Source organism: Eumetopias jubatus, unplaced genomic scaffold (genome assembly GCF_037043125.1).
Source record: "Eumetopias jubatus isolate StellerSeaLion01/CBP00866 unplaced genomic scaffold, mEumJub1_p1.0 scaffold_12, whole genome shotgun sequence".
Classification (NCBI taxonomy): Eukaryota; Metazoa; Chordata; class Mammalia; order Carnivora; family Otariidae; genus Eumetopias; species Eumetopias jubatus.
The window spans coordinates 76,886,193-77,462,908 of record NW_028274818.1 but is presented as its reverse complement, the minus strand read 5'-3'; the positions used below and the strand labels follow the sequence as shown (position 1 = coordinate 77,462,908).

At 45.5% G+C, this 576,716-nt stretch overlaps 1 protein-coding gene across 1 annotated transcript; it reads left to right on the top strand.

Moving 5' to 3' along the window:
• Positions 1 to 108,312: 108,312 nt before the first annotated feature.
• GRIN2A (glutamate ionotropic receptor NMDA type subunit 2A) lies at positions 108,313 to 471,570 on the top strand. Its single transcript, XM_028117634.2, has 13 exons — positions 108,313 to 108,369; positions 109,824 to 110,255; positions 317,935 to 318,527; positions 357,980 to 358,094; positions 393,760 to 393,965; positions 399,385 to 399,553; positions 399,665 to 399,818; positions 404,675 to 404,800; positions 408,382 to 408,611; positions 415,698 to 415,858; positions 433,329 to 433,516; positions 462,981 to 463,219; positions 469,771 to 471,570. The coding sequence occupies exons 2-13, from the start codon at positions 109,842 to 109,844 to the stop codon at positions 471,568 to 471,570; spliced, it is 4,395 nt and encodes a 1,464-aa protein (XP_027973435.1). The 5' UTR covers positions 108,313 to 108,369; positions 109,824 to 109,841.
• The last annotated feature ends 105,146 nt before the right edge of the window (positions 471,571 to 576,716 follow it).

Genomic DNA, 576,716 nt, shown 5'->3' with positions numbered 1-576,716 from the left:
CCGACTGTCATGTGAACCAGCCCAAGTTAGTTTGCTAGAGAAGGAGGCCATGTTGGGAAATGAGTCAAGGCATCTCAGCTTGTTGCCAGCCCACCTCCCATCATGTGAGAGCCCAGCCTAGATCAGCAGAGCCACCTTCTTCTTCTTCTTCTTTTTTTTTTTAGCAGAGCCACCTTCTTAACGCACACCTAACATGGATGTATGTGTGAGCCCAGCTGAGGTGAACAGAACCACCCAGCTGACCTATATAGACTCTAATGCCTATTATTTTAAGTCATTGAGTTTTGGGGCAGTTTGTTGTGCAGCAATTGCTAACCAATACAAAGAACATGGCGGGGACTATTTATTGCCTAAAAACATCTATTTCCCTCTCTTCTTCCCAACTAACAGAATATAATTTTGTTCAGATTCCCTGGCCTCAAAGAAGGTAGGCAGTAGCCAGTCACATCATCCCACATTGCTGGCTACACATAGGATTGGGCACATGAGCCATCCTGGCTCCTCCTGGGACCATACCCCTGGCCACTGTGATGAGTTGAAATGAGCAAGTGAATCAAGATGTGTGTCTTACTTCATTCAGGTTGCTATAATGGAACACCAAAGACTGAGTGGCTTGAAAACAAAGTATTTCTCATCCTTCTGGAGGCTGGAAAGTCCAAGATTAAGACGCTGGCATATTAGGTCTGGTGAGAGCCTGCTTCCTCATTCATAAATGACTGTGTCTTCACTTGGCAGAAGAGAGAAGGGAGCCCCCTGGGGTTCTGTGATAATGGCACTAATCTCATTTACGAGGTCTCCACCCTTATGACTCAATCATTTCCCAAATGTCCCGCCTCCTAATACCATCCTGTTAGGGTTGGATCTCAACGTGGGAATTTTGTGGGGACATAAACATTCAGTCCATAATATATGCCAATCAGAATTTTTCCCTAGGGTGTTGTATGTAGAGGCTAGAAATGAGAAAAAATATGACTGAGATGCAGGCCAGGTCAGATTGATCTGTTCTAGAATAAAGCATGAGAAATGAATTTTACATCTGAATATTTTGGAGAAAATTCGTAACTGTGTCATAAATTTACCAGGACAGTGAACTTAAATGTCCCCTCCTTCAACATACAAAGTGCACAACAAGTTAATATTGAGCCTTTAGACTTCAGGGAAGAGAAATGCTGTAGGAAAAGATGATACATAATTATTTTTATGACTCCCACTGCAATTTTCATTTTCGCCTGGATAAAACAGTTGAAGCAATGGATATTCATAATGGGTAGGAGAATCAGGTCAAATGAACTCATCTCCAAGGAGATTTAAAATCTTTTTGAAACTCTCCTTGATATAGACTGCATTTTTATGCATTTTCTTTGAACTTTATCATTCTGGGCTCTGCTTGCCAACTTGTCTTGCATCCATATTTTAGACTAAAGCTCCATCTTCTGGAGAAGAACTGACATGTAACAACTGTTCTCCGCAGGGACTAACAGACTCCATTTAGAAGTTCCCAAGACGATGTCTTTCTTAGTCACTGGAACGATTTCTCATTGGCAGCTCATTTTTCCCGGTTTAGAAGCAATGTCATCTCAGCAGGGCAGTGAAACTACATGTAAGCTATTGATCACTTCCCTTTTGCAAAGAGAGATTCATAGCACAATTTCATCTTTATATTTATGGTTTCTGCAGGAGGAGACCAGTTGGAATAATTTCCCTGGAATTTGGCATGTTCTTTGATCCCTCGTATCGTTGAATAGGGACTGGCTATTATTTTCTTACTTTCTAGAGAAATCAGTTTCTCTGCAGCTTTTACTATATTTTATTCATGTGGTCTATTCTGAAGTTCCTTCTCGGATGTAAATATTTTAAGAAATATTTTACACTGATATACTTTGGAGAGATTTAAAAAAATGGTCATTTAAAAAGATAAACTTAATATTTTAAGAATAGTTCTAGCTTTAAAGAAAGATTGTGAAGATAGTAAGTCAGTTCCCATATACCCTGTGTGGCTTCTGTCTCTCAGTCAGATGGGGATCCCCAAATGTGGGGTAACAATGGGGTGGAAGCCATGGTGTGGGCAGTGAAAGGACTCACCTGAGGCAGACCGAAGGAGATAGAAGTTTACTGAATACACTGCAGGGGAGTGGGGCAGGAGTGCAGAGGGGAGGCTGTCTGCAAGGAGGCACTGTTTTTAAAGGGGGAAAATGAGGAGGTATGGCGATGTATGGAATCCTCCCTGTTTTGGTAACGTGCTTAGTTGTAAGTAGCCCACTGGTCAGCTAGGGCTTCTGGATATTTTGAGGTGTGTCGCCTGATGAGCCTGTCTGTGTTTAGCCAGGTGGTTGCTGTGGACCGTTGCTCAAGCCTGTTGTCTAAAAGCAGCCTCTATACCCTGCACTCAGTTTTCCCCATCATTATCTTGTATTAGTGCAACACATTTTTTTCAGTTAATGAACCAGTACTGATGCATCATTATTAATTAGAGTCCATACTTTATGCAGATTTCCTTAGTTTTTGCCTAGTGTCCCTTTTCTGGTCCAGGAGCCATCCAAGATACCACATTATGTTTAGTTTCCACATCTCTTTAGACTCCTCTGGGCTGTGACAGTTTCTCAGACTCTGTTTTTGGTGACAGTTTTGAGAAGTACCAGACAGGTATTTTGTGGAATGAGACAAATCCATTGGGATTTGTCTCATGCTTTTCTCATGATTAGACACAGGTTATGGGTTCTTAGGGGAAAGACCATAGAGGTAAAGTCTCATTTTTTTTTTTAAAGATTTTATTTTTAAGTAATCTCCACCTCCAACATGGGGCTCGAACTTACAACCCTGAGATCCAAGAGTCCTATGCTCTACTGACTGAGCCAGCCAGGTGCCCCAGTGCTATTTTTTTATTCCATTGTGACTCATCACTGTTGATGCTGACACTGTTTGTCAGGTTTTTCACTGTAAAGTTACTCTTGCAACTTTAAAGTAACTGTAAAGTCTCTATGCGACCTTGGGTGGCTTTCTTTCCTTTTTTTTTTTTTTTTTTTTTTTTTGAGGAAGGAGAAGCATAGCATTCTGACCACTGCCTGTCTTCAGTGGGGGCCGTACAGCTGGGCTGCTCCTGGCCTTGGTGGATCAAAGCAGTGGGTATGGTGGGGTCCATTTGATTCTATTTTATACAGCCATGGGGAAAGGATGACCTGGGAAGATAATATGAAAGAGAGAGGGTGCCTGGGTGGCTCAGTTGGTGAAGCGTGTGCCTTCGGCTCAGGTCATGATCCCCGGGTCCTGGGATCAAGTCCTGTATCAGGCTCCCTGCTCGGCGGGGAGTCTGATTCTCCCTTTGACCCTCCCCCCGCCTATGCTCTCTCTCTCTCTTGCGTGCGTGTGTGTGCGCACATGAACGCAAAAAGTAAATAAATAAAATCTTAAAAAAGAAAAAGGGAATCAGGAAGCCAGGGACTGGGATCTGTCTCTGGGGTTGGAAATTCTTTTGTCTCAGTGGCCAATATGCTAAAAGGTTTTTTGGGTAGCTTTGAGGATGAGATGAAATCAGTACTCCAGAGTCAAGAAATCTGAGTTCTGTTCTAAAGAGTTAGGGTACCTTGGCCAAGACAGTAGGCAGCCTTCTCTGGACTTCTGTGAAAAGGACACTGAAAAATATTCATTAAATCCTCCACTAAATAACTTCACAGAGCTCATGTCACTGAAAGAACTAAGCAACTATGAGGTAGATGTTATACTACTAATAAAAGAACAACCATAATGGCAGGATTAATAAAACCAGCAATTGTGTATTGATTCTAACTTTGTGCCAAGTGGTGGGCATTCAAAGTAACTAGACTCATCCTGTAGGCGTTCAGAGTCTAGGGGGACGAGAAACAAATAGCCCATGGTGTGGAAGAATACGAAATATATTTGGTTTTTGTCCCTGGTTGCTGACACAGAACTTCTAAAGCCCTTGGAATTTCCTGAATGACTGGGATATCTTCTTATTGATAAGGAGCTCTTTACCATTATACCTGAGTTTATGCTAATGAGGGGACTTAGGATGGGGTCCCTAGATAGCCTCAGGATGGGGCTGGTTGCCAGAAAGAGCAAGCAGTTAGAAGATGGGAACTTTCAACCCCACCCACCAAACTCTGGGGAGGGGACGCAGAGCTGAGAGTGAGCTCTATAAAATCTCTTGAAGAATGGGTTGAGGAAGCTTCCAGGTTGGTGAACACTTCCAGGAGCCAGGAAGGTGACACACCCAGAGAAGGCATGGAAGCTCTGTGCACCCCTCTCCCATACCTGGCCCTATGCATCTCTTCCATTTGGTTGTTCCTGAGTTGTATCCTTTATAATAAACTAGTAAACATAAGTAAGGTATTTTCCTGAGTTCTGGGAGCCCATCTATCAAATTATCAAACCTGAGGAGGGAGTCATGGGAACCTCTGACTGATAGCTAGTGGGTCTGAAGTACAGGTAGCCCAGGGCTCGTGACTAACATCTGAAATGTGGGTAGTCTTGTGGAGCCCTTTGAACTCGTTGGATCTGGAGTTAGTGTCAGAATTGGGTTGAGTTGCTGGACACTCAGTTGGTGTCAGAGTTGGTTGGTGTCAGGAAGAATCTGGAACAAGTGTAGTGGGGTTAAAGAGTTGTGAAGTAGTCAGTCCAGGAGGCCAGGAAAGCTCAGGGGAATTGAAACTTGAAAGGCAAGTAATGAGTTATTCCATTGAGGAATGTGGAGGAAGGGTATTTCGGGGAAAGGAAGCAGTGTAGACAACACTTGTAGACAACGCTATTACTATTAATAATAATTTCAGCTTAACAACAGCAGCTCCATTTATCACTTACTGTGTGCCAGGTGATGACATTAATGATTTGTAGGCATTTTCTAACTAGTCCTCAGAGGAACTCTTTGAAGTTTATTCTCTTTGTTACCTGGGTTTTTCAGATGCAAAAAACCTCAGAAAGGTTAATATGTTAGATAGCAAGTGAGTGGCACTACTGTTACTTGAAACCGTAATGGAAAAGACAGTAGCTTTGGAGCCAGATACACCTGGGTTTGTTTCCTGGTGCTTCAAGCCTCTTGGAAATTTCTGAGCCTGTTTTCTTTTTCTTTTTTTTTTTTTTTTAATTTTATTATGTTATGTTAGTCACCATACATACATCATTAGTTTTTGATGTGGTGATCCATGATCCATTGTTTTCGTATAACACCCAGTGCTCCATGCAGTACGTGCCCTCCTTAATACCCATCACCGGGCTAACCCACCCTCCTTCCCCCCTCCCCTCTAAAACCCTGTTTGTCTCTCAGAGTCCATCGTCTCTCATGGTTCATCTCTCCCTCCAATTTCCCCCCTCATTTTTCCGTTCCTTCTCCTAATGTCCTCCATGCTGTTCCTTATGTTCCACAAATAAGTGAAACCATATGATAATTGACTTTCTCTGCTTGACTTAGTTCACTTAGCATAATCTCCTCCAGTCCCATCCATGTTGATGTAAAAGTTGGGTATTCTTCCTTTCTGATGGCTGGGTAATAGTCCATTGTATATATGGACCACATCTTCTTTATCCATTCGTCTGTGGAAGGGCATCTCGGCTCTTTCCACGGTTTGGCTATTGTGGACATTGCTGCTATGAACATTGGGGTGCATATGGCCCTTCTTTTCACTACATCTGTGTCTTTGGGGTAAATACCCAGTAGTGCAATTGCTGGGTCATAGGGTAGCTCTATTTTTAAATTTTTGAGGCACCTCCACACTGTTTTCCAAAGTGGCTGTACCAACTTGCATTCCCACCAACAGTGTAAGAGGGTTCCCCTTTCTCCACAACCTCTCCAACATTTGTTGTTTCTTTCCCTGTCCATTTTTGCCATTCTAACTGGTGTAAGGTGGTATCTCAATGTGGTTTGGATTTGAATTTCCCTGATGGCTAATGATGATGAACATTTTTTCATGTGTCTGTTAGCCATTTGTATGTCTTCTTCAGAGAAGTGTCTTTTCATATCTTCTGCCCACTTTTGACTTGATTATTTGTTTTTTGGGTGTTGAGTTTGAGAAGTTCTTTAGAGATCTTGGATACCAGCCCTTTATCTGTAGTGTCATTTGCAAATATCTTCTCCCATTCTGTGGGTTGCCTCTTTGGCAAGGAAACTGACTGTTTCCTTTGCTGTGCAGAAGCTTTTTATCTTGATGAAGTCCCAAAAGTTCATTTTTGCTTTTGTTTCACTAGCTTTTGGAGATGTATCTTGAAATAAGTTCCTGTGGGTGATGTCAAAAAGGTTGCTGCCTATGTTCGCCTCTAGGATTTTGATGGATTCCTGTCTCACATTGAGGTCTTTCATCCACTTTGAGTTTATCTTTGTGAATGGTGTTAGAGAATGGTCGAGTTCCATTCTTCTGCATGTGGCTGTCCAGTTTTCCCAACACCATTTATTGAAGAGACTGTCTTTTTTCCATTGCATGTTTTTTCCTGCTTTGTCGAAGATTATTTGACCGTAGAGTTGAGGGTCCATATCTGGGTTCTCTATTCTGTTCCATTGGTCTATATGTCTGTTTTTGTGCCAGTACCATGCTGTCTTGGTGATCACTGCTTTGTAAGATAGCTTGAAATCGGGCAACGTGAGGCACCCAGCTTTGTTTTTCTTTTTTCAACATTTCCTTGGTGATTTGGGGTCTTTTCTGATTCCATATAAATTTTCGGATTATTTGTTCCAGCACTTTGAAAAATGTCATTGGAATTTTGATCGGGTTGGCGTTGAAGGTATATATTGCTCTGGGGAGCATAGACATTTTAACAATGTTTATTTTTCCAATCTATGAGCATGGAATATTTTTCCATCTTTTTGTGTCTTCTTCAATTTCTTTCATGAGTGTTCTGTAGTTCCTAGAGTATAGATACTTTACCTCTTTGGTTAGGTTTATTCCGAGGTATATTATGGTTTTTGGTGCTATTGTTAATGGAATCATTTCTATAATTTCTATTTCTATAGTTGCGTTGTTAGTGTATCAGAAAGCAACTGATTCCTGTGCATTGATTTTGTACCCTGCCACATTACTGAATTGCTGTATGAGTTCTAGTAATTTGGGGGTGGAGTCTTTTGGGTTTTCCACATAAAGTATCATGTTGTCTGCGAAAAGAGAGAGTTTGACTTCTTCTTTGCCATTTGAATACCTTTTATTTCTGTTTGTTGTCTGATTGCTGTTGCTAGGACTTCTAGTATATGTTGAACAATAGTGGCGAGAGTGGGCATCCTTGACGTGTTCCTGATCTTAAGGGAAAGGCTCTCAGTTTTTCCCCATTGAGGATGATATTTGCTGTGGGTTTTTCATAGATGGATTTTATGAACTTGAGGAATGCTCCCTCTATCGCTATACTCTGAAGAGTTTTAATCAGGAAAGGATGTTGTATTTTGTCAAATGCTTTTTCTGCATCAATTGAGAGGATCATATGGTTCTTCTCCCTCCTCTTATTAATGTGTTCTATCACAATAATAATTTGAGAATGTTGAACCACCCTTGGATCCCGGGGATAAATCCCACCTGGTCGTGGTGGATGATCCTTTTAATGTATTGTTGGATTCTATTAGCTAGGATTTTGTTGAGGATTTTGGAATCCATATTCATCAGGGATATCGGTCTGAAATTCTCCTTTTTGGTGGGGTCTTTGCCTGGTTTGGAGATTAAGGTAATGCTGACCTCATAGAATGAGTTTGGAAGTTTTCCTTCTGTTTCTATTTTTTGAAACAGCTTCAGTAGAACAGGTATTATTTCTTCTTTGAATGTTTGGTAGAATTCACCAGGGAATCCATCAGGCCCTGGACTCTTGTTTTTTGGGAGACTCTTCAATCTCGTTACTGGTTATTGGCCTATTCAGGTTGTCAATTTCTTCCTGTTTCAGTCTTGGCAGCTTATAGGTTTCTAGGAAGGCCTCCATTTATTTCATCCAGATTGCTCAGTTTTTTGGCATATAGTTGTTGATAATAATTTCTAATAATTGTTTCTTTTCCTTGGTGTTAGTCGTGATCTCTCCACTTTCATTCATAATTTTATTAATTTGGGTCCTTTCTCTTTTCTTTTGGATAAGTCTGGCCAGTGGTTTATCGATCTTATTAATTCTTTCGAAGAACCAACTTCTAGTTTCGTTGATCTGATCTACTGTGTTTCTGGTTTCTAATTCATTGATCTCTGCTCTAATTTTAATTATTTCTTTTCTAATGCGTGGCTTAGGCATTGTTTGTTGCTTTTTCTCTAGTTCTTTAAGGTGTAGAGTTAGTTGGTGAATTCGGGATTTTTCTATTTTTTTTGAGTGAGGCTTGGATGGCTATGTATTTCCCCCTTAGGACCGCCTTTGCAGTATCCCATAGGTTTTGGACCGATGTGTTTTTGTTTTCATTGATTTCCATGAATTGTTTAAGTTCTTCTTTGATTTCCTGTTTGACCCAAACATTCTTGAGCAGAGTGGTCTTTAGCTTCCAAGTGTTTGAATTTCTGCCAAATTTTTTCTTGTGATTGAGTTCCAGTTTTAAAGCATTGTGGTCTGAGAATATGCAGGAAATAATCTCAATCTTTTGGTATCGGTTGAGACCTGATTTGTGACCCAGTATGTGGTCTATTCTGGAGAAAGTTCCATGTGCGCTCGAGAAGAATGAGTATTCTGTTTTAGGGTGGAATGTTCTGTAAATATCTATAAGGTCCATCTGATGCAGTGTATCCTTCAAAGCTCTTGTTTCCTTGTTGATTTTCTGCTTAGATGATATGTCCATTGCTGAGAGTGGAGTATTGAGGTCTCCAACAATTAACGTATTGTTACCAATATGACTCTTTATTTTGGTTAACAGTTGGCTTATGTAGATGGCTGCTCCCATGTTGGGGGCATAGATATTTACAATTGTTAGATCTTCTTGTTGGATAGACCCTTTAAGAATGATAGTGTCCTTCTGTGTGTCTAATTACAGACTTTAGTTTAAAATCTATTTTGTCTGATATAAGAATTGCTACCCCAGCTTTCTTTTGAGGTCTGCTGGCATGGAAGATGGATCTCCATCCCTTCACTTTCAGTCTGGATGTATCTTTAGGTTCAAAATGAGTCTCTTGTAGGCAGCATATGGACGGGTCCTGTCTTTTTATCCAATCTGCAACCCTGTGCCGTTTTATGGGAGCATTTAGGCCATTCACGTTGAAAGTGATTATTGAAAGATATGAATTAATTGTCATCATGTTGCCTGTGAAGGTGTTGTTTTTATAGATTGTCCCTGTAAATTTCTGTTGCATATACTCTTGGGGTCTTTCTCCTTTTATAGAACCCCCCTTAATATATCTTGTAGGGCCGGCTTAGTGGTCACATATTCTTTCAGTTTCTGCTGGTCGTGGAAGCTCTGCATCTCTCCATCCATTCTAAATGCAAGCCGTGCCGGATAAAGTATTCTTGGCTGCATGTTCTTCTCATTTAGTACTCTGAATATGTCTTGCCAGGCCTTTCTGGCTTGCCAGGTCTCTGTGGATAGGTCTGACGTTATTCTGATGTTCCTCCCTCTGTACATAAGGAATCTCTTCCCCCAACTGCCCTTAAGATGGTTTCCTTGGTTCTAAGATTTGCAAGTTTTACTATTACATGCTGGGGTGTTGGCCTGTTTTCCTTGATCTTGGGTGGGGTCCTCTCTGCCTCTAGGACTCGAATGTTTGTTTCATTCCCCAGATTAGGGAAGTTCTCAGCTACGATGTGCTCAAATACATATTCTAGTCCTCTCTCTCTCTCCACTTCCTCCAGGATTCCAATTATTCTGATATTGGAACGCTTTGTGGTGTCACTTATTTCTCTGATTCTATTTTCATGGATTCTGAGTTGTTTTTCCCTGGCCTCCTCTTTTCCCTTTTTATCTATTATATTGTCTTCCAGGTCGCTTATTCGTTCTTCTGCCTCAATTACCCTAGCTGTTAGATTATCTAGATGGGATTGGATCTCATTGATAGCATTTTTAAGTTCTGCCAATTCAGCTTTCATTTTTGCCCTTAGAGACTCTATGTTGCCATTAATTGATTTCTCCATTCTAGCCATTGTCTTCACAATTGCTAGCCTGAATTCCATCTCCGACATCTTGGTTATATCTGCATCCATTTGTAAATCTGCAGCATAAGTCATAATCTCTGAGTGTTTTGTATTTTGGGGGCTCCCCCTCCTAGTCATTCTGTTGATGGGTGTTTGAGGGGATGTATAGAGTACAAATTATTGAACAGAACCCAAGCAAGATGCACCTGTTTTCTTGGGACCTTAGGGTTGCCGGCCTCTTGTTTTCCCAGCCTGTCTTCTGGGGGAGGGGCCTGCCGCGCTGTTACTCAGGCAACCCTGTTTGGGCGGAGTTGCCCTGCCCGCTGTGGCGGGGGATGGGCTCAGCGGGAATCAGTTTTTGGGGCTTTTGTTCTCTGGTGGCTTTCCTGGCGGCTTTCCATGTCTCTTCCGGGAGTCAGAGCAGAAGAGACCGTTTCCAACCCTCTGCCTCCAGAGCAGAGAGACCGCAGTGTGTTCTTCAGTGAGGTCTCCAGGCCACACCATCTCTGTTTCTGTCCGTGCTGCTATAACCTGTGGGTCCTGGGTTGTGCGCCCCTCCGCAGCGCTCCCAGTCCTGCCTCCTGGTTGGAGCACGTCTCTGCCTTTTGTGCTTCTAAAACCTCCAGCTTCTCCCAGTTCGCGACCCCGCTGCTCTGGGTTTCCGCCCCGAGGGCTGCCCTAAAGTCCTCTCCCTGCCGCTACCGGTCTGCGTGTCTGTGCCCCGTCCCCAGCGAGCGAGGCTGTTGCTCACCGGTGGTGTAGGATCCCCACAGCCAGGCACCCTCCCACTGCTGTTTATTCCCCAATATCTGCCCACGGAATCAGGGCTCCCCGCTTCATACCTTGAAACCAACTGCCTGCGATATTCTGTTTGTAAAGATCCAGATCTTACATCTCAGGCTGGTTTTGTGGGTGCTCAGAGTGGTCTGGTAGATATCCAGCTCAATTCCGGGGACCAGTTGAAATAGGGTCCCCTACTCCTCCGCCATCTTTCCTAGTCCTGAGCCTCAGTTTTCTGATTTATAAGATGGGGAAATAATAACGCTCATCTACTGAAGTGAAGATTAAATAGGATAAAGCAATCTATGTGATGCCTAATAATAAAATGAATGCATGGCAGAGATAATATTTGTAAAATGATGGTGTCGCTTGTATCAGTCAGCAATTGCCGAGTAACAGTTTCAGAGTCTCAGTCGCATACAACAGTAAGCATTTATTTCTCCGGCATCTGCAGGTTTGGCTGGGGGTTGGTAAGCTTGATTGGGTGGCTCTGCTTCAGGCTGTGGAGCTGGTCTAGGTGGACCTGGCTTCTTCCTGACACTTTTAGGTCTGCTTCACATGTGTTCATTCTGGGGCCCAGGCCAAGTGGCAAAAGCTACCCATGAGAAGCACTGTTAGGTGATGGTGTAACTGTGCCAGTGCTTTTCAAACCTTTCCTGAGGTGTTTTATCAGTACCACCAAGCCGTTCTCCAATTCTCAGCACATCTTGATGGGATGTCCAACAATTTAACTAAATTCTGACACTATCTGCCTGGAGATAACATTAGATCCTGCAGGTTCAGGATTTGTGGGGAACAAGAATTTCCTGTCCCCTTCTAGGTCCTTCTAGCTGGACTAAGAATCAAAGTGACATGAGCTAGAATAACAGGAGAAAATAAAATATAATAGCCTACATGTGGAGAATCCACAGACATGGAGATTCCAAAGACAGGCGAAATGAGGTATATATGTCATCCTGAACTAAAGAGAGGGGGGGTTGAGGTCTGGGATTTCAGTGGGAAGGAATGCAGTTCCCAAGGCAGTAAGAAGAGATATTTGCTTTGCCATAAAGATGGATCACTCAGATAAAATTATCTCTGTTAGTAACTTTTATTCTGGGAAAGACCTCCAATTTAGATTCTTCTATGTAGTTAAGTGAGGGGCAAAAAGTTTCTCTTGAGTCCTTAGGGTCTTGATTGCCTTCAGCTCAAAACAGTCTACATGCCAAAGTGGCCCATCTTGGAGTGACCTGCTGTTGGCCTGTAGGGACTACAGTTGAAACTGTAGGGACAGTTTCAGTTCTACAAGGAACCCACCCCTCCATCCCATGCCCCCACAAACACCAGTCACACGTCTGAGTTGTTACTTATGCTGACTGGCTAGTCTGACTTACCAGCTGTAAATCAGAGTTTCCCATTAACTCCACTTTGGGTTCAGTTAGTTTGCCAAAGCAGCTCATAGAACTAAGGAAAAGAATTTACTTACTAGAGTACTGGGTTATCATAAAAGGACATAACTGAGGAATAACCAGATGGAAGAGGTGCGTAGGGTAAGGTATGTGGGAGGGGTGCAGCTTCCATGCCTTCTTTGGGCGTGTCACATCTCCACATGTTCACCAGTTCAGAAGCTCTGCAAACCCCATATTTCAATGATTTTTATGGAGGCTTACTTTTGTAGGCATGATTGATTAAATCATTGACGATTGGTGATTGGTTCAACCTCCCCGTCCTTGGAGGTTAAGGGAGTTGGGGGTGAAAGTTCTAACTTTATGATCTGGTTGATCCCCCTGGCAACCAGCCCCCATCTTTTTGGCTTTCTGAAAGTCACCTTGTTAACATAAACTCAGGTGTGGTTGAAAGGGGCTTGTTACGAATAACAAAAGAAATCTTTATTTCTTTTATCACTTAGGAAATTCTAAGGGTTTTAGGGGCTCTGTGCCAGAAATGGGGTTAAAGACCCAAATACATATTTCTTGTTATTAATCACAGTTTCATAACTTTATTTACATCCATCATATTTGCTGACATCTCGTTGTCCAAAGCAAGTCATATGGCCAAGTCTAGCATCAATGGAGCTGGGAAATATACTCCATCAATGGAAATGGTGGAGGAGGAGAGAATATATATATTTTTAATTACAAAGCTTCTTTTTTTATTTGAAACCAGCTGTACACTTTGCTCTCATAATCCATCCACCCATTTCTTTCTTTTTCTAAAGTTTTAATTTTAATTCCAGGTAGTTAACATACAGTGTTATGTTAGTTTCAGGTGTACAATATAGTGATTCAACACTTTCATACATCACCCTGTGCTCATCACAACTAGTGTGATCCTTAATCCCCATCACCTGTTTCACCCATCCCCCAACCCCTTCCCCTCTGGTAACCATCAGTTCTCTATAGTTAAGAGTCTGTTTATTGATTTGTCTCTCTCTCTCTCTCTTTCTCCTCCCTTTGCTCATTGATTTTGTTTCTTAAAATTCCACATATGAGGGAAATCATGTGGTATTTGTCTTTATCTGACTGACTTATTTCACTTAGCATTAGATCCATCCATGTTGTTGCAAATGGCAAGATTTCATTCTTTCTCGTGGCTGAATAATATGCCACTGTGTGTGCGTGTGTATGTACTTTATATGTGTGTGTGTGTGTGTGTGTGTATGTGTGTGTGTGTGTATGTATAAGCTATCTATCACACCTTCTTTATCCATTCATTTATCGCTGGACAATTGGGCTGCTTCCATATCTTGGCTATTGTAAATAATGCTACTATAAACATGGGGTGCATGTATCCCTTTGAATGAGTGTTTTTGTATTCTTTGGGTGAATACTCAGTAGTGCAATTGTTGGATTGTATGGTAGTTCTATTTTTAACTTTTTGAGGAACCTCTGTATCATTTTCCACAGTGGCTGCCCCAGCTTGCATTCCCACCAACAGTACAAGAAAGAGGGTTCCTTTTTCTCCACATCCTCACCAACACCTGTTGTTTCTTGTGTTGTTGATTTTAACAATGCTGTTTTTGCTGACTTTTTTTTATTATGTTAATCATCATACATTACATCATTAGTTTTTGATGTAGTATTCCATGATTCATTGTTTGTGTATAACACTCAGTGCTCCATGGAGTACGTGTCCTCTTTAATACCCTTCACCAGGCTAACCCATCCCCCCATCCCCTCCCCTCTAGAACCCTCAGTTTATTTCTCAGAGTCCATCTTCTCTCATGGTTCGTCTCCACCCCCGATTTCCCCCCCTTCATTCTTCCCTTTCTGCTATCTTCTTCTTCTTCTTCTTTTTTTAACATATAATGTGTTATTTGTTTCAGAGGTACAGATCTGTGATTCAACAGTCTTGCACAATTCACAGCGCTCACCATAGCACATACCCTCCCCAATGTCTATCACCCAGCCACCCCATCCCTCCCACCCCCCACCACTCCAGCAACCCTCAGTTTGTTTCCTGAGATTAAGAATTCCTCATATCAGTGAGGTCATATGATACATGTCTTTCTCTGATTGACTTATTTCACTCAGCATAATACCCTCCGGTTCCATCCATGTAGTTGCAAATGGCAAGATTTCATTCCTTTTGATGGCTGCATAATATTCTGTTATATATATATGCCAAATCTTCTTTATCCATTCATCTGTCGATGGACATCTTGGCTCTTTCCATAGTCTGGCTATTGTGGACATTGCTGCTATAAACAGCGGGGTGCACGTTCCCATTTGGATCCCTACATTTGTATCGTTGGGGTAAATATCCAGTAGTGCAATTGCTGGATCGTATGGTAGCTCTATTTTCAACTTTTTGAGGAACCTCCATACTGTTTTCCAGAGTGGTTGCACCAGCTTGCATTCCCACCATCAGTGTAGGAGGGTTCCCCTTTCTCCGCATCCCCGCCAACATCTGTCGTTTCCTGACTTGTTAATTTTAGCCATTCTGACTGGCGTGAGGTGGTATCTCATTGAGGTTTTGATTTGGATTTCCCTGATGCTGAGCGATGTTGAGCACTTTTTCATGTGTCTGTTGGCCATTTGGATGTCTTCTTTGGAAAAATGTCTGCCATGTCTTCTGCCCATTTCCCGATTGGATCATTTGTTCTTTGGGTGTTGAGTTTAATAAGTGCTTTATAGATTTTGGATACTAGCCCTTTATCTGATATATCATTTGCAAATATTTTCTCCCATTCTGTCAGTTGTCTTGTAGTTTTGTTGACTGTTTCCTTTGCTGTGCAAAAGCTTTTTATCTTGATGAAGTCCCAATAGTTCATTTTTGCCCTTGCTTCCCTTGCCTTTGGCGATGTTTCTAGGAAGAAGTTGCTGTGGCCGAGGTCGAAGAGGTTGCTGCCTGTGTTCTCCTTTAGGATTTTGATGGACTCCTGTCTCACGTTTAGGTCTTTCAACCATTTGGAGTCTATTTTTGTGTGTGGTGTAAGGAAATGGTCCAGTTTCATTCTTCTGCATGTGCCTGTCCAATTTTCCCAACACCATTTGTTGAAGAGACTGTCTTTTTTCCATTGGACATTCTTTCCTGCTTTGTCGAAGATGAGTTGACCATAGAGTTGAGGATCCATTTCTGGGCTCTCTATTCTGTTCCTTTGATCTATGTGTCTGTTTTTGTGCCAGTCCCATACTGTCTTGATGATGACAGCTTTGTAATAGAGCTTGAAGTCCGGAATTGTGATGCCACCAGCTTTACTTTTCTTTTTCAACATTCCTCTGGCTATTCAGAGTCTTTTCTGGTTCCATACAAATTTTTGGATTATTTGTTCCACTTCTTTGAAAAAAATTGATGGTATTTTGATGGGGATTGCATTGAATGTGTAGATTGCTCTAGGTAGCATTGACATCTTCACAATATTTGTTCTTCCAATCCATGAGCATGGAACATTTTTTCCATTTCTTTGTGTCTTCCTCAATTTCTTTCATGAGTATTTTATAGTTTTCTGAGTACAGATCCTTTGCCTCTTTGGTTAGATTTAGTCCTAGGTATCTTATGGTTTTGGGTGCAGTTGTAAATGGGATCGACTCCTTAATTTCTTTCTTCTGTCTTGTTGTTGGTGTATAGGAATGCCACTGATTTCTGTGCATTGATTTTCTATCCTGCCACTTTACTGAATTTCTGTATGAGTTCTAGCAGTTTTGGGGTGGAGTCTTTTGGGTTTTCCACATAAAGTATCATATCACCTGCAAAGAGTGAGTTTGACTTCTCTACAGATTCAGATGCCTTTTATTTCTTTTTGTTGTCTGATTGCTGTGGCTAGGACTTCTAATACTATGTTGAATAGCAGTGGTGATAGTGGACATCCCTGCTGCGTTCCTGACCTTAGGGGGAGAGGTCTCAGTTTTTCCCCATTGAGAATGATATTCGCTGTGGGTTTTTCATAGATGGCTTTTATGATATTGAGGTATGTACCCTCTATCCCTATACTCTGAAGAGTTTTGATCAAGAAAGGATGCTGTACTTTGTCAAATGCTTTTTCTGCATCTATTGAGAGGATCATATGGTTCTTGTTCTTTCTTTGATTAATATATTATCACATTGATTGATTTGTGGATGTTGAACCAACCTTGCAGCCCAGGGATAAATCCCACTTCGTTGTGGTGACTAATCCTTTTAATGTACTGTTGGATCCTATTGGCTAGTATTTTGGTGAGAATTTTTGCATCCATGTTCATCAAAGATATTGGTCTGTAATTCTCCTTTTTGATGGGGTCTTTGTCTGGTTTGGGGATCAAGGTAATGGTGGCCTCATAAAACGAGTTTGGAACTTTTCCTTCCATTTCTATTTTTTGGAACAGTTTCAGAAGAATAGATATTAATTCTTCTTGAAATGTTTGGTAGAATTCCCCTGGGAAGCCATCTGGCCCTGGGCTTTTGTTTATTGGGAGATTTTTGGTGACTGCTTCAATTTCCTTAGTGGTTATAGGTCTGTTCAGGTTTTCTATTTCTTCCTGGTTCAGTTTTGGTAGTTGATACATCTCTAGGAATGCATCCATTTCTTCCAGGTTATCTAATTTGCTGGCATGTAGTTGCTCATAATATGTTCTTATAATTGTTTGTATTTCTTTGGTGTTGGTTGGGATCTCTTCTCTTTCATTCATGATTTTGTTGATTTGGGTCCTTTCTCTTTTCTTTTTGATAAGTCTGGCCAGGGGTTTATCAATCTTGTTAATTCTTTCAAAAAGCCAGCTCCTAGTTTCATTATTCTGTTCTACTGTTCTTTTGGTTTCTAGTTCATTGATTTCTGCTCTGATCTTTATTATTTCTCTTCTCCTGCTGGGTTTAGGCTTGATTTGCTGTTCTTTCGCCAGGTCCTTTAGGTGTAGGGTTAGGTTGTGTATTTGAGACCTTTCTTGTTTCTTGAGAAGGGCTTGTATTGCTATATACTTTCCTCTTAGGACTGCCTTTGCTGCATCCCAGAGATTCTGAACAGTTGTGTTTTCATTTTCATTTGTTTCCATGAATTTTTTTAATTCTTCTTTAATTTCCTGGTTAACCCATTCATTCTTTAGTAGGATGCTCTTTAGCCTTCATGTATTTGAGTTCTTTCTGACTTTCCTCTTGTGATTGAGTTCTAGTTTCAAAGCATTGTGGTCTGAAAATATGCAGGGAATGATCCCAATCTTTTGGTACCGGTGGAGACCTGATTTGTGACCTAGGATGTGATCTATTCTGGAGAATGTTCCATGGGCACTAGAGAAGAATGCATATTCTGTTGCCTTTGGATGGAATGTTCTGAATATATCTGTGAAGTCCATTTGGTCCAGTGTGTCATTTAAAGTCTTTATTTCCTTGTTGATCTTTTGCTTAGATGATCTGTCCATTTCAGTGAGAGGGGTTTTAAAGTCCCCCACTATTATTGTATTGTTGTAGATGTGTTTCTTTGCTTTTGTTATTAATTGGCTCATATAGTTGGCTGCTCCCATGTTAGGGGCATAGATATTTACGATTGTTAGATCTTCTTGTTGGATAGACCCTTTCAGTATGATATAGTGTCCTTCCTCATCTCTTACTATAGTCTTTGGTTTAAAATCTAATTTGTCTGATGTAAGGATTGCCACCCCAGCTTTCTTTTGGTGTCCATTAGCATAGTAAATGGTTTTCCACCCCCTCACTTTCATTCTGGGGGTGTTTTTGGGTTTAAAATGAGTCTCTTGCAGACAGTATATCGATGGGTCTTGGTTTTTTTTTTATCTAATCTGATAGCCTTTGTCTTTTGTTTGGGCATTTCGCCCATTTACATTCAGGGTAACTATTGAAAGATATGAATTTAGTGCCATTGTATTGCCTGTAAGGTGACTGTTACTGTACATTGTCTGTGTTCCTTTCTGGTCTATGTTACTTTTAGGCTCTCTCTTTGCCTAGAGGACCCCTTTCAATATTTCTAGTAGGGCTGGTTTGGTGTTTGCAAATTCCTTTAGTTTTTGTTTGTACTGAAAGCTTTTTATCTCTCCTTCTATTTTCAATGACAGCCTAGCTGGATATAGTATTCTTGGCTGCATATTTTTCTCGTTTAGTGCTCTGAATATATCATGCCAGTCCTTTCTGGCCTGCCAGGTCTCTGTGGATAGGTCTGTTGCCAGTCTAATGTTTCTACCATTGTAGGTGACAGATCTCTTCTCCCGAGCTGCTTTCAGGATTTACTCTTTGTCTCTGAGATTCGTAAGTTTTACTATTAGATGTTGGGGTGTTGACCTATTTTTATTGATTTTGAGGGGGGTTCTCTGTGCCTCCTGGATTTTGATGCTTGTTTCCTTCCCCACATTAGGGACGTTCTCTGCATAATTTGCTCCAATATACCTTCTGCCCCTCTCTCTCTTTCTTCTTCTTCTGGGATCCCAATTATTCTAATATTGTTTTGTCTTATGGTATCACTTATCTCTCGAATTCTGAGATAGTTGTTTATCTCTCTTTGTCTCAGCTTCTTTATTTTCCATCATTTGGTCTTCTATATCACTAATTCTCTCTTCTGCCTCATTTATCCTAGCAGAGCCTCCATATTTGATTGCATCTCATTAAGAGCCTTTTTGATTTCGACTTGGTTAGATTTTAGTTCTTTTATTTCTCCAGAAAGGGTTTCTTGAATATCTTCCATGCTTTTTTCAAGCCCAGCTAGTATCTTTAAAATCATCATTCTGAACTGTAGTTCCGACATCTTAGTAATGTCTGTATTGATTAGGTCCCTGGCAGTTGGTACTGCCTCTTGTTCTTTTTTTTGAGGTGATTTTTTCCGTCTTGTCATTTTGTCCAGAGGAGAATAGATGAATGAGAGAACAAAATGCTAACAGGGTAACAACGTCCCCAGAAAAATATACACTAAACAAATCTGAAGAGACCTGAAACTGCGGAAAAAGAAAGGGAAGGAAAGAAAAAAAGAAAAAAAGAAAAAGAAAAAGATAAACAAACAAACAAAAAAACAGAATATGATCAAATATGATCAGGCTGGTGCATAAGATCAGTGCCACACACTAGATTTTGGGTGTATTTTGTCTATTAGAAGAAAGTGCCTCCCAAAATTTAAAAAAAAAAAATTTATATATGTACAAAAATAAGGGTTAATATGATGAAGGGATGGAATATGATTGTAACGATGAAAATTATAAAGATTTTATAAAAGGCATTGATAAGAAGTTGGTTGAAAAAAGAAAGAAGAGGATTTAAAAAAAAAAAGGGAGAGAATGTGATCAGGCAGGAGACTAGAACAAAGCCATACACTAGAGATTTAGGGTATATTTTGGTCTGTTAGAAGAAACTGTATCCCAAGATTTTAAAGAGAGAACAAGTTTATATCTATATCTATATCTATATCTATATATATTCCAAAAATAAGGTTAACTGCTGTGAAGGGATAGAATATGAATCTAAAAATGAAAAATAAAAAAGATTTTTTAAAAAAAATTGTTTGATAAGATGTTGGTTGAAAAAGGGAAAAAGAAAAATTCAAAAAAAAAAGAAAAAGAAAAAGTTAAAAAAATTAACTTTGAAAAACTAAAGAATCATGGTAAAAAAGTGATGGATTCTATGTGCAGTATTCCCGTAGCTCTGGAGTTCTCCCGTTCTCATTGATCGGTAAACTTGATCTTGGCGGGCAGTTCGTGCTGATCTTCCGGGGAAGGGGCCTGTTGCCGTGGTTCCCAGATGTCTTTGCTGGAGGCAGAATTACCCTGCCCTTGCTGGTCCGGGCTAAGCAATCTGCTTGGGTTTGCTCTCAGGAGCTTTTGTTCTCTGCAAGCTTTCCGTACAGCTTCAGAGGACAAGAGTGAAATGGCGGCCTCCCAGTCTCCGCCCAGAGAAGTCGAGAACTTGGGGCCCCCTCCTCAGTGAGCCCCCAGAGAAAAGTAGTCAGTCACTCCTGTCTCTCTGGTTCTGGCTGTACTCTGTGCTCACCCGGCCTGTGACCGAGCGTTTCTGTCTCTGGCACCCGACCCTGTGCGGAGTCTCCAAACCCAGCAGATCCCTGTGGTGCACTCCCGCGCCACTCCTCCCTGGGGAGGAAGGGGAGTCTTCCCGCCTCTGCCGCTTGTTGGGTCCCTGCTGGAGGAGCAGTGGCCCAACTGTGCCGTGGATCACAGTTTATGGCAACCCTGAACTGAGAGCCCACTCCTCTGCTCCATCTCTGCAGCTGGCTTAGCCCCTCTGATCACTGGAAGCTCTGCCGCACTCAGGCACCCCTGGTCTTCCTGTGACCCCGAGGGTCCTGAGACCACACTGTCCTGCGAGGGTGGAACCCTCGAGGGAGGGAACCCTCCCCCCCCTTAGCCACTGGAGTGACGTCCCTCAGCGGAGCTGACTTCTAAAAGTTCTGATTTTGTGCTCCACTGCTCTATCACTTGCCAGAAGCGGCCGATGGAGGCCCCCTCCCCTGCCATCTATCCTCCCAAATATCGCCTCAGATTCACTTCTCTGCACGTCCTATCTTCCAGAAAGTGGTCACTTTTCTGTTCAGAGAGTTGTTGCTATTCTTTTCTTCGATCTCCTGTTGAGTTCGTAGGTGTTCAGAATGGTTTGATCCCTATCTAGCTGAATTCCTGGGACCAGGCAAAATTTAGGTCCTCCTCCGCCATCTTACTCCTCCCCCTGCTATCTGTTTTTGTATGGCCTATGAGCTATGAATAGTTTTTACATTTTTTTAGGGTTGAAAAAATAAAAAGAAGAATAATATTTCATGACGTGAACATTATATGACATTCAAATTTCGGTGTCTATGAATCAAGTTTTGTTGGGAAGGAATCATTTTTTTCTCTGCCCTTCTTGGTTCTTTGGCTGGTCTAATAATTAAATTAACATAGTACAAATTAACAGGAGAAAAATTTAGTTCTAGAGTCCCTTAATACTAGACAGAAGGTTAGGCAATTGGGAGTTATATGCCATCCGGAGTTGAGGAGAAGGGGTTGGGGCCTGGGAGTTCAAAGGAGAGAGAGATAATTCACAGAAAGATAAAAAAAGTAAATGTTTGATAAACAAATGTTTGCTAGGCTATATAGAAGCAGTGGAGTATGGAGATGACTTTGATTTCCAGGCCTTGCTGGGCTCCCCGCAACTTACCTACACCGAGCCCATATTTTTTGTAGTTATCTCTGGTGACAGTTCTCTTTCTGGACCAGCCCTCTATCTAAATTCTTTTAGGCAGGGAGAGGTAAAAGTTTTTCTTGAAACTGCTGGGTCTTGGTCATCTTCAGCTCAAAGTAGTCCATGTTGCCACAATGGCACATTTTGGAGAGACTTGTTCTGAACCCCTTCAGTTTTACAGGAATGTAACAAAACTCAAGAGGCTCGCTGCTTCACATATATCAAATTGAACAAAACCGAAGGGGTGATGAAAGCCAAGAACTTACATTAGGTTGTTACAAGGCAGGAGACAGGGAGAGAGCTCTCAAGGTACTGTCTCCCCCTGGGATTAGCTTTTATTCAGTGCATCATGGGGCAGGGCAAGGGGGCTTGCAGAGACATTTTTGGTTCAATGGCACATGCTCAGCATGTCAGCATGCTAGGGCCTATATCATATGTTCAAAAAATGGCGGAAAACTCTACCCAGAGGAGGAGAACTTAGTATTGTAATGAGCTAACTGTAACTTTCAGCTCAAGGAGGCTTCTGTGCAGACCGTCAGGTCCAGGCTGGCTCAAACTGGCTCACATGACGTGCTATCAGGTGACACCTACTTGGGCATCTCCTTGGCTGGAACTATTGGTTTTACAAACCAAAACACATTCCTTCCCTGCTTTTGTCCCTTCCTCTCCTCCCTTCTGCCATAGCATTTAGCCCTCTATTTGAGAACTTCCTGTTGCCTCCAAGCTACAGGAACACAGCCATGCCCATTTACTGGGTATTATCCATGGTGGCTTTTGGACTACAAGGGCAGAGCTGACTAGTTGTAACAGGGACTGAATGGCTCACAAAGCCTAACAAAATTTCCATCTGACCCTTTGCAGAAAAATCTGGTGACCCTTAATCTGTTGCTTTATTGGTAATGATGAAGTCACACACAAATATGAAATAAAAAAAATTTTCATAAAAAGATCAAAGCTACCTACATTCTCTCATTTTATCTTCATGATAGCTGGTATGATAGGTTAGGGCATATGTTATTATTGTAATGAAGAAAGGACTTAAAAGGACTTAAGCTGTCTCCACTTTGACATCAGTCTGCACTTTCTAATTGATTAAGTTCTTCTTTATAGGTTCTCTCTTAACTCAGGCAAAAGGCAAGACACTGGTGGGCAAAGCATCCGTGATGGGCACTAAAACTACCCCTCTAGCAATAACAACTGCCCTGATGCCGGCAAGACCCTGCTTGATTGACCCCAATGGTACCTGATCTTTACTGCCCACCTGCACATACCCACTGACCTTTGTCCCCCATTTTCCTTATATAAACCTACAAGTATTTTCAGCACTTTGGAGACAGTTGTCTTCCTGGTGTTGGCCTCCCTGAAATAAATCCCTGTTTCACCACCACTTGTTTCTCTGCCTTTGGATTTCATCTGCAGTGGGGGCTTGAACCTGTTCTGTTTGGGACTCCAGGTGCTCTTGCACCCTTGGGCCTTGGTTACAATATAGAGTCCAGTTCTTGATGTTGTTCTTCTTTTTTTAAAAAGCATATGCATTTTCAAAAAAGATTTTACTTATTTATTTATTTTAGAAAGAGAGAGAGAATGAGTGGGGGGAGGGGCAGAGGGAGAAGGAAAGAGAATCTCAAGGAGACTCTGAGCTGAGCATGGAGCCTGACACGGGGCTTGATTTCACAACCCTGAGATCGTGACCTTAGCCAAAACTAAGAGTTGGACACTCAACTGACTGAGCCACCCAGGCACCCCTTGATGTTCTTCTTTTGACCTCCCCCTCCCTTTCTCCTTTGGCCCACATCTGGACAGGACAGTAAAGCCCATGTGTCCTTCCTGTTTTGATGCTGGTAGGAAATTCAGACTTCACAAATCTCTAGTCTGTGCATAGGAACTTTTCCCCCAGCCTCACCCCTTAGCCACTACAGATGTCCCACTTGCTCTCTCTGCCTCCCTCTAGCCAGTCTGGAGCTGCCTATACCTACCCTGGTCTTCCCAGAAGTCCCTTGTGTGAGTAATAAACTTTTCCTTAAATTCTCTTGGTGTGTGAAGCGTCAGGAGCCTAGACATTTTAGCTAACCTAATCATTAATATCTCTAAGAGCTCTACTTTATTGGCTAGTTTGGATGGTCTTGGTACCTCCATACTTAACTTTTATAACTATATGGTAAGCCAAGGGGCACCTGGGTGCTTTGATCTTTAAGCCTCTGCCCTTGACTCATGTCATGATCCCAGGCTCCTGGGATCGAGCCCCACATCGGGCTTCCTGCTCAGTGGGAAGCCTGCTTCTCCCTCTCTTGTTCCCCCTGCTTGTGTTCCCTCTCTCGCTGTGTCCCTCTCTGTCAAATAAATAAATAAAATCTTAAAAAAAAAAAAAACTATATGGTAAGCCAAGGAGAGAAGAAAAAAAATGGATTTTTAAGGACCTGTTGTTCCCCCAGTAAATCTATACATGTGCCCATCCAACCATCCATCCTTCTGACATTTTTGAACAGCTACTATATGCCAGGTACTGTAAATAAGGGCAGAATCTTTATTCATCTTCAACTTTAAGAAGTGTTATGGGCCAGAGTTGATTCTCAAGACTCTAGGATGGTTTGCCACTCCTACTTAGTATTGACTGTGGAAACATACCCCGGGCGCCTGGGTGGCTCAGTTGATTAAGTGACTGCCTTCGGCTCAGGTCATGATCCTGGAGTCCCTGGATCGAGTCCCGCATCGGGCTCCCTGCCTGGCAGGGAGTCTGCTTCTCCCTCTGACCCTCTTCCCTCTCATGTTCTTTATCTCTCATTCTCTCTCTCTCAAATAAATAAATAAAAAATCTAAAAAAAAAAAAAAAAAAAGGAAAGAAACATACCCCTACAGGAAGCCCAAAGATCTCCATTGTCTTCTGGGTTAGTCAGGACACTTAGGGATGAAAGAGACTAAGAAACAAGCAAGGATGGTCAACATAGAACTGGCCTCAGGGGCTGGAAAGTGTTTTTACCCTCTCTCACACACCAGTGTGATGCAAAGGTATTTTGAATACAAATGTTTGTATTAGAAGGGTATCAACACGGATGAATTGTCAATGAGAAAGCATCATCTAAAGTGAATTCTATTAAGCCAGTTTAATTCTGTTATCAGTGACCTACATGGGTCAAATAAGCTATTCTTAATTTTCCCTGAATCTTTTTATTTTTTTATTTTGCTGAAATTAGTGGCTTGGGAATTGACTGTTTTCCACTTAAGTTTTGCAACAAATTTTATTTAATCTACTATTTCCCCCACATTGCATATACTGATTACAACTTACTATTGATTTCATTTTGAGACCATTATTTCTGCCAAGTTCTATTTTCCTGGGATAAATTTAGCAGAGATGCACATTTTGTGGAGAAAAATGTGTTTCATTTGTCAATTTTTAAGCAGAAGTAAGTTTGACCCTCTGTGATGTGTAGTTGTTTTCAGTGTTATTTGCATTGATAATTTATAGCTGTAATACTTGTTATTAATTGACTAAAAGAATGATAGTCTGCATTTATTTCTTAGTTACTCCATGAGGAAATTGCAAGCTGTCTTGTAAGGCATGGAGGCGTGAAGACAGAAATGGGGGGTGTTGGAGAAGGAGTGGAGAGAGGAAGGGGAGAGAAAGACATAGAACAAAGAGAGATGGGGAGGGGAGTAGAAGACTCTAGAACACATCTTGTCTTTGAAATAAGGAGCCCTAGATCTGTTTTCAAGATGTCTCAGGATCGAGTTTGGTCCTAATCCCCTTCAGAGGAAGAACAGGACTCCAGGGGGACAGACTTGGGCTCTGGTCCTGGCTCTGCTGCCTATTCGCCATGTTGCCTCTGGCAAGTCACCTAACCTTTCTGAACCTGGGTTTCTTCATCTGTGGACAACACTGAAAGCACCGGATTAGTTATGACCACAGTAACTACAGTAGCAGTGTGGTGGGAACATTGCATCATGGGGGACATTGAGGACTCAAACAGAGACTCCATGTTTAGCAATGAACACAACATTGACACATGGCAAGAGCTTGGTAAATGTTTGGTGGTAGAATAATCATAATTCACAGTAATAACTTGTTTCTGGTACAGAGACTTTATCATGATCTTTTGTCTTGAGGATTTGCAGAAATCCTCACTGCTGTTTTATTCCCTCACCGGTGGTTTGCTAGTAAATGTTTAACAACTTGCTCTTTAGGGAAAATAAAGCCTTGGTTTGTGTCCTTTGCCAACTTTTGTGGCATAAATATCTCCACTGTAGCTAGTTTCAGGCTACTGACATGATGTCACGGAAGTTGGAATTGGGAAGAAACATGCAGTAGCTACCCATGATGCAATGCGACCACCACATTGCTACTGTAGTTACTTTGGGCATAACTAATCTCAAGAGTGTAGATAATAGTAAAATGTAGTGAAATAACTAGAAAGTGATAAATTTTGAGTATTACTTTTGTTTTCTCATGTGAAATGTAATTTTTGTAATTTAATAACTTCTAATAGTGGCTGTTTCGCAATCAGCTTGCAGTATTTCTGGAAATGTAACCATCAGCTCTCGTGAGACCACCTGAATTGGCTCCTGCACACCATTGCTGGATGCCACCTGCCCCCCACCCAACCTCCATGTCCAGTCTGTCACTCAGGCCTATTGATTGCATCTCCTGTATATCTCCTTTAGTCAGTACTCTTCTCTCCATCTTCATTTCCACCTTCCTGGTCTAAGACATGACCATTTATTGCCTGGATTGTTGTAGATGCCCTTCTAACTTTCATTTTGCATATATTTCTCACCTGTCCCATTCTTGATTGTGAAGCTAGGGGTGTCTTTCTCTTTTTTAATAGACCTTATTTTTTTTAGAGCTGTTTTAGGTTCACAGCAAAATGGAGCAGAAGACACAGAGGTTTCCTATATGCTCCCTGTCCCCCACATGTGCACAGCCTCCCACATTATCAACACTCCGATCAGAATGGCACATTTGTTATAATTGATGAACCTATGGAGTTCAGGACAGCCCCCTCACCCCCAGTGTTCTACTTTGACATACGGATTATTTTGAGCTGAAGGCAATTGGGTTCTTATGGACTTAAGAGAAACTTTTTTCTTTTTAAGATTTATCTATTTATTTTTAGAGAGAGATTGTGTGTGAGCGCAGTGGGGAGGAGCAGAAGGAGAGGGAATCTCAAGCCAACTCCCCACTTAGCACAGAGCCCGACCTGGGACTCAATCTCACAACCCTGAGATCCTGACCCAAGCCGAAACCAAGAGTCAGATGTCCAACTGACTGTGCCACCCAGGTGCCCCTCAAGAGAAACTTTTGCCTCTCCCTTAACTACCTAGAAGAATCTAAATTGGGGGTCTTCTCAGAATAAGGGTTATTACCAGAAATAAATTTTATCTGGCTCATCTGTATGACAGGGCAAACATCTCACTACTAAACATCTACTCTCATCGCCCTGTGAAATGCATTCCCTTCTTCTGAAATCCCAGACCCCTGACCCTTTGCCCTTAGTTCAGGATGACATATATACCTCATGTTGCCTGACTGTCTTTGGAATTTCCATGTCTGTGTGAATTCCCTGTACCTATGCTATTAAATTTTATTTTCTCCTGTTAATCTATCTCATGTCAATTTGATTCTTAGTCTAGCTAGAAGGACCCTTGAGAGAGCAGGAATTCATGTCCTTTGACACCAACATGGACACATCATTATCACCCAGAGTCCATAGTTTGCATTTGGGTTCACTCTTGGTGCCATATGTTCTCTCGGTTTGGACAAATGCATAATCACATGTGTCCACCATCACAGTATCTTTCACTGCCCTGAAAATCCTCTGTGCTCCATCTACTCATCCCTTCCTTCCCCTCAGCCTTTTCAGTCTGACTTCTTTCACTTAGTAATATGCATTTAAAGTTCCTCTCTGTCTTTTCAGGGCTGGGTAGCTCATTTGAGAGTTCTTTTAAAATGCAAATCAGTTGTCCTTGTCCCCCTTCCTGCTCTTTCTATTCTGCTCCTGCTTGAGCTCCTTCTGTCCTGTGTACTTGCCCCTCTCCCTCTGGCCAGGACTTTGACACTGCCAGTCCCCTCTACTTAATCATTCTTGCCTCCTCTCTGCTTTTGGCTAACTCTCATCCTTGGTAAGCATCATTTCATTAGGAAAGCCTCCTCTGCTTGCTCTGTTTGGGTTAAAACCACCTATCTGAGACCCTTTCATTCAGTACATATGAGATGAAACATTTGTCTGGGTGTCTGATAAATGTCTGTCTGTCTCCCTTATGTGACAGTAAGCTCCTTGAGGACAGGAGTCGTGTCTGGTTTTGCTCCAGCACCAAGCATCATGTCTGGCACATAATACATGCTCATTAAATATTTGTTGACTGCATAAATGTTGACCAAAGCTAATTAACTCTGAATCTTATAGGCCTGCTGTTTCTTTATATTATTGCAAATATCACCGTGTAGTGACATCCGAGGCCTGATCTGGTCCCCGTTCCAGAGCACCTGTTTGGTTAAGATACATCTTACCTCATTCTTTGTATTAGATTTATTCATTTCACCAAATTGTGCTCTTTATTTACAAAGACCATTGAACTGAGATAAGAGATAAATGAAAAAACTGTGGGGTTTGGTTTTTTTTTTTTTGGTATTTGTATTTCTCCTAGATTGAATTTCCCAGAAACATGATGAATATTTATTACAGCATTAACCAGTCCACTCAACACCAGCTTTGTAGGCATCACTTGGATGATGCGACCCATTCAGTCTTTCTTTTTGAGTCGTTTGACCAATAATTACCATCTAGGGTTTTGGACAAGAAAGGAAAACCATCATCTTACTTGTCATAAATCCCTTCTTTGCCTGGAGTACTCAAAAAGACATTCATTACCCAGAGGGGGAACATTCGTTCAAGTTGACTGGGCATTCCAACATGTACTTTTTGTCCCGGTTGTCTGTAGCACTTTGGGGCAGACATTAATCAGATTCTTGACAAAGGTTTGTAGGATATTAATGTTGGGTTGAGGATTCAATCCGCAGTCTCCTTTAAGTGGGAGGAAAAGATACCAGATGCACTGTCCAGCTAGGCTGAATGAATCTCATGGTAATTTAAGTGGAAAGGATTTAGCACTTCCCCGCATGGGGGATAAAATTGAAGAAGAGGGATGAGAGGTGATCCCTCTTCTCATCAGTGGTGGAGCTGAGACTACAATTTAAGACTCCTCGTTCCCGGTTCAGATGTAGGAAATCTTGCCTGGTTTGTCAGAAAGATCCAACCCCTAGATGCTCAGTAGAGAATCCCATCCATATCCAGTGGCACTGAGTACGTGCAAGTTTGACAGTGTGTTGAGGGATTGAAGAGCTTTTCTTTTATTCAGATAGATGAAGACACTGGGCTTCCTTGCCTGAGTGGGCTGAAAATTCGCAGTAAAACCTGTCTTCCTTCCTGTGCTAGCTCAGAACAAGGTACCCACAGTGACAGGGAGACTGGGCTATTACCTTCTCAGAAGTTCACATTTCAAAAGGGATGAATTCCAGAACTTTGCAAGAACATTTCTGGGTTGTAAAAGGGGCAAGAGGCTTATTTACCTTAAAGAGATTTATAGACATATGAAAGGTTAGAGAAAGGATTTACAACTGCTAGGTTTTTCATGGAAACGTTCTGGCAAGAGGATGGGGGAAGTGCTCATTTTCATTTTAGCAGCCTGGAAAATTCTTTTTTTCCCCTTTGCAGGTGATACCCAATGGTGGCTTTATTTTTTTATTTTTTTTATTTTTTTAAGAGATACATTTTTTTTTTAAAGATTTTATTTATTTATTTGACAGAGAGAGACAGCGAGAGCAGGAACACAAGCAGGGGGAGTGGGAGAGGGAGAAGCAGGCTTCCTGCTGAGCAGGGAGCCCGATGTGGGACTCGATCCCAGGACTCCGGGATCATGACCCGAGCCAAAGGCAGACGCTCAACGACCAAGCCACCCAGGCACCCTGGTGGCTTTATTTTTATCAGTCAATTTTTTTCCACAAAATATTATTATAAAGGTAACACAATTTCACTGTAAAGAGATTGCTGAAGTAAAAAAAAATTATAAGGAAACTCAAAATCATCCTTTGAGGTTCACTCTAAAAGGATGAACTAAATCTGGGACTGCTTGGAAATTATGTAAATATCCTGTTAAAATTAACAGTGAACTCTTTTGTATTTTTCCATCATCAAAGCTAGCTCAGTATAATTGAATAAAATGTATATACTAAACGAAATATGTAGTCTAATTGCAAGAGAACCAAAGGAAGCACTTGTAATTATCATTAACTTTCTACTCACCATACCAGCATAACACCTTTATTTATGTCGCAAAATACCAATGAGTGGAAGGCACAAGAAGGAAGATGCCACAAAAGAAAGGACAGCCTGAGAATTAGAGGTTACCCCTTCTATTTTTTTTCACTCATTTTCAATGCAGATCCAGATCTGCATTCCCTGGCCCCTACCACCAAGTGACCGTCACTGCTGCCTTCCTTTATCCTATCCCTGGTTCTTCCTTACACTGAGGACAGAATGACCCTTCCATCTGATGAATCAGATTATTTGCTATCTCTTCCTCCTCTGTTCAAAAAATTCAAAAAATATTTACTTGTTCAAAAAATATTTACTGACCTATCATGGGCCAGCCCCTAGTCTAGGAAGTGGGATGCAACCATGAAAAGATAGGCGTGACCCACCCTAATGGTGTTCTTCTCTTGACTTGCCTCCTCCTTGCCCACCGCCTCTTTCATCCTTACCCTTGTTTGGCTCCTTGGGGCTCCAAAACAAAGACTGCTCTGGATTTATTTCATCTTTGTATTCCGAGGGCCCAGCACGGTGGCCCATATTTCATACATTTCTCTGTAATAAATGAATGAATTCTCCTTTATTGAAATTATCTAATGAGAGCCTGAATGCTAGAGCTGTTGTAGAAGGAATTAAAAAAAAAACCTCGTTGGAATCTTTCCATTTTTATCTATGGTGTTTTATTTCTGCTTATTAAGATATGAGCCAATATAATAATAAAGTTATTACAAACATAAATAAAAGAGGAAGTAAACTCCTCCACATCATTAACCTTCAGAGATAAGTACAGTTCATGATTTGATGTGTACTCCTCCAATTCATTACTCTTTTTTTTATGTAGCTATGTCTATCTATATTCACACCTACATATGTATATTTATATCCTACATATAATTTAAAAACCCAAACAGGATCATAGTAGTCAAACGAATCTTCAACTGCTTTCCCCCCCATTTGATAGTATATCTTGACTTGAGTTTCCTCTAAATCCCTTTTTCCAACTTTAAATTGTATGCTTCTGAATCAAAGCCAGAGGCTCACTTATTTTTATTAACTAGTTCTCATTATTATAAAGGAAATCCATATACATGGCAAGTGTCTTTAACAGCATGGAAGGGAAAAAAATGAAATGTAAAGCCTCCCTCCTCTTCACAGCCTGTTCCACTCTCCAAAGTTAACCATTTTTAACAGTCTCCAGAGTATCCTTTCAGAAATTTCCAGGGCAGATAAATATATATGTACGCACACACACACACACACACACACACACACACACATGCACGCACACACACACATCCATAAAAAGAACTCACTTTTTTCACTTGTTATATAATTCACTGGAAAGAATTCCAAGTATTTTAACAACTTTGTCTTGGGTAAATTTCTCTTAAAGAAGCCCCTGGCAAAGCAATAGAATCATCAGTCACGTCTGGAAATGGTCAAATACTCAGCTACCTAGCCATGGCACCAGCTGCCTGCTTTTCTCTAAAAGGCATTCGCCTCTTCTCTATTAAGAGGTCGGCTAGGTTATTGCTGGACAGGCTTCCCAGAATAAAAACTACATTTCCCAGGCTCCCTTGTGATAAGGTGTGTCCATGTGACTACATTTTGTCCAGTGGGGTGTGAGAGGAAGTGCTGGTGGATAGCTTCTAGGTTTTGCCTTATAAAGTAAGCTGTGTTTCTTCCTTTTGTCATTTTTTTCTCCTTTCTACTGATTGGAATATGGACTTTGGGCCAGGAGAACAAGGGTAACACCTTAGAGATGAAACACCATAAAAAGGCTCCAGGGGTCCTGACAGCTTTTCAAAGAAGAACCACCAAAGTTGCTTGCATTTTTGGGGGAAAGAAAAAATATACTTTCATGTTTGCTCTTATAAGCCATTGTAATTTAGAGTTTCTTTTACTCTTTTACTTTACTAGAGTGTCTGTCCTTACTGTGAGCATTATGATGAGATATTATTTCCCTGTCCATAGGCCTGTTTTCTGAATGAAAGGGAACACCGGTGATGAGGGATAGAAGCAGACAATGTTCACCTTTAGCCCAGAAGGCTGACCAGTAGCCTGCATAGTTTTGATGAGGATCAAATACATGCTGGGTGTTATGCTCTTAAAGGGTCTCACAACTGCTTGTAGATCTCACGGATAGTTAATATCAAACTGAATGATAAGCACTAGAGAAATCTTGTGAAGGTAGTTTTATGAGTAGAAATTCGAAGAAGACATTTATAATCTAATATTCCCTGCATGTCCCTTCCCTCTTGAGCACTAAGCATATAACCACCAGCAAAGGTGCAGCCCCTTCTGCCCACAGGTCCTGCCCCCATGCTACTTAAATAAACTTACTAGGTTATACCATACAACGTCTCAAGAATTCATTCTTGGCCGTTGTGCTTGACAACCCCACGGCATCAAGATTAAGTTATGAATGTTTTTAATTCATATCACATGAATGGTGGTTAAAATTATTCTGGGGAGGTTAATTCCAAGGGAAAAAATGTGAACTTTAACAAGGGGAGAAAAAAAAGCAATTTCTCCCCCAACTTCATCCTCAGTTTCCTCCTCAGAAAACAAGGGCAGGACCAGAGGGGCCTCTTTGAACAGAAGACTTTTTGCTCATGGTACATTTCCCAATTAGCCAGTAGCAGATTTTCTGCTCATTTGCCTCTGAACGCGATGACTTTCCTTGGAGGCATTTGACTTTCCAGTAGAAGCTGAGGTTAATAGAGACAGGCAGGGAGAAGAAGACATTTTAAATACAAGAGTGGCCAAAGCAGAAAGGGTGAAGATGAAGATTCTGGTACGTATGTACGTTTCCCTGTTGTCTGCTTGCATTATGAGTCACATCCTTGAAAGCTGGAAGGAAGTTCATGTCCCCAGCTCCTGACCAAGTGTCAGACTTGATAATTGCCTGGTGAGAAGTTCCACATCTTGGTCCTGACCCGACTTGGGATCAGTAGAGAAATGGGACCACAGGAAAGCCCTGGCACAGGGATAGTTGGGGATTCATTGAGAGGATCAAGGAGCGGGGCCCCGTTATCATCTACAACAACAACAACAGTAATAATATGGAGGTTAAGATTTGCCAAGGAGAACCAACTAAAACTTGGAAATAAGGCAAAAAGATGATCACAACCTGCAAGAACATCTAAAGAGCCTACCTAAAGCTTAGCTGACACCCTGGGGGAATGCAACTCTATTTGCACAACTGATTAGTGCCCAGATATCTTATCATTTTATAGAATTAATAAGGTATGATTTTTTTCTTTTCTGTGTAATAGAGATGATTAATCCAAAGGTTATTGTTTTATTGCCCTGTAGGATATTAACCAATTTTCTGTCTAATTTGATAATAAAAATGCTATCTCAGCTTTTTTTTAAGTGTTTACAACATTTCAGTTTCTCACAGTGAATTAGTCTTGTCATTATTTTGCTTCCCTCATAAATAAGTTAAATAAGACTTGGACACATGCATAATATCTATTTGAATGAGAATTATTAAAAAAATGTTTTTTGGAGACTTATGCTTTGATGGAGTATAAGGTTTGGCCTCAGCCATCCTGGGTCTGACACTTTAGCTCCGTGATCAGAAGCATGTCATTAACCACTTTGGCCTCATTCATAAGAAAAAGAATAAGAATAGAGCCAATTTCAAAGTAGAGCTGGGATCACTACTATATGAAGGTTCTCAGCGCCATGACTGGCTCAAAGTACAAATCTGTTAAGGCAGCCACTACTGTATGTGCCAGGATTTGTGTGACACAGAATGAGGCAAAAAGCCCCACCCCTCATTTCCATCTCCAGCCCTCTCTCTGTTCCTTGAGTCAGCCCCTACCCAGCCATGATAGCAGGAGGTTTTTTATAATGCAACTTAAGGAGGAGAAAAGAAAGATGCACTTATAGTATGATAAAGCCCAGGTGTTGGGAGGAGACCACTCCTGGCCTCCTGGGAGGTCTGACTGTTGTGTAGATGCTCTGCCTTAAACTGGGTAAGAGGCCTCTTTTCTTCATCCCCCAGCCTCTTCCCCCAGGGTTCTCAAGTCCCCTCCAAGTCTGTTCTAGGGAGCCAGTTGCAATATAAACACTGAAAACTGGCCCAAGGCAGAGAAGGCCATCACAGGGGTTTGGGGAGTTGTGAGTGCTCATTGGGAAGACTCTGCCAGGGGGGCTGGGGGTTTAGGGGACTAATTTGAGGTAACTCCCAAGACAAGGAAGGCCATGCCAGAGACTGAGCATCCTGGTCCATATTTCCAAACAAGTGAGTGACTGAGGCAGGATTTGAACCCAATCACAGAGAAAGCTGAAAAAGGCAGAGGAGGGGTTCCACTCGCTTTCCCCACTTTCTGGCAGAAAGTGTAGGGGAGAAAAATATTTTCCCTCTATCCTTCTAGGTTCTTAGCTGAGACCCCCCCCCCCCCCCCCGCCCACTGTCCCCTGTAAAACAGATTAACAGGAGAAAGCCAAATCACTCGGGTGATTTAGCTCCTGCTTTCAGGGGGACATAGGAGGGTCAGAGTGTTTTTCTTGTACTGGCTGTTTCTGAAACACTTTTAATTCAAAATAATCAGTATGCCAAAGTGGTGTATTTTGGGGTGACATTCGGAACCCCTACAAAAGCAACTAGATCCTCTAGAAAGATCTTTACATTCTTTTGGACCTGAAAACATTTAAAAATTATTATCATTAAAATAAAATCCCATAGACACTTAATTTTTGGATCTAGTTGACTTTTATTTAAAGATTTTATTTATTGGAGAGAGAGAGAGCATGCACAAGTGGGGCAGGGGAGGAAGGGGAGAGGGAGAAACAGATTCCCCGCTGATCAGGGAGCCTGATGTGGGGCTCCACCCCAGAGATCATGACCTGAGCTGAAGGCAGATGCCCATCTGACTGAGCCACCCAGTTGCCCCAAATCTAGTTGATTTTTATTTAGGAATTCATGAATCAGGAAGCATCCAGTCTAGAAAACAGAAAGGAACTCTGAAGAGCAGACAAAGCAACAGGTTTTGATAGCCTGAGGTAAGCAGGAAGAAGGAAGTTAGCCTGGCAAAATCAGGCAAATCCTGATTGGTTAATGTAGGGTGACCTTCCTTATTTGGAATAACAAGGAACCTTTAGTTTGGGTTAGGTACCCAGCTGAGCAGACAGGTTCTGGTCGCCTGGCTTAGATTTTGGTTTGCTTATATAGGCTGCTAAGGTATTAGATCCACCTCCTTGTTTAATTTATTTAATGTTATTATTGTTGCAATGAACTATGCCTGGGGTCAACAAACATTTTCTTTAGAGAGCTGGTTAGTAAATCTTTTAGTCTTTGTGGGCCATGCAGTTTCTGTTGCAAACACTCAGTTCTGCCGTTGTGGCAGTAAAATAGCCATAGACAATATATAAATAAATAGATGTGCTGTGTCCCACTGAAATGTTATTCACAAAAACAGGCTGCAAGCTAGATTTGGCCTGGGGGAAAGAGTATGCTATGCCATAATATCCTTTTGTTGCTAAGGACACATTAAAGCATACGTTATTTTTAACCTTCAGAGCAACCCGTGGACCCAGAGTATTATTCCCACTTAACAGATGAGGAAATTAAGTCTTAGGGCAGAGCAAAGTGACCTTTCTGAGGCTTCCCAGCTAGGAGGTGGAAGAGTTGGGATTTGACCCCAGAGGTGACTGCTCCAAAGACCATGCTCTGTTGAGTAATATGAAGTCACATCCTAGATGCAAAGAACATATATAAATTCAGCAATATTCACTCAAGGAGGAGAGGGAGGGAGAAAAGGCAGGAGAGAGTTTAAAATAGTGTGGGGCAACCCACCTTCCAATCCGTGACCCATGCTCTGGGGTGATCGTGCAATGGGGAGATGTGGCCATGGGTCCCTTGGGCAGTGAGGGCCAGCACGGCTCTTGTAGAGGCAGAACTTGAGTGGATAAGCAGATTGCCATATGTTAAGGGACGGTTTATTGTTAAGCTACACCCTGGCCCCTAAATGTAGCTCAACCAGACCATCTAACCCATAACGAAGGAACTAGTGATGTCTCCCTTTACTGGAAGCAAGCAATGCTGGCTGTACTGGTCCTAATAGAGACAGTGCAGGATCGTGGTCTCCAAGTGGAGCCTTCAAGGGTAATTCCATTTATGTGTGATGGTCTTAAGTGCTGACTATGCTTCCTCCCCTGGGTTCAGGCTGTCTGGTGGTAGCAGCAAGGTGGTTCCAAGCTTGGTGGAGCCATGGTATTCAGCATCCTGATGATAGTTTATGATTCTAAGATCTCCCGGAAGATAGAGATTCTTTCCTGGGTGCTAGTGAATCCTGAGGTTCATAAGCACTGGCTTTTGAAGCCACCGTGGGGCTGAGCAGAACCCAGGAGTGCTGATGCATCGATCACTAGGGAGCTGAAATGGTGGTGGTGCATCCCGTATAAGCCGTTACTCTTGATTTGTAGACACGCTTTCTCCTGCCAGTGATTTGTATTCAGGGCTGTCTCTGACAGGTACTGTAGCTCTGACAGATCGCATAGTGTATTAGAGCTTGAAGCGGGAGGTGGGGACCTGGGTTCTCCTGCTCCTTCTGTCACCAGCTTGCCCTGTCACCTCAGGTCTGTCTGTTTCGGGGCAGCAGTGTCTTCATCTGTGAGGTGGAGCTGATGATGCCAGTGAAGGACACAAATATTAGGGTAACAGATGATCATGAAGGGCGGGCCATGGCCATTTTATGGACTTTATGGGCTCCAGGCACTTATGCTGTCATGGGCCCTTTCCTCCATAAAAAAATATAAGATCATATCTTGCAGCTCTGCTCGTATAAAGATGGATGAAATCCAAGCTGGAATAATTATCGCCACGTTCATTTCTTTATTCTGGTTTTAAAATAAAATGAAAACATGATACTTAAAAGTATCACAGGCCCTAGGTATGGTGACCACTGTGCCTAATGGGGAATTCTGCCCTGTTTAGGGCACAGTGAGTGAACACACACACACACACACACACACACACACACAGTTACACACCTGAAGCTTCTGTCCAATTCTATGAGCGTTCCCTCCTTTTCATCTCTTTGAGTCTTGGCCGATCTGCCTACAACACTATTCCCTCTGCTGGGCAATACTCAAGGATGCCGTTTTTAACGTGTGGGATTTGTTCTCAGACATTATGAATACCGCCAGTTGGATCCACATGGGGTCCTCCTGGCGCATGGAGGTACCTTCTCACCATAATTCATTAACTTTGATCAACATCATTAGGGGGTTGCTGGCCCATATTTCTACCTTCTCACCTTCCTTTGTAGTTGTTCTAGGGTTAGCTGCAGCCACCTCAACCCAATTCACCTACCCTTCTCTCTTCGAGCCTTTAAAATCATACACTGTCATTTCCAGGCCAGAGTTTGGCCCTAAAGCAATCCCCTGTTTGTTTATCCTGGGCAGAACTCTCTAATTGCTTGTAGTCCAAAGCCTACAACCCTGACAATAAGACAGTAATGACTGGGGGAGAGACCACAGTGGAGTAAACAAAGCGAGCAGATTGGCAGCCCCTCCGAGGCTGAAGAAAACACTGGCTGGCCTGATGGAGTGCCCTTTGGGGAGAGCTGGAGGGGCAGCCCCAAAGGAGGCAGATCTACCACCCCCAACACTCAGGCTCACATCAGCTCGTTCCATTGCCTAGTTAATATTTACCAAGCAAACACTGTGCTAGATGCTGTGCTAGGACTAGAAATAATGTGTGGGGTTAGAGGAAGCTTCTCCTGGTGGCGCCTCCCTCCCACAGAAGAAATTAGCTGTCCAGGGAATGTTTTCACAGCATCATCTGAACGCTGAGCTGCTCCCTGAAGTTGTCTGCAAATTCTCTGCAAGAAGAGACCACTGGTATATTCTTGTATCATGGCATCTTGTCTGGCACATGGTAGATGCTCAATAAAGCCTTATTAGCTATCTTTGTCTGTTGGCGCTACTATAACAAAGATGCCACAGACTGGGTGATGTAAACAACAAACATCTTTCTCCCAGCTCTGGAGGCTTGAGGTCAAGGTGCTGGCAGATGCAGTGTCTGGTGAGAACCCCTTGCTGGTTCACAGATAGTGTCTTCTCGCTATGTCCTCCGATGGTGGAAGGGGCAAGGGAGCCCTCTGGGGTCTCTTTTATGAGGGTGCTAATCCCATTCATGGGGGCTCCACCCACATGATCTAATCACCTCCCAAAGGCCCCACCTCCTAACACCATCAAATTGAGGGTTAGGATCTCAACATATGAATTTGACGGGGGGACATAAACATTCAGTCCATTGCATTAGATAAATACCTGAAATGCCACCATTATTTAATTATTTATTTGAGAGAGAGCGTGAGGACATGCAAGTGAGGGGAGGGGCAGAGGGAGAGAGAATCTCAAACAGGCTCTGTGCTGAGTGCAGAACCTGATGCGGGGTTTAATCCCATGACCCTGAGATCATGACCTGAGCTGAAATCAGGAGTTGGACACTTAACTGACTGAGCCACCCAGGTGCCCCTGAAATTCCACCACTATTAATCGATTCTATTGGATGATCCATTGTTCTTTTTTAAAGCTGCCTCTTAAAATGCAGACCACCACAGTGACAAAAATACATTCAAATCTTGGGTCCTTAGTTACTCAATTTTGTTAGTTTATTTAAAATCAGTGGTCTATTCCCATGGTTCAACATTGTGAATGGTTGATAACCCAGCATCTTGATAATACTGGGTGCCTATGAAAAAGGAGCCTGGAAATAGGGATGGAAAAGGAAGAATAACCTGGCCTTCTGTTTGCTGATTTGTGTTTCTCCTTCTATTCTGTGTCTATACTATATTATGTGACTAATTTAAAAAACAAAACTAAATACCTGTACTAAGATGCTAAAATCATTGGTAACACTACATGATTAGACATGGTAAAACACCTTTATTTTCACCTATATACACATATATACGTATATATACATGTATGTGTGTGTATATTTATATGCATATGCTCATATAAAATAAATAAATAGATAAATATATAGGCTTCCAGGTGATAAACCTAATAGTAAAATGCACATACACACAACATTAAATGACCTAATTAAAAAGTTCATAAAGCTTCAGGCATGGCTGGATCTAGGTGCTTAAATGATGAAATAAAGACCCATTAGCTTGAGTCAGCCTTCCAGGCTAGCAAACCCAGGAAAAAAATATTCACTTCCCAATAATTTGCCAAATATTCTCAGTCCTGGGACTAATGCTGATTATTTCTGCCTAGTTCCTATATTCCCTCTTGAGTACAGAGCAGGGAAAATCAGGATGCTGTTATCAGAAGAAAGAGGGATAGATGCTGGGAAGGCAGAACTACATCCTACCATGACATCTGCACATTCATGACTCATCCAAGGCCTGGGACACAGCCTAACTATCCATTTGGCTTTAGATTTACTTTCTGAGAGCTCATAGGTCAGGGATGGCTCAAAATTTCTGGACTATCATTAGGATAATTGAATTACGAATTCAGGGTGGAGAGAAGAATCAATTAGATACAATGAGTAATTACCAATGAGCCTGACTTCTGTTCAAATTAGAGAATCTTAAAAGGAAGGTAGAGATACCCTCATTGGATTTACTCCCAAATCCTGGTTCTACACATGCTTTTTTTGCTGTAAGTTTGCTGGTAATTTTGGCCTCCCTACTTTGTTTTTAGTCAATGCATTCCACTTTCCTTTCAGAGATCTGCCTCCCCATAATACACAGCCTTGTGAGGACCCACCCCAGGGGAATCTGCTCCGTGGTGCAAAAAACAATGATTCTGACACTTGTTGAAGAACAGTACCAAGGACTTTATTCAAGGGACCACTGCAGTGGGACTTGGCAGTAGGGGAGGCCCTACTCAAAAAGCAGCATGAAATGTGGGGATTTAAAGCAAGGCATGGGTGGAAGAAAGGGTAATTCTTGCTAAACTGACCTAAGGGGATTCCTGCAGAAGGCAGCCCAAGGTGAGCACATAGCCGCCCCCCCGCCCGGGGAAGGTGGTGGGTGAGGAATTTGATCAAATGTGGAAGATGTGGATTCAGGCTAAACTGATTTGACAGGATTTTGCTCACATCAGGCAACGCAGCGATGAGCAAGGACACCCAGAGGTTGGGGCCCAGTTGAGAGGAGGTTTCAGAAGAACCTGGCTACAGTTTGGTTAAGGACAGAGCCTTGGTTGGTGGCATAGGGCTCTCAATTTTGAGGACAGTGTTAAAAGATAAACTGAAGCGGGGTGCCTAGGTGGTCAGTCAATTAAGTGTCTGCTTTTGGCTCAGGTCATGATCCTGGGGTCCTGGGATCGAGCCCCATGTTGGGTTCCTTGCTCAGGGAGCAGCTTGCTTCTCCCTCTCCCTCTGCCCCAGCTCATGCTCTCTCTCTCTCTGTCTCTCACTTTCTATCTCAAATAAATAAATGAAATCTTAAAAAAAAAAAAGATAAACCGAAGCATAATGGGGTGCCTGGGTGAGCGTCCGACTCTTGGTTTCAGCTCAGGTCATGATCTCAGGGTTCTGGGATCAAGCCCCACGTCCCTGACCGCAGAGCCTGCTTATTCCTCTCCCTCTGCTCCTCTCTGCATGTGCTCTCTGTCTCTCTCTCCCATAAATAAATAAATAACTAATCTTAAAAAAAAAAGATAAACTGAAGCAAATTAAACATTTTAAGAGTTTATTTGAGCAAAAATTGATTTGAATCAAGCAGCATCCAATCTAGCAGATGGAAATGTGCTCCAAGGAGCTGTACAAAATGAAAGACTTTCATAGGCAGAAGGGAGCAGGAACAAGGAAATTATGCTAGGCAAAAAGCAGGTTGGTTATTGCAAGGTCACTTCCCTTTGGCGGATGGCTGGGGTCTGTCAGGCAGAGGACCTTATTAGTGCTGAACAGGTGATTCCTGATTGACTGGCTTAAAATTCCATTTCTGGGAGAAGCCAAAACTGTGATTAAGTTCAGTCTCAGTTTGGTTACATGAGGCTTAGCATAAGCAAGTCCACTTTGGGCCTGTTGTCCTGTTTTTCAACAACAGTAATACAAAGATTGGGGGAAAAATGTAGAGTTGCCCTGATTCCTGTTGTTTTGAGTCCAATTCCACAGCCTTCATTTTGATTCTTCAAGTTACCTGATATCTTCTCCATTCTTTCCTTTTCTTCATGAGCTTGCCAGAGCAGATTTCTATTACTTGCACCCAAAGAACCTAACTAAGGTAACAGCAGCTTGCAACGTGACCTGAGCATGTTCTTTGACTCTGTTGTGTATTGGTTTCTTCCTCTGTAAAGTGAGACTATGAATCCCTACTTGATGGGTTGGTGTAAAGATTCCAAAATAAAATAGCCTTGTGCAATGACAGTGTGTTTCGTGTTAATGAGCGATTTTTAAATTGGGGATCCATGAATAGGCTCCCAGGAGTCAGTGCATCTACCAGAATTCATAGGCTGAATTGTGCTTATGTGAGGGTATGTGCATGTACAACTACTTAATTTAATTTTTTGTTGAGAAGAGGGTTCATTAGATTTTCCAAGTGGTCACTGACTCCAAATTATGTAAAGACCCACCCCTTTTGCAATGCTGGACTGTGAGCTTTGTAAGGTCAGTTTCTCTCCTTGTCCCAACCTCCTAACACAATGCCTGCCACTGGGTATGTTAGTCACTCAGCAAATACCTGTTGAGTGAAGAAAAGATGAACTTTAAGTGCTCTGAGCTTTGATTTCCTCCTTTATAAAACTGGAGACTTGCAGAGTTGTCTCTGAAATTCATTTCATTTGTTTTTTTTTTTTAAAGATTTTTATTTACTTATTTGTCAGAGAGAGAGAGAGAGAGAGAGAGCACAAGCAGAGGGAGCAGCAGAGGGAGAGGGAAAAGGAGGCTCCTCACTGAGCAAGGAGCCCGATGTGGGACTCGATCCCAGGACCCAGGGATCATGACCTGAGCTGAAGGCAGACGCTTAACGACTGAGCCACGCAGGCATCCCTGAAATTCATTTCGTTTGAACCATTTCATCGGACCATATGACCTATGGTCCCTGGAATTATATATCCCAGAGAAGTGAAATGGCATGCCCAAGAGAGCAAAAACCAAGGCTCCTGTACGTAGTTCAGTGCTCAGGTTCCTATACACACAGGACTCTCATTTGGCCAAAAGCCTTCCACTCCTATTGAAAAGTCTGGTGTTTTCAAGGGTTGTTGCCAGGTATAACTGAGATGGGTGGTTGGTAGGTGTCAGTGGTTAGGTCCTTTGGGAAGGCAGATACAGGAACATGGCTGATCAACAGTTGATATGTTCTTTTGGTCCCTCCAAGAAGTGGCATCCTAATTTGGGAAGACTTGGTTGATTTCTCTTCTCCAGACTATCCCATCATTCAGAAGTGAGATACCTTTGTTTTCTACTGATCACAGTGGCAAAGGTGGTACTGAGTCCAGAGCTGGTGTGTGGATCTGTGTGAAGGGGACATGCTCATGCTCTGTGGGTGTCACTGAAAGTGGCTAAGACTCTCTGAAGGAAGGACAACTTGACAATATGGATCAGAATTTTAAGGGTGCAAACCTTTTTTCTCACTTCCAAAATTTCAGTTTCTAAAAAATCAATTTTAATCTTAAGTTTCTTTCAGTTTCAGAATTTTATGTAATTTTCACTTTGGGGAAATTTCCTTAAGAAAATTGAATTAGCACAGAGAGTTGATGTGTCAAGTCAGACTCATGTGAATCATACAGCTAATCTAACATAATCCTAACTAGTGATTAAAAATTATAAGCAAGGTATACGTGCAAATGTTACATTACTTTATGGAAGAGCCCAAATATGTCAGCTGCAGCTTGCTAATTGCTCTGAGTTGGTTTTGGACTAATCAGGAGTACCCAATGATGGGTATGGATCATTGTCTTAAGAGGAAGCAATTTTGGCTTTGTGGTTTTCCAGTATGAAAACTCAGTTTGCTTAATTGTTTATCCTATCTAATTTGGTCAACCACTCTTGGTGAGTCTGATTAATTAATGTGGATATCAAGAGATGTTTTACACTCTTGGTGGCCTCAGATGACTTTTTGAATCTCCTGAAGTTGTTGATTAGGTAAAAACAAGCTCAGAATTCCAGGATGCATGCTCATATGAAGGAGGGAATTAGTACTTACTGATTTTGATTGTTCTCATGTTCTGAAGAGAAAATATGTCATATTTAGCACCACTGTCTTATAAATGTATCATTTTTGTCCTGCTTGACAGTCCAAATCCCATCAAGACATGATTCAAGGACACAGAGTTTAGGAAAGAATAGAGCTCCTCCTTGGTTAAATGCCAAGAGTATGTCGAAAGATCCAAAGCAAACCATTCAAGTCTCAGCCTCCTTCTACCATCTGAAACTGTGCTCTAATCCCGGACTGCCTCTTGTGACTTTGGAAAGTTACAATTCCTCTGAGCCCTCAAATGAAACCGGGTGGAAGATAGAAACATTTCTGTAACCATAATTAGTGATAAGTATGGCTAACACTATGGGTACTTAGACACTGTGATAAGACCAGCACCCACATCACCTTGGTTCACCCAGTGATCCTGTGAATTAGGTTCTACGAGTTATTCTCATTCTATAGTCCAGGAAAGTGAGGCTCAGAGAAATTGTATCATCCCCCCATGCTGCCTCCATTAGCCTACCATTCCTCATTCCACACAAGAACATAAACTTTTTCCTTGCTTTCAAATAACCATTCAGTCCCCTCCCTCTTACCAACCTGCTCTTCACCCCCAGTAGAATCCGGGGTAACTGAGAAAAGCTATTAAGATTTGTTTCCAGTCTGGGATGCTTGGGTGTCTCAGTCAATTAAGCATCTGCCTTCGGATTGAGTCATGATCCCAGGGTCCTGGGATCGAGTCCCACATCGGGCTCCTTGCTCAGTGGGAAGACTGCTTCTCCCTCTCTCTTTGCTGCTCTCCCTGCTTGTGCTCTCTCTCTCTCTCTGACAAATAAATAAAATCTTAAAAAAAAAAAAAAGATTTGTTCCCAGTCTAACATGAAGTACAGGGTACATGGGTTTTATTTTGATATTTTGCACTTTTCTGAGGTTTTCATTTTTCAAAATACAAAGCTTAATTAAAAAAATACACAATAAAAGAATCACAGTGGGGTCTATGCATATAATGAATATTTAGCCTTAAAAAGAAAGGAAATTCTGGTATGTGTTACAGCATGGATGAACTTTGAAGACACTATGCCTGATCAAATAAGCCAGACACAAGAGGACAAGTATTGTATGCTTCCACTTATATGGAGTACTCAGAGTAACCAAATTCATAAAGACGAATGTAGGACAGTAATTACCAGGGGCAAGAGGGGAAGGAATAATGGGAGTTATTTTTAATGAAGACAGAGTTTTCAGTTTAGGCTGTTGAAAATTCTAGAGACAACAATGTAAATGTACTTTCATGCCACTAGACAGTGGTTAAAAAAGTAAATTTTATGTTATGTATATTTTACCACAATTAATAATAATCATAATAAAAGACAACAGCAAACACATTTGGCTTCAAAAGGACTGATTCAGGGCGCCTGGGTGGCTCAGTTGGTTAAGTGACTGCCTTCGGCTCAGGTCATGATCCTGGAGTCCCGGGATCGAGTCCCACATCGGGCTCTGCTTCTCCCTCTGACCCTCCTCCCTCTCATGCTCTCTCTCTATCATTCTCTCTCCTGCTCAATAAATAAATAAAAAAATCTTTAAAAAATAAAAATTAGAAAAAAAAACCCGAACTGATTCATTCAACAAGTATTTATTGAGCATTAGTGTGCATGAGACACAGTGCTGGGCACTAGAAACAGTTACGTGCAAGACACATCTTTCTTCATGGAGCTAACGGTTGGCTAGGGGAGGCAGACATGACACACATAGCCCCGAGAGTAAAAGCATGATCCGAAAGTCAGGTCATTAACACAGACCCTTTCTGTTCCCGGCCGTTACGTTGGAATAGCAGTTCTGGCCCTTGCTCTGCGGATTAAAACTTTCAGGATCACAAGGAGTGTCTTTTTTGTTCATTCTTCACAACAACAGTGGGAGTGGGATTCAGAAATATCAGATCATGTGACTCCCCCACGGGGAGCCCACCAGCGACATCTCATCACCATACCACAGAAAGAGAGCTGTTGCCCTCCCCCTGGTTTGACAGGCCCCAGGGTCCTGTCTCCGCCCTTCTCCTCCTCAGAAGGCTGTGGTCCAATGCCGGCTCACCCAGTGAGCCTCCTGGGAAAGAATGGTTCCAGCTGCTCTGTCCTCTGCCCTCATTCACCTGGGGAAGCCAGGGGGGAGGAGGCAATAAAAGAAAGAAATGATAAGGTCAGATCTAGTGAACGAGCTCCTTGATCCTCCTGCTGGTATTCACCACGGAAAGATAAGGGCCGGTCCTCATCAGTCACACAAGGCTCTGTGGTTAGAACCCCCACACTTGGTTTAATGTTCTGTAGTCACCATTGTGAAATTCTTCCATAATGTTTGGACAGAACGTCCCTCATTCGCCTGTTGTACTGGGTCTGGCACTGTGTCGCCTGTCCTGGTCCTTGTTCTTGGTATAGAATGCTTTCAGCAGGCTACACCTTGCTGGTTGAATTCACGAATGATAAACAAACTTGGAAATAATGGACTTGTGGAAAATGTCCATGGCAACCATATAGTGATTGGAGTATAAAATGGAGATGTTGTAGTCCTGCCCGTATCACTTAGAGGCCACGGATGTAAATCCCGGGCCGGGGTGTGTCTTAATGCCCAAGGAAGGGCCTGAGGAATTGTACTGGCAACCCCAGACTCCTGTTGGCTTTACCTGGATCTCAGGGGCACCTGTATCTTTTGCTTTATTAGTAGAGCCAGCTTTTGGGTAAGATCTCTGTTACGGGCTGAATGTATGTGTGGCCGATGCCCCCGCCCTAACCCCCAGTGTGGCGGCATTTAGAGTAAGGAAGTAGTTAAGGTTACCCACCCGTACAAAGGGGAGGTCATGTGAGCGCCCAGTAGATGGTGGCCTCCTCCAAGTCAGGAGCAGAGGCCTTGGGATGAAACTTACCTCGCTGGCACATTTGATCTAGTACTTCCAGCTTCCAGGAGAGTGAGAAATGTCTGCCTGTCTTTAAGCCATTGGGTCTATGGTATTTTGTCATGGCAGCCAGAGCTCAGATAACGTCTACATCCCGTGGCCCTGATTTGACAATCCCATCTCTGTGCACTCTCGCCTCCCTTGGCTCCAGCTTTGGAGCTGGTCCCCTCCCCGGTTACTCTCCATCCCCTTCTCCTGCTTATTTTTCTTCCTATTGTTTGTCACTCTCTGATACCGCGTTAGGTTTTGTATTCCTTTCCTGGGCTGACGTCACAAAGTACAGCAAACAGAGTGGCTTGAAACAATGAAAGTTTGTTCTCTCATGGTTCCAGAGGCCAGAGGGTGAAATCAGGTGTCAGCTGGGCCATGCTCCCTCTGGAGGCTCCAGGGGACCGTCCTTCCTGGCTTCTCTCCTCCCTGGCCCTTGGTGGCGGCCAGCAATGCTGGCATTCCTTGGTTTCCAGATGCATCCCTCCATCCTCTGCCTCTGTCTTCACATGGCCTTCTCCCCTGTGCATCTGTGCCCCAATTTCCCACCTCTTATAAGGACACCAGCCATGGGGTTTATTGCCCACCCTAAACCGGCAGGACCTCATCTGAACTTGACATAAACAAAGACCTTATTTCCAAATAAGGTCATATTCACAGGTACTGGGTATTGGGACTTGAACTTATCTTTTAGGGGGACATAATTCTACCCATTACAGATGCGAGTTTGTTTTGTTTATTTTTTACCCTGTGGCCCCCCTCCCCCCCCACCCCAGGATACAAGCTTCCATGGAGGCAGACCTGGTCTTCTTCCCCTGCCTCAAGTCTCGGGGTCAGGAGCAGTGCTCTCTATGTAAAACAGTTGCTCAGAAACAGTTTGTTGAATTAATAAATAAGTTTTAGATTCAGATTCAGATATTCAGATGAAAGTCCTGGCGCTGACACCTCCCCAACCTCACTCTCCCTCCCACAGTTTAGGATGTGTGCCCTGGAAACAGCAACAACCTTGGAAAAGCCCTGGAAAAAATGGTCCATCTAGAGATTTTTGAAAATTTTCAACCAGAGCAAGAAAGAGCTTGTAGCAGTTGATGCATTATTATTAGTTTTTCAAAAGCAAGCAATAGCCTCAGAGATTTTGTGTTTGAATATGACAAAATGCGTTTGTACCCAAAAGAAATGAAACCCACAGAGAGGTTTAATGTCTCCACTTGATCTGTATTAATGTGGGAAAGATAATACATTTTTTTGGTACACATCACATTTTTTTACACATCACATAACTGCATTCTCATTGATGGGAAGGATATCAGAAGTGTTACTGTTAATGTATTTTCACAGGTGTTGGCCTCAGCACTGGGCCCCACCCATATTAAGTTCGATGATCTGGCCTCTGTCTTCCCTGATAAGATTCCTGGAGTTACACTGCAGAGTTACTATCACCTCCTCTCTGCTGACCACCCCCCAGTCTCATCAACAAGCCTGATGTGTAGCTCAGAACAGAGACAAAACTATGTAATTGGTCACAGTTCTCAGCTAGCAGAACCTCAAGTTCAATAACATTTATAACTTCTCCAGCCCTTGTGAGGACATTTGGCCAGAAAAACTGTTTTTTTTTCCCCGGGGCTTTTGGGGTGAATTTACCTTAGACTACGTAAGGCCGCAGGACCTGGAGTTTTTGAAAACAGAGACCTGGTTTAGAACCCTCCCTGTGTCCTTTACTAGGTGTCGTGACTTTGGGCAAGGCATTCAACCATTCTGTACCTTAGTCTCTTCATCTGTAAAATGGGGACTATGCTCTGCTTTTTCAATTAAGCCAGGGATTAAATGAGATACTATGGGTAGTGTTACTACGCCAATGTTTATAAAGGGATCGAGTAATTTTTTGGGTGGGTAGGGGGAAGGCCAGGGGGTGAAGTGGGGATGTTACTGTTCTGAATGTCTTTGGGAATTGATTCATTAAAATTGTACAAGTTGAGCTGGCATCCCAGACGTTTTCTGTTTGTTTTAAACCTTTTTGGACCATACAGGGAGCAAGAAAGAAGGCAGTAAGGGATAGATTAGGTAACTACCTCTTATTGCTGGATGGTAACCACACCTTGCCTTGCAAGGTCATCCAGCTCGGAGGGGAGTGGAGCTACTTGAAGGAATCTAGTACGTCTTGGGGATAGACAGGGACTCTTTCTCCCCACACATTTCATACTAGCAGGCAATTAACCCAGGTATTAGTGGTATAAGTGCATGTTAAAACTAAAACAAAAATAGCATCGGTGGTTCCTGCAAGTTCCTGAGGCTGCAGAGTGTCGTGTTGACTATGGTCCACGTGCCAGGTCCTGCCACATTGGCTGTGTGTCCTCGGCCCACTTTATTCTCAGAGCTGCAATGCGTTCTTTTGTAAAATGGGAATGATCCCAGGCCCCAACCCTTGTAGGGCTCCTTCGGCGGAATGGCTGAGCTTGTGCCCGTAAAGCACCTTGAACACGATCTGACATACAGTGAGCACAGGGCAGGTGTCAGCTCTCAATTCAACTAAGATTCTCCCCCTTTTCCACTGCACAGTCTTTGTGCCTCTGGAGCACATTTACCACAGTGGTTTATTTTGCTTACTGTTCAACCAGGTGGAAATTTTGGCCGCAGACAAGGTGAGCATTTGTCTAAACGCTTATACTTGGGAAATTGGAACCTGGAACTGAGTTTGCAATCGGCAGTTGTCTTGACCTTTGTCTTAAGTGCCGTTGGACAGAATTGCCATTGAATAGAACCGGGACTTGGGAAAAACATTTTCCTGGGGTGTGGGAGCTATGGCCTTTGCGTGACAGATGCTTCCATGGATGTGAGGAGTGAGGGTGATATCACTTGCTTCACCACTTGACTGCACACAAAATGGCGCATGGAGTGCCACGTGTCTCTTAAAATAGGGAGTCCTTTTGTCAAGAGTCCCTAAGAGTACATTTTCTTTTCAATCTCTCTGGGCTCATTTTGGAACTAAAATAAAATGTTTTCAGTTTCTTTTAGGTGGACATGAAGTTCTTGGGAACCGTAGAAGCCGGGAGTGGGTACTGCGGGCACCCTGCCTTTATAAGTCTCTCACCTTTGCCTTGCCATCCCGGGGAGGGGCCGCATTTTCCAAAGTGTGTCTGAGGGGCCCTGGTTGTAGGGGATATCCATGGTGGAGTGACCCAAAAAGTTTGGGAACACTGCTTAAGGCACAGCCAAGCTGGCTTCTTTATTGAACAAGCTCATTCATGTAGATAATTCATTTCACGTATTCACTGACCGCACGCTCCTCGAGTGCCCCTTTTGTTCAGCACTGTTCAAGGAGCGGGGATACCGTAGTGAGTTAGGCTTGGCCCCTGGCTTCCCAGAGCTTAAAATTGGCCTCTCAGAGCCTTTATTCACTGAACACACTTAGTTGGCTCAAAAAAGAATGGGGTCTCTCACATTTTCTGGCCTGAAAATCTTTTTTTTTTAGGAGTAATACCTTTTCAAGGTTAGTATTCCTTGGAATGTACCTTTAGGAAATTCTTGGGTTGGAAGTGTAGTGGCTCACATTTGTCAAGGGTTTCCTGTATGTCCAGCCTGAGGCGAAGTGCTCGTTTTCTTAAGATAGAATGCCGGAGACAGCTACCGGTCCCCACGTGCGCACTTCCCATGAATCACTGGATTTCATTCTTACAGTGACTTTGATGCCAATCCTTTATTGTCCCTACCTGATAGAGGAGGAAACAGAGGCGCAGAGAGGTGACTTTCAGTTTCCTCATCTGTCAAATGGGGACATCAGTCCGCTCAAGACGCCTAGCTGGGAAATGGTGGAGCCAAGATTGGGTAGAACCGCTCAGCCCTTCCCTTGAATCCAGAGCTTCTCAACCGAGGGCAACTTTGTCCCCAGGGGGACAGGCAGCCGTGTCTGGAGACATTTTTGCTGGTCACGAGTTGAGATGGGGTTACTGCTGGCATCTAGTGTGTATGTCAGGGGTGCTGCCGAACATCCTGTAATGCACAGGACAGCCCTCACAACGAAGAATTAGCAGCCCCACGTGTCATCAGTGCCAACGTCAAGACCCCCGCTTTAGCCCATACACGATACAGGGTTTAGTTCTTGAGTCACTCAGTTTAGTGCAGAGATGTGACAAATGCACACACTAATCCTAATGCAGGCCAAAAGACATGCTGTGGGAGCTGTAAATCGCCTTTACAGCCCTCATTCAGGCCTTTTTATTTCTTTATAAACTCTTTCCTGCTACAGCCACCTCACTACCAGCCCCACTCAGGGCCAGTTCCCAGCCAAGGGCAGCTCCAGCCGGTCCCCAGCTTGGCCTGTGGTGCCTCCTGGTGACCTGAGGACAAACTCCAACCTCTTCAGAGACCCCACCCCCCTTTCCCATCTGGCCCTCACTGCCCCAACTCCAGCCTCAGTTACTTTCCCTGCACCGCCTGCCCCCTGCGCCCCTCGCTGGCTCCTAAGGTGGTCATGGTTCCCTGTTGGCGATCCTCTCTTGGCACAGCCGAGGGCCTCTGGTGCAGGCTGCATTGTCTGTCTGGAGCCCTCTTCCTTCTTCTCTTCGCTTTGCCAACTGCTCACCCTTTAAGATGTTGCTCAAAGGTCCCCTCCTCCTTAATGCCTTCCTGGGTTTCCCAGAAAGAGAGAATTGCAGGGCTTTTGTGCTTTCAGCACCTTGGACATAGCTCTGGAATTCATCGTTACAACTTATTTATTTTTTAAAATAAATTTATTTATTTTAGAGATAGCTCATGGTCGGGGGGCGGGTTAGGGGCAGAGGGAGAGGGAGAGAGAATCTCAAGCAGACTCCCCCCTGAGTGGAGCTCAGTACGGGGCTCTGTCTCATGACTCTGAGATCATGACCTGAGCCGAAATCAAGAGTCGGACATTTAACCAACTGAGCCACCCAGGTGCCCCACAACTTACTGATTTATAAGACTTCCTGTCCATCCATCTGTCTATCTGTTCCTTGACCTGTGGCTTCTAAGGGTCACTATGGAATGTCCTTGAGGGTTCGTTAAAAAAAAAAATAGAGCCTTCACCACTGGATTTTGACACAGTAGATCCAGGGTGAAGCTCAGAAATATATGTATTTTTATATTCCCAGGGGGTTCTGAGGCACCCCAAAGTTTGAAAAACCACTTCATAGGTCTGCTCTGTCTTGTGAGTCAGAGCTTGGCTCAGATGTCACCTCCTCAGAGAGGCTTTCCCTGACTGCCCCTCATGGCCTCACCAGTCTCTTTCATGTTACTTTATGTTCTTTCTGTGCAGAGCACTTCCCACCATTTGACATATTACTTGTTTATTTGGATAATTACTAGGAAGACAGGCTAGCTTGGTTGAGAGCATAGATTGGATGGTCTGGATTAGGATCTTGGTCTGCTTGGCACTGACAAGCGACGTGATTTGGTCACAGTACTGAATTGCGCCAAGCCTCACTCCTTGTCTATGAAGTGGAGATAATCGCACCTATGACATAAGATAGTCATAGGGGTTAAGTCAGCGTGGGGCGTGCTGTGTTTAGAAGAGTGCCTGGAAGCTCGTCAGCCCTCTGCACACATTAGGGGTATTTATTGTCTGTGTCTCACACTAAAATGTAAGCTTTGTGAGAGCCAACACTGTGACTGCTTTTGTCACTGCTGTCCACCCAACCTGAACAATGCCTGGCATGCAGTAGGAGCTCAGTCAGTATTTACTGAAAGGATGGATAGGTGGCTGGTTGGATGGATGGTCGGACGGACTTCTGAACTTGACTGTGAGGCCTGGAAATGCAGGGGACTGTGACTGATCCACCTCTTTATGCCCAGCACCTGGCATGGTGCCCAGGTAGTGTTTGTTGAATGACTGTGTGAATCTGTGAACAAGGATTGGGTAGAAGTCCATTGGGGATTTGACGGAAGACACAATGGCTGGGGATGGATCTGAAAGAATTGTTTTTTAAGTGTTTTTTATTTATTTATTCATGAGAGTCAGAGAGAGAGAGGCAGAGGCAGAGAGAGAAGCAGGCTCCCCGCCTAGCAGGGAGCCTGATGCAGGACTCGATCCCAGGACCCTGGGATCATGACCTGAGCTGAAGGCAGATGCCTAACCATCTGAGCCACCCAGGCGCCCCTGGATCTGAAATGGACGTGATGTTTTCAAGAGAGGCCATGAAGAGTCTGAGTATGCAGGAACATAGAGGACATTCCAAGCAAAAGTCCAGTTTGAGCAAAGGTTAGAAGGCATGGGAATGAATGTGGGGTGAAGTGTGAGCTAGGGAATGGGCAGTCTAGTTCTGCGGCGGTCAAGGGGCAGGGAAGCTGCGGCCGGGAGCATAGTGGTTCAGTGGCCAGCCCCCCCGCGTGGTCGGCCCTGGCTCTCAGCTCTGGCTGGGCGGCTGGAAGGAAGTGATCATGCATCTGAGCCTCCATGTCCTCAGCCCATAGGCTTGTCCTCCAGATTACATACCATCTAAAGAACATGCCCAGCACGTTACAATCATTTCCTCGTCGCGTATCTGTGGAATAGCCGTTGTGGGGGATGCAGGAGCTGTCAGGGCTCCAGGGGGGCGAGCGGCCCCACCTGCTGCAGGGTAGAGCTCCGTCAGCCTTTTCTATCACTATCACTGTTACTCTCACCTCTAGTAGTATTACAGACAAGGCTGGAAGAGCGGGTTTGGGGATTTATTATCGGGGGCTTCGAATGCCAGGCTAAGGCAAAGCACTGGACCGTGGCTCTGTGAACTGTCAGGGCTTTTGTGAGTGGGCTTGAGCTGGGCTGAAGGCTGTAAGCACGGAGTGTGGGGGAGAGGACCGTGAGGACGTGCTGGCTTGGACATGTCTGGGCCACCAACCAGCTGCGGGGAGGGTGGGCTGAGCGAGTCAGAGATGACCCCTGGGCTTCCAGAGTCGGTTCTGGAGAGCTGGTGCTCCTGCCCGAGCTGGGGAAGTCAGCGGTAGAGCTCCTCTCCTAAGGGTGGCTGGCGAACCCTGCCCTGGACCCCCCGAGCTCAGATCCTGGCAGGTCACCTAAGGGGAAACGCAGTGGACCAAGAAGACATCTGAGAGAGGAGAAAGCAGAGAACCCTTCCTCCGAAACACATTTATCAGGGGCCCGTGACATGCCACTTCCTGAATCCAGGAAATAGTTGTCAGCATCCACTATGTGCAAGCTCCATGATGGGCCTTGGGCCTGAGGTGATGGACTGAACAGATGCGATTCTTGCCCTGCAGTGGGGCAGACAGACAGAAGACATGTACCAAACCTTTCATACAGTTAATAATGAAGGCAAGTGCTCTGAAGGAAACCAAAGTAAAGAACAAGACCCAGCTTGTCTTAAGTTGGACTCCTCAAAAGCAGACACCGAGATGGGGATCCCCATGTCAGGGATTTATTGAGGGATGCTCTCAGGAGAAAGGACAGTGAGGGAAGCCAGGGACAGCAGGGAAGGAGCTGGGTGAAGATGCGACTTTAGGAGAAATCTGGCTTTGACCTGCTCCCATGGGAGCTCTGAGGTTCTGCCCAGAGGCAAGGAGGCTGTGGTCCCACATGTCCCATCAGTCACTGGCATGGGGAGGGCCTTATCTGGCAGCATTTCAGCATTTCCAAGTGAGGCAGCTCCCCGAGGCCAAGGCTAGGCCTCTGGAGGAGGGCGTGGGTGTGAGCCAGGAGTGGCCAGTACCAGCAGGGCCTGGTGACAGGGTTCTGGATGGGACACAACAGCACCTGCCCCCTAGTGCTCAGGGAAGGCCCCCGAGGAGGTGGTATGGAAGCTGAGACCCAGGGGGTGGAGGGGCAGGAAGGCAGGGCTCAGCATTCCAAGCAGAGGGAACGGCACTGCATTAGTCCTGATGAAGGAGTGAGTTTGTGTGGCTGGAATTTTCTGAACCAAGGCAAGAGTGGCCCAACATGAGTTGAGAGGATCGCCAGGGCCGCGCAAGCCGTAGCGAGGAGTCTGGGTGTTATGCTTAGAGCCACAGGAAGCCTTTGGGGAGGGGGTTAGGTGAGCAACTGCCAAAACCTAATTTATGTTTGAAAATCACACTGGCGGAGAATGGATTGCAGAGAATGGATTAAGGTGAGACAACAATGGAAAGCCACGAGGTTAAATACTTTGTAGGCATTTGTGCAAATCCCACAATTGATCCCCATTTTACAGAGGAGGTAATTGAGGCCCTGTTCTAAAGTAAAGATTCATGACAGCCGTACTTTCTGTTTTGAAAGGGAAAAACACTTTATTGATATTATAAAAATCTAATAGAGACAAGAGAGGAAAGGAATCTACACATAGATGAAGGTAATAGTAGGCAATAAGTGAGAATAAGGCAAAGTTACATCAAATCAGGTACTTACAGCATCCAGCCTCATCAGCTGGGCCAAGTCCCATGGAGACAGCCGGGCTGGAGTCCCAGGTGAGAGGCCTGGACAGAGCGTCCTCCCCTCGCTGAGCCTTCCAGCCGACCATCCCCATAAGGGCCGTATTTATAGGGCAGATGACGGGGTCTGAGCTTAAACGTTTGTTCTCCTAAGTGCAGTTTGGAGTGAGCTGTATTTCTACATTATGTTTTTACATTTTCAAGGACTTTGGGCTATGAGTGTCTGCCTCTCCTCCCGGATTCCATTTGGGGGGCCAGCCCAGCCTGGAGCAGGAGGGGATGTAAGGCAAGATTTATAGCTCTTGGCATCCAGAACGGAAGGGCCAGTTCTGACCTGGAGGCCAGCTAATATATTTCCAACAACCAGGCTCCTGAGGTCATTCATGCAGCATGAGTCTCATGAACAACATTGTTAGCCTGCCTGTGTACGTGCAGGTCTGGGTGGTCGGTTATGCGGGACAAATCACAGAAACCTCCACCTGTGTAGTACAGGCCCAGAGAGGGTAAGCAGGCTGCCCAAAGGCACACAGTTTGCAGGTTGGCAGAGCTGAGATTTGATCCCAGGTGATGTTGATGCAGTTTCCTACCATAGGAGCATATTATTCTAAGGGTCCGCCCTGTTCTTCATCACGTCCCAGCAGCGTTCAGCTTAGGGTAGGACCTCATTAAATATTGAGTTGAAGAGGGTGGGAGTGAGTGAATCTGACAGGAAGGGACAGAAGAGTTGGGGTGTGCAAGGTGAGAGCAACTGGGAGAAGAGGAAGTTAGAATGAGGTGGTGGTGAGGTGGTGATCATCAAAATTAAATGTTCCCAGGAGACACACAGGACCCTAGAAAAGATGCCAATATGGTAAGCAGGAGGCGTTACGGCTCTGGCTTGAGCATGTCTGGGCGGCCCAGGGAGGAAGCCAGATTGCGATGGACTAAGGGGCGAGGGGCAGTGAGGCTTGCTCTCCTGATTCAGCTTTGGCAGTCGGGCTGTGGGCCTGATGGGAACACAGGTGCCTATGCATGCCACACGCATGCGGGTGGGTGCAGGAGGTGGCTGGGGAGGCCGGAAGCCGCGGCCCGGCCTCGGGAGTGCACGGCCGGATGTGGACAGCAGAGTGGTGTGGGCTGCCACAGGATCACATGTGCTTGTGTAGGCGGGGTGTGGAACAGCCTGGGGGCCTTTTCCACAAGGTCAGAGTATAAATAGTAATGCAAAAGAGCTAACATTTATTGAGGGCCTACTATGTGCACTGTGCACAATGGGCTTAATCTTCCTGATAATCTCAGCCTTAAGAGAAACATATTAACAGTATTACCCTCATGTTGCACATGGGGAGACTGAGGCCCAGGTTAAGTCCCTTGACCGAGTGAGTCTACCATAGTGCTAAGTTGGAACCTGGGATTGGCAGCCTCAAAGTTCCTGCCCTTAACCTCTTTGGTGCTGTTGCCTTCACCAAAACTTTCTTGTTAGAGTGTAAACACCCTCCTGGGAGGGGCTGACACGTGGGATTTGGAGTCAGGCAGAGCTGGGTGTCAGTCACTGCCAGGTGACCTTGGGTCCTTCCCACCCCACAAGGCGCCATTCCTTCATCTGCAAAGCGGGGATACTGAGAAACTTAATTTCGGAAGGTTGATGTGAGAAGGAACTGAGGAATGGCAATTCATTCGTTCTTTCATTCTTCATTCCTTCATTCAAGCACTGACAGGTGCTTGTTGAGCACGTGCTATGTGCCAGGTGTTATGTTAGTTGCTGGGAGTACAGTCATGAACTATAGTAAGTCCATGATCTCATAGAGCTGAAATCCAGTGGAGGAAGGTGGATAGCAAATGAGTAAATAAACTAAGTGGATAATTCTGGCTGATAATAGGCATACAAAAAAAAAAAAAAATAACACAGAGTAATGAGAGAGTGAAAGCATGTTGGCTGAGGGCCTTTGCAAGCTGTTATCTGTAGAGCAAATGGCCTGGTTATCATGGTGCTCTGGCTTCTGCCCCAAACCCTAGGGCCCAGAAGCCTCAGCCCAAAGATGTTAGATCATGAGGAATCCAATCAAAAGATGGGGATTTGGGAGAAGACTCCCTGCCCTTCCATTGGTTGTATTATCCTTTGCACGAAGAAATGAAGGCTCAGAGAGGTTGAGTGATTCGCCTGAAGTCACAGAGCTAATTGCTGATGAGGCCTGGCTTTGAACCTGGACAAATGGATTCTGGGATCTGTAGCTTTCCCCGGTAGGCTACTGGAGAGAGCGGACACTGGTTAAAATGCAAACATCAACCCTGGGAAGAATAATACCCAGAGCTATTCATAGCTGTTGCATGAGTCTCAGAGTATGAAGGGCACTTTAGTGATCATTTAGGGCTGTGGAACATGAATATCAGAGAGGAGATATCCCTGCCCAAGGTCATACAGCTAGGCAGCCAGGGAGCTGGATTAGGAGCCTGAGGACAGATGTCTCTAAAGGGTATGACCCTGCCTGTCTCCAGCCTGAGGCTCATTTCAGGTGGGGCCGTCAGCTAATCACCCTGCTGGCAACAGCCACACTGGCTATACACAGCAGCCGGTCTTTATGGGCACGGACATTTTTATGCCCTTTATTCAGGCAAAACTCATTCCAGCATTTGAGGAACTTTGCATCTGGGGACACGCTTCACGGAGCCCCGGGCGGCTGAGTTGGCTCTGGCTGGGTGACGATGACTCACTTTTATTGCCCCATCGCTTTCAAGCCTGTGCTACAGATAACCTTGCTGGAGGCTGCCCTGCAGGGTAGTCACTCCCCCCACTTTCCCTCTCCCCACAAAGGTGGCGTCCAGTCTTCCCATCCTGTGCCCTCCTCACCCCCGCCAATGCACCTCTCTCCTTTGGTGTCTGTCCCCCTGGGAAGGAAACTTGCCACCATTTGGGTCCAGGATGAGTAATTGGTACTTAGAAGAAGAATAAAGATGCCAAATGTGTCCACACATGTCTTAGTAACGCCCGTGTTTTTTCAGACCCTAGATTCACGCGGCCCAGAGTGTTCCGACTTGCTTTCTCAAGCACCATTCTCCGTAATCCTCCCTAGGTTAGATGTGGCTGGGAACGGGAGAGACCCCAAGTGGACCCCTTGGCTTTGAGGCACCAGATGATGAAGCTAAGCAGACAGAAGAAAAGGTGACCCCCATGGGTGGTGATGTGACCACCCAGATTCCGGTAGGCAACCTTGATTATAGCCCTCCTCTTATTTGTCAGAGCTATATTCATGGGGATCTGGTTCCCATAATGCAGTCATCACCTGTGGTCACTTATTCACTCAACAAACAATTAATGAGAAACCTGTTCCTTGGTGGAGATGCTGCAGTGGGCAAGACACACAAGGTGTCAGTGTTGTGGTACTTACAGTATGGCATGGCATGGCAGGAGGAAGATAATCCTTAAATCATAATACCAGTTGTAACTGAATCACACTGTGGCAAGTGCTATGCAGAAGAGTGGGGGCACATAAAAGGGGGACCTGACTCAAGTTGGGCAGCTGTCAGGGAGTATGTCTCCTTCTCAACTCACTGCCCAGCTGTGGACTGTTCTGGGCGGCTCCCTGACCCTGCGTCCTTTTCACACTGAACCAAGGCAAATGGATATGAGCCCACAAAGTGGAGGCGGCACTGGTGATCTAACCAGGCCGACCTGATCCCCAGCAGCTCCTTGCTGTGGGTTAACCTGGGAAGAGAGTGCCGCTTCCCTGTGCAAGGTCTCGTAACCTTACTTGGGATGTGCTTGTCCTCAAAGTAGAACATGAGATAGTTTCTCTGTCCCAGTTACAAACAGATGACTGATGGCACAGATGTTATCTGTGTTTTTCTTTCCGTCTATCTATCTATCTATCTATCTATCTATCTATCTATCTATCATCCATCTATCCATCCATCCATCCATCCACCCACCCACCCATCCATCCATCCACCCACCCATCCATCTATCCATCCATCCATCTACCCACCCATCCATCTATCCATCCATCCATCCATCCATCCATCCATCCATCCATCCATCCATCCATCCACCTGTTTTATCTTTCTACCTACCCTCTCCACCTACTTTTTTTTTTTTAATAAAACAAATCTGAATGCTAGTAGACTGTAAACCAGCATTATTCATATTTGGCACGAATGACATCTTGGTCCAGATAATTCCTTGTCATCTAAAGGGGCTGTTCTGTGCATTGTAGGATATTGAGCAACAGCATTCCTGGCCTCTACCCACTAGATGCTGGTAACACCTCTTCCCCAACCTGTGGCAACCAAAAAATGTTTCCATACATTTCTAAGTGTCCCCTGGGAGGCATAACTGTCCCACAACTGAGAACTGCTAACTCTTCCACTGCCACCCCTGACTACCAGCCTCACATTTGACCTGCTTTCCCAGCATGGCCCCAGTTGTCACTCTTGAACTTGGTCTTGTACCCTTCTTGTACACATGAAGACCCTGAGGCTCCCAACGGGTGTCATCATCTGCTAGGCTAGGGACAGAGCCAAGCCTCTTGTCTGGTACTCAGCTGACTACTCATCTGCACATATGGCCTCCTGTCCTGGACCACGTCCCAAGGGATATTCCCCAGGATTTGTGCACCTCTGAGACTGTTCCAGCTGCTATGCTCCCAGTCCCAAGCCCCTCTCCCAACTCCGGGGATTTGTCATTTCCCCCAACTTCCAGGTAGTGTTCTTCAGAAACTGATGTGGCTCTAGAGGATTTCTCCAACTTTAATAAAGGGAGTTTATGTAAACACATGGAATTCTTAGTAGGAAATTGTCTTTTAGAATTATAGAGTCATAAAGTTTAATGAGACCCAGGGAAGAAACCAGTATTTCATACAGGTGGGGGATATTTCTGCTTGAGGCCTTATCCAGCCTTTATGTCAATTCCTTTTAATCCTTTGGAAACTGTCCAGACTCCCTCTCTCCCCATTCCCCCTGACCTCCCTCCATGCCTCTCTTTCAATGCAGTTATTTATCCAACAAGATTGCCACCTGCCAGTGTTTGCTCTAAGTACTGGGATCCACAGGCATCCTTACATTCATGTTGCTTAAGGTCTACTGGATATCCACTTATTCTGTATTCTTGATTCTAAAATGCTCTTGATTATAAGATGCATCACTAATTGAAGGGTGGCCTTTTGGTAGTAAAAGGAAAGGGGAGAGAGAGAGAGAGAGGAAAAAGGAAAGGAGAAAGTGAAGGAAAGAAAAAGCAAGAAAGAAAGGAAGGAAGGAAGGAAGAAAGAAAAAGAAAGAAAGATGGTCTATATTAAATGTAGGTAGAGTAAGAAGTTTCAGAAACATGAAAATATGGTAAACTTTGATTTTGGGGGGCCTGAAAAATATATGCCTATAGCTACAGAAATGCAACATATTTAGTAACAATATTCCAAAAATCCAGTAGATGGGGCCTCATGAAAGTGGGTGTTTCAGTTTGCTAGGGCTGCCCTAACAAAGACCATGAACTGGGTAGCTTAAAACAACAGAAATGTGTTATCTCACATGTGTTTCTGGAGACTGGAGGTCCGAGATCAAGGTGTCTGCAGAGCCACACTCCCTCTGAAACCTGTAGCAATCTTTTCTTGACTCTCCCTAGCTTCTGGTGGTGGCTGGTGGTCTTTGACCTTCCTTGGTTTGCAATGGTGTACCTCCAGTCTCTGCCTTTGTCATCACATGGCCTTCTCCCAGTATGTGTGCCTGTGTCCGAATTTCCCTCTTCCAACAGGGACACCAGTCCTATTGGATTGGGGCCCATCCTACTTCAGTGAGACTTAGGGTCATTGACCCTATTTCCTAATAAGGTCACATTCTGAGGTACTGGGGTTAGGACTTCAATATACTTCTTTTGGGGGAACACAGTTCAATGCCCGCAATAGTAGGTATCTATCGTATACTGTTCTCATTTCTATTTGTGGTGGCATCTCTCTGTTTCTTTCTGAATCTGCTCCCACACTGCTGCTTCTTTACATCTCCCCTTGCATGAATGTAATGCAGACCTGAAATAGCTTTTTATTTGCTATTTTGTGAAATGAAGTTTTATTTTAAGCCAGGAAACCCATTGTATTATTTTTCTAGGGCTGCTGTAACAAATTAGCACAAACTTAGTGGCTTAAAACAACGCAAATTTATTACCTCACGGTTCTGGTCAGAAGTCTAAAGTGAGTCTTAGGGAGGTTAAAGTCAGGGGGTCAGCAGGGCTGTATTCTTTCTGGAGGCTCTAGGGAAGAATCTGTCTCCTGGTCTTTCCCAGCTTCTGGAGGCTTCCTGCTTGCATCACCCTGGCTCCTGGCCCCTTTTCCACCTTCACAGTCCATCACCCCGACCTCTGCTTCCCCCGTCATTTCCTTTTTTTCTAACCTTCCCACCTTCCTCTTATAAGGACCCTTGCATTACACTGGGTCCACCTGGATAATCCAGGATAATCTCTACATCTCAAGATCCTTACTTAACTACTTTTGCTAAATCTCTTAGCCAGATGAGCTAGTCCCCAGCCACATCCTGGGCAAGGGGCAGTCTTCTGTCATCATGGTGGGGCCATACCCATGATGAACTGCTTTCACACATGCTCAAAAAATCTCTCTCTAGGGAGGGTGACCCCTCATACAAAAGTAGGCAATAGGACAGGAATAAATACCAAACTAGGGGTTGGGATACGTGCCTATAACTGTTTGAGGGGATCATAGATTTTGAACCAAAAATCAGGGCAATAAGGTCGAATAACAGAACACTGCATTCATAGTAGGAAGGTCCTCAGATGTCTAGGACATCAGGTCACCGTTGACCCCATATCCAACCAAATCTTGCAGTTCTTCTCCTCTAGACATTTTTCAGGTTGCCCACTTCCTTCCATCTCTGGGGCTGCCAGCCTGTCCAAGCCTCTTTTGTGCCTCACCTGGACGACTCCACGGGCCTCCTAACTGGTCTCTGCCGCCACCCAGCAGCCCAGGGGAATCTTTCTTAAACACAAACTGGCCATGTTAGCCCCCTGCTGGCAGTCTCCAGTAAGGATTCAGTGCTGTCAGGATCATGTTCAAAGGCATAAGCCTGGCCCCTATAGTGCTGCGTGGTCTGGCTGCTGAGTCTTCCCTGCTGCCACTGGTCCTACCAGTAGATGCTCCAGCTGACCCCTTTCTCTAGCCCCTCTCTCTTTCCCCAACGCTTGTTCTTCCAGAGACTGTCAGGCTAAGCTCTTCCTCATCAAGAATGCTTTCCTGGACTACCAGAGACGTTCTCCCTGTGGCAGCAGAGACCCACTTTTGCTGTTACTGCTTGTTTAACTCTGTCCACTCTGCCAGACTTTAGGCTCCTTGGGAGCAGGCCTTGTCACTAGTACCTAGTGTTGTACCTGACACATAGTAAACCCTCAACGCATAGTCCTTGAATACAAAACCAATGAATTCTGATTTCAGCTGACTATGTGACTTAGAGCAAGTTTTATTCAACCCCTAGGCACTTTAGCTGCCTCATTTAGGAGAGTGGTGGAGATATGTCTTACATTTATTTTCAGTTTTCTCCTTTCCCCCATCCATCTGTGTATGTGTGAATCGATCGATCGATCGATAGATCGATCGATCGATCTATCATCTATCATTTATCTGTGTATCCATCCTTCTCTAGCCTGCCTTTCTACCTACCTACTTATGTATCTCTATCTTATCGATCTCTATCCTTCCTTCTTCCCTCTTCCATCCATCCATCCATCCATCCATCCATCCATCCATCCATCCATCCACTATTGAGAAACACAGGTGAATGGATGGTTTGAGAGGCAGCTTTAGAAGGGACAAGTTCAGAACTCAGTCCTAGCTTTGAATCATGATTCTGCTATTTTATTCTGTGTGACCTTGGACCAGATACTTAACCTGTCTGAACCTCACTTTATTCATCTGTAGAAATGGGGACACTACCAGTATCAGCAGAGTTAAATGGAACCGTGTCTGTAAAGTATAGAGCCAGGACAGAGTAGCTGCTTTAAAAACAGTAGCAATTAGTATCACTGCTGTTAAAAACATTTGACATAATAGAGTCCATCGCAAATCCTTCTCCTGTGTCAGGGACCTGCAGTTGGGCGGAGCAGTGTGGTTGACTTCCTATTGCCCCAAACTCCATCTCTCCATCAGGTCCCCATTCCTCAGCACTTGTTCTGTTCCGGAAACTTGGCAGGTAGTGAGTGCAGTTATTTTCAGAGGAATGAGTGGGTAAAATCGGCAGCATTTCCCCCGGAGTGTCTGTGCCCAAGGAGTATGAGTTTCTGGCGCATCTGCTTTGTGTACAAAAGCCTCGTCCTCCCCCAACACCACCCCCTGCCTCTGAGGCTGAGCAAGCAGGGCCCGAGGCTACTTCCTGCACTCCCGTTCCCTGCCAGGGGAGGGCTTGCTGGCCAGCCGGAAGAGCTGGGGGGAGAGAAACTACACCGACAGCTTTGCTGTCGCTGTGGCTGGACAAGCGGAGGAAAGAGGTCAACACCGAGGGCTGGAGGCTTGGGAGGGACGTGAGAGCAGAGCTCAGGGATTCTTCCTCCACCTACAGCCCAGCCTGGGAGGATGATGAGTGATAGTGACAATGACTGCAGCTAATAGGATGGTGGCATCCACTCCCCCACTCCCCACCGTCTCAGCTTGGAATATCCAAGTGGGATCACTTTAACCCACCGTATATGCATGCGTCTCTCTGTGTGTGTGTGTGTGTCTGTCTTTCTTACTGCCCCTGTAGGTGTCCAGAGGTTGCCTTAGGTCCTATGACTGTCGAGGGGTGGGGAGGTGTGTGCTCTACACACAGCAGGAATGAAGACCTTGACCCTGGGGCAGTGCCTTTCTTGCCCTTAGAGGATCACCTGAGGAGCGTGGGCAGCAGGATAGCCCGTGGTCTAGCAGAGACGGTCCTGCTCACCTGGCATTTCCTGGGGATTGGTCCCACTCCAAACCACTCAGGTGCACGGCCTCTGGCGTCAGCTACCCCCTCGCCACTCCTTTCCCTCTGCAAGCCCCAGTCCTGCCTGCCTTCCTATCTCTCACGGTAGCCTTTGTGGTAGGTAAGGCAAGACGATCCCCTCTGACCATTAACAGTGGAGCTCACATAATATTAGCTGTAAAAAGTTCATTCTTTTTTTTTTTCTGTGAGAAAACACAGAGGGAGGGAGGGAGGGAGGGAGGACTCCATCTTCAGAAAACAAAAGTCTAATTTCCACTTTCTGTACTGGGGAGCTGAGTCTCCATAATGAAACAAACAGGTTGAATCACCACGGTGGCCTTAATTCTGTTCCTTCATGTTGCAAGAAGGACGTCCAGGGCTCGGAGAAGGAAACAACTTGCCCAAGTTAGCATGTGGTTACTAAACAGCCAGGACAGGGTTTGCATGTCGGCCTCATGGCCTTGGGCAGATCAGCCCCTCGGAGCCTCCGTTTGCCCTGCTGATCCATGGACGCAACCCCTGTCTTGCAGGGCAGTAATAATACACCAGTTGTAGTGATGATGCTGATGGCAAACACTCTCACATTGCCCCCTTGAAGACATCTTTTATGTGTTGACACGACAGTCCTCTGAAGGAGTACACCCGTCACAGGGCTAAAGACAGTGCAGGTAAGGAAAGCGATCATAACAGGGCCCGACACACAGTAGGCTATACGTGGCAGGTCGTCTTCTCCTCACTCTCATCGACAGAGACATGAAGTGAAGCTGGCCTTAGGTCTGCGAGGCCTCACGGAAGCCCTGCCTTAATCAACCCCAACTCCCGTGTTTTGGAAACTTTTCTAGCATCTTCTCTCCAGTTTGGCTGCTGCAGCCTCTTGGCACCTTGCAAAATACAGGCATTCCCAGACAGCAGAGAAATTATTTTTCTCTTTGAAGAGTTCCACTTTCCCCCTTGGCCACCATTTCCCTCCCCTTGTTGGGGAGCAGAGTCTTTGAGAGCAGCATGAATCTGGGGCAGGGCCCAAGGATCACCACCTCCCATATTGAAGGGCCCTAGTGCTTCCCATGAGGGGATTCAGGAAGAACTAATCCCCACCTGGGAGAGACGGAGCAGTCCAGGTGGTCCGCCTCCTGCTGGGGGTCCCACTGCCCTGAGCACGTGAGCAACACGCCTCTTTCCCTCCAAGCCGCTGTACACCAGAGCACAAGCCCCCTTCTCCAGGGGAGAAATCTGGCGCCCACTGGTCTTGAAGTGCCAGCTGGTGTACTGGGACCAGCTACAAAACCAAGTTCTTGTTTCCTTAGGATCGGGTGGGAGGGAGCCCAGGCCTCCAAGGCGATGGGCATGTTAATAGTGATGTTGACAAGGACAACCAGGACAGAAGCAGCTACCATCTAGTAAGTGGCAGACTCTTCCCCAGGCACTTTTCACTCATCATCAGATGGAAGACTTAAGCCACCCCATGAGGTGGGCATCCTTTCCCCATTGTAGAGACCGGAAAAGAGAAGCTTAGATGGCTTACCAGGTGGTGTGCCCCAGATCACATGGCCCGAGTGAGGCCTCCCGCCCAGGGCTGAGTGATGACGGACTGGGGTTCTCACTGCTAAACAACAGGGGGTCAAAGCGTGTTGTGCCCCCCCCCCCCCCACCGTGTGGCAGACGCCAAGAGCACGGGCTCTGTGTTGGGCCGCCTGGGTCTGAATCAAGTCTTTCCTGCTTCCTGGCTGGGTCACCATGGACAGTTTGCATCACTGAGCCTCAACTTCCTTGCTGGAAGGTGGGGACACTGAAGGTGTCAACAGTGCCTCATTGATAAATTGTCATCGTGAAGATTCAGTGAGACGGTGCTTCTGACGCTCAGGGTCTTGAACATAACTGGATTTCTCAACCCTGATACCATTGACCTTGGGGGCTGGATCATTCTTCACTGTGGGGTGCTGTCCCGTGCACTCTACCCTCTAGGTGCCACGAGCACCAGCACTCCCAGTTGTGACAACCGAACATGTCTCCAGATGTGGAAAAACGTCCGCTGTGGGCTGGGGTTGGGGGGGGGGTAGAAATTGCACGCCCTTGAGAATCACTGAATCACCGGCACATACCAAGTGCCCGTTACATGACAGGTATTTTATGATTATTATTCTGATGGACCCTAAGCTACCTCAAAGCCAGTCTGCTGGGAAAGTCCTTTTGGGAATTCCTTAACCTCTTTTGCAGCCAGGAGGGCAACCTCTTGAGGAAATCTGGAGCTGCTCCCTGGCTAGGGTAGCTTGAAGGGAAAACCATCCCAAAGAGCTGTGCAATAATCACCAGTTTTTGTTCCCAATTCCTTTCGGGGGGATTATTTTAATTACATTTAAATTTTTTAAAGTTTTTATTTTAATTCCAGTTAGTTAACACACAGTATTATATTAGTTTCAGGTGTACAATATAGCGATTCATCACTTCCATACATCACCCAGTGCTCATTTTGACAAGTGCACTCCTTCATCCCCATCACCTGTTTCCCCCACCCCCCACCCCCACCCCTCTGGCGACCATCAGTTTGTTCTTTAGAGTTAAGATCTGTTTGTTGCTTTGTCGCTCTCTCTCTTATTTTTTCTCCTTTGCTTGTTTCTTTTGTTTCTTAAATTCCACATATGAGTGAAATCATATGGCATTTGTCTTTCTCTGACTTATTTCACTTAGCATTATACTCTGTAGATCCATCCATGTCATTGCAAATGTCAAGATTTCATTCTTTTTTTATGGTTGAGTAATATCCCGTTGTGTGTGTCTGTGTGTGTAGGTACCCCACATCTTCTTCATCCATTCATCTATCAGTGGACACTTATTTAGGGTAGATAATGCTGCTATAAACACAAGGGTGCATGTATCCCTGTGAATGGGTGCTCTTGTATTCTTTGGCTAAATACCCAGCAGTGCGATTGCTGGACATAGGGTAGTTCTATTTTTAACTTTTTGAGGAACCTCCATACTGGCTGCACCAGTTTGCGCTCCCACCAACAGTGCACGAGGGTTCCCCTTTCTCCACATCCTCACCAACACCTGTTGTTTCTTGTGTTGTTGATTTTAGCCATTCTGACAGGTGTGAGGTGGTATCTCACTGTAGTTTTGATTTGAATTTCCCTGGTGATAAATGATGTTGAGCATCTTTTTTTTCTTTTCTTTCTTTCTTTCTTTTTTTTTTTTTTAGAGAAAAAGAAAGAGAGCACATGACGGGGGAAGGGCAGAGGGAGAGGGGGAGAGAGAATCTTAAGCAGGCTCCATGCTCAGTGCAGAGCCCGATGAGGGGCTCAGTCTCACGTCCCTGAGATCATGACCTGAGCAGAAATCAAGAGTCGGATGCTTAACCAACTGAGCCACTCAGGCACACCAAGCATCTTTTCATGTGTCTGTTGGCCATCTGAGGTCTTCTTTGGGAAAATGTCTATTCATGTCTTCTGTCCATTTTTTACTTGGATTATTTGTTTTTTTGGGTGTTGGATTTTATAAGTTATTTTCATATTTTGGATACTAGCTGTTTATTGGATATATCATTTGCAAATATCTTCTCCCATTCCGAAGGTTGCCTTTTAGTTTTGTTGATTGTTTCCTTTGCTGTGCAGAATATTTTGATGTGGTCCCAGTAGTTTATTTTTGCTTTTGTTTCCCTTGCCTCAGGAGACATATCTAGAAAGAAGTTGCTATGGCTGATGTCAAAGAAGTTACTGTCTGTGTTCTTTTCTAGGATTTTTATGGTTTCGGGTCTCACATTTAGGTCTTTCATCCATTTTTAATTTATTTCTGTGCATGATATAAGAAAGTGGTCCAGTTTTATTCCTTTGCCTGTGGCTGTCCAGTTTTCCCAACACCATTTGTTGAAGAGATTGTCTTTCCTATTGGATATTCTTTCTTGCTTTGTCAGAGATTAATTGACCATACAGTTGTGGGTTCATTTCTGGATTTCTATTCTGTTCTACTCTGTTTTTGTGCCAGTACCATACTGTTTTGTGTACTACAGCTTTGTAACGTAACTTGCAGTCTGGAATTGTGATGTCTGTACCTTTGTTTTTCTTTTTCAATATTGCTTTGGCTATTTGGGGTCTTTTGTGGTTCTATACAAATTTTAGGATGGTTTGTTCTAGTTCTGTTGAAAATGCTGTTGATACTTTGATAGGGATTGCATTAAATGTGTAGATTGCTTTGGGTATGTTAAACATTTTGGTGATATTTATTCTTCCAGTCCATGAGCATGGAATGTCTTTCCATTTCTTTGTGTCCTCTTCATTTTCTTTCATCAGTGTTTTAGAGTTTTCAGAGTACAGGTCTTTCACCTCTTTGATTAGGTTTATTCCCAGGTATCTTATTATTTTTGGTGCAATTATAAATGGAATCGTTTTCTTAATTTCTCTTTCTGCCACTTCATTATTGGTCTATAGAAGTGCAACAGATTTCGGCACGTTGATTTTTGTATCCTGTGATTTTACTGAATTCATTTACCAGTTCTAGCAGTTTTTGGGTGAAGTCTTCAGGGTTTTCTATATATAGTATCATGTCATCTGCAAATAGTGAAAGTTTTATTTCTTCCTTACCAATTTGGATTCATTTTATTTCCTTTTATTGTCTGATTGGCTAGGGCTTCCAGTCCTATGCTGAATAAAAGTGGTGGGAGTGGACATCCTTGTCTTGTTCCTGACCTTAGGGGGAAAAGCTCTGAGCTTTTCTTGGGGGAATTATTTAAAAGCTCCTAGTTCTTCTGTAGCACCATGATGACCCATGGGACTTCCTTTAAAGTAATTTGGGTCTCCTATCATTTTGCTATTTCAAGCAGCAATAACTGAGCACCTCTTGTATGCCAGACTCTTGCCATATACGAAGAAATGGCTAACACTTAGTAGGCCCTTCAAGTGTGTGCACAGCACTGGTCTAAGTTTCTGACTGGTGTTATCACACATCATCCCTGAAATACCCTCTTATTATCCCCATTTTACAGATGAGGAAAATGAGACAGAGAGAAGCTAAAGCAACTTGTTTGTGATTCCACAGTCAGCAAGCTGTGGAACAGCAATTCGTACCCGGCTGGGTCTGGCTCTGGGCCATTTTAATAATCTGAATTGGACAGATAGTAATAATCTGAATGTCCTGTCTTGAAGGAGCTCACATCCTAGAAAGGAAGCTGGACAGTGGGGCAAAGGGCCAATGATAAAGGCAAACCCAGGATACTGTGGGCACCTGAGGGTGGAGGAGCATCTGAATCAGTGTGGTTAGGAAAAGCATCCCCAGAATGCAGCCTGGAACTCAGTCTTAAAAGACCAGGTGATGAGTGAGACAAAGGCATTCTAGCTACAAGGGACAGAATGTCCCAAAGTCCCCAAGTCCAGAGACACAGAACAGTATACCATATGTGCTGAATTACAAGGTGCTAGAGCAAGAGCACGAGGCAAGGAGTGTTGGGGGATGAGAACCAGAGATGGTCTGGGGCTGGGGTTGCCAAGTGGAGGAACTAGAATGTCAGAGAAACCCATTACTCCGTGAAAAACATCCAGGACGAACTGGGTTGGCAGAAACTGGTTAAATTAAAAGGAGAGCAGCTACGTGTTGGTTAAATTGAAGAACGGAAGAAGCCAATGCCTTTAGAAATGCTGCTCAAAAGCTTAGCACAGACAGAATTATACTGAGTGCAAGGAGACCTGGGCACAAGTTAGCTGGGTCACTGGACCAGGATTGCTGGATTGCACAACTCCAGGGGACGCCATCCACTTCATGGTCTATGTCTGTGGTGCCATCAGGAACAGTGCTGTCCATTGGCACTTTCTGCAAACACAGAACTGTTCTATGTCCACGCTATCTACAGCAGCCACCAGCCGTATGTAGCCATTGAGCATTTGAAATGTGTCTTGTGTGACTGAGAAACTGCATTTTAAATTGTATTTAATTTTAATGAAATTTCATCCGATTTTAGTTAACTAAAATTTAAATTCCAGGGGCAGCCACTGTTTGGACAGCACAGCCCTGGAGTCTTGCAGTGCCCGGCCTGTGTGACTAAATGTTGTGGTTTTGACGTCTCGTCTGTGTTTCTTGGGCACACCACATGACTTTCAGAACACTGCTATTTTTCTTTGTGTCATCAGGAATGCTACAGTGAAACATGCAATGGGACAAATTAACAGGCATCTCAAAGATAATTAATGGTTTGAGTGATGTAAAAAAGCCAAAACCAACCAACCAGCAAACCAAACAACAAATAAACTCAAACAGCCGGTCATGGAGAAACTTGGCATGCTTGATATCCATGGGACAAAAAGTGTCAGCTGGGTGGCTTTGGTGGAGGTGGGGCACGATGGCCCTCCTTAAGTCATGGTCTCTAACTCATACCACATGTAAACATCTATCAAGTAGGGTGGTGACCACTTGTAAGTGGAATTAATGGCCCTAGTTTCTCATACTCCTTGACATATGCCTTTGCAGCTCCTTGGATTGCTCCAAGGTTTGCCCCTTGAATTTGGGTCTGGTCACCTGATTCACTTTAGCCAATGGAATGGCAATATGTGTGATGTCACCAGAGAGTCAAAAAGTACTTGCATAAAGGGACTTGCCATCTTGTACACTCCCACCACCATAGGAAGAACTTGCAGGGCCCTTGCCCGATGGCCCCAGGGAGAGGACGAGAAGCAAGTGGAACTGAGCCATGGCAGCTCGGCCTCGGCCATCCAAACTCAGCCAGCCCAGAGGTACACGAGTGAGCCCAGCCTCTGTCAGCCAGCCCCAGTCAACTCAGACACGTGAGTGTAATGAATGCCTTCTGTCATATGTCACGGAGATTTTATGGTTAGAGGCAATAAGAGGCAGAGGTTAACTGATACATGGCTGTTAATTATTTGATTTGAAATGCCTTTAATCTCCCTGAATATTTGAAATTCCAGTATTTAAGGGTCTATATTACTCTCTTCTCTACCCTTTGACCCTTTGGTTTCTCTTGATAGCATTTACAATTTAAATATTTCTTTTTAAGAACTATACCTACTCACTAAAGGATGTGGTACTAGAAAGAAAGTTTTTAAGTTATGTGTAATATTAACCCCCAGAGATAATCACCATTGACATTTTGTTATATGTCCTTTCAGATGCATACAGAGATAGATGGATGCATATCTCTATATGCATATACAAACACACGCATATGTGCATACACACATACACACACCCCTATACATGGGATCATATTACACAGAAACGTGTGTTCTGCATTATTTTATTTAGCTCAGCACCATATACCATCAGCATTTCCCTCTGTCCTTAAATATTCTCCAGGAACATGATTCTGCATATTAATATTCTACGGTATAGCTGTATCATATTTTATTTAGCCATTCCCTACTTTTGGACGTTTCAATTTTTTGCAATTTTTCACCATTATAAATGATACTGCAATGTTCATCTTTGTACATAAATCTCAGTGTGCTTCTGTGATTGTACCCTCAGGCTATGTTCCTAGAAGTGAAATTCCTTGGTGAGAAGGTCTGGAAAGTTTTAATAAGGTATTGCCAAATTGTCCCCCAGAAAGGGCAATTTATAGCCCCATCAGCAGAATAAGAAAGGGGTTGGTATTTGTCATTTATAAGGGCATACTGAAGACATTTCAAAGCAGGCAGACTGGGACTGGGATCTCTTTGAGTTTGTGGCTTACACGGGGCCATCGACCCGGAATCATGTGGAATTCTATTAAATGTAACATTGAGGGGATCCCAACACTCTTGACCTGCCTGGTCACCCCTCGCTGTGTGATTTTTGGCTGAGCTTGGGTAGTGTTGTTTAGGAAAGATAGACACATCTGATTCTTTTAAGGGCAGGGTTGGGGGTGCCTGGCAGGTGTCTTCTTTGACGACAGTACCTACGTTTATGGAACACCCCCATCACCCGAGGGCAAACTCCAGGTCCATCACTCTGTAACTTCGAGACTTAGCCAATCCACTTATTCTCTCGAAGCCCAGGTTTTGTCATTGGTATAATGAGGGCAGGACTGTGTCTTAAACTGGCAAATCATCTAGCAAAGGCCTTGACGCTTAGAAGGTACTCTAGAAATAATTAATTTTGTCCCTTGGTTTCTAAAGAGGAGCCGCACCTGCAGGGGAGGTGGGAAATGGTTACGAATTCAGTCATTCCCAAACTTCTTCTCTGACTCTTGTGTATCCCAGATGAAGTTTTCACAGGTTTGTGACAAAATGAAAAATAATGTGTAGGTGGTTATTAATAGAGACACATATATCTCTCAAGGCTTGCCTTTATTATGAGATAATGTGCTTTTGATTTTTTTTGAGCTTAAACAACCCTTTCTTAAGTGAAATATGGAATTTTGCTCTATTAATAATGGCTAAGTAAGTGCTGATTGAGCTGATCTTCTCACAGATAATAAATACCAGCCCTGGAAAAAAAAGATAAAAAAAAAAAAAAAACAACCCAACTCCCTGCAGGAAACTCCAGTAGGAAGCTTGCACTCTTTCTGTCCTTGAGAGACAGAGGACAGAGTTCTGGACAACTGCCCTCAAAGGAAAGGAGATAGAGTAGGGAGCCTTAACTCCATGGATAAATTCTGCCCAAAACTCTGGCTGACTTCTGAAGCATCCCTGCTTGTGGCAAACCCTAAGCAGCCCAGATAAGGCTAAAAGAGAAGAACCCAGACCTGCGTTGATGCCCATCTGGTAGAATTTGCAGTTTGAGTCCAATTAAGTTCATTGCCTCCTAAAACAAATGAAAAAATCAACACCCTTTGGGGGAAATAGAACAGAATCCAGTCTCTACAGTGTAACATTTGAAATATTTAGCATACAATCCAAAATTACTCGAAATGCAAAGAAATAGGAAAATATGACTCATTCTCAAAAGAAAAGACAATCCATGGAAGCTGAGCCCAAGATGACCCAGATGTGGGAATTAGCAGACGAGGATTTTTAAAGTAGCTGTTGTAACTGTGTGCAGTGATGTAAAGGAAAATCTACTCATGATAAATGAAAAGATAAGAAATCTCAGCCAAGAATAGAAATGATAGGAAAAAAGCAAATGGAGATTCCAACTCTAAAATGTATAATATCTGAAATAAATATCTACAGCAAGGAGTTAACAGCAGAATAAAGATGACAGAGGAAAGAGTGAATTTGAAAATAGATCAATGGTATTTTTTAAGTATTAGTTGATGTACTTTCTCTCCTTTTTCCTTTTTCTCTCCATGCTTCTTCCACCCCAAGCTAAACAGATGGCTGGGCTATTTCCTAGGGGGAGGAATAGCATGGTATAAAAAATATATGGGACAGTATAAAGAAGAAAGACTGCAAGTGCCTGACTTTAGTTTAGTGTTTAGTGTTCAAACATCTCAGCCATTAGGAGAATGAAAAGAATTCCCAAGAATTCCCAAGTGATTGGAATGGAGTTTAAGGAGAGAGTGGGCCTCCTCCCTAGATCGAGTGGCGGGGGGTGAGGAGAGAGGAGTTGAGCAGAAATAACGGTGCATTCTGGAGGAAGACCAAGGTAAAGAGAGCTCTGAAAGGTCTTGTGCTGTCAGTTGAAATGTCCCAGTGGAGAAGTGACACATATCATTGTGTGCACGATTCACTGTGTAGAACCAGTCATGTTCACTCTGCAGCAAAGGCCCAGGAAGTATTATTCCACCATGACCCTAGGAGACAGAAACCGAAGAGCATCTGGTGAAACAGTGCTGATGACCACAACAGACACCTTTGGGACCCAAATCTTCTCTGACTGCGATTATTACAGATACCTCTCACCGGCCCTCTTCTCCCCCAATTCCCATCCAGTCCTCTCTCCCAACGCAGACTGACTACTTTTCAGAAAGCATCATCACAGGGGAAAAGGAGATGATCCAAAGTGACACAGGTGGACCCACATTTTTTTGAATCACATTTTATTTGGATCTCTTCTTTTTAGGTGAGTGTGTTGCCTGGTCTCATTGGTCCAGACCCATGGTGACCTACAATTTATTAGAGTAGCCATCTGCTTACTCTTTCTGTATCTTTGCCTTCTTGACACATGGGAGGTTCCTTCCCTTTGGTAGCAACAAAGACTCTTCTTTTATCTCAGGAGAACTTGGACAAGCAAACCCACTCTTTCCATCATCACTCAAAGATGCAGTTGCAGCCAGTAATTGTAGGGACCTTTCTAGCTGGCAGGGAAAACAGGGGTGATGGGAAATTTCCATCCCAACCTCACATCTTCCTTCTTCTCTTACCCCATCTCGTGTCTTTTCTCTGTGTGCACGTTATTCTCTTGGCACACTCAACAACGTGTGACTTCCCAAAGGCTTCCTAGCTTTGCATATGCTCTTAACTCTCCTGGGAATCTCCTTTTCCTCTATCTTGCATGCCTCCTTCCAGTGATTTATTTGCTAACAAAGATCTATTGAACACCTTTTGTATGGTAGGTGGCACCCTAGGAGCAGAGGATACAACTGTGAAGAAGACAACAATTCTTGCCCTCATGCAGCTTACAGTCTAGTGGGGAGAGGCAAGCATTAAACAGAGGATCCCCGAAGAGTAAGAGAATGAAGACAACAGGATGCTTGGAGAGAGAACAGGAGGGAGATCTAATTTGGATGGGAGTGGGTCAAGGCATGGATGTGTGGCTGAGCAAGTGGCATTCCAGCTGAAACCTAGAGTGTGATCAGAAATTAACCGGGTGAAGTACAGAGAAGAGCTTCCCAGGGAGAGAGGGAACAGCATCTGCGAAAGGCCTGCGTCAGAAGGAGCTCTGTGCTTTTGAGGAACCATCTGAACAAGGCAAAGGCTGGTGTGCCAAGGCTCAGCTCAGATACCCTCTCTCTCTCCTGCGAAACCTTCTCTGGGTCCCCTGTACCTCCTGGTACATCCTTCCTTTAGGTACCCTATGCCAATATCACGTGTTTGTACCATCCAAATGCCATTTGGGGCTCCCCTGTCCCTCAGAAACTCATTCTGTCACTCAACAAGTGATTTGTGAGCATCTACTATGTGTCAGACCCTGTAGACACGTTGGTAAATAAGATAAGGTCCCTGCCCTTCATGAGGCTTATGTTCTGGGAACAGAGAGATAATCAACAATACATGAACCAATAGTGCAAGTTCAGATGATGGTGTGTGTCTTGAAGACATGGATATAGAATTACATGGTGTAGATTGGGGGGAGGTGCCCAAGAACACAGAGTGGTGAGGAAAGACTTAAGCGAGGAGGTGATTGTTGAGCTGAGAACTGAATGACGAGAAGCGCTCAGCCCTGGGAAGGTTCTAGGAGTTGAGAGAGTGGTCCAGGCAGAACAGACAGCCCTGGGGTGGTAGCAAGATGGGTCTTTTCAAGGAACAGAAAGAAGGACTTTACAGGGTCATGAAGGCCAGGATAAGAACTCAGGATTTTGTTGTAAATGCAACGGGAAGCCATCAGAGGGTTTGAAACAGCCCTGGACTCAGGGACTTTATAAATGTAGATATCAAGACCTGGTTGCATTTCAAAAGCTCCCTCTGGCTACTGGTGGAGGACAGACAGTGTGGGAGGGGGCAGGCATAGAAACAGGAGCCCACATAGGAGCCTACCACAGTTTTCCTGGTGGGCCTCAGTCGCAGCTTGCAAACTCGCCTCAGAGATCCCTGATACCATGGCCTGAGATGATCCAAAGGCCTCCCCAGGATTTCTCAAGGGCCTGGTTGCTCGTGGTCTCTTCCGTCTCCAACCCCTGCGTCTGCACTCTGGTTCCATAACTTGTGGAAGATGAGAGGATCATGCCACACGGTACTGCTCCTGGCCTTCCCACCATTCCTGGCACCCTCCTTCCTTTCTTTCCTGCCCTGGGGAACAATCAAATCCTTTCTGTGGTCTCTCGGAGAGCAGCTTCATTCTCTTCTCTTGAAGTCTTGGCACCAGCAGCACTCATGCCCCTAGGGAACCACTTTTGCCCCTGGTGAATTTATTAAGACATCCTTCCAAACAAATATAGCACTTGCCCCAAAAGGAATCCTGGTGAGTAAAACCTTGTCCAGTTTGTGGCATGCCAGCCTCTCTGGTTAGCGGGAGGGCTGCTTGAGGGCAGGAGCTGTGTGTGAATATTGGTGTCCTTGTTATGTTCTCCCAGAGTCAGATCCTGGGACAAGGATTCCTGAGCACACGATTTATTAGGAAAGTGCTCCCAGGAGAAACGGACAGCAATGGAGCAGGGAAACAGGACAGCGAAGGGGACGCAGCCAGAAAGGGTGCGATTTCAGACCAAGTTCAGGCTGCTCCGTGGGGAGCTCTGTAAATGTAAATGACATCTTAAAGTCTGTCCCATTTTGAGCCAAGGAGCTGCTGGGCTTGTACATGCCTGCCCACGTGAGTCATTGGGGGATGTCAGTTCCCAGGCCCTTCTATGGCTGAGAAGTGGGTGATGGTGATCCTGTAGCTCAAAGGCAGTCCTCTGAAGAAGGTAGCAGGAGTGCGCTGGGCACACAGAAGCTGGAAGAGGGGCAGAGAACTGATAAAGGGGGTGGGCAGAACACCGACAGTATCCACACACCATCTACCCTCCGGTCCCAGAACAACTGATGCCAAATGGGTCCTCAGTGGCTGTTTGTTGAATGAACAAGTGAATCAGTGTCCAAGATTTCAGACGGGTGTGTATTACAGTGGGCACAAGGGGACTAGAAAGGCAGAAAACTCTTAGTGAAGAAGGCTCTTCTGTACTTCAGGGATGGAATCCCAGTGACAATGGCAGGTGAGGTCTCAGATGCACCACGACAGTTAGCCATGCCCTATTTTCTGGGAATGTCTCAGTAACAATTGTTATGTTTGTTCAGTGTTTTGACATTTTACGAATTGCTTTTCCATTTAATGTTCTCATTTGGTCCATAAAACATGCCCATAAAAGAGATTATTCCCATTTCAGAGAAAAAGGAAGTCCAGGGAAGTTAACCCACCAAATTTCCTGTAGTGGAGGAGTGACAGGGCCAGACTTGCACTTGTCAGTAAAGGTGGTTGATAATGATTAATTAGGTTCCTAAGGATGCTTAAGATGATTGTTTAAAGAAGTTGCTCTTTGCTTCTGAGGCAGCCCGGTGTCAGATGAAGGTTGCAACGTGGTGGTCCACATGATGATTCTCGCTTGCACAAGGCTGTGGTCTGAATGTTTGTGTCCCCCGCCGCTCCCAGTTCATCTGTTGAAATCCTAACCTCCAAAGGTGATGGTATGAGGAGGGGAGGCTTTAAGAGGCTTTTAAGTCAGGAAGGTGGAGGGCCTCACCAATGGGATTAGTGCCTTATAAACGAGTCTCCAGAGAGCAATCTTGCCCTCGAATTCCCCTTGGATTTCTGTGGACAGTGCCGGCCTGCGGTCTCCCCATCAGGCTAGCTTCTTGTGTTTCTGCTGTCTGCCAGACTTAGTAGGCACATGAATTTGCAGTCCCTGCTGAATACGAAGGAAGTATAGCTTGGACAGGGGAGACTAGAGTTCAAGTCCTGGCTCTGACATTTGCTGTGCGACCTTGGAAAATTACCTCTCCTCTCCGTGTCTGGTTTCATTTCATGAGGATGACTTTGGGCTTCATTTCCAACTTTCTACAACTGAAACTTTCTCTCCCACACACCTCTGAATTTACCCTTGGTGGAATGCTGCCTGCCAGGGCTGATCTGAGCGTTCCCTGCTGGCGGCCCCTCCTCCTGCCCTGATTCCCAGCTTCTCCATCTTTGGGGAGCCCTGTCTCTGTCGGGGCTCCCCTCCTCATTCCACAGGGGGGTTGCATTCTGGATCATTCCGCTTGGCTTGTTGTTTACAAAGTGAGAGGTTGACCATGTTTCTCTTTCTTTTTTGGTTAATACCTGCAATTTGCCCTCATTTAATTCGTATATATCAGCTATTAGTTTGCTCACCTTCCACAATTATTTTCATGCACCCTTGGGCTCAGAAACCATTGTCCCAAGTGGTGTGTTGCCTATTTTAAGAACTTAATTTGTTTGTAATGTGCACATCAGCTGCATGATTTGTTTCTTGCTTGTAATTAACTTTTAAGCTGGTGCCATTCCCCCGCCAAAAACGAAACTCAAGGTAAAGTCGGTAAGATTAATCATGCTGGCTGCATCCAAATCTTCCGACATCTTCCTCGGACTCAGCAAGTTTGGGGGAAATGATATTTTTTTTTTCCTTCCACTTCCATCTGTTACCCTGCCGATCTTGGAGCTAGTCCATCCATTAGTGGGCTTGAGTGTCGGAGCTGGAATCTGACACTTTTCAGTTTCTGTACCAAGAGAAGCAAGCTCTTCTTCCAAACCCTCTCACCCTGCAACTTGAACCCATCTCTTCCTTCCTGAGAGGATTCCTGGACCCATGAATCACGAAATGGTTGTATAATACGTCCCGGCTTCCCGTATCCCTGTCGCCAATTTCCACCATCTTCTGCAATGATATAAATTGGCAGTGTCTGGGATTCATAACCTGCATTGTGGGGGCACTGTTTGGGTTGGATATAGCTAACTTTATTAATCTTCCCATCTAATGACACCGTATCTGTGGGCCATGGGTGAGAAGTCAACTTCCCTCTGTGGCTGAGCAGGTTTAGAAATTGGGTTGTACTAGATCAGTTCTTCTCAAGCCTTAATGTGCATCCAAGTCCCTGGGAGATCTTGCTAAAATAAAATACAGATTCTGATTTAGTAGGTCTGGGACGGGCCCTGAGAATCTGCATTTTAACAAGCTCCGAGAAGAGGCCAACGCTGCTGGGCCTAGGACCACACTTGGAGAGGTGGGCCCTAGGTTGCAGGGTTCACGAAGACGGGAATCATATCAGTCTCGTTCCTCCCCGGCACACGGAAGCTCTCAACTGTTTGCAGACTGGATGAGTCCATGAATGAGCTACACTCAGGAACATAGATTATCCTCTATCAGATCGATATTACAGGAGTGAGAGGTCTTCCTTCTTATTCCCACACTTAGAGAAAAAAAAAAGTAGTAATTTATATATTTCCCAATTTAGGAAGGGCTAAATGTCATACGCTGATTTATCTCCTCCATATATATGGTATTTATGTGTGTGCACACACATATGTTTGGCTTTTGGAGATGAATTTATAGTAACAGAACTGCTCTTCACCATGCGTCTCCTTCTAAGTATAGCCTGCCTGCCTTCATTCGAAAGGGCCTGCTTCCAGAGAGCCCTGCAAACTGAGAAATCCTTGTTCCTGTTTTAAAAATTTCTTCGGAGAGCTGCCTGGTTCTCCCTCTGAAGCACTGGCTTTTCCAACATTCTTCCAGGTCTCCGGTGACATCAGTGGAAAAGCTTCAATTAAGTGCTTTCCATAATCTTTCTTCTCCAGAACATCCTGAAGCTTCTGGTATTTTCCAGCTACTACGGATGGGGGTTGTTAATTTTTCAAGAGGCCGAGATTGTAAATCCATGCACACACAAGGACTATTTTTTGGAAACCGGAAGTCAGGACTTAGGATCTGATGAGGGTGCTCATTTAGACTTAGAAGGGCAGAATACTTAAAATTGAACCCATTTCCTAATGCATCTGATTTTGTATTTGCAGTTTCATATTTGTTTTCTCCAGGGGGCCTCCACATTGTTTCGGCGTCAGGATCCACCTGAACCTCTTCCTCTGAGACAGGCTGTGGGTTCTCTTGGATTTTCCCTGCTGGGCTTCCTGGAGGACTGGGAACTCCTGGGGTTTCCTGGTTCAGCCCCACTGTGGGATATGGGGAAAAGCCAAAAGTAGCAACAGAGTTGCCGAGAGGTGGTTGTGTGCCCAAGGCCTTGTGGCTAAGAGGTGGTGGAGACTCTCCAAGGACTCAGGCAGGCTGACCCAGTTGGGAGCTGGCAGTCTGGAACTAGTATGTTCCGTGGTCATGCCTCTCAAACCTCATGTCCCAAGGACTTTCACGGGGATCTTGTTAAATGCAGAATCTGATCCTGATGGATCTGGGGTGGGGTCCGAGACTCTACATTTCCAACAAGCTTCCCAATGATGTTTGTGCTATTGATCTGTGGCCCACACTCTGAGAACCATTGATCTTGCAGGTCTCACCCCTGACTGCACATTGAAAGCTTAAAAAAAAAAAACCAAAACAACAACCAAACCTGCCCCCTTGGCCCTACCTCCTGAAATTCCGATTTAACTGGTTTGGGGTGCCACAGCCTGGGCATCATCAGTGTGAAAGTTCCCTGGGTGAATCTAGCATGTATGTAGCAGGGCTGAGAACCGCTAGTCTAGTGCTTTTCGTTGAGACTTCATCTTTCCAGGACCTCCCTGAAATCCCTGTCCACCTACTCTGCAGGACAGTTCAGCACCCACCTCTGGGACAGGGACCAGACGAGGACAGACTCGGGCTCTCCTGCTCACCCTGTCCTGCCCTGGGCTGGTGGGTTGGACCAGAGATGCTCTGGGTAGCATGGCAGTGGGAGGCAGGCAGGTGTTAGGCCAAATCTGGCATGGACACCAGAAGGAGAGGTACAGAGGTGTCCCCCGGGAGGCCAAGAGATACTTCCAAGCTGCTTTTTACTGAAATGTTCAATGGCTGAGCTGAAAATATCTTCCACTTTGCTGAGGAGGCTTTTGGGGATTTCCCCTCCTGCCAGAAAGAGGGGCAGTGGGGGCCCTGGAGTCCCGGGGAAGCGGATGCCACTGGACCAGGACGTGTCAGCAAGGCCTGGAACACTGCCCGCCCAGGAGGAGACTGTGTAGGGCGAGCTTAGTGTGTCTCAGCCCTGGCACGGATCCGTGCCGATGAAGGTCATCTGGTCCTGCTGTTCTTTGTGCTTTAGAACTTCACAGGAGTTGCTGCTAGGGGTGTGTTCATTTCCTATTGCTGCTGTATCAAGTAACACAAACTCTGACTGCCTTATAAAAAAATACAAATTGACCTTACAGTATTCGGGGGGGGGGGGGCGGGTCAGAAGTCTGGTGTGGTTCTCCCTTGGCTAAAATCAACATGTTCTTTTTGGGGGGCTCTGGGGTGAGAATCTGTTTCCTTGTCCTTTCCCAAGGCTGCCTAGGCTCCTTGGCTCGGGGCCCCTTCCATCTTCAAAGCCAGCAACAGTGGGGTGAGCTCTCACATCCCTTCTCTCTGACTTCTTCCACTTTTAAGGACCTCCTTTGATTCATTGGGATCACCCAGATAATCCAGAATAATCTCCCTATTTTAGGGTTAGCTGATTAACAACCTTTAATTTTATCTGAAATCTCAGTTCCCCCTTTGCCAGGTAACAGGACATATTCACAGCTTCTAGGGATTAGGACATCTTTGGGGGGTCATGATTCTGCCTCACACAGGGGCTGGGGATGAGTCTCAGTGGGGGGCCCCCATTTCTGATTCCTTACTTCTTCCAGACCAGTTCTATCAAATAGGTTTCCATGTACAATGTCCTTCCCTTAAAATGTCCAAGACTAATAACAAAGTTTTTCAACCAGGAGTCTAGTCCCTCATTGCTCCAAATAGGATCCCTGGCCCAGCAGCATGAGCATCACCTGGCAGCTTGCTAGAAATTCAGAATCTCAGGCTCTACCCCAGAACGTGCTGAACCAGAATCTACATTTTAGCACAGACCTAGGACAATCCATACAGTTTGAGAAGGCCCTGGGACGGTTCCCTGCAACCATGGCTGCTCATTAGAACCACCTAGAGTGTTTTAAAAACCCACTGACGCCTGGGTCTCACCTGATTCACTGGCCTGGGGTGTGGCCTGGGCTTTGGGATTGTTCAGGTCTCCCAGGTGATTTTAACGTGCAGCACAGTTTGGGAATGGCGGGTCTAGTCTAGCTCCCTCCATGCACAGAAGAAGACGTTTCCCAGGGAGTGAAAATGACTTGTGCAGGGTAGCTCACAGGGTTGCTGGTTATCCCAGGAGAAGAGTCAGACTCTTGGCTTTCTGGATTGAGGATTTCTGCCTCTACCCAGGGAAGCAAAAATAATGGCAACAACATCCGTGACAATTTGGGGGTAGAGAGCGAGGAGGAGCCTTCCCCCCCACCGCCTCTGTCCCACTTTACGGTTTGACTTGTTCTTCATATCAAGCATGTTGTAGTTTTCATATATGGAAAGTACTAAAGACTGGTTAAGAAAAAAATCATAAAGAAAATAATGGTGACCATTTTTGGAAAAGCTGCACTGTGCACTAGTAACTTTGTATGCATGTTATCGGTCAGTCCTCACTGGGTTTTGGCAAGGTGAGAGATGGCAGTTGCCCTGTTCTGCACATTTGAGGGAGGGTCTCCAGAGTTCTGTGGTTCAGGCACTAGAGTCTAGCTGGCAGCTGAGAACTTGAGTGACCCATGCTCAGCTCTTGGCTTGGCCCCTGCTGCAAGGTAGGAGGCGTGGGTGTGTGGCAGCCCCCAAAGATCTTGTCCCAATTTCCTGTTTCTGCCAGCTCGCCTGTCACATGCTGTGTGGGTCACTGTACTTTGACCGTCGGCGTAGAACCTGAAACGAATCTCTATGTATCCCCTGACCATCTCCTCTTTTGCTTTTCTTTTTCCTCTGCTCTGGGTGAAGGCATTAAGAAACCACCTGCCTTTGCCTTTATTAATTTTGTTCCCAAATAGCCTCCTGGCACAACCATACGTTATAGAGAAAACAATTGGAAACCTTAACTATGATTATTAATTTTTTGAAGCTCAAAGCTCCTGCATAATGCTTACCTGCATTATCGGGTTAGTTGTAAGGATGATCATAACGATCATAAGAAATAGCGAACATTTATTGAGGTTTACTCCTTGCCAGGTTTTGTTCTTTACCTGCTTGAACTCATTTAAATCTCTCAAGTCGATGAGGCAGCAAATGATGGCCCCATTTCACAGGTGAGAAAATCAAGGCTGAGGGATTAAATGGGCTGATGCTTGGGAAGGGCCCCGCCTGTGGCCGTGGGCAAGTGTGCAGTCGTGGGTTTCCTCTCGCTCTCTCTCCCCTGTGGCTGTCCAGTCAAATCCCAGAGTTTCTTCAGAGGACACCTGCCAAGTCACCTCAGCTTAGGGTCCTTACTTGGGGAGACCTTACCCCCTCAGCTTCACCTCAGTTTCCCCTCCGAAACTCTGCCTTTCTCTCCGAGGTGCTGGGAGGATTCTGTAAATAGTTCCCTCGAGGTGCTGGAAGCACTGGGTGGAGAAACTCACTATAAATATCCGGCATTTATAATTAGTCTTCCTGGCGGCACAGTTCTGCGTGTGGGGGAGGCAAACACCTGCAGGGGCAGAAAGTCAAAATGCAGGGCCCTGGGGGCTCTGGAGAGCTGGCTTCTTGGTGCTACCTGGGCTGGAGAGAATCTATGGGGAGTGAAACCCCTCAGAGAAGAACACAGTGGCAGAGGCCCCCTGGTCTTGCTGTGGGCTCAAACAAGAACAGTGAGGGCTGGGAGGGGCTCCTAGCTCCATTTCTCCTTGTCTGTGAGACCTCCTGCAAAGCAGTTCACTCCTCTGAGCCTCAGTTTCCACATCTGTAAGATGGGGATAATATTCCTATTGTGACGAATTAAAGATAATGTATATAAAGGTCCCAATACTGGTGCATAGAGTAGATGCTGAATACATGTAAGATTCTTTCTGTTTCCTTTGCATGCATAGCTGGGCAAATGTCCTCTACCTTGCAGATCAGATGGGCCTCTTCTGCCTAAAGACTTTTCGAGAATCCCCATTGGTGGCAGAGATTTTCTTGTGCCTGCATCTTATCCCTGTGGTCCTCCTCTGAGCTGAGACTCACGCTTGCTCACAGCTGTCCACCTCAAGAGTGTGTCCAGCATCCTCTGCTTTCTGCCCTGGGGCCTTCTCAGATGCTGCCAGAGCCTGGTCAATCTGCGCAAAAGTGCAGGGTAAACAGCCCAGGAGGCCTCCATCAACCAGCGGGGAAAGGGAGCTGGTGGATAAATGCAGTACCCTCCCTCCTTCAGGAGGAAATTTCTGGGAGACATCTTGCTCACTTCTTGGAGGTCCCAACAGCATTTTGAGCTTCTGTCATCCTCTGTGGTGAATGTGTATGGCTTTCCCTCCCATATCTTTCCACAGCCTCATTCCTACTTCTTGAAATCATCTCTCTAGTAAACCACCTGCACCAAACCCTCGTCTCAGGCTCTGTTTTTGGGGAACCCAATTCATGGTATCTTCAGGCCTGGAATAAGATCTAAACTCCTCGATGTGGCTGCAGGGCCAGGCATGATGGACTTTCATCATTCCAATCTCATGCCTACTACTCTCCCCAGCACCTGCTGCCTTTCAGCCACAGTGCCACCACCCCCCATCTTCTTTTAATTTAACAAGCATTCCCTCTGCAGGGCCTTTGCACATGATGTTCCCTCCTACTGGAATGCCCTTCTGTCACTCTTATCTATGTCAGTCCTTCAGGACTCAGCTTCAGTGTCAGTCCCTTTCACTTCCCTTGGCCTCTCATCTCCTGCAGGCTCCAGCCCCCTTTATTCTCTCTTATGACAACCTGTTTCTTTTCCCTTGTATGGATCTGAAGTTGTATATTTAGTTGAATGTTTGTTCAATATCTGTCTTCCCTACTAGGCTCTAAACTCCATGTAGATAGGGATGGCCTCTGCCTAGGCCCATGGGTTCTGTAGCATCTGGCACAGCTCTTGACACACTGGGAACAGTTAATAGTTATTGAGTGAAGATGGAAATCGGGTCGGTTGGCTCCCACTCCCTCCCCAGCTTTCTCTACTCTGGCAGGCTATGGGACGTTGGCAGAAGGGTTTTATGGGGGGTGGTGGGAGAGGATGCAGGAGTCAGGAGGCAGGAAAGTAGTTTGCCCTTATCTCCATTGCTCCCACTTTGCCGGAATCAGAGGCTCAGGGGTCACTGAAAGAGACACTCCAGTCTCAACCCAGGCTCTGCGGGGGGGGGGGGGGGGGCATATTCGAATGCTTTCCCCGTGACCAGGAGATTTCTTGCACATTTGGCGCTCTTCTTATCTGGAGTGCGGCCGGGTGTGACCTCTAGGGGCCCAGGAAGGCTGGTCTTCAGTGTTGGCCTCTGTAAGGATCCTTGCAGCTGGTCTGTGTAACTCTGTGCTTATCTCCAGAGACACTAGAACCATAGACTCGGCCAAGAAGGGATGGGATGTATTAATCAGTGATTTATAGTGTGCTGTCTGAAGTCCAAAACTGCCTGGAGGTGCCATGTACCAACTTGCTACATAGTTTATTGTAAAAACATAGATGGATGGGGTCTGCACCTGGCTTCAGTTATTATGCCGGGTAACTCAGCCCAGTTTGGGGAGATAAAATGAACAAATGTCTCATTGAAACTTCAGCCTTGGCATCCCCGAGGCTGAGATCCTCCACACGCCGTGATAATGGTCTGGAGATCAAACTAGTCCTGTGTGTACGAGAGGGGTCCTTAGCAACTGCTCATGGATGTTGAGGATCTCCTCCGAGTTTACTTACTCTGTTGTTCAGTGTCCTTTGCCTGTAACAAAACCTTTCATGACTCTTACTTTGTTGGGAGGCTTGTGAGTTGTTTCAGTGGTCTGACCCAGCATAATTTCTACAGCCTCTCTGGTATGCTGGGTGTTGGCTCCTTGGCAATTTCCTCTCTTGACACCAAAATTGTAGAATCCTGGCACATCTAACCAAGGAGGGCTCTCAGGGCTCGTATGCTCTGGCACCTGTTTCTTATGGAGGAGAAGATGGAGCTATGGGGACCCAACATGCCTCTCAGAGAGAAGACGGAGCCCTGGGCACCCAGCCTGCATCTCAGGGAGGAGAAGATAGAGCTGCTGGGACCCAACCCAAAGGCATTAATTGCATATAATCACCAAGCTAGATATACTCAGAGGAAAGACGTGTTACCTCTAATCCCATTATCCAGAGACAACAATGGCTAACATTTTAATACATTACCTTTTAGTATTTTTTCCCTCCACATATATATTTAAACAGAATTAACATATCAAATAAATTTATATCCTACTCTTTACCTCAATATTATATTATGGGCATTAATCGACAGTCTTATAAAAGACTCAATTCCTTCATTTATAACACGGGAGTAACAGCAATGACAATAAAGATAATAATAATACCAGAACCTATATGATAGGGTTATTGTGGGGATTAAATGAAATAATGCATGTAAAAGCTTTTAGCCCGGTGCGTGGTATATACTAAGTGCTCCGCAAAAATTATCATAATAAAATACTTTAAAATCATAAATGGCCGCAGAGTAGTCTATTGCTGTCATTTTTCATGTTAACTATGACTTCATTGAATCCACAGATAACAGTTAAGAATCAGGTAATCAAGTTAACTCTCAACTCTGTTTTATCCATATAACACCACATTACCTTCTAGAAAAGCAAAATATCAATGTGGAGGCCACCAGAGCCCATGTGTTTGTTGATAATGATGATCACAACTGCAGTAGAATAAGGAGTGCCTTTAGCCACTAGACCTTGATGGTGATGAGGAGACGGTCTCAGTGTGCAAGCATCTAGGAGCAAGTGCACAAATGCCCTGTGACTACAGGATGGGATGGGGTGGACCATGCAGATGTCTGCACAGATGTTGGACAGAGCAGGAGATGCAGGATCAAGTCAGCCTGGGGTTGAGGTCAGCAGGGGTGTCCTGGAGCAGGGACAGAGGTGATGTCACTATAGGTTTAATCCTAGTTCAAGATTTTCTGAAAGTAGAACCTGGGACAAGGATGTGGGTGCAGGTATTTCATTTGGGAGAAGACCCCAGGAAGCAGGACAGAAGGACAAGGGAGGGTGTGTCTTGGAAGAGAGGCAGCCAGTAAAAAGTGTATTATCGACCTGTGGGCAACTGGGCCTTGGTGCTTCTGGGACCCAAAATGTACTTCAGAATTGTCTCTCCAGAGCATGGGAGCCTGGCTATTAATTGACAATGGCTGATGGTCGCACCAGGGTGTAACTCCTCTGCAAGTCCAGACTGCCCTGTGTGTGGAGACCCAGCTGAGTGAGCTTCTATAGTTCTGGAAAAAGACCTGAAACAGAAATATGGAAGGACATGGAAGCCTGGGGAAGGATGGTGTCAGGTGCAGCTGCAGCCAAAGCTGATGGTGGAGGGAGGCTGGAGTGGAGGAAGGATCTGCTGTAGAAGGGAGGAAGACCCAGTGCTCTGTGCCCTTGTACTGGAGTCCCATGCCTTCTCCTGCAGCCAGGCAGTTCTCCCTCGTGTCTCCCAAGACTCTCTCTGCATTTTGTTCTTGTTCCCCTTCGTGCTAGCCGAAAAGGAGATGGAGTGCAGCTGACCACGGTCAGATGGAAATGCTAGAAAAGCTGTGGATTCTTGGCAGCCTGACCCCTCCATGCTCATTTCAGGCTTACACCAGTGCTCAGAGGACCCTCTCTTTTTTTCTGCTTCTCCTTCTTAATCCACTTACCCATGCTGTGAGCACAGAATGTGGCCCGACTATTTGCTCCATCCGGTGGCCCAGAAGCTCATGTCTCCCCTTTAATGATGGCTCCAGCTGACATTAATTGTTTACTGCAAACCAGACTCTCTGCTACGTGCCCACGTCGTCTCAATTCTAACAATTAGCCCTGTGCTAGATTCTGTGAACATCCCGTTCTCTGGGTGAGGCGCACGACACTCAGAGAGGTAGTTGGTTTCAAGCGTGAGGTGCACCTGGGCTTCAAGCCATCACCATGTCGCCTGCTCCCCTCCCTTGAGTGGGCGTGCCTCCACCTCTTCGAGACACACTGTGTGTCCAGATGCTCAAGGGGGCAGCTCGGGGTTTCACTAGATGTTGTTCCTTGGGGGCCCTTTGCTAACCTGCCTGGTCTTGAAGAGAAAAAACCTCTGAGCAAAAGAGTTAGCAAAACGATTGAGGAGGCAGGATAGTTACTGTACGTCTGGTAACAAATGCTTGTCTCCTTGCACTGTCCAGTCTCCCTTGGGTAGACCAGGAAGCTGAGACTCTGGGAGGTGGAGATTTGCCCAAAGCCACGCAGGTGGTCAGTGTGGGAATTGGTTTGGAATTCAGCCTGTTGGGTTGCAAAGCCCATGGGATTCCCACCACCACGTATGTACAGGGTGCCTTCCGTAGGGTGGCTATCAGGTCCGGAAACAAAGGTGAAAATGTTATTAGAATATTAAAATACGTGCCCCCTAAAACTTGTGGTGTCAGATCTTGTGGTCTGACACCCCTGTGTGTGCCTGGTGGTGGTGGTCGGGGGAGGTGCCACAGCGACCAGGGTCGTAAACTACTTTAGGTGGTGAAAATACTGATGGTGGTAAGGGGGGGTAGGGGGGTTCTGCGCACCAAGGTGCTAGGCTAGATCCAAGTGGAGAGCCAGGGTGGGGGTGTGAGAGCAAAGCACATGTGTTTTCTGTGCAATGAAAAATGTGCCAGTTAGAGAACATTTGGCTCAGAGGACCTCTGAGATGATCCTGCTCTTCTTTCCTGCCACTTTCAGCATGGGGCAGGGGAGGCCTGGGTAGTGGAAATGAACAGTCAAAGACCAGGTGTTTTTCTGGGGCGCAGCAGGGCCCTACCCACAGAGTCCTGGCTCTCTGTGCATGCTTGCCATGATGCCTGTGTCCCACCCTCTATCAGCAGAGGATGCGAGAGGACTCGTGATGACCTGTGGCTCCTTCTCCGTGGCTTCCCCCCCCCCCACCCCAGGGCTGCAGTCCCCTCTCGCTCGTTCCTCCCCCTCTCTGACTAAGAGAACCCCGAGGCCCCCCCTTCTGCCAACCCTCAGCCGCCCCCTCTCCTCTGGAGCCCCCAGGCCGTGAGCGGTGGCTCCATGGAGAAGCAGGGCCGTGGGCGGGGCGAGCCAGATAATTATAATCTTGGAAGGTTTGAATCTCAGGCTGAGAAGCAGGGAGGCAGTTCTTCCTGCCGGGTTTGGGAGCTGGGTCTGAGTCAGAAACCATCTCCCACAGCCCAGCCTCCTAGAGAGGCTGATCCCACCTTGCCCTTCCCCCTTTGAGCCCGACTTTCATCCAATCCATTTATCTCTGCATGCATGCATTCATTTATGAAATGCTGATGCTGTGTTTACTGTATGCCATACACTGTGTGGAGCCTGGGGGCATTGGAAATGGGGCACTGGCGATGGTGCATGGTGGTTCAGGGTGTGTTCTGTCACTCAGGACTCCAGAGGTTGTGGTCTCGCCTCCACCATTTATTAGCAGTACAGTTTTCATGCTTTGTTTAAGCTCTCCGTGCCTTTCTTTCCTCCTCTGAGAAATGGGCATTATAAATATCTCCCTTGGAAGGATTAAAGGAAAGGATATATATAAACCACTAAACACAGTGTCTGAAGTATATTAAAAGCATATAAAATGTTGGTTGTTGCTGATATTGTTTTTAAAAAATTGTATTAAAGGGTTGAGTAATGTACCATTCCTGCTCTGAAAACACTCATAGCCTAGAACAGAGATGGCAAAGAGGCTCTATCTCATATGTCAGCTCTGACCAATCAGTAGAGGATACTTGGGGTACTGTATTAAGAAAGATTCTGAGGATCAGTTTAGACTCATCAGGAAAAAGAACATGATTGATTAGCAAGGTCTGCGGTGGGTTTTAGGTACCTAAAAGACTAGGGGAGAGGGTGGGTTTTAGGTAAGGGAGAGGTGGCACATATGCTTGGTATCAGCTCTCTCTCTTACTGAGTTAGTCCTGGAGAGGAAAAGAGGAGGGAATTGCAGGGGTAGTAAGAAATTTAGAGGAGTGTATGGTCAGACCTTATCAGGTATTTGAAGCAAATGTTGGAGGGGTCAGGGCCGCCCAAGAGCTGTTCCTATATGGATATTTCTAAACATCCACAAGAGATGGGGATCCTCCCTGCTGCAGTGTGCCTACAGGTTTTTGTCAGAATATATAGGTTTGAATATATATGTATTCAGGCTGTGTGGCCTTGGGCCAGCATCAGACCTATCCTAGGTCTCAAGCTCCCCATCCGGAAAATAGGGAGAATGACCCACCTCTCCCAACCCATGCTGGATTTTGGTGAGGATTAGATGAGATAATGCATGTTAAGAATTTAGAACAGTGCCCGATACATAATGAACACTCGAAACCTGGTAGTTGGCCATTAATATTTTGTCTGCCTTGAAGAACTAGGGGTGGGGAGGAGCTTTTCTTCTTTTATAAACCATTATCAGTCAAACAGTGCTTCTCTGTGTGAGCTCTGGAAACAGTCAAGGATTAGGTAGAACAATCAAATTGTTCAAAAATAAAGGATTCGTAGGAAAAAGCTTAAACTTCAAAACAATCAGTGAATTGCTCAAATAAATTGTGGTAGGTTATACAACATTATATAAAATGCAGTTCCACTCTTACGAAAAAGTATTCATTCATATATGACCAGAAAAAGATTTGGAAATCTGAACCCCATGGAGTTTACGGTGATCATCCCTGAGTAGGTGGATGGTGGGTGTTCCCATAAGAGTTCTTCATAGAAGGCAGCTTTTGCTGATGAAGCAGAAAAGGAGCCTGTTTAAAGTGTGTTGGGGAGCCCCAGTCCTCTAGCGAATGTCTCCACTCTCAGGAGCACCATCTCAACTTGTCTGTTGGCTTGCCCGGAGCCCTGTGCCTGCCGGGTACTCAACCCTGCAACCACCAGGATTCCCGAATATAATTAACTCAGGTCTGCACCTGAGAGAGGGCCCCGCCTAACAGTCTCTATGACTCAGTGTTCAGGAGAATGCACGAGGAAGTCCTTCCATTCAGGTCTGAGTCTTCTCTTCCAACTCACATAGTCCGCAGGTGGGCGGCTCCCCCACGTACTTCACTGGTTCTCTGCTCCCTGGTGGGCAGGCTCCTCTGGCCCTGTTCCTGGGGCTTCCCAGTTTGGCGAAGCGTCTCCATTGTCATTAGGGAGCAGTGTCCCTCAGCCCTCGGCTGATCCCTTGGGCCCTTTCTTCTTGTTGGTTTAGGCTGTCTGTCTTTCAGACCCAACCAGTGTCAAGACCATCAGACCCTCTCATGCAGCACCTTTTCATATGAAAGGGTTGTGGGGAAGAGGTCTTATGGGGAAGTGTCCAATTCGGGGCCAGGGTGGATCTAGAAATGCTCATGGAGGAGGAGGCTTCTGGGATGGATCTCAAATGAGAGCTGGGGTTTTCATAGGCAGGGTGTGGAGACAAGGGAGGGCAGTGGAGGCTAGAAGAGGAAAGCATGCAATTTGGGGGAAAGGGATTTTGTTGAAAACCACTTGGTTGACAAAATCATTGGCATCTTGCTTTCTGTTCTATCAATAATGCTCAAGCAAAGTGCCTGACACTCGTAGGCATTTAATAAATATTAAAGTAATGAATGCATGAATTAAGGAATCAAGGACTATTCAGTCTGCAGAGGTGGGGGAGGGGAGGTCTAAAGCCCAGCTGGGTGGTCAGTATTTCTCAGGCAACAGCATGGTTGTCATTTCCCACCTGAGTCCTAAGTGATGGTAGCTCCTAGCCTCGGGGAGAAGGGAAGTAAGTATCCTGCTCCCTGAGCTTGGGGTGAGAGCCCTTGTCTCTTTAACAGCCTCCCAGGGGCCAGGTGTTGATGCAGAAGCCCCTGTGCCACTAGCTCCTGCCTCCCTCTCCAGGCTTACCTTGCTGTGTTCCTCACTTTCAACCTTTCTGAGAAAGAAGAAAGCAGCCCCTGATGGCTGGGAGCTGGCCTGGTGCTCACAGCTGGGCCTTGGTGTTCTGTTGAGTGGAAATGGCTGCACCGATCACCAACATCAGACAGGGCCCCTCTGGGACCGTGATGGGTCAAGACGGAGAAGATCACTGGGCAGTCATGTCTGAACACAGACAAAAGAGGAACATTGTCCAAACCACAAAAACGACGAGACAGCCCTCATCCTGGCCAGTATGAGTGACCACACTGCAGCTTCATCTTATTACAGCTTTAGCGTGACTTCCCTACTTTCCAGATAACATGAAGGTACCCAGTTACAGATACCATATTCTATTGATTAGCAGCAAGTCACAGACCCTGGTCACACTCAGGAGAGGGGACCGTACGGGGCATAACACCAGGGGCTAGAGATCGTGGGGGACATCTGAAAATGCTGCTTACAGGGGCAGACTTGGGGTGGACTTGTCAATCTCATTGTAATGATCCCACTCCCCCCGTGTTCCCAGTCGTTCAGATGCAAGTGGAAAGTGAGGACCTGTAAAGGAGACAGTATGACATGGTGGAAAGTATGCGCACGCTGCCCGAGTCCAGATCCTCTCCTGTGGGACTTGGGGCAAGTTACTTAAACTTTTAAAGTTTCATTACTCCTACTTAAAAAAAAAGAAGTCATCATAAAAACAATAACTACTTCATAGGGCTGTTTTGAAGATTAAATGAGAGAACTCAAAAAACTATCTGGAGTAGAGTAAGCAATTAATACACATGAGCATATCGTCCTGTGATGTAATTCTTACTCCCAGCTCCAATTGTTAGGATGGTTTGTTTCCAGGACCCTTCCTTCCCAGTCGGCCCTTCCTCGCTGGGTCTGGTGTTCTTCCTTGGGACTTCCAGCATCCCCTTTGCTCTCCACTGCCACAGCCCTCTCTGCTTATGATGTCTACCCCTTTGGACCAAGAGCATATTAAGGCAAGATACTGTGTCCATTACCAGAGGCTAGGTTTTGCTGCAGTAACCAACAACCCCCCAAAGTTTCATGACCCACAACCACGAAGGTTCATTTCGTCCCCACATTGAATGTCTACCCTTGGCCTCTCTCCGTGTCATCCTCGCTCTGGGTTCTGGCAGTTGGAAGAACCTCTGCGTGGGACATTGCCAGTTTCCTAGCAAAGCGGGGAAAAAAAGACAGTGAGTAATGTTAAATCTGCCTGGAAGTGACACATGTCACTTCCACCTGCAGATCGGCGGCCAGAACAAGTCACGAGGCCACTGCTGAGTTCACTGGGCAGGGGACATAAAACTCTTATAGGAGGTAATCCAGAATCCTTGGCAAACGTCGTTAAAATCAACCACGGAAACTTCATAAAGTTTATTTTATAAACAATAACAATACTAACAGTAGCAAAGTACCGGGTGTGGTTCTAAGTTCATTCCATAGATTAACCCGTTGAAGCCTCATAACAACCTTGCGAAGGTACCGTTGTCATTCCCATTTTACAGATGGGGAAATTGAGGCACCGTGCAGTTAAAGGCCTATGCCCAACATTGCAGAGCTGGCGGAACCTCCAGGGCTGGGTGGGGAGGGGCAGTGTAGCTGTGATGGGAATGAAGTGAAGGACCAAGAAGGAGCCACGGGACAGAGTTCCTGGATCCAGTTGGGGAGCCCTGAGTCTCCTTCCCCCTTGGGCTGCTCCTTAGTGACCTTCCTTTTCACCAGGCTCCGTGGGTCCCTGTCCCTTCCCATAGCTCACATTCAGCTCCCCACTGAAAATCCTGTGTCTAGGGCCTTCTGAACCCCATAAGAATGTCAATTAAGTTGATTTAAAAAGGCTTCAGTCTCATTAACAACAGACTGTTAGTGCTGGTGCAGACCGGCAGGACTAAGGGTAAGTAATATGAATATTAAAAGGTTTCTGGTGTCATGAATTGTCAACAATAAATTATTCCCCATTCTGACCCTTTTCCGGCTGTTAGGGATCCCTTTCTTCCCTGGGCAGGAAGAGTCATTACTACAAGTCTGGGATTTGGCTTATTCATCTTTGGAGAGAGGGGGCAGGTACTGTAGACTCAGGAATCACTGCTCTTGAGACTTCGGGTCTGACAAATTTAAATTGTTAGCATTCCCACCACAGACCATGTTCATAGTGTGGGCCACCACCCAGCCGAGTACCTGACCGTCTTAATGTTTGGTGAATAAATACACAAACAGAAGTAAAGGTGCGAGTTTATATTTGTACCTCTGAATAGGAGTCTGGGCTCTGCCGCTTCCTAGCTGTGTGACCCCGAATTAGTCACCGAACTTCTCTGAGTGTCGGTTGGTCATAATAGTAGCTACTTCACAAGTTGCAGAGATTAAAAGGGATGTTGTGTGTTAAAGCGCCAGGCACACAGTAAGCGCTCAGTGAATATTAGCTACCATCATCTTCATCATCATCATTTTCATTATCATTATTATTTAAATAAAAATTCTAATTTGACTATCCTTACCATTGCAACCCTCTGGGTGGAGGAACGTAAAGGTTTCCTGGTTCATACCCTCAAAAGAATATTCTGCAGCCATTAAAAATGGTGCTTGTAAAGACGTTTTAATAGCAGGGGAAAATGCTCATGTTATGATAAGTTTACAAAAAGCAGACTGCAGGATGTCACGTGTTGTGTGATTGCAGTGATGTTAAAACACACCAAAACAGGATGGAGATACAGCGAAACATTTTTAGTGATTTTTTTTTTTCCTACGTGGTGGAATTACTCTTTTCTTCGGTGTTGTTTCTGTAGGTTTTAATTTTTTTACATAAGTATGTTTTGTTTATTATGAAAATTTCCCAACATACCCAAAAATAGGGAGGCTAGTATTACGAATGTATATTATGAACATAAACCCATCCCTTAGATTTAATGGTTGTTAACATTTTGCCATGTTTGCTTCATCTTTTTCTTTCTTTTGGGTGAAAAGTTTTTTAAAAAAGATTTTATTTATTTATTTGAGAGAGAGTATGCGTGGGGGAGAGAACATGAGCAGAGGGAGGGAGAGGGAGAAGCAGATACCCCAGGATCCTGGGATCATGACCTGAGCCGAAGGCAGACGCTTAACAAACTGAGCCACCCAGGCGCCCCTTGGGTGAAATATTTTAAAGTTACTGATACCGTAATACTTTCTTCCTAAGTATTTTAGTATGTGTTTCTAAAAAAACAAAAATAGTTTCCTACCTAACCATCATACCATGATCACATGTGACAAAATGAGGAATCATTCCTTAATGTTATCTGATACATTAAGGTCTATATTCAAGTCTAAGTCATGGCAGGGCCCACCCCTGGGAGATGGCACTGAGCATCCCCAAGGGAAGGCAGAGTTGGCTTCCCTACCTTCCTCCTTAGCTAGCTTCAAATAGCCAGATCCCAAATCATTAACAACAGACTGTTAGTGCTGGTGCAGACCGGCAGGACTAAGGGTAAGTAATATGAATATTAAAAGGTTTCTGGTGTCATGAATTATCAACAATAAATTATTCCCCATTCTGACCCTTTTCCGGCTGTTAGGGATCCCTTCAAATTTCCCCATTTGTACTTCAGTTTTTAAATTTTTTACTACAGTAGGTTTGTTTGAACCAGGATTCATTAAGGACCGTAGTTCCATTTGGTTGTCACGTCCCTTAATCCTCTTTCAATCAAGGGGCACCTGGGTGGCTCATTCGGTTAAGCGGCAGGCTCTGGGTTTTGGCTCAGGTCATGATCTCAAGGTCCTGGGATCAAGCCCCTCATTGGGCTCCACACTCAGGGGGGAGTCTGCTTGAAACTCTCTCTCTCCTGCCCTTCCTCTCCTCTCTCTCTCTCTCTCAAATAAATAAATAAATAAATAAATAAATAAATAAATGTTTTTTTTTTTTTTTAGATCAAGCACAACACAGCCCTGCCTTTTTATCCATCTCCCTGATGGTTGAGCAGACCGAACCAGCTATTCCCCTGAATGTCTCACCTTCTGCATTAGCTTTTCCTTTCTGGTTGCATCGCTTTTATAATATGACAACAATGGGATCCAAAAAGTACCCCCTCTCTAGTTCCCAGCCACTCTCCCAATTGAGGAAGAAATAATAGCAACTAGGCGTGCTACATGCAGGCAAGTTCTAAGCACTTTATTTGTACTAACTTAATTCACATAATAAACCCAAGGCATACTCTTTTTTTTTTTTTTTAAATCAATCATTATAGAAATGATGGAGGCACAGAAGCAAAATAACTTGGCAGGGCCGGGTAGCTGGGCAGACCTGCTCTCAAGCCAGCATGCTTCACTGCCCTGTGGCATTAAAAGAACTGGAAGGTAGGGAAGAAGCTAGCTAAGGTGGAAGGTAGGGAAGCCAACTCTGCCTTCCCTTGGGGATGCTCAGTGCCATCTCCCAGGGGTGGGCCCTGCCATGATGCTCAGGGATGGGTCTGGAGGGCAGGGGATGGAGTGGCGTCTGCAAAGATGAAGTCTCTGCTTCAGCCAGAGCTTGAAGCTGTTCTGGACGTCTCCAGGGTTTCCTTCTGTTTCCCTTCCTTTCCTTCCATTCTTAGCAGGTAGTAAAGGCCCTAAGAAGCCAATGCTTTTCCTTGTCTGGGCTTGAGAGTTCCTGAGTCTGGTATTCATAGGCAAGGAGACATCAGACCCAGAAAGCAGCCCTCAAGAGAGCCTCTGTAGTTGCCAGAGTAAGGGACACAAGGGATTCACCAACTCTTCCATTCTTGGGACTGCATTCATGCTCATTCTGGAAAAATCAGGCAGAGGACACAGTGCCATTGGGAAAGGACACAGGGAGAGTTCAGGCACCTGGGTTTTTTTTTAATATTTTATTTATTCATTTGAGAGAGAGAGAGAGAGAGAGCACAGAGAGGCAGAGGGAAGGGGAGAAGCAGGCTCCCCACTGAGCAGGGAGCCCTATGCAGGGCTCGATCCCAGGACCCTGGGATCATGACCTGAGCTGAAGGCAGACGCCCAACTGACTGAGCCAACCAGGTGCCTGGGCACCTGGGTTCTTAACTAGATTTGCCTTTGCCATGGATAAGCTGTGTGTCTTTGGCCAGGGCGCCCAGCTTCTCTGAGCCCCAGTGTCCTTCTGCATTATGTCTGATTTAAAGCTGTCTGTTCTGTTTCCGCTGTGAGGTTGTCATAAAGATTATATAGGAATACAAGTGGGAGCGCTTTGAAAAGTAATGATGGAGGTATAAGAGCACCCCTCCATGGTGTCCTGCGGAGTTGCAAATTCAGATGCACTGCCCTGGCTGGAGCAGTGGGGGCATATGGTTTCCTGGACAGCAGCCATGTTCTCGCACGACCCTACCCCAGTACCCTGGTTGATGGGTCAGGATGTTGGCGGTTGAGCCAGGCTGGGCCAAGGAATTGCCCTGGGCTGTTTGGGCTTGGGAAGGGAGGGTGGTCAGTCATTCTTTCCTCTGGGGTTAGGTGTCACTGGAAACAGGGGACACTGATACGCTGTCTGACTGTAGAGGGACGGTGAGTGCAGTGAGCGAGCGAGAGGGAGAGAGACATGTGAAAGCCGGGTTCCAGCTGTCCTTGGGATCATACTGCATCCCCAGGGTTGGACTGTTCAACCCATTTTTGGCTTCTCTGAGCCAACCATTTCTCCTTCTCCCCTACCCCCTTCTCTTTTTTTGGCTTTGGTGGTTTTGAGGTTGTGTTTGCCATTTAAAAGGGTATCTGAGATATTAGGCAATAGGACCCTCTCAGCAGTCCGACAAAGGAGAAAGCTAGAGTGTACCCAGAGCTCAGAGCTTGCCTCCTGGTTCCATCCACCTCATTTTGCAACTACTGTCCAGCACTGTTAACCACCTTGCCTGGGTATGTGAACAAGGAAGCAGCAAAACCAACACAAGAGTCCAGGTCCCCTGACTTCCATCCCAGGGCCTCCTCTGCCTACTTTTAGTGTGTGTCTGTGTGTGCTCATGGTCTCAGGGCAGGCATGGGCGATGTGCTTAAAGCAATAGCACTGATGGAAGCAAAGGGGAGGGTGCCTCCATGGCATATAATAATAAAACATGTTAAAAAATAGTAACTCTTACTATCTACTGAGTATGTACTAGGTTCCCCCCTGCGCTAGGTGACTGTCATGCATTCTCATAAGAGCGACCCAGTGAGGAAACTATTATTCTTCTCATTTTGCCTGGCGGAAAACTGAGGTTCATAAAAGTTAAGCAACTTGCCTGAAGTCCCAAAGCCGGGATGCAAACACAAGTCCTCATTTTTAATCATGGTGCTTTGTCTGGTCTTTGGCTTCCTGCTATGGAGAGCGACAGTGGCCACACAGTCCTTGGAGCCAGTTCCTTGCTGAGTCTGGGAGTGAGATCGAGCAGTCCCGAGAGATCTGTCATTTCCAGCAGCTTGTGGCTACTGGCATGGGAGTATTGTTCTTGGACTTGTGTTATTTACCCAAGAATTTGCAAGGCTGCTTCTTGCTTAGGTAACAAATACCTCTGCAAATAGGGATGGAAAATTGGCTTTGCTTATTCAGAAGTGGGGAGAGCTGCAGGCATTCTTGGGAAAGCCATTGGTACCAACATGTGGGTGCAAAAGAGGCCTGGGTTTTGCTCATCAACCCCATGGTAGAGAAAAGCATTCTTGGAGTTTCTCTGCGAAGGTAGCTTTGGTGTTTAGAAGCCCTGTGGTGGATTCACTCAGCTGCCTCCCAGGTTCACAGAGCTTGGCCAAGGGCAGTCTATCCCCAAGTATTAACTTCTGGTCACCTGCGACAGAACCATCTGGGAGGCTTGTTAAAAATGCAGTGTAACACACTGCCCCAAATCTTCGTTGCTTGACACAACAGGTAATTTGCTGATGAATCTGCAGCTCAGGCAAAGTTCAGCAGGAACAGCTTATCTTTGCTAGGGCAGCTCTGCTGGGGCCTGCAGGATCCACTTTCGAAGTGACTCACTCATGTGGCTGCTAGGTCGTTGTGCCAGGGCTGTGGGCTGTGGGCCTTGGTTCCTCCCTATGGAAGGCTCTCCATTGGATGCTAGGGCTTCCTCACAGCATGGCGGCTACACATTCCAAGGGTGAATAAGAACAAGGTGGAATTACATTGCTTTTTGGCAATCTAGCCTCAGAAGTCACTTAGCAATACCTGTCCTGTGCTGTATTGACCTGAGGAAGTAAAAAGGGCTGCATAAACTGAAGATCTTGATGGGGAAGTGGCAATAGCGGGGTGGGGGAGGGCCTCTGGGGAGGGAAGCTAGGTGCCTGGGGCAGGGAAGAGAGGAAGCGGAGAAAGGGACAGTAAAGAGAGAGACAAGTGAGAGAGGAGAACTACATCTCACCATAAGGCTTGATTTGTCTTGCACATATATTACCTTTTGTTTAAGAAATGAATACAAGGCCAAGATGGCAGGGAGTGGTGGGTAGACTTGTTGGTGTGTGAGCATGTGTGTCTGTGTGTGCTCGCGGTCTCAGGGCAGGCATGGGCGATGTGCTTAAAGCAATAGCCCTGATGGAAGCAAAGTGGTGGGTGCCTCCATGGCCAAGACAGGGCCTGGAGCTCCAGCATGCCCCTGTCCCTGAGCTTCCCAGAAGAAGCTCATTCTGCCTGACCGGGCCCATCTCTTCCAACAGAAAGGGATCCAGCTGTCTGCCAGGGGCTGAGGAGTCCCAGAGAGAGCGAAACATGCCCAGAGGCAGAAAGCATAAAAACCCTTCACCTTTTCACTAAGAGCAAAACAAAACGAAACTTCAGACAAACCAAAACCCTAAACCCCACAAATACCGCACTCAACAAAGAAATCTATGAAGTATAATAATAATCCCTGCCATTTTTTAAGGACCCAATACATGCCAGATGCCTCACCTCGTTTCATTCCCGCTGCAACTGTAATTTTGCAGACAAGGAAACCGAGGCGCGAGAAGGCAGGACGGCTTGCCTGCCCTTGTACAACCAGAGGGGCGGCACACAAGTGTGGTTGCAGCCAGGTCTGTTGGCACCTGTTTCTGGTTGTTGGGACTTCAGTCTTTCCTCCTCTCTCTATAGCCTGGATCCTTGGGCAGCTTTGCCTAATGAAAAGAAGTGTTCTTTATGCAATTGGGACCCAACTGCTGGACTTGGCGATAATGTATTTTGTGACTTCCCAGTAAAAATGGAGTTCTTTTTTAGGAACAGTGACTCTCAGAGGGCAGAGCTGGGAACTTCAGCTTGGGGAGAGGAGCAGCAAGTACCAGCCTGAGCACCAAATTGGGGGGGGGGGCAGGAGCACCCATTCTAGTCCTAACTGGCCATGTGACGTTGGTTGGGCAATAATATTAATGCTTATTAATAATAGGGACAGCCTCTACTTGTCCATCTCTTCTGCACCGGGTGCTGAGCTAAAGAATTCATGTGTATCACCTGATCTAATCTCAGCAGTCCTTTTAGGGAGGGAGGTAAAGATATCTTCCCCATTTTGTGGATCAGGAAACTGAGGTCTTGGGCATGGAGCAACTTGCCCAGAGCCACACAAATAGGAAGAGATACATCCAAGATTTGGGCCTGGGCAGAGGGGTTCCAGAGTCTGTGCTTTTATCACTGTGCAACAATATTGTTGTACAAATACAAGTGTAACACAGACACCATGTATTGAATGTCTTCTTTGTGGCATTCACTCTCCAAGCACTGTATGCAATATAGCACTTAATCCCCAGCTCTGTGAGTTAACTATCATGATCATTTCCATTTCCAGTTGAAGAAATTGACTTCTCTTTTGTCTAACAAGAGGGTCATCTCCTTCCACTGCACGGCTGTGTTCTAAGAGCTGCCACTTTCAGCAAAAGGGTAATGACAGGCATGGACTCAGGTCACATGGAGCGGGGGCTGGCTTCTGACCACGTCCTTCCCTTTCCCTCTCAGAGAGAAGCTGGGGTGCCGGAGGAGTTTGGAGAGGTGGCTGGACGAGTGCCTTACCCATACCTTCTCCAGAGGCTGGAGGCACAGGCAGCTCCCTGGGGCTCACCACGCCTGTCTTCCATCAGTCCGGGCCGGGCAGCCTGCCTCCTTGGCACAGTGGGCTACAGCCCGAGGCTCCTGGGCCCTGTGTGGCTCGATGAACTGTGTAAGGAAGGGAGACTCTGCCAATGTGTCACGGCCAGCTCCCCAGTGGGCACCATCTGGGATGCACTGAGCTGGGGAGCCAGGGCTGGCCAATGGCGTCCTCCCCTGCCCTGTGGGCCTCACCTCCCCGAGCACACACGGGGAGTGTTCAGCTGAGGGAAATATCTGTCAGGGGAGCCTCTTCTTTAGGCGCCAAAGGGTCCTATCAGGCAATAATGATCATACTAATAACGGACATTTGTTAAACCCTGACTATGGCTGGCTACTATGCTAAGTGCTGTATGTGTATTGTCCCATTGAATTTACTCCTGATACACCCCCATATTTAAGTACTGTTATTATCCCCATTTTATAGATGAAGAAACTGAGGCACAGAGAGGCTAAGGGACCCACCCACGGTCATGCAGCTTGTAAGTTTAAGAGCCAGGGTTCACATTCTGTTTCTTAATGCCTGGCTGACTCGTGAGGCCTGGATTCTGATCTTTGCTCAGTCAGTTCCTGATGAGCACTTCTGTGTGGTCCCCCTGCTCCTTAGAGTCCTTCGGTCTCTTTTGTACAGTGCCGGGATCGGACCACATTTTCAAAATGCGTTCATCGGAATCCTAGCGTTCTTTCAGGAGCTATGTGTGCGTGGGGGTGGAGTTGGGGAAGGGGCGAGGAACCTCCCAGCCTCCTACCCCCTTTCAACCTGGGATCTGGATCAAAGCACCACTTTTCACTGCTTCTTGTGTGAGGGTTGTGCGTGAGGGATGGCATTCAGAAGGGGTTCTGCTACTTAGGATATATGTTTGAGCATTAGCAATTGCCGACCTGACATTCTTGTACCCTAGAAGAGGAGGAAAATAAGCCTCAGAGAGGGTAAGGGACCCATCTAAAGATGTCCAGCAAATTCGTGACTTAGATAATGTGGTTCAAAGTGCAGTTTCTGGAGCCTGACACAAAGAGGTTCAAGTCCTGCTCTGCTTGGTACTACTTGGTGTTCTTGGTCAGAGGCAGCTCTTGACTACTGCACTGTTTTACTGCCATGAAGTGTTCCAAGTGGGATAGTGATGCCCCATGTTACTTCTCTGGTGAGAGAACTCAGTAACTGGGTCATCTTTCCTTCCCCTCCTCGCCCCTAGCCCCAACTCCCAGCTCAAATGCCTTTGGACCTGCCCAGTTAGATGCAGATACCAGGGGTGCCCAAGGACTGTGCCCACCTCAGGGAATAATTGTTGTGACTTTCCATCTGGCAGCCTGTACTGGAAGTCATGCCCCACAGAGTCTGTGTTCATGGATAGGGAAAGGGCCATCCTGGTGACAAGAAGATACAAATAAGAGACTGTGTGTGACCCGTAGTAACCGTGTTACCTTCAGCACCTTGCTTCACGTCTCTAGAGGCTTCAGTGTCCTCGCCTTTAAAGAGTGGTATTGAAGGTTTGATGGTCCCCGTGGGCCTCTGAAGCTTCAAGTTGGCATGCTTCAGTGATCCTAGGCACCAGGAAATATGACCTCTCTCCTTGGCATCCAGACATTTCTCCGAGAAGTCTTCTCCCTTCACACAGACTCATGAATCAGGTAGAATCATAATTGACTGAGTCTCCCTCTTTTTTTTTTTTTAAGATTTTATTTATTTGTTTGACAGAGAGGGAACACAAGCAAGGGGAGTGGAAGAAGGAGAAGCAGGCTTCGCGCAGATCAGGGAGCCTGATGCGGGGCTCGATCCCAGGACCCTGGGATCATGACCTGAGCCGAAGGCAGACGCTTAATGACTGAGCCACCCAGGCACCCCTGAGTCTCCCTCTTTATCTGTGGGGTGAGTGATGAGACTTTTTGAGTATTCCTGGCCTTGGGAAATTGGTCTCAAATGGTCTGGCTGCAGGGCTTTTGAAACACTGTCCTGAGGGTCAGACTCCAGAACACTGATGGAGCCACGTTTTCTAGACAGTAGGGTGACTGGTTGTTTAGAGGTGACACACACATTTGGCTTCCTCCTCTTGGAAGTCCAAGTCGTTAAAAGGCTCAGGCTCATTTCACATCAGAGACCTGACCCTCTCCGTCTGTCCCTTCTCTTCTGTCGCACTCACTTTGGTGCCTTCACTTGATCCAGGCCCTTGTGGTTGGTCAGGCAGTGTGATCCTAGCTCCGCTCATATCTCCCTGGCCTAGTAGGAAGTCTGTGTGCACCCCAACGGCTTCCTGGAGGTCTGTGCACAGGGGACGCTGGAAGGGTGGGGATTTATGATGAATGAGGGGTTGGATTAATCCTGCCCTCCATCCTCTGTCCCTTGCCACCAAGTGGGATAATCCTGAGGTGTATTCTATATAGTCTCAGTTGGTCTTCAGCTGGATAGGGGCTAAGTTAACCCTACTGGCCCCTCTCCTATGAACATGACTTGGCTTCTTCCTTTCCCACTTCCTCTTGTGCTTTCTAGATCACCTCCCAAATAAACTAAGGTTCTCAAATCCTGATCTTGGGGTCTGCTTGTGATACTGTGATTTATAATAAGAAATATATATTTGGTCTTTGTTCCTGTTTCTGGCATGGAACTCCTAAAAGCCTTGGGATTTCCTAAGAGATAAGAGCACAAAGATGTCTTTTGTTATGCTAATGAGGCAGGTTTTGGCCTGCACCTAAGGATGGGGGCTGGTTGTCTGCCCACTGGAGCCAACCATGTGATTAGAAGGTTGGAATTTTCAGTCCCATCCCTGGATCTCCAGGGAAGGGAGACGGAGTGGAGGTGTGAATTCAATCACCAATGGCCAGTGATTTAATCAGTCATGCCTATGTAATGAAGCCTCCATAAAACCCCAAAGAACAGGGTTTGGAGAGCTTCCTGGTTGGTGAACATATGGGATGTTGGGAGAGTGGTGCATCTGGGGAGGGTGTGGAAGTTTTGCACCCTTTCCCCATACCTTGCTATATGTGATAATCTGTCTTCTATATTCTATGTATCTACAAATCTCTAATATATATAATATGTATAATCTCTTCATCTGGCTGTTGATTTGTATCCTTTAATATCCATTGCAATAAACCAGTACTCTAGTCAGTAAGCTGGTTTCCTAACTTCTGTGAGTCTCTCTAGCAAATTAATCAAACCCAAGGAGGGGTTGTGGGAACCTCTGATTTGTAGCCAGTCAGAAGCACCGGAAACAGCCTGAACTTGGCAGTTGGCATCTGAAGTGGAGGGTAGTTTTGTGGGACTGAACGAGCCCTTAACCTGTGGAGCCTGATGGTATCTTCTTGTAGGGTCAGATTTGAGTTGAATTGTAGGACACCCAGCTGGTGTCAAAGAATTGCTTGGTGGTGTGGGGACCCCTTCTCTGCTTTGGAATTGGGTGCAGAACCCTTACTGCTCTTGGAGGGATTCACACTAAAACATACCCTTACACAACATTCACTACAGTGCTGGGGGAGGCAGAGTGATTTTACTCCCATTTTGCTGATGAAGGAACTGAGGCCTGGAAAGGTTAATGACATTTCTCAAAGTGGTAGAATGTACAATTACTCTTTTCTCAATGGTATGTTTTGGTGTCTCCCAAGCTCCTGTCTGATATAAGGGAGGACGCTGGGTTGCATTGGGTGAAGACCAAAAAGGTACAAAATCTTTTGCTGCTGTCTTAATTTTAGTTCTCAAGACTAGCAGTGGATTTGTTTAGAAAAAGCCTTAACTCTAATTGGTAGTACTGATATCTGCATTCAGATATCATGGGAGCAGGAAGAGATTTTTAGCCCTTTTGGATAAGATAGTATGGGAGGGTTCACTAGCACCTTGGTCAATCCCAAGGTCAAGACCTTCAAAAAAAGTTACAGAATCATTGATCATCAAACATGGAAGGCAGCTCTGAGTTCAGACGGCTAGTATAAACCTTTGTTTTTACAAATGGATAAACTGAAGTCTAAAGAGGAGAAAGTCTTTAAGGTCACCTGGTAACAGGGAAGTTAGGATCTGAGAGAAAGTATCGGAGATAAAGGTAATCAGAGTCAGGTTATGCTAAACTCAGATATCTATGAGAGCTTGCTGTCAGGAATGCCGAAGTGGACCAACTCTGATCACTGGATGGGGCTACCCAGAACACCTGAGCAAGCTTATGATGTTCTATCTAAACTTTGAAAGGAAGAGTTCACAAATTGATTAATGATGTCTGCCTTGGCACAGGACATACTTACCTGTCCTGTGTACATGTCCACATTGTACTCATGTAACTACTATCATGTAAAAGAGAATATCAAGAGGGGACCACGGTTAGCACACAAGGTGGAACCCATAGACTGGAATTTGGAGGGATGGTGAAGGTAGATCACCAGTGACAAAACAAGGACTAAAGTGGTGGCTAGGTGGTGTTTCAGGTTTCTTGGACACCCTAAATTTTTTTACTCTTTCTCTCTCAGTATTGTATTATACTGCTTTGGAATCCCAATAACCTTGTAGAATGCAAACACACACATCCTTTATTTTACACAGCAGACGCGTAAAACAAAAATCTTGGATCCTGGTCCAAATTTTGCCTTTGGCCTCTTGTCTCACCATTAATTAGTCTTGCTTTCCCCATATTCAAAATAAAGGTTTTGGGCTAGGTCTGAAATTCTCAAAAAGCATTCAGAGAAACATTAGCTCCATAGGATGGCAGCAGCTATTCTGTGGAATAAAATAGGTTTCCATGATCAGCTTCTTCTGGAATATTGCTGGAATAATAAACACATTAACCTACAGGACTTCTAATGTAAGAATTCACTTTAAAGTGACTCAGGTAGGCAGAATTCCCCAAACTTACTTGAAAACACAATGCACAATACAGGATCATCTCTAAAGGTGTTTCAGCCAAAATGCTGCCATTCTTTATTCATTTCCTTTGAGAACAGAGATATTAAGAGAAGCACAATCAATGACTGGCTCATTTTACTTCTCTGCTATAGACATGATATGGTGGTTGGTTTTTAACCACAGTGTTCAAGTGGCTCAAAGCAAGTAGCAACCATGGGGGGTCATTTCTTTAGTGAAGCATTTGAAGATAAATCAATCAGATTGAAAACAACGGAAACGATTTGTTCCTTAAGACTAGACTAGGTAATTTCAGTCACTTTAGTGATGTGACTGGCAATAAAACCAATTGGCAAAACTGACTGCAGAACAGTGTGACTAGGGGCTCTTCCCCCCCCCCCACATAGTCTTGCTATGAAGGTTTTTCATCTGAAAGTCTTGAGTAGTAAAATCCTGCTCAGCGTCCTAAGTCCTGTGGTAGGTTTAGCTTTTGCAGCACAGCACAGGGTAAATTGTCATGATCACATACACACTGTTACAGTCTCCACCTGTGTGGTGGAGTTTGAACCCTAAATGGCTCTCCACACTGGGGAGGTGTCCAGCCTGGGGCAACTCCAGCTGGCCTGTGTCTGCAGAGAAAGACAGTTCCTTCAGATGGAGGAAGGTCTTCTTTCTCTATTCAAAAGAGACCACACCTGTTTGATCTCCCTTTCAACGAGTCTGGTCACGAATGACTTCAAACTCTCCATGCCAATAGTTTTTATCAAAGACTATTTCGGGGTCTGTGTTGATATACAAGTATGGAAAGTATGGTGGGTTATTAAGCAGGGCATCATCAGAATCATCTATGGATTAAAACAAAAACATGCTTGGCTTCGCCTCTGAAGATTTTGATGGGGAAGATCTAAAGTGGGTGCAACCACCTGTATTTCAAAAACCTCCATGGATACAATCCACATGCCCATCAGTAGGAGACTAGATACAAAGTATGGTTTATTCATACAGTGGGAAGTTACTCAGCAACAACAAAGGAAAAGCTGCTGTTACATGCAGCAACATCGATGAATCTCCCAGACATTAGTTTAAATGAAAAAAGCCAGTCACCAAAAAATGTACAACGTTAGGATCCATTCATATGAAGTTTGAAAATAAGCCAAGCTGATATATCGTGTTAGAAAAAACTTGTGGTTTCTACTAGGGGGATGTGGGATTAACAAGAGGGACACAAGGATACTTTCTGAGGGTGATGACAATATTTTATACCTTGTTTTGGGTGATGGTCTACACAGATGCATATAATTTCAAAACTTGAACTGAATTCTTAAGAGATGTGTGTTTTATTATATATAATTTATACATCATTTAAACAAAAGAGCCGAATTTCCCTGTAAGTCTCCAAACTAGGGTCCTGTACCTGTGCCCAAATCCAGGAAATGATCGTCTTCACTCATTCCAGCTCAGCCCAGTTACAGCCTCAAGAAATGAAATGCTCCTCAATTCTTTGCTGTATTTCACACAACCCACCATTTTCATTTACCTTCCAGGATTTCTTCCATTCTTACTGTCTTTTGAATAATAAAACTCCAGAGAACTTAACATACAACAGCCAGCTTGATAATAAACCCATAGTTCTCTAAACTGTGTCCCTTTCCTGTCTCCATTTCAGTAGTCAGTATTCAGTATTCCTAGAAAGAGGCCCTTCCCTCCTAGGCCACCTTGTAGGGCCCTCACGTTGATCAAGCACCTACTATGTGCTGGACTTTGTTGGCTCCATGACCATGGCTATCTCATTTTCTTTCTGAAATAACGCTGAGAAATAGATATTCTTACTGACTTCACTTTTCAGGTTAGCAATTGATAAGGGAAGATAAATATAGAGCAAGCCCCAAAGGTGACATCAGGCTGATGAGTGGAGGATGCAGGGTTAGATAGAACAGTGATTGCAAAAACCTTGTACAATTTAAGGCCACTTTCTTTCCAGGGCCTGAGGTGAGGAAAGCAGGGACCAGGGAGTTGGAAGAAGAGATACAGCTGAGTGTAAAAAGGGCAAAGGTCCTCATTTGACAATGTTTTTCAAGCTCAGTTGCCAGGATTCAAGCCAGCCAGGCCTCACACACCCAGGCAGTCCCATGCTCTCTGGCTCACCCCTGCTGGTAGCTTAGAAGTGGCAGCCTCAGCGCGACTTTTGTTTGATATAACTTAGAAAACAAGAAGGAAGCAAGTGGGGGATGTAGAGATGTCTTTACTTTTAGGATTCTGGCTCCCTGAGACGAGAGGAGTGGGTTCCCTTCCGGGGGTGGCGATGCACAGGGAGAAGCACTGGAGCAGATTCTGTGGGGTGTGCGTGAGTGTGTGTGTTGTGTGTGTGTGTGTGTGTGTGTGTGTGTGTGTGTGTGTGTGTGTGTCGGCGCGCCTGTGCGTGGAGGGGGATTGCTGTACCCAGCGCGAGGCACTGGGGGAGGAAGAAGCGGTAGCAGAGATCTGAATAATTGATTCTTCAGCCGCCCCAGACGCTCAGAAGCGGGCGTAGAGCGTGGTTTCAGCACCACGGACAGCGGCACACCGCCGCAGGCTGCCCCCCTTCGCCAGGCAACCGCCTATCCTGGCCCTGTAGCCGCCGTGCGCTCCCGAAACGGGTGGCCGTGCTCCGCGCGCCGCCGCCGAGGGACTGCGGGGTCTGCCTCGGCCCGCCTCCGGGGAGGGCGGCTACGGGCGGGAGATGCTTTCACCCGCTGGAGCTCCAAGCCTCTCTGGCTGTCGCGGGGGCTGCTGCGTCTAGTCGACTGAGAACAAGTCCCTAAGTTGGCGTGGGGGCGCCCCTGCCTTCCTCCTCCTCTTCCTCCGAGGCCACCGCAGCAGAAGCACGCCCCAGAAGCCCGGCTTTGCCAGTGCTGTGAACCAGGGTGGCTAAGCGCTCTCCGGACTCCCGTCGGGAAATGGGGAGCTGAACGCCTGGCGGCGAGCTGGCCCCGCAGCGAAGGGCCCAGAGGGAGCTGCCATCCCCCGCCCGCGCCTCTCTCCGGCGGGGACCGCGGGGATCCCCGGCCACACGCGCGCGCGCGCTCCCACACTCACTCACACACACACTCGCCCTCACACACACCACCAGCTCGGAGCCTGGGCTGCGGAGAGGGCTGTCGGGCGAGCTCAGAGGACCGGGCAGCTGCTGTCCGGAGTGGGGCAGGAAGCCGAGCTCCGGCTTTTGGAGGGAGGTGCTGCGGGGTTGGCCGGAGCATGGGGCTGGGTGAGCGCTGAGAGTCGCGGCCGCAGCCATCAGCCCTGGAGATGACCAGGAGCGGCCACTGCTGAGAACTATGTGGAGAGAGGCTGCGGTGAGTGCTGGCGCGGGACGCGGGGCCTGGGCGGCCCCTTTGGGGAAAAGACCGAGAGGCCTGAATAGCAGGGGGCGGCAGGACCGCAAGGGGGTCGTTGCGTGGAAATGATCGCACCTCCCTTGGGGATCCGGGACCGCGGGAGCCTGAGTCCTTCCCTCCCCCTCTCCTGCCGGCTCATAGCAAACTCAGCCAGCCGCCCCCCCCATTCCCTCTTATTTCTCTCCCTACCCCCCTCCCTCAGCAGCTCCTAAGCCGAACAACTCCCAGCAACCGGCGCCAGGGCGGTGGTAGGGGGTGAGGGTGGAGAAGCCAGTTAGCTTCTCGTGCGTGGCCAACCTGGGGCTCCGGTTCTCCTTTACGCCCCGAAGCGGAGCTCTCCAAATCGACCACCGGGTCTGAGGATCCGCACAGGGGGTCTTGGGCACCGAGCTTCAGCTTCCCCTCTCCGGTCTAGCCCCTTGTGCGCACGGGGGTTTGTCAGTATTGCGGACTGCAGCCTGCCCCCCAGTCCCCTTTCCCCTGCCGGTGGGCTGACCCTGCCTCTCTGTCTCTTCTCCACCCCGGTAGAGCCCTGCTGCAGAGCCTCCGGCTGGGATAGCCGCCCCCCGTGGGGGCGATGCGGACAGCGCGGGACAGCCAGGGGAGCGCGCGGGGGCCGCAGCATGCGGGAACCCCCTAAACCCGGTGGCTGCTGAGGCGGCCGAGATGCTCGTGCGCGCAGCGCGCCCCACTGCATCCTCGACCTTCTCCGGCTACAGGTACGTCCCAGCTGGAGACCTGGGCTCGGCCGGCCGGGGAAGAGGAAGAGGACCGGAGAGAGAGCGGGAGAAGGATCAGGAGAGAGAGGGAGATGAAGTGGGAGAGGGAGCATCTGTAGCGAGGCGCGGGAGGAGCACCAGGGGGCGCTGCGGCTCCGTGTTCCGTGGTGTTCACCCGAAGAGTGCCTCTACCAGAACGAGTTCTCCCCAACTTCCCCTGGCTCCGGCAGCGCCGGGCCCGAGGGGCGCGCGCCTGTGCACGCGTGCACGACTGTGCTGGTATTTGCAGGCACGCGCAGTTGTGCAGCTGGCGTGATACATGTGTGTGCACCAACTGAGGACGTGTGCGGACTCCGAATGGCCGTGGGCACCGCTACGGCGGCCTGCGGCTGTGCGCAGAAACGCGCGCGTGCCTGTGAGGTTGTGCAGCCCACTGCCCACATGCCCCTAAGACTTGGTAATAGGATCTGGGGTGGAAAGCCTGGGGAGGGGCTGTACAGTTCACGTCCGTCGGAGAGCTGCTTAGGAGCCCGCCTTTCCCCCCACGCACGTTCTCTGCCAGCTCCCATGCGCCGGCCCACGGGGTGGGGAGACGCGCCTCCTCTCCTCTCTGCGGTTCTGCATTGCACGCGGCGCGCGTGAGAGAGGGCGTGTGTGTGTGTGTGTGTGTGTGTTTGAGCGTGTGTGTGCACGCGCGCGTGTAGGGGGCGGGCCCTGGGGCCCGCCTTCTGTTGAGTGGAAATCGCTTTAGGGCCCCTACGCGAGGTGGAGCGGGCCCTAATTTCCCCCCAGGCACCCCGGACCCTGGGGCGCACAAGTGAGTGTCCTCACTCCGGTGCACTGGGGGGGCACCCTCCAGGAGAGGAGTCCGGTCTGCAGCGGGTGCCCGGTGGAGCCAGGTCTGTGCTGCACCTGGCAGGTTCACAGGGGGCGGGGTCAGTCAACTAGCCCAGCGCGGAAGTGGGGCTGCGGAGTCTCTACACCGCCTCCGCACGCGGGGGCTGGTCTGTAATTCGCTCCTCGTGAGCAGGGGGCGGGGTCGGTAACTTGGTCAGCACTAGGCAGGTGGGAGAGGGGTGGGAGAGGAGTGGGTAGAGGGTTTGCTGTGTGTGCCTACGCTGAGGGGCTGGGGTCCACAGCTAACTTGGGGGTGTGGTGGGAGATGTGGGCAGAATTAAGTATGGAAAAGAGGCCGGAGACGGGGTGAGAAGGAGGTTGGATGCAAAGATGAAGTTGGGGACAGGGATGGAGAATTAGCTCGGATTGAAGTTGTGGCTAGAGTTGGATTGAGGGATGTGGATGGCATCAGGAATGGGGAATGGAGTCAGTGACTGTCAGCTTGCTCTGGGGATGGGCTCTATACCTGGCTCCTAGAGCCAGGGGCTGGGTTAGTAATCCTTTTCGTCCAGATCCCTTGCTCACCGCTGCCCTGACTCTCCCTCTCCGCCTTACAGGGACCGTAAGTGGCGACTATGGGCAGACTGGGTTATTGGACCCTGCTGGTGCTGCCGGCCCTTCTGGTCTGGCGCGGTCCGGCGCAGGGCACGGCGGCGGAGAAGGGTCCCCCGGCACTAAACATTGCGGTGCTGCTGGGTCACAGCCACGACGTGACGGAGCGCGAACTGCGAAACCTGTGGGGCCCCGAGCAGGCAGCAGAGCTGCCCCTGGACGTGAACGTGGTAGCCCTGCTGATGAACCGCACAGACCCCAAGAGCCTCATCACACATGTGTGCGACCTTATGTCTGGGGCGCGCATCCATGGCCTTGTCTTTGGGGACGACACCGACCAGGAGGCCGTGGCTCAGATGCTGGATTTTATCTCTTCACAGACTTTCATCCCCATCCTGGGCATCCACGGGGGCGCATCTATGATCATGGCTGACAAGGTAAGTCGGAGAGGTGATAGGCTGCAAGGACCCGGGAGTGTGCCAATCATCCCACAGCCACCACAGGTCTTTGGGAGCCTCTGGTATCTATTTTGATCTGAAAGAGGGTCGTGGTCCTGGTGAGAGCCAGGTCCTGCCTCTCCAACCCAGAAATGGATGGAAATGCTTTTTACCTTGGTTCTGAGAGCGGGGTACTCAGAGGCACCTTGAGTGTGCCAGGAAGAACTCAAGAAAACGCAGATGTGTAATGGGGTGGTGGAACACTTGGAGGTTTCCAAATAGTGCACAGAGGTGAGCCTGGGGACACTTGCAACACTATGGCTCATGTTTCTATAATATCACTTTTACCCGATTTGTGGGAAAATGTCAATTCTTCCCTCCGTGGTAAGTGACTAAAACTATTTTTACAAACGATTAAATGTGGGCATGTTATGGAATAGAATGCATAGTTTTTAGGTAAAGCACAAAAGGCCAGAGAAATGTCATGTTTCCACAGACGGTCTACAGTTGGGGGAAGAGGGGTAGAGCGTTTGAGAAGCCCTGGGCTGGAGGTGTCCAGGAGGGTGTTCCTCTAAGGAGTGAGTAGAGAGAACCAGCCGCAAACCCTGAGCATGGAGGGCCTGGCATTTTCCTACATGTTGCCTAGTGTGGCTGATAGGGGCCCATGGAGGGGTTGCCTCCCCAGGATGGGTTTTGGTAAGAAGTTGGAGAGTGTCCTCACGAAATAAGGTGTGTCCACAGATCTTGGCTTAGAATGAGAGCTCAGGTCTTTCTGTGGACCCTCTGAGAGAGTTGGTTTGGGGAAGAGGAGAGAGAGAGACTTCCAGACTGGAGTGAGATGTTATGAGGGCCTGATTTGAGGGTCATGCAGAAGCGGAGGGATGGAAGAGGGTCAGAAGGGAGAAGCAAAGTGAGGAAGGAGAAAAAAATGGAGTCATGGGTGCACTGTACCTCTAAGCCCCAGGAAAGGACTGGGGTGGGGTAGGAAGGGGAGGAGGGGTGCGTGTCCTTGTGTGCCATGGTCCTCAGCCCTGAGACCTTCTTGGAGTGTGTTCCTTCGATAGCAGGAGACATCCTAATGGAGCGAGCAGACATTTGTCAGAGCACTTTCTTTCTGATGCTCTCAAAGCACTTTTATATTCATCAAATCAGATTCTGCCTCTGCTTCAGCAATTCCCACCAGCTCCTTTGGGAACAGTATTAATTCTTTCAGTTCTCTTGGGCTGCAGCACATTCAGCCGAAGTATACAACCGATGCAGTATCTTATTAAACATTCATTATAAATGGTTTGCAGGCTAGCAGAATTTCTGCGTGTGGCTGAACATTTTCCTAGCCACCTCTCGGTTTTGGGGGGGCTCCTTTCTTGGATAAAAAAAGTAGGGAATAGCTGTGCCCTGCCACCAATTGTTCGAACTGGGAAAGGTCTTGGAGTCTCCTAGAGCATCCTACAACTTTCAGATGAAGTGCCTGAGGCATAGGGGGCAGGTAATGACTTGGCCGAGGCCAAAAGGTGGGCAATGGAACTAGAACTCAGTTTTTTATTCTCAAGCTGTGATCTCACATTCCAGGAAATTAAGCCTATCCTTTAACTTTGTCATCCCATCTTCAAGAAGGTCAAGGAATTAATCTCATTTTATAGGAGGTTCTAAGCCATGGCGAGGTACAGTGAATCAGAGCCTAGGGCTCGTGCATAAGGAATGACCAGCCCTCTGACGAAGGCATGAAGAAGAACTACAGTTTCTAGCAGGGGTTTGCAGTGTGATTTTGGGATCTAGATATTACCACTGACCCCTCCTCCCTTCTGAAGTTTTGACCAAAGAAGCAATACGCAAAAGACAGTAGCCGTGTTGAAAGTCAAATGTATGGATTGACTAGGGTCCAGCATGATCAGTGGGGAAATCTGGTGAAATCTTGAGTTGGAGAAGGTGTCTTGAGGCTGGGAGGGCTGAGCTGGCAGGTATGTGGCTCAGGCCCTTACCTGACTTACCCATAGGACTGGAGGCAAGGGAGCGGGAACAGAGAGTGGGCTCATAGTTGAGCACTCATCTGATATACAGTGACCCCTGCCCACTGTGAATGTCAGGCTCTGACCTATTGGACCAGCAAGCTGCTCCTTCCTCAAAGGGGTATTAGAAAGGGAATTTTGAGGGTATGGGTGGAAGCATTCTCCTCTTCTGTAGAATGAAACAGCCTTATAGAGATTGGACAAGAGCTGACCCCACTTAATAGTACAGAAGGAAAAGGGAATCAGGAAATGGCAAAAGGAAGATGAGAAAAGACATTTTCAGAGAAATCAAGATTGGAGAGAGATTTAAGAGGGGATGAAGAGGAGAGGAACGAAAATTGGTTCGAAGATGGTGAAGGGAATTGGTTACTCCTCTTTGTTGTCGGGGCTTGCCAAATTGGTCTTGATGGCAGGGAATCAAAGAAGTGAGCGTGGATAATGTTGGAATATATGTTGGGCCCCATGTGTGGGATGAGCAGGTGATATTGAGAGGAGGCGGGTTAAAGAGTGGTTATTTTGAGAAACTTGGATGTGTTAAAAAAGAAGAGATTGTCTGAGATGTGGACAGCCCTTCCTCCCATTAGTAGCACATATAGTTGGCTAGTGCCTTTGCCACTTGTTTCTTTTGGAGCTGAACGCTGAATGCAGTTTGTTTGGTTCTGAAGAAGCAGCCATGAGACGTTGCCCAAAACTCTACCTTGCTTGGTTGAGTGTGCCAGTGGTGTTATGGCCACAAAGTCTGAATCTCCCCAAACTGAAAAGGCCTTTCTGCCTCCCCCTAAGATGATGTTCATTTGGTAAAGCCCAGAACATACTTGTGTTGTTTTCACTTCCAAATTGGTAAAATGATAGCTGATAGCGTCCCTGTGGATAAGAACGGTAGTTAATTTGATTATCAGGTAAATTGAACACCCACCGCCCCACCCCACCCCCCACCACCATTTTTACCTTTCCCTCAGTCTACTTGACCCATGGGAAAAAAAGCCTTATAATTGAAATGTGCTAAGTGGCAGATTTTTTGTGGTGTTAATTTACAATACAGATGTTAATTTTTCGTTCTATCAATGGGTGGTCTTGAAATATAATTAATTTAGAGGTGAAAATAATGGTTGATGTAGATGAAGTTCTAATCTTATCTTGGTTTGGCCATTTTGATCCTCTCCAAATGGAATACACTCTTGTTGCAGCAATAGCCCCTAATAAATCAGGCATATGCACTAGACCTTTACATTTCTGCTCAGTGTCCTCACATCCTCCACCCTCTCCTCCATTTCTAATGGCTCCATGGGGGAAAAGGCAAGGCTTGCTTAGATTTTAGCTACATCTATCCATGTCAGTTACTGCACGGGCTTCGCTTTATATGACGTTTCTATCCATACCTCATCTCCTCTACTGGAGTGTAAGTTCCTTGAGGACAAACTTTTTTTAAAAAAGTGTGTTTATGTGTATTTGAAATAACGAATACTCCTTCTCCACAGTTTATAAAAATAATGTTTCATTGTAGACTGCTTAGAAAGTATATTAATGTTTAAAGAAAAAATAAAGTTCTCCCCTCTAAGTTCTGTCACCAGGAGTAACCACAGTTGGACACGTGGGTCTATTTCCTTCTAAGCTCTATTTAGTTAGTTATCAGTTCAGGATTATTGTATATATGGGATTTTTTTTTTTTTTTTTGTACTTTGCACTCTGTGGGCTTTTTTTTAGTCAGAAGATCCAGGGTTTTCTTTAATTCCAGAAAAATCTCAGCCATTATGTGTTGGATGTTTCCTCTCCAACATTTTCTCTGTTCTCTCCATATGTAGTTTCTTGATCAGTCCTCCAGGTATCTTAAATTAAACATTTTTTTTTCAGTTCTCTATCTCTCTGTGCAGTGTTGGGAAGGTTTCGTCAGTTCTACACTCCAGTTAACCAGCTCTTTTTATTTGTATCTGGTCTCTTATTTTGCCTGTCTGTTGAGCTTTTAATTTCAACAGTGGTTCACCATGTTTCCAAGATAAATAATTGGCCCCTTTTTATACCTTCCTGCTTTTTGTGTTTTATAAAAAATTCTTTTCACTTTGTGAATGTAAATCCTTCCTCTGTCCCTTTGAGGATTAAAAAAAAAAAATACTGCAAAGTTCTTCTCTGATTGCTTTAGTGTCTTTTTTTTCTTCAGGTATGAATTCGTTCATTTTGTAGATTCTGATCATTGGATGTCCTCATATGTCCTCTTAATTTTTGTTTGTGAATTTTTAAGGTGATTTTATTATTTCCTCTGCCCTATGTCTGCAAGGGTATGTGCTTTTAAAGTAAAGCTCATGTCAACAGCTAAGCTCAGAGCTCTCTCCCTGCTCTATTATATCCTGTGGTGCAGGCTTGGGTTCCAGTTTCATGTAAGTTACTTCATTTTGGCTCCTTGCCACAGACAGGGGCATCCTTTTTGGCTGTGACTCCTAGCAGCATGATTCTGGGTTCAGTTTTGCCTCTTATCCCCTAGGCAGGTGTTGGGACCTCTGCTTCCATGGCTTATATTGAACCTATCCCCCATGAACCATGTGGCTTTGGTTCCTACTTGAAATTGTAGAGTCTCATCTTTTGATTCTCTTGTTTTCAGGGAGTCCTCTTTACCTTTGATCTGTGATTCCCTTTTCCTATTTCCAAGCAGTACTATGTAAATTTTAAAATATCTAAAGATTTATCTATAAATTCTGTGTCTTAGGAGCAGAAGAGGGAGGTTACTGAGTGTGTTCACTCTGATTTTGACCCAGTTATATTTCACATTCTGCTTTTATTTTTTTCAAACTTGATTATGTATTCATGGAATTTTCCCTTATTATTAAATAGACTTCTCAAATATTATTTTATTTTTTAAATTTTTATTTGTTTATTTTTAAAATAATTTTTAAAAAATATTTTATTTATTTATTTATTTGATGGGGTGGGGAGCACACAAGCACACACAAGGGAGTGGCAGGTAGAAGGAGAGGGAGAAGCAGGCTCTCTGCTCAGTAGAGAGCCGATGCAGGGCTCGATCCCAGAATCCTGGAATCATGACCTGAGCTGAAGGCAGATGCTTAACTGACTGAGCTACCCGGGCACCCCTCAAGTATGATTTTAAATAGCTGTGGAGTATTCTGTTTATACACAGTTATTGAAACTAATATTTTTATTTTTGTGCCTTTAGTAAGGTTGGTTTCTGGTTCACATGCGTGTTCTTTTGGCAACTTGTGCTGATTTTGCCCTTTGTGTTTGTTTCTTGGTAAATGTTTGTTGATTGAATGAATCAAGTTTTTGGTTCTGATGCCAGCTTGCTGCAGTTTCCAGATGAACTTACCACACTGTGGTTCAGGGCTTTCCATGTGATGTTTGTTCCCTAAATGCCAACTGATTACACAGGTGTGTGCCAAGTCTCCTCTTCTTTCTAGTGGGCAGATAATTAGTAGCCATCCTTGGGATTAACAGAGATTGGGGGGTTCCATACAAAAGGCCCGGATGGTGCTACTGAGTAATAGGTCATCAGCAGGAGGGGGAGCTTTCTCTTATAACGTGGCAGCTCCGGAGTTTGGCTGTGAGTGAAACATTGAAAGCTCATGGAAAGGGCAGACACGCACATCGGAATGTTGGTGGAGCCTACTCAGCTCCTGCTATGGAGGCATCGGGTAGTTCCTGAGAGAGTGGGGAGGCCTATCTTTAGCCTTTGTGATGAGGCATGTCAGATGCAATCATCTACTCCTTACATAAGTCATTGGAGAGCAAAAGGCATCACCCTGAGAGGCATGACTAACTTTCCAAGTGGCCCTCGGGGGTCATTGGTAATCACTTGGACTCTCAATAGCTGTGTTCTGGTGGGTTCGGAGGGGGCAGTGTTCATGTTCTTTTTGGTAGCCCCAGGTGGGAAGTGCTTCTCTAGATGGAGTGATGGGGGGTGGGTAAGGGGGATAAGGAGGGAGGTGGAAAGAGAGAGAGTGACAGAAGAGGAGAGGAGAGGGCGCCTGGGTGGCTCAGTTGGTTAAGTGACTGCCTTCGGCTCAGGTCATGATCCTGGAGTCCCGGGATCGAGTCCCGCATTGGGCTCCCTGCTCGGCAGGGAGTCTGCTTCTCCCTCGGACCCTCCCCCCTCTCATGTGCCCTCTCTCTCACTCTCTCTGTCAAATAAATAAATAAATAAAATCTTAAAAAAAAAAAGAAGAGAGGAGAAATACAAATAGAATGTTGGGTTTGTAATACAGAGTGATGGCTTCTGGTAAGGCCATCATGAAAACAAGAGGTTATAATGTCATTACCTAGTGTGTTTTGTTTGTCCTGCACTGCCTATTTATCATGCAAATTTGAATTAGTTGCCAGCATTAAAGTTAGGAGACAGCACATTTAAAAAAAAAATCTGAATTTCTTGCTTCATTGGAAAAAAACAGAAGGCCGGAGAACACTGGTCTCATCTTTCCCCTTGGCAGGCAGCAGTTGGTTGGAGATGACTAGCACCCCTACCCCCTTGGGCAGGTGCTCTTGCTTTGTTCATTTCTCCACTTGCCCACTTCACTCATTCATGGTAGAGACTTGGTGCTGAAGGCGCTGGGGTTTGAGATCCCCGAAGTAGGTGAAGAACATAGCTGGTCTTTATTAAGAAAGCCTTCCCCAGGGGTGCCTGGGTGGCTCAGTGGGTTAAGCATCTGCCTTTGGCTCAGGTCATGATCCCAGAGTCCTGGGATCAAGTCCCGTATCAGGCTCCCTACTCGGCGGGGAGCCTGCTTCTCTCTCTGCCTGCTGCTCCCCCTGCTTGTGCTCTCTCTCTCTCTCTCTCTCTGTGTCAAATAAATAAATAAAATCTTAAAAAAAAAAAAAAAGCCTTCCCCAGGCATTCTCCTTCTCTTCCAAGGGCTACTTCTTGGTAGGTGGCAAGTTCCTGATGTGCACGGGACCAAGCTTCTGGGTTCACTGCTGCCATCACTAGTCTACTGTAGCTCTTCTGAACCCACAGGCGTTAAATCCTTCTCAACACGATCCTCCAACAAACCCCTACCAACCAACTTGAGTCCGAGGGCCCCAGAAAACCTTGGACAAAAGACCTGAGGACCTAAATTCCATTTCCAAATAGCAGTGTGACCTGGAGAAAGGCCCTTCACGTTTCTGGGCCTTAGGTTCTCTTGGGAAACGAGGGTTGGGGTGGTATCATTTCTGAGGCCTCTTCCAGCTCTGAAAATTTTATTGCCTTTGAGAAAAGACCAACAAGAAACATACCAAAATGTGAGCAGTGGTTGTCTTTGAGGGGTAGACTCATGGCTATGTCAATCTTTGAAAAAATGTCATTCTAGCATGGTTAATAAGTTGAACCTTTGAGTTAGGTTGTCTGAGTTGAAATTCAAGCTTCCACTTACCAGCTGGGTGATCATGGGGAAGCTCCTCAATACCTCTGAGCCTCAGTGTCTTTTGTTTGTTTGTTTCTGACCCCAGCCTGCCCTCAGTGTCTTCATTTTTAAAAAGGAGACAGAAATAGTACTTCATAGAGTAGCTCAGTGCTTGGCTCATAGTAAATACTTACTCCAGGAATGCTCCTGGTATTGTGTCTGTATTTTGTAGCTTTTATTTTTGTCAAATGTGCATGCACTTTTTAGTAATGCTTTTTAATTCTTCATCAGAGAAATGATGAAAGGCTATGTGGGGATATGATGGTAAGCCCTGCAAGAAAGCGGGGATGAATCCTGTAGAACTCTGAGAAGTGGACAGTCCAACATGAACCGGTTCACATTTCCTTAATATGAACATGAAGAGGAATATGAATTTCCTGGGACAACCAGGCACTTTTAGTTCTGTAGACTTGTTGGGGGCTTTATCCTGGCAAACTGAAGGTAAATGTTGCCAGTGCAGAGATGACCTCGAGAGGAGCCGGTCTCAGTGAGCTTTGCAGTAAATAACTCCCCTGATCAGACCATATGTTTGCACCGGGCTTAGGGCTTCAGGGTGTGGACAGACACAGTTTCTCATTTTGTCTCTGCCAAGGATAAAATAACTCGGTGATAGCCCAGAGAACCTGGCAGCCCCAAAGGTATTTGATTAAAGAATCCTTAATGTCCTTATTCTTATGGTCTTATTTCATTGCCTCCTCAAGTTAATGACTGTGAATCCAACGGGTTTAGGCAAGGGGCTTAGATTCAAGAGGGACAATAGATTTTGATGTTAATATTTTGGTTGTCTTAACCAAACTGATTAAGATGTTGGGTGATGGAATTAAAATTCAGGACTGTCTCTCTGGATTGAAATGAGGGACCCATACTACAGACTGCATTGCAGGGTTTAAGAAGAAATGAAACTCTTGCAGGAAGGGGGAGATGTAGCTTTTAAACTTGAGAATGATTTTTGCAAGGGTCATGAACTGGTAGACTGCCTGCTGAATCTGCCTCAGAGATACATTAGTATTTTATTTCACTAATATAGTATTTAAAATGCTTGAATTTCAATGTCCTTGCTCCCTGTTATCTCACATCTAGCCAGATTCACCCATTTATGTTAATTGCATGGTCTCTGCAAGCATTTGAGATTGTGATCTCCAATCACAGGGATTTTGTTTGTTCGCTTGTTTGTTTTGGACCAGATACACAGCATTCTAAGTAATGAGATGGCTCTTAAAAAAGTGAAGGCCACATTTCTAGAAATATAATGTCCAAATCAAGAGAGGCGATAGCTCCATTATACCTTTTCTGTTGTCAGGAGTGCTTTCAGCTGCAAATAACAGAACGTTTGATCAATGGTGGCTTAAACAATTAAGACACATGGTTTTTTTGTTTAACAAGGACCCCCAGGTCTGATTTAGTGACTCAGTAACCCATCAAGGACTTGGGTCCTTTCCATTTTTCTATTTTGCCTCTCTCAGCTGTTGTTTCCTCTTGGTCACAAGATGGCTGCTTCTGTTCCAGCCATCACATCTTCGTACGCCAGCATTCAAAATGGGAAGAAAAAGGAGGGGGAAAGAAGCTATCTTCTAGGCCCTCTCTTCTAACATTAGAGTTGATGTCCCCTTACATTTCATTGGCCAGAACTGGGTCACATGCCACCCCTTGAACATCGCTGGTAGAGAGTAACAGTCAAGATTCTTTTTCAAGAATGGATAATTGCCACCGATGCAAAAATTGCTGCTGTTAGCAGGGGTGTAGGAGCAATGGCTAAGTGGTACAACTGATGATATGTCCAGCAAAACAAACACCATGATCTGTAGATGTGACTTTGTTTTGGGGGATAATATTTAAAGATGGATGTTGAAAATCTACAGTGTGTCCAGAGTCAGGGCCTTCAGGATTGCATAGGCTCTAAATGACATATGTTAAGAGTCTCGGAAGAAAATATTTAGAGAAGTTCAGCCTGGAGAAGTCTCAGAGAGGATATGAAAGATGGGCTGTTATGGGGTAGAAGGTTTAGGCTTATTTTTTGTTTTCATTGTTTTGGGGACAGAACTGAGGTCAGAGGATGAAATTATCAGGAGTAAAGTTTCAGCTTGATGTGAGGACTAAGCTTTGGCAATTAGTTTCCTGACGGCAGGCTGTGATGTTTCATAGAATAATGAGTTTCTGTCAGATGTGGCTGAGCCCAAGAGTGACTGCCTGTGTGGCAAGTTGGACTCCTAGTGGCAAGATTGGATAGGGTCATCTCTGAGGTACTTTTTAACTCAGAGACTCTGTACCTCTCAAGTCCTTGAATTTTTTTTTTTTTTAAATCCCCGAGTCCTGGTACTTTAGGCCCTTGGATTTGGCTGAAAACCAACATCCTCACTTTCTGCAAGCGTGTGAGTAATTCAGTATAAATTTGCCCAGCTTGGGGGAGGAATTTATGATCCCGGCATCATCACCTCAAATCCCCAAAGGACTTTACATCATTCTGAAGCGTGTACAGTATTTGAAAAGCAGAAAACCTATGTATATATCAACTCACACACATATATAAATATAAACATAAGTAGGTCAGCCGGTGTCATTTTTACTAGTGGGAATGTTTTTGGCTAAGAAGCACGACTACCAAAGATAATGTTTAGAATAATTGCCAAGGATCTCCAAATGGAGAGTTTTTGCTACTGCATCCAGTTAATCATGATTGCTTACTGAAGTATATTCACGTTTTTGCACACGTTATTGTAAGAATACTTTCATATCCTAAAGAGAGAGCCAGAACCCTCTCTGAATTTCCAGTTGTCAATTTTTTCTTTCTTGTCTGTTGTACTCCTGCATTGTGAGCATTTCCTTATGGCAGTAATGGCTCTGGGTGGTACTCATTGTTTACCTACTTCCTCTGTCTCTCCCTCACATCTTCCCAAGAAAAAAAACAAAATCCAGAATGGCTTTCCAAATGCTTTGTCTTTGCATTCCAGTTTTACAACATTCCATGTGATGGAAATGGATCTATTCTAATTATTTATTTATTAGAAGTAGGGTAAAAAAAATCCAAGTAATTATAATACAGGATTCAAGAGAAAGAATATTTGCTCAATTCATGCATGGCAGCTCCTCAGATGTGTTCCTCTACGTGGAGGTGACCATGTTACCCATTCAAGGAGGAAAAATATGAAATGGGAGTGGCAGCTTGTTGCCATTTGTAACTTTTGTGGGAGTTGGTATGTTACAAGGATCTTTTCTTCTTAAGTCTCACTGAGGTGGAAGAGGTTATTCATGTCCCCCTGGTCCTCAACTGTGCTTGTTTTCCCAAAACAAAATAAAAACTCACTCTAGAACATAAGATGACTCTTAAAATCACTGGCACCTCAAAGCAAGGCCTGCATACTCACCCAAGGAATATAAGATAATTTGGAGTGAGCTGGGGAGGGAGTCATTATCATTTTATACACTAATAAAAGCTATGGACCCGCCCCCGAGGAGTGCACGTTCATAAGCACGCATTCAACATTAGGTGCAATTGTTAGGGGTTCACAGATCCTCTGAAGCCCATTCCATCGACCTCCTTGGAATTTATTTATTGGCTTATTAATATGTTCATTCTTCCAACATTTACTGAGCCTCTACCCTGTGCCAAAATGTTCTGCACCTGTATCTGTGATCACATTATCTGCTTTGATGTGCTTTTTACTGGAAGGTAAAGCCCAGAGTGATGCATCTGGGATTGGGGTAGCTCCAGGGGTCTGTGGGAATATAGCAGAGGGGGCACCTCATCCAGAGAAGGGAGGGCGGGGGCTTGTCAGAGAAGGTGCCATGGAGGGCTGTGGTCTAGAGTCCAATTTGAGAGCTGCGGGCCAGAAGAGGCTAGCCTCCCACATCTCTGCCCCTGTAGGTCACATCCATCTGTGGCAGCAGAGGATGAGCTGCGGAGGGCAAGAGCCTGGCTCACGGAGGCCCAGGCGCCAACTCACAATCTAGGCCTGTCCCTCTCGTGACCGTGTTCCTCAGGCTGCCAGGCTTGACTGTTGTTTTGATAGCTCCTGAATTTTCCTCTGGATAGCAGTTCCCACAATCAAAACATTGAGCTTTTCACCGATTTCTGTTTTGTTGTCACAAATGGCTGGATGTCTCCTGCTCTATCTTGTGTCTTCCAAATTGGGAAACTCTAGCCAGAAAGAGGGAGTGGCATTTGAAATCCATATTGTCTTGCATGTCTGTAGTCCTAGGGCTGAAAAACAACATATTTTCTAGACGAATTGTTTTAAAGCTATTTGTCGGGCCGAGGAAATGTAATATTGGTTGAGTCGGGTGAATGGAGCCAGAACACGGGGAGAGGGTGCTCAGCTCTAGAAACTGACAGGTTTGCGGGACTCTGGTGTCAGGTGCCTGCAAGGCTTCCACCCACGGGATTTTGAAAGAGGCAGCGCCCCCGCCCCGCTACAGGTGAAGGCCCGAGCTTCACGGTCCAATTGCACTTGAGGCAATTGCTGTTGGTCTTGCCCTGGTTAATTGATACTGTTTTTTGGTACTATTGTTGTTTCCTTATTTTTTCGTTCCTTTGTAAAGCTCTTTGCCAGCATTCGAAGAAACACTTTTACCATGAAGAATTTCACACACACCCAAAAGGAGGGACAGTTGTGTGAGAGCCCTCCCGGCCCGTCCTCTGGCTTCAGCGGCTACCAAAGCATGACCAGCATGACGGCTCTTGTTTTAATTCCAGCCCCACCGCTGGGTCAGACCTCATGCATTTCACCTACAAATATGTCAGTGTACATCTCTAGAGGCTAAGGATTTCACACACTGTTGAAAAAGAACAGCCTCGGCTAACATAAAAGTAATCTTAACAGATGGACAATTTAGAGGACTTGAGAGATTGAAAGACGTAGAAAGAAAATAAAAATCACCTCTGATGTCACCAACCTCAGACAGCTACTGTCGCCATTTTGGTATATTTCCTTCTAGTCTTTTCTGTACCTGCTGTACAAACACATATATGTATCGATTATATAATTTCATGTATAGCTTCTAATTTACTTCCCATTCTCTCATGAGCATTACAGATTATTTGTAAGCATTTTTACCTGCTACCTTTTCCATTCTGTGGACCCATCATGATTTCCTCCATAATTTAGATTTCTTCATATTTGTTTTTGTTAAAAACAGCACCTCAGTGAACATCTTCATAATGAAATGTCTGAGTTGTAGATTATTGGGTTTTTTAAAAAAAGATTTTATTTATTTATATGAGAGAGATAGTGAGCGAGTGGGGGGAGGAGCAGAGGGAGAGGGATGAGCAAACTCCCCACCAAGTGCAGAGCCCTATGGGGGGCTTGATCCCAGGACCCCAAGATCTTGACCTGAGTCAAAGTCAGACATTTAACCAACTGAGCCACCCAGGCGCCCAAAGTGATTGTGCTAAAATTACTGGGTCACTGTGCACGAAGAATTTTAAGTTTCATGATGCATTCTGCTAATTGGTTTCCAGAAGGATTGGACTCCCGGACACTTTCAGTAGCTATGTTGAAGTACCTCCCTCACCTAACTCTGGCCCACCCTTGAAACAAAAGTTGTCCTGATTGGTTCCGTGGAAATGTTACCTCATTGTCTTAATTTGCATCTCTTTTATGGCACCTGCTGTGGAATATATTTTAATTTAGTCAGACTTTTATATCCCTAGGTGTTGCGCATCTTCACCTCTTTGATATTTCTCATTGTGTAATGGAAAACCTCAGAAAATGATGGATTCCAATATAAAGTACAGTGAAATAATTTGAATTTTAAAAAAATAATAAATATTTTGAAGCCTGGCAGGGAGTTCTGTGATTATTCATTCTTAGTCACCAGGCATTGCTCAGCCATTGTGTCTGTATCAATGTTGCTTCAAGAATTGCTTTACAATGTAAGATTTCCCAGCAGAAAATCATTTTGTGGGATTTGACTATTATGAGATGCCAGGAGGTGCGATTGAGAACCTCGACCTAGTGGGCCTGGGACGTGCTCGTGTCCTGGGCTTCGTGGTGAGCCGTAGGGCTGTGGAGGTTGTTCCTTTCTCTAGAAGAGCAAAGGCAGGGTGACGGTGTGACAGGAACTTCCCTGGGATCTGAAAGGGGTAGTGTGTGGGCAGCATGGAATAGCTGTTCTTTCCCATGGGGGGGGGGAGTGGAATGAATTTTAAATGAAAGTGGAAGCGATTTAGGACTGAAAGGAACAGGTGGGGGGGGGAATCTTCAAAATATTTAACTGCTAGTACAGAATAATCATTTGGATGGACTGAATGTTTGTGTCCCCCACCCCACAATCATATGTCGAGATCCTAACCCCAATGACATGGTGGCAGGAGGTGGGCCTTGGGAGGTGATGAGGTCATGAGGGTGGAGCCCTCATGAGTGGGATTAGTGCCCTGATAAAAGAGACCCCCACAGAGCTCCCTCACCCCTTCCACCTCATGAGGACACAGTGTGAGGGTGGCCATCTATGAACCAGGAAGTGAACTGTCAACTGTCATCAGTCACTGAATCTGCCCGTGCCTTGATCTTGGACTTTTAGCCTCCAGAACCGTGAGACATAAATGTCTGTTGTTAATAATCACCCCCCCCAACACACATACCCCCCCGGTGGCATTCTGTTATAACTGAGACAATCACGACCCAAGAGAGCAAACACCCCTGGAGCCCCCATTGGGTCTGGTGTCGGTCCTGTAGCACTGCTTATCGGAAGGGGGTGGGTTCCTGAGGGAGGGGCTGAGTGGCAGAGGGACTTGAAGACTCTGGAGGCTGTGGCCATTCACTATCAAAACCAGAGCATTTCAGCATATCCAGCAGAATGGTTGTCCCCGCATATATCAGCTGGACACCAGACTAGAATATGACTGATAACTCTAATATCTTCTATGCCAAAGTGTGTGCAGTGGGTTTCTCCTGGAACTGTCCAGAACAGGACAGACGGACAGAGGATGGCTGTTTCCTCCACCATAAGTCGCCTGTGCCATAGGTCACCTGAAATGGGGAGGTGGGGCTGAAAACATGTTGAAGCTCCCTTCCCTAAAATACGGAACAGAAGTGTGCCTTGTCCGCCTCCGCCTCTGAGCCCAGTGCCCCTCCCTTCTCTCCTGTGAGGTCATTGTCCACCCATTCCCTACAAGCACGCCGCCCTCCCCTGAAAAGAGACGGGCATGGAGCTGAAGCCAGCTTCTGTCCCCAGCCCCTTACCCTCTTGTCCTGCAGGGCAAGACCTTCCCAAGAAACTCCCATTTTCACTGGGATTGCATGAAAGGATATGTTTCAGTCTTTGGTTTTGCAGTGTGATGTGGCCATTTGTAGAAGTAAAAAAAAAAAAACCAAATAATAATAATCTTATAACTCAGTGGAAATACTTGGCAACCTAATGAGCTTTTTAAAGATCAATTTTCCTAACAGGACCATGGATGCGCCTTATTTGGGATCATGTAGTTGATTTGCTGTTAGTGTCTGTGGCTTCCCTTTCTCCTTCAGAATGGGAAATTCTCCATTCCCCATGCATAGAGGTTTTCAAATTCTAATGGTTCCTAGGGGAAAGGGCCACATCTCCGGTTTCCTCTGAGGGTGGGAGGAGACTGGGTTTGGAATTTATTGTTTGTGAGATTATGTGCTGAATTGTGTCGCCCTAAAAGTCATATACTGAATTCCTAACACCCAGTATCTCAGAATGTGACAGTACTTGGAATTGGGGTCTTTAAAGAGTTAATTAAAGTGAAATGAGGTTATAATTTAGGTTAAAAGGGCCCTAATACAATGACTGGCTTGGGGCACCTGGATGGCTCAGTTGGCTCAGTCCTGACTCTTGGTTTTGGCTCAGGTCATGATCTCAGGGTTGTGAGACAGAGCCCCACATTGGGCTCTGCACTGGGCATGGAGCCTGCTTAAGATTCTCTTTCTACCCCCCCGACTCATGCACACATGATCTCTTTCTCTTAAAAAAAAAAAAAGTATGACCGGTGTCCTTATATAAAGAGGTTAGGACACTGACATGCGCAGAGATAAGATCGTGTGGGGACACAGGGAGAATACAGCCATCTATACACTGAGGAGAGGGGCCTCAGGAGAAACCAGCCTGCCGACAGCTTGATCTTGGACTTCTAGCCTCCTGAACTATTGTATGAGCTGTCTGGTGGGTGGCACTCTGTTTTGGCAGCCCCAGCGGACCAGTCCAGAGAGGTTGGGGGGTACGTGAAGCTTGGTTCTAAGGCTCCTTGGTGCTCTTCTTCTACTGAACTGGGAGGGGGTTAAGGTGGGCCTAGCTCAGAATCCAGACCCGCATCTACTCTAAAACCGACTTCACTCTTCTCACGACGGTGTCTCCATTCTAGCAGAGGGGCTTCTGCATGAGGAACTGAGTCCTTGCTTTGGAATTGTTCTTGGAACGTGTCTACGACATCCAGGTTCAGTGCTTTCTAGCAACTTTTACTCTAGGGGCTGTGACAGAATAATGGCCCGCCAAAGATGTCCCAATCCCTGGACCCGTGAATACATTACCTTATAAGGCAGAAGGGAATTTGCAAATAGGAGGAAGGTAAGGATCTTCAAATGAGATTCTCTTGGATTATCAGGTGGGTCCAGTATAATCACAAGGATCCCTAGAAGAGCCAGGGGAGAGGTGATGACAGAGCAGAGGGTGGAGTGATTGAATATGGAGGTGGTGGCCTCAAGCCAAGGAGAACAGGTGGCCCCAGCATCTGGGAAAGGCCAGGAAATAGGTCCTGCCCCGGAGCCTCCAGAGATAACACAACCCTGTTGACACGTAGATTTTAGTCCAGTGGGGCCATTCCAGACTTTGGACCTTTGGAGCTCTAAGAGGACAAATGTGGGTAGCTTTAAGCCACTAAGTTTGTGACGATTTGTTGGAAACCAGTACAGGGGAGAGTCTGGTAAACATGTGCTGGAGGCCAGGCTGTGCCCCACGTGGCCTTCTCTCTGCACTTGACCTTGGAAATTCATGCAGATTCTGCATACCATCTCATAACCTAACTATGTCGGTATTAAGGCCAAAATAATTTGAAAATGACTTACCAGATAGATGTCTCAATTTATCCCTTCACCAAGTAGTCAAGCAAAAGTAATACCCTAGGGTGCTGTACTATATTCATTCCCTGCACGTGTGCTCTGCTGGGCTGTACATGCCTCTATTTGAGAATCCTGGAAGAGTGTGTGCCTTGAATTCAGACAACTCAAAACCTGGCTCCTGAACTTACTAGCTCTGTATCCTTGGCCAAGTCACTTAACCATCCTGGGCCTCAACTTCTTTATCCATAAAAATGGGTTCATAGTAACATCTGTCTTGCAAGGGTGTTGTGAAGACCAATGATTATCCATAAAAAGTAAACAGCACATTGCTTGGCACGGAAGTAGAAGATGCCACGCAGTGAGCACCTGCTCTAATACAAATCTATTTTACATATTAACACTTTTCATCCCTGCAACCACATCATGAGGTGGGTTTCAGTATTAGATCATATGTGTGAATTCACAGAGGCAGTGGGTGGGGGGGCCCGGATTGGAGCCCAGCTTGTTTGGCATTCTGGCAGGGTTTCTCAGACTTGAACTACTGACGTGTTGGCTGGCTAATCTTTTGTTGTGGAAGGTGTTCAGTACGTTGCACGATGTTTAGCAGCATCCCTGGCCTCCACCTCCTGCATTCCAGTAGCATCCCCCCGCCAACCTCCGCCCCCAGTTGTGACAACCCAAAATGTCTCCAGATACTGCTAAATGTTGCCTGGGGGTTACACTCATCCCTGGTGGAGAAGCATGGTTTCCAGGTCTGAGGTCTGATCCCTGTGTGATAGGTACATACAGCAGGTGCTCAATAAGTAGAGTCATCATTACACTCGGGGTCCCACGTTTCATAAAACCTGCAATGCTCTGAATGGACAAGAGTCAGTTCATGTTCCCGTCTCTTTATCTAGCCCGTGTCCTGGGGAATCTACTCCCCTCTTTGGGGGCTGGTGTCAAGACCAAGAGAGACGTTTTGTGCAAGAGTGTTACCACTTCTCGCTGGCTTCTCTGGCAGCTGAGAAACACTGAGGCAGAGTGAGTAAGGGCACCGAGCAGATTGCAAAAGGTGCAGATGCTTGTGCACATAGGCGTTTAATATTCTTTTGAGGGGGATGATTCATATAGCTCACACAGGGCCTTACGGAGAGCTGTTTGAACAGTTCATGTGCCCCCGCCAAATTCTTCATGAACAATTTCCCTCTCACTCTTGGACCTGGATGGGGGGAAAAAAAGAGTCAAGAAATTCAGGATACCTGGGGAAGAGAAAAGAGAAAAAACAAATTAATAATGAGCTTTCTGTAAATTTGGGCATCTCTCCAAAACACATTGAGATCAAATTTTATTTCTTAAACGAATCTGTTAACTTTTATGGGTGATTAGGGTTAGTGCTATTGGTTGGAAGAATTCATTAAAGCAGCCAAGATCTCTGGCTCGACTGCACATAGCAGAGCTTTTGTTCCCTGACCATACATCTACCTCCAAGCAGTTGTAGCGAAGAATACAAATCCTCAGCCACACAGTGACAACATGAAATATCTAGACAGATCTCTGATCCCACTTGTTATCAGGAATCCTGTTTAGAACATACATTCTAACGAGGGCCCTTCAGGCAGCCTTCTCTTGTTCCCAAAGCCGCATCTGGTATCCTGGCTGGGGCCGAACTTGGAAGCTGGACCTAGGTTTGCCCAAGTCCACGTCCCATCCACCATTCACCTGCTGTAGGTTCACTCCCCCCGTGGTGTGTGCTCCCACTTACTTGGTTTGGGGGGACTGTGCTCACTTATATGCATGACCCCATCTATGATTCCCGTTCCCAGGACCCAGTACGGTGGTTTGGGGCAGGGTAAGTGCTCAGTAGATGTTTAAGTAAAATAGTGGGTAAGTAGGAAGGCGTAGGGCCAGGACCGTTTTCATTTCCCATGACTGCTGTAACAAGTTGCCACAAACTCGGTGTCTGAAAACAACACATTGTCATCCTCTTACAGCTCTGGAGGGCAGAGATCTGCATTCAGGTTCTCTGCACTGAAATCAGGGTGTGGGCGAGGCCTGTGCTGCCTCTGGAGGCTCTATGGGATAATCTGCTTCCCGGCCTTCCCTAGCTTCTAGAGCTTCGCTCCTTGGCTTGTGGGCCCCTCCTCCATCTTCAAAGCCAACAGTGTGACATCTTGTCTCCCTGGTCATGTCTCCCGTAAGGACCCTTGTGATTGTATTTAAGGCTCACCCAAATACCCACGATCCCACATCCTACAATCCTTAATTTATTTTATTTTTATAAACTTATTTATTTATTTATTTATTTATTTAGTTAGTTAGTTAGTTAGTTAGTTAGTTAGTTATGTAAGCTTCATGCCTAATGTGGGACTTGAACTCAAGATTCTGAGATCGCATGTTCTGCCAGCTGAGCCAGCCAGGTGCCCCCCAAGATTCCTAATTTAATCACACCTGCAAAATCTCTGTTGGCATTTAAAATAACACTTGCAAATTCCAGGGATTAGGGCCTGGGTATCTTGGGGACCATGGGTTAGGTGCCACAGGGGCCATTTTAAGTGACTCAGCATAGGGGCACGGCAATTTGGTGCTGGCAAGTGTCCTTCACATCACCATGTTGGTAGAGTGAGCTTGGGTGGGCGGGCTGGGCAAACTCTGGGGCTCAGTTTCCTCATTTGTAGGTGAGGAGGTTGGGCTGGGTGCTCTTCTAGGTGGGCGAGCTGTGTGGTGAGAACAGCAGGTCATACTAGGAAATTTGGGGGCTTTGAGTTAAGCAGACCCGGGACGGCATCTGAGCTTCAACATTTTACCTTGTCAAAAAGGAATTTTATATATATGAAATCATACATTGATAATATATCTTTTTCCTTTATGTCTCCTCTCTGGGCCTCACCTTTCCTCATCTTTAAAATGGGATTGGGATTGGCTTACATGTTCCTCCTTGATAATGGGGGTCTGCTGCTTCTTGGAGGTCAGGAATCACTCCAACTTGGCTGATGATAATTGGCCTTCGGCCTGCTTGGTAGGACTGTGCCCCTGGACAGGTGAGACAGGGCCTCTCTCAAAGCATCTCTGACAACTACTCTTGTCCAGATGTGGTCTTCCTTAGTGGGAGCTGTATAGATGCACAATCTGCACTAGTCCTAACCTCTTTCCCTGGGTTATGTCCCATTCCTCCAGCTGTTTGCTGGGCCCCTCCCCTTGACATAAAGTAGAACATGCTCTGCAGTTATCCCTGAGCCACAAGTCACGCATGAGTTGCTGAACTATGAGCATCTGAAACTGAACCTGCCCAGACCCTGTCCCCTCCTGACTCATCCTCATATTAGTTTCCCTGTCTGTGTCATTGATGTTCCTGCTATTCAAGTCATCTGCTCTTAGAAGGAGAAGGAAGGGTGGATATATATTGAGCTCCTAGATGTATAGGCACCATGTTGCTGGCCAGTATGGGAGGAACACCACCTTCCTTGTCTGGAAGGAAGCCCAGTGAATAGTAATAACTTGCTCTTGGTCATGCTGCTAGTAGGTAACAGAGCCGGGATTTGAACTCAGGTCTCCTGCCTCCACAGCCTGTGTTTTTTCCCACAAGAGCTTCTTCTTCTTCTTCTTCTTCTTTTTTTTTTTAAGATTTATTTATTTTTTAGAGAGAAAGAGAGAGAGTGTGTGACAGGGAGGGGCAGAGGGAGAGGGAGAGAGAGAATCCCAAGCAGACTCCATGCTGAGCATGTAGCCCAATGCGGGGCTCAATCCCACCACCCTGAGATCATGACCTGAGCCGAAATCAAGAGTCAGACACTTAACCGACTGAGCCACCCAGGTGACCTCTCATAAGAGCTTCTTAAGCTTCAGCCCTTGTCATGCCACCTTCACAATTTTTTGGCCATTTTCACTGTTTTTTTGAAATTGTGGTAAAGTACACGTAACACTAAAATATGTTGTTGTAACCACCTTAGAGTGAACGATTCAGTGGTGTTTAGTGTCTTCATACTGTTGTCCAACCTTCGCTTCTCTCTGGTTCCAGAACATCTCCATCACTCCACATGGAGACTCCATAACCATTCATGCCCCCCACTTCCTTCCCTGCTGCCCTGGCTTCTACTAGACTTTCTGTCTCTAATGGATTTACTTACCCCAGATGGAATGGAATCATATGATACGTGGCCTCTTGTATCTGGCACTGAATGTGATGTTTTCCAGGTTCATCCATGTTGTGGCAGGAGTCAGTGCTTTATTCCCTTTTATGACTGAAAAGTATTCCATTGTGGGGATAGACCACATTTAGCTTTCCCGTTCATCACTTGGTGGACATTTGCGTTGTTTCTACCTTTTGGCGATTATGAATAGTGAACAGCTGTGAACATTCTCATACAATTTTTTCTTTGTGTGAATACCTATTTTCAATTATTTGGATATATATCCAGGAGTGGAATTCTGGGTCAAATGGTAATGCCATATTGAATTCATTGGGGATTGACATTTTTTTTCCCTTTTCTTTTTTTCCCTGCAGTGCTTTTATTTACATCTTAAAAGAAAGTAAATATATGTAAAAAGGAAGTGCCATATCATCACCAAAAATAGAAATCAGTTTCCCTTGCCATTAATAGATGGCAGCAGTAAACTAACAAACAATAAAATCACGCAAATTAAAAAAAAGAGGTCAAAAGAAAAATAAAAAAGAGGAAACACAACAGTGCTATTAAAATATAACTAGGTGCCATTTTCTACTAAAGGCTCAGCATGTTACATGCTCCTTAAAAAGGAGATTAGCAAGTGTTAGAAAGGTGTTGAAGACCCATTAGCTCCAAAATGAGACTTTCTCTTCAACTAATTAGAAGGATTGAAAGAGGATCAGGGCTTTGATCCTGTGTGCTTTAATATTACTGCGTGCCTTGTAGGACAGAAGCGTCTTTGGTAGCACATCTGGCCCTCGGGTTCTGTCCATTCTTCCACTCCCCAGCTCATGGTGACCTCCTTCCTGCCTTTGTCACCAGGTCCTTATCACCTCTCGCTTGGACCCTGACCCTGACTTTGACTTTAGTCTTCTTATTTCCCTGCTCATGTGCTCACCATCAACTCATGCCACACAAGAGGGGCTTGGAGCATATTGCTCTCGACTCTTTACAGCTTTGCTGATGTCTCCCTTATTTCCAGGGTCAAATCTAAACCCTTTGCCTGGTGCCCAAGGATCACTGCAGTCCCCATCACCTCATCACCTTTCAGCTCTTTCTGTCCCCCGTATTGTCCCCATCAGGTGAACTAGAGCTTGTCCCACTGTTCTGACTCTGTCCCTGAGTGCCTCCCCCACCCCTCCTCACCTGTGTTGATCTTCATTTCGGTTGACTTAACTCTCAGGGCTCTTACCAAGATCAACTGAGGTAGGGCCTGTGGAGACCCCGAACCCTCTAAAAAGAAATACGAGTGCGAAACATGTCATTGCCTGTCCTGCTTTCTCTTCGGCCCTTGGGTTTTCAATGTTAGGGGCTCCAGGGTACCTTTTTCCATTTCGTAGGTTCGAGGTGATTGCCTTCCCCGCGTCCTGTGCCCTCGGTATCCTTCATGCCAAGTGACGGACAGAGTGGCCTCCCCACACGGCCAAACACCCTTCTCTTCTTTGTCCTCGCTGCAGCCGTGTTCATCTGCTCTCGCCCCTAGTACATGTGGTTTGAAAGAGCAAATCTGTGCCCGCTGGCGAGAGAGCATCTTATCTCCTAGACCAGGAGTGGAGGAAGATGCAGCTGCACTGGCTCCATCCTCTTTCCTGATTCTTCTTCCTCTATTAGTTGCACCTTTGAATGTGCTTCCTCTAATAGGAAGTGACAATGTAATCATTTGGGCTTTGAAAAATTTATATCGTACTACACAGCTGACCACACGTAATGAGCAGGCAGCGCAGCCTTGTGGCATGATTCCTTCCCTCTTGCTCCTGGCGTCAGAAGTTTTGGGTGGAGCCACGGAAAGGCTGATCCCATGAGTGGCAAGAGTGTTGAAAATCACCTAACCTCGGGGACCCAAGCTTCCCTGGGGAGGAAGGAGGCAGGTGTGTGTGCGGGTGCAGAGGTGGGGCAGGAAAGCCCATAGCTCTGGTCCCAGGCCAGGCCATCTCTTTCGTTTTCTGGGGTCCCTTCCACTTAAAATGGATTTTCTGCATAATTATTCACTCTTTTGGCTTCTTTTTGAGTCTTTTGAGCCTTTGAGCTCTTTCAGTGGGAAAGATGGTTCCCTAGACCTTTATACCCCACACCATAATCATTGATGGTATCAAAGTCACATTATTGAACATAATCATCGACAGAGTCCATAGAAAGGATGTATTTAGCTGGCCCATCATGCAGATGTGGAAGATGAGGCTCAGAGAGGTTCAGGGACATGCTGAAATGCACCCTCCTTCCTGAGTCACAGTCCATGAGCCTCCTGGCTCATCAGATATTGATTACTGGTGCTGTCGGAAGGGACAGCAGTGACATCCTTTTTCTGTGATGGGGGTTGGTGAGAAAACGTCTTCTTGCTGCAAACTTGTCACTGACACATTGCTTTCAGATAAAATGTAAACTGCTGGCCGCTGGAGTCCTCTTTCCCTGATTTTTGACCTTTGCCCACCTCTCTCGCCTCTACTCAGTTATCTCCCCCTTTTGTGGTTTGCTCTAGTCCTGCATTTCCCAAAAGGAATTCTGGAAGGTGTTCCTTCCAGAGAAGAGGCTAACCCAGAATAAGTCTAGAGGATTTAGAGGAACGTCGTGAAACCCTCAGACATTTACAAAACATGTTAGCCCATTCAAGGCTCTGGGAAGTCCTGCACTACAGATATCTTTTAAACTGTGTTTAAATTGTTTCCTAAATCGATTTGATCACAAAACTGCCCTTTTGCTTTTTATACAATGTTTGTTCATGTCGGCTTGATAAAATATAACAAAACCCAATGCCCCGGTGGCTTTGGTGCTCTGGATGTCTTTCACATTCTCTGGTGCTTGTCTGTGCTGCTGTTCCTGCCTCTCTTATATCCTTCAAAACTCATCTGAGAAGTCATGCCCTTAAGGAAAACTCGTACCGCTAACCCCCATGGGATGAGATGTCTTTGCTGTGCTTTTGTGCTTTTGTAGCTTCTGCTGAGGATATTCTTGCTGAGGATAGGAGCCATGTCTTATCATTTTCTGTCCATTCACTCGCTGAGTCATTCCACAAATACATATTGTGACTCCTGTGTCCAGGCACATCGTTGAAGGCACTCCGGATCCTGGGGTGGGGGGTGGGGAGGCAAAGTCCCTTCCCTCAGAGAGCTTACATTCAAGGGATTGGGACAAAAATAGGAACTTAGGACAAATAGATAATGTCAGATGGTGGTAAGGGTTAAGGTAAAAGCCGGGAAAGAGACGGGGGGTGACAGGAGATGTCCTTTGGCTTAGGGATGTCAGAAAAGCTGCTTCAGCTAGGATGCGTTAGGTTATGCTGCAGAAACAATAGTCTCTGTATCTCGATGGCTCATAACAACAAAGGCTTAGTTCTCATTTATTCGGCATGCTCGCCAAGGGTCAGTGAGGAGCTCTGCTCCACATCCCTTCACTTGGGGACCCAGGTGGGCAGGGCCTGTGCCTCATGGAGTGTGGCTGACTGTCATGATGGAAGAGAAAGGGTATGACAAGTCACATACTGGCTCCTAAAGGCTTCAGCACCCATTCGATTGGCCACAACTCACTCAAGGGCAGAGGAAAGCGGTCTCCTCCTTGTGTCTCTGGAAAGAGAGGAAACTGGAGTGGTTGATGGACAGCATTAATGAACACACAGAAACCCTCTCTGATAGGAGGACATGTGGGCAGACCCCTTAGTGGGGGAGGAAGGGAACCATTGGGGTACAGGGGAAGGGGCATTCCTGGTGGGGGGGAACCATTAGTGCAGAGACTAATCTGTCAGCCCTCAGCACAAGGTTTAGCACTTAGGTGATTCGGCAATGTTTGTTGAATGAATGTTTTTGAATTCCAAGACTTCCTGCATTCGTGAGATCTTGTTATTCCAATTGCCGAGTGACAGATAGAGGTGCATGCATGTTTGTGGAGCAAAACATCTAACCAGCCCAAACAATGATTGTTTGATATTGGAGTCTCTCACCTAAAGGACTTAGTTCATTAGTCAGTTTATTGAACTTGTCTCTGGCTATGTGATTTTTTTTGACCTGTCCTTTGACTGAGGGCTTTTCATTCAGGGATTGTAGGTTTTAGCCAAGAAACAAGACAGAAACATGTAAAGTCACTCTAACCATGTAATATTTACTAAATGCATATAAAAAGGAAACGAGTGTTTACCCATGTGTATACCTGATAGCTTTATCATCTTTGTAGTGAGTCTGTCACTGTCCAGATTCCCTGGTACACTCTAAGAAGGCAGGGGTATGTCTGTCTCTTTCACTGAGTATCCCCAGCACCTAGATTAGTGCCTGGCAAGTGATGGACAGCCAATACATCCAATACTTGTGGACTGGTTGGCTGAGGGAAGGGAAGGCTGTTCATCATTCAGGATTTGACTATGGAGAGAGCTGACTTAAGTGCCATTGCCTGTTGATTGGTGAAATGGGTGTAACTCGAGGAAGAGTGAATTTATCTGGGAAGGGCAATGGTGAGCTGAACACCAAGTCAAGGAGGATGATGAAGCTAAAGGACAATTAGCTGAGGCCACAGGGAAATAAACCAGGTTAGAGCGAGAGCTTCTGGGGAGGAAGAACAGGCTTGATGGATGAGTAGAATTTCAATTGTGGAGCTTGGGGGTGTGTGTTGGAGATCACCGCATGGGATCCATGGTTTTTTACCATAATTATGTCCATATTAAATGCTGACTTTGGCAAAAATAAGCCAATTTCCCTGAGCTTATCCAGCCAGGGAGAACAGCATGAATAAAGACATAGGCGGCCAAGTACATGGTGCGAATGGGGAACCATACATAGATGGTTGTGGTTGGAGCATGGGGGGTTTGCATCTTACCCCTAACTCTTCTTGACTTTGATTCTAACTTGGGGCAAATGGAAACATGGCACTAGCCATGTTCCTGGATCTGCCAGATGTTTTGATTTTCTGGGAACAGCTTCCTCGGTCCTGTGGGCCCCTCTACTCAGACCACCATTGTACCAGCTTTCCTGGTGGCCACTGCTAGGGAGAAGCTGCCTGAGGCAGGCTCACTTGGGCATGTGGCGACTCCTTCTCAGAATGAGTGACAAGTTCAGCATCTCTGTTGGCATGATGCTAAGTCAGCAGAAGGTTCTAAGTGTGCAGGTTCAGCATTTATCTTCTGGCTGGTGTGAATGAATATCTCACCTGCAGCTTCCTTGAGAAAAGCTTCAGTGTCTGATGAGAAGGGTCCGGGGTCACAAAGAGGCTGGGTTGTCTTGGTCACTTTAAGGGATTTTTTTTTTTTTTTAGTGTGTTGGTATTTTTATCTGGAAAGCCTCTAATGCCTTGAACTCAGAGGCTTTGGGGGCACCTCTATGTTAGTGGATTTGGAAGCTCTGAAAAACTGAAATTACTAGGCAAATGCAGGATGGGAATGACTGTTAGAGTAGTTATGACAAAGATAAGAGGAAAGTTTCAGCTATCCAGTGGGTATCATTTTAAGGATGCAAAAATGGAGGCTGACGATATTGACCCAACATTGATCGTGCAGAAAATGTCCTGTTTTCCTGCAGGTAAGAGATGTTATAGGAAAACTTTTGAATAGAGTCCCTGGGGAGTCTCAGTTTGGGGACAATACGTCTGTACCTAGAAGCAACATTTGATTTTCATGCCTCATCATTTCTTTTTGTGTTATGCTTACTGAAGTTGGTTCAAGTTGTTTCCCATGTCTAGAATGTCTCACTGCACCCAATTGGCAAAGTCACTTGTAAGCACATTCTCTGGCCAGGTGAAGAGAGAGGTTTGTTAGCTCCTAAAATTGAGAGGCTGAAGGGGCAGGGCCAGGGCAGCTCCTTAAGTTAGGGGAACAAAAACGATTCAAAACCCACACACTCCTCCCTCCCAATCCTGTGTCTCTGATCTTGACCAGGGGAGGGCATGCAATAGATTTACCAAGATGGCAGAGGGCAAGAGTGAAGATTCCCCAAAGGCATTCATTCATGGTAGTGGTGGTTGCTATGCTGGCAAAGAAATTAACATATGAACATTTCACCATCTTTCAGGCCCCAGCTCAGTGGTCATCTCATGGAAGTTTTCTTTTGACTTCTCTAGGCAGAGTTCATTCAACATGTAACATTGAGCAGATATCTGAGCATCTACTATGCACCAGGTGTGTTCAAAGCAACCAGGTGCAGTGATAAACAAGAAAGATAAGGCCCCTCTCAACAGGGAATTTACGCTCTAGTGGGGAAGATATATAATGAAGGAACCACATAAGATAAACTCAGATAGCCATTAAGTGCTGGACAGGGAAATAAAGCAGGGTAAGGTGAGAGACAGAGTACTGGGGATGGGCGAGACGGAGGATTTTCGATAGACTGACCAGGGAAGGTCTCTCTGAAGGAGGTGGCATCTCAGTAGAGACTTGAGTTGTGGGGGTGAGTTGTGTGGAGGATGAGCAGAAGATGGCAGCAAGTGTCTAGCCCCTGGGGTGGCAGTGGGAAGGCTTGGCACATTCAGGGAACAGGCCCAGGTGACTAGAGCAGAGTGATCAGATGGAAAGTGGGAGGAGACAGGTTCTGGGAGGTGGGCAGAGGCAGCTCCCATGGGACTTGTGGGCCATGAAAAGAAGTTTGGATTTTATTCCAAGTGGGATGGGAAGCCACTGGAGGAATTTGAACAAAAGGGTGACATAAGCTTATCTATTCATTTTAAAATTAGTCTGATTGCTGCATTGACAGTAGAAGGGTTTGTGAGAAGGGGTTAAGAGGGGCACCGGGGAGGCCAGTTGGGAGGGTATTGCAGTAATCCAGGTGGGAGACTAGACTGGGGCTGGGGAGTTACTTGGGCTGACAGTTACTGGTAGGCATGGTGAGAATGACCAGACTTAGGATATGCTTAGAAGGTAGACTGCTCTTACTTGATGACTGATTGGATACAAGGAGTGAGAGAAAGAGGGATTAAGAATTTTACTCAGTGAAACTTTTGAGTTGGGGAAATTTCAGATTTATGGAAAAGTTGCAAAGGTAATACAATTTCAACACACCCTTCAGCCAGTTTTCCCTAATGGGTAAAACCCCAGAGTTGTTTTGCTTTTTTAAGACTTTATTTATTTTAGAGAGAGAGAATGAAAGAGCGGGGAAGGAGCAGAGGAGGAGGAAGAAGAAGGGGGAAAGAATCTCCAGCAGACTCTGTGCCAAGCCTGAAGCCCGTCACAGGGCTGGACCCCACAACCCCAAGATCATGACCTGAGCCGAAACCAAGAGTCGGACACTTAACCAACTGAGCCACCCAGGTGCCCCCAGACCCCAGAGTTTTAATGCAGTTAACATGGTGGATGGAGTTGCTATTTGTTGAGATGGGGGAAGATGCAGAGAAGATGGGGTGTCTCTAGTTCTCCTTGGACCATCGTATCATGTCATTTTTACATCCAAGTGGAGATAGCTGTCAAGTAAGTTGGCTGGATATGTGAACTGGGAAGTCAGCAGAGAGCCTGGGTTATAGACACTGCTGCCTGCATTTACATGTTCTTTAACATCATGGAATTCTCTACTCTCGTATACTCAATAATTTCTCTAATGAAAAATTCATTTAAAAATGGAGTCAATTTAAGAAAACATAATTAAATTCAATAATAATGTAGGCCAGGGGTCAGCACACTTTTCTACGAGGGCCAAATAGAAAATATTTTAGGCTTTGTGGGCCATACAGTCTCTGTTGAAATGACTCAGCTCTGCGGTGTTGAGAAAGCAGTCTGGATAATATCTAGATGAATGGGCATGGGTTCCAATGAGACTTTATGTACAAAAATAGGGTGGTGGACTGGGCTTGCCCCCCAGGCTGTAAACTCTTAGGTGCCTCCAGTGTTGAGAGGTCAGGAGGATATGGAGGAATCAGCAAGGAGTGTGAACGAGTAGGGGGTCGGTAAGTCACGAAAAGGAGGGACCCACGGAGTCAGATGTCTGGTTGGATCTCACAGCATGGAGCAAGTAGAATGCTTCATGACACACTTTGAACGGCTCGGTGGTGACCAGACCTGCCTGGAATTGGTAAGGGAGAGAATGGTAGATGAAGAGGTACAGACAGTCACTAGAGATAACTCAGATCATTTTTGCTATAAAAGAGAACAGAGAAATGGAGAATTAACCAGAGGAGAGCATGGGATCAAATACGGGTTTTTGTTTCTGTTTTTAAGGTAGAAGCTATGTTTGTATTTTAAAGCTGATCTTTCCCCTTTACTGTACTTGTACCCTGCACACACTTCTGTAATTGGATCTTTCACATGGCCGTTTGTTTAAAGTCTGTGTCTTCTATAAGAGCAGGGTTTCTCAGTCTTGGTGCATTTGTATTTTTGGCTGGATAATTCTTTGCCATGGGGGCTGTGCACTACACCATGTTTCGAAGCATCTAGATGACAGTTGCGTCCCCCCACCTGGTTATGATAACTGAAAATGTGTTGAGACATTGCCACATATATCCTAGGGATGCCACTGCTCCTAGTTGAGAACCACTGAGTTACAAGGTGAGCTCTGGGAGGGCAGGGACTCAATGCATTCTTTTTGGGCTCCCTGGTTCCTAATACTGCGCCTGGTGCATATTAAGGGCTCAATAAGTATTTTGTTGAATGTTGTTTCGATTATCTGATGACAAAAAACCACATCATACCTGGGTGGCGCAAGGGAGAAGGAGGGGAGGTCTGCAGTGAAGAGTTTTCAGCATTTCTGATCTTTGCTGGGGATCCAGATTTACACTTAACACTTGAGAGGGCTGTGTCATCATCATCATGGGGATGACCACAGCCAGCTGTCATTTCTTGTGCAAATTCTGGCCTCTTGAGGTCTCTCACCTCATGCCTCCTTCAGCAACTTGGGAGTGCCACTGTCATGTAGTTTCTCCAGAAGCAAGTGGATTTCAGAGATGGGGAAACTCTTTATCTTTTTTGTTTTTTAAGATTTATTTTTTTTATTTTAGAGAGAGAGAGAGAAAACGAGTGTGTGTGCAAGCGGGGGGGGGGGGAGGGGGTCAGAGGGAGAGGGAGAGAGAATCCCAAGAAGACTCCCCGCTCACCGCAGAGCCCAATGTGGAGCTTGATCCCACGACCCTGAGATCATGACCTGAGCTGAAATCAAGAGTTGGACACCCGACCAACTGAGCCACCCAGGCGCTCTGGGAAACTGTTGATCTTAAGTGTGACTATGAACTGTGGGTTCTAGTAATCAGGCTAGTGCCTTGAGACCCCCTGGAGTCACCTCCCCAATGCCTGTCCTCCACCTCTAGAGAGAAACCCAAACATTAGTGGACTTTCGGAGTCAGAACAATAAGAATATTAATAGCCCTTACTCTGAAATAGCTGTACCAGTTCATACTAAGGGGTGGAGCCTTTATTCCCACACTGGTTAGACACAGTGGAGAGAGATCTGTGAGCTGGTCTCAGCGGGAGCTGGAGATGACAAGGAATAGGTGAAGTACTTCCCCTTGCACCATCCCCTGGTGGTGTCATGACATGATGTCGTCCTTTATAAAATGTTGTTGAATGAGCGGATGGATGGATATGCTTCTCTGCTCCCACCTTGTCCCTGTTTCCTTTTTATCTGTGTCTCTGCCTAGCACAGGGCCCAGCTTGTAGTTGCTTCTCAGACTGAATCGATAAGAACCAATTACCCTAAAGGGAAGAGTCTCAGGGTGCCAAGAACTGAGCACTTTTCTCCCTCTTATGGCCTTTTCCATACTACCTTCATGATTTTTGCCGTATCAGTGTATTACCTAATCAAGGATCTGTCCCCGTTTTGGTAATAAAGTTTTATCGGAACGAACGGCACCTATTCATGTCCATAGTGTCTATGGATGCTTTTGCAATACCCCCTCAGAGATGAGTAGTTGTCACAGAGTCTGTAAGACTCCCAAAGCCTAAAATATTTACTATTTGGCCTTTTACAGAAAAGTATATTGACCCCAGCCTACATTATGTTTTCTTTAAATTGACTTGATTTTTAAATGATTATTATGGAAATTATCAAACACAAAAGTGTAGAGAGAAAATATAATGAACCCTCATGTACCCTCAATCCAGCTTTAACTTACGGCTCATTTTTTTTTTTTTGGAAGATTTTGTTTATTTATTTGAGAGAGAGCACAAGTGGGAGGAGGGGCAGAGGGAGAGGGAGAAGCAGACTCCCCACTGAGCAGGGAGCCCGATGTGGGGCTCGATCCCAGGACCCTGGGACCATGACCTGAGCCGAAGGCAGACGCTTAACGACTGAGCCACCCAGATGCCCCGAATTTTGTTTTCTTAATATCCTATCCTCCTCAGTCCCACCACCTCAATTATATTAAAGCACATCGCAGGGATTATTATCATTTTATTATAAAACTTTAGGATGTATTTTATAAGATAAGGGCTCCATTTGTTGAATATAAACATACTTTTGTTATTACATTTAAAAAGATAATAAATCCCTAACACCATCAACTACCCATAAATTGCCTCAATGTTTTTAAGCATAAATGCCTACCGAAGCTTCGTTCCAAGCAACAATTTGCTTGGAATTATGGTTTGGAAATGCTATTTATATTTTTTCTCATACACGTTAGAATAACTACTGAACTATTAAAAAACTTTGAAGGAAAATGTATCCATGTACCCTCACTTTGGAACATGCCATGTTAAGGAGGCACTTGGCTGAAAGTTCTGCCGACTTTCATCTTTGCTCATGGGAAGGGTCTTAGCATGCCCTTGTTTTCACCATGCCAACAGAGCCGGTCAATGCCTCGAGCGAACACCAGGGACATGTAGACCAACCATGACATCTGAAGGAACAACAGCTTTATAGTCACCTTCATGAGCTCCACACAATTCACAATACAATTAAGACCGACAGATATAATTGGATAAACAGAAAATAGAATTAAGGTAATCTATCCTAAGTGTACCAAATTCCTATAATGAGTTGCTTTCAGCAGTTGTGGAAACATATAATTACCAAACAAATTACATGTTATTTTTATCTAAGAAGCTAATTAAGTGTTCTGTGTAAATTATTATGTGGTGGCACAAGGATCCAAGTTGTATTAAGTACCTAATTGGTAAAGGGACGAGACCCGAGAATTTTACATGGGAACACGATTGAGGACCGTCCGACCCAGGGGGCCTGATTCTGAGGCAGGGGTTGTGTGCGCCAGGGAGGGACCTGGAGAGCATTTGGATGCCTACAGTTGGTTGAACTTGAGCCTTGGTGGCTCTTGACTTTGTGGTGCCCTGGATCCTTATTATTTATTTGTTTTTAAAATTTACTCGCCTTTCTAAATGTAAGCATCTAAGCTCCCTCTTTGTTCCAGCTGACTTTGACCCTGGGCTTTGACTTCTCTGTAGCACTTACTTTGTTTTTGTCTCCTTGTGATTTGCTAATTCTCCCAGTTTCTTCTTGCGGGCTTGTGCCCTTCCACTCCTTGGAATGTGTGGAAATGGGCATTTGGGGATGTACTGTTCTTTCCATATCTCAGAACAAGCAGGCTGGAAGAATTTAGCAGTGGAGCTTGGGGCCGGAACCAGGCCCCCAGACACACCATGTTGAGTGTTATGGGGGAGATGGACACGTCTCCTAGTTGAGGCAGGGGTGGAAGGTGGGAAGCACTCCCAACTGGAGTCATAAGACTAGATGTATTGCTCCTGTCCTGCCATTGGTAAGCTGTGTGACCTTCTGCAAGGCATCGCTCCCCTCTGTGCCCTGGCATCTCATCTGTAAAATGTGGAAAACAGCCCGTGGCATGTTTACCTCATAGAGCTGCTTTGAGGATGACATGCCATAATGCAAATGAACATTATCTGTAAGAGCTCAGTCTCCGTACAATAAAACCCCAGTTTTGCAGTTATTATATTCACCACTGGCCACTGTACAAAGTCAGACAAGGTGGGTGATGTACCTGGAAATACCAGGAATCATCTTCTAGTCTGGCTAGAAGAATCCGCATGTCATTGGTCTCTCCCATTTCCCAGCTTGGCTCTTCTCTGTATTGGCTTCATTCCCCTGGGGAATACCCCTCACCCTGGCTCTTGGGGTGGCAAGATGGTTGCCAGAAACTCTGCACCTTCACTCCACCAGCTTAATGACTCAGAGAAACTAGAGTACAGAGTTTCCTTCCTGGTAGCTCCAACAAAAGAGCCAGGGCTAATTCTGATTGGACTCCTCCACATCATGTGAACATAGCTGAGCCAATCACTGTGACCAAGGGACGGAGTACACGGATTGGCCAGGGGCAGCCTGAGTGCTGCCAGGCCTTATGAATATTCAACACAGCCATGGATCCCTATTTCTCATCTCCTGAGCCCCAGGAGTTACAGATGGTTGCCTGCAGATGTGTTTGTTTTGCTCACGCAGGAGTCTTAAAATATGTCAAGACAGTTCACCAAAACATCTGAATCTGGAGTTTCTGCTGAAAAATCAAAAGATCTGGAAATATGCAGCCTGGATTTCCTCATGGCAGCATCTGATTTGAGCAGAAAACCAGCTGCCTCCTTTAGCCGAGGCATGCTTCTCCAAGTTTATTCCAGTCCCTGTCTATTGTTACATCTGGACAGTTTAGATCATGGGTTCTGGAGTATTTGAATTTGCTCTGCCGGACACAGACCAAAGCTGTGTTGTCTAAACCTCCCTCATGTCAAAAATAATTGGGAGTCGCTTTATTTATTTATTTATTTAGAGACAGAGAGAGAGAGAGCATGCGCGAGAGAGCAAGAGTGGGGGAGGGGCAGAGGGAGAGAATTTTAACGAGGCGCCACACTCGGCGCAGAACCAGTGTGGGGCTCGATCTTACAACCGCGAGATCATGACCTGAGTCAAAGAGTCAGTCACCCAACCAACTGAGCCACTTAGGTGCCCCCAGGGGTTGATTTTTTTTTTGTTAATTTTTTTTAATCACACCATTCTTAAAATTTTATTTTTTAAAATTTTTATTGTTATGTTAATCACCGTACATCATTAGTTTTTGATGTAATGTTCCATGATTCATTGTTTGTGCATAACACCCAGTGCTCCATGCTGAACGTGCCCTCTTTAATACCCATCACCAGGCTAACCCATCCCCCCAAGCCCCTCCCCTCTAGAAACCTCAGTTTGTTTTTCGGAGTCCATCGTCTCTCATGGTTCGTCTCCCCCTCCGACTTACTCCCCTTCATTCTTCCCCCAGGGGTTGATTTTTAAACACACAGCTTCTGGGATATTCCCTATTCCCCCCATCCTACCCATTTTGATTCAGTGGGTTTGCATAGGCCAGATAGTTGCCATTTATGCATTCATTCATTCATTCATTCATTCATTCATTTAGTTAGTTATTTAGTTAGTTCACTTAGCCAACATACAGTACATCATTAGTTTTTATGTAGTGTTCAACGATTCATTAGTTGTGTATAACACCCAGTGCTCATCACATCACGTGCCCTCAATATCCATCACCTGGCTACCTCATCCCCCCAAATAGTTGCCTTTTTAACAAGGTCCTCCCAGGTGTCTCTTATAAAGGAGGTTTGGAAACAATGTCTAAGCCATGCTGTTCAGAGTGGACCAGCAGGATCTGTATCGCCTAGGGTATCTTGTTTAAATTGCCAATGTCAGCCCTACCCCACTACCCCAGACAGACAACCGGAATCTGCCTTTAAACAGTGTAGTAGCTTGGCTTTTGATATGACCTCTTCTGTTTTCATTTCAGTAGGGTTCCTCCCCCGACTTCCTTGCCCCAGTCCTCTCCAGAAGAGCCAGTGTCCCCTGCCTCTCCCTACCTGAAACCTGTCCCATCCCTGGGGGATGCTCGCCCCAACCTCCCACCACCCAGAGACGACAGGGAAAGGTGCTCTGTGAAGCTAAACAACCTAAACAGCTGGAGATCTTGCCTTGTTAGAGAAAGCCGACTTGACCCCCAGGTCCTCTGACCTCCACAAATTCCAGACCCCCAGGCCTGTCTCATGATCTCAATTTTGGTTGCTCTGCTTTGTCTCCATCAAGTGTTCTGATGCATTTCACACACGACTGGGCTTAGGCAATTTGGCCAGGCCTGTTCTGTTCTTTTTCAGTTTTCTTAATTGCGAGGCTTTTTGTTTCCCCAGTGGAAAACTTCCATATGAAGAATTCTGAAATCCAGGCACTGCCAGGCCTTAGCTGATAATGTTCCTTTCACAGCTTTCATTCATTCAAAGCATTCTGCTAATGATGCCTTACTAATACGAATGATGATATTTGGCATGTACTGGAAATTTAGTCTGTGCCAGGCATTGTGCCACGTACTCTAAATATCTCGTTTAATCCTCACACTAACTCTGTGATGCTGTCAGTATTCTTACCCCCATTTGGCAGATGACAAAACTGAGGCTCACCAACATGAAAACCAAGGACATAAACAGCTGGTAAGTGATTGGACCTGGATTCAAACCCCGCCCTCTCTGACTTCTGAGTCTGCGTTAATAACCCTGACACACGTGAACATGGGCCAGACTTGCTGAAGGGAACTCACTATTCACAGAACATTATCTACACAGTCTTTCGGTCTTGCTCCCACCCTGAGGATGGTGCTGTGCCCACTTTGGTGATGGCAGAACCGGGGTCTGAGGTTGCCGTGGTCAGAAAATGGCAGAGTCAGATTTGGGCTCTGGCTTCTTGCTCTGTATCCAGCCATCATCACCAACATCACCATCATCGTCATTCTGAGGGTAGAACGAGCTCATTCTTTCAAGACATTTGCAGTGACAGGTAAGTTCATCCAAAATTATGAAGAAAAATGTGAAGGAAAAGGTCACCCAGCATGTGTGTGGCAAAGTATTGAAATCGTTTCTTTTTTTAAAGGAGACAGTTTATTAATTATTAATCAGTATTTTTAACCTTCAGTCCTTGTTCACCACAGATAGCAGGTTGACGGTTGAGTACGATTAGTCAAGTACTTTCTGCATCTGAATTTGGTCATTCCCGAGTTACCCGTTTTTGCCCTTCTTGCAAGAAGAACTGGTTTTGTTAGAACCTAGTTGCAAACCAACCTCATCTTTGAAGTTTCTGCTGATATTCAAGCTTGCAGTCCTTGTTGTGGGCCAGAGAGAATTACTCGGGGATTTTCATTGTTTGAGCTTTTCTCTGTTGAAGAGGTGGGAGGATGGGGTCTGTGCTGTGGGTTATTATGCTCCAGTGTATGCAGTATTGGCTTCTCAGCCTGTAAGATGATGCACCTGCTGGAAGGCAAGGATGACAAGGAGTCTTTTAAAACCAGTGGGGTTGGGTGGTGGAGCAGGAGTGATAATAAAGGAAGTTTATTTGCCTGTAAACTTGCTCATTGGACTTAGGTGTGCTTATTCTGGACCCCAGACCTTGGGGAGCGGGCAGAGAAATGCATGAGAGGCTGTCTTGAGTGTTAAGAACATAGCGTGATGAAGACAGTGCCTGTGGGATGGGTTTTAGGCGTCAACTTGGCCAGGCTACTTTTGCCTGTGATTTAATCAAACCCTAATCCAGGTGTGCTTGTAAAGCTGTTCTGTAGATGTGATTAGTCTGTAATCAGTTGACTTGAGGGGAGATGATCCTAGATAATCTGGGTGGGGCTGATTTCAATCCGTGGACGGCCTTGAGTGAAGCCGAGGCTTCCCAGCAGGCATTCCGCCTGAGGATAGAAGCTTAAGCTCCTGTCCCGGGTTCCAGCCTGCCCTATAGATTGCAGACGTGGCTAGCAGTCCCCCACAATGATGTGAGCAAATTCCTTGGGCTAAATCTCCTTTTTTTTTTTTAAAGATTTTATCCATTTTTTCATGAGAGACAGAGAGAGAGAGAGAGAGAGAGAAGCAGAGGGAGAAGCAGGCTCCCCACCGAGCAGGGAGCCCGATGCGGGACTCGATCCCAGGACCCCGGGACCATGACTCGAGCCGAAGGCAGATGCTTAACCATCTGAGCCACCCAGGTGCCCCTAAACCTCCTTATCTATATTGCCTACTGGGCTGTTCCTCTGATTAAACCCTGGCTCATACAGATAATAGGGCCAGGTGCAGGGTGTTGCTGTAACAAATACCTGTAAGAGTGAAGTGGCCTTGGAAGTGGACTTCCAAGGCTGCAAGAATTTTGAGACACATCATAGATAAACCCGAGATTTCCTCGAACACTCTGTTAGTAGAAATATGAGCACTAACAACTTGGTATCGAGGACTAGAAAAAACAGGGGCATCATAGAGAAAACACATAACACCTTAGAGAATACCTACATTATCGGGAACACACTGTTGGTAGAAATGTGGATGTGAGAGGCTACCCACGAGGGCTAGCTAAGCGGAAGTGAGGAACATGTTTTTGGAAACCAGAGGAAAGGGGATCCTTGTTAGGTAGTGGCAGAGAATGTAGCTGAATTGTGTCCTACAGTTATGTGGGAATCTGAACTTGCAAGCAGTGAACTTGGGTAGTTAGCCGAGGAGATTTCTGAGCGAAGTGTTGAATGTGCAGCCTGATTTCTTCTTTCCGCTTGTAGTAAAATGGGAGAGGAAAGAGAGGGAAGAACTGGTAAGGCAGAAGGGCTGACTTGGGGCATTTCTCAGCCTACCCAAATTGTGAAAAATGCTAAAATCGGAGACTCACTGCCAGGAAACGCCCTCTGCAGAGAAGGCCAAGGGCGTGGCTAGATAACATTTTTCCGAGTGCCTGTACAGGATCAAAAAGTCACAGTATTTGAGCATACAGAGGGATCTTGAAAGAGATTAGGTATGTGACTCGTGGACCCCTTAGACCTCGACCCAGAAGCCAGGATCGAGATAGAATTATCTAGGAAAGACCTCTGGCAGAGCCCCTTGTCCGATGCAGTGAATCCCTGGGAAATACGTAGGAGACCCACAAGGTTCTTGAAATTTCATACCAGCAGAAACATTGCCAACTTGGACCAAAGACACCGGGAAAAGATGAGATGAAATAAGGCCAAGCACTCCCCACATTCCACAGGCAGGAGATGGGCTTCCTAAATACGAGGCTGTAGACACCTGCTGCCCCTCCTGGGAAAGGGAGGATCCCTCTGAAGGCAGAGCCAGGAGACCCCGGGGGCCATTCCCAGGCCTGGAAACCCTAATGTTACTTTGCCGAACTGGATTTCCACATTGCTTGGGTGTGGTAAGTAGTCTTTTCTTTCCGGTTGTTTTTTGTTGTTGTTTTGGTTTTTTTAGATCAGGAGTGCCTATAACTGGAATCCTATGCCTGCCCCACAATTGGATGTTGGGGGAAGATAATTCATTTTCTAGTTTCATAAGTCCACAGATGGAGAGAAATTGTGCCCCAGGATGGCATATACCCAGAGTCTCATACTTAAACCTAAGTAAGATGATGGAGCTGATGATGAGATTTAAAGTGAGATTCTTGGACTCTGAGTTGATGCTGTAACAGGTTGAAACTTTCGGGGATGGCGTGGATGTACTTTGCAAGTGGGACAGCTGTGACCCTTTCGGAGGTAGAACTGGACAGGATTGTGGGCCCCAAAGATATCCACCTTCTAAACCCAGAAACTCGAGAATATGTTCTCTTTTATGGCAGAGGGACTTTGACGATAAGATTGCGTGAAGAATCTTCCCACATTGAGATGGGAAGCGTACCCTGGATTATCCGGGGGCCTCATTGTAATCACAGGGGTCCTTAGAGGGAAGTAGGAGGGTCACAGAGCAGGAACCGTGATGGTGTGGGCAGAATTGAGTCACGTGGTCATGAGCCAAGGGATGCAGGCAGCTTCCAGAAGTTGGGAAAGGCAGTATTCTGCCCAAGAGCCCTCAGAAGAAGTTCTCGGAAGCCCCACTGGCCCCTTGTGGACTCCTGACCTCCAGAACACGATAGTAGATTTCCATTGCTTTTAGGTCGTGATGCCTTCTTACGGCAATGGTAGGAAGCTAATGCAGCCTGTGCACCAGACCTTCTGCTGCACTTGTTCTCTTGTTAATGTTCTCAGCAGCCCTTCAAGACATGGCCATCTTTGGCCCTACTGTGTGACTGTGGAACTGGGAGCCTTGAGAGTTCAGAGAGCTTGCCTAAAACAGTGGAGCTCGTAGGTGGTGGGTCTGGGGTTCAACCCCACCTCTCACTGATGGCAGCATTTACAGACTAGGTCCCGAATGGTAAATGCTGAGGGATGTGAGGGGCACACACAGGCAGGCTAGAGGGCCCTGAGGACCGAGTTCATTGGGAGGCTTTACACAGGCCGTGTGTAGTGCTCAGTGCAAAGTGGTAGAGGTGCTGGGGTTACATCGCCGGGCTCAAATCCAGCTTGGCCCCGTTTGCCTGCCAGGTGACCTTTCACCTCTCTGGCATCTGTCCTCACCTCTCAGTGGGGAAGCCAGTAGTGTCTGTCTTACAGGGATGTGGGGCTTAAAAGAGAAAGATGTGGGTAAAATGCCTAGCACAGCGCCTGGCACGTAATGAAATAATAGTAACAGTGGTAGTGGTGGTAATAACAAAACAACAGACTTTGGTCATAACAATGACGAATTCGCTCCTGTTACAGAATTCTCGGCAAAGTGGTATTGGGGGAAAGAACACAGGATCACGGCAGGCAAAGGGGTACGTGTATATAACAGAGGGGAAGGTGGGCTCCCCGAGCCTTTGTAAATGCCACGTTTCCCACTTGCACCACCCTTCTCTGCTGTGTACATTGACTACTCTCTTTGGATTCATTTCTCTGTTCCAAAGCCACTTCCCCCTGGGAAGGCTTCCTTGACCTTGGCTGGAATAGATGCCCTTGATCTGTGGGCTTATACCGGGAAGTACTTTCCTATCCCGTATTGTCGGTGTGCCTGGCGCCTACCCCAGGCGCATGGAAATTCCCTGAGGGTACAGCTTCCCTCAGTCTCTCATGTATTGCTCTGTACCTGGATTTTTTTTTTTTTTTTTTAATCTAACGAATGGCAGGATGAGACCTGAGCTATGCCAGGGAGGGCCCCTCAGCTTCCAACTTCCCCATGAATTCCCCCAAAGTTGGTTTGCTTTTCCTTTTGTGATTAAGAGCACCCCAGGGAGAGGCGTGGATGCAGACCCCAAGAGATACGGCTGGTTGCTTAGCATCTCCATGGCCCTTCACCACGACAGCCCACTCGCTCCATGTTCCTGGCCTCGTTAAAACCTGTTCTACCAGCCTCAGTGTTTAATATTTATTGATCGCCCACAGCATGTAGGCTGGTCAGTAAGTGTGTTCGGGAGCCTCTCTCCATGCCTTCTCCATCTGCTCCTGACGCTTCCTCCATCCCCCAGCTCTTGCAATCTTGCCGAACTGCCTTGACTTTTTGTTTTTGTTTTTACCAGCACCTTCCTGAGGTCCCAGCCTTGGTTGGAGATGCAGAAGCTGAAGTTCCATTTCATTTGTCTCCTGAGCCTTGAGGGCCTTGCTTTTTATATAGCAGCCTCCTTCCCTCTAGTCCCCACGCTCCTCGGGAATGCTGACGAGGAGGTAGAGCCCATGATTGGCTCCCCAGTAGCGATGCTGGTGTTAATAGCATCTCTATTAGCATAATCCTTCTGACTCCCTCAGCTGTTTGCTTTCCTGGGGATCTGCCAGAGCCACACTGCTACTGAAGTTCCCTAATGAAGATGTGACAGTGGGTGGCTGGAGACAGGAAATCAGAGGAGAAGGGAGAAGGGGAGAGTCCCTTGGGTTATCTCTCTGTTACTCAATATTGTTGAATTGGATCCTCAACATTCCGTCACGTGATGTTTGGATGCTGGGAGGGGAGTTAAATATAGAATTCCTCCTTTTGGCATTTCAGAAGGTTTATATAATGTCCTGTTCTTTTTGACAGTGGGGGAGGAGGCGAGGAGGAAGCAGATACGATGGTTTGGAAGATGGGTCTGTGTCCAGAGCTCCATTCAAAGCAAAGTCTACTCAGCAGCCTGACCCATCTGCCTACTCAGGGGATGTTCGGTGAATCATGTTTGCAAAGACGCAGGTGCCCTTTTGAGCCTAAGGGTCTGCTCAGCTCGAAAATTCTATTCTGTGATTCTACAAGTAGCCCTCACAAGAGTGGGTGCTGAAAATAGATCAGCCACTTGGCATGCCCTGCATTTGCCTGGGTTACCGATTTGAGTTCAAGTTCTCTCTCAACCTGGCTTGGAAATTCCACTTGCTTTGCCATTTGGATTTTGCCCTGGGGGCCCATGGACCAGTATTCAAACCCTGCCTCCATCATGTCCTGGCTGTGTGACCTTGAACGAATCTCTGGGCTTTTCTGAGTCTCTTAGTGAGTCTGTCCCCAAATCTAGGCCTCCCTCTACCTTTCCCATCTGGGTAAGTGATCCCACTTTCCATTTAGCTGTTCAAACTACAAACCTAGGAGTCATCTTTGATTTCTTTCTCCCTTACTTGCTACATCTAAATCATCAGCAAGTGTGGCTAGCTCTACCTTCAAAACATAGCCATAAAACGTTTCTCTATCGACACCGACACCGCAGTTCCTTAAGCCACATCCGATGACAGCAACATCTTCAGGGGGTGTCTGCTTCCAGCCTCGATACCCTATACTCAATGCATGACCTAGCTGCCTATGGGATTAAGAGCAATAACAACAAAATCTATAAATCCAATCACATTAATCCTTACTAAAACCTTCCTACAGCTTTCCATTTTACCAAGAATTAAAATCAATTCCTTGCCATGGCCTAGAAAGCCTGTCATAATCTCCTGATCACATACCAGACCAATTCCTGTTCTCCTTTCCCCCATTCCTTCTTTGTCTTCCTGGTACAATCCTATCACCTACCTCGGGGCCTTTGCACTTGCCGTTTCCTCTGCGGGGATGTTCTTCCCTCAGATCTTGGTTAGCTTCTTCTCATCATTCAGGTTTTATCTCAGATGTTGCTGCTTCTGATAGGCCTTTCTTGGTCACTCAAGTTTAAGTTGCCTCCTCCTTCAGCATGACTATGTTATCAGCTCTGTTTTTTTCCTAGCGTAGGTCTATCGAAACATTATTTATATTTTTATGTGACTCCTTCTATTAGAATGTGTCCTTTGAGACCAGGGAAATTACTTGGTCACCTGTGTATTTCTATATCCTTTATTGTAAGAAGAGAGTTGTGCATATAGTAGGTGCTTAATAAGTATCTGCTAAATGAATGGATAAAGAGTGAACACAGGGATGAAATAAAAGTACTCACACACATACATACTTGTATATGCTTTGAAACTGCCGTGGTAAGACATGCTATGTTAATAGCTGGGAGCCAGACTTTCCATGGCTCGTTAGCTGCCTTGGGCTACCCTGGATCATATCATGCTCTCAGGGAACTTTTCTGCCTCTTGTTGAATAAAAATCCTTTAACTTCTCAGCTACCTGATGGGCCATTGCATCTGTGCTGCATCTGTGTCTTAGCAGACTAGCTTGGCACATGGTAACTTTTGGAGACGTTTAGCATGTAAAGATATTTATAAAGGAGGAATTCTCATCTATTTTTGCCCAGTCATCTGTCAAGAGAGGGGCGAGCAGTGAACATCTACTCATGATTCATTCTCTTGCCTGGAGGGTGCTGCCCATCTTGATCCTAGAAGGGTGGGACACAGAGGAACAGTCTGCATTCCAAGGCTGGTTTTAATGAATGAAGCATCCACAGTGGTGGCTTTGCCAGTCTTGACATTCTATACGTTGGGCCTGCCCTCTATCTATGGCTCACATTTTCCAGATGAGTTATTATTACAGCCACTGCCTTCAGAGTGTCCTTAGGAGCGGAACTGCAAAGTTAGGCGGGGTGCAGTCTCCAAAACCAGCCCCATTTCTGGTACCAGTTGCAAGTTTGGGCATCCCCAAGACCACCCTTAGCATCAACAATTCACTGGAAGCTCACAGAACTCACTGGAAGCTGTTTCACACCCATGGTTGTGTTTTATTACAGCTAAGGATCCAGACTAAAATCAACCAAGGGAAGGACACAGGGCGGGGTCCAGGGAAGTTCCAAACGTGGAGTCTCCAGTTGTCTATTTCCTAAGGAGTCATGGACAGTGCCACTCTTCCTGCAGAGAAGTGTGACAATAAGCCTGCAGTATTGCCAACCAGGGAAGCTTGCCTGAGCCTTTGGTGCTCAGAGTGATTGACTGCCCACATGGCTAATCTCAGTCTCCAGCTGAGCTGATACTGTGGGACTCAATGTCCCCACCCCACACTGCATTGTTAGACAGACTATCCAGCATGAGCCAAGGCTCCCAGGAAGATAAAAACACTTCCATCAGCCATGATATTCCAAGGGTTTTGTGAGAAACCAAGAGAAAGACCAGATCTCCTTTGGGCAAGATTTAATTCTTTACTATATAAAAGTTAAAGTTGATATTCCTGGTATGGGCTTTTGCAGATAGCAGTGGGCCTAGCCCTTTTCTTGTTCTAACACTTGAAAAGATCCATTGATTCCACAAATGGATATTGATTGTGAGCCGTGAGCCCGGCTCTTTGCTAGTTGCTAGGGATACAGTGGGGAAAGACATAGTTCAAGCCATCAAAGGCTGGGGAGACAGATGGGTAAATAGGCAATTATACTCAAACATAATTATACAATAATGGTGCTAGAAATGATTATAAGGCTTCTTAGTGGAGGGGTGCTATTCCAGCCTGGTTGATGGTGGAGGCATTCCAAAAGCGGTGATGGTTAAGCTGAGATTGGACACATGACTAGAAGGTGGCCGACCCAGGTGGTGTATGGGAGTGGGAGGTGGTGTTTGGGTAAAGGAAGATCACTGCCAAGGTATGGGGGTGGGAAAGCACGTGATGAGCATGAGGTGCTCTACATTTTTTTTGGATGCTACAGCTTGCAGGTGATTCATACTCCGTGTATGGTCGATAAACACCATCGAAGATTCCTCCATCTTGTACCAGTGCAATTGGATTTTGAAACCAAGAAAATGGGGTTTCTGTGAGGGATTCTTGGCCCTGTTGCTGTTAGGATGTATTCTAGACAAAAAGGAATGGAAGTGAATAGAAAGGGTTGAGTGGGACAAACGAGGTGAGCTGTGGTTTTCGCTGATGTTAGGGCATCACCAGGCCATCAAGAAATTGTCCTTGGTCTGTGGTGACCTCAGGACTTCAGAGTATGACTCAGAAATTTCCCAGGTCTGGTCATAGACTCTACAGAGGAGGAAAAGAGTAGATTGGTCCTGTGGGCCACAGTGTTGTTTATAAAAGCAAAGGATTTCTGAGATGTTTTGGGCATGGGAGCAGGTGATTCATGGAGATTCTAAAACCATATTTCTTTAAAATTTTTTTTTAATTTAAATTTTAGGTAGTTAACATACAGTGCAATATTGGTTTCTGGAGTAGAATTCAGTGGTTCATCACTTACATGGAATACCCAGTGTTCATCATCACAAGTGTCCTCCTTAATACCCATCACCCCTCTAGCCCATCCCCCACCCACATCCCTCCATTAACCTTCAGTTCTCTGTAGGTAAGAGTCTCTTATGGCTTGTTTCCCTCTTTCCTTTTTTTCTTTTTGCCCTTCCCATATGTTCATCTGTTTTCTTTCTTAAATTCCACATATGAGTGAGATCATATGCTATTTGTCTTTGACTGACTTCACTTAGCATAATCTACTCTGGCTCCATCCATGTCATTGCAAATGGCAAGATTTCATTTTTTTTTTTAAGATTTTATTTATTTGAGAGAGAGTGAGAGGGAGAGAGCACGAGTGGCAGAGGGAGAAGCAGACTTCCCGCTGAGTAGGAAGCCTGATATGGGGCTCAATCCTGGGACTCTGGGATCATTACCTGAGCCAAAGGCAGACATTCAACCAACTGAGCCACCCAGGTACCCAATTTGATTGTTTTTGATGGCTGAATAATATTCCATGACACACCCACACCCCCCCAACACACCTTCTTTTTTTTTTTTTTTTAAAGATTTTATTTATTTATTTGAGAGAGAATGAGATAGAGAGAGCATGAGAGGGGGGAGGGTCAGAGGGAGAAGCGGACTCCTTGCTGAGCAGGGAGCCTGATGCGGGACTCGATCCTGGGACTCCAGGATCATGACCTGAGCCGAAGGCAGTCGCTTAACCAACTGAGCCACCCAGGCGCCCACCCCACATTTTCTTTATCCATTCACTAGTCAATGGACGTTTGGGCTCTCTCCATAGTTTGGCTATTGTTGATAAAGCTGCTATAAACATCAGGGTGCATGTATCCCTTCAAATTTGTATTTTTGTATCCTTTGGGTAAATACCTAATAGTGCAATTGCTAGGTCATAGGGTAGCTCTATTTTTAACATTTTGAGGAATCTCGATACTGTTCTCCAGAGTGCCTGCACCAGTTTGCGTTTCCACCAACAGTGCAAGAGGGCTCCCCTTTCTCTGTATCCTCACCAACACCTGTTGTTTCTTATGTTGTTATTTTTTTTCAGATTTTATTTATTTATTTGAGAGAGTGTGTGAGAGAGAAAGCTTGAGAGGGGGGAGGGTCAGAGGGAAAAGCAGACGCCCTGCTGAGTCGAGACTCGATCCCAGGACCCCGGGATCATGACCCAAGCCGAAGGCAGATGTCCAACTGACTGAGCCACCCCAGGCACCCTCTTATTTTGTTAATTTTAGCCATTCTGACAGGTGTGAGATGGTATCTCCTTGTGGTTTTGATTTGTATTTCCCTGATGATGAGTGACTATCATATTTCAAACAGAAAATATTTTTTTTGGTAGAATTAGATGGCTGCTTTGTGGTCCTTTCAGAGTTCCAGATGTCATGAAAAATCAACAGAAACCAACAAACAGGAGGAGAAAAGTTGGCAATATTGGCCGAAGGGTTAGTATTGTTTATACAAAAAGCTTACCCACAAATGAAGAAAAAGGCAAATGTGCCAAATGAAAACAGGCCAGGAAAATTAATAAGTGGTTAGAGAATAAAAACACAGAGATTAATAACCCCCCTGAGAAAATGATAAAGCCCACTAATAATGCAAGATTTTCAAAATAAAATAATGAAGTCAATCAGGGAACACAATCAGTGTTAAGAGGGGCTCTGTATTATATTTATAAGTTAAAGATAGCAAAATCACAAGCAGGCAAAACAGGGCAGTTGGAAGGGATTTGCTCCCAGGCCTTTGTACTTCATTTCTGCACGAAGAGGGGTGGGGAGGGAGGTCTGGACCCCTCCCCTCTGCGGTTTGTCAGCTTCCTGGCCCCTGGTTTCCCAGCAGTGTGTGTGTGTGTGTGTGTGTGTGTGTGTGTGAGAGAGAGAGAGAGAGAGAGAGAGAGAGAGAGAGTCAGTCAGACCTCCTTCTGTTCTGAGTGGGAGAGAACTCTTTGTACTCCAGTGAGCTGAGGACAGGGAAACACTCGCCTTCAAGCCTCCTCCTACCCAAGCCTCTTCCTTTAGGCGTGCTCCCTGCAGGATGCCTGAGTTTCTCGGCAGAGGAAAAGCTACCCTCCCTCTCTTTTTCCAGGGTGCCCGAAATATCATTTAGTGGATAAGGCGACCCAGCCTCTGGTAGACAGACCTAGGGCTGAGCTAAACAGCCCTGGGCCAGGGGACATGGGGAGCCCTGCTTCCATCTGGCTGTTCGTGGCATGGGGATTAGATTTTAGCTCCTGTGCTTTGCTCTGGGCTTTCTGAGTCACTGGAGGAGAATCTCCCCAGCTCTCTGTCATGTCTTGGATTTGTGTAATTGAGGAGGCTGCCAGGACAATTTACGGCAGGATTTACTTACTCCATAGGAGTGCAGAGCCCGTGATGGAGGGATGGTCAGCAGCATGTTTGCTCAGCACCTTCTCCCAGAGTGCTCACGTCTCAAACAAGCCCTGGGGGTAGATCTGTCCAGTGCCTTTTGAGACTTCCAAATGTACTTTGCTTCTCCTGTTCTTTCTGCATTGAATGCAAAAGGCTTTAACAAATTGCATACCAGGATGGTGTCCCTAGGGTCAAGGACTTTCAATTTCTAGAGGGAGATAGAGGTTTTTTGTCTTGTTTTGTTTTAAGTAGGCTCCACGTCCAGTGTGGAGCCCAGTGTGGGGCTCAAACTCAGGACCCTGAGATCAACACCTGAGCGGAGACACTTAACCTGAGCCACCCAGGAAGCCCTAGAGATAGAGGCTTTTGGAAGACAAGGCCAGACCCCATAGTTTCAGGCCACTGTGGGACTTGATTTTTGCAGTGTTCAATCTGTGGGTTCGTAGGACAGATGTGTGGCATTCTCCTGTTTAAAACCTGCTTTAGGCTTTGTTTCCTACCATCCTCCTCCTCCTTTCTGACCCCAGGGCCTTTGCACTCACTCTTGCCTCTGCCCAGAATGCTCTTCTACTACTCTTCACCTGACCGGTTCTTTCCTATCCTTCAAGACTCATCCTTTCCTGGTCTTGTTGCAGTATCTTTCCCCCAGAGGCTGTCCATGACAGTTCTTCTAACTGTTCTCCTAGGAGCTCTGTACCACAACTCTGACTCCTCTCTGTTCCTTGATGGAGTTCTGTTTCCTCCATGACATGGGCACTCCTTGAGGGGGTGCGCCTCTGCCTCATTCACCATTGGATGGCTGGTCGAGTAACTGGCACATGGGCCAACTTGAAATTATTACAAATGAATGGTAACTCTCTAGGAAAACAATTCTGAGGTCCTCTTTCCTGCCCTCTCTCAGCTCAGTCATGCCTGGGCCCCAGGGAAAAGCCACTCACATCCACTAATTTCAGCTCCCCTGTATCTAAGGTCACAGAAAAGCTCTATACCCAAGCACTGAGCAGTCCTGCTCCCGTCTGTCAGTCTTGTCGGGTGGGCAGATAGCTTCTGCCTGTCCTGGATGGACAGAGCCATCCACACTGTGTGGCCAGTTACACTGGTTTCCTCTCCCGTTTGTCATTGTGCATGTGGGGTTTCGGTGGCGGCTTCATTTAATCTTTGTGGAACTCTATGTTTGCTATTTTGTTGAGCATGATTCTGCCAAAGAGGAAAATGAGGCCAAAGGAAGTTTAGAAAGGGTGAGCAGCAGAAGCTGGCTATAAACCCAGGCAATCTGATTTCCGAGCTCAACCACCACGTGCCTACCAACTAGCTAAGTAAAGCCTCCCAGGCCCTTACCCCTCAAGATGTGATGCATGGACTGGCAGCCCTGGGAGTGTGGTAGAAAGGCCAGATCTGAAGCCTTGTCCTGGAACACCTGGGTCGGAATCTGCACTTTAGCAAGTCCCCCAGTGGTGATTTGTGTGCTTGTAACATCTCAGGTGCGCCACCCCAGAAGCTGTGGGACTGTGAAGTAAGCAGGGCCTTCATGAAGTCAGAGGCTGGAGGTTTAGGGCATGTGGGCTGTTGGAGTCAGCCCGTGAGTTCAGTATCTTACAAATGAAGGCATTAAGGAGCAGTCGCCTCCTTTGCTCGAGGGATGAGTGATGACATTAATTTAGTACCTTCAACAAAAATAAAAGCAAGTGAACTTGCAAGTTGATCCCAGGCTTAAAAAAAGAAATAAAAGGAGGCTGCTGTAGTCTACAGGACACTGTTGAAACAGTGTTACATCCAAGTCACTGGGGAGCCCCGAGCTAGGATTGCTGCCGGGGTCCGGGTTGCTGGGGAAGTTTTGGCAAACGGCATCTCCACGGACTGGAAAAGGTAATGATCACATTAGGTCTGCCTGTGACTCACACATCTGTAAATGTGGTGAGCCCAAAAGGGGCCTTTGATCCAAAAGAAACTGGCTCCATCTTACTGTGTTGGGGGAAATACTTTGATTTCCTTCTTTGGTTCGGAACATTGGCATTGTGAGCTGTAGATTTAATCACTGTCAGTGGTCAGTCACTGAGCTCCCAATTCTTTATTGCATTAGGTCCTTCTAGATGCTCTGAGACACTTGCATCCTTACACACACACAAAAAAACAAGGAGGTTTTTTAATCTGTTCCAATCTATAAATGCCCCAGAGGCTGTGAGGCCACGTGAGCTTTACCAATGATGTATGTGGCCGTGTTCGAGTCAAAAGGATGGTTGGTTTGTGTAGAGGATGATTCACGTTCAGTACCTCTGAGGCTCCTTATTTTTGGGGATGGGCTCTGCTGACCCTGCATTAATGTGGTGTCCAGAAGGTTGGCCAGCCAGCAGGGGACCCCAGCAAGGTCAGTGTCATTTCCATATTACTTGGCTGTTTCCTTTCATCTTGCCAAGTTACACTGAGCAGGTATTCATCGAATTCCTTTCTCAAAATTTTAATGCTCCTCATTTTTTTTTTTAAGGGACAAAAGGAGTCTTTTAGGAAATAAGCATCAGGAAAGTAATCAAAGCAGGAACTTTCTGGGAGGAATCTGACAGCAGCATGTCTTTAATGACCTTCAAGAAGATCACATGCTCCAGGCAATTACAGGATTTGGGAGAAAATAGCTTGTTCTGAATAGGTAAACTGCTGTAATGTTCCTTCACTTTGCAGAGGCCCCCTGCCCCCCCCCCTTTGTAGCTTCTTTACCAAGAGTTTCCTGAAAGAGATTTTCCTTGGATTAATACTCCTCCAGCTTTAACAAACTGCAAAGGGGACAGCCGATGCTAAAAAGGGGACCTTTTGCATGGTGCCAGGTTTCTGAGTTTTTGGCTCTGGCTATAGGAGGTGCATAATGCAGTGTGACTTGGGGCCAAATATTATTAGGGAGTTTTGCTGCTTAAGCTCTGGAGTATGGGTGCAGCTGGAAAAGTAATTATTCATCAATAGGTTACCAATTTCACAGCTGGTGGTGCCCAGAAGGAAAAGGTACTGAATGAATAGCAGCCAGAACCATGCCCCTGGATAACCTATGTAAGCCCCTCTGACCCGAAGCCTGTGGAAAGGGTACTCAGGAGCCTGAAAACAACCTTTTACTTTCTTTAATTAAACCACGCTTCCCTCTTGTTTGCAGGGCCATAGGAGATTTAATGCACATTCCGCTTTCTTCCCCCATCTCTTTTTGGCCTGACAGTGTTCCTTTTATTTGAAATCTTTGATACTGAGTAAATTAGCCAAGGCTGGCACTGTATCGGTGTCAAAAGTTTTTTTTTTTAATTTAATTTAATTTTATTATGTTATGTTACCATACATCATTAGTTTTTTAAATTTTATTTTATTATGTTATGTTAATCACCATACATTACATCATTAGTTTTTGATGTAGTGTTCCATGATTCATTGTTTGTGCATAACACCCAGTGCTCCACACAGAACGTGCCCTCTTTAATATCCATCACCGGGCTAACCCATCCCCCCACCCCCCTCCCCTCTAGAACCCTCAGTTTGTTTCTCAGAGTCCATCGTCTCTCATGGTTCCTCTCCCCCTCCGATTTCCACCCCCTCATTTTTCCCTTCCTTCTCCTAATGTCCTCCACTCTATTCCTTATGTTCCACAAATAAGTGAAACCAAATGATAATTGACTTTCTCTGCTTGACTTAGTTCACTTAGCATCATCTCCTCCAGTCCCATCCATGTTGATGTAAAAGTTGGGCATTCATCCTTTCTGATGGCTGAGTGATATTCCATTGTATATGTGGACCACATCTTCTTTATCCATTCCTCTGTTGAAGGGCATCTCGGCTCTTTCCACGGTTTGGCTATTGTGGACATTGCTGCTGTGAACATTGGGGTGCATATGGCCCTTCTTTTCACTACATCTGTGAAAAGTTTTAACATTTGCTCACCTCCTTTCCCAGGGAAGATAGGTTTTCTTCATGTTTGCCTGGATACTTTGCTATGAGGCATAGTTTAGAGAAACCCCTACCTTCCTATGCAATGAAAGAAACTGCATGATGATTTCAACTCAGGCAGAGTGGCCTGGAAACTCTTGATGTGCGGCTGGACTGAGCCAGTGCCTTCGCTTGCGTTGGTGTTACGGAAATCGATGAGCTTGTGCCTTTGTGTTCCTGAGTTTCTAGAGAGCTGCCTGATTGCCATGGTCACAGGGACCCAGGACAAGAGCCTCTGTTGTGACTCCAGAGGAGGAAGCTAGCTGTGGGGGTCATCTGAGTGTTATCCTGAGAAGCCCATCTTCTTTCCCTTCACTGCTGCTGAGCCCGAGGACCAAGAGTTGTGATCCTCTAAAAAGGTCTTTCCTGGGGCGCCTGGGTGGCTCAGTCGGTGAAATGTCAGACTCTTGATCTCGGCTCAGGTCGATCGAGTCCGGCTTCAGTCTTCGTGCTCAGCAGAGTTGGCTTCTCCCTCTCCTTCTGCTCCTCCTCCCACTCTCTCTCTCATTCTCAAATAATAAATAAAATCTTAAAATAGGTGTCTTTCCTACTCTTTGCGAATGAAAATGTGCTTGCAAATGCTAAGTTGGTGATGAAATCAGCAGCTTCACTGCAGGGTCCCTAACTTTCACTGAAGGTTCACTAACGTGGAGACCCGTTATCTGGCACCTTGAACCCATAAGAAAATCACAAAGTAAAAAATAAATAAATAAGGAAGGAAGAAAATCACAAAGTAAGATGAGAAAAAAAAATCTTAGATCATGGACAACAACAATCTTAAAAGTCTATGTGCTTTACTCAAAGGAAAATCCTCTGACTTGACACACAATTCCAGCAGAGGATTGGAAGCACCACATTTTAAGCAGTAGGGAACACCTACGGGTAGGGGCTGCAAACTCAAAAAATTAAAGGAGACAGTCGAGAACTGTGAGTGACAAGAGACCAGTCACCTGATCAGTGCTACCTGGGAATATGGGCCCGCCATTGTCAGCTCTTCAATTTTTCAGGAAAAACTGGAAATTGGGATTTTTAAATGAAATATGTATATATAACAAATATGTATTTTATATAATATGTAAACATAAGTATACAATATAAGTATTTTAAATATAAATAAATGAAATATATGAAAACCTTACTTTTCTATAAAAACTATTTAAACAAAGAAGTTTTGAAAACAGCGTGCTAGTCTGATAGATTGGGGCTTGACTTGGCCCCATCAAAAGAGGCACAAATTCATCCCCGGCCGGTGTGCCGACTGCGCTCCCGCAGGACACTTGCATTTGTGATTCCTCGGTTAGAGCACCAGATTTTTTAGCACGGGTCTGGACTTTGTCTGGGAAAGACTTGCTGGAGAAATCGATAGCTACATGACTGTCTGCAGAAGTCACTTTAATTTTGATTTAGTGGGCGGTGTTTTAAGCTCCCCACAACAGACTAGCCGTGGACATCCTGGGATCGGGGTGGTTGGGGCCTGGGGATGACTGGGGGCACAGGACACACCTTCCTCCTCCCTGACATGTGTTTGCACAATCGACTCTCAAAGGTTACGGTTCCTCCGTGGGCAGCTGGCCCATGGCATCCTTTCTGCTCTGCTTCATTTGGTTCGTTTCATCCAGGCTGGAACTTCCAAGTCTGGAGTTCGCTTGGCTTTTGCACACCTGTGCCTTGTTGGGCAGATCAAAAAGAACCCCTTCAGCTCTAACTCAAGTGTCCAAGCAGGTTCCCCTAGGGGGCTTTCCCAGGAGCGCATTTCAGCAACAGGATTGCAGGGCACAGGGAACTTAGGTCCTGTTGTATAGTTTTATGAAGGGTTGAACCAAGCCTTCTTAAGATGCTCTTCAGGACTCTACTCCTCAAGGTCACACGATGGTGTTTTAAAAAGGTTAAAAATGCTATTCATTGCATTTATTTTGTTTTCATCTGATCCCAAGAATGTTATACGTTCATTGTTTGGGAAATACAGAATAAAATTAAAATTATCAATAATCCTGTCATACGTATTAAACACAAAAGCATTTTTCCTTCTATTTCCTTCTATATATGTGTTTTAGTCTGATCAGGCTGCTCTAACAGGAATACCATGAACTGGGTGGCTTATGAACAACAAACACTTATTTTTCCCAGTTTCTGAGCCTGGGAAGTTCAAGATCATGGCCCTGGCAGAGTCAGGGCATGCGTCCTTGATGGTGGTCTATTCCTCGTGTCCTCACATGGCAGAAAGGACAGGCGGTCTCTCTGGGGCCTCTTTTATAAGGGCACTAATCCCATTCATGAGGGCTCTGCCCTTTTGACCTGGGCACTTTCCAAATGCCCCACTTCCTAACACCATCACCTTGGGGGTTAGGTTTTCAACATGATTTTTGGCGGGGGGACAGAAACATTCAGTCCCATAGCAGTCTGTATGTATGCAAGTGTGTGTGTTTATACACATACATAAACATAGATACATGTATACCATAATTGAGAATAATTTATGCGTAAAGTTTGTGTCTGCCTTTTTCACTTGCTATCAAATTCTCTGTAAGCATCATTTTTAACGCCTGCCTAAGGCCATATCCCGATGGTGCTGTTTAACCACTTATCCAGTGTTGGGTGTCTCGGCTGTTTTCATGGACAGTTTTATTAAATATAAATAACACTGTCATAAACATCTCTGTGCATAAATCTTTATCTTATTATTTTTTTCAGCATAGATTCCTTTTGGAAATGGGATCAAATTTGTCTCTTGAGAGCCATGAAACTGTCTAACTTGTGTTAAATTCAATCAGTTCTTCTTAGAAGAGCTCAAGTGAGGGTCCTCTAAAGCTCCGCTCAGTCAACTGGTCAAGCCAGTAAACTAGTTTTTCTTGATTTCTCTCTGGATTAAATAGGTTAAGAATGGTTGGCATAATACACGAAGCCCTGGACATCAGGGACTTAACCCAGTAGAAATTTATTTCTTACCTGAAGTCTGATGTGGGTGTTTGTGTTCAGAGGGAAGTTTTTTGGCCAAGTGGCAAGTTAGGGACACAGATCCTTCTATTTCCTGTCTCTGTCTGCTTTCCCTTGGCTTCTGAGGCCACTGGGTTTGTCTACATTGAGTATGGAAGGGGAGGGGCATAGGAGGTTTTATAAGGACCGGATGTGCCCAGGAGGGAAAGGAAGTGGGTTTTGTAATCACTTATCCAGGCCCTGCTACACAATGTCTCATCTTCCACATCTAGTCCCTGTTGGTTTTGTCTTCAAAGTACCCCTTGACTCATCCCTCTTAGCCTACATTCATGGCAGTAACCCACTTGGTTATGATGCGTCACCTTTTGATATTTTTAGATTTGATCTGCTAATATTTGGTAGAGCATTTTTGCATCTATGTTCATGAGGGATATTGGTCTCTAGTTTTCTTATCAAGGCTTTGTCTGGCTTTGGATTCAGGGTAACACTAGCTTTATAAAATGAATTGGAAAGTGTATCCCCCCTCCCCTGGTTTATGCAATAATTTGTGTAGGATTGGGTTTTTTTTTTTTCTCCCCTTAAATGTTTGATAAAAATTCATCAGAGAAGACATCTGGGATTAAAGTTTTCTTTGTGAGAATATTTTATTATTTTTTAATTTATTTTTTTTAAAGATTTTATTTATTTGAGAGAGAGAGAGAGCACAAGCAGGGGGAGGGAGCAGCAGAGGGAGAGGGAGAAGCAGGCTCCCTGCCGAGCAGGGAGCCCAACACAGGGCTGTATCCCAGGACTGCAGAATCGTGACCTGAGCCGAAGGCGGCTGCCCAACCAACTGAGCCACCCAGGTTCCCCTGTGGGAGTGTTTTAAATTATGAATTTGATTTTTAAAATTGGTATAGGGCTGTTCAGCTTTTCTTCTTGGGAGAGTTTTGGTAATTTACATTTGAGATATATCGTGATTTATAAGAAGAAATTTATTTTTGGTCTTTGGCCCCATTCCTGACACAGAGCTCCTAAAACCCTTGGAATTTTCTAAGTGTTAAGTGTGATAAATGTGTCTTTAGTTATGTTAATCAGGTGACCTTTGGAAGACACTGCTGGGTGGTTGGAGGGGTGGGACCGTAGCCCGTGGAGCCAGCCTTGTGATTGGAGGGTTGGAACTTTCAGTCCCATCCCTTCCACTTCTGGGGAGGGGAGAGGGAGATGAAGGTTGAATCAGTTATCAATGACCAGTGATTTAATCTGTCATGCCTATGTAATGAAACCTCCATAAAAACGCCAGACCTTCCAGGTTAGTGAACTCGTAAGAGATTCTAGGAGAGGTACGTCTGGAGAGAGTATGAAATCTCCCCAGATTTTACCCTGTGCTTCTTTCTCTTTCATCTGGCTGTTCCTGAGTTACATCCTTTGTAAGGAACTAAACTTACTAAGTAAACTGTTTCTCTGAGTTCAGTGAGCTGCTCTAGCAAGTTAATCAAAGGAGGGAGGATGTTGTGGGAACCTCTGATTTATAGTCAGTCTGTTTGAAATGTTACGGAACCTGGACTGGATTGCCCAATGGAAGAACCAAGCAGCACTAGGAGATCTTGGAGGATAGGAGGTTTATTTAACGCCGGCGGACTCAGAGGAGAGTGGTCTCCAAAGGTCTGAGCCCCGAGCACAAACAAAGGGGGCAATTTATACACTTCGGCCTCCACATACTTGGCACTTCTGGCACATGCGTGAAGTGGGGCAGGGAGAAGAACCTGGATTGGTGCGCTCGGGAAGCAGAGCAGAGAGAAGAACCTGGAAGAGCCCTGGGGTGAGGACTGGCACTCTCTCGCTGGCTCGGTCAGCCATCTTAGGACACAGATTTTCCTTATCAGAAACACAGGTGACAACCTGGACTTGTGACCAGTGTCTGAAGGGTTGGGGAGCAGCAGTTGTGAGGGACTGAGACCTTTACCTGTGGAACTGGATGCAGTATCTGGGTAGGTAGAGGTAAAATTGAGTTGAAGTGAATTCTCAGACACCCTCCTGGTGACCAAGAATTGTTTGTTGGAGTAGGGACCCCTCCCAAACACATTGAAATTGGTCTCAGAAGACCAGAAGAGCGTCTTTCAAGGAATTTGTCCATTTCATCTATGTTGTCAGAATATTCTAAGTTGTTCACAATATACCTTGGCTATCCTTTTAATATCTGAAAGGTCTGTAGTGATGTCTCCTATTTTACTTTTGCTACTGTCTTCTTTTTTTCTTGACCAATTTGAGTATCAGTTTTATTGATTTTTTTTTTTTTTCAAAGAACCACCTTTGGGTTTCATTGGTATTTTTCTGTTGCTTTTCATTTACTTCTCTGCCTAAATGTCTTTTCAGAAGGTTTCCATTCTGCCTAAAGTGGCATGTGTAATTATTTTTTCATTTGCTTATCAGTTCGTTGTGTGCCTTCCTTGCTGTTATATAATTTTCAGATATTCATGAACAGTTATATTTCTATGCAACCTGCTAATGTGCATTGCAGATTAACAATGACATGCAGGGCAGTTTCTGAGTGTGTTGGAATAGCACTATTTACAGTGGTTAAGAATACAGGCTCTAGAATTGGCCAATCTGGACTTGAATCTTGGCTCTACCATTTACTAGGTGTGTGACCTTAGACAAGTTGGTCAGCCTCACTGGGCCTCAGTTTTTGTATCCATAAAGTGGAAATATAATGGTGCTTTTATCTCACGGGGTTGTGGGAGATGTATGAGTTAATGTGTTTTCAGCACAGTACCTGGTACACAGTAAGAGCTTAATAAATGCAAGCTGCCTTTATTTATTTATTCATTTATTTTTCTTTTAGAGAGAGCGTGCAAGAGAGCACGTGCTGTGGGGAGGGGGAGAGGGAGAGGGAGAGAATCTCGAGCAGATTCTCCGGGATGAACACAGAGCCTGACCCCAGGGCTCGACCCCAGGACCCTGAGATCATGACCTGAATCAGGAGTTCGAAGCTTAACCGACTGAGCCATCCAGGCACCCCGAGCTGCCTTTTTAAAAAACCTCTTTGGGAAGCATCTTGCAGAATAAAGTTATGTGGAGAATATTTTGGGAAATTGATTTTTGCCCTGAATGTTTATGATTTTTTGACAAAAATGGCATGAGATCCTCTGAATCATTGCTGCTAAAAGCTTGCAACTGAGGGAGCCCAGCGGGGTACCCAGAGCATGCCAGGCTGGTGTGGTTTGGGGAATCTTGAGACTCCTGTGACAAGCCCTAGGTACAGTTACTCCCATCTCAGAGAATGCTCATGCCAAGAATCGCGCGCGAAGGCGTGGGTTACAAATGTCATGAATCACAACATTCTCTCTCATGGATTCTGATCCCTTCAGAGATGACAGCTGTTCACTGTGACAGCAGAGGGCTCTGCTCTGTGTGCCAGAGGCCTGGGGGCTGAGTCCTGTCTCTGCCACCTTGCTTGCTGTGTGACCTTGGAGGCAACCACTTAACCTCTCTGAGCCCCAGTTCGTTCTTTCGTTCGTTCTTTCTTTCTTTCTTTCTTTCTTTCTTTCTTTCTTTCTTTCTTTCTTTCTTTCTTTCTTTCTTTCTTTCTTTCTCTTTCTTTCTTTCTTTCTTTCTTTCTTTCTTTCTTTCTTTCTCTTTCTTTCTCTTTCTTTCTCTTTCTTTCTCTTTCTTTCTCTTTCCTTCCTTCCTTCCTTTCCTTCCTTTCCTTTCCTTTCCTTTCCTTTCCTTTCCTTTCCTTTCCTTTCCTTTCCTTTCTTTCCTTTCTTTCCTTTCTTCTTTCTAAGATTTTATTTATTTGACAGAGAAAGAGACAGCGAGAGAAGGAACACAAGCTAGGGGAGTGGGAGAGGGAGAAGCAGGCTTTCCACTGAGCAGAGAGCCTGATGCGGGGCTCAATCTCAGGACCCCAGGATCATGACCTGAGCCAAAGGCAGATGCTTAACGACCGAGCCACCCAGGCATCCCAGTCTTCCTTAAAATGATTTCTTACACAGAGTACTTAACCATGGGGTTGTTGGGAGACCTGCATAAGGAGGACCTAGCCCAGTGTCTATCTGTGTGGATGGAGCCCTCCCTCAGACTCCATCCCCAAGGGCATCAGCTCTTCCCACCAGGAGGCAAATGTTACCTCAGCAGACCCTTGACATGTTTTGCCCACTCTGTATCCCCACCACCTAGAACAGTGTGCTCAGAGAGCAGGCACTCAGAAGTGCTTGTGAAATGGATTCTTCTTGTTGTTTATGAAGCCTGTGCTCCAACTTCAGTGCCCTGAGGCTCAGCAGGGAAATAGTAGCCTCAGAATTGAGCCCTTGGTCACCTTCGCTGGCATCTGCTTCTCTCAGGTGAGCTGCTCATTTTCCTCTCAAGAATCTTCTAGATCACTGGGATCCCTGTGCAGGGGCAGGACCTTCAGGGGATCTTGTGAACCCCAGAAGAACAGTTCCCTTCCACAGGAGTGTGCCCACCTTCCTCCAGCTCAGGGTTTGCAAATTCCAGGCGTGGCACTGTGTAGTTTGCTAACCTGACCTGGCAGGACACCAGCATTTATTCCAACGCTGTAGGACTCGGTGATAAAAAGTAAAAACAGACTCAGCAGGATCCTGTAAGTATTCTCTGTGCAACCACCCGTGGTGAATTTAAAGTTGGCTTCTGGCAGTTTCCATCCCAGAGCTGAGGAAAGAGTTTGTATGTGTCATGTTCTCAGGGAAGGGGGTTTGCTGCACCTGTTCATGCCCCATGGTCTCCTTGTTGCAAGCAGACCCATATTGCTGTTCTCCAGCTTCCTACACTGTGTGTCCCATTCTCTAGTAGAAGGAGCAGGGGATGGAAACAGTGCTGGAGACACTGTGCTGACATCTCTCACTCCGCCCTTCCACGTGCAGAAAGAACTTTCCTCTGTGGGCTTAGGATTGCAGCACACATGCTTGGTTCAGTGTCCCTTCACTGGGGAAGTCTGGTCCCCATCATCCACCTGCCCCCGTCCCGCTGCACCATGCTCTCTAGCTTCACAGTGTTCCTTTAGGGATAGAGTTTGGCGGATCTGAAGCCAGCCGACCTGGGTTCAGATCTCCACGTGTCCGTTTGTGAACATTATGTCTTTACTCCAATTCCTCTGTCTTCTTTTCTTCACCCGAGCATGGAGATGACAGCATGTCTACCTTGGAGGGTTCTTCCGAGGATGGAATAATACAGGACTTTACTGTGTGGACACAGCCCGCCCCTTCTCCCTCCTCTCCCTTCATGGGCCCCTCCCCCACCCTGCCCATTGCATGGCTCTCACCAGAGTATTTAGAATTTCTGCCTCTGATTCTCCTCCTCTCTCCAGAAGTGAAGGAACGAACGGGCCTCCTGACATTCCTTGGAATGCCATTTGACTTTGTTAAAAAAGCACATCTCTCGTTCCTTCACATTTGCTCGTCTAACAGACATCATGTGGGCACCTTCTTGCCATCAGTCTGCTTCCAGACACCGAGAATTCAGAGACAAACTAGCCACGCTCCTGCCCTCAAGGAACTTAGAGTCAGCCCCAGAGCAGGGCGCTGCAGACTTCACGTGTGTTGGTGTGGTCAGCATGACTCTGTTAAAGGCGGTTGGCATTTGAGACGCTATGTCTTACTTTTAAATCATAAAAAAAAAAAGCTTAACAGGAATTTAGCAAAAAAGAAAAAGTCCCAAACCAAAAAAAATTTCTCATTAATTTCTTTCTCTAGAATGCTCATTATCTTGGATGTTTTAGATGGGGAATGTAGGCTTGCCTCACTTTATAGGCAGAGTACTTGGGAGTGCAGGTCTTTCTCCATAACTCCATGTGTATGTGGCGGCTAGAGAAAAAATTTTAACACAGTGGTCTGCTTTATAACTTTTAGCTTGCTTTATTTATTTGGAATGTCATAAGGAATTCCTGTGGCATTAAGATTACTTCTGATTTTTATCACAGCTGCCACATCTTATAGATGAGTTCATATGCATTTAACCTACCTGCCCCCCATCTTGATTTTTTTTTTTTAAGAGAGAGCATGCCCATGAGCTGGGAGAGGGAGGAGAGGGAGAGAATCTTAAGGAGATTCCCTGCTGAATGCAGAGCCCCATGTGGAGCTCAAGCTCATGACCCTGAGATCACGACCTTAGCCAAAACCAATAGTTGGATGCTTAACCGACTGCGCCACCCAGGCGCCGGCCCCATTGTGATCTTAAAATGGAATTTCCTTCTGTTTCTATATTTTTAATATCTCTATTAACATTGGTTCGTCTGGTCCTGCCACCTAGGCGGACCCTGGATGACGCCTCCCAGCTCAAGTTCTCCTGGCTTCAATGTGCCCCTAGATCTCCCCTCTCATTTTTCTGTGTTTGCAGAAAGATACAGTACAAACTGCTAACTTTGGAGGGTTTCGGCAGCTTCACTAAAGGGCAAGGCTTTTCCTCTCTGGAGGATCAGCTTCAAGTTTTAACTGTTGTGGTCAGTGTTGCTGGGTGAAGATCCCTAGGCCCTTTATCCCTAGGCAAGAAGGGTTCCAGAACCTTCTTCTGGTGAACAACTTTTCCGGGCTTTATCTACAGAAAAGATTTAGGATGAACCCTGGCTCCTTTGGGACCATGACTACGGACCGTGGACCCAGGGCAGCACTGTTTTAATCTTGGCAGAGAAGACCAAAGCCTTTTTTTGGCAATTAATTAAAAGTCGACCTCAGGCTTTTTATTTTATGCCTCCTCTGTGCTCTCAAAGCACTGAGCATGTGCTTCTCTTATATTGCTTATCACACGGTGTTGTCTTTTCATTTAATTTTTATTTTGGCTTGCCCATCAGTCTTCCTTGTAGACGTGGAAATGTGGCCCTTTTCTTTTCTATTCCTGGCACCGGCTGGAGCACCTGTACACACAGTTGGGTCTGACATGTTGACTTGCCAGGGCTGAGGGATCGTTGTATCGATTTTTTAAGGCTGGGTATTTATTTATTTGTAAGTATTCCTTGCATTTTTCCTCCAGGGAATCAGGACTCGGTGTAGAAACTTGGCATTGTTACATGGGTGATCCAAAGCAGGCAGTAACTGGAAAAAAATACCTATATACACAGACACAGGGGACACCATTCCTCCCTACAGCTAAAATCATACGCATGCAAGCTCCCCAAGTAAAAGAATGCATTTCACCAAGTGGAAATTACATGGCATAGAGAATTAATGTAGCTTACGTATTTATTATTCAATTGTTTCATGAAACGATCTATCCCGGCGGTGTGTGTGGGATTCCTATGATATTCAGGCCCCCTGCGAGGCACTGGGGATTACACAACTGAAAACACACTGTTCTCACGCTCATGCAACTCTCATCTGAAATCGTTCGTTTAACATGTATTTATTGAGTGTCTACTGCTGTTTGAGGTGGTGGGGATACATCAGTAAGCAAGACGGATGGAATTATAGACTCTCATCCACAGTAGGAAAATAGAACGATAATGGCAGGAGCATTACTGTCCTGCCGGGTTCTTGGCAAAAGAACAAAGTGGGGGCTGCCTGCGTGGCTCAGTCGGTTAAGCATCTGACTCCTGATTTCAGCTCAGGTCGTGATCTTGGGATTGTGAGATGGAGCCCCAAGTCGGGCTCTGCACTCAGTGAGAAGTCTGCTTGTCCCTCTCCCTCTGCTCCTTCCTCTGCTCTCTCTGTCTCTCTCTAATAAATAAAATCCTTGAGAAAAAAGAGCAAAACAGAACACAAATCCTACAACAAAATGTCCACCAACAAACATCATGTTCTGGGTTCTCTCCCCACTGCCCACCTCCCACTCTCTTTCTTTCGGGGTTGGGAGAGGATGCAGTAAAGAGAGTTTCTCCAGGAGCTATGAAAAATGAACATCATATTTGGTGAGATTCTTTTGGGAGCCTAAGGTTGAAATATAAATAGTTCATAGTCATGTCTGAATCATGCTTGTGTCTATATACATAAACTGGTTAAAAGGAAAAGCTTGAACTTAACTTTCGTACCCAGCTTTTGTATTTTTGATGGAGTTGAGTCATACTTTTTTTCTTATGTATATCTGCCATACCTGTATTTTTTGACTTTGAACCCCTGTTCATCCTTTTACTGATCACCTGTTTTATACAGTACAGGGTACTAGTCACGAGGGTTATGTAGGAATGCAAGTCTCAGCCTTTATTGAATTTCCAGTCTCATCGGAGAGAAATACTGCATAAGGAAGAATGCAACAAATGATTTAATTGTAAATGCCATATTGCAATGCGTGGGCATTACATACTGCTGCGAGAGGGCTCTCAGGGTGGAAGGTGGTGCTCAAGGAAGGCTTCTCTAAGGAAGTGATGTTTGGACCATTTCTGAAGAGTAATGAGGAATTAGCTAGGTACACACATGGGTTGGAGGAGAGAGTAGCAGAGGAGCAGAGCGTTCCAGCATGTGCAAAGGTCTTGTGGTTAGAAGGAATATGGTGCATTTAAAGAACTGAAAGGTCAAGATGATGATGCTGAAGATCAGAGAGTGGGAGTAGAGGAATGGAATGATGCTAGTGGCCTCTGGAGAGGCCAGGCCATGTAGGGGTAAGCAGGCTACTCTGGGGAGATCCATGAAGGTTTTATTTAGGCAGGAAAATGGACATCATATTTTTATTCTTTTTAAAAAATATTTTATTTATTTGAGAGAGAGAGAGCACGAGTGCTAAGGGGAGGGGCAGAGGGAGAGGGAGAAGCAGGTTTCCTGCTGAGCAGAGAGCCTGATGCAGGGCTTGACCCCAGGACCCAAGATCATGATCTGAGCCAAAGGCAGACACTTAACCGACTGAGCCACCCAGGCACCCCAAACATTTTTGTTCTTTAAAAGATGTGTCTGGGGACGCCTGGGCAGCTGAGTTGGTTAAGTGTCTGCCTTTGGCTCAGATCATGATCTTGGGGTCCTGGGATTGAGCCCCACATGAGGCTCCCTGCTCACAGGGAGTCTGCTTCTCCCTCTTCCTTTGCTGCTCCCCCTGCTTGTGCTCTCTTGCTCTGTCAAATAAATCAAAATAAAATCTTAAAAAAAATAATAAAAGCTCTCTCTGGTTGCTGGGTGGGGAATGAACTATAGGGGACAACCATGGAAGTGGCAAGAAAGGCCAGGATGTTACTGAGCTTGTCCAGCTGAGAGATTATAGGGAGTTGGGCCAAGAGAGAAATGAGAAAAGTGGATGGATGGATGGATGGATAGGAATGGTATATGGGAGGCATAGTGACTGGGCATGGGTGTAAGGGAAAGGAAGGAAGCAAGAATCCCAGAGTTTCTGCTTGGGCACATGGCAGGATGGTGGTGCCATGCACCAAAATGGGGGTTAGTTTGAAGAGGGGGAAGTGAGGAGATTTTTCTTGAACCTGTTGGGTTGGAGGAGGCTGCAGGTTATCCTAATGGAAATGTCAGGAAAGCAGTCTAGAGCCAGGTGGCAGCTGAGCTTTCTGGAAGCTTCCCGGGAGGTAGATAAGATCACTCTGGGAGGGAAGAGAAGAGGGTCGTAGACTGAGCCTTGATGATGACCAATAAAGAATAAAGATCAAGTTTCTTTCCTTTTCCATGGCCTGCTCTTTCCTTAGGCTACAGTTCTAGTACCAGCACGGATCTGTGAAATGAATGAGCAAATGAATGAATGAATTTAATAGTTTCTTCAAACTGGTTTGTTTTAAGAGAACTGTTTTTATTATTCTTGCTTGGTTCCTGCGGGGGTGGGGAGGGCGCGGTTCTTTTGCTTCTGTCTAATATATTATAGTTTTCAAAGCTCCCTCACAAATATGTTTTCTTTGGCTCATTCCTGGGTTCTGTATTTTAAGGACAGTGATAGCCTGAGCTTGTTGAGAGGAAAATGTCTTGGGGGGAGTGCGGGCTGCTGGAAATGGCCCTAGGAACATCAATGGAAGGATAAATGTGTTTCTGGGAGTGGAGAAAAATGGGGGAGGGAGATTTAGTAGCTTGCTATATTCTATTATTTGAGGGGCTTTAGATGTGTTCCATGGTGCTCTAGAATCTCAAGAAGTAGAGCCCTGAGGAGATCAAATCTGGCCCTGAAAAGTACAGGGAAGAGCCATTAAGTTTAGAGGTCTTTGTCTTGGGAGAGTCATCAGGCTGAATGAGCATATGTCACTGAGGCTCCAAGGGGTGTTCCTGCATTGGGTTTGTCTTTCATATGTGTAATGTTTCTGGTCCCTCAGGTTCTGTGAGGTTATTAGGACTTCTGGCCGTAGTCCCATCATAGATAGGTATTGCTTCAGCTGCCTAAACTAGCATTTCCTTGTACCCCCCTCCCGCAAATTCTAGAACCATGGCCATAGAGTTTCAAGAAGAAATGTTCTGGAGGTTAGTTAATACCCTTGACTGTTAGAATGATGTGCAGTTGTGATTCTCTTTGGATCTATTCTGGTCTCACTTAAGATGGCTGAAATGATTGATCACCGCCCTTCAGAGACTCCTGTGTTTTCTGTTCTGCAAAATGTCTGGAAGTTGCATCCTGACTTGTGCAAGGAGAGCCCTCCCTGTCCCCATGTGTGTGGTTTCTTTTGGCAGTGGTGATCCAGAGGCTGTGATACGTTGGCTCACCTGACTTGGGTTTGTAGATTTGCTATGACTAGAGGCTCATCTTTGGAGAAGTCTGTGTCCTCCCTTCTTCAGTTTCTCCATCCTTAAAAAATGTAGCCCCTGGGAGTTGAGGGTGGGTCTCCCATGCGAGAGCATAAGAGAAATTGTTGCACAACATCTCCTCCACTGGTCTGTGAGCTTCTTGATGTCAAGCATCATCCATTCCTTTCTTTCCATTGTCTGGCACAAGATGTGGCTCAGAGTAGACAATAAATGTTTGTCACGTGACGCAGCAACCAAAGCATCCATGTATGTCTGTGCACTGGGTGACTGAGAACGAGTGAAATCCCAGCGAAGGAGAGCTCTAGGACATTGGGGGAAGGATGAGAAATGTAGTCTTTGATTCTGGAGAGACCTCAGTTTGAAGCCCTAACTCTGCTACTTATTAGCTCTGTGACCTCAAAAAGGTTACTTAAACTCTCTGAGCCTTTGTGTCTTTGTTGAAAAAATGGGTGATAGGATCACCACTGACAGGAAGGTCCTGTGATGAGCAGATGAATTAAGTATGTGAAAATACCTCACTCTGCTCGGAACATACGGGTTGCTCGAGAAATACTAGTGGCTAACAGTACCTTGAAGATGACTGCCGTGTTGCCAGTTTTCCTGTCACTTTTGCCTTCTCAAAGGTGACTTGATGTCCTAGAAATTGAGACTAGACTAAACTTTGAGTGGATTCCCCCAAACCTGCCAAACTCTCCCCCAAATTATAGCAACAACAATTCCCTCTTAGAGTAGCACTGCGTCTCCAGTAGGAGATGCAGAAGGTCTGTTAGGGATGGGGCTATGAAATGTATGTATGTTTTTTCCTTCTCCCCATCTGATTTCTCTTAGCCTGAGAGTCACCCTGATTTTCAAGGCAGGGAGAGGTAAAGTAGACTGACATCCTGGGTTTTCCTTGCTGGAAGATTAGGCTTTTGTCCCAGGTTTATAATTAGTATCCAAAATAATAGATTGAGAGGTATTGGCCAGAAGGGGAGAAGAACTGCCTAATCACAGCCCTAAATGACCCCTGGGATTCTGGCCAAAAGCAGGGAGCCATCTTTCCTGGAACCCCAACATCTGCTATTACTCAGAAGCCTTCCTGGTAATTTGAGCCAACTTAATTAGACCATTCTCTTCTATAGCTCTTGGAGTTTTTAATCCTTTGAGCAAGCGGACAGTGCTGAGTTAGCTCACCTCGTTTGGTTCTGTGCCTTTCTTTTGGCAGTGGTTCGTTTGCCTTCTCCCCAAGGTGGGCCCGTTGCCTCCTCCAGGAAGCAGAGGCTGAGTTGGAGTCAGGAGGGCCAGAGGTGTGTTGAGAGCGGGGAGTGAGGAGCAGGAGGGTAAATGACTGTGAAAAATAAAACGAGGGAGGGAGCAAGGAGGATTAGGCCAAGGGGAGACTGAGATGCAGTTCTGACAAAATCTCAGCCAGCCCAAGAGAAAGCTCTGGGGCAGACTCACCCACTGGAGGAACCCTACATTGGGCAGGGATAGCCAGGCCCCAGTGTCCCCACTGTGCTTGGTCACTGGCTGGGGACTGCCCGGGGAGAGCGTGGCCTCAGCTCCAAAGCGGAAACGATCCAGAAGGCATCTCATGGGAGAGCTGAGTGAACCATGCTTCTCTGGGGGAGCAGCACATTCTGGAAGGCAGATCCGAGGGGAACCTCCGTGGAAGGCACACCTGGAGGCCAGTAGGTCCGTGATGGATCAGCTCAAAAGATTAGGGAGGCTGGCGGAGTTCCCTGCACAGGGAGTCGTTCTCTGCCTGGATGCTGGTCACCCTGGTGGGCAGCCTGCTTTGCTGTCCAGGGAATCCAGCTGGGACCTTGCCTTCAAAGAACCTGGAGGCTCGCAGATGAAATGAGAAGTGTGGACAAGCGATCATTGAAAAGGTATAATGGACAAGGGTCTTATGAGAGGTGCAGAGAAGAACATCATTATAATAATCACTGACATTTATTGAGTCCTCATGACGGGCCCGCTGCCACTGGTCATCTCATTTCGTTAGGAGAGGAGGTGTGGGCGTTGTTAATCCCCATGCATTTTAGCTCCTCTCTCCAGTCCCTCCATCTGCTGAAGCCAGGGGATCTTTCCAAATACAAACCCGTCCGGTGGTCCCCCTGCTTACAGCCCTCGGATGGCTCTATGGCTGTGGTGATCTCCATGGCCATCCAGGTGCTGCATGGCTGGTCTCAGCTGCTGCCCCAGCTGCATCTCTCCCCTGCTCCCTTGCTCCCTGCACGGGTCGCACTGTCCTTGCAGTTCCCCTGATGGTCCCCTGCTCCTCTCTGACACAGGCCCTTCGCACCCGGCCTTCCTTCTGCTATTCCTCCTGGACTAGTCAATTCCTTTCTTGTGCCGTGATAGCACTCACTGCAATTTGTGACTTTACACCTACTTTGGTGAATTACGTGAGTAGCTCCTGTCTCCCTGCACTCTAGGCTCCAGAAGGGTAGAGAATTACCTGTTTGTCTTCACCGTTTTGGGTTTTGCCCCTAGCAGGTGCGCAAAAACGTGGTGGAAGGGGCAGATGTGCTTGAGCTGAGAATGTTCTGACCTCACACCGTGGGAAAGAAGAGTCCCTTTCAGGGGTAGTGAGGGCGGATCCTGACGGCATTCTGGAGGAAGTAGCCATGGCGTCCAGCCTTTGATCTGTCTCTTGGCCTTAGTAACCAGGCAGCAAATCAGAACCGTAGAGATAGCAGGACTGGGAAGCGGCGTGTGAACAGATCTCTTCTGACTCATCCCCCTCTTGGAAAAAAGCACCTCCAGATAGCGAGGCCTTGTGAATGAGCACCTGCTTCCGCATTTTCCTTGAGCCAGGGGAGCACCAGTGAGCTGAGGTGGGGGGTAGGAGAGAGGGAGGAAGGATAACAGCCCCTTTCTTTTCCAGAGTTATTTGTGTCCCCTGAGTGCTGAAACTAGGTGTACTCACTCCGGAGACAGGGCCTTGAATTTGGAGCTCTGGTGATTTGCATTTAATTACTGAGAATGTTTCTCTCTTTTAAAATTGTAATGCTGCTCACAGCATTAAAAGAAGTTCCTATTGGAATGAAAACACCAAAAGCTTTAGAGTAAGTATCTTTTATACTGAACATGTGGAGTCATCTCAGAATAGGTAGTTGATTTTCATAATAGTTTTGCAATTACCCATAATGATGCCCTTTATAAGTCTTTAAGGTCAAGGAGGAAATGTTTGGTCAGAGGCACACAGTACCTGAGAATTTTAGAAACCTCTTTGCTTTGATCCAAGTTCCTATAGATGGGGGAGTTTAAGAGAGAATGTGTGGGAAGCTGGCATGCAGTTTAAGGATCTGACCACATGTGTCTGCCCTCTCCCGTCTACACTGCTGTTCACCTGTGGCTCCACAGAATCCAGGGTCCCCTGAGTTTCAGGGACCAGAAGGAAGGGCAAAAGTAGGGTCTGGTGCCTTCTCTACTGTAACGGGTACCCCAGTCTGGCTGGAGGCTCTGTTCCTTCCCTGATGCCTCGTAGGTTGGATCACGGGGGGATGCCATCTCTGAGATGCAGGGTCATTTGTGTGGTGAGAACATGCCCAGGGAAGAGGCCCGGGTCCCTCCTCCTCTCAGATTTCCAATCTCAAACATCTCTACGGTTATTTGTTTAATGTGTGCTTTAAATCATTTGCTTTTAAATTTAAGTACATTTATTTAAAAAAGAAAAGCAACTTGGCATCAGAGCCATAAATGGAAAATCAGTATCACTTCCCACAAATAGAAAGTAAGTGCAAAAATAAATACAACAAAGACCAAACATGCTTTTCATTTCTAGCTGGAAACTGCCACCTGCCTAAGGCCCTGAGCCCGAGGCCTGAGATCAGCAAGTTCGAAAGGGAGATCAGCAAGTGTTGTAGGGTGTTTGGGACTTTTTCCTTGACGTTTTCAGAAGGGTTGAAACAGACTTGAAAGGAAGGAGCAGCTTTCTCTCCATGTGGTTTAATGTTATTTAATTCTGTATCCTTGTACCACCTAAAAACCATCACAGTTAACACCAAGTATTACAGCCTCACGCTTGGGAAAGTGTTCTAGCTTTTTCCAGTAGACAGTCCAGAATCGGTTGATTCTATCAATTGTCCTTTGTTTCCAGGTTGGGCTCAGGGAGCCTGGCATGAAAGTGATGGACAAGACAGGTTAGTTTCAGGGAGTTGGTGGTCCTTGTCGCGGGGCAGTGCATGGGGGTGCTGACCCGCAGGGGAAGTAAAAAGAGGGGGTATCTAGCATGGATAGGTGGGTATCTGGCATGGGTTAGAAGAGTGGAGACGAAATGCACAATTGCACTATTGTCCTTGGACTTTGTCCTTTGGGGGACATTTGGGAAGGGTGATCTGGGGCTTGGTGTCTACTCTGATTTAAAACTTCCCTGAGCTCCTTTATGTCTTCTCATTGGGTCTAGACCTTTGTTATTCACAATGGGGTCTGCAGACCAGCAGTAGCAGCATCTGGGAGCTTGTTAGAAATGCAGAATCTGGGAGTTCCCACCGAGCTCTCTTGAATCATGATGTGTAGTTTAACACTCTTCACAGGTGATTTGTATAAACATTACAGTCGAGATTGCACACCCATGATCATGGCATCACTATCCACAACAGACAAGAGGTGGAAACAACCCAAGTGTCCACCCATGGATGAATAGAGAGCTATAACTTGGTGTATGCAGACAATGGAATATTATTCAGCCTTAAAAAAGAAACCATGTTGCATGCTACAATATGGATAAACCTTGAGGAAGTTATGCTAAATGAAATAATCCAATCACAAAAAGGCAAGTATCATATGATTCCACTTAGATAAAGCATCTCAAGTTGTCAAATTCATAGAAATACAAAGTAGGATGGTGGTTACCAGGGGCTGTGGGAGGGGGAAATGGGCAGTCGTTTAATGGGCACAGAGTTTCAGTTTTGCAAGATGAAAAATTCTGGAGCCCTGTTGCACGACACTATAAATATATTTAACACTACTGAACTATACATTTAAAAATGTAAAGATAGTAAATTTTATCTCATGTGATCTTTTTTTAAACCCCACTAAATGTTAAAGCAAACCAAGGAAAAAGCGGGATACGGTCAGTTGCCTTAAAAATAAATGAGAAAGAGTGAGACTATGGTTCTCAAACTTCAGTGAGCAGAAGAGCCTTCTGGAAGACTTGTTAAAACCACCTCCACTGGACCTGATTCCTTAGGTCTGACTGCGGCCCGAGGATATGCATTTCTAACCAGCTCCAGGTGATGCTGCTGCTGGCTGGGGGCTTCCGTGCGAGCCACAACTGAAGTCGACTGTTCACCTTGGTGTGCACTGGTCCAGAGAAGGTCAGTTTGTAAGTGTCCTCGCTGACCTGTAGGAGTTCCCAGCCCAGGAAGCACATTGCAATCACCTAGGGAGCTTAAACAATACCCCTGAAAACAAATACACACGTGCCTTGTCCCCACACCCAGTGAATCCGATTGAATGAGTCTGGGATGGAACCTGGAGCCATATGTTTTCTTAAACTGTATATATGATGTAAATCAAGTGTACAGAAAAGTTGAAAGAATAGTAGAAAGAACTCCTAGATGCCCTTTACCCAGACTCACCAACTGTGTACATTTTGCCCCATTTCCTTGACACGTTTCTGGCAGGAACATCACTGAAGCGATGTGCTCTCCTCCCATCAGGAGGCGTGGGATGTCAGTTGGTCCCAATATTGGTGAGACTCATTTTTGACTACTTGGTTAAGGTAGTGTGTGCTCTCTTTACCACAAAGTTACTGTTTTCCTCTTTGTAATTAATAAGTGATCTGCAGAGAGATGAGGTGGCATTGTGTATACACCTGTTCCCCATTGTCTTTTTTGCTTGTTAGTTTTAGCCTCCGTTGATGTTCTCTGAGTATATTGTTCTTTCTCTTGGTTGGTTGGTCTTCTGCAAAAAGGAAGAGTTTCTTCATTTATTTAAATCAGTATGGACTTAGGATTCTTAATTTTTTCACTGGGTGGTAGTCTGCTACTATCATTTATTTTTATGCTTGAACTTTCCTCCTCAGCCCAGCCCTTGTGTTCTTTTGACATGTTACTGTCTTAGCTAGGCCTGCCATAACAAAATCCCTTAGCTTGGGTCGTTTAAACCACAGAAATTTATCTGTTCTAGCTCCAGAGGCTGGAAGTCCAAGATCAGGGTTCCACGATGGTCAGAGTCTGGCTTGCTGTGTATTCACCTGGCCTTTCCTTGGTTCATGAACTTGTGCACGGATGGGGGTGCTAGAATGGCAGGAGGGAGGGCGAGGGGAGAGAGAGAGAGAGAGAGAGAGAGTGGGAGAGTGGAAAGATATCTTCCTATCCTTACCTGGCCACCAATCTTATCAGATTAGGACCTGCCCTTATGACATTTAACCTTAATTTTACCTCCTAAAAGCCAGTCTCTAAATACAGTCACATTGGAGGTTAGGGCTTCAACAGAGGAGTTTGAGGGGCACAATTCAGTTCCTAGCATTCCCCTTGGTTTCTTGCATAACTACTTTCTGCAACAACAAGATGTTGTAGGCTCATCTTGTACTTTCCTTGCATTAACCCTGGAGTCAGCAGTCAGCTATTTCTCCAGGCGTCTGGGTTCCTTTTTAAAAATATGCTCCCCAGGTGAGAATAAAATGCAGCCAGAATCAAGAACTATAGTTCTAAAGTAACCCCCTTGTGTACATTGTGTAGATGAGGAAGCCGGGACCCAGAGACCGGGAGGGACTTGTTGGAAGTCACATAGCGGGCGAATGGCAGAACTGAGCCAACAACCCTTCTTACTTCTGATTCCCAGGTCCATGCTTGCCAAAAACCAAACCCTGCTGCCCCCTAACTGTTTCGGGTATAACTGTCTCCCTGTTTCAGGGGTATGACTCATTTGCTCCATCATAGGTTAATGTGCCAAATGCTATGGGGGACGTACGAATCAAGAACATGACTGGGTCTCTGATTATAATGTGTTTCCCTCATAACACTTGTCACCGTGCTGAGCAGACAGTAACTTCTTGTTACAGGCTGATGTGTCCCTCCCCCCCCACTCCACCCAAATTTGTATGTTGAAATCCTAATCCCTAGCACCTCAGAATGTGATTGTATTTGGAGACAGGGTCTTTAAAAAGAGGTGATTCAGTTAAAATGAAGCCAATGAGGGTGGTCCCCGGTCAACTATGACTGGTGTCCTTCTAAGAAGCAGAGATCAGGACATAGATGTGTACAGAGGGAAGTACTGTGTGAGGTCGCAGCAGGATGGCAGCCACCTGCAGGGCAAGAAGGGGCCTCAGAAGAAACCAACCTTGTTGGCACCTTGATCTCAGACTTCTAGCCTCCAGGACAGTGAGAAAATAAATTCCTGTTATTTAGGACCTCTAGCCTGTGATACTTTGTTATGGCAGCCCTAGCAAATGAATATACTGCTGAGTAAAATCTTGGGGTTTCAGATTATTTGACATCTGGGATCTCGGAGGTTGGTAACCTAGATTAGGAAGACAGAGGATGGGTGTAGGTTTCCACCGTAGATCACTAGGTGACACATCAGTCCCCCTCTTTGGGGCCCTATTTCTCATTTATAAAAGGAGAGAGACCAAACTGCAAGAGCTCCATGCTAATGTTTTGGTCAATGGTCCCTAGGACCATCCCCGCCCTGGGGCCCCCAAGCAAGAGCCACATTGTAACAAAGTACACTCGTTAACTATTGCCGTGTAGCCAACCACCCTGAAAACAACAATGAGCTATTATCATTTGCATACCTGTGGGTTGGCAGGAATTTGCTGATCTTGACTGGGCTTAGCTGCTCTGTGAGCCCTGGGCTCAAGGCTGCTCTGGTGTGTTTGTTCTGTGGCTTAGATGACCAGGCAGTGGCTTTCTGGGGAAGTTCCTCTTGACAATTAATTGGGGTTTAAGAGAACAAAGCAGAAAAATGCAAGGTCTCATAACACCTAGGCTTGGCACTGGCACATGGTCACTTCTGCCTCACACTATTGGCCAAACCAAGTCACATGATGAACCCCAAAGTAAAGGGGTAGAAAATACAGCCTGCTTGCTCCTTTTGTGGAAGGGACCACAGAATCACATGACAAGGGACATGTCTACAGTGAGGAGTAAAAGATTGAACTGAGAATACAATCTTCCACAAAAGGCTCCCCTCTGTGCCTTTTTGGTTGCCAAGATGTTCCCTAAAATAATCAGAGACTGTAGGGCTGAAATATAAAGCTGGTTGATGCCACCTGATTATAATACAGTACTTGAGTCAAGGGGCCAGTGCTGTGTGCAAATGGGGGAGTAACACTGCATGTTAGTTTGGAATGTATGGATGCCTGGCCCCTCCTGTAAGGTCTGAACTCAGTGGTCCAGAAGCTGGGAAGACCCAATGAGAAACAGGACACCCCCCCCCCCCCCCCCCCCGCCCAAGGATGTGCCTCGGATAGCTGGGTTCTGACCAGGCAAGAAGAAAAGGACACAGTTTCTTCTGGGACCCACTGGCTGCTGGAACAACCATATCCTACCCCCATCTGCTGTTACGAGAGACCTATCCTGCCTGCAAGGGAAAGAAACTATAACTCTTAGTTCCATTTGCTTTTCTTTTTTTTTCTTTCTTTCTTCTTTCTAGGTCTCAGAAAGTAGGAGGTAGCATTAAAAATTAGTTATATTTTTCTCACACCTTGAGATTTACTGCCTCTGAGTACAAGAGGTCGAGGGCTTAAGGAAGGACTCTACAGTGAGTTATCTGCCTGGTACAAATCGTGGCGCCATTAAACCACCTTGCCGTGTGATCTTGGGCAAGTTATTCACCCTCTTTGTGCTCTCATTTCCTCATTTGTAAAAGGGGATTAAAATAGAACTGACCTCCTAGGGTTGTTATGGGCATTAAATTAGTTAATATATATATAAAGTGCTTGCGGGGGGCGCCTCGGTGGCTCTGTCAGTTGGGCGTCTGACTCTTGATTTTGGTTCAGGTCATGATCTCAGGGTCTTGAGTTGGAGCCCCCCATTGGACTTGGTGCTGAGCATGGAGTCTGCTTAGGATTCTCTCTCCCTCTCCCTCTGCCACCCCTCACCTTCCGGCTCCTGTGTGCGTGTGCACTCTCTCTCTCAAAAGTAAAAAAATAAATAAAGTACTTGGAGCAGTACCTGACACAAATTTATTAAGAATTCATTATCATTGGGGTTCCTGGGTGGCTCAGTCATTAAGTGTCTGCCTTCGGCTCAGGTCATGATCCCAGGGTCCTGGGATGGAGCCCCACATTGGGCTCCCTGCTCCACGGGAAGCCTGCTTCTCCCTCTCCCACTCCCCCTGCTTGTGTTCCTGCTCTTGCTATCTCTCTCTGTCAAATAAATAAATAAAATCTTTAAAAAAAAAAAAAGCATTCATTATCATTAAAGGCCAAATCATGGGGAGAGAAAAAAATCTCTAGTTCTACTTCTGGAACTGAGAAGTTATGTTATCAGATAAAAGAGGATTCCTTCTGCTCTGGTATTTCAGAGAAGAGAGAATGGACCAAGCTCAGGAAGACCTCATGCTGTCCATCCACTGCCTCCTCATCCCCCTGGAGGTGCTGCTGGCCCCTGTGGCCTGGCTAAATGCTAAGGCAGGAAAATCTCACAGGACATTGCCTTTCTGCTGAAATACTCATTTATTATTCAACATAAAGACTGATTTTTGCTGGACTGGAGCAAGACTCCCTTTCTAGAATTGAAGAGATTAAAAATATATTTGAGTCACTCTTCTGCTGCTACCAATGTGCTGTTTGTGTCACTTAAAGAAAAATTCTTCCTAAATATTGTTTGGGGAGGATTATTCAGAGAGAAAGAGTTTAGAACCTCTCCAACTTCAAAGACCCCTCCTCTGACTAGACCGTCCTACCTCTTGTTGAAAGGAGAGGTTGGTGGTTACAGCAAGCCACACAGAGGACTAGACTGTTGGGTGGGCTTGTGTGTGTTGGGGCGGGGGCTTAATTACCTTCTCTATTTTCATACATTTAATGTTCTACTGTTTACAGATCATCAAATTCACTCATAGTCAAATCCATGATTTTTTAGTAAATTTACTGATTTTTGCAACCATCACCGCAAGGCAGTTTGAGAGCATTTTTATCATTTCTACAAAATTCCCCCAAACCTATTCATAGTCATTTATGGCTTCCCACGCCCAGGCGACCACTGATCTGCTTTCTCTCTATAGATTTGCCATTTCTGGACATTTCACATGAATGGAGTCATATAGTACATGGCCTCTTGAGTCTGGCTTCTTTCACTTTGGATAATGTTTTTGAGGTTAATCCATGTCAGAGTATGTATCAGTGTTTCATACATTTCTTGCACCAAATATCATTCCATTGTTTGCATATTACAACATTTTGTGTATCCATCCACCAGCCGATGGACCTTGGGGTTGCTTCTACCTTTTGCATGTTATAAATAACCCTCCTACAAACATTCATGCACAAGTATTTGTGTGGACATGTTTTAATTTCTCTTGGGTAGATACCTAGGCGTAGAAAGAGTAGAAAGTGCCAAACTGTTTTCCAAAGTGGCCATGCCATTTCACATTCCCATCAACAATGAATGAGAATTTCAGTTCCTTGCCAATACTTGTCTTTTTTATTATAGGCATTCTACTGAATGTGTAATTGGTATCATGGTGGATTTGATTTTCATTTCCCTAATGAGTAATAGTGAGAGCACCTTGTCATGTGCTTATTAGCCACTTGCGGGTCGTCTTTGTGAGATACCTATTAAGTCTTTTAACCATTTTTCAGTTGAGTTGTCTTTCTTATTACTGAGTTGTAAGAGTTCTTTTTACATTCCTGATACAAGCCCTTTATCATATACATGATTTGAAAATATTTTCTCCCAGTCTGTGGTGTGTCTTCATTTTCTTAATGATGTCTTTTGGAGTGCAAGGTTTTTTTAATTTTAAGGAAGTCTCATTTATCCATGTTTTTCTTTTATGGCTCATAAAAAAATGTGCTGTGTCTAAGAACTCATTGCTTAACCCAAAGTTACAAAGATTTTTCTCCAGTCTTTTTTTTTTTTTTTCCCTAAAAGCTCTATAGTTTTAGGTCCTACATTTATGTCTATGATCCATTTTGAGTTAATATTTGTGTGGTTTGAGATAAGGCTTTAGGTTGACTATTTTACATATGGATACTAAATTTTCCCAGCATCATTTGCTGAAAAGGTTACTCTTTCCCTATTGAATTGTCTTGGCATCTTTGTCAAAAATCAGTTGACATAAATGTAAGGGCTTATTTCTGAACTTTTAGTTATGTTCCATTCATCTACATGTCTACCCTTACTTTAATACCACACTTGGTTGACTACTGTAGCTTTATAGTAAGTCTGAAATTGGGTGGTGTAAGTCCTCCAACATTGTTATTATATTTCCAAAGTAGTTTGGCTATTCCATATCTTTTGCATATAAATTTTAGAATCAGTTTGTCAATTTTTATTAAAAAAAATGCTGGACTGTGGATGGGGATTGTACTGGATCTAATAGTCTTCCAATTCATGACTTAGGGATGTCATTCATTTTATTTAGATATTCTCTAATTCTCTCAGAGAATATTGTGCAATCATCAGGGTACAAATCTTGTGCTTCTTTTGTTAAATTTACTCCCAAATATTTTATTCTTTTTGATGCTGTTATGAATGGACTTGTTTTCTAAATTTTGTTTCTAGGATTCGTTCATTAGTGCAACTTGCATTTTGTGGATTCTTTGGGATTTTCTACATACAGTATTATGTCACCTGTGAATAAAGACAGTTCTACTTCCTTATCTGGATGGCTTTAGTTAATTAACTAATTAAAGATTATTTTTTATTTATCAAATTGCAGTGGCCACAATCTCTAGGACAGTATTGAATATAAATGGTAAAATTCTTGTCTTGCTCCTGATCTTAGGAGGGAAAACATTCAGTTTTTTACCATTGATTGTGGTGTTGGCTGTGGATGTTTTATAGAAGCCCTTTATCAGTTTGAGAATGTATCCTTCTCTTCTCTTTTTGAGGGTTTCTTACCATGAGTGGTTGTTGGATTTTATTAAATTCTTTTTCTGAATCTATGAAGGAGGTGAGGCTTTTAAAAAAAATTCTATTAACATGGTATATTACATTAATTGAACTTGAGATATTTAACAAACCTTGCATTCTTGGGATAAATCCAACTTGGTCATGGTGTATACTCCTTTTTAACATATTGCTGAGTTCAGTTTGCTAATTATCTTGTTAAGGATTTTTACATCGATGTTCATGAGAGATAAGTTTTTGATAGGATTTAGCAGTGAAGCCATCTAGGGTTAGGCTTTTCCAGGAAAATTCTTAGTTACTAATTCAATTTCTTTACTTGCTATAGGTCTATTAAAGTTTTCTATTTCTTCTTGAGTCAGTTTTCATAATTTGTGTCCTCCTAGAAATGTGTCCTTTTCATCTAGGTTGTTAAATTTGTTGCCATAGTGTTGTTCATAATATTCTTTTTTAATCCATTTGATTTCTGTATGGCTGGTAGGAATATCTTCTTTCATTCCTGATTTTAGTAATTTGAAATATTTTCCTATTTTCTTGGTCAGCCTAGTTAAGGATATTTTAAAAGAAATAACTTTTATAAAAAAGAGTGAAGAAAGGCTGTGTGAATTATGGGATATCATCAAGTGAACAAACAGTTGCCTCATGGGAGTCCCAGAAGGAGAAGAGAGAAAGAGGCAGAAACATTATTTAAGGAAATAATAGCTGAAAACTTCCCAAAGCTTGGGAGGGATGTGGATATCCAGGTACATGAAGCTCAAAAGACCCCAAGCAAGATCAACCCAAAGAAGATTACCCCAAGATACATTATAATCAAAATGTGAAATTGTCCAGACTACCCACAGTGATTATTTGAAACACCTATTAAAATTCCAATGGCATTTTTCACAGAAAAAGAGGGAAAAAAATCCTGAATTTCATTTGGAACTTTATTATTCAACTTGAGCCCCATCTTTCTGCTACTGAGAAAAGGTGACTCGTTGGTGCTATAGGTCTCCTCCAGCTCACTGGGGGATAGTGGTCTTTGCCTCTTGCCCTCACTTCTCCCGACTACCTTCATTTTCATTTGAAGGCATCCTCTGCTGTTTATTTTAATCTCATTTTGTGGCAGCTCTTGGAGATGGCTCCCCCGGTATACGTTGGGGGTTGGGGATGGGTAAGATAAAATGGAGAACAGGAGATAGTGACCCTGGCAGCATAGGTCTTGGTCATCACTGCATCTTTAGCATCTCATGTATTGCCTGCTAGAACCTAAATACTCTAAATATCTGTTAAGGAAATGGATAAATACATCCTAAGATCGTGTTTGATCACATAACATCTTTTATACCTTGGGAGTTGGGAAAGGTTCTGGACCAAACCAGAGAGTGTGAAATTCACAAACGTTTTTATGTGCTCTAATGTGGTAATACTTGAGCGTCCTTTTCAATTTCATTTCCCACCTGTCACAGCTCCTGGAGGAGGATGGAATCGATCACAGGGGATTTGGAAAATTATTGTGGTGGTATTGATTATAAATTTTTGAGAGAGGGAAGAACTTTACCAAGATAACTTGTTGGTGATATCTTATAGTTTACCACTTAGACCTATGTTTGGTTATTGCTGTTAAGTCAGAAGGTTTTATATGTCTAAAAATGGGGCACCTTTGTTCATGCTGCTCCTTCTGCCTACAACAGCATGCCCACCTCCACCCAGAATCACTTTCCACCCCCAAACCCTCACGAACATACTTTGTAAGCATCCTTTAGACCTCAGTTCCAACATTACCTCCTTATAGAAGAATCTCCTAGATCATTTGTGCGCATATACCATACACCCTCATAGAACCATGTACTTCTTGGTAACACTTAATGATAGTTACATTTTAAAATAGTAATTAGGGGGCGCCTGGATGGCTCAGGTGGTTAAGCGTCTGCCTTCAGCTCAGGTCATGATCCCAGGGTCCTGGGATCGAGCCCCACATTGGGCTCCTGGCTCAGCAGGGAGCCTGCTTCTCCCTCTCCCTCTGCCTCTCTCCTTGTTCGTGCTTTCTCTTCTCTCTCTCTGTATCTCTGTGTCTCAAATGAATAAATAAAATCCTTTTTAAAAATAGTAATTAGTATGATTATTTGATTCATGTTTATCTCTCCCAGGGGATCATCAGCTTCATAGGGGCAGGACTTGTATTTGTTTTCACTCATCATTTTTATCCCTAGGGCCTAGTACAGTGCCTTGCAAAATATCAAGTCCCATATGTATATTATATTTAATCACTAGTGTAGCTCACTGGGTTAGTCTTATTATCATCCCATTTTGAGGAGGAGAAACTGAAGCATGGAGAGAGAGAGAGGGAGAGAGATGTGGCTTGCTCAAAGTCACATAGGCAGTATGTGATGGCATAAACAAGGTTCTCAATATTTATTTTAAAAATAGATGGATAAATATACAGGGAATGAATGAAGTGATCCCTTTGTTTCTAGTTGGAAACGGGGCCTCTGCACAGTGCTGAGTTGCCCTTTTGGTGGGAGGATGGGATTATAAGGTTCCGGAGTGGTCTGGGGGATCTGTTTGGACTCCAAAGCTGTGGCCTCAGAATGAGGTAAAGGGGAGGGTTGCGACGGAATGCATGGAAATGCTGGCTTCCCACAACAAAACTGAGTGGGTAGGAGCCAAAGATAACACATCCCTTGAGTAGAATCTTCCCCAGGGAAGAACAGTTCCTTTGAAATCGGGCACAGACATTAGCTAGTGATATCTAAACACTGGGGAGCAGCACGTTCCCCAGTGAGCTCTGGACACCAGGATCAGGAGCCAGGAGCTATGCTGCAGGAACAGAGCAAGAATTGCCCCAGGTCTCAGGGAGATCTGGAATTTTCTCTGTACCATCCTCACTGACAGCCCGACTGCAACAGTAAAGACTAGCCATGGCCAGTTCCCTTCCACACCTACTGATTCGTGCCTCCTGTGGGTCTCGGGCTGTTGGTCTGGGACAGAAAGTGGGCCTGTGGCATTTTTACCCACATGGACCCAGAGATCGTTTACATGCTACGCTGGCCATTTCCATGCTGAGGCTTAGGGAATCTTAGGGAATCTTAGGGAAGATTGCAACATGAGTTTCTCAACCTGGGTACCTCTACCAGGGGCTCCGAGCCTGGGACGTGTGAGCCACCTGTCGTGGCATGCAGAATTATGTCTGGAAGTGCATTTCTTAAGGGAGAGGGCCCAGAGCTTTCACTAGTTTCTCAACGAGGTATGCGACATCTCCAAAAGGTTAAGAACCAGTGATGACAATATGGATAATAGTCATGACAAGTAGGCTTTACTGAGTGCTTAGAAAGTGCCAGATATATGGTAAGTGCATTAATATACATTATCCCTTTTAATCCTGATATCAGTCAATTTAAGCTTACTTATGCTTCAATAACAAGCAACTCAGTGTCAATGGCTTACAAAACAAAAGGTTTATTTCTTGCTCACAGGTGATGTTGGGTTTATCTGTGGCTCTGCTTCATATCTTAGAGCCAGGACTCAGGCTGAACAAATAGCTCCTATCTGGGTCATCGCTAGTCTCAGGGCACAGGAAAAAAGAGAAAGGTATAGACATGAGATGGATCTTAAGGGTTCTTCTTGGGGGCGCCTGGGTGGCACGGTCAGTTAAGCATCCGACTCTTGAGCTCAGCTCAGGTCTTGATCTCAGGGTTGTGAGTTCAAGCCCCAAGTTGGGCTCCATGCTGGGTGTGGAACCTGCTTAAAAAAAAAAAAAAGTTCTTGGAAGTGGCACACATCACTTCCACTGGCTTCTGAGCCTGACATCAGGGGGGACTCTAACTGCCCAGTCAGAGGGATCCTGCAGAGAGGGTTAGTGAATATTTAAACAACAATGTAATCTACTGAACCCTTTATAAAAATCAGTGAGGTGGGGATGCCTGGGTGACTCAGTCGGTTGAGCATTCAACTCTTGATTTTGGCTCAGGTCATGATATCAGGGTCTTAGGATCAAGCCCCGCATCGGGCTCCACACTCAGCAGGGAGTCTCCTTAGGATTCTCTCTCCCTCTCCCCCTGCCCCTCCTCATGCTTGCACTGTCTCTCTCTCTCTTTCAAATAAATAATCTTCTAAAAAAGATCAACGAGGTAGTTGGTGTTATTATTATCATTCCCTTTTTACGGTTAAGGAAACAGAGGCTCTGAGGGAGTAGATTTTTCTCTAGTGCTGTGTAATGATTAGGTGGCAGATCACAGATTTAAGTGGACTTGGTGTGACTTCAGAGCCTGTGGTTTGAACCTCTGCGTTACACTGATTTCCACCGCCATAGTAGCCGCAGACCTCTCTCTTCCCTGTCCTCCTCCCTTCCTCCAGCTCAGGGCAATCCAAACACACCAGTCTCTTCAAGCTTCATCCATCCCTGACAGTGCTCAAGAGAGAATCACTTCCCTAGCTTGTTTGCACGTTTTCATGGTCCCCAGCCCTGCGACTCATTCTGGAGTGTCGGCGAGGCATTTGTTGGGCAGGATTCCTGCCCACTAAGAGCTTACCCTTCGTGCCATGGTGGGAATGTGCTGGGTATTTTTAGAGCTTGGCAGCCTTGCAGTGCTGCATGCTCCTCCCTGCGGTCCGTGGATTAACCCAGGAGTGGCAGATGCCCACGCTCTGCCTGCTTGGTCCTGGTACACAGTCCCCTCTGCTGTTGGGAAAACAGATTGTCCCAGGTAGATACGTAGCCAGATTTTTTTTTTTTTTCTCTGCTTCCCTCCTCCTCTGAGCTGCTCCTCCCCTTTGTATGGTGTAGCTTCTCCTGGGGACCCACCATAATTTTGCAGCTACTTCGGAGCCAGCGGAGATGGTGGGGTTTGCTCACTTGTAGTCAAGTCTGGCCAGGCAGCTGCTGGTTCTTGCCACAGATGTCTTATGTGTTTGCAGCTTCGCCTACCCTCCTGGGCAGGCGGAGTGCACATTCCCTCCTCTGGGAGAATGAGAGGATTCAGAAGGCTCAGGAAGTGACGATTTCCTTTGGCATCATTGCTCCTCCAAGCTCAGCCACAAGTATCGAATGCTCGCATGGTCCAGAAACCTGTGGCACTGTCACTGTGAAGCATGGTGGCTTCTGTTTACTTATTGTCCAAAGCTCCGGATAAGGACCAGCAACACTGCATCTGGTTGCCTAGGTGTTGTGAATCTCCATGGGAAGGAAAGCTGGGGATTTGCGTGAAGAGGTACTTAGAATATCTGGAAGCACTAACTCAGGTATGATCCAATTCAGGAAATGCTTCCTGAGGGCCTACTCTGTGCGAGGCATAGGATTTTGCTTCCTATAGAGGTTCCAGAAGACACCTGGGGCAGAAAAGCACATCCCCCCATTACCCCGGGCATCACATTTGCAGGATGTGATAGATAATAACTTTTTAAACCTTCCTTCTTCCTCCCTCCCTCCCTCCCTTCTTTCCTCCCTTCCTTCCTTCTTTCCTCCCTCCTTCCAGTGTTGTGGTTAAGAGCATAAATTTTGGAGCCAGACTGCCTGAGTTTGCATCCTTCCTCTGTGCGACAGGACAGGTGACTGAGATGCCCTACAACTCAGCTAATAACAGTACCTTGCTCACACAGTTGTTGCCTGGACTAGATGAGCTGATATTACCATATTACAAAGCACAGAAAAGGCCCTCAGAGCAGTTCCTGGTACGGAGGAAGCACCATCAAAGCTTGGTTTCTCCTCCTATAATTCACTCCACAGATAATCACTGAGCATCTACTACAGGCCAAATTCTGACCTGGGACCTCGTCCCAGAGCAACGAGCCACACCCAGACCCTTGCCCCTGTGGTGCTTATGGTTCAGAGGATGGAGGCAGAAATTAGACAAGTAAATATACAATGTGCGTCAGCTGGTGATGAAGGCTTGGAAGAAATGTACACAAGAGAGTCCAGTCAGACTCTAGAAAAGTCAGAGGAGGGAGAGATTCATTGCTAATGAGCAGAGGCTACGAAAACCTCCCACGGGGGGTTGCCGGTAGCCGAGGTGAAGATGCTCTCACGCAACATCCAGTCCCCAAAAGAGATTTCACTGAGATGTTGCAGTGTTCTCCTCAGGAGCCGTACTTGCCCCATCCTCCTTCTCCTCCTCCTATAAACACGGATTCTAAATGAGATCAGGATCCAGGGCTTATTTCCGGACGTAACAATGTTGGGGTTCAGTTAGGGTTCCCGGAAGGTCTTTGTCCCAGATTCAGATTCCCAGCGAGGACGCCCCGGCTTGCTTGCGTGACCTGAGGCCCAGGGCAGTCCCCTTGCTCCGTGCAGGGGACTGTGCTGGGCCCACCCATCAGGGGCTGGGGAAAGGGGCAGGGCCAATGCCTGCTTTGTTGTTCAGCGACCTGCACAACCGATTGTACTGAGTAGGTGCTCAGTGAGTAATAGAAATATTCACCGAGGGGCGCCTGCGTGGCTCAGTCGTTCAGCGTCTGCCTTTGGCTCAGGTCATGGTCCCGGGGTCCTGGGATCGAGCCCCGCATCGGGCTCCCTGCTCAGCGGGAAGCCTGCTTCTCCCTCTCCCACTCCCCTGCTTGCGTTCCCTCTCTCGCTGTGTCTCTCTCTGTCAAATAAATAAATAAAATCTTTAAAAAAAAGAAAAAAAAGAAATATTCACCGAGGGCTTGTTATGTGCTGAAGGCATGTCGCCAGGTGATAAGCACTTGATATGTGTTAGCTTATTTAATTTTTGCACCTGCAGTGCTGTTCTTGTCTCTGTCGGACAGGTGAGGAATCTGAGTACAGGCTATCCTGGTATATCTAATGTACCGTAGAAAGAATCAGATAAGGCTTCCTGGAGGCAGTGACTGAAGCACATCTTGAGGGACAAATAGTAGCTGCCCAGGGGGCGGAGGGGGGCCCCGGAAGGGCATGGTAACCAGAAGCAGCTTCACAAGAGAGAGCTTGAAGAGCCTGCAGAATGGAATGCAGACCGGAAGTGAGGACGGTGGGGGTGGGCAGGTAGGCGCAGTGGGGGAGCACAAGGGGCTCTGTAGGCCTTGCCCCGTCATTTGGACTTCCATCCTGACTGCATTGGGTAACCACACAAGTAATTGCTGACATGGAAGTGTCCCGCGATCAAACTGGCTTCGCACAAAGGTCACTGCTGAAACCCAGTGACCAGCAGTTAACACTTCATTAAATACCGTCTCACGCATTTGATCCCACCTCCCAGCAGCCAGACCTGTCTGCCCACATGCCCAGGCACCTGTCAGGGGCCTGGGATGGAGAAGACCGTGACGCAGGGAATGCTGTGCCTTGCACACCTCAGATTTGCACACGCAGAACTCATTCGCTTTTGCATCATCGCCTCTAGCTCCTGCAAATGCCAAATGGTGGGAGTTTCTTCTTGGCTGAAGTTGTTGTTTTTTTAGGTTTGAGACTCAAATGTTTCCTTTGAAAACATGTTCTCCCCACCCCCCACCCCCCAAGAGCAACTTGTTCCTCCTATGCTAACAAAGTCCTCTTAACTCTTAGGGGAAGCTTATCTACTCCTGCTGTGATCAAGTCAGCCCAGGGTGCCTGTGTTCGCCTTTAATTTTCAAAAAGAGAACCTCAGGTAAAGGAAATGGGCCAGTTGGGTTTTGAAGTCTTTTCTGTTTTATTATAATTGAAGGAGGTCCACATAGGGGCATGTCTGGTGCTAGCGAGTTCCTCATTTTGGTACCGCTGACATCATCCCCACCTTGGCCTCTTTAGGAGTTGTTGGTTCTCGGCTGATGTATTGGCTCTGTAATGGTGTGTAATGAATTACCCCAAATGTTGTGGTTAATGCCTACTTATCATTTCACAGATTTTGTATCAGGAGCCTGGGCATGGCTTAGCTGGGTTCTCTGCTCAGGGCTGCAATCCAGGGGTCGGTGGGGCTGGGGTCTCATCTGGGGCTTGGGTCTTTTTCCAAGCTCACAAGCTGGTTGGAAGGTGACAGGAATCATTTCCCTGCAGGTGTGGGACTCACAGAGGCTTCCTTGTTCAAAACCAGTGGGGAGGCAGGGGGAGTGGGGCGGGAAGAAGAGGTAAAGTCTAGCCCCTCTTTTTTTTTTTTTTGTAAGATTTATTCATTTATTTTAGTGGGGGTGGTCGGGAAAGGACAGAGGGGGAGAGAGAGAGAGAATCTTTAAGCAGACTCCATACTGAGCACACAATCAAATGCGGGGCTCGATTCCACAACCCTAAGATCATGACCCTGAGCTAAAACTAAGAGTCGGATGCTTAACCCATTGTGCCACCCAGCTGCCCCTCTAGCCCCTCTTTTATTTTATTTTTTAAATTAATTAGTTTTTTATTATGTTCAATTAGCCAATATATAGTGCATCATTAATTTTGGTTGTAGTGTCGAACGATTCATTAGTTATATATAACGCCCAGTGCTCATCACCACACGTGCCCTCCTTAATACCCATCCCCCGATTACCCCACCCGCCCCCCCTTCTGTAACCCCCAGTTTGGTTCCCAGAGTCCAGAGTCTCTCATGGGTTGTCTCCCTCTCTGATTTTTTCCCATTCAATTTTCCCTCCCTTCCCCTGTGGTCCTCTGCGTTACTCCTTATGTTCCACATGTGAGGGACACCATAGGATAATTGCCTTTCTCTGCTTGACTTATTTCACTTAGCCTAACCCCCTCCAGTTCCATCTGTGTCGATGCAAATGGTGCGTATTCATCCTTTCGGATGTCTAGCCCCTCTTTTAAAGCATTCTCCTGAGGATGTCAGTCCCACCTAGGTGACTCTCCCTTTTGATTTACTCAAAGCTGACTGATGAGGGCCCTTCATGACATCAGTGAATCTCTTCCTTCAGCCTGTGATGTGGTATCATCACAGGAGTGATCCCCTGTCACATTCAGATGCCAACTATACTCGAGGAGGAGGTCATGTGAGGGTGTGGGTCAGAGGTGGTCATCTTAGACTTCTGCCTGCCAGAGCTGGTAACCCAAGTCAGAGATTCTGTCCTCTTCTTGTTTGGATTAAGCCTGTGGCTTGGAGCACAGAATGGAATGCAGACCGGTACTGTATGGTAAAGGTATGGTATGTATGGTAAAGCCCTCCCATAATGCCTTTGTAAGGGGAGGTAGAGACCTACAGTGTTTTGGGGTTTTTAGATAAGGGTGAAGTGGATGCAAGAGAGACATTCCTTGTTTGTGGAGCCAGGTAAAAGCCACCTGTTTCTAGGTGGGCTAAGTTAGAACTGATTTCTCTGCTGGAGACAATAGGGCAGTGGCTTTGTAACCCCGTGGAAACGCGAGGTTCTAGAGGCTGACCAGTTCTGGAGGGGAAGCTAACCTCAGGTCTCCTGACTCCAGGTCTGTGTCTGACCATGCCTTGAGCATGCTGTCTTCTGTCCATAGGTCTCAGCTTCCCACTCTGAAAGAGGAGTGGGGTCAGAGGGGGGGTGCGAGGTTCCTCCTCGTCATAACGTCAGTTCCACGGTGTGACCCAGATGCAGCAAACATCAGCTTTGGAGTAGGTGCCGTTTAAGAAGCGGGCAGGTGTGGGGAGAGATATACCGTGGGCACATCTCGGGTATGTTGCCCTTTCAAAATAACCAGTCCCAGTGAGATGCTTTGTCTTCATGAAGGTAGAGAAACCCTCTAGGCAGAGAAAAGTTCTGTTTGTATTTACAGCTGTCCCCAGTTGTATTTGGAAACAGCTCAGGGGCCCGCTGGATTCACGGGCTTGCGTTCTTAAGGCCTCGATCGGGCTTTTAATCAGAACAGATCTCGAGCATTCATCTTTAGTGCTTGTTCCTGCCATTTCCAGCCGCTCGACACTTTTTCATAAACAAAGTGACAGGTTGATTGAATGTGATTTTTAATTAAGCTGCTTTCACTTGGAGCAACTTTCTGGGAGCATATATGTAGGGAGCAGGACTCCAGAAGTGCTATTGGAGGCTGACTGCTGAGACATGTCGGGTGCACTGGCTCCCAGTCCATCCCAGGTCCCAGCCCACTGTCCCTTGTAACAAGCGTGCAAAGCCTCAGCAGTGGGTGAGGCTGCTTCCAGGCAAAGCCTGTGGATCTTAAGAAACTGCCCCCCAGTGACTGTTTATATCATTGGATTTTAAGCTGTTGACGGCATGTCACTATCTCCCACAGTTGGGACTTAGCAAAAACAAAATGAAGTAAGAATAACCACTGTTATTCTGCCTACAGGCACAACTCAGAGTTTTATGAGCAATGGTGAACTCTGCATACAAGACCTTCCGAGATCTTAAGAGCCCCACAGGGAGGCGAAGGCCTCCTCATGGGGAAAGAACCCACGAGATTGGAAATGACGAATGACTACTCGGGCATGGAGCCAGGAGAGGTGGCTGGGCACCGCTTTCCAGCTCTTCAAAGGGCTACGTGTCTATAACAGGGGGCAGTAGGTCAAAGAACAGCGTTTGGCCTCTTGATGTGGGCATCTGCATGGTGAGAGGGTCCCCGGCGTTACCTGGATACACGGTGCAAGGATGCAGGTGGGGGTGGTATTGCTGAAGCAGCATCATACCAGAACCCACCCCTCCCTTCGCGTTCTGGTGCTCTGTGGCATATAGATCTGCCCCGATTAATAGCTCCCGTTGCGGAGAAATCCATCAAGCCTTTACCTTGTGCATGACTCATCTCCCTGTGGCAGGCGCGGTGCTCAGCTTCCAAGAATAGCCTAGCCCGAGGGATCCAAGCTCGGAATCCCTTCCAACTTTCAGGGCTCTGAAGTTCGGCGCCCACAGAGGTCGGTGCTTAGGTACCGGGGTGCAGATGGCTTGGTGTTTGCAGAGACAGTGGCTAATAACCATCTCCCTTCCACCTTTTCTTCCTGCAAATTCCGGGAAGACAAAATTGCAGGCCAGACCCTGCTGCTTACAAAGGAAACCTTAATCATAAGGAGGCCTGACGGTGCATTTCAGAGGCTTAGAGATAAGGTAATCAGGAAGCCCACTCATTCATTTATTTGCTCATTCAACAAATATTTGCTGACTGCCTTGTAAGTGAGAACCACAATAAGGAACTCAATGGGGGAATCTTGCAGAGGTGAATTGGCTAAGCCCTGAACATACTCTTTGGTATCGAATCCCGGCAACAAGGCCGGGGAGTGATAGAATTAATAGCTGACATTTATTGAGCACTTACTGCATGCTGTGTTTTAAGCACTTCCCTTGAATTAGCTAGATCGATCTTCGCAACAGTTGGAGGACTTGAGTGTCATTATGACCGCCATTTGCTGGTTGAGAACAATAGGGCACAGAGGGGAACTTGCTCAAGCTCATGCAAGCCGGTCAGTGGAGGTGTCAGGAACTGAACCCAGGATTCTCTGATGTGAACCAAGTAAGAATCACCATGCTTACACCCTTCTTTCAGCACAGCGGCCTTCTGTCACTTCTTCCTAGAACATGCCAAGCTCTTTCCAACCCCGGGGGCTTTGCATTCCCCGTGGCCTGAAACACTGAGTTGGCTCTTTCTTGTTTTCTTGGTCTCAGCTCGAGGGCCCGCTGTAGCATCTACTAAGCAATTCCCTCTTGTTCTGTCACTCAACACTTTATTTCCTTCCCACCCCTTATTGCGTTGTGCCGGTCCCAGTTCTGTTTGGCTTTAATCCACTTGTCCCTCACTACCAGTCCCCACTAGCATTTAAGCTCCTGAAGGCTTGGACCTTGTGTATCTTGATGACCTTCATATCTGCAGCCCTACGATGGAGCCTGGCACCTGGCGGGTCTTCAGTAAATATCCTCTGGGTGGTCAGGGGAGGGACACAGGCGTGGAACAAATCTCAGGCATCGTGGACGCCTCATTGTTAGGATGGATGAAGCTGTGAGTGCGAGGCTGTGTGGCCTTTGTTATTACTGTCATTACCATGGCTGGTGAAGAGGAGAGACACAGGACACTCTGAGGGCACAACAGAATCTTTGGGATTGCAGTACACAACCAGCGTTGTGAGAGTCCATCAATGTGCACCTCTCCTCCGGGGGGACAGGAGGGGGCCTCTGTCAGCTAACTGCGGGGTGGGTTGGTAGGTTTCTTCTTCTGCATGGTGCATGGGGGGGTGGAGACATCAGCTCCCGGAGAGCTGGCCCCCCCCACTGCCCACCCCACAGCTTCCCGCCTTCTCTCAGCAGAGGGGACAGTGCCCTGAGTCCCATGCAGCTGCTGCAGGCAGAGACAGGGAGCGGTCCCCGTCTATGCTGGTGCCTCCGCCGGGCAGCAGTGACCCAGCAGAGAGCCCTGGGTGCAGGCTGCTTTCTCCCTAAGGACGTAACTTCAGGAGGTGGGGACCTGTCTGGTGCTCAGAGAACCTTTGGTGCTGTTGGCTGCCTCCCTCACAGCGCCTTGTTTTGCAGCCCCTTGATTTGCTTCCTTTTCTTACGCCTTATGTCATCTGTCACTGGTGCCTGCCAGAAACAGGACTTTGTTCTAGAACATTCGACCTGTGTGGCCTCTGAGTCTCACTTTGTTCCTCTGTGAAATGGGGATTTACACGGACCAGTGATGCCATCGTGAGGATTAGATGCTGCTGTTTGGGACACTCGGCCGATAAAGGTCTGTGGTGCCCGTCCCATCCCACTGACGACAACAAATCAGCATCTCACACTTAATGAAGATGTTTCAGGTACTGGAATAAGTACATTATCAGTATTACTAAAAGGTTGTGATCTTAACAGCTTTACTGAGGCACAGTCGACATGCAGCAAACCGCACAGCTTTGCAAGGGTTAACGCACACGTATACGGATGAGCCATTACTGCGATGTGATGCAAACCTCCTTGCGTCCCCCTGTTACAGATGAGGAAAACAGACACTGAGAGACATAAGCATCTTCTCCTGGATCACACAGTGGCCTGAGGCAGAGCTGCCTGATCTGCACATGAGCTCTCACCACCGCCTCCCCCTGTAGTGGATGTTTCCCTGCTGGTGATGTCAGAGGACCTGACCCATTGCGCTACCACCAGCAAGCGTGAAACTATGTCGCTGAGCTCACTTTACAATGAGCCGGGCGGCTCTGTGAGGGGAGAGTGGTGGTGTCAGCAAGTCAGGCCACCCAGATTGACAGCTTCCAGCTTTCCAGGGGCTAATCCACCTGTTGGATGTGTCCAAAACCCATAGACCGATCCCAGGCCCCTCAACTCAGTGGCACACGGGGATGTTTGGGGAAACCCTAGGGGTGTTCTTAGACGTGTGGTATCCCAGTTCCCCAGAGCTGCATTCCGGAGGTCCTGAAAGGTCTGGAGGTCCCTGAAACTGCAAAGGTGTGACACCTGGTCCCTGCCCAGTTTCCCTTCTCCCCTAAATCCTGCACGTGTACCTCAGCTCAAACTCTGCGTAATTTTTGGATGCTTTCCTTAGACTCCATGCATTTGTGTAGAATGTTCTTTTTCCCCCTGAAGTATCTTTTCTCCATCTCCTTGACTAATCTCCTCATCTAATCCATGGAGTCATGCTGCCTGGATTAATTCCCACCTCTCCTGCTTGCTAGCTTCAGGACCTCGGACAAGTTACTTAACCTCCGGGCTGTCCATCTCATCAGCGAGGAAGGCAATCATTCTGACCACGTGTGTTTGTGTGTTACATGCATGGACTACGGCAGCACCTGACAAATGCTGAGTGTGCTGTCGAGAGCAGAGCAGAGCCCCCAGGATATGTTGTGCCATTGTTGTTGCTGTTGCTGGCTCTTTTTGTTACTACTACCACACGTTTGCCCCGCTGGTCCCTCTTCTCGAACTAACTTGTCCTCCTGCCACCTCATCCATCTGACTATTCCACTGCTTGCCATTCAAGGCATTACCTTCTCCAAAAGCCTTCTCTGACATGACCCGCCCTTTGGGTCATGAGAACCCCACTCCCAAGGCCCCTTCCTTCATCTCTTCAGCAAATATTTACTGAGCAACTACTGTGTGCTGGGGAAATGAACAAGGTGGACAAAAATCCTTGCCCTTGTCTCTCTCCTTGACTAGGAGGAAGGGAAAGAGGCAGAAGATAAACAAGATTGATGAGTAAAATCTGTAGTTAAAAAGTTGTAAAGCTGCTATGGAGAAGAAGGAATCAGGGAGGGAGGTTTGGGGTTCTGTTCCAGCTTAGGTCTGTTGTTAGAAGGTGATCATTGTTGGTCTCAGAAACATCTCAGTTTGGACAATTGTATGTTCATCTTAGGGACACCCTAAGACATGCATCTTGGAGATAAGGAATGTCGGAGATGAGGCTGTAGTTTTAAATAGGATGTCAAGGAAGATGATACTGAATAAAGACCCCAAAGAGGTGAGGGAGTAGGCCATTTAGAAGAGCATTCAAAGAAGTGAGAACAGCAAGTGCAAAGGCCCTGAGGTGGGGGCATTTCAGGTGTGTTTGGGGACCACTAAAGAGGCCAGGATGGCTTGGGAAAGGGATGATAGCAGAAAGGTAGGACTGTAGCTGGACTCTAGAAGGCCTTGTAGGAAGGAGCAAGGTCTTGCCTGGGCAACTGTTGCAGGGTTTGTAGCATATAAGGGAGGTGTGCTGACTATTGGGGCCATCATGGCTTCCATGTTGGTATTGGATTGTAAGAGTTACAGGTGGAAACGGGACAGTCATCTGGGCAGAGGTGACAGTGTGGACCAGGCCGCTAGTGGCTGTGCTGAGTGTTGGCTGGATTTGCTGTGGGTGGGATGCAAGCTGCCAGAGGAAGGGAGGAGCCAGAGATGCCCCCAAAGTGTCTGGCCTGAGCAACTGGGAGACCAAGGCTCAGAGATGGACGATAGATTTGAGACACCGTCAGATGTTGTAATTGTTGTGATGGTCTGAACAAGGTACCACAAACCCAGTGGCTTAAAACACATCCATTTCCCGTCTCCCAGTTCTGGAGGTCAGAGGTCCGACACAGGTCTCAGGGGCTGAAATCAAGGTGTCGGCAGGGCCGGGTGCCATCTGGACATTCTAGGGGAGAATCTGCCTGTTCCAACCTCTAGAGGCCTCCTGCCTCCCTCGGCCCGTGGCTCCCTCCTCCGTCCCCAGAGCCAGCACGGTGCGTCCCTGTGCCTTTCTCCTACAGCCTCGTCTCCCTCCAACCAACGCTGGGAGTGGCCCTCTGGTTCTTGTAATCACAAGAACCCTTGTGATTACAGCTGACCCTTGAACAACGCGGGTTGGAACTGTGTGGATTCGCCCCCCGCCCTGGCCCCCGGTAAAGACAGAACAGTACTGTAGATGTATTTTCTCTTCTTTATGATTTTATTCATAACATTTTCTTTCTTTCCTCATCACAGCTGCAAATTCCCCTTTGCCACGTAAGGTAGCAAGCACATAGGTTCCAGGGATAAGGACATGGGCCTGGTTGGGGTCATTACCCCGCCACCTCACGCATGGGTCCAGGTGGAGATGTCAGGAGCCAGCTGGATGTTTGAGTCTGGATTTCGGGGGGGAGCCGTAGCTGAAGCTACAGTTTGAGGGGGGGCACAGTCCCCTCAGTTCTTCCAGACTCACACTTCATGTTTGTTCTGTACTTGTGGCTCTTTGTCCTCCAGAGTACGAGTGCCGTGAGGGCAGAGACGGTGTCTTTTCCTTTTTGTATTTCTCAGAGCCACAGAGAATGTGACACGAATATAGTTTGAGACCAAATTTGCACCAAACTCATCTCTTACCCAAGGAAGATATAGGTCCTAGCCCTCAGGACCGCTGGCGACCCCCATTCTCTGCCGGCCTTGTGACGACGGCAGGCCTCGTCCCCACCTTTGTCCCTCCGCACGTGAACTGGGCACCATGGTTTGGGGTTCTGTGGGACGGAAGCAGCAGATCTTGCCCCATGAACATTCTTCTGTGGGTGGTTTTGGGGTCAAGGCCCAGTTCTGCAGCCCACTGGATCCCGCTGTGAGTGAATCTGCAAAGTTTGGTGGAGAGGGTAAATAAAAACAAACAGCGAGAGAGACTTCCCACTGGTGACTCCGAGGAAGGCCTGTGGGGGTGGGATCCTTGATCCGCTTTGCAAGCTGACGTCCCAAGTGCAGGGCCAGGGCAATCTCTGGTCTGGCCTGCTCTATCTCTGGGCATGAGCAACCTCCTGGTTTTTCCGTGCCTTCCCAGGGCAGCGCAGCGGACGTGAGCTTCACCTCAGCAGCTGGGTCTCGGGATGAAGGCCCTCATGTCCTTTGAATCTCCTCACTGTCCTTCTAGAAGCACTGTGGCTAAGAACAGTTTCTGGAGTCCCTCTGCCCTCATTCAGGGCCTAGATCTGTCTCTGCTAGTCCCCGGACCTTAGACTGGTCATGTCATCTCTGAGTCTGTTTCCTTGCCTGATTGTGTGTGGTTGTGAAAATAATCAGCACTTACTAGATGCCTACTGTGTGCCGGGTCCTGGACACAAATGTTTCTTCCAGTATACAGAACGGGAAACTGAGGCACAGAGCGATGAGATGGCCAGTGTAACACCCCACAGCCAGCAAGGTCAGGGCTGAGGGCCTTTTTTGGTCCAATTTTTTATGGTGGTAAAATATACATAATGTAGACTTTACCATCTGAACCATTTTGACGTGTGTGGTTCCATGGTATTAAGTACATCATATTACTGGGCAACCACCTCCGCCAGCTTCCACAGAACTCTTCATCCCACAGAAACTCTGTGCCCGTAGACACTCCCCATTTCCCTCCCTCCAGCCCCCTGCACCTCCCTGCCTCCCTCCCCCCCATCTCCCCTTTTCTCCCACACCCTAGCTTTTGGTAACCACCATTTTACTCTCTGTCACTGTGAGTTCAACTTCTATTATTTTTATTATTCATTATTATTACATTTAGGTTTCACATATAAGCAATTATTTGTCTTTCTGTATCTGGCTTATTCAACCTAGAATAATGTCCTCCAGGTTCATCCGCATTGTTGCAAATGTCAGGGTTCCCCTCTTTTTCAAGTCTAAGTAATATTCCATTGTCTCTACCCACTTGTCCATCACCGGCCACTTAGCTTGTCCCCTACCTTGGCCATTGTGGATAACACCGAAGTAACACGGGAGGGCACTTCCCTCATCAGCAGTGATGTTGAGCATCTTTTCAAGTGCTTTTTGGCTGTTTGTGTTTTGCCTTTTGAGAAAAGTCTACTGAAGTGCTTGGCCTATTTTTTAACTGGTTTATTTGTCTTTCTCTTGTTGAGTTGTAAGAGTGCTTTGTGTGTTCCGGATAACAGGCTCTTATCAGATGTATGATTTTCGAACATCCTTCCATTCTGGAGGTTGTCTTTTCCCTTCTTGACAGCACCTTTTGGTGCAGGAAACTTTTTAGTTTGGATGAAGCTTGCCTAGCCTTGATGATCCATTTCCCGCTCTGGTCCCATTTTCTTGTCTTCAGACGTGACGGTGGCTTAGGAATTTGCTAATGCTATGCTGGTGCTGAGGGTGAGGAAGAAGACTAGCCCTCTGTGCTTTGGCAGATCCCAGACTCAGGCTGGGAGGGGTCACGTGGTCCCTCAAGCCTGGTACCTCGCGGCCTCCATCACCTCCCCGCCTTCAGATACCTGTCCCCAGACCTGCCTGACGTCAGCACGTGATGAAGCAGCTCCTTAAGTCTTTGGAAGCACCTGTCTGTGAATGGTTTTTCCTGTCTCCTTTGGGCCTCACCTGCAAGCATCTTCCCTCTCCCTCTCTAGATGTCAGGAACACTCAACAGTCATGGGGCCTTGTCCCTGCGTTTCCTTGGTCTGCTTCAGTGTCTGTCACAGTTCATTTTTCCTCTGCATCCCCACAGCCTCCTCGATGAAGCCAGCTGCAGGATGAAGCCGGCTGCAGGCTCTGGCTGTGCTCAAGTCTTGGGGGTCACAAACACCAGTGTGTGTCAGGACTCCCACACCCCAGGAAACTTGCTCGTAAACTCGCAGATGCCTGGACCATCCCCCAGAAACACTGAATCTGAATTTTGGGGGGATGTGCGTGTTTAGACCCCCAGGAGATTCAGATGTCGGGGTCCGCAGGCCACATCTTGAGAGGCACCGCCCTAGTCCAGAAACCTAACCCACTCCGGTTTGTCCTGAGGCCCCAGAGAGGGTAAGCCTAGTGGTTCATGAACTTGGCTGCATGTTAGAATCACCTGGGGAAATTTAAAACCTCTCAACTGCCAGGCCACAGCCCAGACCGGTCAAATCAAAATCTCTGAGCATGGGACCTGGGTATCATAGGTTTAAAAGCTCCCCCGGTGGCTCCCAGGTACAGCTAAGGCTAAGAATCAGAGGTTATATAATCTGCCTCGACCGGCAGCCGTAAAATCTTATGTGCTCTTTCCCTTTGCTGAGCCCTCTAAGCCACTCGGGTAGGCTGAACTCTGGAGTTGACTCTTCTCTTTTACCCATGTGGCGATTTCTTTATTCTCACGCTGCAGACTGAGGGCACAGAAATGCAAGAGGTGGCATGCACACACATCTCCAATTTCCTACAGCAGGGGTTGGCTCACCATGCAGGGCATCCCTGGAGACATCATTGCTTGTTCTCGTGATCGCTCTAGATTGACCTGGACTTTTTGAGGGAGCCACTGATGTCCCTAGCCCCCGGATAAAGGGGTTGTCACCTTCTGATCACAAGCCTGCGGCAACAGGGTCTTTCTGGGGAAGAGTCAAGAGTGTGGGCCTCCGAGTCAGGCCCACCTGGTTTGAATTTTAGCTCTGCTGCTTAGGTGGGTGAACTACTGGTCCTCCCTGAGCCTCTGTTTTCTCTTCTGTGCAATGGTGATTAGCAAAAAGTACTGAACAACGGTCTTAAGTAGATGAATGGATAAAGAGTGTTGTATATACATGTAATGGAATAACAGCCCTAAAAAAGAAGGAAATGTTGCAGTGGGCCAACTTGGATGAACCTGGAGGACATTATGCTCAGTGAAACAAGCCAGTCACAAATACTGCATGATTCCAGTGATAAGAGGAATCTAAAATAGTTGCATTCATAGAATCAGAGTGGAATGATGGTTGCCAGGAGCTGGGGTGAGGGGAAGTTGGGGAGAGGGGAAGTTGGGGAGTTACTCATCAATGGGAATCAAGTTTTGGTTCAGCAAGAGGAAAAGGTTTTAGAGAGCTACTTATTGGACAGCATTGTATCTGTGGTCAGCAATCCTATGCTGTGCTGTTCAAAGTGTCTTATGAGGGTAGATCTCATGTGAAGTGCTCTTTCCACAATAAAAAATAAGCATAAGCAAACAAATAAATGAATATCATTAAGCTTCCGGAAAGAAAGGAAAAAAAAAAAAAGAACTATGTTAAGAATTAAACTAGATGAGCCATGTAAAATATTTAGCCCCATGGCTGATGTCAACTCCCCTTTTTTTCTCTAAGCTACCTTCCAAGCAGCAATGTTGATGGGCAGGGCAGGTGCTTGGGACCATGCCAGCAATAGAAACAATGGCCAGGTACCTCATCCAGAATGTTCTCAAGGGCACACACTTGCTAGATCCTGTTCGTTTACTGCCCCCCAGCCCTGCTGGTGAGACTAGCATTTGCCCTCCACTTAATACCTTTCCAGACTCCACGTCAATCCCTCTCTGAAGGCACAGCTTGCGATAACACCGTCTAGCTCCATCCTGGCTTTCTGACACCCTGGAAGTTTTGCTCAGTATAATGTTCACAGTGTGAGCAGGGGCCGTTCATGTTCTTGGTGAGATCATGCCTCACCTGGTCAGACTTCCAACTATCCTGTTGGACGACCTTGCAGTTGTAGAGTGTAGACTCTTTCTGGCTCTCCCCTCGCCTCACCTGGCTCTGCATCCAAATGACTGACAATGACATGTCCTCCTCCAGCCAGTAAATGTACAACAGTGCATTTCTCCTAACATAATTTTTAGAATATCTCCAAGTTTATGTATCTACATGATTCTGCATTTACAAAACCTCTAACTGTAAGCCCCAAGTTTTCATTCAAAAATATTCAACATTGACGTGCCAGGCATGGTTCTTTTATGTACGATTACTTTAACTGGTTTCCCAGTTTCAACATGCTAGATTTCCCCTTCCCATCAATGCTGCCCAGCGTTGGCACCAGGAAAGTGTTGGATACATGACAGTTGTCACTCTAGGAAGACACGGAGTCCCCACGATCTCCATGCCCAGGGCTCTCAGGGAGCTGCTGGGTTGGTACTAATGGCTCTCCGAGACACAGGGGAGTGGGGAGAGGGGGCAAACCTGAATAGACAGAAGGGAGCTGACTTCTTGGAGGGGAACATTCCCCTGAGAAAAGCAGACAAAAGAAAGAGGACACTTGGAACATGTCTTCTTTTTAAACCATCAGGCCCAGATGGTCTGCGTGTGAGGCAGCCTGCAGAGCTGGCCAACCCAACTGAATGATTTGAGCCAGTTCACGAAATCTCAGAGAGGAGCCACGGAGATCCAGACGGGAGCGGAGGGAAAAAGAAGGGCCTGCCTAAAATGTACTATCTGGAAAATCTAATGATTAGTGCTCAGACAACACAAGAGGGGGAAATTTATCAGTATCTCCCATCATCAGGATCTGGGCCCCCGGGTGGTGCTTGAAGTTTGAGAACAAACCATCTCTGGCCATGCTGGTGGCATTTTTTACCATAATTGTAAAGAGCTGACATATAGGAATGTTATAGATGGCTGGCTTCTGAGCTGTAGACCAGTGCTTCTCAGACTGTAATGTGCTCACGAATCTGGGATCTGGTTCAAATGCAGATTCTGGTTCAGCAGAACTGAGATGGAGCCTAGGACTCTGCATTTGTAAGAAGCTCCCAGGAGATGCAGTGCTGCTGGTCTGTGGACCACACCGTGAGTAGTGAGGCTAGAGGAATGCGTGGTAAACAGATGCAGGGGCCTGAGTGGAGGTGCTTCCTGGTGGCATGGAAGCAGCTGGGGTACCCAGAAACCATTGCCGGCATCCCTGGGGCCCTTGTCTAGGAGAGGGCTTGGGGACCCCTCTAGGGGAAGGTGAAGAGTCAGCCTCTCTGCCTATCTCTCAGGTAAAGAAGAGGAAGAAGTTGCTCTTGAAATCTCATGGCTGCTGGAGTTGAGAACATTGCCACTGAGCTTAGGGAAAGGGAGGAGGGGAGAGTAGGGGATGGTCAGGGAGCAAGGGGAGTAGAGGGTGGCCAGGGAGGAGGGAGAGTAGAGGGTGGTCAGATAGGAGGGAGAGTGGGGGATGGGAGGGGGGAGGGGGAGTAGAGGGTGGTCAGATAGGAGGGAGAGTGGGGGATGGGAGGGGGGAGGGGGAGTAGAGGGTGGTCAGATAGGAGGGAGAGTGGGGGATGGGAGGGGGGAGGGGGAGTAGAGGGTGGTCAGAGACGAGGGAGAGTAGAGGATGGCCAGGGAGGAGGGAGAGTAAGGGGTGGCCATGGAGAAGGGGGGGTGGAAGGTGGTTAGGAGGGGGAGTAGAGGGTGATCAGAGAGGAGTGAGAATAGGGGATGGTCAGGGAGGAGGAAGAGTAGGGGGTGGCCAGGGAGGAGGAACCCATAGAGAGTGTTTCTTGATTGTCTTTCCTCTTGCTTCCTGCCCCCAACTGTTTCTTCTCAAGTCTTTCTCTGCTCAGTAATTGCACCCACCATTCACCCAACTGCCTAAGCCAGAGACCTGGGAGCTGTCCTTTTTTCTCTGCTAGGAAGCTTATACTACTCCTGCATGGCTGCGTAAGAACAGCCTTGGGCCTGGAACATTTCCTTGCAAAGAGATAAAGAGCCCTCACAGCCTATGTGGATTTCTCTTCTTGCTTGGGCATATTTTTTTTTAAAGATTTTATTTACTTATTTGAGACAGAGAGTGAGTGAGCGAGAGAGAGAGAGAGAGAGAGCACAAGCTAGGGGGAGAGGCAGAGGCAGAGGGAGAGGGAGAAGCAGGCTCCCCGCTGAGCAGGGAGCCAAACTCGGGGCTCGATCCCAGGACCCTGCGATCATGACATGAGCCGAAGGTAGACGCTTAACTGACTGAGCCACCCAGGTGCCCCTGCTTGGGCATATCTTTCCCAGTTCTGGGCTTGATGTATACTTCATTGTTCTGCTTATGCACGTGTGTTGTATGGCACCCAGCCACCCCCCACTGCTATATTTGTTGCCAGTGGGGAGGGATTGGGATCCTTTCCTGCAGCATGAAGTGGGTGCATGTAGCCACACTGTAGCATCGGTTCCGGGATGGATCCCCTGGCCATGGGGACTGACATATTGCAAAGGACTGGATCTTGTACATTCTCTTTCTCCTCTTGCTGTAAGTAAATACTGGACCATTTGAGCCCAGTGTGCATGTATTCTGTTCTCAGTGACCTTGAGTCATGCATTCATCTCTTCCCTGGGTGACACTTATCTGTCTTTTAACCTTGGTCACACAGCCTGACCACGCATTGAACAGGGAGATATCCCCTTTCTCTCTTCCCTCATACCCAGGCTAGTGCAATTTATAATTATTCACCTTCAAATATATATCTCAAATTCCTCTCCATCTCCACTGCCACCACCATCGTCTCCAACCCTGGACCTCTGGGGTCACCTTCTAAGTGGTCTCCCTGTTCCCACCTCTGTCCCTCTCCAGTCCATCCTTCCTACTACAGCCAGGTCACTGCTCTCCTCAGTAGCCTTCAAAGGCTTCTCATGACATCTTGGCTGGAATCCAGGTGTCTACTCTTGATCTTCACAGCCCTACCTTTCTTAACCCCTCTCCCCTTGGCCAGCTGTGCCCCACCACGCTGGCTCTCTCTCAGTTCTGAACACACCCTTGTGTTCTTAGAGTCTTTGTGTATTCTATTCCCTCAGCCTAGAACCAGCCAAAAAAGGGAGGGAGGGAGGGAGGGAGGAAGGAAGGAAGGAAGGAAAAAAGAAATCTCTTTACTACTAGCTCCTGCCACCTTCAGAACTCTGTTGTCTTTTCCTCAGACAGAGAGGCTTTCCCTGACCTCCCTGTAGGTTGTGCATCTCACACCTGTAGCCTCATGGCATTAATCAGAAATTTGGTTTATGCATCATCGATTGCCTGCTTCTCCTGCTTGGTTGTTAGCTGCATGAGGGCAGGGATCCTGCCTTTCTTGTCCACTCTTGAATACCCAGTGCCCAGGTCTATGCTCAGAGTAGACACTCAACACATAATGATTAAAGGAGAGTGTGAATTAATGAATAAATAAGCTTTGGGAAAGCAGAGGACAGGGACGAGTGCTTGAAAGAGGCTCACATTCATTGAAGGACCTATTGTGTGCATTACACACCTACTGTCTCATTTACTCTCTCCCACAGATTGCTCTCACATTCATCTGTGGCCCAGAGACTTGGATCAACTTGCCTAAGTTACCCAGCCACTGAGCAGAAGAGCTGGTTTGCATCTGCTTTATTCTTAGCCTAGGGTTTCTTGATCTTGGCATTACAACATTTGGGTCCAAATAATTCTTCATCCCGGGGTAGGAGAGTTGGTCCTATGCATTATAGGACATTTAGCAGAATCCCTGGCCTCTACCCTCTCAATGCTTCTGGTAGCACCCTCCAACTTATGATGACCAAAATGTCTCCAAACTTTGCCAAATGCCCCTTTGGGGCCAAACTAGCCCCTTGTTGAGGATCACTAGCTCAGCTTGTGGGTAATTTCAGCCTCTCATATGCCCCCTACTTTGATCCCTGCCCGTCCCAGTCGTCTCAGAGAGCCGCTGCTTTTCTTGTGGGCTCTTGCTCATCCCATCATTTCCTGCAGTCTTGCTGTGCATCCCTCTAGGAATGCAGCAAATGGATGGTGTGTTCCAAGAGTTGCAATAAACATTTGCTTTTCTGGTTTATTTAACATCAGCCCTATGTTCAGATGCTTGTGTCATTGGCATGGACACTAGCAGACTGTCTAGAAAACATGCAATATATTTTTTTCCTTTGCCTAAATGGCACGTCTAATTGTTTAGCATGGGATAAACCAGTGTGTTTATGAGGAGATAACTTGTCAAAGTAGACTTGTGGCTCTGCCACTGTAAAAGCCTGGCCTCCCAGCCTTTCTTCATTCAAAGACGAGTGTGAATTTTTCTTGGGTGTTTTGTGTGGATTTAAGGTAAGAATTCATTTCCTGCCTCTTTTGGGGGCAGATAAAAGCTCCCAAATCAGATGTCTTTCTAAGCATAAGAGATGAAGCTTCAGAAGAAGCTCCAAATCCAAGTGTCTTATTAAGTACAAGGGATGAAGAAAGGCATAGAAAAGGAGTATGTATGCCAGAGAGAGAATGTCAGTGAGTTCCTGGCCAGGGCTCAGTTAGAGGGTAGGGCTCCCTTTTTGGTTCATTCATTCATTCATTCACCCACCCATCCATCCATCCATCCATCCATCCATCCATCCATCCATCCATCCTTCTATTCAGTCTTCCATCCATGATTCTGTCCATCCATTCTTCCACCCATCCATCCTCCTCTCCATTCTTCTGTCCACTCTTCCATCCATCCATCCATCCATCCTCCCATTCATCTGTCTGTCCATCTGTTCATCAAACATACTATGCTAGGGAGTGTGATGGTGCTGGGAGCTGGGTACAAATTTGTTCCCACTCTCTAGGTGTCTTTGTGGAAGACACACAAGTCAATACTTTTTATTACATTATAACACAGTATGTCAAATGATGGGGTAGAGGGAAGCATAGGGGCTAGAGTAGTCAGAGGAAGGGCCTCCCTGTATTTGTATAGCACACAGCTTCCTTTAACATACCATCTTTACTCCAAAGACATTAGCTAACCTTGAAACCCTCCACCACTCCTTCCCTCTCTCCTTTTTATGACAGGGCCATAAGTAAGTTGGTGATCTCTTCAGAGAAAAGACATGATGAGACAGACAGGATCAGAATCAGGGAAGGACCCCAGGGGCCGCTTTGTGAGCTAGCATTCAGCCAACCCTCCCCAGAAGTGCAGTGTAGCACAAGACCCCCGAGAGGCACAGAGAGGGAGACACATCCCGAACTCCAAAGGCTGTCAGGCTCCTGCTTCGACCCTGGGAGATATGAAATCCTGTGGCAGGACAGAGTATCGTCTGCTTTTCAGAGCCTGAAGGATGTTTCCACTCAGCTCCTTAGATGGGGTGGGGGTGTGAGTGGCGATAGAAGGTTTGAGGAGGACAGGAGAAATGATTTCCGGGCTGTTGAAGTCATGATGTCTCAATCCATTTCCAAAAGCTCTCTAAGGAACAGCCATTAAGGAATGGGCAGGTAGCTTCCAGCATGCTGTTAGTATGGTCTTCGTTTGGGCTGGGGTTCCAGTAAATGGTACATCCAACTCTTTTCCAGTTTAGTGTTCTATTTGGTGGCCAACGAAATTTTCCAAAGTACTAACACTATTGAACACATGCTGCACACCAAGCCTCATGCTGGGTGCTGCTTCCTATCCATGATCCCACTGAACTCTTAAAAACCCTATTAGGTAGAGGCTATTACTAGCCCCATTTTACAGAGGAGGAAACTGAATTTAAGTAAGCCGCCCAAGGTCCCACAGGGAGCAAATGACAGTGATCTAAATGTACATTAAATGAACTTTGGGGGTAGGTGGATCCTGAAGGCACCTTGGAGAGGTAGGCAGTGATGGAGAAAGAAACAGTGGTTTGAGCAAGGAGCCCTAAATAGGAAGTCGGAAGGATAGATGCTCTGAGTTGCAGGGGCATTAGTTTGCTAACTAGCTGTTTCCTGTGTGGGTACTTCCACACAGCAGGCTCCTGGGTGGGTAGCAGCAAGCATATATTTATTTAAAATTAAGCACAGAACTCAGGGCATGTGGGTGGCTCAGATGGTTAAGTGTCTGACTCTTGATTTCAGCTCAGGTCTTAATCACAGGGTTGTGAGTTCAAGCCCCACGTTGGGCTCCATGCTGGGTGTGGTGCCTACTTAAAAAAAAAAAAAAAAAGCTAAAATAAAGCACAGAACTTACTGGCTTATGTGAATTCACAATTGCACCAGAGATCTATTACACTCTTACTTTGTGTGGAGAGCCTTCTAATATGTTACTATAATTTATCATGCGTAGGCATCGGTCAGTTTGAATGGATGCACTGACCACATGAATGGATGTCAGCCATCTAACAACTGGCTGGATCTGAATTCTGTCCTAAAGCATTAGAGATTTTCCCCTGCTTTAGTCTATGGAGTCAAACAGACTGAGTGAGCAAGAGTCAGAGAAAAACACCCATAGCAAAGATTTTTCAGTTGAGACAGACGTGTGTAATATTCCTGGGCGGGGATTGTAGAGGCTGCTGAACATGACTTGATATGTTTTAGTCACCATGTTAATTCATTTTGAAATTTCAAATAATGTTGGCGGAAGATGCAAGTAAAAAAATGTATATGAAGATGAATGAATAAAGAAAAGGCCATGGACTATTCAGCCTTAAAAAAAGAAGGAAATCCTGTCCTTTGTGACAATACGGATGAACCTGGAGGACATTATGCTGAGTGAAATAAGCCAGTCTTTGTCAAACTCAGAGAAGCAGAGAATAGAACCATGGTTATCAGGGGCCAAGAGGAGGGGGAAATGGGGAGTTGTCCAGTTGGTATGAAGTTTCAGTTATGCAAGGTGAATTTGTTCTATAGATGGTGCGCCTGTGGTCAGCAGTTCTGTACGATGCACTTGACCTGAGATCCATCTTCTAAAATTGTAAGTGTTCTTACCATAAACAAAACACACACAGGGACAGGAAAACACCAAGGTGATGGGTAGGTCAATTACCTTGATACTGTGGTGATGGTTTCCCGGGTATATCCATCTATCCAAGCATCACATGGTAAGCTCTCAGTACGGACAGTTTGTTGTATATCACTGGTATGCCAATAAAGCTGTTGAAACTGTGTATCAGAGGGGTCTGGGTTATAAAAGCTTGAGAAACACTAACATAAAGGCGTGAGCAGTAGAAAGAAGCATTGGTTTGATTGCAGTTGTTGGGGTGACACAGAGCAAAACTGTTAATTTTTTTCTGGTTGCTCGATAAGGTCCTCATTGAAAATGTTTGAGGACCTCTGCTGCGGGACTTTAGGGACCAGACTGGGCCTCAGTCCCCAGAGAGCGGAGACGAGGAGAGGCCAGTGTGGAAGTTGTTCTGGGGCGTGAAAATGGGCAGGGGAGGGGAAGTCCCTAGGACGCAGCAAGGAGCACTCATCGCGTGCCTGGGGGCGGGGGGGTGGACAGAGCTTGTGCACGTGACTGTGGCCAGTAGGGGGCTGTTTGGGAAATAGAAAAGTCAAGTCCCAGCTTCTCAAGGAATTTATGTTCTAGCAGGAGAAACAAAACACTCCCACACCGAGGTTAGGTGAATTCTACAGGTATCGATCGAGAGTCTACCATGGGTTAGAAAAGCTCTCTGCTTGAGAAGTAACTTGAGAATCATTGCAAAATGACACATCAGTGGGAATCGAATGCAGCAGGACAAAACAGTCCTGTAGTATTGCTGTGAGACACAAAACCTCAGAAGGCCAGGAATGCCCTAATTAGGAAAGGCTTCCAGGATAAAAGGACTGTTGGGTCAGGGATATAGTGGCCATCTCCTCTGGGAGCCTGAGGGAGGGGGATTTTGTGCCATTACCAGCCTGGATCTGGGTAGTGCAAGAAATGAAGACTACCAAATGCATAGAAATTTCCAGTATTCTCACCATCAAATGTGGTTCTTCTTATTTTGGCCCCTATGGACATTCTGCTTTGAAGAATCATTTCTATTAACCAAATCCCTCTGTAACTTACAATCCAGATTCTTCTAATTTGCTTGCACTTGATTTATTCATTCAACTAATATTCACCGGACAATGAGGCAGTTGGATTAGGTTTGGTGGTTTATGATAGAAAACTCAAATTAACAGTGGCTTAAGTAAGACAGAATTTTATTTTGCTCTCATATAAAGGAAATCTGGCAGATAGCTCCATTCCTGTAAGGTGGCCACACAACTTTCTTCTATCCTGTTCTTCCTTACTACGTGGCTTCTATTTCCAAGGTCACCTCATGGTTCAATATGGTTGCTAGAGCTCCAGCCATTATGTCTACATTTCAGACAGAGAAAAGAGGAGGAAGGGGCTGTCTTTTAATGGAGCTCCCCAGGAGCTGCCACTCAATACTTAACCTTACATCTCAGTGGTCAGCATTTAGTTCTACGGCAAAACTAAGCTGGCAAGGGACCCTGAAAAGTGTAGAAACGTAGGCTTTATTCTGAGTAGCCATAAGTCCAGCTGAGACTGGGGATTCTAACAATAAGAAAGAAGAGCAGAATAGATTCTTCGGATGAGAAGCTAGTAGTTGCTGTCGCGGACACCTACTTACTAGAAGCCAAGCACTAGGCTGGGTATTCGGAATAGCTAGGCAGGACAGGGATTTGCTGTGATTCTGTTTGAGCTTGATGGTTTTCAAACTTTGGTGTGGTGTCAGAATCATCTGGAGGGCTTGTGAAGAAACATTTCTAGATGTCACCCTTGGAATTATGATTCAGTAGGTTTGGAGGTGGGAGACTGAGGATTTGCATTTTTAGCAAGTTCTAGATGCTGCTGATGCTGTTGACCCAGGGACCACGTGGATACAAAGACTTAGGTAAGGGGACCGCAACCTCTGGCCGAGGATGGGAGGTGGGGGGGTCAAATCCCACTGTTTTTGTAAATAGATTTTGTTGGAACATAGCCACGCCCATCCGTCACCCCCTACTATCTACTGTCCTCTGTGTGCTGCACCAATAGCAGAGTTGAGAGTTGCCATGGAGACCCTGGGGCTTGCAGACCTAAAGTATTTGCTATTTGACCCCCTACAGCGGGGTTTGCAGACCCTGCCTTTGGGGGAAAAGCAGATTCTTGCAATCCACAAGGAAGTAGTTAGTATATCAACAGAGAAGTAGGTAAATATGGGACCCAGATTCCTGTCCATGCAGCTGCAGAGTTGGAGTTGCCTTTGTGTTCTGCTTGTGACGGTGTCCCCTGCCCCAGCCTTGGAGGGACACCTTACTTTCTTCGCTTTGGACTGATCGCTGGCATTTGTTGGAGCTGACATTCGTGACTCCCGCCTTTCTTCTGCCACTTTCCAGCACGTTCTATTCATCACTGTGACTTTTTGGTGCCTTCACCGCCGCTAACCTTCTCCGAGTCAGAAAAGAGGCACTTGGAGTTTATAATGACATATATAATATCACACCACCTCTCTGTGCAGCAGAGTTATTTCACCCTGGATTGGAGAGTCTTTTTCCGAAGCAACAAGGGAGAAAGGTCTCCTTTTGATGACACCCAATCAACCAAAGTGAGACACACAGTTGACTGTATTTAAATCAGAGTGAGTGAGTGGAAATGAGTATGTACACAGGGATCTCTATTCATTTGGATTTTAATAAGCATTGTGGGCAGGTGCGGGCATTGGTTAGGTGTTGTGTTTGCCAGTGGGCGGGTCTGGAAATCAGTTGCTAACATGAAGTAGAAGTTTGCCTCCTTTTAGCTCAAAGCAGCCTGGAGGCAGGTGTGTCAGGCTGGCTTGGTGGCTTGGTGGCTTCATGGAGTCATCATAGATCCAGGCCCCTTCTGTATTTCTTTTGTGTTCCTAAGCACATGGTTTGTGTCATTGAAGTTGCTTTATGGTCCCGAATGGCTGTTGGAGCTCCACAGTCTTTTGTCAGGACAATGTGTTTCATTTATTTTCAAGTAATTTCATTTCTTTAATTCCGTGAGCCTTGCTGAGCTACCGGAGAAAGTCAAAATTCCTTTCTCCATTATTCAAGACCCTCCACGGACTATTGCATAAGCTCCTTTCTAAAATTATTACTCACTTCTGAACTTTATATTCCTAGAATAATTTTTTTGTTCTGTCTGGCCCATTACCTCCAAAATATATCTTCCAACTGCCCACGTCTATCTTTACCACCAGTGCAAGCCGGAGCTATCTGACCCTATACTTGCACAGCCCTGAGACTGAGTGCTTCCTGGAATTTTGTACCCTAGATGCCTCACCCACCTCACCCCAGCCCCACGCCCCCAACCCAACACACACTGCTTTTCACGTGGACGAGTGCAGTGGCCTCTAAGTCGGTCACTCCGGCCAGTTATCTTTTCTCCTCTACCATTCATGCTCCACTTAGCAGCCAAAGAAATATTTTACAGCAATATGATCAGATCTTTTTCTTTTTTTTGGTGTGTTTTTTTTCTTTTTTAGAGCAAGAGAGAGAGAGAGGGAGGGAGGGAGAGAGGGGTGGTGGGGGAGAGAGGGGGAGAGAGAATCTTAAGCAGACTCCATGCTGAGCATGGAGCCTGATGCGGGACTCGGTCTCACAACCCTGAAATCATGACCTGAGCCAAAATCAAGAGTCAGATGCTTAGCCCACTGTGGCACCCAGGTGCCCCGTGATCAGATCCTTTTATTCCCCAGCTTAACCTCAGTGGCTACCCACTGCGCTCCAAGCGCAACCCAAACCTTCCCATGGACTAGGAGGTCCAGCTGTTCCATCTTTGTTTTCACCTTCTACCCTTCCTTTCGCAGTATTCACTCCAGCCAGACGAGCCTTCTTCCTGCTCCTCAGATCCCAAGCTCCTCTCCCATCGTAGGGCCTTTGTGCTCTGCATTCTTCCCTGCGTGATGGTGGTTGCCCGGGCCCTGGCGTGGCTCGGGCCTCGTGGGTTCTCACACCAAGCGTACTCCCCCTCTGCCCACTATAGTTTCTCTCTACCATGTCACCGACGGACTCCCTTCCCAGAGGTGGTCACATTCTGTGACTGTCTTGTGTATTTACCTGTGTCTTGACTATTTCTGCCCCCTAGGATATAAGCTCCCTGGGGCAGAGACCACATCTGTCTTTTTTGTGCCAGTGTGTTCCTAGCACCATCGTCAAGCATGTCGTAGGCACTCAGGATGTGGGAAATGAATGAATGGGTAAATGAATGGATGGCGGAATAAATACTTAGATGCATAATCAGGGGTTCTCAACTTGGGCTCCAGGCTCTCCAAGGGGTCTGTGGATAGAATTCCATGGTCCGTAAACTTGGATGTGGGGAAAACCACCTATTTCCACTCACCTGTAACTGAAAATTCCATTTCCTCTCATTTTGAATGGTAAGAGCAAACCCAGTGATAGTAGCAGTTCTCCGATTCTTTTCACCAAGAGAAATCAGCTATATTTTCATATCACATCTATGGATGGATGGGTGGGTGAATGGATGGATGGATGGAGTGAATGGTGGATGGATGAATGAAACAAAGGAAGGACGGAAGGAAGGATGGAAGGAAGGATGGAAGGAAGGGAAGGAAGGAACTCTGGATGGGGTAGATGGATGGAGAGTTGGATAATTGGAAGGGTTACTGGTTGGGGATTGGAGAGGTAGAAGGGAGCAGTTGGTTAGAAGAGTGGTGTATTGGTTTCCTAGGGTTGCTGAAACAAAGTACATTTGGAGGCTTAAAACAACAGAAATTTATTGTAGCAGAGTCCTGGAGGTCAGAAATCCAGGTGTTGGCCGGTCTGGGCTCTCTCTGAGGACTCAAGGGGAAGATCGTTCCTTGCCTCTCTGTTTCTAGTTGTTGCCAGCAATTCTTGGCATTCTTTGGCTTGTGGACACATCATTCCAACCTCTGCCCTTATTATATGGCATCTTCCTTGTGTGTGTGTCTCCCTGTGTCTGTTTTTTCCTCTTATAATGACACTAGTCATTGGATTAGGACCCACTGTAATCCAGCATGACATCCTTGTAACTTAACTAATTAAACTTGTAAAAACTCTGTTTCCAGATAAGGTCACATTCTGAGGTTCTGGGTGGACGTGAATTTTGGGGGCACACTATTTAACCCAGTACAGATGGTTAGAGAGTTAAAGGGATGGATATGTGGAGCAGTGGAAGGAGTTGAGTGGGTGAGTGGAGAGTTGTAAGGGAGGATCATGGTTGTTGGAAGGGTGGAAAGATGGATGGGTGCAGAGGTTGTTGTATGGATGACTAGAAACCTGTCAGATCGAATGGACAGTTGGAGGGGCAGAAGGGTACGTGAGTGGAGAGACGGATGGATGGATGGATGGATGGATGGATGGATGGATGGATGGATGGATCAGTTAGATTATAAACTTCTTGATAGTTGAATTCATGGCATGTATGTTTATCTTCTATCTTTATTACCTAGTACGACACTTTGCCTTTAGGAAGTGCCTATTAAATATTTGTCTTGTTTACTTTGCATTCAGAAATTCACCAGAGTGGCTACTGACACCTTTTCTGGTCTGTGAACCTCCATAGGAGAGGGGTGTGTGTGTGTGTGTGTGTGTGTGTGTGTGTGTGTGTGTGTGTGTGTGTGTGTGTGAATTCACTTGGTGTGACATCCAGTCTGGATTTATGTCCAGACTGCATTGTGCTTCTGGCTTCTGGAACAACTCTGTTAAGATGTTACCTGTTGGGTATAATTTGTGTTGTTTAGGAACTAAAAATATATAGAGACACAACTGTTTCATATCCTAGTTATTATATATTTAAAATCTTCAACCTGATGTCAGGTAAAATGCCATAGGTCTGCACATTTGCTCTCATGATTTCAGATTGGACAATAATTAATGGTACACTGTTGATTCTAAAGTTTGGGTGTTGATTTCTATTGAAGGTTTTATTTTATTTGTCTGAAGAAGGGCTTAGTTGAATTTAAAAGCACCTGCTCTGATGCTGTCTATTTAAGCGATTTGCATTTGCCAGCACTCTTTTAATAGGAGGTTTGCAGGCTGGTGCCAGATGGATGCACTTCATCAGATGCCAAAGATCTCAGATGTTTTGTCTGCTCAGAGCATTCTTTAGCATTGGTCCAGATATGTGAACTCGGAAGTCTCAGAGAACTGGTCCTATCGTTGTGCTTGAAAATTTTTCTCTTTAAGGAGAAAAGATTTATAAATGCTAGAATACTTCAAACATACAGGGAAGTACAGAGACTGAAATGACAAACACCCATGTATCAATTATTTAGATGTAACAAAAGTTCATGTTTTTGTCACATTTATTTCAGATTTTAAAAATACAAAGAAAGATCTTGTTGAATCCTTTACCCTCATGCCATTTCCTTGTTTCCCTCATCAGAGGAGATATGTCTTCCCATATGTGTGTGCAAACCTAAACAGTATTTGGCATTTTAAAATTTTTATGAATAATATTCTCTTTTACGTATCCTTCCGCAACTTGTGCTTTTCTTGATAGTGTGTTACTGAGATTCATTGCTATTCAGCTCCAGTTGGTTTCACTGTTTTATAGTATCTGTTGTACAAATGTGTAAAACTTTTACTTATCCACAAACAGTGTGGTAGGCACCTTTTTGTTATTTTGAGCCATGAAGCAGTAAAGATCCTTGCACATCTGAGAGATTTTCTCAAGCAAATCTACCTGTACGTAGAGTTTCTGAGAGACAGGGTGTGGGCATCTTCAACATCACTAGAGATTGCCAATTTGTTCTGCAAAATGACTGAGCCAGCTTATGCTCACTCCCACAGCGAAGAACGAATGATATAATGATCTCCCATTCTTTGAAAATCTTGTCTTGTCCTTTTTTGCTTATAGGACAGGTGTGAGATGGAGTCCTACTATTTTTTTCAATTTGCGTTTATCTTATTACTTGGGAAATTGAGCATATTTTCATGTTTATTAGCCATTTGGGTTTCCTTTCTATTGGGGTGTTTATTTTTTTCTTATTGATTTGTAGGCACTTTTTAAATATATCCTAGATACTAAGTTTTGAATCTCCTAAAATCCTTGCAGAATTTTTTAATCCCAGTCTTTAGTTTATCTTTTAAACTTATAAATTGGGTTTCATAATTTAAAAAATGAGAATTTATCAAACTTTTTCTTAATAGGCTTTGCTTTTTGCATCTTTTGAAAGAACTCATTTCCTACCTCAATGACATAAAGATAGAACCTTTAAAGTTTCAAGGTTTGCATTTCACGTTGAGATATTTATATCATTTGGAGTATCTTTTGTATGTGATGTGAAATATGGACCTAATTTTCATGTGGGGAGCCACTTCACACTCTTGATGACCACCATATTGTTAGCTAACACCTCTATCCCATCACCTAATTATCATTGCTTTGTTGTGGTAGAAACAATTAAGATTAGTCTCTCAGCAACTTTGAAGTTGATGATATAGTATTGCAGGATGTAATCACTCTGCTTTGCATTAGATCTCTAGAACTTACTTATTGACTAGTTTCAAGAAGTTTGTACCCTTAAACAAAAATTTCCCCACCTCCCAGCCCCTGGTAATCACCACTCTCTTCTCTGTTTGTACAAGTTTGGCTTTTCTTTTTTTTTAGATTATACATGTAAGTGATAGAGCATACAGATTTGTCTTTCTCTGATTTATGTCCCCAAGCTCCATCCATGTTGAAAATGGCAGGGTGCAGGTATCTCTTTGAGATCCTGTTTTCATTTCCTTTGGATTCATACCCAGAAGTGGAAATGCTGGATCATATGGTGGTTCTATTTTTGAGGAACCTCCATGCTGTTTTCCATAGTGGATGCTCAGTTTTCTTAAGTATAGAGCAGTGATAGCTGTGTCCACCTGTCCGGTCCTCAGGGAAAGATTGAACATCATAGGCTCTTTGAAGAGCCGTTTCCTTTTCTCCTCTTCCAAATGGGGGAATAGCTGAAATTATCACAAGAATTCATCTATCGTTAAGATTTAATAACCTCTCGAATGTCCTGACGACATTGTTTGCAGCATGTGTGATGTCTTCTGGCCTCAATCTTTGTCCTGCAGGGACTTATCTTTCCAGCCCATTATGATTCTGCAGTTTTTCTACTAAAGTCTTCAGTAAAACAGGTAGCTTGGGATCTCTCAGCACAAAAGAAAGGTGTTTTTTTTTTTTTTTAGTACTTGACAGTGATCTGAGAAATGAAAATGCATTATTATGATGTCCACCTGCTACAACTGTAGTCTGTTTATTATAAAATACCAATCACCCTTATGCTTGAACAGCTGTGCCGGCCCCAGGGCTGACAGGGGCAAGTCAGCCAGGCTTATCAGGTACAAACTGGTCAGCCTGTCTTCCGTCTTTCGAGCCACCTGCCCAGTTTTGTACTTGCCCTGGAATGCCTTGCTTTCCCTGGCAGCTTCCCACCTCCTTGCTCTGGGCTTATGCTGGTCTTCTGCTTGGAATGGCCTTTCTCCTGGACGAATCTCATGAGTCTTGGAAATTTCATTTCAAATCGTTCATTCCCTGATAGCTCCTCTTTCTGTGCCCTTAGCCATACACACACCCAGGGTAGAATTAATCTCTTCCAGCTTTGCAGGCCCAGAACACTTTAAAAATCTTTTGATGGATGAACCAGGAGGATATTCTGCTAAGTGAAATAAGCTTGACAGAGAAAGATAAATATTGCATAGGTATCACTTATATGTGGAATCTTAAAAAAAATAAAAAGCAAAGAAGTCAATTTCATAGAAACAGAGAGTAGAATAGCAAGTAGCCGGGGCGACGGGGGGACAGTGAGGAGATGTTGGTCAGAGAGCACAAAGTTTTAGTTATAAGATGAATAGGTTTGGGGGATCTAAATAAAACTTGGTGACTATGGTTAATAATAGTGTGTTGTGTACTTGAAATTTACTAAGAGAGTAGATCTTAAATGTTCTGACCAAAAAAAAAAGAGGAAAAGTCAAAGTAACTATGTGAGGTGATGGGTGTATTAATTAACTTGATTACAATAATTTCACAGTGTATACACATAACATCACATCGTATACTTTAGATATATACCAATGTATTCACCAATTACACCTCAGTATAGCTGGGGAAGGAAAAGTGAGTCCCAGGGGTTTAGGAACATTGACCTCCTGCATGGCCAAACTTAACATTGTTTGTTGAGGTCCAAGAAGGAAGTGGGCTTTCTGTAAAAGGAAAGAAGACAGAGAAACAAAGTCCGAATTCCATGGCCCTGGTCTTGCTGGTGTTTCATGATCTTGCCAGATGTACTCTCAAAAACTAGACCATGCGATGTCAAGAATTGATGATTACATACATATTGAAACTCTCAACCGTAGAAGAAATGTTACTTGCTGAAAAGAAAGCTCGTTATCATAAAAATGACCACACTGTAAAAAATTACTTTGTGTATGATTCGCTCATTTGTTCATTCAACGAATATTCGTTGAGCACCTACTATGATCTAGGCTCTGTGAAAAGGCAGGGTCCTTGCACCCATGGGATTTATCTTCCGGTGCTTTATTGCTATTCATTTATGACTTTTCCTGCTCTGCTAAACTCTGGGATCCACGTGGGGTGGTGTCTTGATGTTTGTGCATTTTCACTGCTGGCTGCAGGTGTTTGGACTAGGAGGTAGAAGTATGCCCTGATGGTTGGTGCTGTAGAGACTGCAGAGTGAATGATCAGTGTAATGGCACCAGCATCCCGGGTGCTGGGTGTTAACATGCAGTTGATTTCTTTGAATTTGACCAATACGCTGAGCTCTGACTGTTCTGTTTTGTACAGAAGAGGGAGAGGTGGGTAGCTGAGGGGATTGTGTTTGCCTCTGTGCTCCGCCACCTAACTTCCTGCAGGACCTGGGACGCGATGCTGAGTCCTCGCTTCCTCATCTGAGTAACGGGTGTATTCATTTCCTCCGACTGTTATGTATTAACTTAACATGACACATAGTTATTATTTCATAGAAGTTATATGTTCTAGAGGACAGTGGTCCAAAATGGGTCTTACCGGGCTAAAATCAAGGTGTGTGAAAGCAGGGCTGTGTTTCTTTGTAACTAGGGCAGAATAGGCTTCCTTGCCCTTTCCAGTTTTTAGAGGCTCCTACATTCATGGTTCGTGCCTGGTTCTTGCCTGGTTCCTTCTGTCTTCAAAGCTAGCCACCTCGTGTTGCTGTCTTGCAGGATGGATGGTTGCCTGCCCATTGCATAACCTGGGGAATGAATGTCCACAGCTGCAGGGCACAGTTCTGGGGTGTGTCAGCATCTGGGGATGCTGTTATCTCTGGTCTTTCCCAGGTCAGAGGGATTATTCAGCAGATGCAGATCTAACCAGGCACATTTCCTGAGTGTTAATTGCAGTTCAGAAATCCAAGCAGTTTGCAAGCAACATGTCCCCACATATGTCCCCACCAACAAAGACTGGAATTGTACTTGGGGCAAATGGGAGAAGCTTCCTTCTCACTGTTGACTGTGTTTGAAAATTAGATTCTTAAACAGTTCCTGACGTGTTTGGCTTGAGATGGCAGGAAACAATCCTAAGCCCTGGAAACTTGACCCAGACTGCCCAGGAGACTGAGATTCATTATAAAGACATTTAAAGGAATAACTTATGTGGGGCTTACTAGGTATTTAGCACTGTTTTAAGTATTTAACACATATTAACCCATTTTGTCCTCATAATAACTTTGTGAAGTAGGCATTATATTCTCCATTTTCCATAGAGAAAACAGTGTTCTAGAGAGGGTAAATAGCTGGCCCAAGGCTACAGAACTAATGAATGTTGGAAATGCGATTCTGACCAGACAGTGTAACTCTAGAGGCTGGAGTTACAGCCTCTTAATCCCTAAACTCAAGGAATAGTGTCTTATTTGTGCCCCCCCCCGCCCCCCCCCCAGAAACAGACCTTGACCCTTGACTAAAGACAGTGCACATGGTTGGTTTATCTAGGCCTGCAGAGGCACCAGGTGGGGGAGAGCAGACAAGATACAAGGGGTATGTTACTGAGCCAGACAGCAGAGTGGGCAGCTAAAGCTTAATCTTGCAGGAAGTTCTAGGAATCCATGAACACATGCCGAGGAATGAGCTAAGTGCGGGTATTTATACTCCCACACCCATTATCAGTCAGCAGTTCAAAACTGTTGCAGGGTGGAGTATGCACGGGGTTTAGAAGGGTCTGGGGAATGTGGGGCCCAGCATCTGCAGGGTTGCGCTCTGGCAAAGATGCAGGTACTGGCTAGTGGAAGTCAAGTCAGCCTTGACAAAACAGTAAGATCTTCAGTGGAGCACCAACGACATCTTTTTTATCAGGCGTGGGACCCAAGTCTGTAAAATCACGGAATGAAGTAAAGAAAGTTAATAGGAAAAAATCCTCATTCCTAAAACCAGACAGTCGTTGGACCAAGATCACAATAATAAGCAAAGCCAACATATATTAAGTACTAATTGTATGCTAGGCATTTTTGTTAGGCGTTTTGCACACATTATCTTATTTATGTCTGAAAATGATCCAGAGAGGTAGGCCTTGTTACCCCCATTTTCTGGATAGGGAAACTGAGTTCGAGACAGTAATGCCTCAGGCTGGTAGAGAGTGGAGCCAGCATTTGAATCTAGATCTATGATCTATCTACTCCCAAGTAATGGTTGTGGTGGTTTTACAGTATGAAAATAAATGATTATTTACCCAAGAGCATCAGTTCCTTGAGGTCAAGGAACAAATCTTTTCGTCTGTATATTGCCGTCATCTATGCCAGTGGTTTCTAATGAGGGGCCGTTTTGTCTTTCAGAGAAAAATGTCCCCTATTTGGCAATGTCTGTATTATCACCATCGTTGTAAAGATGAGGTAAATTACGTGACTTCTGAAGATACCAGAGCTGTGTGTGGAGCTGCTGCCTGAGCTTACCTCTCTCTGACTCAGAATCCGGGGCTCCTTAAATTTTTTTTTAACTGATACATTTGACATGTAATATTGTGTATGTTCCAAGTGTACCCATTGGTTCGATACATTTATGTATTGCACTATGATTACTAGCATAACATCCTAGGCCCTTGAAACTATCCCATGTGGATTTTGAGTACATTCAAAGGTGACGGTTTGATCTACTTAGGAGTGAGAGAGGCAGAGTAGGTTGGTTATGGAGAAGATAGGAAGGTATATCTATTAGTGTGCTTTTGGCTGCAAGTAGCAAAGTCCCAACCCAGATTCGTTAATCACTAACTACATTATTTCATGTAACAAAAAGTTCTTGAGGTATGGTGGCCCTTGGGTTGGTTAAATCAATGCAGGAGCCATGGTTTTTAAAAAATAACTATTTGATCCTTTTCACTGGCTGCGTTCAGTGTGGTTATAAGATGCCCTTAAGATGACTTCCCCTCGTGTCTCATTGTCAGAACTGTTCACCCTTCAACCAGTGACTGGCTAAGGCAATGGGGCTACCATATTGGCTTAGAGCAGTGGTTCTCAGCTGGAGGACTATTTGTCTCCCTTGTCTTCCTTTCCCCGAAGGGCCGTGTTTGCAGATATTTTTGGTTGTCACAAATGGGTGTTGGGGATGGGGGTTGTGTTAGTATATAGCACAAAGGAACAGGGATGCTACAAAATATCCTATTAATGCACAATCCACCGAGTCCCCACAGCAAATAATTACCCGGTTCAAAATATCAGTAGCGCACAGGTTGACAAACTCTGGTGTGGGGCAAAAGGGATCAAATCCCAAGCTTCATGGTGGGGGCCTGGACCCCTGAACAAAGTGGGGACTCCATCAGGATGGAGGAAGGGAGGCACAGAAGTTGGATGGGCCACAAAGAGAGTCTGCTGCAGAAGCGCTTTGCACGTTTTTGATGACTGATGTCCCAGGAGACACATGCAGTTCTTTTCTACAAAACATCTCTGGATGCCTCTGTCAGACACTGCTGTGGCCTGAATAGGCCATTGGTCTGACCCAGTCTGGCATTTCTTATCTCCATCAGACTTGCTGCCAAACCCCGAGGATAGGACGTCACCTCTGGCAGATCAGTCAGGATTAATTGATGGTGAAGCTGTGTCCCACTTTGAACCTCTCTCTTCTGCAGCCTGAGCAGTGCTGACCAGTTTCCAGGAGGCCTGAGGTGGAGCCTCCTCTGCAAAAGGCCGTGGACCAGCTAGAGACCCCTGGTGAACATAAGGGGTCTTCTGGAACATAAGGAAGAACATTTTTAACTTGATTCTTTCCCAGGGAAGGAAATAATTTCCTGGCAGAGGGTTATCTGTATTTTCTCAAATGCTGCTTTGGGATGCTGAACTCCTGGGGTGCATTTTCATAGGCAGGCCTTACCAGAAACCTTTGAGTCAGGTCTGCAACCTTCCGATGCAAAGTGCTAAGGAAGGCTTTGGCCACTTGGCAAGAACCTGTCACCAATTCAAAGAAGTTTATGACATCAACTAATGGTCCCCCCCCAAAAATATTTTCTAAAAATTTTGAACTATTTCCACCAGGTATTGTGTATAGTAAATTTTTAATTCAAGACCAATTTCTTGGTATTGTCCGATAATTCACTAGTGACCGATTGAGGAGCAATAACCTATTTATGCTCAACTAAACAGGTAACAACCATTATACATTTATGTGCACATGTCTGAATGCTTGCCTTGTGCCCTATGCTTGATGTTAGGGACTCAAAAAATAATCCGTTTTTTGCTCTTGGAAACTCGGTCTCAAACACATAACTGCAGTGTAGTGGGCTGAGACAGGTGGTCTCTGTTACAGAAGCACAGAAGACACTGGATATCATTTGAATCATAAATGTGTTCATTCATTTCACCAACATTTATTAAGCATCTACTAAATACCAACCTTTGGTACTTGGGGAATTGAAAATATTTTTTTTTCTTTTCACATACCTGATTCCCCAAGAGCTTTTCAAGGGCAGATAATCATAAAGCAATAGGATTCTTGCTTTATTAAAGATATATATAGAACACAATGATAGTTTAGAAGGAAACTGACTTAATTTGGGGGTTGAGGATGTGTTAGGACAGACTTCACAAAGGTTGAGCAAAGGCATGGGTGAAAGAAAAGGCATAACAGAGGGCAGGCAAGTCAAAGTTTTTGATGCAGCAAAAAGCCATGTATTTAAAAAATAATGTTGGAGGGATGTCTGGGTGGCTCAGTCGGTGAAGCGTCTGCCTTTGGCTCAGGTCATGATCCCAGGGTTCTGGGATCGAGTTCCGCATTGGGCTCCTTGCTCAGCAGGGAGCCTGCTTCTCCCTCTGCTGCTCCCCCTGCTTGTGCTCTGTCTCTGACAAATAAATAAAGTCTTCAGTAAAAAAAAAATATATATATATATATTGTAGCCCCTTTCCATTGATCAGTGTGAAAGCATATGTTAGGCACCCCAATTATGCCTAGACTTGGGGGCCAAACAGAGAAGAACTTTGCACAGGGATTTGATCTGAAGAAGCAGACAGCTGGGATAATAGAGGCAGGTTTGGATGCTTGAAGCAATTTGAAAACCCTTTCAGCATGAAACTATGGTTATCATATAGTAGGGGTTCAGAGCAGGGAGTCTTCTGTGGGCTAGAGTGGTTATAGAAGCATACCCAGCTGAGATAATTGAAGGTTGGTGGTGTCTACGTAGGATATTGAGAAATAATACCTTATAGAGTGAAAAGTAGAAAATCACATCCAGACCTGTCCAGCTTTGGGAGGCTACCATGGCCTCCCAAAGGGCAGTTTCAGCTTTACGCAAAGATAAGGAGTTAGCATGTAAGGTTCAGTCTTGCTGCTGATACAGTCCTGGCTGCCTGTTTGGGTGAATCTTGGGGAACTGTTTCAGCATTCCGTTTGTTCATCGGTGTGGTGTGTTGGAAAGAATGCAGACCTGGGGTTTCAGTAAAGGCATATACTGAATCCCAGTTGTGGGATACCCATCACTGGCTGTATGACCTTAGACAAGTTAGTGACTTCTTGGGCTTTAATTTCCTCATTTTTAAAAAAAATTTATTTGACAGAGAAAGACACAGCGAGAGAGGGAACACACGCAGGGGGAGTGGGAGAGGGAAAAGCAGGCTTCCCGCTGAGCAGGGAGCCCGATGCGGGGCTCGATCCCAGGACTCTGGGATCATGACCTGAGCCAAAGGCAGACGCTTAATGACTGAGCCACCCAGGCACCTAATTTCCTCATCTTTAAAATAGGGATGGTAGGGCCGCCTCGGTGGCTCAGTCGGTTAAGCATCTGACTCTTGGTTTCAGCTCAGGTTATGATCTAGCCATTGTGAGATCGAGCCCTGCATTGGGCTCCGTGCTCAGCCAGAGTCTGCTTTAGATTCTCTCTCCCTCCCCCTGTGCTACTCCCACGCCCCTCCCCACTCGTGCACTTTCTCTCTCAAATAAATAAGTAAAATCTTTAAAAAAATAAAATAGGGATGGTCATACCTAAATTGTAGGATCCTGGAGAGATTAGAAATAGTCGGTAGGAAGTGTCAGGGACAGTGACATTTAATGTAAAGTACGGGAAAGACATTACACATAGCTCTTTGAATGACTTGGGGTGTGTTTACTTGCAAGTGAGCGAAGTTTGACTCAAAGTAGTTTGTACAGTCTATCAGTTTATTATCTCAGGTGACCAGGAACTGAAGTAGATCAGGCTTTGGGATTGGTGGATTCAGTGGTTCAGTGTCATCAAGAACCGAGGTTCCTTCCTTTTCTCTACCCTACCATCCTTGGTGTTGGCTTCATTCATAGGCTAGTACCAAAAGGCATCATATCCAGACACAAATATCTTGTAGCAGAAGAGAGACTTTATCTTCCTATGGCCCCCTTAGGAATGAGTAAAAAAGCATTCCCAAGATCCCTCTCCCTTAGCCGTTTCTTCTAAGTGTATCATTGTCCAGGATTGGATCAAATTTCTGAACCATGTACTAATGGAATGTGTTAGCTAGCTATTGGTGCATAATAAATAATCCCAAAACTTAGCAGTTTGCACAACAAACATTTATTATCTTAATCTGTGGATCAGGAATTTGGGAACAACTTCGTTGGCAGATTCTGGCTTGGGTATTTCATGACGTTGAGGTCAGTATGTTGGTTAGGTTGCAACTGGGTAAAGGTTGGATTATAGATAAAATAATGCATGGAGAAACTTCATGGAGGAGGTGGGATTTGAACTGGTAGATTTACAGTCAGAGATGGGAATTGGGGCTGGTGAGGAGCGTGACTATACCAAAGGTGTTAGCTAGCATTTATTGAACACCTAATATATACCACACCCTGTACATGTATATTTTTAACCCTTACAACACTTCTGGGAGACAGGCAATATTATCCCCATTTTACAGTTGAAGTAACAACCTCCTTGACTTAAAGTGATCCCCCAGAGGACTGGTCGCTAGTAAGAGGCTCCGCTTGGAATGCTTGCCTGTGGGATCCTTGTGTTTCAGCCAACCTGGGAGCCAGCATCTTGCCTTAAGAAATGTGACTAGCTTATTTGAAGTGAGGCTTTTTATATAATAATTTAGTTTTAGGGAGTAGGTACAGCAGTGAGTAATCTCTTTACAAAAGAATTTGTCATTTTATTGAACCTTTACTGAAGAGTCTCCCTAATTATCAAGCCCACACCCCACCCAGTGCATTGAAAATATGATTCAAAATTTATTAAGATTTACTTTGCACATCTCTCCCCCTGGAATTCCTACTCTGTGTTATAGCTTCAGCAGACTAGGTTGTTAGAACAATTAGCTTTGAAAAATTAGCTTGTAATACTGGGGAGGTCTCATGGCAGAAGTGAGGTCTTAAAAATTAAATTCACTTTTTTTTATTATAAGGATGATAAGGTATATTGAAGTAAAAAACCCATTAATTGTTTTTAATTAACACCTGGAAATCCACCCACTCACTCAGAGATGACTTGTGTATGGGAGTCGGGCATTGGAGGGATGAGGCGGTGCATTCACTGCGATTACTTTGCCCAGATGCTTTGGTGTCAGGTAGAGGCTGGGAAGGGCTCACAGGCAGCGCAGAGAACCCCCCCTGCTCCAACCCAAACCCAAACCAACCTTAGGCAGAAGGGGACGTTATGGGCAGTGATTACTCCTGCCAAACCTCTGCTGAACCCCTCACCTGGAGCAGCGTGGGACACCCCCAGTGGCTCCCCCCTCCATGGCTACGTTTGCCCCACAACCGTATCTCAGCCTCCAGAGTGGCTTTTTGAGGAACCGAGAGCCTGATGTAAAGAAAATGAGAGGCACAAATGTGCGAGTGTTGTGTTGTGTATGTGTATGTGCATCTGTGGGAATGTGTGTGCAGAAGTGTGCCGTGCTTTGTCTGTGATGTGTATTTGTGTGAGTGTGTGGTGTGTGGTATATATGTGGGTATTTGTGTGTGTGTGAGTGTGTGCTTGTGAGTCTGACTCTGTGCTGAGTGTGTGGGGTTGTGAGTGTGTGTGTGTTGCTGCCCCCACAGCCCTCCTTTGAGTGAAAGGGGAGAAAGGGCTTCTCTCTCTCTCTAGCCTGGCTCATTTGTAGCGAAGAGGGGACTGATTTCTGCCTAGCTCCCTGTTCTCAGAGCTTTTCTGCAAGACAAGTCTCCTCCCACAAGTGGAGGGGCCAGGAGCCAGCCCTCCATGACGCTGACCACCCCACCCCCCCATCCCCCATCCTGTACCCTTCTCCTGGAGGGTGCCCTCGCCTGGCCCCTGCAGGTTCCCTCTCCCGCAAAGCTTCTGGCTGCAGCACTGTTCTGTAGGTGGCAGCCTTGATAAGCCTTGCTCCTATCTCTGCATCTGGGGAGACGCAAAGAAAGCAAAGGAAACCTACTGAGCGTAGTTGAAACAAGGCAACATTTATCTGAGACCCCAGGAGTAGAGAGCAGGTTTGGTGTCAGCTTGGAGTGGGATTCATATAGGTACCTCCTTCTTTGCCTTTGAATGGTGAGCCTGAGAACAACTGAGAAAACATCCCAGACTCAGTAAGACCTCTCTAAGTCCTGGCACCAGGGGGCAGGACCAGCCCCCCTTCTCTCCTTTTCTTCTCCACTTACTCGCTTTTTCATTTGCTTGGTCCACACACAGCACCTGCCTCCTGCTAGGCAGACACTGTGTTAGCACCAGGGGCCCAAAAGAGAAGCAGACACGGTCCGTTCTAATTCGGGGGAGACCCAGCAGTGTCCTAGGCACAGTAAAAGTGGGACATTGCACGCTGGGTCCTGGAGGAGGGTATGGAGAGCTTCCTGGAGGAGGTGACGCTGCCCTGATTTTTAAAGGACCAGTTGGACTTATCCAGGCCAGGGGACGTTTGGCAATGTCCAGGGACATCTTTGGTTGTCAATACCAGGGGTGGGGGAAGCTTGCTCCTGGCCTTTAGGGGATAGACAGCGGGGAAGCTGCTAACCATCCTGCAGTGCCCAGGACTGCTCAGCCCTTCCCGAGGCAGAACTATCCAGCCTTCGACATCAGCGGTGCCGAGTTGAGAAACCCCGGGTTCAGGCAAAGCAGGAGGGAAAGGTCCCGGGTTCAGGTAAAGCAGGAGGGAAAGGCATTCCAGGTCCTGTGAGAGAGGAACTGAGGGAGCTGGGCCTTTCTGGAAGGACTGCCAGGTTTGGAAATGGGAGCAGAGACATTGTCACGTGGGGGTTAAGGAAGACCCTCGACTGCCCTGCTAAGACCTTGACTGTCCCTTTATCTTAGGGTGAGGGGGTCTGCTACAGTGTTTTAAGCAGGGGAGTGTCATGGTCAAGTTTGGTTTTAGATCACTGCAGGGAGTGGGGTGGATTGGGAGTGGCCAGTGAGATGGAGGGGGCGGGGCTGGCCCCCTTACTTCAGGCCCACCAACCGAGAGGCAATCACTGTTTCCACGGAAGGGCTTAGAGTTGGCTCAGTTAACTCAGTGCAGTGGAATTCAGTTACATAACAGGGTCTTTTTTATATTTCAAGAAGAAAGCTCTGGAAAGACACGCATTGGTGAGACGTACATCCAACGTTTTGCCTGGCTGCCCATGGCCTTTCATTGAAGTTACCAACCGGGTCAGCACACTGCACAATAACACAAGCAACTTGCTTTTGCCAACCCGAGCAGAATCCTCCAGTAGCCCAAACCCCGATACTTGGACTGGGGACCAGGGACACCTATGTGATGATGTGCCATCAAAGCGAGTGTGTTGTTTGTCTCTACAGCCTGGGTCTCCTGGGATTGGAGGTGTGAGCCGACAGGGTATCATGGGTCCCATTATGTCTGCTCCCTCCCCCGCCCCCATACATGTTGGAGTCCTAACCCTCAGGACCTCAGGATGGGACCTTATTTGGAGATGGGGTGCTTACAGAGGGACTCAGGTTAAAAAGAGGTCATGAGGGTGGGCCCTAGTCCAAAATGACTGGCGTCCTTAGAAAAAGGGGAAATTTGGACACAAAGTCAGACATGTATGGAGAGAAGATGATGTGAAGACATATGCAATTTTTTAAAAAACAGGCAAGTACTAATATTCTTTTTATGGCTTAAATGGGGGAGCACCATTTACAAGCCAGGGAGTGCCTAAGGCTCCCGGAAGCCGGGACCGGGGCCTGGAATAAATTTTCCTTCCTAGCCTCAGAAGGAAACCAACACTGCCGACACCTTGACCTTGGACTTCTAGCCTCGAGACCCTAAAAGGATAAGTGTCTGTTGTTTAAGCCACTAGTTGGGGGATCTTTGCTGTGTCAGCCCTGGGAACAGAATATATCAGATGGAGGAGGTCCTGGTGTATTTCAGAGAGACCCTCTGATCTCAGTGTCACAAGCCGGGGGTTGTTATCAGGGGGCTCTAACAACCAAGCATTGGCCACTTTCACCTGGAAGCAGGAGGCAGAAAGGAGATGAAATTCCACAGAAACCCGTGGATTGCCTAGTGCAGTGTTTCTCCAAGTGTGGTCCCTAGACCAACAGCATCAGCCTTACCGGGGAATGCAAGTTCTTGGGCCTCCCCCACACCTCCAGCATCAGAAACCCCCAGGGGTGCCGCCAGACACTCAAGTTTGAGAACCAGCGGCCTGGGGTATACATGAGACCCAGAGGAAGGGGTGGGGGAGCTCCGTGGTGGAGATGCTCCTTGAAGGATGGGTGGGGCTTCAGCAGGAGCGGGGAAGGCCATTTGAGGTGGTGCAGAGGCAGGGAGGTGTGGAAGCATGGGATGTGTTTAGGGGGACAGCGGCCCATGAGGAGGAGAGCGGAAAGGAGTACAGGAGCGCGGTGGGAAGTGAGGATGAAGCCAAAGAAATTGTCATGTTGTAGAGGCTTCGGAAGCCGGGAGAGCTCATACCTCACAGGGGGGCCCCTGATGGAGTTTCAGGACGATTGCTGTGGGATGAAGCATTGACGTGTAGTTTGTGTAATTGACACTCACACTGGCTGGACACGCGGGGTCACTCCCGCCGACAAGTCACCGAGGATGCGCACTCAGCCACCATTTCTCCAAGGGGAGGCTGCAGTCTGGTGCTTCTCGAGGTGAAGGGAAGGGCCACTCCCGCACCAGAGAAGATCAGCAGAGCCACAGACCCCTGCCGCAGTCCTTTTCCAGTTTCCCGGATCATGTGGAGGAGAAGGTGTTACCTGGAGGTTCCCCACCTCCGGCACCGGCTTCTCTCCCTTCTTAACAACCAGCAGATCTCTGACCGAGGGCCTTGGCCGGCTCCCATCGCCAGCTCGAATTCACCTGCTTTATCTCGTGTTCATTGTTTTTGTTTCCATGGCTGCCTTGATGTCATGGTGGGTGGCACTGGTGTTTCACGGATGGTATGCAAATCAAGTTGTCTCTCAAAATAAATTGATTTAGGCGAAACCCAACTTAGTTTAAAAAATATTAAGTTGCTAATAGGTGGTTTGTGCATATGGCAACTTGGTTTCTGAGCTATGGAAGCTGAGGAGATGCCAGGGTGGAATAAGCAAAGAGGAGTTTAAATGTTACAGAAAGGAATGGTTGGATGTAAGGAAGGTGAGGTCAGATGGTGGAGGTCTCAGGGCCTGGATGAGTGTATTCTTCGTGGAGGACCCCTGGGTGAGTGTGATAGGATGTCACAGCAGAGCCTGCATGCGCGTGTCTTTGTATATACATGTGTCTGTGTTCGCATATATGTACGTCTTTATATGTGGGAACATGTATATATTTACACGTTTGCATATCTGTCTATATACATACATGTTTTCTCTCTCTTTATATATATATATATGCATGTGTATGTGTGTAGTGGGGATGCCAGGAATGCCTTCGTTCAGGGGATCTTTAAGAATGCCACAAGCCAACAAATCTCCTAAATAGATGTACCCATTTTTTCCCACCTGGGGCTGTTTAAAGATGAGTGACTCCTTTTTCTCTTGACCTTGACCATTAGCCAGCAAATCATGATTCTCCCCCCCCCCCACCACCACTGAGCCTTGCTCTATCATATCTCAGTCAGTTTTGACCCAATTTGCTAAGCTCCCCTGATCACTGACCCAGCCCAAAGGCAGAGAATGCCTGGCTGTTGTTTCTGAATATGATTTGGTCACATAGATCGTAGGGCTGTCTGCCCGTCACCCTGCTAATCTCAGTCCTCACAGCAGCCTGGCTTCATGAAGACATCCATCTATGCCAAGCTCTGGCCTCTTCCTGTGAGGTCTCTGAGCAGGTACTCCTTGCTGGCTTTTTGGCCTGGGGTGAGGGGAAAAAAAAAGGGAGAGGCAGAAAGTGGGCCCATCTGCCTGTCTCCTCTTTGCTCAATAACCTAGCCAGGTGGGAGGAGGAAGGCGCGTCTGGCCACCCTTCTCACGGTTGGCTGCTGGGCTGAGTCGGGCTGGAGAGCTCACCAGTTCTGGTGGGCAGGGGACGGGCGGGGTCTCTACGCAGCAGCCTGCATTGGGACGAGCGGGGGCAGGGCTGTGGGGAGGATCAATTGTGGTGTCCCCTTAAGGCTGGTGGCTCATACCTTCCTGTGGTCTGTCTCCCCTCCCGGGCTGCAGACAATGGCCTGTTCACACTTGAATGCCTAGCACCTGGCTTAATAAAAGCATAGCTTTCGTTTCTGACCATTTGACATAGATAGCTACCATCCCCACTCCCGGATTCGGGAACCATGGCTTAGAGGGTTAAGAGACTTGCCCAAAGGCACGGAACTTGTCCAGGGCAGATGCCAGCCCTCTTTTAACGATCTCCCCAACCCTCCGCTCTGGGTTTCTTCCTGCCACATCACCTGGCTTACCTTCCATCACCACGTGCAGCACATCTGCCTATTTTCCTGTGTGTTCGTGTGTGTGGTGTCTCTGTGGCTCTGAGTTGCTGAGGGCGGCGCCCCTGTCTCTTGGGTTCACCTTGGTATCCTGAGTGAGTCGTGAAGCCCCATCTCGTGAGCAGGCTTCCACAACTGAATGAATGAAGGAGGGAGTGAAGAAATGAATTGCTTGAACATAGGGCTGACTGAAGCCTCACTCTGTAGCCTTTGCTCTCTGCTCAGTTCCGTGCGGTAGAACCCTGGTGCATGTGGATGGAGTGGGGCTACAGCCTGAGGTTGACCTGACAGGTGGGGGCACCAGGTACGTGCACCTGAAAGACTGACTTTTAATAGTGCAGAAGACTGATAAAGGAACTGAGCAGAGGTGGTATTTGGGTTCATGTGTCTTGTGGAAGCTTTCAAATTCAGTGGCTCAGACGAGAAATGTAGAGGTGGGTGGGCCCAAGTCTTTCAGTAACCAGTTAATTTGTGTGATGCATGCCCATTTCTATTTCTAAAGCACTGTCCTGACTTGTAAGTTTTATCTCTTCAAGGCCCCCCACATCCCTGCTATTACTGCCCCAGGCTTGGCAAGCATTAAGTAGCTTGTTTGAAAATCCTGTTCCTTTAGCTATCTGTTCGTGTGTTTCTGCAAAGCCTACTGTGTGCTCAGCTCTGAGTGTAAAACGAGGAGTAAGATTAGTGCTCTCTTGGCTCACCTGGAGCTTATGGTCCAGAAGAGGGGGAAGATATGCAAAAAAGTATCACCCAAATAAAAGTGCAATACCCATAACAAGTCCTGTGAAACCACAGGCACCATGAGAGCAGGTGATAGGGGCTTTGACCCATCAGGGAGGTCAAAGGTTGCCTGAGGACATGGACAGAAGCTGGGATATGAGGATGAACAGGTGGTGGTTGAATGAGGAAAGGAGAGCGTTCCAGGTGGTGGGAACAACCTGGGCAAAGGCCCTGTGGCAGGAGGGACTGGAGCAAATATAAAGTCTGAAAAAATGGCGCAGAAGACTCTGGAGTTTAGAGGGTGAGGATGAAGGTGGGCAGGTACAGGGCTGCGCGGGCCACCTTGGGAAGTTGCATCTGTATCCTGACAGCAGAGAGAAGCCACTGAAAATTGCAAAGCCATGATGGAGAATGGTGGTGAGCCTCAGATATGCCTTCTGGAAGCATCCTCTGACAGCCACATGGAAAGCCAGCAGGAGGGGAGCAGAGTGGGCGCAGTAAGTTACAGCTGCTGAGGGGCATCCATCATCCATGGATCAGCCTTTGAGAGCCGATGTTCTAGAGGAGGAGGGCGGACCACAGAGACCAGCAGGTGTGCAGATGCGGGCTGCGAAGAAGAACTGAAAGCTGGTGTCTCAGCCCTTTCAGGCTCCTGCAACCAGTTATCATAAACTGGGTGGCTTAAACAACAAGCACTTCTCTCAGTTCTGGAGGCTGGGGAGTCCAAGATCAAGGTGCCAACAGATTCTGTTCCTGGTGAGGACCTGTTTGCTCACTTGTCTCCTTGCTGTGCCCTCACATGGTGGAGAGCAGAGAGGGAGAGGGACATGGGGAGCGGGAGAGAAAGCTCTTCTGTCTTTTCCTGAAGGCACTGACTCCATTCATAAGGGCTTCACCCTCATGACCTAATCACCTCCCAAAGGCCCCACCTCCAAATACCATGGCATTGAGGGTTAGGATTTCCACATGCATTTTCAGGGGACACAAACATTCAGTCCATAGCAGCAGGGCAAGACGGTAGCATCTCGACTGCCATTTAGATAGGAAAGACCTCTTGATATATTGACATTTGAAGTGAGTGCGGCAGCCCTGTGAATATCTGGGGGGAAGAGCAGCCAGGGGGAGAGCACAGCAGGTGCAAAGGTCCTGAGGTGGGACCAGGCTCTGTGTGTATAGAATGAGAAAGAAGCCAGTGGGCCACAGAAAGGAAATAGAGGTGTGTGCGGAGAAGTAGCAGAAGCCTATCACTTGGGGGTCTTAAAGTCTATGTTGAGGATTTATTTATTTTATTTTTTTAAAGATGTATTCATTTGACAGAGAGATAGAGAGCACAAGTGGGCAGAGTGGCAGGCAGAGGGAGAGGGAGAAGCAGGCTCTCTGCTGAGCAGGGAGCCGGACGTGGGGCTCAATCCCAGGACCCCAGGATCATGACCTGAGCCGAAGGCAGACACTTAACCAACTGAGCCACCCAGGCGCCCCAGCCATGTTGAGGATTTAGACTCTATTTAGGGAGTGAAAAGAGGCCCATGGAAACTGGCAATGATGTGAACTGAGTGGCAAAAGGACTCCAGCTGAGGCCATTAGATCTCTAATTCCAAGACCCCCAGACCATTTTCCCAAGTTCAGATTTCTCCCTGGCTCCCTAACATTTTTTAATGTTTTAGAAGCCAGTATGGCAGAACCCACCCCCTGAGCAGTGTAGGAAACATAAATCCAAAGAGGCTTGACTTTTAAATTTTTTGCGTGACACACTGTACATTTATTGTTTTCCCCACTAAAGTGTAGGCACCTTGGTAGTGACTGTGATTTGCTCAGCACTGTGTCTCCGGAGGCTGAAGTAGTCTGTGGCCATATGCTGAGTTGAACAGACGATCACCCTGCACTTACATGTCTAGGTAATGCCTCCTGGCCCGAGAGCAGAGGTTCGGCAGGGAAACGGGGGTAGATCGCTAGAATGAAGACAAGGAAGGGAGAGAGGCCCCTTTGTAATTCATCACTCTAAAAGTGCAAAAGAAAAAGTCCCGGGCTTCAGACAAAAGGCAGGTAGAAGGAACCCAGGGTAAAAGCTTTTTGTCTGAAAATGCCCGGGTCCTTGTGCGGGACCTTCCTCAGGATGCATGGATCCGCAGAAGAAAGTGCGGGCAGGAGACCAAACGCGTACCTTCAGGTTTCACAGCCCACTGCCCACGGAGCCCCTGGCTGCAGGGAGCTGTGGTCACCCCACCTGAGAGGCAGCATCCGGGCTGCACAGATGCTGCTAAGGCAATCGCATCACCATCTGGAGCAGAGAGTGGGGAGGGAAGCTCAGGAGGTGCCTACTCCATTTTCTGGAAAACTGGAGAGCATCTGGAAAGATTTCTTCCCACCTGTGGGCAGCTGGGTGCAGCCCCTTGCCCACGCTCCATTTCCATCACCAGCTCCAAAGTCTGTGTGCGTGCGGTTTCTACGCTCATTGGCTGCATTATGCAAACAACCAAAAACCTACTGCATGAGTAAGGCAGGGAACTTTTTAATCACAGACGATGTGAGACATAGGCTTCATCCCCCAAATAAATGTTGGGACGTTAACTTTTAAATGCTGCATTGGGTTTTGCTATTTAATATTTTATTCAGCATTTCTGTCCTCTTTTTAAAATGCTCTTTTTTCATTTGAATCTACATGATGGCAGGCAGCATTTGGGGAGAGGGGAAAATTGGCTGGGAAATCAGGTGCCCTCTTTGGGGACTACCCCTTACGGTTCTCCACGGGCTGTGAAGCCTATGGCCTGGATTCATGGCCTGCTCGAGCTTTGGGGAGGAAACATGGGGCCATACTGTGAGACCCCTTCCAGTGTGTAGGGTCGTGGATGATCAGGGGACCAATGAGGACTATTTAGGATCATTCCTGTCCCTTTCCCCCATGTTACCCGATTCACATTAGCTGCAAAGACCTATACTGCCCCACCTCCAATTTCCATGGCTTAACACAGGGTTTGGCAAACTGCAGCCTGTGGGCCAAATCTGGCCTGCTGTCTGTTTTATCTGTATGTAAAGTTTTACTGGAACACAGGTACGCTTGTTTCTTTACAGATTGCCTAAAGACGCTTTCATGGTACAATGGCAGACTTGGGTCATTGTGACAGAGACTGAATGAATGAAAGAACCGTAAACCTGAACATATTTGCTCTGTGGCCCGTCACAGGGAAAAGTTCGCTAACCTCTGATGAACAGTAAAACTTATTTCTTCCTCATGCAGTGGTCCAGTGCAGGTCAGTAGGCAGCCTCCCATCATGTGGGGATTTAAGGACTCAGTGCCTATCATCCTGTGGCTCTGCCATCCTCCAGTACCTTGGAGTATTCCACAACCAGCCAATGGAGCAAGGGAGGAGAGGAGAAGTCTTCTCACCTTTTTAAACTCTGGATCTTGTCCTCCTGGTAAGAACTAGTCACATGGCCACTCCCAGGTACAAGGGGTGCTGGGAAATGTAGTCCAGGGCTGAGTAGCCACCTTCAGTGACCGGGCCGTACTGTTTATGTAAAGGGGAGCACACATTTGTTTTGGACAGATAGCTGTCACCATCATACTATTTTCTGGGTATGCTGGATGCCTGGCTTTGAATCATTACTGCCACTTATTGACTGGAGAACTTTGGAGAATTTAATTAAACACTCTGTGCATCAGTTTCCACATCTTTGAAGTGGGCATACAACAGTGCCTGCCTCACAGAGCTGTTGTAGGAGCAAGCGATATGTGCTGTGTGGAGTGCTTCACGCAGGGCTGGCCTGGGGCATACAGAGAAAAAAGTCGGTCACCAGTGATCATGATGGCATTTCCAATGACTTCCCAGAAAACCAAAGGCTCCTTTAGAGCCTCTTGTAATAGGGAGAGCTCTTCTCTGGGGGTGGGGGGGTGGGGGAGCCGTGTGGGTGTGAAAGGGTATGCTTCCAGGAGAGATTTGTCCAGGCCAAGGCAGTGAGGACAGACAGAAAGTGGAAGGGGTCCTCTGTCCAAGGCACACAGTGTCTATGGAATGTCTGGGGAGAGAGAGGCGCGGGCAGGCACACCCAAGCAGAAAGAGTGTTTGGTTCGTGGGCGTGGCAGCATCCCTGCTTCTGTCCTTTACTGAGACAGCATCCCCTTGCTTGTGACAAGTGGCGGGGGAGTGTCTGAATGGGAAGTCACCGAGGCATGGGGCCAGCCCCTGCTGGGAGCACGCTGACTCTATCACTCCCCATAGCATACCAGCAAGGGCTCCCCATGTCTCACTAGGTTCTCTTCCACCACGGAAGCCAAGAAACTTTCCAAAATATCCGACCGATGCTCAGTGCAGCACTGGTTGGTGGTAAGAGCGGGATTTACTGTTCCATTGTGCAGATGGCCAGATGAAATCACTGAGGGACACGCCAACCTCACAGAGCCAGTCAGTGCAGACCCGGGACTGGCAGCCGGGCTCCCACCCTGCTGCATTGATAATGGACATCACTTCCGAGACAAGGGAGATGAACATTCCCCCAAGCACTGAGAGGCAATGCATTGTATTTTAACATTGGTATCGGGGTGTTCTTGCCAGCTGAACTGCTAAGCTGTGCCGTGAGATCTTGGACCAGTCCCTTCTTCCTAGCTCTTGGTTTCCTCATCTGTAATATGGACAGCTGCTTTGTACGGCCCCTTACATCTTCATGAAGATGCCATGAAGGTCTGCATGAAATGAAATAGGCACAATCTCTTTTCTTGGCTGTAGTCTAGTTGGGGGAAGGCGTAGAGAGACCAAAGCAAGGACAACGTGTAATATATCAGCTGGGAGACACTAGGGAGAAGCAGAGCAGGGAAGGGCAAAAGGGAAGGTTAGGCTGCTGGTGCATTGGGCATTTTGATTCTAAATAGAGCCATCAGAGGGGGCTTCACTGAGAAGAGCCGTTTGAGAACTGACAGGTCAATAAGGAGAAGGCTTGATCCCTGCAGGTGCTTGAGGACGAGCATTGCAAGAGAGGGCAGAACAGGTGCAAATAATAACAGTAATCACTAACAGCAACAGCTTCCTATACATGCTAGGCAGGGTATCACACATTTCATTTTTTCACATTTTGTTACTTCGGTCGAACCGGCGAGGAAACAGGCCCAGGAAGGTGAAGTGCCTTTCCCCCAGACCACTCACTTAGTGAGAACATAAGTCTGGATTTGAACCCAGCTCTCAATCCTCGACCAGTGGTTGCCACTGGGTATGTGTGTGTGTGTGGGGGGGGGTGGTCCGGACATCTCCGCATCCTTCTGCCTTTGTGTCTGCTGTCTATGGTGAGTGTACAGGGCTCTTATAACCAGGAAGGAGGCAGGGCTGGGAACAGCAATGCCATGGAGCCAGACAGCACTGCGAGTCGGACCGGCAGCCTTGGGGTTGAGTCCAGGACTCTGGCTGCCAAAATGTGTTTTGCCTGACTTGCTTAAGCCTCTTGCCTCCCTCGTTCCTTTGGAGGAAACTTCCACTGCTTGGAATTCATAACGTCATTGCAACCCTGTCCACAGCCCCGGTCTGAGAATCTCCTGGGTCTGCAGCAAGCTTCCTCGGGAGCCAGGCTGTGTGTCCACCTGTGAGCCTTTGCATCCACTAGCCTGCCTGTCACAGCCAGGCAAGACACCGGGGTGGTGGCTCTTGTCAGTACCCTTGGGTGGACCCTGCCCAATATGCTACCTTTGTACCCTTATTTTCACCTCTGGGGCAAACTGTCCTTTTCCTGGAGTCAAATTAGAAGGCACGCTGGCCTCCTTACTTCGGCATATTCCAGAAGTCCTGCTGCTTCCCCAGTCTGGCAAGTTGAGGCATTACACCTTTTGTGAAACCCTGGAGCCACGTTTCTAATAAACATGAGAGTTTCATGATTCACCTGCACCAGTGATCATTTCTTGTCCTTGTCAGCCCCCCGATCTCTGCTGCATCTCTTTATTTTTTCCTGCATGGTCTCCCTCCCACTCCTCCTGCCCATCTACTTCCACCCCTCTCCCCTCCTCACCCCTTCTCTTCTCTTCCCCCTCCGTGACTCTCTCCCAGCCAGATCCTTCGGTTTCCCCAGACTCTCTTCACTTCACCTGTCACCTCCTTGTTGTTCACTCTTGGGTTAATTTGTTGGAGGCTGTATTTGAATTAAAAGCTCTTTCCGTTTCCTCAAAAAATGAACAACCAGCCAACCAAAGAGCTGTTCTGCGTCTACAAGTGGTCTCTCATGCCGCTCGATGATTCTCACTTGACATAAAATAATGCCAAGCAGCAGGAAAGCTATTGTGTCTGCCTCTTCAGTGAGTGGGGAGTAGGGGGTGATGCTTGAACGTGCCCCCCCCCAGTATTACTGCGGCCTCTTGCGTTGCTACCACTCTAACTCTGTGGCTCGAACGGGACTGCCCCAGGAAAGTCTCTGAAAGCCAGGCCCACCCGTGGTCTATCGTGTGGTTTCCAGCAGGTGGCAGGGACCTAGGTTGGCTGCGACCAAAACACATCTTTGCTCAGAACTGTGCACGGTGTCAGTACCGTCTTCACAAAAGTCTGTAATGAGCCACAAGTCCAAATGAACTGATAGGTGTCTGCTTGGAGTCTGGTGGATGCAGGTGGAGCCCTTGTCTGTCCTTGGAAGAGGCAGGAGGCCTTGCTGGTGAAGGACATGTCTTTGGGTGAAGGTTCTGGCTCTGATGAATACCTATAGGACCGTGGGTGGGTCATTTAACCTCCCTGAACCCCAGGCTGGTCTTCTAAACCATGACAGCTTCCCAGGAGTGGATTGAATGGCATTCTGTACCAAGTGCCTGCCAAAGGCACATGCTTACTCTAAATTTGTTACCACTGTTCTCACTGTTTTGGGATCTCATTTCCTTTGTATGTAAAATGGCACCAGAGCCCACCTCCCAGGGCCGTTGGGGGATTAGCTGACATACCGTATATCAAAAACCTCCTAGGAATGCCTGTGGAAACGTGGGACTTGGTACCACTCCTCTTCTGTCTGCAAGTTCAACCAGCAAGACAACAATGCCCGTTTATATCAACACACACTGACAACTTTCCTCCCAGGAGAGGTCACTGAACTGGGGCAAGAGGAAATTCCAGAAGGCTCTGTTAATTCCATCATACCCAGTTCTTCCATTTCCGGTTCTTGAGGACTTTCAGTACTCAACCATCAGTGGTAATAGTAGAAAATGAGCTTGTGTTGGGGCTTAAATCCTGGTGTGTCCCCTTAAACTGGTTTTAAGACTTTGCCAGATTACTAAACAAATCTCTTCCTTAGTTTCCTCATCTGTAAAGTTGTGATTATGATACAGACTTTGAAGAGTCATTATGAAAATTCACAAGTCCTAGAAAAAATAGCAAAGAGACCATGTGATCATCTCCCCCATATTTTCTCCTTGGCTCCTGGTGGTGTTTACAGAGCCACTGCCTTTGTTGGCTGAATTCCTCCGGATTTGGAAATGCCTAGCTTCGGAATGCACCTGGAATCCTGGAATCCTGAGACCAGCTGGTGGTCAGCCTTTAGTTTGTTTACCATGTGGTGTAAGGTCAGCCTCATTGCAGTCTACCTTCTTGGTGTCTGGTGGTGGTTCATTCTGTGGCGGATTGCTGAGGTGAGATTCTGGGCTTCACCACGTACCCACTGCTGGGATATGGGGCCAACTTCCTGAGCTCCATTTTCCTTGCCTTGAAAATGGGGATAACAGTAGATCTTTCCTCAGAGGGTCTTCCAAGAGGACAAAGCCTGACACACAACAGGTGGTCAAGAAACGCTGACCGCTCTGATGAGTTTGTTCACTTGCTTTCTGATCTATCTCCCCGACAAGACTCTCAACTCCATGGGGGGGGGACAGGGAACCATCTGTTCTATTCACGGCTGTACCACCAGTAACTAGCACACTACCTGGTATACAGTAAGTGCTCAAAAAGTATGTTTGAATGAGCCCATGCTCGGTCAGTGTGTCGTTCACTCCCTCATTCAGCGTCTATGTTCTGTGGCTGCATCAGAGCTGGGAAGGCACGGATTTCTTAAAGGACCTCATTCTGGTCTCTTCTCCCAGCCCCTGAGCGGTTGGCCCCCAAAGACCATGGGTATCCTTCTGTGGGGATTTGGGCAGCCACCTGCCCCCTTGGAAGGACTTCTCCCAGAGTCCAGCCTGCTGAATCACAGCTAATTACGACTGATGAGACGTTAATGAGTCTGAAGCTGCTTGGTAAGCTATTTCGCACATACCGAGAGGTGAGAGAGAGAAACCCATGGGATGGGACTGTGCAAAGGCTGCCAAGGAGCAGGGGCACTGCTTGAGACCCACAGCAACTCCCAGTGATGTGACCAGACTCTGCATCGCGGTCCTCTCTGCAGGGCTGACACAGGCAGGATCCCCGCCACACCTGGCAAGGGAGTAGCAAGGTAATAATAGTGATGATTATTACCGTACCGTACTGCTATTTACACAACACGTAACTGGGGCCAAGCACGATGCGTGGTGCTTTATATGTACTTAATTTTATTTCATCCTGATGAGATCATGGGTGACACCATGATTATTTACCCTCATTTTGCAGCTGAGGATTGGAACACTTAATTAATTCACCTTGTATCATAGAGGTGGAAGCACGTTTGATCTCTTGGCTCCAGAATCCATGCTCTTGGTTATTCAGAAACGCAGTAGGGAAAACGCTAACCTCAGAAGGGAGAACTCTAACCTTATATTTGTTGAGCACCTACTGTGTGCCCTATGTGTTTAACTTCCCCCTTACACTAAAGTAATATGTAGAACTTCGATTTTATCTTCATTGGTCATCTACACATGAAAGGTGTTTTCTACATAGGTGACTCCTGGACTTGTCAGAAAAATAACACAGGGCAGGTATGTATTTTCCCATTTTCCAGATGAGGAAAGTGGACCCAGAGAGCGTCAGTGAGTGTGCAAGTGCATGCCGTGAATGAAGGACCGAGCCTGGGTCTGGATAGAGGGTCACCTGACTTCATGGCTGGTCACTCTGCCCTACTACAGCAGTGCTTCTAAATCAACAGCAGTGTGTGTGTGTGTGTGTGTGTGCGCGCGCGCGCACGCGCGCATGTGGGGGAGGGGATCTACTTTTATTTTTTAGGATTCCTTCATTGTCAGAAGCTTTTGTAAAATACAATAAACATGAATTACTACACAAGTGATCCTACCGTTGGACATTGCCAAATTACTTATAAAAGTTTCTAGACACTGTACTCTAAATTTCTGTATTATCTTGTCAGGGACCCATAAGAAATAGGTCCGTGGACCACACTTGGAGCAGCGCGCCTTGAGAAGCACACGTTTCTCCACTACCTCATCTTCTTGCCTGCTGGCTCCGACCCCGCATGCCTGTTAGCAACCCTGGGGCTTTCTGATTTAGTGGTTCTGAAGTGGGGCCCAGGCATCTGAATTTTTAAAGAGTACCCTATGGGTCACCTGGGTGGCTTAGTTAAGCGCCAGACTCTTGGTTTCCGCTTGGGTAGTGATCTCACGGTTGTGGGATTGAGCCCTGCTTGGGGCTCTGTGCTCAGCGTGGGGTCTGCTTTGGATTTTTTCTCCCTCTCCCTCTGCTCCTCCCCACTCTCTCTCTCTCTGTGTCTCTCAAATGAATAAATAATATATATATATATATTTTTTAAAAGTACACTGCATGGTGCTAATGTGCAGTGAAGGTTGAGATGGCCTTTGAAGGTGTATGTCCAGTATGTCACTGGAAACAGTTCTTGAAAGGTGGCAGAGGGGGATCATTCCCTATTTTCCCCATGTCATAACAGACAGGGAAGCAGAGAGCCAGAGAGATTGGGTTCATGGTGGAGCCAGATCTAGTACTGTCTCCAGTCCCAGCTCAGGGCTATTGTTTTTTCCTTCCAGTAGCGCAGAGAAAGCCTTTTCCTTCCTTCAGGATCCTGGAGGCTCCCCTGCTTAACTGGAGGCCGCTTTCCATGGGAGTCCTCGTGCATTTGCAGGACCCCTGGCAGGGTGGTGGGCGAGGAGAAGGAATGGGGAAATCAGTACCTGGCAGGAAGAACAGGTCTGAGTAGCCAGTGGAGGCTGGGCTGCACCTGAAATTGTACGGGTGGTTTGTGTGCATCCTCAGGGCCTTGCAGAGAAGCAGGGCTTGGGCCAGCCAGCAGCTGGACCAGTTTTGTGATTCCAGCATCGCTGAGCTCAGCAGCCTGGGTGCCATTCCTCTTTATCAGTGGACTATCTCCAACATAGGAAAAATGCAGGTCGCTGTTTTTATAGCACCACCTCCTAGACTGAACATTTCCCCCAAGTTTCTGGCCCAAAGTAGCATCTGTGACAAACTTCCTTTTAAGATGGGAGACTAAATGTTCCAAACCAGCCACCTGTGGGGGAAAAAGTACAATTCTGTGGTTTCAGACCCTGAGCACGGAGCTATGGAGACTTTTCATTTCTTTGGGGTGATTTCTAAGTTGGCATGGGAGTCAGCGTGGGGCAAATCCAGGAGCCACTACTTCTGACGCCCGTAGTTCTGAGTCCTTTCTGTGCTAGGCTGAAATTGATCTGGCTGCAGTCTCAGAGGGAAGCATTTGCCAAGCAAATGAGCAGAAAGAGGAATTGGGGCATGGGTGGGGGTGGCCTAATCCACTTGAGAGCAAACCGGTTGTATTTTTTGTTTTGTTTTGTTTTTTGCCTTGGGTAGATAAGTTGTCTTACGTGCAAATAATGCTGCTAATTATAAATGCATTTTGTCTCTCTCTTTATTTTTTTCCCTAGAGAGGGAGAGACAGAGAGAGCGAGAGACAGAGAAAGAGCAGGGGGAGAGGGAGAGAGAAAATCTTAAGCAGACTCGCCACTGAGCATGGAGCCCTATGCAGTGTTCGATCCCAGGACCCTGAGATCACGACCTGAGCTGAAATCAAGAGTCGGACACTTAACTGACTGAGCCACCCAGGCGCCCTGAAATGTGTTTTGTCTTTACATTGGTGTGTACTCACAGATTCTTCTTGGAAATACTATCTTAGCTTTCCTCTTTGAAATCGCTCCCAGATTTTATTCTTTCCTCCCCACCACCCCTATGACAATGCCTACCATTTCTTGTGCTCCGCCCATGTGCCGGACTGTGATGGATTTTCTCCATGCATGATCTAATTCTAATCCTCACAGCCTAATAGTAACAATGATAGCAATGATTACAAAAGGAAAATGAGCAATAGCTATCATATATTGAACCCTCGTCATGTGCCAGGCATTGTGCTGAATGTTTGCTTTATCTGCTCCATCACCATGGAGGATCCGCTTGGGTGTCCATTTCCCACACTGCCCCTGAGCTCCCTGTGAGCAGGGCTGAGTGCTTTTACCTCCCGGTCTGCTGCAGTTGCTGGAGCCTGGTAAATAGTATGTGCTCAGTAAATGCTTGTCAAAGGAATGCAGTGAATGGATGATTGAACAGGTGAAGGGCTTATCACACTCAGACTGCACTGTTAAATGTAGGCAGATTAATCTAGTGCACAATGTGTGCAGAAGGGCAAAGTGATTTTCCAAATGTGAGTATATTCAGACGTTGGAAGTGCTTCCAGAATCAGCAGGAAGTTTTTTTGTTTGTTTGTTTTCCCTGCTTGAGGGAGCTAGTCATTGTCACTGACTTGAAGTAAGGCACCTGAAAGCCGGTCTCTGGTGGTATGCCACAGGTCTCTGTACTTGGGTCTGTTCTGTGTTACCTTACATGGCAGAAGGTGCCTTGTAAGGTAACAGGGATTAGGAAATGGATGTCTTTGGGGGCCATTACTCCGTGTACCCCACGTGGCCACCCCTTTAGAGTACTGAATGGGTTTTATGCATTTCCTTTACCTCTCCACTGTAGACATTTGCATTTGCGATCTCTGAATTAAAGGGCTTGGCTAGATTAGATTGAAAAATAATTTACAGGTAAGTGTCAGGGATGCTCTGAAAAAGCACACCTCTACAAGAACAGGAAGCAGGGGCATGCCCTGGGTGGCTCAATAGGTTAAGTGTCTGCCTTCGGCTCAGGTCATGATCTCAAGGTCCTGGGGTGGAGCCCTGTGTCGGGCTCGCTGCTCAGCGGGGAGTCTGCCTCTCGCTCTCCCTCTGCCTGCCGCTAGTGTTCTCTCTCTCTCTCTGAAATAAATAAAATCTTAAAAAAGAAAAAAGAACAGGAAGGAGGGCCTCTCTGGAGACCAACGAAGCAGGATCTGATGGGCAGTTACTTTCGCACTCAGCAGCCAGGGTGAATCAGCTCTGAACTTGTGTCTTTCCTTTGAGATGTGAATTCTTGGGGGGATGAATCTGATTGGTTGGTCCCATCTTGACCTGGGGAGAGCAGGTGCCTTGACTGATGCCTTCACCAGTGTGACTGGGGGAGGTGACCCCCAAAGGGAAATAGGATGTTGCTACTAGTACAGAGAGTTGGATACTGATGTCAGCTTTTTACTTGAAATAGTTTTTAGGTTGAGGCCCAGGTGATTCCGGAGGTCCCTTAGCATCTAAGTATGGAAGGGTGAGCTGGTGATGTGGAAGAGTGCGGAAAGTTGCGGTGAGCTCAGTGGACTTGGTCCAGTCCATTTTCCTTCCTAGGCTTCAGTTTCTCCCCTTAAAGCAGGGAGTGCAGCATGGAGCATCTTTAAGACCCCTCTCACCTCCCGGCCTAGAACTCCATCTGGCATAAAGCCCTGGGCAAATCATTGTGCCATTCAAAAAGTTAATTTAATATTTTTCTCCAGTTAATGTTAAGAGCCATCTTCACAGGAAAAGCACAAATATTCCCGGTAATTTCAAATTGATTCATGTATCAGAAAAGTAGGGAGAGAAGTAGGTGTGTATCTGCCCAGGTGCTGGTGGGTGACGACGTTGCTAAGGAAGGGGTGTGGCATTGATGGGTGGCCACGAAGAGTCAGGGTGAGGTCCAATGGAAGAACATGCTTTGGTGATAACCCAACAAACCTGAAACTTGAGTATGGGAGGGCTGCCATGTTGCACGAGCCCGGATGCCAGTGGGAGAGTGTGCTCATGGAATACAGTCTGAATGCTGCCCCCTACAGTTGTGCACAGTGGTAATCCTGGCCCGGGTTTCCCTGGGTTCCAGGGTAAGAGCCCTAGATGGGCAAGGGAAGGGTGTCCAGGGTTCAAGTTTGCTCTTTCAGTTAGTTATCCCTTGTTGTTGTTGTTTTTTTTAAGATTTTATTTATTCACTTAGATCGTGAGTGGGCAGAGGCAGAGGGAGAGAATCACAAGCTGGCTCCATGCATAGTGCAGAGCCCAAGGTGGGGCTGGATCCCACCACCCTGAGATCATGACCTGAGCTGAAACGAGGCAGATGCTTAACCAACTGAGCCACCCAGGTGCCCCAGTTATTAATGCTGTATGCCCATGGCATTCATGGATGGGCAATAATGATGGGAAGACTTTGTTGATAATCTGCTAAGTGCTAGAAACTGTATTATAATTTTATAATAATTTTCAGAGGTAGGTACAATTGTTAATCCTCCCAAGACTAAGGAATAAGCTCCTACCTCGAACGTCCTGGGGGGCTCAGAAACATAAGGATGTGGGAATTCGCCTGGGGGGGATTATTCTTGCATAAGCATATAGAGTAACATAAGGAGCTAGACATACAGGCCGAAATGAATAGCTAGGTAATTAAATAATAAAATGAGGATGCTAATCAGATAGGTCTTGTGTTTATCTGCCTTTTAGACTGGAGCTAGGAGGCTGAGATGTTCGTTGGTGTGCCCCAGGGCACAAAGCTAGGAAGTAGAGAGCAGGAATGTGGACAGAGTTCAACATTAACACATGTCTCGTCAGGCCTCGCCACCCACGCATAGAGCAGAGTGGACTAGGTTTGCGTCTGGCCCAGGATAAATGGCTGCCCCATGCCAGGCCGCATCTTCAGGAACCTCGCGTCCGGTCTCTGTGTATGTCTGGCTGTCATCCCGTTTTATTTCTGTCTCTTGCTCATCTCTGTCCCATAAGAACCCCTCCCTGCTGAGTTTGCCTCTGGCCACAAGACCTTGCTGCCTGAACGCCTCTCTGGTCTGCACTGGAATAATATATGTTGGTTTTCATTTCCTGCAGGAAAGGTCGGTTAGCAGAGTTGCTCATTTGAGGGAGGCACTGAGGACATGGAGGGTGACAATGGGAAGTGACCTTTTGCAATCCCTGCTGGTATCAGCGAACCCAGGGCAGGTCAGACAGACCCACAACGAGGATCATCAGGAGCAGGTGCACTGGTGAGCTGAGGCACAGAGCCCACCGCGCCCCATCCTGCCCAGGTCTCTCCCGTTACCACTGGTCTCTCCTGATCTGTGTCTAGGGATTGTGCTGGCCTTGGGGACCGAGCTGAATCACAGATAAAAGGCCACTCTTAGTTTCAAACTGAGCACACCCTTGTATACTATGTCACAGTACCTGCTGACTTTTGCATTAAAAAAATTCTGCCTCTTCTTAGTTCTTAATCCTCACTCCATCCATACCTACCTTCTCCCTCTTGGTGTGCCACCTCTGTTCTGCTCCTATGATTACATATTTTCAAGTATTTATTTGTTTTGAATAGGCAATGCCTGTTGACATTAATAATTAAATTATTAATAATTAATAAAATTAATAAACTATTGTGTTTTGTTAAACATAACAATTAATAAAATAATCAGCCCACCACGTGAAGAGCAAGCTTTTCTCCTCCTTAACTCTCCTCACCTGGAGGACCCGCCGTTTGTTTTTGTATCATTTTGTCCATGTCTGCGTGAGGTTAGACCTTCTGAAATTACCTTCTAGGTCAGAGTTGTCGCACACTGGCAATTTCCTGTAGTTCAGTTGAATTCGAGCAGAAATATGGTACCTGTACTTTCTCACCACCTGATACAGAATGTATTTTCATGTGTATTGTCTGTCTCTCTCCATCAGATTGTCAACTTCATGGAGCCACGACCTGTTTTGCTCACTGCTGTCCCCCCAGTGCCTGGCACCAAAAAAGGCTCTCAGTCAGTGGATGAATAGACCACTCACTCTTCTCATGAATGGGAGCTGTCTGGTGATGCTGGTCTGGACTTTGCCTTCCTCATTTAGCCCTATGTTCCTCACATTTTTCTTTCTGAGCACATGTGAATCAGCTTTGCTTTCTAATCAGCTGCAGAGAATGTGCATCCATGATGAGGATGTCCCCTAACCACTATGACCGGTCCCCTTTTGATGGCCACCTAGGTTGTCCCCCATCTTTTGCCACTGCAGACAAAATGCCCTGAACATCTTTGCACACACCTCCTTATATAGGTTTCAGCATCCCCAGGACGCTTCCTGCAAAAGGCACAGCTGGGTTGTGTTGCACATGGTGAGTGGTGTGATTTGAGTGGATACTGCCTCACTGTTTCATTGTATGCCGGTGGTTACTGTTACAAACAGTCCACCCACTTTCTCCTCTCTGTTGAGCAGCAGTGATGGGGGAGAGTGGTTGTGCACTGTTCAGCCTTTCCAAGTCTGTCCCGCTAGCCCCTGTGGTCACCAGCAGGCCATTCTTTGCCTGCTAACCTGTTACATTTGTATTAGAAGATGGATTTCTCAGCATGATACAACCAAAGTAGTTTGCCGGTTGGAAGCCACCATAGGATGCTTGCTGGGGTACGGCTGCAGCCTAGGCATGAGATGTCAAGTCAAGGGGACGCACTGCCACACCATCACAGTGTCTCTTGGGAGCTGGGGCTGTCAGGGATCAGGAGAGCCGTTTTCCTTCATTACCTGCAGCCCCTCCCGCCTCAACTTGTTCAGTTTCAGCTCACTTTCCTAGCGTGCCTACTGTATGCCGGATGCCTTCTGCCCAAGATCCACTTTAACCGTCTAAAGAAGTCCTGTAAAATAAGGGTATTCGCCGTATCTTAGGGTGTAGCAGAGGCTCAAAGAAGTAGAATGACTTGCCACAGTGAGTTTTCCAAAACTTTAGGGAAGACGAAAATCACTTCCTGCTGAAGACCTTCCAGTTGAAGGCGCTCCCCTGTTCTTACCTGGTCTCTGCCAGTGGCCTTAATTTCATCTTAATCCCACTCACTTCCTCTCCCACCTCTCTCCAGGTCCCATAGCCTTCTTTCTGCGGAATCTGCAAGCTCGTTCCTACCACAGGGCCTTTGCATTTCGACTCCCCTCTGCCAAGAATGTTTAGCCCCCTAAGTTTTACAGGGTTGGTTTCTTCCACAGCATGAATGTCACCTCCTCAGGATTGACACATCTTTCTTGACCTCCCCCTCTGATCACACTCTATCTCATTGCCTTGTTTTGTCTTGCACAGAGCTATCTGAAAAACTTACTTTCATTGGTCACGTATTTTATTTGTTGGTGTGGACCTTGGAGTCACTTAAAAAAAAAAAAACCCGTGTTTTGAAATCTGGGTGAATGCTTATATGTCTGGGATAGTTCCATTTAAGACCTAACCATAGGCCAGGAGGACATAGCCAACGACCTCTCTGGCTGCAGGTTTCTGGAACTGTTTTGCCTAGATTGACCTCTGAGGCTGGGCATTTGGGAGGATTGTTTTCTGTCACATGAAATAGGTTATTATTACAACAACCAATAGCCCTAGATAGATCTTCACTGTAGGCAAACCAATTTGGCAGTGCTGGCCAAACCTGTAAGATGAGGATAAAACCTATCCTTTAAGAATTTATGGTTTCTTTTTTTTTTTTTATTAAAGATTTTTATTTATTTTTTGACACAGAGAGACACAGCGAGAGAGGGAACACAAGCAGGGGGAGCGGGAGAGGGAGAAGCAGGCCCCCTGCCGAGCAGGGAGCCCAATGCGGGGCTGGATCCCAGGACCCTGGGATCATGACCTGAGCTGAAGGCGGACGCTCAATGACTGAGCCACCCAGGTGCCGCAAGAATTTATGGTTTCAAAAGTCATTCAGTTACACAGTCCTAGGCTTATGTAGGGATGTGTGTGTGCGTGTGCATGCAGGTGGCTGCATTAGAAATAACAAAGTCAACACAAATATGGCCATATCTTGCCACTAGGTGAAACCTTTGTATCCTCAGGTCAAAAAGTAAAAAATACTTAATGGAATTCATAATGGAGTTTACAAAGTGTCAAGCCACAGGTTACATGAGCTTTATTTGGCCTGCATGGTGTTTTGAATCAGTCTCCAACATTTAACCATCGGGAAATATTGCATGAAATTCTGGGTTATTAATGTCCCTCAAATATTTAAAAGCTGGTGATAACTGCCTTTTGAAATGGCAATAGCAAGATGGAGGTGAGTGCTGGCTCCTTTCTCTAGGTAGGGCACGTGTCCTCCCCTTCTCCCCCATTCCTCCCCTCCCCCGTTTGCCCCTTTTCCCACCTGCACCGCTTCTGGGACTTACGTCACTTGCTTGGCTCCAAGAGCATTTGGTTTTGTGACCTTTGTTTTGAAATTTCTCATCCATTGTCCTTCAGAATGGGACATAGCTATAATGCGAGTAATAAAAAAAACAAGATATCCATGTTTGTTCGTTGATATAATTGCCCACGCTTACCAGTACACATAGCAGACCTGGGATAGAGAGCAGGTGAGGGAGCACCATTTAAGATTACACTGGCTCAGCATATAAATAGCTTTTTTGATATCTAAACCTTCTCTTACTACTTTGCATATCAATACTTATTTAAAATAAGTGCTGTCAAACAAGTCATTACTTGAAATGATTACTTTAAGTGATGCATGTGGCTGATTGTCATTTTTTCCCCAAATGATTATTAAAATTGATGAATGTGGGTAACCTACATATAGGCCAGTGCCCCTTGTGGTCCAGTATCAGAACTGTGTCAAATTCAGAGAAATATAGTTAACAGTTATAAAAAAGAAATCCCTGTCTTTACTTGTATCTTTCCAACAACATTAATGGGGATCTAATTTATAAGGTGCTTCAAGTAACGATTCATAAAAATCACTTTCCTCCACTTCTGCTCTCTCTTGCCCCATGTTGTAGGCTGGATAATAACCCCCTAAAATGTCCATGTCATAATCCCTGGGCTCTGTGAATATGTGAACCTGTTACCTTATATGGCAAAAAGGGATTTTGCAGATGTGTTTGAATTAAGGATCTTGAGATGGGAGATTATCCTGGACTATGCAGGTGCATTAATAATATAATCACAAATATTCTAACAAGGGGCAGGCAGAGGGTGACTCTACTACAGGAACTGATAAAGGCATTTGATGGCTGAAGTAAAATGCTATCCTTCTTGCTTTGGAGATGGAGGGAGGGGCTTCAAGCTAAGGAATGTAAGGACTACAGCTCTAGGAGCTGGAAAAGGCAAGGGAATGGCTTTTCCTTGAGAGCCCCCGGAGAGAGTACGGGCACCTTGATTTAGGACTTCTGACATTTAGAACTATAAGAGAATAAACATGTGTTGTTTTAAGCCATCAAATTTATGGCAATTTGTTATAGCAGCTGTAAGAAACTATTACATTCCATGACCAGCCTCTTTATGTGTTCATAAGCCACTCCGTGAAACTTTTCCATGTTCCTTTTGACTCTCTTTTATGGGTACCAGTGAGATGGCACACACAGAGGGAACTGGGACAGTAAACAACCATCTTTCCCCGTTCCATGGTTCCTTCCCAGGGGGGACCCAGAAAAATAGAACAGATGAGGCAATGTGGACACATGACTATACGAAATCCATAATGACCAAAATCAATGGGAGAACCAACCAGTCAGTAAAACTGTCTTTCTCAAGCATTTTCCCCTTTTATTCATAACTCAGTTTCTTTGCTTTTATGACCTGACTCTTTGCTGGACAGGCCCCGCCAAACTGTATTCTAAACTTTCCTCTGACACGGTGTTATCGAGACTGCATGTGGCAATGTCTCTGATCACGGTGTTCTTCACTTGCGTGGGGTTTTACTCATTCTAATGTCATTAGTATAAAGTAGGCATCTCGTTGCCAAGGCAACCAGAAGTGCAAGCATGCACAATTCCAGTCTTGTCCAAGAACTCAGATCTACTTGTTATGCTCCCACTGTGTTCCTGGTTTTCCTGTCTCCTCAAGCCAAAATAGTGCAAACCATTCCATGGTCAAGCCCATTCATTTTTTTCTCTTTTTAAATTAATGTTTTAGCAGGTCCTATACAGTTTTTCCTGAATCGACTAACTTAGTTCTTTAATTCCTCCTGGCTAATCCTGTCTTTTCCTTTTCCTGTGTAATAGATTGGCTACTTGAAGTCCTTCTGTGATAATTACCTTCACCATCTTCAGCATGGGCTTTTTTCTCTTTCTTCCTCTCTTGATCACTACGTGCCTCTGCCATTGGAATCAGCATCCGAGATTTCTGTTTCTGCTTCCCTACATCCAGACTGGACCAGTTGAAATGGATGGGGGATCAGGGACTCTGTATTCCCCATATACAGACACATGGAGGCCTCCCAAGAAATGGATCAGTCAATTTTACATTGACTGCTGTATATTTTATTTCTCTTTAAACATGCCCTGGGGCGCCTGGGTGGTTCAGTAGTTGAGCGTCTGCCTTCAGCTCGGGTCGTGATCCCAGGGTCCTGGGATCGAGCCCCGCATCAGGCTCCCTGCTCGGCGGGGAGCTTGCTTCTCCCTCTCCCGCTCCCCCTGCTTGTGTTCCCTCTCTCACTGTCTCTCTCTCTGTCAAATAAATAAATAAAATCTTTAAAAAAAAAAAAAAGGCCTCAAGAGCTAGTTTGGGCCTTAATGTCCATAAGTGTCAGTCCCTGTAGCTACATGCTCACTCAGCAGCAAGATGCCAGGCATTTTTAGTAGTTAATGCTTAAAAGTTTATTACATTTTATAAAATGTTGATGAATTTTGACACGAATAAAAAACCTCATGGTGGCATATATGGAAATTATCTTTCTCACAGAGGCCACAAGATGGGGGGTCCATGGGATGATTCTGGTTCACCAGTGGGTTCTCTTTGACCTACACAAGATCTTAAATGTGAGTGAGTTGCCAGCTTTTAAAATAGGAATAGTTCACACAAAACCCTAATTTCTGGATTATCTTAAAATACTGGAAGATCTGGCAACATGAAGCTTGTATTCTTGTATGACTATAGACAGCTGGAACTGAGCAGTGGCTGCCCACTGGGGATAAGGCAGCAATCTTTTTTTCATCTCGATCTGATATTTATCCACCCTACTTTGCTCAATTCTGTTACCTGCCTGATGTTGGCATCTGAGTTTGCAGCTTCTCCCGTGGAATTCTGGGCTCAAAGGAGGAAGGCACCATATAGATGTCGACACTGACCCCCCCTCCCTTACCCACCTGATTCATCAATCTCCCTTTTCTATGCCCTGCATCTGGTCACGGAGCCACCAGAGATGTGCTCATCACCTTCCCACCTAGCTATTCCTCCTAATAATCAGCTCTCCCTGGAAGAAAGTTCTTCCACATATTGAAGTAACATTTTCATCTCTTAAGTCTTCCACCCTTTGGTTGGAGGTAGACTCATGGGGCATTGATGTGGATTATTGTACCTCTCCCAAACTTGATGTCCACTGCATTGCCAAGGGCTCAGGCCCACTAAGGGCTGTAATTCAACATTTGCACTGTGTTAATTATAAAACACCAGGGAATGAACATTCTTCATCTAGTTGTTTTATGCCCTTTGAGAGCTCCAGTCTGATGTGTGTGGCCATCTGAAAGATTTCTCAAGGCTCACTTGGCAGGACCCAAAGGAAGATGTGTTAGTTTCTATAGTGATAATGGTGTTGATAATGATAACGTTATTAGTAGCTACCTTTTGTTGGAAAACTGCAGCCAGGGTAAACCGTATGCCAGGATAAGTGATTAACAAACATCATTGTGTCTAACGGTAATTAAAGGTAGATATTATCTTAGTTTATAGATGAGCAAACTGAGGCTCAGAGCAGTTAAATATATTCTCAGAGGTCATTGTGATAGGCATTGTGTTTGTCTTTCCAAAACGGATTCCTCTGCCTTCTGGTGACTGCCATAATTTTCCTTTGGATATCCACCCCCTCCCCATGCAGTTCATATCCTTTGGGGAAGGCAGAGCACGTGACTCAGGCTCAAACCAAGCAGTGCAGTTCCCATTCACTGGCTACGGCAATTGGTTCATTGCTTAGTATGAGTCACAGTTAAAACAATGACGTTGGAGAAGATTTGGTCAGGGGGATCCTGAGAACCTTCTGACGCGACCCTCTTGTTAATTAGCCAGGACATGGAGGAGCATGCACGTGGCTCCTGGAATGGTTGGCATGTTCCCATCTTGGGTCCATAGTGTGGTTTTAGCATAAAGAATGCAGAACAAGAGTTGGAAAAAACAAAATCTTGATGGCCTCATTGGTCTGCCAACTCAGAATAATCCTGAAGCCTTCTTTGTCACTGGTCATTCATTCATATGAGCTGATAGTCGCATGAGCTGGTGATCTCCTTTATTGTTTAAGATGGTTTGAATTTTCTGTCATTTGCAACCAGATGAATCCTGACTGATGGATACACTTAGCTAGTTAGTGGGGCCACGATTCAAACCCAGAACCATCTAGTTCGCAAATCAATGCCATTTCTGCTCTTCTTTGCTTGGTTGGTTAGACGTTCTTTCCGTAGAATCATAGAGTTTCAGAACTAAAAGAGACCAATGAGATTGTACTGTCCAGCCCGTGATATTGACAGACAAAGAACTTGAGGCCAAGAAAGGAAAAGTAACTTGTCCAAGTCAATTGGGGTTCAAGGCGAAAGTGGGCTGGACCCCATTGCACTGCTCTTTTTTACATCACAGCACCTTTAGTCCCTTTTCTGTTTATCATACTAGTTAAATGTATTGTTTTGGTTTTTTTTCTCATTGATCTAGAGCCCTTTGCCTGCAGACCCTGGATACAGTGGGTGATGGGACAAACTTTCTACAGCAGTAGTCAGGAGTTTGTGGAGTCTTTCCTTTGTATCGCAACCAAGACTAGGACCAAAGCAACGGGGATGGGAAGCTGGAGCTACCCAGCTTTGCAGCAGTTTCTGGAAAGTGAAAGAGAAGGGAGTGAGTGAAGACAGTAGGAAGGGAAAAGGAAAGGTCAGAGAAAGAAGAAGTAGGTGCTCATGAGGTGCTATCTAAGACAAAAGAAGCGTGAGGAACAAAGGAGAAGAATCTTTGCCTTTCTTCTCTTTAACATAACGAAGTCAGCATGGTTCAGCTAGGCTGAGATACCCAGAACGCTTCTTCTGTCTTCTCTTTTTCCTTGCATATTTTATGCCAGAGTACCTTCAGATACTTTAGGGCCACTCAAGAGTGCTCTAGAACATAACTCAGTGCTTCATACTTCAAATAGGTGGCCCATTGGCAAAAAGGGAAGGAGGTGTTTTTTTTAAGTAACTTGAGAGGGTAAGAGAGGAGGATATTGTCTCTCGATAGCTGGGCCATGATTGCTTCTCCTTATCCTTTTAGGAGGCCAAGAAAAATTCTCTTTCTCTCTAGTAGTAGGAGGAACATGGAAACAGCCGCTGCTAATACATGAGTCTCACCATATATGGTAGGCACCATAATGGGTCCCAAAGAGGTCCACGTTCTAGTCCTCAGAACTGGTGGATATGTTACTTCACATGGCGAAAAGGTCTTTGAAGATGTGATTAAGTAAAGGATCTTGAGGTGGGGAGACAATCCTGGATGATTTGGGTGGGCCGCATGTGATCACAGGGTCCTTCTAAGTGAAAGAAGGGGACGGGAGGCTCAGGGGCAGAGGAGGACACATGAAGACAGAAGCAGAAGCAGCCGAGGTCCGAGTAATGAGACCGCTGGGGGGCTGTGGGGCAGGACCCAAAGAATGCGGCAAATCCTAAAAACTGGGAGAAAAAAAAAAATCAAGGAAATGGATTCTGCCCTAGAACATCCAGAGGAACACAGTCCTGTGGACACTTTGATTTAGCCCAGTGAAGTTAATTTATAATCTAAGACTTCCAGAATTGTGGGATGATGTACGTGTTTAAGCTGCTAAGCTTATGCTGGTTTGTTAGAGCAGATACACCACGTGACAAGGCCTGAGCTCAATGTTTTGTATTCATTCTTGATTACCTTTTCATCCGTCCTTCATTGTATAAAGATTACAAAATACTGCTCAGAGAGGTAAGTTAATCTACCTAGAGTCACTTCATTAGTTAGGTGCCTGAGTCAGGATTTGAACCCAGGCAGTCTGATACCAGGACCTGGATTCTTAACCACTCCACTGTACTCCCTCATGTAGTTGGCAAGTCTTAGACATCGAAATATCCTTGCTGGGCCGATCTGGGAGATTGCCTTACGCACAAAGTTTTGTGCTATTCTTAGGGAGACCCTTCGCTTGTATAATAGAAATTGTGGCCCACCGGGGCTTCTGACTTAACTTTGCTTGTTCTACTGACGTAGTGTTTCTGCTGGTTCTGACCTGGCTACGGGGATAAGGTTTCCATGCGTCCTCACACTCAGTGTGTTTATGTTCTTCATCCAGCCTTCCAGGGAGTCAGCTGGGAGCCACAGGAAGGGGGAGGCCACCCGTGTCATTCCAACCGATACGTCATCTGGATTTTTTGTGGGGCAGAGGGAGCATCTGTGACTATGTGACTAGGGTTGGAACTATTTGTAGAGTCAGAGAGGAAGGTCGGGGGGGGTTTCCTGACCAGAGCATTAAAGGGACAGGGAGGGAGGCAGAGAGGGGGCAGGCGGAAAGGGAGAGGTAGTGACAGACGCTGAAGTAAACTGAGAAAGATACATAGAAAGGGATACACGGTAATACAAACACCAGAGAAAAGGAGTAAGATTTTGCAGGCCATTTACCAATTTTATTAAAATTAAAGGAACAGATCTAAAATTAAAAACAGATCCAGCAGGTTGTGTTTTACTAAAATACCCATAGTAGAAAGTTTACTACTATAACCATTTTTTAAAGTGCACAATTCAGTGGCATTAAGTACATTCACGGTACTGTGCCACCGTCGCCCCTCTCTAGTTCCAGAACCTTTGCCTCATCCCACACGGAAACCCCATGCGTATTCAGTAGTCACACCCCATTTCCCCCCCGCCCCCGGGGCCCCTAGCAACCGCCAATCTGCTATCTAGCTGTGTGCGTTTACCTATTCTGGGCATTTCCTATGAATGGAATCATACAGCATTGTGCCTGGCAGCTTTCACTTAGCAAAATGTGTTCGAGGGCAATAGAAACAACTAGATGTGGACTAATATTAATTGTAGGGCCCTGGCTGACCTATGACACACTGCACCGTGGGGAGAAGAAAAACTTGGTAGAATGAAGTAGAGTCTTGTACTGATGTAGAGAGGTCTCTAAGGCACCGTTTTGGGTGAAAACGGTAAGTTATAGAACAAAATGCATATCCTATTATTTACGTAAAAAGTTATGAAATGGGGTGATATGACTGTCTCTATGACTAGAGGAACATAAACGCACAGGCCGAGGCTTGGACGGATATATGATAAATACAAAACACAACAGGGGTTGCTGTGGGGGATGACCTGGGATGAGGGATGGCGGTCAAGGGATGTCAGCTTTGTCTCTCAATGTCTGGATTTGCTGAAGGAGAATGCGTACATATAAATGAATCAGATTGAAAGAAAAAAAAAAGTAACCGAGTGAAGGAGAAACAGAAAGAAATCAACAAAGAGGCACAGAGGGAAGCCCACAGAGGCAGAAATGCCCTGGGGTGGAATTTGGGTGAAACCATCCATCACACCGTTACTCTACCCATTGGGGCGGAACAGCATGAGTGGGGGAGTGTCGAACAGTGAGAGGTTTTAGGTTCCGCCTTCTCCCCACGGTACAAACCGACTTTAATCACCGCATCTCCAGCACTGGTGACTGTCGGTTTATTCCCGTGTTAGAAAGTCTAGAGGCCGGTTCAGGGCAGATCTCCTGTTTCGAGTCTGACTCAACAATCAGTGTTTCGATTTTCGGGAGAGTTTTCCAAGTTTAATCGAGTTGTTCTTTCTGTGTTGTCAGGATGATAAATTTGGGGGGAGGGTGGGGATAAAAAATAAAATTGTGGTTTGCTTTAAAGAATTGGAGGAGCAGAGCTTTAGGAATTGTCCAAAGATGGGCACCTTTTGTTTGCGACTTTACAGCAATTAACTATTCAATGTGTGAGAAATAATTTTCAGATTTTTTTTTTTTTTTTGGAGAGAGGGAGAACATGAGCAAGCCCTGCGTGGGGGATGGGGTGGGGACAGACGGAGAAGAAGCGAGAGAATCCTAAGCAGACTTGACACCCAGCACCGAGCCCGTCAAGGGGTTCGATCTCATGACCCTGAGATCATGCCCTGAGCTGAAAGTGAAATCAAGAGCCAGATGCTCAACCAACTGAGCCACCCAGGTGTCCCCGATAATTTTAAGAGTTTAAAAACAAAACAAAACAAAACAAAACCTATTAGATGAATCAAACCAGAAAAACAAGCAGTATACTTTTACCCTGTTTTCCTTGTTAAGAACTGTGAGTTCTGGGTTGGGATCTCCACTCCTATTCGTTTGTCCATTCTTCAGGATTATTTAACGAGTGGTTAGCAGGCCCCAAATGCTGGGGGATTAAAAGATTAGCCATGGCTCGTCCCCATGAATAGAGCTTATAGCGTATTGGGGAAGACAGATGTTCAACAACCACCACAATTATGTATAGGTGATTATAAATCTTAAGGGAAATTCTGTGTAGACAAAAGAGTTTGGAATATGACGTACAGGTGTGCCAACCAGCATCCACTCAGGGACGGATCACTTGGGAGGCAACGTCTACTGGATTGCCACCCTCTGGCCTCAGACAGTTTTCTCTCCGGATGACTACAGTAACGGCAGGAGCCGGTCTTCCGGATCCCAGGGTGCATTTATTAGAGCTCAGTTTCTGTGCACACCCGAGTCGGAGAGAATCGCTGTTTGGGGGAGCACAGGGAGCATGCGTCGGAAGCAGTGGTCTGACACGGCGCAGTACCGTGGGAGAGACTCAGGTGTCCCCCGTCTGCAGCCGACTCACTGAGGCAGAAAGCAGCACATAATGGCCCGGTCGGACGTAATTGTTGGAGATGACCTTCTACCTTGCCTAACTCTGGGTTTCTCGGTTGTTTTGCTTCTTGCCTTCCTGGCATCCTCGTCTTCCATGCTTTTATTCCCTTATTTTCATATTTGTTTCCCTTTCCCTTTCTTTCCCTTCCAACCCTTCTTTCTCTTTCCTTCTGTTCGTTCTCTCCTTCCTTCTCTCTTCCCTCTTCGTCCTTGCTCTCTCGTTGACCCTCCCGTCCCATTTGCTCCTTGGTCTACTATTTTACCTCCTCTCTCACTCTTCTTCCGTGTTCTTCCAACCATCCTTCTTCGTTCCTTTAATTTCTCTCCCTCCCTCCAAGCCCTTCCCCCCCACCCCCATATCCTAGACTCACTGAAGGTCCCACGTGGACCCTGCAAGCATTATTACTTGGGTGGAAGTGAGGGTTCTAGGGACCACTTAGCCCTTACTTGGGAAAAGCATTCTCAGGATATATTCAAAGAAAAGGGAGAACACTGGGGAATGTGGATTGCAAGAACCAGTAACATTTTAAGCACAGTGTTATTCATTGTGTTGCTGGGCTGAGGGGAGGGCGTCAAGGACATGGTAGGTGTCGTTATTAGATGACCAGGACCTTGGGTATATTTGACTATTTGAAGAGGCTTCACTCTGGCCATGGGTCAGACTGGCTTGACCCTTTCCTCGATTTGCTCACACATGCTGCAGCCTTTTCTCTTGAATCTGGCCAGCGTCGCTGGAAAAAGTGGGACTTCCTCATGGTATCTTAGCCAAAATGACCACAACAAAATTCTTGTCTTTATTGAACCCCCCCCAAGGGGGTGAACACCTAGAAAGTCTTTTTGAAATCCTCTTACCTCCTCTGGCCCATCCGTGAACCTGCTTAAAAGTCTCTCATCTCTGGTTTGTTCCCCAAATTCTCTTGATCATCACTTTATCAACTATGTCAGCTTAGCCTTACTCTCCCTTATATTTCCCCCAACTCTGCCTGGTTTCCTCTTGTCATCTGGGTCCTCAGAGTGGCCTTCTCGCAGGATCCTTTCTTGTACTTCTTCCTCACCTTTTGGGGAGGGAGGCTTGGGGGGCCGAGAGGAGACATCTTGAAGAATTTGATGAAAACCAGGGACTCTCTTCATAGGAACATGCATGTACGCATATCGATTTTCATCTCCCCCAGTTTCAAGGGATTTCTCAGCTCCCTGCAGCCCATCCCTGGACCTTTTGGGCATCTCTACTGCCAGATGAGTCTCTAACAGTGCCCCCTTTCTTGTCACATTCCATCCCATCAGCTTGATTTATTTGCTTCTTAACCCTTATAACTAGCTGAAACTAGGTTGTTTATTTTCTTATTTATTGTCCTCAAGATCCTGGCCAAGAACACCTTCATTACCATAGCAACTGCAGACAATGGAAAACACTTTCAGGACACAGGAAATCTGATGACACGGAGATGTTGAGCCTGGCATTTTGCTTAGTATTTTTTCATGTTGTGGTGACGTAGGTGCCCCGGGCCTGAAATGAAACTCAGTCCAGAAACTCTCAGTGTTATACCTAGTGGTTTCCATTTGTATTCAAGTCCATCCCTGTCCATAGTCTTCACTTCTATTTGCTCTTTGTCTCTGTTGATAGAAATCAATAGTTCCCTTTATCTTGCCCCTGCATTTAGAGAAGTGGATCAACTCTCCAGTCTCCCCACTCCATTGACACACAAAGGTTAGCATCTTGGGGAAGTGGATCCTTGGGGCAGAAATCAGTTAAGAGAATGTTTTCCTCCTAATTGATTGGATCCCCGCGCTGAGAACCTTTCATTCCACTTCTCACTTGGGGATGTAGAGGGCTCCACGGTCCCCTGAACAATGACATTTTGCTTTATTGCCTTGGAGAGAAGGAGATACAAGACACGGGCACAGGCAATATGAGATGAGTAACCCAAGTCACCTCTTCAAATAACTGAAGGAAACTATCCAAGAGCTGACAGATTGGTTTTGTATTCTGACAAGTGCAAGGCCCCCTTCAGCAGTTTGCCTTGGAAATTGGGAAAATGAACCTCGTAGTTGAAGATCTAGAGATTTTTTTTTTTTTTTAAGTGGGAAAGGAGGTGTTTCACAGCGTAACCCTTACCTAAGCTGGGCACTTGTGCTAAAGATGTGAGGGTATAGGATGCAGTATGATATCCCACGTGATGGATTTCTTCTGATCTTGGTCTAGAATGTTCAAGGATAGGTCCACCTGCAATTCCTGTACAATAGCAAACCACTCTTTGCAAGTGAGTTAGAAATGATAGTGCTGCAGAGCACCAGATGATGACAGTGATGCTTCTGAAATCTGAGACTGTAGCAAGGACAAGAACTGCGTTCTCTTCCTCCCACAGGCCATCTCTACTGACGTGAGGCCCCTTGCCTCTACTGATCCAGAGCCCAGGGTCTTTACCAGCGGAGTAGAGGGTTGGCAATGGGTTGGGTTTAGGCTATGCCCTTAGTTCTCCCTTTGACAAGAGTTTTTTGGTGCCTTTGGGGAAGTCACCCAGTTACCCTGTGGCTTTGTGTCATCACCTGAAATATAGGATGGAGGCACATCCCGTGCATGGGAGAAATTCAAAATGGAAGAGTCACCACTCCTAGAGAAAACAATACCTTTTTTAAAATGTGAGAGTTCATCGTCATTATTTATTGCACGAAGTAGTGGTGCTGGAAGAAAGACCGAAAGGAGATAAATTGGAGCCCGAGTGTGGGTTGTCTGTTGGTTACCACTCAGTTACTTAGTGGAGCGTCGCCTCTCGGTCTCTGATTTGTCCCATGCCAGCATCTCCCCATGAACTACATTTTGCGTGGCTGCTTTGATTCCTCCTTGGCCTGATATATTAGCCTTGGTTGATGTGGAGCGGACCTCTTTGCAAAATCAAGAACAATTTATAACCTGCCCCATCAGCAAATAACGCAGAACATTATTCACAATAAGTGAATTCGTTGGTCCTGTTCTTCGCCTCCGGTTGAAGGAGCTAAAACAGAATAGGTTATTTTCACCGCAGATACCTTCTCCTTCTCCTTCACTTTGGGAACTGAGAGATATATTGACCTGTTTCTTACCTTTGATGGCACAAAGAAATAGGCCACAAACACTTTGCAGTTAACTGGCCAAGAGGGAAACTGGCCCTCTTTCTGCTGAGCAAGTAAAATCTCTCTTCCCTGTTCTATCTTCACATGGGAACATAAGTTCCGAGGGCTTGTAGGCACATAAATCCCTGTCTTCACTTCTTCCAGAAATCTCTAGAAGCTATCTTAATATCTGAGAAGTCTTCATACTGAGAACTATGATTACAACTTGAAATTTCAGCATGTCTTTTACCAGTTGGGCCACTTAATAGTCCAGAGCTAGATTTCGGGGTCTGACGACCAAGGTTCATTTGTTTCTCCAGCTTGGGGGGTGTCATTTCTTGTCTTTCCTAAACTGCAAACAGAGTTATTAGTACCTGCTCTTTGATTGTTGGGAACATTAAATCTGAGATCTGTGATATGCTGAGTATAGAGCCCCGTTACGAAATACCAGGCACTTGCCTTTTCCTTTTAATGAGGACATTGGCATCTTATAAATATCAGGTTATTTGTTAAAACAAGAAAACGGTATTATCTAACACCTACATTACAAGCTCTGTTCGGCAAAATTTCTCCTACACTTGAACTTCATGAGAAAGCCAGGTGAAAGAAATGCCAATATTATGAATGTAGTCAACACTCCGTGTCTAGGCAGAATCTATGTCAGCGCTCCTTTTTTTTTTTTACCATAACCGTATATTCTTGATCCTTCAGCAAAGATTATTGGTGTTCTAAATAAGAGTACCAAATCCCTGCTAGAATCACACATCAAGACTCACGCACATTAAGATTTCATCTCCTTCTTAAGGCAGGAAAATGGACCAACATATGGTTTTCAACACTGACTTACGGCGAAAATTAAGGCTGGTTGTAGGATGAAAACTATTAGCTAGATAGGTATGTTGATGACACCCTTCTTCATTCTCATCTTTCTGGTTGACAACATTTGGTTCTTGGGGATCTTTGGTTACATTTCATCGAAAGGGGGTATACTGGGGGCTCTGTGGTGTGGAAGGACCACGGGCTGGGGGTTGTCTGACTTGAGTTCAAATTATGCCTTGGCTTGTTTCTAGCTGTATGATCCTATGGAAATTATTTGGCATCTTTGAGTCTTAATTCCCTCTTGGTCATAATGGAGGTAACAATGGCATTTTCAGAGGGCTGTTGTCAAAATGCGGTAAACTGAAGGTGCTCTTTAGATATTCTTTGTCCTTATAAAAGATGTGTGTGGGCACCTGGGTGGCTCAGTCGTCAAGCGTCTGCCTTCGGCTCAGGTTATGATCCTAGGGTCCTGGGATCGAGCCCCTTGTTGGGCTCCCTGCTCAGCGGGAAGCCTGCTTCTCTCTCTCCCACTGCCCCTGCTTGTGTTCCTGCTCTCACTATCTCTCTCTCTCTCTCTCTCTGTCAAATAAATAAATAAATAAATAAATCTTAAAAAAAAAAAAGGTGTGTGAGATTGAAAGGGAGGGAGAGGTGCGGGGCGGGGGGGGGGGGGAGGGCAGGGGATGACCAGAGAGCTGCAGAGAGCCTTTGGGTGGAGTAGACTTGGAGGCAAGTTTCTGTCTATATCTTGCTTTGGGAAGTGGTTATAGGGGTGTGTTCACATTGTAAAAAATTGAGTGGTATACCATAATGATTTGTCCACCATCCTCATGTACTAAAATTTTACTAAAAATGTGTGTCTGTGAGATTCATCACACCCGCACATGCATATTTATAACTATGGACCTCTTTCTTTCAGTGTCCAGGAGAGACACAATCCCAGAACATCTTGGCACGTCCTTCCCTGTGCTGTTGATTCCTGCCCCTGAAGAAGGATGTGATTTAGGCTTATATTTTATTTTCTTTGGGCCCAGCATTCTTCCACTGCCTCTCTTAGGTGGTAGGTTGGGGTAGTGGAAGCCATGCGGACTTTGGAGGCAGAGAAACCGGGGTTTGGATCTTGGGTTCATTTTGTGCAAGACTCAGATGTCTTGTCTGCAGAATGGATGCTGGAGGATTAGCGATGATTCAGGTAAACCCCTTAGCACAGTGCCAGCCATTGAAATATTAGCCTTACACTTTTTAGATTTAAGAGTGGGTAGAGTCAACCCCTATGCCCAGTCTGTAAAGACATCAACTTTCATAACACAACCTCTTGATGTTTATTAAATTGGGCTCCATGCTTGGGAAATCTCCCCTTCTAAAGTGGGTGCATATATACTCAATCTAGACCTGAGTTCATCTAAGTCCCTCTAGAATTTTTAAGACCACTGCCTCTGAATTGGGCTCAGCAGAATAAACAGATCTCCTGTGAATGACAGCTTCTCTGTCTTTTTTGTTTGTTTGTTTTTATTTAAGCCAAATGTATACAACTAATAATTTGCTTCTCTTTGGGGTTGTTGGTTTTATTTTCTCAGCTTAGCTCAAGGCAGAGGTGACTAGGTATTTTTAGTATGCCACTTTTAAAATATATGTGGGCATACTTGTTTACCTTCACATACCCTCATTTACTCTACTGCACCTGGATAGGGCATAGACTGGTCGTTATTCAGACAGATACTATTCTTAGTGAAGAGGTAGAATTCCCACATATGTGCCTAAAGGGATACAAAGAAAACCACATTAGTCTAGGTGTTTTCCCCCACTCTGCTAGTTTCTGAATTACCGATGGAAGTGAGTAGACTTTGATATGCAACTCTGTAAAAAAAGGAAGAGGTAACCACATTTTTGGGTCATTTTTATTGGTCTGTTGCCCAGAATCATTTTAAAGGGTTCAGGGACAAGTTGTGACTCTTTTTCCATAATTACTAACCTGGTGGCAGGCACACACTCAACAATAACAAACAGCCATACTAGTATCCAGTTGTGTGCCCAGTGAAAACTCAGGTCCTTAATACAGTGTTTCAAAGTGGGGCCCGTGGAACACCTGCATCAATAATACCAGATATGCTGGTTCCAAAGACAGATTCCTGGGCATCATATTCAGTGATCCTGGTTCAGTGGGACTGGAGTGGAACTCAGATGTAGATATGCCTTTTATTTTTTATTTTTATATTTTTAAAGATTTTTATTTTTTTTTTTTTTGACAGGGAGAGACACAGCGAGAGAGGGAACACAAGCAGGGGGAGTGGGAGAGGGAGAAGCAGACTCCCCGCTGAGCAGGGAGCCCGATGTGGGGCTCGATCCCAGGACCCTGGGATCATGACCTGAGCCGAAGGCAGACGCTTAACGACTGAGCCACCCAGGCGCCCCTATATATGCCTTTTAAAGAGCTCATCTGGGTGATTCCGATGCTCATCAAATTATTAAATTACTGCTTTTAGCACTCTCAAAATTTGGAGAATGTAAAATCCCTATTGTGGGCTTGTAGGGCTTAAGGGAGAGGGTGAGTGATCTTGAAGAATGAACAAAGTGTTGACAAAATTGGCATATTTTATTTCTTTAAAAAAGCCTTTTGTCTATTATAATAAATGCATGTTATTAAAAATAGAAAGAACTGGGGCACCTGGGTGGCTTAGTCAGTTAAGCGTCTGCCTTCGGCTCAGTTTGTGATCTCAAGGTCCTGGCATCAAGCCCGAGGTCAGGCTCCCTGCTCTGTGGGGAGTCTGCTTCTCCCTCTCCCTCTGTGTTCTCTCTCTCTTTCTCACTCTCTCTCTCCCTCACTGTCTCTCAACTAAATAAATAAAATCTTTTTTTAAAAATAATAGAAAGTACGCGGGGCGCCCGGGTGGCTTGGTTGGGCGACTGCCCCCCGCTTGTGCTCTCTCTCTCTCAAATAAATAAATAAAATCTTAAAAAAAATTAAAAAAATAGAAAGTACTATAAAACATAGTAGAAAGAGATCCCTTGTTATGCCGTCACTGTTGTAACATTTCGGTGTAGTTTTCAGTGTTTCTTTTTGCTTTTGAGCATCTTTTAAGATTGTCTTGTACATATACTTTGTGACCTGCTTTTAATCACCTGATATCTTAGCATTTCCCATGTTATTACAACCTTTCCATGGATACTTCTTTCTTGGTTGTAGAATTCCTTTTTTATTGGTGTAGAATATTCTATCAGGGGGATTTCCTTTCTTATCAGCATATCTTAGTACCCAGGCAGAAGGGATGGAGTTGTTGATGGTTTCTGTTTCCAAAGGAAGATGATGTATCTATTTTCTTTCAAAGATGTTGTCCCAGCCAAATGGTTGCCAGGAGCAAGATGACTGTGACTGCATATGGTTTTGGCCAGGTAACAGCCTCCTTCCAATATATTTTCCTTTTAAAACCTTTAGTAATAAAACATTACTTCCTCATGAGGAAGGCAGATAGGAACCAGAAGGATAAGTTGAAATTTCTTCCCATTCCTATGGAGAATCAAACAGAAATGAACATATAGATTATTTGGCCCCATAGCTGGATGTTGTAAAAACACCATTTGATTTATATTGATGGCAAGGGAATTGATCTTCCTAGGAGAGCGGCTGAGGGGCACAGAGAGTTGATGAATCAGGCAGCTTTGGTCAATTGTTCAGTTTCTGCCTCACAGAGAGTCATTGCTCTGAAGGGTGTGTGTGCGTGTGTGCACGTGTGCACATGAGTGTCTGGGTGGGAGAAGGAGAGCATACTGATATGTGTGTATTTGTAGCTGGAAGAGCGTCCCATCAAGAATAAGCTTACCAGGGAAACCTGGAATGGAGTAGCAGCTTAACTTTTGAACATCTTTGAACCCACTCTTCCTGAAAAGAGCAACAGAAGTAATAAAACAGACAAACAACACTCACAGGTAGTATCTACAAAAAAGTTATGAGATAGGACATCCCCACCAGTGCCTCAAATGAGTGTGTGGATAAAACCACTAACAACCGTATTAGGAAAGGTGTGGCATTCGAAAGGGTGTGTGAGAAAGAGGAAAGACTGTTGCTTACCTTGATGCTGAGACTTTCAGAAGGCCAAAATCACCCTCCTGGAAATCTAGGCAGACCATTTAGGATGACAGCAGAAATGACGGTTGGTAGGGAGGGGGTATCTCACAGGCTCTAATCAAGATTGAGGGCATGGGGGCTGTAGGCAGGGCTGCAGGCATGGGAAGATTTCTGGAGGACGCGGGCCTACGAACTCTGAGGAAGTGAGTCTTCTCCCAGGACCACGCCCTGTACCGAGGAGAAAGGGCTGAGGGTAGCGACCAGAGCGGGCAGGACAGAGACGGTAGGGAGTCATAGAAGTCCATAGAAGTCCAGACAAAAAGCAACAACAGAGCAGAGAGGAAGCTCTCAAAAAACTAGAGGCCGTGTTTTTAATCCCTTTATGATAAAAACAGAACAGGGAACTCTAGAGCCATGAAGGCAAGAAGCTCCCTTGGCCCACCTCTCCCTCCTGAAAGTATAGGACAATGAACTTCCCTTTAAAAAACGCAACAAAAAAAGGATCATAGTTGAATCCCATACAAAGGCTTTATGATAAAAAAGAATGCAGACTAGAATACTGAGGGAATGCATTAGAAAACACTTGGGCAATCCGGAGACAACAAGCAGATTAGCGATTTCCGGCGGTGGAGGAGGGGCTGGGGGAGGGAGAATTCGTTCCTGGAGGTGGGGTGTTCCGAGATGAAAAAGTTCTGAAGTAGAGAGATGGTGTTTGCACAATGTGGTGAGTGAATGCCACTCAATCGTACGCTTTAAACTGGTTAATTGTACATTCTGTGAATTTCACCTCAATATAAAATATAAAAGCAACACCTACAATCAAAAAAAAAAAAAAAAACACTTGGGAAGTACAAAGTTCTGTATGGCTAGAGGGGAATCTATATATTCCTCTGTCCTTCTAGGTTCTTGGCTCAGACCCCTCCTGGAATAAAAAGAGAAATTGACAGGAGACAGACAAACAGGAGTTTAATAGCTTGTATACCTTCCTGGAGACATAGCAAAACCAGGTAACTCCCTGGAGTGGCTCAAGCCACCAGCTTTAACACCGTCTCCAGCTAAAGACAAAAGAGATGTTGGGAGGTGGGCTGGGGAGGCCAGTGATGGGAGGGTCTCAGGAAAGCACAGCAAACAAGGGTGGGTTGTCACGCAGATTTAGGTCCTTGTCTTCCCTAGAGATTTAGTTACCTCCTCTTCCTGGTACCAGGAGGGAGACACCCCTCCAAACCGCCTTATCAACGCAAATGTCTTTTCATAAAACTTTTATAAAAACTTTTACTCTTTACTCAGGTTTCAGATCTTCTCCAGTGTCCACTGTTTCTGGAAAATAACCGGCCCGATGTAATCAATATGCCAAAGAGGCATATTTTGGGGTGATATATTTTGTTACCCTTAAACATTAAGAACGAACATTTTGTCGTGAAAGAAGACATCTGTGACGTTGAGCCCTGAACTTGCATAAAAAATATGAGTATGAACTTGGGATGTGTGTTGATTTACAATACATTTACCTTAGAAGTGACCAACCTGGTAACAATAAACACCCTGTAGCTTTCAGATTTGGGTTTTTAAATAACTACTTTGCCCGGAGAGAAACTGTTCCATTGGAGAAGTGGCTGTTTCAAGGTGAGGGGCTGATCCTTCTTAGAGCAGCTTTCCATACCAGAGAGCACAGCAGTCAGCCAGGACTACAGGTCAAAAGAACCTGAAGCCCACATGAGGCCCCCCCACTGGCCAGAGATGGAACAGGGTAGGCATCAATACGGATATTGACTGCAAGGGCTGGAAGCACAGAAAATCCATGAGTTTCTAATTATCATTCATGAGTTTCTAATAAAATATTTTAAAAGATAACTCACAGAGGCCCTTTGGAGGATGCTAAGAAACCAACTCCTTGCTTTAAAAAACCTATGGAAAGGGAAAGAATCAGCATCTATTCTGCTTTTCTTAGATAAACTACCCTTCAGAGTGTTTCTCTTTTTGTCATTGTTCCAAAGGTGACAGTTGGCATTGTTTCAAGGTAATGAGCGAAGGAGGTAGTAGAATTGGAATGTCACTACACTGCAAACTCTAATGAATGAATGGATCTGGGCAGTGATTATCAGTGCTCGTTAATGTTACAGAAAGAGATGACTAGGAAATTTTCATCTCTTCAAGCACGCATATCACCTATGAGATAGTCTGGGAAAAATAAATGAAATCTGGATCCGAGCAAAGCTTTAGATTAAATTAAACTACCAATTTCTAACAAATACCGGAGGGGGCATACGTCTGATAAATGACACTGTTAAAGAACAAAAATTCAGCTGAGTAAATTCGAAGATCTAATTGGCTTTATTAAGTGATTCATGAATCGAGGAGCATCCCATCTAGCAAGTAGAGGGGAGCTCTGGAGTTATAGAAAATAGAAAGATTTTCTAAGAAGGAGGGAGGGGCAGGGAAGTTATTAGCAAAAGGAAAGAAAGGATTACTCTAGGCAACTGTCACCTTCCCTTAGGGGGAACGGCAGGGGGTCTTATCATGCAGATAACCTCCTCACCCTTTGGAGGCTGGAGAGGGCCCATGGGATATTACCTCCTTGGTGCATATCAGAAAATTCCTGACTGACCAGTCAAGACTACGTACCTGGGGGTGGTTGAAATGCCGTTAGATTAGGTAGTTGAGCCCCAGTTTGGTGATTTGGCCTGAGTATCTCCATTTGGGGCTTGTGGTTTTCTTTTTAACACCACCATGGGAATGCCATCAGCAAAATCCCCGAACTGTGAGAAACTGAGACAGAAGACCTAGTTTTTTCGACCAATGAAATACAAAGGTGGGGACGCCTGGGTGGCTCAGTGTTTAAATGTCTGCCTTGGGCTCAGGTCATGATCTCCGGGTCCTGGGATGGAGCCCCGCATTGGGCACCCTGCTCAGCGGGAAGTCTGCTTCTCCCTCTGCCTGCTCCCCCTGCTTGTGCTCGCTCCTTCTCTCTCTCTGGCAAGTAAATAAATAAAATCTTAAAAAAAAAAATACAAAGGTAGAAGGGGGAACCTATACATTAAAAGAGATTTGAGTCATATTAGCCAATCATACTATATGGACCCTATTTGTGTCTAATTAAAAGAAACATTTAAAAATGTTTATTTATTTATTGGTGGGGGAGAGAAAGGTGGGGGGAGGGGCAGAGGAAGAGATAGAGAGAGAGAGACTTCAAGCAGGCTCCACGCCCAGCACGGGGCAGGATCCCACAACCCTGAGATCGTGACCTGAGACGAAACCAAGAGTTGGATGCTTAGCCGACTTAACCGACTACACCATCCATTTTTTAAAAATATAATAGGAGAATCAGGGAAACTGTGAACACAGAAAAGATGCTTGATAATATTAAGGATTTAAAGACATGTTCTAGTGTGATGATGGTGTTGTGATATCTGAAAAGGACAGTGCTTGGCTTTTAGAGATTCTGAAATATTGACACGTGAACTGACACGACATCTGGGGGTTCTCTTCAGAATCATCCAGGGAAAGGAGGACATTGGTGAGAGTATGGACAAAGCAAGACTGTCAGAAATTGAAAATTAGTGAAGCTGGGTGATGGGAATGTATGAGTTCATTACAATATCCTTTCTCTTTTTTGTGTTTGCCGTTTCTCATCATGGCAGGTTTAAAAAGAATATAGTGACACGAGTTTATGTAAAGGTTCCTGTAAACGACTTAAACTGGGCTATCACAAAGCTGTGCAGATGGGTGAAAATCTACCAACCCAATTTCTTGTAAACGTCTTTGGAGACTCTGAACAGCATGGCAGCCCTGCCTTCAGATTATAGAGGAGAATCCGTGGAGTCAGGAAGTTAATAACATACAGCCTGGATGGCATTTCAGTTTTTATTCTAATGCTAATTTGTGCATTTCCTGGTGGGTGCTTGACAGGCGGGGAGACTGGTGTCTTTTCAGTCTGGAGCTCATGACAGTCTCTTTTCCCCCTCTGAGTTAGCCTGTGCTGAGGGACTCCTGGGTGAAATGGTCTCTGGTCTTCCAGAATCAGCAGCATGAATCTGTCATTTCACTTTCTGTCCCATGTGTGGGGGTGTGTGTATCACGTCCCCTACACGTATACAGGATTTTATAGGTCCCAAGTGCTTTCTAGTACATTCATTCATTCACGCAGTGAATATTTATGAAATGCTTAGGTAGCTCGCCCTGCAGTAGATTATGAGGATATAGTATGAAAGGACCAGATTCTAGTTTACTTCTTGTGTAGGGAGACATGGATACACAGGCGAGTAAATTAATTACAGATTCGGACAAGTATTATGGGAAATAAAAAAAGCAGAGAACTGTGGTCAAGACTAATGGGCGCAGAGGCCCTGCTCTAGAAAAGGAGGACCTCTCAGAGCAGGTGACGCCTGAGCTAAAGCCCGAAGGATGGAAAGGAGCCACTAGGGATGGGAAAAGCTGGGTGAAAAGCATTCCAGGCAGAGGGAACAGCGAGTGCAAAGCCGCTGAGCCAGGAACCCATCGATCACAGTCGAGGTCTGTTGTGGTTCGAGTATAATCAGTGAGAGGCAGGGTGGCCCAAGGCATGAGGTCTAATGTGGCCTTCAGAATAACCAGGTGGGGCTGTTCTGTCCTCCCTCCCGCGTCATTGCTAGGAAGTCACAGAACAAAAGCTCGAATCCTCTTCCTGACACTCTGGATCTGGTGTGCCTACCAGGCAGATAAAATAAACCCTTCAGAGTCTTGGTCTCCTCTTGCTTTCCCTTTCTCACAACCAGGGAGGTCAGCTGAAGCTGCGTGTGGCGTGACCAGACGGAGGTGCTTTCAGGGCAAAGAGAAGAGAAGCAAGATCCCACATGCCCCTCAAACTGACATCAGGATCTCTTCACGGGTTGCGCTGTGGGAGTAGGAAATGTGGGCACAACTTTTTAATGTCTTAGAAGTGTCTGTGGGTACATAGCAGAATTTACTGTCACATCCATCTGCCGCTCTCCCTCTGTCTCGCTGAGTAACCTGCCATTTGAGATGAAGAACCCAAGCCACGTGTTGCCGTCAGAACAGAGATGAAGGCATCGCTCTGATTCCGGGGGAGCCTCAGCCCGGGATACGGAGCAACTTTTATCTTGTGAGAGACGCCAACTGTTGATCCCCAGCTTGCTCTTCTTCAAAGAGAAAAGCGATAGAAAGCCTTCTGGAGGATGTTCCCACGGACGCAGTCATTTCCGTGGTGAACTTGCACAGAGTGGGAGACATGTGATGTTATCACTGAGAGTAGACCCTTCCTTTCTGGAGGAGAGCCGGAGGAGGAGGAGGGGCGGGAGGAGAGGGCGGAGGACACTTGTGGAGCACTTTCCATACTCACCTGAATCCGTACAAAACCCCAGTCAGGCTAGGAATTAATACTCATCTTTCTACAAGTTGAGGCTGAGTGAGGTTAGTGGCCTGCCCACGTTCACACAGGCAGGAGGAAGTGGAACCAGGCCTCTGCACCCCCCTTCCCTGTAGCCCACAGCTTCTCCATGAGGGCTTAGAGAAGGGAGGGGTTGGTGCTCTGCGTATGCTATAGCCTCATGCTGTTCTAGAAACGTCGCCCCCCAGCTGTCTCATGTTGCACGCAAGAGGAGGCTCAGAAAGGTGAAGAATGCGTCCCCACTCGCCCAGCTAATCAGCAGCCGAGCCAGGATCCAGGTTCTAATCCCACGTCCACTGCCTTCTCAAACTGTGGCCTCCTTGTTCTCACCAGAGGTCCTTTTCTTCGTTTCCCGTGGGATCAGGTTCCAGGGTCAACCTAATTAAGGACGTCCTTCCTTTGTGAATTGGAAAGGATTCTCAGTTGGCTTGGAGCGGGGCTGAGGCTAAGAGAGGTGTATAGTCACCACGGTCTACTCTGGGGAAAGCCAACCAGCCGAGCTGGGTGTGTGTGTGTGTGTGTGTGTGTGTGTGTGTGCGCGTGCGCACGCTCACGTGCGTGTGTGTGCGCGTGTGTGCGCGCATGTGCGTGCGTGTGGGCATGCGCATGCACACAGTGAGGGGTAGGGAGGGGAGTGGGCACATTTATACATGTGCTGGTTAAAATTCAGTGACACATTTGCCTGAAAACATGCTTGAGTTCTGCCCTCAACACTCAGCCCCGGTGTGGGTGGTGTATCATGCCGAGAGCGCCCGGACGTGTGGCCGGCCCCTCCTTTGCGTTCTGCATACGCACTCCAGTAACACACGAAAGGCCCAACATAGCATCTGGCAGACAGCATGCAATGAATGTGATTAATTTTTACTATAATTTTCCCATTTAGAGAGAGGTAAATAATATTTCCTCAGTTTTACAGATGAGCAAATTAAGATGGATGGGTTTAGCCAACTTCCCCAAACCACACAATGAGCAAATGACAGACCCAGGGCTCCAACCCGGGTCTGTTTAATTTTTGAAATTGGCACCTTTCCGGCCAGCTTCACGTTGAGTGGGTTCAGGTAACAAAGTGGCTGATCGGAGATTCATCCCCGTGATGGATCAGTTCGGGAACCTGGAAAGTTAACTCCCTCTTTGTTGCTGGAAACAGAAGCACACTTGTTTTGAGCTCTCCTGTTTCAGGCCTCAAAGTTCATGGATCGCAGGGAGCCGAGCCTGGGCAGGATAAACTGTTTTGTGCTGTACTGATGCGGCAGCCTTTGCCTGATGAGACTTGGACCCTGAGCCCATTCCTCAGCCTGCGTGTCACCAGTCTGGCCACCTGATGATTAGTGACCTCCCCCCGCAAGGATCAACTCACAAGTCACGCCCGCTGAACAGCTTCGGAGGAGGATGTGCATCAGTTATGAGATTCCTGGGGGGGGGGGTTGTGGGAGTGGGGGGAGTTGCCTGCCTGAGAGCCCATTCCTGGAACTGGAGTGGTCACTCCCAGTTTTCTGTAACTCCGCTGATGACGTCAGTCATATTAGAAAGACAGCACAGACTTGGCTCTGAGTACTCTTGGATGCTGACTGCTACCCGCACACTGTCTTGAGCCCTGGTCTTAATTTTTAAAGGTGACCGAGTGCCAACATGGAGAGGCCAGTGCCATTGAAAGAAAATGTTCATGTTACTTATAGAGACACATGACTTGCAGGAGGAGCACCAGGTTTTGATCAGGAAGCAGAAGCGATAAATTTAGGCCAGAACTTTTATTAGGGTTTCTGGGGGACAGGCAGAGCAGGGTGGGGTAAACAGTTTAGGATTGGCCTCTAAACTACAGGGGTGGTCCCCCGTTGCCTGGTACCTGGTCCTTGGATGATTAAGGCAGAAGAGTATTGTCTCCTAGGGTGTCCTGCCAAGATGGAGGAGCTCCAACTCGGGACTGCCGATCAAAGCCACGGTCCCACTGGACCCTTGGTCATCTCTAGGAACTGGTTAGCCCCAGAAGGGGCCAACCTTTCTGAGCTAGAAACCTTTTTTAAGATGTCAAAACATCCTAAGATACAGAAAATTAAAAGTATATGCAATACCCATAGCTGACTCTCAGTTGGTTCTGGATCCGGGACCTTGGGATTTCTGTTGGGTTCTAAATACGGGCTTCAAGGAGGGAGTCTTGGGGCTCGCTTACTACAAACAGAAAGGAGATTGAACAGGTCAGAGGAAGGAGCACTCAGCAAAGGATCGGGAGGTGGGGGTCTGGGAGTAACTTGTTTCATGACAGGAGACCAGTTAGTCCCCCCCCCCGCCCCCACCTCTCCCTTTGCACGTGTGAGGGAGTTGGGTTACATCTGTGTTTCCCAGAATGTGGGATGCATCTGTTGAGCAGGGTGGTTTTGGGGAGTGTAGCCCCAGATTAAAGAACACAAATCACAGAGTAAGTATAGATCATGCAATAACACTGGGACCTAGTAATACGGTATGCTTTGTTTTTACTTTGATGATTTATTTAAGTGTCACGGTCTCCCATTTATGCATGGAACTAAAATTTACATTAAAATATCTTAGTTATATTTTAAAAAGTGAGCTGATTTATAAACAATAATGAGTAATGGCAAATGTCTGCGATGGAAGTTGAAGAGAAACTGATTGTAGGGTCATCTATTTCTCCCTCTAAATTTTGGGATTCTGTTATTAAGTGCATACACATTTGTGATTGTGGTATCTTCCTTTCATCATTCCAAAATGTCCCTTTGGTTATACTCTTTATCTTGAAGTCTCTTTTATCTGATGCCTCAGCCTTGCTTGTGGTGTGGCGTATCTTTTTCCATTAATTTACTTTCAATCTGTTTGTGTCTTTATATTTAAAGTGCATCTCTTGCAGAGAGCAAATTGCTTTTTTGGGTCCATTATGATAATCTCTGCCTTTTTAGTCCACTGCCTTTTAATGTGACTGTTGATGAGTTTGGATTAGATATGCCATTTTATTGCTTGTCTTTTCATTCCACCCTTCTCCCTGTCCTGCTGTGGTATTTTCTATTGCAGCTATAACAAATTAACGGCGAAAGGTTGTGGGTCTGAGGTCCGTGCTTACTTGCTGTCTATGGGGCTGGGGGCTGGTCTCTGGAGGCCGCCTACTTCCTTCTCTTGCCTTCCATGTGGCCCCTCCATCAATGGCGGGTCATGTTTCTCTCACACATGGAATCTCTCAATTTCTCCAGCTTCTCTGCCACATCTCTCTGCTTCCAGAGGGAGAAAACTCTCTGCTTTTAAGGACACATATGATTATATCAGGCACAATAGGATAATTTCCTGTGTTTAAGGTCCTTAGATACGTCTGCAGTCTTTTTTCCATGTACAGCATATTCACAGGATCTAGGGATTAGGGTAGGGACATCTTTGGGGACCCTTCTATCCACAACACCTGCCTTTAAATTAAAAAAAAAATTTAGGACATTTAAGAGTTCCATTTTAACTTATTTGTCAGTTTTAGTCATATGTCTTACATTTTTAAAGTGACTGCCCTGGGGATTACGTTAAATATCCTTAGCTTTTCACTGGGCTACCTGGGGTTCATATTGTGCCACTGCATGTGAAATGTGAAATGTAAAAATCTATAACTGTATAAGCCCATGACCACCCCTCCTCATCCCTTGGACTATATAGTGTGATACGCATTGCACCTACATACAACCTAACCCTACACCTAAAGGAGCTGGAGAAAGAACAGCAAATAAAGCCTAAACCCAGCAGGAGAAGAGAAATAATAAAGATCAGAGCAGAAATCAATGAAATAGAAACCAAAAGAACAGTAGAACAGATCAATGAAACTAGGAGCTGGCTCTTTGAAAGAATTAACAAAATTGATAAACCCCTGGCCAGACTTATCAAAAAGAAAAGAGAAATGACCCAAATCAACAAAATCATGAATGAAAGAGGAGAGATCACAACCAACACCAAAGAAATAAAAACAATTATAAGAACATATTATGAGCAACTCTATGCCAGCAAATTAGATAACCTGGAAGAAATGGGTGCATTCCTAGAGATGTATCAACTACCAAAATTGAACCAGGAAGAAATAGAAAACCTGAACAGACCTACATACATTAAAACCCTGGGAAACAACTTAAGAATTTTTGCTTTAAACAGTCATATGCATATGTATTTTTTTTTTTAATTGAGGACAAATAGTTTTTTTACACTTACTCAGATATTTAGCAGTTTTAATGCTCTTCATTTGTTCTTGGAGGAATCTGGATTTCCCTCTGTCATCATTTCCCTTCAGCTAGAAGAACTTCCTTTAGCATTTCTTGGCATGCTGGTGTGCTGGCAGTGAATGCTCTTCATTTTCTTTTATCTGTGAAATTTGTTTTCATTCTTTCTTTTTTTTTTTTTTTTAGATTTTTTATTCATTTGAGGGGAGAGATTGGGAAAGGGAGAGAGAGAATCCTAAGCAGGCTCCACCCCCAGCGTGGAGCCTGACCGGGGCCTCGATCTCATGACCCTGAGCCAAAATCAAGAGTCGTCCGCTTAACCAACTGAGCCACCCAGATGCCCCAGTTTGCTTTCATTCTTGAAGAGCATTTCCATGAAATACAGAATTTAGTTTTCTTTCAGCACCTTAAAGATGTTATTCCACTGTCTCTGGACTCTATAGTTTCTGATGCTAAGTCTGTGGAAATTTTGAAACATTTTGCTCTGTATATAATGTATCATTTTTCTCTTGGGAGTTTCAAGAATTTCTTTTTCTTTTGATTTTCATTTTTTTTCAAAGATTTTATTTATTTATTTGGCAGAGAGAGTGAGAGACCACAAGCAGGGGAGACAGTAGAGGGAGAGGGAGAAGCAGGCTCCCTGCCAAGCAGGGATCCCGACGCGGGGCTCGATCCCAGGACCCTGAGATCATGACCTGAGCCGAAGGCAGATGCTTAACCATCTGAGCCACCCAGGCGCCCCTCTTTTGATTTTCATCAGTTTGACTTCAGTGTGCCTGGCATGATTTTCTTCACATGTATTCTGTTTGGGGTTCTCTGAAATTTTTGAAGTTGTAAATTTTTGTCTTCCACCAAATTTGGAAAGGCACTTTATTGGGAAGGCCATTATTCTTCAATATAGCTTTCTACCCCATTCTTGCTCTTTCAGGCACTTTAATCACATGTATGTTAGACATTGCTCTGCTGATTTTTTTTAAAGATTATTTATTTATTTGTTTATTTATTTGAGAGAGAGAGCAGAGCGAGAGGGAGATCTGGAGTGGGGGGGGCAGGGGCAGAAGGAGAGGGAGAAGGAGACTCCCCGCTGAGCAGGGAGCCCGACTTGGGGCTCAGTCCCAGGACCCCAGGATCATGACCTGGGCCAAAGGCAGACGCTTAACTGACTGAGCCACCTGGCCACCCCTCTGCTAATTTTTAAAACATCCCTTTTTCAGGTCGAGTAATTCCTATTGATCCATCTTCAAGTCCTCTGATTCTCTCTTTTTTAAAAAAATTTTTTATTGTTATGTTAATCACCATACATTACATCGTTAGTTTTGGATGTAGTGTTCCATGATTCATTGTTTGTGCATAACACCCAGTGGTCCATGCAGAATGTGCTCTGATTCTTCCTTACGTCATTCTTACCCTCACATCCAGTACAATTCTTTATGTCAGATACTTTCGATTGGTCCTACAGTCACAGGGCCAACCAGACTCAAGAGGAGGAGAAAGAAACCAACACCCATCAGTAGGGAGGATGGCAAAAATATGTGGCCACCTTTAATTCACTCCTCTTGACGCTGACTCCTCCTCCCTGTCCCCAGCACATGGCCTTGATCGTGCCTTTATGGTCTCTGTACAGGACCCTGAAATACTTCTCCCCTTCCCTCCCTTCCCCTTTGCCTCTCTTCAGATGTCTATCTGTACAACTCCTTGCCTTCTTGAGAAAGCCTTTCTTTATTCCCCAGAGTGAATGAACTTTCCATCTCTCTGTTACCATTAGAATTGTGTACATACCTAAGTATTTACCACATTGTTCTGCCAATATGAGATCTATTTGCCTTCCTCACCAACCAGTCTGAGTTACTCAGGGGAAGGGACCATATTTGATACGTCCAACATTTCTTCAGTTGAGAGTTCGCCAGCCTGCACCCTCCCTAAGTTTGGGGACTATGTGTGCTTTATTGGTTTTATCTCCAGTGCCTGGCTCATCAGAGATGCTTAATAAACATTTGTTGAACTAGAATGATTTTTTTTTTTTAATTCACAGTCAATTGGCAGAACCGGAAGTAGATTCCAGATTTATTTTCCTCTAAGTTAAATCCTTCTAGGGTTCTCTGGCAGCTGAGTAAATCTAAACATTCCTCAAGGTCCATTTTCCTTAGTATATCCAGGTTACATCTTTATCCTATTTCTCAAGAACACATCCTTTCATATTTTAAAGTACAAACTGAGTTTAATTGGGTGGAAAGGGTTGGGCATTTTCCTACACTGGTCTCTCTAATGGGCAGTGCACCAGACACTGCTGTTTCTCGATTTCAAACTTGAAGAAATCAGCTCTGAGTTCCATGACCAGGAAGGAGATTGTGCATCGAATACTAGTTGCCTTGGACCATTAAACTTATAGGTTGATTTCTTCTGGAATAATGCTATAAAGAGAAAAAAAGTTAAATTATTCACCTGGAGGCCCAGGAGGTTGGATCCTGAAGGCTGAAGTCACGCACTCACTCAGATTTTGAATCTGGCCTTCTTTTTCTGTATCACTGCCCTGATGATGGTCACAGAATAAGAACTCAAATAGATGTCTTGTCCATTAAGTTCATCTCACCTAAAGGAATAACTCTCAATCTTTAGTGTGCATAAGCATCACCTGGAAAGCTTGTTGAAACATTAATTCTGGGCCGCATTTCAGAGATTCTAGTCCTGTAGGTCTGAGTTGGAACCCAAGAATAGGCATGTCCGCTAGGCTCCCGTGTGATGCTAAAGCAGCACGTCCCTAGGCTACTCTTTGGGTGACAAAGCTTTAAAGCAGTGTTGCTCAACAGTGGAACTCTTGACATTTTAGGCTGGATAATCTTTTAAAATTATTATGGTAAGAATGCTTAACATGAGATCAACCCTCTTAACAAATTTTGAAGTGTACTATCCAGTATTGTTGACTATAGGCACAGTGTTGTCCAGCAGATCTCTAGGACTTCCCATTCCCTGCCACCATCAGCCCCTGGCAGCCACCATTCTACTCTCTGCTTCTGTGATTTTGACTACTTTAGATTCTTCATTTAAGTGCCGTCCTTTTGTGTCTAGCTTATTTCACTCAGCCTAATATTCCGGGTTCTTCCATGTTGTCACAAATGGCAGAATTGCCTTTTTATAAGGCTGAGTAATATTCCACTGTGTGTATATGCCACATTTTCTTTACCTGTTCATCTATTGATGGACATTTAGGTTGTTTTCAGATCTTTGCTATTGTGAATAATGCTGCAGTGAACATGGGAGTGCAGTTATCTCTTTGAGATCCTGATTTCAGTAGCTTTGTTCCGTTTCCCAGAAGTGGGATTGCTGGATCATGTGGTAGTTCTATTTTGAATTTTTTTTTTTTTTTTTGCAAAACAGCCATATTGTTTTCCACAGTGCTGTACCAATTTATGTCTCCATCAACAGTGTGCAAGGGTTCCCTTTTCTCCACATCCTCTTCAACCAGCACTTGTTATCTTTTGTTTTTTCAATAATGGCCACATTAACAAGTGTGAGGTAATATCTCATTGTGGTTTTGATTTGCATTTCCATGATGATGAGTGATGTTGAGCATCTTTTTATATACCTCTTGGCCTTTGGAGAAATGTCTTCTTTGGAGAAATATCTATTCAAGTTCTTTGCCCATTTTAAAAACAGGTTATTTGGTTTTTTCTAATTGAGTTGTAGAACTTTCTTATATACTTTGGAAATTGACTCTTTATTAGATATATAGTTTACAAATATTTTCTCCCATTCTGGAGATCACCTTTTCACTCTGTTGATTTTTTTCCTTTGCTGTGCAGAAGCTTTTTAGGTTGATGTAGTCCTACTTGTCTATTTTTGTTTTTGTTGCCTGTGCTTTTGGTGTCATATCCAAGAAATCACTGCCAAGACCAATGTCATGAGGCTTTTCCCTTATGTTTTCTTCTAGGAATTTTACAGTTTCAGGTCTTACATTTAAGCCTTTAAATCCATCTTGAGTTGATTTTTGTGTATGGTGTAAGATGAAAACCCAATTTCACCAGATGATCTGTATTGTTAGGAGTTTTCTTGAGCCCTCTAGGATGTTTAGCACCAGCCCTGATCTTTATCCATTAGTACCAGTAGCACCCCCTCCCCCAAAGCTCTGACAACTTAATATGCCTCCAGGTAATGCCAAATGCCCCCTGGGGGGCTGGTTAATCACCCCCTGCTGAGAACCACTGCTTGGGGGTTTCTGGTCTGGATGGCCCATGGATTGGTGTATCATTCACGGAACAGGTTTAAGTAGTGGATTATAAAGTGAGTTTTAAAGCCCATTGAGTTCAGTTGGCTTCTAGGGTACCATGAATGCCTAGTGATACGGATTTGCGATCCATTAGCATATAGTTAAAACCATAAAGAATGGATAAAAGTTCCAAGTAAATGAGGAACTGAGAGAGGAACAATGGGCAGAAAACAACCTTTGGGAACACCACCAACTCTTTAAGAGGTGAGTGAAGGAAGAGGTGCCCGGAAGAAGGAATGATCAGGGATATAGAAAGACAAGGAGAAAAATGTGTCTCAGAAAAAGACCTCTCTTCTAGTGGAGACACTAGAGGAGGGTGGGCAAGGAGAACAAGGAGATAATAGTCAGTAGAAAGATTCACTAGCACCACATCTGAAAAAGGTTCTGGTAGACATGGGATATGCCTACCAGAAGATCATCTTCAACATGATGGCCACTGACCACATGAGGCTCCGGAGCAGTGGAAACATGGCTCGACTGAGCTGAGATGTGCTATAAATATAAAATTCACATTGGATTTCAGATTTACTATGAAAAAAAAAAGAACATGAGATAGCTCACTAATCATTTTTATGGTGATTGCACTTTGAAATGATAATTTGGATATATTGGGTTGAATAAGATACATGATTAAAATTGATTCCACCTGTTTGTGCAATACAATGTAAAATTATGTATGTGGCTGGCATTATGTTTTTCTTAGGAGAAGAGGCAGTGCTATAGAGTTTATTTTTGGGAAGGGAGACTTGGGTGTGTTTGAGGCCAAGGGTAAAAGAGTCATTAGAAAAGAAGTGGTAGGTGAGTCGGGAAGAAAGAACAAAGAAAGGCCTCGAAAGATTGCCACTGATCAGGTGGGTGGCGTGGAGGGGAGAGGATCTCCTCTCTACCCTCCACCCTCTTGAACCTCATTCTTCTCTCCTGACAAATGGGGAGGAGGATCATGTAGTAATAATGCTTCCCCACAGGGTTGTTCTGGGGTTTAAATGAGATGATAGATGAAGAGCAACTTTGTAGGGGATGAAACCCTGTGCGAAAGTAATTCAACCACATTTACCAAGTACCCTACTGGCGATTTGCTATCTCAGCCTCCTGAAGCATTCATGGTTTCCACTCTTTATTGCCACAGAGCTCCAGGAAGAATTTATTTCACCCCTACTCAACCCAGAATCTGTTGCTGACATTGGAACATGAATGACACTTGAATAGTGATGGGTAATGGGTTATCCTTGTGCAGTGGTTCTCAAAGTGTGGGCCCCGGACCAGCAGCAGCAGCAGCAGCAGCTGATGACAGGACTAAAAAGTGCACCTTCTTGGGCCCATATGAGTCCTACTGAATCAGAAACTCCGGGCGCATGTCCTGTCGACCTGTGTTTTAACAAGCTTTTGGGTGATTCTGGTTCAATGTAAGCATTTAGAACCCTGTCCTTGTGAAATCAGCTCAGTACCCTTTTAGTGCAAAGGTTCTCAAACTTCCAAAACTAGTTAAAATACAGATCTACATATTTAAAATGTCCCGAAGTTATTCTGTTGAGCTGCCATAATATATTGTAAAGCAGAGGTCCACACATGTGTTCTGTAAAGGGCCAGCAGTAAATATTTTAGGTTTGGCAGACAAAGAGACCACATGCTCTGCTGTTGTAGCAGAGAACAACTGCAGACAATATATTACAGAACAAGTGCGGCTGTGTTTTGGGGCCATAGACAACAGGCTGTGTGCTAGATTTGGCCTTTGTGCTAGATTGTCAGTTCCTGCTTTAGAATCTAAGTATCACCCCTGGGTGTGATCCTGGTTCATTCATCTTTCAGTCGTTCTCTATCCATCCATCCATTCATTCTTTAACTCAACACTTTATTGCATCCCAGCTGTGTGCCTGACCCTGAACCAGGCACACAGGGAGATTGACTGCTGATTCCGGGCGAGGTCTTTGCTCTAATGGAGCTTGTGATCTCATCTGGTATATGTGTATGGGGCGGGGGAAGTTAAACAGTGTCAAATTCTATTGCAATGTGTCATTATAATGTAGGGGAGAGAGTTTACTAGCCATCCAAAGAGACTCTATTCTGTAGCCCAGCCCAATATGCTTGCACTCAATTGCCTGGCTTCCTAGCTGCCCAACTTTTAAAGAGGTTGAGGCAATTTGGGGGAGCCTTCTCAGTTCCACCCCACCAGTTGCTGGGGTTCTTTGCAAATGGCTTACATAGCTCTCATCACCCACCACCAGGCCATCATCATTTCTGAGTCAGACCAGACCAGCTGGTTGATCCGGCACAGGGAGTTAGGAGAGGAATCTCTCCTCGCTGTTGGTATGGAAATGCTGAAACACCATCAGTGTTTGTTCTGCCAGCAGATGAGCATGCATTGGAGAATACTGAGTGAGAAAGCCTTACTTTATTAAAAACTCTGTCCAAATGGAAATTCCAGATTTGCGTATCTTTTGGAGCAGTTTCTTAAGACCTGAGCATTCCCAGGGTTTACAACTAGTCTGGTTCAGATTTGCATGCCTGCTGGCCCTAGGGGCTCTGGCATTTTCTGCTCATACTTCTTTGAGTCTGGTGTCATAATAACAAGAGTAATATCCTAGCAACTAAGCATTCTCCAGTACATACTGTAAGCCAGCCTTTGTGCTCAGTAGTATGGTGTACGGCCAGCATGATGATGGCTTCCCAAAACTGTCCATGTCCTCATCTCTGGAATCTGTGAATTTGTTACTTTACATGGCAGAAGGGACTTCACAGTTGTGGCTAAGGTTAAGGACCTTGAGATGGAGGGATTATCCTGGATTATCCAGAGGGTCCTCATTTATTCACATGGATCTTTAAAAGCAGAGAACCTTCCCAGGCTGTGGTCGAGAAAGATGTGGTGACAGAACAATGGTCAGTGAGATGGTCCACAACTGGCTCTGAAGGTGGAGGAAAGAGCCATGAGCTAAAGAATTTAGGTGCCTCTTGGAGCTGGAAGGCAAGGGAGTGGATTCTCTCCTAGAGCCTCTGGGAAGGAAGGCAACCCTGCTGACACTTTGATTTTAGCTCAGAGAGACCCTCTTCGGACTCTGACCTCCAGAACTCTATGATAACCAACTTGCCCTGGTTAAGCCGTCAAGGTCATGGCAACTTGTTACAGCGCAAGAGGACATTAATACACCACGGTTGAGCTCATTAAATCCTTGAAAGATCCCCGTGAGTTAACTACTAACATTAGTCGCATTTTGGGGAAGAGGAATCCAAGGCTGAGTCATCGCCCAATGTTACATGTTTATCGAGTGGTAGACCCAGGATTGGACTGTTGGTCCCAGAGCCACACTTATACTGGGACGTCATGTTGGTGCCATGGTATCAAACTCCGTGTGGACCCCTGAGCATCCATTCCCTACCATTTCATTACAGCTATGCTTTTGCATTCACACCATTGAGAATACTCCCTTCTCCAAAGATCCACCTGGAAGCTCCACTATACCCCTCAACTCTCAGGCTGTGTTGTGTCTCCAAAGTTGCAGTCAGGCCATAGGATCCATTCCTCCTGTGCATCAGTAGCACCAAAGAAGTCCACATGCCACATCACCGCACCTTCCACACAGTATGGCATCACCTGTGTGGGTCTTCCCACCAGACCGAGTTCTCCCAGTTCGTGGATCATACTACCCCTGTTTACCAGGATGTAGCACTAAGCCCTAGATCTGGCCTGTGTATTGTTGCTGTGTTCCAGTGCCTAGAACAGTGCTTGGCACATAGTAGGTACACAACAAATATCTGTCGAATGGGTGACTTAGTGAATAACACCTTCTTAATAAATATACAGAGAATGGGAGTTAGTTAACCTGTGGTAATTGTTTAAAAGCCTTTTATTTATTTTCTCAATGATACTTTATAGAGGTATAATTTACATATAGGATAATATACAAATCTGAAATGTACAGCTCAATGGATTTTTACATGTGTGTATAACCGTGACATCACCACCCATTTCAAGATACGGAACATTTCCAGTGCCCCAGAAAGTTCTCTTTTGCTCCCTTACCATCAAAAATTTCTGTCCTGTTCTGTTATAAATGACTTGTATAGTGTGCACTCTTTTTGTGGGAGGCTTTTTTTTTAATGTAGTGTTTTGGAGGTTCATCCGTAATATTGCATGTAGAAGGCTCTTTATTTCTGCATTCTACCAGTGATCTCCACACTCTTAGATGAGCTCCCAGTCTGGAGGATGAGCTTCTTACTGGATTACGGCTCCTTCTAGACATCTGAATGGTACCTAGTGATTCAGGCCCTGAATGTCTTGCTCATGGGTGACAGCTTCATTGGGAAAGTGGCTGTTGGTACATATTGAGATTTAATGAAGGGCCATTAAATAAATGAGTACATGAGCTAGCTCTAACATCTATTGGATGTTTATTATATACCAGGCACTATAGTGCTGAGCATTTTATGTTCATTGTCTCATGTAAATGAAAACAACAACTCACTTGAATGGTAGACATTATTACCTGTAATATATAAGTCAGGAAATTGAAACCAAGAAAGAATATGTTCCCTTCACCTGTCAGGGCTATTTTTATTTTTATTTTCCTAAATATTTTATTTATTTATTTATTTATTTATTATTTATTTATTTATTGCTCATGGGGGAAGGGCAGAGGGAGGGGGAGACAGAAGATCTCAAGTAGACTCCACGCTGAGCACAGAGCCCGACGCTGGGCTCGATCTCACAACCCTGCAACCATAGCCTGAGCCGAAGTTAAAAGAGTTAGATGCTTAACCGACTGAGCCACTAAGGTGCCCCTGGGCTGTCTATTTTTAAAGTAAATTGATTTTTCCTTTGTAAAGGAAATTATAGAAATTTGAGAAATACATGAAGGCAGGTGGAAGAAAACATAAAGGCATCTCTGGGCCACCACGCTAGGACAATCACTATTAATATTTTTGTGTATGTTACATCTTATATTATTTTCTATGTGCAGCACAGTACTTGTTTTTTTAATGTAGTTATGAACATGGTGCACCTGTAAAATTTTATTTTTTTTAAAAGCTTGAAAAGTCGGTTTTTATTTTTTTTCTGTTGGTTTTTGTATTTTCCTTTTTTAAATTTTAATTCCACTATAATTAACATACAATGTTATATTATTTTCAGGTGTACAATAGTGATTCAGAAATTCCATATATGACTCAGTGTTCATCATGATAAGTATAGTCTTCATCCCCTTCATCTATTTCACTCATTCTCCAGCCCTCTTCCCCTTAGGTAACCATCCATTTGTTTTCTATAGCTAAGAGGCTGTCGTCTTTTTCTTTCTTTCTCTCTTTCTCTCTTTCTCTCTCTCTCTCTTTTTCTTTCTTTCTTTCTTTCTTTCTTTTCTTTCTTTCTTTCTTTCTTTCTTTCTTTCTTTCTTTCTTTCTTTCTTTCTTTCTTTCTTTCTCTCTCTCTCTCTCTCTCTCTCTCCCTCCCTCCCTCCCTCCCTCCCTCCCTCCCTCCCTCCCTTCCCTTCCTTCCTTCCTTCCTTCCTTCCTTCCTTCCTTCCTTCCTTCCTTCCTTCCTTCCTTCCTTTCAATTCCACAGTGAATGAGTGAAATCATATGGTATTTGTCTTTCTCTGAGTGACTTATTTCACTTAGCGTAATACCCTCCAGCTCCATCCATGTTGTAAATGGCAAGATCTCATTCTTTTTTATGGCTGAGTAATATTCATTGTATATATACACCACATTTTCTTTATCCATTCATCTCCCGAGGGACACTTGGGTTGCTTCAGTACTTTGACTGTTGTAACTAACGCTGCAGTAAACATAAGGGTGCATATGTCATTTTGAATTAGTGTTTTCATATTCTTTGGGTAAATACCCCATAGTTGAAATACTGGATTATGTGGTAATTCTATTTCTGATTTTTTGAGGAACCTCCATGCTGTTTTCCACAGTGGCTGCACCAGTTTGCATTCCCACCAACTGTGCGGGAGGATTCCTTTTTTTCCACATCCTCGCAAACACTTGTTGTTTCTTGTGCTTTTGATTTTAGCCATTCTGACAGGTGTGAAGTGATATCTCATTGTAGTCTTGATTTGCATTTCCTTGATGATTAGTGATATTGTGTATATTTTCATGTGTCTGTCGTTCTGTCTGTATGTCTTCTTTGGAGAAATGTCTATTTTTGTCTTCTGCCCATTTTTAATTGGATTGTTTGGTTTTTTGGTGTTGAGTTTTTATAAATTCTTTATCTATTTTGGATACTAACCCCTTATCAGAAATGTCATTTGCAAATATATTTTCCCATTCACTAGTTGTCTTTTTGTTACGTTGATTGTTTTCTTTGCTGTGCAGAAACTTTTTAATTTGATATAGTCCCAATGGTTTATTTTTGCTTTAGTTTACCTTACTGTAGGAGATATATCTAGAAAAATATGGCTATGGCCAATGTCAGAGAAATTACTGCCTATGCTCTCTTCCAGGATTTTTATGGTTTCAGGTCTCACATTTAGGTCTTTAATGCATTTTGAATTTATTTTTGTGTGTGGTGTAAGAAAGCGGTCCAGTTTCATTCTTTTGCATGTGGCTGGCCAGTTTTTCCAACATCATTTGTTGAAGAGCCTGTCTTTTTCCCATTGCATATTCTTGCTTCCTTTGTCAAAGATTAGTTGACCATGTAATTGTGAGTTTATTTCTGAGCTCTCTCTTCTGTTCTGTTGACCTATGTGTCTGTTTTTGTGCCAGTACCATACTGTTTTGATTAGTACAGCTTTGTAATAGAGCTTGAAATCTGGGATTGTGATATCTCCAGTTTTGTTCTTTTTCAAGATTGCTTTGGCTATTCAGGGTCTTTTGGGATTCTGTACAAATTTTAGGATTATTAGTTCTAGTTCTGTTAAAACTGCTCTCGGTATGTTGATAGGGGTTGCATTAAATCTGTAGATTGCTTTGAGTAGTATAGACAGTTTAACAATATTCGTTCTCCCAAGCCATGAGCATGGAATATCTTTGCATTTGTTTGTGTCATCTTCAGTTTCTTTCATCAAAGTTTTATAGTTTTCAGAGTACAGGTCTTTCACCTCCTTGGTTAAGTTTATTTCTAGGTATTTTATTATTTTTGCTGCAATTATATATGGAATTGTTTTCTTAATTTCTCTTTCTGCTACTTCATTATAGTGTATAAAAATGCAATGGATTTCTCTGTATTACTTTTGTATCCTGCAATCTTACTGAATTCATTTATCAGTTATAGTAGTTTTTTGGTGCAGTCTTTAGGTTTTTCTCTGTATACAGTATGATGTCGGCAGCAAATAGTGGAAGTTTTACTTCTTCTTCACCAATGTGAATTCCTTTTTACTTCGTTTTGTTGTCTGATTGCTGTCCTGCTGCCAGGACTTCCAGTACTATGTTGAATAAAAGTGTTGAGAGTGGACATCCTGGTCTTGTTCCTCATTTTAGAGGAAGATCTCTCAGTTTTTCACCATTGAGGATGATGTTAGCTGTGGGTTTTTAATATGGCCTTTATTATGTTGAGATGTGTTCCCCCTAAACCCACTTTGTTGAGGATTTTTATCATGAATGGATGTTGTACTTTGTCAAATGCTTTTTCTGGTTTTTATCCTTTCTGTTGTTGATGTGATGTATCACATTGGTTGATTTGTGAATATTGAATCACCATTGCATCCCAGGAATAAATACCACTTGATGGTTGTGAATGATTTTTTTATTGTATTGTTGAATTTGGTTTGCTAATATTTTGTTGAGGATTTTTCATCTATGTTCATCAGAGATATTGGCCTGGAGTTCTCTCTCTCTTTTTTTTTTTTTTTTTGGTGGTGTCTTTATCTGGTTTTGGTATCAGGGCAATGCTGGCCTCAGAATGAATTTGGAAGTTTTCCTTCCTCTTCTATTTTTTGGAATAGCTTGAGAAGAATAGGCATTAATTCTTTAAATGTTTGGTAGAATTCATCTGGGAAGCCATCTGGTCCTGGACTTTTGTTTGTTGGGAGTTTTTTGATGACTGATTCAATTTCATTGCTGGTTATGGGTCTCTTCAAATTTTCTATTTTCTTTCTTTCTTTTTTTTTTTATTATGTTATGTTAGTCACCATACAGTGCATCACTAGTTCTTGATGTAGTGCTCCATGATTCATTATTGGCGTATAACACCCAGTGCTCATCACAACACATGCCCTCCTTAATGCCCATCACCAGGCTACCTCCAGCCCCCATCCCCTCACCCCTCTCCCCTCTGAAATCCTCAGGTTGTTTCCTGGAGTCCATAGTTTCTCATGGTTCGTCTCCTCCTCATGTGTGAGTGACACCTTATGATAGTTGTCTTTCTCTGCTTGACTTACTTCAGTTAGCATAATTCCCTGCAGTCCCATCCACGTTGATGCAACTGGTGGGTATTCATCCTTTCTGATGGCTGAGTAATAGTCCATTGTATATATGAACCACATCTTCTTTATCTATTCATCCGTTGAAGGGCATCTTGGCTCCTTCTACAGTTTGGTTTTTGTGGACTTTGCTGCTATGAACATTGGGGTGCATGTGCCCCTTCTTTTCACCGCATCTGTGTCTTTGGGGTAAATACCCAGTGGTGCAATTGCTGGGTCATAGGGTCGCTCTATTTTTAACTTTTTGAGGAACCTCCATACTGTGTTCCAAAGTGGCTGTACCAACTTGCATTCCCACCAACAATGTGAGAGGGTTCCCCTTTCTCCACATCCTTGCCAATGTTTGTTGCTTCCTGCCTTGTCAATTTTTGCCATTCTAACTGGTGTAAAGTGGTATCTCAGTGTGGTTTTGATTTGAATTTCCCTGATGGCTAATGATGATGAACATTTTTTCATGTGTCTGTTAGCCATTTATGTGTCTTCTATGGAGAAGTGTCTGTTCATGTCTTCTGCCCATTTTCTGACTGGATTATTTGTTTTTTGTGTGTGTTCAGTTTGAGAAGTTCATTATAGATCTTGGATACCAGCCGTTTATCTGTAATGTTATTTGCAAGTATCTTCTCCCATTGTGTGGGTTGCCTCTTAGTTGACTGTTTCCTTTGCTGTGCAGGAGCTTTTTATCGTGATGAAGTCCCAAAAGTTCATTTTTGCTTTTGTTTCCCTTGCCTTTGGAGACGTGTCATGAAAGAAGTTGCTGTGGCCGATGTCAAAGAGGTTACTGCCTATGTTCTCCTCTATGATTTTGATGGATTCTTGTCCCACATTGAAGTCTTTCATCCATTTAGAGTTTATCTTTGTGTATGGTGTAAGAGAATGATTGAGTTTCATTCTTCTGTATATAGCTGTCCAATTTTCCCCGCACCATTTATTGAGGACACTGTCTGTTGTCCATTGGATGTTCTTTCTTGATTTGTCAAAGATTAATTGACCGTAGAGTTGAGGGTCCATTTCTGGAGACTCTAACTGTTCCACTGATCTGTGTGTCTGTTTTTGTGCCAATACCATGCTGTCTTGGTGATCACAGCTTTGTAATATAGATTGAAGTCAGGCAACATGATGCCCCCAGCTTTGTTTTTCTTTTTCAACATTTCCTTGGTGATTCAGGGTTTTTTCTGGTTCCTTACAAATTTCAGGATTGTTTGTTCCAGCTCTGTGAAAAATGCCAGTGGTATTTTAATAGGGATGGCATTGAGAGTGTAGATTGCTCTGGGCAGCACAGGCATTTTAACAACGTTAATTCTTCCAATCCATGAGCATGGAATGTTTCCTGTTCTTTCTGATTCAGTTTTGGGAGGTTGTATGTTTCTAGGAATTTATCCATTTCTTCTACTTTGTCCAATTTGTTGACCTATAACTTTTCATAATATTGTCTTATAATCCTTTGTATTTCTGTGGTGTTGGTTGTTATTTCTCCTCTTTCATTTCTGATTTTGGTAATTTGAGTACTTTATTTTTTCCAAGGAGTTTGGCTAAAGGTTTATCAATTGTGTTGATCTTTTCAAAGTACCATCTCCTGATTTCATTGATCTGTTCTATTGTGGGTTTTTTTTAAGTTTCTGTTTCATATATTTCTGCTCTCATCTTTATTATTTTGTCTTACTTTTTTATGTAACTTTTTCCTGGGCTGTTACAAACTCAGTGGCTATGATGAATTTCATTTGGTATTCATTCAACTGGATGTTTATGGATTACTCACTGTGGGACATTATTTGTTGAGCCCTCCTATAGTCAGGGTACTATGCAAAACTCATATTCTTTACCATTAGGCTCTACTGTCCCCTACCTGAGCCAGTGTGGCTAGGTCCCAACCAGGAAGCCACACCATCTCTTGCTTAGAGTATTGGCATTCCTGGATTTTGTGCTTTTAATGGATTCCTAGTTTTGCTGCTATGTGCTCCTTTTTTATTTAACAAAAGAAGAAAACCACAAGAACACCATCAACAATTCCCTGCAGATTCCTTGGGCTCCTTGCTTTGCTCACCAGGAATCCTGTGTAACAAATTGGAGCAGGGACTCTGGAATACATTCTCACAGGTGAGGAGTTCAGATATCTCATCCCAGGAGCTTGGGTTGCATATTTAAATACTAACAAGGCTTGCTCTGCAAATAGTTTGAAGGGATTCCAAATCCCGAGTGCCATAACTTGATTTTCAGAATCAGGTGTCATCTGCAGGCCTATTATGAGCTCTTCCTGGGGAACGTGCAGGGCATGAGAAATTGAAATAGGAGGAGACAAATGTCAGATAATTTCCCTTTACATTCAGAGATGAGAGCTGGTGGGTGGGCCAGGAATGGGCCAACAAAGCTAGACTTTTTAACCCTTAGGGGGTGGAAGAAGAACTTTTCAAGAGGGCTGTGAATCCTTTGAGACAGATTTCTAGGCATTTCAGCAGATTAATGCAAATCCAGCCTCTTTCTCTAGTCTGGATTGCTACTCATCCTTGTGACACTCAAGCCCAAACATTTGAATGTAAACAGGTACTCATGAGGCTGCCTAGAGGCTTGATGGCTGTAAAAATGTGTGCCAAGGGGCATAATTGAGTATTTTTCTGTACCAACATAAATTGGAGCCAATTCTTCTCTTTTTGTGCCTTTTCCATACCACTTCCTCTATATTCATCTGCTAATTAATTCATTCAGTAAAATGTCTCGCATACCTCCTGTATGCCCACTCAGCCAGCAAAGCTGTGAGCAAGGCCATGCCTATGTCGACTTTGTAGTCTGCTCGCCTAGAACAACTGCCTAAATAAATACTTTAGATATTTATTGAGCACCTGCTCTCTGAGGCTTGGGGGGAGATAGACGTATGAAGCCCTTCAAGTTCCAATTTCTGCCCTCAAGTAGCTTGCAATGCAGTATGAAAGTTAAAATGTGCACCAGATACCTCATATGTAGCAAATACTCTTTTCCCAACTCACTGTACATTTTGGCGAGGATGCTTCTATCCCTGAGTCTGTCCTAGGGCCAATATGAAGACCAGGTGACTCACAATCTGCTTTTATAATAAAGGTTCCTGTGCCACACCTCAGGCTACTAAGACCAGATAAAATCTATGGGAATAGGGCTGTAGGGGACCATGGATAAAACTATGGAGGGCATGCTGAACTTACGTGCGTGTGTGTGCATGTGTGTGTGTGGCCCTTGGTAGGTGTAAAGAGTACTCAATAATCAGTTCAGCAGCTTACAATCTGGTTTGCCAGCGAAGATGGCTCCAGAGGCCCAACACTGCCCAGTTCAGCAAGGGGAGCCATGATCCTGTGGCCAGTAAGCGTTCAAGGAGGATGGACTTAGTAGGAAGCTCAGGGGGAACTGGATGACATATAATGGCAGTTATAGTCACATGTCAGTGTAATCGAAGTTCATTGCATGCTGGGTGCTTTTACCTCATTGTCACCTGTTTTCCTCACAGTCTCTTCTGCAGAATGTACAGTTGTTTATGCCCATTTATAGAGGAGGAAACCAAGGCACAGAGAGGTTGAGCAACTGGTCCTAAGTCACCCAGCTTGGAGATCACAGAGTTGGAATCCTGTTGCAGTTTATCACTATCCTTCTCTCTAGTGTAAGTGAGAGAAAGGACAAGAGAAGTGTGTACCATAAGTGTGAAAACCAAGCCAACCTGTCCTTTGGGGAGGACTTTGATCTCACTGACAAATGTTGCTCATGTGGGTGAGCTGTGTCACACTCCGGAGCTCTAGGAGTGTGGTTGCTGGAAACTTCTGGGAAGAGGTTCAGGCAACGTTCTCCTGCCTGGGTTTATAGAACAGTCCTCAGGTGAGGTTCAGAGAGGTCCAGGGAATACCTCTCTGAGCCACCTAGACCTTCAGGGTCATCATGGGTCATCTTGGTGTTGTCACACTGCCCCATTAAAGAAGATTTGACATGGCCCCATCTCTTGCTGCCTTTCCTATGGTTGGGAATTCTCACCCCATCTCTGGGCACGATGCGATTGCATTGTTCTGGGAGTCTCCTTTTCCCTAGGAACTGCCCCTCGGGGTTTGTATTTGCCTCATTTCTGCTATGCTGGTTGCCCTGTGTAAGCAGAGTATAACTGTGTCTTGCAATTTGGTTCCTGATAATGTCTTACAAGGTAAATTGGAGTTTTACAAGGGGAGGCATGAGAAAGAAGGTTCCTTCTTTCCAACAGTCTTGGATCCAAATGCTGAGGAGTGCTTTTGGAAGTGAAAAGCCTTTCCCCTCCTTGGATGGCCCATGGGGCAAGTGGTGGCTGCATTAGGCAGCGCAAGCAGCTTTGGATTTGCAGGACAGTCCTGGATCCACCATTCACAAGCTGACCTGGGGCAGGTCCTTTAACTCATCTTCCCCATGAGTAAAACTAGGGTCTGGTGCCAGGTAGTCCTGACAACTGTAGCTGAGAACAGGCCCAGGGCAGGGAGCACGCAGGGCCAGAGTGACAAGCCAGTGGTGTTCCCATGGTGGAGAAAGTTAAGAGCATTTTGTGATCACAGAGAAGCAGAGTGCTAATAAGGTAATTAGTACCTTTTTTCTGATTAGCAGCCAGGGAATTATTGAAAGAAGTTAAATAGAAATTGTGAAAAGATCCTTGGGTAACTGAGAAGTGAGAGAAAGGTAATAGCCTGTACCCTGTGTAGAAAGGAATAAAAATATATTTTATAAGCAGAGAATGGATCTCTCTCACCCTTGCCCCAGTGGCTTCCTTTCTGACCCCCACACTTGCCTGTTACCGCAGGGCCTTTGCACATGACTCTCTTCTCCTCTTTGCCTATATCACTCCTACTCCTTCAGGGGTATCTCTGTCTAGATTGTTCAGTTTCCTTCACCGTGGGTTCTTAAAGCACCATAAAGCTTTCCTTCAAAATACAAATGTCAGCGTGAATTTTACATTTGAGTGACTGATTAATCCTTGTCTCTCCATTTGAGAGCATAAGTTCTATGGATACAGATTCCATGGCTGTTTTTTTCCACCACTGGATCCCCAGCCTGAGGCACAGTACCTGGTACAGAGATGAATAAATAAATCGAATTAACTGATTAATTAGTTAATTAAAGACACAGTTAAGTGATACTTGACATCTGGTCCTTTGTACAGTTCTAGACAGTTGGTATAGCTGGTGCTATTTGTCATTCCCATGAAGAAACTGAGGCTCTGGGATCAGTGACATGAATCAACTTTTCCAAGATGCATACCTCATAAACTGGAATTTGTACAGAACCCTGGAGAATCTGAGACTTTATTCCTCTTTGCTCTAAATACAGGCATCACGTCTCTTATCGTAAAAGTAGGAGTTTTAACAATTTAGATTAAAACCATACAACAACAAAAACAAAAATGGAAAGACAGACAACAAAGCACACAGGACAGTGGATTCTGATGGAGCTCCTTACTTCTGGGTCAGCTACATTTGAAGAAAGTCTACCTGTTGCCTTTAACTTGCCTGGGGCAGCAGCTTGGGGAGGGGCCAATTTCAGCACTGGGAATAGTTCTGTATCTCAAGCACTAGCTTGAGCAAGAAAACTGAGAACAACACAAGCAACTTTAAGGAACAATGTGGAAAATGATGGAATGATGGTAGGAACCAGCACCCAACGCCCAGCTGAGATTTGTCAGCAAGATGATGCGAGTGGAAGCCGCTGGGCATTTCTGCCCAAAGGTTGTGCAGCCCGCTAAGCTTCCTGGCTTATTGAAGTTGGAGGCGGAGAGAGAGCCTGAATTAAGTGTCTTCCTTGGTGCTGCGTGACTGGAGGACCTAATTCACACTGACACACTTGGGCAAGGCTCCTAGCCTTGTTCAAAACAAACCAGTCAACCAAAACAAAAGCAAAAATTGGATCAGACCCCTCTGCGCGCTGGGGATACAGTGATTAGTAAAACAAGTAGGACAAACAAAACATCACACGTGGTGCCTGCCTCTGTGCACTCAGTGTATGTTCCAGTGGGGGACATACACACTCAAGAAAGGCCATAAATAAATGTCGGTTACCAGCCATATTAGGTGCTATGAAAATACAAAGCAGAGCATTAGAAGGGAGGAAGTTGACCTAATCAAGGAGGGCAGGAGAAGCATTGCTTACAAAGTGATGATTCAGCAGCGAAATGAAGGATGAAGAAGAAGGTGTAACTGGAACTTGGGATCGCCTCTTGGTGGGTGTGGGGCCAAAAGACACAACCGAGCCAAACAAACACTGGGAAGAGGAAGGGGTTTCCATGCAACAAGTGAGAGCACTGGGGATTTTTCCCAAAGCAGTGTCTCCCCACCCCGTACAACAAAATTGGGGAAGTTGTAATCTAAGGGTGCATGCGTATTCGTGACGGGCTTGGTAAAGGAAATCTAGAATTGGGCAGAAGTCATCCAATAAGTTGATAGAGTCCAGGTCCTGGTAGATCGAATTCCCAGGGACCAGCAAGAGTTGGCATTATCATTTCTCTGGCTCTGTTTAGTGCAGTAGTGTTTGAGTGCTCAAAGGGGTTTAAATCCTGCAAAAATGACTCAGAAATGTTGTGTTAGGACAATCTTTACTTTTGAAACAACACTGGGAGTTTTATCACTGATTTATCGTTGCTGATACGGCTAGGGTATTTCCTGGCCTGGTAGTCCTGTTTGTTTTGACATTTTTTATTCTCTTAAAATCATTAACTATTGAGGTCTGTTTTTCTGCAACGTATCCCAGGAAGTTCTGCAAGAAATGTGCTTAGGCCAGTAGTCCTGGTCAGGCATAATCACAAAATGCCTGGGGGCCTAAAATGACTTCTCTTATGGTAAGAACGCTATGTCTCCTCTTTCTTTCTCTGGGAACCCCAGCCCTATCTGCCTACAGAGGGAGCTTTCCAAGGGAAATGGAACAGCATGAGCAAAGGCCCTGTGGCAGGCACCAGGGGATGAGAGATCACTGCAGTGGGAGGAGAAAAAGCAAGGCAGCGTGTGGTCTGAGATGAGCCTGTAAGGTAACAGGGGTCAGACCCTGCTGACCTCTACAGGCCACACTGTAGTTTGTGGTATTTGTCCCAAGAGCCATTTGACACTGAGTGGTCAGCGCCACAGTGGAAGTAAACTCCTGGTGTCACAAGGGTGAAACTCTCTCCTGATTCAGGCAACTGGCTGTAGGGATTTGAGTGTCCATAGGATCAGAACCAAACCCTTCCCCAGAACTGACCAGACAGCCTGCAGAATAAGGACCTCATGATCCCAGGTGAGGGAGGCCCCATCCTCAGGGTCGCCATTTGCATAATGACCGTGGAGTAAATCCACTGCGACTCCCTACAAAGTCATCACTCTTTTTTTTAAAAAAGATTTTATTTATTTAATTGACACAGAGAGAGAGAGAGAGACAGCGAGAGAGGGAACACAAGCAGGGGGAGCGGGAGAGGCAGAAGCAGGCCTCCTGCTGAGCAGGGAGCCTGATGCGGGACTCAATCCCAGGACCCTGGGATCATGACCTGAGCCAAAGGCAGTCGCTTAACCAACTGAGCCACCCAGGTGCCCCAAAGTCATCACTCATTGACATGATGAACAAACAGGATGCTGGCCTGGAGAAAGGAGGAGGGGACCATTGTTGGATGTTGGGGCTCATGGCACAGCCTGACTTGCGCCACTGAGGCATTTCATCTGAGCGTGGAGAGAACTGGAGTGTCAGGAAGATAGATTCATCTAGAGGCAGAAGACTCATTAAAATCCCAACTTCTTTTTGTGCCTGCTGTGCCTCCACTTCTCTAATTTGTGGGCTGAAAGTTATGCATGGCCAAGGATGAGAAAAATGAAGAGAGTTGGTTTTTGGTTTTGGGTTTTTTTTTTTTTTTTTTGGTTTCGTTTTGTTTTTTTGTTTTAAGCACAGCTTTGCTTTCTGTCCAAGAGAGTTGGATTTTACTGTCCCTATTGCCCGATGGCCATTTCTTGTGAGTTTCAGGAAAGAGGCACCTTTGTGGGCTGTTAATGAGCTGGGTGTACAGTGGCCCCTCGGTGTTCTGTTCTCTCTGTCCTGTTCGGATGATAGGGTGCTGGCATCCCCTCAAGGGGCCAGCCACAGAAAGATGACGCAGCGCGTGGGAGCCAGAAACGCCGCCGTCTCGACCCCAGAGGGTGTTTGTGAGGTGGTCTCAATCCACAGACCATGCACCACCCTGACTTCAGTTACGCTCTCGGGAACAGAGCACAGCGAGGCTGTCCCTTATCTGCAAAGAAAGACGGACGTGCAGAGCGAAGATCTGAGGAATGCCGTTCTTCAACATTGGAGGTGTATTGCAAGCATGCGTTTGGGGATTCAACAGAAAGAAAAGCACCCAGTTCCTTTAGCACATAGGGAGTTAGTTCAGGACTTCCTATGTTTTCTCGCATGCGTTTCTTTGCCCAGCACAGGAGGAAGGATATGGAGGAACTGGCAGATGGGAAAAGAGACCATGGCAGTAAAACAGCCACCTTGCCCCAGTTTGGACCCCAGCATAGAGAGGGTTCTTCTCTGCCTCCGAATATGTTCATGTTTGAGAAGAAGCATGGTGCATGGTTCGGTTACGGAGTGCTGGGACTTCTTCTGTGGTTTCCTTCCATTCTAGTGTCTCCTTCCTTCCTGTGGGTCACTGAGATCTGGCTTGTGTCCCCTCCACTCATGCTGAAGTGACCCTCTCCCCGCCTTGTGCAGCAATACCTTCCCGTCTCTGCACTCCTGGACACTTGAGACCCCTCCCACCCTCCCTCTGTCATCCAGCACTCTGCTCTCCTGCTGTCTCCTTGTACCTGTCCTGTCCTCGGCCTTGGCCTCCATTCCACGCTCTCTGTCCGTCTGCCAGCTCACCCTTCATAATGTTCTCTGCAAGCTCTTGAGGCTCTTCTCATGGCACACCTGTTAGGAGATGTGATCCGCAGCTCCCAGCCACCCCCTGCAGGTGCATGACTCCCAGACCTCAAACTCTGGTCCTAACCTGCATGTCTGCTACCTGCAGGGCCCCTGCACGGAACCCTCACAAGCAGCTGGTCCCACGCCGCATCCCGTGTGCGCTTCCCGCTTGGCCCCCATGCTCGCTCACTCACTGAGCTGCCACTCTGTGCCAGGCAGGGGACTAGGGGTGCCACTGTGAGGACAAAAGCAAGGTACCTCACCTGTCCTCCACCTTTCTGAGTGACATCGCCAGTCACCCAGCCAGCCTTCCCGAATCCCCCTCTGCTTCACCCTCCAGAACCCCCGCCAGTCCCCTCAGCGGGTTCCCAGAGCCAGGGGACGCCATCTGCTAAGCACCCCCTGACTCTTTCCTCTTCTTTATCCCCATCGCCACTGCCCCAAGTTCAGGTGTCTCTCCCTGTCCTGGGATCACTTCAGTGGCCTCTTGACCTGCCCTTCTTGCCTCTGTCATTTCATGGTCTAGCCAGAGCGGTCCTTTCAGATGACAGAAGTCTGGTCACGTTATCTCTCCGCTGTTCTTCAAGGATTCTTCTCATCAGCTCCAGAAAACCTTAGCTCCTTATATGTTTTTTCTGTCCCTCCTCTCTCACCCCTCCCTCTACCCCTCTCTTCCTTCCTTCCCTTCTTTCTGTCTCCCTTTCTTCTTTCTCCCTCCTTCTCCCACTTCCTCTTTGCCTGACTTCCTTCCTTCCAGCAATGATGGGAGCATCTTCGGTTCGGTTTCACAAATATATCTGTTAAGTTCCATTGCATGGCAGGCTCTGCTACAACTCCATTGGAGACATCAACAACCAAACAAACAGACAAAATATTCCTGACCTCACAGAGCTTACATTCTATCAGGGCCAACCAGACAGGAAACAATAAGCATAATAAGGAAATAGGATGAATTCTATGGAACGTAAAGGTGTTAAGTGTTCTGAAACCAGATTCTATGGTACTCCGCATCTGAGCAAGAAGCACAGACCTCCCCTCGGGCCTGCCTCCTCCCCCAGCCTCATGCATCCCCTCCTCGGCTTTTTGGGTTACATTTCTTCAGCACCAAGCTGCTGGCCATTCTCAGTGCATGCCATGTTCATACCTCTGCATCTTTGCACACTGTCCACTGTGCATGGGATGCTCTCTCCAGACCTCTCTGGCCTGCGCCCAGTTGCCTTCCATTCAGGAACAGCTTAGGGGTCACCTTGCTCTGGACCCTTATGCCCCCATCTTGCTGGGTCAGGTGGATTCCCTTTTTCTGGATCCACCCCTGGTTCCCTGTTCATTCCCTGGTCTTCGCTGTCAGCCCTTCTTGGACTGTGAGCCCTTTGAGGCTGGGACAAGCTCTGCGGCTTTCTCTCTGAGCGAGTCTAGGAGGCCAGCCAGCTCCCCACCCACCGGCCCCAATTTTCTCATGTATAGAATGGCAAGAAGGAGAGCCATCCACCGATTTCTCATGGTTGCCACCTGAGGGTGGGGGACGTCTCTGGGGCTGGGTCCATGGGTGGTGTATCAGGGCATTGCTTGCTTCGGAGACCCTGAAGAAGGGGTCCCTTCTGTGCGCTACAACTGGAGAAGACAGACCAGCCTGAGCCTGCAGAGCTGGGCAGCTGACTGGGTCCTGGCCCGAAGCCAGCACTGAGTGTGGCCGGAACTGGATGCCCTGGGGCTGCGCAGGAACGCAAATGGACCATCATTGATTGTTTTCTCCTTTCAAACAGTCATTTTGAACCCTTTTCAGAGGCTGAAAATCAGTCTTTGATTTTGAATCCACATTGAATTGACATTCAATTTTCCCTTTTATGCCACTTCTTAGGAAAACACTCAAACCATCAATTTTTTTGTTAAAATCTCTCCTTCCCACTCCTGTTTATGTTTCCTAATGCCTTTTGTGCTCAGGATTCAGCTGTGACGGTGAGCTCTGGTCACCATGAGTCCATCCTTTTTTTTCTGAGTTTCGAGTGGGTCCCAGCTTAGTACTGTTTTTTGCCGTGTGCGTCCACACAGCGCAAATGCGCACATGAGAATTGAGTGTTACCCTGTTAAAGGGGCCAGCCATATTCCTCGTTTGGTCTACTAGTCTTTGAGAGTCTGAGAGATGAACAAACTTGAGTCTCTTCAAATTTCAAATTCCTAGGTCTGCGTATGTGATGGGAGGCTCCACATTCTGTGAGCTTCATGGGGAAGCAGTTAGTAAGCAGAATGTTGTGCCCCGGAGAAACGGGGCAGGTTACATTGCTCAGTCTCTTGGTGTTGGTCTGGGGCTCATTCTTCTATCCAGAAACATCACTTCAAGAAGAAGACAGCAAGAGGTGGTCTTTAGGTGGTATTCGAATACATGCAGCAGGAATGTGGATCAAGGAAGGGGTCTAGGAAAGGGCGCAGGCAGGTTGAGATTGATGAAGAGGAGGGTACCGTTGCCCAGTGGTGGTGAGCCAAGTGCTCTGGGATCCAGCAAAATCCAAATGAACGTGCTTGGTCCTGAATACTGTCGACTCCATGTGTTTAGACTAATGATGACATGAGATACTGTGGAAACTGGTGAGTGGCCTGTAAGAAAGAGTCGGTGGATGGTCGCCACGGTGGGTCAGGTGCTGTGCTGACGGGCTGGTGCCTGGCTCATCGGAGCCACGAGGGAGGTAGGTGGCAGTTACTTTTCCTGTCTCACGGCGGAGGAAACGGAGGCTTAACACTGTTGAGTCAGTTTCTCAAGGCCACAGAGCTGCTATGTGGGAGAACAGAGGTTCGAACTCAGAGATGTCTCATCCCCAAATCCGCATGCTTTCCACCGCCGCACCAGCTCCCTCCCCACGGTCCCCGCCGGGTCTGTGCTCTTGGAAAGCAACCAGACCCTTCCTGTTTGTGTGAAAGAACAGGAAGGGCCGGGCCTGCTCGGTGGCCCCGTCTGGAGGAGGCTGGTGGAATAGCCCACTCATGCTGGAGGTATTTCGAGGTCGGGGGTGACTGATGACCGCACGGCTGCGTGGGGGGTCTTTGAAAACTCAGGGAAACCGAAAGATGTGGGTGGTGGTATGCTCTCTACAAGACCCCCAGGAGCTTCTTCCTTCTACCTGGGCCAGCACCTCAGACCAGCATGAGGTCCAAGGGCTCCTTAAGGGCACTCTTCATCCCCAAGGGGTTGCAAGACTGAAGGAACCTGCTTGCTTGCTTGATTCATTTATTTATTTATCTTTTTTTTTAATTGAGTAAAAATCCACATAAAGTAAGATTTACCATGCAATCATGTTGAAGTGTACAATTCAGTGGCACTGAGTACCCTGACCGTGTTATACAACCACCATCTATTTCTGGAATTTCTTCATCACCCCAAAGGAAACCCCAGGCCCCCTGGCCATCTCTCTCCTTCCTCTCTCCTTCCCAGCCCCTGGCAAGCACTGCTGCGCTTTTGGCCACTATGATTGGCCTGTTCCGGACCCGTCATATACTTGGAGCTTTGTATTATGTGGTCTTTTGTGTCTGGCTTCCTGTGCTGGGGATATGGCAGGGGAGGGGCTTGGAAGTGAGGTGTGGACTGGGGAAGCCCCGGAGCAGTGTGGACATGGGTTCTGTTCCTGGGTGTGGATAGACAGGGGTACCATTTTGTCTGAATCCGCTGGATTCCTGAGTTCTGGAGAGCACATAGCAAGCATTGAGACACTGGGGAATACTAGCCCGGTCTCCCCCCAAATTGTGCTTTTGTTTCCTGCCTGCAGATTGTCAAGAGTTCAGGCAGCAAAGATTCCTGTGCTTCAGACACTGAGATCCCCCTCCGGCACCTTCCTCTTATGCCCACATTCACACTGTGCGCAGGCACACCCACCTCCCCAGCTCCCTCCATGCCCCTAACTCAGCCACGGTTTCTCTCGCCGAACATTCCTTCCTTCCTTCCCTCTGTCATTCATTCATGCCTCCGCTTACTCATACCTTCGGCTTACGTGTTCTGGGCTCCGCCAGCTACTAGGAGCCCGGCTGGGTGCTGTTGCTGCGGGGATGAATTAGCATGAATCTAGTTGCGTGGAGACAGATATTTAAATAGACACTCAAAATACCTGCTGACGAGATCGACAGTAGAGGCGTGGACAGTGTGTTCCGGGAGCACTGTGGGGGTGGAGTGGGGGAGAGAGGACAGAAGAGGTGACAGCCACTCGATATGTAGTGGGTGATCTGGCATTTGTCTGCACTCTATGGCTCACAGAGCTCTTACGCATCATCCCCAAGTCCTGGGTCCTCCACACCCCTCCGGGTAACTAGAGTCCCACTAAGTCCATTTTACAGAAGAAAACGAGGTGCAAGGAGACTCGTCGACTGGCTCTGGTGTGCAGCAGGGCCAGTGTGTGGGAGAGAGGGTGGCCAGGCCCAGTGGTGCCCTTTCTCACATGGCACATAGGCGTGGGCACCATCTGGGTGGTGACCACCACTCGCCTGTTCCTGGGTGGCTCCGGCTCTCTCCCAGGAGTGGAGCGGTTCAACTCAAGGAGGCGCCTCTTCCTTCGCTCCCCCGTAGTACATTCTGACTCACAGGGTCCCCCCTCCTCCCCAAAGCGTGCTCTTGGATGAGATGAGGGGGCTCACGGGCTGTGACATGTCTCAGCTGGGGAGGCTGGACAGAAGCACATGGAAGGGAGGGTGTCAGACAGCGGACTCTGTCTGGCCTCACTCCCCATTCTTCCCTGCAAGCCAGAGGCTCTGTGGGGTTACATCTGTGGGTCTCAACCTCTACTCTGCCAAATGCTGGGTGACCGTGGGCATGTGACTGAATGTCTATGGTGCTGCTACTCAGAGCTTAGTCCGTGAACCAGCAGCTTCGGTGCCACCTGCGAGACTGCTGGCAATACCACAGCCCCCACATGCTGAATCTAAATCTGCAGTGGAGCAAGATTCCCCCCACCCCCATGATTCCTGGGCTCCTTAAAAGAAACAAGGACCTCTCTCTAAGCCTCAGCTTCCTCCCCTGTAAGATGGGAACAGAAGTACTTTCCCCTGACAGGTTAGTGAGCAGATGGAACGCATGCAGAGCTCCCTGCTTGGCTGGTGGGTTGTCTTGGTCTGCCCAGGCCTGAGGGGCTCTGAGGATGCTGGACTTCTAGCTGGAACCCGGGGACACGCTGTCCACCTACTCCCGTCTCGTGCCTGGCGCACAGTCGGAGCCCCTGTGGCGCGGCGTGCCGTTATTAGGACATTTAGGAACCACGCGGTGAGGAGCCACAGGAGAACCATTCGTAACGCTGTGCCGGCGGGTTGTAGTGTTTTGGGTGTCCTGTCACCAGCGTGGTTGATTCTCTCGTGAGGACAACAACCCCCGTAATCCCAACTCTCATGAATCAAGCTCTCGAAGTTAGAGTGTGGCACATGCGTTATCTCAATCACAACAACCTCCTTCAAGGAGCAGCTAAATTCCCTTCATTGTACAAATGAGAAAATAGAGCCTTGCAGATAGGACGCATTTCGCATAAGCCCCGACATTAGTGAGAGGAGGGGCCAAGACTGGATCCTCTGTCTATGTGACACCAGCGTCTCTGCCTTCAGTCGCACCAACATACAGACTCCCCACAGGAGAAGCAGTTCCCTCTGACCTTCAGCTCTCAGAGCTGTTTGTTGACATTTCCTAGAGAACAGGGTCATTTTGAAGAGGACGTTGCTACTCTGATGTTTACTGCCAGGGCGTGCCCCTCGCAAGGGTTAGGGGAAGGCCTGAAATTCTCCCTTTTCCAAAAATAAAGCTGCCTCCTTCAGTCCAGCAGTGGCCCCTGTGTGTGTGTGTGTGTGTGTGTGTGTGTGTGTGTGTGTGTGTGTGAGACAGCTAGAGACAAAAATTTAATGAACAGGACCTGTTTGCGTTTTCTCCTTGCTGGAACAGCTTAATGGCAAACAGGATTATTATTGGCGGCAACTTGTCATGTCTTCCGTCTGGGTCACGGCAGCGGTGGTTGTCAGACTCCCAGAGAGGAAACCAATCTTGGTGGCATAGTAAAGAAAAACAAAACACAAACAAAGGAAGGATGAAGAGCTCATGCAGGGAAGACAGAGCTATGTGGAGAGAGGCAGCCGCCCCTGGGGAGAAAAGCGTGGACGGCGAATGGAAATACACCACTCCATCGTTTTGAGTTCTTCCAATCTAAGCTCAGAAGATGAGAGAAGAATGAGTCATATTATTCTCTACTTTTTTTTCCCTAGCCAAAGTGGTGTCAGGAATCTTTGGTTTCCAGGGACAGAAAAGCTGATTCAAATTGGCTTAAGCAAAATGAGATGATTCATTGGGACATGCAGCATCAACGAGGGTAGATGGCTTCAGGTGTGGCTTGAACAAGGTGCTCAACAAGGCTCTCATGACTTGGTGTAACTCTTTATCTTTCAGCTTCGCTTCTGGTGGTTTCCTTCTCAGGATGGTGTAGGGTGGCGTGATGGCTGCCAGAAATCCTGGCTGAGCATCCTCCCGGAATTCAAGTTTAACAATAAGAGAAACTGTCTTTTCCCAGTCACTTTTTCTAGAAATCCTGAGACTCACTCTGATTGGACCTCTTAGGACACATTGCTGCCCCTGAAGTCATTGCTGACATCATGGGGTTTGGATGAGCCAATAGGCTTGGGTGATGGCGGGGTGGACGGATGGCTGTCCATGGAAATTCACTATTGCCAAGAAAGAACGAAAGAATGCTCAGTGGCTGGAATAACAAATGTCCGTGATGTGTCTCAGAGAGGCTTGTGCTTCTCTAAGAAAACAAATCTGGTAAAACAAAATGGCTTCTGGTGCCTAGAGCAAGGCTAGTAGCTCAGTCACAGTTGGCACTGGCAGGGAAAAAAAATCCCCTAGACTTGGGTTTATCAGCTGCTCGGAGACCTGATTCCATGATCTCTGATCAGGTAGACTTTCCCTCTGGCTTTCTATGTGAGAATGGCTGGACCCAGCCTCAGACAATCCATCATCACTAACAACCCTGTTTAGAAGCCTTGAGTCAGACGATCACCCGCAGGTTGATGGAGCACTGGGTGAAGCCAACTTGGGGCTTCACTGTGTCCTTGCATAGAAATGAGAGCCTCCGTCTCAGCAGGTGTCTCTTCTTGGTCAGCCTGCTAACGATCTAGAAAGCAGGGCTGGGTCCAAGAGCAGCAATCATCATGTGGTTTTGGTGAATGTAGAGTGTTGGGTTGTCATCAACTCATTGCATTGGGACTCAAGGAATACATCCCTCCATGCATTTGTGTTTTCTCTCCCCCAGCATTGCATTACTTGTCAGAGGGAGAGCTTGGGTCTGGATGATGAACTGGGACTAGGTCTGGAACTGCTAGGCTGATATGGGAGTTCTAGCCACACTGAGGTTAGCATACCAGTTGAGTGAATGATATAGTGAACAGTTATGAGCCTTACTGCACCTTCAATGTAGGCTCCTGTCTTGGCACAGATCAGAATTCCAAAGGGAAGAATGGAGCTGGCGCATGGAAAACCCTAACATCCCCAGAGTTCCAGGTCCTCTGCCAGCCTCCCTGCCAGGAGTGCATTTAGTAGATGAATTGTTTGGAATAAGATTGACCTGGGAATTAAATCACACCCTTTACTATGACCTTCAGGACACCCACTGTGTGATATGGTCTCTGCTTTCTGTCCTAACTCATCTCTCCCCTCTCTCCCTCAGTCATTAAACTTTAGCTGTTTTGATCTCCCTCTGTTCCCTGAACTTGCCAAGCCCCTTCCTACCACATGCTGCTCCTTCTCGGATGGTTCTCCTTATGCCACCCCACCCCTCAGCTTTGCCTGGCTGATTTCTTCATATTCTTTTGATCAGCCCCAGTGTAGCAGACCAGCTGCTCTCAAGTGGGGCTCCTCTCCACACCACTCCCGAACTGTTACATCATCTGATTTCCTTGATATTATTCTGTGTGTTGAGTTCATTCTTTCTTGTCTATCTGCTCTCTTAAGAATGCGAACTTCATAAGAGCAGGGACCTTCACTTTTGGTAGCCTCTTTCCCTAGATTCACTCCCCTGGAACCATGCCTGGCACATCGCCGGAGTTTGTTAAATTCGTTGAGTGGGTGAAAAGCAATCAATAGATGAATGTTTCTCGAGCAATAGATCTGGCAAGTCTGCTCAAATACATAAAGCACTAGTCTCTCCACCTCCTGGCATCCTTGCAGACTCAGAATTATGTCCCCAGTTTTATCCCCAAAGCAGTGGCCCAGTGCCATGCAAGGTGCTGAGGAGGACTCAGAAGGACATTGTGCCCTGCCTTCAAGAATTCTAGTCTGAGGAGCAGGCAAGATGCCTGCCTCTTGGTAACTAGGCAACTGCACACAAGTCAGGGCTGAGGAGTGAGCTGTAAAGGCAGAGGTGCTGGGAATTCAGAAGTGGGAATACTAAGGAGTCCATGATGGACATGGGAGCTGGGGCTTGATGGTCAAGGCTACCATCTTCACCACTGTCATGGCCACCTCAACTTGACTGAGCCCTTGCGACATGCCAAGGGCTCTATGTGCCTGATCTCTCAAAGTATGTGCAGCAACCCTCCAAGGTGGTGCCTGTTATTGTCATTTCCATCTTTCAGATGGGAAAACCAAGGCTTAGGTCAAATAACTTCCTTGCAGGAAGAAGCAGATCCTGCTAAGGCTGCCAGCAAAGCCCATGTTCCTCCCACACAACTCCTGTTCCTTGTGGTTTCTCTGTGTAGAAAATACTTCACACTCGATGACATCATGACACATTAAGATAGCACTGAATTAGGGGTGAGAAACCTTGTGTCTGTTCCTATGGTCCCCACTGATTTATGTGAAATTTGGAGCAAGTCATTCAAGATTTTGAAGTCTTCATTTCCTCACCTAGAAGATAGAGAGACTTAGCACTACCAAGTCTTGCTGAACATCAGCATATTCTGGAGAACATACATATTCTAGAACTCGTAAACAAAGACTCTGGTTCAGTGAGGGTGGACTGGAGCCTGGAAATCTGAGGGTATGAGAAATCCCCCCAGGGGAGCACAGCTACAGGGTTGGATACTGAAGACCTAGATTAGAGTTTTCAACCCTGGCTGCACATTACATTCACCCAGGGAATTTTAAAAATCCTGGACCCTATCCCAGACCTAGTCAGTTGGCATCTTTAGGTGTGGGGCTGGTGGGGGTGGGAGAGCATCAGCTTTAAGGTTTAAAGACTGCTGGCTTTTGAGATGTGGCTAGTGTGCCTGCGAAGCCAAATCATTAATTATATTTAATAGTTTGAAATTAAGTTTAAATAGTCACATGCAGCCAGTAGGTGCTGTATTGGAAGCCCAGGCTAGGATGAGTTGAAGGTTTGGTCATTCTAAGAGGATTCATTCCTTGCACCATCCCCAACCATAGAGCTTCTCTCAGAAATTATTTTACATGATCTCCATCTCCTCTAGCCTAGTCTGAGAGCCTAGTACACAGACTCTGAGTTAAGACTGGAGTGCCTCTCCTGGTCTCCAACTCAGAGCATGGCAGCCACCCTCGCTTTTGGGAACCTACCAGTTGGGAACCCTCCAGTCACTAGATACTTAAGGTTAAACTTCTCATTTGAAGAAAGAGGAGGAGAGAGCAGAGAAAGGTGGTTTTTGATTATTTTAGAAGAATGATGGTGGATTGGCTCACGGGAGAAGCAAAATGGGGGAAGAGAACGTACATCATGAAGTGGTCCAATGAGTGGAGATTGCTTAGAGTGGAATTCTGTGTTTGTGGCTGAGGGAGCTGATGTGCTTTTGGGAAATGATGGACAGGGGTAAAACCAAAGGAAGACTTCCTTTGGTTTTCTCTCCCAAGCACACCTTACTTGGCTTCATTAGCTCACTCAGCAATTTGCTTTGTCACATGTTTGTGGAGTAACTGACCTCTCTCAGGTACCAAGATGACGCTGAGTCCCAAACACTTTAGTCCAGACTGTGCTGGGGCTGGTGTGTGTTTTTACTTTATCCTGAAGGTTGTGAGAGCTGCTGAAAAAAAATTTAAGGAGGAGGACATCATGCTCCAGTTTGAACTTTAAAAAAAGTAACTGGAGCAGCAGTGTGGAAGGTGGGTGGGAGAGGGACAAGACTTGGGTAGGGACTCCGTACAGGAGGTTCTCACTCTTGTTTGAGAGAGAACTTCCAAGGGTCTGGAACATGGGCAGGTCCAACAGGGAAAGAAAACAGAAATAATCCTCTGGGACAATGAAGAAATAATGGATGCCCCTCAGCTTGAGTGGCGGTTAAGTGCAGTAGAAAATGTGGGAAGAGATCCCTCCTATCCTGAAAGGAGAAAAATGAGCGATAGAACATAAATCATAAAATAGTCCAGTAAATGGAGGCTGCCTGGAGTGAAATTTTGTGTTTGTGGATGATGGAGCTGATGTGTTTTTGGGAAATGACACCTGGGTACGATTTCCCGTTAGCCCAGTCTTCTGCATCAACTGATTGCCAGTTGTGAGATCACTGACATTACTTTGCTATTTCTGGACGTTTTCTTTTCTAGATGGATGCCTGAAGAATGATTGAGTGGTGGTTACTCATCACACACACACACACACACACACACACACACACACAAACACACACACTTTTGTTTCCTGTTCTGCACACCTGGTATCAGTGTTTTCCAGGACCTAAGCATCCAGATTCTGGATTCAGATTACCTGATCTTGAATCCTGACCCTGCCATATAGCAGCTATGTGTGTTTAGGTAAATTACCTTCTCTGAACCAGAGTTATACAATCTGTAGTACAGGGATGATAATAAAACCTCTTGCTCCATGTTAGCTGTGATGATGACTATGGTGATGGTGATGGTAATTCTGATGAGAAGGGAAAGGGAGATGGATAGATGGATGTGATGATGAACAATGACGGTGATGACAATGATGACACTGGTGGGTGATGAGGAGAAGGAGAAAGATGGATATGTTGGGGATGATGATGGTGGTGGATAATGATATGATGATAGTGGTGGTGATGGTGTTGGTGGATGATGATGGTGGTGGATAATGATGATGATGATGGTGATGGTGGATGATGATGATAGTAGATGATGAATGATGGTAGGTGATGATGGTGGTGGTGGATGATGGTGGTGGATAATGATAATGATTATGATGATGGTGATGGTAGATGATAAGGGTAGATGATGAATGATGGTAGGTGATGATGGTGATGGTGGATGATGAGGGTGGTGGATAATGATGATGGTGAATGATGATGGTAGAGGAGGAGGATGATGGTGGTGATGGTAGATGATGATGGTTGTGGATGATGATGGTGGTAGATGATATGATGGTGGATGATGATGGTAGTGGTGATGGAGGAGGCGGGGAGAATGGCTGATGATGAGAGAGATCCTTCACTGGGACAGAGTTAGCTTATATGTATGTGAAGAATGCTATTCTTCTAAATTCTCAGGCTTATCAAGTTTGGTGCCTTTAGTTTTCCTCTCATCCGTGGAAGCAGAAATAAAATATATTTAAAAGCTCAGTAATTACACAATAAGAGTAGCAGAAACACACCAAGTCTCACCAGGACAGTCCTCCCACAAGAGAAAGAAAAATCCCAAGGAGTCCCTCTCAGCTTTTGCTGGGTCACCTGCATCGTTATCTTTTTTTTGGTACCCACTCTGGCAGGCAGAAGGAAAACGAGCTATGGAAATGGGTGCAGGGTTGCCAACAGTGACCAATTCTCTCACTGCTTCCTAGGGAGGGTCTTCCTGCTCATTTATTTCCTCAGCAAATATATATTGAGCCCCTGCTGTATGTCAGACATTGTGCTACGCTCTGACAATACTAACTTGAATAATACTTATGCTGCTATTGAGATGAGACTGAGAAAAATGAATAAATCAGCATTGGAGCTTAGATACTCAGATCACAGAAATTCAGTTTCAGTTGCACTGGCATGGGGCACAAGCAGTGGCTTATTTATTTTTTTTTACAACCCTCAAGTGATTCTCCTCTGCAGCCAGAAATGAGAGCCACCGGTGTGCATGAGGGAACGTTGGATGACATCTTGCATCTTGTAACAAAGCTGTTGTCAGCATGGGGCCTCGTGGATTTTAGGGAAATCACTTAACCTCTTTTCCTGTGACTTTATGGCCATCCATGAGGGTTATAACCACTTGCAATACCTCAACCCTTGGGTAGTTAGAATCAAAGAGCTGATGGGTATGAGTGTCCTTTATAGCCTTTGTGAATGGGTAAGTGAAATGAAAGTTGGTATTAGACTCTATTAAACATCATGCCTTGATACCCACGGGAGTCAGGTCTCACCCTGATGCTCAGCAAGCTCTGGAACATTCTAGAACATGAGATCAGGAACTCTCATCTAATAAGACCTCGGTTTAAGATGGGACCACAACACAGAGTGGAGAGAAGACACCCAGAATCCCATAGCCCCTGCCTCCCTCACTCTGTGTTTAAAACAGTTTGTTCTGTCTTCAGCAGAGCAGTGAGCCTGGGGAGAGAACTGCTCCTGCTTCAGAACCGAAGTGGGTGTCTGAAATCTGTTCCTCTCCCCCAGCTGCACACTGCTGAGGAAGCCAGTGCCAGAGGTGGTCAGAGACTGCTCTGTAGAATCTGAAAAGGACAGGCTGAGGGATGGCAGGAGGTGGTGAGTGCAGGAGAAACAGCCTCTGCTACTCAGGTAGGAAGCGGGAAGAATGTTCAGGGCCTTGAAAAGAGGGCCATGTGGCATATCAGATGCCAGGCCCTGGGAGTGTGGCCAAATTCTTCCATCACCTCCTGCCAGTCCGTAAAAATATCTTTGAAAAATCCAGGGCTAAACATGAGCCTCTTCACTGTCTCGCTGGGCAGTTACGTTTTGCAAATACCTTCTCACTTCCATCCCTCCGTAAGGTAGACAAAGCCTTGGATCCGTAATGGGTTTGGAAGTTTCAGATGCCAGTGGAAATGATAGTGGTGCAGGGTGACTGCAGGAGGTCCATGAAGGACATGAGCAATGGTTTCTCTCCAAAGCATGATTCATCACTGGGAAGAAAGACAGTTCTTTCTCTTCGTGTGACCTCCTTGGGCTCAGAGTGAGTGGGCTGGTTTGCGGAGGGGAGGGGCAGTGTGATGCTGGCATGTCAGGAGATCTGGACATACTGGTTTCTGAACTAGGATCAGGATCCCCTTAGGTTTCTGGCTCTGTCTGTGTTGTCTAGAGGACTGAGGGACATGGAGAGACGTCCCTGGACTGTTGGGAGTCAGGCATAGATAATAGATGAGCCTGTCATCCTACTGCAGCTCTTCCTGGCACCTCCCACCCCCCCACCCACCCTAGGATGGTGTTTATTATGCCCACTTTATAGGCCAAGAAACTCAGATGCAGAAAGTTTCAGAATTTACCCATGGTCACGTGGTTAGTTCTTGCAGAGCCACAACTTGAACTCAAGTCCGATAGACCCCAGAGCCCACACTGTTTCAACTATAAAGTGACTCGTGTGCAGAAAGGGGTAGGCTGGAGAGTCTCTACTTAAGGTGATTGTCTAGGGGAGCCATTGATGACCATAGAGGAGAGGAGTGGCATGGTTAAAGCAGTGTTCAACTGGGAACTTCCATCAGGCAGTCATGACAGGGGTGAATTGTTGGGATGCTCAAGTCCAGAGTGGGAATTACCCCCGACCCATGGGGAAAATAACAGTGATGTCGATTTGTTGAGTACTTGATATTTGATGGCTACCGACCCGGATGCTTTTCTACAAGGAGGTCATTAAATCCTTTCAGCTCAACAAGGAAGTGCAATCATCACCAACAGTATAGTGCAGGACTAAAAAGCTTGGAATCTCGAAGGCAGGCAAACCTGATTCCCTGCCTGTATGACCCTGGAAGAGTCACTCTGCCTCTGAGTCTGTTTGTTCATTTGTATGACAGGGATCATGCTAGGACCCGTTTAGGAAGGTGGTTGGGGGTAGGATTAAATGAGATACTACACTGAAAGCGTTGAGCCACACAACTCTCATAGGCATGTTAACTAGTATAATTATTGACATTGCCATACCCATTGTACAGATGTGGAAACTGAGTCTTAGAAAAAGCAAAGTGATTTTTTTCCCAAGGCCCAGTTAGCATCGGTACCTGGACAGCATGACCCCAGAAGTTACACTGTTGCCCATCCTGGGGAGAAGACCCTAATGGGGATCAGAAGAGAGTAATAGAAGAGATTCGGCCTGAACTAAAGCACTGCAAGACCAGGGAGTGGGAATGGCACAGGCAAGGAGCTTGCACATATTTTTACATAGACGGCTGTGCCAAGTGAGCTCTTGGATAATGAACTGCCGTCCCTATAATTATCTTCTCTTTCACAAAGTTCACAATGCATCTATGCCCTCCTCCCCACATGGAGAGTTAGATAAGCCTGCACTTGCTTACCGCTCTGCTCTGTGCACAAAGCCGCTCGTGGATACAGTAACGTCTGGCTCATAGCACATGGAGCAGGGGTGCGGGAGCATCCCAGACACCCCCCCACCAGCTAGCACCTGTCCACGAATTCCGATTATCCCTAGGAAGTGTGTATATGTGGATCATCTCATAGATCCTTTTTATTGGGTTCCGACCGTGCCCTTAGCATCTGCCCTCCTGAGATCTTTCTCAATTCCTCGTGTGCTCAGTGCAAGAAGATGCTGATCCCTTTGCCTTTTGCAGTCCTAATGTGACTCTGGTCAGCAGCTTCCTTGGAGGCATCTTTGCTCCATGGGAATTATTACATTTCCTTGGTAATTAAGTTTGGAGATTCTCAGTCCCATCCCAAGAAACACCTGGCAGTGCATAAGGTTGTTGGGTATAACTGCCTTGAGATTTGACTTCTGTGCCTTCGTCCATTGGTGGGTTCGTTATGTTGTTGCTGTTTTTGGTATTTAATGAGGTTGTATGCACAGCTGTTGAGGCTTAGAGGACCTCTTTCTTCCTTTTCTGATCAAGAAATGTCCCTCTCTCTCTATTTCAGACATTGGATGGAGGAGTGGTAGGTTGGTGATGTTGAAAGATTTTATTTTCTGGACATGACATTGAAGAGCCATAAAAAAAAAAAATACAACCTCAGACACTGAATTCTTCTGTTTTGCTTTATGTTTAAGCCAAGGACATTCCTCTTAGACTTCATTCACACATTCATTCACTCACGCGTTCCATCCCCCTGCATTTCCCGATGTGTCATGTTCCAAGCCTTCTGCCTGGTTCTGGGGACAGGTGAGGACAGCAATACCTCTGCCCTTGAGCCATTCGTAGTCTCATTGAGACGTGATTTAAAACGATTAATCAATCCAAGACTATTGGATTTCTCCAAAAGCTATTGTAGGGAAAAAGATAATTATCCAAAGTCTTTAAATCTGTTACCCATTTTAAATGATTTAATTAGGTAAAATTCATAAAACTGTATTGTTGGAAGGGACCCAGAGGCATTTATTCCCATTTTTTTGTTCCCTCTCTGCCTTCAGGCCATACTGCACTTGAATTATCCCCCAAACCCATGCATTTCAGAAAAGGGAAGTATTTCGAAGAACTACAACTTTTGGCCCATTCAGATAAAACTTTCTATTCACTGAGCACCCACAGGCAAAACTTGGCAGACTTCTTGAAAGGGTTGGCATGCACGGCTACAAAGTGTTGTTTTGAAAGACAAATGGAATCGATTGTCCACTCTTAATACACACACACGCACACACACACACACACACACACACACACACACACACACAATGGAACCTCCGTATTCCTACTATTGAGGTGAATGCATATGGTAACCACAGAATGCAAAATGAAAGCATGGCTGCACTATAAGGACTTCTGCAGAATTCTTTTAGTTTCCAGGGAAAGAAAACCATAACTCAGCACTTGTCAAATTGTGTTTTGCTCTAACACACAGGCATACCTTCTCTTTAGCTGGCATTTTTGCACCTTGCCTACCAGTCAACAGCATGGTTTAAGCACCTGCTATCTGCAGATCTTCAGTGATCCCAAGAAAGTTGGGGCTGTGTTTTGGAAAGGGGGCTGGCCACGGAACCAGAGCCTGAGTTCATCTCGAGCCTCATTTCCCCCCTGCCAACACCACCACCTTTGTAGGATCATCATGGGGATCTTATGAGTTAAGGGGTGTGAAGGTAGTTTGTAAATGGTACAGCTGTATGCACTGCCTGCCTTTTCTAAATGGAAGTTTGTTTTCATGATCAGATCGTGACTAAGGGGGGTGTTAGAACTATTAGAGGCCCTTGGGGGCATCTGGGTGGCTCAGTCGGTTAAGCGTCTGCCTTCGGCTCAGGTCATGATCTCAGGGTCCTGGGATCGAGCCCTAGTTAGACTCCCTGCTCAGCCAGGAGGTCTGCTTCTTCCTCTCCATCTGCCCCTCCTCCCTGCTCATGTTCTCTCTCTCTCTCCCACTCTCTCTCAAATAAACTCTTTTTTTTTTTTTAAAGAACTATTAGAGGCCCTTTAACCCCACACAATTTGCCACGTCACTTTCAAGAGTAAGAGCATTCAGCGGCTCCCCTTTATGCTTGAATAAGTTCTAAGCCTCTGAACATATCCCTGAGACCACACATGATGGGGTTCCTGCCAGGCTCTTCACCATCATCTCATCCCCCCTACTTCATGAGCCATAATGCATTTATCTCTGGCTCCTAGAATAGTCTAGATGTGTCTGCAGGACTCCTCTGGGGACAGTGTCCACCCGTTTCCCTTCTTCCTCACCTGGACACTCCTTCAGCTTCCCCTTATACTTCTCTTAGCCTCTAGTCCCTGCAAATTGCTCTTCCTCAAATTCCCACCAGATTTACAAAGGCAGAGACCATGTCTGTGTCTGTCTTGTATATCGTTGTTTCCCCAAGTCCTAAAATGGTGTTGCTGTGTAGTTAGGGGTTCAACAAATATTTGTTGATTCAGATAGACATTCAGATAGAATGTCCAGTTAGCGGGGCGCCTGGGTGGCTCAGTTGGTTAAGCGACTGCCTTCGGCTCAGGTCATGATCCTGGAGTCCCGGGATCGAGTCCCGCATCGGGCTCCCTGCTCAGCGGGGAGTCTGCTTCTCCCTATGACCCTCCCCCCTCTCATGCTCTCTCTCTCTATCTCATTCTCTCTCTCAAATAAATAAATAAAATCTTAAAAAAAAAAAAAGAATGTCCAGTTAGCATTTATTATACTTTATATTATACAGGAGTCTGGAGTCCGAGTGACAGAAATCCTTTCCAGACTAACGCACACGATCATGGGAACTTGCTTGCTTACATAATCACCAGGTCCAGAGTAAATGGCTTCAGGCACAGCTGACTCTGGGTGCTTCAAGTGCGTCATCAGGACTGTGTCTCTATGTCCTGATGTTGTCTCTGTTGGCTTCATTTTCCAGTTCTGAGCCTGGGGCCAGATAGAATTCATTGTGTTGAAACCATATGGGCCCCAAAGGGCAGGGGGGAAATGGGATAAGCCAGAAGCAGAAATAATAGATCTCCTTCATGCACCAGGTTGTGGGCTCCAAGTTCAGGGTCTCTCTCCTCTCTGTATTTCCAATGTCTGTTCCAGAGTGTAGCATATAGTAGGTGCTCAGGAATGTTCTCGAATGAATAGGTGTGTGATGTATTTGCCCTCCCTTCTAAGAAGGCATTTTTTAAGCCTATAAAGACAGATGGTTATATATAAACCGCCTTCTACCTCATCCTCTGTTTTGCTTTTTTTTTTTTTTTTTTTTTTTACACCTGTTGGCAGGATCCGACGTCAACCTTCTTCCAGTTTGGAGCGTCCATCCAGCAACAAGCCACGGTCATGCTGAAGATCATGCAGGATTACGACTGGCACGTCTTCTCCCTGGTGACCACCATCTTCCCTGGGTACAGAGACTTCATCAGCTTCATCAAGACCACCGTGGACAACAGCTTTGTGGGTTGGGACATGCAGAACGTGATCACCTTGGACACTTCCTTTGAGGACGCAAAGACGCAGGTCCAGTTGAAGAAGATCCACTCTTCTGTCATCCTGCTCTACTGTTCCAAAGATGAGGCTGTCCTCATCCTGAGTGAGGCCCGCTCCCTGGGCCTCACTGGCTATGATTTCTTCTGGATCATCCCCAGCTTGGTTTCTGGGAACACAGAGCTCATCCCAAAGGAGTTTCCATCAGGACTCATTTCAGTCTCCTATGACGACTGGGACTACAGCCTGGAGGCAAGGGTGAGGGATGGCCTGGGCATCCTCACCACTGCTGCATATTCCATGTTGGAGAAGTTCTCTTACATCCCCGAGGCCAAGACCAGCTGCTACGGGCAGACGGAGAAGCCGGAGGCCCCACCACACACTCTGCACCAGTAAGAGTGCGATCTTTGCTTGTCTCCCAAAATGGGACCCGAGTTTCATTTGTTTGTTTGGTTGGTTGGTTGGTTGGTTGGTTGGTTGGTCGAAAACTCAGAGCAATGCATATATACTCCCTGCTGAAAACGGGCCCTGCAAGTAGAGAATGTTGTGTGTGTGCTTATGGGATTTTCTCTCATTGACTCTCTTCTCCTCTCTTCCCCTGGACTCCTCTTTTGTTTATAACTTACATCATACTTTGTTTTCTGCAACTTTCTTTTTTTACTCAACGATATACCTTGGAAACCTACTCTCGAGACCTGTCCATGTATCCATCTATGTATCTCTCTATCCATATTTTATATGCAGATAAATACACATGTATGGATGTGTGTACATAGATGTACATATGTATGTTTACATACATATACACAGACATGTAGGAAGGAATGTAGATATGTATGTATGTGTAGATATACATAGGCGTGTGTGTGTGTGTTGCAACCTACGCATTGCATTTCTCAATAGGGATATACCGTGATTTATTTGTCCAGTCTCCATAATGATAGAAATCCAGGTTGTTTCAGATTTTTTCCCATTGGAAATGAAGCTGCAGTGATCATCATCCCACATGTCTCTTTGTGCACACAGAGCCCATGTTTCTCCAGGGTAGATTCTAAGAAGTAGAAGTTTGGGGTCACGGAGCCCGTGCATTTAAGAATTGAAGTATCTGTTACCAAATTGTCCTACCAAGGAACTATCCCAATCTGTATTCACACAAGCCACTTGTGAAGTCACTAGATTTCCCACATCCTCACCAACATGTTACACTTTGGGAAGACTGCCCACGCTGGGGCTTCCATCCTCTGTTTGAGTGTGTATCTGAATTTCTTCCCTTCTTTTGTCCTGTTTTTGTAGATCATTGGAAATCTTGGCAAATACCACTTTTAAAACGGCATTATAGTCCATCGTATGTCTGTATCCTAATGTATTTAACTGCTCCCATCTTGGTGGGCATTTAAGTTTTATGTTTCTGAGAAATGTTATTGTTCTTCGTGGCTCATCATTGTGGCTCAGCTGTTGACATTTAGAACGATCACTCCTGCACCCACTTTGCATGCTTTTGCCTGCTGTTCGGCGCTCCTTTCTCAGATAACGAGCAGCATAGCTCCGTGATGAAGGGACGGGGCTCCGGAAGTAGATTTGTCAGGGTTCAGATCTTGTCTTGTCCACTTCCTGTAGGCCTTGGCGCATCACTTTACCTTTCTAGGCCTTGGGGGTTTACTGTAGAGTGATGATAATAGCACTACTCCCTCTAGGTGGCGCTTCGCAAACTTGAGCATGCATCAGAATCAGCTGGAGGGTGATTTGTTAAACCACAGGTGGCTGGGTTTCACACTCAAGAGTCTGTAATCCAGTCGCCCCGGGGGCGGGCTCCCAGAATTTGTCATTCCAGCAGGTTCCTGGGTGATGCTGATATTGCTGGTCTGGGGATCGTGCACCGAGAACCAATGTTTTGTGGATTGACCTCAGTATTAAATGAGGTGATGCTGGGAGAGTACTGCGTAGCACAGTGCCTGGCACCCGGTGATTATTGAATGACTGTCAAAATGACCAGTGAAGTGGCTTTGGTCATCAGAACTTACAGTCAGCAGACTAGGTTGGGTTTATTATCACCAGAGTAACACATCACTCTCAAATGTGTCTGGAAGGTTTAGGAATTTGAATCTGCTACAGTTCAGGGATTATCTCTGAGCTGAGTCTGGAGACATTGTGTGTGTGTGTGTGTGTATGTGATGGTGTAGAAGGATTATGCCTCTTTAAAATCGGTATACATCTGAAAAATGAACTCTTGAATTAGGAAATTGTGGTCCTTTGCAATTTTCCCTTCCCCTCTCCTCATTCCCTCCTTAGGGATCCTCTTTCTGCACTGCCACTTTCAGCATTTTAAATAATTGTCTAAATAACAGGAAGGAACTCCGATGAATCAGTATGAGGCATGGAACCTCTTATGGAGGTAGGATTGCTGTCAGCCCAGTGACAAGGGCTGGGCTAATGAATGCTTCCTTCCCATAACAAGTGCCCTAGAGCTGGAATATTCACAAATGTATAATTTTGGTGAAAACATAACTCAATTTTAGGGCAATTGAGGTATAATTTATACAGGAAAAGGGATTTGAGAAGGATAATTGTCAAGACATGCAGAGCTCCTTCCAGTGACCACCCTGAATTCCATTCCTTAAAAAAAAAAAAAAAAATTCTGCTATGCAATGTTGTCATGCTATTTCTAGGAGTTATGCTTTGAATGCAGCAATTTTATGGATGGTGTTTCAGCCCCAGGGTAGCAATGCATCAACTGGGGTAAGCCGTCACCCACCGCCTGGTGTTCCATGAAACATCTCTCCATCCATGGGGTGCTGGAGGTGTTTGCCCTGTGTATGAGGCTGGAATATGGTACCAGCATTGGCTCCTTACCATACTTGCCCATTGTCCCGGTGTTTTCTTAAATTCACCTGGGGAAGAGAAGACGCTCGCCAGGCAAGGAAGGGACTAGGAACTGGAGAAAGCCCCAAATGGCAGTTTTTCAGAAAAGCCTGAAGTCTACTGTTTTCTCCTCCATCAGTCATTCCTTCCATCCAGTGGACCCTGTGCTGGCCCCTGGAATATGGACAGGAATGAAGATATAACTTCGCCAAGAATGTACAATCTGATGAAGAAGGAGGGAAGTTTGTCTCATGACAAACTCTGGTAACAGGGACTTTTCCAAAAATATTGGGGTGGGGGAAGAATAGTACAGAGTCTGATAAAACACCCACCCCACCACTCATCACAGAGAACGAAGGTGAACGAGTCACATTTGTTTCAAAAATGTTTAAAGAAATTAAATATTACTGATGATGTAACAGTCCTGATTAGATCTCTCCCAAGTCCCACTTTCTTGCCTTCCTGTCCTCGGGAGGGAAAACACTGCCATGAATTTGGTAGGGATCCAAATCTGTGTGCATGTTTTGTACTTCTCGTATAGAAGTCTGTGCAACCTTAGACCCAAAGCACAGTTCATCTTGATGCCCATAAATGGTATCCGATACATTCACATTTCCTTTACCTCAGCCTTGTGGTTCAAGATGGATCTCTGAGGACCCATGACATTCTAGCATATTCATCTTCATTGCTGTTCTTGGGCAATGGGACTAGGAACTGTGTTTGATCATGACCCCCTGATGGACGTTTAGGTTGTCAAGGGTAGGGGATCTTCAGTGTCTGCAGCCTGAGTCAGATCCATCAGCTCGTTCAGTGGAAGCCCAGGACTCCCGAGTTCAGGGTTCTGCCAAGCATCCAGTAGCCAAGCAGCTCTCATTATTCCCACTATGTAGTAAGGAGAATGCACATAGTTTCAGAAGAAGCTCAGATGAATTCACGTGAGTGGGTATCGTGGTACGTTGCTGCGGGGATTGGGGGTCCAGCTTGGACTGGTTGAGCGCCATCGTGGAAGCAGTTACACATGTCCCCCTGTGGTCTTCAGGGACGTGGCTTGTAATCTCCTACCCCGACCTTGCGCACTTAGGATTCCGTAACCATGACTTCTTGCTTACAGTGCAGGACCTGGTAGAAAAGTTGACTTGCTGAGGATGATGTGGGCCTGTTTCTGTCCCTGGGATTTCAGGGGGAAAAAAGGTGGGGGCAAGGGGAAAATGTTCTTTATGTTTAATATTCCTGGTTTTACAGAAGGCACGTGGAAAAGAGCAGTCAGCATTTTATAAAGTTCAGAAATAGCTCAGCAATGTTATGTAACCTCCTCCTTGCTACTGCGAAGTTATTAAACATCTGTCCCTTCCCCAAGTGTGGGGCATATAGCTGGTAACTCCTGGGATGGTGATGTAGGTCTTTACCTGTCCTGCCTGTGTGGAACTGAGGCTGTTCTGTCCAGTCCTGTCTCAAGAGAGTCTGTCCGGGCCGCTGGTGGACCGGGCCCCCTGGGAGGCAGTGTGGCCTCGGAGTGAAGCGTCTGGCACCGAAGCTGGCCTGCCTGGGTTTGAATCCCGGGTCAGAACTCTTCTAGATCCAAGGCTTTGGGCAAGTCCCTTAATTCCTCCAAGTCTGCCTCCTGAGATGTAACACGGGGACAAGAAAAGTGTTTGCATCTTATCCGAGAGCCTGGCATGTGGAAAGCAGTCTATAAATCATTAACTCTTATGATAAAACTTGCAAATGTAAGATTGTGGGTGAGGCCGATGTATCTGCATGCCATAGTCCACAACATTGCCATTTATTCATCCCCCCAAAAGGTATTTAGTACCCTCTGTATGCTAGATGCCAACTCTCCATAGATGCCAGGAGCAGTTCCTGTCACATTTTAGGCCTGCAGTTCTCTCGGACATAGAAAGTTAAATGTTGTGTCTGTGTGTTGTAGTCTTCTTCTTGTATCAGAATTAAGTGAAACCATATATGCGGAACACCATTGTGCCTGGCGTGTAGTAGACATTTCATGAATAGTGATCATGTCTCTCTTGTCGTCTTCTTGTTATTCTTATTGTGGTGATGATCATCATTATTATTTCTTTAATTTATACTTGTTATACCGCAGGCTGTTCACAGGCAGGGGAGGGAGAAATAGACTTCTCCCTTGTGTTTTTAACAGCAGAATGGTGACTGTGTCCTCTGGCTCCCATTTTAGGGAAGGGAGCAGGACGTGCAGAGGTGAGTGCATTGGAAGACAGAGGCGCTTGAGGAGATCTATAGCACAAATGAGTGGGAAAGGAACATCTTCTCCCAGGAGAGTTACGGATTCAGATTGAAGAGGAGTTATTTGGCTTTAATTGATGATACCTGGCTTGACCCCTTATGTATTTTATATTAACTTCTTGATTTGTGAAGTCAGGCTTCTGCATTAAGAAGCAACAACACGGTAAATTACTACCCTGACAGAAAAGGAAATGGAAGGAAGATATATACGTGAATGTGAGTTTAATTCATATCCAAGTTACCTTGATAGTTTTTTCAATCTTTATTTCTCAAATAACCACAGGAAAAGTTCCTGGCTTAATGACCCATTAAGAGACTGCACTAACCCAGGTTGGCATGGTTTTATTTGATAGTCAGAATTATCACTGTTGGTTTCTTTTTTTAATGCCAATGAAAGAGCCCGCTCAGTTAAATCTCAGAGCTTGACCGGAGTTAAAACTTCCTGGGCGATTGTGATAACTCTTTGCAAATATTTATCTGTGGGATCATCGTATGCTCAACAAACATTTCTGGCAGTGGCTTCAGGCACCCAGGAGACCAAGCCATCCTGTGGGCTTGTGCCGTCAGTCTGGGACTCTGGACTCGGCGGGGCGGGGGGCACGGAAGGCTGACCTTCAAAGTAAATCATCAAGAGATATGCCGAAATGAGATCTGAGAGGATCCAAGGGCGTGTGCCACATTTAGAGTCCAAAGCACATTCCACCAAGCTGTGTGACTTTGTGAAATGTGGGTTTGGACAGTGCTGTGTTCATACCCTCTCATCTGGGTTGTCTTGGGCAAGTTCTTTAACTTCTTTGAGCCTCCACTTCCTTGATTGCAAACAGAGATCAGTGTAACCCTAGAGAACTGTGGTGACACTCACATGCATGTAATACACTCGGCCAAGCATCTAGGTTGCAGTTGGCACCCCCCAGATGTTAATTGTCCTCCTGCCCTGGGCCAGAGGCACGGCTTGATCTGCCCCTGCCTGTGTCCTGATGGACCCATGAAAGGTGGACGGTCCTCCCTGGGCGTCCAGCCTGACAGCTAAGTGAACAGCCTCTCTTCAGCATCCTCTCAGTTTGTGGCCTCCCTCCTGGAACACAGGCGTCTCTTTTTTGGCCAGAAGTCAAAAATACCGTATGCCAACCTGGCAATGCAAGTCAATCATTTCCAACTGGCACCCAATGAATAGCTTGACAAATGGTGGAAACCCGATGCTGGCAACTTGAAGGGACCAGAAATTGGCCCTGCCTTTACCTTGAGGGAAAGGTGATTTGGGTTGTTTTGGGGTCACGCAGAAAGCACGCCTGTTGTTCACATTTGCCTCAGTCCTGGGGCAAGTCTTTGGATTTGGGGACCAGCATGCCTAACAAAAAGATGTATCAAGGGTTAATACCAGGAGAGTTTTCATTTTGCAACTTGGTGATTTGGTGACATATACTAATAATTTGCTGCAATTCCCTTCTGAGAAAATATAAAGCAAGGAAAAACACCATCTTCATTACTCTGGTGCCTGTTGACAGAGAGTATACTGGGGACAGAGGGTCTAAAGGGGTTAGGAGACCGTAGCATGGTCCAGGAGAGAGCAGGAGGTGACTTGGATTGGAGTAACGGCTGTGTATTCAGAGAGAAGTGGCTGGGCTTAATGCATGTTTTGGAGTAAAATGAACAAGACCCGACAGATGAATATGAAGTATGAAAAGAGATAAAACAACCAATAATTTTTCACTTGTACAGCTGAATAGATGGTGGTTCCTTTTACAAAACTGGAGAAGAAGCAGATTTGGGGAGGAGGAGGTCAGGAAGAGCATCCAGTTTCGAACATGCTCAGGGGAGCACATCCAAGTGGCAATCTCAAGTAGGCAATTGAAGAGGAGAGTCTGAGTTCAGACTGAAAAATGCAACACACAGGTTGGGAGCTTATTGGTGGTGGTTACAGCCCCAGGATTGGGTAACATTCCAAGGTGGGGGGGGGAATGAAAAATCAGAAGAGGGACTGGACTCAAACCATGAGGAACGTCGGGTTCATTGGCAAATGACCCCTGAGGGAAAGGAGAATCCTGGGGAGAAAAAGTTGGGCTGGGAACTTCAGCTGCCTTTTTTTTCCCATGGAGACTGTCTATCCCCTGCTTCTGTTACAGAGCTTGGTGGGTGTCTGTACAGGGTCGGCCATCTGCTAGATATGGTGGCAGGTACGGTGGGCCTTGGAAAAGATCTGTCATCTATGGCCGTTGCTAATATACCTGGATTTAGTGCACCTTAATAATCCTACCAGCAGTTTTAATCAATACATGGAGAAAGTAAAACTTATCACATGATGAAGTGCCAGGCCGATCATCAGAGCAGCGAAGTCTTGGAGCCCTAGGAAACCGGTACCATACTCGGCTAGAGCCATGACATAGATGGGAAGCCAAACTTTGGATCAGCAGAGCTGAGGAGATGACACTTCCAGAAGGCAGAGGAAAAACTGCCTTTGCTTCCTTCTTCACATGATCTGGAAAACATCTGATGTCACACAAAACAATAAGTTAACAATTCTTTCCTCTGCAAGGGAGGTACATGTGGCATAGTTTGACGGGTAAGTGTGAAGGGCCAGTTTATTTCCAAGCTGTCTCTTGTTTGTTCTCCTGGAAGAGTGTCTGTCTGTGCACCTCCTTGCACATAGGACAGAAGCCCTCCTTGTCATCTCTTCCAAGTGGGAGCTGGACAGCTAGAACGGGCCTTTCCACCTATTCTCTGCCTTTGTCCCCTTGCTTTGCAGGTTCCCCCTTCTCTTGCCTCCGCACAGAGCCTGCCTGCCTGCAGGTGTGACTGAGCCTTCATGCAACCTCCTGGTGCCTCAGTACCTGTCCTGGATCCCAGGGTTGGAGGAGTCACCGTTAGGTTGGTGACGCTAGCTAAGTTTGGCACAGGCATGGGGAAGCCAGCCACGTTTTTATCCAGGGCCCACAGTTTGGGAACTAAACTGGCTGATCTGCTGAAGCATGGTGTACTCTTCTCCAAATCCCCATGGCCAGTTCCTGAGGATTCGCTTCATTTGGTTAAATCCTGTCCAAACACAAGGAACAAATACACACACCAGTCAGTTTCCTGTGTGACGGAGAACAGCTCTCCTGAGACATGGACTCATTTCCTTTATAATTCCATCACTATTAGTAAAAGGAAGTTTTAACAATTTAATACATCATTATGTGTGTTGGGGGGGAAGGAGAGAAACTTCAAGTTTCTTAAGTTACGTTATAGAAGCGTATATATTTTAAAATGTGTTGTAATGGAAATTTTAAAGTACTCTGATGATACAACCTGTCATATATTAACTGCCTCCTATGTGCTAGTCGCTTATCCTTAGAGATGAATTAGGATGTTTTTGGTGCAGGTAACAATCAGTTAAATTCAGTTATGTGATGAATTATTTGATTGGAATTCCATAGGCAGGGTGGACTTCAGATGCAGTATGATCAAGGTTCTGGCTCTTTTCCCTATGCTCTCTTGACTCTGCTCTTTGGGAATTAAAGTCTTCATTATCAAATTTCTTCCTTTGTGACCTTAAGTTGGCTATCAGCAACACCTGGAATGACTTCTTTGTTCATGGCCAGATTAGGTCATGTGCCCATCTTTGGGCCAATAACAGCCATTTTAAAAATGCCATGTACCTACTGGCTTAAGTCTGGACTCCCAGTCCAATCACTGAAAAGGCAAATAGGATTACATTAAACCAAAGCAGACCTACTCTTAAGAACTGGGGATGGGGTAAGTTACCCCCAAAGCCCATCGAGTCTTACAAGAAGCATGGAGTTTGAACAAATGTGAATTCTCTTAAGAATGAGGAAGAGGAAGTCGGAGGGGAAGACGAACCATGAGAGACTATGGACTCTGAGAAACAAACTGAGGGTTCTAGAGGGGAGGGGGGTGGGGGATGGGTTAGCCTGGTGATGGGTATTAAAGAGAGCACATTGTGTGGAGCACGGGGTGTTATGCACCAACAATGAATCATGGAACACTACATCAAAAACTAATGAAGTAATGTATGGTGATTAACATAACAATAAAAAATTACTAAAAAAAAAAAAAAGAATGAGGAAGAGGAAAATGGATGCCGGATAGACTACCAGCAGGTCAAATTATAAATCATAACAACTCATGTTACAGATGAGGAAATTTGAGGACCAGAGAAGTTCAACAACTTGACAAAAGCCACATAGCTAATAGAACATGAAGCTAGAATTCAAATCCAGTTCTGTTTGGGTCTAAACCCCATCATACTAATTCCTGTGTTTGCAAATTGACCTGAAGTTGTGGTATTTTCCTATTATGTTTGTTTGTTTGACTCACAGGATGTTTTTATTGTTTTCAAAAGTTGAGTAACTCCCAACATGTAAAAATTGGAAGATGTCGCAAAAAATAGATTTTCAGCTAATGTTGAGAAAAATATGAAGAACCCATGATGATCACTCCACATTCATATCTGAAAGTCTTAAAGGTTGGGGCCCTTGGTGTTGAGGTCCAAACTCTTCACTCCTCGGGGAGAAGCTGGGAGTCCTGAGTCTCATCCTGACTGTATTTTGCTATGCAGGTGGTAGGGTTTATGGCAAGAGCATCCCGGCCTTTCCTATACCCATTCTGATGTGGGCATTTTCTTGTTCACTTGATGTATAGGAGTCACGAAGCTAGTTTCTGGATTTCTTTCAGAGGTAATTGCTGCATATGTAGTTCCGTGTGTATGGGAAGAGGTGAGTTCAGGAGCCTCCTATGCTGCCATCTTGTACCAGAACCTACCTCCGACCTGGTGATGGTCAACTAGGTGTTGTCAAGAACGCCTGCCCAGTTCATCTTAGTCCCCACCTGGACTACTTATTCATATTACATCCATGGCCTCTTTAAGCATTCTACTTTATGACACGATATCTTATATTTGCTTTATTAACTTTATCATAATCATCCTCATTTATAATCATCACCAGAATAAGAACTTGATGAATCTTAAGGCTGGGAGCTATGCAAATGAGTGATAACAGGCAGTTTTGGTATCTTGCCTCTAAGGATCTTTACCCTCTGGTCTGAACAACCAGGTCTCTGGACATCGTAGGTCTCTTTCATTCTGTATGCTCTCTGCATTACTGGACAGACATTCTGGTGAAATCACATAAAAAAAAACTGCTGGTGTGTGATTCTCTGTGACCAGAGGCCCTGCAAGATGGGAGAGGGGCCTCTAATCTCTCACTCACATTTTCTCAAAACAAAACAGACTTTTAAAGTTCCAGCTGAGGGTGCCTAGGATGCAGTCATCAGGGACTAAGTGGTCATTCTGGGTAGCCCTGGGTCATAAACCTACTTTTCTGTTCAACTTACAGATGGGAGTTTGAATTGTTTGTGCCTGTAGTGACTTTGCCCCAAGACAAGAACTTACTGAATTACCCAAGGGGAGTTCTCACCCATCAGTTCAGATTAAGTTGTAGATGTTCTTCTAAAGCTGGAAGAAAATATTTGTTCTGGGTAGTGATGGGGCAGGGGTCCAGCTTTTTGCAGTATCCCCAAATCTGTCATATAAATGGCAAAGAAGGGAGTCCTATGGAACTCATGCCACGTGTTAAGGGTCACTGCTGAAAAGGTCACTTTATCATCGAAACCTTAAATACAGAACCTAAAATACAGGATTCTAATCTGATTTTTCTTCTTTATGGCTCAAATCCACAAAATATATTATTAGTTGTTACAAATTATTTTTAGTTGGTTTTGTAACATCGAAATTGCCCATTTCTTCTCTGTGCTTTGTTACAGGTGAGGAAATGGGGGGCCTGAAAGACACAGGGTTCAGTTTTCACTGATGGGAGACTCGTTAATGACAGAGGCATGCGAAACCCAGTTTTCCTTTCTCCCAGACCTAGATGGGTTGCTTCCACTGTACCTGTCCTCTTTCCTTCTAGGTCCTTTGTGATTAATAATAATAACGTGGTGATGTTGATGATGAACAACTCCAGGGACCTTGTCAATTTTATGTGTTCACCGCTACCTAGCATAGCGTAGACATTTAAACACGTGTCAGTGGGTGAGTAATGATAGTTGCTAACATAGCCCTGGCTCGACCGTGATGCTGTGTTAAGGATATTTGCAAGCATTATCTTATTTTATCCTATCACAATAGCACCATGAAACCCATGGTACTGTGATTCCCATTTTTGCATGAGAAAAAAAAACTCAGATTTTTGAGAAATATGACTTTCCCAGGGTCATTTAGTGGTAGAACCAGGACCAAGATTGCCTCTCTGACTTCAGCACCTGCTTCTCCAACCCTCCTACGGCCACGGGAAAGAGGACATTCGAGATGTGTTTTTAGGCGCCCCTAGGGAGTCTTCCAGTGCTACAAAGCAGGGACGAAGATCCGCCCATTGTGGGCACGGGTCCTTTGCGTGTCTTGCAGGTTAACTTGTCACAGAAATGCGATGCATGGGATTTCATTTTATAAATCACAAAACCTTCCTGAAAGCGTTAATATTCTTACCATTAGCATCAGTTATTATTATTGTCATTAGCATAGAGATCTGCATTGGCATTGCCAAGAATAAAGAGAGTGGAGAACAAAGGGGAGAAGTTGACCTTTCCTGGGAGAAATTTTATGAGAATAGTCAAAGGCTCAATTGCAGAGTCATCAGCTCCCCTTAAATTAGTTCTAGAACGAGTCCCTTCAGACTGTGCATCTCTGAGGAGTGCCAGTAAATATTAACTGGATGCAAAGAATTGAGCAAAGACACATCAACAAGAGAGCCTCAGTAATTCCGACGAGGCTGAAGGAAGGAAGTAAAAAGTCGAAAGGCAGAGGGAAGCCCATATTTAATTTTGACACTGGGTGCGTGGTAGGTCATAATGTGGTGGTCTCCCTTGATTTTTTAAAGTGTGCAGGGGGCCACACCGTTGACACGCAGCCTCACACAGTGTGGGAGATGGGGGAGGAAGCCATTGGGCCTGCCTCTAAACCATTTACAGAGCTGGAGTTTAAGAAATCTTCCACTTCCAGGGGCGCCTGGGTGGCTCAATCATTAAGCATCTGCCTTCGGCTCAGGTCATGATCCCAGGGTCCTGGGATTAAGCCCCGCATTGGGCTCCCTGCTCAGCGAGAAGTCTGCTTCTCCCTCTCCCACTCCCCCTGCTTGTGTTCCCTCTCTCGCTGTGTCTCTCTGTCAAATAAATAAATAAGATATTAAAAAAAAAAAAAGAAATCTTCCACTTCCAAAACAGAGCCTTTCTTAAATAGACTCTGAGCTTCGAGCACAGGACTGGGAGAAAGTGTTTGTCTTCAGCTGACTGGGTGAAAACAAAACAAAACAAACAGAACAAAAACAGTCCCCTAGCATCTGTTACGCACGTTCGTCTAATGCCTTCCTGCACTTCTTTCTTTCCTTTGTCCCTTCATTCATTCATGTGTGCCTTTGTTTTGGTTCACGTAGCCGTGAGTTCAACCCTGTAGTAGGCATGAGACACAGACCACCACACACACAGCAAACAAAGGCTCCCCACCTGAAGCTCCCGTGCTGGTGGGGAGACTGGAAATAAATGATTATACGTTAGGGTTATAAGTTGGGATTGACATGGGATAGGAAGAAAATAGGGCAGCGTAAGGGAATAGAGGATGAAAGGGGTTATTTTACTTTATTTTTATTTATTTTTCCAATATTGATTTTTTAAAAAAAAATTTTATTTAAATTCAACTTAGTTAACATATAGTGTATTGTTAGTTTCAGAGGTAGAATTTCGTGATTCATCAGTTACGTGTAACACCCAGTGCTCATTATGCCAAGTGCCCTCCTTAATGCCCATCACGAAAGGGGTTATTTGAGATACAGTGGTTGGGGAGGTGACGTTTTGGCCGATATCTGAATGAAGTGAATAAGAAAGCAATGTGAAGATCTGGGGAAAGAATGTTCTGGATGGGGGGCCAGCATGGGCAAAGGACTGGAGCTGGAAAACAGCTTGTATGGGGTGAGGAACAGCGGGAAGGTCTGAGTGGCAGACGCAGGGTGGGTGAGTAGAACATGGCTTGGGAGAGGGAGACCAAGTTGTAGGGTCTTGGAGGCCATGGTGAAGGTGCGGGGCTTTGTCTTAAGTGTTATGGGAAGGTGCTGGAGAATTTTAGCCGGAGAGTAAGGTAGGCTTCTGTGGTGAACCCTGAACCTCATTCGTTTTTTCTTTCTCCTGTGCCATTTCTTTTCCTGTTAGAAACAAGCTTTGCTTGAAAAAAATATATATATATTTAAGGATTTTAACATGAATGGTCATAGTGGCCTTATTTGTAATAGTCAAAAGCAAAAACCCCAATGCCCATCACTGGATTAATGGAGAAACAATAAACAAACACAGCAATAAAAAAAAAAAAAAAAAAAAAAAAAAGAAACAAGCTTTGCTTAGTATGGAGTATAGGGCACTTGCTTCTCCAGATTCCATTCCTTCCCTCCCCCATTATGCAGCCTGTGGTGTGGGCAGGCCCTATTTGGCCACTGCCAACAAAAAAATTCCCCATCCATCTCACTGTACCAGTTGGTTGATGAGTGTGCATGAGGTCTTAGGTGGTCTAATAGATCATATATCATATCCATTTGCTATATGGGAAATGTACAGATGTGAGTCCTGGAATTTCTCCTTCCATTTTTCTACTGTGAAAGAAATCAGGCTGAGGATAGAGGTGACTCACACATGAGACAGAACTAAGAAAAGTGTAGTATGGAGAACAAACCAGATCCATGATCATGCTGCACCTGAAGTCCACCCTATCACTGATCTTTTCAGATGTTAACCACCAGACTCCTTAGTGGTTTAAGGTGGTTCAAGATTGTTTCCTGCTACTTGCAACCAAAAGAGTTTTGATGGATATGTATATTTGGCAGCTAATCTCTAGTATTATGCTAATTAATTCATATATTATATCCTTTAAATTAGTGTGGTTGCCTTTGGTAAAGTTAAATTTGATCAACAGGTTATTATAAATAAAAATTTTAGAAAGATTATTTTACACAAGGCAATGATGGCTCTGTAATTGCAAACATAATTTGTACTCGGCGTATGTTTGTAGCCTTTGGAGGATTCCATCCTATAAATCCACAGCCTTGGGAATCAGATCCTAACTTTTTCTGCCACATATTAGCTGTGGAACCTTGAGCAAGTAACTAGATACTTCTGAACCCCATTCTTGTCATCCGTAAAATGGAGATTGTGCTGGTCCCCACTCATGGTGGGGAGTCTGTGAGAATTCATTCAGTAAGGCATGAAAAGCATTTAGCTCGATGCCTAGCACATGCTCAGTGATGCTATGAATGTTAGTTCTTGCATAAGAAAATAAAATTAAGAAAAAAAAGCATAGAATCCTTGAAATGACCAACGAAAGTGGGACGAAAAATGCCACCTAGATGGCAGGATTGTTCTGCATAGCTTAATTAAGTGTGTTTCATTATTCTAACTCCCTGGGGCTTTAGAAGGAAAAAGAGATTTTTTAAAAATTTGGGAGAGTCATCTCATTAACTAAGAGAGTGGGGAGGAGGCCGTCCTTAGAGGGGAAATGAGAAAGAGGCAGTGGTGAAATTGTGGAGTCGAATGCATTAGTGTCGGTGTTAACTTCCTTCTTAAATGATAAATGTCTGCATGGAGCCACAGAACAGTGGCTTTCCAGAGGACCTTGTTAAATGTAAGAAGACCTTGGGTCCTGCATAAGAGTGAGATGTTACCATACTGTATGTAATCTAAGACCCAAGCAATATAAAATGATCTTTAAATCAAAAAGGTTAACATGTGGGGCACCTGGGTGGCTCAGTTGGTTGAGCATCGGATTCTTGGTTTCAGCTCAGGTCATGATCTCAGGCTCATTAGATTGAGCCCTGCATTAGGCCCTGCGCTCAGTGTGGAGTCTGCTTGAGATTCTCTCTCTCCCTGCCCTTCCCACTTGTGCTCTCTCTCTTTCTCAAATAAATAAATAAATCTTTTTTTTTTCAAAAAAAAAAAAGGTTAACATGCAAAAGATGGGCATCTTAAAATTGATTCAGTAGGGTAACAATGCCTACCACATCCAGTGCTCTACCGGTCTATAGGCTGGTGATCCTCTCGTGTTCTAGATGGGAAGATCGGGTTCAGGAAATTTAAGTGACTTTTTCAAGGTCCTGTCATTATCGGGCAAGAGTCACAATTGCATTCGTCCATTTATTTGAAGACCTTACCTCATGTTCATTGTCAAGCCCCACAGGGGATCCTCGAGGAAAAACAAGAATATTTTTTCCTCGAGGAAAAACATGAGATTATAGCCTCTTAGGGAATTCCGACAAAAATGAGAAGGGGATCAAATAAATAAAATAACCGCACTTCATTATGTCAGCTGAGAAGGAAGGGTACAGGGTCCTGAGGTGGGAAACATCAAGGATGGGAGGAGCACTTCTCTTTATCGAGTGAAGAGAATGTGAAGCCCGAAGAAGTCATTCCAGGCAAAGGGAACAGAGAGTGCAAAGGCTCTAATCTGGGAAAGACTTTGGGGCGTATAATGAAATGAAAAAAAAAAAAAGTGAGGATGGTAGACTCAGTTCCAGGTCATTCCGATCATGAGGCCACACTGCCTCTGCAGAAGGGACTGTTGAGTGAAGGGCATGAAGAACTATGGAGCAATGGCTGTCAAAGGGATGCCAGTCGCCTCCTCACATCAAGAACTTACTCCTCACAAGAGAATTCCTCTCAGCCATTCCCTGACCAGCCCCACCCCTGTGCTGTTACAGCAGGAGGAGGTATCTGAAGAGCTTCCATAGGAGATGTGCTGGGGGAGGGAAGTCCACCCCGAAGGGGTTGGAAAAGAGAAAATGGCAGAAGAAGAGCTGGGGTGAACCATGCTTGTTGACTTGAGCCAACCGCTAGTCAAAGCTGCTCCTCTGGACAGCTCCCAGCCCCCCACTGGAACATGAAGTGTCTCTGTCAGTCCACTAAGTGGAAGGCACATTAACCCCTGTGGCTCTTAAAATTGTGCCTTTTAGCCCCTGAATGGTTTCCTCCAGTACCTTCGTTCCCAACAGGAGGCGCTGAAAATACAGGAAGAATGAGAGGGCCCAGATTTACAAATGGCTGCAGATTCAGGGTGTAGGCAAAGCTCCCACTCTCAACCCCTTGGACCCCTTGAGAGGTTGGGTGGCACTTTAGTGTCACTTTCCCTTCTGCTTTTCCCAAGGCTTCACGTCCTGAAACTTTGTACTGTGTGGGAGGATCTGTGACTAATGGGACCATCATTTTGCCTGATTTTGCTTCTGCATAGACACGGTTTGTAACTGTCACAATAGTATTACTTAGAGCACGTGAGATTCAAATACAAAGGTCCTTTTCTCCTCATAACAGTTCTATAAGTCACACGTTAAACATTCCCACGTAACAGGTAAAGGTAATAAAGTTCACAGAGGTGACGTGTTGTCATCAAGATCACACAGAGACAATGGCCCCACTCTGCCTCCAAATCCAGAAGATAAAGGGCGCAAAGCAGTGGAAGCGGGATGTGGTCCCACCTCTCTCAACAACCCAGGGGGGATGTAAAGATGTTGACGGATAACACAAACTAATGGAATTACTGCTTCTACAATAATGGGCGTTTATTGAGTGCCGGGCATGCCATGCTAGGTTCTTTCTACTAATTAACCAACTCAAGCCTCTTAACACTGCCGTGAAGTAGGTGCTGTTATTATGTCCATTTAACAGATAAAGAAGTTGAGGCTCACAGAGATAATTCACAGACCCCAACATTTCAACAACATTGTTATCCCCACTTAATTGCTTCTCCTGAGAACATGCTTTTGTTTTATAGGAATCACCAATTTGTTGTATTGAGCATATTCCTGGTTGTGAATTTCTTTGCTTACTCTTGGTTAAAAAAAAAAAAAAAAGGTAAGGGGCGCCTGGGTGACTCCATCAGTTAAGTGTCTGTCTTCGGTTCAGGTCATGATCCCAGGGTTCTGGGATCGAGCCCCACATCGGGCTCCCTGCTAAATGGGGAACCTGCTTCTCCCTCTCCCACTCCCCCCTGCTTGTGTTCCTGCTCTCACTATCTCTCTCTCTGTCAAATAAATAAAAAAATCTTAGAAAAAAAGGTAAAAGTTTTAGAAACAGGGTGGCATTATGCTCTTTCCACATAAGCACATGGAAACAAGTAATAGAAGCAATTGCCTTGATAAATAATTGGATTATGAAGCTGCCATCATAGAAAAACATCGTTCCGATGTATTTTCTACTGGAATCAGAATGTTTGGATAGTTGCGTGGGTCCCTGCCGTTCTTTCTAAGGAAGGGGTTGCTCTTGTTAAGGATAGCAGCCTCCGTTCCAGCCTTCCTGGTTTTGATGTGTTCCTTAACCAGTTGATTCCTATTTTCTCGACTTGTATTTTGCTGTTAGCTTCTGCTTCTTCTGCTTGCCTTATTAAGAATTCTGCATAGTCAATAGGATGCAAATAAATGGAAACATATGCACCTCCCTGCATGTGGGAAATGTCGCTGTTGGCCGTTCTGCTGCCTTGTGCTTTTGCAGGGTGAAGCTTGAGCTTCCAATTGAGACTCTTCCTCTCTGGGGGCCGGTCTGACCGCCACTGTCATATCCAGGTGAGGGAGCTACCATGGCCTCCACGGCAAGTTCAAGTCACTGACTTCTCCCTCCGCTTCAGGTCTGAAAGCCCAAGCCTTAGGCTCCAGCTCCTTTCACTCTGGGGCCATTTGTGCATCTTTGATAAACCTCACTTCTGCGCCAGAGCGCATCCTAGGCGCTGAGCGAGTTCCTGAATTTGTGCACTGGGAAATTTTGTACCGCATTTCACCATGGTGAGAAGAACCAGAATAGTGCATGCTGTTCGGGAGCCAGATCTGACATCAAAAGCAGGTGCAGACCTGTCAGCCACACAGCTGTTTGAGTTAACTCTATTAGACGGTGTTGGACAATTTTGTTGTCTGAAATAGAAACCAGTATGGTGGCAGGCCGTCCATTTGCCAAATGGTGCCCCTGCTTGGCTGGTTAGGTCTGCCTTTCTTGTTGATGCATCTGCTGGGTTTGGCTGCCAGCATGTTGGAAACTGGCAGTTCTGTAAAGTTTTATTGTCTTTCTAGGTGCTTCTGTCAGGGAGAGAGATACGAGGATTTGCCATTTTTTTAATGATGACTTGGCATTTTTGACTCCTGGCTCCACTTCAACTAGAAGGAATGAGTCTCTGATTATACGTTAATATTGCAAGTGCATCATCTTTTTGACCAAGAATGATTTTCTATCTTTCTTTAAATCATAGGTTCTCAAGAGCCTCTGTTCTAAATTGTTTTCTCACACTCGATTTTAATGCCCGTGCTTAATGGATTTTTGTATTTTTTATTCTTCCTTTCTTTTTTCTTTTGAAAATCAGCAACAAGTAGAAAGAACCCCTGTGGTTGAAATACAATATCCCTCTCAAAGAAGAGATGGGGGGAAAATGTTTTCCCCAACTTCAAGCCCACACCAGTGTGATCTGTCTTCTACATTTTAAGCAAGCTGTGAGCCTTTGAGGATTGAGTCAGAGAATGCAAAACGTGACCTCTTAGTTAAAGCCAAAGCTAAAAAAAGGGACCTTGTACATCAAATGGCTCTTACCAAAGGGTGTTTTTATGAGTGAAGTGCAAATGAAGCATAGAATAGAGCTCCTTTCCAGGATCTGAGACCCAATTTCCAAAACATGTGAACACTCTCGATTGATTGTATTTGCTGCTTAGCTTTGGAGCTGTTGGAGTATGAAATGGAATAACCTATGTTAAAACTCAGTGCTGTGCCCAGCACATCTTGGACCCTCAATTTAACGTTATTATTCATTATTCCTACATAGAGGTGAAATATGAAGCAACTCATCTCAATTACTTCTTTGACCAGAAATACAAGATTGTGTAACTCATGGCAATGAATGCCTATAAATCTTTACCAAAAGGTCCCTGGGATAGGATCTCATTCTGAAAATGTTCTGAAAATTTTAGACCCTGTCTAGACAAAAGGGAGAAGAAGATATACAAGTGTGTTTTTTGAGTGGGAAGGAGCACCATGTCTAATATATCTGTATGAGGAATGGGTGAAGGATTCCACAGGAGAGTTCTCTAAGGGGTAACACAAGAGTCGTCTTCAGCATTTTAAGGGTTTATCCTAAGTTTTCTTCACTGATAACAGAGAACGAGAGCCAGTCGGTTGAACCTCCAAAGGAAATAATTCTGGCTCTGTGGAAGGATGTCTTTGCTAAACACTTTGAACTGTCAGTGAGAGGGACCCTCCTCGGAAGTGGGGGGGATAGCACCCAGACACTGGAAACTTCTCAGCGGGTGGACCACTGTCTGTCAGGCAGGCATTCGACAGTGTGTGGAGGGAGGGAGTTCCTCAGTTGAGATAAATAACCTTAACACACTTCTACATGGAGAGCACACGGGTCCTTTAATTTCTCTGCCTTAGAATCTTCCCATCCACTCTTACAGCTCTTGCTGTTCTTTACATATGGAATTCAGTAGCATATGTGCCTTGACCCAGATCACTCCATTGTGCCCATTGATACCAGTGTAACTCATGTTTATTCTTTGGTTACTCTGTTCCAGGATTGGCACAAAGTGCTTTGTGTACATGGCTCTTCTAATACTTACAGCAGCCCCATGAGTATTTATGTTTAATTGAGGGATAATTAACATATTATGTTATATTAGTTTCAGGTGTACAATGTAATGTTTATATATATATATGAAAATGATCACCATTATAAGCCTAGTTAATTTGTTACCATACATAGTTACAAAGTGTTTTTTCTTGTGATGAGAACTTTGGAGATTTACTCTCTTAGCAACTTTCAAATATGCAATAATGTGTTATGAACTGTAGTGACCATGGTACACCATGCCACAGCATTACATTGCCTGGACTTTTTTGTTATATAACTGGAAATTTGTACCTTTGACTTCCTTTACCCATTTTGCCACCTCTTACCCCCACCTATTGCCTCTGGCAACTACCAACCTGTTCTCTGTGTCTATAAAGTTGATTTGTATTGTTTTTTTTTCTAGATTTCACATATACATGAGATCGTGTGATGTTTGTCTTTGTCTGACTTATTTCACTTAACATAATGCCCTCAAATTATATCTATGTTGTCACAAATAGAAGGACTTCATTTTTTTTATGGCTGAATGATATTTGTGTTGTGTGTCTCACCTGTTCTTTATCCACTCATCTGTAAAGGGACACATAGGTTGCTTCCCTGTCTTGGCTGTTGTGGATAATGCTGCAATGAACATGGATGGGAGTGCAGAATCTCTTTGAGATTCTCTTTCTGTTTCCTTCTGATGTATACCCACAAGTGGGAGTTGTACCAATTACGTCTCCACCAACAGTACGCCAGGGTTCCCTTTTTTCCACATCCTTGCCAACACATATCTCTTGTCTTTTTGATGACAACCATTCTGACAGGTGTGAAGGGGTATCTCCTTGTGGTTTTGATTTGTATTTCCCTGATGATGAGGGATGCTGAGCATCTTTTTCTGAGCCTGTTAGCCATTTGTATGTCTCCTTTGGAAAAATGACTATTCCCATTTCTAAGTTGGAGTATTAGTATTTTTTGCTATTGAGTTGAGTGGGTTTCTTACGTGTTTTGGGTATTAACCCCTTATCTGATATACGGTTTGCTAAAACTTTTCTCCCATTCCGTATGTTCCCTCTTCATTTTGTTGACTTTGTTTTCCTATACAAAAGCTTTTTAGTTTGATGGAATCGCACTTGTTTTTTATTTATTTTTGTTGCTTGTGCTTTTGGTGTCCAGGCATACCTTTCCATCGGAGGTATTGTAGAAATGAGTCTTGGGTAGAATGTTGAATCTAAAAAAACTCAGATCTCTGATAAACCTCATATCCCAATTTAGACTCCTTATTGTATCATTCATATTAGCTCAGTCTCTATTCAGCCATCTACTTACTGTCTTCATTACTTTTTTAAAAACAATTTGGCAAAATACATGTAAAATAAAATTTTCCATTTTAACTACTTCCAACTGTACAATTCATTGGCAGTAAGTACATTCATAATGTTATTCAACTGTTGCCACTGTGTATTTCCAGATAGTGGTTTCAAAGATACCTAGTTTTACTATCTTTTTCATTACCCCAAACAATTCCACTCCTAGTTATATACTCCAAAGAATTAAAAACAGGTATTCAAACAAAAAACTTGTACATGAATGTTTATAGCAGCACTATTCACAATAACCCAAAGGTGTAAACAACCCCAGTGCGCATTGGCTGATGAATGGTTAAGCTTAATGTATATCCATATGGTGGAAGATTTTTCAGCCCTAAAGGGATGAAATGCTCATACCTGCCCGGACATGGATGAACCTCGAAGACATTATGCTCAGTGAAAGAAGCCAGACACAAAAGGCCACATACTATATGATTCCACTTATATGAAATATGGTCATTACTTTTTTCATCTCTGTAAACCCTCTGCAGTGTTTTTCACGTAGTTCTTTTCATTTACATTGATTTACTTTTTTCAAGATACAAAATTTCACTGTAGTTTCTTCCTAAGTAATGAAATCTATGAGACAATGGGTTTGATATGCTAGTTCCATTTTAAAATATACATTAAATAAAGCAAATTTAATTCTAAAAATACAGTTAAATCATGCGCCATCTAAATGTACCTGTGTTTGCACCACCTGAATTACACTGATGACATTTGGGAAAACAACCTTTTGGTTCCTCTTGGCAGTCAGTTCCTTCTTGAATGTGGTCCATATGGCTCCTTTCTTTCCCTAGATTTAAGCTGTCCGATATGGCGGCCACTAGCCATATGTGACTATTTAGATCTAAATTAATTAGGATGAAATAAGATTTAAAATTCAGTTCCTCAGTCATACTGTTCACATTTCAAGTGTGCAGGAGCCACAGGTGATGAGTGGCTCCCAACTTGGACATCACAGATAGATGACGTTTCCATCCTTGGGGAAAGGTCATTTGGCTAGTATTGTCTAGAGTTGGCTTTTGTTGTTCTTATTGAACTAGGGAAGCACCCTATCTCCAGATCCCATGCTTAAGTCAGTCTCTCCCTCAGCATCCTCACTTCTCATCACTTGTTCCTGGCTGACCATTCATCCCCCAGCCAGCTCCGAAACTGACCTACTTTTCCAATGTCACCAGGGAGAACCTGGTGCCAAACCACAGCGTGGGACCTCCTCTCGCCGCTCCCCTTCCTGCTTGCTGCTCGGCCAGCTCTGGCCTCACGCCATCTTGCCACTCTCTTTCCCTCTCCTGCTATTGAGGCGAGGATCTCCTCCCACATAGCACTTTCCGGCTTTCCTGAAGGGCCCCACTCTGCTTCACACTCCATTTTGTTTTGTTAGTCAAGTGTGAGAAGACATGGCCCCGCCTTTTTCCACACTTCTCTCTACTCTGCCTCGTCTGTCTTGCTCTCCCTTTCCCTGGCTTTTCCTTCTCGATAACTTCTCTTCCTTCTTTTGTCCTTTAACTTTTCCTTCTACTCTCCTCACAATTATTTCCTTGTAGCTGTAAACTTAACCCTTAACTATTTGGAAAGCAAATAGGAGAAAGGGCGATACAAGAAAAGAGAAAAGCTCTATTTTTTCTATGATTTATACAGGGAAAAAAAAAAGATTGCCAAATCCCTCCTTGGTCTAACAGTTCTTTGCTCTTTAGAAGGCAAATACATCATTTTCTTCTCCATCAAGGAAGTGGCCTAGGGATGATGGGCAGAGATATGAATATCAGGGCAGTGGCTGGGATTGCAAAGCTGAGCCTTCTGGGGGACACATTTCCACACCAGAAATCCATGGCAGGATGTGAGACATTATTATTGCTGAATTTACACAGGGCTGTCAAGTTTCATTACATGACTGGGCAGCATTTAGACTGCTATTTAGGCCAGGACATAGTTAACTCTGTCCTGATGGTTCTGAGGTGTCATCCAGCATGACGGGACATTCTCCACACTGCTGAGGACTCCAGCACTGACCAGATGAAAATTGGCTCCTGTTCATTCAGCACATGGTCACCGATCCCCCACCATATGCTGGACACTGCTCAGGTGTGGAGCATGCGGTGACAATTCAGACATGGTCTCTCTGTTCCCCAGGAGTTTAGCCTCCAGCAAAGGACATGGTGTGTGTGTGTGTGTGTGTGTGTGTGTGTGTGAGTGAGAAAAACTATAATAACAATGTGGAAAGGGAGGTGCAGAGGAAGTGATGGGAGTTCTCAGGATGGATTGGAGGCTGGAAGCTCAGTAAACCTTTTGGGAAGAGGTGAACTCAGTTTTAGGCGGTCTGAACATGTGAATATTTAGGGGATAAAAATCTTGGTATTCGTTGAGACTTTTGTGACTTTAAATGATAGAAAACCAACTCTCATTGACTTCAGCAAAAATGAAAGAAAAAGCCAGAAGGACGTAGTGGCCTGTTTAACTGGAACAGATGGGGTGTGCCCGTTATCTGGCATATCTAGATCCAGGCCCAAAAGATGTCTTCAGAGCTCTCTTTCTCACTTTCTTTTATGTTTCTCTCTGTTATGGTTCATTGTTTCCCACCATGAGATGGGGAAGAGCATCATCTAGGTGTGGATTCACGTACATTCATCATCACGTCTCCTTAAGTCAAGAGAGACAGTTATCCTCTAAGATGCAACTAGTCCCAGAGAAGGAATCTGACTGGATGAGCTTGAGTCAAGTACCCACCACTGAACCAATCACCATGGTCAGAGATACTCCCATTGGCCAGGTAGGGGAAGATCTAAGGAAATGGAAGTAGCCAGAAAAACAACAAGCTATTACTGCTTTCCCAGTGGAAGGAAGTTTAGGAGCAAAAGCCAAGAAGTGGGAAATCACAAGGACATCATGGGTTGTTTGGGTTTGCTCCAATGCAGGATATGTAAAGAACAGTTTTAGGAAGTAAGGTTGGAAGTTAAATTTGGCTAAGGAGCATGGATTTTATTTCTGGACAATAGGGAGCCATTTTAGACTTTTGAGCAGAATTTTACATAATCAGGACTGAGGCTTAGGAACATTTATCTGGCAGGTAGACTTATTATGAGTGTGGGGGATGATATAAGGGGACTCTAGAGGCCAGGTAAGATGTTATAACAGTCCAGCCAGGAGCAGAGTGAGTCCTACTTAAGGTGTTCTGGTGGTAAGCAACAGAAATGAACTCTCACTCGCTTAATTTAAACAAAAGGAGGTAAGGTAATGAAGAAGGAATCATAGAAAACGTATTGGGGCTTTACTGGGGCATCTTAAAAAAATCAGGGTTAAAGTTGAACAGCCCAGGTTTGGAAAGATCAGAAAGTGAGGCGCAGTCATTGATGGAAGAAAGTTACTATTACCCTGGGCCAGATGGAACAATTCCTAGTTTCTGTCTCACCTATTAGGCTTCAAATTCCTAGGAGAGAGAATCTGGTGGATCCAGCTTGGGAAGGGGCAACCCCCACACCAGACCTATTTTTTTTATGTCCAGAGGAAGAATAGACTTTCAGGTATATATAGAGGACACCTTTCCCAAAGAAGCGGGCATATTGCGTGTCAGTAAGCCACTCTAGGAGGGAAGCCTAGGTTTTGCTAAGGGAAGGAACATGAATATTCTTAAGTTTGAAATTAGAACAGAGTTCACATGAAGGGTCCACAGATGTGTTTTATTTCATTTAAAATATCATTTTTAAGTGAATTCGAGTGCGTCCAGCTGGGATTTTCACCGCTCTCCATAGATAATCTTGCACCTGGCCCATCTCATGCATGGGTTTTACCTGTCCTGTCCTAGGGAGCATGAGAGTTTGTGATTCCTCCTGAGAACTCAACTCGTTGTTTGCCCTGGTAAACAACAAAAACAAAACAAACAAAAAGTAGAAATGGAATAATGGAAGACTAACCAGTATTCTGACAGGTTAGGTCCTCCTGCTGATACTCTTATAGCATCAGGGACTTCAGCTGCAAATAGATTACCACCTGTTGTAATTATTTATATTGTCGTCCTTACTTCTTGATAATGGTTATTTGTTTCTCCCTAAACTCTGAGTGACTTTGGAGAAAGGACCACAAGTTTTTTACTTACCATCTTACTCTTGCATGTTGCTGGCATGTAGCAGGTGTTTGAATTGATGTGTTTGCTAAGAAATAGATTCAAAGCAGTTCAATAGATGTGCTTTGGAGGTATTGCTCTGAATTTATGATCCGTAATTTATGGTCCAGGTTTTTTTTTTTTTTTTTTAAGGAGTTCAACTATGCTTTTATTTTTTTAATTTAATTTAATTTTATTATGTTATGTTAGTCACCATACAGTACATCATTATTTTTCGATGTAGTGGTCCATGATTCATTGTTTTGATATAACACCCAGTGCTCCATGTAATACGTGCCCTCCTTGATACCCATCACCAGGCTAACCCATCCCCCCACCCCCCTCCCCTCTAGAACCCTCAGTTTGTTTCTCAGAGTCCATCGTCTCTCATGGTTTGTCTCCCCCTCTGATTTCCGCCCCCTCATTTTTCCCTTCCTTCTCCTAATGTCCTCCACTCTATTCCTTACGTTCCACAAATAAGTGAAACCAAATGATAATTGACTTTCTCTGCTTGACTTAGTTCACTTAGCATCATCTCCTCCAGTCCCATCCATGTTGATGTAAAAGTTGGGCATTCATCCTTTCTGATGGCTGAGTAATATTCCCTTGTATATATGGACCACATCTTCTTTATCCATTCATCTGTTGAAGGGCATCTCGACTCTTTCCACGGTTTGGCTATTGCAGACATCGCTGCTGTGAACATTGGGGTGCATATGGCCCTTCTTTTCACTACATCTGTGTCTTTGGGGTAAATACCCAGTGCAATTGCTGGATCATAAGGTAGCTCTATTTTTAATTTTTTGAGGCACCTCCACACTGTTTTCCAAAGTGGCTGTACCAACTTGCATTCCCACCAACAGTGTAAGAGGGTTCCCCTTTCTCCACAATCTCTCCAACATTTGTTGTTTCTTGCCTTGTCAATTTTTGCCATTCTAACTGGTGTAAGATAGTATCTCAATGTGGTTTTGGTTTGAATTTCCCTGATGGCTAATGAGGATGAACATTTTTTCATGTGTCTGTTAGCCATTTGTATGTCTTCTATGCAGAAGTGTCTGTTCATGTCTTTTGCCCATTTTTTGACTTATTTGTTTTTTGGGTGTTGAGTTTGAGAAATTCTTTATAGATCTTGGATATCAGCCCTTTGTCTGTAGTGTCATTTGCAAATATCTTCCCTCATTCTGTGGGTTGCCTCTTTGTTTTGTTGAATGTTTCCTTTGCTGTGTAGAAGCTTTTCATCTTGAAGTCCCAAAGTTCATTTTTCTTTTGTTTCACTTGCCTTTAGAGATGTATTTTGAAAGAAGTTGCTGTGGCTGATGTCAAAGGTTACTGCCTATGTTCTCCTCTAGGATTTTGATGGATTCCTTTCTCACACTGAGGTCTTTCATCACTTTGAGTTTGTCTTTGTGTATGGTGTTAGAGAATGGTCGAGTTTCATTCTTCTGTATATAGCTGTCCAATACTCCCAGCACCATTTATTGAAGAGACTTTCTTTTTTCCATTGCATATGTTTTCCTGCTTTGTCGAAGATTATTTGACCATAAAGTTGAGGGTCCATATCTGGGCTCTCTATTCTGTTCCATTGGTCTATGTGTCTGTTTTTATGCCAGTACCATGCTGTCTTGGTGATCACGGCTTTGTAATATAGCTTGAAATCAGGCAGTGTGATGCCCCCAGCTTTGTTTTTCTTTTTCAACATTTCCTTGGCGATTCGGGGTCTTTTCTGATACCATACAAATTTTAGGATTGTTTATTCCAGCACTTTGAAAGATGTCGTTGGAATTTTGATCAGGATGGCATTGAAAGTATAGATTGCTCTGGGCAGCATAGACATTTTAACAGTGTTTATTCTTCCAATCCATAAGCATGGAATGTTTTTCCTTTTTTTTTTTTTTTTGTCTTCTTCAATTTCTTTCATGAGTGTTCTCTAGTTCCTAGAGTATAGATCCTTTACCTCTTTGGTTAGGTTTATGCCAAGATATCTTATGGTTTTTGGTGCTGTTGTAAATGGAATCGATTCTCTAATTTCTCTTTCTGCAGTTGCTTTGTTAGTGTATAAGAAAGCAACTGATTTCTGTGCATTGATTTTGCATCTTGCCACATTACTGAATTGCTGTATGAGTTCCAGTAATTTGGGGGTAGAGTCTTTTGGGTTTTCCACATAAAGTATCATGTCATCTGTGAAAAGAGAGAGTTTGACTTCTTCTTTGCCAGTTTGAATACCTTTTATTTCTTTTTGTTGTCTGATTGTTGTTACTAGGACTTCTAGTACTATGTTGAACAATAGTGGCAAAAGTGGGCATCCTTGTTGTGTTCCTGATATTAAGGGAAAGGCTCTCAGCTTTTCCTCATTGAAGACGATATTCGCTGTGGGTTTTTCATAGATGGATTTTATGAAATGGAGGAATGTTCCTTCTATCCTTATACTCTGAAGAGTTTTAATCAGGAAAAGATGCTATATTTTGTCAAAAGCTTTTTCTGCATCAATTGAGAGGACCATATGGTTCTTCTCTCTCCTCTTATTAATGTGTTCTATCACATTGATTGATTTGCAAATATTGACCCACCCTTGCGTCCCGGAGATAAATCCCACTTGGTCATGGTGGATGATCCTTTTAATGAATTGTTGGAGCCTATTAGCTAGGATTTTGTTGGGAATTTTGGAATCCATATTCATCAGGGATATCAGTCTGAAATTCTCCTTTTTGATGGGGTCTTTTTAACACTGAATGTGCCATGCCCCAGAAAACCCCTCTGTGCTGGGAAAGCTGGGATAGTTGTTCACACTACATATGGAAGTTGGTCAAGAAATGTGTTAATCATAGGCCCTCATCATGCTCTTAGTAGTCCTGCCGTGAAAGTTCTCAGTTATACTATGTGGTTGCGGTGCACTGAATCTTGGCGTCCTTTCCGAGTTCAGAGGTCGAAACTCTAATCCCCAGTGTGCATTGTTATTTGGAGGTGGGGTCTTTGGGAGGTACTTAGGGTCAGACCTCATCTGATGGGATTAGTTCCCTTAAAAGAAGAGGAAGAGAGACGAGAGCATGAGCTCACTCACTGCCATATTGAGGACATGGTGAGAAGATAGCTGTCTGTAAACCAAGAAGTAGGCTCTCACCGGATGCCAAATCTGCCAGGGCTCCATCTTGGATTTCCTGCCTCCACAGCTGTGAGAAACAAATTCTCATCATTTAAGCCGCTCAGCCTATGGTAGTTTGTTAACATCAGCACAAACAGCCTAAGACAGTGGTGTTACCTCCATTTGATATGGGAATGAGCTGAATCTCAGAGGCCTTGCTTATGGGGACGGTGCCCATAATGGTGGGTTTAAAACTCAACCCCAGCTTGTCTACCCTACACCTGTTCTTCTTTTTTTTTTTTAATTTTTTATTGTTATGTTAATCACCATATATTACATCATTTGTTTTTGATGTAGTGTTCCATGATTCATTGTTTGTTCATAACACCCAGTGCTCCATGCAGAATGTGCCCTCTTTAATACCCATCACCAGGCTAACCCATCCCCCCACCCTCCTCCCCTCTAGAACCCTCAGTTTGTTTTTCAGAGTCCATCATCTCTCATGGTTCGTCTCCCCCTCTGACTTACTCCCCTTCATTCTTCCTCTCCTGCTATCTTCTTCTTTTTCTTTTTTCTTAAAGTATGTTGCGTTATTTGTTTCAGAAGTACAGATCTGTGATTCAACAGTCTTGCACAATTCACAGCGCTCACCATAGCACATACCCTCCCCAATGTCTATCACCCAGCCACCCCATCCCTCCCACCCTCAACTACTCCAGTAACACTCAGTTTGTTCCTGAGATTAAGAATTCCTCATATCAGTGAGGTCATATGATACATGTCTTTCTCTGATTGACTTATTTCACTCAGCATAACACCCTCCAGTTCCATCCACGTCGTTGCAAATGGCAAGATCTCATTCCTTTTGATGGCTGCATAATATTCCATTGTGTATATATACCACCTCTTCTTTATCCATTCATCTGTCGATGGACATCTGGGCTCTTTCCACAGTTTGGCTATTGTGGATATTGCTGCTATAAACATTGGGGTGCAGGTACCCCTTCGGGCCCCTACATTTGTATCTTTGGGGTAAATACCCAGTAGTGCAATTGCTGGATCGAATGGTAGCTCTAATTCCAACTGTTTGAGGAACCTCCATACTGTTTTCCAGAGTGGTTGCACCAGCTTGCATTCCCACCAACAGTGTAGGAGGGTTCCCCTTTCTCCACATCCCCGCCAACATCTGTCGTTCCCTGACTTGTTAATTTTAGCGATTCTGACTGGTGTGAGTACACCTGTTCTTCTGTCTACCTGATGATGTTCTCAGAGTTCAGAGTCCTGGGTTATGAATTCTTATCTTCAAGAAGGTTATACTCTAGCAGGGGTGGTAAAGTCAGGCAGGTTATGATGAACGCCAGGCTGGGAATCTCCCTCCACATCATATTTATCAAAGACTTATCTTCTATTTTTTCTAGCAGGTGGTAGTATAGGGTTGTATTAGCCAGGGTCCTCTGGAGACACAGAACCAAGAAGCTATAAAGTAAGAGGTTTATTATGAGGGATTCGCTCACGTGATTATGGAGCTGAGAGGTCCCACTATCTGCTGTCTGCAAGCTGGAGGACCAGGCAAGCCAGTGGCGTGGTTCGTGGTTTCAGTGCAAGTCCAAAGGCCTGAGAAGCAGGTGCATAGATCCATGAAGACAGGTGAAAAATGCATGTCTGAGCTTGAGCATAGAGAGCAGCTTCCCCTTCCTCTGCCTTTTTGTTCAATTCAGACTCTCCACAGATTGGATGATGCCCACCCACACTGGTGGGGGCAGTCTTCTTTACTTACCCTACTAACTCCAATGCTAACCTCTTCCAGAGATATCCTTAGTGACCCATTCAGAAATAGTATTCTACCTGCTATCTGGGCATCCCTTAGCCCAGTCACATAAAATGAACCATCACAAAGGTCTTCAGAAATAGGTGTCTTTAAAAAATTCACTCCAAGTGACATAGATGGTCCTGTCAGAGGGGAGCACAGCACATGGACAATCGGGGTTGAGAGCTGAGAGAGGATGTGTCTGATTTGGAGGTGTCAGGGAAGCCTTTGTCAGGGAGGCATTTTTTGAGATGGTCTTGAAGGGTGGCCACTAAATATGGTGGACGGGATGAGAAGGAATTATGGCTACTGAATATTGTGTGGACAAAGGCATGTGGCCTGGCTTATTGTCACCACTCGGTCCTGGATTTGGTGTTCGGTGTGGAAAACAGTGGTGTTTCCTGAGGTGAAGATTAATGCACTGCTTTGCAAATCAAGTCAATAACTGTTGACCATGCTGTGCCCGACAGCATGGCTCTAGATAAACACGAATGACTGAAGCCAAGACCTGATCTCTGCTTCTGTTGAGACTAAATGTGTGACTGTGAAATTTTTAGGGAGCAGTCGGGGATGATGTATCGCTAAGGGCTGTAACATGAGGCGTGGATTAAAATGAACTAAGAAAAGGAAAGATTATCAGGAAAGGTCATATGGGAGAAATGGAGCTTGATACTCAGCTTTACCCTCCCCCAAACGGTATTGGGCTTAGATGGAAGATAATGGGGAGGGAAGACATTTTGAGCGAGAGGAACAGAATATACTAAGAGATGGAGGTAGGACTAGATGCACTGTATACTGGGAGGGGAGTCAGGAGAGAGGATCAAATACTGCAGAGCTAGGAAGGAAACAAAGAAATATACCGTACCATGCCCGCTTTTTTCAGAGAAGGTTAACTGAGATGCAGAGAGGCCAACTGGGAACTGGTACAGCTTAATTTAAAGGCTTTGGACTGTATTTTGGTTCAGATACTCGCTCTAGCACTCAAACCAGACAGGATCAATTTTGTTTTCAAGTGACAGAAAGCCCAAAACGTAAAAGTGGCTTCAGTCGGGTAGGCATTGAATTGTCTGTCTTGTAAATGAAGTCCAAAGGTAGACAAGGGCTTGTGTGCTGTTGCATGGTGTCAGGGACCTGGGCTTCTCTGCCTTGTGGCTTTGCCACCCCTCGCCAGTAGCTTCCACCTCACAGTCCAACGTTGCTGCTAGTACTCCTGCCATCATGTCTGCATTGCAGCCAGCAGAAAGGGGGAAGGAGCAAAGAAGGGTCCATCCCTTCCATATATGATACCTCTTATATGTTATGAATATCACACCTTCTCCCTTGCTTTTGGCCAGAACATAGCCACATGGTCATGTTTAGGTTTACGGAGGGCTGAGAAATGTAAACTTAATTACAGAAGGCTATGTGCACAGCTAAAAATGGGGGTTTCCGATTACTAAAGCGGAAGAGGAAAGAGGACAACGAAAAACAACCAGAAGTATCTGACACCCTGTGTAGCCTTTGGCACCATCATAAAATCCTCCGTGCCTCTGTTCTTTCTCTGTAAAATGGGATAATCCACAGTTAGTTTTGGGGGTAAAAATTCAGGTGGCGTATGGAAAGTATTTTGTCCAACATTTAACACCTTTTGGTGCTAAATATGCTTTTGTCCATATCTTTTTAGAAGTGGTCAGCATTACTCACATATCCGGGGAGGTAGAACAAGATCCTCAGTCTGCCAAGTTGAAGATCAGGGTCTTTGTGTGCTGCAGTGTCGAGGAACAGCTCCTTAATTTTTTTCTGGCTTGTTGGTTTCATTGATTGATTGAGCAGAAGAATGTTTTTCCAATAATAATTTATAAGGGAGTGCAGCGTATTAGTGATTCAAGTGGAGGTGGGATTATAGAGGCTTCCCCCTCACCCCCAACCTTTCTCCTCTGCCTTTGAGTTCCTTCATCAGATCCCCAGGGACCCACGGAGCACAAGTGGACACCCACTGGACAGACAGATAAAGCAGGACTCATTGTCAGAGAGTGAGAAAATATGACAGAACTGAGGCCTTCGTTCCCTCAGTAAGTAGGTGATGAGCATCTGCTTTATGCCAGGAATGGTTCCTGGTTCTGGAATAGGGTGCCGCTGAGAACAAGAGAAAAATGCCCTGTCCTTATGGGGCCTGTATTCCTGGGTTGGGGGGGGGTATCCAGAAATTCTTGGTTACAATCGCACTTTGAATTGATTTGCATCATCTCATCCTGCATACTGTGTGTGTGGGGGGGGGAGGTGCAGGACACGTGCATTCAGGGAAGGGCCCGTGCACGGGCTGGGAGCTGGTGAAGGCACCGTGCATGTGGCCTAAAGAGGGGAGAGGGTTGATGCCCATCAGGGAATGGTTCATGGAAGATGGGGGGTTGCTCAGACACGCATCAGAGTTGGAGGTATTCCAAACCACCACAAGAATGCTGCAGAGAGCAAAAAAAAAAAAAAAAAAAAAAGTTTTCCAAGAATGGAAGTGTCCTGAGGAGTGAAAAGAGACTCGAGAGAACAGTGACTGTTTTCAGAAACAGGTAAATTACAGGACAGAAAAAGAAGGGTGACACCCAAAAGCAGTTTGAGGAGGCATTTCAGGCAGACTGTGATTTGGGGGAAAAAAATACAAAACCTGAGGGGGAATGTAGGAAATGGTGAAGCAGATGGGAAATTAACCAAAAATTGAGAAACATTAAATGGGTCATAGTGGCATTTGTGAGACAGTAAGAGAATTAGTCTGAAGGGAAATGGTGAATAATAAATATGTCTCGAGAACATTTCAAATAATCAGATTTTGGAAGTTAAAGGAGACTTATGACCATAAAGTCAAAAGAGAGAAAATAGAAATTAGAGGGAATGAGACATTTTAAGTGAGAGTTCAAGGAACTTTGGCAGTCTGTATATGGTTGGCTTTTGATGGGAGGACAGAGGGAGCCCTGGTCACAGCCATGAGAAGTATGGTCTTAAAAAGACCAGGTTGCGTCTGGGGTGGGGTGTTAGAAAATATGTCAGGGTGGGAAAATAGTAAAAAAAAAAAAAAAAAATGCATAGGAAATGTCTGTAAATCTTAGCTATTTTATTAGGTGATAGCCATAAACCAGGCATAGCCCTGGGCATTTTAAGTGCACCGTCCCTAATGCTACCCCTAAACCCAGGAGTTGGGTAATGGTGAGCTGCAACCACATGAGACTGTCTTGGCTAATTCATATGGTTGAACCTCATCCAATTTTTACAAGGAAAGAAATGAAGGCTCAGAGAATTTTAAATACACTGCCCAACATAATACAGTTGGGAGCACAGAGCCAGGCTTTTGATCCCTCTTCTGTTTTCCAACAACGTGGAAATAGCAATTCATTGTTGTATTCATCAGCACCAGCTACATGCCAGGCACTCTGTTTGGCACTAGAAATATGATACTAAAGGCGAAAGAGGTCCCTGCCTTCATGATGCATACCGTCTACTGGTTAAAAAAAATAAAAGCCCCAAACCAACGACAATCTAGAAGAACTGTCCAATAGCAATAGAAGGTAAGCCTCATGTAATCTTAAACTTTCTGGCAGCACATTAAACAAGTAAAGAGAAGCAGATGATACTAATCTTAATAATATGTCTTATTTCACCCAAGATGTCTAAAATAGTTCAACATGAAATCAATATAAAATGATTCAGGAGATCTTCGTACATGATTTTTTTCTATGGAAGATCCAGATCCAGTGTGTATTATGCCCTTATGGCACCTCTCCATTCAGACTCAGGCCTTAGTGTTGTGTATGTCATGGACGATAAAAAAAAAAAAAAAAAAAAAAAAAAAGAAAGAAAGAAAAGAAAACCCAACTACTTGGTTTTGCCATCAACGGTTGATAATAATACAGAAGTGGACCCTCTGCAAACCCCTGGAGCCCCCACCTGGCCACATTCTGCCAGCATGCTTTCCTGTATTTATTGCTCCTGATGGAAATACTGAAGATGTAATTTGAAGCTTAGCAGCCGCTAGAATTTCTAGTATTTCATCTGGTCACTAAAAGTTTATAATCCATTTTTGAGAGATAAACAAAACAGTGATAAGATTTTACTATTTAATACAAGTACCCAGCAGGTGTTAATGGGGACCAAGCAATGGGGTGTATAATGGGATTTCCCTAGGTAAAGAATTTTGCTCGGGAGCTAGTTTAAATGGGAAGAAAGTCTGAGAAAATATGAATCGTCTTTCCTAGAAATTGGATGGGGGAATTGAAGATAATAGGTGCTTGCATTCTGCCAACTTCATAATGAAATTACTGTTCAGCAAAAAATTCTGTAAGAGGGTCTCCCCCCCCATACATACCCAAGGGACTGAAGACTTAATAAAAAACAAAAGGAAAAACAGTAAAACAATATTAATGTTGAGTATACAGATTCATCGGTCCAGAATATTGAATCTTAAAGGAACACAGAAAACTAGGGAGCATAACATCCATATAGTTGTTTCCATATAGTCCAAAGAGGAGTGATCGCATCTAAATCATCACCCTGCTCATTCCATCTGATTTCACCACAAGATGGGAGAAAAGGGAATGAGTAGAGGAAGTAGAAATGGGGCATTAAAGAAAAGGGAGGTTTGAGTAAATTCACCTGGCAAATCAAAAGAAAATCTGGGTGCCCAGTAGTACATGCTAGCTCCTTGATTCAAATGACGACTGTGATGTTTGGGTTGCACCACACGTAACCCTGTGAATGGGTCTTGCCAGGGCCACATGTCTAGGTCAAAACCAAAGCATTTGCTCTCTGGTCTGCCTTTTCCAAAAAGATAGCAAACTGGATATTTCCAAACCTCTTGATAATTGACTGGAATTTTCAGTTCATCTACCTTTGGGTAATTGGGTAGATCAATCCTGAGCTCTGCCCATCCCAAAGTGTTGGACAAATCAAAACCTGGCCTGATAGCTAATTTGATTCAACAAAATCAACCATAATAATAAATTAAAAACCTCTGAGTTTGGGGCAGCAAATACGGAGACTTGATAACTGATTTACTACTAGCTCTGGTAAAGGCCACTCACTGGTGATCTTTGTCTGCAGTGTTTATCAGAGATTCTGTGAATAGTCTTCCATCCTGTTCTATGGTTCTATACCATTGGCTTGGTGGTTTCCTCCCTGCAGTGCATCGCCACCCCTCGCTCCTGGCCATACACCCCTCCAGACCTTGTTCTCCCTTCCACTTTGTTTCCTGATGCCTGCTCTGCCTCTGCAATAGAATTGGCCACTCTATTCCTCATGCTCTTCACCAGCCTACTTAATACATTATCTCTAATTTTACACTTGCTGTTCTTCTGCAGTTATGTATTGCAGAAATATGTTTGTTTACTTTATCATTTTTCCTACCACAGTTCTTAGCACAGGTCATGACACATAGTAGGTATGCAGATATGTCTATTGGATGGATAGATGGATGAATGTATTGACGGATGAATGGATGGATGGATGGAAGAATGACAAACAGATGTATGTAGACATGGGTGGATGGCATTTCTGGTGATGATCTTTTAACATAGTCAACCACCAAACATGAACTCCAGCCCTACAGTGTGTCAGACAATATAATAGGGCTAAAAATAACCACGGGGAACAAAACCAAAAGTCAACTGGAAAAATATAAACAACTTAATTTAGACCCCCCTAATTATAATGGAAGATTTTTAGCCATAAACAAAAATGAAGTTGTCCTCCAATGCAGAGACAGAAGCATTTTTATGTCTGCTTCTCTTGCCCGCAAATCTATGCATCACTCCTTTATTTAAAACCTTTCATGGATCTCCGCTGCCTTCTGAACAAAATCCAAACACTTTAGGGTAGCATTCAAGGTCCTTTAGGATCTGGCTTCATGGATCCTCTCCAGAGAAATCCCACTGCCCCTTAGCTTATTAAGCTATTCCCTCTTTCCCCCAGCATGTGTTACGCTGACGACCTTTGCTGACTCTTCTTTTCTCAAGGTGATGCCTTTGCTCAGAATTCTTTTCTCCCTCTCCTTTTTTTTTTTTTTTTTTTTTTTTTAAGTAGACTTCATGCTCAGCGCTGATCCCAATGCAGGGCTTGAACTCGTGACCCTGAGACCAAGACCTGAGCTGAGATCAAGAGTCGGATGCTTAACCGAGGGAGCCACCCAGGCTCCCCTCTCCCACCTCTTCTTAACTCTTTCACTCTTCAAGATTCCCCAGGAAGCCCTGCCCCAATCCCTTAGGTTGAGTGAGGGGCCCTCCTTTGCACTCTCACTTCTCCCACTTACGGAGCATCCCTGCATGAGTGGCGTTCTCTGTGCTGGCATGTTTATGTGCCTATGTTGCTGGGTGGTGAACATGTGGGTAGGAGGGCGGACAGACACTGTGGTTTTTATTTCCACATCTATAGGACTCCCCACAGGGCCTGACACATAATAGACATGCAGAAAATTGTTGTTGAATCAACAAAATATCCTGCTAGGAAATGATCACAGATGCCTCACGTGCACCAAATAGAAGAGTGATTACTCTTTGCTCCTTCTGGAATTGCAGTGGTTTATTTTTTCTGTTTTTTTAGCAGACACTATTTGCAGAAAATTTGGAGAATGCAAAGATACACAAAAGAAAATAAAAGGTACCTGTAATCCTTCTATGCATAGACAAACCCTATTTTTACCCTCTTCTGCTTGTTTAACATTAAAGAGTGAGCATTTTCTCCTCTCCATTAACTTGTCATCAAAAACATGATTTTTAAAAACCCAAATAGTTCAATGAGTGGATACACAATATTTGTTCTTTGCCTTTCCCCAATTTCTTTACCATGTCCTGGGAGACCTGATTCTCCTTCCACATGAACGGCCTGCACTGTGGTGGCCCAGGGGCAGATATGTGACCAGTTAGGACAGTCTCTTGTTTTTGAATTTTTTATACTCTATTTCTCCCCCTTAATATTTTACTTCTTCAGCTGCTTCTGGTGTTAAAGGAGTATAAAGTAAGAAAATGCCACGGTCTTGAGATACCCTGTCTCTCTGGGGATCTCTGAATATTCAACCTACCGTATTACATTAATTGAGTATCTGTTAAGTGGTGTGTTCCCTTGGAAGTCTCCAACAATATCACCTTTTCCTCAAGCTACAAGGGGATGTGGACTCCTGGGGATCTTCCCATCCAAATCCTGGGAGGGGAGCTCTGCCTTGCCTCCCTCCCTGGGCACATCCAGCCTGCCGACAGGCAAGGTGGTTTAGAATAGTGGTGGAGGTAAGATGATCCTAAGGCAGACAGACGTCCTGTGCAATGAAAGTGCTAGGACAATGGTTGAACACACAGATGTTATATAAAGCGGATGCTGAGGCGTTGTCCTTGTTGCTTCTCTGTCCCCAACCTTCACATCAACTGAATACCTGCTAAATATTCTCCACTTGGTCCTATTTGTGGTGACTCATACTCCTCCTTCTCCTCTATTGGGGCCACAACAGAGCCAAAGCCAAGATCATCTCTGACATGGAGAATAAGCACACTGTAACCTACCCCCCTGTATCCACTCTGGTCCCCTCCAGCCCATTCTCTACATAGCCTTCAAGTCATATTCTACAAGAAAAATCTGACTGTATCATCTCCATGATTAAAACCTTCAGTGTGTGTTAGCCATTTGTGTGTCTTCTTTGGAGAAGTGTCTGTTCATGTCTTCTGCCCATTTTTTGTGACTGGATCGTTTGTTTTTTGGGGTGTTGAATTTGAGAAGTTCTTTATAGATCTTGGATACCAGCCCTTTATCTGCAATGTCATTTGCAAATATCTTCTCCCATTCCATGGGTTGCCTCTTAGTTTTGTTGACTGTTTCCTTTGCTGTGAAGAAGCTTTTTATCTTGATGGAGTCCCAAAAGTTCATTTTTGCTTTTGTTTCCCTTGCCTTTGGAGACGTGTCTTGAAAGAAGTTGCTGTGGCTGATGTCGAAAAGGTTACTGCCCATGTTCTCCTCTAGGATTTTGATGGATTCCTGTCTCACATTGAGGTCTTTCATCCATTTTGAGTTTATCTTTGTGTATGGTGTAAGAGAATGTTCACTATCACTAGCCATCAGAAAAATACAAATCAAAACCACAATGAGATACCACCTTAGACCAGTTAGAATGGCAAAAATTAACAAACTAGGAAACAACAAATGTTGGTGAGGATGTGGAGAAAGTTCCTCTTACACTGTTGGTGGGAATGCAAGCTGGTACATCTACTCTGGAAAACAGTATGGAGGTTCCTCAAGACGTTAAAAATAGAGCTACCCTGTGACTCGGCAATTGCACTACTAGGTATTTATCCCAAAGACACAGATGCAGTGAAAAGAAGGGGCACATACACCCCAATGTTCATACCAACAATATCTACAACAGCCAAACTGTGGAAGGATCCGAGATGCCCTTCAACAGATAAATGGATAAAGAAAGTATGGTTCATATATATAATGGAATATGACTCAGCCATCAGAAAGGATGAATACCCACCATTTGCACTGACCTGGATGGAACTGGAAGGGATTATGCTAAGTGAAATAAGTCAAGCAGAGAAAGACAATGATTGTATGGTTTCACTCATCTGTGGAACATAAGGAATAGCACAGAGGACCATAGGGGAAGGAGGGAAAACTGAAGGGGAAGAAATCAGAGAGGGAGATGAGCCACGAGAGACTCTGGACTCTGGAAAACAATCTGAGGATTTCAGAGGGGAGCGGGTGGTGGAAGGGGGGTAGCTGGGTAATGGGTATTAAGGAGCACACGTATTGTAATGAGCACTGGGTGTTATATGCAACTAATGAATCATTGAACACTACGTCAAAAATGAATGATGTACTATACAGTGGCTAACGGAACAACAACAACAAACCTTCAGTGTGTTCCTACTGTTTTAAAAGAAAGACAGAACTCTTTAACATGGCCTGAGAAGCTTTGCACTATCTCCCCTATTTACCTTCTCAAACACACCACGTCCCGCATTCTTCTGTCTCTCTCTGCTTTGGTCTCACTGGTTTATAGTTTGTGTGTACTGCCACAGAGCCTTTGCACATGCTGCCCTTTTTGCCTAGAATTTGCTTATGTCTTTTTTTTTTAACCTAGTTAATGCTGACTCATCCTTCCAGTGAAGCCTGGAAGTCTTCCTCATAGAAGTCTTGCCTGACCCCTGTTTCACTTCTACATAGCACACCCACCTCGCTATTATAACCTTGTCATAGATCTGTAATTAACGTCTGTCGTCTCCTTTAGACTATAAGCTTTATGAGGAGAGGGATCATATTTGTTTCCTTATTTATCCTCAGCCAAGTAGCTGAGTCCTGGCATGTAGCAAGCATTTAATAAGTATTAGTGGAATGAGTAATGAATAGATGCGATACCATTTCTTTGAAGTCGCATCCCATATGGTTAATGAGGCAGCAGCTTCCTTTAGGGAAGCTTGTTAAAACATAATAGAATATGCTTTAAGATCCTCCTGTAATGTCATATGAATAGAGGTCTGTGGGTGTGGCAGGACAGAAAGGTTCCATCCCATGTGCTAATGACAATCAATTACTAACATCTATATAGGATGGGGGATTCTGAGAGTGAGTACAGGCTGATGGGAACGAGTGCCTGGCCAACTAGCAGCACCTGCATAGGTACTAATATTCCCACAGATAGAGGCCACTTGTCACGGATGATGATGGCCATGTAAGTCTCCACGTTCTGAGTGTTACACGGGTCGTGCCTTCCACTCATCTGACCTTTTTCCTTCTTCCCTAAAAACTTGTCTTTCTCTCTTCTCTCTAGATTTATGATCAACGTGACATGGGATGGCAAAGACTTGTCCTTCACTGAGGAAGGCTATCAGGTGCATCCCAGGCTGGTGGTGATTGTGCTGAACAAGGACCGAGAATGGGAAAAGGTGAGCATCCTTCTGCATGTTGGTAATGCAGGGTGGGGATGAACGCATGTGCAATGGAAGGGCTCGACTTAATTCTTTTCCCAACACATTTCCTGCTGAGCTGCTCCAGATTCCTTCCCACGACCAGGAGCAGATCTTTCTTGGAACGAGGCGAACCAAATATCATAAGGTGTAGCTGCAATGCTTTTTCTGGGTAAACTGTGGTAACTGTGTGCTGTTCCTTGTGTCAGCTTCTCCAATCTCATTAGGAAGGGTCCTTGAAGGACTTAGGATAAATAATTTAAAGACTAAAGGCTGGTTCACATTGTTGCAATAGCAAATGTTTACTGTATAGCAGTGATCACACCAGTTTGCCTACACCCCATATTAAGTACCATATTTACACATTTTGCCATATAGATAAACCCCTGTTTTTTCATTGACATAGTCTTTTACTTTAAGTCAACTAATTTCCCAAACTTAAGTGTATCACTTGTGTAAATCACAGGTTGGAGAGGGAGATTATATTTCTTGTAAAGCACATTTTCTAGTACATATATATTAACTATTGAAAATATAAAACATAACTCTGCAGGAAAAAAAAATCATCACACGTCCCACCTGAGCCGGGTCCTGAATCAGACAGGGGAGACGTCATGGGGCATTTACAGATGAACCCACACGAACAATGACAATATCTACCCCATTGGCCCTCTCTCCCACCAAATCTCAAATTAGTTGCCACACGATCACATGAAGAGCAGAACAAAAAATATCGAAAGGAAGCCTGGGTCGGTATCTTGTCTTTCTTGACAAAGCAAGGCATGGCTTCTAAACCACCCAAGCAGCTTGAGATTTCTCTTCACTTTGCACTTCAGTTGGAGGCTTGAGAGATCCTATGGGTAGGAAGATGCAGGATGTGGAGTGGGAGCCATACATAATTCACTAGGATCAGAAGAAAGTACTGTGCAAACAGAAGCACCGACTTTGGGGGATCCGTGATGGATTCCTAGAAGGAAAAATGAAGAGAAAGCTTTGGAAGATTTTGCCTGCTACACCCAAGAGCTACAAAAGAAACTTTCCTTCAAGTGTATTTAGAAAAGTAACCCAAGTAGACTGTGTTCTGGAACATAAAACAAGTCTTGATATATTTCAAAGGATGGAAATCATGCAGAATGCATTCTTTGACCACACAGTGTTAAAATAAATGAATCACAGACCTGTACCTCTGAATCAAATAATACATGATATGTTAAAAAAAAAAAAAGATAGTAGGAAGGGAAAAATGAAGGGGAGGAAATCAGACGGGGAGATGAACCTTGAGAGACTATGGACTCTTAGACACAAACTGAGGGTTTTTTGGGGGGAGGGGGATGGGTTAGCCCAGTGATGGTTAAGGAGGGCACGTATTGAATGGAGCACTGGGTGTTATATGCAAACAATGAATCATGGAACACTACATCAAAAACTAATGATGTAATGAATGATGACTAACATAATAAAATAAAATTTAAAAAAAATCAGAAAATTAAAAAAAAGTTAGTGATAAAAATAGATCCAGAGAATACCAGATGTTTGGAAATAAGATAACACCTCTGAATAGCCCATGGGTCAAAGAAGAAATCAAAAGACATTAGCAAATATTTTGAATGAAATGACAATGAAAACATATCAAATTTGAAGAATAAAGTAGAAGATGTGCTAAGGGGGAAGTTTATAGCTTTAAATGCTTATAATTTTAAAAATAAGGCAAGTGTAAAGTCAGTGATTTAAGCTTCTACATTAAGAAGCTAGAAAAAGAAGAGCAAAGTAAACCCAAATGAAATAGAAGGAAGAAAATCACAAATATAAGAGTAAAAATCAAAGTAGAACACAAAATATAGAGAAAATCGACAAAGCCAAAAGGTAGTTCTTTGAAAAGATTAATGAAATTTGTAATTTCTAGCAAGAGTGATCACACAAAACAGAGAAAACACAAATACTAATTAAAAAATACTAAAAATGTGGGGCACTTGGGGGGCTCAGTCATAAAGCATCTGCCTTCAGCTAAGGTCATGATCCCAGGGTCCTGGGATTGAGCCCTGCATTGGGCTCCCTCCTCGGCGGGAAGCCTGCTTCTCCCTCTCCCACGGCCCCCGCTTGTGTTCCCTCTCTCGCTGTGTCGCTGTCAAATAAATAAATAAAATCTTTAAAAAAAATACTAAAAGTGCAAGAGGAGATATCACCACAGACATTACAGATCCTGCAGACATCAAAATGATAAAAAAATATTATGAATAATGTATGCCAACAAATTCCACAATGTAGATAAAATGGGTATATTTTTTGGAAAAAAAAAAACCCACTAATTTCCAAAACTGACCTAAAAAAGAAATAGACAGTCTGAAGTCTCTAAGTTTCTAAGCTCTAAACTTGCTAAGAAATTGAATTTATGACTAAAATCTTCCCCATTTCAAAAACAAAAAAAAAACTCCTGACCTAGATAGCTTGGCTGTGAATTCCATCAGACATTTTAAAAAGAAATAACACCAATCTACACAATGTTTCAATATATTAGTAATCATAATCCATCAATATATTAAAAAAATAATACACCATGGATAAATGTTGTTTATCCTATGAACTCAAGATTGGTTTAACATTCAAAAAATAAATCAGTGTAAAAATTAAAAAAAAAAATAAATCAGTGTAACTTACCATATTAATATAATAAAGGAGAAGATTGTATGGTCATCTCAATAGATGCAGAAAAAGCATTTGACAAAATCTAATATATCCATTCATGATAAAGGAAGGGAGATTTCTCAATCTGATAAAGGTTATCTATGAAAACCCTATAACTGACATCTCATATAGTGATGAAATGATGAAAATAAATCCACAAACATGTATTCAGTTGCTTTTTGATGAATAATTATGACAATGGGGGAAAGGAATGTCTTTTTTTTTTTAAAAAGGTGCATTTATTTTAGACAGAGAGCTTGGGGGGAGGGACAAGCGGAAGAGGGAGAGGCAGAGAATCTCAAGCAGACTCCACACTGAGCATGCAACCTTATGCGGGGCTCAATCTCATGACCCTGAGATCATGACCTGAACCAAAACCAAGAGTCAGGCACAACAGACTAAGCCACCCAGGCACCACGAAAAGAAAGTCCTTTTAATAAATGGCTCTAGATCTACCAGATATCCATATGGAAGAAAAATACCTTGACCTGTATCTCACATTATACATAAAAATTACTTAAATTTCAGACCTAAATGTAAAAGCTAAAACTGTGAAGTGTTTAGAAGAAAATTTAGGAGGATATTGCTGTGATCCGAGAAAGCAGAATGCAAAAGGCATTTGGTGTACAGTAAAAATAATAAACTGGGGGTGCCTGGGTGGCTCAGTGCGATAAGTGTCTACCTTCGGCTTAGGTCATTTTCTCAAGATACTGGGATTGAGCCCTGCATCAGGCTCTCTGCTCAGAGGGGAGTGTGCTTCTCCCTCTTCCTCGGTGCTCTCTCCCTCTCACACACACACATACACATGCATTCTCTCTCTCAAATAAATAAAAAATCTTTAAATAAATAAATAGACTGGACTGCATCAAACATCAAAATTTAAAAAATTTCTAATTTTTCTCATGTACAGACACTGTTAGAAAATGAAAAAGGCAAGCCTCAGATTGGGAAAAAATATTAACTCTCTGTGTATATCCCAAAGGGCTCATATCCAGAATGTATAAAGAACTCCAATAAATCAATAATAAAAAATAAAACAACACAAAAGTGGGAAATTAAGTTAGACAGTTGGCAAAAGATGTTACTGAAATGGCCAATAAGTAAGTGAAACATTCTTATGACCATCAGAGACATGCAAACTAAAACTATAATGATATATCACTTCACACCCACTGAATGGCTAAAATGAAAAAGAGTGAGAATACCAAGTGTTGGTAAGGATATGGAGCAACTGAATCTCTTATATATGGCCAGTGGGAATGTAAAATTAAAACCACCGTGGAAAAGTGTTTGGCAGTTTCTTATAAAGTGAAAAATATATACAAACCTTCCAACCCAGCAGTTATACGCCTGAGTATTTACTGTAAAGAAATATAAACTTATACCCCCAAAGTAGTATTTGTATAAGAATGTTCATTGCAACTTTATTCATCAGAGCAAAACATCAGAAGGAATGCCAGTGTCCATCAGCAAGGAGTGGATAAATAAATTATGGTATATTCGTAAAGTGGAATGCTACTCATTAATAAGGAATGAACTGGTAATACCTAGAACATGGATGAATTGCCAAAACAGGCAGTCAGTAGGAAAGGGCACAGGGAGCTTTCTAGAGTTATGGCAATGTTTCCTATCTTGAACATTTGTCAAAATGTGTCAAACTGTCACCAAAGATCTGTTTATTTTATTGCATTTCATTGAACCTTAATTCAAAACAATTTTTGAAACCCTTCAAACTGAGATACCCAGCACAGTTAAGTACCAGCATTTACTGAGTTTTCATATTTAACTCCCGGACCTGAATACTAGTTATATCAACAATAACCATTGCTTATTGAACAGTTACTCTATTTCTCCTCTAGGTGGTATACCCAAGCACTGAGTCACATTTCATTCATTCATCCAACAGATACTCAGTGCCAACTATGTGCCAGGCACTATTCTTGATACTTGGAATCTATCGGTGAACAAGAGAGGCAAAAAAAGTTTTGTACTCATGGAACTTAGATTCTAGTCTGCATGTGCCGGAGGGTGGGGTGGGAGTCTGCGTTTTTTGTGATGCTTGAGGAAAGCATTGGATTCTAGTTAACTGGCATCTGGTATACCCTGTGGCCCACATCCCCATCACTGAGCTGGGCTCCTTTGTACATCTGGGACACTGAACACGGTGGGTTTTTGTTTTTGTTTTTACCTGTAATGTTTTCCTGTACCCACACCTTCTTTTATCCATCCTGCAAGTTCTGGGTTTTCTTTCCTCTTACAAATGCAAAGCCAACATGCAAATTACTTTTTTCCTATTCTTAATACGAGATAGGGAACGTGGGCCTTTTCTGCCTTCTGTCGTTTTGTTTTGGCGTTATTTTTCAACCATTTGAAGTTACACAACCTGAGGATCACTGTGGAGCTGTGAAATCATTCTCCTTGGTTGGATTTCACCCGTCCTGGGTCAGCCTTGGCTCATACCTGTGAATTTTCAGTGCTGCCTTTGGATCTAGCTCATTTGCCAGGGAGACTGTTTACGGGGAGGCCACTGCCACACAGGTGATAGCATTTTGTAAAATAAAGCTGCCCTTGTTATCCTCCGTTTCCAGATACAGAAAATGCCCTTTTAATATTTTGTGTGTCCTCCTTCAAATTCCTATTGAAATACAACAGTTTCTCAAAAAGGCAGCTCAGGGAATTACCGCCGAATTGAGCTTAGAATGTACAAATGCTTCCTGTAGTTGGGCTATTCTCTTGGCACTCGGGGGACCAATTCTTCAGAAATAACTCTTTGTGCTTCTGTCTTGGAAGAAAGAGGAAGCCAGTGGAGCAAGTAAATACCAGTCATGTTATCCTTCAGCCTGCCTGCCGGCAGCATACAGAATACAGTGGGTCATCAAGGGGCCGGCCTGCGGAAGGAGGGAGCTGTTACTCTGGGGCTCAGAGGCGACTTCTCTCTATCTCTGAGGTCACCCAGTGGCATCACTAGAAGCAGCAGCTTGTAAGGAGGAAGTCTTGGAAATTGTGGCAAGCCATTGGAGGGGCCTTTGCTTTTGGCCGGGCCCTTCTTTGTGGCTGGCGTGGATTATTCCAGTGCCATGACCAATGCCCGCTTGTGTCCAGCAGACATAGAATTCAGTGCTAAGCAGGCTTCCTCTTGCAAATCAGGACTCCCGTGCTCCTTGCGTTTCTTTTTCTCCAGTGGTTTTTGCTCTGCCTTGGAGCTTGGTGGGTCTTGGAGCAAGGTCTCCCAGAGATGTTTGAAAACAGCAATTGGCAGCCCAGGCCAGTACAACCAGTACTCCCTGGGCACCAACTCTATGGCCACCATTATTTCAAGCACCAGGGCTTATCCAAGGATGAGTAGGAAACCGTCCTGCTCCTCAGGTGGCTCATCACCGAGCCTTTGCTGGGGTGAGAAGGGTGAACTTGACTCAGCCAGCTGGGAAGTCTCCAAGATGAAAGGGCATTCGGAGCTAGGGTTTGAGTATAGACTGGCTTTCTCCAACTTGAATAATTTTCTCATTAACGACCTGAAAAAAAATGCTTTGGGAATAATTCTCTTTACCATTTTTGGGTTACACTAGCTTTAAAATGAAAATATATATGTGCATATGCACGTACATATATGCACAGACTAGCTTTAAAATGGAGATAGAGAAACAGAAAGGGAGAGAGTCAAAGAAAGATTTTGAAAGCAGTTTTTGAATTTTTTGACCTCAACCATAAAAAGGACAAAACCCATACCTACTAAAGTAAAATAATCCTCTTGTTTTCTAGAAAAGCAGTAATTAAGGATGATAGTGATGCCCCAGAAGACATGAGAGAGACCCATCATGTCTTCCCAAACCAAGAGTCTTGCTGCGATGCTCTGATGCATCTGCCTCCCCTTTCTCCTCCCCGGTCTGTTTGCATTCTCACTGGGACCCTTGGTGCCAGCCGCCTTCCTCACAGGATGGCAGATCCCTCACACCAGCCCAGACCTCCTGATCTCCATGCTTGCTTGCAGAACTCCCCCACACGGAGAGCCCACAGACCTCCAACTTCCTCTTGTCAAAAGCCAAAATCATCATCTCCCCTTCCCAAATATGGTCTTCTCCTGTGTCCCAGCACAGACATCTTCATTCTTATCCTCCCGGTGAAGAATATTTCGTTGTCATTGGCTCATGCTCTGCTCCCTGGTATTCCTGTTCCTTTGAGCGTTTTTCCAATTTTTCCAAGGACACCCTTCCTGGATAATCTCAAGTGGGTTGGGTCCTTTCCACCTCATTTCTACAGACCTGTATACTAACTCCTAAGAGTGTTAACACTTCGCATTGTCATTGTTTGCTTGCGTATTTATCTTCATTTAGACCACAAGCCCCATTTGGGAAAACGTCAGTTCCATTCATGTCTCTTTAGCTCTGCCACGGGACTTTGTTTCTAGTGCCCAGAAGGGTCTCTGTACAATCTGTTGGGCATGATGACTTCAGACTTCAGGCACCATTCATTAAAAGCTATTCTGCACCAAGAGCTATGGTGAGAATTTTACATGCATGATCTCATGTAGTTGTTTCAACAACTCATCTCAAGGAGGCATTCTGATTCCTGCCTCACAAACAGAAATTCAGGTTAGTGACCAGTTTCAGATCCCCCCAGCTAGTAGGTGAAGGAAGCAGGATGTGGGTGGAGGTCTGCCTGACCGCAAAGCCTGCATTCCTAATCACTACATCTTACAGAAAGCCTGGCAGTGAGACAGGGATATTTGAGAGGAGAAATTAAGAGGGCTCCTCCCACCCTTAGAATGACATTCACCTTCTTTTTCTCATGGGGGGCAGCAGATTCTACCCAAAGCCAACTCACTGGAACTTGGGGGATAAATATTTATCATACTTCACAGGCCATGTCTTTTCTGGTCTATAGCAGTTCCATCTTCCTGGATCATACCCTGTCCCTTGTTTCTTGTGCATAATGAAGGAGATGCCACTTAAGGAAGGAATTCCTGGTGCAGATATGATACAGGAGGTCTTTGAGAAAGCTTGGACTGACATCTGGAATGTATAGTTCTGATGAGACATGTCAGCATATGATCAGATCTAGGAAGTCCTTTACCAACAGTGGTGTATGCATGGGGTACAAACTGTGACATGACGTGATTTCTAATGATAGATTGCTGTAACTCCCTCCCTTCTGGATCATTGTATTTTAACTACCCCTCCGTCACTTCCCCACCACTTTTAGCCTAGAATGATTCAGTGAGTCTCAAGAACTCATGAGAATGTGCAGAAGATTTCTAGTGTGTGTTTGCTTATGTGTGTGAGTTTGTGTATGATATCAATAATCTGCAAACAGGTTCATCCTGCGAAAGGATTGAAGTATTTATGCAAGCATTGTACTTGGCTTCTGCACACACATATTCCCCAATGATTATGTGAAGGAAGTCTTGGAGGAAAATAGTTGAGAGACCACTAGTAAATGACGAATCAATAGAACAATTGTTTGCATTGCTGAAAGTGGAGAGACTTGCTTACACCTTCTGCAAGCAGACAGAAGGACATTCTGACTTCTCCCATGTGCTTGCTTTGCTTGGAAGACAGTGACGGCCCATTGAGGAAGCCATGAGCTCTGGCTGTGACTAGCACTGAGAGAAGTCTGTTTTCAGCTTTTCACTTATTCTCTTACCACTCAATCTCTGGTGCTCAATCGCCGAGACTCAGTATTTGTAGAATGGATATAAAAATGGATGAAAAGATTGGTTTCCATGGACTTCTCCCCATGAGGAACATCTTTCATCATTGGTCATTCAGGTGTAGTTCTTGGGGCTCCCTGTATCAGAGTCACCAGGGGAAAGGTGTGAAGGTCTTATCCCTACTTCAAACCTATGGAATGATCATTTCAGATTCTGCTTTCTTCAATAGCTGTCCTCATGATTCTCCTGCCCCTTAAAGACCTAGAACCATGGCTTTAGGGCATAGATTTACTCTTTGTGACCCTGAAAAACTGGTTTTGTCAATGTCATCCTGATTATGAGAACTTTTTGCTTTAAGGCTCTTTGTGCCTCTTTCTTCCTTTGGAATACAATGCTTAGTGGCAAAGCTTAAGAGAAATGGTATGGGAGAAAAGGAAGTAAAGAAATTGCAGTTTTGTTGTACCTTGAGTAATCTCTGGTGAGTGAGACAGTACCAATGCCAATAAAATCTTGTTTATGCCTGTAGATCAGTTCCTGTCACCTGGTATATCCTCCATAAATATTATTAAATGATTTCTTTTTCTGGTAAATCTGTCCCCCCCATAAACAGAGATGGGCTGGATTTGGATTATAACCCTTATGCATTTCACACATATATTCCATCAAACAAAATGTCTAGAATACCTACTGTGTGCAGGTCATTGTGGAGGGTTGCAGTAACACACAGACCAGTTTTGAAGATACATAGAATCTAGTAGGGCGCTAGGAGATGCTCATAACCACAAGACAGTGTGATATGTGCCACAAAAGATGTTCTGGTAGAAATCTACAGTATTTAGAGAAAATAGATGTTATGTATAGGCAGAAGGGTTTAGGGCATCTGTACAGATCACCCTCTCATTTGAACAAGTGTCAAAGCATAAGTGTGATCTGGACTTCTGAATACGTGTGGGAAGGCCATTCCATGCAGAAGGAACATTGTAAGTGAAAGCCCAGGAGCAAGGATTTGTGTGGTAGGCAGAATTCTAAGAAAGAATGACCCCCAATGCCCCTCACTCCCTGTAAGCCTCCCCCTGAACAGTATGTGGATATGATGAGATATGTGTCCCATGATTGTCACGTTAGGGAGCAGAAGGGTTTGTCAGCTGCCTTTTGAGTTAATCAGGCTGGGCCTCATGTCATCACGGGAGCCTTTTATTTTATTTTATTTTTTTAAATTTATTTATTAGAGAGTGAGCGAGAGAGAAACAGCATGAGAGGGGAGAAGATCAGAGGGAGAAGCAGGCTCCCCGCTGAGCCGGGAGCCCGATGTGGGACTCGATCCCAGGACCCCGGGATCATGACCTGAGCCGAAGGCAGTCGCTTAACCAACTGAGCCACCCAGGTGCCCGGAGCCTTTTAAAAGTAGAGACTTTTGGGGCGCCTGGGTGGCTCAGTCGTTAAACGTCTGCCTTCGGCTCAGGTCATGGTCCCAGGGTCCTGGGATTGAGCCCCACATCGGGCTCCCTGCTCAGTGGGAAGCCTGCTTCTCCCTCTCCCACTCCCCCTGCTTGTGTTCCCTCTCTTGTTGTGTCTGTCTGTGTCAAATAAATGAATAAAATCTTTAAAAATAAATAAAAGTAGAGACTTTTCTGCAATGAATAGCAGAAGAAGAGGCCAGATTTGAGCACGGGAAGGATTTGACTGCTAGGCTTGAGGATTGAGGGGCCATGAGACAAGGCATGTGGAGGGCCACTTGGAGCTGAGTTTCGTCCCTGGCCAACAGTTACCAAGGAAGCAAGAACTTCAGTGCTACAGCCCTCAAGGAGCTGGACTCGGCCAACGACCTGAAGGAGTTTGGAAGTGGATTCTTCCCAGATCCTCCAGCCACGAGCCCAAGCTGGCTGACACCTTGATTTCAGCCTTGTGAGACCCCGAGCCGAGAACCCAGCCGAGCCCCGCTGGACTGTGGGCCTGTGAAGCCGTGAGGTATTGTCAAAGGGATGCTGTTCCAGGCGGCGAAGTTGGAGGCTGTTTGTTACAGGACAACAGGAAATGAATAGGGATCATTGTGAGAGAACAATGAGAAGGAAGGGCCGTGCTGAGAAGTGAATTTGAGCCTACAGGACTTTATTCAGTAATCGTTGGGGCGCCATTGAAGGAGAAGAAAACAGAAAAATAATAAATAGTAATAGCTACCATTTGTTTAGCATTAGCGAGGCACCATGCAGGTGCTGAGCATTCAAATATATAAACTTGTCTGGTCCTCACATGGACACTGGAATACAGATGCTGTTACCCTCTTTTATAAACTAGGGAATGAGGCCCAGACAAATTCAAAAAGTGTGCAGGGTCACAAAGCTGGGATATCAACCCCATAGCCTGTCCTTGTAGATGCAGATTCTGATGCTTCTTTAAAAAGGAAATGATGATTGGCGAGGATCTTTGGGAAAATTTCTCAGGGGTGCTTTAAGTAGCTCGGGTTCAAGGGGAGTGTAAGGTATGAATAGGGACAGTGGCAATGGAATCTGAGAGGAATGTCAGAAAGGAATTGGAGCACATGGCATTCACTGGATGATCTGAGAGCTTCATGACAAAGCAGAATCAGTCAGATTTGTTTTGTTTTGTTTTGTTTTTTTAATTTTTAGGCATGGGTCTGTGCTTAGGCATTTCTGGATTGAGTATTTCCAGAAGAAATCTGTCATGCCCATAAATGACATTGTTCGTCTTTCTTTCTCCCTACTCCCCACCCCCAACCCCTGCCTTGCTTTCTCTCTTTTCTTTCCTTTTTCCTCCCCAACCCACATCTAAAGTCAAGGGCCCATTTGTAAAATGGGTTTGGTGATATCACTACCTTAGCAGAGTCTGTGTGAAATTTAACTTGTTTCCTTATGTAATGATCATTAAGTTTTTCAAATGATACAAGCCTTAGAGAGGGAAAGTTAAGCCATTGCAGAAGATTTAAAATGATCATCTGACTTCCCTAGAGTCATGCGCTCTGCCTATTTTAAATACCCACACAGTACACTATGTTAGGTCACAGTGGGGAAAATATAGTAGGTCTCTAGAAAATTAACACTTCAGACTGAAGTAAGTGGTACCACCTCCTTTGTGTGTGTGTGTGTGTGTGTGTGTGTGTGTGTGTGTGTGTGTGTGTGTGTGTTTCTGTCTTGCATTGGTTCTCTCTCTCTCTCTTTTTTTTTTTTTCATTTGTAACAACAAACCAACTCCCAAAAGAATAGCAGTTAAACCACTGTTCTCCTGGAAGGCAAAATTCTGCTAAAAGTTTTCTCAATTTCAGAAGTTAAAAAAAAAAGTTCACAGACAAGATATCTCCATGAGAACATGCGTTGATGGGAATGTTAATAATAAGGATGTTTGGTGATGATGATGGTGGTGATGTTGGTTGATGTGAGGGTGATGATGGTAACAGGTACCAAAGTTGAGCTCCTATTCCATGATGCAGGTGAATGTTTTTAGGGCATTCTCTCATTTAAATATCACACCATTCTCTGCATTTTGTCATATCTAAAAGGGAGCTGATAGGAGTTCCTGCCTCATGGGTTGTGGGGGAAATTTAAAAATATGTGTATCTAGTGCTCAGAACACTAACTGACATATAGTAGATGGTCAGTAAATGCCAGCTTCAATTATAATTGGAGTTCCATGTCATAGGAGAGAAATTGGAAGCTACATAGGATAAATGACTTGCCCAAGGAGATAGTGATGGAGGCAGAATTGGAACCCCAGCAGATCTCTCTCTCAGGAGAACCAGAGTCAACCATGATGTCATCTGGAGTATGCATGTCTACAGAACTCATAAACCCAACTTGATAAGGAAGCTCTCTGAGGGTGCTGGGGGCATGATTAAGCTGACAGATGGTATAAATGTAAGACAAAAGCTGTACCCTTGATAGTGTGCCATTGCCATTTTCATAATTGATGAAAATGAGTGAATAGATTATTTAAATGATCTCAAATGAGTGAATTATTCAGAGAGCGTCTCAGTCAGAAGTATTTCTAGAAACTCCTGAAGAGACGGATGAAAACCATTTTTATTTTCTGACAGGGTCATCAGCTCATCTTTGCATAGATGAATGCAAAGCCCTGGGCTCCTCTGACAGAAGGGGGAAGAGAGGGAGAGAGGAAGAGAGGGAGAGGGAGAAGGAGAAGGAGAAGAGCGGGGTTTCAGCCCGACACCATGGAACATAGAATGAGACTCCCATGCATCATAGAGGAGAGAGATTTTTTCCTGTGTTCTCTGGGATGCCAGATTCTTTCAGAGCAGTGGTCTCTGAGTGGATAAGGATTAATGAGACAGGATCTAGCTTTAACCAGAGATGGTAGTGCTCTGTCTGATTGTTATATTGGTGTTCCAAGTGAGCTCTCATTTGGGGAAAAGATAGAATATTTCTAAAACAAAAGAGATCGACTTTAGTGGTCCTCTGAATATAACACAAACCTTACAATATTGGCTTTCATATTTACAGTTTAATTTTAGCTACATGATAATCCTGTGAAGTAGGTGGTACTCTCTGATTTCTGAATAGGGAATACTTGGAGATATTTAGTGACATTTTTATCAATAGCTGATAAAAGATTCAAATTTAGATCTTATGCCTTTCCATGTCTGGTGCTCATTCTACCATTTTGTACAGTTTCTAGGGTGAATGATGACAATTTTTACAAAGAGCCGAGAGATTCTTGTGGCTGGTATCTGCCTTGGAAGTTGAGTGGAGGGGAGAAATGATGATACCTAGTCCTTTATGTAGATTCAAGTCTTGTTCTTTGGGGTAAAGTAACTACTAACCATGAGTGTCTGATACATTTGAATTATTTGTCCATCCATGTATTCAGCCATCCGGTCATCTAATGTTCAGTCATGTAATAAACCATCTGTCTGTTCATCCATCCATTGATCCATCTGACAAACCGTCTTTCATCCATCCATGTGAGTCATCCACTCTTGAACCCACCCACTTACCCCTACTGATCTGTTTGCCAGATATTTACCCATTACCTACCTGTGCCAAGCCTGTGGTAGATAATGGGTGAGGCAGAAGCTCACAGTCTAGTGGGAGAGACAGAGAAATGAACTTCTTTTATTTTTTAGAGAGAGAGAGAGCAGAGTGAGGTGGGGAGTGGCAGAGGGAGAAGGAGAGAATCGTAAGTAGGCTCCATGCCCAGCATGAAACCTGACACAGGGCTTGATCTCATGATCCTGAGATCATGACCTGAGCTGAAATCAAGAGTCAGACGTTTAACCGACTGAGCCACCCAGGCGCCCCACAATGAACTTTCAATTACAACATTGTCATAGTAAGATGAGTGCTAATAGTAGGGACAAGCCTCAGGCACGGCAGGATATCTCCCCAGCCTGACTGTTAGGAAAGCGACAAACAAAGGCTTCCTGAAAGAGCTCACACGTGTCCTGAGTCCTAAAGGATGGAGAAGAGTTATCCAAGGGACATGGGCCATCTGACCCACTTTATGAACTGAATCACAGACATTAGAGGCTCCTCCTATTTTTCTCACTTCATGGTTCATCCGGTTGGCAGCTGGATTGCTCCCCCCGAACCCCCCACCTACAACTACCAGATCTCAGTGGTTTGTTGTTCGGACCTGCTCTCAACCTTCTCAGCTTTGTCTCGGTCAGTTTCTCTTATTTCCCCATGTGCATGCTGTTGGTGCGGACAGGAATGACATTTGTCTGTTAGAAAAGAGACAGAACAGTGACGTGCTCTACCCCAGCAATCTGCTCTGGCTCCAAGTGGCCGTGTCGGGCTGCCTTCTGTAGCTGCAGTGTGGTTTTCTCATCTGTGCCGTTGGCAGCAAGAGCTGCTCTCTCCACTACGCTGTTTTTCTTGGCATTGGAGCCTGGGTGGGCCAGAGGGAGAGGCAGAGATAGAGAGGGATTGAATATTCCCAGTGTCGATCTCTATGCTGTGGAAGACTCAGGGTGCTTTCAGACTCTGAAGACAAAGAAATTGGCTGCCTGTACCTTGAAATAATTCCCCACATCGTATAAAATAATAATAAAAAAATTATTATTATATCCTGGCTATAGCATAGGGACTTTGTATTCTCTCTTGGATGCTTTTTTTGTTTTTAAGATTTTATTTATTTATCTGACAGAGAGAGAGAGCCAGAGAGCACAAGTGGAGGGAACAGCAGAGGGAGAGGGAGAAGCAGGCTCTCCACTGAGCAGAGATCCCGATGAGGGGCTCGATCCCAGGACCCTGGGATCATGACCCAAGCCAAAGGCAGACGCTCAACAATCTGAGCCACCCGAGCGCCCCTCTTGGATTCTTTTTTAACAGACATTCAACATGAGTATTATCAGCCTTACCCCTAGTTTATATCTAAAGAAACTGAGGCTCTGTGAGGATTGGTGACTTGCTCAAGGTTAGAGAGTAAGTAAATGGCAACTTCTAGATTCTGGCTCATCATGTCTGTTAGCTGCTAAAGTCCATTTGATTTCAATGACACCATATGGTTAGAGATGGAGGTTCTTTGTACATTGGTGGTGAAGGTTGTCATTGCTTTAATTATGACAAGCTACATTGGGAGTCCCCCATCCCTGCCTGGTTGACATGCTCCCAATGTTTGCAAGAAGAGCTATTACAGGTACAAGATTCCCTGCTGGACCAGGCGTCTTCCTGAGCTTCGCTCACAGCATCCCACTGTGAGCCACATGCAAATCTGCCACATAATCAGTCTCTTGCATCTTTGTGCAAAACCAGCCAGCATCCCTCTGCAAACCCGAAGATGTAAATTCCCCCCACCTCCTGCAGTGTGTGACTCATTCATTCCTCATTACTCCACCATACGGTTCCTTATCTACAGCCACTGTCTTTTAAAAATGTGTTTTAAAAATCATTGCAATCACATCTAGGGAGTTCTTAGAGTCTATTTTCCTTCCATTTGAATTATAATTCTGCAAATTAGAAAGACTAAATGGACCTGTTTGAGAAGGAAAGAGGTAGGGGCTGAACCATCTTGGTTTCTCTCAGTGTGCAAGTAAAGACTCCATTGGAAGTGCATATGAGAGAAAAATCTGAAACTGAGAAAAAGACAAGATAATCAACTTTTATTCCCTTGAAGGGAATTGTAGAGTGACATGAAGAAACCAGTGGCCTCTCTCGTATGTTGTGTTTAATTTTCACATTGAAACGGACAGTCTGAGTTGGAAGAATCCTGATTCTTCACATCATTTCTCACTGTGCTAGCTATCCACTCTCTGAGTGGATAGGGATTATTGTGCCAGTGATTATAGCTGATGGTGTATTTTTTTTCTTTCCATGAGTAAAGTGTGTTTGACGAAAATAGGACAGGCAGATATGAGGTAGGAAAGAAGGGCAAAAATCAGATTTGGACATCAACTCCCAACAAGCACCATTTTTGTAAGGAGAGCAGGAACATTTGCCTCCTTTTAACAGGTGAGGACACAGAGATTCAGACAAAATAAGAGACTTGTTCAAGGCTTCTCAGCAAGGACTGAGCACATCTCTCTCCCCAAATAGCATTTGAGTTGGTAACTTGAATCATCACAGCAAGATTTGAATTTCATTACCAAAATGACACCCTAGGTTTTGCATTCAGGAGTTGTCGTCTCTTTGAAAATGGATGAGCCTTAAAAAAAATATGGCACATTCATCAAGTTATACTATAAATCAATCAGGACAGAAGTTGGAGACAAAGATGTATCTAATCCAGAGCCCCAGATCCCAAATCATTGTCAAAAGATAGGGAAGGGGTCCATGCAGACAAAGAGAGGTCAGCACCATGGTCAGCAGAAATGAGCGGAGGCTATCGTTCCTGCTTCTTGAAGGATGGCACTGTTTAGCAGCTGAGACATTTAGGTGAGGGGTTGATCAACTCTATAGAATTGAGTTTGGCCGTGGCTAACACTTAGTTCTGAGACCCAAACCAACCTTGAAAAGTCATTCTTTGTATTTCTCAGATTATCAGTGTCTCCATCAGTCAAACAGAGCTAATGATATCATCCACCCCAAGGGCTTCCTGTGAGGATATTAATGCTACCATTTATTAAATGCTTCCTGTGACCAGAAAGAGCTTTTAGGTTCTCTTAATTCACACATAAAGTCTATGAAATTGTTACTATCATTATTATCCCCATCTAAAGAATATAGAGGACAAGTTAATTTCCAAGAATCTGAACTGGATTTGAACCTCCATTTGTCTGATTCTAACTACCCATGCTCTGGCCACTAAGTTCTGTTTTTCTCAAATTCTACAATGCCTGTGGCATCATCCGGTGTCATGAAAGGCAGGGGATTCAAGTGGGAAAAGTATGGAGTTTAGTTCCAAACAGTGAAAACAAAAAGCCTAACAAGGTCTGAGCACTGACCATGACATAGGCTCTGAGCCAAACATATTACATACATTATCACATTTTATGTTCTTCAGGACCCTAAATGGTAAGTATTATAATTATTTTTATTTTATAGATGGGAATGTTGAGGATTACAAGAGTAATTGATCGGAACATGGTCACCCAGGCACTTCATAACTCGTGGGGATTATAAATAATGTATGTCAAGCATCTAGCATAGGGCCTGCTATACAGTAAAAAGAGTTTAATAAATGGGAACTATTATGCAAAGTGCAATACAGATTTTTTAAATGGCAATTATAGGACATTTTTTTCCCCTGCATTTTGAGTGGATTTCTAGAAGCCTATTGCTAGCATTCTCTTTTCTCAGAGGAGCTGAGCTCAGACTTTGAAGATGAACATACTTAAGCATCACTGTCTCCTTGTTTTCTCTTTGCATCCCACCCAAGGAGATGAATATCAAAACATACAATCACACAGGTCCTGGGGCCAGCGACCAGAAAACTGCCTCCAGTCCTTTCACATATGTGCTGAACTTTCTGGTCCACGTTCCTTGAATGAACATTAGTTTACCCCTCTGAAAAAAATGGTAAAACTATCTCCTTCCCTTTATGTGACCAGCCACCATAAGACTCAAACAAAATGAGATCATAAACAGCAACTGGTAGCCCATAAAAGGCTATGAAAGCTTGGGATTTTATATTATTATTCTTGTAATGACACACAGCACTCCAGCCAGGATGCTTTCCCAAATGCGTCTATTATCTGAAATTTCCTTTTTCTGTTTCTTTTCTTTTTTTTACCCCCACCCCCGATACAGCTTCTTAGCCAGTGGAACACTAACAAGTGTATTCATAAGGTTGTGCTTTTTGGCATAAGGATCCAAGAAAGCTTGGGTTATATTTATAGTTATGCAGTTAATGGTATGGATTAATTGTGCAGAACCTCAAACTAGCATGCGGAATTAAAAATAATTATCAGGCCTTTGGATTTATGGATAGAGCTAAAATAACACCAGGCTGCTCTTGGCAGGACCTTCTTTGTGCACAGAATTATATTAATAGGGCCTTATCAGTTCCATCTAAAATAGAGAGCAGTGAGGGAAGAGCATATCTGTCTCCCCTTAGGGGAAAAGAGCAAATGCATTTCCTAAGTGTCATCTTGGTAAATAAGAGTTCTGATAAAATTAGTGCCTTGCTCTTCCCTTTTCTGGAGTTCCATCCAGGGGTTAACTTCAGCCTCAGGAAGACTGTGCACCATAGTAGATGGGATGGCACTAACCTTGACTGAGTACCTGTGACGGGCCAGGCTGGGTTCGTATAAATGAATTAATGTAATCCTCACCAGAGCCCTGTATATAATAAAACACCTGATACTGGTCAAGCTCTGACCATGTGACAAATGGGATAATAAAGGCTTTGTAGACATTATTTTTTTTTAAATTCTAACAATAATCATAGGATACGGTTACTCGTACTGTGCCCACTTTACAGAGGAGGAAACTAAGGCCTGGGCTTAGGCCTCAACTCGCTGGTTTACAGGTGAGGCGGTGGTTGGATTGATGACCTGGGAAGTAAGCTTATCCAAGGTCACACAGCTAGTAAGCAGAAGAGCTGGTGTTCAGGTTCAGCCAACTCTAGATCCACATTACTCTCAGTACATTTTACCAGAAGAGACCAAAGGAAGTTGGTAACTGATTACAGGAAGATCATGGTTATGGTGGTCATGCTGATACATTTATTTATTCCATTGCTTACATAATAAACATGTATGTGTCTACTCTGTAAGAGGCTCCGGGCTGGGTATAAGGGACACTAAGGCAGAGAGTGGGAAAGGGTTTTCTTTGCAGGGTGAGTAGCAGGTGTTGAGTATTAGCTACCAAGGGAGGAGCTAGATGTACTTAGAAGGCTATGATTAATTCTATGGGATTCGAGGGTCAACGTGTGGGGGCCAGGGGTGCAATGGGGATTTGGTTGTCAGAAATGAGGTTAGCGTGAATGCAGCCAACGACAGAGACCTGGGAATGGGCCAGTTGTTTAGACTGTGGTCCGGCATTTCCACTTGATTCTAGGTGTAGTGAGAAGCCATCAAAAGTCTCTTAAGGGAAAGAGTGGACCAATCACATATGTAGAGATATTTAGAGTGCTGGCTTGGGCTGCTGTGTGGGGGATAGGCAGAGAGGCCCTCTCTGGGGTAGGGAGACCAGTCTGGAGGCTGTGGCAGAAACCAGGAAATGGTGAAGGCCAGGACGGAGTGGTGATCTTGAGTTAGGAAAGAGGTGGACAAGTAAAAATACTCAAACATTAAAACTATCAAGGACTGATGATTTAATATATGTGGGGGGTGCAGGGGGACAGATGAATTAAGGAGTGTTTGCAGGGTTGGGAGTTCCAGAACTCATATTTGGCTTCGGGGAGAGAAATTATACTTTTTTTTTTTTTTAAACTGAGGGTAAGATGGTGAGTTTAAGGTCTAAGTCTATTGAGTTTAAGGTTTCCTGGAGGCAGCTGAGAGTCACTGGGGGAAGACAGATCTGAGGGTGGTCAACATAGAGATGATACTTGAAGAGTAGGCAGTAGGAGAAGCCTGAGCATGGAGGTCTGAGGCCAGGAGGGAGGGGCAGGACGTGTAAAATGTGCAGAGAAAGAGGGGAGCTTATATTTCGGCAGAGCCAGAGAAGTCAAAAAGGTGGGAAATAGCCTGGAAAGGGTAGTCCCAGGCAAGGAGACTCACAGAAAATGGGAGGGGTTCTCAATGTCACATGTGATGCATCTGCTGGAGTTGGTGGTGAGAAAGCCACTGGTGGTCTTGGTTGCATAAGAGGACTGTGTCCAGAGCACAAATGGTGGTGTTAGGCTAGAGGAGACAGGCCTCTTTCATTACTGAAGGAGAGAAGAAGGAATACATGTGTCCAGAGGCAGGTAAGTCTGTGGGCTTATGTGGGTTATCCATAAGACTTTATGAAATAAGAGACAGAGACATCATCTGGGAGTGAGGATGGAGCTGGCAGATCTGCAGTCTCGTGGGCAGGTGTGAAGGTTTGAAATAGTTTCTAGGGAATGGGATAGGAAAAGAGAACAGGATTTGGGGCCAGAGAGGGAGTCCTTGCATTTGAAATGATATTGATCTCTGTGGTTATGTGATGATCTCCACCTCAACTCTCTGGTTTACAGGCGAGGCGGTGGTTGGATTGATGACCTGGGGGTGATGCCAGGAGGGTGTGACAGGAGGACAGAGCAGGGGTGGGATAATTATGAGTATGGCAAACATCGAGGGATGTGATGGACGAGGAGGTCTAGGTTGTAACAGGGCAGAAGTGAAGGCATGAGTGAGTAGACCAATTGGGGAAAAACAGAGTGTCCTAGACTGATAGCCAGAGGGATGCAGGGGAAGAGATATGAGGGTAGCCAAGTGAGAGCACTGTGAATTATCTAAATATAACATCATTGAAATCAAGCAATTCTAAGTGAATGTCCCCCCATGAGGAAGGATGGCTAAAGTGGACTGGAAGGGGACAACGGAGAGAAGGTAAAAAACTGATCTCTAATTGTATCCATGTGGTCTGCCAAGTATGAAAGTATTTATGAAGGAAATGATACAATTATTTGAAAATAGGACAGTTCCAAAAGATGTAGGAGATGCTAAATACCAGCCATACATGGATCGAGTCACCATATTATCCCTGGGTGTTGAATAAATCATCCGGGGACCCCAAGGCCAGTTGCTGGTTTGAACTCCTGTGCAACCAAATTCCAACGGGTATGCACTTGAGCCCAATATCCAGGGGCTTCTGTAATCCCATCCTGACGTATCCCTTTATCCCTCTTTCTCTCCCAATGCCTTTGTATATCCTGTGTCTTTTCTCTAATTCAGGCAACTTGCTTTCATCCAATTTGTTGAACTTCCTTCAACAAACATGTCCGTTGGCTCAACTGTGATGCTTTTGTCCATGCAATTCATTCATCCTAGAAGTTACTTCTCTCCATTCTGGTTTTCCCACCTCTATGCCTCCTCTGCAACCCACCCCCTTCTCAGTTGTCCCTCCATCTGTAATTTCTCACCTCTCCCACCAGACCTGCTCTCCCACTCCTGAGGCCCGCCCCCTACCAGTTTATTTCACCTTTCCACCTCTGGCACTTGTCATTCTCTATTTTATTTTATAACTGGTTCTGTTGGGCCTTTTATTTCATTTTTCTGGTGAGTGAGTGGGTCCCTTAGAGACAGGAACTTAGATCAGGGGTTGGCAAACATTTTCTGTAAAGGGCAGCTAGTAAATATTGTAGGTTTTGTGGGCCACTTGCCTAGATGGCAAGTACTCAGTTCTGCTGTCTTAGTGTGAAAATGACCTTAAACAGCACATAAGGAAATGAGCATGGCTGTGTTCCAATCAAACTTTATTTATGGACACAAATTCAAATCTTGTACAATTTTCACGGGTGACAGCATACGATTCTTTTGGTTTTTTTTCAACCACTTAAAAATGTAAAATCCATTCTTAGGTCATGGGCTATACAAGTACCTCGGGCTGCAGTTTGCTGACCCCCAGCTTTGAGTCTACTTGCTGCTGTATCACCAGTGTTAGAACCATTTATGGCACATAGTAGGCACTCTGTAAACATCTGGTGAATGAATTCAGCCATGAATCCATGTAATCCAACCCTGCATGGCTGGAAGCCTAGAGGCTAGCTTTGCCTATCGGTTGTTAATGCTCAGAGTCATTGGAAACAATTTGTGGAGAGCTGAAAAGCTTTGATTTAACTGAGGTGACACAGCTCATAAGCACCGTAGTTGAACTTGAACTTGGGTCTTCTGACCCCAAGAGTCTTTTAAACTATGAGTTTGCCAGTATAATTCAACAGGAAATGCCGAGTAGCCGCCTGGTTGGTCACCAAGATCTGAATTTTGTCCCAGTAACGACAGCGCTCTGGAATTGTTCATGAGTGTCTAAGATGAGGATAATCAGTTTGGGTGAAATTGGATTGACAGTGGAGGGTTACTTAGGCTCAGTATTCTGAAATAGCGAGTCTCATCTAGCCCATCCTAAGGGGATCCTCCTCTCCCCCACTGCCTCCTACTAATCATGTTTTTAATAGTGGGCAAAGCTGTAGATAAGCTTATTACTGTTTCCTCACCATTAAATCTTCTGTTGGCCTTAGTATTTCAAAGGATCCTCTCGCTGGAATACTTGAGGGCTCAGACAAGCCTGGAGCAAAGTAGTTTGGGGTCTCAGCTGAGCAAAGAAAAATGATTGTCAAAATGCCATCTTACCTAAGGAGAACTGGAACTGTGATCAGTGCATTTCATCAGAGGGATGGAGCTCACCCACGCACAGGGGCTTTGGTTAGCATCCTCCTAATAACTAGCAGGGCCTCCGGCACCAACCCCTGGCTCGCCCTTTTCATCTGGAAGGAGGAAACCATCCAGCTCAAAGATTTAGATTTAATATTTTGCCCCAGATACGGAAGAACAAATGCCCATCAGAGACGTGACACCAAGTTCCGAGCACCCCGCTTGGACAACCCAGGAACTTCACAGAAGAGGGGATGAAATGCTTTGCAGCTTAATCGATACCCTCAGGTCTTTTAACCTTATTTTAAAACTGCAGACACTGTCAATGAGGTTAACTTCATTCAGGGCCAAGATCCAAATGGAATTGGCTTTTTTACATAATGCTGAGTGAGGAAATCCATCAGCTTTTGGCCTGTTCCACCCCTCATGTCAGGTTTGATGCATTGAAGTCTCTTGCTTCTTTGGTCTGCGATTTAATTACCTGGAACTTACCTCCTTTTATAAACTGTTACACACTGAGCCCAAAATGTTTGCCACTTTTCAAAGTTTCCATTAAAAAAAAAAAAAGTTGCCCAAGGGTAAAAGGAGGCATCCCATCTATATCCGTGCCCGGCCTTGTCGTAATTTTCAGGCTGGTGAGAATGAAGAACAATTTGATAATCCCAACCAAGGAGCTGTCCTCCCAGGTATCAGCCCAGATTGGAGCATGCCTCTCTTGACTACATCCTAACGTTTATTGGCAATTCTTCCAAGGGAGTGAGAGCTGCTAAATATCCTTCGGGTAAACACGCAAGAAAGAGCTCTTTACTCGGCCACATCACAAATGGCATTTCATTTATCTCACGAGTAGAAACCACACTGATCTCTGAAATTTACCCAGAAAAAGTACATTGGAAGGTCAAAAGGGAAACTGTGAGCCTATTTCTAAATTGTCTTTTTGAAGGTGTTAAAAATGGTAGTGATTATCCCTATTATTGTTATAGAGGACCAACCTGAGGTCAGGTTCTCATTCAGTGTTATGTGCTTGCCGCCGCCGCCCCCCTCCCCTCACCGCCGCCCCCCTCCCCTCACCGCCACCCATGTTCTGTGATTGTCCCCTGCCCCTTCACATCTCTTCCTAAGCTGCTTTTGCAGACCTGTATCCACTCTGGTTTTCTTCTCCAAGGCAGCAGTTCTATAAGGATTTCAACCAAGTTACGTTCCAATTTTGATAACACCACATGCCACAAGGTAAACGGAGATGCACGGCCTTGACCATCAGCATCTCAAGTACACCATGATACAAAGGGAAGATGGAATCCTCCCTTCTGTAACGCTTGGAGATTACCACAGAGGCGAAGAAAAAGTCTAATCAGCTGTTAGAGCCTTAATTACATTCCTCTTGCTTGAAATCCCCAAATTACCTAATTGTCACTCAGTTCACATTTGAGCGGTTGATTTTTTCCCCCCTGATCTATTATTCTAATCGCCTTTTGGATGTCGGGTGTTGGTAGCAGTGGAATTCAGCATCAAGCCTGAAAGGGCTGACTGCAGTTCTCCATTTCCCGTGGAGGAATCCAGGGTCCTTAGAACAGTCAGCTCACGGGTAAACTGAGGAAGTAAAACGGGCCTTCGGGAAAGAGACCTGTGAGACCACCACCTCTGACTGTTCTCTCACCTCCTCCTGCCTCAGTGTCCCAGCTCCCCGGGACACAACTCCTTCTGCAGCAGGGTCTTTCAGATTGATCCATGGAATATTCCCTCAACAGAGCAAACTGCTCCTGTTTGTCCTAGTATATCCCGAAGCATAGATGATGGCAGCCCTGGGAACAGGGCAGGCGGTGGCAATGGCCCCAGGCTCTGAAGTCACAGTCCAGATGCCCCTGATCACTGTTGGATCTTGGGCAAGTCACATGAGCTCCCTGTTTCTTAGCTGGTCAGACGAGGCTGATGATGGGCTTTTCCTTACAGAGTTGTCAGGGTGAGACGAGAAAAGGTAGGTCGGGGTGATCACCGGGGCTCAAGAAATGTGGTTCTTATAGTTATTAATTATTTAATAGTCATCACTGCAGCCCAGGGAGGACCGATGGATCCATCCCAAGAGCGTGTTCAAAAAATTAGTCATTATAAGTGAGCTCTCTTTATGCTTTGCTGAATTTCCAAGTTTCTAATGTTGTATCATTCCAAAGTGGAGCCAAAGAAGACAAAGGAAACACTATACACTGTTGAGCTAATTACCAGGACACATCACTTCTAAGAGCACACAAAAAATTAAAAGTAAACCAAAGAGATAGAACTTCTCTCCATCCCTGGGGACCTGGCAGCACAAGGACTCTGGAGGACTGGGGATTAGAAGTGAACTTCTGAAGGAAATGGTGGCTCATTGTTCCAGAGGCTTTCACTTTTAAATTCGAGGTTGAACAAGCATTGAGCTCTTCTCCCATTGGCTGAAGCTCAAGAGGAGAATGGAAGCAGATATGCGGGTTGTTTGTGGAAATAGCAGCGACCAAAACTCATCTCCGTGAATTACCAGATCAGTGCTGGATTCCAAGACAGTTATCCATAAAGATATTAGATTATCCTGAGAGCAGTTATTATGGGAGAAAAAAAAAAAACCAACTGCTCCAATGTGAGCTGTGTAACAATTAGGCAATTCTGAAATTTCAACTGAGAGGAATTTAATTAAGGCTCTAATAGCTGATTAAACTTATTTTAGATCTGCTGGCAATTGCCACTGGTTACATAAGCAACCCGAGAAGAAAGATTTCCGTCTTTTACTTATGCCGTATTTAATCCTGCTGGTGGCCAGAGGTATGATCCATTCGGTGCTTCCCGAAATATGTTCCTCAGACCACCTAAGAGCAGAATGACCGAGGATCCTGGTTGAAAAGTCAAATTCCCAGCCCTCGTCCCAGACCTACTGATGCAGACACTCCAAAGGTCTAGGAATCTGCATTCTTGATCAGCGCCCCCGGGGAGAGGTTCTTACACCAAAGTTTCACGATCCCACCAGCTTGGATAATTGCATTTAAGACGAGGCATTCAAAAGAAGCCGATACTGTACCTCGTTGTTGAAAAGCAGCCTTGGTTTCACTCTGCCAGTGGCCATCGGAGGCCCCGTGGCCTCGAAGACGGGGTGGGTTTGATGCACACCACCCTTTAGCAGTATCTCTGTAGAAGCTTGTTTGTGTACACCACGCAGGAAAAAGCTGGTTCCGGTGTGACCTCTGGTTTCAGCAGACTCTAGCCATCTTGGACAAACTTTAGATGGGGTCTTGGTTTAAAACGGAAATCGCTGGTCTCCACTGCAAAGCACTCCAGGTAGAGCACATTTCAACTTCCTTTCAGGCCACGGTCGTGACTCCAGCATCCTTGTTGTGATTTCCAGATCAATCAAGTTCAGATCTGCTTTTGGTTTCAAGCAGCAACCCCAAGACCCAAAATGACTCACGTGTAAAGCTGCATTAGATTTGCATGCAGAAGCAAGAAGTGATGCTAATCGATGATGCTGTTTATGCTAAATATGGACATTAAATGATTTTAAATTCCCTTAATGGCCAGTTATCTCATGTCCTTTGGAAAACTTTATATTTCAGGTAGAGAGAAATTGGCGTCCTGTTTGTTTTGTTTTTCTCCCCAAATTCGTCTTCCTGAAGAGTTAATTACACATATTTTCTCCAGCTTGGGAGTAAATCACTGCTTATTATCTGGAGTGAAATGCGTTCCGATGTTTCACACACGCCAAGTGTTTGTTTTAAGGCCTCTTTGCCCCTTGGTTATGAAATGAGCTAAGCGGGGCCAGACAACCTGGAGCATAGGCAGTGTGAACTCTGCTCCCATTGTCAGTTTTAATAAATTTCCTCTCTGATTTTTAATTTAGCAATCCCTATTGTCTTGTCTCCAAGGAGAGGAGCCGAGTAAACAGGCCAGGCCAGCTCTTCAACAGAAGATGTGTAGTTGTGCATGTGTGGGTGGGTGTGAGTGTATATATGTCTGTATTGTGAGTTTGGGTAGGTATGAGTGTATGTACAGGTGTGGGTTTGTCTTTGGGGTTATGTATAGATGCTTAGGTATTATGATAAATATCTGTACGTATATACATAGATGAGTCTGTGTAGGTGTGAGAGTGTGTGTGTGTTTGGATGTGTACATGGGTAAGAGTGTGCATAGGGTGTCTGAGAGAGAGGAAGAGTGCCAGAAAGCAGAGAGCAGAGAATATGGTGAGATCGACTGGTTAGTGTAGGTTCCGTTCATGTTAAGGAGAATCTGCATGATTCTGTAAGGATTTGAGTAGGGGTTGATGTAGGATTTTGGTGTTTTGATGTGTTTTTTAGGGGTGGCTTAAGGAGACCAGTTATGAGGCGATTTTAATCGTCGCTTGTAAGCATGTCGTGAACAGATCTAATAAAATCAAACACATCTCTTTGAAAGGCATGCCACAAACATCTATTAACCTTTTTCCAGCTGATGGTGGCCTCTGTGCCCTTTCTCTGCATTTACCCAGACATGAAGGGGTGAACATTAACATCTAACAGTTTGTGGAGATGAAAATTATCTCTGCTCTGAGAAAATAGTGGCTGAACATTTTGATAACTAATCACTGCCCTTTCACAAAACATTTTCTAAGAGCTGAAGAGCAATTAGCTTTCTAAAGGCACTGCATTTAAATTTTATTAATAAAAAAGGATAAAAAATCATTACAAAGTTAATTTCCCCTTTTTATAGTTCTTTTAAGGGAATCGCTTTTCTCCATCAGAGGTCAATTATTTTTCTTTGTCCTCAAAACCTCACTATTTTTGCTGAAAACACTCAAAGGTTTATCACCAAAATTCAGTTTATTTTGAAGGTAAAGATTTTTTTTCCTCCTCCCACACACAGCCCATTTGGATGAGTTTGGGACTGTTTTTAATTAAAAAAAAAATTCATGATAGAGATAAAAATCATCTGCCTGCACCTATTTATTGTGTATGAAGTATTTATAAGAATTAAAATGGTGCTAAGAATAGTGCCTAATACATACCAAGTGCCCAGTGAATGTCAACTTTAATTGTAAAAGCTCAAGCAGTGCCATTCAGATCTTATTGCTGTTTCCTGTTGCTTAGCTCCACAGCCTTTCTCTGATAGGTTCTTCTGTCATGACCACTTATGCTAATCATCCCAAAGTCCCAGAGAAAACTCCTACTGGCTCAGTCTAGGTCACATGCACATTCCTGAGCCAATCGCTGTGGCTCAGGGGCCAAATGCACCAATGTGCCAAGTAAGGGCCATGTGCCTCTTCTTGAAGTTGGAGTGAGGGATCTCTACAAAGGAAAACCAACATGCTGTCACCAAAAACATGGAAAACTGACGATGGGTATGCAAACAGCAGAAGGCTGTTACAGAACCCTAGGGGGAAATGTGGAGATGGTGACTTGTGGCCAAAATCACCGATGAGGGGGGAAAAAAAAAAGCTAACTCAGGTTAGTATCAAGAAATGTTTTTTTTTGAAAAAAAGAAAGAAATACTTTTATGGACTTAAAACATGAAATGATATGAACTCCCCTTTATTTTTTTAAAGATTTGTTTATTTATTTGAGAGAGAGAGAGCATGGGGAGGAAGGGCAGAGGGAGAAAGAGAAAGAGAGGCAGACTCGCGCTAAGTGCAGAGCCCGACGATGTGGGGCTCCATTTCGTGACCCTGAGATCATGACCTGAGCCGCTCAACTGAGTGCACCACCAGGTGCCCCAACATGAACTCACCTTTAAAAGTTTTTTTTTTCATTGATGTAAACCACAACAAAACAACAACATATAGCACCTTCCCCTGTGTTGGGCGTTCCTCCTTGCATTTTCCCTAGAATAACTGATTTAGTCCTCTCAGCAAAAGTAGGAGTTATAGTACTGTGTCATCATCCCATTTTTTCAATGATGGCATTGAAGCAGAAAGACAGCAAAGCAATACATCTAACCCTCGAACGGGGGGCTAAGGGCACCCACCCCCAACCCCGCACAGTTGAAAATCCACATATAACTTTCAGTTCCCCAAAAACTTAACTTCTAATGGCCTCCTGTTGACTGAAACCCTTACTGAGGACATAAACAGCTGATTAACATGTATTGTGTATGCCCCGTGTATTACGTGCTGTATTCTTCCAATAAAGTAAGCTAGGGAAAAGAAAATGTGATGAGGAAAATCACAAGGAAGAGAAAATACATTTATGATACCACACTATATAGTGTGAAGAATAACCACGTATAACTGGACCTGCGCAGTTCAAACCTGTGTGGTTCGGGGCTCAGCTGTCTGTCCAAGTGGCACAGCTGGGATCTGAAGCCAGGACACCTAGCTCCAGAGTTCACAGTTTTGGCAACTCTGCTACTCTGTCTCTCTCAGAGTATATCTGCTTTTTAAAAAAATTCCCTCTTTTGAATTCAGAAAAAAAAATAATAAACTTTGTCTTTTAGAATAGTTTTAATGAGGGGCGCCTGGGTGGCTCAGCTGGTAAAGCATCTGCCTTCGGCTCAGGTCATGATCGCAGGGTCCTGGGATCAAGTCCCATGTAGGGCTCCCTGCTCGTGCTCTCTCTTTCTCTCTGACAAAGAAAATCTTTTTTAAAAATTAGAAAAGAAATAGAATAGTTTTAAATTTACAGAGAGGTTGTGAAGGCAGAGTACAGCGAGTTCTCATACGCCTCATGCCCAGCTTCTCTGGTTACTAACGCCTGACATTAACGCGGCGTTTGTCCCATTCCAGGAATGGGTATTGGTACGTGGTTGTTAATTAATGCCCGTGCTTTATTCAGATCTCCCTGGTTTTTATCTAATGTCTTTTTCCTGTGCCATCCTGCTATCTCATCCAGGACACCCCACTACATTTAATCACAGGGTCTCCTTAGGGTCCTCTTGGCTGTGACAATTTCCCAGCTTTTCCTTATATTCTGATGACCTTCCCAGTTTTGAGGAGTTTCGGTCAGCTCTTTTCTAGGATGCCCCTAAATTGGGATATTTCTGATATTTTTCTTACGATTAGACTGAGATTATGTGTTTTGGGAGTGTCATCATATCGTATCAAGGGGACATACTAACAAAAGGACCTATCCCTGTTGGTACTGACCTTAATCATCTGGCCGAGGTGGTGTTTGTCAGATTTCTGCATTATCAAAGTTTTCTCCTTTTTTTTTTTTTTTTTTTTTGCCCCAGCAAAAACTTCTAGTTGCATTTCCTCACTGACTTAAAAACAAGTCCTGGGTTCAGATCCTGATTCTCCCACTCTCAAGCCATGGGGACTGAACAAGCTGCTTAAACCCCATGCCTCAGTCCCCTCATCTATGAAATGGGGTAATAATGGTATAATATCTTATTCATCAGTCTATTTTTAGAATTACACAAATTAATATTTAAAGCTCCCAGAATAGTGGAAACAGAAAGACTTATTTTCTTTCTTTCTTTCTTTCTTTCTTTCTTTCTTTCTTTCTTTCTTTCTTTCTTTTTCTTTCTTTCTTTCTTTCTTCCTATCTTTCTTTCTTTCTTTCTTTCTTTTTTCTTTTCTTTTCTTTCTTCTTTCTTTCTTTTCTTTCTTTTTTCTTTCCTTCTTTTTCTTTCTTTCCTTCTTTCTTTCATTCTTTCCTTATTTTATTTTAATTTAATTTTATTTATTTTAGAGAGAGCATGAGCAGGAGAGGGAGAGGGAGAGAGAATCCCAAGCAGACTCTGCAGTTAGTGTAGAGCCCAATGTGGGGCTTGATCTCACAACCCTGAGATCACGACCTGAGCCAAAATCAAGAGTTGGACAGTCAACTGACTGCACCATCCAGGCATGCCCAGAAAGACTTATTTTTAAGTCTATAAGGTGGACACTATTATTTACCTTTAAAATATGAAGAAATCAAATTTAATAGAGGAAGATAGAGATTACGCAGTGGTCTGAGTTTTTACTGGCCAGATTTAAATTCCTGCTTTGACCTTTATACTATGAACTGAGCAAGACACCTTATCTTTTTGGGCCTCAATTTACCACCAAGCAATAAGGTTAGTCATTGTTCCCCACCTCCTGGAGTTGTTTTGAGAATTGAGTCGGATAATTCATGATGAAGTCTCAGTGCTGGAAACATAAAGTAAAGCGCCTGGTAAACGTTCACGATTGACTTTATCATCATTGTCTGAGTTACCCCAGCTAGGGCTTGGCCAAGTCAGGATTTGACCCCACACGCCTGTGTACAGAATGAGCAAGAGTCAGCCTGGAGGGAAGCTTCAGATCTGAGCACCACTGGCTTCTGTGCAGCAGAGAGCTCCCAACCAAGACGGCTCTGGTGACCTCATTCTTTCTTCTTGGTCTTCCAGCTTGGTTCTCAGAACCATCCTATCTTCTTCAGAGCTAGGCATGTCATTTCCCTGGCCTCTGCTGGCACATGGCCACTCTCCTGAATTAAACATCAAGTTGTGAACTGTGCTGCCTTTGTTGAGCCCTTTCTAATGATCTATCCATTGCCCTGATCCCAGTAAGGAGTGAGCTGGGAGGGCAACTTTTCTTGAACATTGTATAGAACCTTGGGTCTCAAAGACCTTAGAGATCATCTGGTCTACCCTCACCCCACACCCATCTCTGTTACGGGTGAGGAGACTGAGACCCAAGGAGATTAAAGGTCAAAGGTAAGTTGTCATGGGAACTCAGCCAGTGCTTCTGCTGCAGAGGCTCACCGTTTTCCCAAAGAGAGGCTTAATAGATGTTGAATTAATGATAATAGTGCCCCATATGGAGAGCTTGCTGTGCGCCCAGAACTGTGTATTCAATGCAGGGATGTTTGCCATCCTTGTCTTGCTTATAACTCTCACAATGACATAACGAAATTGAAATTCATTTGATGGTTGGGGAAACAGATGTTCAGAAAGGTTGTGTGACTTGCCCAAGGTCACACAGCCAAGGGCACTGGTGGGATTTGGACCTGTCTGACTCCAAAGCTCATGTTACTAATGATTCTAAACCTTTTCCCTCTGTTCCATGTGAGGGAGAGAAGAGAGGGGTCCTGTAGGGCTGAGGCTGATCCCTGGAAAGTCGATGGATCGATATGTGCCCATATCCAACACACACGCTCAAGTGCACCTTCCAGTCCCAGTCACATGGAGATCTAACTGGAAGTTTAGCAAGGCCTCCTGGAATTCCATTTTCCCTATAAGCACCAGAAATAGGATCATGTGTTCAACCAAGACCATTATCACTTTCCTTGCTCTGATGCCTGGGAAACTTACCCCAGGAGGAAATGTGGTGCAGCCTGGGAATGCACTAACTTCTCTGGGGCAGGCGGGACCTGCTGATCTAAAGTTACAGACTCTGCCCTGTGGTGTGTGCATGATTCTGGAGGGGATCGGGAGCCAGAGGAAGGTCCAGTTTAGAGAATAGCAGGACAGTCACAATCAGCTCAAAATAGAAGCAGGGAGAGAGATTGATGGCTACGGTCCTCAGAGGGCATGGGGTTCTTCTGTCTTAGACGCGACCTTTAGAGAAAGGCACATGGAGCATTCATATTCTGTGCCCATTTAGTGCCTGGGGATACCAAGGTGAGCAGAGATGGTGTGACTGAAGTTTCTTCTCAATTCATGGTTTATTCCATTGAAGCTTGCCGTCCTCTTGAACCCTTCAGAGCGACCAGAGCCCCTCTTAATTGGCATTGACATGATGGTCTTGGCTCCGTCTGGAACATGTAGTATAGTCACTCTCAATGGCTTGTGTCTGGGGTGCCGAATTTGAAGTGAAGCATGAGCGAGGGAGAGAACAGAGGTTTTCGTACTTCAGTTTTATGCTTAGGGTGCAAGATCCCATAGCTGAGGCCAAGATGGACACATTGATCGGTCTACTAGTATGTTCTGACTCACGGACATTTTTAAAAATTCAGGTCACGAGTTCCTTCATTCCATCAATAACTGTCCATTAAGTCCCTCCTTGTGCCAGGCCCTGAGTTAGAAGCTGCGGACCTCGAAACCAACTGGTGTCTGCATAAAATCTCTCCTAGACGGGGAATCCTAATCTAATCAGTGAAACACATAGCTCGCTGAGATATAATGTTATTAAGCAAATAGAGATTAGATATTTAAATCGAATTAAGTATTTATGAATGAAATGTTACCATGTCTGGGAGTTCTTTCACTGTGATACAGGAGAAGTGCGTGGCAATATAAACGAAACAAGATTGGCCATGAGTTAGTAATTATTGCAGCTACATAATGGGAACATGGAGATTCATTATACTGTTTCACTTTTGTAGGAGTTTAAAATTTTTCATCATGAAAGAGAAGACAAAGATTCACTGAGGGAGCACAGAGCTTCCTCCTTCAGGCAGGTTACATATGGACATATAACCCTGGTCACTTCCATCCAGCCTTTCCCTCCTGGCCAACAGACTGGATGAACTCGTAGGGTAAATCTCAGCTCCTTACGAGGACCTGCAAAGCTTTGCATCATCCAACCCCTGCCTACGTGGGGTGCTTTCCCTTCCCTTCGCTCCCACAGCCCCTCACCTGCTCATCTTGGGATTTCCCCTCTCCACTCAAATGCCACCTCCTCAGGGAAGCCCTCTGTGATTTCTTTCCCCTGTCTGCTTTCTTAGACCCATTGTTTTCTTTCTTCCACCCAGTTTGTATGATGTGTTTTTGTGTGACTGTTGGACTCATGTCTCTTCCCAATTAGCGTAAAAATTCCATGCAGGAAAAAAGTTCATTGCACGTTCTCCAGCCTCCTCGGTGCCTAATTCCATGCTTGACACCTAGTGGACACTCCATAAATACTTAGGGAGCGAATGAATCTCTCTTCATTCTGTCTACAAGCGCTGGACTGACTCAGAGCCCCTTGTGAAAATGCACAGAGGAGGGGAAAGTCTCTTTTCTCCATGTGGTATATAGAATCCTGGAGTGGGGATTTGGGGACTTGGGGATTTGGCTCTGTTCAAGTTTTTCCACCCACCACTTGCTTCCACCCTCCTCGGCCGACCCACTGGGTGCTTACTTAGACATGGGAAGGGAGAGCGTAACTTAGGGGAGACTTGGGGAGTTACTACACTCCAGGAACCCATAAACCTTTGCTGCCTCTCTCCCAGGAGTCAGTCTTGGATGGGAACCTTCGCCTGACTTCACGGTGTAGGGTACAGTGATGTGGCCAATGACATCACCAAAGATAGTGCTGGCTAAATGGTCTTTGCCTTAATTTATGTTTCCTGGGGCTTCCCGGGAGCTGTCTCTCCAGGGGAGGAAGGGTCTTTGAGCTATAACGAATGCAAAATCTGGATGACTTAATAAAAGCACCTTTGGGTTCACACAGCCCTGTGGTATGGCTCTGGTTCCACGGCTTCCCAGCTGCATTTGGACAGGTTATATGTCTCTGTGCTTCCGTTCCCTGAACTGCAGAGTTGGAAGAATAATCCTGACCCTTGGGATTTGTGGTTATCAAAGTCACTGGTGATAGATACATTTCCTGATGACACAAGAGTGCTCAAAAGTGACACTGTTATAATGATAGCATCAAAGAGCTGTGGTGGACAGGGGCAGAGTTCTATATTACTAGGGAAGGCAGGTATGCCCTTACAGATTAGGTGATATTTGAGCTAAGTCTTAAATGTGAACTACAACAATAATAAAATAATGGCAGCTACCATGTATGTTACACGCTAAGTTCTGTGCTCAATGCTTCCTAAACGTTTTGCCTCATCGGAAGCTCACTACGGTCCTTAAGGGCATGTCCTGTTGCTATCTGCATTTTGTAGATAACATAAAACTCAGGTTAAGTCATTTTCCCGAGGCCACTCAGCTAAATGGGTGAAGCCGGGATCAGCACTTAGTTCTCCATGACTCCAAAAGCCATTCTCTTACCAGCTGAACTACCCAGCCTCTCTCGAAGGTTTGGGTTTTCCGAGAGAAGTGGAAAGAAAAGGAACTGAGGTAACATGTCCCAAAAGGAAAAGCTTGGCTATCTCTTTTTTTCTAAGTTGCATATTTATTATTATTAGTTTAGTCTTTTGATGGTTCCAAGAAGTCAGGAACCATTCAGTTTTTTCCATCATCGCTCCCAGGCTGGTATCAGCACATAGTTGGTGTTTAATAAAACTGCATTGAGTGAATGAGCAATTTGATGGGCTCAGCATTCTCCCCAGCCTGTGTTACACATCACAACATTGGTAGATGAGCATGTTTGTTTGACCAAACTCTTCTACGGCCCTTCCTGTCTTGAAGGGATGGGCGATGCTGGGCAATTCTATAATTGGCCACATGGAATGTTTCACTATAAACAGCAAACGTTTTCCAAGGCGGTCTGAAAGCGCACTGTCTGCCTTTTCTCCTGCCACCCCGTCACCCCTTTGGGTGTCCAGCATGTCTGAATTCTCTTTACGGGCCTCAAATTCATTTTTGGCAACACTCACATTACAGGAGGGGAGGTGAGTGGGTCACGTCAACACAGACCAGCCTGGACTCGGCACTTAGCTTTTCAGACGAGGTGCTTCCTTGAGGTTGGCATTACAAATAAAGCACTGACCTGTGGTGTCAAGCAATTGCACAGGGGAGCGGGAGGAAGGAGGAAGCGCGATGCTGGGAGCAGCTTTCTTCCGGGGTGTATATGAATAGTGCCAATAAGCTGTCAAATAAAATTAAGGTTCAAAACATACAGCCTTCAATTTGATTTCGCTAACATGCGGACTGCTGCTCGGAGGGAACGGATCGATTCTATTTTGACAGGTCTTGGTGCACGCTAAGCACTGAAAGTCTCTGCTCCGGACCGGATTAATAACAGTTCACCTTAATTTGCAACTTAAATAGAACCATGATCTGAGCTGGAAATGATGCTCCTGATTTCCTCTTGTGCGTGTCCCCCTCGTGTTGACTCTCCCGTCAATCCTCCTGCCTTTCCGCTCTTTCACGTCATTTTTCTCTTTGCACACTCTTTCCCTTAGTATCTTTTGCTTTTTTTAAAAAAAGATTTTATTTATTTTTTTGACAGGGAGAGACACAGCAAGCGAGGGAACACAAGCAGGGGGAGTGGGAGAGGGAGAAGCAGGTTTCCCGCGGAGCAATGTGGGGCTCGATCCCAGGACCCCGGGATCATGACCTGAGCTGAAGGCAGACACTTAATGACCGAGCCACCCAGGTGCCCTCCCTTAGCATCTTTTAAAAATTTCTCCTTCTCCTTGCATCTCTCCTACACTTAGAAAGTATGGAGTCCCTACTATGTGTTGGGCATGGTGCTGTTTGCTGCTCACAGACTGTATTATTTAATTGCCATAACATCCTTGTAAAGTAGGTGGAGTTGTGCTGTTTACAGAGGAGAAAACAGACATTCACAGTGGTTCAGAGCTTGCCCAGGTTTGTGTAGCTAGTAAGTGGCAGAGGTGGGGATCCCAGCCTAGACCTCTCTGATTCTAAAAGTCCATGCTTCCCTCGAGACCTCAGTGGTCCCGAACTCTGGAGGAACATTAGGATCACCTGGGGAGCTCTACCCGTCTCAGTGTGTGGGCACCACTGCCATATTAATTAGCGGGGGAGAGGCCAGGGCATGGGGTCCGCCCAGTACTTTGCTTTCCCTTTATCCCTATTTTTCTTAGCATATAAAGAGAAGCATATGTTGGGGTAGGTAGCAGAAAAGCCCTCAAGATGGGTAGGGTTCTTGTCTTGGACCTCGTATGGGGGAAGGACTCGCCTTTCTAGAAGTCGGCACTGCAAGAAAACACAGGTGTACCTTGGTCTTTCTGATGCAGGTGGGAAAGTGGGAGAACCAGACGCTGAGCCTGAGGCACGCCGTGTGGCCGAGGTACAAATCCTTTTCAGACTGTGAGCCGGATGACAACCATCTGAGCATCGTCACCCTGGAGGAGGCCCCCTTTGTCATCGTGGAAGACATAGACCCGCTGACCGAGACGTGCGTGAGGAACACCGTGCCATGTCGGAAGTTCGTCAAAATCAAGTGAGTCCAGGGATGCTGTTGCTTGAATACGCCCAATCCTTTAAAAATAGCATGTATCATCAACAACAGTATTCAAAATATCCTAATAAAGTGTAATATAAAATAGGCTATTCTAATACTTGATGATAATCTATAATGTTAGATATTTTTAAGACTTAAATAAATAACTGGAATTATGCCAGGTGGTTTACACTTATTTAATTCCAGCAACAGCAATAGGAGGTAAGTGGTTTTGCCCATTTTAGATATTTAAACTGAGTTCTGGGGAGATTCAGAACCACGCTCAGAACCGTTCAGCTCATAGATGGATAAGCTAGGACTCAAGCCGCTCGTCCATCTGACTCCACCACCATATTCTTAACCCCTGTGCTCAATCAACCCTCCCCCTCAGTCTCACCTTAAAAATATATATTTTATTTTTCTGACTGCTCCCTCCTCCAGTCCTGCACATCTCCTCCCTTCCATCTTTTTTATATATCCCAGATACAAACTCTTCAAAAACTTTGGAAACTTCTCTCCAGCTGGGGGTCATGGTGCACTTTCCGTATGGCTGTGTGATGTGATCAGCGTGGACCCTGCCTTCTGGTGGTCTCCTTGCTCACCAACAGCAAGCCAGTGTCACAGCTGTGCCATTTCCTCTTTTATTAATGACCAAAGGAAGAACTGACAATTTTTGTGAGAGCTTCTGGTGAAGTTTTGTCCCTAACCTATCACCCTTATGGGGAAGCCTAAAGCTTCATGACCAAGTCCAAGGCCCTGATTCTAGTCTTTCTAGTACAAACACAAAGAAAAACACGCCCTCATGGGGATTTTCATGAAAGGAAGAGTTAAAAAATACTGTAGAGTATCTTTGCCAGTATTTTCCAAACACCTCCATTCATCTGGCTATTTCTCCCGCGTTCTTTAAGTCCCTCCCCAAGTTGGGTTTACTGTCCCTCCTTTCCACAGAACTCTGGGTATGTCTCTGTGCCTTAGTCTGTGCAGGCTACTGTGACAAGTCACCACAGACGGCGTGGCTTTAAAAAAAGGGACACTTATTTCTCACAGTTCTGAGGGCTGGGAGCCCACTGGCAGGGCGTCTGGTGTGCAGACAGCTGTCTTCTCTTGCTATCATCCTGTGGTGGGGAGCAGATGGAAGGGAAGCAAGCTCTCCTGTCTTGTTCTAAGGGCACTCATCCCACTCATGAGGGCTTTACCCTTTGACCTCATGACCTCCCACAGGCCCCACCTCCTAACGCCATCATATTGGGGTTTAAGGTTTCAACACATGACTTTGAAGGAACTCAAACATTCACTGCATACCCCTCAATCTCTCTATCACCTGCTTTTATGGCTTATAGTTTGCCTTTCCCCCTGGAGGGGGAGCTGCCTAAATATCAGAAACGTGGCTTACTAGTCTTTGTATGCCCGGTGACAAGCACGAAATGGGTCACACCAACGTTGATAATGCTTAAACACATGAGTGAATGGATACCGGTCCTTCCGCATCCCAAATTCCAACATAAGTCATTATATGAGATGCAAATCCCGAGAGCTCAGTGCCTGGGATAAAGATCATTTTTTAAAAATATGATTGCAAAATGTATTATGAAGTCACATTTGTAGTTTGGAGAAGATTCTTTTTTTTTTTTATCAATGAGGAGCCTCGTTGGAGTTGGAATTCTGAATAGATTAGTCAGTAAATAAACATGAAGCAAGCACAGTTCATGTGTGAAGCACAGTGCGGGGCATGGAGGATACATCAGGGAACAGAGAAGACAAAAGACAGGGATCTTGCAATAGGGAGTGTACACAGTTAAAAAAAAAATTCAGCCAATAAAAGACCAGGACAGCTCCATGTTATGATAAACCTTGTGAAGGAATATAAATAAGGCGGTGTGAGGCAAGGGTAACTTGAGGAAGGAAAGAGATTGGCAAGTGTGGGAAACAGAAGGAAACCCAGGGTGTGCTAGAGAGTGATGAGCTGAGCGGGAGATGGAAGAGGTAAATGTGAGTAAGTTGTCCAAAGAGATTTTGATTTGGGTGGGTGTTCTTTGAGCACCACTTGGTCAGATGAAGAAAGCAGGGTGGTTGGCACAAAGCGAAGACTCTTACCTTAGTAGAGCCTCCTCCTTTATGACAAGAGTGCCTTCCTTGTTTCGATAGGGCCAATCAAGTGGAGCCTCTGGGGCTTCACAGTCAATAATAGGACCCTTAAATCTTTAAAATCAGAAGGCTCGGAGCTGACAACAGTAGGTCAGCGAGTCCTGAGCCACATTTGTATGGAGAAAATGAACCCCTCCCCCCAATAAATTACTTTCTTTAAAAGAATTGACTTTTTCACTGGAGACTATAAACAGACTAACAGGTTCAAATTCACATTTTTGGTTCCTGTGGGAGGTGGCGGGCTTGTAGCTTCCCTTTCCCACCTGGCAACCTGACAAGTTCACTGCACACCTAGGCGACATTAAAGTTTTTGAAAGCCATAGGTAATCGCTGGGACCCATTCATCCCAATATTAGCACAGATCAGATCAATTGCATTTCTTTGAGGCAGGCTGATTCGTTCTAAGAAGGATTCTGTTAGGTAACATGGTTATATTTTTCTTGGTGATATTCTCCCAGGGAAAACCCTTTGTCTCTCACTTCTGGTGAATGGTGGGGTCTTTAGGACACACATCAGTATTCTAAAAACAGGGAACAGAAAATGAGCTGAGAAATCAAGCATGTCTTTCCATCTGTTAGTTGGGTGTTAAGGCATGAAGAGAAAATCAAGGAAAGGTGATCTGGCTTGATATGTTAGGAAAAGTGGCCACACTGTCGATTAATCCCCCAAACTGTCAGATGGTCAGTGAGAAGAGAGGAAGTGTATTCTTAAGCACTTATGTGAGAGGTGCTTTAGATACTTTATTTAATCTCCCCAACTATCCTGCAAGGTAAGCACCAGCCTTCTCAATTTGCAAGGGAGCAAGCTGAGGCTCATTAGTGAAGAGACTTGTCTGCATCTTCCTGGTTGTTAGGAACATACCCAGGACCTTGCAGCGGCTCTGTCTGACCTCCATGGCCGTGATCCTATCCACTGACCACACTGGGAAACTAGGGAGCTGAAGAACTGGACTCCTTATTGGATCTTTTTCCCCACATTGGCTTTTATGGGTCACCCTTTCTTGTGGGTGATAGTGGGGTGTGGGGAAAGATTGCATTGGGCGCCATTTCTCAGATGTCTGTGTAGTCAAGTCACACCCCCCTCCATGCATACACAAGGGCTGTGATTGGAACCGATGGAAATTTCCAATTACAAGCTGGTCTGTGTTCCCATCTTCCCCATGAGAAATTCATCTGTTGCATTTGCTGCGTGTCTTTTCATCTCATGTCCCCAGGATTTAATTCCATGTCTTACAGTAGGTACTCAGTGGTTGCTTGTTGGGTGAAAATGCATTAATGACCACTATATCTAGACATATACCTGTATCTAGACATACACCTAGTTTTAGTAGACAAGGGGAGATAATTAACTCATTAACTGGCTGAGGTTCTCAGTGAGGCCAAAGAATACCACCGTGTTCCTGTGACCCTGAATCTTAAGTCTGGGGCGTTCGTAACTCCTATCCAGACTCTCCCAGGAATCCTGACCAGGGGAAGGAAGGCCCTGTGATAAAAGAAGGGAGGGAGCAGAGAGCGAAGGAGAGGCATATGGGAAGAGCTGGAGAAGAGGCATCAATGCGTGGCCCATGGTGGCCAGGGAAAAAAAGGAGAGAATTGGCTCTTGCCATGTTTTACAATGGGCCACAGATAGATACTGAGAAGGAAATCGTATTTGGACATGCCATTGATTTAATGTACTTAGGACACATTTCTATCATGTTTATAGCATTTTGCAACCTGCTTCTATTACTTGAAGTCACACTGTTAGATCTACCCATGTTCCTGGGCATAGATAGACATCAGTGGTGCTTGATGTGTGTGTGTATATCTAATTATGTGTGTGGTATATATTCACTGCAGTTAATTTGTGGGGGGAAAAAACTAAAAATATGAAAAAGAGAAAAAGTTATTTTCACCCTTCAAAAATAGCTATGCTTCATATTTCATTGTTTTTCCATCCAGATATTTCATAAGCTCATCTGTTTTTATATAGCTAGGACTGTTCTATATGGAACACTTTGTAACCTACTTTTTTTTTCTGTGATATGGAAATGGAAGTATTTTCTTATTGTGATGTTGGATTTCCATAAACATCACTGTAGTGCTTAGGTAACAGTCTGGTGTGTGGATGCGCCAGCAATGGGATATCCAGAGCATGTATCTCATGACATGCATGACTCAGGTTGTTGAGCTCAATAAATGCCCCATCACAAGGTGGACTGGCTGTGTTGCCCAGAAAGGTCTTGATCTTCCTACATGAGGTGTCTAAGTAACAGCTATTAATTTGGAAGACCCTCTTTCTTTCCTTTTTAAAGGCATTTCTGATTTTTATATGTCCTTTGAATATGACTTGGCCAGGTAAATAAAGCAAGGTGGCTGGCAAAAATCAACCTATGTCACCTTGGTAGATGATGATAGCTTTTAAGATGCCAGTACCCTCTATATTTTAATAGGGCGTTTTCTTGATCAAGGACATTGCTATTTCATAGTGTCAGCTTTTTATACTTCCTGCCATGTAGGGAGGGAGGGAAAGTGTTATGAAAGAGCCCTCATTTGACAGATGACTCCATCAAGACACATTAAGTTCATGGACTCAGGTACAAGGTGGACCCCGGGTCTTCCAGTTCTCAGCCACGTTTTCCTCAGGAAGGAAACTGCCTTTCCTAAGGAAGGCACCCTTCTTTCTTCTCTTTGGTTGCAAACCTCTATCTCCAGTGATAGGAAAAAGCAAAACCCTCCTTCAGCTGAGAATTTCATGTCTTCCATCTCTCTTCCATTTTCTGATAAGCTTTTATAATTCGGCTTAGATCATATGCCTGCACTCTGGTCTAAAGAGGCTGTAGGTGTCATAAACTTAAGAATAAGAGGTAGTAACTCTCATCCGTATAATGAGGAAACAGTTACTATTAACTAAGAGAAATGCCATGGAATTTATTTCAACAATTACCATGAAGCGTGGTACACGGTACAAATAATCACTCAATTAAAGTTAGCTGTTGTCCACAAACAATGAATCATGGAACACTACATCAAAAACTAATGATGTAATATATGGTGATTAACATAACAATAAAAAATAAAAAATAAATAAAGTTAGCCGTTGTCATGGTTACTGTCACAATTAAGAACACTTTGTCCTTCTGCTGACATTAACTACTGCCTGTCCTTGAAAAAGCCACTCCCTCATGTTGAGCCTCCGTTTCCCACATGGAAAACAGTGGAAGTGTCTTAGGTAACAATTGTGAACAGATCTTCCAGTGCTGATATTCTATGGTCTCGGGGATTTTTTTCTACAGCAATTCAACCAATGAGGGCATGAATGTTAAGAAATGCTGCAAGGGTTTCTGCATCGATATCCTGAAGAAGCTTTCTCGCACTGTGAAGTTCACCTATGACCTTTACCTGGTGACTAACGGGAAGCATGGCAAGAAAGTCAACAACGTATGGAACGGGATGATCGGTGAAGTAAGTTATCTTCCTCCCTCGGGCTCTCATCTAAGACTCCACGCTTGTGGCACTCGGGGGGATGGTGGGAAGGACAAGTAAAGGTTCTGTGCTCCTTTGCCTTGCATGTAGGTGGTCTACCAACGGGCGGTCATGGCAGTCGGCTCACTCACCATCAATGAGGAGCGCTCAGAAGTGGTGGACTTCTCCGTGCCCTTTGTGGAGACGGGGATCAGTGTCATGGTTTCGAGAAGCAACGGCACGGTCTCGCCTTCTGCTTTTCTAGGTATGTGGACGTCAGGGTCACCACTGTTTTCCTAACAGGGAATTAGAGGTATTTGTTTTGTTTGCTCGAAGGATGGGACCAGGTAGGACCTTGGTGAGCTCCATGTATTGACATCAGCACATTCCAAAGCCTGTCCTGTTTGAATGATCTCAATTCCCTCCCCAACCCACCCCCAACCCCCAGTTAACATCTGTCATTTATCTCTGACTCAGAACTATCTGCTGAAAACACAGTCACATATTCAGATTGTGACTGGTCTTGATTGTATAGAATGGAGGTTAGCAGATATAGGTCTCAGAGCCTGGAAAACATTTTAAAAAATAAATCTGCCTGTCCACGGTTAATTTAAATCAGCCTCTAAGCCTTTATTCAGCATCATCAATCCCATCCTCCATTCCTCCCTGGTGTGACAGCCGTTTATTTACTGGATATGAGGGTGAAATGATGATGACCACATGGTGATTCATACCAGCACTCAGATAAACAAAATACAGGTAGTCTGCAGAGCACACACTGATTGAAAATGAATGGAATCATATTTTAAATATGACTATCCTTCAGGTGGACTGGTTTGTAAGGGAGAAAATTCCTTACTCTCCTTTTAACTATTCCATAAATTTATGTTTTGACATAAAAGCATTTTTTTTTTAGAGCAAGGTGGAGCTCTACTTTCTATCATCCTGTTTTCTTTAGCACTGTACGTATATATGCCTGTCCAGAGAGGGAGAAACTGCATGGGACAGAGCCAAGCATTATTTATTTTTTCTTTAAAGGAAAGTCTTGGTAGAGTGTTTGGTTATCATCAACAGTTTTTGCGAGTGGCTACCTTGAAGATCATGGGACTCAAATTCCCTTCTCCTTGGTGCCCCCATATCCATGGGCTTGTCCCAGATTTGGGAAGGCTAAGGCAAACACTGACCCCAAAAGAAAACTGCAGAGAGAGGGGACACAGATCAAAGTCAGCCAAATTTCTTACACGTTTCCAGACACACACACACAAGAACCTTTGTCTATTAGAGAGCTCGCTCTTGCAGACTAGAGCCATTTTGTGGCCACCGGCTCCCAGCCTGTAGTCTTGTGTCCCCACCGTCTTCATTGGTACATCGTGGTGGCATCCAGCGAAGCTGTGTGCTTTATTCTCTTGAGTGAAACATTGACGAACAGGATTTTGGATACCCCCTCACTCACAAAGACGTACGGATTTACTATTTCCATTTTTGATAATCCATTTAAGCTGTTGAAATCCTTACCACTCCCTGGATTTGATGTTGCATTCCCCACTTCCATTCTTGACAGATACACACCTCATTATGTTCCCTTTGTGTCTTTGATATGGATAATGGACCCATATCTCGATCAGGGAGCCTCACACCACCATGAAAAATGCAGCCGACTCATATAGACAATACATGCAGAATCTTAACAATGACTGGGTGGATCCTCATGTGTGAACCACTCCTTTTCATGGTTTCCCACTCCCTAACAGACCCTTAACAGGGCTCTTTGGCCCTGGAGGTTAAGAAAAGGTTGGAAGAAGTGAGATCAGGGAAAAAATGGGAAGAGATCTGTTTCTTTCTTTTCTTTTCTTTTCTTTTTCCTTTCCTTTTTTTTTTTTTTTTTGAGAGAGAGAGAGAGAATGTGCAGGGGGAGGGGCAGAGGGAGAGAGAGATTCCCAAGCAGGCTCCACGTCTAGCATGGAGCCCGATGAGGGGCTCCAACTCACGACCATGAGATCATGACCTGAGCCAAAATCAAGAGTCGGACGCTCAGCTGACTGAGCCACCCAGGCGCCCCAAGAGATCTGTTTCTTTTCACAAGTTGTTGACATATCTGCATAGTGAGCTAGAGAGAAGTTTTTTTCCAATTCAGTCAGAGGGGGAAAAAAATACCATCAGCTGGCTTGGCTCATAAAAAAAATGGGTCGCTGATATCGAATCTGGCCTCAACCCAGTTTCCCCTAGATTTTTATCTTACCTGGATTTGTAGAACATTGCCATAAAAAGTCAGGTATTTTTTTGCGAAGTTAAGACCTCCTTTCCCCCCTTACTCTTCCTGCTGTATCTTTAAAAATAAAAGAAAATACATTGTAGCCAGAGGAAACTATTTTCAAAGCTGTTTTGACATCAGTAGGCTTAATATTTTTTCTAGTTACTAAATTACATCCCTATTGGATTGTGTACCCCCTTATTTACGGTCATTATCTGTAGGTTTTGAAAGTCATAATGAACCATGCTAAGCTACATTTTTCCATTCACTGGCTCAGTCATCTGGAAGAGCCCAAACATTCAAAATCTGATTGTATTGCTTTTCATTATTTTCTATCCTCTCTCCACAAACTCCATTAACTCCCATTGGAAACACTTGCAGGTAATGCCTCTGAGCTTCTGGGTAAAAATGTAACCAGCGGCTCTTCAAGGACAGAGGTGGCATCTCTTGGATATTTCCATTCAGTCACTTCCAAAGACTTTCCAAGCAGATTGGATTGTTTGATCCAAAGAAATGCTGACCAGAGTGTCCTAGATTGAAGTCCCTTCATGAATGAATGTGGTATCTGCTTTAAACCAGTAGAGGATGTAATCCAAAGTCACCCAAAATATTTCTGGGTCCCCCCTGAGACACTATAGATGGTGCCTCACCATTATTCCAGTGCTTTTCTACATTGTGGTGGTGGTGGTGTATGTCAGAATAGCAACCCTTCAGGGCACTCCTAGGTACCTAACTTACTAAAACCAGAACACTGTAGCAGAATTATTTTATCCCCATGCCATGCTCAGAAATCAAGAGACAGATGTCACTTCCAAGTGGGGAGATATCTGGGATCAGTTGCTTGATCCAGGTTGCCCCTAATTTCTGGAACAGTTTGTGTCCCCACTAGGATGCATCAGCTGCCAAATGAAGCCCACTGCACACTTATAGATTCTGACATGAGAATGAAGAATTCAGAAAGGATGCCCCCTCATATTTTTTATCATGTTATCCCAACCTGCAGAGAAAAGAAGTTAGCAGATTAATAAATGCACATGTTTTAAACCAGGATGCCTTTTTCAGGACCCTGAACAGTGCACCACCACCACCCCTGGTTCTGGCTTTCACCATGGAATCAAACAACTATTCCATTTAATTAACTGTGTGTATAGTGTGCAACACACACCACCAAGCACTTTCCATGTCTATGCTCATTGACCCCTCACGGTGATCCTCCTCTGGTAAGATACACCATGCCATTAACATACCTGACTTAGAGAATTATTTTACTATTTATTCCTATCTTGAATATTCATTATTTTTAACCCCCTAATTATTCATTTCATTCTCCTTTTTGGAAACACTTCATTACCAAATTGCCATGATTTCAGGGACATAGTATTGTTATCACCCAAGGTAATTTCAGCGAAGATATGTTATGGTTGCAATCTCATTGATTTGTTTGAACTTATCTTGTGTTAGTCAAAGTGAGTAGGCTGTGTTGTTACCTGATAAGTTTAACATATCTGCTCTGTCGAAGCTGCATTGCAAAGCATTCCTTCCGGTTTCTAAATCATCCAGTGTAGTTAAAGCTTCGGACATATCAGTTTCTTGTTATGTAGTAAGCTCATTAAATTGGAATTTATGATGACCTCTAGCTGTGTTAGGTAGTCACAGACTTTAATGATAAGGTGGCTTGCGACCAGCCTAGTTCCTTATGATTATTACTAGCTCCATCAGAAAAACAATTTAAAAATAATAAAATGCCTACTATTCAAGAGGTGTTATTGGGCTTCTTATATTTTACCCTCAGAAAATGTTTGCTTATGAGGCAAAGGATTATAAGTTTATTGGTATCCAAGGGCAGTTTCTTCCCAGTGAGGCATTCAGGTGGAGATAGATTCATTTCTCAAAATTTTAGCCTCTGTTGATTTTCTAGCAAATCTGTGTCATATATGGATACAGTGGCTCCGTTCAGCTCCCTCAATCAGACTGAATATAAATGCTCTTAACTTTCTGGAGTGTTCTAAGATTTAGAACCTTGTGACTTGGCCTGCCCTTCTGAGACATCCATATGAAAATGAGCTGATGTAAACTACTTCGGTGGGCGGGGTGGGGGGGGGGGAATAACCACCTATCCATCTACTACTTCATTGCCTCTGCTCTTTTAAGTGATGCTTTTTCATTGAATTACCATGTGAATGTAATATCCTCAAATGACTTTTCACATGCATTTAAGCCCATTACCAACATCAACAAGATTTTAAACTTGTAGAGATCTCATCTGTCCAGAGCAGAGGGCAGGGTGGGCAGCATGGTGGTAGTGGGGGCAGATGATGACCTTCCAGTATTTCTGTCAACCCCATGATTTTATGATCCTTTTCTAACAGGTTGTAATGTTCACTTTCCTTCTGGAATTCCCTGCCCATCGTCCCTCCAGCATGTAAGGATAAAAATGAAATTAAGAATAAAACCCATGCTGATCTGCAGAAGCCTTAGGATTGACTATTTGGGTCTAGTCCCTTGCTTCCTCCAGCCTTGGTTCCCTGGATGATGCAATGATCATATAGGACCCAATGGCCTCTTTATTTGCATTCTTCGTCCCATTTTTTTTTTTGCTATCCTTGACCTGATTTGGAAAATGTCATATGCTCTTCTCTATTTTTATCCTATTATATGCAGCCTTATAAAATACCTCAAGTATTTTGTAGAACAAAGGATGGTGTAGACTTATGAATCCACAATGACTAGCTTCTTTTGAATGATCAGATTCACGTCAGGGAGGGTATTTCAGTTGAGCCTGCAAGTGGACCTCTGGGCTTCCTGCTGGTCCTGGTTGTGAGGATGCGCCAACTGACCATGTCCCACTCCTCTGGCCTGTTCACCCACAGAACCGTTCAGCGCCTCCGTCTGGGTGATGATGTTTGTGATGCTGCTCATTGTGTCTGCCATCGCTGTTTTTGTCTTCGAGTACTTCAGTCCTGTTGGATACAACAGAAACTTAGCCAAAGGGAAAGGTGAGACCCCTCTCATCACTAACTCGAAGTTGACGCTGTTTCATTTGCTTTCTACACGGGCCTCCCATTTAGAATGCATCACCCTATACTGTCTCGCTAGTCTGTGATAAGAATGGAGCTGGGTCACCAGTACTGTCATTCCATACAGTTGTGGGTTATTTGCCTGAGCTGAGAAGATAAAGCCAAGTGAAACCTTTTCATCATTTTATCTTTTCTTTATTTTTTAAAATATTTTATTTATTTATTTGACAGAGAGAGACACAGTGAGAGAGGGAACACAAGCAGGGGGAGTGGGAGAGGGAAAACAGGCTTCCCGCCAAGCAGGGAGCCTAAGGCCAGTCTTGATCCCAGGACCCTGGGACCATGACCTGAGTTGAAGGCAGACGCTTAACGACTGAGCCACCCAGGCGCCCTTCATCATTTTCTCACGTGGAGTCTCTAGCTGTTAGGTGGAAACTACTGACAATTTGTCAAGAGAGCAGATTTAAAGAAGTTTTCCTGGCAATTAACTTTTAAAATCTGTGTCAAAAGAAATGTTAAAATCACAGTGAATCTCACCTTCCGTCTACGCAAAGAAAAATGGCTTTTATACAATCTAGTTTAAGAACATTCTCCGGATTACTGAATCACACTTGCATTCATTTGACAATAAAAATAATTATAAAGTGGTATTTTCCCCAGAAGAATTACATTTTCCTCTTGATGGCACCTGACCTTAGTGCATTGTACTTGATAAAGCTGTCATCAGTAGATAGAAAGATTTAGAACTGGGCAACAATCATTGGCTATAACTTATGAAGAGGCTCCTATGTAAACCAACATTCATGTTACAGACATAAACACATGACATCACTTTTGAGTGCATTTTCCTCCATGCATAACAGAGTCTAAGTGGATGCCTTCAAAGGGCCACTGCTAGGACCAAATCTCTTCCTGAAACATGACTTAAGTTTATGGAAGACAGCAGGTCTTCAACATACAGCCATTCAAAAATAAAGGCACTTGAATTTGCCACATACTCTTTTCACTTGGAAGATTCAGTATTGGAAATAGCCAGTAGGTCATGGGAATCTGTTAGGAACTTAGTTTTACTGAAATCCTCCCACTTCCTCACCTTTGAAGAGTGGTGATTATTATATATAAACCATCTCCCATCAACCCAATACGGTGAAAATGCCGTGAATAATCATGTTGTGTTTAAATGGGAGAATTGTCAGCCTCCACTAAGAGGGCAATGTCACTAACCAATACGGGGCTTCCAACAGAGTGGGGCCTGAGAAGGCTCTCTGTGAGTGATCATACCTCAGTGGAGTCGGTATTCATGTTTGTGGGATCAGAGTTTGGGCTATTTGTGAATTCATGCATTTCTCTGATGAGTATTTACCAAGTGGGTACTGTGTGCCAGGCACTGTGCTAGTACAGGGGAATCACATGGTAAATCAGATAGAGATTTCCTGACCCCCAGAGAGCTGAGAATTCGGTTACAAAGACCACACGTGAACACATACATCAATAATCACAGATGGTAATAAATCTCAAGAAAAAGGGGAATGGAAGAAACCAAAGTGAAGTGATAGGGGGTGGGGGTCCTTACTTTAGATAAGATGGCCAAGCAGGGAAGAACTTTCAGAAGACATGACATTTGAGCTGAGACCTGAAGGATGAGAAGTCATGTGAAAAAAAACAGAGGGAAAAGCATTTCACGCAGAGGGAACAGCAAATGCAGAGGCCTTATTGGGGAATCGATCTTGATGAAACAGAAAAGATGAGAGTGAGGGAGGTGGGCAGTGATACAAGATGAAGGGCAGAGGCAGGATGAAACATGTATGGTGTGGGAAGTTCACCGGGGCTACTCTGTCAGGACGAGGGGAGGGGCAGGCAGCAATGGGCAGAGGGAGCCCAGTGAGGAAGGTGTCCGTTTTCTGAGAGCCAGGATTACGGTGGTTTGGACTTGGCTGGAGAGAAGCAATAAATCAGGGCTATAGCCTGGAAGATCAGAGATGATCCAAAGGCCAGTCACATGCTGTAATTCCTCCTTTGGCTGAAGCACACACCTCGAAGACTATAGTAAAGTGAGGAATCCAGCACGCCAACTCCCAGCCCTTCCATCACCTCGAGGCTTCTCGTTCCCTGCTCATCTGCCTGTGGAAGCTCTCTAGAAAGAGCACCGACTTGTCTCTTGGTGCAGTACGGCTTTCTGTTACATTTCACTGCACTTTCTGGGGAAGATTTTACGCACGGCTCAATAATAGTAGTCATGAATCAGGAATTCCCAAAATTCTTGGACAGAACCCCTGCAAGGACCTATTTCTGATTCCCAAACAGCTGTTGCTCCTGGTCAACATGCATCCCTAATAAAATCACGCAGTTCATGAAGTTAACTGGATGGACTCTAATTATTTTTTTTTCCTAAGAGTTCTTGACATCTTGGGAATAAGCCCAGAAGATTATAAAACTAGGCAAAGAGAGAAGAGTTTGAGATTGAGCATACCAGAATTAATTGCCTTCCCTTTAATGTGCTGTATGAGGGATATTATAAATATTGCTGTAGTCACAGTTTGGCCTCCAAAGTGTAGAAAGCTTGCCTCTCCCAGGCTCCCTGCCCAGAACTTCATACCTTCCATCAGTGATTCACTTCTGCCACTTTATTTATTGCCCACTCTGCTGGCATTGCCAACTGAAGTCTGAGTAGATCATTTTTCCCCATCTTCATTTGCTTAAATGACATAAAAATTAACCTTCTGTTAAAGGAAGACCTCTTGCCCATGAAATGAGGGCATACATTGATTTTCTTCCCCTTGTGCAAAACAGACGTGAAAGCCCTAATGCTTGCATTTCGCAGTGTGTGTGCTCCTCACCCCAATACGTTGTGCCATGTTGCCCTGCCTCTTTAGTTAAGGTGGCTACGAGGCACATTTCAGAATCTTAAGAGGGACTAGCTGTTGCAAGGCTACACCGAGGAAGAAAAGTGCTGGGATACCAGAGCTCATGGTCCGTGACCTGCAGCCAGATGTCTTCCATCTGTGAAGTGCTGGAAGAATTAAGCTCTATCGTTCTGCTCCTTGATGTCTCCATTTGCAGAGGGTTTTCATTTGGTTTTGTTCCTCTACGGTGCACACTTTACATCTGAGTTTGAGCCGGAGCAAGCGCTGGGGAGAGTCGGGTTAGAATACCACACATTAGCCGATGAGAACCGAAGCCGCCCCCACACACAGTTTTGTAAGGCTCGCTATGTTTATTAAGGGAGATTGGTCCCCTCAAATGGAAATCGAATCCAAATTTACAACCGGCCCTATTGTGACTTCTCATCCAAACCCACATTTTGCATGGCCATTTGTTTCTCCTTTCTTGCTTATTTTTGATTTCCCCTTAAGAAACGTGGCAAGAATCCAGCCAGACAGAAACGCAGGAAGAATGCTCGTGTTTAAAGATAAAGGGAGCTGTGGTGGCCGGGGTTCTGGGCAATGATGGGGCACAAGCATGAGAGACCATTCCATCTTCTGGCCAGTGATGGGGCTGCAGGCAGCTGCCACGTAGCCCTTTGGAGAAAATGCTGACAGTGTCCTTTCTGTTATTTGCAGCACCCCACGGGCCTTCTTTTACGATTGGAAAAGCTATATGGCTACTCTGGGGCCTGGTGTTCAACAACTCTGTGCCCGTGCAGAACCCCAAAGGGACCACCAGCAAGATCATGGTGTCCGTGTGGGCCTTCTTCGCTGTCATATTCCTGGCCAGCTACACAGCCAACCTGGCTGCTTTCATGATCCAGGAGGAATTTGTGGACCAAGTGACCGGCCTCAGTGACAAAAAGGTAAGGTCACCTTGCTTTCCTCACCGCCTGAGGGGTGGATCTTAAATGATCTCTCCTCAGAAGGGCGCGATTCGGGCTCCTATCATCCAAACCCATCAACTGACTCTAAAGCACAAAGCCAGAGGGGTTTTGTTTTTTGTTTGTTTGGTTTTTTTTTTTTCTCTGAACTTAAATCGGCATATTTCTAAGAATTTTAGAAACAGAACCTTAAGCTTAGCCCTCCAGGGTCTAAAAGAGTCCAGATCTCATTTGGAAGCACTGCTTCCCCAAATGGTCACTTCTCATATGTATGGGATCACGACAGGGATGCTTCCCAAGGCTCTGTGACTCAGGGGAGGGCCCAGGCTGGAGTTCTCCCTTCAAGGGAGCATGTGACGGTAAAGAAGATCTACGAGCCTCGGTAAGGGAAACTTGGGAGGAAGTGGGGTGCTCTTGCTGTAGCCACCTCCCCGTTCTCTGGCCTTGGCCGAGCCTTTCATAGACGCCATGCCTTGGATTTCTTATCCATGACATGAAAAAAAGTCGTCTCTAAGGCCTACCCGGAGACAAGACAGCTCCTTTTTCCCTGGGTAGTCAGGCCGCCCCACCATCTGCATTCCCAACTCACCTGAAGTCTCCTCAAGGGACACCAAAGGAACAGAGAGGCTTTTCATTCACATTGGCTCCTCTTACTCAGGCACATCCCCAGCCCTCCCTCGTGGGGCTGCGCCTCCCATATCAGAAAGGTGGCAGGGGTCGCACCTGCTGTCTCCGTTCTCCGTTGGAATGTCACGGGGGGTGGGGGGTGGGCTGTGAGTGGCTATTCAGAAAGGCACACAGAGGAAGAAAAGAGGTAAACTGGGTGCATCCTTCCATTGAAATCTTAGGTTCAGCAAACAAACCCTGACTTGCTAAGCTCAGCAGTGTGGGGATTGCTGCGTGGCCAAGATTGTCCGTCTCTTGTATGTGGATAATCGTCTCTCTTTATAAAATCGCACCGGCATGTCTTGCTGACATAAGTCTACGTATATTCTTTTGGCATTCATCAACAAACTGTGCTGAATAGAAAATCAACCGTGAAAGGCCCTAACCGCTTATCTGTGCCATATGCTGTGCTTGAAAGAGGTACAGAGAAAGCCTGTCATCAGGGAGACGATGAGGGGCGGGGGCTGGGTTGGCCTCTCTCTGATGGCTTCCCACTGGGGCTTAAGTAAATGCCAGTCTGCTTCCCGTGGCAACGGAGCCCTGGATCATCTGGCCCACCCCCATGTGTTCCCTCCCTCTTGCTCACGAGGCCCCCCACCATGTTCCTTCGGTACCCCAAGCGTCTTTCCACCACAGTGCTCTTGCACTGGTTATGTGCTCTGCCTCGAATGTTCTTCCCCATTATCCGTGGCTGGCTCTTCCTTGACTTTCAGGCCTTAGGGAAAATATCACCTCCTGGGAGAGGCCTTCCAGCCACCATGACGAACTTCGCAGCCTGAGCTTATACTCCCGTGAAACTGAAATTCTAGTAGAAAGAAACAGGCAACACGTGAGTAAACGTAAATGGGGAAGAACATTCCAGGCAGGAGCCAGTTTATAAAGGAGGTAAAACTGATGAGATTAAAGGTGATGCTTAGGATGGAGTTAGCTGGCACTTCAGAGGTGCTCAGGACATACGTGTGTGTTGAGTGAGAGATGCGTGGTGTGGAGGACACCGTGGGAGCCCCGTCTGGCTCTCGCGGCATCCCCTTTCCAGCTGTGTGCCCATCCCACGTTTGCTGTCAGAGGCTCCTACCAGGGATCTTCACAGGGCGATTACCTTGGGGTACTGGAACAGTAAAGGCCTGGAGATTTGAGTGCCCCCAGTCCCTTCAGTTACCTGTAACCAAGAACTAACGAGTGTGAGAGCCCAAAACCCCAGCCGCCCCATTGCATCCAGGCGGGGCCAACCCAGGGTACGCTTTACTCTCCGGAGCTCCCCGCAGGATCAGGTGGAAGGTGAGACTCTGCTCAGAAGCTGAGACTTTGTGGTGCTTTTATAGTCACAGAATCTGGCCCCGCCTCCTCATTCCTCCCCATACATTTGGGAGAAGAGGTTGGACCAAGCATGAGAGGTGACAGCCGTTGTGAACGTGCCTTGTAGCCTCCGGAGACCCCACCGGCCACAAAGCACCGGTACCCGACTCCATCACACCATGGGAGCCAAAATACAGAAGCAGCTGGAGGTCCCGCAGAAGCAGTGGGGGCCCCGTCCTCGGCGAAGGGTTTTTCAAGAAAGTAGTGGGCAGCCCATTTTGCTTTTTGTTGCTATTTCCAAAGGCAAGGGGAGAAAGCAATCACTTGCCACATAGTTTTGGATTTAAATAACATGACCGCTTGTGGGAAAACTAATTAGAACCACTAATAATTTGACCTTCTCTGACTCAGAGACACCTAGTAACAGATACCACATCCTCATGGGACACGGCTCGGCTTCCAAGCTCAGAGCATTAGTGGATAGCTCTTTTAATTAAATGTTTGATACAATTAGATAAATGTCAAAATTCTTGGAGTAAATAAGCAAAATGCTCCCAGAAGATTAATAGCAGATACACCAAGAAAGTCTGCAAAAATAAAAATCTATATTGAATCAATTTATTTTTTTATTTTTTTTAAAGATTTTATTTATTTATTTGAGAGAGAGAGAATGAGAGAGAGAGAGAGAGCACGAGAGGGAAGAGGCTCAGAGGGAGAAGCAGACTCCCCGCTGAGTGGGGAGCCTAATGTGGGACTCGATCTGAGGACTCCAGGATCATGACCCGAGCTGAAGGCAGTTGCTTAACCAACTGAGCCACCCAGGCACCCGAATCAATTTATTTTAATACTGTACACAGTGGGCTTTTTTTTTTTTTTTTAATCACGATTACCTGTGTAACAACTCAGGTTCAGGATGCTTTTAAAGAATTTTGCAGTCTTAGTGCTTGCTGGGAAAAGCACCTTTGAAGCCCACAGTGTGCTCAGATGACCTCAGCCTTCAATTATAAATAGGCAAATTCATGGGTAGATGTTCCCCTAGGAATGACTACAGGAAAGTTGAAACGTTGGTGGGAAACCTTTCCAACATGTTGGCAATCACGAGGGTAGCGGAGCTCCATCCTGGGAAGCAGGTTAATGTAGTGAGGAGAACAATGTCATCTTCGGGGTCAGATGAACCTGTGTTCAGATCTTGACCTTGCCATAAAATGGTCGTGCGGCCTTCGATATGTCAGTATCCCCAAAGCTTAATTTCCTAATAAGAGTGGGGGCAGGTATTAATACCTTTCTGGCAAGGTTGATATGAGGCTTAGAAATAATCCCCACACGGTGCCTGGCACATGGTAGATAATCCTATTATAAGAGCTGCTCCCTCCTTCCACCCTCCTCCCTCCCCGCCTCCACTGCCCTTTCCCCTCCTCTTCATCACCCTCCTGCTCCTTCATGATCAGCATCACTGCCTGATGAGCCCGTTCCTCACCTCTAGGGTCTCAAGTGCCACTGCACTGGTTGGCCTTTTGTGATAACGGGGGGAATTCGGGAACTTTCCTTGGTAGAGGAGCCCAGGAACGTGTCGCCGTGGAGTTGTGCTATCTCTGAGCCCTTCGCTCATACTGCTGGGTGGTCACTGGCTGAACAGAGGCCTCTGAGCCTCCCCTCCCTCCTAAGGGCCACAGTTGTTTGATGCTGACCCCCCAGAAGCTTGCAGCCCACCAGCAGCAGGAGAAGACTGTACCTGAGGTACGGGGTTCCCAGGTGCCAATGTCCCTTATTTATAGCCACGGAAGACAGATATTTTTAATAAGTGTATGGTTTGGGTGTGTAAGAGGAATGAAGAAATGTCCTGGTCAGGTGCCATGTTTTCCCTAAACATTTTATTTCCCATATTTTGCATCTCTCCTTCCTCCATCCTGAAGGGCTTGCCTTGAGAGAGAGAAGCCCCAGGGAGTTCTCCTGCCTCCAGGCATCATGATTACATTGCTCTGTGGTCTTGCTGACCGTGGACCCCTCTGCATCACCCCTTCCTTTGCTCGAGCCCACATTTGTTTCTTTCTGTGTGCACACAGAACTCTCTGGGAGAAAGGTGCACTAGAAATCATTCTGGTAAACTACATGGAATATGTCCTCAGTGGAAGGCCCTGGGATTTAAGAGAAGAGCCGTGCTTGCTCCTAACTATTTTTCACACTGTAGGTCCTGGCTTTTTAGTGAGTCATGAAAATAATTTAAGGGCTGTGACCATTAACAAAATAGAACAAAGCAGATGACGTCAGAGTATATCACATGGAGGAAGAGTGCTCTCAAGTGGAATGCGTGTGCATGTGGACGTGAAGAAATGTCCTGGTCCATGGCCCGTGTACTGAGAGTCCTGCTTTAAAAAGTGTGATCGCCTTGACTGTAACGGGAAAAGTTCTTGGATCTCAGTGCTGGGCTGAATTTTGCGTGGGGGAGGGTACAGTCAAGGCCAGAGAAGTGTGGAAATTCATCCCTGAGGCTGCTTATCCGTCTCCGTCACTGTGTAAAGCAGAGAGGTAGGGATGAAAGGAAATCGAAAGAGCTACATGGCTCCTCTGTAGCAGATGGAGAGTGAAGCGGAAGGCATTTGGTCCAGTGGGCCATGTCACACGCCTCTGGAGAGTAGAGCAGCTCTAGCGCCTAGACTTCCGTCCCCAGAGTCCATGGCTGCCGTGCCCAAGAGCTGGGGCTGGTACCACCTCCTGTCTCGGTGATGAGTAGGGGCACTGCCTGCCACAGTAAGTGCAAAGAGCATTTGCTGTTAGTGTGCATGCACGCACACACAAACACACATGCAGTCTCCCAACACAAGGCACCAGCAGGAAGATATCACTTGGACCATGTAGGGCCACTTCCCCTTAACTACTTATTACACAGCGGCATGCCTGATGTAGGGGATACGGTTTTCAACTGGAAATTTTAATTAACGGTGAAACGAAGTGTGAGTCTGGAAGGAAGAATGATGTTTTTGGTCCACCTGACTCGGGTAAACTGGGACACCTTCTCCAGCAGTTCTGAGCTGCATGGAAGACAGGCTGGCTTGGAAGTGTGAGGCATCTCTGGATCCTGGCCCTGGTGCCGCCTTGGATTTGCTGGGTGTCCTTCCCTTCTGTGGGTCTCAAGGTCCTCTCTCTAAAAGAGGAGGGGTTGCTAGTGACGGTCTGTGAGGAACAACAGGGTTCATGAGGACAGGCATATGTCGGATTGAATTCTGGGCTGCTACTTGCAAGCAGTGGGATCCTAAATGGTCACGTAACCTCACTGAGCCTCAGTTTCTTCATTTGTAAAATGGAGCCTCTAAGATTAGCTACCTGGCAGATTCATCATGAGGATGAAATGATCCCACATTTGTAAAGTCCTTGGCACAGTGCTGGCCCCAAGCAAGTCCTCAAAAAGTGCTGGTCATTAATTAGTTCCAGAATTTCATATCTTGTGGAAAAATGAAGCCCAGGGTACTTTTTTGCCCATGCTAATAGTAAAATAAAAAGTAATAGTAATTAATTCTGAGTGCTTACTCTGTTCCAGGCACTATTTTAATTACTTGTCAAATTTTAACAATTTTAGAACTTCCCATTGACCCTACAAGGGAAGTACTGGTATATTTTCTGCTCTAGAGACAGGAAACAAATGGAGGCAGTGTGAAGTGCCTTATCTAAGCTCCCACAGTTCGTAAATGATAGAACCTGACTTTTTAACCTCTGAACCTGAGCTCACACTTGTACCTGTTGCCCTGTGTGGACTCTAGATTTTATTTGTCTGTCTGGGACTCAGACCTAGTACTCTTGACTCCAGATCTGGTTAGGTTGCCCCAAACGCTAAAGTTGGGAACAGACAATATCGGTCAATCGGGGAAGAGAAGCAGAATATGGACATCCAACCCTTTTGGAGGCTTGAGAGCCGTACAAGACATGGGCATCCCCAGGTAGCTAATGGTTAGGAAGAACTTCAGCTCAAGAAGTGTTCATGGAGCCTGCCATTATGCCTGGAATATATTAGACCCCCAATAAGTATCGGATGCATGCACGCATGAATGATTGGATGAGTGGAGAATGAGTGAATGGAAACATACAGTCATTGTAGGGAAGGAAAAGTAATTTCTCTCTACCCTTCTAGGTGCTTGGCTGAGACACCTCTGTAATAAAAGATTAACAGGAGAAAAATAAACAGAAGCTTAACAGCATGGATACCTTCTGTAGACATGGGACATGCCCAGGAAAACGGAGTACCTCCCCACAGTGGCCCAAGTCACCAGCTTAAACACCCCCTCCAGCTAACCACAAAAGAGATATTGGGAGCTGGGGTGAGGAGGCCAGTGATGGGAGGTTGTCAGGAAAAGCATGGTAAACCAGGGTGAGGTTCTCAAGCAGATTTAAGTTGGTGCCTTCAACACCGATAAGAGTTTCTAGAGTTTGAGTCATCTTCCTTTTCCAGGTGCTGAGAGGAAGACAGCCCTCTATGTAGAACTTCCCCTTAAATGCCTCTTAGGAAAGGGTTAAATTCTCCTCTTCAGAGCTTCTCCCGTGTCTGCTGTTTCTTAAAAATAACTAGCCTAAGAGGATCCTTATGCCAAGGAGGCATATTTCGGGGTGACATGTTGGGTTTCTCTTCATCATTTCCTGGGGGAGGTGACGGCAGTTGTCAATGGGATTCAGAGGAGGGAGCAATTGGTGGGGAGAGCAGAAAATTTCACCAGAAGATAGATAAATGAGCTGAGTAAAGCAGTACCTTAATTTCAGCTCAGTTAGCGTCTCCCAAGCATGGCCGTGTGCCCACCGTGAGGCTAATCTCTCTAACGGTGCCGAAAAAGTCAATCCAACAAGTATCTCTCGCACACCCAGCCAGCCCCGTTGCTAGGCACTGAGGGACAGTGGGAACGAGACAGACGCTGTTTCTGACCGCCTAGAGCTCACAGGCTAGTGGCAGGTGTGATTAAATTAAAAAGGAAGCCGAGAAATGCATGGTTTTTCAGCTGTCCTGTGCTAAGGCATGCGAATGTTGAACCCCTGACACAAGACAGAATGGTGGCTGACTTCTCCTCCTTCTCTCTCTGTCTCTGCCCTGTCTGTCTGTCCGTCTTTCTCTCTCTCTCTCTCCAGTTTCAGAGACCTCACGACTATTCCCCACCTTTCCGATTTGGCACGGTGCCTAACGGCAGTACTGAGAGAAACATTCGTAATAACTACCCCTACATGCATCAGTACATGACCAAATTCAATCAGAAGGGAGTGGAGGATGCCTTGGTCAGCTTGAAAACAGGGTAAGGATGATGGGTTGCTTTCTTTCTTTCTTTTTTTTTTTTTTTTTCCCCTCTGCAGGCCTGCCAGCCCATAAACCTCACAGAAAATGACTCTCTTTCTGCCTTGGTGCTTATCTGCCCTCAGCCCTGTGTTTTCTGGAAAGCAGCTGCGGTTAAGATGAACCCCAGTTGAGGGCTGCTTTTGTGAATCTGATGAGCATCACGGGCTTCCTTCTGAGTTGCATTAAGGAAAAGCAAATCCAGGATGCTTTGAAATGCAGAGAACCAGAGGAGTTTCTTAAACGGATAAAAACGTGGTCCAACTCTGTGGGATTTCTTAGCCAAAGAGAAAGATCTAAAGAATTTGTTAGCTTATTTAAAGTGCTGAAAACAAGTGCTATAGATTATTCTCTGATTTTAGGTAGGAGTTTTTGGGGTGCAACTTTGTGTGAAAGCCGACAGTATCATATTGACGAAGGAGAAAGGAAACGGGGAGAGAAAAGCAATGTGAACTCATTCTCTCTAAGGCTACAGCTAAGGTTCCTGTCTACCTGTTGGCGTTGCAGAGCGTAGCACGCTCGAGATAAGGAACTGTCTAGAAAATATGGCACAGAGGCGAGGAGTTTAGGACACGACGCTGGAGTGTACCTCCCCTCCCCCGCCCCCCCGCTGTTATTGTTTCTGACTTGGGGCAGATGCCTCATTGTTCTCAGCCTCACCTGTAAGATGGGACTCATAACAGGACCTTCACAATGTCGGGGATGTGTGAAATCCATTTTTGGGAGGGTTCCATTCAAAATGATTGTTTCTAAATGAAGTTTTTTTCACGAGGGCAGTGTTGCTTATCGAGAAGACGAATTTCCATGGGCCATGTGGGTCATCAGAGATTCTTGAGTGGTGAGACGTGACTGTTGTAAGGTACCCTGGCACTTCATCTGCAGCCTCTTCCTCTTGCCTGTTCGGCAGGCCCCCTGGGGCTGCTCCCTCATGTCTGGTGGGGCAGACAGGCCCCTCTAAACCCTCAAGCCCCATCCCTGTATGCTCTACAGGAGCTTTGGCTGGTAGGATTTTGTCTCTTCAGTCTCTGTGGAATCTCTTCGGTACCTCAGCAGGGGCTCAAGAAGCTGAGCCCATGACTCATCCCAGACTCATCTACACTCTTCTCATTCTGGCTCGGGGTGATTTTTAAAAACGTTTTATTCGAGCGTAACACGATTCTTTAGGCCTGTTGTTCTCACATGTAAATGAAATCACACTGGATGTTTTCTTTTCTGTCTTCTTTCAGCTCAGCAGGTCTGTGTGTGACACTGTTGTGTGTCATTCCGGGCCTTCATTCTCATGGCTGTGGGAAATTTCAGGATGGGGACATGCCCCAAAGTCATCCGTCTCTTCTCATCTTGGTGAACACGGGGTAGTGTCCCATTCAGGGCTACGGCGGGGAGGGCTTCTAGGGATAATTCTCAGCCAGGTCTATCCTTGCACGAGGGAGCACGTTGCTCTCGGTATGTACCTAAAACAGGAGTCGCCAAGCTATAGGATGCGTGTATGTTGGATTTTAGTAGGGACCAGGAAATTCTGATGACTTTCTAGCTGAGCCCCAGATAGGAGTTTTGTTTGTTTCTTTCTGCTATGGTCTTTTTATCAACATATACTATCACTTGGGACAGACCGTGAACGCAAACATGGATAACAATGGTTAGAAACAGCGGGTGAAGCCTAGCTCACCCCCTCTCCATCCATCTGTCACCCAGCGCACAAAATGTGTTGTTTTCTTTCTTTTCTCATTTTTTAAAAAACAATTCGAACAAAAAGGAGTTGAGAAATGGAAACAGTTCCTGGCCATAAATTGTACAAATTGTTTTCTGGAAGCCATGTAAGAATTATGACATCCATCCCAGCAAACTTGGGCAGATGGCGGGCTTGCCCTATACTCAGTCTTCCATGTGGGGGACGTTTTGTGCTGTTACATTAAGCTCAGAAACTAGAGCTGGAGAGGCAGGAGTCTTTTGTAAAGCAATAACTCTGCGGGCACCTGGGTGGCTCAGTCAGTTAAGTGTCTGCCTTCAGTTCAGGTCATGATCCCAGAGTCCCAGGATTGAGTCCAGCATCGGGCTCCCTACTCAGCGGGGAGCCTGCTTCTCCCTCTCCTTCTGATCCTCTCCCTGCTTGTGCTCTCTCTCTTTTCTTTTCCTGTTATACTTTTTTTAAATTTCATTTTATTATGTTATGTCACCATACATTACATCATTAGTTTTTGATGTAGTGATCTGTGCTTCATTGTTTGTGCATAACACCCAGTGCTCTACGCAGAACGTGCCCTCTTTAATACCCATCACCGGGCTAACCCATTGCCCCACCCCCCCTTCCCCTCTAGAACCCTCAGCTTGTTTCTCAGAGTCCATTGTCTCTCATGGTTCGTCTCCCCCTCCGATTTCCCCCCATCATTTTTCCCTTCCTACTATCTTCTTTTTTTTTTGAACATATAATGTATTATTTGTTTCAGAGGTACAGGTCTGTATCTCTCTCTCTCTCTTAAATAAAAATCTTTTTTAAAAAAAGGAAGAAAGAAAGAAAGAATCCCCCACTCCTGTAAGGGTGACGTTTTGGCTGTGCTCATTACAGGAGGTTCAGTTTCAGTGGAGTTGAGGTTGGGAAAAACCACTTACTGGCTTAACAAGCTGCTTGGTTAATTATTTAAATTAATTAAATTAAATTTTGAATAGAGAGCACATTTACATAATTCAAAATCAAAAAGTATTATATAAAAAGATAAACAGTGAAGAACCTTCCTCCCACACTGTTTCTCTTCTGCCTAGTACCCCCCCACAGTGACCACGTTTCCTGAGTGTCCTGTGTCCCTCCAGATCAATCAGTGCATAACTAAAAGCCTTCTGTAGTTCCTTTTTTGAAAACATTCATTTTTTTTCCTATTGGCCTGTTGGTCTTTTTCTTACTAATTTATGTATTGGAGAAATAAGCCCTTTGTTTGTGGTATGGTTACAAATGGTGTTCCCAACTTTCTTATCTTTTGAGCGTCCAGATGGTATTATTTTTCCATGCTGATTTTTTTTTTTACAGTCAAATTTATCGATCTTTTTTTAAGGCTTCTTGATTCTGAGTCGTAATTCAAAAGTCCTTCTTCACTCCAAAGGCAGAAAGTTACTTTCTCACGTTTTCTTCTACTCTGGTGGCAGCTTTCATGTTTGGATTTCCTCTTGGGGGATAGCATGAGCTATGCCTCCAACCCCTTGAGTGATTATGAGAAGCAAAATGCCACCACAGAACCACCCCGAGATCTGACCAACTCCATGTGGGTCATGTCTTCTCCTCCTCCAAGACTTCTGTCAAGTGTCTACATCACCTTGCTTCTGATCTTTTCCTTCCCTCTCACACCTTGCTTGCTTTTCACATTTTCCATCATGAAATAGGTTATTTTAAAATATGCATAGCATGAAATAATTTCACAAGAGTAAATATCATGGGGCTATATTGTTGAAGGAGTAATAATAACAAAATGAACTCCTCACATACCCACCACCCAGTTTAAAAAATATGGTCATTCCCCTCTTTCGTCCCAGCATCTCTAGAAGTTTCCATCCCTCTGGAAGGTAGAGAGAAGAGCCCTACGCTATGCACCCCTGAATTGTTAAACTTGAGGACATTCCCTTTATGGGGCCCACAGGACCCTAAAATCTAGCAAGCCCTGGCTTAGAAAACCCAGAGCATCTAGCTCAGCTGCTCGGTCCTGCCTAGTTGCACACGGGTCTGTGGCATCTGCTGCTCCATGAAGACATGGGCCTATACACCAGGGTCAGTGGATGCGGAGGCTCCTTTATGGAGCCTGGAAGGGCCCAGAACACAAGTGAGGCCTTGGATTATGGTTAAGAGTCCCAGCTTGGTCTCCATCCGGGTTCTGTCATTAGCAAGCCGTGGCCTTGGGTCAGTCATATCATGTCTCTGAGTCTCAGTTTCCCATCTAAAAAGCGAAAACACTGAATTCTTTGGTCTCTAAAATGGTTCTGATATTCTCTTATTTGTGTCGAACACTTGAACACTTCATTTAGAACTTTCCAAAAATACAGAATCCAGACAAGCCATGTATATAAACACTGTCAGTTGTGCAGAAAGGATGTAGAATAACTCTTCAAAGCTGGGGGTCTCCAGGCCTGGCCCATGAGCCAACCCCACCTGAATCACATGGTTACGTGTTAGATGCAAGTTCTGGGTCCAACACAGGATCTTCTCTCCAGTGCTAGAGCCTGTGAGTCTGCATTCTAACAAGCATCCTCCTGCTTCAGGGATTTTGATCCGTGCTGAACTTTGAGAACTACTCTTCTAAAGGAGTTCGTTCCTTCAACACGTTTTACTGAGACAACATATAAAAAGTAGACCAATCAATATAACCATGTAGCTTATCCCTGGGATCCATAATTGTTTTAAGAGCATAAGTAGAGAGAAACTTGAAACTAAGTGCAGTTTCATTGTTTATTGAAACTGAAGATAAATAGGGAGAAACCATCCCAGAAATGATCAGGCAAATCAATGAGAAAACAAGATTTGATGTGTGAATGTCAACAGAGATAGGATTTTTCAGGAATAGGTCTCTTAGGACATGCGGGGCTCTCCTGAACCAAAGACAGACGAGTAGTTCGTGACCACAGCTTTCTAGACCAGGGTTTCTCGGAGTGTGGCCTGAGTCTGAGTCAGTAGGGGGGCTAAAAAAATGTGGGTTCCGGAGCCCCACTGAGCCAACAGAACCCGAGACTCCGGGGGCCGGGGCTGGGGCCGGGGAATCTTCAGGTGATTCTAAGGGGCCCTGATCCCACTTTTCAGAACATCTGCTCTAGAAGAGGGAGCTGAAGCTGAAATGAGTGGAGGCAGATTTAGATTTACAAATGCTCTATCATCAGAAGCTGATGTTCTCCAAGCAGTTTTGGCAAGTGGGCAAAAGTGCAAGCATCGCACTTAATGCCAGATTTAAATTAAACAGTCAACATCCCCAGGACTCCAAAGAGCCTCATGTTTCACAACACAGTGGGATGGTTTATGTTTATTTTAACTGACGTTCATGTTCGGTTATTTGTATATAAGTTTATGGAAAGTCCTAATTTCCTTCAGAAGCATCAGTCTTTAGCCCTCGGCCTCCCGGTTCCCTATCTATCTGATTTCATTTCCAGCCCAGCACTGTTGGGAAACTGGCAGGCATCTTTCGGCTTCCCTTACATTGAGTAGTCGGAGAGAAGAATTGGGAGCGAGGGTTGCCTTTTGACCCATAAGCATGTACTACAAGGCTCGCATTGTGCTCAGTGGCGTGTCTGTAAAAATAAACTGGTGAGCGGCTACAGCTACTTGCATGTGTCAGGACTGTGTTTGTGGTACAGATGGGCATTGAACCCCTATTCTAGAGCACAGAGTCTCCAAGCCAGTGGGGTCCGAGAATGCATGTTTTTATTAGCACTTCTGGTGACCCGGATACAGGTTGTCCGTGGCTTTTAAGAGGTTCAGTAGTCGCATATGGAGAGATAGTGTTCTGTCCGGAGTAGGCGGGACAGAGAAGAGGAAGGGCATTTCGGGAGGAGGGCACAGAAGGAGCAAAGGCATGAAAGAAAGTTGGGGCATGTTCATTTGGAAGTGCCTTTGGGATAGCGGCATTGCAGACCCATCTCATCTCTGCATTGATAGAAACCTAACAGTTTGTGAGATGCTTCATGTGCATAATCTCATTTAATCCTCACAGCTCTCTCTCTCTCTCTCTCTTTTTAAAGATCTCTTTATTTTAGAGAGAGACGGAGCACAAGTGGGAGGGGAGAGGGAGAGAGAAACTCAAGCAGACTTCACGCTGAGCGTGGAGCCTGATGCAGAGTTTGATCCTACTACCTGGAGATCATGACCCGAGCTGAAATCTACAGCTGGATGCTCAACCGACTGAGCCACCCATGTACCCCTCCGCACAGCACTCTTATGAGCTGGGTATCATTATTCTCTCTTTTAAGAGATGAAGCACCTGAGCTTAACTAAGTTACTCAAAAAACTAACTAAGTAACTACATTGTAGAATTATTAAGAATTATTACTGGGTTTGCCTCCCCACTCGGCAGTGCCAGCCAGGTGGCGGGGTGTAAGAGGTTAGAGCTCAGGGAAGAATTGGAGACTGAAGTTATATATTATATATATGTGTGTGTGTATATATGCATATTTAATACTGTATATGATATACATCTATTTTATGCTATATATAGTATAGTATATATAGTCAATATATGACTATCTGAGAGTTGATGAGGTCACAGCATCCTCATTTCCATTCTTAAAAGAAACTGGTCTGGAGATGTGGAGATTGCCAAGGAAAAGGAGACTGGGAAGGCATGAGGATCCTCCCTGATGGTTAGCTGCTATGCAGAACACGTTCTTTCCAGGATGCCGTTTGGGCAGGTTTTATTCGCTATATTTTATCAGGCACGCAGAATCAAACTCAGAGGTTCATTTTCAGCTGCGAAGTTTGAGTGCAGGCATAAACAGGAGGGTGCGGTGAGCCATTGTCCTAAGTGGGATAGCGTCATCTCCAGAGAAAATCAGAGAGACAATGACCTGCTTTCTGAGATCCACCCCCACATTGCAAATAAAGCCTAAAAGTAATTGCTACCACATCACAGTGTTAGGAATTTTTTCCTTAATAAAAATTCAGGAAAGCACAGGCAGCTTTTTGTATGCGTGCGTGTGTGGTTGCAATTACTTCTTGTTAAACTCGATTAAAACTACACTAGTGGATTTTCAAGGCCACCCGTAAAGTGTCAAAAATAGGAACAAATGAGGGAGAAGTGTAAAGTGGGCTTCCAATTCTGTAGACCTAGAGATGGAGAGAGGACAGAGAGAGATAAAAAGGATACAGAAATGAAATACACTGAAATATTATCAGAGATCGTGCCAGATGATTATGTGGTGTCCTTTTTATCCTTGTACATGGAACAAGTGTTTTTTTTTTCATCTTTTTTTTTTTAAGATTTTTATTATTTATTTGAGAGAGAGAAAGCATGAGCACGTGGAGGGAGAGGGAGAAGCAGGCTCCCCGCTGAGCAGGGAGCCCGATGCGGGACTCGATCCCAGGACCCTAGGATCATGACCTGAGCTGAAGGCAGACGCTTAACCGACTGAGCCACCCAGGCGCCCCTGTAGCAAATGTTCTGCAACAAAAGTATCACTTGCAATCCTCAGAAAAAAAGTTTCTTCCGAACACCACACTTCATTTCCTCCTGGTGTTTGTGTCCTGTTCGTACAGATTACACACTGAATCAGGGTGCGTGCAACATCCCTGCCTTGCTTTCCTCAGTTGAGCCTGTACCGTTTTGTTGGACTGTTTTCACATTTAACGACCAGGAAATATTTCACCAAGCGAGGGGAATATTAATTAATTTAACTGTCATCGCTCTGCATTTTCATTCTCCTATGGCTGGCACTGGAGGCTTTTAGAAAGCTTGCTGACACCATTTTTGTAGACCAGTTTGTTGAGAACGCTGTCCTCCACCACCTCTTGGACGTCTGCACCCTGAACAGCGTTGCTTTTCCTCCACTTCAAGGCATGTTTCTATCTGGCGGACAACACAATCCCTATAACTACTCGGCGTTTTCTTTTTTCTTGAGCTACGCCGTAATTCAGAGCTCAGTGTATGATCCTCTATGAGCCGCTGCGGAGAGCTCATGTCCTATCTGCTTCCTGACTTTCCCTAAGGCCTTAGCCACGAGCCTTAACTCATGAATTCCCTTAACTCAATCAGATTGTTTTATTCATATGTTTAAACCTTATTCTGTTGCAACTGGAATAAGCTACATGAATCACTTTGGGAACCAAGCGAGGTATTTCTAAGTAACAGGTACCATTTATTGAGAGCTTACCTACATGCCAGGTAGTGTCCTGTTTGGCCTGCATTATTTAAATCTCATAGCAACGCTATGAGAGAATGACTATCATGATTTTCCCATTAACAATGGAAGAAATAGGCAGAGAGAATGAGTAGCTTGTCCAGGTCACATGTGCTCCAGGGCAATAATTATGAACATTCCCGTAACACTGCCCAATTAGCCTGCTTTCTAATGGCCCGCTATTGTCCAAAACCCAGAACCAATTTTTTCATACTTTAACCTTAAAAATGTCTTTTGTTTCCCTTGAAAATCTTAATGCTGCTTTATTTAATTTTTTTAATTTTATTATGTTATGTTAGTCACCATACAATACATCATTAGTTTTTGATGTGTTAATGCTGCTTTAAAAGGGGGCAGGATTTCTCCTTCCATTGAAATGGGGAGAAGAAAGGAACTCACGGACCTCCAAAAAACAAACCCCCCCCAAAAAGGATATATTTCTTATATTGGGATACATGTGGTTAGAATTTCGTCCCCGAGACCACGAAGGGGCAAGAGCTCCCTGGCCGATTCCCTCTCCCGAGGGACTGCCTCTTCTTCCTGCCTGCTGAACTCACATGGAGACTTCGAACGTATGATCTCATTTCATCCCGCTTTGACTCTGCCAAACAGGCCTTCCCTCCATTTTACAGAAGAGCAAACCAAGCCTCAGGGAGCAGAGGCAGCTCGTCCAAAGGTTAACTGAGTGGGCAGAGCTGGCTTTCAAACTCAGCCTGGCATCTCTTTCTCCCCATAAGTGCTAACTCTCTGCTTGTCCGACAAGTGAACAGCTCTGGGAGAGTTGGACGCCTTTGCCATGAGGCAAGGGGGCTGGACCAGACAGGCAAGGGCTGGTGAGCTTCAGAGCCGGGATTCGAGCTGGTCCCGGCACCCATGCCCTTCACCACTATGCTCTACTGTGTCTCGTTTCAAAATAAATTCTCACTTTTAAAAAACCAAAAATACGGAAAAATAAGCATCCCTTTGACCACGACCCAATCCCAAACCACACCCCACCACACACACATACACACACACACACACACACACACACACACACACACACAGAGCCAGGTAGGCACTCTTATCTGTTGGGTATTACATGGCATTTCTTCTAAACCTTTGTTATATGCATCTGTGTATATATCTATGTCTGCATGTAATTATCAATTCATTCTGTGCAATGCTGTCAAACTCTGTGCAGAATATCACAGTTTGGTGTTCAATTAATAATATGTTTTGAAGAGTCTTCTGTATGCATAGGTCTGTTTTGCCTTCATCCTCTTTGACTACTGGGAAGAATCCCGTGGTATACATACATCACAGTCTGTTTGACCATTTCCCTTTGGGGGCTGTTGGTCACGTGGCTGTGTTAAAAATCCAGATGAGTTCTCTAGGCATGAGTGCAAGAAGTAGAGTTTCTGAGTCAAAGTATTTATCCACCTTCTTGAACATTAGTCTTATTCGGCTAATTGATTGATTTACTTATTTTCTATGTGGGCTCTTAGTACAGAACGTGAACTTTGGAAGGAGAAATAAGTAGCTTCGTATCCTGGCTGTGATAACGACCAGCTGTGTGACCATTGGCAAATAAATAACCTCTCTGAGCTTTTCCCACATCTGTACAATCCTGTCCTCTGGAATTTAGTGAATTGACTTTAGGGAGGTCCTCGGCACTGTATCTTGACACATACTAACATTTTATCAAATGTTGATTCTTTTTCTATTCTTTCTTTCATTTTCATGTTTTTTGGTCTTCAAGATGCCCCATCCTTCAGTTCTGATGTGTGACAAGTTCGGAATCATCATTATACAATATGCTCTACTACCAGCAGGGTAATGGGATGCTTTCAAGCTGAGCATCCTGGATTCGAATCCCCCTCTGCCAAAGTCCAGTTGTGGGACCTTGGACAAGTTAATTAACCTCTTAGACCCCAGTTTTCCTATTCAAAAAATGATGCTAATTTTGGCTCCTCTGCTTAGAACATTGTAGGATTAAATGAAGTATGCAGGCAAATAACAGAGTGTCTGGCACTGAGTAAACATTCGAGAAAAGACTGAACAAAGAAAACATTTTTGAGCATTCTTTATAATATGCATGGGAATGGCAGTAGAATGGTTAACATGATCCCAACCCTTGAAGAATGTAATCTAAAGAACTCTATGGAAAAGATTTATATTCCATAAGGAATCAATATTTTTCCAATGTCTGACCATGAGTTGTAGGGTGAAGAAGAATAGCATTTGCCTAGCGCTTTACAATTTACCAAATTTATAGTCGTTACTTCAACCAGTGTACCTTCTGGTCAGGTGGGGAAATCAAGGCTTAGAGAAAGATACAGACTCACCCAACGCAGGGATCTTGGGCCCTCAGTTTCCTTATCTGAAAAAGTAAAAGACAGCATTACATGACCTATCAACTCCTTGGATGTGGTTAGTTTGGGTCCAGTGTTAAACTTAACAGAAACAAAGCAGGGACTTGCTGTACTTTTTTAAACCATTTCTTACTTTTGACGTTATTAGTCACTAGGCAAAGGGTGCACGGCATCTCCCATGTTTGCTTTCATTTCTCTCTCTCTCTCCATAAGCCCATCCCCCCCTTCTTACTTCTCCATCTGTGTCCTGTCTCCCCTTCCCCATCTCTTTTTCTGACTCCTTCTTTTCTTATTCTGTCTTCCTGTTTTGCTTGGTGCCTGCTTCCATCCATATCTCTCCCTCCCACTCTGTCTCCCTCCTTCTCTGCCTTTCTCTGTCTCACAAAATCGCTAAGAAGGTTCTCAGTGAAAAAATAAATACTAACCATCGGTCTTTTCTAAACCCAGTTCACAGTGACTATTACCAGTAGATGTGATAGACGCAAATTAAACTGACAACAGTTAAAAGCACACAGGGTGAAACATGTTACTGACTAAAAATCCATAGGTGACTTGAATCTTCCTCAGCAAGTTTGAGTCTCTACACAATTCTGACCCAGGAGAATTGAACTTAGTAGAAATAGTAACCACACAAGAAACTCCAAATGGCAGCAGCTATAAATTAGTAAAGTTTGTTGTGGTCCCAATGTTGATCAGTGAATCAAATCCTTACAAAATTTAAACACAAAGGAATTGATCCCAGTGAAAACGGTTTCCAAAAATTGCTGGAAACAATTTAGGCCATGGGAGACATCGATTTAGGATTAGATTAGCTTAATGGCGTTTGCTCTGCAAAAAAAAACACAAACCAAAAAAAAAAACCCAAAACGTTTCCTTTGTGTAAATGCATCCATGTCCATATAACTGATTTTACAGCTGTATTCACAAACTCAGAGTCCAAATGTGATTCCAGGCCATTTTCCTAAAGCCACTTTTAGACCATCCGGTGCTGATGGCAGGTATGCTCTCTGTGCACGCTGTCTCCTCCCCAAGCAGGCACTTCCAAAGGTCTATGCCCCAGTGGTACCCCTTCGTGGGCCAGTGAACACCCTGCACCCCTCAACAGCATTGTGTCTGGGGACTGGTGAAGGATCTACACTGCCCTGGCTTCTGTGCCCGATGATGTCATCACTGCCGTGCTAGCATCCTGAGTTTGCACCTGAATTTACAGAACACCTTCACTTCCGTCTTCACCCACCAACAGGCCCCCCCCCCCCCGCTCCGGGAGAGAGGTGTTAGCTCCCCATCTTACAGATGAGAAAACCGAAGCTCAGAGAGGTCCCAGGACGGGGTCTCCCTCACGGAGCCGGCAGAGAGACCTGAGCGCCACCCCCCCGCCCGCCCACTGTTGCCCCATCGTGCTGATGGGCTTAAATTACTGGCTGAAGCCTTTCTCTTCTCTGCAAGGCTTTGATGGGACCTAAAAAAATACATTCATTTATCAAAGAGATGTTTAATTGTCATAACACTTTAGACTAGACTCCAAAACACACACAGGCGCGCATACATGCACACACACACTCCAGTTTCATTAATTCATCAGAACAAGTCAATGTCTTGTTAAAGGCTTCTTGAATGTTAATGGATGAATAATTAACTTTAACTATATAATTAGCCTTTAAATGTGCTGAGACCCCCAGAGAGCATCTGAAAACATGCATAAGGAGATGATGAGCTAAAACCGGAAACTTTTGATTAGATAATGTCAAGAGCCAGGTCCCTTTCCCCCGAAGGGGCCACGGCCTGCCCTTGAGCAGGGGGCAGCCGAGGCACCCTCAGACCGTCAGGGCCACGAGTGAACTTGCAGGCCATCACACAGGTACACGAGAGACCGACCGAAGTGACAGGGTCAGACTGACACTCGAGAAAGCTGGAGTAGTTCTTGAGAGCTGTCAAAAACTCTGGCAGGAAACTGCGGGGTTAAAGTCGCACGGGGCACCTGTGCCGATTCCTCCTTGCTTGGCTTCTTCACAGAGATCTTATTTCCCCCTCTCGTGCCAAATTACTGTCATTTTTAATCATTCACTTTCCTTGAGGACTGCCCGTGACAGGTGACAGGGAGAGTGACGGCACCCACATCACCCCCACGGCGCCTGGCGGCGGGGGGTGTGGGTTTGTCTTGTTGCCAGCACGGCAGGGCATGGCTCCCTTCCAGGCTCTGGTTCTGTCCCACCCCTGAGGCTGGGGAGCCGAGGGGTCCTTTCATTTGTCACAAATGTTTGAAGAGGAGATCCCCCTTTTATGGGGAGTGGAGGCAGAGAAGGGGGCCGGGGAGGTGCTTTGTCCCCATCACTGTTCTCACATCCCCTCCTTGGAGCACCCCCTGACCCCGGGGAGAAGCTTTCAGCCAGTGACAGCCATGGGCCATGGGCAGGAGCTGGGAAGGTGGGGACAAAGACGGTTTCCTCTTGAAAAGCCAGGAGCAGGAAACACGGAGCTGAGAAGCAGAACCAGCTTCCTTACCTGGGAGCTCCCGAGCTTCCAGCCGACTGCTGTGAGCTCCAAGGCTCCCTCTCCTGCAGGGCCAGCCTTCCATCTGTGTTGCTCCAAACCAAGGGGGCCAGGGTGGGGGGTGTGCTGCCAATTACCGCGCTGCAGCCTGATCCATCCCTGTCTCCCGCGATCTCAGTTCCGGGCCCCCAGATGCTTGTGGTCTACACTGGGCTTTAGTTTCGGATGGCTTTTCTCTTCCTAACCCTCTACCTTCAACAAGAAGCTATGGCTCTCTATATACCTAAACGGCTCCTGAAGGCAGGCATAGGATGTGCTTGGGGCAAGAGGTCTCTGCAGGGGTGACTCTGGACCTCATGGGGCCGGGCACCTGTTGGGAAAGAGACAAATGAAGCTGAATAACCCATCAAAGCTCTTTAAACCCAGTTGCTCTGCTCTCATCCTGGCTGCTTCTTCCATTACGCTGGGCTTGACTTAGAGTTGTAATGCCCCAGTCTGAACTTCATAAGCAATAGACAGAAGTGCCTTTGTTTACCCCAACAAGCTTCATGGACGTCATGGTCACAGCGGTTGTCTGTGGCCTTTGGCATCAGACAGTGGAAGTCCAGATGCTGCTGTGACCCCTAGAAGCTGGTGGTGGCGTTGCATCCCCTGACCTCTTAGTGACTCAGCTTCCTCATCTGGCAATGGGGTTGGATGGCAGGGGCACATCCATCCTTGCGCTGTTAGGAGTCATCAGTGGGATGGGATAATGCGTGTAAAGTATCCAGGACTGGATTGGTCACAGAGAATGTGTAGAATGTGGCCAATGCCATTAGTGTTGCCATAAAATCTGAACTCTATTGACTGTACCCATGTGTTTTGAGCATTTGTTTCATGGCAGGCATGGTGCACACGTCTCACTTATATAAATTCTCTTTATTCCCAAAGCCCTCTGAGGGCAGAGATGGTCTGCCCCGCTTTGCAGAGAGAAGACTGGGGCTCAGAAACACAGGCCGCTTGCTCCAAGTCTTTGACCACAGAGAACTCTCTTGAGGACATCAGCCAGTCTTGGTTTTTTCTTTTTAACGATGGCAACATTTTTCTTCCAGTTGGAAAGAGAGCAAGTAGACCTTTTGGAGTCAGAGCGAGGAGGAAACCCAGAGCCCTGCTCCCCAAGCCTTCCCCTGCCCACCCAGAGCACTGTTGTCCACTTAAGGAGCCACCAGCCTTGTGTGACCATTTATGTCAAAATCTAAATTAATGCAATGAAATAAAATGAAAACCTCAGTTCCCCCATTTGCACCAACCACATTTCCAGTGCATGATAGCCATATTAGACAGCATAGATATAGAGCATTTCTTTCAGAAAGCTCTACTGGACAGCGCTGTCCTAGAGAGTTTGCAGTACAGAATTTGGAAATAATACTGATGAGCTTCAGGCTGCTTTGCGGAGCCTCCTCTGCTCATGGACAACATAGGAAAATACTAATAATAATTGTATATCTCCCTACTGGACCGTCTTTGGTAAAGCACTGTGCAAACAAAGCCATGTCTACCAGAGGGGGCTGTGCAAGCCCTGGGATGTTTTTAAACATGCATTTAGACCCCAGCTCTCTAGAATCATTGATGAGGGAGAGAAACCAACATCACATGGCCCTGTAGTTTCCTTCATGTGCTGTCCTCATTTTGGTTCTGATGTGGCCCAGGACCAGAGACAGCCCATGGAGGGCAGGCTCACTTGTGGCCCTTCGTGGCCCCCAGCCCACCCCAGGCACACCAGTGTGTAATTGTTTCACTCATGTCTTTTGTGATTGTCTTCCCTCTTACTTTTGCAAACTTGGTTCCCTGCGAAAACTTCCTGTTTTCTTTCTGTTCATCTGGCTGTTTCTCAGCTAAAGAATATTTTGTCATGAAATATGGTAATGATTTGCAGAAATCTGTGCCTGTCCATAAATACTGATTTAAGCTGCTGTTAGGCAATTCTCATGTCATTTCCAGGTGCAGTTTTAGAATTCCATCCCAGACTTGCATCAGTGTGTGGTGGGTTAACAGGAGAGGGAAAGGTTTTACCACATGAATACAAACAGATGGCCTTCACATTTGAATGCCTCTGTGCACATGTATGTGTGTATTCGTTTGTTTTTTGAGGAATTAAGAGAAGAGAGTGGGAAGGTCTCAGTAAAACCCAGGTTCCCAGCATCTCCATGGCAACTTTGATACGCTGAGGTATTGACGTTGCAAGCAACCAAGCTTCATCGAGAGGACGAATACCATCCATGGCCTGACGTCTTCAGGAGACCCATATCATCCAGTCTCAGTTGCCCTGTTGATAGTCACAGAAGGTGACTGTTGGCTTGTGGAATCAGAATGCCGCAGCTGGATGAGTATCTCAGCAGGCCCGTGGTGACCACCTCATCTCGCAGATGAGGAACCTGCAATCCAAAAGAAGGAAGTGACTTTCCCAAGGTCTCACCATCATCCAAATCTAGAGTAGAAACCAGATCCCCTCTACCTGCTCTCCCAACTGCTCCTGTCACAAAGGCCCCGCCATCATGCACAAATTGCTTTCAACTCCCCATTCCATATTTCCACAGCTCTCAGTGTTGCTGGCTTTCCAGAAGTCTCTTTCCTCTCGGTTCATCAGCTCTGGTTTACCATCACCATTAACAAGGCTTAGTTTCCTTTCCCTTCCACTTGGGTGATCTGATCTCCTTTTAATACTCGCCAAGTGTAACACCAAGCCTCCAATCCTATAGCCTTGGGAGAGAGGCTTTAGAGTCTTTGTGTTGGTGAGATGAGCCTTGTAGTCTTGCCCCACCTCTAACCATCACAGAGACAAAAAATTAAAACGAAGCATGCAGCCGTAAACATTCCAAACGGTTTTGTTCCCATCGGGAGACCTTCAGCAGCTGTCTCTGAAAGGATGCAGCAATTTACCTCCTCTCCCTGCCACTTTTATTTTTCTTTGCCTCACTGTTTTATGTGTTCTTGTTAAGGAAAGCAAGGCAGTGAAGTTGAGAAAGTACCAGGACATTGAGTAATCTCCGTTTTAGCTTTCCTACCTACTTTAGGTCATCGCCACCCCATCCCTACCTAGTTTTGAGCCATCCATCCCCATGCTTCAGCCTTGTGAAGTAACTCTAAAAATTGGAAACAATACTCACGCCCACTGATAGTGACCTGGGTAATGACTGAGTCACAGCCATGCTATTGAAGGATGATTCAACGCTTGCCTTTTGGGGATGCAGACTGCGAAGGGTCATGCAGGACTGAGATAATAACGTTCAATGCCTTAATCTGCGTGGTGATTTCCAGGATGTACACGTGTAAAAATTTATCTTGCACTTTATTGCATATGCGTTATACATTAATGAAAAAACCCATTAACGGGAAAATGCTATGTTTATGGACATTGAAATACATTCACTCTGTGTGGTTTGCAACAAGCAAAGGCTGCTTTGGAGGTTGAAACCAGGACACAGTGTGGCCCACGGGCCAATCTGTGTTTGTAAATAACCTTTTATGGGAACAGAGCTGAATTCATTCATTTATGTATTATTTAGGGCTGCCCTTGTGCTGTGTATTAGCCTTCCTAGGTCTAACAGAGAGGCTTAAACAATGGGAATTTCCCGTCTCATGGTTCTGGAGGCTGGAAGTCTGAGATTAAGGCGGCAGCAGGGCTATGCCTGCTCTGAAGGCATGAGGGTAGCCCCTGTTCCGGTCCCCTGTCCCAGCTTCTGGTAGTTGCTTGGCTTGTGGCCATGTTAACTCCAGCCTTCATGGTGGTGGTATTCTCCATGTATGTCTGTGGTCCAATCTCCCCTTTTTTTGAGAACATCAGTCATATTGGATTGGAGGCCTCCCCTTCCCCTGTGTGAGCTCATGTTATCTAATCACATCTGCAATGACCCTATCTCCAAATAAAATCATATTCTGAGGTGCTGGGGGTTATGGCTTCACCATACGAATTTGGGGAGGGTCACAGGTCAGCCCAGAACATGCTACAGCAGCAGCAGTGTGGAGTTGTTGTGATACAGACCGTATGGCCCACAGCTTAAACTATTTACTATCTTGACTTTACAGAAAAAGTTTGCCAATCCCTGCTTTATTTAAAAGGGGTGTGTGTGTGTGTGTGTACACGCATGCACGTGTGCATACATAAGAAATTTGGAAAGCTGTTCACCAATGTGTTAACAGAGGTTGCCTCTGAATTATGAGACAATTTAAGTTTTAATTGTAGTTTTGATATTTTCTATATTTGGGTTTCTAAAAATTATTATATAATAATTTTTATAATATAAATCGATAGTAAACATGTTTCCCTTGGGAGGAAGACATCGTTCCTATGCACTCACTCTCCCTTCTTGCACCCTACACCAAATCCTCCTGTACCTTAATGGTTTATTTTGGTCTGATGCAAACCTTTCTAAATAGGCCACTGCTCCCCACTGTTGGGAGTGCTAAGGGCAAACACTTAGCAAACCAGCAAACTCAACTGTTTACTCACTTGGGCATAAGGATTCTTCATGTCTTTATTTAGCTGCCTCTTGTATGTAACTTGGAGAGAAAAGGTTCTGGCTTTTATCTCCTCATTAAAAATAGATCCTTTTATGATGAGGGGATGGGGCTGCAATGAGTCACCCTGTACAGAGTGAAAGAAAGCATGCGGTGCTGGATCAGGTCTCAGGAGCTGGTCCCCAAAATGGTACCCCACCATCCCCATGACTCCGTGGTTTTTTGTCATTGCAGGAAACTGGATGCTTTCATCTATGATGCGGCAGTCTTGAATTACAAGGCTGGGAGGGATGAAGGCTGCAAGCTGGTGACCATCGGGAGTGGGTACATCTTTGCCACAACTGGTTACGGAATTGCCCTCCAGAAGGGCTCCCCTTGGAAGAGGCAGATTGACCTGGCCCTGCTCCAGTTTGTGGGTGATGGTAAGACCTTGGGTGACCCCCTATCTTTCAGGGGACTTGACACCCTTGCACTCTCTTTGCTGATTGGCTTTCCAATGGATCTTTGTTTGATGCATTTGCTCACTATTTATTGGGTGCCTCTCACACGATACCATGGTTTTCTAAGTTGCCTATAATGGAAACCAATTTTAGACAACAAAATTTTCCAAAGAAACTTATTTTAAGGATGCAGAAATGTCTATCTCAGTGAATTGAGGAAGGAGTTGAGCAAATAGGTTCAGGAAAAAAAAAGCAGGAACCGGAGCAATCCTTGGGCCTTGATAGCAGGGCTTCATAGGTCCTGTCCTAAAGTAGCAGTTCTCAATCAGGGCAGTTTTGCTCCCTGGGGCACTTGGCTATGTCTGGAGACATCTTTGATTGTCATGGTTGGGAGGCCATTTGCTACTGGCATCTAGTGGGGAGAGGTCAAGGATGCTGGCAGACATCTTACAATGCCCAAGATGGCCCCCTCATCTCAAAACATGGAATTACCTGACCCTAAATGTTAGTAGCCCTGGGGTAAAGAAACCATGACGTTACATGACTAGGCTCCAGTCCTAAACTCTGTTCTCTCAATTCTAAATTTCATATTCCAAAGGAAGGATTCCTGATGCATTTCGAACCAAAGACTCTTTCCCGGACCCATCAGGAGTGCCGAAGGGGTGGGGTTACATTGTACCAACACAGAGGCTCCTGATTTTATCCTATGGAGGAGTGAGGGAGAGGCAATCTCTAGAAAAGGAATATGAGCAGAAATCCCATGGGTTTCCACTGCAGTCTACCTGCTTCTCCTGCCAAAAGACAGTTTCCAGCCCCATGGCTCTTACAGTCTCTTGGGACTGTGGCGCTTATGGACCTCTGTAGGTGATTGGGCTGTGTCTCCAGCGTCATTGCCTTCAGTCTACCCTCTACTTCCTAGTTGGTGATCTCACTGGCTGGAGTTTTTTAGGATCCTGTCCTGGCTCAAATGGCAGTTAACCCTGAGAACCTGAGTAAGCTGGGGCCCAGGGCAGCATCTGCATCCAAGGACAGCTGGAGGCCGTGTTCAGAGATGGTTGCAGAATATTCCGTACCTCCCTGGAGCTGGGAGAGGAGAATCCGGCAACCAGTGTGGTTAAATACAACACTGAAATGCACAGACATTCGTGCACAGTGTGGTATGATTTTGAACAAGGTGCATATTTCCTTGCATCTTCTCCTTCTCTCTCTGCTCCCGGAACTAAGCCCTGGATTCTCAAAGTGCCATCAGAACATCTAAATGTGTTTTATATTTAACTCCCAAATAAGAACATCTGATCCTCTGAATTCCCTGTAGGGCATTTGTACCTTCTTCTGATCATGAGCCATGTTCTCTGTTGTGTAATAGTGACCTGTGGCTGTCGGTCAGCTCTGGCTGTGAAATCTGAGAGGCGTACACCACTAGGCCTTTATTTTGCCCGTGGGAGTGCAGGTTGAGTGGAGGAGCTCTGTCTCAGGCTGCGGTGGCCTTGGTGGTTCTGGGCCCTGCGGTGCACCCATGGATCAAATGTGCTGTCTGTTCTGCATTCGTTTATTCTGGGGCTCCGGCCGAAAGGGCAGGAGCTGCCTGGGAGAAGCTCTTTTCTTGGCTGTGTCACAGGCACAGAGGAGATACCCAATTGTACATGTGCATTTCAAGTCTCTGCTTCGCCGTGGTCATGCCACAAACACCTTTCTGTCTGGAGCAAGTCTGATGGCCAAGCCCAAAGTAAAGAGATCAGAGGTACACTCTGCCTTTTATCGGGTAGGGGAGTTTGGGGTTACAGGACAAGGGGTATGGACCCAGGGGTGAAGAATTGGGACCATTTCCTCCACCTGCCATCCTGGTCGCCCAAGTCCCCCTACACAGGGTGAACTATTCGACAAATGAGTCTTGTTTCCATCAGTAAATACCACAAAATCCTGAACTTGTCCTGACCTGATAACTGGCCCGTGAAGGACTGAGTGAACAAACACATGCATGGATGAACGGGGGGTGTCGAGGTGTATTTCATTTGACAGGACACTTTTAAATATGATGGGTAGCTGTCAAATAAGTGAGTTCGAACTCTACTCATACTGTTAGTCCTTGCTGTTACTCTAACAGGATCTGTTCTGGAACAGCAACATATTTAGGGAGTAGTATATGCCAGTTACCACACTGGTGACATTACCTGGGTTCTTTAATATTCATAGTAACTTTAGGAAATTCAGTGTTGCTTCTACACACTTTACAGAGGAGGAAACAGAAGCACAGAGGGCTAGCTAGTAAGTGGCAGAGTTTCTACTGCAGGGGCCTCACTCTGGAAGTGGGTCAGTTATGTAAAACTGCTTCATTCAATTTGCTAGGTTGTCTATCGAAGTTGGCTAATTAGATGCTTGAGATTTATAGATCCTTTAGGAAGGAGTAATTTAGTGCATATCTGAACTGAATCTATTGTCCCACTGACAGATACTTCTATGAAGGGGGTCATCTTTCTTAGCCTCTGTTTACTCATCTGTGAATGAATGCATGCAGAAATATTTACCTGATGAGGTTGATGCCAGGATGAAATGAGAGGATACGTGTAAAGAGCTTAGCTAAAGCACCTGAAAATAGAAATGGTTCAATAAATGCTAGCTATTACCATCATCTCCATCATCCTTACCATGACCATGACCATCATTATCATTATATCATCACCAGCACCATCACCACCACCATCACCATCATCATCTTCATCATATCATCATCACCATCATCACCACCATTACCACCACCACCATCATCATCACCATCATCACCATCATCACATCATCACCACCACCATCATCATCATCACCAGCACCACCACCATCACTACCACCATCATCAGCATTACCACCATCACTACCACCATCATCAGCATTACCACCATCACTACCACCATTATCATCACCATCATCATCACCACCACAATTATCACCACCACCATCATCAGCATCACCACCATTATCACCCTCATAATCATCACCATCATCACTGCCATCATCACCACTATCACCGACACCAACACCAACATCATTTTATCACCAGCACGATCATCATCACCACCATCCTCATCACCATTCTCCACCTAAACCTCCTCCTCATTGTTGTCCATCCACAACTCCAGTATTCAATACAGCCTATTTAGTGTTGTATTGGTGATAACAGTATCATGGAAACCACCTTTATGGTGCTGCACAGAAAATGTCCTCTTTCTGACAGATAAAAAGAATACAAAGTAAAGGCCCCAGAGAGGCCAGAAGTGTGTTCCTTGTACTAGCAGGGCATCTAGAGTCTTACACATATTTTCAGTCCTCACTCATTGCTTTCCTGGTCAGACTGTTGGGATTGGGAAACGTGTCTTCTGGAAGCAAAGACATGGGAGAGAAAATGACGTTGCTCCGGGGGTGTCTTAAGATAATCTTCCCGGAAAGCCATGTCCAATTCTGAATGTCTCTCTAGGAGTAAATACATGAATTAACACAGCTGCATAAATATTTCACTTATCTTCTGCAGCTTCAGCGGGATTAATTATGCTCTAAAATTAGACCTGTAAAGAGCACAGTGCTAAGCAGTACCTAATTATTATTCATCCTCTAGAATGGAGTGTTTATCTCTTGTTATAGAGTAGCTTCGGTGGACGATTACGAATCTAATGAGTGTCAAAAGTATAAAAAATTTTCCTAATGAGCTGTGTAAATATAACCTTTGAGTGGAGTGTTTGGCTATTGAGGGAACCTCTTACATGAAGCCTGCCAGGCATTTCCCTAGGAAAAGGATTGGTGATTTTCCTTAAGGGGTACACAGGATCCCAGTAAGACCTTACCTTCCTTTTCCTGTCTAACCTTTGTGTCCTTTCTGAGATAGTGTAGTGCACCTTGGGGATCTTCGGTTCACAGTACTTCAGTAACAACATTCATGGGTACTTTTCAGCATTGATCATCAATATCCAACCTTTACTGAGAAACATACTGTCCTAGGCACTGATGTTCCAAGAGGGGGATGTCATGGTCTTTTTCTTCTCTCCTTCAAGGAACTTTACAGTCCTGTTGGTTGGCAATGTTATAAACTTAAAATATCTCATCTCAAAATATGAACATATTTATAATAATTCATATATATGAATTCATATATACATATGAATATATTCTTAGGTATCTTGGATAGGTGAGAGAAGAGTCAAGGAAAAGGGTTTTTTAATGGAAAGATGAAAAGGCAGAATAAGTCATAAGAAAAACGAGTCTAGTAAGAGTTCAATGAAGAACAGAATGGACCAGAGTTCATAGTGTCATTCATTAATTCATCCAGCAACCAGCAAGTATCTATTGAGTACCTGGTATCTCCCTGGCACCTAAGAGGTGACACTGATGAAGAACATAAAGAATGAGTCAGTCTGGGACTTTAAAAATGGCATTTCTGGCTTCAAAGGAGAGGTTAAATGGGAGATCTGTTAGGTCCTATCAATCTCATGGATTTTGTAGTTTTTTTAAATGTGATCCTAGGATTTGAAGAGACAGAAGGAAGATCATAGAGGCTAAAGCCCTTTGGGCGTACAGAGGCCAGCAAAAAGATATTGAGAACAAGGTTGTATAATATTATTATTCAGCAGCAAGTGATGCTGAGGGTAAGGAAGGAAACCATTATTTTTGAGCCCATACTGAATGGCCCAGCGTGGTGCCAAGTAACTCACAAATATTCTTAGCAACACTTCGTACAGTATTCTGGGGTACATCTTAGTATTTCCATGTTGCAGAGCAGGAAAATGAGGCTCCATTGGGTTTAGTGAGCTACAGTAGAACTTTTAAACTTCGTTGTAAACAGGAATCACCGGGGGATCTTGTCAACCGGCAGTGTTTCAGTCGGTCTGGGATGGGGAGCCTGAGATTCTGCATTTCTAACAAGCTCCAGGTGATGCTGATGCTGCCAGTCTATGGACAACACCCTATATGGATTTTTATAGTTCATGTAACTTTGGTTCTGATCGTCTTTCCATTAAACCGTGCTCCAGGGGAAAATCTTGGTTGCTAGTGGCCAGATCACCTTAGCTATAAATAATAGGCTCAAGCATTGAGAAGCATTTAATCGTCCTCTTTGTACTTTGCTCAGTTTTCATGGTTGTTGGTTTATTTTTTTAAACCCAGAAATACAGTACTTGTCCCTGGTAGCTCATCTGAATTCACTGAACAAATCAAATCAAATATATGTATTTATCATGTATCTTTATAACTTGGTATGCTATATTGCACGGCAATTATATCATATTTACATGTCTATGATGGATATCATGTGAAATGTTTGAGAGATTTGAGACCTGTATCTCTTGTGTTAACTACTGTATGAATAGGGTGACTAACTCCACCCATCTTGCTGGGACTCGCCCAGTTTAAAGCTAGTTAGTGACCCCAGTTATGTCCCATTTGGGCATATATGATAGATATATGTGAAATCTTTGAGAGATACCATATATATCATTTCAGATGGATAGGTACATTGGGGCCCCTTTGTACTGCAACTTTGCATGCAATCGTTTTAAAGACTCATCCAGATTGATAACAAATTGGAAGGGACCGCATGCTCTGCTCTTGTATTAATAAGGCAACTTGCTGCGTAGACTCGAGAGCTTTGGAAAGCACCATTCCAGGATAACAATGCTAATGCTCACCGATCTTGGAGTGGGGCGTGCTGGAAGGGAGTCCATGGAGAAGCCCACTCCCTGCTTCCAAGTGGGTCAGGGTTAACCGTTCCTGACTGCTTTGTTTGCTGGCTTCTCTCTCACTGGAGCATGTAGGATGGCTTGGGGTGGTGAGGGACCCCATGCTGCCGGCCAGAGAGTGTGTGATTACAGAAGCTCTTTGTGTATCTAATTAGGATTCTCATAAATTGCTCTGAGCCACTGGATGGGTTGCTAATATCCTCCTCACTGCCTTAGTCCAGCTTCTCAGCTTAATATCTTTGGGCTAATGTCTGAGTCTTGGGGAGAGCTGGACACCCCCGCAGCTTGGGTGGTGATGACCACTCGTACCTCCACTCCGAGGACGGGCTCTTTCCTCAGTGGCCTTCACAGCCTGTCGTCTTAGGCTGGCTTAGGAATGGATGGCGGTGTTGGTTGAGGAGATCACTGGGGCGGCGGGGGAGCTCCTAAATGTTTTCCTCATTCAACTTTCTACTGTGTCTGCAGTTCCACCATTTGAAGTTTTCTCAGGTAAGCATAGATCTTCCATGCAACTCCCTTTAAAAATGAAAATCCTGGGCACCTGGGTGGCTCAGTTGGTTAAGAGTCTAACTCTTGGTTTCAACTCAGGTCATGATCTCAGGGTCATGAGATCGAGCCCCGCATCAGGTTCTGCACTGGACATGGAGTCTGCTTAAGATTCTCTCTCGGGGGGAAAAAAAAAAAAAAAAGAAATCCCTTCTTCTATCTCCTAAACCCATTTCCTGATTTGGTATCTGGCCTATCCTTCAGTCTACGTGTCGCCCTTTGAGATTTCTTTAAAGACCGCAGCTCTATACTAGATATATTTATAAACTGAACCCTTTTAGCTCCGTGCTTAGTGTTCTTGTGGCCTTTAGCAAAGCAAGACCAGTGATGGGGAATGATGGAAGGTTCTACAGCCTCCTAGCGGCGTGATCTCGGGCAAATTAATTTCTCTGAATTCTAGTTTTCTTGTCTCTACATTGGAGTTGTTTGGGGAGTAAATGTGCAAACGAACAGAAAGAGACTAGCCCAGTGTTGAGCATGTGCTAGAGGCCTGCAGGCCTCCCCTTGTCCCTGGCCTAACGAGGGGCACTGCGTCCCTGGAGGGCAGACACAATCAGGCCCATTCTTGTTGCACTTTTGTCTCCCTTAGGACTCCCTCCTGAGCTTGGCACACAGTAGGTGTTCACAGGGAACTCACTGATGAATGGGCAAACAAGGAGGCACATTCTTCCATTGTTTACTCTGCGTGCTCTTGTGGTCAGATATCGGTTTTGCATTTTCTTTGTGACACGGTTTTCTGGGAGGGATATAACCGGCAAGATTATACAGTTCCTGGCTTTTAGCATTGAAATGGATCGTAAATTGTCGCCAAGTTTGTGGTCTCTGCGTCATGCAGGGAAACAGGAAAACCAGTGTTTTCCTCCGGGTTTGGCAAAGTACGGCCCCAGCGTGGACTCAAACCACAGCCTGGTTTTGAAAATAAAGCTTTATTGGAACACAGCCACCTCTGTCCCCTCAGGAACCGCCCGTGGCCGCTCTCCTCCTGCATGGGCGGAGTCTTGAGTTGCCACGACAGCCCCCGAAAAGTCGCAGTCTGGCCCTTCATAGAGAAAGTGTGAGGGCTTCTGGTCTTATGCTGTCTGGGGGGAGACAAGAAGGGCAGAGAAGTCTTGAAAGTCTAGGTTGTGCAGTTCTCCTAAGGGAAGGGGAAGGTGGGAAGGGAGGAGAGGAGGGGGCGGGAGGAGGAGGGAGACAGAGAGGAGGCGAGGAGAGCAGACGCAGAGGGAGGCGGGTGTGGGTGACCAGGCAGGCAGGACTCAGCCCAGGCATCTAGAGATCAAGAGAGCACACTGCATCGGTTCCACGGAGCCAGTCGCCCCAGTGCAGCAGAAACTGGAAAAGTCTGAGAGTCGGCGGCTGCCCCATCTCGGCTGGCTCCATGCTGGAGCGAGGCACGGACCACCGGTTGACTCACTCCTGCCTCGGAGGCCTCTTCATCCGTCTCCTGCTGGCTTCTTTGCCATTAGTTCTTCGTGACATAGGTCCCCGTGTCCTCAGATGACTCAGCAGCACCCTACTGCAACCAGCAGCCTCAGCCCGTTTAAAGAGATAAACGCCAAAATAAGGATGGGGGTTGGGGGGGGGCGGTGAGGGAGAGGATGTGTCCAGGATCTGAGAGCCCCGTGTGAGGGGGAGAGACCAGTTCCATTTCTCTAAATAGATCAGCCACCCTGACGACTGTTATTGTCATAGGCATTCATAATAAGAGGTAACACTTACAGAGGGATAACTATGGGTCACAGAATAACCTCAGTCTTTCGATGTATTGATTTCATTCGGTCCTCACAATGGTTACATGGCATGAGTTATCACTAACCCGTGTGTGCAGGTGAGGAAACTGAGTCACAGGCAGGTTAAGTAATGTGTCCAAGCTCCTAAGGGGCAGATCTGAGATTAGATTGGGACGTAGGCACACGGGCAACAGGGCCTTTGCTTTTAACCATGATGTGGTATTGCTTCTCCTTTGCTATAACCCTCGTAGACATCTCTCCGTCTCTACCTGGAAAGGGTCAAGGCAGTGAATGAAATTGCAGATTGGTCAGAATCCAGATTCAGTGGTTGTTCCTCTTTCGCTGAAGGAACAGCATCGGTCTCCTGCAGGTGACACTGGGCAGAATAACTTGGTGACGGAGGTTGAGGGTACGAGAGCAAGTGACCCATTTTTCCATGGAGGAGACTTGTCCATGCCCCAGGCCCTGGCACCACGGGAACATTCAGCCCTGGCAGTTTGGGGAAAACTCAGGACCAAGAAGCCAGAGATGAGAAGGAAAGAAACAAGGGCAGAATGTAATTAAGAGGAGTCAGATGTTTGGCCCCGATACAGGCTCACAGAGCGGCCTCTCCAGGTTCACAAAGACCCATCCCAGTTGCCGGAATTGCTTGCTCCCCACAGAGCTCCTCCAAGCTGCATAATCCCTGGCATTTCAGAAAGCTATTGTTCCTTGCTAAATGTGTTTTAATCAAATTGAGACTTCAAAGGCAGAACTCACAGTTTGGGCTGAGCTAGGCTACTCTATAAATCCCAAACTTTCTAACCAAGTTAGCAAGACGGGATGCCATTGACAAAGCCCTCTGATTTATTAACCTGGTTGTTCATTCATTCGTTCACCCTACCTCTAGACATTCATTCAACAAAGAATAACTGAGCAGCTTCTGAGCTCCAGGTGGTGGATTATAAAAATGATTAGAGGTTCCCACTCTATTGCCCTTAATAGTTACTTTCCTTATAAAGTGCTTGTGGTACATCTGTGTCGATGAGACTCGCTTGCAGAGCCTACTGAAAATATAGATCCCTTTCACCCCATGGGGCATTTTTTTTACATACTCTCTGGAATATCCTAATGTGCAGTAAGATTTAAGAACCACTCCTTAGAATAACACAATTTAGCACTTAGACACATTATACTCTGATTGCCGAGTACTGGACACAGAGGCCAGTGGCTAACAGGTCACTCATCTGGGATCCATGAAATCGGTTCGTTACCCTGAGTTTTATCCACTCTCCTCTCTCAAGGCTCTTTTATTTATTTATTTATTATTATGTTATGTTAATCACCATACATTACATCATTAGTTCTTGATGTAGTGTTCCATGATTCACTGTTTGCGTGTAACACCCAGTGCTCCACGCAGAATGTGCCCTCTTTAATACCCATCACCAGGCTAACCCATCCCCCCACTCCCCTCCCCTCTAGAACCCTCAGTTTGTTTCTCAGAGTCCATCGTCTCTCATGGTTCGTCTCCCCCTCCGATTCCCCCCTTCATTCTTCCCCTCCTGCTTTTCTTTTCTTTTTTAACATATAATGTATTATTTGTTTCAGAGGTACAGATCTGTGATTCAACAGTCTCGCACAATTCACAGCGCTCACCGTAGCACATACCCTCCCCAATGTCTATCACCCAGCCACCCCATCCCTCCCACCCCCACCACTCCAGCAACACTCAGTTTCTTTCCTGAGATTAAGAATTCCTCATATCAGTGAGGTCATATGATACATGTTTTTCTCTGATTGACTTATTTCACTCAGCATAACACCCTCCAGTTCCATCCACGTCGTTGCAAATGGCAAGATCTCATTCCCTTGGATGGCTGCATAATATTCCATTGTGTATATCTACCACCTCTTCTTTATCCATTCATCTGTCAATGGACATCTTGGCTCTTTCCACAGTTTGGCTATTGCGGACATTGCTGCTATAAACATTGGGGTGCACGTACCCCTTCGGGTCCCTACATTTGTATCTTTGGGGTAAATACCCAGTAGTGCAATTGCTGGATCGTATGGTAGCTCTATTTTCAACTTTTTGAGGAACCTCCGTACTGTTTTCCAGAGTGGTTGCACCAGCTTGCATTCCCACCAACAGTGTAGGAGGGTTCCCCTTTCTCCCCATCCCTGCCAACATCTGTCATTTCCCGACTTGTTAATTTTGGCCATTCTGACGGGTGTGAGGTGGTATCTCATTGAGGTTTTGATTTGGATTTCCCTGATGCTGAGCGATGTTGAGCCCTTCTTCGTGTGTCTGTTGGCCATTTGGATGTCTTCCTTGGAAAAACGTCTGTTCGTGTCTTCTGCCCATTTCTCGATTGGATCATTTGTTCTTTGGGTGTTGAGTTTAGTAAGTGCTTTACAGATTTTGGATACTAGCCCTTTATCTGATATGTCATTTGCAAATATCTTCTCCCATTCAGTCAGTTGTCTTGTGGTTTTGTTGACTGTTTCTTTTGCTTTGCAAAAGCTTTTTATCTTGATGAAGTCCGAATAGTTCATTTTTGCCATTGCTTCACTTGCCTTTGGTGATGTTTCTAGGAAGAAGTTGCGGCGGCCGAGGTCAAAGAGGTTGCTGCCTGTGTTCTCCTTTAGGATTTTGATGGACTCCTGTCTCACACTTAGGTCTTTCAACCGTTTGGAGTCTATTTTTGTGTGTGGTGTAAGGAAATGGTCCAGTTTCATTCTTCTGCATGTGGCTGTCCAATTTTCCCAACACCGTTTGTTGAAGAGACTTTTTTCCATTGGACATTCTTTCCTGCTTTGTCGAAGATGAGTTGACCATAGAGTTGAGGGTCCATTTCTGGGCTCTCTGTTCTGTTCCACTGATCTATGTGTCTGTTTTTGTGCCAGTACCATACTGTCTTGATGATGACAGCTTTGGAATAGAGCTTGAAGTCTGGAATTGTGATGCCAACAGCTTTGCTTTGCTTTTTCAACATTTCTCTGGCTATTCGGGGTGTTTTCTGATTGCATACAAATTTTAGGGTTATTTGTTCCATTTCTTTGAAAAAAAGTTGATGGTATTTTGATGGGGATTGCATTGAATGTGTAGATTGCTCTGGGTAGCATTGACATCTTCACAATGTTTGTTCTTCCAATCCATGAGCATGGAACGTTTTTCCATTCCTTTGTGTCTTCCTCAATTTCTTTCATGAGTATTTTATAGTTTTCTGAGTATAAATCCTTTGCCTCTTTGGTTAGATTTATTCCTAGGTATCTTATGGTTTTGGGTGCAATTGTAAATGGGATCGACTCCTTGATTTGTCTCTCTTCTGTCTTGTTGTTGGTGTATAGGAATGCCACTGATTTCTGTGCATTGATTTATATCCTGCCACTTGACTGAATTCCTGTATGAGTTCTAGCAGTTTTGGGGTGGAGTCTTTTGGGTTTTCCACATAAAGTATTATATCATCTGCAAAGAGTAAGACTTTGACATCTTCTTTGCTGATTCGGATGCCTTTGATTTCTTTTTGTTGTCTGATTGCTGTGGCTAGGACTTCTAATACTATGTTGAATAGCGATGGTGATAGTGGACATCCCTGCCGTGTTCCTGATGTTAGGGAGAAAGGTCTGTTTTTCCCCATTGAGAATGATATTCATTGTGGGTTTTTCATAGATGGCTTTTATGATATTGAGGTATGTACCCTCTATCCCTATACTCTGAAGAGTTTTGATCAAGAAAGGATGCTGTACTTTGTCAAATGCTTTTTCTGCATCTATTGAGAGGATCATATGGTTCTTGTTCTTTCTTTGATTAATATATTATCACATTGATTGATTTGCAGATGTTGAACCACCCTTGCAGCCCAGGGATAAATCCCACTTGGTCGTGGTGAATAATCCTTTTAATGTACTGTTGGATCCTATTGGCTAGTATTTTGGTGAGAATTTTTGTATCCGTGTTCATCAAGGATATTGGTCTGTAATTCTTCTTTTTCATGGGGTCTTTGGTTTTGGGATCAAGGTAATGGTGGCCTCATAAAATGAGTTTGGAAGTTTTCCTTCCATTTCTATTTTTTGGAACAGTTTCAGAAGAATAGGTATTAATTCTTCTTGAAATGTTTGGTAGAATTCCCCTGGGAAGAGCCATCTGGCCCTGGGCTTTTGTTTGTTGGCAGATTTTTGATGACTGCTTCAATTTCCTTAGTGGTTATAGGTCTGTTCAGGTTTTCTGTTTCTTCCTGGTTCAGTTTTGGTAGTTGATACATCTCTAGGAATTCATCCATTTCTTCCAGATTATCTAATTTGCTGGCATATAGTTGCTCATAATATGTTCTTATAACTGTTTGTATTTCTTGGGTGTTGGTTGTGATCTCTCCTCTTTCATTCATGATTTTATTTGGGTCATTTCTCTTTTCTTTTTGATAAGTCTGGCCAGGGCTTTATCAATCTTGTTAATTCTTTCAAAGAACCAGCTCCTAGTTTTCGTTGATCTGTTCTACTGTTCTTTTGGTTTCTATTTCATGATTTCTGCTCTGATCTTTATTATTTCTCTTCTCCTGCTGGGTTTAGGCTTGATTTGCTGTTCTTTCTCCAGCTCCTTTACGTGTAGGGTTAGGTTGTGTATTTGAGACCTTTCTTGTTTCTTGAGAAAGGCTTGTATTGCTATATACTTTCCCCTTAGGACTGCCTTTGCTGCATCCCAAAGATTTTGAACAGTTGTGTTTTCATTTTCATTGGTTTCCATGAATTTTTTAAATTCTTCTTTGATATCCTGGTTGACCCATTCATTCTTTAGTAGGATGCTCTTTAACCTCCATGTATTTGAGTTCTTTCCGACTTTCCTCTTGTGATTGAGTTCTAGTTTCAAAGCATTGTGGTCTGAAAATATGCAGGGAATGATCCCAATCTTTTGGTACCGGTGGAGACCTGATTTGTGACCTAGGATGTGATCTATTCTGGAGAATGTTCCATAGGCACTAGAGAAGAAGGTGTATTCTGTTGCTTTGGGATGGAATGTTCTGAATATGTCTGTGAAGTCCATTTGGTCCAGGGTGTCATTTAAAGTCTTCATCTCCTTGTTGATCTTTTGCTTAAATGATCTGTCCATTTCAGTCAGGCGGGTGTTAAAGTCCCACACTATTATTGTACTGTTGTCAATGTGTTTCTTTGCTTTTGTTATTAATTGGCTTATATAATTGGCTGCTCCCATGTTAGGGGCATAGATACTTAAAATTGTTAGATCTTCTTGTTGGATAGACCCTTTAAGTAGGATATAGTGTCCTTATCTCTTATTATAGTCTTTGGTTTAAAATCTAATTTGTCTGATATAAGGATTGCCACCCCAGCTTTCTTTTGGTGTCCATTAGCATGGTAAATGGTTTTCCACCCCCTCACTTTCAATGTGGGGGTGTCTTTGGGACTAAAATGAGTCTCTTGCAGACAGCATATCGATGGTCTTTTTTTTTTTATCTAATTTGATAGCCTGTGTCTTTTGATTGGGGCATTTAGCCCATTTACATTCAGGGTAACTATTGAAAGATATGAATTTAGTGCCCTTGTATTGCCTGTAAGGTGACTGTTAGTGTATATTGTCTGTGTTCCTTTCTGGTCTATGTTACTTTTAGGCTCTCTCTTTCCTTAGAGGACCCCCTCAATATTTCTTGTAGGGCTGGTTTCCTGTTTGCAAATTCCTTTAGTTTTTGTTTGTCCTGGAAGCTTTTTATCTCTCTTTCTATTTTCAGTGACAGCCTAGCTGGATATAGTATTCTTGGCTACATATTTTTCTCATTTAGTGCTCTGAATATTTCATGCCAGTCCTTTCTGGCCTGCCAGGTCTCTGTGGATAGGTCTGTTGCCAATCTAATGTTTGTACCATTGTAGCTGACAGGTCTCTTCTCCCGGGCTGATTTCAGGATTTTCTCTTTGTCTCTGAGACTCGTAAGTTTTACTATTAGATGTCGGGTGTTGACCTATTTTTATTGATTTTGAGAGGGCCTCTCTGTGCCTCCTGGATTTTGATGCCTGTTTCCTTCCCCACATTAGGGAAGTTCTCTGCTATAATTTGCTCCAATATACCTTCTGCCTCCCTCTCTCTTTCCTCTTCTTCTGCAATCCCAATTATTCTAATATTGTTTCATCTTATGGTAACACTTATCTCTCGAATTCTGCCCCCATGATCCAGGAGTTATTTCTCTTTTTCTCAGCTTCTTTATTTTCCATCATTTGGTATTCTATATCGCTAATTCTCTCTTCTGCCTCATTTATCCTAGCAGTTAGAGCCTCCATTTTTGATCGCACCTCATTAATAGCCTTTTTGATTTTGACTTGATTAGATTTTAGTTTTTATTTCTCTAGAAAGGGTTTCTCGAATGTCTTCCATGCTTTCTTCAAGTGCAAGTATCTTTAAAATCATCATTCTGAACTCTAGTTCCGACATCTTACTAATGTCCCTATTGATTAGGTCCCTGGCGGTCAGTACTGCCTCTCGTTCTTTTTTTTTTTTTTTGGAGGTGATTTTTTTCCATCTTGTCATTTTGTCCAGAGGAGAATAGATGAGAGTACAAATGCTAATAGGGTAACAACGACCCCAGAAAAATATACACTAAACAAATCAGAAGAGCCTGAGACCAGGGGAAAGAAAGAAAAAAAGAAAAAGATACAAACAAAAAACAGAATATGATCAAATATGATCAGGCTGGTGCATAGATAAGTGCCACACACTACATTTTGGGTGTGTTTTGGTCTGTTAGAAGAAAGTGCCTCCCGAAATTTTAAAGAAAGATATGTACAAAAATAAGGGTAAATACGATGAAGGGATGGATATGACTGTAAAGATGAAAATTATAGAAGGAATTGATAAGTTGGTTGAAAAAAGAAAGAAGAGGATTTAAAAAAATAAAAGGGAGAGAATGTGTTCAGACAGGAGACTAGAACAAAGCCATACACTAGAGATTTAGGGTATACTTTGGTCTGTTAGAAGAAACTGGATCCCAAAATTTTAAAGAGAGAACAACTTATATATATATACACACACCAAAAATAAGGTTAACTCCTATGAAGGGATAGAATATGACTCGAAAAATAAGATTTTTTTAAAAAGGGGATTGATAAGATGTTGGTTGAAAAAGGGAAAAAGAAAAATTAACTTTGAAAGACTAAAGAATCATGGCAAAAAAGCCATGAATTCTATGTGCAGTATTCCCCGCACGCTAGAGTTCTCCCGTTCTCATTGATCCGTAAACTTGGTCTTGGCTGGCTGCCCTTGCTGATCTTCTGGGGGTGGGGCCTGTTGCCATGGTTCCCAAACGTCTTTGCCTGAGGCGGAATTGCCCCGCCCTTGTCGGTCCGGGGCTAAGTAATCTGCTCAGGTTTGCTCTCAGGAGCTTTTGTTCCCTGCAAGCTCTCGGTACAGCTTTGGAGGACGAGAGTGAAAATGGTGGCCTCCCGATCTCCGCCCGGAGGAGCTGAGAACTCGGGGCCCCACTCCTCAGTGCGCCCCCGGAGAAAAGCAGTCAGTCACTCCCGTGTCCCCAGTCTCTGGCCACTCTCTGTGCTCACCCGGCCTGTGACCAAGCGTTTCTATCTCTGGCACCCAACCCCGTGTGGAGTCTCCAAACCCAGCAGATCCCTGCAGTGCACTCCCGCGCTGCTCCTCCTGGGGAAGGAAGGGGAGTCTCCCCGGCTCTGCCGCTTGTTGGGTCCCTGCTGGAGGAGCAGTGGCCCGACTGTCACCGATCACAGTTTATGGCAACCCCGAGCTGAGAGCCCGCACCTCGGCTCCGTCTCTGCAGCCGGCTTCCCCGCTCCGATACCTGGGAGCTCTGCTGCACTCAGGCACCCCCGGTCTCTCTGTGACCCCAAGGGTCCTGAGACCACACTGTCCCGCGAGGGTTCCACCCCCCGCTTAGCCACTGGAGCGACGTCCCTCAGCGGAGCCAACTTCTCAAAGTTCCAATTTTGTGCTCCGCGGCTCTAGCACTTGCCAGAAGCGGCCGACGGAGGCCCCCTGCCCTGCCGTCTATCCTCCCGAATATCACCTCGGATTCACTTCTCCGCACGTCCTACCTTCCAGTAAGTGGTCGCTTCTCTGTTCTGAGAGTTGTTGCTATTCTTTTCTTCGATCTCCTGTTGAGTTCGTAGGTGTTCAGAATGGTTTGATCCCTATCCAGCTGAATTCCTGAGACCAGACGAAATCCAGGTCTCCTACTCCTCCGCCATCTTGCTCCTCCTCCTCTCTCAAGGCTCTTAACTGGGTTTCCATATCCAGAGACCTTTGGAGATGGTGAAAACCCGAGAAATATACCGTGTAGAACGTGTAAGCATCAGCACAGCAACCACAATAAGGAACATTGGAGATGCTCTGTGTGGGTGACTTTGACAGGCACACAAACCTCACCTTGATGCCATATCCCCAAAGGGAGTTAATGATCAATGACCATTGTGATGCCCCAGCAACCGAGTGACTTTGACCCTCCTATGTCCATGGCACACTATTCATTCAGAAATGAAATGTTTCTAGAGGAAGAAATGAAATCTATCCCAAGCATAGATTTGCAATAAAGGGTTTAACTGCTTCTTCATTGGCCTGTGACCAGATGGTACCATAAAAATTAGACTTATTTATCTCCTTCCTAATTTTAACTAGAGACATATTTAGAATAATAATGGAACAGCACTTACTTAAGAAACAGATAAAATCCATAAATATCCTGTAGGGCCATTGACTTTCACTCTGTGCTTGAGAGCACTGAGGGTTTTCATGGGCGTAAGTTTGCAGTGAATTTCCCAATCGGTCCCCTGAGAGTCAGAGTTGCAGTGTTTATTATCAGTCTGACGCCAGGATTAGAACAAGGTCAGTGGTGCCAGATTCGTGCCTGACAAGCCGTGAATCGCTCCAACCAGGGAAAGTCAAATGTCAAGAGAACCGTCAAAGTTGAAATAAGACATAATGAATGGCTTGCTGGTAAGTCAAACGCTGATGTCACAGAACCTGATGGGGGAATTACAGGATGGATACACAAATCCCTTTCAGCCTATGATTCTGTAAACACTTATTTGGAAAGGCAATATAATATCCATATAAAATCACCCAGTCTACTACCTTAACAGAATTGTTTTCAGTTGAGGTATTACCTTCTGGGCCTTTTTCTTGCAGACACATTGCTTTAAATATATTTAATAAGTGGTTATATACACTTTTATATTCCACTATTTTAATTTACATTATATTTTGAACTTTTTTTCATGCCATTACATAATCGGGTCCTCACATTTAATTTGTGCATAGAATGTCATAGTCATTTTTAAGCCATAATTCATTACGTTATTTTCCTAATGTCAAAATGTTCCTTTCTTGCTGGTACATATAATGATGGAAGGAACATATTCATGCCCCCCTTTTTTTTAATTGTCTATTTGCAACAAACTCTTAGATTTGGATTTGAAGGGTTAATGGTTATAAATATCGTCAGGAGTCTTCATCTATAGTGTCATATTAATGCCCAGAAGGCTTGTTTCCATCTAAAAGTACTATCAATAATGAATCAATGTACCAATTTTAAAACAGTCTAGAAGCTTTGAGCATTAGTGTTCTTTCTGCTGTTTTAGAAGATGCATCTCAGGGTTGCCTTAGAATTCCTTGGAATAGTGAAAATGAAAAAAAAGGGAGTTGTCTTTTCATCTTTTTTGGCCATTTAACTGTTTTTATGTATAACTTTTAATGGACAGTTTATATATCTTAGTAATTTATTAAAACTTTGTAATATTTCACACACAAAAAAAATGTCCTAAATATAGCAGCATGGGGTGTAGTTGAGACCAAAGGCTTTGAGCTCAAATACAACAACAGGTCTCTCCTAGCTCTGTGGTCTTGGGAAAGCTATTTACACTTTTTAAGGGCTACACTCCTCCCCTTTAAGTTAGGGATCGTAATGGCACTGACCTCACCAAGTTCAATGGTATAATGTATGAGAACTGCTAAGTATAGTACCCATTGGTAAGTACTCAGCAAGTATCACAGATCATAACAGTGATAAAAGTCTCCCTAAATTGGGATTTATTCTTGTTCATATATATACTTTTTTTAAAAGAATCATTTTTTTCTTTTTTTAATTGCTTAAATCTGGATTCTGCTAACTGTGGCCCACATTGCCCTGTTGGCTGTTTTTGTCAATAAAGTTTTATTGGAACACAGACACATCCTTTCATTCACTGTGTGTGTCTAAGGATGCTATTGTGCTGCAGGGGCAGAGTGGGGTGGTTGGGACAGAGACCATAGGGCCCACAGAGCTGAGAATATTTACTAATTCGACCTTTTCAGAAAGATTGGTGATTTTTGGCTTCAATAGTAAAAGTACAACACGTTCTCTTAAAGTAATTCCAACAATATGGAAAAATTTAACATAACTCATCCCTCTCTATCCTTTAAGAACTTTCTCTTTGTAGAAAAAAAAAAAGGTCATGTTTCTAAAAAATAGGGTTTTTTTTCTCTTTCTGGGTTAGAAAGTCCTTTTTCTCTCTTGACCTCCAAAATGGAAGCACGCCTCATACCTCTACTATACCTCTGTTGCTTTTTTCTTCTGTAAATTAGAACATACGTTCATTATATTGCACTAATCTCAATGTCCAATTAATTTTTATACAACTGTGTGACCACCACTCAGATCGGAGTTGAGAACATGACCAGTACCCCAGAAAACTCCCGTCCAGCCAAGATTCCCCCCAAAGGTGACCACCATTCTGACCTTCATGAATATGGATAGGTTTTGCCTCCTTCTGAACTTCAAATAAATGGTAGAATCATACAACAACTATTCATTCATATCTTTTAGGACATTAATCCATATCAATACATATAACAAACTCCTATTACTGCATGGTATTCCATTGTTATGAATATACTGCAGTTTATTTATACATTTGCTATTGATGGACATTCCTCGTACCTTTTCGGTGCATGTAGGCACTTGTTTGGGAATATACCTATGAATGAAATTGCTGGGTCACAGAATGCGCATATACTCCGTTCTAGTGGATATTTCCAAACAATTCTCAGAGAAAGAAGGACCAGTGTACACTCCCATCAGTAGAGCGTGTGGTTCCTGTAATTTCTGAGTGCCCCGTCTCTCCCTTCCAGGAGAGAGGTAAAGTGGTCTTATGTCACTGAACGGTAGGTGTGTTCACCAATGCCTGTGGTCGGTGGTGGTTGTATGATCATCGCCCCTAGTTTAGAGACCCCAATTCCTTCTCCATCTCCCTGCTTGTGTAGAACGGAGCAGGAGGACTGTGGTGTCTACCCCACACACTTTGACTTGGCATCTGAATCAACCATGCCCCCATCCCCCACTCCCCCCTCATCCCTGGCAATGGTCTCACCTCCTCTGTTGCTTCTGATTTGGGAGAAGGAAGAGGAGGGCAGAGGAGCACCTACACCTGTAAGGGGGAGAGGGCTACCATCAGGGAGGTCTGAGCGCGCTCTTCAGTTGTAACCCACCCTCTCCATGAGAAGACAAACGGGTCTTCCTTCCACTTTGGTTATGGACAGCACTGCCAGCAGATAGAGGGTCCTTCCTATACAGGTCCCATTTCCCCTGGTCTTCCCCCTTCTCCATCTTCACTCACATCATCCCTCCTTCCTCTCCCCTTTGCTTTCCTCCCCACCCTCTCCTCCACGCCACAACCAAATCTCGAGTGCCCTTTAAGTCTCTGCACTGTCCTGGACGATGGGGAATGCGGATAAAATGGGCAATCGATGTGATCCCTTTGCTTAAGGTCCCCACAGTCTCAGGAAGCTTGTTGACCAAAAAGAAAGGAGCCGCAAAGTGGGGATGCCATTTTACCTGCTGAAAGAAAGCAAGAGCTTTCTCAACCTGGGATGTGGGATTATTGCTCTCCTTTGCTTTTTCTTCCCCCTTCCACCTACAGCCTTTTAAAATGCAAGGACCCCTTTGTGACATTAAAAAGTCCTCACACTCTTACATGATGAGTCATAGGATTTTCAGGGTGGTCAATGGAGAAAATGTGCAATTGTCAAAAAGTTACTGTGAACTCATTTATGCTCACCAGTACCTATGCCTTCCGAATCATGGCAGCTTGACCATCTCTAGGCGTGTGAAGCAGATGGATGAAGCAGGCTCCAGAGGTGCTTGGCATACACAGGATTCACCCGTGACATTTTTCTGCAGCCTTACTCCAGAGAATTGGTTCTCACCAACCCGGCCCTCTGTTGGAAAATTGTGACCACTTACGTTGCCTGGTGTCTGATGGGGCGGCCCAACCTCTGCGCGCTTCTTCCTTTTTCTTTCTCAAGAGACACAGGTTGGGGACCTGCGCGCACAAAATTCCCCAACTCCAAATTGCACGGTTGATCCGGTGGCCCGCAAAAACCCCAGCCAGATGGCGACAAACAGCAGTGCCTGCTGTAGGCCTCGGACTCCGTCCACAGAGCAGAGACCTTGGCTGGAAGGTAGTAGTAACACATTAATGCCAAAGACAGCCTGTCTCTGCATCTAACTGGATCCTTTTAAGCTTAGCCCTATTTTTATTTTGCTTTTGTGACTTCTCAGCATTATACCGAAATGGAATATTCTGACATTTAAATAAGGGAGATGCATCTTCCAGATTTAGGCTGTGTGTGTCCAGAATCTTGTACTATCCCCACCACCACCAGAGAAGGTTTTGTTTTTTTTTTCTCTCCAGCAGATTGTTCAGGGACCCTCATAGGTCATGGATACAGAGGTCCTAGGCTCCAGAATGCTATTATTTCCAGATCCAAGGTCACTGGGCTTTAGAATCAAGAGTGTAAAATTGATGAAGCTAAGGCACCAAGGTCCGTAATCGAATGGTCTGGCTGACCATACTCTGTTCCAAGTCCACAGACTACATCCTAGATCTGACCAGCAGCTTCCTTCCAGGACAACTGGGCAAGGAGAGTACGCCCTCACTCTGGGGACTGCAGTTCAGAGCTCACAGAGACCAAATCTGTGCTCATCAAGAACACCAGCCTGTCAATGATGGTGCCCTAGATTCCCTACAAAGAGAATTGTTCCTTTGCCATTTCTAATTCCATTCGGGCTTCTGAGAAACCTGAAGTGCCCAATCCCTGAGCAAGACATGAAACAGGCTTGAAACGGGGTCAGTTCCTCTCTTGGTGTTCACAGCCAACCCTAACGGGATCAGCAGCAACATCATCCTGACGTCTTTTGGCTATAGATGGAAGTTGGTTCCCCATGGGGAACCACCAAACTCTATCGCTAGACTCTTTGATTGGAACTTGCTTGTCCCAAGAATCAGCCTTGATTTCTGGGCTTCAGACATTCTTCCTGACCCCTCTGCTTGGGGCTTCACATATTCCTTCCTCTCTCAGGCTTTTGCTGATGCTCAGAACAGTGAGTAACACGAGCTAATCAAGAAGAGGAGCTTTGTGTCATCAGCAGTCAACACAGTTGTACGAACCCCCTACTGTGTGTCCAGCCCTGCACCAGGGACTGGGGATTCAAAAAGAATATGGCAGGATGTCCACCCTGAATGAACTCACCTCCCGATGGGGAGGACTTAGAAGCAAACAGTGATTAGACTCTAGTGTGACAGATTCCCTATTGACGAGAAACCCAGGATGTTGTGGAAGAAGAAACCATGGTCTCATACCCACATCCTTGTGCATTCAGGGAAGACTTCCTGGAAGTGGAGACCTCTGAGCTGCACTCCAGAGGTAGCCATCGGCAAGATTTCAGCATATCATGCAGCTGGTATATCCAGTGTAAATTGTTATGGGTGATGGTGCTATGGATGACAATTCACATTGCATCCTTATCAGTGACTTCCTGCAAATGGGTTTCTCTCTGGTCAGTCACATGTCTTGGGATCAGGAGAGGTTAATCTGCCTGTCCTGCCTGCCTCTGAGACCAGGACAGGGCCCCAAAAGTGACCATGTCACTGGGATGGAATTTACTGGAGACTGCCACACTGTATCCCTGTCCTTCCCATCCCATCTGCCACCCGCACGCACCTGTAACAGCCTGCCTTATGTTATGTGTGAGAACACAGCAACTGAAGACTCTTAGGTCCAGCAAGCATACAGCTGGTCTCCTCCGATGCCCCCCCATTCTCAGGACACCCCAACTCCTCAGCACAAAAGCCGAGTCCTTTGCAGTTGGCCCCTCCTTTCATCGATTCTTCCTTCCCCCAAACTCTGAACCTCTCTCTGATGTCCAAACACTCCCTGTGCAGGTTCAGTCATCTCACCCGGCCAGAATGACTGGCTTGCAGGATGCTCTCTCCCACAGGACTCTGAGCTCGTGGAGCCCAAAGACTATACACGATTCGCCTCCATATAAAAATACAGAGATGCTGCTGACTGCGTGCTCAGTGCTTTAGAAATGTTCTTGTCTCGGTGAATGAATAAGTGAGCGAATGAATGTGGATAAAACCAAATGAAGTCCTCAGAGAACCCAAAAGCATGACCAGAAATGAAATAGGGCATCAAAGCCAGCCTCTCAAAACCACACACGCCATCTCCCCATTACCAACACTGTGTAGGGTCAGAGGCTCTGGCCGGAAACCAAGAGAAACTCTAAGTAGATGCGTGCCCACAAGGGTCTGTGTGTGGTCTGATTCTAGAAGATGCATGGCAGCCCATTCTCAGGCCCTGGATGGAGCCTAAAGGTTCAAAATGAACTTTTTACAACGGACCTCGGGGGAGAAATGCTCAGGAAGTCTGAAGGCTAGTCACATGGCATGCTATAAAATCCTTCCCTGAAGCAATCCCCTTAGCTCTCAGACAGTCTTGCAGAATAGGATGAAATCTAATCTGAAAACCTACTGCAGTCCCTCTGGAAGTGCAGAGAATGAGTCTGAGGGCAAATAAGGAACTGATTTCTCTTACTTTGTACGTAACAGATTCGTCTGGGAGGGCTAAGCCTTCTCTCTGGACATGCCTTCCTGGAATCACAGACTCCACGGCTTGGCAGGGCAGAGGGAGGGGTGTGTGATACACACACACACACACACACACACCACCACCACCACCACCACCACCACCACCACCACCACCACCACCACCACCACCACCACCACCACCACCACCACCACCACCACCACCACCACCCCGGCCCCCTGGCTGCCCTGGCTTTTGGCAGCAAAGAATGGCGGATCCAGTGATACTTACTGAGTAAGGAGTGTATGCCAAGCACGAGGTACGTGCAGCCTCATTTAATTCCAGCACGACTCGTATGAGCTAAATACTGTTGTGCTCCACTTGGTAGACGCCAGAGAGACTGATGCCTCTCTCTGCCTCATCTGTAAAATGGGTATGATGATGGCACCAGCCACATGGGGTTGATATGAGCGCCACATGGGTTAATTTTCAAAAATCCTAGTACAGTCCCGAAATGGAGTGGAATTTATGTAATTTTGTTAAATAAGAGAATAGGAAAATAGATTAAGGAAGGAATGAGTGGACGGATAGGTAAGTAGAATCTCTGGGCCAAGGTCAAATGGGTCGTAGGTGTGGAAGGCAGTTGAGTGCAGGCAGACAGACTCTCACCCAACCTCCTGTGGCATTCCAGACCTGCCAGGATGACGTGCCATGCTCCCCAAACCCTTTGGGGAAGGGTGCTCCCTTTTGGGGCTCATTCTGGTGTTTTCTACCTAAAACATTCTTTCTTGTGATTTCCGGGACAGTGTCTACTTGCATTTTCATCGACTCCTTTTTGCAAACAAGAAACGCATGGCTCATACCTTGTGAGTGAGGAGCTGGATGTGTATCACGCAGCATCCAAGCAGCTCGTGGAAGCATGTGTCAGGCATATGCACAGTGCTGTCTCAATTATTCTCACATACTCCCTTTTAGATTGTACATCTTTCTGGCCCCACCACTCTGCCTTTTAATGGCAACACTGGGAAGGGACAGAGCCAGGGCGCCCGCTCCGTGTGCCGGCCTCACAGCCTTCCTCAGGACGGCACAGAACCCGAGGTCTGCAGGGATACCTGTGGCAGGCAGCATTCCCCCCGTGAAGACCAGGTACAGGCAGGACTTCTGGTCAGACATGACTTCATGGCTGCAGAAGCCTTCTCAGGTGCGCAGAGCTTCTGTCCTTAGGGGTATAGACAGAGGGAGGGGGAAGCTTCAGCATCACGCGGGGACCAGTCCTTTTGGGTGCAAACCCACAGCAGCCCAGGCCCCGTCGGCTCCCAGGGGAGCGCTTAGCTGCTGTCTTCCTAGCACAAATGAGTCTGCTCCGGGAAACAGATTTAACTGTACCATTTACCAGCTCCAGTTCACGAGACCACACTGACAAAGATCACGGCCTCTTTGTAATGGAAGAAACGGATGGTGGAATGAGCATCTTAGAGCTGCTCCTTCGAAAACTGACCTTTGCCACTTCACCCCAGCCGACGACATGCGCACTGCTCAGCCTCTTACTCCCAAGCCCATGGCAAGTTCCCTTTTGATCTGTATTTCCTTCTATTTATATGGCAGAAAAACTCACCCAGCAGATCTGAACACGTTTGCATTGCTGCCTAATTTAAGCCTGAGGATGCAAGGAAAGAAATAGAAACAGAAAATATGGATTCAGTGCTTGCTGTGTGCTGCCGGCCATGAGAAATATCAAAATCATAAAACACGGTCCCCGATCGCCCCCAAGGAGATTACAATATACTTAGTAAATTAAAAACGGAATAAGAAAGTATTTGAACTACAGTTCAGTGCACCAGCAGAAGGCCACGAGGCAGGAAATGAATAAGTGCAACATGATTGCAGCAGAGAAGCTATAACTGGGATCGAGGAATGTGTGTTTGCTGTCCTTGCGTGACACAGGTCTGGTTTACCGAATCGACTTACTCAAAGACAGGTGTTAGGTCAGAAGGCGAAGGGAAGATCTTTATATTTGCATCATGAAAGGAATCTGATGATGTTTCTTCTACCAAGACTGACGCTGTTCTAGGCTAACAGACCCGGCTGTGTTTGGGACGACACCAAGGGGAACAGAACGTGGCACGGAGAGCCACTTCTGTGGCCTTGCACGCTCCAGAGGGAGAGGGAAGTCAACAGCATGCTGGGGTTTTGAAGGGAAGGCATCAGCGTTTCTGAGAAGAGGAAGCAGTGATGTACATGAGGCACGTGGCAGGCAGGAGCATTTGGATCAGCAGCTGGGGCTGTTGGCTGCACGATGAGGTGATTATTACAGAGGCCCCCAGGACAAGTGTGACCGCGTGGTAGCCCTGCAGGCTATTGGAAGGAAAGGAACTGAGACCAAGATATCCCTTCCCATACCTGTGCCTGCACCACTGATTAACCACACCGTTCCTTGTGGGTGATGAATTTACGAAAGGCTGGGTTTCCTATTTTTTCCTCCCATAAATGTGATATTTTCTAGCCACGATAACAAAAGTTATAAACGTCTATGTGGTTGTGGTGCGAAGGGAGACTCAATTGACAGGAGCCCCTTTCATGCTGCAAACACATCACGGTGCAGGATTAGAAATACATGCACACGCATGCTCACGTACACTCACGGGCAAACTCACGCACGTACTTGCTCACGCATGCATGAACATTCGCACATACGTATGCACATGTGCATACGCACCCACATGCTCACACAAAGCACGACGAAGATCAAAAGAACAGGGAAGCCCTAGGTGCCGGAAAAGGACGGGAATGGGATATTCTCACGGCACCTCTCTGTGGAAGCACAGCAGCCTAAGGGGATGTAGGGCCTAGGGGTGGAGACCGAGGCTTTCGCATCCACATGGGGGCCCTGAACTGTGCAGAGAGTAGAAAATGATACCACTGCATGAATCTGAGATCCCCAGTGAATCAGCGCATCTGTGAAAAGATTAGAAAAAACTGTCCATCAATGCGAAGAAAGTACAAGAAGTCTTGCCATCTGCTTGAAGCTCCGAGTGAGACAGTAAAACCTATAGGACTATGGAGGTCCAAGTGTATACCACCTACATGGTGTGGCAGTGACAGCCACATTTTTCTCATACAAAAACTGGCATGTTGGAAGCCTCTGGAACCATGGCAGAAGCAAACTCAGAACCCCGCTAGAGGAACATTTCTATAGCCCAGTGTGCTTGGGGGCCCCATTGGGGTTTAGAGGGAGAGCAACCCTGCTGAAGATGAGCTCATCCTCAAAAGTTACACACATCAAAAGGAAGAAATCCACCATGAGAGCCAGCGCACACAGCAAGCAGACGAATGTGAATCCCAAGAACCAAGGTGGTGGGGAGGAGGCAGGGCACAGAATAATCTGAAAGATGGTGGGTTTGAAATTATTAAATGTAGAAAAGTTTTTTAAGACTCATAACAGAAGAATGAGACATTATGATAAAAAGAACGGGCAGGACTTTAAGATGGCCAGATGAATATCACAATTAAAATAGATTAAATGAAAGCAGAAGGCTAAATACTATTAATGAAAGAATAAATGAGCTAGAAAATAGAACTGTGGGAAGCATCTAACTGTAGGACAGAGGCATAAAGGAGTAGAAAATATTAAAACAAAGTTAATAACCTGGAGGATAGAATGAGAAGGTTTAGAATATTTTAAACACAATTTTCAGAAGAAATGATAGAATGATCATGTGTTCTTAGGGGCATGCAGATTAAAACAGTGCGATACCACTATGTACCTTATTAGAACGGCTAAAATCCAAAACACTGACAATGCTAATAAATTCTGACGAGGACGTGGAGCAACGGGAACTCTCATTCGTTGCTGGTGGGGACACAAAATGGCATGGCCACTTCAGAAGAGGGTTTGACAGTTTCCCGCAAAGCTAAACATATTCTTACCACACAATCCCACAGTCATGCTCCCATGTATTTCCCCAAAGGAGTTGAAAACGGATGTCCACACAAGAACCTGCACACGGATGTTGATAGCAGCATGATTCATAATTGCCAAAACTCAGAAGCAGCCAGGATGTCCTTCAGTAGATGAATGATAAACAGACTGTACATCTATGCAATGGAAATTATTCACAAATAAAAAGAAAGCTGTCAAGCCATCGAAAGAAGTGGAGGTACTTAAATGCATATAGTTCTCAGCACAGGTGTTAATATTGTGGCCACAGTTAACTGGGACCTTAAAGGAAGGATCCGGAAGATCCCTGGACTTCCCACCATGTACATTTCTAACCATGAATACAACACTGAATGGATGCCAGATGATTCTGGAACCCCTCGGTTCTAATTCTTCAAAGACAGAGCACCTCTGCCTTCCTTTATCAGCTTTTTCTGCGACCAGTTCATATAGCAAAATGCTACAGTACGAATTATTCTGCTTATCCACTTGCTCTGTTATGAGCTGAGTACGGTTAAGTACGTGCACTTTCTGATGCTGTTTTGAAATTGATATTTTGTATCATTTTAAATTTTGTGTCATCTTTTTACAAATCAGACGATTTAAAAAATCATCACCTTAAAAAATAAAAATCTTGTTACTATGAAAGAAACCAGTCTGAAAAGACTACTATGTCCACTTTGGTTCCAGTTATGTGATGTTCTGGAAAGGGCAAAACTAGAGAAACCATCAAAAGATCAGTGGTTGCCAGGGGTTGGGATGGGGCGTGAAGAGAGTTGAATCGGGGAGCACGCATGGGGGACTTTGAAGGCAGCAAGACTGTTCTGTATGATACTGTAATGATGGACACATGGCATTAAGCCTTGGGCAAAATCCACAGAATGGTACAACATAAAGCGTGAACCTAATGTATACTCTGGGCTTTAGTATCAAGATCAGTTCATGAATTGTAAAAAAAAAAACAAACAAAAAAACAAAACAAAAAACCACCCCAATGCCAGATGTTAGTAGGAGAAACTGAGCGAATGGGGAGGAGTTATGGGAACTCTGTACTTTCTACTCGATGTTTCTGAAACCCTAAAACTACTCTAAAAAAATAAAGTTTACTAATTTTTTTTTCTTAAAAGGGGATAGGGAGAGTTGATACTCAAAGCAAGAATGGGTGAAATTTTTTCCCAGAATTAAAATCCTGAGTCACACATCGAAGAATGACACTGAGTCTAGAGCCGAACAAGTAATAAAGCAAGTCCACACCTACATTCCACACCAAAGACAAAATGAAAATCTACAGAGCCATCAGAGAAAAAACACAGAATGCATAGGGAGTAGTGACAATTAGATTATTAGCCAACTTCTCAACAACTGTAATCTAGATCAGAAGAAACTCAGTAACATCTTCAAAAGGCCCAGGGAAAACAAGGATCAACTTAGATTTCTCTGTTCAGCCAAATCATTCGAGAGAGCAAACCAACCAAGAACATCACACGCTAATTTCACGAAACTGAAAAAAAGACAGCAGTATGAAAGCGGTAATTATGCTAAACTCTTCAAAAGAGAATCAAAGAAACACTTGGAGTGTTTCCTTTTACTTTTCTCCACTAATGTTTCATATTGTATCTTAGATCAGATACGCACACACAACATAGTCATACTTTTCGTTTAACATTATATGCGTCCTGTTTGATTTTCACTGTCCTTGAAGGAGAATTTTTAAAGTTTCAATCATAGTGTAAGTGCCATAGTTTAGTGAATTGCTAGACATTTAGATCAGAGAATTTCCTCCTAAATGGCAACTGGATGAAATGCACATACTAGAAAGACAAAATAATGCTAAGCACGCCTACTTTTTCTTTCCCACTCTAAACTCCACCTGCTTCTTTAACTGCCTACTGAAGTGGGGAGGTGTTTGGTTTGCAAGGGGCCATTCAGAGCTGATTGGGATGTCTCTCTTCAGTGCCTTCTGCCCTCAGTGCCCCACTAGTGGGTGGCATCTTGGAACAATCCCAGATGTTCTAAAGGAAGATGCAGGAAGAAACCAACATATTTGAGGACTGCCGTGCGCTGTGCACTGTGCCCGGCATTTCCTTCACAACAATCCTGTGAACGCTACTATTTATGAAAACTTGCTATGAGCCGGGCCCTGCACTTAGGACGTTTGCAGATGTGAGCTCATTTGGTCCTCATGAGAACTCCAGGAAGGGTGCATTGTTGTTCTGTGTATTTCACAGACGCGAGGGCTGTGGCTCTGCACTCACCCAGCTAGTAAGTGATTAAGTCATAACTGGAATGCGAGACTTTCCGCGGTAGCAAGGTGCCAGTTTATGCCCGGTCCTGTTCCAGGCTTGAGTGGGCGTCGGGGACGTGGGCAGAGAAAAGGGGGATGGGTAGAACATAATGACAATGATTAAAAACACAAACACACACACATACACACACCGAGGGACTGCACCTGACTAACACGTTATCTTGTTTCATCCTCCCGACGACAGAATTAGGTAGGTCCCGTTACCATTTGAGCTTCACCGTGCAAGTGAGCATGCGCAGACCTGGAGCGCTCAGTAAGGCTCCTGCTGGTCCCCCAGCTCTAAGTCCGCTGTGTCTGCCCCCGACCCAGAGTGCATGCCCCGCTCCTCACAGCCTGCGGCTCTTGTCTCCTGTCCAGGCGAGATGGAGGAGCTGGAGACACTGTGGCTCACAGGGATCTGCCACAACGAGAAGAACGAGGTGATGAGCAGTCAGCTAGACATCGACAACATGGCCGGCGTGTTCTACATGCTGGCGGCCGCCATGGCCCTCAGCCTCATCACCTTCATCTGGGAGCACCTCTTCTACTGGAAGCTGCGCTTCTGCTTCACCGGCGTGTGCTCCGACCGGCCGGGGCTGCTCTTCTCCATCAGCAGGGTCAGTACCGCCGCCGGCTATGACCTTAATGCAGAGGGCAGGTCCAGAAGACCTCGGGGCTTCCAGAGAATCTGGGATGCTTGACTCCTGGGTGGGGGGCAGTGTGCACATCCTCCCCTCGCTCACCAACCCTTCTTGGGCTTGTCGGAAAGGAATCGAGGTTCTGCGCCTTCATAACCCAGCCAGTAGCAATCCCAGATGACTGTGCAGGCCAGAGAGGGAAGGGGGGATGGGGGTAAAGCAGGCTGGGGATGGAAACAATAGCCACAAATGAGATGAAACACAGCGAACGCCCCCTGGGTGTCAAGGTGAGGGAGCACTGGAGAATGCCTACCCCACCTGAAGGGGTCAGTCCTCCTCAAGTCCGGCGGAGTATTAGCTTTTGAGAACACAAGGGCAATACTGTCGGCTCTTTTAGTTTTTAAAAGAGAAAGTAGTCATCTGATTTTATGTGAAACCTTTCAGTTTTTAAATACTAGTGACAAATTCAATTAAAAAAAAAAAAAACAAAAACAAAATACCATATAAGCCAAATGCAGCAGTCTGTGGCGTCCACCATTAGCAGCCAGACATGCTCTACAACACCACTAAAATCCCTGCACAGGACGTTACAGTTTATGAGCGTGTGCAATGCGACAGAGCCTCAGATGACACAAAGACATGAAGAATCATGAGAAGATGCTCACACATCAAATAGAAAACCAAAGTACACATTCATCCCAGCATAAACTACAGCATGGAACACACGTGCTCTAGTGAGCTCACACACTATACAAGGAAACCCCTCTCCTGGTGCACAATACAGCATGTGTATGTCACCATAAAACAGGACATAAAATTCATCGGTAATGACAACAATCACGGAAAACGCTTGTATTTGTGGAGCACCTATATGTGCCAGGCACCCTGTAAGGACTGTAGACTCTTCATCCCATTTAAGCTACAAACCATGTCTGTGAGGTGGGTAACCATTATTAGCCCCAGATTACAGATGGGGAAACTCAAAGTCATGAGGGTAGAGAATTACCCCAGGCTGCACAGTCTTCGGTGCAGCCAGGACTCGCATCCGGGTGGTGTGGTACCAGCCAGAGCACATGATCTTACATAAGCAACAAACATCCAATACAAGGAACACAAGAGATTTGATACAAATCATACTACACAACACATATGTGCACACAACTGACAAAATGGATGTTTACATATTCAATACAATCTTGTCACTGAGTTGCATCATACATATATATTCACTCATCTTCTAACAGAATGTAACATTATTTATCTCGCAGTCATCTTTCCGTCCATCCATCCATCTATTTCATCCATCCATCCACCCATCCATCCATCCATCCCACCCACCCACCCACCCATCCATCCATCCTTCCATCCATTCATCCATCTGTCCATCTATTTATCTACCTATTTCTCCCATTTACTCACCATGGAATGTTTTCACTCTAGAAGAATTTAATGAAAAACATTTGGTGTGGTTTTATATGCTAATGGTTATTGGGAAAACAAAATAATCATTTTTAAAGGAATTTGTATATTCTTAGCATTTGGTGATTTTAAGCACTTTGGAGATTCAGAAGGCACACATTAGCTTAGTGGGGAGGATTTATTTTTTCTGTTCAGTGGCACTCTTAACTTGCATTCTGTGCAAATACATATTTCCTAATTAACTTGATGGCATCTAAACACACAGATTGCTTAAAAATAACATAGTGATGCAAATAGCTAGGTATTATGCCAACTTTAAGCTAATTCTCTCCACCAGTTACTGAAGGCTTTCCATATCCAAATGACTCTGGGATTATCATCAGCAAATGCACGCTGTTGCTTTTCCTTATAAATCCTGCTTGTATCGGGAAGAGCATTTCCTCTGTCTGAGATACCATCAGGGAAGCCAAGTGGAGAGGATTGTCATTATGAGAAATGAACTAAATCCCCCATTCCCCTTCCAAGCATCTTGAGGGACAGGATTGGAGGGGGATGGGGCACACAGGAGCCAGGCATCCTGGAATCTGAACTCAGTCTCCCCTCCCTAGGGAAGAGAGGACCCTGTGTCTCATAGCACTGCAAGGACTTCCGTGCCCCTGTGGGGACTCCCAGACACCATCACTCCTGGGTCCTTAAACGCTGCAGGGAGCCATACTTCAGCACTGACCCTCCTTCTCCCGAGATAATATCTGTCTTTTAAAATAAGTGCAGCCCGGTATGCATGAATAGAAGGGTTTCATATTTAATATACTTTCCTGCCTCTCTTGTTTGTTAGGGGAACTCAGAATGGGCTCAGCCCCTGATGCTATCCATAGCGGGGCTTCCGGATTGCTAAAAAAAAAATTGTTCTCCCTTTCTCATCAAGGGCTAACACATAGCTCTAAAGCTTGTCTTATGGGCACAATCATGCATATGCCACCTTACATGTATATTCCTTACACAGAGCAGAGAACAGAGAGAGACAAAAATGTCTTCGTTGTGCACACATAATCATTTTTTTAACAAACCTGCAGTGGGGAATTTCCAAGCCCAAGAACCCACCTTCCTACAAAGGCAAGACCACAACCCCATAGTGAATTATGGTCATGTGTGAATAAGGGCTGGACCAGATAGGTTTCCTCCATCCTCTGTTACAACCCCTGTGAGTTTGCTATGATCACACCCGTCCTGTGGATATGGAGAAACTGGGGCCCCAATGGTTGGAATGGGACCCTTTTGGCTTCACCTTAAATGTCCTTCAAACTACAGGGTTCTTCCTACTTCATGGATCATGCCAGAAAAAGGCAGGAAAGAGGAAGCCTGTCACGTGTGCAGGGCTGGGTCACATGCTTCAGCCCATTTCCGAGTGTTGGTTCCTTTCCAGGGGATGTAGATCCAGGCTGCCTCTGAAATGTGCTTGCCCCCGAGGCACGTTCTTTCCTGCCCATTAGCCAGGTCTCTCCATTAACCAGCTCTTGCAGCAGCTTCAACACCCAGCCCGTGGACCTAGCTGTTGCCACACAGCAGACATATGCAGCCCTCCCCACGGGCTAGATGTCCCTTGGGAAGCTTCTGGATCATGCAACAAAATACAGACCAGACCTATGGGTGCTCTTGGCCCTGCCAAAGGGTACGGCCAGGGCTCGAAGAAGTCATTAGAACCCACTTTCTCCCACAGCCTTGGCCTTTGCCTTTTTAGACTTAAAAAAAAAAATATATGCTCTCTGGTCTGAGGGGGGCTCTTAATTTTTCTCTCCAAAATGCTCCCCCTCTCACGTAGAAGAGAATATTCACTGTCACCAGCAAAAAGAACTGCCTCGGCTTTCAGTCATGAGGAATGAGAGAGGTCAGGGCGTCTGGGCAGAGAATGTGTCTTATGGGCACATTCATGCATATGTGCCACGAGAGGCAGATGTCAGGGGGATGGCAAGTGTGTGACCTGCCCGGTGGGGTCATATGAGGGGAGACTGGGCTCACCCACCACTGGGACCAAGAGAGCAGAAGTCAGGCACCGCCTCGGTCCGTTAAGGCCACTATGACCAAATAGCACAGTCCAGGTGGCTTAGAAACAGCAGACATTTGTTTCTCAGAGTTCTGGAGGCTGGGGTCTGAAATCAGGGTATCAGCACAGTCAGGTGAGGGTCCTCCTCTGGGCCACAGACTTCTCCTTGTGTCCTCATGACACAAGGAAGGGGGCGAGGGGGCTCCGTGGGGTTTCTCATCTAAGGGCACTAATCCCACTCACGAGCACCCCACCCTCAGGACCTCATTCCCTCTCCAAGGCCCCACCTCCTCACACCACCAACTTTTAGGGTTAGGATCTCAATGTGACTTTGGGGGAGGATGCAAACGTTTAGGCCTTAGCAGATGCTCCAGGGGTCAGGGCCAGACAGACTGCAGGGAACCATGGAGGGCAGAAGAGCCCATGCCCCATCGAGAATGTTCTGAGAGTCAGGGCCCTCGAGGGGAGCAGAGCGGACTGTCCAGAGCTTTACACTCTCTCTTCAGTGAGGCTCTCATCTGGGCCCCGGTGGGGCCGAGAAGGCATCTCGTTCCCATCACCTGAAGGATGGAGCCTGAATCTCCAAGTAACAAGACGAGAAATGAGCAAGAGCTCTGCGGCCCAGGGCCCGCAGCCGAGGGAAGGTCTGGGCTGCTCCCTAACCAGAGTGAACCTTCAGTAGTAAGGGGCAGCCTGCACTTTCCTGCAGCTTTGGAACCGTGGGCGCCAGGTGCTCGTGCTAGTGTGTGTGTGGGGAGGGGAGGGCAGCGAAGTAGGGCACATTGGGGAGACCGGCAGCACAGCTCATCCGGCTCATTGTTTCTGGAGCCTCTGCTCTATCTGGGGCTTTGTTTGCACCCTTTTATCCTGCCCTCTACCCACCTTGAGAGTATGTGGTTCCCACTTTGCAGGTGTGGAAACCAAGGCTCAGAAAGCTTAGCGGCTAATCCAAGGTCACAGAGCTAATGACAGATGGAGATGGGACTCACTTCCCGCGGGTTCTGCGTTTCTCTGCCATGCACCCCTCTTCTTGGCAGCCCATCAAGAAGATGTGTTAATTCTGTGGGAGAATGCTGCCGCCCAGGCCTGGGGGAACGGGCTGGGTCCATCACGTGGACTCCTTCCCGAGGCTTCACCAGGCACATCAGCACCTGGGAGCTGCCTGAGCTGCAGCCTGTGAGTCCCAGGGGAAGCAGGGATGAGAGAAAGCAGTCAGTGACCAGCCCCCCCCCCATTCCTGAGACATAACTCAGCTCCCTGACCACTTCTGTGGTCCTCCCCCACATGGACAGCCAGCTTATCTCGGCCCATGGAAGCATACTGACCTGCCCTGTGAAGGGGTGGAGGGAGGTTTTCAAAAGCTCTAGCAGGGTGATGGGAGCTCATTAGAACGAAATTACAGATTCAGAAAAAAAAAAAAATTTAAACTCCTATTTTTATAATACTAACCAAAGGAAGAAAAGGCGCAGATCTCGTCTGACCCAGACCCACAGGAGACACACTGGTTCTCTCACCCATAGTGGCCGAGCCTCCCTAGGTCAGAGTGTAGGACTGCTCTGTTTCCTGAGCTGGGCGGGGAAGGCACGGGTTCACAGACAAGGTCCAGAAGCTCTGTGCTATGTGAAACCCACGGCGCATTGGGGTGATTGCCATGCCCAGCAGCCGTGGAAGCGGGCAGAGGGGACCCTCCTTCCGGGCAGCGGGTGAGCAGGACCCACACACCGCACAGAGGGGACAGAAGACCGGCTGCAGGAAGGTGGGAAAGGGCACGATGCCAGGTTTTGGGGAGCCCGAGCCATGCAACCCGGGGTGGGGGGGAGAGGGGGAGAGAAAGAGATGCTCGGACTCACTACTGTGCCTTGCCCGTGTACCGTTCCTGGAAGGCAGAGTGCAGACCCTCTAGAAAAATGCAGGGGTGGGGGGCGGGCCGGCGGGGCCATGGTCAGCAGAGTCTACAGCTAACCGCACACCCTTTCCACCAGTTCACGCTCCGGTCAGCAGCAGCCTCCAGGTTTGCCTTACAGACCCCTTCTTGGGCTGGCCCCCTGTCCGTCCTCGGAGGGCTTGTTCTGATCATCCCCTTTAGGTATGGCTGCCAAAATCTGGGGCCAGCAGTGGGGAAAGGGGGATGCAAATCACAATGTTCCCCCCAAAGCCGCCTTGCGTACCATTGCACCATGAAGTAAGAGCTCTTGAGTTACTTTGAAGTAAAAGTAAACAGCTGTTTTTAAGAAAGGAACAAGGCGGCGTGGAAAACAAGGGACCCACAGTTGGGGGTGCTTATGTCTGAGCCACCCAGAAGTCCCAAAGTCACTCTGTCCTTGGGTGAATTTCAGTGCTGCGTCACAGTGTCCTTGAGATTCTCCACTGTTCCTAATGGCTAGCACCCAACTCTGTGTCAGACACACTCACTCACATGCACACAAAAGGACATATTCAGTGGCATCTATGAAAAGTCTCAAGTGGTGGCCCCAGGGGTTCAAAGCGTGTCCTGTCTCTCCATTCCCTGTGCTCTGCTCTTTTCTATGACGGTCTCACTCTCAGGCTAACATCCCCACATGGTGGCAAGACTAGTCCCCCTGCAACTGCTCCTTCTAGCCCAGCTTCTCTATCTTTCCTTCCCCAAAATATCTGAGTGATCACCCATGGATTTTTATGCCCAGCCTTAGAGTAACCGGAAAGGGTTTTCTCACTCTGGTATCCGGACTCCAAAGATGATCCTGGGACACTAGCAAAAGATGAGCTAGCGCCCCAGGTATCAATTCAATATCCTTCCGTGCCAATTTGGAGGCACCGAGAACTTTATAAGATACATGAGCATTAGTCGATGCCTTTTCTCAAACTGTTCACTAAAGTGTTGGGATAATCTTAAAGCCAGAGAGACGAGAGAAGCTGGGTGCTTACTGGTCTCACAGATTTAAGAAACATTCCCAGGATTCAGATAGGACTTCAAGATCCCCTCCAAGGCTCCTCCAAGAAGGACACATCCCGCCTTTGCAGGTGAAGGCCCGGTGTGCAGTAGTTTCGTGTTCCTGCTGCTACTGACCGTGCCTCGTGTTCCTTCCCACAGGGCATTTACAGCTGCATCCATGGAGTGCACATCGAGGAGAAGAAGAAGTCTCCAGACTTCAACCTGACCGGATCCCAGAGCAACATGTTAAAACTCCTCCGGTCAGCCAAAAACATCTCCGACATGTCCAACGTGAACTCCTCAAGAATGGATTCCCCCAAAAGGGCTGCTGACTTCATCCAAAGAGGTTCCCTCATCATGGACATGGTTTCTGATAAGGGAAATTTGGTCTATTCAGACAACAGATCCTTTCAGGGGAAAGACAACATTTTTGGGGACAACATGAATGAGCTGCAGACGTTCGTGGCCAACAGACACAAGGACAACCTGAATAACTATGTGTTCCAGGGACAGCACCCCCTTACTCTCAATGAGTCTAACCCCAACACGGTGGAGGTGGCCGTGAGCACAGAGTCCAAAGCGAACTCCAGGCCCCGGCAGCTTTGGAAGAAATCCATGGAATCACTGCGCCAAGATTCCCTGAGCCAGAACCCAGTGTCCCAGAGGGACGAGGGAGCAGTGGAAAATAGGACCCACTCCCTCAAGAGTCCCCGGTACCTTCCGGAAGAGGTGGCCCACTCGGACATCTCAGAAACTTCGAGCCGGGCCACGTGCCACAGAGAGCCCGACAACAGTAAGAACCACAAGACCAAGGACAACTTCAAAAGGTCCGTGGCCTCCAAATACCCCAAGGACTGCAGCGAGGTAGAGCGCTCCTATCTGAAAACCAAAGCGAGCTCCCCCAGGGACAAGATCTACACCATCGATGGCGAGAAGGAACCTAGTTTCCACCTGGACCCACCCCAGTTTGTTGAAAACATGGCCTTGCCCGAGAACGTGGACTTCCCAGACACCTACCAGGACCCCAGCGAAAACTTCCGCAAGGGGGACCCCGCGCTGCCCACGAACAGGAACCCCCTGCACAATGAGGATGCGCTCCCCAACAATGACAAACATAAATTCTACTCCAAGCACTTCACCCTGAAAGACAAGAGCTCCCCTCACAGCGAGGGCAGTGACCGGTACCGGCAGAACTCGACACACTGCCGGAGCTGCCTGTCCAACCTGCCCACCTATTCGGGCCACTTCACCGTGCGGTCCCCCTTCAAGTGCGATGCCTGCCTGCGGATGGGCAACCTCTACGACATCGACGAAGACCAGATGCTCCAGGAGACGGGGAGCCCGGCCGCCCAGGAGGAGGTCTACCAGCAGGACTGGGCACAGAACAGCACCCTCCAGTTCCAGAAGAACAAGCTCAGGATCAGCCGTCAGCACTCCTACGATAACATTGTCGACAAGCCCAGGGAGACCGACCTCAGCAGGCCCTCCAGGAGCATCAGCCTCAAGGACCGGGAACGGCTTCTGGAGGGAAATTTGTATGGGAGTCTCTTTAGCGTCCCCTCCAGCAAACTCTCGGGGAACAAGAGCGCCCTCTTCCCCCAGGGTCTGGAGGACAGCAAGCGGAGCAAGTCCCTCTTGCCGGACCACACCTCCGATAACCCTTTCCTCCGTTGCTATGGGGACGACCGACGCTTAGTCATCGGGAGATGCCCCTCGGACCCTTACAAACACTCGCTGCCGTCTCAGGCCGTGAACGACAGCTACCTTCGATCGTCCTTGAGGTCAACAGCATCGTACTGCTCCAGGGACAGTCGAGGCCACAACGACGTGTACATTTCGGAGCATGTTATGCCTTATGCTGCAAATAAGAACAGTATGTACTCTACCCCCAGGGTTTTGAATTCCTGCAGCAATAGACGTGTGTACAAGAAAATGCCTAGTATTGAATCTGATGTTTAAAACCTTCCATCAATGTTTTATCTATAGGGAAACATACGTAACTGGCCGATGTGCTGGAGGGTAAATGTCGGATGTCCGATGGTGCCCTGCCAAGAGGAAGAGGATTTAGGAAGGTATTTTTTTTTTGTTGTTGGTTCTTTTGCACATGGCTCCATGCCATAGTCTTCCACTCAAGGAATCTTGTGAGGTGCGTGCTGAGCATGGCAGATACCAGATAGGTGAGTCCTCAACCAAAAACACACACACACACACACAAGGGCATGTCTCCCGGACATGCCCACTAGGTATGTTGGCAATAAGAATGTGTTGGATGCTGATGGTGATGCTATGATTTCCTATATTCCAAATTCCATTAAGACCGGTCCACCATGTGCTCCCCTCATCAGAAATGCCTAGTGGTCTCTCTCATTCCGAATAAGCAATATGGTATGCATGTACCCCTGACTCAGACAAAACAGTTAGGAATGCGTCTGCACCGTAGCGAGATTGACGTGCAAGAGATTAGGAAGTTTGGCCTTGTACCCATTTTCAGCCTTCATGTTATGCCTCCCATCACTGCCCAGGCCCAACCACAGAACTCCAGGCTCCCCCCCAAAGAATAGCAAATCCGTGTGTTCACAGTCACTATGCTACCTTCATTAGAGTCCATTTCCAAGACACATCTGGAGTAAGGGGCCAGAAGGACCCTCAGGCGGAGAGCTCCGAGCATCTCTTTGGATGTCAGCTTGTGCGTCTCACAGAACACTCTCACCCTTGGCTTCGATGGTCTTGTTCAGAGCTGCACAAACACACCATGTCTCCGATACCTAACTGGTGGATCTCCTGTCTCTGACACAGCGGCTGTTGTAGTTTATCCTGAAGACTCCTGTGTACGTAAGTTTGCGTGTCCCCCCCTTCTGGTGACGACTCAGGGTTGTATAGTATCTGTTACCCCTTCTTCCCTCCCAGACTGACCATAACTCGTTCTGTCCCCAAAAGGCCAGGGCGGCGTCTAATTACGTGTTACGTGTTGCTATTCCCAGAGCTGTTAACGTGGTGGCACCCACCAGCAGCCAAATGTGTCCTGTGATCTGTAAGAAGTTCAGTGCCAGCCATCTGCTGAAGCCTAGCCCTACCTGTTGCGTTTCTCTTCCTTCACGTCATGAAATTCATTTGGATGCTCGTTTCCACCCCAACCTCCTCAGATCAAAAGCCTTCAAAACATGAGAGACACTCATCCACCCTGAGCATCCTCCAAATTGTGGGTCACCTTTAGTGGCAAAAGTGATTTCTCTCTTCTGAAATTTTCGCTCTTTTGGAGTCAAAACCGCTTCACTAGCACCAACGGGAATCTATGAAAAATTCTCCAAAGCATTTGTCATTTCCAAGTCACCCCCCCCCCCCACTGTCTCATTCTTACTTTACTCAGACCTGTGCCTATGTGACCTGGAATGAGACTCATTTAAAAACACTGGGGGAGGAAGGGAAGTCTGCAGCATGGCCTGACGCCGAGAGCGTGCTGAGGACACAAAGGTAGTTGTTATGTGATAACAGACCAGAATTCTGTAGTTTAAAAATTAAGTATTATAAAACCCACAGACAATGTTAAACCTTTTTAGTGTATGTTAACTTTACGAATGTCCCTGAAATAGCTAGGGTAACTAGCCGTCCGGTCCTGTAGCCACTGAGTCTGGAGACAGGCTGCAGACAGCCTAGGCAAACTAGCCTGCCCTTCTCCTGGTTTCCTCCTGCATTTTGCTTTGGGTTCTTGGAGAAGGGCACAGAGTGGCAAGCTGAAAAGTCACCCTGTTTCTTTTACTTACAGCGCGTTCTGTTCTGTAGGTAGTGTTTTCCTGCAAGTGGGCAGGTGCCAGGAATAATTCTCTTAGAGCTTGAGGATTCAGTGAATGGCTCCATCTTTGGGCAGGTGCATCCAGTAATGATAAGTGGTTACAACGAGTTTCGGGATCATCGGTGGGGAGGCAGAGGTGGCCATGGGCAAGTAGGTCTTCCCGTCAGAAGGGGAGGGCTAGGCACTGCTGACAAATGTACCTGAACATTGCATTTTCTTTCTCGGATGTTGCTTCTGCTGCCCCAAGGCCCAAGAATGGAGAAGCCCAGACTGAAGGGCCTCACCTCCATTCCTACTCTTAGGCACACTCCTGGCTGTCTTGTCTTTTAGAACTTTCTGCCTTTGCCCTCCCATTGCTTTCCAGACCCACATTCCCCCAGCCAGGACCACCTCATTTCCCCCACAAGACTGGCGTGTCATGACATGAAATGAATTAAAAAGTCTCCCCAGCACACAGAGCTGTGGTATGTCATTAATCCAAAGAGGCTTTCTGTCTTCTTCCTGTGTCCTCAAAACCCCAGGGTGGGGGTGGGGGCTGCAAAAAGTGACAGAGACCTCCAGGGAGAACGCGAATTACACTCAGAACTGTTCCATAGATCAAAAACCCTTCTTCTAACAACAGCATTATTTCTGCTGTTAACCCTATGCTTCTTTAGATTAAAAAAAAAAAAAAAAAAACCAAAAACTAAAAATGGGGCTTTTGGAAGAACCATCAGTACCGTGCTTCCTTTAATACCCAACGCATTTTTAAAAAGAAACACTGAGCATTGGAATGCTATCTATAATGAATACATAATTTTCCTCCTCCACAAATTCATCGACTCTTAATTATGATGATCCCAAGCATAAGAAAACTGACCGCTGATCAGACAGGCCATCTGCCAAGTAAAAGATAACGACATAGAACTATTCGAAGGTGATTTAAGTCAGTTCTGTTCTTTGGAAGCAGAAAGTCAAAGACATAAATAGAAAGCCCTCCAACTCTGGACCCCTTACAGAGGGTTCCTGTGACATCCCAGCCTGAGATCTGGGAGCTGTTGATGCCAAAGAGCCGGCATGCCTGAGCCCCCGAATCGTGCCCGAGTTTCACCTGACTCAAGCCAGAGCCGGCATCCATAACCGTACCGCAATGACTCTAAGTGGCCTTCTCCCCTTGAGAAGGGCCCAACAGGTATGCCTAAATGCAGGTGCTCACGTTTCTGTCGATGAGTAACGGTACACACATGCCCAACTTAAAATAGTCTGGGTAAGAAGAGAGTCTTCTGGGGCATGAATTCTACCCTGGAGCCCTTGGAGTTCCTAGAACATAGTCTACCTGGTCCTTCTACCTGTAGGTCTCAGACTACTTCTGGCTTCAGTGCTCCCAGAAGACAGCTCCCTAACGGGTCTGTTTTTCTGCCAGCACGGCTCCCGCGAGAGGTACAGGATTATGATAATCTCCCCACTCTCCCGTCCTTTGCAATTTCACTCCGTAATGGCAGCCAGCACCATGACCGGGGTCTTGGGGATTATACCTGGTTTCTCTCCTCTGTCACAGAGAGCCTGAGAACTTTTCATACTCAGCTGCTCTGAGGAGACCATTAAAAGGCCCCCACTGCAGCAAAATCAGTCACATTGACTCACACTTATTTTCAAGGGAGAAACAGGAAAATTACACCTTGTTTACAAACGAAATAGTTTCACTTACATGGGACTCTGGCCAAGGCAGTTAATTAGCCAAAAGATCCATAGCAGCCATATAGCCCCACATTGTTTATTCTATTTGATATGCCTGCCACTGATGTGTATTTAATATTCTGCGTCCTTCTCAGGAAATGACAAATGCCCTGAATTCTTTGCAAATGCTAATGTAAAAGGGGGGGAGTTGGTGTTAATTAAATGGTGATTAAAAATTTATCTCCTTTAAACCTAAAAAGTGCAGCTCTAATAATCAGTTGTCATATAAATAAATACATTGCACTGAAATCCCATACGGTGTAAGACCTAAATAAACACGAACTGGAGAAACCTAAGTATCTCTCAGAAGAGCTGAACAGATGTGTTAACTCCAGGTGCATCCCTATCCTGTCTGCTTGTGCATAGATGTCACACGTGAATCCTTGCAAAGGGGACAGGAGTTGTTTCTGAAGCAGAGCCCACCTGTATGAACCGTGGCTGGAGTGGACGGAATTGGAGTTCAGTGGCAGGCCGGGGGGCACCGAGTCCGTGGAAACACAACTCATTGGTTGGTGTTTAATAGGAGTTAAGGATTCCACGTGACAGTGGTTTTCAGCGCAAAAGCAGTATTTTCACTTGAGACAAAATTAGACCTTACGGATGCCCCACATTCTTTTGGTCGGCAGGGTCGGAAGCGCTGGGTGAGAGGTTCAGTGGGGTCTACACCAACACGCAGGTGTGCTTTTCCACTTCACCCCTTCACATCGTACTGTGTTCACATCAGGTCATAGCAGATGAGGGCAGTTGGCCACCTGATACACATCGGAGGAGAGCAAAGACACTCCTCCTGCCAATACCAATGCTCTTGTACACATGTACATATACTCTATACATGCTTGATTTCTACCACTCACACGTCAAGTGTGTTATCCAAATACAATTGTATATAATGTAAACTATATGTTAAAAATTAGGTCGTGATGATGGTTATTAACATGTGGAAAACCCATTCTGGTTATCAATGGGCTGATATTTAGGAAGAGAGGATGCTATTGTTTTTATTTAAAAAAAAATTATCTATGTTCTAGGGAGGATGGCAGGGCCCAAGTGGGATTTGGGTACTGGTGTTCTTGGCCTCCTTTCAAAAAAGCTATCTGGGGTTCGGGGTGTGATACATGTTCCTCTCACATTAACTTCTGAAGACGATGCTGATAGGGACGCGCGGGTGATTTCTGTGAACCCACCGAAGGGCAGATTCCCTGTGTAAATTCCTTATTCTCTTCCCTGTCCCCGCTTGCTCTGCGCCCAAAAGTACTCTGGAGAGAGCATCAGCTAAAGGTGCCTGCCCAGAAGGGTCTTAGAAAAATAGAACTTCTAGAACTATGCCAAGATTTGGAGGAATGGAGATGAGAAAATTAAGAGACTGAGCTCCTGAAGGGGCATAATCTGTATGGAATCATCAGATCAACAGTATCTAGAACCCAAGACCTTCGTGCATGGTCCAGTTAACTCCTCACCTGGTTCCCTTCCCCAGGCTGACTCAGTTCTAGGTTTCTCTCAAAAGTGTTCTCCGGGTCCCTCTGGGATAAGAGCCAGAGAACCTCACAGAATGGTCCCCGCTTTCTTTCCCTCTTGCCTTATACAGACACATACCACCCCCTCTTTAGATTTGGTTTTCCCTTAAGCTCCCCAACACTCCCTGCCTCAGAATCCTGGAGAAGAGAAAACTTTTCTCAGGGACCTATTTCCTGGGAAGAGCCAACAAGGGACATAGTTTAAAACCTCAAACCAAAGATGAAAGCCAGTGGTGATCATTGAGGTGATAGAGTTCTATTTCTCACGAGCCAAGGATGAACAAAAGACACCGATCAGCTGAGAGCACTTGACCGAGTATCTGCTCTCTTTTTAAGGCCAATTTGGGGTTGGGAGATGCAAAGGGAAGAGAAAACACAGTCTCTTCTCATCAGCAGTATACGGTCTAGAAATTCAGCTCCCTAACGCAAAAGGCCACCGAGGGCCCACAAAACCCAAACACAGACGGAGTGTCAAAAGTAGAAATGATAAATCAAGTTCTTGCCAGGAAATAAATATCACACTGATTCCATGATCCAACCAACCAACCCATCCTTCCCTAGACCCATAAGTAACCTTGGAGAATATAGTTGGTGCTCCTGGAGAGATACCCTTGATTCTTTGAACATTCAAAGACAGTACCTGGGAAACCCAGGAGCATCTAAGCAGGCGACCAGACTTGCCCCCCCACATCTGTGTGCAGGAGGCGTGGATCTGGTGCCACCGGGTTCTCCAGCCCTTGCCAGATCCTGCCTCTTTGCAGCCCTGCTTTATGACGTGGGCTTCCAGAAAAGGCGGAAAAGAATTCCCCAAAGGATTAGAAAACAGACTGCGATGTAAAAAAAAAAAAAAAAAAAAAAAAAATATTTCCTGAAAGCTTTTTCGTTTGATTTTATTTTTGTCTTAGGAAGAATACCTTGGATCGTTCAGGGTATAAATGTATCAGGGAAGGGAGTGGGGAGAATTCCTCATTGAGTCCCAAGTGCCTACTGTGCGGCTGACAAAAGCGAGCACATCAAGTTCCCTAGAGACAAAATGGGGCAGAGAGATGGCGGAAGGAGTCAAGGTGTGTTTCGGGGAGATGGCGGGTGCAGAGGGAGCATCTTCTCTCTCCATCCATCCTGCTCTGGGCATTGCCAGGAGTGTGGGATCCTCTGCTGATCTCACGTGCATGCCTGGGGTCAGCACCTGAGCTTGGAAGTATCGAAAGGGATCCGCACTGAGTGCGGATACAGTGCAGACTGTATTCTGGGCACATCCTAGAATGAGAGCCTCAAAATAACCATAGGATAGAAGTACGGTTGCCCCCATTTTATAGATAAGAAAACTGAAGCTCAGGTCGGTCTCAGCCTCATCAGCAACAGGAGTTTGCTAATAAATCCCTCATGTTGGGCGTATTCTTGAAGTGCCTGATCTCCGCCATGGAGGTCAGAATAAAAGTTGGAAAGAGATATGCTGTTCTGAGGTCCCCTGGGGCTCTCTCTTGAGCTCCAGCCTCTGAGGGGAGGAGGTTTGTTAGTGTCCTACCCCCTCGTCGTCTGGTTTGGGGTGTATTGAGAACTCCTGGGGATCTCACCTCTGTTCACATCCCTTCTGACACTTGAATGCTGTTTGTGTCTCTCCCCAAACCCTTGCACTCTGAATTCACTTTTTTGGTTGCTGGGGAGTTACTCTGTAGCATGTGCCTAATTTTAAATATCCCCTTCCGAATCTCTCCTTTTTTTCTCCGTAGATATCAGGGTTCCTTCCATTCAACACATGCAAGTAGTATACCCTTCCCAAGTGTGCGGGCCCCCACACCGCCCTGTGGCCCCTCATCAGAGCCCTCCTAAACACTGTGGCCCATTTTCAGAAAGGTCACAGTATTTCCAAGAGGCTGTCCCTGCTAGGTCGTCACTGGCACCAAGATAACTATTATTCTCTTGTTCAGTTTGCCTCACTAATGAGTGTTGAATTAGAATGTTTCCATGATGCTTTCTGGGAGTCCAACATGATGGCGTGCATAATGCATGGGGGGGGGAGATGTGGGCACGACACTGAGCCCATGCACCCCTTTCTTGCACCACTCCCATGTTCTAAGCCACCCTGCTCCCGCCAGGCATTTCTATTTACTGTGAATTGGGGCCACATTAGCCCCATTTCGTAGGTGAGGAAACAGAGCTCAGATTTGAAGGAATGTTTTTCTGGGAGGTTCTGCGATTCAGTCCTTCTGGAGGGTCAGTGAATCTAACAAAGCCCCCTTGTCACTGTCCCTGAGAAATTCTCTAGCTGTTTACATCTTTCAAGCTGGCAGTAAAAAGTCTCTTAAGCCAGAAAAGTTATCATTATTTAATACCTATTTTAAGATCCCATCTTTGGGTCTACAAGTGCGTGACAACATTCTCCCAGGGATGCTGAGCTGTGCGAAACTGGAACACTCAAAAGAACCATTTGGCCAGTAGGCTTTCTTCCCTGGGGCTGTATTTCAAAGCACACAGCCCTCCAGGGAGCCAGAACCAAACTGTTTCCAATGGAGTCATTTCTCAGATTAACTTCCTCAAATAAGGTGACAGCAGCATTGCAGAGACAAGACAAAACCGAGATGATCACTCATCAATCCCTCTTAGGTACCAGGTCCATGAAACTATAAGTTTGCATTTCTGCAAGTCTAGAACATTCCTCATTAGCCATAGCCCTGGGTCATAACCTCCCCCAGTTAATTCTCTCCCACACCTTTTGGGAAGGATTTAAGACGAGCCTTCAAAGGAATATTAACACGTAGCCAATACCACAGCTGCCTTTTAAATTAATAAGGTTAATTGTTCTCCAGCGAACGTAAGTTTGTCTTTGGCATTTTAAATGCTTCTCATTGATCTGACATTTTGCTGTTTCAAGATTTTAAAGGGCTCAAATCAAAGACTGTCGATAGCTGAGCAAATAGTGAAGGTCCAGAAATATAAAAACATTGTCAGTTTTTCCATGAAAAATAATCATAGCTTTTTGAATTCGACTGAGGTTTTTACATTACATTACATCTAAGACCTATTGAATTATTTCTATTCTCAGTTGAGCTAACTCAAATAAATGAGTGGTATTGACTTTTTATTTAAAAAAAAAAAACTTCTTTAAGTTTATTAGGTTTGTAGACACAGCTCTGAAGCCATGGCCACTAAGGAAATGTTCCAGTTTAGAAATTGAAGATTCAGACTATTCTGCGTCAAATTCAGGTGATCATCTTTGAAAATTCTGGTGGATTTGCAAAGATGAAGGGGGCGCTTGTAACATTCACCTTCCCCAAATTTTTCACTGGGAAAGGATGCCAATTGCCTCTTTTTTTTCCCAATCAGAGATAAGGTCAAGAATAACGTTTTCATAGCAAATTCAGGAAACTACTCGATACCACGAATTACATGGCTAGACATGGCTCAGATGCCTTCCAAGCCTGAGGTTCCCCAAAGATTTATCAGTTGTTCTTGAGCCCCGAATCTTCATCTTGTTCATTCCCCTGCTCAAACCAACTTAAAAGCATCTACTTGCCAAATTATTTAGTCGGTAGACTTTACTATAGTTGATCACAATAGAATGTTTGTGCATATGTGTTTATGTATAGTATATATATTTCAAGCTGAAGATTCAGAAAGAATTAGGCGAGTCTCACCGGTGGTTTGAGTAAGAACTAGATCATCAGAGACAAACAGTGGCCTTCTCAGACACAAAAAGAGGGTCAACTCTTCATTTTTCGGTCACGTTATGAGACCCGTTGCTTACGTAATCCACAAGCTGGTCATTACCCACAGGAAGTCATGGAATAAAGCAGCTTTGAGGACCCATGTCTGAGTTCACCTTCCACCCAACACGGGCAGGACCGACCTCCATATGCAGAGGGGTTCCCATTCACAGTGACACACTCAAACACAGTCCAAAACCCACGTCAGAACTGGCTTGATCTCTTATATGGTGGAACCCCAAGCAAGCTGGGTGCTCTACTCAGTGGTCCTCATTGGGGAACAGACGTTCACTTACCAATCACGTCAGTTTCTACCTGTCATGTTTTAATCCACTGCATGAGGAAGTGCTGATAACTGTATTCAATATTTCCAAGCATAGCTACAAAATTACACGTTTGCTTAACACCTTTCTATGATAGAGGAAGTATATACTATGGTTGTCTTCTTGTAGTATGTCTTTTCTTTCTGTTCAACGTGTTATCAACTGTTTTAAGGAATGGGGTTTGAAATGTGTGTGCAAACTGATGTGTACATAACTCCCGAGGCAACAAAAGTGCCCAGTCCTATGGTGTAAAAATGTAAATACAGGAAAATTTCATTTTTCTAATAAAACTAATTTCTGCTGATTGATATGAAAACGAGACATGGAGTCATGGCCTTTGTTGCCCACATTGCTGCTGCAGTGGGCACACACCACTAACGTTTCGGGCAGGCTTAGGATGTGTACAAAAGGCAGATGACTCGATTTCCCCCTCTGTGCCCTACAGCAGTGTAGAAGGAATCGTGGAATCTCGAAGAATCCGTGGCTCAGTTTCTGGATTTTACCAGCAAGCTTTGCCACCGTCCCTTACCTGGTTCTGGTCGTCCTGTGCACCTCCCACGCTTGCAGCCGTGACTCTGATAACATTGAACTTCACCAAGCTTCTGTGACTCGTGATTCTGGCAGGGGGGAAAAGTGGTGGTTAAAGACTTCCCCTCCCTTCTGAATTCCAGGAAACTGCTTCCTGCAAAGAACTGATCTTTTCCACATGACTTTGATAGGACCCACGGACCCCCCCCCCCCCCCGCCGCCGTTTCCCTACGCCATGGCCAGACACACACCCTCCAGGTTCCCTGTCTTTGTTCATAAAAGATTAGCTGAACTTCCTGTCCCCACAGATCGATCAGAACAATATGCTTGCCGACCAAACATTGAATAAGCTTCTCTCCTCCTCCTGGGCCCCCGAACACGGTCGGCCTGCACAGCACACACCCTCGCCCTGGGACTAGGCTAACCTCACACCCTCTGACCTGTCCAACCACAAGCCACCCCCCTTCACCTCCTGACCCCCTGCTTTTGGGTCCTCCTCCCTATGGAAGAAAAACTCTCGCTGCCTCTTCCCCTGTTAGAATAGTCCCTGTCGCCCCTATGAAATAAGTTTCGCCCATAAAATCTCTCCTGACCAAATCCAGATTGGATTTTTATTTGACAACTCTCTTCCCCAGATCAAGCGACATTTCGGAAACCCAAATCCAGCTGCGTCCCCTTTGAAAACCCTCAGCTTAGAACAGTGGCCCACAGGAAAAGCCCGGATTCCGTAGCCCAGCACACAAAGCCTCCAGTCCCTGGCATGCTCCCTCCTACCACGGACCCCACGGACGACTTCTGCACCGAAGGTCTTCGCACTCCTCCCCCCGCAGAGTCACCATGAGCTCTCTTCCCACGTGCCCTTCCTTCTTCCTGGGACCCTAGTCACCCTCCTCTGAGGCGTATCTTCAATGAAACCTCTTCTCAGCCTTTGTAAACTCTCCCCAGCGGCAGAGTGAACAGGGGACTTCTCCATGATCCCACCCCGTGTGTACACACGTCTATCAGATAATTTACCAGGCTTTGTTACATGTTATGTGTGCTCTCTCTCCTTCTCTGCGAGCTTTTCCAGGACAGGGGCTAACTGTTCCCCTTTGAATCCCAGCACCCAGTTTCGGACCCAAAGGCAGCATTTACAAAACGCTCTTGGATGGACAGAGGGACAGCTAGTTGGAAGAGTGGATGGCTGATGGGTGGGGGGATGGCTGGGTGGGCAGACAGAGGGGGCGCCTGTGGACCCCTTCTTGGTTTCCCTCACTCGCTACCTCATCTAGCGTATCTCCCCCAATGCTTTGACCCTAAGTCACCGATTACCCCCAAAGTTTTATATTTGGGTCCAACCTCCTGTATACACTCTGAACTCATGTATCCATATCTATAGTTTAGATCTCCACCTAGAGATGTTATAGACATTCAGATTCTAGAATGTCTTGAAAAGTACTCTGGACCACTCCCCCCAACAGAAATCCGACGCTCCCCAGCATTCCCAGCTCAGGAAGCAGCGCTGCCGTGGACCTGAGTTCTCAGACCAAACACCCTGCTGGTCATCCTTCGCTCCTCTCTGCCCATCACATCTGGGTCATCGGCCACCTCGGTCTGCATGATCTTTAAAGTTCACTCAGGGGGCGCCTGGGGGGCTCAGTCAGTGAAGCATCTGCCTTCAGCTCAGGTCATGATGCCAGGGTCCTGGGATCGAGCCCTGCATCGGTTCCCTGCTCGGCTGGGGGCCCGCTTCTCCCTCTCCCTCTGCCCTGCCTCTCCCCCTGCTCATGCCCTCTCTGTCTCAAATGAATAAATCTTTAAAAAGATAAAAAAAAATAAAGTCTACTCGGGAGCCACTGCTACCGCTGTCACCCCGGTCCCTCACCTGCCACATAGACGACTATAATAGCCCCCCACCCCTCCACCTGGGTCTCCTCTTGCCTCCACCTGTAGTCATTCTCCAGAAGGAGCAGGTAATCTTTTAAAGAGATCAATTAGACCATATCCCTCACCTGCTCTCGAGCCTGCCTGACCTTTCCGTTAAAACCAGAATAAAATCAAAATTCCTCCCCGTTGTCACTTCGTGGCCCACACTCTGTCATGACGGCACACTCCCAAGAAAAAGGGCAAACGTTTCCCTGGTCTCCTACCCCATCTGAGCACCCCCCCCCTCCCCTGAGCTTCTCATCCCCGACCTTTTCTCTTTTTTTTTTTTTTTTTGAGCAGCTGAAGATGGGCCATTTCCAACACATTTTTCCATGAATTGAAGTGGCACTAAATACCATCGCTGCTATGAAACTAATCGGCAATTTGTGAGATGCCTTCGCATCCATGCAGCCCCATTTGGGGGCATAATTATTTCCTAATTAGAAGACTATTTACACTTGGAACTTGGGACACTGGCTTCTGCCAGTGATGCGGCTTTCCAGAATGGCTCTGTTCTGTCTTTTCCACCCCAAGATTCCACTGGCTGGAGTCAGGTGACCAGACCACCGAGCAAACTGAATTAACAGGCAGCCCCGTGGGAGGGCAAAGCTCTCATTTCCCAGTCAAACGTGCCACCGTTCGGAGGATAAGAAAGACTTCTCTCTTTCGGGAGACCCTGTGGTCGCCCGCTAGAAATGGCGTTTGGGACTCATTTACCTTCTTTTCCAAGAGTTCTGATGAAATTTGCCTAAGGTCATCAAGCCAACCCAACATTGGAAAGAACCCTTTTAGAATCTTCAGAGCACCCCTCTGTCGCAGGGATCATAATCCCCATTCTACCTATTGGGAAAGCAAGGCTCAGACAGCTGAGGGGACCCCGGGTGGCTATGTCGCTGGGCTCGGGGGGAGCCCTTGTCAGCTGACACCATACCCCACGATCTTTGATCTGTACTCTGTGCTCACTGTCGCACAGATGCTGATGGAGGGCAGACAGAAACTGCCTGCGTGCCTAATGCCTAATACACTGTAAATGCTCGGTAAATATTCTTCGGTTAAACAAGGAGCAGAGAGAGGAGCCAGGACGTCTGGGTTCTTGGCCACAGCCTAGCCATGTGAGCTCTGGCCAGTCCCTCTGTCCTTCGCTTCTTCATATGCACACGGTGTTCTCATGGCTATCTGGAAATGAGCATCATCAGCTCCAGCTTGCTCTCCTCGTAGGCGTGTGCAGACACGTCGCTAACCATACAGTGCGAAAGATAACTCCCTTTTGTGTTGTTTTTTTTTTTAATTCCAGAATTTCAAAGTTGTGCTCGGGGCACGTCCAAGGAAAAAGAGCTTCCTTATAAGAAGTGGCTGGAAGCCCATGCCACCTGGCCCTAGCTTTCCTGGGGAGAGAGAGTATCTTTCCCTGGAGGGGAAAATGGCCTGTGAACCAGAGGTCACAGGTCAGGCCTTCGCCCTCAGGAAGCAGATAGAAAAGGGGCTACCTGCTCTGTTCCCGAGCACTCCGGGGTACTCTAAGTTCCAGGGTTCAGGGTGCAAAGCCTTCACTATTGTCCTAAGACAGCAGACAGAAAAGAGGTCCCGTTTCTGCCTCTGGAAGCTCCAAGGTGCTAAAATTTCTGGGGATGTTGATGCCAAGGCGTCCATGCTCTGGTTTGGCAAGAAGCTCCATCCCGCCTGCACGCCTGCAGACGCCGTGAACAGACTGCGTTGTGACCTTTCCATTAAAAATACCTTATTTTCCCTTGAAGAAGAGCCCAAGTCTCTCCCGGGTCCCAGCCCCTGTGGACATGCCAGAGCGGGTCACAAGCTCCCCTTTCTTTCCCTGGCGTCTGTCTCATTCCGTCTTGCACCAGTCCAGGGAAGGGGCTGCTAGCAGCCTGTTCTTCTGAACTCAGCAGGGCTGCAGGCAGCCCTGCCCTCTAAGGACAGCCTCCTCCTCCCGCATTCCTTGCCCAGCAGATGAGAAACCCTGGTCATTGTGGCAGAGGCGGGGGCCCCAGGGACGGACGGCATCAGATGTGCTCACTGCCGCGGCTTGGGGCCTTTCATGCAAACGAGAGCCGAGGAAAAGGGATGTGCAGCGAGAGAGAGAAAGAGAGAAGAGGGGCCGGCCCCTGTCAGTCGGCATCCAGCTCCCCCTCGGTCTCCCCTTTCACTAAGCCCAGTGGGCTTCCCACTCGGGAAATTAGAACGAGTTGTGGCTCAAGAAGGGGACTCTCTGTGGCCACACGGCCTCCCTCGTGTGCTCAGAGCAATATAAAGAAGCCAGGGTCCAGTCTGTCTCACAGAACCACAGCATGTTTTATGGACTTGAAGATGTTCAGACGTCATCAGAATAGGGCGTAGGGCACCACGAGCCTCTTTTATTGCAGCCAACACACACGCAAGAGGCTTTACTATCCAGGGCATCCCGAATCCACCGCCCACAGGCCCCGGTCTACCTGCCCCCCCATCAGAAGCCGCAGGGGAGGGGAATCTAGAGGAAAAGGCGTGAGTGTTTGTATTGCCCACAGCACGGGAAAGTGTTTAGCTGGTTTGGGGGGCATTTTTGATGTCTGACCATAAGGGACAGAGCTCAGCATCATAAAGCTCACATTTATTCATTGAAGACAAGGTAAGTAAGAACACTACCACAGATACACACTTTCGGCTGCCTCTTGGATTTCTTGCAGACCCTCCCCAACTCAGCACATTCCAAATGAAATGCACCCTCCTCCCCGCTGCGGCCGACACCTGCTTCTCCTTTAGAGTCTCCCGTGTCAGAGCGGAGCAGCGTCAGCCCGCCAGGCTCAAGTCCGGACCCTCCCTTTTCTCCCGTCTCCCATGCCTCCCCCACTTTGGTTCATTTTCCTGTCCATGCCTCCTGCCCGCCCTCCCCACCCCCTGCCTTCCGTCTCTGACCTTCTCCCTCATGACTGATCGAGACAGTCGGGTGACAGGTCTCCCTGCCTCCAGTACAGACCCACCTTGAATTCTTTCTCCACCCACCTGCCACAACAACGGCTCAAAAACAAAATTCTGACCATGTCATCCCCAACGGAAATGCTTCTAAGAGCTCCCTGTCACCGAGGCTCCTGGTCTGCTCCTGTGGACGTTGACTCTCCCACCTCGTCTCCCGCTACTTCCTTGCACACCCATGCAGATCCAGCCAAAACACACGTCTGGAACCTCTCAAAGGGGTCCTCAAAAATACTCTGTCCTCTTCGTAAAGAACCCAGAACCTTGTGGCAAACACATAGATACCCTTGAAATCCTGGCTCACACATCAGCCCTGGGAACCCTTTCTCGGTTCCCCCAGACCGAGGGAGTGGCCCCATCTTCGGGGCAACCCTGACTTTTTGGGGCCCTTGCTTCTCCGATGTAGAGGGGGGTCACATGTCCCTGTACGTGTTTACTCCCCCCTGTTGTGAGGCTCCCCTTAAAGATCAGGGCCTGTGGAACTCAGCAGGTAGATGCAAAGATGCTGAACATCCCTAACCTTCAGGGAAACGCAAGTCAAAACCACGACGAGCTATCACCCCAGCCCTGTCAGGATGGCAGTTATAAAAAGACAAAAGATGAACCTTGGTGGGCACACGGAGCCAAGGGGTCCCTGCTGCGCTGCTGGTGGGGTGCAAACTGGTGCAGCCACTCTGGGAAACAGTCCGAAGTTTCCCGAGAAAGTTGAAAACAGCTACCACCTACGTGATGCAGCAATCCCACTTCTGGGTGTAGATCCAAAGGAAAGGAAATCACTATCGGCGCAGCACTGTTCACATCAGCTGAGACCTGGAGGCGACATGTCTGTCTGTCAGCCGGTCAGTGGGGAGAGAAAATGCAGTGTGTATACATACAAGCAAGTATTACTCAGCCTTCAAAAAGAAGGAAACCTTACCATTTGTGACAACACGGATGGGCCTGGATGACATTTGCTGAGTGAAATAAGCCAGAGACAGACACATACTGTGTGACCTCACTTATACGTGGAATCTAAAATAGTCAAACTCATAGAAACCCAGAGTAGCATGGTGGCTGCCAGGGGCAGGGAGGGTTGGCGGGCGGGCGGGGTGGGGGGTGGTTTGAAATGGAGAGATGGTGGTCAAAGGCCATGAAGTTTAATTTACATAAGGTAAGTAAGTTCTGGAGAGCTACTGTACTGCACAGAGCCTAGAGCTAAAAACACTGTATTATATACTTACAATTTTCTAGGTGGCTGGTTTTTTTCGTTTTTGTTTTTATTAGAGAGAGAATGTGTGTGAGCATGGGGGAGGAGGAGAAGGAGAGAGGAAATCCCAAGCAGACTCCCCACTGAGCCCAGAGCCCGACACGGGCTCAATCCCACGACCCTGAGATCACGACCTGAGCCGAAATCAAGAGTCAGACGCTCAAATGCTGAGCCACCCAGGTGCCCACAGGACTGTAGATCGTCAGTGTTCTTAACAATGATAAGGAAAAGGAGGAGGAAGAGGAGGAGAAAAGCAGAAGCAGAGGAAGAGGAAGACGGAGAAAGGAATAGGAGGAAACTTTGGGAGGCCGCAGATAGGTCTATGGCTTTGATGGTGGTGATGGTTTCCCATGTGTGCACTTATCCCCAAACTCAGCGAGTTGTACCCATTAAATGTGAAGCTCTTTACATGTCGATCATACCTCAATAAAGTGTTTAACCAGAAAGACAATGACCCATATGAGGCCCAGGGAAAGGACAGAGTTCATCTGAAAGTCAACAAGATACAGATCATGCCCACCCCGGGAAGCCTCCTTTCCTCACCACACAGCCCTCTCCGTAGGCTGTTGAGCACGTTCATGACGTGAAACCTGCTTGTCCAGGGAGAGCTACTGACAGGAGAGCGTGAAGGCTACTCTGCCCTCGATAACACAGTCTCAGGAGCAGCCCCCGAGCTCTTGCTCCAGTCTACACAACGGAAGTGAGTCACTAAGTCCAACCCACATCCAAGAGGAGGGAATCGAGCTTCGCTTTTTGACACGAGGCTCATCAGAGACTGTGTGGCCGTCTGTTGGCCCACTCTCAAGACAGAGCCGAGTACGGGAGAAGGTCAAGCATGTCTGCCCTCGCTTTATTCACTTTATTCATGGTGGTGCAACTCCTGCTGTTTCTAGTCTTGGCTGCAGGGGAGCGGATCTTGCATCCATCCCAGCCCTGCCCATAGAAATGTAACTCTCGGGGAGGAGCAAGACGGCGGAGGAGTAGGAGACCCGGATTTCATCTGGTCTCAGGAACTCAGCTGGATAGGAATCAAACCATTCTGAACACCTACGAACTCAACAGGAGATGGAAGAAAAGAATAGCAACAACTCTGAACAGAAAAGCGACCACTTTCTGGAAGCAGGGACCCAACAAGCGGCAGATCCGGGGAGACTCCCCTTCCTCCCCTGGAAGGAGCGGCACGGGAGCGCACCACAGGGATCTGCTGGGTTTGGAGACTCCACACCGAGTCGCGTGCCAGAGATAGAAACACTCGGTCACAGGCCGGGTGAGCACGAGTGTGGCCAGAGACTGGGGAGACGGGAGTGACTGACTGCTTTTCTCTGGGGGCGCACTGAGGAGTGGGGCCACGAGTTCTTGGCTCCTCTGGGCGGAGATCGGGAGGCCACCATTTTCACTCTCTTCCTCCAAAGCTGTACCGAGAGCTTGCAGGGAACAAAAGCTCCGGAGAGCAAACCCAGCACATTGCTTAGCCCGAACCGACAAGGGCGGGGCAATTCCGCCTCCAGCAAAGACTTTTGGGAACCACGGCAATAGGCCCCTCCCCCAGAAGATCAGCAAGAACAGCCAGCCAAGACCAAGTTTACCGATCAAGGAGAACGGGAGAACTCCAGCACTAGGGGAATACTGCACATAGAATTCATGGCTTTTTTTTTACCATGATTCATTAGTCTTCTAAAGTTAATTTTTTTAACTTTTTTTTAATTTTTCTTTTTCCCGTATTCAACCAACATCTTATCAATCCCTTTTTATAAAAAAACATTTTTATTTTTCATTTTTAGAGTCATATTCTATCCCTTCATAGTAGTTACCCTTATTTTTGGCATATATATATATATATATATATATATATATATAAGTTGTTCTCTCTTTAAAATTTTGAGATACAGTTTCTTCTAACATATCAAAGTATACCCTAAATCTCTAGTGTATGGCTTTGTTCCAATCTCCTGCCTGACCACATTCTCTCCCCTTTCTTTTTCTTTCCTTTTTTTCTAATCCTCTTCTTTATTTTTTCAAACACCCCTTATCAATTCCTTTTTAAAATTTTATAATTTTTCTTTAGAGTCATATTCCATCCCTTCATATCAACCCTTATTTTGTACATATATAAATCTTTCTTTCTTTAAAATTTGAGAAGGCACTTTCTTCTAACAGACCAAAATACACCCAAAATCTAGTAGTGTGTGGCACTGATCTACACACCAGCTTGACATATTTGATCATATTCTGTTTTTTTTGTTTTGTTCTGTTTTTGTTTGTTTTTATCTTTTTCTTTTTTCTCTCTTTCTTTTTTGTTTCTTTCCCTTTCTTTTCCCCTGGTTTCAGGTCTTTTCTGATTTGTTCAGAGTATATTTTCTGGGGACGTTGTTAACCTCTTAGCATTTTGTTCTCTCACTCATCTATTCTCCTCTGGACAAAATGACAAGACGAAAAAATCACCTCAACAAAAAGAACAAGAGGTAGTACCGTCAGCCAGAGACCTACTCAATACGGACATTAGTGCGATGTCGGACCTAGAGTTCAGAAGCGTGACTTTGAAGATACTAGCTGACCTTGAAAAACGCATGGAACCCTTTCTGAAGAAATAAAAGAACTAAAATCTAACCAAGTCGAAATCAAAAAGGCTATTAATGAGGTGCAATAAAAAATGGGGGCACTAACTGCTAGGATAAATGAGGCAGAAGAGAGAATGAGCGATATAGAAGACTAAATGAGGGAAAATAAAGAAGCTGAGAAAAAGAGAGATAAACAACTACTGGATCACGAGGGCAGAATTCGAGAGATAAGCGATACGTTAAGACGAAACAACATTAGAATAATTGGGATCCCAGAAGAAGAAGAAAGAGAGAGGGGGGCAGAAGGTATATTGGAGCAAATCATAGCAGAGAACTTCCCTAATGTGGGGAAGGAAACAGGCATCAAAATCCAGGAGGCACAGAAAGGCCCTCTCAAAATCAATAAAAATAGGTCAACACCCCGACATCTAATAGTAAAACTTACGAGTCTCAGAGACAAAGAGAAAATCTTGAAAGCAGCTTGGGAGAAGAGATCTGTAACCTATAATGGTACAAACATTAGATTGGCAACAGACCTATCCACAGAGACTTGGCAGGCCAGAAAGGACTGGCATGATATCTTCAGAGCACTAAATGAGAAACATGTGCAGCCAAGAAAACTATATCCAGCTAGGTTGTCATTGAAAATAGAAGGAGAGATAAAAAGCTTCCAGGACAAACAAAAACTAAAGGAATTGGCAAACACAAAACCAGGCCTACAAGAAATATTGAAAGGGGTCCTCTAAGCAAAGAGAGAGCCTAAAAGCAGCATAGACCAGAAAGGAACACAGACAATATACACTAACAGTCACCTTACAGGCAATACAAGGGCACTAAATTCATATCTTTCAATAGTTACCCTGAATATAAATGGCCTAAATGCCCCAATCAAAAGACACAGGCTATCAGATTGGATTAAAAAACAAGACCCATCGATATGCTGTGTGCAAGAGACTCATTTTAGACCCAAAGACACCCCCACATTGAAAGTGAGGGGGTGGAAAACCATCTACCATGCTAATGGACACCAAAAGAAAGCTGGGGTGGCAATCCTTATACCAGACAAATTAGATTTTATAACAAAGACTATAATAAGAGATGAGGAAGGACACTATATCCTACTTAAAGGGTTTATCCAACAAGAAGATCTAACAATTGTAAATACCTATGCCCCGAACATGGGAGCAGCCAGTTATATAAGGCAATTAATAACAAAAGCAAAGAAACACATTGACAACAATACAATAATAGTGGGGGACTTTAACATCCCCCTGACTGAAAAGGACAGATCATCTAAGCAAAAGATCAACAAGGAAATAAAGACTTTAAATGACACACTGGACCAAATGGACTTCACAGATATATTCAGAACATTCCATCCCAAAGCAACGGAATACACATTCTTCTCTAGTGCCCATGGAACATTCTCCAGAATAGGTCACATCCTAGGTCACAAATCAGGTCTCAACCGGTACCAAAAGATTGGGATCATTCCCTGCATACTTTCAGACCACAATGCTTTGAAACTAGAACTCAATCACAAGAAGAAAGTCGGAAAGAATTCAAATACATGGAGGCTAAAGAGCATCCTCCTAAAGAATGAATGGGTCAACAGGAAATTAAAGAAGAATTAAAAAAATTCATGGAAACCAATGAAAATGAAAACACAACTGTTCAAAATCTTTCGGATGCAGCAAAGGCAGTCCTAAGAAGAAAGTATAAAGCAATACAAGCCTTTCTCAAGAAACAAGAAAGGTCTCAAATACACAACCTAAACCTACACCTAAAGGAGCTAGAGAAAAAACAGCAAATAAAGCCTAAGCCCAGCAGAAGAGAAATCATAAAGATCAGAGCAGGAATCAATGAAGTAAAAACCAAAAGAACAGTAGAACAGATCAACGAAACTAGGAGCTGGTTCTTTGAAAGAATTAACAAGATTGATAACCCCCTGGCCAGACTTACCAAAAAAAAAAGAGAAATGACCCAAATCAACAAAATCATGAATGACAGAGGAGAGATCACAACCAACACCAAAGAAATACAATTATAAGAACATATTATGAGCAACTCTATGCCAGCAAATTAGATAACCTGGAAGAAATGGATGCATTCCTAGAGACGTATCAACTACCAAAACTGAACCAGGAAGAAATAGAAAACCTGAACAGACCTATAACCACTAAGGAAATTGAAGCAGTCATCAAAAATCTGCCAACAAACAAAAGCCCAGGGCCAGATGGCTTCCCAGGGGAATTCTACCAAACATTTAAAGAAGAATTAATACCTATTCTCCTGAAACTGTTCCAAAAATAGAAATGGAAGGAAAACTTCCAAACTCATTTTATGAAGCCACCATTACCTTGACCCCAAAACCAAAGACCCCATCAAAAAGGAGAATTAGAGACCAATATCCTTGATGAACATGGATGCAAAAATTCTCACCAAAATACTAGCCAATAGGATCCAACAGTACATTAAAAGGATTATTCACCATGACCAAGTGGGATTTATCCCTGGGCTGCAAGGTTGGTTCAACATCCACAAATCAATCAACGTGATACAATACATTAACAAAAGAAAGAACAAGAATCATGCAATCCTCTCAATAGATGCAGAAAAAGCATTTGACAAAGTACAGCATCCTTTCTTGATCAAAACTCTTCAGAGTATAGGGATGGAGGGTACATACCTCAATATCATAAAAGCCATCTATGAAAAACCTACAGCGAATATCATTCTCAATGGGGAAAAGCTGAGAGCTTTCCCCCTAAGGTCAGGAACGCGGCAGGGATGTCCACTCTCACCACTGCTATTCAACATAGTAGTAGAAGTCCTAGCCACAGCAATCAGACAACAAAAAGACATCAAAGGCATCCAAATCGGCAAAGAGGAAGTCAAACTCTCACTCTTTGCAGATGATATGATACCTTATGTGGAAAACCCAAAAGACTCCACCCCAAAACTGCTAGAACTCATATAGGAATTCAGTCAAGTGGCAGGATATAAAATCAACGCACAGAAATCAGTGGCATTCCTATACACCAACAACAAGACAGAAGAGAGACAAATCAAGGACTTGATCCCATTTACAACTGCACCCAAAACCATAAGATACCTAGGAATTAATCTAACCAAAGAGGCAAAGAATCTGTACCCAAAATCTATAAAATACTCATGAAAGAAATTGAGGAAGACACAAAGAAATGGAAAAACATTCCATGTTCATGGATTAGAAGAACAAACATTGTGAAGATGTCAATGCTACCTAGAGCAATCTACACATTCAATGCAATACCCATCAAAATACCATCCACTTTTTTCAAAGAAATGGAACAAATAATCCTAAAATTCGTATGGAACCAGAAGAGTCCCCGAATAGCCAGAGGAATGTTGAAAAAGAAAAGCAAAGCTGGCGGCATCACAATTCCGGACTTCCAGCTCTATTACAAAGCTGTCATCATCAAGACAGTATGGGACTGGCACAAAAACAGACACATAGATCAATGGAACAGAATCGAGAGCCCAGAAATGGACCCTCAACTCTATGGTCAACTCATCTTTGACAAAGCAGGAAAGAATGTCCAATGGAAAAAAAACAGTCTCTTCAACAAATGGTGTTGGGAAAATTGGACAGCCACATGCAGAAGAATGAAACTGGACCATTTCCTTACACCACACACAAAAACAGACTCCAAATGGTTGAAAGACCTAAATGTGAGACAGGAGTCCATCAAAATCCTAAAGGAGAACACAGGCAGCAACCTCTTCGACCTTAGCTGCAGCAACTTCTTTCTAGAAACATCGCCAAAGGCAGGGAAGCAAAGGCAAAAATGAACTATTGGGATTTCATCAAGATAAAAAGCTTTTGCACAGCAAAAGAAACAGTCCACATAACCAAAAGAAAACCGAGAGAATGGGAGAAAATATTTGCAAATGACATATCAGATAAAGGGCTAGTATATGAAATCTATAAAGAACTTATCAAACTCAACATCCAAAGAACAAATGATCTAATCAAGAAATGGGCAGAAGACATGAACAGACATTTTTCCAAAGAAGACATCCAAATGGCCAACAGACACATGAAAAAGTGCTCAACATTGCTCGGCATCAGGGAAATCCAAATCAAAACCTTAATGAGATAACACCTCACACCAGTCAGAATGGCTAAAATTAACAAGTCGGGAAACGACAGATGTTGGCGGGGATGCGGAGAAAGGGGAACCCTCCTACACTGTTGGTGGGAATGCAAGCTGGTGCAGCCACTCTGGAAAACAGTATGGAGGTTCCTCAAACAGTTGAAATTAGAGCTACCATTCGATCCAGCAATTGCACTACTGGGTATTTACCACAAAGATACAAATGTAGGATCCGAATGGGTATGTGCACCCCGATGTTTATAGCAGCAATGTCCACAATAGCCAAACTGTGGAAAGAGCCAAGATGTCCATCGACAGATGAATGGATAAAGAAGAGGTGGTATATATACACAATGGAATATTATGCAGCCATCAAAAGGAATGAGATCTTGCCATTTGCTACGACGTGGATGGAACTGGAGGGTGTTATGCTGAGTGAAATAAGTCAGAGAAAGACACGTATCATATGACCTCACTGATATGAGGAATTCTTAATCTCAGGAAACAAACTGAGGGATGCTGGAGTGGGGGGTGGTGGGAGGGATGGGGTGGCTGGGTGATAGACATGGGGGAGGGTATGTGCTATGGTGAGCGCTGTGAATTGTGCAAGACTGTTGAATCACAGATCTGTACCTCTGAAACAAATAATGCAAGATATGTTAGAAAAAAAAAGAAGAAGATAGCTGGAGGGGAAGAATGAAGGGGGTAAATCGGAGGGGGAGACGAACCATGAGAGATGATGGACTCTGAAAAACAAACTGAGGGTTCTAGAGGGGAGGGGGGTAGGGGGATGGGTTAGCCTGGTGATGGGTATTAAAGAGGGCACATTCTGCATGGAGCACTGGGTGTTATGCACAATGAATCATGGAACACTGCATCAAAAACTAATGATGTAATGTATGGTGATTAACATAACAATAAAAAATTTAAAGGGAAAAAAAAGAAATATAACTCTCAGTTGTACCCCTCAACATCTTGGAACTCTTCCTCACCTAGAGATACGGCCTGAACCTAGAGCCACCCACCAACACTTGCATTAAATTGCACCCCTTCGCTGTCAGCACTGAGCTGAACTGAAAGACAGTAGATCTCTATTTGTCAGATGAACAGATTCCCTCATTCCCATATTTGCTCATTACCTCAGGCATGCATTCATATATATTCACTGAGCATGCATTATGTGCAAGACCCAGGATGAAATTGTGAGGCACGCAACAATGAATAAAATATAATCCCTGTCTTTAAGGAGCCCTCACTTGGCTTAATATCAATTAATCCTCCACGTGAGGCCTCCAGAAATCCTAAGGGTAAATTACCCCTAAGCTCTTAAGAGCAGAAGCCTGGCCTCCTTTTAGAGTGAGGCCTTCTTGACGTTCTGAATCGGGACCTCAGAGAGGGCAGGCCAGGTGTCCCTGGGGCAGATGCCTTGGTCAGAGTTAGGGGACCAGTCCCTCAGGGGCTGCCACCAAGCTGGGTCTCCCAGGGCCAGATGGAGTGAGTGACGCTGGCCCAAGGTGAGACACTGCGAGGAAGTCAAAGGCTGGGGCAGAAGGACTGTCTCGTCATTTCCCGGCTCCCATCTGGCCTTGTGACATGCAGGAGGAGGGAGTCAAAGGGAAGGTGACATATACACTCCCAACCCCTCCTCCCACCTTCCTCTGACGCTATTTTTGGAATGGGTGCCCTAGATTTACTCCATGTCACAATAAAAATGTCACTTTAGAGCAGGTGGGGGAGGTAGAATCAGACTTACAGTTTGAAGGGCCACTGGGGGTTGTATAACTCAATTTGATGAGCAGATCTGTCATCTGTCATTCCCATGAGTGCTGTTTGGCTGAGGTTTGGGCAACTCCTGTGATGGGGAGCTCACCCCTTTCTGAGGCTGTTCCTTGCACTTGGGTCAGCCCTCCCTGTTTGAAAGACTCGCCTCGCCCCACTGAGACAAACCAACATCTCCGTAACTTCTACCCATTTGCCTTCATCCTATCTTCCAGACCCACCGAGAGTAAGTTCAATTCCCTTTCAATAGCAGCGACAACACCGTCACCAATAATAATAATGGTAATAAAAACTCATGTGTCTTTGTGTGTCAGACACAGGGCTGCGTGCTTGACGTGCATTGTCATTCATTCTGAAAATAGCCCCACGTGCTCAGTACTTTTCTCATCCCCATTTTACAGAGGACAACATCAATGCCAAGTCTTTATTTTCAAGGCAAAATATCCTTCCACTGTATACAGTAGAGTAGAAAAAGCCTAAGCGTTTGAGTCAGGCTTTCCCAAATTAAAATTTCTCCTTTGTCTCTTATGAGATGCCCCACCTTCGATACATCACTTAAATATCTGAGCTGCCGTCATCCCTTTGCCAACAGGGATAACATATCACACGATCAGAAGAATGAAGGGCCACGTGTGTGAAAAGCTTTGCAAAAGCTTGATACAGAATAAATGCTCGGACAACGGGACGTGTTTCCCCGTCAGGATCCTGGGTGCCATCCCGACATGTGGGGGGTGGCGGTTCCTTGAATGCATGTCAGGCAGGATTGTGTGTCACCCTATGTCTTCCGATCATCTCAGAAGAGACAAGGGTATGTGTCCCCTCTTACAGGGGGGACAGCCTGCGACAACAGGTGTTCATTGGTGGCCGTGTTGCACAGATGATTCACCCATCTCCTACAGACTCAGTGCCCAGTCTTTCCCACTACGTGCTCTGATGAGAGAAATGGCATCCCCATCACGTTCTCGAACGGTGCACATTTAGGGCCCGATCCTAAGGATTTATACTTATTCCAGTTGAACTAGAACCTAGTGGGTCTTTCTAGATCACAGACTGTTGATAATTGTCTCCCCCTTCCTTTCCCTGGGGACCAGCGTCAGCTCTGGTGACCAGCTCGCCGTGCCCTTGATCCAATGAGTAAGTGTTCACTCTTCCTTTGCTCCCACCCACTGCACCATTTACCCACAAACCCTGTCTGTGTCACCCCTCGGTGGGTTTTCATGTGTCGGCTCTTCTCCAGCTCCAAGGTCACCCTGCCGTCCAGGCCTCTGTCATCTGACCCCGGACCAGGACGAGAATCTCTCAATGCTGGTCTCCCTGCTTCTTCTTATGCTACACCTTCAACCTGTCCTTCATGATGCAGCCAGAGTGAACTTTGGAAACTGCAAACCCTTTGTCAATGCCCACAGTTCTCGGGTTACAGACCAAAACCTCCAAACCGGCCTGTGGGCCTTCATGGTCCACCCATGCCTCTGTCGTCACTGTCCCCTGCTGTGGCCCTAAGCTCCAGCCACACTCAGCCCTGGGCACCATCTACACCGCCTGCGACACAGGGGGTCTGTGCACGCCATCCTCTGCCTCCTCCCAGTGCCTACTTAAAGCCTCCACATCCTCCAGACCTCAGCACGGCTCAGGACAGACTCTAGACCAACTGCCTGGTCCAGCTCCGCCATTTGCCAGCCGGGAGACCTCGGGCAAATAAGTCACTTAACCTTTCTGGGTCTCACCTCTTACAACGGGCATTACGGTAGCAATATATGAGAGGGCTGCCGTGAGCATCAGGGGTAAAGTGGAACAAGAAAACCCAGAGTCTGGCACATGGTAATGCTATAAATGTATTTATTATTATGGAATAATTATTATAATTATTCAGGAGAGTCTTCTCTGAGCCCTCAGACTAGGCCAGGGAGTCAGGGACAAAGTGTTTGTGTGTGTGTGTGTGTGTGTGTGTGTGCATGCACGTGCACACATATTAATAGTAGAGACCCTACATGTTCCCAGTGTAGAAATGATCTGCTTTGTAGTTTTGCGCTTATCTGGTGATTCTTTGCCTCATATCAGCCCCTTCCACAAATCGTAAGCTCCAGAAGGACAGAGATTCGTGGCACATTTTACCCCCCACATTGACTCCCTCAGCACGTGGCCTGGCTGGGGCAATTTGGAGAGCTCCATTGGTATTTGCTGAGTGTGTGAGTGTGTGTGTCAAGCATGGAAGGCCTGTCTTCAGGCAGATCACACACACCTGAGAACACCACCATCTGTCAGTTACAGGTCACAACGGTGGTGTGGTCCCTGGTTTCCTGGCACATATTTGGGTTATGGGTGCAGAGGTAAGGCTGCTGGCTGTGGTTAGGGAAGACTCAGATTCAAATCCCAGATCAGACACCATCCCTTTGGATCCTCTCTGGATCTCCAGATCAGTCCTTAATGTCTTTGAGCTTCATGGCAGGTGAGCTAGGCAAAGAGAGGATGGAGGGGGCATGATATTGGGCCCCACTCTCAACAGTAAGATGATAAAAAAGGACATTTATGAAGCAGTCACCACATTCCAACTAAAGTCCTTAGTCTTTACCATGACCATCCCCTTTAATCCTCACAACAAAGCCGTGAGACAGGTGGCTTCCTGTCTCCCATGTTAAAGATGAGGATGTAGAGACCTTGCATGATTCGTATCCTGCCCAAGGTCACAGCAACTGGAAAAGACCACATTCGAACCCACCCTGTGTGGACCCCAGCCTGAGCCCTTCATCGTCTTCCCTCAGCCTCATGCCCAATACTTAAGACGAGCCTGGTGGGGCGCCTGGGTGGCTCAGTTGGTTAAGCATCTGCCTTCAGCTCATGTCATGATCTAGGGGTCCTGGGATCGAGCCCTGTGTCAGGTTCCTGCTCAGCAGGGAGTCTGCTTCTCCCTCTCCCTTTGCCCCACCCCCCTGCTGTGCGCTCTCTCAAATTAATAAAATCTTCAAAATATATATACATACATACATACATAATACATGTCTGGTGCGAGTCCCCGGCCTGCAGGGGTAAGGTGGCCTGGGGAAGGCTGCACCCTAGTCTGCGTGCACCTGTCTACCCTCATCGCCTCCTGCAGCTCCCACAAGCACGTCTGTGGATCATCCACTGACACCATCCACTACCCAATGAGCAGCGGGGTCTAATCAAGAGAGATTTTCTAAGAATAGCTTTTATTTTCTTCACCCCACTGGCTAATATTGTCCCCCATCCACACAATCTAATCAGAATTCTTGCTGATTTGAAAGCAAATATAATAACAATAAGAACACTACTTACTAGCATGCAGCTTAGAAAGTGGCTCATCCCAAAAGTCTATTCCTTTTCCACATGAGAAGTTTGGAGATTGCTCAGATGAGCCAGATATTACTCAGAGGCAGGAAAATTGGAGAGATATCTGAAATCACAGGAACCCCACAGAGAGTTATCGATGGTCTGCCTTTTGCTGCTGGGGGTTCGGAATGAGATTAGGAGGGAGCGTGGTAGGAACCAAGGAGCTGCACGGCTGGGGATGCAGGCAGGGAGACTGGTGAGGGGGCCTCGGTGGCCCAGTAGCCCCGTGCCCTCTCTCATGTGGGGTGCCCTGATTATGTGCCCAGGAGCACTGGCATATCATTTCCAACCCCCGTGAAGACCTGATGATGTAACCTTCTCGAACTCTTTTATGGATGAGGGAAGTGGGGCTCGAGAGGTGGGATAACTTGCCCAAAGTTACAAAAGTTGTAAATCAGGGCAGGGGCAGAATGCAAATAGCCATGTCCCCAAGTTCACTGCCCATGGTGTGTTTGTGGGTTTGTGTGTGTGTGTGTGTGTGTGTGTGTGTGTGTGTTTCATTACAGAGCATGAAGGTCCATCTCCTCTTCTGCATGTATTCTGCCCCCTCGCTCTCGTGGCATTCTGTAAGAGCTGTAGGCTGACAACTCTCAAACTCCTATTTCTAGCCTAGACCTCCCTAGGGAACTTCAGACTTGCAATTTTCATCTGCCTACCTGACATTTCCACTTGGAGTTCTAACGGTAATCCTAGGCTTGACATTCCCCAAACTAAAACCCTGAACTCATCCCCAAAGTCCAGTCACTCATTCCGCAGCCTTCCCCTTCATCGTCCAGGCTCATAGCAGAGAACATGTCCTTCCCTCCCAGCCTCACACACACCCACCATGCAGCCCCCTCCTGCCCTCCTCCCTCTGGCCACGTCTACCACCTCCTCCACTGCGATGGCAGGGTTCTCTCCACTCTTGCCCTCCTCTTGAATCTAATCCCTACTCATCCCTTGGAATGCAATCCAGCCTCTGTGAATGACCTCAAAGGTACCAAGTCAGAGAGCCCTCTTCCTCACTGGCCTCCAGGTGCACTGGCCATACGTCAGATTTCTGAATACACCACCCTTCGTTACGCGTTGGACCTTCACACAACCTGCATTTAATCTCCTAAGACCATTCTCCTCCTGCTTTCTCCACTGGCTCTGGTTCGCCCTCTAGATCTCAAGGTAATTGTCCTCTTGCCAAGGAGACCCTCCCCAGGTGCATAATCTACAGTGTGAAGGCGCTCTCCTCATACTCTCTGGTTTAATCACTGGTTCTTTTTGTTCATTCACTATTCATCAGTTACTCTTCTTTACAACGATGCAGTGAAATAGGCATATTTCCCCCTTTGATGAGCAAACTAAGTCACTTAGTAACTTCTCCAGGGGTCACAGAGCTAAGAAATTGTAGAACCAGGACTTGAACCCAAGTCATCCTGATTCCAGAACCAACCCCCTGTTCACTCCATCAGCCTGATGCTTGGGTGCATGGATGTCATGTGCTCAATGTCACGTACATCTCTCTCATTTCCTTCTCCCTCACTCAGCGACTTGCAGCTTAATCCAATGTGTGCATTCCCAGCTCTCTCTGCTCTCTTCATCTCTCCCATGCTGAGGTTTTTCCAGATAGGCAGCTTTTTCACAAAGGCAGTTTACAGGAAGTGCCATGACTTTATTTACTAAACAATTCTGAACTCTTTCCCTGAGATGGGTGTGTTTTTTTTTTTTTAATAGCTACCCTATAGGACAATGGACAGAGCCATCTGGTTCCCATTCATTTACCACACAGAGATGTTCAGGATGGAGCGCAGTGGCCCCTTGACAAAGGTCTTTGTGCTCCAAGAGTCCAGGTGGGGAGACAGACAAGCAAACAATTACTATACACTATGGCAAGTACTGTAATAATGGGCTGACCGCACAGCAAGCAGAGGGTCAGGGCATACTGCCTGACCCCAGACAGAGCTGCCCAAAGATGTTTGATTAATGATGAAACCATTCTCTGTTCATCTGGTACCCAATTCCCGAATGCCATCCTGGCCAGCCACAGATAATGGGTTGTATCACTTTGAGTCATTTGAGGTCAGTGATCTCAGGATACAAACCACTGAAGATCAATTCCTGACCAAAGACCAAGAAGCTAAACCTGAGAGGGGGAAGCAAGATGGCGGAGCAGTAGTGGACTCTGTTTCAACCGGTCCCCTGAATTTAGTTGGATATCTACCAAACCATTCTGGACACCCACGAAATCAGCCTGAGATGTAAGAATATTTACCTGGCACTTTGCAAGCAGAAAGGCACTGCCTGTCAGGAGGTAGGAAGGGCGGAGTTGTAAATCTTCAGGGAGACATTGGAAGATAAACAGAAGGGGGAGGGAGCCTCCATAAGCCGGCTCCTGGAAAGTGATAGAACACTGGAGCACAAAAGCGTCCTGCAATGGGGACAAGGCAAAACCTCGCAGAGCCGTAGCAGCTGGAAAGGACTCTAGAGCAGTGCCCAGACAGGATCCAGAAGCTGTGAGTGGGCACAAGGGCCCGAGGCCACTCGCAGTTTTAGAAGCACTAAGCGCAGGGACACGCCCAGGTCCCTGGGACAACCTCTGAGAGAGTCACTGTGGGCACGCACCTCGGGAGGCTGTGGTTTTCGGCGGCACATGCAGAAATGGAGACTGTGTGTCCTGGAGGGTTTAGTGAAGAGAGCAGACAGCGGCCAACTGGGTGCATCTTGGGTGAGGCCATTTTTTTCCCCATTTTTTTTTTAACAATTTATTTATTTGAGAGAGAGAGAGAGGGAGCACAGAGGTAAAGTGGGAGGGAGAAGCAGACTCCCCGCCGAGTGAAGAGACCAATACGGACCCGATCCCTGGACCCCAAGATGACCCCAGCCAAAGGCAGACGCCCAACCGACTGAGCCACCCAGGTGCCCCGGGTGCGGCCATTTTCGATCTGACCCTCTGAAAAGGTGGGAAAAGCCACCCGAGAACAAAAGCTCAAAAGACCGGTTTCCATGGAGCCCAGCCGCAGCCCCACCCACAGGGGGCAGGGCAACTCTGACCAAGCAGGTTTGCCTGAGAAACAGAGCGGCAGGCCCCTCCCCCAGAAGACAGGCTGGAAGAACAAGAGGATGACAACCCTAGGGTCCCCAAAAAACTAAAATCCCAACATCAGGGGAAAACAGTATAGTGAGCTCCAGATGTTGCCTCACAGCTTATGTATTTTTTAGATACAACTCTTTTTATTCTTTCCCTTATGCTTTTGTTTTTTTCTTTTTACCTTTTCCTCATTTCAACTAGATGTTTACTATATCAAATTATATTTCAGTGCATTTTAACTTGTACTTTTTCACACCTGTATTTTTTTATAGATATATGCTTTATTGTAGTCCTTTTTCCCCTACTCATTTTTACCTTTATATATTTATACAAGTTTTACTTTCCTTGTAATTTTGGGAAGTACTGTCCTCTAACAGACCAAAATACACCCAGGAACAAGTGAAACACCCTGCTTTGTCCACACCGAGAGATTATAGACCCCTTCCCCTCACCCCCTTTTTAAAAAATTTTTTTAAATTTTTTAATTTAAAAAATTTTACTCTTGTGTTCCATTTTGGTTTGGGTGGTGGCTTCCAACCACTCCAGATTTTCCTAGGGTGCATCTTGTTTGGGTCGTAGTTGGTATTTTAGACTCTGCTCATTCACTCAGCCATCCCTCAAGAGAATGAGTAGGAGGAGGAACTCTCAACAAAGAAAAGAAACAGAGACAATGTCATCTGCCACATAACTAATGGATATGGATATAAGCAAAATGTCAGAGATAGAATTCAGGATAGCAGTCGTGAAGTCAATAGCTAGCATTAGCATTCAAAGAAGCATTAGCGACAACATAGAATTTCTAAGGACAGAAATGTGATCTAATCAGGCCGAACTTAAAAATGCTATGAATGAGATGCAGTCTAAATTGGATACTCTAAACACCACGGTAAATGAGGCAGAAGAATGAATTAGTGATCTAGAAGAAAAGTCCATGCAAAATAAGGAAGTGGAGGAAAACAGATAGGCTTCTACTAACATGAGAAAGGGATTGCAGAGATTAATGATGCCATGAAACATTCCAGTGTCAGAATTACTGGGATCCCCAAGGGGGTGGAGAGAGAGAGAGGACTAGAAGGTACACTTGAGCAAATCATACCTGAGAACTTCCCTAATCTGGGGAAGGAAACAAGCATTCAAGTCCAAGAGGCAGAGAGGACCCCTCACAAAAATCAATAAAAGTAGATCAACACCCCAACATATAATAGTGAAACTTGCAAATTTTACAGCCAAGAAAACAACCCTGACAATAGCCAGGGAGAGGAGGTTCCTTACATATGGAGGAAGGAATATAAGAATAACATCAGACCTGTCCACAGAAACCTGGTCAGCCAGGAAGGGCTGGCAAAACATATTCATAGTACTAAATGAAAAGAACATGCAGCCAAGAATACTTTATCCACCAAGGCGGTCATTCAGAATGGATGGAAAGGTAAAGAGCTTTCAGGACAGGCAGAAACTGAAAGAACATGCGACCAACAAGCCAGCCCTGCAAGAAATATTAAGGGGATTCTGTTAAAGAAGAGAGGTCCCAAGCATAACATAGACCAGAAAGAAACAGAAAATCTATAGAAACAGGGGCTTTACAGGCAATACAATGGCACTCCATTCTTATCTTTCATTAATCACTCTAAATGTAACTGGGCTAAATGCTCCCATCAAAAGAAATAGGGTTGCACCCCTCTGGAAAAGAGTATGGAGGTTCCTCAAAAAGTTGAAAATAGAGCTACCATATGATCCAGCAATTGCACTACTGTGTATTTACTCTAAAGATAAAAATGTAGGGATCTGAAGGGGTACGTGCACCCCAATGTTTATAGCAGGAATGTCCACAATAGCCAAACTGTGGAAAGAGCCAAGATGTCCATCAACAGATGAATGGATAAAGGAGATGTGGTATACATATACAATGGAATATTATGCAGCCATCCAAAGGAATAAAATCTTGCCATTTTGCAACGACGTGGATGGAACTGGAGGGTGTTATGCTGAGCGAAATAAGTCAATCAGAGAAAGACATGTATCATATGACCTCACTGATATGAGGAATTCATAATCTCAGGAAACAAACTGAGGGTTGCTGGAGTGGTGGGGGGTGGGAGGGATGGGGTGGCTGGGTGATAGACATTGGGGAGGGTATGTGCTATGGTGAGCGCTGTGAATTGTGCAAGACTGTTGAATCACAGGCCTGTACCTCTGAAACAAATAATGCAATATATGTTAAGAAAAAAAGACAGCAGGAGGGGAAGAATGAAGGGGGGAATCGGAGGGGGAAACAAACCATTAGATGGTGGACTCTGAAGAACTGAGGGTTCTAGAGGGGAGGGGGTGGGAGGATGGGTTAGCCTGGTGATGGGTATTAAAGAGGGCATGTTCTGCGTGGAGCACTGGGTGTTATGCACAATGAATCCTGGAACACATCAAAAACTAATGATGTAATGTATGGTGATTAACAATAAAAAATAAAAAAAAAAAATAGGGTCGCAGATTGGATTAAAAAAGCAGGACCCAGAGGGGCGGAGCAAGATGGCGGAGGAATAGGAGACCTGGATTTCGTCTGGTCTCAGGAATTCAGCTGGATAGGGATCAAACCATTCTGAACACCTATGAACTCAACAGGAGACCGAAGAAAAGAATACCAACAACTCTCTGAACAGAAAAGCGACCACTTACTGGAAGGTAGGATGTGTGGAGAAGTGAATCCGAGGCGATTCGGGAGGATAGACGGCGGGGGAGGGGCCTCCGTCGGCCGCTTCTGGCAAGTGATAGAGCCGCGGGGCACAAAATCGGAACTTTTAGAATTCGGCTCCGCTGAGGGACGTCGTTCCAGTGGCTAAGCGGAGGGTGTAACCCTCGTGGGACAGTGTGGTCTCAGGACCCCCGAGGTCACAGAAAGACCGGGGGAGCCTGAGTGCGCCAGAGCTCCCAGGTATCGGAGCAGGGAAGCCGGCTGCAGAGACGGAGCCGAGGCGCGGGCTCTCAGCTCAGGGTTGCCATAAATGGTGATCGGTGACAGCCAGGCCACTGCTCCTCCAGCAGGGACCAAACAAGTGGCAGATCTGGGAAGACTCCCCTTCCTCCCCCAGAAGGAGCAGTGCAGGAGCGCACCGCAGGGATCGACTGGGTTTGGAGACTCCACATGGGGTCGGGTGCCAGAGATAGAAATGCTTGGTCACAAGCCGGGTGAAGCACGGAGTGCGGCCGGAGACCGGGGAGACGGGAGTGACTGAGTGCTTTTCTCTGGGGGCGCACTGAGGAGCAGGGCCTTGAGTTCTCGGCTCCTCCGGGTGGAGATTGGGAGGCCGCCATTCTCACTCTCGTCCTCCAAAGCCGTCTGGAAAGCTTGCAGGGAACAAAAGCTCCCAAGAGCAAACCCGAGCAGATTGCTTAGCCCAGACCGGCAAGGGTGGGGCAATTCCGCCTCCGGCAAAGACATTTGGGAACCACGGCAACAAGCCCCTCCCCCAGAAGATCAGCACAAACAGCCCGCCAAGACCAAGTTTACCGATCAATGAGAACGGCAGAACTCCAGCGCTAGGGGAATATTGCACATAGAATTCATGGCTTTTTTGCCATGATTCATTAGACTTTCAAAGTTAATTTTTTTATTGTTTTTTTTTAATATTTCTTTTTCAACCAACATCTTATCAATCTCGTTTTTTAAAAAAAACATTTTTTTTTCATTTTTAGAGTCATATTCTATCCCTTCATGGTAGTTACCCTAATTTTTGGCATATATATGTAAGTTGTTCTCTTTAAAATTTTGAGATACAGTTTCTTCTAACATATCAAAATATACCCTAAATCTCTAGTGTATGGCTTTGTTCTGGTCTCCTGCCTGATCACATTCTCTCCCCTTTTTCTTTCTTTCTTTTTCTTTTTATTAATCCTCTTCTTTTTTCAAGCACCTTATCAATTCCTCTTTTAAAATTTTTTATAATTTTCATCCTTACATTGATATTCCATCCTTTCATTATATCAACCCTTATTTTGTACATATATGTCTTTCTTTCTTTAAAAATTTTAGGAGGCAGTTTCTTCTAACAGACCAAAATACGCCCAAAATCTAGAGTGTGGCATTGATCTATGCACTAGCCTGACCGTATTTGATCATATTCTGTTTTATTTGTTTTGTTCTGTTTTTATCTTTATCTTTTTCTTTTTTTCTCTTTTTTTCTTTCCCTTTCTTTTCCCCTGGTTTCAAGTCTTTTCTGATTTGTTTAGAGTCTATTTTCCAGGGACATTCTTACCTGTTAGCATTTTGTTCTCTCATTCATCTATTCTCCTCTGGACAAAATGACAAGATGAAAAAAATCACCTCAACAAAAAGAACAGGTAGTACCGTCTGCCAGAGACCTACTCAATACGGACATTAGTACAATGTCGGACCTAGAGTTCAGAATCATAATTTTAAAGATACTAGCTGACCTTGAAAAAAGCATGGAAGTTATTAGAGAAACCCTTCCTGGAGAAATAAAAGAACTAAAATCTAACCAAGTCGAAATCAAAAAGGCTATTAATGAGGTGCAATAAAAAATGGGGGCACTAACTGCTAGGATAAATGAGGCAGAAGAGAGAATCAGTGATATAGAAGACCAAATGGTGGAAAATAAAAAAGCTGAGAAAAAGAGAGATAAACAACTACTGGATCACGAGGGCAGAATTCGAGAGATAAGTGATACGATAAGATGAAACAACATTAGAATAATTGGGATCCCAGAAGAAGAAGGGGGGGGCAGAAGGTATATTGGAGCAAATCATAGCAGAGAACTTCCCTAATGTGGGGAAGGAAACAGGCATCAAAATCCAGGAGGCACAGAGAGGCCCTCTCAAAATCAATAAAAATAGGTCAACACCCCGACATCTAATAGTAAAACTTATGAGTCTCAGAGACAAAGAGAAAATCCTGAAAGCAGCTCGGGAGAAGAGATATGTAACCTATAATGGTAGAAACATTAGATTGGCAACAGACCTATCCACAGAGACCTGGCAGGCCAGAAAGGAATGGCATGATATCTTCAGAGCACTAATCGAGAAAAATATGCAGCCAAGACTACTATAACCAGCTAGGCTGTCACTGAGAATAGAAGGAGAGATAAAAAGCTTCCAGGACAAACAAAAACTAAAGGAATTGGCAAACACAAAACCAGCCCTGCAAAAAATATTGAAAGGGGTCCTCTAAGGAAAGAGAGAGCCTAAAAGCAGCATAGACCAGAAAGGAACACAGACAATATACAGTAACAGTCACCTTACAGGCAATACAATGGCACTAAATTCATATCTTTCAATAGTTACCCTGAATATAAATGGCCTAAATGCCCCAATCAAAAGACGCAGGCTATCAGATTGGATTAGAAAACAAGACCCATCGATATGCTGTCTGCAAGAGACTCATTTTAGACCAATAGACACCCCCAGATTGAAAGTGAGGGGGTGGAAAACCATTTACCATGCTAATGGACACCAAAGAAAGCTGGGGTGGCAATCCTTATATCAGATAAGTTAGATTTTAAACCAAAGACTATAATAAGAGATGAGGAAGGACACTATATCCTACTTAAAGGGTCCATCCAACAAGAAGATCTAACCATTGTATATCTATGCCCCTAACACGGGAGCAGCCAATTATATAGGGCAATTAATAACAAAATTCTCACCAAAATACTAGCCAATAGGATCCAACAGTACATTAAAAGGATTATTCACCGTGACCAAGTGGGATTTATCCCTGGGCTGCAAGGTTGGTTCAACATCCACAAATCAATCAACGTGATACAATACATTAACAAAAGAAAGAACAAGAATCATGCGATCCTCTCAATAGATGCAGAAAAAGCATTTGACAAAGTACAGCATCCTTTCTTGATCAAAACTCTTCAGAGTATAGGGATGGAGGGTACATACCTCAGTATCATAAAAGCCATCTATGAAAAACCTACAGCGAATATCATTCTCAATGGGGAAAAGCTGAGAGCTTTCCCCCTAAGGTCAGGAACGCGGCAGGGATGTCCACTCTCACCACTGCTATTCAACACAGTAGTAGAAGTCCTAGCCACAGCAATCAGACAACAAAAAGAAATCAAAGGCATCCAAATCGGCAAAGAGGAAGTCAAACTCTCACTCTTTGCAGATGATATGATACCTTATGTGGAAAACCCAAAAGACTCCACCCCAAAACTGCTAGAACTCATATAGGAATTCAGTCAAGTGGCAGGATATAAAATCAACGCACAGAAATCAGTGGCATTCCTACACACCAACAAGACAGAAGAGAGACAAATCAAGGAGTCGATCCCATTTACAACTGCACCCAAAATCATAAGATACCTAGGAATAAATCTAACCAAAGAGGCAAAGCATCTGTACTCAGAAAACTATAAAATACTCATGAAAGAAATTGAGGAAGACACAAAGAAATGGAAAAATGTTCCATGCTCATGGATTAGAAGAAAAAACATTGTGAAGATGTCAATGCTACCTAGAGCAATCTACACATTCAATGCAATACCCATCAAAATACCATCCACTTTTTTCAAAGAAATGGAACAAATAATCCTAAAATTTTTATGGAACAAGAAGAGACCCCGAATAGCCAGAGGAATGTTGAAAAAGAAAAGCAAAGCTGGCGGCATCACAATTCCGCACTTCCAGCTCTATTACAAAGCTGTCATCATCAAGACAGTATGGGACTGGCACAAAAACAGACACATAGATCAATGGAAAGGAATCGAGAGCCCAGAAATGGATCCTCAACTCTATGGTCAACTTATCTTTGACAAAGCAGGAAAGAATGTCCAATGGAAAAAAGACAGTCTCTTCAACAAATGGTGTTGGGAAAATTGGACAGTCACATGCAGAAGAATGAAACTGGACCATTTCCTTATACCACACACAAAAACAGACTCCAAATGGTTAAAGACCTAAGTGTGAGACAGGAGTCCATCAAAATCCTAAAGGAGAACACAGGCAGCATCCTCTTCGACCTCAGCCGCAGCAACTTCTTCCTAGAAACATTGCCAAAGGCAAGGGAAGCAACAGCAAAAATGAACTATTGGGATTTCATCAAGATAAAAAGCTTTTGCACAGCAAAAGAAACAGTCCACAAAACCAAAGACAACCGACAGAATGGGAGAAATTATTTGCAAATGACATATCAGATAAAGGGCTAGTATATGAAATCTATAAAGAACTTATCAAACTCAACACCGAAAGAACAAATGATCCAATCAAGAAATGGGCAGAAGAAGTGAACAGACATTTTTCCAAAGAAGACATCCAAATGGCCAACAGACACATGAAAAAGTGCTCCACATCGCTCGGCATCAGGGAAATCCAAATCAAAACCTCAATGAGATACCACCTCACACCAGTCAGAATGGCTAAAATTAACAAGTCAGGGAACGACAGATGTTGGCGGGGATGCGGAGAAAGGGGAACCCTCCTACACTGTTGGTGGGAATGCAAGCTGGTGCAGCCACTCTGGAAAACAGTATGGAGGTTCCTCAAGACGTTAAAAATAGAGCTACCCTATGACCCAGCAAGTGCACTACTGGGTATTTACCCCAAAGATACAGATGTAGTGAAAAGAAGGGGCACATACACCCCAATGTTCATATCGGCAATGTCCACAATAGCCAAACTATGGAAGGAGCCAAGATGTCCAATGACAGATGAATGGATAAAGAAGATGTGGTCCATATACACAATGGACTATTACTCAGCCATCAGAAAGGATGAATACCCACCATTTGCATCAACGTGGGTGGAACTGGAGGGGATTATGCTAACTGAAATAAGTCAAGCTGAGAAAGACAGTTATCATATGGTTTCACTCATGTGTGGAACAGAAGGAATAGTGCAGAGGACCAGAGGGGAAGGTGGGAAAACTGAATGGGAAGAAATCAGAGAGGGAGACAAACCATGAGAGACTATGGACCCTGGGAAACAAACTGAGGGTTACAGAAGGGGGGGGTGGAATAGCCCGGTGATGGGTATTGAGGAGGGCACCTGTTGTGATGAGCACTGGGTGTTATACTCAACTAATGAATCACTGAACACTGCATCAAAAACTAATGATGTACTATATGTTGACTAACTGAACATAATAAAAATATTGCACACCTGAAACTAATATAACACTATATATTAATTATCCTTGAAAATAAACAAATACCAAAAAAAGTCCAAACAAACAAAAACCCCAAAGAGCAAAAAGGACAGGTCTTGCTTCCCAATGCCAAGGGCTTTCATTTAGTTGATATGAACCTTCTTCTCTCCCTCCCTCCCTTCTTTCCATTGATATTAAACATCTTCTATGAATCAAATACCATGCATGGTTTGGGAACCTTCCCATGAGTGGAAGGAGCCTCTGTCCCTGCTCCATGGACAGTTCCCAATCTAATGGAGAAGAACCAAACAATTTCACTAACTGGCATTTAAATGCAGAACATGGTTATGGAATAGAGATGATCAAAGAAACCTGATCTAGATGAGAACAGGAAAGTCATCTGTGATGAAGTGAAGGCTGAGCAGAGTTAACTGGGTAAAGCTGGTTGGAGTAGACCATGCTAGATGTGGAGGACAGCCTGTGCAAAGGCCCTTTGAAGTGGGACTGGAAGGCACAGCCACTCCCAATTCGCCACCTGGCCCACAATGCATGCATATGGCTGTGCAGAGGACGCCTGGTCAGCGAACATGCTGGAAAACTGTTAGACGGTGATTATGTAAAAACAGTAATGATTATCGCTTTGAATGCAACATGGTTCCAGGGAATAAATAGCCCCATTGACTTCTATCAACTGGAAATGATATGTCATCTCCATCTCTGCCCATCTGGCCCACCTCAGACGTCCTATGGGGCAAGGAAAAGAAATATATTGCTTGAGTCACCTGAACTGGGGTTTCTGAAAGGTGCCCACCTCCAGGCGAGCTATGGCAATGCAGACAAGATGTGCCACACAGCGAGGTAAAACCTCCACGTGGGCCCAAGTGTATGATGCATTGTTAAAACTAGCTCTCACCAGACGGGGTGGGGTGCTAACTATCACGGAGGATCTATCCGGGCCCAGGCACTGATTCAGCCCATGTGTCTGGGGTTCTGTACAATCCTTACTCTGCAGCCACAACTCAGGTACCATTGCTAACTCACCTTGCAGAGAAGGGAGCGAGGCCTGGCCGCTCGCTCGCTCGCTCACCCACCCTCCCACTCATTCTGCACCTTGAGATCCCCGTGTAGTTTCCTGGCTGTCTCTGCCACCCTCCCTGAGTGACCGAGTGGATTTTGCATGTACTTAGTCGCCCTGGTCTCTCATCCACACCAGCGTGGGCAGGTGCTGGGCACAAGGCCGTGTCTCCTTCACCCGCCCCTGCGGCACCAGGACCCATCATGCACTGCGCGGCAGAGGGCAGTCAACAGACCCCCTTGTCTGTTGGGAGTGGATCCCCCACTCCCAACTTGTCACTGAGAATCGGGGGGTTTGGACCTCACATCTAGGGCTCCGTTTTTAGGCTGTTCCCCAAGGGACTGGCTCCCAAGCCACATGTCTCCTGAAGCTCATGACCCATCACTCGCTAGTCCCCCAGGGCCACAGAGAACAGACTGGTGGTTTCAAACGTCCAGGTGCAAGCATGACCCGTCCTCACGGCTCGCTCCAGCGACAGAGCCCAGCCCCCAGCTTCTCCCTGGAAGGGTTAGACTGGGCATCTGGTGACCCCGGCTTTTCCATCTGCTGCCTGAGGGGCTGGCTGAGTAGGTCTTGATATCCAAAATATATAAGGAACTCCAATAGCTCAATAGCAATAAACAAACAAACAAACAAATAAATAAATAAATAATCCAATTAAAAGAGAGGCAAAGGACGTGAACGGACACTTGTCAAAAGAAAACATCCAAATGCCCAGTATATACACATGTGGCCAAAAGGGTAGATGCAAAGGTGCCTGGCATCACTCATCAGGGAAATGCAAGTCAAAACCACAATGAGATATCTCCTCATTGCTGTTAGGAAGGTTGTCATCAAAATACTAAAGGCATCAGGGTGTTGGCGAGCCCGTGGGGAAAAAGGAACCCTCGCGCACTGTTGGTGGGATTGCAGACTGCTGCATCTGTTCCAGTAGGGAGGGTCCCCCAAAAAACTGAAGAGCTACCATAGGACCCCGCAATTGCACTTCTGGGTATTTATCTAAAGGAAATGAACTCTGGATTTCAAAGCGGTATCTGCATTCCCATGTTCACTGCAGCATTGTCCACAATAGGTAAGATATGGAACCATCCCAAATGTCTATCAGCAGATGCATGGATAAAGACAGTTATTTAACAAGCAGGAATTTTTGCCCTTTGAACAACATGGATGGATCCGTAAGACATTTTGCTCGGTGAAATAAGCCGGACACAGAAAGAAGAATGCTGTATGAACTCACTTAGAAGAAGGATCTCCTCTTGTCGGAGTCGCAGAAGCAGAGAGCAGAACGGTGGCTTCCCGTGGGGGGGGGGGCACAACGGGAGGAGGGGGAAGATGGTGGTAAAAAGTACCAAGTTTCGGTTATGCAAGACCAAGGAGTTCTGGAGATCTAAGGAACAGCACAGTGACTTGTTGGAGGGGATCACGGAGAGGGCGTGGCCCCAGCTGGCCCCGTGATGGGCGGCTCCTCATTCCGAACCTTCAGGAATGCACGCTCCACCGGCCGTTCCCACCGTGGGCGGCGTCGATGCAAGCCCGGGGCCTGGGGAGACTCAGGTGCGGTCGAGCCCATCCACCCCACAGACCTGGCCGAGCCCCGTGAAGGCCTCTCTGTAGACTCTTGAAGATCCCGACAGCGGGTGCGATGTCCGGGACAAGCCTCCTGGGTGAGTCCCCTTGCTCGGGAACCCTGCGGCCTGCACGCGCTCGGCGGCCCCCCTCTCTCAGGCTCCCTGGTCCTGCGTCCAGGGTGGTTTGCGAGCCGAGTGGCGGGGCAGCTAGGAGATGAGGGACCGGTGCCGGGAAGCAGCAAAGCGGGAAATCCCAAGTCCGCCCTAACCTCTGTAAGGGATGGAGGAGGCCCACCATCGGCGCTGGGGGACCGGGACGCCCGGAAGGCCTCTGGGCGGTGCGTGCTTCTGCAACTGCGCCGGGGAGGGAGGCGCGGGCTGCGGGCGGGCTGGCCTCTCCTGGGGCTCACTGTCCGGGGGACTCCTGGCAGGCTGGAGTCCCTGTTAGAGAGCTAGCGGGAGGGCTGGGTGAGCTAAGGCCTGGCGGCTCCGGGCTGACACACGGGGTGGGGGAGCAGGAGGAGAAGCTGGAGGCCTCAGTGGCCCTCTGCAAAGCCGGATCTGGCCGCTGAGAGGTGGGCTTCCAGGGAAAGTGACGCAGGAGGTCATCCAGGGGGCACGACCCCGGTGACCCGGGAGCTGGCCCCCGGGCGGTGGGGGAATGTGGGCTCTGCTCACTGCCCCACGGTAGGAGCCGGTCCAAGGAAGCAGCCTGGAGAGTGAGGTGTGGTGGAGACCATCCCCACCGTAGACGTGACAGAACCCCGCTAGGGTCTTTCTAGAAACTCTTGGCGTTCCGGCAGCAGGTGCAGAGATTCACTGGTCTTGCAGCGCCGAGAACAAGCCTCCGGAGTTAAGTCCCTTTGCTTATTAACCCCTTCGCCTGCGGGTCTGGAGTGAACTGCTTCTCTGCTCTCCCTGTGCCCTCGTTGTGTGCGCCGGGCCAGTTTGCCAATCAATATGATTACAGCTAAGAATATTGTATTGCATACTTGAAATATGCTAAGAGAATAGATCTTAAGTGTTTTCACTACAAAAAAAAAAAAGGAATGAAGGTAACAGTCTAGGGTGATGGAGATGATCATACCTTAATTAACTTGATCATTATGTGAATTCCACAAGTTGGACACATATCAAAACATCAAGTTGAGCATCTTAAACACACTCCACTCCTATGTGTCAATTATATCTCAAACTGAAAAAATAAAGCGTTCTCAAGGAAGGAACTTGGGGTGCCTGGGTGGCTCAGTTGGTTAAGCAACTGCCTTCGGCTCAGGTCATGATCCTGGAGTCCTGGGATCGAGTCCCGCATTGGGCTTCCTGCTCAGCGGGGAGCCTGCTTTCTCTGACTCTCCCCCCCCCATGTGCTCTCTCTCTCTCTCATTCTCTCTCTCAAATAAATAAAATCTTAAAAATAAAAAGGAACTTAACCCAGGTCAATGAATGTGATGTGGCCCTGTAACCACACACTGAATAGTGACAAGAAACTGAAGGGTGTGAGTTGCACTACGTTTCTGTCTGCATCCCCCACACTTGATATCATTGCTGGCACATAATAGATGCTCAGTGAATGCAGAAGCAGTGCAAGATGCACAGCCTTTAGAGGAAAGCCTGTGTTTGTTCACGTGGGTGTGAGATCCAGGGTGCCCGTTATAAACAGACTTGTGGGCCCCATCTGTGGGCACCGAATTCCAATATCTTCCTAAGATCTCATTGAGTGCAGAATTAAAAAGTAGATGGAAGGCTCGCACAGGTGATTCTGATGAATCTCACATCCCCCCCCCCATTCTGTGCTTTTCCTCTCTGACACCTGGATTTAGCCCTGGATCTAAATGAATTCGTAACAGCTGAGGTGTCCTGGAGCAGGCACAGGAGGGGGTGGCTTTAATGAGGGACATCCTCCGGCTTTATCCTTCACTGTAGGAAACCTAAAAAAGCCCAAGACTCCCCTTCCTGCATCACAGATGGGTCTGCCAAAGGAGGAGATGGGGTTGAATGGTTACCCAACACTGTGGTCCGGCTCAGGGAGTAATTTCATGTTTTATATTTTAGGCTGAATCTTTGAACAACTCGGTGGCAGGGTAGAAAGTCATGTCTGAATCCAATTTCCAGCTTCACCATTGGGAAATGTGTGATCACAGCAGGTAGTGAACCAATCTGAGCCTCACTTTCCTTATTTGTAAAATGAAGGTGATAGCTGATAACCCCTGCTGTTTTTTAAGAAAAAACATCTTTTAAGAAATAACATCTGTTTTGTCCATCGACAGATGAATGGATAAAGAAGATGTATGTATACACAATGGAATATTATGCAGCCATCAAAAGGAATGAGATCTTGCCATTTGCAACGACGTGGATGGAACTGGAGGGTGTTATGCTGAGTGAAATAAGTCAGAGAAAGACATGTATCATATGACCTCACTGATATGAGGAATTCTTAATCTCAGGAAACAAACTGAGGGTTGCTGGAGTGGTGGGGGGTGGGAGGGAGGGGGTGGCTGGGTGATAGACATCGGGGAGGGTATGTGCTATGGTGAGCGCTGTGAATTGTGCAAGACTGTTGAATCACAGATCTGTACCTCTGAAACAAATAATGCAAGATATGTTAAAAAAAGAAGATAGCAGGAGGGGAAGAATGAAGGGGAGTAAGTCGGAGGGGGAAACGAACCATGAGAGACGATGGACTCTGAAAAACAAACACGGTTCTAGAGGGGAGGGCGTCGGGGGTTGGGTTAGCCTGGTGATGGGTATTAAAGAGGGCACGTTCTGCATGGAGCGCCAGGTGTTATGCACAAACAATGAATCATGGAACACTACATCAAAAACTAATGATGTAATGTATGGTGATTAACATAACAATAAAAAAATTTTTTAAAAAGAACATCTGTTCTTTGAGTACTTGTTTTATGTCAGTCAGGCATATTGCTAAATACAGTAATATAATACATTTATAATATATAAATATATATTTGTTTCATTTTTTGTTGTGTATTTATGTAATACAGTTTATATTACATGATTACGTATTATGCAACATATGTATTTTGGTAATGTAGTTTATATTACATAATTATATATGAGTAATATGTTTATATGTGTTTATGTGATATATTTAATATATTTAATATATATGTAATATCTTTATGTAAAATATGTAATATAGTTACAATACATAATGTGATATATCTGAACACATACTACAGTTGATATGTTCATATAAAATAATGTAATATATGTGTGTTTATATATATATGTAAGAGAGAAACACTAGTATCTTCGTGGGGTAGGCTTCACCATCCATATTATACACATAAGCCAACTGAAGTCTGGGAGGTTCAGTGACATCATGGTCACACAGCAGGTAAGGAGCAGAGCAGAGATCCATATGTTTTCAGCCCACATTCTTGCTCCTGACCAAGGGGATATACTGTTTTCTCCTTTGCTAGCTTTCTCTTAGGGCAGAATATGGAGGAGAAACTAAGAAGTGTTGTTTTGGAGTGCTGGTCCACTCCAGCACTTTGGAGAGCTGGTTTAGCTTTGCTGTAAACATCCTGGGTTTTTTTTAAGTTTTTATTTAAATTCCAGGTAGTTAACATACAGTGTAATATTAGTTTCAGGTGTGCAAAATAGTGCTTCAGCCCTTCCATAAGTGACCCCGTGCGCATCAGGACAAGTGCGCTCCTTCATCCCCATCACCTGTTTCACCCATTCCCTACCCCTTCCCCTCTGGTGACCATCTGTTCTCTATAGTGAAGAGCCGTCTTGATTTGTTTCTCTTTTCCTTTGCTCATTTGTTTTGTTTCTTAAATTCCACGTGTGAGTGAAATCAGGTGGTATCTTTCTCTGACTCATTTCACTTAGCATATGACTCTCTTACTCCATCCATGTTGTTACAAATGGCAAGATCTTGTTCTTTTTGATGGCTGAGTAATCCATTGTGTGTGTGTGTACACACACTATATCTTCTTTATCCATTCATCAGTCGATGGACACTGGGGCTGCTTCCATAATTTGGCTCTTGTAGATAAATGTCCTGTTGATTAAAGAGGACAATCCCTACCTCCCACGCGGCCCTGTGCCCTGACGCCCTGCTGGCCTAGCCGAAGGCTTCTTGGTCATGTTTTATTTAAGACACTGGCTCTCAAGCCCAATTGCACCATGCTATCTTCTGGGGGAACTTTAAAAGGATACCTATCCTGGCCCCAGTCAAATCCAATTCCCTGGGGTGGGGGCCCAGGCGCCCCCGTTGTTTCAAGCTTCCCAGATGATTTCCATGTGCACAGGGTTAAGTCTTGTTGAGAGTTTTCTGTCTCGGACTTGTGACACATCCGAGCCCAGATGTAACATACCACTTACAGGAAATTCCACAGCCATTTTAAAATGACACTTGGGAAATGAGAATTTGGGCTGTCTGAGGAGGTCTTTGGGGTTATTGAAGGCATGCGTAGTCATCGGGGATGGAGGGAGGAAGCACCAGCTTCCATTTGCCCGATAAATCTCAGAGGAGCCCCTTCTGGGCAGCAGAGAGGCCTGTGCTGGAGCTCCCCTGGCAGGGGTGTGAAGCACCATCAGTCTGGGGACCCGACAGTCCCCCTTACTGGCCCTGCGGCCCTGGGCAAATGACGTATCTTCCGAAACTCGATTCCCTATTCTAGAAAACGCAGCTCACGATGTGTACTTTGTTAAATTGTAGAGCTTAGAAGCCATATTAAGAAAAAGTAAACAAGACGGTGTCTGGCTCACAGCCAGCACTCAATACGCAGTAATGATGAATAGTAATAGTTGTTATTAATTAAACAGATCTAGCTGGACTATGTAACATGCCGTTTTGTAGGCCAGAAACACGCGTCGTTAATCTCCTATGGCTCGGCCTCATGCAGGGTGCCCGGGCTACAGATGGGTCATGGGGTTCAATCTTAACAGTGGCCTTTTATTACCCCCATCTCAACATAAGCACACTAAACCCTGCGGGGGTTCGGAGATTTACCTAAGTCACAACTAATAAATGGCATTCATCTCCCAGAAATTCCTATGCTGGCTTATTCTCATTCTTTAGGTTCTCGCTTGAAACCCACTTCAGCAGAGGAGTCTTCCCTGAACATCCCCGCTCCCACTACAGTGAAAGCAGCCCCCAGCCACGCCCCCCCATCATCCCACCCTGACTTTCTGTCCCTTGTCCCTCAGCGCCATCAGCTAGGTTGTTGCTTATAAGCTGTTTCTCTCCCTTGGCATGACCTGAAACAGCATGAAAGCAAGGGTGCTGTCTTAGTGACTGGTGTAGACCCAGCCCCTAAAACAGTGCCTGGCACATAGTAGGTGCGCAATAAATGTTTGTGAAATGAATGGTCAAAGGAGCCTGAGTCAAGTTCTAATCACTTAGCACTACCATCTTCTGCATGGTTATTATTGGGGCCTTATCACTTTGGGCTTTGATGGTGGTTTTATTGCCTTCTAGAGCCCAAACGTGGAGGGAGAATTGGGGAAGGAGAGCCTGCCTTCCCAGGGTGGGGCCTGTTTCCCTGGCCCCTAGACCAAACGCAGGATCATAAGTATTCACATGGATGGACACACATTATCCACAGCTTATGTTCTTCTTGCTCCAGAATGGCGTAGGGGGGGAGTTGAGGGGGGGAGTTAATCTGTTAATCTAAACTCCCAGGCAGAAAACCATGGTGACCATCCTCTGGTTCTAATAAAAGTGTGATGAGTCAGTATGTCAAACAAATATAGCCAAATTGAGCCTGATCACGTTCATTTTGAAAAGGCCATGTTTCAGTCACAACATTTTGTAGGAATAATTGTTCTGAGAGCCCTTCCTAGCATCATATCACACAGGTAAAATGTTTCTGGTGGTGATCAGGAATGCTGGGCATATCTTCTCAGGTGTGCTTGCTGCCTGCCTGGGGGTGAAGCATGAAGGTCACCTGACCCCCCAGCAGCACGCCATTATCAGAGAGCCCTGTGAGAAACCACAAATGATATCAACCTCTTCAGATATGTTCCTCTCCATGGGCTCTGGTCCTTGAATCTCCAGCTTCAGGGTTTCCAGGTAGAGATGTACAACAATGAAAAGGCCATTGTCTTCAGAGTCAGACATGGGAGTCTGAATCTGGGCTCTGTCTCTTTCTAGCTGTGTGACCTTAGAGAAATTGCTTAACCTCTCTGAGCTCTGAGTATCAATGTTTAGCAGGAAAAAGTGTCCTTGAAGTCCTTCTAGAAGGTGAGGCTAGAATCAGGTGTCTCAGATGTCACTCCGAGCCCACGTATTGTCAGTGAAGTCCATGTTCTGTGAGTCTAAGAATAACCAGTTAATTTATTTTTCTGTTCCAGAACACTTAACAATGTAATACATCACCTACTGGAAGTTAGTTAGAAATATAGCTTTTTAAAGAAGAAAATAAAACCTACCTATAGTCTAACTGACCACTGCTAATATGTTGCATTGTTTCCTATCTGATACTTCTCCATGAGGATCTAAAGGGAAGATATCATCTTCAGATCAGTGAAATTCATCTGCGATGAATTTCTTTTAGTGTCTGAAATCCTACACTGGAGAGCTATTTGGTGTAGAAGATGAGCTTGGGGATATTGGCATGGTTCAGGGAGGAAGGCGTTCCTTGTGCAGAAGAATGAGGGAGAGAGAAAGGGAAGGAAAGGAGAGGAGTCCCCAGGACCGTGTGAGGCTCTGGGCTAGCGGGAATTTTCTGAGGAGAGGATGGACACTTGGAAGAAAAGGGATCTGTGTTAATGTAAAGTTGCGTATGCAGTTGTCTCTGTGTTTGTTCAACCAACGACAATCACAAGTGCTGTGTGTACTTCGGGAGGTCATGCATCTCACGCTGTTCAGTGAAGGCTGGAACAGAGGAGGTTTGAGAGAATCAGGATCCTGAAGTCAGAGGTGATCTCAGGACCCCACCGCCCCTTCCCTCCCAGATAACTGACCGAAAACCCAGGAAGGGCTCCAGACTTCCATGAGACCTGAAACCACATGCCCCAGTTCCTCTCGTCTTGATTTCCAGAGGAAAAAGGCTGTGTGTGAGTGTGTACGTGTGTGTGCTTGTGTGAGAAGTATGGGCTTTGCGCGGCTCAGACATGGCCGATTGTAGGCCATATCTTCCTTATGTTACAACCCTCCTCGTACCCAGAGACTCTTTGCATTCATTGATTTGCAAAGCCATTTTATTTGGGGAAGAAGAAAGTTTTGGTTAAGAGCAATTGTGAAAAGATTGACAGAGTTACGGCTGAATTTCCATGTTGGGTAGGGTTGCTGGTTTTAGTGGATGGAAACACAAATTTGCAGAAGCTGAAAGAGAGAGACCAATAGAGGTGGAGACAGAGAGAGAACTGTATTGGCTCATATAACTGACAAATCCAGTAATAATGCAGCTTCAGGCATGGATGGATCCAGGTGCTCAGGCATCATCATCTCCCTCCATCTCATCCTTGCTTTCCTTTGCATCGGCTCCATTTGCAAATGTGCTCTCCATATGAGGTGTTAAGATGCCACCAAGAGTTCCAGCCTCTCGCTGTAGCCACTGAGCAACCATCTCTTCCCTGAGATGTCCAAAGCCCCGTGGCTGACTCTCAGTGGCCCTGACCAGCTTCATTAAATCCATCAGTGTGGACAAGACATGGAATGTGTGCTAGGTGTGCTTCCCAAAGGAAAGTTGGGGTCCTGGAAGTCAGTGCAGGATTTGAGGCTGGAAGATCAGAACCCACAGTGTGTGTTTCTACCCTAAGTCCCCAGACTGATTTTGGTCCCTTTTATTCGAGTCCAAAAGCCATTCTCTCCCTCCTCCCCAAGACTGAAGCCTCTTTCACACTCTGAGTGATTCAGGGATAGAGAAATCAGTGGCTTTCTTTATGTACTTTCTGCCAACCAGGCAAAGATGATCCCATCCACGGGAAATGTAAAGAGGAAGTGGTGTGCTCATGAGATAATGTCATGTTCCAGGCTTGAGCTCCGGGCTCAGATGCCCGGATCAGAATTCCAGGGCCTGGGCCTCTCTGAGCCCCACCCTCCTTATTGATAAGCTGTGTGTATGCTAGATTGATTCCAAAATTGTCCCCAAGTCTTTACCACTTCCTGCGCCCATAACTTTGCCACGTGACCTTGCAGTTTCTCTCATCAAGGGGTGGAGTCCCGTTCTGCACCCCTTGACTGCAGGCCGGCCTGAGGATTTGCTTTAGTAAACAGCATGCGGTGGGGTTAACGGCAAGCGCCAGTTCTGAGCTGAGGTCTCAGGAGGCCTCGGGGGCTTGCTTACCTGTTCTTGGAAACTCACCCAGCTGCCTGGTGAGCGAGCCCAGCTAGCTTGCTGAATGACAAGTGACATGTGACCCGGTCCCTGACCCCCCCCCCCCAGCCACCAGCCAGCCAACTGCCAGGCATGTGAGTGAGGTCCTAGACTGGCCAGCCCCTGCCACCTGCTCAGCTGACTGTGGATGTGTGTGTGAGACCTTTTGGCTCATTCTAAGGTAGGACATGATGGGGAGCTGACAAATGAGGGGAACACATCCCCAAGAGAAAGTTGGATGGCTCAGAGAACACTGAAACAGTTCCCTCCTCGTCCCCCATGTCTTATTTTGGGTGTCACATCTGAAAGCCGAGGCTGATTTCCTAACCATCAGTATTTCCAGTTGGCATCCACCAGCCCACAAACGTCAGCTTCCCTGACGACGCCCCGATTCACGTCAGTTCCGAGAATGCAAGTCTTTCTCTTTCCCGTCCCAGTGAGCCAATGTCTTAAAAAATAGGTATATATTTAGGGTTTCCAAAAGACATAATGAGCAATTGCTAATAATTGTTGAAGCCATTAAAGCTGGGCCCAGCACAATTAATGCTGCCATTGAATTTTGATGATACCAGAAAGATAATTTAAGCTCTGTGCAAGAATGACTGCCAAGGCAAGCTCAACAATTGAGCTGAACTTTCAAACACACAGATGTCATCCTTCCCAGCGTGTGAATTCAAGGGATGATGGTCTCTTGAACATTCCTAGAACATTCAGAATGGAGAGGCAGAGGTTTCCGGGGAGGGGACGAGCTGGTGGGAGTCTGGCCTGGTTCTTGGGGAGCTGGACAGGGTGCCAACCCAAAGCACCAGCTCGGCGCAGAACAATGGCGGGCTCTCTGAGCCAACTTTGAGTCTTGACTCCTGTGTGAATTTCCTGTGGCCACTATAACAAGTTACCCCACGTCTGGTGACCTAACAGAAACTTATTCTCTCACAGATCTGGAGGACAGAAGTCCAAAGTCAAGGTGTCAGAAATGTCGGTTTCTTCTGGAGACTCTGAGGGACAGTCTGTTCTGTGCTCTCTCCTGGCTTCTGGTGATTGCTGCCAATCCCCGGCATCCCCTGGCTTCTAGATGCATCCCTTCAGTCTCTTTGCCAGTCTTCACATCACCCTCTTATTTGTGTACCTTCTCCTCTTCTCTCCTGTAAGGACGCTTGTCATTGGATTTAAGGCCCACCTTAATCCGGGGTAATAGCATCTCAAGATTAATTATATATAAAAAGATCCTTTTTTCAAATAAGGTCCCATTCACAGGTTCTGGGTGGGCATATATTATGGGGGGGCCATCCCTCAACCCACTACAGTTTCTCAGGTGGTAGGCTACCATGTTCCCATCACTCATCCACTCCAGGCACCACCTCATCACTGTTTCTCAAACACTCCGGGCTCACGTTTGGTCAGGAATGCTGGTCCCTCTTCCAAGAAGGTGGTATTGCCCTCTATCCATTCAGCTGCCCATCCCAGGGACCCTATCTCCAAGGGACCTTCCTTGACTGCTCTGTATAAATTGGCACCCCATCTCCAGTCTCCCTCCATGACCTGCTTCTGTTTTATTTTGTTCATGGCATTGACCACCATCTGAAATTGTGGCAGGGATCTCCTTATTGTCATCTCCCTTCACTATTAAGTATAAAGTTCCATGAGCTCATGGGCCTCTCAGTCTTATAGAGGAAAATAGTGTCTGCAACCATCTGAGGATTTCTGCCCCATTCCGACTCTGAGCGGAGAGTTATTGAGGGATACACAGCTATATATACCACCCTGGGTATCACAAAGTCAGGTCCATAATGTGAGGACTTGTCTGGCCCTCCAAAATGGGGGGGGGGGCAGGTTTCCCGAATCAAGACCACATGAAATGGGACAAGGAGGGAGCACTCTGTCCAGAGGGAGAATCCATTTGCGGATGTGTTTTTTAAGCATCACTGTGTGGTGCTAGATGGCAGCCAGGACTGAGAACCACTGATCTGAGACCATCATGTAAATTCCATACTTTTTGTCTAGTGATTGATGCCATAATCCAGGCATGTGCATTAAACCTGGCCACTAAGCCATGAGGCTAAGTCAGCTGGGGATATTCTAGGGAAATGGTACACACAGAGAGATACTGTTTTCTACCCCCTGGGTGGCACTGTCCTTGCGGAATATGGACCAGACCTCCCCTGTGTGGCTATGGAGATTTATAATGCATATGTCACTCCTTCTGTAATTTTTCTGTCCATTATCCCACCGGTAGTCACGCAGGGGGGAATCTGGTCCATGTTCCATCATCCAAGGACATGGGGTCTTCTAGATGTTTCCAGGGTTACAAGATAAAGAAGCACGATGATGGAGTTTCACATTCTCTCCCTTTCTGATACACCATCACCAGACAGGATTTACTCTTACCTCGTGGCCTCAAGATGGCTGCAACGGTCCCAGGCATCACACAAAGGCAGTGCCACCTGGGATTGTAAATGTCTCCTTTGCCTCTTCTCTGTGGAAGGTGCTGGCTCATCGGCCAGGTAACCGTGCACCAAGATAAATACAGTGCTGCTGGACAGTGATTCCCCAAGAGTAGGAGTGTCAACAAATAAAGAATCCTAAGTATCAGAGCAAATAGCCATGGACTCAGAGACCCCAGTGTCCTGGGTTCAGCTCCCAGCTCTGGCTGCTTTTCCTGCCCTGTGGCCTGGGGGCCTCTCAGGCTGTAGCTTCCTCCCCACAAAACAAAAATGGCTCTTTCTCACTGCACACCTTCTCCTGCCTGAGACGTCAGAACCCAGCAAAGAGCAGCATTCTTTTGGCACCTCTGGTTTTTCTCGCGGATGGGCCATTCTGAGGTGCCCAAGGAAACCAGTCATTAAGGAGAATTACGTCCTGGGCAGCCTAAGCATGTGCTAACTTACAAGTTACAAGCTAGAAAACAATTTCAACCAGATGGAGGTACCCTGTCCCCAACACTGGCCACCAAATTGTTCCCATTTTATTTCTCTGGAGGAGGCTCTGCTGTGAGATCTCAGAGGGAAAATAAGGGTTATTTTCTGCCCTTCACTCCAAACTCTCTGCTGTGGCTTAAAAGCCTTAAATATTTGCAAATGCTTAAAAAAAAGAGAGAAAGAGAGAAAGAGAGAGAGAGAAAGAGAGAAAGAGAGAAAGAGAAAGAAAGACAGAAAGAAAGAAAGAAAGAAAGAAAGAAAGAAAGAAAGAAAGAAAGAAAGAAAGAAAGAAAGAAAGAAAGAAAGAAAGAAAGAAAGAAAGAAAGAAAGAAAGAAAGAAAGAAAGAAAGAAAGAAAGAAAGAAAGAAAGAAAGAAAGAAAGAAAGAAAAGGAAAGAAGGAAAGAAGGAAGGAAGGAAGGAAGGAAGGAAGGAAGGAAGGAAGGAAGGAAGGAAGGAAGGAAGGAAGGAAGGAAAGGAAGGAAGGAAGGAAGGAAGAAAGAAACACACACCTCCTGGATAGACAGTCTTAATATATCTGTGAAAATACACCACCAAGGAGATGTGGGCTCACACTTATGAGGTTAGAACATGTCGAGTCAAGTGAAACGTGTGCATCTGACATTCTCACTTGTTTGTGGGTTTTGGAGGAAAAGCATCCTTGGCTTCCTCCGTAGTCCATCAGCGCCTGTGTGGCTGAGCTATCCCCATTCCATAACCCAGCTGCCCGGAGACCCCTTGCCCTGCCGTTTCCCACTGCTCCCGGGTCCCATCCAATGGACTCCAGCAAAAGCAGATTGATCATGGCTCAGGGGAGTCCATATTTGCTGCACACCAGGCACCATCCCCAAGTACATGAACAATTGTCACTGAAATGCATATAGAACTTGCTACGGGTCAGACCTCGCTTCAGTGCTTTCTGTGCAGATTGACTGCTATGAGGTCAGTAATCATCTACATTGTACATTCGAGGAAACAGGCTCAGAGTAGTTGAGTAAGTTTCCTGAGGTCCTTTAGCTAGTGAGTGGTGGAGTCAGATTCCAAGCCCTGATGTTGAAGTTACAAATACATATACAATTATATAAACGTGTATGTTTCACATGAATGTACATCTGTTACACGGAGTCATGTTTTATAAAGAGTTGAATGTACCTAAGGTTTCTGTGTGTGAAAGTGTGGCTAATGCACTTACTGTGGGAATCAGGAAACTGCTTTTATGTTTTACATGGAACTAAATTCAAATATTATTGTATTTTCAGGGGGGAGAAAAGGCTTCGCATTCTGTTCAATATCACAGATGTTTAATTCTATTAAACAGAAGCCATTTCCTGTCCAGTCACACCTCGTAATGAGGGAGGGGACTCACATATCTCAAGTGTTTGATAGATGTTGGGTGCTATCCGGGGGATGGATGTCTATTTTTATTTGAACCATGGAGAAACCACATGAATAAAGCAAAGATCTTACATTCTGCTCATGAGAACCCTGAGTCTCAAAGATTAAGTACGATTCCCAGCCAGAGGTAGAGCTGGGATTTGAACCCAGGTCTTGGAGATGCCAAAGGTCCACTAACTAGGGTTTCTTTCTAATAGGACTGTTCTAATATTTAGAAACCATTTGAGGATATTTCCCATAACCGATTGTGTATTGGACAAGGGAGGAGCAGAATCAAGACTGCAGGATGGGCCTGAATATTCAGCTGTTTATCGGGCATCGACTCTATGCCAAGCACGAAGATAAATGCTAGGGATACAGGGTTGAACACATAGACTCCCTGCTCTGTAGAGTCTAGTACACAGGACTACTGTTAAATATAGGATGGGTTATATCATTTCAGATTGAACAGTGCTATGAAGAAAAAGGGAGAGTCTAATTCAGCTGGGGTGGAGGGTGGGAAAGTGGAGGGGGGGTTAACTGAAAAAGTCTGCTTTAAAGATATATGTTGAGCCCTAAAGGATGAAGCAACATTTGCAGAAGCAGAGTGAAATGGAAGTTCATTCTAGGCAGAGGTGGGTAATGTGGACAGCATGTGCAAATGTCCTGAGGCAGAAATGAGCTTGGCATTTTGAGGAACCAAAAGGTTAGGGTACTTGTGTTAGTGGTAAGAGGGCTTAGGACACAGGATGATGTTAGAGAGATGAACTTCTTAGCGTCCAGCCAGGGAAACAATGTAGGAGGTCCTGGTTTAGGCTAATCAGGAAGAGGTCAGTGCCTGTAGCAGAAGACCCAAGGAATTGGGACCTCTGGAGGTCACAAGGGAGGGGTAGAAAATAATATAAGTTGCAGAGCCATGAGGGGTGACAGGTTGAAGGGGGTGGCCTCTGAGCTAGCCAGCATAGTCCTATACCCATGCTGGCCCTTTCTGCATCCCTAATTATCTCTGTGACCTTAGACCAGACTCAGGACTTTGATGGTCTTCCTGGCTTTATTTTACTCAAGTTCACCATCATGGCCTTCCAAAACACAAATCCGAGAACATCACTTCTGAGCTTTCAGGATAAAGGTGAGCACAGCAGCCCCTTCATGACTTGGGTCCTCCCCACCTCTCACAGAGTTGAAGCTCCGCCACTGTTCCATGGCCTTCCATAATTCCTTGCCTTGCACTCGCTGATGGTTGACTAGATGGTGTCTAAAATCTTTTCTAGCTCTAAGAACCCAAGAGAGAAATGCAAACTCTTTGGGGGGGGGGGGGGTAAAAGACAAAACGTTTGCATTTTGGGAGTGAACACGGGTCAGTGACCCAGTCTCGCCATCACTGAGCGACAACTGAGTGTGACCTCCGGGTCCAGCCCCACCTTCATTAGATCTGTTTGCCTTTGTTTCCTGAGACACAACCTTGAAACTGTGGCTTTAGACTGAAAGCTGCCTGGACAATTCCTTTGTGTGGAGAGGCAGCTATGAGGTATATGGAGCTTCTGCTCCCTCCCAGGGTACAGGGAGCCAGAAGTTGCCAAGGGACACTGAACTCCCCCCGCCTTCTCCCTGGGTCTCCCCTCATTCCTGGTGAGTAGCTGGCAGTCTCCCCATTGCTTCATGAAGCTGACTTTCCTGGGGAAGAAAGCAGCATTCATTAAACAGCCCACGAGGCAGGGAGGGGCTGGAGGCTCTGGAAAGGTCTCCGAGTTGTGGATGCAAGGTCCTTAGGAAGCTGTGGGATTAAGTACAGGAGGGGCATGCCCGTTGCATTATCAGTGATGGTTGGGTATTCCCTCTTCTCAGATGACCTTGGGTTGTCCACACAGCCCAGCTGAAGGACACAGCAGTTCTTTGATGAAAAGGGAAAACAAAGCCCTTTGAGGAAGCTCTCTGTCCCAGTGGCCAGACCTTCTGACCTCTGACTGAGCGCCCACTGACTCTGAGGGGTTTCATGGAAGCTTTAGAAACACAGGGGTACTTCTCATTTGCCCCCCTGTTGCCTCTCGGTCTCTGCCCCCCTCTGACTTGCCCACACCCGAACTCTGTCCATCAATGTCTGCCTCCTCGCCTGGTTCCCCACGGCCACGGGCTTCATTCAGCCCTCAGTACCCCTCGGCCAGATTACCGCACTGCCCCCCGCGTGGTCGCCTAGCTTTGTTCTGTGACTTTCTAGTATTCATTCTGTTTCCTCCAAGCTAGTCGTTCGGAATGAAAGCTCTGCATTGCACCACTGGGTTCCCACCCCTTGTCTTTTGCAAGCAGCTTCCTCCACCACAAGGCCCGTCGTGCACACTTGTCTTTTTATTGAGATATAAATGACCTCCGATAAACCTCTGTTTCAAGTGTGCCACTTGAAAAGTTTTAACAAGCGTATATACCTGTAAAACCATGGCCGCAATCTAGATGAGCATAGGAACCCCCCAAGATGTCCCTTCTTGTCCCTTTGCAGCCCTCCCCACCTCCCATCCTTCCCACCCCCAGAAAGACACTGGGTCCGGCTTTCTGCCTTTAGAAGCTGATTTGCATTTTCTAGGATTTTAGATCAATAGAGTCCTACAGCATGGGCTCTTTGGGGTCTGGCTTCTACCACTTGGCATAATTCTTTCTGAGATTCATCTCAGGTTGCTGCAAGTATGAGCACTTCACCCCCGTGTGCTGGTACACCGCACCCCATCCTATAGCAAATAGATACAGCACCACGCTGTATTCATACTCTCACCTGTTGGGAGACGTTTGGATTGTTGTCAGGGGCTGTTCCCTCTCAGGCTGCTATGGACATTCATGCACAGGTCTTTGTTTGGACATATGCTTTGATTTCTTCTGGGTAAATATCGAGATGTGGAACAGCTGGGTCCTATGGTACAGGATTATCTTTGAGCAGATCCTGCATAATCAGAGCTTGTGTTGTGGAAAAAGAGGTTACCTGTGAACCCCTATGTATAGTTGTAGGATGTCTGCCCGTGCTTGTCACGGAACCAAAGCACGTATACTTTCTTCTCTCTTCATCCTTCCCTCGACTGTCCTCCTCGGAGGCTCCTTGGTGTTTACCTTGATGCTTTCCTGCCTTCAGAACAGTTTAGGAAGGAAGAATCCAATTTTCTTTACCACTCAAGATGGTGGGTGTCCTTGGAGCCATCCTCCGAGTCATGGCAGCCTCTCCGTGGTTCCAGGGTTACCGTAGAAGAGATGCTGCTGGCCTCCAAAGGAGGGACAGGCTCACTGCATACCTTTCCTGCTGCAGGAGTCAGAGGGAGGATGTGCATTCATAGTGCAAGCACCTCCACATTGCCCCCCTTCTCTGGGCAGCAGAGAGCGATGGCTGGGTGACAGCTTTTGAGCCACACCACTTGGCTTTGAGTCCTGGGTGGTGTCATCCTCTAGACGCGAGACTTGGTGTGAGTTACCTAACTTCCCACGCCTTGGTTTCCTCATCTGTAAAAAGCAGACCATGGGGTCTTTCTGAGGATTAAAGGTGAAGGCACAGCGCCTGGTGCACAGTAAGTTCTGTCTGGATGGTTTTGATGATTGATGTTGCCCGTCTCCTCCTGGCCTAAGCTCTCATCACCATGGCAACACATGCAACAAAAGGGTCCGGGCTGAGCTCTCCTTTCATGCCCCCAAAGTTTACTGCTTTCAGTGCTGTGCTCAGAAGAAGCCTTACAAATCCATATTTTTCACATCGATGGGCCTAAGCACCTATCTGAAGGGTGAATGGAAATAATACAGGTATTTTGTTTTTTAAAAAATTCATTTATTTATTTATTTATTTAGAGAGCACAAGCAGGGGGAGGGGCATAGGGAGAGGGAGAAAGAAAATCTTAAGCAGACTTTACGTTGAGTGCAGAGCCCCCATGCAGGGCTCGATCTCATGACCCTGAGATCATGACCTGAGCCGAAATCAAGAGTCAGACACTTAACCGACTGAACCACCCAGGCGACCCAAATAATACAGGCATTTTAAAGCAATTAGTTCATCCCCCAAAGGGATGAAAGTAAAACTAATTATGTTAATGCATGGCCATGCAGGAGCATCTTCCTAGAGATAATGTCAAATATCTACCAGAATATCAGTGAAGGGGGAGGGGACATTACAGGAAAAAAAAATCAAGATTTTCCCCCATACTAATCCTGTTTAACTAATATTGAGCCTCCATATAAGTAAGGCTATGCCCAGTTAACCCTGACCTATTAATATTCAGCACACGGCATCTTTGGCAACTTCCCCAAGTTTGAAGATGCTCTGAGGCTTTGGAAATATCCAGGGCTGGGTGGGCTGGATTTTAGGAATAATGACCTTTTTGAGCTCTGTCTGCTCTTCAGGGTTTTCTGAATCCTCCTCCGAGGGGCTGTTAGCTGCCCCTCTCCTCCTGCTTCCCCATGCTCCTCCTTGCCCCCTCCTTTCACTGGGCGCGAAGTATGAGATGCTGCCTTCACTGCAGACTTCAGAGTCTGGAGTTTGCTTTGAGCAATATTGGCCACGTGACTTTGGGATCCTCTGTTGTATTTTGGTGTCCAGGTTCCTGGCTTAATCTCTGCTCCTCACTGAGGATTCAAATAGGCAAGATTGCTGTAAAATTACCACCAGTATATGAACAACACATGATATTTGTAGAACAAGGTTTGGGCTTTTATTTCATTCAAGATTTACCCAGGAGACGGTTACAAATAGCTCAAGGGAGGCATTTTCAATGCACGTGCTGGGTCGTGACCCAGACCTCTGATTGTCTGGGCAAGGGCAGTGAGATGCTGTGGAGCAAATCAGACTTTCCAACCAGACCGAACTGGAGTCCAATTCCAGCCTTGGTTACCCATCAACACAGTGGGAAGGCTGGTCCCTCATCCCCACGATCTGGGGTGCAGAGGCTCAGAGACGCCAAGTGCACGGCCCTCGAGCAAGCTAGACACCTCCATCTGCCTCCACTGGGGCAAAGCACATCTCCATTCTCTCTTCCTGAGATTGTTTCCCTCTCTGCCCAGCTGCCCGGGGCAGGGACAGAGCCCAGACACTCTAGAATGGGACCCCCATGAGGCCAGGGCTCGCTCTGTGTCCCCAGAGTCAGGTCCTGCTGCAGAGTAGGCATTTTGTAAACAAATGATTGAAAAGCACTGGGGTCTAGAATCAGGCCCAGATTGTGATGTACGTGGCTGGTACTTCTGGGACTACATGAAGATTTTTACTTTTCTAGCTGCCTCCGTTCTCATTAAGCCTGCGCTTGGTTGAAATCCACAGCCTCCCAGACACATCCACTATCCCCACTGCCACTCGCCGATGCCCATCTCGCTCTTGCTCTGGGCCACTCTGTGTCTGGCCGAATTGGGCCCAGCTCAGCCTCTGCCTCTAGCCTGGGCAATTACTTCAGGCCCGGCTGCAATGCATTACCTCCCCGCAGGTGCTCACCCAAGCAGAGTTGACCTCTCAGGAGTTCATTAGTCAGATGCCAGACGTGGAACATGGACTCTGATTGTGGGGGGCCTCTGTGACAGCACAGCGGACCAGAAGTTTCTCTGTTGGAGTAGTTTTCACATCAGTGTGTTTAAAAGAATAAAGTAGTAATGACCCAACTTGTCCTGGATATATCTCCCTGTAGGGGTGCCTTCTTGCCAAACTTGACCTTGGCGTGATGCCACCCACTTGCCTTGAGGGACCCGGTGAGAAAACATCTTTAAGCTTGTTTCCATCTGCTCTCTCGGGCTGTTTTTGGCAGCAGTGCTCATTACCTGACACGGAGCCGTCCCTCCGAGAAGCCCTCGGAGAAGGTCTGTTCGGTGTTCAGTTCGAGGGAGAGCTGCTCTTCTCCAGAACAGTCGCTGGTGGGAGTGTGCAGGACAGGGTGACGGGAAGGGGCAGGTCTTGGAGAGATCAGACCTGGTTAGGAATTTCCTCCTTACCACTTTTTAGCTCTCTAAACTTGAGCCTCTCTCTTGGGCTTCTTCCAACGTGGACGGTGTTATGCCATAGGCAGGTTAGCCATAAGGACTGGATGAGGTAATATGTGTACAGCCCTGGGATTTAGTCTATGCTCGATAAATGCTCATGTTGGCAACTGTGCTCATACCCCTGACTCAGAATTGTCGTTGCCTCTTCCTGCTCGATGCTGGGAGGTACCGAAGCAAATTGGTGGTCAGCCTCTAGCAAGCACCCAGGGCTCCTTGGCGTGGATTTTGTATAACAAATCTCGCCCCTGGCTCTCCCTCACTTTATTGATCCTTTGGTTGGGGATATGTGTGTGTATATATATATATGAAGATGCAAATATTTTTTGCATCTTCTTAATTAGTTACAACGTACCACATCTGAAATATTGTGTATTTTCTTTCATACCTGCCTCAAATCCTGTTTGAGACAAGCTAGGATAGAAACATTCTAATACAAAATTAAAGAAAAAAATACAGATCCTGACACCCTCTGGCAATTTTCAATGATCAATTAAAAAAATTTGGAAGAAAAAAATGCAATATAGAGGCTATAGGCTACCACCAAGAAAATGATGAATAGCCACTCCAAGAATGGAAAGGATCTTTTGGAAGTTAACCCTTTATCAGATATATGGTTTGCAAATATTTTCTCCCATCCCGCAGGTTGCCTTTTTACTCTTTTTACTCTGTTGTTTATTTCCTTGGCCATGCAAAAGTTTTTTAGCTCGGTGTAGTCCCACTTGCCTATTTTTTATTTTTGCTCTTGTTGCCTGTGCCTTTTTAATAACCTGATTTAAGAATGGGTAAAGAGGGTGCCTGGGTGGCTCAGTTGTTAAGTGTCTGCCTTCGGCTCAGGTCATGGTCCCAGGGTCCTGGGATCGAGCCCCACATCGGGCTCCCTGCTCAGCCAGGAGCCTGCTTCTCCCTCTCCCACTCCCCCTGCTTGTGTTCCCTCTCTTGCTGTGTCTCTCTCTGTCAAATAAATAAATAAAATCTTAAAAAAAAAAAAAGAATCAAAACCAGGATCTTCAAGAGCTATCAGCCCTCCCATGGGTATAAATGGATTTAAACCTTCAGTTAGGCAGGATGAAGAAGACCCAGAGCTCTGTTGTGCTACCCTATCTCTATATATAACCATACTGTGTTACACACTTGAAAATTTCAGAGAATCTATTTCATATTAAGTCTTCTTACTACAGTAAAATTAAAAGCGAGGAAGGTATCTGCTCTTTATTTCCCCTCTTCCTCTTGAGGGTTCAGGAATGGGTATATCTCCCTACTGTCTCCCTTAAGGTTCTTTTCTTGGAAACCGATATTTGGTACAAGTTGAGCCACATGCCACAGTTTTCCAGTCAAGGTTGTTTGCCTTCTGTTCCTACTCACGCATCCCCCTTTCCCCCTTTGTGAGCTAGGTGTCTTTCCCGTATGCACATTATCATCCTGCATCGGTGGGCTGCAAGGACTCTCCCAGCTGTCAAAGTCATCAAGAAGTGTTCACGAGACCCGGGCGACCCTCGGCATCTCACTGAACTTCCCCGAGCTCACCTTCTTATACTTCAGCTCTTCAGCTATAGAGTGGAGAGGATGATTTCTTCCCTATAGACTATTCGTATTAAAGGCAGTAATGTGTTTGAGGCCATCTGGCTGGCTCTCAATATTATTTTGTGGTCTCTTTATCTGCAAAGCCTGGATGAACCCAATTAGAATTTTTAGGCTGAGCTTGTTGGAGGCACCTGCCCATCCTTACCCGATCTCATCTCATTACCATTTAAGTTCAGGTAATGCCTCTCCAACACTAATGTTCTGGACCAGTTCCCACTATCCTCAACCAGTTTCTGCTGAAATTGGATGATAATAAATTGTATTGCAAATAATGGTTCATCGGCTTGGCCATCACTTACTTGTCCATATAGAAGTCTGCAGAGATGACATTCAGCGGACCGAAGGATAGCCCCAGACTGGGCTCCCTCCAGCCCAAAAGGCTGTCTCAGAAGGACACAGGGAGATTTATAGCCTTGTATTGTTTGAAATCTACAATGCCCAACTCTTTCATTATAATCTTAAGATTATATATATATAAGATTATATTCTTAAGAATAGCTAATATCAAACACTTAGCCATGCACCAAGTTTATGCGTTTTACATGCATTATCTCATTTATCCCTTGTATTAGTTTTCTGTTGTTGAATAACAAATTACCACAGATTTAGGGGCTTAAAACAACAAATGTGTATTGTCTCCCATTTTCCATGGATTAGGATTCCAGGCATGGTTTCGCTGGCTCCCCTACTCAGAGTTTCATAAGGCTGCACTCAAGGTATTGGTCACACTGTGTTCCTATTTGGAGTCTTGACTGGGGAAGAATCCACTTCCAACCTTCCCCAGGCTATTCTGGCAGAACTCGTGTTCTTGTAGTGGTAGGACAGAGGTCCCTGTGTTCCTGCTGGCTATCATATCAGCCTGGGACCTCTTTAAGGTCCCTGTCATGGTCCCCTCCCCTCCTAACAGAGCAGCTTCATTCCACAGGAAGAGCAGGAGGATCTCTAGCTCCAGTTGGCTAGCACTGTTGAACCACCTGGGTTTTAGGCTTCTTTCAAATTTGAGATTTATTCCTTTTATGTATTAGATTGGGTCTTACATAACGTAACACAAGCACAGGAGTCTGTCCCATCATCTTTGCCATATTCTGTTGGATAGAAGCAAGTCACAGGGGGCGCCTAGGTGGCTCAGTTAAGCGTCTGCCTTCAGCTCAGGTTGTGATCCCAGGGTCCTGAGATGGAGCGCCACGTCAGGCTCCCTCCTCAGCATGGAGTCTGCTTCTCCCTCTCCCTCTGCTCCTTCCCCCTGCTCGTGCTCCCCCCTCCACCCTGCATCTCTGTTTCTCTGTCTCTCTGTCTCTCAAATAAATAAAACCTTAAAACAGAAAAAGAAGCAAGTCGCAGGTTCTTCCTCATTCAGGGGAGGGGATGATGCAGGGGCATGGGAACCACGGGGCCATCTTAGAATTCTGCCTGCCGTGCCCTTCATCACAATGCTCTGAGGTGGGTATTGTTATGATACCCCCTGTACATGACCGGAACTGGGGCTGAAATACTTTCCACAGTTGCTCCGTCATCAGGGATTTAAGTCTAAGCATTCAGCTCCAGAGTCCATGTTCTCCAAACAATAAATTCTGTGAGGAAGGTGGTTCTTGTGTTTTTTTTCCCCCAAAACCATCTCCTTTTAAAAAGGTCCAGGTGTGGCGCTCCTTCAGGCTCCCATACTGCCTGTCATGTGGGATTTGAGGAGCATCTGAGTATATATCATGTGTCATCAAAGAATACTTAGAACTGGAAAGGATCGTAAGCATTTGTGCACATCCCTCATTTCTGTGCATGAAGAAAGGGAAGCTCAGTAAGGAAACAGATCTGCTTACGGTCAAGGGAAGGAGTATGTGGCAGTACCAGTCCTGGACAGTACACGTAGCAGACGGGCTTTTCTTTCATTCTTTTGTCCCAGTGATTCAGGTTGAGCTGCTCCCTCCTAGGGAGCTACAGAAATGACCAGATCATCCAGGCAGAGCCAATCAGAGAAATGTATCTTCATGACCACAGTGATGGCTGAAAGTAGGCATATAACCCAGGCTGGGTCAAGAACAGTTAATGAGAATCTGCCCTAAAGCCTTCTCTGGACTTATTGAGATGGACATGCTGTCTTTCCGGTAGGATTGCTGAAGAGCTAAGATGGAAGTCAGGAGCTGCAGGTGACCATCCTTGCCATTGTATGTGGACAGTCATCTTGAGAATAAAGCCAGCACAAAGGAAAATATGTAGAGAGAATCCAGATGTTGTTGAGTGCTTTGATTGAGCCATGCCTGAAGGTAGTCCCATTCCTAGAATGTGAAGAGAGATTTTTTTCAGCCAATACCTTCTGTTCCTCTCCTCAGGCTAATTTGGTTTCTGACACCAACGAAAAGAATCCTAGTTAAGTGTCTGCCTTCAGCTTAGGCTGAAGCAAGGGCTCTGCCCCTTGCATTTGTGATTTTAAAACTTACTGGCAGAGACTTCAGAGCCCCATTCTCTTCTGTAAGAACATTGGAGCTTTCCTTCATATCTTCTTAGTGTCATTCTCTGTAGTCTGAATATAATAGGACTTTCCTGACATCAGATGAGTAGGTATCAATTCCCTGAGATATCCCAGTGGGTCAGGAGGATGCTTAGGTGAATTAATACCTTTTCTCCCTAAAACTGACCAATATTTGTCAGACCCTTCCACTCCAAAGGGAGCAGAACTATTGGGCAGATGTCGCCCAGAGATAAAGCACATAGTATCTCCTGAATTGCTGCCTGGGTCTCAGCTGCTAGCTACATGTCCCTCATTTTCACAAGTACAGGATGGATTGTTTTTCCCTAAGTGTGTTCCCTGCATTCAACATGAGGAGCCTCGGCTCTTTCTCTTTTCCAAAACGGTTATCTGCAAAACTGGAGTGAAGGGTCAGAATTCTAGGGCAGCTGTGTTTTCAAAGGAGAAGGCAGAAAGCCAGAGAATGTCACCATTCCCCCTCACAAATCTCTGAGAGAGAACAAAAGCTCAGAAAGCAATGAATTGTCTTAGGTTTTTATTGTTTTATTGAGCAAAATTGTGTTGGGACTTGATAATCCAATTGCAGCATTTAAGGGCTGCCATCAATCACCATTATCTGAGGAAAGCATAAGCTTAGTGCTTTCAGGTTAAAAAAAAAAAAAAAGCCGATTCTAGGATAGCACGAGGTACTAGAACAGTGGGTCTTTGGGCTAGCGCGAACCAGGTTTCAGTTCTGCTCGCACTCGTTACCAGCTGTGTGCTCCCAGGGAATTTGTTTCGTTTATGTAAGCCCTCACAAAAAGGTGCAATTCTTTTTTTTAGGGTTTTTTTTTTTTAAGTTTTTAATTCCACTGTAGTTAACCTACAGTGTAATATTAGTTTCAGGTGTACAATATAGTGATTCAACCTTTCCATCCATCACTCAGTGCTCATTATGACACATGCGCTCCTTCACCCCATCACCTGTTTCACCTACCCGTCACCCACCCACCTCCCCTCTGGTGACTCTCAGTGTGTTCTTTAAATTAATTTCACAGGTTATTTGGGCAAACCTGTAAGGTTAAGAACCAGGTTTCAAAGTTGAGTTACATTGACTTTAATGAACAAGCCCTTAACTATGTCTAGTCTCTGAGGATATCACCATGTTTTCAAAACAGCCGGAAGTTTCCAATTCTGGGTAGGATGGTCGGGGGCGAATACACAACCCCCTGACTCTCGCACTGAACAGAGCTATAAAAACTGGGCCTACAGTGTGGATCAGCCTTTGAGGACTCTGAAAATACCGAGTAGTAGGTAGATTGTAGGGAAGACTCTAATAGGAGGATACCACAGGATTCTCAGAAAGTTTGGCCTTGTTTCTTATATCTATATATAAGGGATATATTTCTATATCCCCTAACCTGGATTCAAAGTAGCCCCCAAACCAGGAGCATCGGTGAAGACAGAGAGTATCGGGACAAGTCCTGTAGGTCAGGCTCCAGGAATGGGAAAGGGGGTTCCTGAGAGGAACACCAGCAACAGGGACATTGGGGAAGCTGCGGTCCCACGCCAACGAGGCAGAAACTTGCTCTTTCCCGTCTATTCCCATACCGCCATGGGAGTGTTCAGCAGAGTGAGGAGAACAAAGCCTATATCCCCGGATGGAGGACCAAAAGACAGAGAACCAAGGAGTCAGAAAGTACTGGATGACCTCAGAAGGGTAGGAGCTTGGGGGAAATGGCTCCATGATGTTGTTGGAGCTCCTGGGCTCATCCCTGAGGTGCACGTGTGTGGGTCTGGGTCTTCATGGTAAAATAGACCACCTGCTAGATGTCACACTGACTCTGGGTGGCTCACGCATGAGCCAACTCCAAATAGCACTGCAGATGCTTTGTAAGTAGAGGTGACATTGAACCTATAAGCTATACAGGGGCAATAGGAATGTGTGGTTTCAATCCAACAGAGTCAGTAGTCTACTAAAACAGAAATATCAACATTCTTGATCAGATTTAAATAACATTCAGTCTCATAATGTAATATGAGGGTACAATCTGAAATTACCCAGTCTATGAAGAACCGGGAAAACATCAGCTTGCATGGGAACTCCACGATGACACAAATGTTGGAATTACCTGAAAAAGACATTAAGGAACCTATTACAAAACTGCTCCAATAGGCACACACTCTTGAAATGAATGAAAATTTTGAAAGTGCCAGCAAAGAAATAGAAGCTGTAAGGAGCCCAATGGAAATTGTGGACCTGAAAATTCAGCAAAAATTTAAAAACTTCCTGAAAGGATGTGAGAGCAGAATGGAACAAATGAAGGAAAGAGTCCGTGAACCCCCAGACACATCAGTGGAAATTATCCAACCTGAGCCACAGAGACAAGATTTTTAAAAACTGAACACATTCGTACAGGTAATACAAAATGTATGCCATTCACATCGTGAACAGAAGAATGTGGGTAGTGGAAAAAATATTTCAAATAATCGCTGAAAACTACCCCCCCACCAAAACCATGTAAGCCTACAAAACCTTGGTGAATCCCAAACAAGATAACCCCCAAAACGTCTTGCCCAGATACATCACAAACTTCAGAAAATTAAAAATGAAGGTGGACAAAATGGGCGGAGGGGAGTAGGAGGTACAGGTTTCCAGTTAAGGAGAGAGAAAGTCATGGGAATACAGGTACCGCATAGAGAACATAGTGATATTGTAACAGTGTTGTATGGTGACATAGGGTAGCTGCATCTGTGAGTTCAGCATAGACCCTTGGAATCACTATGTTGTACACCTGAAACTACTGTCACATTGTGTGTCAGGTACACTTCAGTTTAAAAAATTTGAGAGAGAGGGGCGCCTGGGAGGCTCAGTCGGTTGAGCGACTGCCTTCGGCTCAGGTCATGATCCTGGAGTCCCGGGATCGAGTCCCGCATCGGGCTCCCTGCTCAGCGGGGAGTCTGCTTCTCCCTCTGACCCTCTCCCCTCTCGTGCTCTCTATCTCTATCTCATTCTCTCTATCAAATAAATAAATAAAATCTTTTAAAAAAATTTTGAGAGAGAAGGAGGGAGCGGTGGGGAGGGGCAGAGGGAGAGAGAGAAGCAGACTCCCCGCTGAGCAGGGAGCCCGATGCGGGGCTCGATCCCAGGACTCCGGGATCATGACCTGAGCCAGAGGCAGACGTTTAACCGACTGAGCCACCCAGGCACCCCTAAAAAATTTTTTTTATTAAAACAAAGAAAAATCTTGAACAGAGGAGAGAGGGGCGAAAGTATATTATTTATAAGGCAACAAGTTGAGTGACTGAATTTCTCATCAGAAACTATGGAGGCCAAAAGGAAGAACAATATTTTTAACATAGACAAAAAGGACTGTCAGCTCACAATTTGATATACAGAGAAAATAACCCTCAAGAACAAAGGTGAAATATAGACATTCTTACATGACAGAAAAATAGGAGAATCTGTTGCCAGCAGATCTTCAAAAAAAAAAAAATTGCTAAAGGAAATTCTTTAGGCTGAGGAAACTACACTGGAAAAAAATTGGGAACATTGGTAATGAAAGGAGAAGCACAAAAGTAGTAAATATCTGGGTGAAATGTAATGAGCTATTCTCCTCTTGAATTCTTTAAAGTAGACTTACTGAAAGCCAACAAAATACCATTGTCTGGTGGGGTTTATAGTGTATGCAGATGTAACACTCAAGCCATACCAGCATGAAGAGGGAGGGCAGAGGGACCTGTGTGGCAGTAATGTTTCTATATTCCACCTGACATGGTAAAAATGGACTCTAAATATGCTGTGAAGCTAAGAGCATATTTTAGAGTCCACTACAAAACCAAAATTTTGCAATAGATACACTGAGAACCACAATTTATAAAGGAAAATGGGGTGTTCAGGAAGGTTCAAATCAAGAAAAATCAGAAAATACCTGGAACTGAATGAAATTAAAATGCAGCACATAACAGCTGGTGGGATGGAAACAGAGTAGTGCAGGAGGCAACTTCATAGCATTAAAAAAAGAAGAAAGGTCTCAAATCAACAATCTAAGCCTCCACTTGAAGAAATTTGAAAATAATGAGCATAACCTCCCAAAGCAAATAGAACAAGGTTATTATATTTGCTTGCAACAAGGAAATGATTAACAGCGGAGTAGCAATCTCAACGGACTTGAGAACAGAAAAGGTCTGTGGGGGAAGCAAATCAACGAGACCAAAAGATACTGGTTCTTTGAAAAAGATCAATGCATCTTGATAAACCTCCAAGACGGGAAAAAAGAGTGTGAGAAGACACGAATTACTGACGTTAGGGATGAATGAAGGGATAATACTACAGACCCCGCAGCTATTAAAAGGCTGATATGAGAACCTCAGAAACAAGTCTAGATGCATAAATTTGAGCACTTAGATGAAATGGACAAATTTCCTTAAAAAGTGCCAGCTACCAAACTCACCAAGCAGAGACGGATAATCTGAATGGATGTAGGTGTATAAAAGAAATTGAATCCATAGTAAAAAAAAAATTTTTTAAAGAAATAAAGCCTTCCAAGAAATAATCTCTCGACCCAAACCTAAAATTTCTGTGGAAAGTAAGAAGACCTAGGAGAGCCAAAATAATTTGAAAACAAAGAATAAAGTTAGAGGAATCATACTACCCTGTTTTAAGATTTACGAGGAGAAAATACAATAATCAATACACTGTGGGATTGGCAAAAGGCCTGGCATACCTGGATCGATGAACAAGAACAGAGAGCTCAGAAATGGGCCCAGGTAGGTGTGTCTGGTCAATTTTTGAAAAGGTGTCAAGGACATTCTGTGGAGAAGGGTCTTCTCTTTCCAACAAAATGGTGTTGGAAGAGTTGGACGTGCATGCAAAAAAGTACTCAACCTGCACCTTACACTTTTATATGAAAATGAACCTACAGTGGATGATAGACCTAGGTGTAAAAAGCAAAACTGTAAAACTTCTAGAGGGAAGTAGTGGAGGAAGTAGACATGATGCTGAAAGCACACTCCATAAAAGATAAATTGATGAATTGCACTTCATCAAAATTTTAACTCCTGGGCGCCTGGGTGGCTCCGTTGGTTAAGCGACTGCCTTCGGCTCAGGTCATGATCCTGGAGTCCCGGGATCGAGTCCCACATCGGGCTCCCTGCTCAGCGGGGAGTCTGCTTCTCCCTCTGACCCTCTTCCCTCTCGTGCTCTCTATCTCTCATTCTCTCTCTCTCAAATAAATAAATAAAATCTTTAAAAAAATAAAAAATTAAAAAATTTTAAATCCTTTTTTTGTGGAAGATGCTGTGAAGGGAATGAAAACAAACTTCCAGACTGTGAGTTTGCAGATGGTGCAGTTGTTGAAGGACCTGTGTCCACAACGTCGAAAGAGCTCTCAAATCTGACTGCCAGAAGAACGACAGTCACGTTACAAAATGGGCCAAAGATTTGAGCAGACACTTTGCTGAGGAGGGTAGATGGAAGGCAAGTAAACACAGGAAACTGATGTTTGACATCATTAGCTCGTAGGGAAATTTGACTTAAAAGCACTATGAGATCCTACCAGACATTATAGAGATGGCTGAGGTAGACAGAACTGCCAGTATCAAATCCTGGATTCAGACCGATGAATTAGGGCGCCTGGCTGGCTCAGTTGGTAGAGCATGTGACGCGGGGTGTCCGGGTCTTGAGTTTGAGCCCCACGTTGGGCATGGAGCCTATTAAAAATAAAATAATAAAAAAAAGGAAATGTCTTAAACATTGAAAAAAAGACCTCTCATAGGTTGCTAGGACCAATGAAGATGTTGTTTGGAAAACAGAGTGGTAGTTTTTAATGAACTGAAACATATACTTATGTTTATGGGTCAGTATCTGACCCAGAGGTCCCACTCCTGGGTACTTATCCTAGAGAAATGAAAACATATGTACAAAAACCTGTCCCTTGGGGCACCTGGGTGGCTCAGTTGGTTGAGTGTTTGCCTTCAGCTCAGGTTGATCCTGGGGTCCCAGGCAAAGGGTCAGAGGGTGGGAGGTCCGTGCAGAGGATAGCATGAGAGAATTAGGAGCAGGTGTTAACATATGTTCTGTATACTGATCATTATGGACAGCATGCTTATGTGCCCCCAGAGTCATATGTCTGAATCCTCACCCTCAGTACGATGTATTAGGAGGTAGAGCCCCTGTGTTGGAATTAATGCCCTTATGAGAAGAGGCAGAGACCCCAGAGCTTCCTCTCTCTGGCAGGTCAGGATGCAGTGAAAAGAAAGGTCTGCAAGTGGAGAAAGAGACCAGAAACCAGACCTGGTCCACACTTCAACCTTGGACTTGCAGCCTCCAGAACAGTGAGAAGTAAATTTCTTTCGTTCGAGCCCCATGCCGACAAAGACAGTGATTACGGTGGTGGTTTATACAAATGTACACTTGTATTAACTTCACACCAAAAACATGCACGTTAATGCACGTCAGTTTAAGAAATTAAATTTAAAAAGCAATTAATGTGTCACCTGTCCTGGGGGAGGTTGGAAAAGAGGAGGCTCTGCTTCTGGGAACATATTAACAAGAGAAAAATGTCACACAATCAGTGGCAAACATTTATTGAGCACTATTTAGCAAGAACTGCAAGGTTGTTCCATTTTGTTGAACGTGATCTTTGTTAATAACACTAAGATATTGGCTCTATTGTCATGCCCATTTTGCAGATAAGAGAAACTGAGGCCCAAGTTAGGTAGTTTGCCCAAACCCATGGCTAGGAAGTAGAGCCGTTGGTATTTGAACCAAGGTCTCGGTGACTCCAGAGTCTGGGCTTTGTGCCAGGCACATTCTAGGGCTTCTGGGCTCCGGAATTCTGCTATTGTTTACAATCCTGCATGTAAGCTCGGTACCGTCTTGCCAGCGACAAACAGCATCTCTGTTGCGCGCTAAGTGCTCATCTCCACACTGACCTCCAGCCTTCGAGAAATGCTGACTCTCTGATGAAAGAAATTCTCCTTTATTGATTCCCCTTGTTTTCTTTCTCTAATGCAACTGTTAAGTTCATTTAAACAATGTAATTCATCAGAAGATGGCCAGACCTGGGTTTTATTGATACAGCGATGAATCAGTCAGCCGTGCAATCCCACAAAGTCCTGGATGAATGGCCAGCCAGTCTGGGGGGGTGTGAGGGAAGCCCTGATACAAATCTAGCAGACACATTGGACATGGCTGACTTAATCACACCGGAGATGTTATCAGGGCGGGTCCCCTGTGGCCTCTGGGCCGGCTTGTGACTGACTCCATCAGGAACAAACTGGGAGCTCCTCATGGGAGCTCCTGGGAAAGGAGCTGACCTTTTCCCCGTTGGGTTCTTGGGCCCCATGAGAAAAACCTTCTGTGACCCAGTAAGTTTAGAATTTAGCCTCATGAGGAGTAAGGCTGTGCCATGCTGTGGACAAGAAATGGGCGCAGACTGCTTGGGGTCCAGGGGTGACCCTCACTGGCTTATGATATAATTTGCATACTGTACAATTCATCCACTCTAAGCATACACCTCAGTGATGTTCAGCATACTTACAGAATTGTGCAACCATCACCATAAGCTAATTTTAGACTATTACCATCACCCCCAAAAGAAATCTGATGTCCATTCCAGTCACTCCCCATTTCCCCCTCCCTTACTCCATCTCTTCAGCAACTACTCATCGTCTACTTTTTGTGTTAATAAATTTGCCTTTTTGGAAAAATTCATGTAAATGGAATTCAACATTGTATGGTCTTTTGTGCCCAAGTTTTCCCACTTAACAAAATGTTCTTAGGTTCATTCATGCTGTGGCATGTGCCAACTTTCTTCCTTTTCGTGGCTGAGTCATATTCCACAGTATAGATGGACCACTCTTTGTTTATCCATTCATCAGCTGATGGACATTTGGGTTGCTCCCACTTTTGTACGAATATTCATGGACAAGCTTTCATATGAACGTGTTTTCAGTTCATCTAAGGAGTAAAATTACTGGGTCGTATGGTAATGTTATATTTCATATCCTGAGAAACTGCCCCACTATTTTTCAAAGTGACTGCATCCTTTTATGTTCCCACCAGCAACAGGTGAGGGTTCTAATTTCTCCACATGCTCTCCAACACTGGTTACTGTCCCTTTTTTTTAGCCATCTTCATGGGTGTGAAGTGGTATCTCATGGTTTTGATTTGCCTTTCCCTGATGGCTAATGATGTTGAGCCTTTTCATGAGCTTACTGGCCGTCTGTATGTCATCTTTGCAGAAATGTCTATTCAAATCTCTTGACAATTTAAAAATCAGGTTGTCTTCTTATTGATTTGTAAGAGTTCTTTACATATTATGGGTGCAAGTTTCTATAGACCAGCCATTTAACCCCTCGACCTGTTTTTCCTCTAGACTGCATATCAGTATTTAATTCCAGGAAATACAGTCTTCTGTTCTCATCTTGTCTGTCCCTTTTTGTTGCTCTGTAATCCTTTCCCACCAGAGAAGGGATTTGATGTACCTGCTGCCTCGAGAGAGTAAAACCCCAGATACAACAGACCTAGAGCAGAATCAGCTTTTCTCAAACTCAGGCCTGTCAGTGCTCACTTTTATTTTATTTTATTTTATTATGTTATGTTAGTAAAAGACAGATATTTCCTCTTCTACTTCCCACTCATTTGAAATATTTCCTTGACCCTTCTTCCCCCAAAAACCTCTACATTTGAAATAAAAATTCCAGATTCTCAAGCTCTTGTGGGAGGGCTTGAGAAGTATATCAGAAAGAGGCAAATATGGAGTTTGCTCTGTATTCAAATCCCAGCTATGCCACCTTCTGGCTGTGTGTCTCCAGGCAAGTTGCATAACCTCTCTGAGCCTAACTTTCTTCAATTATCAGAGAGAAAATAAAACTTAACTTAGTGTTTAAATGAGTAAGAGCATTAAGAAAAACATGATTGGGGAATTAAATAATCACCTCGTGTGTGTACTCAAAGTTCAGTAAAAGAATTTCCTCTTCTCTTGGCTTATTTGATCTCATAGCAAATCGGTGAAGTGGGGGTTATCATCTCCATTTTAGAGGCAACAGAACAGAGGCTCAGAGAGGTGAACTCACTAACCCTGTGCCACACTGCCTGGGAGGGGCAGAGCCAGGATTCAAACCAAAACCTCGCTCTCACCAGAGCCTGTGTTCTTCTTAATGAGTCGCAGAAGAGAGAAATCCAGCATAATCTATCATCCCATTAGAGTTATGTATTTAGAGAAAAAGGAATGAAATCAGAATCAAGAACCTCCCCATAGGGGTCGTTTGTCTGTGATACCTTTGCTTTATGTGACTGATTTAGTCCTTATTGAGCAAAAGCACTGTGCTAAGATCAGCATGCAAAACCAGAAGGCGTTCTGCTCCAAAGCCTTTAAACAAATAAATGGGCCAGCTTGTTGATTCATTACAGCCTGTGCTGAGTGAAGTGGCCGGGTTGGTGTGCCAGTGTTATGTTGACAACTTGGGTTCTTGGAGCATCGGTTTACTAATCTGTACAATGGGAGGGTTAATTGCAGCAGCTCCAGACCATGACCAAGACAAGGAATAATTACACAAGAAGATACTGCCCTGAAACTGGCATCCCATCAAAGGCTGCAAGAGTGACCGCTGTCCTGCACTCCTGTTTCTAGACGTCCGCTTGCAAAACCCGGAACTCGTCCCTGTTGCTGTGAGGCCGGAGGCAGCTTCCTCTTCCTCCAAGCTGCAGTGGCCCACACCGCTCAGGGGGAGCTGGCCTGTGTGACTTCATTAGGAGGAAAAACAGACCCAACAAGCATGCGTTGGACTCCCACACTTCCGGGAGGACCTGCAGAGAAATCACTGTGCACACGATTACCGTTTGAAGGAAGGATCATAATAACGGAACACACTAGGACTTGGTTTTCCTGCCACCCAGGAGGGAAAACCTGAAGCCACAGGGGGAGCCTTCCATTAATTATATTTTCAGGCACTTTCTGAATAAACTGGGGCAGTGGCTCTTGCCATTGTATCTAGTAATGGGCCCCAGCTTGTCCAGCAGGGAAGGGGGGGAGGCGGGTGATTCAATGGACGCATTGAAAAATCCTCTGCTCTGTCTCTGTGCTTACAGATGGGAAATTCATTTGCCTCCGACTCCCACTCCTTAGGGGGAAAGTACGCTAGTGAGTGAGAAGGGGATGAATCTGTAGATGAACAATCTTCAGGGGTTACAGAATGGGTGTACACCCAAACCCTGTAACGTGCAGCCAGAGACCTTCCCAGCAGGGCCACGGATTTCTCTGTCACGGTCATTATTACTGGGGAGCTGGAGCTTGACTGCCTGCGTGCAAATGCTCACTCTCCCTCTTACCCTATGACTTTAGGCAAGTGACTGAAGTGCTCAGAGCTCATTTTCCTCGTCTGAGAAATGGGGATAAATCCACCACTCACCGGGCTCTGGTAAGGATGAAAGGATTCGAAGCCTGAGCTGGGAGCCCCACAAGGTTCCTCGGTCCGTGCATTCCTGGCTTTGAGAGTTGGTGGGCTTGTGTACTGTACGAGACTTAGCTGGATCCCTGACTTGGATCCCCTTGGATGCTGGTGGCACCCCCCTCCCCACTTCAGCTGTGATAACCAAAAACTGTCTCTAGCGATTGCCCCCAGATGTCCCCAGGGACACAGTACGTGCTTGATAAGGGCCATCCTTATCAGCTTCCAACACCTGCCTGCCTCTCAAACCCTTGAACGGGAGCAGAATATACTACCCCAAAGTATGCCTCGTTGGCATAAGGATTATTTTGGGCTGATTATTTTTAAGAAAGAGCAGACACAGAAGCTCTGAAAAGCCAAGTAGAAGTTACCCTTTTGTAAGAGAAATTTACATTTAGAGGGAGAAACCTCTATTCATAAGGGTGTCTTCCCCTCGGTACCTGGAACAGAAAGTAACTAAATCTCTAGAAATTCTCTGCAAAGAAGACAAGGACCTAGAACTGCAGAACCACCTCACCCTTGTTTTTTTTTTAAAGGTTTTATTTATTTGTCAGAGAGAGAGAGCACAAGCAGGGGGAGAGGCAGAGGGAGAAGCAGGCTCCCTGCTGAGTAAGGAGCTCCCAAGGACCCTGGGAGCATGACCTGAGCCGAAGGCAGATGCTCAGTCGACTGAGCCACCCAGGCGCCCCAACCTCACCCTTGTTTACCTTGCCTTTCCTGACAACCTCCCCATTGCTGGCTCCCTCCAGCCCCGCAACATCTTCTTTTGTCTTGAGCTAGAGATGGCATTTAAGCTGGTGGCTTGGGTCATTCCAGGGACTTGGTATTTCCTGGGTGGGTCCCATGTCTACAGAAGGTATACATGTTATTAAACTCCTATTTCCTTGTCTCCTGTTACTCTTTCATCACAGGGGTTTTCAGCCAAGATCCTACAAGAGTAGAGGGAAAATTACTTTTCCTCCCCCAACACCTTCTGCCCAGATGGGAATGACATGAGATTCCTGGACTGGGATGTGCTTTTTAACAGCCCTTCATGAATTCATTCACATCTCCTCTTCTGCCTCAAACTCCTGTGTGTGTCTTTTCCTGAGCTCTCCTGCGTCACCTCCTCCAGGAAGCCTTCTCTGTTCCCTCCTCTCTCCCAAGGTGAGCGCACTCTATCTCTGGACCCCCAGAGCACCTTGTGCTTCACTCACTCATTCATTCCTCTGTTCGTTCATTCAAAAAATAACCTCGCCTTGCACACCGCGGGCACTCTAAGAAACACTTACTAGCACAGCATTATCACTGTATATCTCTGTGGCTCTCCCCCACACACTGGGACCCTCCAGGGTCAGGGATCCTGGCACACAGAACGAGGGGCTGGTCGACTACCCAGTGCAGGGGATGGGACAAGCGTGTGGCTGGGGTCCTTCCCAGAAGGACAAAGGGAATGACAGCTGAGGCCCAAGCTTCTCCCTCCTGCTTTCATCGGGTTCCCCAGGACATAGCCCATGAAGCCACAGGAACTGCGTCAGCTCCACTAAATAAGACCCGTTCTTTAAAAACATCGTTAGAAACTCATTTACCACAAGCCACCAAAGCCGCGTGAGGCAGAGAAAACCAGCCCATTCCCGGCCGTCTTTCTCTTGTTCCATTTTCTCTCTTCGTTTGTCTATTTTTTGCCTCATGTTTTGCTGATTCTCTTCATTTCCAAAGAATTATTTCTACTGCTCCGTGCCGCCAAGTCCCACACAATTGAGCGCGCATTAGCTGCGTGCTGGTCGAGGCGAGCAGAATGCGCTTTCTGTAGTTTGCAAGGGTTTTTGTTCCAACACCCTGAGTGCTTGGAGCCCAGCCCTGTTCACACATCAACACCCAACTGTTGGAATTACTTCTCTGCATGGAAAATGCACATGGGGGTCTTCAATAGAGTTTAATAGCTTATGTTTTCCAAAACTTTGTCTCTAATGTTCCCAGTCTGAATCAGTGCTATTGGTTGGCTCTAAAAATAATTTTTTAAGTTATTTGAAAATCATCTCAAAAATGAAGTTTTTAAAAGATTTTGTTTATGGGGGGGTGCACACACAAGGAGAAGGGGAGGGCCAGAGGGACAGTGACAAGCAGACTCCCCCCTGAGCAGGGAGCCCGACACGGGGCTTGATCCCGGGACCCTGAGATCATGACCTGAGGTGAAGGCAGGTGCTTAACCAACTGAGCCACCTGGGTGTCCCTTAAAAATGCGTATTTAAAAAATTACTCATTCAAATTTTTCTTAGTTTTTAGCAGGGGGGTCTGTTCAGGGTCTTTGTGCTCCTGTGGCTCTTGCCACTCCAGGAAGACCAGGGCCAAACCCCTGGGGAGAACTCAGGAGCCCACAGTTAACAAGAGAAGACTCGGACCCAGAGAAGTTCCGCTGCTAGTGAGTGACAGGACTTGTAGCAGAACCAGCTTCTGGAAACTTTAATGTGTCACTTTCTCCGTCCTCCCGCCGCACATTATTTGAGTCGTGAGAATGCACTCATACCACCTGCAAGGACCCAGCCTGTGAAGGAGCAGTGGAAATCCTCTCTGATCTGCCTACTCTAGAAGCAAATTCTAGCCTCCATTGTCCTAAGGGTCGCTTTGAGGGGTAAGTCTCACAAATCTGTGTTTGCCCAGCCAAGCACCCAGAAAGCACTTCGTAATTATTAGCTGGCACTGCTATTCCTCCTTTAAAACATATCAGTCTTCTGTCCCCTTCTCCAGACCTTGCCTTCTACGTGAAGATCAAGGATTGGGTCCACATTAGAAATTGTCCCGGCGTGGAGCATGCTTCCCGGCCCCAAGATCAGCAAATGCTGGGTGGATTGCATGGCAGCCCCGGTAACAGGCTAAATGAATAAATGGTGTCTGAGCAAATATCTTACCCTGCCTGGACAGTCCAATGCCTTAGGTTGTACAAATGCACCTCTAAGGCCCCTAATGGATCAAGCTAATGGCAGAAATACAAGACATGGTAGGACGTGAAGAAGGGAAATATTTAAGAGCAGACAGAAATTTTGTCTCTTCAAATTATATTAGAGAGGATGATGGGTTCTTTTCTGTGTGTTGGAACTGTTCTATTTTTAAGTTAGGCTTTCTGACATTTTGTTCTTACATCCTACCTATGTGCTAGGCACTGTGATCAGCGCCTTTATGGATAAAGGGTAGTAAGAACATACTCTTCCTTATGGTGAAATGATCTTTAAGTTAACAGATATAACATCAGGAGCACCTACATATGGGTCTCCTTCCTTCAGGTACATGGGGGGGGGGGATTTTATCTCCTGGCCCCCTGGTGGGATCATGTGCCTCATTCTGGCTAATGAGTGTCCCACTTTTCTGAGACCGCCCCTCCCAGGTCTCTTTCTTCTTCAGCTCTCCAACCAGTGGCATTCAGTGTTAATGGGAGCACCAGAACTCCCCTGCTAACTTTACAGTGAGCATGCAGCAGGGGGAAGAAAGAAATATTTGTTTTAAGCCCCTGAGTTTTTTCTGGGTTAGGGGCTGTTTGTTACTATAATATAGGCTAGCCTGTCCTGACTCATACAAAATAACCTCATCTTGGATCCTTCCTGTGAACCAGATGCTGTTAACTGCGTTATAAAAATTAGCACACTTGATCATTATAATAACCCAAGAAGCCATTCTTCTGCATGTTTCTAATTGAGTGTTGAAAGTGGAGAGCCCAGGGTCACACTGAGTAAGCAGAAGAGCCAGGATGGACCCAGGGCTCTCTGACTCCTGACACCTATTCTTTACTCCTACCTGCTGCCACATTGCTGCCTCTTAAGTAAATCAGTTGGTGCTGTCAGAGGGGAAAAAAACAAAGCCACCAGGAATTAGGAAGATGGAGAGATGATCCAGCTGGATAGGAGTGGCAGCGGCTTTGGTGGGGAGGTACAGAAGGATACTCCCCTTTGAAGCATAAGCGAGTCTGGCACACAGACTCCAAGGTGGTCCCAAGAGTCCGGCCTCCTGGTTGTCATGTCTGGACGATACTCCCCCTTTGAGCGTGGGCAGGACATACGGTATGTCCTGGGCAATAGGGAGGCCTCTATGAACTACAGGTGGTCTCCCACCAGCAGCCCGCAAAACACTGGGCCCTTGGTCCTCCGGTGCAAGCCAGTGAATTCTCCCACCACCCGAATGAGTTTGGTGGTGGACTCTTCCTCAGTCTGACCTCCTTCTGAGAACATGGCCTGGCTGACCCCCTGTTGTGGTTTTGGGAGACTCTGAGCAGAGGCCCTTAACTATACTGTTCCTGAACTTCCAATGCATGGAGACTGTGAGATAGTTTGCTCTGCAGCAACAGGAAATGAATACAGAGTCCAGGATGGGAACTTGGATGGAAGGACATCCCAAGAGGCAGGAAGAGGAGATGGTGGACTTAGTATCTCTAGTCGAGGGTGTGGGAAGGGAGGAGGGGGTTGGGGTCTGCAGACTCAGGTGGCAGACTAACATGGTGATTTTAAGTTGAAAATGAAAAGGCTTTGTGGACCTTTTGGCAGGGAAGTGGCATGATGCCAGGAACATGGATGGGTTTGGGGATGATTGACCTCGAAATGGGATGTGGGGTTTGGGATGTGTAGTAGGTGGAAAGGCGACCCCCAAAACCAAGAAAAAGATAGGTCCACAGCCTAATCCCAAGAACCCTGTGACCATGACCAACTTTGGAAAAAGGGTCTTTGCAGATGTAATTAATTTCAGGATCTTGATCTGAGATCACCCTGGATTACTTGGGTGGGCCCCAAATCCAATGACAGGTGTCCTTATAAGGGCAAATCTTAGAAGGAGATTGGACAGACAGGGGAAGACTCTGAAAGAGAGGAGAAGGCCATGTGGAGTCGGGAGGCAGAGGTTGGAGGTATGCATTTGCAAACCAAGGAATGCCAAGGATCGCTGGCAAGCGCCAGAAGCTGGGGGAGAAGCAAGGGACAAATCTCCCTCAGAGCCTCCAGAAGGAATCCAACCTGCCAGTAACTTGACTTCACACTTCTAGCCTCCAGAGCCAGAAGACAATAAATTGATGTCATTTTAAGCTGCCAGTTGGGTGACAGTTTGTCACTGCAATCCTAGGAAACTAACACGGAATGATCTGGAGGGAGAAGACAGAGAAGGAACTGCAACCAGACCAGAGGACACTGTAGTGGTCCGCACAGGAACCATGAATGCAACAAGTCAAAGAGTGGTGATGAGGACAGAGGGAGCACTGAGGACTCTACACCCACATTTTCACCTGTAACCTCCCATTTCCCACCCCCCTTGTATTTTACTGTTTACTCACGGCAACTCATTTGCTGAATGACCCATGTCCTGTGCCAAGTACTGCACACATTGGATGCGTTATTTGTTTCACATAATAAAAACACGTTAAAGTCGAGATGATCATTATTCCCATTTTATGGGTGAGAAAACTGAGACTCGGGGAGTCTAACTTGCCTACAGATATAGCCATCAGTAAGCGGCAGAACCGAGATGGAGAAGCCTTCCACAAAATGCTGCACTGTCTCTGAGCTCTTTCTTTTATAGAGAAGCTTCATAAAGGGTTCTTCGATGTGGGAATTCAAGGAATCCTGGAAACACAAACACCAGGCTTGGGTCTATGCCTGCAGCAGCCTCTGGGTACAGCCAGAGTGCTAATTAGCATTTGTTTATTGCCTTTAATTAGCCCAGACTCTCTGACAGTTTGAGTTCATGAATGCTAATGTGAGGGCAAAGTCAGGAGGAGTTAGAAGCGGAGGCCTGGGGCAGACAGAAACAAAACTTTGTGTTTTAGCTGACCCAGTGGCTTTTGGTGGCAGAGGGACAAGGAGATGGGGTTAAAAACGAGGCTTGGCATGGAGACAGCCACTCACCACACCACCTCCTATCCCACCTGCTCTCTCACCTTGGAGGAAGTCTTGCCTAAGTCACCCAGCCCAGGGACTCCTGGGCTTGAGACTGAGGTCATTTTAATACGTGCATTGCGGAAGTTTGTAGAGTACAGCTATTTTTTGCCGGCCCGGAAACCATTTCTTTTTCTTCTCATAATAAGACCTTGGTTTTGCTTGGGAAGCCTCTGACCCTGAATTTCTATTTGTGTGATTCTGATGCGGTTGCTCTGCCTACCCACCCCCACACCACCCCCCCACAAGGCCCCCACACTCCCCAGTGCCCCCAGCCCCAGGGCCCCCACACCTCAACGGCCCCCAGTCCCCTACCCAACCCATTCTCCAGCAGCGGCTCCAAGAGGGGTCACATGACTCAGACCTGGCCAATCAGCATATTCCACCCCCTTGGCCTCAGTGATTGACTCGGAAATAAGCCAATGAGATTCAGTTCTAATTTGTTGGCAACGTTGGAGAAGAGATGTTAAGTTGCAAATAGATCAGATAGACTTCGGGCTCAGCAGTGTCAGTAGGTTCAATTATGTAATCAAGGTTCTGTCATTCTCTGTCTCTGGTCCTGTTGCCCTTGATGTTGCTTCATTTTAAGCTCGTTCCCTACGCGTGTCTGGAATGCTAGCGTCCTAGCGTCCTAGCAGGGTCCTGCTCCAACCCAGCATCCGTATGTCAGATGTCACAGAAGAACCCTTGATTGATCCTACTTGCCTGCAGAGTCCGCCCCTGGGCCAGTCACAGTTGGGGAAATGAAGGTCTTTGACCAGTCCCGGTCACCTCACAGCTAACGGGCGATGGGTCAGGCAGGTGCCGCCGTGAAGCTCGCTCCCAGTGGAGGATAAGTAGTTTCCCCAAGGCAGGCAATACCCAAATGCCCTCCGGAGTTCCTTGCGGCTAGGAATGGCTCTCTGTCCTTTGCGGAGATCCAGAGAATTAACTTTATCCTTAGACTTTTCAGACTTGGAAGGGCACCCAGCTTCTCTGTCAACGGTATCATTGGCCAACTCTCATTCCTTGGAAGACTTAAAATCCAATTTATAAGCACGTATTGATTACTTACAGGCATGCTACTGCCAAGACACAGGCCTTCAGGCTGATGGACTCACTTGGGGTGTGGGGATCCTTAGGAGGCCCCATATCTCTCCAAACACAGGAGATAGAAGGTGAGGGTGACTCCCTCTGTCCCGGTACCATCCTAAAACAGCCTTTCCTACTTTTCCTGTCTCCCAGTGTCCCTTTTAGATCCATTCTTGACGCTACTTACTACCTGGCAGATCATTCCTGACTATAAGCGACACACGTCACTCCCCTTCTTAAATGCCATTGGATCCCCTAGGTCACAGTCTGAGATTCTCACCTGGCATTTGGGGCTCTTTCCAGCCCCACTAGAACCTGCCTTCCCAGTGACATGTCTTCTACCCTTCTGCATCTTCTCATGGCCCCATGCCTTGTTATGCTCCCACAGCAATGAGCTGTTTTTTGTTCCCTGAGTGTGCAGGCTCTTTGGCACCTCAGGGCCTTTGCATGTGTGGCTGCCCCATCTGGAACACCTCTGTCCATGTACAATCGTTAAAACTCCCCTCTGTTAAGCTTACACTGCAGGCTATAGTAATTACAGAAGCTATAACATAGTGGTTAAGAGCACAAACTCCTGATGTCCAGCTTCCTGCTCCTACCACTTACTAGCCACCATCTCAGTGAGCCTCAGTTTCCTCATCTGTAAGATGGAGACAATAATAGTACCTTCCTCTTGGAATTGTTGTGAGATTTAAATGTGGCAAATTGTCTCACACGCTTAGAGCAGTGCCTGGCCCCCACAGAGCTCAAGAAGTGATGGCTGTTGTTTTTATTCATTCCCATTTCTGTCTCCTTGTGACCTGTCAACTCTTTGAGGGCGGTGACATGGCTTCTTCCCCTCTGTTCGCTCAGGGTTTATTATTTGCTCCCTTCTCTTCCCTGTGCTGCAGAAAAGAGACCGGGTTTCTGAGCATTGTGAGCATTTACATCCCCCCCCCCCCCACTGCCGGCCTCTGGGTTCCTTGTGGGGGAAACTCATTCAGGAGCAAATTTCAGCAAACAGGTAAACTGAGTCAAGGTGGGGGGCTGGAGCTGTGGCAAAAGTGCCATCATGAGCGGGGGGGGATGGTGAGCAGAGTGGGCTGAGCTGTCTGTTGGGCTGCTGGCAGAGGGCCAGGGTGCAGAGCAGTATTTAAACATTCTGCTCTTGCTCCTAGCAGCTGGGCTGTAAATGCTCATACCTCCAACGAAGAATCACCAATCTTATCTGAAATTGAGTTTTGGTAAAAGATAAAAACAGGCTGGGTGGGAAGAGAGAGACCTGTGTTGCCTTTGATTCCCAACCCCTCCCCCCCCCCACACACACATTCCCTTTTATTGCAGGAATCGTATAGCTGCTTCAGCTGTGATAACTCTTTCAGGGATAATAAGAGCTCTCTTCTGTCTTAAACACACCAACACAAGAATTTATTCTTTCTCATCTACCTGTTTGTGGATATTGAGCATAGTAATAACTGGCATTTATAAATTGCCTTAAATATGCATCATCTTATCATTGGACCCTCCGGGCAGCCACGAGAGGTAATTATCTCCATCACAGGTGAGGAAGGGAAGGATCAGAGAGGTTAAGCATCTTCTTCAGGATCATACAGCCAGGGCAGAAGGCAAGCTGGTGTCAAGGAAAGAGCCCCACTTTGAGGTTAGAAAGATCTGGGTTCTATTCTCTGCCCTGCTATCTAATGGCGAGGTGACCTTGAGTAAGTGATTTTTACCTCTCTGAATATCCATTTCCTAGTTATTGAAATGGTATAGTGTTGCCCACTCTACAAATTTATTATAAATGGAATGAAGCCATATATAAAAAGGTCTTAACATGCATATACTGCCTTCTATTTGCTCCATTCTTTTTTCTTTTTAGTAGTGTTGAAGAGAGTTGTAGCTTAAACCCACATCCCCCAACCCATGTTCTTTTTTCTTCTCCATGCTCCCTGGAGCCATTATCCTCTGTCACATAATACAGTGGCAGGGATAAGGCCATGCCTTCTTATAGGCCATATGTGACACAGCAAGGGAGATCCTGGGTTCTAGAGGAACTTGCACGTCTTCATTGGCCAATGAGCGAGCTCTGTGAAGCCTTAGGGGGATGGTGAGTCCAACTTTGAGTGTGATGTCCACATTAAATTGCCTAAAGGGGCTCCAAGCAGCACTATCCAACCAAGAGACAGGATGGCTGAGCTTTGGTTGCAGATTTATGACTCATTGTCACGCAAGGGGGTAGGATGTAATCCCTGCTCCCATGAGTCTCAAAGGTGGGGGAGAGGAGGTGTGGCATAGACAAAAATAATTATCATATAAAACATGGCAAGTGTTGGATTATAACAGATCCAAGCAAACAGGACTACTGTCCTCACGGAGCTTAGGTTACAGTGAAATTTAAGAGACAGGAATCAAATTATCATTCAAACATAGGCTAAAAACCGAAGCACCAAACTCTCTGAGCATATTCTTGGTGCATCCCGAACTCATTCATTGATTTGTTCGTTCTTACAAAAGATACTTACTCTGCTCCTGCTGTGTGCGACACCATGCTGGGTGCTGGAGATACCAAGATTAGTAAAAGAAGATCCAGTCTCTTCCTCCCATGGGGCTTAGAGTCTATTGAAAGAGGCAGGTATTTACCAAGTGTTTGTGAAGTATACATAAAATGGCAATGTGAAAAGGGCTACAATGCAGTAGCAAATGATACTAGAAAGTTTTAACCTAGATAGGGAAGTTGGAGAGGACTTCCCTGGGGAAATGATGTAAACTCTGGGAACCAAAGGATGATGAGGTGTTAATTAGGTGAAGAAGATTGGAGAACTCAAAAGGACAGCATATGCAAAGGTCCTGTGGTGAGAAGAGCATTGTGGGTATGAAGAATTGACAAAAGCCAGTGTAGTTCCAGTCAGTGAGCGTCTGTCCACAATACAAAGCCCATCATGTATCCCCATCTATAACACATAATTAGGTCCCATAGCACTTAGCTACTTTGATACTTAAGTCAAAGTCATCCATCCAACCCCCATCTGTGGTTGACCAACATACTCAAGATGCCAGTGACGATGAGTTACACCACTGGTTCATTAACGTAATTTTTTTTTACAAAAGCTAGTGAAATCTTTACTGCCACCTGAAATTAATACATCAGTTTCTAAATAAACTTTACATTTTGGAGAACTTTAGATTTACAGAAAACACATAAATTTTAAGATGCATTCAGTTCTTCAAAACGTGAAAGAGCTGCATCTTGGAATGTCAGGAGTTTCTCTGATTATGACAACCACAGCTAAGGCTCAGTGAATTTTTACTATGTACCAGACACTGTGCTAAACACTCATGATTTAAAACTCAGACAATGCAGATGGAGAAACTGAGGTGCCGGGATTTTAACTGGCTTCCCCAGAGTCACCCTGTTAGGACTGACCAAGTCAGGACTTAAACGCGGGCAGGCTGGCTCTAGACCTTTATAACCCTGACATATGACCAGGCTTTATAACCTTGGCCCAGCTCCAGTCCCCATGACAGGCTTTCCCATTAGTCACTTTTGGAGGCAGTTGATGACCTGAGCGCCAATGGAGGAGGCTGAAGGGGGGCTCAGTCCTTACCCAGTGGCCCATCCTATGCCTTTGGGCATGCCTCTTCCCCCCGAGACTCCTGCCATACAGACCCAGTATAACATGAGAATGTCATAGACTCCCTGGGCTCAGAGAATAAGATGGTCACCTCCACGTTCAAGAGCAGCTGGGTCATACTGGCGACACAGATCTGCTGCGTGAGTACCAGGAGCTTGACTTTCCAATGGGTGGGGAGCCCAGGGGCATTTGAGGGCCACCTGATAGTTCATGTTCCTGTCCAGAAACTCAGTTGTCCCTTGATTTCATTGACCTTGTCCATAGAAGCAGATTCGTCCTGCCATAAGTATGGGGAAACACATCGGGGTGAATTCATTCCAAATGTTTTTATTTTTTGCATCACTCTGTGTGCTTTTGAAAATCCTGGGAGAGACAAGCTGATTGGCCCAGACTGTTGTCAACCACATGCTGGGGTTGGATGGGTCACCTAGGCTGACATTCCCACCAGTGCTACATTGGACAGGTATCTCGCCAAAGGAGAACAAGTGTTGGTAACCGAGAGGAGGGGGATGACTCCTGAACAGGTGACTGGCACCCATAGGTACCCATTACAATCCTCACCATCCCAGGAGAATCCTTCCTCCTTCCTGAAGACCCTAGTGAACCCTTTAGGTAGGTGCTTAGAATTTTAGACACTGTAGTCAGGTGTAATGAAAGGCTCCAGGTAAGTTGGAAGGGAAGATTTGGAATCATAGGTGTTTTCTTTTAGGCAAACTTTTATTGAGTACCTACTGTGTGCTGGATAATCTGAGGTGATGCACAGAAATCAGACGTTTCTTTTTTGCTGGGGAAGACTAATATAGAAAAAACTGATCTCTTCTCCCAGACAGATTATTATAGGTGCTAAAATAAATGGACAAAGGTCTAAAAATGGAAGTGAGGTCAATTTTGGCACTGGGGTGACAAGGGAGTTGGAGAAGCCTTTCCAGGAAGGGGTGCCATTTTTGCTAAGTTACTTATGTAAAAAATAGCTGTTGAGCATCTATCATGGGAGCTGGGCACGCTGCAGTGAGTAAGAAAGACAAGGTCTGTGTCTTCGTGTGGTTTCCACGCAGGTTCTAGGGAGTTCCACTTTAACTTGCCCACATCACCTGTCCAGCTCAATGCCTCCCCCAGCCCTCACTGCTACTCTCATGGTTTTAACCATGTGGTAAATATTCCTTCTCAAATAAGTGTCTCATGTTCCCTCTGGTGTCCATGGATGTGCTCATGCTGTTCTCTTGCCTTGGACCCCTTCCTGATCTAACAGCAGCTACTTGTAACTTCTCCCCCAGGGGGTTTTCCCTGAGCCCCCCTTTCCTCTTCTGCCTGGGCTAGGTACCACCCCCACATTCCCGTGGCCTCCTCCATAATTTCAGTGATTACAGTATAAACCTTGGTTCAACCCTCTGTCTCCTTGAGGGCGTTGGATTCATCTTATTTCTCAGTGCATGTTCATGAAAGTTTTGATGAGTGAATGAATGAACACTGGAGAAAGCCCAGACTGAGATCTGGGTCTTTGTGCTAGTCTTGCTTCAACAATCAAATTACCATGTGACCTGAGGTAAAGCTGTAACTCTGACCCTCTATTTCTTCATCTATGTTATGGAAGTGTGGACTTGAAACTCTGGAGGGCCCTCTTCTTCCTTCTGAGCTCCTATATTTTTCCCTCTCTCTCAAGAGAATTATGATGATCTTTGTGGAAATGATACTTGGCAGTTGTAAAATATTTTAATAATTTAGAGAAGTAGAAGAAATGCCAAGCTTACCCCAAATCCCACCATCCAGAAACCTTTGAGGAAGATCACTCCAGACACCTTGCTAAGCTTATATACTAACAGAAGGGAGGTCAGTAGATAGAAACAAAATTATAAAAAAGGGATTGTAGTATCCTGACTTTTTTGAAACCCAATATTAAATTATTTTTCTCCTGGGGCGCCTGGGTGGCTCATTCAGTTGAGCAGCCGGCTCTTGATCTCAGCTCAGGTCTTGATCTTACCGTCATGAGTTCAGACCCCTTGTTGGACTCCACGCTGGATGTGGAACACTCATACATAAATTTTGTCCTGAACTTATCAGAAGAAAAGAAATTGAAATGAAATTAAAGGAATTTCTGGACCTCAAAATCCTATTACTCTGACATTAAACACTTATGAGACTATAGCCCAACAAATACCAACAATTCAAATGCAAAGAAATTTCAAATCATGGGGTAGAACAGGAGCTTTTTAATTCTGACTGCAGAATCTCAAGCCCTAGGCCAGAAGAGGCTGCAGGAGCCCCGACAATTTGGGTCCAGCAGGCTTGTGAAGGCATGATGGATAACCAAATGCCCAGCCTTGGACCATAATCGATGACAGTGCAGTATTGACGCAATCTATTCGCATGAGAGACCCAGTCCTGCCATCTGACTGCCTGATAAATCCTCCCTGGAATCCAAAATGATTGAGGGCAGATGGGGAAGATGTTCTGACAGATCTGGATGCAGTGTTCTGATTTGATTCCGGGGAAGGGAGGAGAGGACCTTCCATTTGGCTGAGATTGGCCCATCCCGACCCCAGGCACGTCTCAGTGCCCCCACCCCCCACCGCCAGCTTCTGTATATGGATGAACTTGAGATCTGATTTTATCTACTCAGAGGTGGGGGTGGTTGTGGTGGGAAACAGATATGTTAACTGATGAAGCAAGAACACAAGACAGCATGGGGTGGAACACCAGCTGTGTGTCGGGGCTGGCCAGACCAAAAAGGTTATGTCACTGTGGGACGGGGCAAGTCCCAAAGTTCTGGGTTTGAATCCAGGGTCTGCCCTTTACTAGCTGTGCAAACTCAGGCAAGTGTCTTCGCTTCTCTGTGCCTTGGTTTTCTTACTTGTTGGTGGAGATGAGACCAATAATGAGGGATGGAGTTTGCTGGGGGTGTGAAGCAACTAGTATACACAGGGTTCTTGCTAAATGAAAGCTCCTTTTTGACCTTCGGCAAGTCCAATGGCCTCTTTGTATCTCCATTTTATCATAAGAAACGTAATAACAATATGGTAATAATAGCTAACCGTGAATACTGTGTATTGGATTCGCTGGTGTGTGGTGGGCATACACCAATCATGTGAGTGAGGAGAGTTTAATAAGAGGACTATTTACAAGGATGGGGGCAAGTTAAGGGACATGATGAAGAAGTACCCCAGCACTAGCCCACTGAGAAACCAGAAACCCCTCAGCCTGAGGGGGTGAGGGAGCCTGAGGTGTCACAGTCTGAGGGGTTCTGGCTCTCAGACCACAGAGGGGGCTGAGAAGGGTGAAGGAGATGCCCAGCACAAGTGTGCAGGCCCAGTCTTATTTTGTCCTCGCTGCAACCCTATAGGCAGGCACTGTTGTACCCTTGTGTGCGCAAGAAGGGACAGAAGCCTAGAGAGCATGGGAGCCTCATCTGGGTCACACAGCTGGTGGGTGGCAAAGCTGGTGCCCAACCTGGGTCTGCCAACCAGGGCTCTGCAGAGACACAGAAGCAAGAGAAGAGAGAGAAAGAGAGGTGTAGACATACATGTTCATAGTAAGATTTACTTCAAGGAATTGGGGGTCGGTCAGTCTGAAATCCGAAAGGCAGCCCATCACGCTGGAAGCCCAGGTAGAGATTGATGCTAGTCTTGGGGCAGAATTTCTTTGGCAGGAAACCTCAGTTTGGCTCCCAAGTGCTTTAAACTGACCAAAGGAGGCCCAATACTCCCCTTTACCAAAATCAGCTGATTATCAGTGGAAACCACATCTACAACCCACCTTCGGAGCAACACCTAGATTAGCGTTTGATCAGGTGACCGGGTGCCACAGCCTGGCCGGGGCGAAACATAAAACCAACATCGCAGCAGCCTTCTATGCCTCCAGAGCCTTTCCCAAATCTGTTCCCTCTGCCTGGGCCTCCCTCCCACAGCCTCCTCACTTCTGCAAGCCATAAAGGCACAACCTAAATGCCCCCCCTCCTCCGTGAAGCCTTCCCAGATTCCTCAAGCTGAGTGAGAGCCCACCCCCAACCCCACCTTGTGTCCCATAGCACCCCGCACCTGATTCTGCCATAACATTGATCACACTGCACAGCGCAGCCCAGCACCATCCCCCTCCCTCCAACTAGACGTGGGGACAGAAGCTGGGTATTTTTTCCAAACCCAGTGTCCCCAGCATCTGGCACATGAAAGGGGCTCCGTAAGTATTTGTTAAGTGAGCCCATTTGTTACAGAAAAGAAGGAGAATGTGAAAGGTTTGAAAAGATATGTGAAGCCCAGTGGAGACGCAAGGAGATTTCATTACTTAGAAAACCCAGAAATACTATACGATCCAGCAATTGCATTACTGGGTATTTACCCCAAAGATACAAATATAGGGATCCGAAGCAGTACGTGCACCCTGATGTTTATAGCAGCAATGTCCACAATAGCCAAACTGTGGAAAGAGCCAAGATGTCCATCGACAGATGAATGGATAAAGAAGATGTGATACACACACACACACACACACACACACACACACACACACACACACACACACACACAATGGAATATTATGCAGCCATCAAAAGGAATGAGATCTTGCCATTTGTAGCAACGTGGATGGAGCTGGAGGGTGTTATGCTGAGTGAAATAAGTCAATCAGTGAGAGACATGTATCATATGACCTCACTGATAATGAGGAATTCTTAATCTCCGAAAACAAACTGAGGGTTGCTGCAGTGGGGGGTGGTGGGAGGGATGGGGTGGCTGGGTGATAGACAATGGGGAGGGTATGTGCTATGGTGAGCGCTGTGAATTGTGCAAGACCATTGAGTCACAGACCTGTACCTCTGAAACAAATAATACATTATATGTTAAAAAAAAAAAAGATAGCAGGAAGGGAAGAATGAAGGGGGGAAATCGGAGGGGGAGATGAACCATGAGAGACGATGGACTCTGAAAAACAAACTGGGGGTTCTGGAGTGGAGAGGGGGGAGGATGCGTTGGCCTGGTGATGGGTATTAAAGAGGGCACGTTCTGCATGGAGCACTGGGTGTTATGCACAAACAATGAATCATGGAACAGTACATCGAAAACTAATGATGTAATGTATGGTGATTAACATAACAAAAAATTTAAAAAAAAACCCAGCAATATATATGCTTCCCTCCGCACTGCCATGGTTTCAGTGTGTTTCCCTTCCTGCTGCTTAGAGCCATGTCAAGGCAGGACTGCCACAGGGCAGCTGAGCCCTTCATTAAAGAGTTTGCACAGGTTGGGGGCAAAGGCAAGTCTGCAGGAAGTCACCAGTGACCACTTTCTGTGAGAGGCTCTGCAGTTGGTATTCCACAGTAGGTGACATTTTTCAGCTTCCTGCTGGAAAACGCCGAGTGGTTGTAAATCATTCCACTGCAGCTGTCTACATAAGTGCCTGGGAATTGGGAAGGGATGTGGGGACGTGCTCCCGCCCTCAGGAGTCACACTGGGCTATTTCCGAGGCTCAACAATTTATGCTTAAGTGCAGGGTCTTGGTCCCTCAGCTCTTGAATCAACGGGAGTGAGGGCAACATTTGTTCTCATGCTGGGGTCCACAGGGAGAAAATGCCAGGGGACCAGATTCCCTGGGAGAACAGAGCCTTCAGCACACTGGAGGTGTAAGGATCCACCTCCAAGTTCAGTCAACCTTAGGAAAATCATTTAAATTCCCTGATCTTTGTCTACCTATATGTTGAGTAGAGAGAAAAGCAATAGCTACTACCTGGACTTCTGAGGTTTAAATGAATGCTGTGTAAAGCATTTAGAACAGTACCTGGAACATGGCAACCACTATATATGTGTTTGCAATCATCACCATCACCACCACCATTACCACCAACATCCTCATCATTTTTTAAAATTTTTTATTGTTATGTTAATCACCATACATTACATCATTAGTTCTTGATGTAGTGTTCCATGATTCATTGTTTGTGCATAACACCCAGTGCTCCAAGCAAAATGTGCCCTCTTTAATACCCATCACCAGGCTAACCCATCCCCCCACTCTCCTCCCCTCTAGAACCCTGAGTTTGTTTTTCAGAGTCCATCTCTCATGGTTCGTCTCCCCCTCCGACTTACTCCCCTTCATTCTTCCCCTCCTGCTATCTTCTTCTTTTTCTTTTTTCTTAACATATCTTGCCTTGTTTCAGAGGTACAGATCTGTGATTCAACAGTCTTGCACAATTCACAGTGCTCACCATAGCACATACCCTCCCCAAAGTCTATCACCCAGCCACCCCATCCTTCCCATCCCCTGACACTCCAGCAACCCTCAGTTTGTTTCCTGAGATTAAGAATTTCTCATATCAGTGAGGTCATATGATACATGTCTTTCTCTGATTGACTTATTTCACTCAGCATAACACCCTCCAGTTCCATCCACGTCCTTGCAAATGACAAGATCTCATTCCTTTTGATGGCTGCATAATATTCCATTGTGTATATATACCACCTCTTCTTTATCCATTCATCTGTCGATGGACATCTTGCCCTTTCCACAGTTTGGCTATTGTGGACATTGCTGCTATAAACATCGGGGTGCACGTACCCCTTCGGATCCCTACATTTGTATCTTTGTGATAAATACCCAGTAGTGCAATTGCTGGATCGTATGGTAGCTCTATTTTCAACTTTTTGAGGAACCTCCATACTGTTTTCCAGAGTGCCTGCACCAGCTTGCATTCCCACCAACAGTGTAGGAGGGTTCCCCTTTCTCCACATCCCCGCCAATATCTGTCGTTTCCTGACTTGTTAATTTTAGCCACTCTGACTGCTGTGAGGTGGTATCTCATTGAGGTTATGATTTGGATTTCCCTGATGCCAAGCGATGTTGAGCACTTTTTCATGTGCCTGTTGGCCATTTGGATGTCTTCTTTGGAATGTCTTCTGCCCATTTCTTGATTGCATTATTTGTTCTTTGGGTGTTGAGTTTGATAAGTTCTTTATAGATTTTGGATACTAGCCCTTTATCTGATATGTCATTTGCAAATATTTTCTCCCATTCTGTTGGTTGTCTTTTGGTTTTGTGGACTGTTTCTTTTGCTGTGCAAAAGCTTTTTATCTTGATGAAATCCCAATAGTTCATTTTTGCCCTTGCTTCCCTTGCCTTTGGCGATGTTTCTAGGAAGAAGTTGCTGCGGCTGAGGTCAATGAGGTTGCTACCTGTGTTCTCCTTTAGGATTTTGATGGACTCCTGTCTCACACTTAGGTCTTTCAACCGTTTGGAGTCTATTTTTGTGTGTGGTGTAAGGAAATGGTCCAGTTTCATTCTTCTGCATGTAGCTGTCTAATTTTCCCAACACCATTTGTTGAAGAGACTGTCTTTTTTCCATCGGACATTCTTTCCTGCTTTGTCGAAGATGAGTTGACCATAGAGCTGAGGGTCCATTTCTGGGCTCTTGATTCTGTTCCATTGATCTATGTGTCTGTTTTTGTGCCAGTCCCATACTGTCTTGATGATGACAGCTTTGTAAAGAGCTGGAAGTCCGGAATTGTGATGCGCCAGCTTTGCTTTTCTTTTTCAAGATTCCTCTGGCTATTCGGGGTCTCTTCTGGTTCCATACAAATTTTAGCATTATTTGTTCCATTTCTTTGAAAAAAGTGGATGGTATTTTGATGGGGATTGCATTGAATGTGTAGAGTGCTCTAGATAGCATTGACATCTTCACAATGTTTGTTCTTCTAATCCATGAGCATGGAACGTTTTTCCATTTCTTTGTGTCTTCCTCAATTTCTTTCATGAGTATTTTATAGTTTTCTGAGTACACATCCTTTGCCTCTTTGGTTAAATTTATTCCTAGGTATCTTATGGTTTTGGGTGCAGTTGTAAATGGGATCGACTCCTTAATTTGTATCTCTTCTGTCTTGTTGTTGGTGTATAGGAATGCCACTGATTTCTGTGCATTGATTTTATATCCTGCTACTTTACTGAATTCCTGTATGAGTTCTAGCAGTTTTGGGGTGGAGTCTTTTGGGTTTTCCACATACAGTATCATATCATCTGCAAAGAGTGAGAGTTTGACTTCCTCTTTGCTGATTTGGATGCCTTTGATTTCTTTTTGTTGTCTGATTGCTGTGGCTAGGACTTCTACTACTATGTTGAATAGCAGTGGTGAGAGTGGACATCCCTGCCGCGTTCCTGACCTTAGGGGAAAAGCTCTCTGCTTTTCCCCATTGAGAATGATATTCGCTGTAGGTTTTTCATAGATGGCTTTTATGATACTGAGGTATGTACCCTCCATCCCTATACTCTGAAGAGTTTTGATCAAGAAAGGATGCTGTACTTTGTCAAATGCTCTTTCTGCATCTATTGAGAGGATCGTATGATTCTTGTTCTTTCTTTTGTTAATGTATTGTATCACGTTGATTGATTTGTGGATGTTGAACCAGGCTTGCAGTCCAGGGATAAATCCCACTTGGTCATGGTGAATAATCCATTTAATGTACTGTTGGATCCTATTGGCTAGTATTTTGGTGAGAATTTTTGCATCCATGTTCATCAAGGATATTGGTCATAATTCTCCTTTGTGATGAGGTCTTTGTCTGGTTTGGGGATCAAGGTAATGGTGGCCTCATAAAATGAGTTTGGAAGTTTTCCTTCCATTTCTATTTTTTGGAACAGTTTCAGAAGAAGAGATATTAATTCTTCTTTAAATGTTTGGTAGAATTCCCCTGGGAAGAGCCATCTGGCCCTGGGCTTTTGTTTGTTGGCAGATTTTTGACGACTGCTTCAATTTCCTTAGTGGTTATAGGTCTGTTCAGGTTTTCTATTTCTTCCTAGTTCAGTTTTGGTAGTTGATACATCTCTAGGAATGCATCCATTTCTTCCAGGTTATCTAATTTGCTGGCATAGAGTTGCTCATAATATGTTCTTATAATTGTTTGTATTTCTTTGGTGTTGGTTGTGATCTCTCCTCTTTCATTCATGATTTTGTTGATTTGGGTCATTTCTCTTTTCTTTTTGATAAGTCTGGCCAGGGGTTTATCAATCTTGTTAATTCTTTCAAAGAACCAGCTTCTAGTTTTGTTGATCTGTTCTATTGTTCTTTTGGTTTCTAGTTCATTGATTTCTGCTCTGATCTTTATGATTTCTCTTCTCCTGCTGGGTTTAGGCTTTATTTGCTCTTTCTCCAGTTCCTTTAGGTGTCGGGTTAGGTTGTGTATTTGAGACTTTCTTGTTTCTTGAGAAAGGCTTGTATTGCTATATACTTTCCTCTCAGGACTGCCTTTGCTGTATCCCAAAGATTTTGAACAGTTGTGTTTTCATTTTCATTGGTTTCCATGAATTTTTTTAATTCTTCTTTAATTTCCTGGTTGACCCATTCATTTTTTAGTAGGATGCTCTTTAGCCTCCATGTATTTGAGTTCTTTCCGACTTTCCTCTTGTGATTGAGTTCTAGTTTCAAAGTATTGTGGTCTGAAAACATGCAGGGAATAATCCCAATCTTTTGGTACTGATTGAGACCTGATTTGTGACCTAGGATGTGATCAGTTCTGGAGAATGTTCCATGGGCACTAGAGAAGAATGTGTATTCTGTTGTTTTGGGATGCAATGTTCTGAATATGTCTGTGCCCCCATTTTTTATTGCACCTCATCAATAGCCTTTTTGATTTCGACTTGGTTAGATTTTAGTTCTTTTATTTCTCCAGGAAGGGTTTCTCTAATAACTTCCACGTTTTTTTCAAGCCCAGCTAGTATCTTTAAAGTCATGATTCTGAACTCTAGGTCTGACATCGTACTAATGTCCGTATTGAGTACGTCCCTGGCTGACGGTACTATCCCTTGTTCTTTTTACTGAGGTGTTTTTTTCGTCTTGTCATTTTGTCCAGAGGAGAATAGATGAATGAGAGAAAAAAATGCTAACAGGTTAACAACGTCCCCAGGAAATATACTGTATACAAATCAGAAAAGACCTGAAACCAGGGGAAAAGAAAGGGAAAGAAAGAAAAAAGAAAGAGAAAAGAAAGAAAAGGAAAAAAAAAACAAAAAGAAAAAGATAAATACAAAAACAGTACAATACGAAAAAAGCAGAATATGATCAAATATGATCAGGCTAGTGCATAGATCAGTGCCACACACTAGTTTTTGGGCATATTCTGGTCTGTTAGAAAAAAGTGCCTCCTAAAATTTTAAAGGAAGAAAGACTTATATATCTACAAAATAAGGGTTGATACAATGAAGGGATGGAAGATGACTGTAAAGATGAAAATTATAAAAGATTTTATAAAAGGAATTGATAAGAAGTTGTTTGAAAAAAGAAAGAAGAAGATTTAATAAAAAAAGAAAGAAAAAGAAAATAAAAAAAAGGGAGAGAATGTGATCAGGCAGGAGACTAGAACAAAGCCATACACTAGTGATTTAGGGTATTTTTTGATCTGTTAGAAGAAACTGTATCTCAAAATTTTAAAGAGAGAACAGCTTATATATATATGCCAAAAATAAGGGTAACTACTATGAAGGGATAAAATATGACTCTAAAAATGAAAAATAAAAAAAAATTTTTTTAAAAAAGGGATTGATAAGATGTTGGTTGAAAAAGGGAAAAAGAAAAATTAAAAAAAACTTAACAAAAATTAACTTTGAAAAACTAATGAATCATGGTAAAAAAAAAAAAAGCCATGAATTCTATGTGCAGTATTCCCCTAGCGCTGGAGTTCTCCCGTTCTCCTTGATCGGTAAACTTGGTCTTGACTTGCTGGCTGTTCGTGCTGATCTTCTGGGGGAGGGCCTGTTGCCGTGATTCCCAAATGTGTTTGCCGGAGGCAGAATTGCCCCGCCCTTGTTGGTCCGGGCTAAGCAAGCTGCTCGGGTTTGCTCTCAGGAGCTTTTGTTCCCTGCAAGCTCTGGTATAGCTTTGGAGGACCAGGGTGAAAATAGTGGCCTCCCAATCTCCACTTGGAGGAGCTGAGAATTCGGGGCCCCGCTCCTCAGTGCGCCCCCAGAGAAAAGCAGTCACTCCCGTCTCCCTGTTCTCCGGCCGCACTGCGTGCTCACCTGGCCTGTGACCGAGCGTTTCTATCTCTGGCACCCGACCCCGTGTGGAGTCTCCAAACCCAGCAGATTCCTGCAGTGCACTCTCGTGCCGCTCCTCTCGGGGGAAGAAGGGGAGTCTCCCCAGCTCTGCCGCTTGTTGGGTCCCTGCTGGAGGAGCAGTGGCCCGACTGGGCCACGGATCACAGTTTATGGCAACCCCGAGCTGAGAGCCCGCGCCTCAGCTCCATCTCTGCAGCCGGCTTCCCCGCTCCGATACCTGGGAGCTCTGCTGCACTCAGGCACCCCCAGTCTTTCTGTGACCCCGAGGGTCCTAAGACCACACTGTCCCGCGAGGGTTCCACCCCCGCTTAGCCACTGGAGCGACGTCCCTCCCCGGAGCCGGCTTCTAAAAGTTCCGATTTTGTGCTCCGCGGCTCTATCACTTGCCAGAAGCGGTCACCGGAGGCCCCCTCCCCGCCGTCTATCCTCCCGAATATCGCCTCGGATTCACTTCTCTGCACGTCCTACCTTCCAGTAAGTGGTCGCTTCTCTGTTCAGACAGTTGTTGCTACTCTCTTCTTCGGTCTCCTGTTGAGTTCGTAGGTGTTCAGAATGGTTTGATCCATATTCAGCTGAATTCCTGAGACCAGATGAAATCCTGGTCTCCTACTCCTCCGCCATCTTGCTCCGCCCCCCCATCATCCTCATCATCATCCTCATCATCACCACCATCATCACCACCATCACCATCATCACCACCACCATCATCATCATCACCATCATCATCATGACTATCATCACCATCCCCATGACCATCATCACCACCACCATCACCACCATCATCACCACCATCATCATTACCACCACCATCACCATCATCACCACCACCATCATCATCACCGGCATCATCATCACCACCACCATCACCATCATCATCACCATCATCACCAAGACCATCACCACCACCATCACCAGCATCATCACCAGCATCATCATCACCACCACCATCACCATCATCATCACCACCGTCACCAGCATCATCATCACCATCACCACCATCACCATCATCATCACCACCATCACCAGCATCATCATCACCATCATCATCCACCATCATCATCACCACCACCATCACCACCATCACCATCACCATCATCATCACCATCACCATCACCATCATCACCACCATTACCATCATCATCACCACCACCATCACCATCATCATCACCACCATTACCATCATCACCACCACCGCCACCATCATCACCAGCATCATCACCACCATCACCATCATCACCATGACCATCATCACCATCACCACCATCATCATCATCACCACCATCACCACCATCATCACCATCATCATCACCATCATCACAATCATCACCATCATCATCACCATCACTACCATCATCACCATAATATTATCATTATCATCATTATCATCATCTTTGTTGTTATTATTATCGTTTTGGCAAATATTTACTTAATTCTGTTACATACCAGGTTCTGAACTAGGTTCAGAGACTCTCGGAGATTGAAAGATAGGGTCCTAGAACAGGATTTGGGCATGTGGACATCCATAGGGGCTACAACGAAGGCTTGCTCGGGGGCCCAGAGAAGAAATGGAGGAAGACTTCCAAGAGGAGCAGTGTTTGAACTGGTTCTTTAAGAGGGTCCAGGAGGAGAAACATTGGTAGGATAGACTAGGAGGTGCTGTTTAGGGTATGAGATAACACAGGCAGGTGAGGAGGGGCATGGAAACACAGGCCTGCAAGGCTCGGGCAGAGAGCCATAGGACTGGTAGAAAGCCTGGTCGGGGACTCCAGAGCAAAGCTCATGCCTCCTCAAAATGTGCTTAAGGTGCATTTGTGGCCCCAGCACATCCCCATACTGGAATCTAGGTTCTACATGGATGAAAGTCTCTGCTATAAGCTATCTTCACAGCCTCCCTCCATAATCTCCTAGGAGTGTGGATAGTGTCTGATGGATAAATCCCAGGTAACTTGGTCCTGGATTCCTTCTTCAGCCCATGAGAGCTCATAACACAGAAAATTTGCCACCCGAATTTCTTCTGTGCTTTGGATCTCCTCATGCCTGCAATTGGAAGCATAGTATTAACAGATCTCACAGAATGGTTTCCATTTTATGTGCCTGGCACTGATCAGGACCCTTCATATACAGTACATTACTAAATTATCATGAGAGCTGCAGGGAAAAAAATTGACTTACCCTACTTAATAGACGAGAAAACTGAAGCTTGGAGAGCTTAACTGGCATGTCCAAGGTGATGCAGGCAGCGATGGGCAGAACTGGGATCTGAATCTCATTCTGCAAAATCAGTCTTTTGATTACTCTAGAGCTACACTGTCCAATATGGTGGCCACCGGACACGTGTGTCTACTTATATATAAATTGAAAATAACTCTGATTCAATGAAATTAGGAATTGAGCTCCACCCATTTAAAGTGCTCAATGGCCACATGCGGCTAGTAGCTGTTGTATTGGATGGTGTCGGTTATTTCCCTCAGCACTGAAAGTTCTGTGGAACAGCGCTGCTCTGGAGAACAGGCAACATCCTTCCTATCTCTGTCTTGTGCCATCAGATCATGCCTCATTTAGTTGTAGCTTTGCAACATCATCCTTAAGACACTCTAGAGACCCACAAACCTCCCTCATAAGGTTACCAACCAGAACAACCCATTTAGAAAGCAATTGGGCAATATGAATCATGAAAGGTGCAATTAAAGCCAAAGGAATAGAGAGAAGCCACGGAACGTGGAGCTGTGCCACCTGTAAAAAGTGTAGGAAAGAGCAGGCAAGCCCAGATGAGCATCAGTTCACCCTCCCCTGGCCTCAGAACCACAGAGGTGTGTGTGTCCCACAATGTTCAGTGGCTCTCCTCCACCTCTCTGGAGTTGGCTCCCATAGCCCTGCATGGATTCATTCGGCTTCAACAGAGGTCTGTGCCTGCTGTGTGCATTCATTTGGGATTTTGACTTGACACCTTGGTCTTGAGACCTGGGGTCAAGTCTGACTCTGCATCTCTCTGATATCTGGCACAAGTCCATTGGTGGTCCTGGACCTCGGTTACCCATCTGGAAGATGAGATCTCAGAAAATGTTTGTGGTGATCCAATGAAAGGATATTTGTGAAAATCCCTCTGCTCTGAGGGTCACTGTTGTAACTGAACTTGAAGGAACTTCCTATGGCACCAGTGAATGTCAGATGACAGACTCAGAGAAGTGAGGTGGGGCGTTCATTCCACTTATTGAGGTCTTCATTGTACCTCTGAGAGCAGGTGGGTGCAGGCTAAAGCAGCTTACCAGAGTGACAAGGGGTGGGGGGCAGAGAGAGGTACTGAATCTCAAACTCCTGCATCTCTCTTCTTCCCACTTTGATTACCTCCCCCGCCCCTTAGCCAAGCTGTCCCTCTCTGCTTTCCAGACCCACTGGCTATGACTGGACTTTGATTCTCTGAGGTCAACAATGAAGACCCTGGAAACCATTCACTGAGCACCTACTATGTGCCAGATAATTGACACACATGCCGGTGTTTAATCCCTATGTTCAGACCCCAACTGTATAGAAGAGGAAATGCCACCAGAGAGGCGGGGTTCACTGTTCAAAGCCACACCACTGCTGATGGGCAGAGGAGGAGACCAAGCAGATTTTTCCACAGTTCCACATCTTCTATTTGCCAAGGGCTACAGGGGTGGTGGGGAGAAAGGATGTCCAGCGGTCTGGGCCAGGGCAGAGCATCCCTGGGGCCCCTGTACCCAGAGGTCCATCACCAAGGTCAAAATCCATCTACCAAGACTTACCACCCTGGCACCTGCTGTCTCGCCAAATCCCCTTGGCCTCTCTGCCTGCTGACAGAGGAAAGTTACTGGCAGAGCAGAGCTTCTGGAGAAGACAAGCAGACGTGGGTCACTGGAGAGCCTTCCCAAGGCTCCTCTCCCTTTGAGAGGCTCCCTCCACCCCCACTGAGTTTCCCCCTCCATTGGGATCTGCATGCTTATCTTCTTGATTATACTTAACTGAGTTTTTTTTCAGTGAAAATACTTCTGCCGGAATTTCCTAATTAAATGAAGAAGCAATATTCTCAAATTACTCTGGGCAAACTTCAGCTCCATTTCCTGCTTGGAGAAGAAATTAAAATCCCACATTGACCTTTTAGAAAGACCAGGGCCAATTTTATTTCTGCACCTCCATCCTAGCTGCTGCCGCCGCCTCCTCCACATCCTCCTCCACTTCCTCCTCCCGTTCTTCCTTCTCCTTCTTGCAAACTTACATCTGAGGGACAGAACAAAGGTGGTAAATGTAACTGGAGATCGGAGGGTAGAATTTACAGGAGCTATTGGCAAAGCCCTCGCCTTCTGCATGCATTTGCTTTTGCTGTTTGACCAGCATGCCCGTGGTGATTTCTACAGTGTCATAACTGTGAACATCCAAACAAAGATTGCTCCAGATTACAGCATTAGTCTGGCTTGTAATGTCACTTCTGTGTTCATCAGGGGCCTGCACCCCCAGGCTCCACAGCCTCTGACAGTGTGGTGTAGCATCCAACAATTCTAGGTTACTTGGGCTTCATCTGTCTATCATAATGTTGACTGCTACCTGTCCTTAGTTTATGTGTATTTTTTTGTTCTCTCTCCCTAGGGTTTAAGCCACAAGACAACAGAGACTCTGGTTCTTTCATTCGGAGCGCCAACCCCAGCCCCAGGAAGAGGTTGTCAGGGAAATGAAGCATGGAAGAGTGTGGGGAGCCCTGTGGAGGAGCTACCCACCTCGAATTCCAGATGTCAGGTGAGAAGAGAAATGGAAGGCAGTCCGTGGCATCTGCAGAGAAAACAGATTAGGGGCTTGGAGATCTGAGCATGGCCAACAAAGCCACCCAATAGGAGTGCTATGAGTGGTAAATATTTCATATACAACTCGTGAAAAGAATATCTGATATTATTTGCCAACCACCTGAGGTACATCTTGTAGGCATTATCTCCTTGAGTCCTTCCCAGCTGCTGTGTAGAGTAAGTTATCTCCTTTTTAAAGGAGGTCCTTATGGGAAAATACATGTAGATGAGAACATCAAGGTGTCCAGAAGTGAGGGAAATTATCAAAATCACGGCGCTGGCAAGTGGTGAGGCCCTCAGATTGGGCCTTTCCTGCTCACCTTGCTGGCCTACCTCTCTGTGTGTGAAAACCAGCGTTTTTGAGCTGTAATCCCACCAACCAGTCATGGTTCAAACATAATGGAAATGACCTGAATATTATTCAAACATATTGGAAATGACCTAAATGGAAGGACCAGAAAAACCCACCTCTCTCCCCCTTATCTTTGTGTTCTAACAAACATCTCTACAATTCTCAAGAACTAATCCTTTATTTCCAGAATTGATTCTTCTTTTCCTCTTTGCTTACCCAGCTAAGCACTTTAAAATACCTTTCTCACCCATGCTTTTCCTCTTATCTCCTGTGTGAAAGCTCTCTTAACAGGGGTCTAACTGGCCCCTCTTTGTTATCTGCAGGCTCGCTATTGTAGGATTCCTGATAATGCCAAACCTGAGCTTCAGGAGAATGGAGAGCTTGTCTGCTCTACTCTGTTCCATCCATCCCCAGCATCTACCTCCATTCTAGGCAGAGAATAAACAAGGGTGCATCAGGTGCAAATAGAATAATAGGACTTAGATTGTGGATTTTAAGTGAGAGAAATCTGTCTGCATGGCAATTGGGAGAGCCTAGAAAAGATGGAAACCAGCATATTTCATGAAGGACTCTGGCCACATATTTTAATTATAGAAGGGGGTGGGATTGGGAAGAAACTGCAGATAATATCATAATCTGCGTGAGTCTGGCTTGAAGCCAAGTGTGGTCTGCTTTTCAGAAGCTAAAGGAATGGAAGAGAAGGTTCTTTGACCTTCTTCACTAGGGAGGTGGGGAGGGTCCTGGTATTGGTTTCCACATGGCCAGATGATGCAACAGAAATCTTCACTCTTAAAAGTAAAAGTCTTTAAAAATCCAACTGATTTTAACAAATTCTCCCAAAGCCATGTTCCGTCTTCGCCTTGAACAAAAGCAAGGCAGTGAATCCTCTGAAAGGTACTTATGAAGCTTTGGGCACCTGAGATCCTGGCTAGCGAGAGCCAACCCACTCAACCTCAATCCCCAGTGGACAGTGATCTTTCTGCTCTGTGGCTCTCTGAGCAGAGCTAGTGGCCTTAGATGGTTCCCATTCCTGTTTGAAAAAGGAGAGGCCACCGGCTGTATTTGTATTCCAAGGGCTACAGTAACAAGTGACCACAAAACTGAGTGGCTTAAGACAACAGAGATGGGTTGGCTCACAGTTTTGGAGACTAGAAGTCCAAAGTCAAGGTGTCACTGAAGGGTCCGGGGGAGGGCCCTTCCTTGTCTCTCCTAGCTTGTGCCTCGGGCTGCAGAAATGTCACTCTGATTGTGCCTCTGCTGTTCCCTGTCTCCTTTCCCCTCTGCTGTTCCCTGTCTCCTTTCCTCCCTCACCTTAGCAGGACGCCAATCTTTGGACATAGAGCCTGCCTTAATCCAGTAAGACCTCATTTTAACTTGACTGCATCTGCAAAGACCCTGTATTCAAAGAGGGTCACCTTCACAGGCCCTGGGGGTTAAGACGTCAGTGTATCTCTTGGGAGAGGACACAGTTCAACCCACAACACCAAACTAGTTTTTATCAGTCTTCTTTGTCCTTAGTGTGAACTCTGAATTGAGCATTGACTTATCAAGAGTCTTTCACCAAAAAGGACCAGAGGAATCTGGGCATGCCGGTGGAATGGCATCATTGATCACAGAGGATGGTTCTGATCTCACATACCCCAAGCAGACTGCAGTGAGTCTCCCGGGTCTCACACCTCATCTTGGAACACCTCTTTGGGGCAGGTGACAAGATCTTTTCACCATCTGGCAGGCCCTAAAAAGAGCATTACAGTTACTCACCCATCTCACAAAGGAGTAAGCCAAGGCCTGGAGCGGTTAACGGACACCCAGGGCCTCTTTATAACTGCCGGCTGGTGGTGTCAGGCTGGGTTGGAGTGACCTAGTGACTTCCATGAAATTCAACGGTTGTTGCCAGAATATGAGTCATGGGCAGTTACTTTCCTTTATATACAAACAAGAAAAATAGTATGAGGTTCCTTTTTTTCCTTACTTTTTATGCCTCTTAGGTCCAAAGACACCTTAAGACTGGCATTCCTCCTGCAGTTTGCTCCTTCTGCCTTGCTCATTCCTGCAATATAGAATCACCATCCATATGCATCTCGTTACATGCCGGGCTTTTCAGGGAGACTGTGAGCTCCCCAGAGGGAGGGTGAGCTTCCCTAAAAATGATCTTTGATTCCATGGCACAAGATACATCTCGGCTATACCTCGGAGTCACCTGGGGAGCTTTACAAAATATTGATCTCTGGCTTTCATCCCCGAAGGTTATGATTTAGTTGGCCTGGTATGGCTGGGAATCAAGATTCTAAAAGCTCCCTGGGTGACTTTCTTATGCAGGCAGCCAAAGGTTGAGAACCTACCCCCTGGCTTCCAGTGCTGAGGTCTGGGAGTGACAGCAACACCTAACAGAGAGCCCTTGCTATGTGGCCCAGGCTTTGCAATTCATATGCATGGTTTCATTCATCATACAACCATCCTAAAGGAAGCAACTGTCGTTGACCCTGTATCACACCGAAGGAGAATGAAGTCTAAGGAGGTCAGGTGATTTCCTCCAAACCACCCAGCTTATCTATAGATGCCTGAGCCTGACTGTCAATTTCCTTGACAGCAGGACACCTGCTCCCCATTATTGTGCCTAGCACTTTCGCCACGCCCTCTGCCCTCCACCTTCTTCCGCTGGAATTCGGGAGATGCTCCATAAGCCATCCCCCCTCAACCCCCTGAGCTTTAGCGAGGTATAATTGACAAAAACTATATATTTAAGGTGTGCAATGTGATGATTTGATACACACATACATTGGGAAATGATCACCACAATTGCTAATTAACATACCCATCACTTCACATGGTACCTTTATTTTGTTGTGGCAGTGAGGATTACTGGGGCTGCACGTGTATTTCATCAAGAATTCTCACAGCACTCCCGTAGGTATTTGACTTATCCCAGACCTACAGATGGGAAACCGAGAGGTTCAGAGAAGGGACATCCCTTGTCCAAATCACGGCAGATGGATTGAGGCGCTGGGCTTCAACTCGCGGCTGTCTGCTTTCTGCTACAAGTCATACAGGAAATGCGTGAGCTCACCAAGGGCAGACCCTCCGTCCCCATGTCACTGTGTGTAGAAAGCCTGGTGGTGAAGCTGTTACCGGTATGGGATAGGGAGCCAGCCAGCTGAGTTTAGACTCTTAGTATTTTTATCCACATAGTAGAAATGAGGATAATCCTCTCTGAGGGTTAACGTGAGAAAGAGATGAGATAAATCATCTACCCCAAAATGCCTACACACTGCCTTCTCCTTTAATTACCCAAAAGAATTCCAACAGGTACTACAAAAAGGAGCTACTCTTCAGTTTCTTAGGAAACTCTAGTCATGGAACATGATCTGAAGAATCCAACATAAAATGAACAAGATTGACATAGTGGACAATTTCCTTAAAAACCTCTTGGTTGTGTCCTAACTAGGGATGGAGGCAGAGATTGGGAGTGTGATTCCAGACCTTTAATCTTGGCCTCTGTGTTTGGCAACGTGACCTTGGGGAACTCCCTCCCGTCTACCCCAGGGTACCAGAGATCATCATGGTCCCACGGATAGAACAGTTGGGTATCTGTGCCGTGAAAAGCTGTTGGTGTCTGTTTTCAGGACTCTTGCCACTTAGACTCATGGAAACTCATTTCAAACTCAGCACGAGGGAGAACGGCATTGGCCAACATGACAGAGAGTCCAGTGGGGACTTCAAGCATCACCAGATCCAGGTGCTGAAGTGGTATCAGTAGAAATTGTTCATACTCCATCTCCTGGCTCTGGTGCCCTCTGTGTTGGCTTCTTTACCCACCTCCCAGATGGTGGCAAAGAGACATCCGGCACCAGCTTTACTGCCTTCTAGCTTCGTTGCCCCATAGACAGCTCCAGCCCTCACTATAATTAAGTTGGCTCATGATACATCCAGGCCAGGGTACATCATCCTAAGTGGAGCATTGAACCAGGATCCTCTGCACCCCTTACCTGCCTCTGGGCTTCCCCCCACCA

Coding starts and splice junctions, on each gene's coding strand:
- GRIN2A (XM_028117634.2), top strand. CDS start 109,842: ATGGGCAGACTGGGTTATTGGACCCTGCTGGTGCTGCCGGCCCTTCTG. Junction 404,801..408,381: donor AAACTTAGCCAAAGGGAAAG/GTGAGACCCCTC, acceptor TGTTATTTGCAG/CACCCCACGGGCCTTCTTTT. Junction 415,859..433,328: donor TTGGTCAGCTTGAAAACAGG/GTAAGGATGATG, acceptor TTGTCATTGCAG/GAAACTGGATGCTTTCATCT.